At 40.2% G+C, this 431515-nt stretch overlaps 1 protein-coding gene and 1 pseudogene across 2 annotated transcripts; one reads left to right on the plus strand and one right to left on the minus strand.

Moving 5' to 3' along the window:
- Window positions 1–73104: 73104 nt before the first annotated feature.
- DDX10 (DEAD-box helicase 10) lies at window positions 73105–366809 on the minus strand. Of its 2 annotated transcripts, XM_044257693.1 has the most exons (18): window positions 366532–366809; window positions 358362–358422; window positions 356592–356722; window positions 355368–355526; window positions 348333–348453; window positions 347541–347730; window positions 343115–343241; window positions 338859–339021; window positions 336686–336770; window positions 325467–325568; window positions 324217–324304; window positions 321100–321188; window positions 317555–318014; window positions 205879–205998; window positions 202995–203156; window positions 191658–191714; window positions 118666–118802; window positions 73105–73784 (listed from the first exon to the last, which is right to left on the minus strand). In XM_044257693.1, the coding sequence occupies exons 1-18, from the start codon at window positions 366715–366717 to the stop codon at window positions 73607–73609; spliced, it is 2616 nt and encodes an 871-aa protein (XP_044113628.1). In that variant the 5' UTR covers window positions 366718–366809; the 3' UTR covers window positions 73105–73606. The 2 variants fall into 2 exon arrangements, with proteins under 2 accessions (XP_044113628.1, XP_044113629.1); XM_044257694.1 differs by lacking the exons at window positions 73105–73784; window positions 118666–118802 and adding an exon at window positions 174568–174718.
- On the plus strand, window positions 242278–243068 carry LOC122914624 (annotated as a pseudogene).
- Window positions 366810–431515: the final 64706 nt, after the last annotated feature.

Here is a 431515-nt window from a genome sequence, read left to right on the forward strand (position 1 = left end):
TGTGTACCTGGGGCCAATTACTCCAAATTCAAAGGCCATCTCTTTTCTCCAGCAACTTACAAACTACTGAGACAGAATCAAGGGAATGAAATGATAATGAAATGTGATTACTGCAGTAGAGGTAGGTACCAGAGTCGCAGAGAATAGAACGTGAACGTAAGACAAACCATGCTGTGGGAAAGCAGGAGGGAGAGTGTCAGGAAAGACTTCTCCAGCTAGTGTGAGTCCTGTCTGCCCTGGGTTGTACAGGATAAGCAAGATCTGTATTCTCTGCTCACCTATAAGATCACTGATGGAAGGACCAGGTTCGACTCAGAACTGTATTTATAGCAATTAGCACTTTGCCTGAGACATTTCCTAAATGTATGAAGGAAGAAGGGGAGGGAAAATGGGGTGTATTTATTTTACAGGCATGGAGAAGGGAGAGAGCAGACATCCTTGGATTTGCTTACCCGTGTTCTCTGAAATCCTGTCTGTCCATCACATAGGCCCTGTACTAACAGCAATATTACCTTTCTGTGTCTTGATCCTGGCCTTGATCTGTGCCTTGATCGTCTTTGCTGAGTGGTCCAGGAAGGGCCCACTGACACAAAATGGGCCAATCAGAGTACCTTCTTTGGAATTTAGAATTGGGACCCAGAAAGAAAGAGAACTTGAGGCCTCTCTGTATAGATTCTTAACTCAGGAGCTGGAAGGTGGCCACATGTTCTACCATGTCAATGCGGAGCAAAGGGAGCCAGACCACAGAAAGCAAGAATGATGTCGGTGTGCAAAGAAAAGCTGAGATGAGAAACAAGGAGAAATGGGAGATAGGAAATACTACCTGAATTTCTACCCCTCCCAGTTCCTGGTTCCTGAGGCCCTGTTACATCGCTGTCTTTGAGTTCTTTAAGTTCCCTCATCTGTCTTTCCAGTGAATTTTCTCTCCCTCCCTCACTCTCTCTCTCTCTCTTTCTCTCTTTCTTTAAATCTAAGACAGCTTTGCTTGGTTTTTAAACTTTGGAACCAAACACATTTTAGCCAGTGACACTGGAGTTGGGAGTGGTAGGATTCCCAGAAGGCGTAGGGTGAGCAAAAACACTGAGGTCCAAAACGGCTGGTTGTTTGAAGATGAGAAGGAGTCCGGTCCTGTCCTAGCCAAGACAAAGGCATAGGGTCTTGGGATGCTAGAAAACTCCAAGAAAAAAAGGGACCAGACATGATGGAAACAGATCCATATCCATCCTCCTCTGGGAATTCCTATGTTTGGAATGTGCATAAGTAACACGGTAAGGAAATCTGAGAGGGAGTTCTAGTTTCATCCAGCAAAAGGTGTAAATGAAAATCTTCCAGAGACCTGCACTGTTTAAGCTTTGGGACTAACAAAGCTTAAACATTTGGCAAGGGGCAGTATGAACAGAAAATGCGTATCAGCTCTGAAGAGAGACGGATACACCAAATTAGGACAACATTTTGTTCATTTACAATGAGATGCGGTGATCGCAGGCCCATGGACACATAGTCTATCTCACAGGACAGCCAAAGGATCTGATCACAGAACCATGATGTCCTCCTGCATACTGACCAGAATTTACCAAAGGCATCCTTGCACTCTCCACACAGATCTTAATTTTCCACCATGCTCTTCTGGACTTTCTCAATCACATTAGAAGTCTCTAAGTAGCTCCTGATAAACTTTCAGCCCTTCTACTGTTGGCAGAATCTCATGGCCCAAGGTACAGAACAAATATCCCAGGGTCCTCCTATCCTCTCATACTATGGAAACAGAGCATGGTCTCATCTCTTAGAAATGCCTACTCAGTATATCACATGCTGCATAGATACATAGGCTGGAGTTTGTTGGCTTTACAAATAACATGACAAAAAACGAGTCTTCTCTTTGCAAAGGATTGAGCTTCAAGATCTCTTTAACTTGCCAGTTCCTCCAGTGCAATAAAACACCATGTGATTTTCCCTAATAGCACTTACACATACCTTCCAAGGAATACATTTATTGTAGGTGAAGGGTTTGACCTATGTGGAACTTAAGATCTTGGGCAAAAGCATTCCAAATCACAGCTTTGGGAAGCTTTTCAAGGAAGTCAAAATAGAGTAGAAGTTGCTTTTTGGAGCATTGGCACAAGAAGAGATGTGAACCAAGGGGGTCTCTCTCAGCTTTAATAATTCACTGCTTGGTGTTATGTACGCCCATGTGATCAAAGGTCTGGGTATCGAGCCTACACTCCACAGCATCCCAGGCCCATAAATAAAGCATCTTCTGCTCTCAGTCCAGGAGGCAGTTATTGATCTGGGCTGTGATCTTTTCCTACCTGACTTTCTGAGGAATTCTAAAATAGCTCACCTTAGGGGAATTAGAGACTCAAGCACTTTTCTTTTGTCCTTTGACCAACAAAAAAAATTACGAACACCTTGCAAAAGATGAATTCTGACAGAAGAAACAGCAGCATTTTCTGTGATGGCCAGACAACTGACCAGGTGTTTTTGCCCACAAGCTAAGAGACAAAAGGAACAAATTGATAGTCCTTGACCGCCAAGGCCAGGGCCAGCTTACTCTATCAGGAGGTAGGCTTCAAACGACAGCTCTGGGATCTTGATCAGCTAAAAATTATCATCTATCATGATGTCATCTCCATGGATCAGAATAGGAGAAGAAATGTTCTGGTACAGTAGTTCTCCCTCTCCATACACTCAGCCACCCATTTTGGATCCCTGACTGAAAATGTAGATTTTAGTCCTAGCTCCCACTGCCTAGGTGACTTTGGAGAAGTCCCACTCCTTCTCAGAAGCCCAGGATCCCCACTGGTTAGGCACTAGTGAATGGCCACTCAAGAAGCATTCCAACCCTCTTCTCTCTGATTTCTTCCAAAGACAGAGGCTACAAATGTTGAATTCACACTGTTCTGCCTTCCTGGCAGTCAGGGTTCTGTGAAACATATGGGGCAGTTGGTTGTGGAATTCTGGATAAGAGTATCATCCTTGAAAAGCAGAGATAATCTGATATAGGACTGTTATTCAAAATATACAAAGAACTCTTAAAACTCAACAATGAAAAAAACAAATGACCCAATTGAAACATGGGCCAAAAACCTTAACAGACACCTCACCAAAGATATACAGATGGCAGATACACTTATGGAAATATGCTCCACATCTTATGCCATCAGAGAAATGCAAGTTAAAATAACAATGACTATGAGAATAGCTAAAATCTGAACATTGACAATGCCAAGTGTTGACAAGCATGTGTAGCAACATTGCTAGTGGGAACACAAAACGATACAGCCACTTTGGAAGACAGTTTGGTGATTTCTTCTAAACTAAGCCTACTCTTGGGCGCCTGGGTGGCTCAGTGGATTAAGCTGCTGCCTTCGGCTCAGGTCATGATCTCAGGGTCCTGGGATCGAGTCCCGCATCGGGCTCTCTGCTCAGCAGGGAGCCTGCTTCCTCCTCTCTCTCTCTCTCTCTCTGCCTGCCTCTCTGTCTACTTGTGATCTCTCTCTGTCAAATAAATAAATAAAATCTAAAAAAAAAAAAAAAAAATTAAACTAAGCCTACTCTTTCCATGCAATCCAACCATCACACTCCTTGGTATTTACACAAAGGATTTGAAAAGTTATGTCCATGTTTATTAGCATCTTTGTTCATAGTTGTCAAAACTTGGAAGCAACCAAGATGGCCTTCAGTAGGTGAATGAATAAATAAAATGGTACAACCAGACAACATAATATTATTCAGCACTAAAAACAGCTGTTGAGCCATGGAAAGATATAGAGGAACTTGAAATGCATATCTCTAAGTGAAATAAGTCAACCTTAAAATGCTACATACTGTATGATTCTCACTATGCGGTGTTCCAGAAAAGGCAAAACTATGGAGAAAATAAAAAGATCAATAGTTGCCAGGGCTGTAGGGCAGGAGAGGGATAAACAGGCAGAGCACAGAGGGTTTTTAGGGCAGTGAAGATACTCTGTAGGATACCATAATGATGGATACATGTCATTATACATCTGTCCAAGTCCATAGAATGTACAACACCGGGGGTGAACTGTAATGTAAAGAATGGTCTTGGGGTGACTGAGATGTACCCATAGACATTTGTCACTTATAATGAATGATCCATGCTGGTGAGAGATACTGATAATGCAAGGGGCCATGCACCTGTGGGTCAGAGGATAAATCTCCTCTTAAAAAAAATAAAAATAATGTCTGGATGTCCCCATGGCTCAGTCAGTTAAACATCTGCCTTCGGCTCTGGTCACGATCCTAGGGTCCTGGGATCGATTCCCACATCGGGCTCCCTGCTCAGTGGGGAGCCTGAGTCTCCCTTTCCTTGCTGCTTGTGGTCTCTCCTTTGCTATCTCAATCTCTTGCCAATAAATAAATAAATAAAATCTTTTTAAAAAAGAACAATATCTTATAAGAAATCAAAAAATAAAAATAAAATGTTAAAAGAAAAAAAAACAAACAAACAAAGACTCAAGAGGAAAACATTCTCCCACCGCTTCCAAACACCCTCTTGATTCCTCTCCAGACCTTTTTTAAGAGACAGGATGCTTGGAACTGAAGTGGATATCTTGCACCTGTGAGGAAGGAGTTTGTCCTGCATGGACAGGACAGAGAGCTAAGACTGGAGGAACCCACATCTTTGGGGCCAATGAAACCTCCTAGACTACAACCCCCTCCAGACTTCCTGTTAAGAAAATGACATGGGTCCTTATGATGTAAGACCTGGCTGGTAGGTGTTCTGTTACTTGCAGTCGAAAGTATCCCAATGGATACATATATCTATGAATGAAAAGGGTCAGACCAATGTCTCTATGGTTCATTCTGCCCAACAAATGCCTCAGGTAAATTTCATGGCCATCCTTATACCCTCAGAGTCTCTTGCGCTGTCTGGCTCACCCATGAAGAGGAAGTATAGGCATGCAGTGGCCAAATGTATTTCTTCAAGATGATAAGCTAGTACAAATGGAATCGCTAAATAAATAAATGAATAAAGAATAAATAAAAATAAAAATAATTGCATCACTTCTCTTACGAGAAGGTGGAGCCTCTGAGCCACCGAGGGCAGAACATGACTTGGGCGGAGCAGCGAGTGTGTATTTACCTCGAGGAGCATCCATGCACTGTGGCACGTGACAGGGTCCCCTGAGAAAACCAGGGGATACCAGAGACTGGACCACGGCAATAACAATATGAGGATATACCTACTCGGCTGGGTTTGAAGAGCATTTGATAAAAGGTGTCCACGCCATGTAACTCACTTTCCACCGAATTTTAAGCAATCTTGTCATCAGAATCTTCTAAAAACAAAACAATGGAAGTAATCTAAGCTTGAAAACTTCGAAGCCCTGAGGAGATGGGAGGCAGAGCAGATGGGTTTTTGGAAATCATTAAGAGGTGTAAAAAGACCATAGACTTTCGAGCTACGAGTCCTTGTTCTACCAGTTAATATCTGTATATCTTGAAAATGGCATTTGATCCCTCTACTAATTACTTGCAAGACATTCTCCCTGGCTTTCTTCATGGCTATTATGAGAAGCCAATAAGATCTTATGTGCAAAATTAATGTTTGCACGCTTTGCCAAGTGTGGAGTGCTGTCTGAGTATGAGAGGCTATCATTCTTTTTTTTTTTTTTTAAGATTTTATTTATTTATTTGTCAGAGAGAGAGAGCTCAAGCAAGGGGAGCTGCAGGCAGAGGGAGAAGCAGGCTCCCTGCTGAGCAAACAGCCTGATGCGGGACTTGATCCCAGGACCCTGGGACCATGACCTGAGCCCAAGGCAGAGGCTTAACGGACTAAGCCACCCAGGCATCCCACGAGAGGCCATTGTTCTTGATAAGAAATAAGAAAAATGCAGGAGGACAGCCAGTAGGCACCAAGAACCTTGGGGGACTGCAGGGCACATCCAGAAGCTAACCGCTGCTTACTCAGTCAGTCTCAGGTAAGCCTTCCCTACACTGGTTTCTCTGTGTGCAGCCATACAGCCCGTGCAGGGGCTAATCCCAGAACCTGGCCTAAGCAGCCCCACTCTTCAAAGGTCATTTTACCCGAAAGCTACCTGAACAACGTAGATACGGGAACAAACCCCCCCCCCCCACACACACACAGGGCTGCTTCCTCCCCCTGTGTAGCTGGGGCTGTTCCCTGAGGCACTAATGCTCCAAGGACACTATATCCTCTGGTGTTTCCTGTAATCCTCTATGGGAGGCTGAGCCAGGTGGGACAGAAAGATACAAATCAGCAAACACTGGTGAAGAAGCTCAGCCAGAAACCAGACCTAGGCTGCCAGGCTCGGCACCTCCCCTTTCCCCGCCCTCAGTCTGCACATCTGAGGCATGGGCCGAGCACCCGCTCTGTTTGCTTCCCAGGGGGAACTCTGAAGCTGAAATGAGGTCATGGAGGAAAAAGTGAGTTGAACACTGGAAAGCAACACACCAACGTGAGATGTCCCTGGGGCAGGGGGCAGTCGTGGCGAGGAGGGTGGGCTGGGAAGTTCAACGCAGCAGGGTGTTCGCTAGGTCCGACGTCCCCAGCTGATCGGTTCTAGGCAAGCTGCTCGGCATCTTGGCACCTTGAGTCCTTATCTTTAGCACGGAGCCCCTAACCTCTACTGTTTAGGTTGTTGTTGTGATTAATGGTGTCACTCAGCAAGTGGTTTGTAGATGTCACTGGTCATCGTAATAGTCTTTGTTGCTATTGTCATCATTACTATTATCACTATGACTCCCATTCCCTCATCTCATGGCAAGAATGAAACCCATGCAAGGCCTCAGCGTGGGCTGCCCCCCTATCTTCCCCGAATGTTCATTCCAAAAAGTCACACTACCCCCGAAGGCTCTCCTGAGATGGGAGGGGAGAGACTGAGTCTCAAGCTTGACCATCGAGAAGACAGGGTCCAGAAGCCCCTTCCTGCCCTGCAAAATCCATGCTGTGGCACTGAAGCAACCAAGCCAGGCCTCACCCCTGCTGGTTCCACAGACCCCAGAGGGAACCCTTGTCTCCCTGCTGACAGCTGGGCCCCAGCTCCCAGATAGGAATCAGAAACTCCAGCCCCGTCCAGACACAAGGCCCCAGGGGGCACCCCTTCTGACCAGCGAGGCGAAGCTCAGCCTGCTTCTGCCCATTACTCTGCACCCAGCCATCCCTAGGATGTCTTCAGGTACATGTCTTCACTTGTGGACCGAACACATTATAATTTTTCCCTATGGTTACTTACCTGTCTCTCCCACTACACATCGAACTTCTAGAACAAAGAGTTCCTGCATATTCATTTTTCTATTTTTAGGCACTGGCCCACAAAAATTCCCAGTTAGTGTTGATTTACCTACACTCTTGGATTTCTGATTCCTAAATTATAGATTCAGCATTTCTGGAGTGCTTCCATATAAGGAAAGTCCAGCGCACGGCTCCTAAGACGTTTCCAGACATGTGCTAGTCCCTCACTAGCTTCTCTCCACCCACCCAGCCAGGGGCCCGTCACAGAAAATGGTCAAAGGGCAAGAAAGCAGGCAAAGGCAGCCGCGGAGAAGCCATGCCTTCAACCACACTCTTTACCACATTACGAGCTCCGTGCACCCATCTGGCCAAGCTACCCTAAAGCAATCCAACGTCCACCTTCTCATAATGACCCCTGAGCTCCAAGGGTACTAGAGGCCACAGCCACACCCAGGCACAGCCTCCAGCCCCAAGTGGGCTCCGAAAAGCCAGCCTGGAGTATTTCCAGGGTGAGAGGGTCCTTGTCCGGAACTGCACTTCCAAGTCTCCACCATGCCCCTGAAACCTTCAAGACATTACCTCTCATTTCACCGAGAAAATAGTAACTTTGAGGAGAACTCGCTCAACTTCTGCCAACTTACTAGGCTTCCCTCCCACATCTGCCCTCTCCCTTCCCACATCCAGGACCTTCCTTCCCCCTTACCGGCATCAACCCTCCTCCCCTTATCCTTCAACTACGAAGGGTAAGGAATCTCTCCACCCCTCTAAGAATGATCACAGCACTAAGCCCCGGGGTCCTTGCTCAGGGCCCTGGTAACTCTATTATCTGAACGATCCTTGACATTTCAGCATCTTATTTCCTACTGGGTCCTTCCCAGTAGCCTTGAACCTCATCAGGTCTCTTTCATCATTGAAAAATAATACTGGCAACAACAAAGACAAACCAACAAAACTTCTCCTTCACCTTGGTATTTACTCAAACACAATGAAAACTTGTGTCCACACAAAAATCTGCACATGGATGTTTCCAGCAGCTTCACTTGTAAATTGCCAAAACTGCAAGCCATCAAGATGTTGTCCAGTAGGTGAACGAATAAGGAAATGGTGGGACATCCCGACAATGGAATATTATTCTGGGCTAAAAAGAAATGAGCTGTCAAGCCATGAGAAGACATGGAAGAAACTTAAACGTATATGACTAAGTGGGAGAAGCCGATCTGAGAAGGCTCCATGCTATAGGATTCCAACTCTGTGACCCTCTGGGGAAGGCCGGACTAGTGAAAAGATCAGTGGTTTCCGGGGGTTAAGGGGGAAGGAGCGGGGGGGGGGGCTCAGTGACACATAGAGAATTTTTTATATGATACTATGATGGTAGATACATGTCATTATACATGACTCTCCACACATAGAACATATGACCCCAACAGTGAAGCCCAGTGTGAACTCTGGACTTCAAGTGATCACGACGGGTCAGTGGAGTTTCATCAGTGGTATCAAATGTACCAGACTGGTGGGGGATGTCAGGAATGGTGGAGGCAGTGCGTGGGTGGGGGCAGGGGAATGATGGGAAATCGAGGTACCTTCCTTTCAATTTTGCTGTGAACCTAAAAATTGTTGTAAAAATTAAAGCCTATTAAAACTATTTAAAAAATCCTCATTCAGCCCTCTGTTGCAATTACCAGATAAACAGGCATTAAAATAATTACAATTTTTGACAGGTTAGTGATGAAGGAATAAAAAAACTAGAGTGGTTGAGACAACACAATATGCTCGCCACGCAGACTTCCACTAGCTCTGATCTTCTGACAGTTATCCCTCATGCCAACGAAGGACTAAGATGCGGCTCCAGACCTTAGGCCTCTGGGAATCCATTAGTCTGAGCCACTATCCTAAATCTCGTCCCCTCTGTCCCTACCAAGAGTGAGCTTCTGACCATTCGAAGTGGAAGACCAAATCCTAGAACTGGTCATATAATGTGGATTTAGGAGATACACTCTTAACCAAGCCCTGTTGACTGGGTTGACAAGACCAATGTGCTCCAGGCCTTCTACAGAGCGTATAGGTGGTGACCACAGGACCCTAAACATTACAGTTAAGCTCATAGCACAGCCTTGTTAACACACACTCTTCTCAGTTGACCTATATCATATGTTTTGTATAAAACATAAACTCTTTACCTGTGATAACCACAGGAATACCTTGTTTTAGCCCACTTTGCTCACTTGGTGTCTTCATGTCACATTTTGGTGATTCTCACAATAGTTCAAACGTTCTCACTATAATTATGTTTGTTGTTATGATCTGGTGATCTGTGATGATGGGCTAGCGAGAGTCAGGTGATGGTCAGCATTTTTAGCAATGAAGTATTTTTTAATGAAGGGATATACATTCTTTAGACATAATGCTATCGCACAATTAATGGACTATAGTATAGTGTAAGCGTAACTTTTACATCCACTGGGAAATAAAACAAAAGCAAAAACATGAGACTCACTTTATTTGCGATATTTTCTGTATTACCGTGGTCTGGAACCGAACCCGCAATATCTCTAAGGTCTGCTCTTATGTAATGCAATTACATATTATTTTATACATGTGAATATTATGTACTTATGTGTTATAAACTGATTAAATATGAATGTGAGGGGCGCCTGGGTGGCTCAGTGGGTTAAGCCACTGCCTTCGGCTCAGGTCATGATCTCAGGGTCCTGGGATCGAGTCCCGCATCGGGCTCTCTGCTCAGCAGGGAGCCTGCTTCCCTCTCTCTCTCTCTGCCTGCCTCTCCATCTACTTGTGATTTCTCTCTGTCAAATAAATAAATAAAAATAAAATCTTTAAAAAAAAAAAAAGATTAAATATGAATGTGAAAAGAAAGACAGTAGTTCCTAAAATGAAGCCAAATGCTTTAGAAAGACTGAGCCGTTAAAAATTGCTGGTGAGGGGCGCCTGGTGGCTTAGTCGGTGATGTGGGAGCCTTCAGTTCAGGTCATGATCCCCGGGTCCTCGGATCAAACCCCAAGGGAGCCTGCTTCTCCCTCCCCCATTCCCTCTCCCCCACTCATGCTCTCTCTCTCTCTGACAAATAAATAATTTTTGAAAAAAAATTAAAAATAAAATAAAACTTGCTGGTGAACTGAGTGTGGATAAGGAATGTGGATAAGGCGTGAGGAAAGGGGATTATAAAAATCTAGAAGCACTCGAAGCACAGAACCTCACTGTGTCTCACGGTGCTGGGGGTTTGGTGACAAAGGACAGTACAGAACACCAGAGTGAAGATCCCATAGTCAGAGGCTTTGGTTTTGTGTCAAAACATCAGGAAATAAATGCACATTTATACATTTTAAGCTAACAGCATGTCTGTGGAGGCTATGAACAATGCTTTACGCTTCTTCACCTTCAGTCAGCTTTTTCTTTTTTTTTTTTTTTTAAGATTTTATTTATCTATTTCACAGACAGAGATCACAAGTAGCCAGAGAGGCAGGCAGAGACAGAGGAGAAAGCAGGCTCCCTGCAGAGCAGAGAGCCCCATGTGGGGCTCGATCCCAGGACCCTGGGATCACCACCTGAGCTGAAGGCAGAGGCTTTAACCCACTGAGCCACCCAGGCCCCTCAATCAGCTTTTTCATTTAACAAATCAGCCGCCTGGTCCTGATCACGTAGATCTCTATGTGCACGGTAGTTTTCGATGCTGCCCAGCCACAGCAAGCCTCCCTCCGACAATACCACCACCTCTCCAAACTCCTACCAGCCCCTCAAGAGGGATCTCTCTCTTTTTTTTTTTTTTTAAGATTTTACTTATTTATTTATTTATTTATTTATTTTGGAGAGAGAGAGAGAGAGAGACAAGCCGACTCGCTGCTGAGCGCGGAGCCTGATGCAGGTGGTCTATCCCACAACCGAGATCGTGACCTGAGCTGAAACCAAGAGTCAGAGGCTCAACCAACTGAGCCAACCAGATGCACCAGAGGGTCCTTATATTTAGATCCAGGTCTTCAATTAGGCCACAACAATTAGGGCCTGACAATCACATAAAGTAGATGCTCAATAAATGATTGTGGGGGAAAATGGTTGAATGAATAATAACAGATTACAGATTTGGAGGCGGTTTGAAAGCCATCTCAACCTGTCCCCAATCATGATTCACATGAACTAGTCTGTACCAGTTCATGTGAATGTTAGTGCTTTCTTTGTAAAAACCCCCCAAGGGAAGAGGAGAGTTGGAACTGATCCTTGCTCTAGAGGTACAATGACTTGTCTCTCTTCCATTCTAAGTCACCCATTCTAAAACATAAAAGTTTCTTTTGGCTCATTTTCTCTGAAAGACATGGGCATGGCTCGCCACTGAACTGACTCTGGTTTCCCCAGAACCTACCAAGTTATGCCCTCGGCAAAACCTGGTAATTGCCAACAGAGAGCCAGGCACTGCGCCAGGCACAGGAGACAAGCATGGCCCCATTTCTCAAATCCTCTAGTCACAAAGGCAAACCTATGCTGAGAAGTTTGTTTCCAGCTCTGAAACAAGGCCTTCACAGCCAAGGCCAAGGCAAGTGAGGTACCCCAGGTACAACATGTAAAGAGGTGTGACACTCAAGCCACTGCCCTTTAATCTTGAACCCGAGGCCCTTGCTTGTCATCAGTAGGACACCCCCCCACACCCTGGGCAGGCTCCCCATCCCTCCTCCAAACTAGGCTGAGTCTTGCAGCAGCTAGGCTTCCAGAAGCTTCTTTCTTCCACTCCTTCCTAGTCCACTGCAAAACTCCAGGCCTCCTTTTGCCACACATGGGTTTGGTCGACTTTGACACAGTTTGCACCTGAGAATAGATCTTAGCATTTTGTCAAACCATAAACTTATCAACCTTCCTACTCTTCTGGAAAAAAGAAATCACTGTGTGTTTTATTTTTCGACTAAGAAATTAGCAAGCAAACATCCTCCTCGGAGGCGATCAGGTCCAGCAAGTAGAGAGTCTGACCCTTGTGTGAGTTTAAAGATGCTGGGGAAAACCTCCTGCTGGAAAAATCTGCTGGGAGACAAGATAAAGCAACTGTAAAGAGTTGAAAGACTGAAGAAGAAGTGGTAAAGACCTGAGTTCAGTTTCACGTTGTGCCATTTCTTAGTTGGATTTAAAAACGAGTAAGATACAGCCCCTCCCTTGGAGCGGCAGGCACCTCACAAAGGATGACAAATACGCAATTGCAACAGGAGGAGCCAAGCACAGTGCCAGAGACGTGAAGGCTCAGGAGCCCAGACGATGGGGCGGAGGGGCGGGGGATAGGGGAAACGAAAAGAGAAGAGGGCACCTGAACAGGGTTTTCCAGCAAGAATAGAAATTAGCTGTCAGTCGAAGAGGCAGAAGAGCAATGTAAGTAGAGGGGACCTCAGGACTGCATTTGACTCCTCCAGACTTCAAGACGTTGTTTCCATTAATGGGAATTTAATACAAAGATACACAGAGCTAAGACCTCATGTGGAACATTCAAGAATCAAGACGATTCTCAGTGCTCAGGGATCCTGAGTTCTCTTAGAAGTAGATCCATTGTTCCTTATTCTAGTGATGGAGCTGACTGGTAATTAAACATCTCTCCCTGTCAGTCTGTTTCCCTCCTCTTTCCACAAGCCCAGCCACTGTTATCTATTTACCTCATTTGCTCTGATTTCTGTTTATTCCTGGTATTCACCGCCACTGAGCTTCTGCCTACCACTTTGTCCTCGTCTGCCTTGGCTTTCTCCCATGCGATGTGTCTGCTGATTTTCTGTTCATTGCATTCAAACTCAGCAAGAGTGGGACAGCGCTGGCCAGCCCCCACCCAGTATAGCCCAGCCTATACCTGGAGATGGATCCCTGTCTGATGCCCCTTCTGGTTGAGTTACCTGCATACAGAGCAGTGGGATGTAGGTTAGTTGAAGCACAGTAACCTGTGAACAACTGACTTTACGCAGAAGTTTCCACCTGGTATGCTGAGCAAAGGCCCTGGGGTAGAAAAGCACTTCTGTTTGGAATTGCAAGTGCTTGGCCATGTCGGAAAGGCAAGCTGGAAAAGGGGGTATTTAAGGATGAAAGTGATCCCAGGTCCTGGAGGCTTTGTGCTCAGGACTGGCATAAAGCAGAGATGAATCTCTTTTTATAAACTTAGATATTCAAAAACCCACATTTCTGTAGGCACTTTAAATTGGCTTCAAAATGGTGGTAGGAGAGTCAACCTCAATCAACTGAGGGGCTTCTCCTTAGGCTTCTGCAAATATCCCAGGGTCCCCTGGAGAACCAGTGTATCAGGGAGGCTCCCCTTGATGACCTCAGACTGGCCCACACAGGGAACCACTAACACACTTCGTGTCTGCCACGGCAGATCTCTGCTTTCTTTCTGCCAGAGCCAGCCCCTGCTCCCTCATCACCCAGGGGGTGACAGAATGTGAAGAAGAATCCATGTCCCGAATCCACACCCACTGCTCTCTCACACACAAGCAGCCTAGGAACATGGATTTCCTCCTCCCAGAATACCAGCTCGGACCCCTCCAATTCCCCGCCCCCCCCCCGATAGTCATGCATTTTCCACAATGAAGCTGGGGTCTTACAGGACTTGCTGGTCCCATTACCGAACTCATTTATTAAACAACCCAGCTAAGCGCAATGCATGTCAGGATAACAGGATGACGAGTAGGCAAATGAAAGCAATGACAGGGCAAAGAGCATCACTGTCCCAAGGAAGGCTGCACGCCGTGGCCGAGATGAGAACCATCACTGACAGCGACAGGGACAGGCCGAGAGTGGCTGGCCCCAGGGGAGGCGTGAGATCAAGGAGGCAGGAGTGTCTTTCAGGATTGATTTGGCAGAAAAGGAGACAGCGGCATCTCAACAGGAGCTTTAGAGCAAACAGAAAAATCAGCTCTCTGGCCGAAACAAATACAGAAGAAAAGCTGCTTATTTGGAACAACATTTTTCCCTTGAGGAAGACCAAATCATGCAAGGGCCACAGAGAAAAGTCTTGCAGACAGGACAACAGTGAGTCAAAATCATCAGAGCCTTCTCCTCTTTCACACCAGAAAGACTGGCTATAGGAAGGGGATCTGAAGATCTGGGGTCGCCCCCTCCAAGGCTGTGTGACCTCCTGCAATGGCCTTACACTGGCTGAGCCTCAGAGCCTTGGCAATAAAATGGGAACAATAAAACCTCCCTCACAGGTGGCTCTAGCTATGATGGTCTTCTGTGAGCTCCAGAACCAAGGCCTCTGTCTCCTGTACGATTCCAGCCATACAACAGTCCGGAAAAAGCAAAACTATGCAGTCCATAAAGAGGATCAGTGGTTGGGGGCTGGGAGAGGGAGAAACAGCAGCACAGAGGATTTTTAAGGCAGTGAAACTCTTCCGTACGACCCTACAACGATGGACGCGCATCGTTCTGGATTTGTCTGAACCCATAGAATGTACAACACCCACAGCGAACTCCAATGCAGACTGTGAACTCTGATGGCTTATGACGTGCCTGAGTAGGGTCATTGGTGGTAACACACGTGGCCTTTCGGTGCGGGATCTTGATACGCGAAGGCTGCGCACGACCAGGGGCAGGAGGTGTAGGAGAAATCCCTGCGCCTTCCTCTCAATTTTGCTGTGAACCTAAAACTGCTCTAAAACTAAAATGTACTAATAAATAAATAAATAAATAAATAAAACCTATCTTTAAAAAAATAGGGATCAAAGTTCATGTCAGCAACCTCATTGGCGTGCTAGTGCCTGATACTCTCCTTAGGCACATGCATTCACGTCTGACGCAGTCCCAGGGCTCATCCTTGTAGTGCCCCCTTCCGACATTGCCCGGCAGTGAAGAGGGGACAAGCCACTTGACTCATGGTGTGGCTTCCACAAGGTCACACAGATCTTCGGCTGGTTCGGTTGGAAGGAGCCGTCCTTCGTCAGCCCGAGGCCTCCCGCACTCAGGCACCTGCTTCTCCCCTTGCAGATGGCTCAGAGATAACGTCTATCATTCCAACCCCGTGCCCACCCCCAGGGCTCCCGTCCCAGTATTCCAAGAGCTGCCAGGAGGTGCTGGCCCTTCTTTTGTTAATATCTCCCTCTTCTGCCCCCAAGCCCTGCAACTGACAATTGCCACAGAGACCACACATCCCTCCCTCCTGTTCCCCTGCCTGGGCTCGCAGATATGCCCAGATGGGCCAGACCCCACCGAACTCATACCACGCCATGAGATCCTGCCCTGGGCTCTTTGGGAGCCCTGTTCTGTTTTAAATGCCCCGATGGAAAAGCAGTAATAGGAGCATCACTATTGAACATCTATTACATACCAGGTTTTACATATTTTCTCAAAGAATTCTCACTATAGCTTTCAGCTTCAGCTACAGGTCAAAAACTGGCATCTCCATTTTCAAATGAGAAAACCGAGGCTCAGGAGCTCAAATCACCAGGTGCTGTTTAGAGGAGTCAGGATTCAAAGCAGGTCAGTCTGACTGCAGAGCCCACGTTCCAGCCTGTCCCGGAAGCGCTCATGACTGAAGCACTGTTCTCACTCTACGATCCTCCCAGTCCTGCGGGGTGAAAGGACTTCTCAGGCCTCCAGCGCAGATGGAGGAGACAAGCACTCAAGTTTCCCAGGCCCCATCCTGGGTCAACAACCTCCTGCCCTCAACAGACGCTGGGCAGGCCATCAGCCTACACCTTTCCTCCAGCTGCCTTCCTCTATGCCTTTGGCAACCTCCCCAAGTCTCCAGCCCCCTCCCCCACCCTTAACAATCCATTTAATTCCTTGGTCTCTGTGTTTCTCTGCCCAGCTAGGGACCTCCGTCTCTGCTCCGCAGGAACCAGGAGGGACATAAGCATTCCAGACATCATCATTCCGCTCCTATCACCATGTGTCAGACTCTCACTGCCCCCATTCCCGATCCTTTCTCCACCTCTCTGGTGGATCTCTTGGGACCTTCATTTCCACACTGGATTCCCAGTCCACCCCCAGCCAGGGTTCATTCACCCATGCCCAGACAGAGTTGACGTCAGCAAAGCACTGGCTCCCATTCTAGAATCCCATCTGCATCCAGAGGCCAACTCCTCCATGGCCAAGCACCGCCCTCTCTCCCGAGACTTTCTCCAGAAAATACTGGCAATCTGAGAAGTGAGGATAGCATGATAAAAATGACCCTGAAGCCGTGTCAACGTAAAATCAAGTGCATGCTGCCACTCCCCACAGGGCCCCTTCTTCTGCTGAGAACCTATATCGTGTGGCTTCCAGCTCTCTCCCCGGGAGGGGCACCTCCCGTAGCCATCTCTCCCCCATTGCCTTTAGTCTCCATCCCAAATGTGCCACCTCACTTCTACAGAGGATTTTACATTTACTGGGAAGGTTATAACAATTTTATGTGACTTCTTCCTTCCGCTCTCCCAGCTTCTCCTTAAATATCTCCAGAACGTCCCTCAGTCTCTGAGAAGCATCCTGCTTCTTGGCCAACACTCACACTCGCACCTGCTCTCATCTCCTCCAGCACCTACTTTATCTGTCGTCCGCTCTCTCCCTCCTGTCCCTGACCCTTCCTCCGTCCCTCCCACCCCTGGCTCCTTGTGCTATGTCCGCAGACGACATGGTCTCCCCGGGCTAAATCAGTGTTTCTGGCAGGACCGTGACTGACGACTCAAGAGCCATCACCAGACACTGTGAAGCAAGCACTGTGCCGGGCGCTGGAGAAGCAAAGAGAAGTGGAGTCAAATTCCACTCGCAGGAGCCCAGAGGCCAGCGTGAGACACACAGGACAAAGAATGGTACCAACTCCAGGCAAGGAGGAAACACAGGTTGACGTAGGGGAATGGATGAAAGACATCTAGGGCAGAGTGGGATGTTCCCGAAAGAGGTGACATGAAGCTTGGTCTGTGCCGTTAGGAATACATTCTGAAGCCATCAAAGAAAACTCATCAGTGACCCCCACCGAGAGAGTCTCTGTCTCGAGCTCCACCCGAAGCCCAGGACAGGCAAGTCCAAGGATGGCACAACAGCTCACCGACATGGCCAAGGACCCAGGCTCTTCCTGTCTTTCTGCCTCATCATCCTCCACGGTTTGTCTTCCATGCTCATGCTCTCCCCTCGGGGCTGCAAAATGGCCAGTGGGCTTCCAGACCTCTTGTCTACCTTCCAGACAGGAGAAATGGACACGAGTGAGGGACAGAAGGCTCCGTGGACAAACTCCGCCTTTTTCTTTGGGAATGGGTACCCTCTCCTAAAAACTCGCTGTTATTATTATCATTATTTTTCCCAGAACAGTGGTCCGTGGCTTCTCTTAGCTGCAAGGAAAATGATGCAGTCCCAAGGTTTAGTGGGATAGAAAAAAAATTTTGGCAAATAGTATGGAAGTAAAGAAGAGGGAAGGAATCACGTGTCTCAGGTGAAAGAAGCCCGGGTTTGTGGGAGCCGCCCAGCAGTTCCGAGGGGATGGAGCAGAGGCACTCAGAGGGGTTATGCGCCAGGCGCAGGGCAAGAGATAGGCAGTGCCTGAGGCTATGCCAGATTTGGACTCAGTCCTGAAGACTCTTGTAATAGAATGATTTGATTTCTGTTTCAAAACGTCAGCCTTAATGCAGAGTGGGGAACAGATTACAAGAGTGCAACGTTGGGGGAAGAGAAAACTTCACAGTGGCTGTTTCAAAGAGAGCAACATGGCCTATGGAACAGAAAGATGAGAAAATCTGAAAGGCTTCTAGGACCATCTCCTCTGGAAGGACTTTCCTCAACACCTTATGCAAACAGCAGCTGGGCCAGACCTTGTTAGCAAGTCCCCCTTCTTGCTGTCCCCTGTGTCGCGGGGCTAGAAGACCAGGAACCACATTTCCCAGACTCCCCTGCCATTAAGATGTCTCATCTCTTCATCCCCAATTAGGACAAACACTTTCCTGGATGGTCTCATAGTCTCAAATCATCTTCTCATCCAAACTGCAAACCACTTCGAGGAGCAACATTGCTTCATGGCAAACACTTCAAGGGTAAATATTCCCCAAAACTCAAGATACAGAAAGAGCTCACTGGAACTGCACCAGTGGAACAAGCTACTTGCATAGTAGACAGTCATTACCATTATTGCCGAAATCACTTAGCTAGTATTTATTCTCTTGCCTCTCGTTATTTGTTATATTTCCATTTGTATGTGACTCATTTTCTGTACTAAACTATTCTTTCCAAAGAGACGTGCTGCAGATAGAAGGATTCTTTATCTATTCTATTGAGTCATGCCACGTCTCAGTTCCTTAGCAGCCTAGAAAAATAAAAGGCAAGACATAAATCAAGAAATATTTGAAGCATAAATGACAGATACAGGTCCTATGTATATTATACATAAAGTCTTATAAATCCAAAAGAAAATAAACACCCTGATAGAAAAAAGGCCAACGAACATGAATAGGCATTTTTGCAAAAGAAATAGAAGTGGCTGGGGCACCTGCGTGGCTCAGTGGGTTAAAGCCTCTGCCTTCGGCTCAGGTCATGATCCCAGGGTGCTGGGATCAAGCCCCACATCGGGCTCTCTGCTCAGCGGGGAGCCTGCTTCCTCCTCTCTCTCTGCCTGCCTCTGTGCCTACTTGTGATCTCTCTCTCTCTGTCCAATAAATAAATAAAATATTAAAAAAAAAAGAAATAGAAGTGGCTAATATTCATGACTTCAAAACCTATTTAACCTTACTAGTAATTGAATAAATGGAAAATTAAACATTTAGAAATATGTAAAGTGGGCAAAGATGAAACAAAAAAACAGTAGCTAATATTTATTGAGTATTTGCCATGATCCAGGTTCTCTTTTAAGTACTGCATGTGAATTCGTTAATTTAATCTTCACAACTCACCTACAAGGAAGTTATTATTATTACCCCTTGCACTTTACAGATAAGGGAATAAGCCATTACTCAGGCTCACACAGCTAAACAGGGTTGCAGAGACAATTTTCATTTAGAGACGTGGGCTCCAAAATCATGTTCTTGACTAGTTTACCCTTTCAACTTCTCTGGAAGACTGAACATTATTGGATATTTGGATATTTTCTATTTGCCAAGTACAGCGCTAAGTGGTATGCACAAATGATCTTCCATATGCCTTATAAAAGCTCCAGATTGGATTTTCTTTTCCCTTTTCCACTTTACAGACTAATGAAACTAGTCTCATAAATGGAGACTAAGAGAAACTACGAAGCATGGCCAAATTAACAACCAGTAAATAACAGAGCTACGTTTGTTTGCACACAGTCTAGACCCAGTGTTGAAAAGAGTTTGGGAAAAAGTCGTTCTCAAATGCTGGTGGAAAGGTCAAATGGAATAACCATCGTGAGAAGCAATATGGCAAAATTCATTGGTTTTTACAGCTTACCATTGGTTAATAGTTTTTCCTGCATATTAGCTCCTTTAGAAATCACTATGTACAAAGATTCTTCTCTAAAGATGTTTGATAAACGTTATCATTTGGATGGGAGAAATAGCTAATGGTGTATGCTTACAAAGGAACACCATGCAGCCATTAAAAATGAAGGGGATTAAGAGTTTGCTGATCTTGATGAGCACCGAGTACTATATGGAATTTTTGAATCACTGTATTGCACACCTGAAACCAATATATCACAGTATGTTAACCACACTGGCATTAAAATTTTAAATAATGATGCCACAGTAGAAAATTTTTATGACACAAAGAAACTGTAAATGATACATTTCATATGGAGCAAAGTTAGATCACCAAACAGTAAGTGCCACGTGATCTCATGTTTAAGAAAATGTGTAACATAAAGAGAGTTGACTAACTAGACAGGTAGAGAGAAGGGAGACAAGCTGGCTAGATTGTTAAATGTAGCTAGAAGCTTAGATACATAGAGTTATCTAGACAGCTTACAGTGAGATTTTTTTTTTTGCCAATAAAAAATGTGTAAAGTAATTACCTCCCATATAGTAAGATTTCAGGTGATTTTTTTTCTTCTTTGTACTTCTCTGTATATTTCCAATTTTCTGTCTTCCCACATTTTAGTAGGAAAACAATACCAATTTTTTTAAAAAAAGTTTTTTTAAAGATTTCATTTTTTAAGTAGATGCTACACCCAGTGTGGGGCTTGAAACAACAACCCTAAGATCAAAAGTCCCATGCTCCACTGACTGAGCCAGCCAAGACCCCAACAACGCCAATTTTTAAAAGTATTTTTATTTATTTGAGAGAGAGAGTGAAAGTAGGGGTAGGAGCAGAGAGAGAAGGACAAGCAGATCCCATGCCGAGTGGGGAGACTGACATGGGCTTCATCTCAGGAACCTGAGATCATGACCTGAATGGAAACTAAGAGTTGGGTGCTTAACTGACTGAGCCACCCAGATGCCCTATTAGTGCCAATTTTAGTGCATGGTTCTGTGGAATAAACTAAGAAGGATGTCTCAGGCTCTTATAAAACAATATTTCCACCTGAAGTTTACAGACAAGGGCAGGGAGTATAGTGGTAGGGCAGACAGAAGCCAGGAATAATGGTTGATACTCCCCACAGACCAGTCACAGAAAAGATTAGTCCTTATTCACAAACCCAGCAAGAAAATTCTCTAGACTCTAGATCCCTTCTCATCAGGGAATCAAGACAATCCCCTCTTGCCTTCAAATACTGGATTTTCCTTTGGTGGTGTTCCCCATAAACTCCTCTGTCCCAACTGTGGCCCTAATGTACTCTCCTGCCTGATGAACCATGTATCCTGCTTAGAACTCTTTATTTGCTGATTGCAAAGCAAAGTGGAAAAGCAAGTCAAATCGAGATTCTTGTCGAGAATAAGGGGTCTCTCACAAGCACAGGACTGAGAAGGGCCACCAGCAGCTTCTACTCCAATACAGGCTGCTGCATTCTTCTGTGTCTCCACAGGCAGGCTCCCTGCGTTTCTCCACCCTCCAGTAACAGATGACCTCACGTTCACAGCCGTAGGATCAAAGGCACAGACTAACTTCAGAAAACCCATTTGGCTCAGTGTGGCTCAGTTACTTGTCATCCTGGTGGTCATGGCCAGGGCCCGCATGTGGGCTCCAGAGTACACCTGTGGAACCACACTGTGGCCCTGTGGAGAGAGGGCGTGGTTCCCAGAAATGGGAACGCTGCAAAGAGCAGAGCAGACGCTCCCCAGAGGTCCACCCTGGGGCTCTCTGGGCTGCCCTACCTTACCCGCAGTTAGGATCCCACCAGTCAGCCCCGTGGCTCTTCTCTCAGCTCAGTGAGTCCTGTCCAACTGGACATCAAGGGATGGGACCAACCTTACCTCTCCCCCTTTTACATCTTCCTCAGCTCCGCACATCCAAGGTTTTCTATCCGCACTGTTGGGTTGCCTCCGAGAAGTGTCAGCCTCTAACTCAAGCAAATAACGTGGTGTAAACATCCTACCACTAGCTTCCCAGGGATGAACCCAGCTCTGATCCAGAATCAGAGTCAAGGAGGAGGGGTGGGTTTTAAACTCTATGTGGTTTAGGGGCACCTGGGTGGCTCAGTCAGTTGTGTCCAACTCCTGTTTTCGGCTCGGGTCATGATCTCAGGGTTGTGAGATTGAGCCCTGTGTTGGGCTCTATGCTGGGTATGGAAAGCTTGTTTAGGATTCTGTCTCTCCTTCTCCCTCTGCCCACCTCCACTCCCTCTCTAAAAAAATAAAAAAATAAAATAAACTCTGTGTGCTTTAAAGCAAAACTCAATACTTGGTGGGGGGCAGGTATTTTCTCCTCATTGGCCAAAGGGAACAGATGAGAAACTAGAAATCAACTGCATTTAATAGCACACAGCTTTCCATGCTGGAAGCCTATTAAAAAGATATTTTGGTCCATGAAAAAAGCAGCGATGTTTGCATAAGAATGCAAACAGAATAGAATTTAGATCCCATCTCTTCAAATCTACCTGATACCAAGCTCAGACATATTAAGAGAATGCCATTTGGGATCTTGTTTTAATTGGGTTTTCTAATCTTCCATATTTTCTAATGAGCTTGGGGAGAGGGGAGAAAATCTTTAGTGTTTAGGATACAGTCTCTATCGGACGATCCAAGAACCTTTTTCTCTTTGGGTGGTTCTGTGTTGGGCAGTGAGGGTGAGGAGCCATTTCGAATGAATTTCCGTTACCTGGGGGAATTTCCCAGCTGTCAGCCTTCAGGAGGTGCTCCTCCAAGCCTTTTGTATCAGTTTCCAGGGAGCCCTGTGTTACGAAAGAAAGCTCCCAAGGCCCTCACAAAACTCTCAAAGGGCTCACTTCTGCTCAACCTGTTGCACTTCCTGATGATTTTGCAAAGATTTCCAAATCCGATCGCCACCGGGAGTCAGTGGGTTCCAGACTGGAAGGACAGAGGGCTCTGCTGACCAGCAGCACCCCAACGAAGGGCACTTCACTACAGAATTCCTGACACTCCACCCAGACCAGATGGATACCCAGACAGACAGGGACACCCAGATGGACAGCGACACCCAGCTCCTTAGCAATGAGGTCAAAGTGAACATAGGTGGACACAATGCTTTACCACCTCTGACCATATTTTCTGTTCACTCGGTTTTACCATTAAAAAGTACCACAGATGGGGTTGGGGGTTTGGGTGCTTATCAACAGAAATTTATTTCCTCACAGTCCTAGAGGCTGGAAGTTAAAGCTCAAGGTATCGCAGGGTTGGTTTCTTCTGAGGCCTCTCTCATTGGTTTGTGGAGGACTCTCTTCTCCCTCGCTCAGTCTCCCCACTGTATGTGTCCGTGTCTAAATTTCTTTTTATAAGGACACTGTTCATGTTGGATTGGACCCACCGCAATGACTTCATTGTTACTTTACCTGTTCCAAGGCCCTTATCTCTAAGTACAGTCACATTGTGAGATACCTTGGGTTTGGACTACAACGTGTGAATTTGAGGGGGGCACATTCATCCCGTAACACCATCCAAAGGAACAAGCCAGGAGCCTACATACTTCGTACAACCCTCTGTGACCCTGTTGGGGAGTCAGACCAGCTCTGTTCTTGTGTGTGCAAACTCCAGACAGACAAGCTAGATTCGAACAACTGCACATCCAGACACAAGCTGGGAGACCTTGGATAAGTCACTTGTCCTCTCGGGGTCAGTTTTTCAGATGCAAAATGGGGATGATTACGACAGTACCTAAGTCCTATGACAGAGGAGCTCCAGGACAATTCAATGGGTTTACGTGGATAAAGGGCTCAGAACAGCCCCTGGCATGAAGTCAGTGCTTCATAAATATCAGTGATTATTATTACTAATTGAGCCACTAAGGCACCCTGGCTAATTAGTGGCCCAGCCTGAGTGGAGATGTGTTGGATCTACCCAACACATCATTGAAGGCTTCCTCAAAAGACAGATCCTTTTTTTTTTTTTTTTGTAATGCAAATCCAAATTTATTTCCATGCATAACAGTGAAGATTGGGATACTAGATGGAAAGGAAAGCAGTCTTCTGTCAAACAGAGATCGAGATTCTTAAATAGCTGCCTTCGGGGACTACGGCAGTGGAAGACTTGCTCTGTGGCCTTCAGATGTCGAAGCCTCTTGGCCCCGTGTTTCCACACCCCGTTCAGGTGTGCCTTCCTTCCCAGTCAGCCTCTCTAATGCCCCCTCAGAGCTATGCTGCTATTGCAGATGCCTTATGTTCCTTTTCTGTTACCCAAGAACTTTTCCAGGAATTCTAAGAGATCAGTTTCACTCTTCTCAGAAGCTATACTCTTTGGCTCCTGCAAGAGCTTCTGTAACTTCCCTCCACGTCCAGAGCAATCACAATAGCGTGCAGGGCAGTCCCCCGTCCTCCACATCAGGCCTCTTAGTCACCGGAAGGCAGATTTTACCCCGATTGTCTTTTAGATATTTCATGAACTGCTTCGCATGTTCTCTCTTCACCACTGCTTGGTCTTGGAAAAAGGCTCACATAAACAGGTGCTCTTGAACCCATCGTGAGACTGACCACAAGCTGTAAGCCACAAATTCGGGAACAAATACCCATCTACCTTCCAGAACCTTCAGCCAGCTCCCTCTTTCACTTAGGCCCCTGAGTACTTAAGGCTTCTGCCTGAATGGGATGAATTTGCATGTACTCCTAAGTCCCATTGTACAGGTTGAATTGGCAGGCGATAAATTTTTCCCTCTGTTTTTCTTGTTCTCACTGAAGACTACAAAGAAAGGCTTAAACTAATCTTTGGAAGATAAAAGTCTTCAAGTGACTCTTCTTTCCCAAGACTATTTAGTCTTGCCTATAGCTAATCAGCTTGCTTTTCAAAGCAGATGCTAGACCTGCTGGAAATACGTAAGAGGGAGGAATATATAAACACAGGAGACATTTTGCCCTGATTCGCTGGGCGTTGGACTTTGGAGGGCGTTGGGTCTCCAGCACCTGATGCTGTGGGATCCTGCACTGTCACTAACGATAACAGACCTTTTCTTTGAGGACCTACTATGCGCATATCACTGCCCAGAGGTGGGGAACAAAGACAAGCTAGCAGGTACACAAGCACGTCCCTCCAAGGCACTGAGAGCGTAAGGCGCCTTCATCCAGACAAGGTTGATAAACGCTGGGAGAACTACAGCCATGCGGCTGGGGATCCCAGAGGAGGCGGGGTGCTTGTCACGGGGGGCACTGGGAGGCGTGTAAGTGGTGGGCCGTGACGGATGAGGAGATGACAAGACGGGCATAAAGACTTCACAATAGAGTAACTGGGGTGAGCAAAAGAAACAGGGGCCGGAAAGTGTTGAGGCTATTGAGAACAGATCCCCGGCAGCACAGGGAGTGATGAGGGAGGGGGCAGACGTGCGCCGAGAGCCTTTGGAATTCCTTCCCTTCCACGGCCAGACTTGACTGCACAGGGACTCAGGGACCAAGTGCTCCCACCTTCCTCATTTAATCCTGGTCCCATTTTCCTTCCCATTTACTTCTTGTTTTCCTGGTATCCACCTGGAAGCTGACTGAGGACGAGCCTTCTTGAACATCGCCATCCCTGCAGGATGGCGCCATCTCAGAGACTATTACTCGAGCCAGCTGGTGGCTCTGGACAGGCTTAGAACAAAGCCATTCCAGGACCCCTGCTTAGGGCAATGAGAAATCAGACGCTTGACAGTGATGTCACGTACGATTACTTTTGCCTTTGCCAGCGAAGCTCATCAACATTCTGAAGGAGGACCTGATCTCCCCCGTGGTGTGGCCAACTCCTTCCTTCTCAAATGCTTTCTCATGGCATCGCTTCTCGGCCCTGGGTAGCCAAGCTGTGGTATAGAACCGAGCTCTCTGCATCGTCGCTGCCACTTCTGGAATGAGCGCGTGTATGTTCCATCTCCTCGAGAAGAGCTTACGTTCCTCAGATGCAGGATTGGTTCTTAAACTCTCGATCCCCAGAGCCAAGCCCGGTACTCTGCACACAGGATATGCTCCAAAAGCATATGCGGGTTAATAATGGCTTTCTCTGGCTTAGCCCCGCTTTCCTTCTGACTCCTCACTCCCAACCCCAGACCTGCTCTCTACAGACAGGCCCCGTATGCTCCCAGACCTTCACACACTGTTTCCCACGGCCCTTCCCTGCTGTCTGGTTGGCATTTGCTCACCCCCCAGGAATCGGTGTGGAGTCTCCGTCCCTGACCTGGCTGACCTCCAGGCCAGGGTAGTTGCCCCTCCTAGAAGGTCCCTCAGTGCCCCCGCCCCCCGCTGTGGTCATCAGTCCACACACCTTTGCCTGCCTACCCATCGGCATCCATCCTCCGCCGGATCGGGAGCTCTGGGAGGGCTCCCGCGGTGGCTCGTTGGTGTGACATCTGATGCAAAGCAATCACACAAACGTTTATAAAAGGAGTGAATGGATGAATAAGTCATAATGGGACCCATACCACTCATATCCCGACATGTCTTCGTCTCCATGCATTACAACTGCAGACAGACAGGAACAGTGAGCCCAAAACTCAAGGGACCCCTTGCCCTCACTGGTGGAATCAGGGATTTGAGATGGGGAAGAGCAGAGAGATCAATGAAAATATATTTTTAAAATCCTCATTTTTTTTTTTAAAGATTTATTTATTTGACAGAGAGAGATCACAAGTAGGTGGAGAGGCAGGCAGAGAGGCGGGGGGAAGCAGAATCCCTGCTGAGCAGAGAGCCCAATGCGGTGCTCGATCCCAGGACCCTGAGATCATGACCTGAGCTGAAGGCAGAGGCTCAACCCACTGAGCCACCCAGGGGCCCCTAAAATCCTCTTTTTTTTTTTTAAGATTTGACTTATTTATTTATTTGACAGAGAGAGAGAGTGAGAGAGGGAACACAAGCAGGGCAAGTGGGAGAGGGAGAAGCAGGCTTGAACACAAGCAGGGCAAGTGGGAGAGGGAGAAGCAGGCTTCCTGCCGAGCAGGGAGCCTGATGCAGGGCTTGATCCCAGGACTCCGGGATCATGACCTGAGCCGAAGGCAGATGCTTAACAACTGAGCCACCCAGGCACCCCTAAAATCCTCATTCTTAAGATGAGTAGTGAATTCCTGGTGTTTGGTTTACTCATATATTTTAAAGCATTTATGTGTTATATATTTTCTGAATCAAATATTGTGGTATATAAACTAATTAACAATTTTTTTCAGAGTTCCATGAGTCTTTAGAGACAACCTCATTTTAATGATTTTATCTACTTTTTATAGAATTTTCCTTCTTTTGCTGCATTTCATAAATACGTTAATGATCATCTTTATTCTTTCAAATAGGGAACAAAAGGTACTGCCTTGAAGTGTTAATGGTAACGTGTCCCGGTCCTTTCTCCACGTGTGAGAAAATGGATGTGTGTCTCTATATCAGACCCTTGAGGCATTAAAAGATTATTTTTCCACTCTAGCCCAGAAGGTCACAGTGACCCTAAAGACAGCCAGTACCTAAACGCACCATTCCTGATAGCTGCACACTGCCGCAGAGAGACACTTTCTTCCAAGGGAGGAACGAAAGATAGCGTGGCTGGGCTATGGAGCAGGCTTGCTATTCTCCTCAGTTTGGTGACATCTATTGGGTACTTCCCAGGGGTCCCGCATCCTGGTGGCCCCTGAGGACGCAGTGACAAGTAGGGCAAGAAAATCCAGCTGCCATTTCCAGGAACCCTCTTTCTCATAGGGAGAGGCCGACAAGGAAAGAGAAGTGTGACCATGTCAAAGAAACACAGTAACTCAGGTACAGGAAATGTGAACTTGAACTTGGGAGGGGGTGAATTTGAAAAAGCTTCAAAAGGTGGGAAAAAGCCATAGAGACAGCCTAGGCAAAGTCATAGATATATATATAGTGCTAAGTGGCCTACTAAGTAGAGGCATTTAATTTCTTTTTTTTTTTTAATATTTTATTTTTTTACTTGAGAGAGAGAGAGCAAGTGAGAGAAAGAACAAGCCTGGGAGAGAGGGAGAGGGAGCCCCAATGCGGGGCTCGATCCCAGGACCCTGGGATCATGAACTGAGTTGAAGGCAGATGGTTAACAGACTGAGCCACCCAGGCGCCCTGATGCATAAACTGCCCCCAAATCCCATTAAAATGAGAAAATTATATAGCATGAGAAGAAGGATGCCATCAGCACACCAGAAATTTTGAGAATTTCATGAATATTTCCACCCACCCTTAACTGCGGTTCCCTCAGCTGCTAAAATGGGGGACATGCAGGTTATATGAAAAATTATTAAAAAATCTGCTCTGCAAGACTTAATACCTAATTATATTTGACTTTTATATTAAAACTTATTTTAAATCTCCTGAGCATTCTGCAAATGAAAGTAAAGGGGGGAAAAATGGCTCAGAACCATTGGAGGATATAAGCACACTAACCCAGAAGTTGGAAATTTCTTAAATAAAAAGATAACAAAAACCCAGGCCACAGGACATTCTCTGGAGTTAAACCATCAGCCTCCTCTGGAAAGAGGGGACTCTGCTTGACCTTGACGGTGGCCTTCCTCGCCCAAGACTCTTGGTATCGGTGTTACTTCAGCAGCCCAATCTGAATAAGGTTTTCTGAGTCACTCGCTGGGCCATGGGTGGGTAAAGAACCGACAGTCTGAGTTCGCCGTCCTTCCAACTGAAGACAGACAGCGAGCGGCAAGCGCTCGATTCGGATGGCTGCTTCTCCTCTGCTTTCCTGCGGGTCTCTCCCCTTCTCATGCTGGGTTCAAACCCCACTGGCAGGAATCGTAATGAGGTGTGATTTAAGGGCTGCTTCATTCGCACAAATACCATGGAATACCAGGGCAAAATCAAGGGAGTTTGGTCAAGAGGAAAATGTCTTTGGAGAAGAAGAGGAGAGAGGGAGCAGGTGGCCCTGGGCCATCTGCTTCAGCAGGGATAATTAGGATCCTGGTTTGGCTGAGACCATTTTTAGAAAAAGCATTTGCAAGCGTTGCTGGAAAACGGAGCATCGATTCTGAGAAAGGAGTAGGAAGGGAGAGCAAAGGCTGAGCAGGCTGAACTCTCCAGATGAAACGGGGCCGAGTCAGCCCTGAAGATGAAAACTGTCCATGGAGGCCCGGCCAGGAGGGAATGCTGCCAGTAAGAAGCAGGCTTCAAAGTGGAACAGATGACCCCAGCTCTGAAATCTGGGCTTTCCTGTCCGTTGCGCTTACTCAGTAGCTCTCTGCTCCAGGAAGAGCGGCAGCATCAGAAGAGGCGTGGACAGAGATGATTGAGAAACGAGAAGATTCTTTTCCTTCTCAGTCTCTGGCCTGGGACTGTGTGGCCATTTCTTTGAGTCTCTCCCCCAGCAAGACAAAGGGTTTAGGCACAGAACTCCCGGTGAAAAGACCCGGGGAGAAACAGATAAGACACTAAAGGTCTCTGGGAAAGAAGGGAGGAAGACAGGGAGGGAGACGGAGGGAGAAAAGGGAGCCGGGGGGATGGAGAGAACAGAAAAACAGTAGAGGATACTGTTGGGCTTTCACTTCTAGAAGCTATCAATTTATGAAGAAGTATCATGAATTTAGGTCCATGAAGATGAGACACGGTTTCCATAAAGTTACCAATTCAAAGACACTCATGCTACGTGGTTTTTAATAAAGATTGCACACTTAGAATGTAATGCTTTAATGTTAGTAGTTTCTGTGACGTGAACTAAATTAGTCAGTGTGTTGCAATATTTGCCAGCATCTATTATAATCACAGTAATTACCTTCCTCTGTCTATTAAAAGACAATTTCTATTTCATGTCATTATCCTTATACAAAAATAGCACAACACAAATTAGAAATTATCCACAAAGTAGAGTTTCCTACCAGAATGTAGGTTTCTGGTGTGAAAACTTCAGCGACAGAGCCCAGGTTTGGTTAGAAGAGTTTAAATTTCGCTCACAATCTGGCATGAAATGAAGAGTCACACGGGTAACTTGGAGCGGTGAGAACCCTCGTGAATTCAGACCTCATTAACGTGAACTTGGCCGTGTTTATCTTTGCTCTACTCATAAAACATAGTTTCCCAGCAAATTTTGTTATAAATCCATTGCTTTTCAAACAAAAGTTTCCTGAGAGTCTTGAGAATTTTACCAGCGAGAACTTGAAAATGTTTTATATGCTCTTGTAGATTACACTCATGTCACAAGGGCCGTGCTTACCCTTTTTTTGGAATTAATAGTAATACAAAAGCTATTCCCATCTAATACATCTGGAAAAAAATTTACCATACTAAATGTAATACCATATTATAATACCATAAAAAATATAATACATACTAAAATATACCATACTCAAAATATACCATACTATGTAAAATACGCATGCTAAAAGGTAATATCTTTTTCCCTTCCCCAACTTGAAAATAGTCTTATTACAAAGTTACAGAGTAAGGGTTTACTGAAAAAAATATAGAGCTGAATCTTCGTGTGCATAATAAACATACTGTCTGCTTTTCCACAGACTCTATGGAGACAGAGTCTTGCTAAACTGCACACTTCTACGGTGTCCTCTAGAATATTTCCTTTAGGAAAGGGGATAGATGTGAAAGCCCTCTGTTCTCCCAGTTTGGTATACTTTGTGTCCTTGGCTAGCTTGAAATCTACTGCCGAGTGCCCTATCCGCTGATCTCTGGATCATCGCCGAGATATTCTTCTGAATCCTCTTGAATCTGAAGCAGAAATGCCTCTCATCACTGCCCAATGTCACCTTAGCCCACCCCTCCCCTGAGGAGTCCCCTACGTCTCCCTCTGACCCTTTACATGTAAAAGCAGTCAACGTGAGCCCTTCTTCTGAGCACTAGAGAGAACATAGAGGGAATCCTCCTTAAGTCACCCCAGCGAATGCAACTATAAATAATTCCAAGTCACACAGTCACAAAATCCTCCCATCAGAAGGGATGACCTCCAGTTCAAAACTTTCGTGTTACACCTGAAGAAAAGTATTCCCAGGGAGGTAGATGAAATGACTTGCCCAAGGTCACATTTCTCTTAGAATTAGGAAATGGAGAAATTCAGTGGGCAAATTCATGCCTCTTAGCCTACTAGTTCTAGTCATATAGAAAATAATAGAATGGCACAATTTTTTTTTTAGTTTAGGCTTCACATTAACTGCTATGAGCTTTCTCCTTAATAATCTGTAAATCTATGAGCCTTTATTTTATGCATAGTAAAGTTTTGTTAAGAAAGGAAATTCTCGATGTATTTCCCCACATTTTGGCCCATGTTGGCCCAGAGTAGAGAAAAGAGGGTTCGTGCTCATATTCTGGCCCGCCTCCACTTACTTCCTCGCCCTCCCCACGAGAAGGGGTTGTATCTCTCACTGCTCAGAGCCTGATGTTCATTAGATTTTGTTAGTGGGCCTTAAACAAGAAAGATACAAGTCTTCCCCCCCCGCCCCGTACCAGCCACAGCAGGCTGAGCTCAGGGCCGGTTGCACTCAACAGTTAGAAAGCAGTGGCCTTAGCCTCCTAAGAAAATGCCCATCCCTCTCCTCTCTTCTCCCATTGGGCGGCCTGACCTGCGCCACCCACTTAGCCTTGAGTCGAATAGTATAAACCTTCTCTGGGCAACACTGGAAATAAATACGTCCCTTATTGATGTCTAACTCCTTTTTCCTGGTGTTAACAGGTGTGTTTTGGATTAGTCTGTCTTTGATTCATCATTCACAGATCCCTCTGTAGGTTGAGGATGGATGGGTGTGGTGAGAACAAGCAGAGATGCTGAGGGAAAGCAGAACAGGCATTTCGGCTCAAGTCGAAGAAGGCAGGCACCCTGTCCAACTCAGTTCTAGCAGAGAAGCCCTGCGTCGGGGGCTAGGGGCACGGTGGCTGGTTATGAGTCTCTGCCCGGCCAGATGGCTTCTGCTGATGCTGGTAATGTGTTTCCCATGCAGTCCTTTGGATGTACAGATTCCCTGGAAGGAACCCCAAAGGGAACGGGAGTGAGTGGTGGGGTTCAAGGGCCAACTCCTACTCCAAACCAACGGAACAAGAATCTGATTCCATAACAGCAGAGAATAAAAAAGAGCCAGGTCACCATCTAGCGAGAAACATAACCCAGCTAGGTCATCTAGAGGGTGCCCCTGCCCCTAATAGCTCTGCTCATTGTTTCCTGCAGCCGTTGAAGAAAGTGCAGAGATGGATGCCTGTGTCCACGTTTGGTTCATTTCTGGCCCTTTCCTCCAACAACAATTCTCCATTGGCTAGAGCTCCTTGGTCCACTTACTAGCAGGAAAAAGTACCTGACCGTGCCCGCCTCAGGCAAGTGCGCCTCCAAAAGGAAGGAGAAGAACCACGCATCGTGACACTTACCCTGAGAGGCTTCCCTAGATGATCTCTGAGGTCCTACCCACAAGAATTCACCTTCTGGTCGCAGTTCATTCTATGCCTAGTTGAACTGAAATGGACACGCTAACGAAATGAATATTTCTTGACAGAGAAAAATAAAGAGAACTGACGCTTGCAAAGATCCGAAATATGGAGTCCTTGGAAGATGGCACGCGAGGAGCAGAGCCACTTGAGAGTACCCGGCACCACGCTCTCTGAGGTAAAGACTAGGGATTGTCAATGCGATCTTTGGTGCAATAGAGCGAATTAGAAAGAGCGCCCAGCAGCCAGGAAACCCAGGTGCAAGTCTTGCTGACCTTCTAACCGGCTGTGAGACCTGGGGCCATCACCGTGTCTTGGAACATCTTATATATCCCCCATCTAGAAAATGAAAGAGATGAAGAACACGACTAACAGGTCCCTTCCAGCCCCAGGATGCCACGTTGTTCATGAAACACCCTCTCATTAGAGATAGTAAGAGGATGGTGTCCTTTATTCTAACCATGAAATATAAACCTGAAAGTGGCCCATTTTCTACTTAGTTTTTTAAAAAAGAACCAAACGCAATAAAAATAGTTTGTCAGAGAAGATTGAAATTCAATCCATTAAAATAATTGCTTCCCATATTCCAAATTCAAAATAGATTGTTTCAGTCCATTATGAGTGATTTTAAGAACTCTTACATTAACAACAATTTGGCCCTTTCCCTGAAAAATCCTGGTGGCTCATATTTCTGTTCTGTAAGAGCAATTAACATTTCTCTCGGTGGGAATATGGGCAAGGACTTGGGGCCGTAAGTAACCACGGAGTCCATTTTCATTTCCAAGAGTGCCAAAAACAGGGCAGAAGCTGAAAAAAAAGCAGAGATGTTGATTGTGGTTTTGAAACTCCAATTTCATTTTCAAGAGCAGAATGTGCCCAGAAGCAAGACAACACAGCAACCTACAGCAAACGTCCTTAATTACTTCCTTCCCAGGCTCCTTCAAACATTAGCAATCTGGAGGCTTGGTCCATAAAACTGGCCAGAAATCCCTCCAAATCATTTTCTAATCATATACTTGAAGAGTAGGCAGAAGTGGCACTGCGATGTGACTCCCCTCAATAATCAGTAAACACAGTAAGGCTCTGACCTCTGAAATCCTCTAGGACCAAAGGGATTTCAAAGGGCGCCATAAAACCCAAATTTCGTTTCCCTTGAAATCTAAATGTCACGGTTCTCTCTGCTTCCCTTGTTTTATATACTGAGATGAAGTACTTACTGCCTTCTACGTTCTGAGACAGCCCAAACATAAAACAATTTTGCCTTATTGCCTCCGTGACAACACACATATTCACCAGACTATGTGTCCCAATTTGTAGCCTGAGAAATTGGAGATCCTGACGACTGGCCCTACTATCATTTGTCCTCCCTACCTCCCATACACTCTTTCTTCCTTTCACTTCTTTTATCCAGGTTTGATTGTACCAGTCAAGTACACTTGGTGTTTCTTTAAATAAAATTTACAATTCCCAGCACCCCAAGTTGGTTTTGGTTAAAAGACTCCTTTACATACTCATCAATAACACTCAAAAATGATCAGAATTTCTTTGGTCTCCAGGAGTCACTCTGCGATGTCTACACTGGTGTAAAAGCAAACCTCTCACAGAGACTTAAAAAAATGCCCTGTCTAGCACTGTCCAACATTGCAGGGTAGAGAGAGGGAGGGAGGCTGGGACACAGGGACACCAGACGAGGAAGGGTCAACGAGAGCACAGGCACAATTTATCTTGCACAGAAGACTTTTTGAAGACTCTTTTCAGTTTTCATAAAATTACACCTCCAGAACAAGGTCACCCATGGGAGAGAAAATACAGCCACAGTCTGTGCGGACGTTGGACTTGGCAGGAGTCGACTTGAGGGAAGCCAGTGCTGTGCTCGGGCAGGTGGGGGGTGCTGGACCCCTGCGGGAAGACCGCCGAGGGATGCTCACTCAGATGTCTTCCGGCCACCACCTCCTCTTTGGAGGTCAGAGGGACAATTTTGCAGCTGCGATTTCCCTAGCCATCTGCGGTACCAACAGACCCTGGCCCTCCAGAAGACTAAGTTGCTCTGCTAACGATGCACAGAAGTCATTAAATCTCTGCTTCAGGACTCCCTTCCTTCCAGGCAGCCCCCACCGGACTGGCGCATCCAGCAGGTGCACCGGCAGACAGGAGGTCATCACTAGAAGGGCCGGTGTACCCCCCTCCCTGCCCAACCATGCGTCATGTTCACATGGCTGAGCAGAGGTAAGCAGCAGGAATAGCAGAGACAAAGAGATGGATTCCCTTTCTATAAATAAACCAAGAAATCTGTTCTGGGACTCCTGAGTCATCAAGGGGCAACACACACACCAGGTTCTCTTGTATTCACCAAGAAAACTGCGGCGTTATAGAAGAATGATTTTGTGCTCAAACAGAAGATTTTTCTGCCTCCAGGCCCTTTTAAAGGTAAGTTACAGTTCACACTGGAACCACCTAGTTCTCTTGTCTAGGGCGTGGAAGAAGAGAAACTTTCTAGGCCTTTCTCACATCCACAAACAACATTTCAGTCCCATGTCTCAGCGCCTTGATTATTGTAAAACAACACAGAGTCCCCAGTGAGCTGACCTGGCCTACTTAACGTCAGATCCAGCTAACTCCCTCTTTAGTTTTCGATCTGACCCCCAAACAGCTTGTGGTTTTCGTGAACCCACAATTGCCAAGTGGCTCAGCTCATCTAATGGAGAAAATTCTGCAGTGGGAGAGTCGGGTGAGTGGGGGTCATGGACTTGCCGGCTTGAGCGCTGCCCTCGGCGCCATCCGCCTGGTCCTGCCCATTGTGCCGATTCCAGGGAGCCTCTGACAGCTCCTTCCACCGCTTCCTTTTTCTTTTCTTTTTCTTCTTTTTTTTTTCCATTTTTAACATTTTATTTTTAAGTTCCTTAACCACAAAACACACACTTGTAATTAAATGCACAAACATGGGGCACCTGGGTGGCTCAGTGGGTTAAAGCCTCTGCCTTCAGCTCGGGTCATGATCTCAGGGTCCTGGGATTGAGCCCCGCATCGGGAATCTCTGCTCAGCAGGGAGACTGCTTCCCCTTCTCTCTATGCCTGCTTTTCTGCCTGCTTGTGATCTCTGTCAAATAAATAAATAAAATCTTTTAAAAAAATGCACAAACACATCCTATCAGATGTGTTGGGTTTATCATTTTGTTTTGCAACCCTACCCCCCACATTCTGCCCATGGCTTCACCACATCATGGCCTCTTTCTCCAAACAGGAATCTCCTGGAGACAACCTAACCTGCATGCTTCCCTGTGCTTGTGTAACAATATACAAACACCCATATATACTCATAGAACCACAAACATATAGAAGAGATATGGCCTTGTGTGCTTTACAAACATAATTCTATTGTAAATGCTTTTCTGCTTCTTGCTTTTTTCTCCTCATTAGAAGTCCCTCCAAGCCTGGCAATGGAGTTAGACGTTTATGCCTTTAGTTTTTGCTTATACTTTTTAAATCCCTGCATAAGATATCAGAGTATGGATGAAAACACAGTAATTGATGTAATTACTCCCCTCCCCATGAACATTCCCTTAGGTTTCTAGGTTTCCCTAGTGTAAATCTGCACTAGGCAGGGGCTTCCAAGGAAACAGTATCAATAATACGCATACAGAAAGAAAGAGATTTATTATCAAAAACTGGCATAAGAAGTCCCAAGATCAGCAGTCAGAAAGTCAGAGGCCCAGGAGAGCCAATGGTATAGTTCCAGTTCAAGTCCGAAGGCCTGAGAATCAGGAAAGTTTGTGGTATAAGTTCTGTCCAACAGTCAGGAGACTGGAGACCCAACAAGATATTGTGCTTCAATTCAACTCTGAAGAGACAGGAAAAGACTCGTGCCTCAGTCCAAGGTAGTCAGGCAGAAGGAGTTCCTCCTTTCTCTCAGGTGGGGTCATCCTTTTCCCCCTAAGTCTATCTTCAACTGATTAGATGCAGCCCATCCACATGGGGATAGTAATTAGCTTTATTCACTCTACTGATCCAAATGTTAATCTCATCCAATAATACGCTCACAAATAAACCCAGAAAAATGTTTGACCAACTATTTGGGTATGCTGTAGCCCACTAAAGCTGACAAACCCAAATTAACTACCACAATCTCTTTACATACTAGTGTTTTCTTTTTTAAGTCAGATTGAGTCCCAATATTGGGATTACTGAACAGAAAGAAATTGTAGTATTAGTTTTAATGGTTTTAGGAGTTCACTATCCACAAAGAGTATAATAGTTTACATTTTGGGGCGCCCAGATGGCTCAGTGGGTTAAGCCTCTGCCTTCAGCTCAGGTCATGGTCTCAGGGTCCTGGGATCAAGCCCTGCATCGGGCTCTCTGCTCAGCGGGTAGCCTGCTTTCCCCTCCCCCTCTGCCTGCCTCTCTGCCTACTTGTGATCTCTGTCTGTCAAATAAATAAATAAAATCTTAAAAAAAAAAAAAAAGTTTACATTTGCCAGTGCTATATAAAAGGACGCATTCCCCACCAGCAATGGATGTTATTACTTTTTAAAATTTTGGCCATTTTATATCTCACTGTTACTTAAAACCGGATTCCTTGGACACCAGTAGCTTCTAATAACTTCTTGTAAAGTTTTGGCCATTTGGATTTGTTCTTCTGCCAATAGACTCTGCATATCATTTGATCATTTTCTACCAATAGTTTGTCCCTTCTTCACGGTCTGCAAGAATTGCTGGGATATTATTAGATGTTTGACTATTAATCCTGTCTTTTTTAATTGAAAATTTTCTGTGACTCTGATGTCATAAAGTGATCCAATTCTGTTTTCCTCCAGATGAGGAACCAGGAGTCCCAAGACTATATTACTAAATCCGGCCTTTTTCTGTTTTTTATTTTGTTTTGTTTATTTGTATGTTTAGGATCCTTTGGTAACTGTGACGACTTCTTTTTTTTTTTCCATTTTATTGGGCTGTAACTGACACAGAACATTTAAGTTTATACTATAGAGCATAATGATTTGACTTGCATGTCAGTAAGCTTAGTGAACATTCATCATCTCAAGTAGATATAAAAATATTATTTTTTGTGATGAGAACTCTTAGGATTTACTCTCTTAACAACTTTCATATGTATCAAATAGCAACATTAACTATAGTCAGTAAAAAAGTAAAAAGTAAAACAAACAAGAAAAAAAAGGTAAGAACTTTTCCTGTTGAATTTTCTGAGTGTGTCTTCTGGAATAGACTAATTTCTCACATAAAGCAAGCTTATTTCTGGATTATCTATCTGTTCCAATAGTCTTTGTGTCTACATCATCCCAGTTCTATATTTAGATAATCTAATTTTCTTAAAAGTGTGTGGTGATATCTGCTGAGGGAGATCTTTCTTTCATTGTTCTCTCACACACTTTTCTTGGCTAGTTTAAATTTTTTTTTTAATTTCTAATAACTGTAAGATTATTTTGTCTAATTCCCAAGACAAAAGCTCCCCATTGGGATACTGATAGGAACTCCTAAAATTTTTTTATGAACTTTAAAATTCCTTTTCTATTAAAATTTTTCTTATCAAAAAAAGGAAGTCTTTCCAAATGTGCAGAGATTGCTGTATGTCCCTCAATTAGGTTTTAGAGTTTTCTTCACATAGGTTCTGTGTCTTTCTTAACATACTAGTTTATGGATGCCTGGATGGCTCAGTGGGGTTAAAGCCTCTGCCTTTGGCTCAGGTCATGATCCCAGGGTCCTGGGATCAAGCTCCGCATCGGGCTCTCTGCTCAGCAGGGAGCCTGATTCCTCCTCTCTTTTTGTCTGCTTCTCTGCCTATTTGTGATCTCTGTCTGTCAAATAAATAAATAAAATCTTTAAAAAAAATACTAACTTATAAATGTATCACAGTATTGAAATATTATAAATGAATTTTTCCAAGTCCATTCTGACTGCTTACTTGCAAACAAAAAGTCTAGCTTGGTTAACTGTATATGTATCTCATTCTAGCTATCTTGCATATTATCTTATTAACCTGAGTCTTTTTTTTTTTTTAATACCTAAAAGTAGAACTCTTTGAAGGGATCTAAAAGACCATGTTGCCAATAAGTTATTGGCTATCAGTTATTCCTTTTCCTGACTTATTTCATTCACTAGAAACTCCAACAATATTGCATGATGACAGTTGGAATATTCCTTTCTAGTTCCTGATTTTAACAGAAGTAGATTGTTTTGCCACTTAATCTAGCATAATATTTGATGGGAGTCTTGGTGACTGTGATTTTTATTGTATTTAGTTTGTTTACTTCTATTTATAGGTTACTTAACTTTCTTTTATAAGAATTTTATAATATGCACTTTCAAAATCTATTAATAGACTCCTATGATCTCTTTGAATTTTCTGATGTAATGAGTTCTATTGATATAGCTATCCCATTTCCATCTAGCATCCCTAAAATAGATCTTGCTAGGTCACAGTATGATTTCAAAACTTCACTAGATTCTATTTGTTGTTTATTTTATTTTTTGCATCAATATTCACAAGTTAGATTGGCTTATAGTTTTTAATTCCAGCTATACCTACTCTATTAGAGTTCAGGATTAGAATTATCTTGGCTTCATTAGGTGAATTTGACTTTTTCATCTCCTTCTGGAAGAGTTTAAACCACTTGCAACCATCTTCCTTTAGATATGAGATAAAGTGGATACGTAAGCCCATTTAGTCATAGGGCCCGTTTCCATGGCAAAGTGTTCCCCTGAGTCTTGGTTTCTTCCCTGGTCCTTATAGACACCGCTGGCCTGGGGGAGACTGAGCCATCTTTCAGGATCTACAGACGGAAAGAACAAGGGGTTTTCCTTTCCATTTCATCTTCTGGATTGATCTTTGGGTTCATTTTCTGGGGTCATCTGCTGCTGTTTGCTTTGAGTTCTTTCCAAGTGTGTTGCTGAGATAGTGAAGACGAATGAAATGCTCAAGTAGGAGCTACCTCAGACCACTTTCTTATTTCTTGCCTTAACAGAATTATATCTTGGCTGGGAATGTGTTTCTCATACCAAGGGTTTTCTGCAGATTTTGCTCCAGTATCCTCTAGCTTCCGGATGGAAAGTCCAAGGCCAGTCTTTCTCTTATTTCCTTGTAAGGAACTTGTTCTTCTCATCTAAAACTTACAAGGTTTTCTCTTCATTCTTAGAGCTCAGGAGTTTTTACCAGAATGTGGTGGGTCTCACGTTTCTCATGAATCTTATCTGGAACTTGGCTTGTCCCTTCAGTACACAGAGTCTGGTCTTTCCAGAAAATGTTCTATTATGTGTCTAATTCTTGCCTCATCTTCAGCTGTTCTTTTCATCCTTCTGTAAACCCTTAAACTGGCAGGGCAGTCTAGGTCTCCTGGCTCTGTCCTCTCAGTCTGCTTTCTTTTTTTCCCTTTTGATTTTCTTTTCTTTTTCTTTTTAAGATTTTACTTATTAACTTGAGAGAGAGAGAGCATGAGAGGGGGAGGGACAGAGGGAGAAGCAGACTCCCCACTGAGCCAGCAGCAAGATGCGGGACTGGATCCTGGGACTCCAGGATCATGACATGAGCCAAAGGCAGACACTTAACTGACTGAGCCTCCCAGGCGCTCTTCATTTTTATTTTCATGTTGAGGTTTTGCTCCTTGTGCTTTGGTCGGCTGAGTCATCAACATGGGTCTCAAGAGTGACCATTAACTCTTTCAGTTCTGGCTATGAAGTGATGAGTGAGGATGTTTTCCACTAGAAATTCCTTCTGTATCGCACTTACATCTCTCTCCGTAGGCTGTCTTATTACATCCCGCCTACTTCTTCCAGCCTCTCTGTTCTATGGAGGCTGTGTTCTGCTGTTGTGACTCCCCTTTTTCCTCTTTGGCTGCTAGGCTCTCTTGTCTGCATGTTCTTTTTCTCTGCTGGGTCACTGGGGTTAGGTCTGGCCGTGGATAGGACAGGGTCCCTTCCTCTGAGGCTGCAGAAGGAGGAAAGTGCCCATCACCTGGTCAGCCTCAGAAGGGAGAGGCCCTTGGCCCACCTCTCTGCATCTTTCTTGGTTTTTGAGGCACCAGGGAGATAAGAAGTAGCCACCAGGACCACATAACTCTTCTTCCTTGGGGGTACCCAGACCTTTTGAGGCCACGCTATTTGCAAGATCGACCACTTCCGAGTCTCCACAGAATTCCCATGGTTGTTCCACAACTCTTGTCAAACCTGTGTCTAGTTCTGAGGTAATTCCTGTCAGAGTTCTCCTCCACACACAGCCGCCAGCCCCACCTGAAGCCAGCACTCATTCACCCCAGCTGCCATTTTGTTCCAGAGATACAGATAAATTGGAATTGGGAATTTGATAAAATTAACCTCCTCATAGGCTAATGAAACACAAAACCCTTTTAAAAAGGGAAAAAAGAGAGTCCTTCATACATCCCTCCCCCTCACCCTAGCCTGGCCCCAACAAGAAAACCACCTGAGCACCTGCCACACGGGCCTGCTGGGGAGAAGAGGAGCAATCCAATTTCAGAAACACTTTGAATGGTATTTTTCTTCATTTCTGCAAGGCCTGCCCTGATTCTGTGGAGGCCCACAGCATGTGGGTCAATTCTTAGGCTCACCACTGTGTTCATTAAATACGAGGAAACCAAGCCGAGAGGGAGAATCCAAGGAGAGGAGATGCTCCCCTTCCCCGCCCCTCCAGGTCCTACTTTGTCTTCATTTAATTCAGCGACAACGCCTAGAAAACGAAATGTTACAAAGCAATAATCCTTGTGTGAGCACTGAGGAAATGAAGAAAAAGATCTGGGTTCATGCCCTAATAGAGCGAAGCTATGGAGAAGGCTGAGAATTTATGGCAAATTCCCTTCCCAGGAGCCTAATGACCACTCAGCTTCTCTGTTCCCTTTTTACCAATGACTGAAGTGTGTTTGCACAGCCCTGAAGTCGCTCCTGAGTTAGTCTAGCTCACTTTGAATCAACACTCATGTCCAGTGGAATTAGGAAGCATCACGGAATGTGAGGAACATGCAGGAAGGGGTCTGTGCCAGGCAGGTGTCCTTCAGGACCCAGGCCAGGCTACAAGGGGAGGACACTGGATTGAAGGCTGCTCCAGAGCCCTCGCCCCAAAGTGGAGGCCAACATGCCTGCCTCGCAGGGCTGTGGGCGAGGTCAAGGAGGGAATGGAGAAGAAAGCGAGGGAATGGAGAAGTTAGTGCTATCCACATCCCAGAGGCTTTTATGGCCTCACTTTCCAGGTCCATGCTCTGCTCATTCAAGCCTGGCAAGTTTCAGAAAACACATTTCTTCACACCTCCATCTATTTTTATAGTCCCCATTAGCAAAAAGAGGCATCAGAGTGATTAAGCCAGTGTTACTATTAACAGTCTCGCATTGATTTATGACAGCCCGAACAGAAGCAGCATTTTATGAGCGTAGTTAGCTGGATACATTAACACATAACTCATAAATCAATCCCGACTCTTACCAAAAAAAGGAAGCAAGAATAAGAGATCTTAGCTGGTTCAAATATTTAGGAAAGCATGGTTTTTTGTTTTGATATTCTTTTTCTCAGCTTCTGTTTATCTGTTTTTCTGAAGAGGGGAGTTTTTTCTGTTTCATCTGGCAAAGAGGTAACAAGATTTTTCTTCACCAGAGCACTCGATGTGTCAGCTTTGACTTTTTGCCCTCCCACTCATAACAGAGGCAAGAGCCTTACCTCCAAAAGACAAAAGGTAGCTGCGGAATTTTGGAATCATCACTAATCCCAGAAACTGGCAACCTAATGGGGGTGGTTCAAAGATCGGCTTTCTTCTAGAGTCGGAGATACTTGGGTTCTAACCATATTCCTCTACTTGGTCACTGGAACTAGCTACTCCAATAATCTCGTCAGCCTCTTCTAGCTTCGAATTCCTTTAGAACGTGAGGATATCCTATAACTCATCAAGGAGAACTAGGCTAAGTTAAGTAAAATCATTCTCTCTCTCTCTTTTAAAAAAAAAAAATTATTTATTTATTTTGAGAGAGAAAGAGAGCACACATGCAGTGGGCAGTGGTAGAGGGAGAGCGAGAGAGACTTGGAAGCAGACTCCACACTGAGCGCAGAGCCCAGTATGGGACTTGATCTCATGACCCTAAGATCATTACCTGAGCTGAAACCAAGAGTCAGCAGCTTAACTGACTGTGCCACCTAGGCATCCCTAAGTAAAAGAATTCTTATAAATTTTTTGGTCTGGCAGTAGCAAGTAGTTGGTAATTTAATATTAGTTTTGATCAATAAAACACCATTTATGTCTATACTTACAGGCCTACTTTTTCTTCAAAATAAATAAATAAATAAATAAATAAAATGCCAATGTAACCAAAACTGGGGTTACAGATCTGGAAGCTGTCAGTCACATGAGTGATTCCCACATCTGGCTGTTCATCAGAATTTTGCAATGAGCCTCAAATGCAGCTGCTTCTGCCTTAGTGAGTCAGAACCTCCTGGGGGAGGGGGTCCCGGCCGGAATTGGTCTCTATTACTAGCGCCACAGGTTATCGTGAGGAGCCATTGTGCAGAGCGGCTACCAGCTTAGATAAGTAGGGCCCAAGGAAAAGCAATCCCATTCTATGAAAAATAAAAGCTAAAATAAATTCATCTTACTTTCATTTCAAATTGTGTCTCTAAGTTTTCTTTCAAAAGAAAACTATTTTAGAGAACGCCTCATCTGTGTGCATAAATGTGATAAAATAAATATAAATATGTAAGGGAACAATATTCACAGAAGGAAAACACCCATGAAAGCCAGCAGCATTGCACATTGCCATAAATGAGCTTCATAAAACAGACACATTGTGTGATGGGAAAATGAACCAAACCATCCTTTGGTTTTTATGTTGTCATTGGTTAAAATGCAGTAAACCTGGGAGCTATTGCAAACTCTCTTGAGAAGATGTGGCACAGCAAAGCCTTCACTAACTTGTGTGACATCTTAAGGAAGGGTGACATAAATGGAAGGTACAGCTAGATCCAAGCTTCCTTCATTATACTGCCTTAAATCAGCCCCTTCCAGCACATGCTACCCACCCAACAGCCCAATGTAAAAACCTGGGAATCCCATCTCCTCCTCCTTTCCTCTCACCCCTCTCCCCAAACAGTGACCAAAGCAGACTGTCTATTCTGCCTCTAGTCATCTTTTCTCTGGTCCCCTTCACCCGGCCACTGGCCTAGAGAGCCTTACGTTTTCCCATCCCTGCTATTCCACTACCCTTGTCAGACAGGGCTCCACTCAGGGCCAGGTCCCCGACAAGGAAGGACACAGGAATTCAGGAACATTGAGGCTACATGAGGCATAGATGAGATAGATGGGTACAGAAGTACTGGGGCCTGATTTGAGACGCCCCAGAGAAGTCTGACATAGAGCTTACCATACATTTTTATTAGATAAGTCATTAGAAGGAACAGTCACCATCTTTAGGGTCAAGGCTTCTAACCAGAGGCCTCCAAAATTCTTATTTCCAGCATAGAGAAAATGTACTAGAGGTTAGTCTATCACAGGAGGTGATATCTGGGAAAGAGCAGGCATGAGTTCAAACCCCATTGCTGGGGTGTCATCTTAAGCAAGTTGTTTAATCTCTCTGAACCTCGGTTTCTGACTTTGAAAATGGGAAGAACAATTGCCATTCTAAAGGCTACTCTGAGAATTAGGGGTATTTAAAAGTATCTTGCTTGCAGTAATCTCTCAGGAAATCCTAGCTAGTTCTCTTACCAATAACAAGGTGTGTATGCATATATATGTCTGTGTATTAGAAAGACACTAAAAAGATACATTCAAAAGAGAACTGTTCTTTAGGCTCACATCATTCTCAGTTTTGATTTTCAATATTTTATCAATTTCACCACAGCTTAAAAGTCTCGGATTCCCCAAGTGTTCCTTTGACACACAGGCTGAATCCAACGTCATTCTGATGGCAGCAGGCATGGGAGGGGAGTGGAAAATGGAAGAAATGGGTGGGGGAAATACAATAAAAACAGGAAAGATGTTTGAAGCCTTATTATAACCAAACAAACGTTGATGGCCTTGGCCAAAGGAAAAAGAGAGAGAGTTCACGTTCAAAGACAAGATGCCATTATGCTCACCTACAATCTACCCAGAATCGGGACAGCTGGCCAGCAGCATGTGAGTAAAGTATAATCTTAAGTAAACTATATTCCAATAAATAAAGCTAGCCATTACAACAATGACCTCAAAATCCCAGTGGCATAATGCAATGACAGTTTGTTTCTTACTTACATCATAATTTCATGAGATAGGACCATGTGGTCATGCAGGACCCAGACTCCTTCCATCCTGTGACTCTGCCCCCTTTATATCCTCAGAATCCCCTCCAGTTCACTGTGAACACGGGGAGAGAGTGAGGACCAAAAGTGGTAGGTGTTCATGGTCCACATCACTTCCACTCACATTCCATTGGTTTAACTCAGTTATGTGTCCCCCACCTACCTAAGAGCAATGAAGTTTGGGAAGTATAGTCCAGCCATGATCCAGAAAGAAGAGAGAAAACATACAAACAACTATGGACCAACAAACTGAACAACCTAGAAAAAATGGAAAAATTCTTAGAGGCAACTTACAAAGACTGACTCAGAAAGAAATAGAAAATCTGAATAGACCAATTACTAGTAAGAATATTGAGTCAATAATCAAAAATCTCCCAAAGAAGAAAATCCTAGGACCAGATAGCTTCACTGGCGGATTTTAATAAACATCTGAAGAACAATTAATATCAATACCTCTCAACCTCAGAGTGCCTGGGTGACTCAGTGGTTAAGCATCTTCCTTTGGCTCAGTCATGATCCCAGGGTCCTGGGATCAAGCCCCAAATCAGGCTCCCTGCTTGGCAGAAAGCCTGCTTTTCCCTCTCCCACTTTCCCTGCTTGTATTCCCTCTCTTACTCTCTGTCTCTCTCTCTCTCTCTGTCAAATAAATTTTTAAAAAATTTTTTAATTTATTTCTCAAACTCTTATAACATTAAAGAAGAACACTCCCAAACTCACTTTACAAGGCCAGCATTACTGTGATACCAAAACCAGAAAAGGACACTACTAAAAAAACAAACAAACAAACAACAACAACAAAAAACCCTACAGGACAATATCCCTGATGAACACAGATGCAAAAATTCTCAATAAAATGCTAGCAAATGGAATTTAGCAGCACACTAAAAGGATCATCCACAATAATCAACTGGAATTTATCCCTGGGATGCAAGGATGGCTTAGCAAATACACATCAATCAGTATGATGTATCACATTAATAGAATGAAAGAAAAAAATCATCTCATTAGAGGCAGAAAAAAAATTGACAAAACTGGACATCCATTCATGATAGACAAAACAAAACTCTTGCAAATTAGGCACAGAAAGAACACATCGCAATATAATATAGGTCATTTTCAATAAGCCCACAACTAATATTATGCTCAATGGTGAAAAATTGAAAGTTTATCTATCAGATCATGATTAAGACAAGGGTGGCCACTTACCACTTCTATTCAATATAGTACTGGAAGTCCTAGCTAGAGCAATCAGGTAAGAAAAAGAAATAAAAGGTATCAGAATTGGAAAGGAAGAAATAAACTTGTCTCTCTTTGCAGGTGACAAAATTTTTTTAAATGATTTTATTGTCAGAGAGAGAGAGAGAGCACAAGCAGGGGGAGCAGCAGGCAGAGGGAGAGGGAGAAGCAGACTTCCGTCTGAGCAGGGAGCCCAATGTGGGACTCAATCCCAGGACCCTGGGATCATGACCTGAGCCGAAGGCACACACAACCAACTGAGCCACCCAGGTATCCCGGCAAATGACAAAATTTTATATGTAGAAAATATTAAAGATGCAACCAAAATAATTGTTAGATTATTAAACATTAATTCAGTCAAATTGCAGGATATAAAATTAACATAAAAAATCAATAGTATTTCTACACACTAACACATTTTCTGAAAAGGAATAATGAAATTGCTCTTATTTACAACAGCATCAAAAACAATAAAATATTTAGGAATAAATTCAACTAAGCAAGTGAAAGATCTCTACTCTGAAAACTACAAGACACTGATGAAGGAAATTGAAGAAGATACCGATAAATGGAAAAGTATCCCATGCTCATGGACTGTTATTGTTAGAGTGTCAATACTACTGAAAGGCATCTATAGATTCAATGCAATGCTTATCAAGATTCCAATAGCATTTGTTAAAGACCTAAAATTTGTATGGACCCACAAAAAACCCTGAGGGGCCAAAGAAATATTGAGAAAGAAAAATAAAGCAGGAAGCATTTGACACCCACTGATTTCAAGCTATCATATACAGCTATAGCGATCAAAACAGCAGAGAAATAGACCATTGCAAGAACTGAGAGTCTAGAAATAAACCCAAGCATATATTGTCAACTAATTTTTGAGAAGGGAACCAAGAGTACTTAGTGGGGGGAGAAGACAGTATTTTCAATAAATGGTGCTGGGATCAATGAATATGCATAGATAAAAGAATGAAATTAGAGCCATGTCTTACACACCCCAAAAATTTACTCAAATGGATTAAAGACTTAATATAAGACCTGAAACCATGAAACTTCTAGAAGAAAACCCAAGAATGAAGTTCCTTGTGACACCTAAAGTGTAAGCAACAAAATAAGAAATAAACAAGTGGGACTACATCCTGCTAAAAAGCCTCTGTATAGCAAAGAAACTACCAACAAAGTAGAAAGACAACCTATAGAATGGGAAAAACTCTTTGCAAAACATGTATTTAATAATGGGTTAATATCTAAAACATATAGAGAACTCATACAACTTAATAGCAAAAAAATCCCAAATAACCCAATTAAAAAATTAGCAAAGGATTTACATGATGTTTTTCCAAAGAAGATATACAAAAAGCCAACAGGTACATGAAAAGATGCTCAAAGTCACTAGTCATTAGGGAAATGCAAACCAAAACAAGGAGATAACACCTTTTAAAATGTCCATCATCAAAAAATCAAGAGATAACAAATATTGGCAAGGTTGTCATAAAAAAGGAATTCTGTTGCACTTTTGGTGGGATCATATATTGTTACAAACACTATGGAAAACAGTATGGGGGATAAAAAAAAAAAACAGTATGGAGGATCCTCAAAAAATTAAAAATAAAAGTAACAATTCTGCTCCTGGGAATATATGCATATATGCAAAGGTAATAAAAACACTAACTCAGAAAGATATCTGCACCCCTATTTCATAGCCAGATTATTTAAAATAGCCAACACACGGAAACAATCTGTGTCTGTTAATGGATGAGTGGATAAGATGTGGTATTTATATAAATATGTTATATTTTAATATAATATTAAATATAATAATAATGTAATATAAATGTGTTCTCTGTAGTTCAGAGTCTGTTTCTTGGTTTGCCTCCATTAAACTTAAACAGTGATGCATGTCAATTATTTCTCAATAAAATTGGAAAAAATAAAAATCTTATTTCCTTAATAAACCTGGATGCAAGACTAAATAAGTATGATATGAATGAAATACGCAAATTAAGAACAACAAAAAAAGTGGGTGAACCTCATCAGTTTCTAGAATTTTCCTTCCGAAGCCAATATCACAGTCAGGGAATTTATTTACTGTGTGTTTTTTCCAAAGATGTGGAAGTCTATTTGTTTTTAAAGATCTCTTTCATGGATTTCAGGATCCACTGACTACTCAGGTCCTGTGAGGAGCTCCCGGCCCTTCCTAAACTGATCTGCCCATCAGAAGTCACCCAGGCCCTCCCATAGGCCCCACTGACGACCAGGTTGGGACACCGTCCCAAAAGAGCAACAGGCAAGATTTCTGAGAAAGCATGGTTTCCAGGCTGGGTCAGAGCCTGTAGTTAGAAGTCTGAGAAGAAGGGGCAGAAGTCAGCCAGACACACCTGAGGGCAGCTCCCACCCAGACAACACCAGGGCTCTCCTCGACAGATGTCACCTACCTCCTCCGCATGGCTGGCCAGTTCACCCGTGTTTCAGGCCTGCCCTGAAACAGTGCTATCTTCTCAGCTCATCACCAAGCTGAGAAGGTGAGCAGAGCCACAAGAGAAGCCCTTGAGAACCCCCCACATCAAAAACAAGAACTGATCATTAAAATCTGGTTTTGTTCACAAGTCCTGTGATAGTGGCTTAACATTGTTTTGTTTTGTTTTTCTCACAATAACCCTTTGAAGTAGGAGATACTACTATTATTCCCATTTTACAGAGGAGAGGTTTGGTGAGGCTTGGTGAGGTTCAGTAGCTCAAGTGAGGTCTTCCGGCAAGGAGGGGCGGAGCTGGGGTTCAGTTATGTCTGTCTGTCTCCAATTGTGAGAACAGAGCTGCTATGATATTGCCCCCTGCAGAGTCTCTGATGGGCCTTGGGGCCTTTTTTGGCACTGAACAGTGGAACAAACTGGCCCTAAGGGGCTCGTCTCCCTAAGTAGGATGTGGTTGCTCCAGCATACATTGGACATCCTCATGACCATGACAGTGGAGGAGGGGGTCCCTCCCTCTGTGGTCAGAAAAGTTTCCGCCTGCAAATCATCTTCTGCCTGGGATGGGGGGGCTAGGGCATCGAGAACCTTATCTGTCCCCTTGTAACTCTGTGCGATGTCGCCTGATTAAAGTGATGACGAGGGAAAGGGCCTCACTCACGTGCTGGAGCAGCCCATTTACCCCGAGCTGCCCTATCCCGGAGACAACCAGAGGGTGGAGTAGGGGGCTGGGGGCACGAGTCTGGTCCTCAGGCAGCGTGGGACCAAGCACTCCCCCAACCCGGTGAGCGTGCGGCTGGCCAGTGATACAGCCCAGAGGTTGGAACAAAAGCAGTTCTTTTTTCTGTTTTTCTTAAGGAGAAATAAATGAGGCAGGTCACAGTCTCCCCACCCACCCAATCCGGGCCACACGCTTTGGCCAAGTGCTTTGGCCCGACCTTGTTAAGATCCCAACTGAACGTGCTCCACACACGTAGTACCTAATGCAGCACTTGTGAGGACAGAGGCTTGGAAATTCGTTTTAAATGAGCATTTTACAGAGGACCTCTCTTCTCCCTCTGCAAGCCCCTGTTGAACCAAGGAGGATGGTGATAATGGTCATAGGCAGTAACCTTGTTACGTCACTGTTGGTTGCACCGAGGCTCTATCCTGGATCCTGTCCAGAAAGATCTGGTTGTGCAAATACCTAAAAGACACATTATAAGGCGGTCTCATCCAAAAGACGGTGGCCATGCATCGATCTAAACAAAAGAAATGCTCTGCTCTACCTCTGTCCCTCAGGACCTAGAAGGAGGCAGGTGGTGCTTCGTAACCTTCTCGATGGCTTCACTGGGTGTGGGAGACGGACGAGAGACAGCCTTACTTCCCCAATTCACGCAAGCAGGCTCCCATGGCGACATCGAGTGCCCAGCATGGCAGGGATGTGGGGACGGGATGCACTGGATGCTTTCCTCCTCCGGGCACCCTGCCATGCCGCGAGGACGCCACAGTGGGAAAGACTAGCGTGGACTTGCCCTCGTGGAGCTCCCAGCCCTGCAGGGGAGGCCCACAGACAGAAGCGGCCCTGTGGTGTGGGGCGAGGATCATAAGGTCATCTCAGCCGCCGAGTTGGATACCTCCCAGCCTGACCTCACACCCTCTGGGGCCCGCTCTCACCTGGCAGCTTCCGATGTCTGTCCCTGGACTACTGGGCAACACATGTCTCCCTTTTTGAACCAGAAGCGCTCAGCAGCCACTGAACCAGAAGGCGGGAAGGTTTCCACCTGAGCAGGTCAGGACCCCCTGCTCGACTCGTCAGGCCCTGGGGCAGATGATTCTGAGGGAGAGTCTGTATGGCATGTTTGTGGTTGAATGATGTCCCCTGGAAAGATGCTGTAGGCCTAAGCCCTGGTACCTGTGAATGGGACCTTATTTGGAACTAGGGTCTTTGCAAACGATTGTGTGCTGATGAGGTCATTAGGGTGGTCCCTCATCCAGTCTGACAGGCGGGTGTTCTTCCAGGATGGGGGGGATCTGGACCCAGAGTTAGACACGCAGAGAGAACCTCATGTGTACGCAGAGACCAGTGATGCTTCTGCAAGCCCAGCACTCCAAACACTGCCAGCAAAGCCGCAAGAGCTGGCAGTTAAGCTGGGACAGACTCACTCACAGCCCGCGGAAGGAGCCCACCAGCCTGACCTCACACGTCCAAGCTCCAGGACCGCAAGGCAAGAGATTACTGCTGTTTACGCCACCTGTTTGCAGCACATCATTATGTCAACCCTAGAACTCTAAGAGATAGCCTCCCAGAATGTCCTGGAAAGACGGTGCCTCAGTTTCCCACGGTGGGGACCAGATTGATAATCAGCCCTCACACTGGTTTCACCCCTGTCTGTTTTAATCTCCCCTGCAACCTTCTCACAGTGCCCTGGATCTCAAAATTAATCTCTAGATAAAGCCCCTGCAGCACATTCTTGTCTCAGACTCTGCTTTCTGTCTTTCTGGGTTTTTTAGAGGGGAGAGGAGCAGAGGGAGATGGCGAGAGAGAATCTTGGGCAGGCTCCACGCCCACCATGGAGCCAGACACAGGGCTCAATCTCAGGACCCTGAGATCATGACCTGAGCCAAAACCAAGAGTCGGAACCTTAACCAACCAAGCCATCAGACTCTGCGTTCTAAGGGGAGAAACCAAGCTAAGACACCCACTCTTGGAGAGTGAGCCATCAGGGGAGGTCCCTGGATGCAAAGGGAGTGATCTTGAACGGCTGCGCATGTGAGAAATAAACCAATATGGTGTTCATCCACTGGGTGGGGGGGTGTGGAATTGTGATCAGTGGAGCTACCCTGAGCCACACGGGGTACAGACACGTGACATCCTCTCCAGCACAGGGATGTCATGAAGCTCCCAGCAGCACATTCAGGAGTCAGTGGCAATGGGCTGGGGCAGAACGTCTCTGGTAAATCCACACTGCTGGTTTCCACGTTTCCCGAATCGCGGACGTACTTGGAGGGAATATCTGGGTAGAGTTGTTCTTTTAGGGCCCACGTTTTTGCTTCCTGCAAAATCCCAGCCACCCCAATGTCACTTCCTTAGCCAACACCTCCTGCTCACCCACTCCTGCCAGATGGGGGCTACTGGGTTAGTTGGGGACATTTACAGAATTGCTCCAGCTCCTTTCCTAGGAGAGTTATCCCAGAAGAAATAAGATCCTACAGAGGCTAAAAAGTTGTTAATGTGCACTGCTTATTATGTTATGATTACTTTTATGTTATTACCCCGACTCCTTGCTGTCACCAGACGATCTTGTTACGAGATGGTTACAGTATTGCGTGACCAGGGAACATTTCTTGCTTTGTTCCGAGTAGGAACTGAATAAATATGTAAGAGCTGATTCTCTGGGAGGTAGATCTAATATTCCCCATTCTCCTTTTTCCCAAGAACCAGCCAAGGGACAGTAAAAGAACAAAATTCAGCAGTTTCCTAAGACCATCTTTTTACCCACGTCTGAGCACTGTTTCAGATGCTACAGCTGGAGATGATGGAAGTAGGGGGGCCGGGAATCCTGCCTGGCCTGGCCCTGCCTCCGACCGTGGCTGTGAGCAGACTGTGGCTCCCACCTCCCCAGCCTGCCCTGCACACACATAGTCAAACAGCCGCCATCTCTCCAGCCCCCAAGGACTCGGGAAGGGACAGAAAAAACAAAGACAATCTCTTTTCACAAAGCTTCCCACCTGCAGAAGAGCTGTGATAACACTCCTATTTTTAGCATGGAACGATCACCTCAGGTGCTGGGTGAGCAGGGGGCGTGGGGCGGGCTGGAACGGACTGTAAGTTCAGCACGCACATGCTCACTCTGCTTTTGGGCTCTGGGCAACCTCCCCAACGTGCCGGCTGCTGGTCGCACTTAAAAACCTGAAAGCGCGTGAGGAAAACTAGCAGCACAGAATGCCAAGTGCTACCAACAACTGAACTCTGTGGGCAATGATTTGCTTGGGATAGGTGCGCGCCTGCAAATATTTGGGCAAGGTTGGAATGGCATCGGGCGGCCTGGAGGGCTGGAAGTGGGGTTAAGGTAAGCCGGCCTCACATTCCATTACTGGGTAGGGGGAGCGGTGTTAGCACTGTTTGGAGGCAGGGTCTCCAGCACCTTAGAAAGCTCCAGGTCGCCCGGATGACACGGGGAAGGAAGGCAAACTTGCCGACAAAGTAGGGAATTCAGTGGCCGGTAGAAGGCTGGGCAGCTCCCTGTGGATGGGAAACCAGACCAGTGTCTGTCTCACTCTAACTCAACTACCAGAAGCCAATCAGAGTTAGACCTGACAAGCCCCCCGTGTTTGCTGGGCCTTTTCCCATCTGCGTGTGGAGATGCTCATTCCCATGGGAACTGCATAGGACCAACACTGGTCAAGGGCTGTCTCTTTTGGATCCTAAATTCTAAGTGTTTTCCTGTTTATCGCACACATGTCTCGATTTTGAATCCCTTTTGGGAAATAACACACACATTCTGCTCTGAAGCTCTTGCCAATAAAAAAAATAAATTGCCATCCTCAGAAGCAATCCCGGGGCTTATAATAAAATTAGGGAATATATCAATTAGGGTGTGAACAGACCCTGCCATCGAGAACGCTCTCGGTTCATCAGGGGAATAAAATCGATCAATATGCCGATTTTTTTTTTATGGTACTAATCATTGGGTGAATCTTATGGCTTCTGCAAAAATCTTTTTACATTTTAGTAACGGGGAAGCCCACAGGGAAGCACCCTGGAGCCATTCTGATGTGTGTTTGTTGTGGGCACTTTACAGGCCACGGAGCGCGGGGCTCCAGGATAGAAAGCCCGGCCTTTCCCATCCTCGACTCAGGTCAGGGTGACTTGAGCAGGAGATGGTTAAATTCAGTCCCCTCAAAGGGGAGACGAGGTTCGGGGTTACTGGGGGGGAAACGCAAGCCCATAAGAAGCACGCCTAAAAGGAAGCGTCAGGGACAGTACTCTGGAAGGATGGCGGTCTATAATGGGCAATCACTTAGCTTTAACCGGGAACATAGAAGCTCCCCTTCCCTCTCTGCCCCCACTCTCTGCCAAGCTCCCAGCTCAGCCGCTCAGCCGCTGACAGACAAGCCAGGGATGGGGCTCCTTCCGCAACCTGGGCTTGTCCACACACTGATTCTAAATCGTACACATCTAAAAGGTGCAAACACGGGAGCGACAAGTAATACTAACATCTACAACACTCCTTACACCGGATTCTCCTGGAATGGTTTGCTTTTGTCCAAGTGTTTGAGTTGATGAAGGAACTATTTGAGGACCATCCCCCCACAGGGACAGTCGTATACAGACCGTGGAGCAGACAGGCAGACACTTCAGGGTCACAAGGAACTGACTGGCTGAGCCACTTCGTATGTGAAATGCCATTCCCCAGCGACTTCCACCCCAGCCGCACCGCTCCGTCTCCGCGGTCGACCTGAGCGCAAGGTCACGTCGGCGCACCGCACCCGCCATTCAGACCGGCCTCACTTCTGGGTTCCCAAACCTCCACACCACTTAGCCGGGATGGGAAACATGCAGTCACGTTACGCCCCCAGACCCGCTCCTGGGTATGTCCTCAGGAGAAAAGAGAGCCGGTGTGTGCACACCACAGCCCTAGATGAAGGCTCAGAGCTGCGTTACTCATAATGGCCAAGAATGCCCATCGACTGACAAGTGAACAGACAACACGCGGCATATCCGTGCAACAGGACGTTATTGGGAATAGGAAGGAACGAGGTACAACATGGTCAAACCCTGAAAACCTGGTGCCGAGTGAAAGAAGCCAACAAAAAGGCCACAGAGTGTATAATTCCGTTTATAGGAAATGTGCGAACAGGCAGATTTATAGAGACAGAAAGTAGGTGAACTGTTGCCTAGGGCTGGGGAGGTCAGAGCAGGTACAAGAATAACAGTAACAGGTACAAGGTTTCTTTTTGGGGAGATGAAGGTGTTTAAAAATTGATTGTGATGATGGTACAGAACTCTGTGAGCATACTAAAAATCAGTTCATTGTAAACTTTGAAATGGTGAATTGGGGGCCCCTGGGTGGCTCTGTTGTTTAAGTGTCTGATTCTTGATTTCAGCTCAGGTCATGATCTCAGGGTCGAGGGATCGAGCCTGGCATCAAGCTCTGTGCTGAGTGTGGAGCCTGCTTGGGATTCCCTCTCTCTCTCCCTCAGTCCCTCACCAACCCCTCTCCCCGTCTTAAATAAATAAATAAATAAATAAATAAATGTATGTGAATCATATGGCTATAATGTTGTTGTTTTTAAAATCTTGAGCCACAGACAACATGTATTATTTGATTCCATTGAATGCACGCCCTTGACTCGTGGTTTGAAGGGGAGAGCTACAAGATGTCTCAGCCTGATTTTCAGACTGGCTTCCCAAAACCACACATGAGGTTGGCAGGGTAGAGATGTACGCTCATCTCCAGAAGGCCAGGGTTCAAACGGATCCATGCCTTGCTTAGAGTCAGACGGGCAGCCTGGCCATACAAACTGGAGCCTTCTGGTGCTAGGAGCTTTCTTCTCCCAGCTTGCTGGTGCAGAGCCCCCAATGCAACTGGAGAGAAGCGAAAGTCCTACAAGTGGGTCTCAGGATGAGGCCAGGACCATGAACCCCCTGAAAGGCCTCTATGTGGAGGCAGGGGCGGTAGGAGAGCTGAGGCTCCAGCTCCAGGTGAAGCAGGAAGAGCATGTGAGCTCAGGGCTCTGTAAGGGAGGGTTGGGACGCCTTGCTTCCTCCCTTAACCATTCGGTGGGTCCTTCCTGGGCACCTATGAGGAGTAAGGCATTGTGCTAGGCCGGGGAGATGCAGCGAGAAAAACCCCCTCCCACGGGGGGCTGTAGGGTAGGGAAGCACAGATGTGAAACAGATAATCCTATGAATCATTAACTGTAGTGGTGAAAAGAGATCCGAGGGAGAATTAAAAAGAGAGAGCATATAATGGGGCCCGACCAGCTCCAGATTAAATATGAAATTGGGGAGGGAAAAATCCCATAGTTTGCCAGATTCTATCTTGCCATCTCCAAGAGTGTTTTTGCCTTGCAAAGTCAAACCAGATCACCTGGTTCTGGGTTTTGGTTGGTTGGTTGATTTTTCCAGTTAGCCTATTTACTCCTCTACCCTCGGTTTTCTACCCAAAGAGGAAACTTCTGCAGACACTTTCATTCCTGAAGAAGTCCTCCAGGGAAGGGTTTATCTGATTTGCCACCTGCTGAGATGCTGACACCTGCTGGGCCCATTGACAGGGGCAGGTCCACACCTGGTAAGAGCCACGGGCTCACTGCTTATCTCTTGCTCTGGGGACCCCTGGGTTGTCCTTGGGCTGTCCTTGGGCAGACTTGTCCTCATTTTGTTCAGCATAGCCATGCTTCTCCACCACACTGGGCGGAGGTGGGGGAGGGGCCAGAAACCCCATTTGGACATCAAGCCTGCCTGTCCACTGGCGAGCCCTCACTTTGGGAAATAAAGGTGACCTGCAGCCCCTGCTCAGCTCAGTTCTCCGTGTTTATATTCTGTAAGCCAGAACTCTGGACAGTAGGACGGATCACTGCCTCCCCAGCCCTGCAAGAGCCTGGATTTAGAGAAGCCAAGAGTCCTAAGAAACCAGGGCATGCTGATTGGTTGAGAACCCCAGAGAACACTTCACTTTCTTCTTTCCTGCCACTAGCATAAAACTCAGAACTGGTATGCTCAGCGATTGCTATCCTGCGACCAGTGGGACAGGCTGGGTCTGGGGAAGAGAGGCTCCAAAGGATGCTCTTGGAGCTCTTCCCAGACCCTTGCATTTGAAATGGGCCTTGTGAGGCCAGGGGGTGTGATTCCTGGGATCCAGCAGCTGCGGCCTCTCTGTACCGCTTGGCAATGGACCCCAGCTCTTCTGGACCAAACAACCTTGCAGCAGGCTTGGTGGGCCGGCCCTTGGGGTGCTGCACTGTCCAGATCACAGATGGCTCTGAGAGAGGAGCCCCACACAGGCACACACAGACCTGAGTCTTGAATGCGCAGGAGAGCTGAGCTGACTCAACCTCATGCTTGGTCTGTGCCCTGGCCCCCGCAGCCCGCATCACAAGAGCCTGCGCAGGGCGGTGTGGATCTGGAAAGTGGGGGATGCCGGGCCCCGGTGGGTCATGGCATCTCATTCCTCACCGAGAAGGGAACGAGTCCACTGGCGATGACAGGTAACAGCAACCAGAGCTCTAAGTGCTCACATACATCAATTCACTCCATCCTCCAAACGAAGCTAGGAGGTCGGGCCTCATAGTAACTACTTTGTAGGTAAGAAACCCAAGGCACACACCGTCTCACCCTGTGCAAGGTCACCCTGCGCAGTACCAGTAGTACTGGGGCAGTACTAATACTAATACTAGTATCCAGCAGTACGTGGGGCGGGGCGGCCTGAGATCCAGAGGTCATGCCCTGAACATGCGGTCTGCAGCTGGTTCACCCCAACTGCCCGTGGCAGGCTCCGTGGCCATACGACTGGGTGCCTGGATAGGGTCTTGGTTCCTTGGGGTCCTGGCTTCCCAGGGCTGTGTCAGAACAAACTGCCACAAACTGGGGGGCTTTAAGTAATAGAAACAGATCCTCTCACAGCTCTGGAAGCTGGAAGTCCAAAATCAAGGTGTTAGCAGGTAGGACCACCCTCCCTCTGAAGGCTTTAGGGGGCCTCCTTCCTTGCCTCCTTCAGCTTCTGGTGGTGGCTGGCAATGGCTGGCATTCCTAAGCTTGTGGCCACGATGTCACCATCTGCCTCGGTCTTCACAAGGCCTTCCACTGTGGGCGTGTCTCTGCGCCACTCGTCCTCATGGGCCCACTACACTCCACAGTGACGTCATCTAAACCAGTTACATCGGTCAGACCCTATTTCCAAAGAAGGTCCCACTGTGAGATTTGGGAGGAGCATGAATTCTGCCGGGGGGTGGGGAGGGTAGTTACACAAAGGAGTATACTTGGTAGCAAACCCGGGATGATTCCTTGACAAAGAGGCAAAGGAAATCTTAGCTGTCCCTTCTCTGGAGTTATAGCAGGTGTCCCTCTGTACAGTGGGACAGAGAACCAGCTCTGCAGCCTCGAAGTTCTTCTAGAGCTCACTCGTATTTCGTCCATGGCAAAAGCCCTGGCAGGCGCCGGCTCACGTGTGAGTTTTGCTTGCTAAGGACGCTCTTCCTCTCCCTGGGGTGGAGCAGCCTCCCACGGCTTCTGCCTCCCGAGACGTCCAGCACAACCGGTCTGCACACAGCTCGCCCAGTGGTCTTTTCTAAAGCACGGTCTGAATGGGCCATTTTCCAAACGGCAACATCTTTCCCCCTCATCCCCTCCCGGGAAGCACGGCCTTCAGTTTCCTTGACAGTGTGGACTCGCCAGCCCCATGCTCACCAGGACGGCTCCAGAGTTAGACAGCTTAGGCTGAATACCCAGGGTCTGGCACTTGCAAGCTGAGCTAACACGGCTCAAACACTTAAGTGGGATCTGGCCCCAAAATGTGTCTGCTAAATGTCGGCGGCCATTCCCGTGATCATCGGTCTCCAGCCTGGGCTCCTGATGCATGCCCTGCTTGACATTCTCACCGTCGCTCCAACGCTCTGGGATTCTTTCCAAACTCATGTTATTCCCTTTTCTGGAACGCTCTTTCCCTCCTTTTTCTACGGGAAAATTCCAACTTTTCCTTAAAACTTGGCTGAAATTCACCACCTCCAGTGACCCCTTCTCCCACCCAGCCTAGGCAGACTCTTGTCTTCTCTCTGTTTCCACCAACCTTGACCTTTCAATCCTCTGTCTCTGTAGCACCTGCCCCTCCCACCCCCAAAGTGCCCAGCACGGTGCCGACACACTGCTAAGTCTCCAGAAACTCTCTGTAAATGGACGTGGGCGGTCTGGAAGAGGGAGGCTTCTCTGCATTCTTCCCCTCCTCTCTCACTCCATGGAGCTCCCCTTTAGTCCACCTACCTACCCGCAGCCCCTCCAGGCTAATTTATAAATAGGAAATGACAGCTGCATACAAATATATTCCAGAGGCCAGGGATGCTCTGAAGACAAGGTCAGAGTATTTATTTTTTACACTTTCTGAAATATACCTGATTTCTACCTGTTTCAGCTTCTTCAACATCTACAATTCCTGTTTGCCCCCAAGGTCAGTGAATACTTTGCTTACCTGTTAACATTCCTCATGAAAAGCCTTGCTCTTAGGCTGAGAGCACCCTCCCCAGCCTAACTCCCATTCAGTGCTAACACCCTTCACTTTGAAACAATGACCCGTGCCCAAAGAATCCAAATGTGTTACTGATTCACCCATCTGACACAGAGTCTAATGAGACGGAGAGATTCAGACCCTGTCCTCAGGCTATGGTCCAGGAGGAAGACATTATGACACAAGTAGCTACCTGTTTTATAGGGGCTCCAAAAGCACTGGGGTGGGGGATGAATGTGAACAGCATACGTGGGGAGACAGGCAAGCCCCTTGAGGAAGTGGCGTTTATTCAAAGATCTTAAAGGATGAGGAGGATGCCCAGGAGAAGAGCAAAAAGAGTGCTCTGGGCAGGGAGAAGAGCATGTGCAAAGGTCCTGAGGTAGGAGAGAACGAATCTCTTATGCAAGAGCTGATACAACCCGTGTGGCTGAAGAACAGCAAAGACATGGGGCTGCTGAAGTTGGTCGGGGCCACGCTGCAGAGGACGTTGTGAATCAAGGCAAAGGTTTTAGACCTTAACCTGGGAATACTGGAAAGCCTCTGGAGGGCCATAAGCAGGTGAGGGAGGTGCTTCTCTTGGTTTTAGAAGGTCTTTACAGCCATGGAGGGACGATGAGCTGGGAGGGCTGCATCAGGAGCCAGTGGAGACCCCTTCATAATGAGGTCAGATAAATGGGAAATCTGATACCATTTTCCGAGCAGGAGAGAGAGCTGCCACTGGCATGTGGGGAATGGCGAACCTGCACCCATGCACCTTGGTGCTGAAAACAGTCACCTAAAACACCGACAGGAAGCTGGGGAGAAGGGGATCCACAGGGGCATTGTCTCTAACTCCCCTCTCTCTGCTCCTCTCGACTGCACTCAACTCTTCAGCCACAAGTGGTGCATGGCGCGGGAGGTCCCCCCTAAGCCCCTTGCCCTTCGTCCATGGGAGCGGAATCAAAGCCAGGCCTGGGGCTGATGTCCCAGCTTCTCTTGCTCATCTGCTCTCACTGGTTGGGAATTTACGCTGCTTGTTGTTATTATAAACAAGGCTGAAATGAAAACCCTTCCAGATCCTTTATTATTTCCTTGGCATGAATGGATGAAAATGGAACTCGTGGGTAAAAGAAACACATGATTCACAGTTCTGGATGGATCTTACCAACAGGTCCTTGAGAAAACGGTAAAAAGAATTTAAGGCAGGTTGGTTTTCTAATTACTGCTGTACGAAACTATACTGCACATGTGAAAAAAATACCTAGCCCCAAATGCCCCTGCATGCACTTGGAAGTCGTAACACCTTCTCAAACAGGTGCCGACCCTCTCCTCCTGGTGCCCAGGCAGCAATTCCACTAATGCAGCTGGCTGTCCCTGAGACAGAATAAAGATTACTAAGGCAGAAAAAAACTCCATCATTTCTGGTTTTTTTTGTTTGTTTTTTTAAAGGCAGCTTCTTGAGACTCTCTGAACAGGGCTAATTTCCATTTTTTTGAGAACTCAATAACCTTCTCCAATGCCAAGAAGAAAATCCCACCCCAAATAAAAACTCCTTAGGGTCTCTTCTCAGATCTCTGCAAAGATTTAATGGCTGAGCAGAAGCAAGGTCTTCAGCAGCTTGAGCGGTATCCCTGCTTTGCCTCCAATGAAGCCACAAGCCTCCAAGTCTGTCCCAACACCCACAGGAGCACCTCTTGGTGATCCCGTGTTTTGGCTTTTCCTTTTTCCAAAGTTGTTCAGTTAGTCACGGAGTTGGATTCAAAACAACGCCAATGGGTCTCGTCCTTTAACAGTCATGATGATTTTCTGTGTTGGCATTTGTTCCGGAAATAGTCAGAGTTGCAATCATCCCGAAGCCCAGGGACCCCAGTTTTCCACACTAAGTTCCCTATGGGAAGTACAGGCGTCTTCTCCTGACCCTCTCACGGTGGATCGTGGCTTCTCAGTATTTCCTCCTGGGTCCTCTGCCTCCCCAGAAGGCTACCCAAAGGCCTGGGGTGGCTGCTGTTCGTGGGTTGCTCTGACCTCGCCCGCCTCACTTCTTGGCCTGCAAACCTGAGGCACCCCCCAGCCTGTCTCTGACTTGCGTGCCCCTGGATCTCCCACAAACACAAGCTTTGCGGGGACCCTCCAGTGAGAGTGTTGTTTCCAGCAGGTCTTTAGGGCCATCTTGGTCACAGCAGAGAGGGATCCCCTGATTGGGCAGGGGGCACAGCCGGCTGAAAAGAGCCGGGCTTGCTGACAAGCCCCACACAGCTCTGGGCCTCTGAGGGCTGCAGACACTGCACTGAGGACTGCGATTCCAGTATATTCCGATAAGAAGACAGAGCCTTGGGAGTGGAGATGAGGTGTTTATGGTGTGGGTCTTCAGGGGAGATGCCGCACCGTGGGGAGAAAGCCCACTGCTGTCCCACCCCACCGGAGCTCGGACAAGGTCTGCAGCACCTGCTAGGGCCCCTGGGCCACAAACTCGGGCTTCCACCACCACTGCCAGGTCCACTGCCTCGATTCCGCGGCACCTATTTAAACTCCCTCACAAGAGACCCTTGGGAACCCAGCTCATTTCTCTTCTCAGCCGAGTCGGAGTTCACTGGCCTCAGGGGTGGGAGGTAGGACAGGTCTCTTTACAGAGAAGGTTCTGTAAGGATCCCGCTAGGATGCCAGGGAGGCCGCCATATATGGATTAATATTATCCCAAGGAGGAAAGAAAAGGAAATTTGAATAACCTAGACAGGCCCCTGCGGAAACCTGAGCTACCCCACACGTGATCTGTCAGGAGTAGGAGGGAAAGAAGAGGTCGAGACAGAGAAGTCTTTTAAGGAAACAAGAGCCTTCCCCAGTAGAGATTCTGATCTTGAGTCTTTGAAACCCTAAAAGTGTCTATACTCTTACCATGATGAGTGACCTCTTCATCTGAAAAGCCAGGAAGCAAGAAGCTGGGGACTCCAGACACAAATGGGTTTCTCCTGTGCCCTATCCCCTGCAGTTGTCTTCTAGAACATTCAGGCTCTGTGCTCGAGTGGAGCAGAGATCAGAGCCTGACTCACCTGAAGAGCTGGGGGCAAGACTTGAGTGTGGGCGGCCGATGCTGGGGCTTCCATCCCCACAGGACATCCCTACCAGAGCACTCGCCTTGGGAGACACCTGAACCCCGTCTGCTCCCCCCATCAACTTGCTGCCTCCTTGGCTGGATGGACAGTTTTGCTCTCCCCGGGGAAGGTCAGGGCTGAGCCGGCCGGCCCTGGCACTTACCAGGACCTCGGGGAGAAAGAACTGTCTGCAGAGCTCAAGGGGAAGTTGGAAACCATGGCCCCTGAGCTGTGTCAAGCAGCCAGGCCCCCAGCCATGTCCACATGCCGGAAGAGACGCTGAGCTGCAGGGAGCTCTCGGGTTCCAGGAACAGGGCCAGGTGGACTCCCAGGCCATTGACCCACCAAACAGTGCAAAACAGGGATAGTGGTTGCCAGCGGCAAGCAGGGCACACCATCTCCACAGAGCTGGGGTGCTGCGTCTCCACTTGAAAGCCTTGCACAGTGAATCAAGGCCCAGGAGTCCCACAGCTCAGTGCCCAACACGACCTTCCATTCTGGAGGCGGGGGAGTCTGCTGCTGGGCCAGCCCCGCCTGCATTCATCCGAGGCAGTGCAGGGCGGGGGCGAAGAGGCCCAGCTTCACCATTAGTCGGACCAGGTTCAAATCCTGACTTTGGGCAATGTGGAAGCAAGTCCCCTAGCGTCTCAGCCCATTTCCCCATCTGTAAAATCATCGCCTCCTCCCAGAACTGTTGTCTGCATTACAGAAGACACAGGCTCAGCACGGTGCTTGGCACAAAGCTAGGCTGGATAAGCAGCACGGGGCCATCATTCACGCACTCACACAAGCCTGTCTCAGACACACGCCAGGCAGCAGGCACTGGGCTAGGCGCTAGAATATGGGGAAATCAGACACATAAACTATGATGCTACAGCATGCATAAGCCTGGATATTGAGCAAATACATGGGAAAAACTTGGAACTCAGGCTGGGAGAGGAAATCAAGGAAAGCTTCTGAGAAGATGTGGTGGTAGTGAATCAGGAAAAGAAGGGGTATGCACAGGTGGGGGAAGGGCATGGCCGGCAGAGGGAGCAGGGTCTCCTGAAGCCAGGGCCACGAGTGTGCTGTGCTGGAACCCGCAGGCCAGCAGGCCTCGCAGCTGTGTGACATGACCGCAGCCAGCTGCTTTCTCAGAGACGCTGAAGGCAATCGATGTGTCTGTGCATATGATTTCTGATAGAAGCACACATGTAATGCTATTAGGTTCAAATGCTTCTAAGCAGGAGCCTCACAGAGGAAGTATTTGCTGACAGTGAACATCTGTGGCCTAGAGGAATCCAGAGCTGGTGACGGGGATGTGGTTTCAAATTTAATAACATTTTTACTTACTTGTGGATGGGTTTCTGTGAAGCCCTGGGGCCTCTGGAGCCAGGCTAATTTGCACACAGCAGAGACACACAGGTGTGTTTTCACTCAGAGCAGGAGATAATAAATAGATGAGGACGAAAATTCTAATTGGATCAAGATAGTTTGACTGCAGGAGAAAATAAAAATAAAACCCCTTATGAAATACCCAGCTTAGCGGGTGGGGGGGCGACGCACCCAGCCGGAGCACCCGGCCAATCACTCAGGGGTAACTGACAGGCTGATGTTTCAATGAGTCATCTTGGCAACGGCTGGGTCAAGACTAGAGGTTGGGAGATGCTCTTTAATTTAATAAACCATCTGTAAGAACGGCAAGGTTTTCAGCTCGGCGTCTTTGGCCTCCCTCTATAAATACTGCTACCTGAAGGTGCGGCACATCTCTAATTAAAATCTAAATTGCATTCGAGACATTTCCATCCAGAGAAAGTCCTTCCGTTTGGCAGAGCTTTAGACCTCTGAATCGCAAGTTAATAGGTGAAAGCCCTTACCTCCTGCTTCCCCGATGCACCATTTCCCGTGGCCACCAGGATGCCGGTGACCTTGCTATGAATGTAAGTAGCCTCATTTCTCCTCCTGGCAGATATAACAACTGACACTTCATACAAAACAGTCAGGATTCTTCAAACGATTCATCCCATCAGCAGCATGACAACAGCCCGGCCATCCCCTGGATTTTTAGACATGGCTCTTCCATGTTGGAGAGTGGGGGGACGCTTGGTCCACGTGACGAACCCTAACTGTGGGGCTTGGCTGTCCAACCCAGCAGTGCTCACCCTGCATGCACATTACCAATCACCCAGGAAAGATTCAAGGACCCTGACGAGATGGAGCAACTTGAATGTCCCGAATGGCCTGGTCTGATGTGGACGGTTATGTTGTATTTATGTGAGTGAGATGGGGACATCTGGGAAAGCCAGGGGGAAGAATATATAAGACTTTTTTTCCCCGCTATTCTGCATCTTTGGTATAAGTCTGAAATTATTCCAAAAAGGAAAAGTAGAAAAAAGGAACAAAGTAATCGGGGTGGGGGGCAGATCTCCAAGGAGGCCTTGGGTCTCCCCTCAGCCCAACTGCATCAAGTCTCTGGGTGTGGAGGCTGGTCTTCCCAGTGACTGTGGCATGTAGTTTGTGGGAGTGAGGTTGGAGGTGCAGAAACTGAGGTGGATCCCCCCTTGATCATGTCCTGTCTGTGACTTCAGGCAGGACACTTATTCTCGCTGGCTCTCCGCAGCCTGATCTATGGGATGGAGATACCTGGTAGAGGGTAGAGGGAGAGTGCAGAGAGAAACGCTTCCTAAAATGCAGAACGAGGGAGACCTGTAGTGCCAGGAAGGCGTTCCCTCTGAAGAGCAGCCTAGGTGATGTACACAACACAGTGAGATGTTGGTCAATTAGTGAGGGGTGGCCTTATGGTCCCAAAGTGAGCCCTTCCACTGTGCCCACGGCTTCCTCTCCATCACCTGTCTCAAGCCAGCCTCTCCCCGTGTCTGTCATGACAAGAACATCCGTGCACAGGCCTCACACCAGTAGGTTCTGCTGTCTTGGCTCTTGCCTTTCTATTTTGACTTCTGGCCCAAAGGAGAAATGGTCCTGTCCACTTACTAAAGAGAACAATCTCCTATTGGTTCTTGCCCTGTGTCTCAAACTGTCTCAACTGTGTCTCAAACTGTGGTGTGCACAGGCATCAGTGGAGGAGCCTGTGCCCAGGAATGTGCCCAGGAATGGTCAAAGGAACATAAGTCAAAGGTAGAACTAACCCAAATGGCCACTGACTCACGAGTGGTAAACAAGTGATTCTACCATATAACAGAGCACTACATGGCCATAGGAAATGAAGTCCTGACACACACTACAACACGAAACAAACCTTGAGAAAACTGTGCTAAGTGAAAAAAAAAGTCAGACAGAAGAGGCTACAAAGTGTATGATTTGATTTATATGACAGGCAAATCCATAAAGACAGAAAGTAGATTAGTGGTTGCATAGGGCTGGGGGGATAGGAGGTGACAGCTAAAGGGTTTAAAGTTCCTTTTGGTAATCATGAAAATATTTTAAAAATTGATTGTGGTGATGATTGCACAAATACATGAATAACTAAACACTGCTGAATTTTGTACTTTAAATGGGTGAATTATATGGCCTATGAATTACATCTTATAAAGCTACTTAAAAATTTTTTAAATATAAATAAAATTTTTTTTGAGAGAGAACATGTGTGTGAGTGGGGGTAGGGCAGAGGGAGAGGGAGGGAGAGAATCTTTTTTTTTAAAGATTTATTTTTTATTTGACAGATCACAAGTAGGCAGAGAAGCAGGCAGAGAGAGAGGAGGAAGCAGGCTCTCCACTGAACAGACAGCCTGATGTGGGCTCGATCCCAGGACCCTGGGATCATGACCTGAACTGAAGGCAGAGGCTTTAACCCACTGAGCCACCCAGGCACCCCGGAGAGAGAAAATCTTAAGCAAACTCCTTGCTCAGTGTGGAGCCTGGTATGCGGCTCGACCTCACGACCCAGAGATCATGACCTGAGCCAAACTCAAAAGTCAGACACGCAACTGACTGAGCCAACCAGGCACCTCTAAAACTATTAAATTTTTAGGAGCATATTCTTATTAAAAACAAAAACAGAAAAACATCAAACATGCAAAACCCACTTATTTCTGGGCCCCAACCCGAGAGCTTCCAATTCAGTACATCTAGGTTGGGGCCTTAAGAATTTATATTTCTAACATATTTCCACGTAATGCTGATGCTGGTGGTCCCAGGGACCACACTTTAAGAACCACTCATCTATAATATTAGTCTGTTTCACTGACTGATAAAACCCAGGAGGGCTCTGTCACATTCCCTGGAAATCTGGAGATCTGTATTTTTTTTTTCCGCTTTCATTTTTTTTCCTTCAAGATTTTACTTATTTATTTGACAGACAGAGATCACAAGTAGGCAGAGAGGCAGGCAGAGAGAGAGGAGGGGAAGCAGACTCCCTGCTGAGCAGAGAGCCCAATGCGGTGCTCCATCCCAGGACCCTCAGATCATGACCTGAGCCAAAGGCAGAGGATTTAACCCACTGAGCCACCAAGGTGCCCCTCATTTTTTTTTTCTTTTATATTGGGTTGGTCTAACTCAGTGTGAGGAATTGATGTCTTCTGACAGAGAAATTGTGTCTTCACAGGCTCATGAATCTGTTGTATGAGTTGCAGACACCCAATGCAAGGTGCGACTCTGAATGTAGGCTTCGCCCATTCAGACATTGGCAGGTGACTTTCTCATGGAGTCAACGGGACCATTCATGGTATTTTGATGTGATTGGCTTGGACAGGAAAAATATCACAGTTCTTTCCAAAACTGGTCATCCCTCATTATTTGGAGTTAACATTCTTCCGTTGAAAGTGTATTAGGTATATTCTATCAAAATCCTTAATGCAATTATAATATGCATACCTGTTATCTCTTGACTTCACTTCTACAAGCTTATTATTCTAAAGGGAATAGTAACAGATGTGTGCAAAAATCTAATCGTAAGGACAGCTTATCATAAATGTGTTTAAAAGCAAAAATTTAGAAACTACTTAAATATCTAATCATAAGAGATTAGATTATATAAAATAGCTGCATCTGCTGTGTGTCATTTTTAAAATAAACTTTTCATTTAAAACTTTTTCATCATTTAAAGGACTTACGGAGTAATATTGAAGCCAGTGCAGGGCTCCCAGAGGCTGTGGTCCCAGTTCCCCTGTTTTTAATATCTTAACATGATGATGGTACATCTTTCACAATTAATGAACCAATACTGGTAAATTATTATTAACTAAACTCCATGCTTTATTCAGATTTCCTCAGTCTTTATCTGATTCCATATTTCTGTTCCAGGGTCCCATCCAGGACACCACACTATATTTTGTTAGTGTCTCCTAATTGGGCTCCTGCTGTAAGCATTTCTCAGAGCTTCCTGTTTGGATGAACTGGAGAGTTTTGAGAAGCGCCAGTCAGCTGTGTTGTAGAATGTTTCTCAACCTGGTTTGTCTGACATCTCTTCTCATGACCAGACTGAGGTTATGCATTTAGGGGAGGAAGACCATGGAGGAAGTGTGTCATTCTCATCCCGTCGTATCCGGAGTGCGCATGGTCAACCATCACAGGCACTGTTGCTGAGGACTTGGTCACCTGGCTGAGGTGGTGTTTGTCAGGTTTTCGCTGTGAAGTTACTCCTTTTGTTTTCCCTCTTTCTTTTTATACTGTCCTCTTTGGAAGAAAGTCACTACACACAGGCCACCTCCATGTGGGCAGAGTATCTACGTAAGTTATTTTGGATTCTCCTACATGGGAGATTTGCCTCCTTTCCCACATTTATTTATTCAGTCATTTATTTAGATCAGTGGAAACTCATGGATCCTAATATATATTGGGTTTAATTCAATCCTACTTCATTTATTTTATTGCTCAACCCTTCTCCACTGTGGCCATTGAGAGCGCCTTCAGTTGACTCCCCTACCCTCCTTTGACATACCACTGCGTTGTGAGCTTTTATCCTTTTTTGAGCATTTTCTTACTTTCTGGCATGATAAAATGCAAAGGCAATTCAGTGGAGGGAAAAGGAGTCTTTTTAACAAATGATGTTGGCTCAACTGGATATCCACATGCAAACAATGAAGTTCGATCCACACTGTGCATCATATACAAGGATTAAATCAAAATGCAGCATGAATCAGAGTGGACAGCCTAAAACTATAAAACTTTTAGAGGAAAATAAAGGAGAGAATCTTTGTGACCTGGAGAAAAGCCAAGAATTATTAGATACGACACCAATCCCATGGTCAACAACAGAAAAAACAAACATCATCAAAATTAAAAGCTCTACTCTTCAAAAGACAATCAGGAAACAAGAGAATGAGAAGACAAGCCACAGAATGGGAGCAAATATTTGCAAATCATGTATCTAAGAAAGGACTTGTGTTCAGAATATTTTAAGAAAACATGTAACCAAATTAAAAATGGGCAAAATATTTGAACACACATTTCACCAAAGAAGACTTATGGATGGCAAATAAGCACATGAAAAGATGCTCAGTGGAGTTAGCCATGGGGGAGATGTGGACAAAAGTCACAACGAGATGCCGCAACATACCCCTTAAAAGGGCTAAAATTAAAAAGACCAATCATATCAATGGTTGGCGAGGGTGTGTGGAAGGTGAGACTCAGAGGCATTACTGGCGGCAATGTAAAATGGTACAGTTCCTTTGAAAGACCAGCTGGTAGTTTCTTAAAAAGTTAAACAGACAGCTGTTCCCTCTCCCAGGTGCTTACCCAAAAGACATGAATACACGAGACCACATGAACAGACTTGTCCACTTCTTGGTGGTTTTATCTGTCATTGCCAAGAATGGAGGTTTTCCCCCTGTTGGTTAATGGTGAAGCGATGCATTGCGGTATGATCCACACAACAGATTACTACTCAGCAATAAAAGGAATGAACTCTTGGTAGGCACAGCGACGCGGATGGATCATGAGACGGCGCTGAGCTCCAGGGGCCAGACCAAAATGAAAACATACTCTATGGCCTTATTTATACATGATTCCAGCAAAGCTAAACCAATCCATGGTGACTCAGAACATCTCCGTGACTGGCTGGGAAACTAGAGGGAACTTTTAGGGCCAATGAGTATGTGGTTGTTACCCACTCTACACATGTAGGGATAGGGGCACAGGCTGGTATTTCTCAAACTGCGTACTTTAAGACAAGCAATTTACTCAACAGCAAATGTGCCTTGAAGGAAGGAAGTATAGACAGGAAGCAGAGACGACTCCTTCAAGGAGTTAGTTACATATACCACAAAGGGAAAGAGAGAAAGAGAGAAACTGGGCTGTTGCTGGGAAGGGATGGTTTTGGCTTAAGATGTGAGACCCCACAGCATGTTTACTCACGGACAGGAAGAGCCAAGGCAGGAGGATAAAGTGCTAATACTGTGGAGGGAGGGCACACATGCAGAAGTGATATCGGTGAGAAGCAGAGGAGGGGACCTGCTCATGCAAGGCGTGGGCTCCGGTGGCAGCATGGACAGTCCGTCCCCAGTGGCAGGGGGAAGGCAGGGGACGCGGGCACGGGAGCAGCCGGGCGGGTGGGTGGGGTGGGGTGTGGCACTTGGGACAAGGTCTCTAGACTGTTTTTGGTTTCTCAGTAAAATCAAAAGTAAGGTCACTGGCCCAGAGTGAAGGAGAAGTTCTGGAGACTCGAGAGGAGGCCATGTGAACCAGATGTCCTGGAAAGCAGGACAGAGTGGAGGCCAGAGGAGGCCGGTGCTCCTAAATTTTCTAGTGGCTCCAAGCCCTTTGGTTAGACAGATCCCTCCACTTGCTTCCTGCTGCCGAGGGGCTGCTAACGTGCTTGGGATGGAGGCCCTGCTCTTCAGACTTCAAACCCGCCAGAGGGCTGGCTGACTTCCCAACAGTCCCCGCTCTCCAGGGCCCGCGCATCCTTTCTTCCCCACATTCCTCCCTGCCTGACAGTGTCCTGCGGCTGCTTTCCCCACGGCCCACCCTCGCTGTGGGCCTCCTCCTTAGGGTAGCACCCGGGACACAGTACCTGCTGAAGGGACGACGTCTCCTCTCCTCCCATGAAAAGCTTCCATTTCTTTATGCCCTACATCCCTGTTCCCACTTCTCCTGTTGGCCCCAGGCTTCGCCACCGTGCTCTGTGTCCCAGGTGACTGCGCAGGTTCACCTCACGGGCAGCTTGCTTTTTTTGGCTCGAGAGACAATAGTGAGGTCCCAGGATTTATTCTCTGCGCAGGTTCCCCGTGGTCCCCTGCGGCTGGCTGCCTCTGAAGGTCACCACCCAGCTGTCTCTCCTTCCCCCTCATCCCCTCATTCCTGAGGAGTGGGGACACTTCTGGGACGAGCCTCCGGTACACCATCCTTCATGATTTCCTTACACCCTGCCTTGGCCTGTGTAAATAATCCTTTTATTAAATCCCTCGGAAGGCGGCTAATTTGTGCGCGCCATCTGTTTCCTCCTGGGACTCTGACAGAACCCTATCTGTGAATGATGATTTTAATAACTCTCCAAATTCCATTAGTGCCTTGCTACTCCGATGTGACCAAGGGCCAATGGCACCCCATCAGCAGGGCCCTGTAAGGAATGCAGACCCTCGGGTCCCACCTCAGACGCACCGGTCGCGGTTAGCTCTGACTGCCAGGCATGCCGAAGTCTACACAGTGGGCCAGGCGAGTACTCGAGTTTACGGAGGCTCTTCCGGCTACAGAAACCCCGGAGACTCAGAGACGAGTTGAGGCAACGGAGTCTCACACGTCAGGAAGTCAGGAAGGAGACAGACTTGCACAGGCATTTAATGGGACTGAGGAGAAAGTAAAGCCTCACGGAGACAAGCCCTAGAGGGTCCATGTGGCTCAGAGACCTCAGCAAGAGGGGTCTGTGGGTCTTCACTGCTCCCAGGCCCAGATCCTCTACCTCCCATGGATTTGCCTCACATGCCAGGACCAGCTGGCTCCCTCACCACTTCCTCTGCTTCGGCCAGAGCTCTCCTTCACTCACAGCCGTGCCTCCCTAACTCCTAATCTGAGCTCACTTTCCATCTACCGTGTTCCCTGGTCTGTCTCCCAACTCCATCCCTCTGACTACCTAAATTTCAGTTTCTGAGAGTAAGAATTTACTTGCCCAACTTGTCCCTGTTTGGACCGAGCTTTTCATACCAGCCTCTCTCGCAGGCTCATGGCTGGCCTTGGGGTTGGCTGCCAAGTCTTGATTCAGCAGGCACGGGGTATTAGCCTATAAAGCGTGTCTGCCCTGGGCTGTCTGATCGGCAGGGACCGGGGAAGAAAAATCACACCGTGATCACACTTCTGGTTAAAATGGTCTTAGGGGATAGGAAACGAGGTCTCTGAACATCGGTAGCAGGCCCCTTCCCTTGGACCTGCAGCCCCACCCCCCCATCCCCGCTTCCTCCCTACCGTCCCCACCGCCAGGAACATCTGCAACCCCTGGCAGACTCTGACAGGCATGGAGATGACTTTTCAGGTTCAGGGTATTTCAAATGTTGTATAACAAAATTAATTACATTTTTTATAGCTCCAAACAAATCTAAAATGCCATGTTAAGCTTATGAGATGGCAGTCCTCCAAAGGCTTCTGCTGCTGGCTGTATCTGCTCTAGGAGACTCATGCAATTTTAGAGATCATCTTACACGAGTGGGTCTGACGAATGGCCTCGTGGCCTTGGGGAAGCATCAGGCAAGAATGAGGCCTCTGGGGCCTAGGCCACGTCACCACCTATGTCCTCCCCACTTCCTGCACTCCAGCAACAACACTCTCCCATGGAAAGTCATCTTTCTTTTTCCACCTTTTTTCATAATGCATGAAAATGATGAACTCCCCACCCCCACCCACCCCACCCATGGTAGCAGGGGAGGGAACTGTTTGTATTTCTCACAAGTACAGAGCCTGGCTTATGGTAGTTGCTGAATTTATTAACATTTATTGAATGGATGAATGCACTTGTTCATTGGTTCTGTGTTTTTCTTAACTTTTCTGTGGAAAACCCCCCAAGTCTCAGTGGGTTTCTTGTGCCCCAAGACTTAGAGGGAACACAGTGGTTATAGGTCTGTGTGACCTGCCCTGTGATCGCCTTGCACCCAGAGAGAGGCAGTATCCTCTCTCTCTGCTCCATATTGGGCTCAAGGTAGAGGGCTGATGGCCACACCAATGCACCTTAAAGGCTTTGCTTCTAAAAGGCACATGGGCATTTCCACCACATTCCATGTGGGCTAATGGAAGTCTCATGGACAGCCCCAACGGGAGCGGAGGGAGAAAGGATGCTTTCCAAACGGAGGAAAGAGGGTGCAGTGAATATTTGCTCAGAAATAACACCACACAAGAACACTGAACAAAATCTATCATGCATTGTTTATCTGAGTTTTCTACCAACACTATTCTGATATTTTAATGAGTTTTCAAAACCAGCAAACTAAAATCCCCTACAATGTATGTATTAGCCAGGATCCATTCAGTTCCAGGGACAGAATACAACTCAAACTAGTTTATGAACCGAAGGCCTGGCAATATATTTATTCAATGTTTATAAATATGGAATAATAAAACAACTCTATTTCCTCATTTGGGTTAGAACAAACAAATCTGAAACTGCACAGAGTGAGTTCAATGGTAAGCCTTCCCGTTTACCTACTCTTATGTCCTTCTGTCCTTTGGAGATAGTCAAGGCCAAGAGATCCTATACCAGAATCTTCAAAATCTTTCCAGGTTGTTGTACCCTAAATTCCTTTACCATCTATAGTCATTCTTCCCCATAACAGCCATTTTATCCAGTTCTCATTTCCATCATGCTATATCCTTCCTACCAGAGGTGACAATACAATGTGCTACACCATACATTTTAACAAACTGTTCGGACTATTCCTGTTCATTCATTAATTCCATAAGCATTTACTGAGAATCCATTATGGGGCTGGTACTGTATTTGGCTCTGGGGGTTATGCAGGATGGTAAGCACGGTCCAGAAAATTGTCACATAACGGGGTGGGGGGGACTTATAAACAATGTCTGGAACAATGCATGATAAGCACCAGAGTGGAAGTAAGAAACAGCTAGGAAGAAACACGCTCAGCTCAGTGCTATGCCTAGAGAAATAGGAGGTTGGAGCACCGTGACCAGCTGGGAGGCCACTGGTGTGATCGAAGCACATCAGGAGAAGAATGTGACCCCAGACCAAAGTCAGAAGCTGGGAAGGTAAGGAGCAAACCATGCTGAAGAGTCATATGAAGAAGAATCAATAGAACCCACAAAGTGAAGGGTGGTCAAGGGAGAGGCTGAGAGTCATTGAACCTGCAAAGTGAAGGGTGGTCAAGGGAGAGGCTGAGAGTCACTGAGTTTCCTGGTGTCACCCATGAGGGATACTAATTGCACAAGCAAGAGAAAATTTTCAGAGACAATATAGATTCTGGTTGAGTTGGAATTGTTTTGGGGATATCCAGGTGGAACACTCCCTTCCTTGGATTCATGAGTGGTTTGGGCCAGTTATCGAAAATTATTTGTGTTTTATACATGGAATGAGAAGGAGCCAAGGGAGAGAATAGTGAGAGGGTGATAAATCTATGGTAAAACCAACATGCCAAGGCCCAGATTTCTTTCCCCACAAAAAATGTGTCAGTTATTCATAACCAAAAACAGGCTCTGGCTTGATCTGCTTCTTACTCATTATCAGGAGCTAGCTCTGGGTGGGGCGCTGCAGAGTGAGCTGAACAAGGCTCTTACAGAAGACCTACCGCCTGCTGGGTGCTTACTAAGGCACTGGTTTTGGATCACAGGCTTCAGATTCAGGACTTCCATAGACTTCAAAAATGGCTATGAAAACTGCAAGTGTAAGTTAAATGGCATCTTTAGGAAGGCTAATCTAAGAATATGAAAAATTCACTGTCAGGAATTGGCCAAGCATTTTTCTCTCAGGAATCTTCCCCCGAGAGTGTTCTCGTATTACTGGACACAATGAAAACATTAATATTTTATAGGAAATATGTTTATTATTGATCATCGCAATTCAAAAATACTCTTTTCTCAGGGCTGGTCCATCTGACTCTGTCTCTTTAGAGATATTAAATACATCAAAACTGTGAGCAATTTTGTCTTACAGTACATAGAAATTTCTGTGTGGTAAGCAAGACAGGAATTTCTAATAATGAAACAAGATCTCCAGAAGTTGCCGGTAAATCAAAGTGAGCATCTCCAATGACGAGATGAAGGAATTCATGGGTAAAATCTAACAGAGCACATGCTGGAAAACGGGATCAAGAAATTTTATAATCCACCTGTACTCTGAGTTTGCTCTGAGATAGTGCAAAGCACATCCTGTGAAAGGGGCTTAGAGATCTAATTGCTTCAGTCTGGAGGAAAGATCCTTTGGGCGTGGGACTCATGTCATCCAAATGTTCCACAGCCACTTGTTTTTCCAACATGTTTTTCCATCATCGTGACCAGAGGTTTCACAGAGAAGAGCACAGAATATCTAGCTTTGACTTTTAAGCAGATGTAACACCAGCTCTTCATCCTCTGCTAAAGAGAGACCTGTATCCAAAGGCTCTAAGGTCTCCCACTTGGCCTTCTTTCTGTTACGATTTGTGGGTCCCACGTCTTCCATTCCGCTGTTGTTCCTTTTTCTCATTCCCTGCTTCTTCTTGGTATCACTGGTGGGAACAAATCCAATGATTTACTTGATAAATAACTAAATCCATTATGAAATCAAACACTTCAAATAGGACAAAACTACCAAAAACAGATAGTTGGTAAAGTGATATTATTCAAGAGAGAAAGAAACTGTAACAACATAAGGATATCTATGTCATAAGTACCTTCCCATTAATACATGGGGGGGGGGAGAAGAGGCCCCACTATGCATCAGGCACTGTGGGGCACTTTGTACACATGGTCTCGTCCAATCTTCACAATTCTAGGGAGTTATGAGTATAATATCCACAGTTTGGGGACACCAATGGCCTGTGCTCTGGCTCCTATCTGTGCTTGTCCTGCCACATCAACCACCTCTGTTCAAAGTTAGGTAATCCTTTAAGTAGCAGTCTGCAGGCTCACAGATATCAGGATACCAGACAATTAATACCTGTTGTATTAAGTTGTGATATATAGAACATGAGTAAAATAGAACCTCAAATGTTGCATTTTTTTAAAAGATTTTATTTATTTATTTGACAGACAGAGATCACAAGTAGGCAGAGACACAGGCAGAGAGGAGGAAGTACACCCCCTGCCGAGCAGAGAGCCCAATGTGGGGCTCTATCCCAGGACCCTGAGATCATGACCTGAGCCGAAGGCAGAGGATTAACCCACTGAGCCACCCAGGTGCCCCAAATGTTGCATTATTTAAGACATCAAATAAACTTCCCCCATTTAAAATCTGTACCTAAGATACAGATTGTCTTGTCTTGGAAAAGCAAACACTATTGCAGTATTCTACTCTCACTACTTTTATTTAAAATAGTAATGGAAGTACTAGCTGTTGCAATCAAACAAGAAAAAGAAATAAAAGGCATCCAGATTGGAAGGAAGAAGTAAAACTGTCACTATTTCCAGACATGATGTTATATATAGAAAACCCTAAAGACTCCACCAAAAGACTACTGGAAATAAATAAATTCAGTAAAATTGCAGAACACAAAACCAATGTACAGTAATCTATTGCATTACTATACCGGAGAAGCAGAAAGAGAAATTAAGAAAATAATCCCATTTACTACTGCACACCCACCCCCACCGCCAAATCACATAACCTAGGAATCAATTTAACTGAAGAGTTAAGAGACCTGTATCTTGAAATCTGTAAGACATTAATGAAAGAAATTTGAAGATGATACAAATAAATGGAAAGATATATTATGCTCATTGATTCTAAGAGTTAATATTAAAACGTTCTACTATCCAAAACTATTTACAGATTGAATGCAATCCTTATCAATATTCCTATGGTGTTTTTCACAGAACTAGAACCAATGATCCTAAAATGTGTATAGAACCACAAAAGACACCAAATGTCCAAAGCAATCTTGAAAAAGAACAAAGCTGGAGGTATCAAAATTCCAAATTTCAAAATAAACTACAAAGCTATAGTGCTCAAAACACTATGGTACTGGCACAAAAACAGACACACAGATCAATGTAACAGGATAGAGAGCTCCCAAATAAACCCAAGCTTACATGGTTAATTAATCCACAACAAAGGATGCAGGAATATACAATGGGTAAAAGACAGTCTCTTCAGTCAATGGTGCTGAGAAAACTGGATAGCTACATGCAAAAGAAGGAAACTGGACTACTTTCTTACATCACAGACAAAAATAAATTCAAAACGGATTAAAGACCTAAGTGTGAGACCTACACAGTAAAACTCCTTAAAGAAAATATAGGCAGTGGTCTCTTGGACATTGGCCTTGGCAACATTTTTCTAAAAATGCCTCCTTAGGGGCACCTGGGTGGCTCAGTGGGTTAAGCCGCTGCTTTCGGCTCGGGTCATGATCTCAGGGTCCTGGGATCGAGTCCCACATCGAGCTCTCCACTCAGCAGGGAGCCTGCTTCCCTCTCTCTCTCTCTCTCTCTGCCTACTTATGATCCTTCTCTGTCAAATAAATAAATTTTAAAAAAATAAAAATAAAAAAATAAAATAAAATAAAAATGCCTCCTTAGGCAAGGGAAACAAAAGCAAAACTAAATTACTGAGACTACATCAAACTAAAATGCTTTTGCAGTGAAGGAAACCATCAACAGAACACCACAACCTGCTGAATGAGAAAAGATATTTGCAAATGACAAATAAGCAGTTAAAATCCAAAATAGGGACGCCTGGGTGGCTCAGTTGGTTAAGCGGCTGCCTTCGGCTCAGGTCATGATCCCAGCGTTCTGGGATCAAGTCCCACATCGGGCTCCTTGCTCGGCAAGGAGCCTGCTTCTCCCTCTGCCTCTGCCTGCCTCTCTGTCGGCCTGTGCTCACTTGCTCTCTCTCCCTCTATCCCTGACAAATAAATAAATAAATAAATAAAATCTTTAAAAAAAAAAAAAATCCAAAATATATAAAGAACTTCTACAATTCAACACCAAAAAAGCCAAACAGTCCAATTTAAAAATGGGCATATAACCTGAATAGACATCTTTCAAAACAACAACAGCAGCAGCATACAGATGGCCAACAGGCAATGAAAAGATGTTCAACATCACTAATTATGAGGGAAATGCAACTCAAAACTACAATTAAGTATCAGAACGGCTAGTATCAAAAAGATGAGAAACAACAAGTGTTGGCGAGGATGTGGAAAAAGGGGAACACTCATGCACTATTGGTGGGAATGCAAACCGGTTCAGCTACTGTGGAAAACAGTATGGAGGTTCCTCAACAACTTAAAATGGAAAAATCATATAACCCAGTAATTCCACTACTAGGCATTTACCCTAAAAAAATGAAAACTAACTCAAAAAGATATATGTACTTCTATGTTCACTGCAGCATTATTGACCATAACCAAAATATGGAAGCCACCTAATTGACCCTTGAAAGTTAAATAGATAAAGATGTAGCATGCATATTTATTATATATATAATGGAATTTAAAAAATGAGTTTTTGCCATTTGTGAAAACATGGATGGATCTAGAGGGGATTTCGCTGAATGAAATAAGTCAGACTGAGAAAGACAAATATCATATGATTTCACTTACATGTAGAATCTGAAAAATAAAACAAACAAAAAGCAGAAACAGACCCATAAACATAAAGAACTGATTGTCGCCAGAGGGAAGGTAGCGGGGATAGGTGAAATGGGTGAAGGCAGTAAGAGGTACAGACTTCCAGTAATGGAATGAATAATTCATGGGGAGGAAAGCTACCACATAGGGAATATAATCAACAGAACTGTAACAGTGTTGTCCAGTGACAGATGGTGCCTACTTTGAGGTGAGCACAGCATAAGGTACAGAGTTGTGGAATCACTATGTTGTCCAACTGAAACTAATGTAAGGTTGTATATCAACTATATGTCAATTAAAAAACAAACATAATTGCAGTATTCTGCATACACTTGAGGCACAGACCATAAAAATAAAGCTAGATTCTAAAGGTAGAGGAAATCACCTAATACATTAAAAATAGAAGAAAGGGCAAAACATTTCAAAGTGTTTTTGAGATACTATCATCATGTTCAAAGATGACCCAATTATCAGATGTGAGATTAAAGCAAAATAAAAAGCCCATCTAGCAGTGTTCGTAGTAGTGACCCTTCATTAAAGGCTTACTGTGCTACATGCTTTACACAGATTATATCATTTGTCTTCATGAACATCCTTGGTATGCGGAGCATGAGCTTTGTTTTCTACAATGATTAAATGACTGCACCCAGATTATAAACAGCAGAATCAAACCCAGATCAGAAGAACTCTAAATTCAGCTCCAAAGCCAAGCTACTAAAAGCAAAGAGTTGACTTGATTCTGTCAATATTTGGAAGACAAGAAAGAAAAGAACTGGCTGTGGGAAGAGCACTGATTTGGTACTAACAGTCAAATCTTAGTCAATCAATTACCATTTCTTCTAAGCCTTAGTCACTCTGCAAAGATGAAGATTATATAATTTACTTAGCAGAGCTGCTGCATGATTTACATGAAATTACATAAAGGCAAGAACACAGTAATACTCAATACATGTTCATTTCCTTTCTGCCTATTAACTACTCCCTTTCAAATAAATTCTTACATTGATGTTAATAAAAAAGCAAAAAAAAAAAACCACAGAAAATATTGTATTCCAAGCATATGATGTATTCAAAAAACAAAAAAAAAACAAAAACCAAACCACCAAACTGCTCAAGTTCCAATGGAGTATATTACTTCTTAAGAAGCATGCCCAGGGGGTGCCCAGGGTGGCTCAGTGGGTTAAAGCCTCTGCCTTCGGCTCAGGTCATGGTCTCAGGGTCCTGGGGTCGAGCCCTGCATCGGGCTCTCTGCTCAGCAGGGAGCCTGCTTCCTCCTCTCTCTCTCTGCCTGCCTCTCTGCCTACTTGTGATCTCTCTCTCTCTGAAAAAAAAAAAAAGAAGAAGACGAAGCATGCCCAGGTAAGAGTGAATGTGCCTAATCAGCATATCCACTAGTTTGAAGCAAAGCCATAAATAACTTCGCATTTCACCTCCCAGAAATGCCCAGTGCTCTGACTCAGCAGCCATTCTCTCCCTCTCTCCGCTGGAGGAAAGACAAACTGGACAGCACTATGAGGTTACTTTAAGTCACGAACAACTGCATTTTGAAAGGGTGCTCATAGAGGTGAACTCTAAAGAGTTCCTACACGATGAGAATTCAGTTAGCAAAGACCGTAATTTTTAGTGGAAATAGGCCTTAGAAACAAAGTATTCATTCTTAACCTACTTGAGAATTGCCAGTCCTGTGCCAGTCCCACTGGGCTAGAGGGCCATGGCTGATTTGGTACAGGCCAATACTGATTTCCACCCTGCCTGTGCTTCAAGTGCATTTCAGAGCAGCTCATCAGAAAGAGCCCAATTAGTGGGCTTTACTAATGCATCCTTTGTTAATGTGCTCTTGAACATCATATTCCCTGCAGGAAATAGCTGGTTCAGATAATAAAAGGAAGATGGGAAATTTATGTAACCCAAATATTTTCATAATCAGCAGCTTTGCTGCTTTGTGGACCAGTTCAAATTCTAGAAAGGTATTTTATCCTACTTTCCATAGCATGTGAATAATTTGTGTAACAAATTAATTATTAAACAATAATACAGATATTCTATAGGTAAGTCACCCAAAAGGGGAAAAGATAATGAATCTAGGAAACATAAGGAAAGCAAGAAAGCAAAATGCGGTGACAATGTGGTATCTTCAGAAAAGGTCTCCTCCAGGCACCTGGGTGGCTCAGTTGGTTAAGCCACTGCCTTCGGCTAGGGTAATTATCCCAGAGTCCTGGGATCGAGTTCAGTATCAGGCTCCCAGCTCCGCAGGGAGTCTGCTTCTCCCTCTGACCTTCTCCCTTATCATGCTCTCCCTTTTCTTTCTCTCTCTCAAATAAATAAATAAGTAAAATCTTTAAAAAATAAAACAAAGAAAGAAAAGGCTTCCTCCAAATGGTGAGGTACTACAGAGTGAGGTTAGAGGTCAGGAACATGGCTGAAGAAGACAGCCCAGTTCGTGTTCCCTCCCAGCAACACGGACAAAAATGCTTTTGTGGGAACTGCGGGATCCACCACTAGATGCCAGAGACCTGAGAGGAGTCTCACCCAACCATGCTTCAGTAACAGGCATATAGACTACAGTCCCAGCTGTGAACTGGCTCCAGCTCCTCTCAGCAGGGGGAGGACATCACCTTAAACAATTACACGTGGATGACAGGACCCCCTGGAATTCCAGTTTTCAGTAGAGAAATTTAGCACACCAAAAGAGGGGGAAAAATGAGTTTGAACACACTAGACAGGGTAAGAGGAATAGTTTGACTTCATTCATATCACCCCTCCCTCCAGCTGGCAGAAATGAGGGCCAAGAAATCTTAGCCATGATTTTTCCCATGCTGGAAAGTGAGAGCAAGTGAGTACCCAGCTTCCCCAGCTATGTGGAATGTTGCCCAAAAGGCCCATTTCTTTCTCATGTCATCCAGAATACTAGATCATTACCTGCATGGAGGGGGCAAGAGGCAGGAAGAGGCTGGGAGAGTGGCACACAGGACTCTCAGAATAAAAGAATGTGAATCCTGTTCACTGGGTCATTCCATTCCTGATTCCATCAAGAACCCTACCCATGAACCAATGGAGATGCCTTGTATACAGACCCCTCCAACTGGTCCATGGACACCCTCCAGCATTTGTGTGCCTCACCCATACCCCCAACACCTATGTAAGCTTCCTGTTCATGTTCCTGACAGTGGTAGTGAAAGTGAACTTTGGCAGATAGCTACTGAGCATGACCCAAACCTATAGGTCAGGGAGTGGCCACTTCAGCATTAGTGCCATTCTTGGGAAAGCAAAAGGGAGGGTGTAAACATTTGGCCTGATGTTTCAAGATCAAGAGGAGACATATAAGCTTAAAAATTCTGGCACAAGAGAGACCAAGAAGTGTGGAGAAGGTGAATCCACAGAAGGTCTAAGAAAGTCTCAGAATCCCTAGCTGACCTAGGGATGACAGAGGGCATTTCTCTCTTAAAGGCAATTAGTCAAGACTAAAGGAGGTGCCTGTGACCACTACTGTGAAGACAGCAACACAAAACTTCAAGGAATGTGACCAATCAAGAAAACACGATATCACCAAAAGGTCACCGTAATCCTCCAGTAACCGATCTCAAACACATGAAGATCTATAGTTTACTGGATAAAGAAATCAAAATAGCTGTTGAAAGGAAGTTCCATGAGGTATATATATATATTTAAAAAATCAACAAAACCAGGAAAATAATGTATTACAAAATGAGAATTTTAACAAAGAGACAGAAACTATTAAAAAAAAAAAACCTGCAGCTCAAGAATACAATGAATTAAAAAAAAAAAAACACAGAAGGAGGACCAACATTGGAACAGATCAAGCAGAAGAAAGGATTTGTGAGTTAGAAAACAGAAACTTTGAAATTATCCAGTCAGAGGAGAACAAAGGGAAAAGAATGAAAGAGAGTGGAGAAAGCCTACATTATCTACAACATACCTGTCAAAAGAAACACTTTAAATTATTGGAATCTCAGAAGGAGACAAGAGGGGAGCAGAAAGCTTATTTAAAGAAATCATAGCCAAGATCTTCCCAAATCTGTGGAGACACCTGAAGTCCCAAGTTTATAAAGCTCATAGCTTCCCAAATTCAATGGAAAGAAATCTCCTCTAAAACACATTACAATAAAAATGCCAAAATTCAAAGACAAAGGCAGAATCTTAAGAGCAGCAAGAGAAAAGAAGCTTGTAACTGATATGGGAATTCTTATAAGGCTTTCAGCAGATTTCTCAGCAGAAACTTTACAGGCTTAGAGAGGATGGGATGATATGAAAGAAAAAAATTCCAACCAAGATATTCTATCCAGCCAAGCTGTCCTTCAGAAATAAATAAGAGAAAAAGACTACCCTGGGCAAACAAAAGCGGAAGAAATCCAAGCTGATATGAAAGGATGCAGAGTATATGAAAATCTATGAAACTATCCAATACACTGCTAAAGATAAGTATAGAGTTAAATTCCAAAAATGGTAGTACAGGGGTGCCTGGGTGGCTCAGTTCATTAAGTGTCTGCCTTTGGCTCAGGGCCCAATCCCAGAGGTCTGGGATTGAGCCCCACATCGGGTTCCCTGTTCAGTGAGGAAGGTGTTTCTTCCTCTCTCTTTTCTTCTGCTCCTCCCTCTGCTTGTGATTGCTCTCTCTCTCAAGTAAAAAAAATAAAAAAATAAAATCTTTAAAAAAATGTAAAATAAAAGAAATACGTGAGTACAAAAACAAAAGCTAGTTCTGTAATATGGTAGTGAGTTTACCACATAACTCCAGTATAAAGGTTAAAGGACAAGAGGATTAAAGATAACTACAGCTACAATACTGGTTAATGAATACACAGTATATAAAAAGAGGTAAATTGTGATACCAAAAATGTAAGAAGAGAGAAATAAAAGAATAGAGTTTTTGTATGCATTTGAAATAAGCTGTTATTAACATAAAATGGGCTATAATATCTATAAGATGTTTTATGTAAGCTTCATGGCAACCGCAAAGTAAAAACCTACAGCAGACCCACAAAAGATAAGGATAAGGGAAATCAGAGCATAACTCTGTAGGAAATCAACTCAAAAAGGAAGGCAGCAAGAGGAGAAAAAAACAAAACAAGGGAATAACAAAACAGCCAGAAAAGAGTCAGATAACATTACTAAGTTCTTACCTATCAATAATTATTCTAAATTAAAATGAATTAAATTCTCCAATCAAAGGACATAGAGTGGTTGGATGGATAAGACCCAACTATATATTGCCTGTAAGAAACTCACTTCATCTTTAAGGACATACAGTCTCACAAGAAAGAGCTGGAAAAAGATACTCCTTGCAAGTGGAAAGCAAAAGAGAGCAGGGGTAACGTTTACTTATATCAGAAAAAATAAGCCAAAACAAAACATAAGCCAAAACAAAAGATGAAAAAGATCATTATATGATGATAAAGAAGTAAACTGACTAAAAGAATATAGCAATCATAAATATATAGAGACCCAACATTGGAGCACCACAATATATTTACCAAATACTAACAAATCTAAAGGGAGAAATAGACAATACAAGAATAGAGTATTTTAGTAACCAGCTTTCAACAAATGGCTACATTATCCAGACACATAAAAATTAATAAGAAAATGTTAAAATTGAACTATACTTTAGACCAAATGAACCTAACAGACATAGAGAGGACATTCCACCCAACAGCAAAAGAATACATGTTCTTGTCAAGTACACATGGAAAAATCTGCAGGACAGATCATGATAGGTCACAAAATAACTCTCAGAAAATTTTAAGAAGACTAAAATCATATTGATATTGTATCAAACTGAAAATCAATTACAAGAAGAAAACAGAAAAATTCACAAATGTGTAAAAATTAAATAACATAGTTCTGAACAATGACTGGGTCAAGGAAGAAATTTAAAAAATTTTTTTTAAATCTCTGAAAATGGAAACACAAAATAGCAAAACCTGTGAGATGCAGCAAAAGCATCTTTAAGGGCAAGTTTATAGAGTTAAAACCCTACATTAAGAAACAAGAAAGGTCTCAAATAAACAACCTAATTTTATACCTCAAGGAACTAAAAAAAGAACAAATGAAGTCCAAAGTTAGCAGAAGCAATGAAATACAAAGATCAGAAAATAATAAGAGACCAGAAAAACAAAAGGAAAAAAAAACCAACAACAACCAAGAACTAGTTTTTTCTAAAGATAAACAAAACTGGCATTTAGCTAGTCTAAGTCAAGAAAAAAAGAAATCAGACTCAAAGTCATAAATGAGAAAGGAGACATAACAACTGCTACCACAAAAATATAAAAGATCATGAGACCAGTATGGATTAATTATACACCAACCATTTGAATAACCTAGAAGAAATGAATGAATTCCTAGAAACAGCAACCAAACAACACTGAATCATGAAAAAAACTGTAAGTCTGAACAGACCAATAATGAATAAGGAGACTGAATCAATAATCAAAATCCTCCCAGCAAAGTCCAGAAGCAGAGGGTTTCCCTAGTGAATTCAGCTAAACCCTTAAAAAATAATTAATGCCATTCCTTCTTAAACTCTTCTAAAACATTGAGGAGGAAAGAATATTCCCAAACACATTTTACATGGACTGAACTAATCTAATGCCAAAGCCAGATAAAGATACTAACAAGAAAAGAAAACTACAGGTCAATATTCCTGATGAATACAGATGGAAAAATTATCAATAAGATATTAACAAGCTAAATTCAACAGCATATTAAAAGGACCACACATCACGATTAAGCTGGGATTCATCCCTGGGATGCAAAGGTGGTTCAACATACCCGAATCAATAAACATGACATACCAAATTAAGAAAATGAAAAGTAGGGTGCCTGGGTGGCTCAGTGGGTTAAAGCCTCTGCCTTCAGCTCAGGTCATGGTCCCAGGGTCCTGGGATTGAGCCCTGCATTGGGCTCTCTGCTCAGCAGGAAGACTGCTTCCCTTTCTCTCTCTCTGCCTGCCTCTCTGCCTACTTGTGATCTCTGTCAAATAAATACATCTTAAAAAACAAAAACAAAGAAAATGAAAAATTAAAAGCATATATTCATCTCAATAGATGCAGAAAAAGCACTTGACAAAATTCAACATCCTTTCTTGATAAAAACTCTCAACAAATTAGGTAAAGAGAGAATGTACCTCAACATAATATAAACCGTATATGACAAGCCATGGGTAACATTATACTTAATATTTAAAGACTGAAAGCTTTTTCTCTAACATCAGGAAAATTAAAGGTTGCCCACTCTCATTATGCATATTCAACATAATATAAGTACCAGCAAAAGCAAGCAGACAAGAAAAAGATAAGGCATTCAAATCAGAAAGGAAATAATTTTGTGATTCTTTACAGATATGATCTTATATGTAGAAAATCCTAAAGACTCTACCAAAAAAACCATCGCAATCAATCAATAAAGTTGCAAGACACAAAAATCAACATATAAAAATCAGTAGCATTTCTTTATACCAGCAGCAAGTAATACGAAAAAGACATTTTTAAAAAGCATCCCATGCACAACAAGATCAAAACCAAACCTGGGAGTAAGTATAATCACAGACGTGAATTATTGGTACACTGAAAACTATAAAATTTTGATGAAAGAAATTAAGAAGACGAACAAATGGGAAGATATCCCATAATTAATAAATCAGAAGAATTAGTATTATTAAAAGGCCCATACTACCCCAAACCATCTCTAGATTCAGTGAAATCTCTCTGAAAATTCCAATGGCATTTTTCATGAAGTAGAAAAAATAATCCTAAATTTACTAGATTCCAACAAGCCAAGGCAATCCTAAGAAAGAACAAATCCGGAGGCATCGCACATCCTGACTTCAAACTATACTACAAAGCTACAGTAATCAAAAAACAGTAGTATAGTCCTGACATAGAAACAGACACGCAGACCAACAGAGCAGAGCAAAGACCCAAGAAATAAACATTTGTACTTATGGTCAACTAATATTTGACAAGGAAACAGAGACTACTCAATGAAGAAAGAATGCTCTCTTCCAATAAAAAAAGGTGTGAAAATTGGGTGACCACATTTAGAAGAATGAAACTGGATACCTTCCACAAAGGTTAACACAAAATGGCTTAAAGACCGATGACTCCAAACCATAAAGCTCCTAGAAGAAAACATAGGGATAAAGCTCCATGATGCTCGTCTTGACAACAGTTTTTCAGACATGACACCAATAGCACAAGAAGCAAAAGCAAAAGTAAGAAAGACTACATTACACTAGAAAGTTTCTGCATAGTAAAAAAAAAACTAAAGAAAAAAATAAAAAGTCAACCTACAAAATGGAAAAATATTACAAGCCATATACATGATAAAAGGTTAATATCCAAAATATATAGGAACTTACATAACTCAACAGCAACAACAACAACAACGAAATAAAAACAGAAAAACCCACAAATAAAATAATCTGTTTAAAAATTAGGCAGAGGAAGTGGATGGACATTTTTCCAAAGAAGACATACACGTGACCAATAGGTACAAGAAAAGGTGCTCAATTAACACTAATTACCAGGGAAATGCCAATCAAAGTCACAAAGAGATATGACCTCACACCTGGCAGAATGGGTGTCATCAAAAAGGTAAGAGATAACAAGTGTTGGGAAGGGGGTGGAAAGGGAATATTTGTGCACTGTTAGCAGGAATGCAATCAGTATAATCTCTATGGAAACCAGCATGGAGCTTTCTAAAAATATTAAGAATAGAACCACCAAATGATCCACCAATCCCCATTCTGGGTATATGTCCAAAGCAAAGGAAAACAACATCTTGAAGACTTGTCTGCATTCTCATGTTCAATGCAGTATTATTCACAACAAGCAGGAAATGGACATAACCTAAGTGTTTGGAGATGGATGGACAGATGATGTAGTATATTATATATACACAATGAAATATTACTCAACCATTAGAAAATTTGCAACCAAATGGATGGACCTTGAGGGCATCATGTTAAGTGACATAAGGCAGACAGAGAAAGATGAAATCTGTAATGATACCACTTATATATGGAATCTGAAAAAGGCAAATTCAGGAATCAGAGACTAGAACGGTAGTTACCGGGGCTGGGGGTAGGGGAAATGGTAAGATGTTGGCCAAAGAGTACAAAGTTCTGGTTTCAGATCTAACGTACGCTATGGTGATTGTATTAGATACTTGAAAGTTGTTAAAATAATAAATGGTTAATGTTCTCATCACATACACACACACACACACACCCCTACCTAATTATGTAATGCTATATAGGTGTAAGCTAATAGTACTAGAGTGGAAATCATTTTGCAATATGTAAGTGTATCAAATAACATGGTATATACACCTTACACTCAATGTTATTTATCAATTGTATCCAGTAAAGGTGGGGGGAAATGTATGACACTAGAAATCTCTAGCGTACTTATATCCTGATAAATCAGGCAGAGGTTTCTGACCCTACATATAGCTAATGTTTGACAGCAGATTCTTGGATCTAATTAAGAGCCAGGACTTCTTTAGGATTGGTTAACAGTCTAATGTATGTAACAGTGAGTTCTAGTTTCTTGGTTCTTCAATTGTTTTCTGCAGCTGCTAAAAGGGGCTCTTGTACCTCTCAATCAAGGGTTTTATTAGCTGTCCCACAGTAGCACAGCATTGGTACACTTTACCAATTAGATGGTGGAACATTCTGGAAATAGGTCTGCTGGGAGAAAATCACAATACAGGTGGGAAACACCAGTAACACCTGTGAGTTTTCTTCATGAATTAAGTCTACTCCTCTGAACTGAAGGATATAAGGAGGCTCATGGTATGAACTGAGAACTTGATGGTGGCCTATAAAACAGGGCCAAGAGGGGCACCTGGGTGGCTCAGTGGGTTAAGCCGCTGCCTTCGGCTCAGGTCATGATCTCAGGGTCCTGGGATCGAGTCCTGCATCGGGCTCTCTGCTCAGCAGGGAGCCTGCTTCCCTCTCTCTCTCTGCCTGCCTCTCCATCTACTTGTGATTTCTGTCAAATAAATAAATAAAATCTTTAAAAAAAAAAACAGGGCCAAGAGTCCGGGCCTGAGCTCTGCATTTTTTAATTTCAGGATTTCTATGGGACATCAAGTGTCAAACTCTCTCCACATTCTTCAAATCTATGAAGTCAGTGTCAAAAAGGCTAAAACACAGCTTAAAAAGGAAAAGCGTGGCTTGGGACACTGAACGCATACTGCTGCTATAAAAACAAAACCACTAAAGCTAAAGAATTCGGAACTACTTATTGCTTAATAATCCAACTAACAGATTTAATGAGTAATGTCTGGTGTGTCATTTAAAGAACTAATCCTACAACAAAACACAAAGAAAAATATCACATCATAATATGTAATCCGAACTGACAATAACAGGGAAATGTTACTTCAATGGCTTTGAAACATTCATGAAAATGATACGCAAAAGCTTGTCTCAATACCCAAAGTAAATGAGTGAAACAATTTACTCATCACTAAGAAGAATAAAGGATTTAACACTAAAATGTGAATTCCATTTTTACATCTTAATACATTACTAATTGACTTTTAATGGAATAGAACTTTCTTACTTTTTTTCTGGGAAAAAAAAAAATTTCTGAACCCCAAACCCAAAACTCTGTCAGAAAGTGAACAGATTTTTCAGGAGGTTTGATTTCCTGGTTTCAACATTTTAACTTTTTCAGGTACTCACAGCTGCCTTGTGACCCAGAGTAAGAGTACAGCCTGTGTGACACTTAGGAGAAACCAAAGAGAGAGGAACACCTGGAGTCAAGCTGCTATGTCAACCAGCCTTCCTCCTGGTCCCTCTTCCTGAACTCCTCTCAAACATGGCCCCTTATTTGTTTAGATCAGAGACCCCTCTTGTGTGTCCCACCTGTGCCCTTCTGTCAATGTGGCACCTTCCTCTTGGTCAGTCTTCTCTACTTCCTTACCTTCTGCAAAAGGTCCCCAAATTCCCTATTAAAAGTAATCTCTTTCCTCTGAAAGCCAACAGCTCTAATTGCTTATTAGCCATTTTGCACTTAGCATTGCTACTTCCTAACACTAAAGTGATTTCTTTTTCACCTGTACGCAACTGAACTCCAAAAAAGTCCTGGGTGGGAGTATAAATTACTACTAAACTTTCTGGAGGGCACTTTGGTGGCACCTTTTGAAGTCTTTCAAGTATGCCTACCCAGCAATTTCTCTTCTGAGAATTTATCCCAAAGAAATAATTAAGGATGTATATAAAGATTTACTTATAGGATACTCAAGGCAAAACTATTTGTAATTTCAGAAAGTTGAAAACCCAAATCTCCAATCATAAGGGATCAATTTGTTAAGTAAGTTATAAAATTAGAAATGAAACACTATGTGGCTATTAAAAACAGTGTTGCAGGAAAACAGTTACAAAAGCAATATAGAGCAAGAGTCCATCTTTAGGAAAGGCTTGTATGCATGTTTGGAGAGAAAAAGATTTGGAAGATTTTTTTTAGATGTTCTTTTTGCTGGTATATATATCTTCTGATTTTTCTGTAACAAGCTTGTATTGCTCTTTGCAATAAAAAAAGAAAGTTAAATTTGAAGGGAAAAGCAGTTCTGGGTAAAGTATAATTACAATTATTCTTTGTAATTCCACAAAGCTCCGAAGCATGAGAGTAGATGTACCATATAAGCTTCCACCTGGATCCCTGGATCCACAAAAGTAAGGGAAATAGTGCAATTTCTTTTGTCAGAATAGATGGGTCATGGGTTACTTTCAGCGTTTCAAAACACCTGCAACTGAGTGCCCCAGACTAAGTTCAGTATTTCTTTGGTTTGGCTGGAATTTTATAAACTGAGCTTTGTAAACACTTGACACTTCAGACACCTGAGTGGACTGGAAATTGTTAGTAAAACAAATGCAAGACGTAATATTTTATTAACTTTCCTGAAAGACAAAAATCTTTCAAAACACAGGGCTCATTAGGGGTGAAAGTAAAAGTTCTCTGTGATGATCAAAATGTTGCAAAGTCACTGTCTGCCCAAGCTTCATGGACCATAGGCAGAAATTTCTCAGAGTTGGGGTAGTTTTACATATTGGGCTTCTAAGAAAGCCATTCAATAATGGTTTCCACGCTCACCATTCCCCAAGAAGAAAAGAAAAAGTTAAAAAGCAGTCTTCTAAATCTAGATTCTTATTGAAATATCATACATTAAACCTTTAATGTCTCCCACGTAACACTTCCCCCATTTCCACCAACCAACCCTACATGTGCTTAAAGGAAGATTCTTTGTGAAGCATATCTTGGCTTTTATAATTCTTCTACATTTCGGTGACTGCCTTCTACTGTTATTTGGTATAATCTTTAAGTTATGACCTGATATAGGCCTGCCTTTGTACCCTATTCTGCATTATACCTCCTCCTTTAATACACTCCTTATTCTTTCAGATTAGTTTTTAGTCCCAAACATGCTCTAGGCTCTCAACTAATTTTGCCTCCATTTGGAACTCTCCTTTACTGCTTTACAGTACAATAAAGCCTACATATCCTTCAAAACCCAGTTTTGTCATCTCCTCCTCAAAGATTCCACCTTTGACGCCGCTTCATGCAATGTTTGTGCCTCTCCCATAGCACTCATTCTGAAATAAATTGTAGGGATTTTGTGTAGATCTCTTCCCTGTGCTTACTAGATTGCTAGCTTTTTGAGATCTGGAGCTTTTTGTCTTCATCCCTGAAGGTGGCCTGAATAAAGAAACCATCAATGAGCGTCCACTCATCTGAATGGTAAAAATCATGACCTTGTTGGGGTTGTTCAAATTTCTGAGAAGGACCACTGCTGTAGTGAAGAAGGCAATATTCAAACAGACTTTGCTTCTAGTTCCACTTCCAACAAAGTCACAGAAGAGAGCACTACTCATGGGAGCACCTCAGAGCATTTAGTCCAGTCTGTGGGTGTACAGGCTCCTATCTGATCAATCCTCTGCTCTGAATAGCATTGAAGTTCCTGGGATCCCAAATTTTGGCTTTGCATGTTTTTCGAAATCATATAAATAGGATGAGATGTAAAGGGCTATTATCTAAATTTTCAGGAAAGGTTAGCTTCTACCTCCTTCATAGTATATCTTCTCAACTTCTTCCTTTGTCCATTTGATGTCCACGTTTCCAGGTTCCATCCTCAGCCCTCTACTATTCTCATTTTGCATCTTCATTCTGCATAGTCTCATGCAGCTCAGTATTTCAACTCTCCTCCATAATGCTAATGACTTTAAAGATAACATCTTTAGCTTAGAGTTCCTTTCTGACCCCAGATCCGCATATTCAACCAGCTCCTGGATATCTCTGCCTCCACCTTCAAAGGCACCTCAAACTCAACATGCACTAACTACCACATGGTTTTCCCCAAATCTGTTCCTCCTCCATTTCCCTTCTAAGTAAACAATGACACCTTTTAGTAAAGGCCTGGAAGTCATTCTTGAACCACCTTCTCTTTCACAACCTTACTTTGATCAGTCAATTCTATACTAATCTCTGTGAAATCCATCTAAAGTTTTCCCAACACCTAAGTAACTACCTTAATTTAGGCTTTGTCATTCCATCCTCTCCTTCACCTGACTCGACTCTGGGAAGCTTTCCCAGGCCATCTCCATCTGGGGTAAGTGCTTCTGAGATGTCCCCTAAGCACTATATAGGCATTTTTCCATTATAACATCTGAAAGTGAGATCGACTACTTCCATTAAACTGTAAGTTCCTTGAGGACAAAAACTTTGTCTTATTCTTTGTAGACACACTGTCCTAGTATCCAAGGGCTCAATAAATGTTTCTTAAATGATGAATAAAGCCAATGAGCTTCTGTACTGCTCCGTATCTGACTGGTCTCCTCTATAACCTATATGGTCAGACAGAACAATCCCTAATTAAAACACACTTACCTTCTCTGTAAACCAGTATGTAAGTGGACACATAAACCTGTACTTTTCTTTTTTCACAGACGGCATCATTAATTCAAAAGAAATACCACAGATCAAAGCCACAGTGAAAATCAAAACATTTAAGTAGAAGGAAAATAACATGAGCAAGAAGCACCCAATAACCTCAAACTCAGAATAAGAAATGAGGCAATATTTCAACATTACAGAAAGAGAATAACCTGGCATTTCAATTCAATAAACAAATAATCTTTATTTTCTTTGCAACAAAACATGTAACTTCTCTGGAATATATATATCTCATAAGGTAAAGAGTTATCTCCTTTGCATGCCCCCTCCCCCATGTTTCATGTTGAAATGGTTACTTTTTAAAACAAGTTACTTCACAGTGACTCAACTGCTTTATTAAATATGGCTCTACAAAATTTTTGGTATGGAGGAAAGAGAGGGGTGTTGGGCTCAGACCTGACTGGAATTGCTAGCAACTGCCTAAAATTTTGGAAAATGGCTTAACTTCACAGAGTGTCAATTTTCTAATTTCTAAAATGTGATTATTATCTGACTTATGTAAAGCAGTGATAACTGGTGATACATGCATAGCAAACACACTATAAGAGTTAATTTACCTTCTCCAGCTCCCCATGGTGAGAAGTATTTTATCTTTTCTTTTAATGCTACTTGGGTCATACTGGGCTTTATCATGTAAGGTGAAAACCTTTTAATTTAAAATGCCTTGAGGGGTGCCTGGGTGGCTCAGTGGGTTAAAGCCTCTGCCTTCCGCTCAGGTCATGATCCCAGGGTCCTGGGATCGAGCCCCGCATCAGGCTCCCTGCTCAGTGGGGAGCCTGCTTCCCTTCCTCTCTCTCTGCCTGCCTCTCTGCCTACTTGTGATCTCTGTCTGTCAAATAAATAAAATCTTAAAAAATAAAATAAAATAAAATGCCTTGAGTTCCAAACAGTTTTAAGTCTACTGTTAAGATACAAATAAGTTTTTCATTGAAAAAAAAGTGGGAGTCTAAATGGTAGATGAAAGAAAGGCTAATCCCTGAAACCCATCAAACACGTTAAGGCTACAGAACAACAGTGACCAGCACAGCCCAGGTTTTGGTTGCCCATCTTACGTCCCAGTGATGTGAACTGCCCACAGGAAGAACTGCCAGGGAGCTGGGACAGTCAGGAAGGGATATCGGGGAGGTCTGAGCCTTGGTGGGCCTTGGTGGGGTACGAATTCAAGGCAGAAGTTCTGTAAAGAGACAGACTCCTGGGTGCTTTAGTAGGTGAAGATTCTCAGCAACAGCAGTAGTCTTTGCTGCTTTTATTAAAATTAAATGTATCATTATTTGTCTTATATAAAATAGGAAACCTTACGCTTTGAGAGGTTGGGAATACAATTCATCAAGGGCAGCCCCATGCATAAGGTAGGGCTCTGTTAAGTTAGAATTTCATGTTTGGCGAAATAGGATTTCACTCTGTATGGATTTCCAAAATCTTAAAAATAAACCATCTGATTGTGAGACTCTACCATGTTCTACAAGGTTAAAAAAAAAAGAAAAAAGAAAAAAGAAAGAAAAACAACTTTCTTTAAACTACAAAAATTCTTATAGAATGGCTAAAATCTAAAAGCACCAACACCACAATGTTGGTGAGAATGTGGAGTAACAGAAACATTCATTCACTGACGGCGGGCGTGCAACATGGTGTACATACTTTGGAAGACAACTGGGCAGTTTCTTACAAAACTGAGCTCATTCTTACCATGTGATCTAACAACTGTACCCAGTAGTATTTACCCAAAGAAACTGAAAACTATGTCCATAAAAAAACCTGCACATGAATATTTATAGAAGCATTATTCATAATCACCCAAACCTGGAAATAACCCAGAAGCTTTTCAATAGATGACTGGATAACTAAAGTGTAGCACATCCATACACTGGACTATTTTCATCAGGCCATGCATGAAAAGACATGCAGGAAATGTGAATGTGGACTGCTCAATATAAGAAGGCATCTGTAAAGGCCACAATACTATATCAGCCCACCTATATCACATTCTAGAAGCAAAACTATGGCTATCGGAAAAATACCAATGGTTGCCAAGGTTTGAGTGGAAGGAAGAAGAACGGGGAGGAAAAGGAAGAAGCAATGAATAGGTAGAGCACAGGGTATTTTCAGGGCTCTGGAGCTATTCTGTATGATACAATAATGGTAGATACACATCATTGTGTATTTGTCAAAACTCCTAGAACCGACAAGGGAAAGAATGAATCTTAAAAGTAAACTATAAACTTTGGGTGATAATGAATGATGTGTGAATATAGGTTCCCTGATGCTAACAAACAGTAATAAAATGCTGTTAATAGAAAAGGCTGTGGCACAGAGGTGGGGCATAGAGGGAAACACTGCTTTTCACTAATTTTTTACCCAAAAAACTAAAATTGTTTAAAAAAAACCTATTCATAAAATATTTGTCTCGGTCAAAAGAGTTGATATACTACCAGCATAACTCAAATTATTAAAGTTTCCTCTTCTTACTCCAAAGAAGAACATGCTGCTTTAACTCATAACCCAGAGTAACTTCCCAGTCTTCAGAAGGAATACTCAGATCATCTCACATTCTCTCTCCTGTTCTCATCAACCTCAGGTTGCCATACACCCTTCCAGTGAACTGCCACTCTGTGGGCTAGGAGAGCAGCTGCTTCTTACTCTCATTGCCTACCATGAAATCAACCAGCATCAGAGTCAGGACAGACATGGGTAAAGGACAACGATATGAGGAGCCCAGGAATCTCTGGCGGGAGTACGTGTAAGTGTATAGCCACGACTATGCTATTAGAATAAATATTTAAATTCTGTTAATTGTCTGAGCAGTTAATGGTTAGAATGTTAGGGTGATTATTCCTTCATTACTTAAAGAGAAGGCTTTCAGTAATTCTTCAACTTTCCCCTCACAGATTCTTCCTAACCACCTCATATAAAGTGAGCTCTCCCAGATCCTCTCTCTTTATCCTACAGTGATGGCTTTCAGGGCCCTTACAAAGATCCTTTTCTTCTTTTTGTTTACTTCTTTATGGTCTGCCTCCTGGTAGGGGGAGGCAGGGGCCTAAGTTTTGCTGGGTTCTAGTCTTTCTGGATTAGAAAGGGCTGGGATCTAGTCTTTCCTCTTCTCAGCTCTATGCTAGGCACACAGTCAACTTTCAGTTTAGTGAATGCCTCATAATGGGGATGCCAAAGGAGGAGAAGGGACAGGTAAGGGCATTTCCCACATTCCAGTTTGGTAATATGGACGCTTTATTCAGATGTTGAGCAGAATACATTACATGATATTTTAACATTCTCTTCACTACATCATTCGTCATTTCAATCAAGTCTGTAGGATACTTTTGCAGACTGTTTTGAATATAAAGCCCAACCACATAATGAATGATTTTGATGAGGAAGAAAATGAAAAGTAGATATCCCAGAGGATATTCCATTATATCTTATAAATACATATACCCATTTAAAAATTCCTATCAGAGTTCTGCTCTTAGTTATTGAAAAGATTATCATGTATTTATGATCCTATTACATATCATACTCTTTTTACCTTTATTAGGTTATCACAAAAACCTTGCAAGGTAAAAATTATCTTCATTTGACTAGTGAAGAAAATTGAGGGTCACAGAGATTAAGTAACTTGTCCATGGTCCAAAACTTACAAAAGGAAGGAAGATTCAAATTCAGGTCTAACTCCAAAAGCCAGTTTTCCCACAAGGCTAACTAGCTTGCCTTTGTTTTAACAGACCTAATTTCACAAAATTCCTACCTGTCCCCATGTTGCAAAGTTTATGATAATATGGCACACAGATCAATATTCCCAAATTATATGCAGTGGTTTATGTGGGAAGGCATTCAGTCTCTTAGTCCCTAGAACTTGATGTAATTCTTATTTAATACCTGCTACAGCAATTATTTCTCAGGTACAGATGCCTCTAAGACCATCCTATCAGGAGCAGACACGATTAAATTCCTATGTATTAAAAGAGAAAGGCAGGGGCACCAGGGTGGCTCAGTTTGTTGGGCTTCTGACTCTTGATTTTGGCTCAGGTGACGATCTCATGGGTCACGAGATCAAGCCCTGGGTCAGGCTCCACGCTCAGCAGGGATTCTGCTTGAGATTCTCTCTCTCCCTTGCTGCCACTTTCACACACACACACTCTCTCTCTCCCAGATAAACCTTTGAAAAAAACAGAAAGGCAAAAGGAGAGGCTAATTCACTGGCAGGATATTTTTCCATGTAGAGGAAACACCTAGGTCTTACACCACTTGATTTTTTTAAATTCTCTGTCTGACCCTTAGGAAGTTTTAGCCAGACTTACACAAGTGGGGAGGAACACGACAAATGAAATCTTACAAGAAAAAGAACATAATCATTAGTACCTGCCATGAATAGGAAAACCGCTCGTTGTTAAACAGCATACTTTAAATAAATGATGTGTGAATTAAATCCAATAAAAAGAGATCAGAACGTCCTCTGTAACCTGGAAACCATACTCCCTGGGCTGCAAGGATGCTGCAGTCAGAACAAATACTCCGAGCCTCAAGAATGTTCCAAGCACTGTGTGTTACGATTGTGGCCAAGGCACTACAGAAGAAAATGATCTGCTGGGGAATCCTGTCAACTTCTCACCTGGTATATGCAGGCTTAGCAAAAATACAATGCAGTGCAGTGAACACCAAACTTCCAAGGACACTGGGGCAAGCAGTTCCAATTATTAAGTGATAAAATGGCAGCCAAAGTCCCTGGGGATTCTGTAAGCCTGACACTAGAAAAGAGACCGCAGCTGGAAGCACCATGATGGCTTGCTCATGTTCGAGCTCTTAACCTCTGTAGCAGCTGCATTTATTCACGTGCAATTAGGGATGTGCACATTTGTGCACATTCATCATAAAACAGGGATCGACATCAATGCCCAAGCCTTTTTAGAAACCTAACAAAAGCCAGGACAGGGTGCACACTGAAGAAAGCACACTCCCTTTGCTATAGTGTCTGTGCAGCTTTCAAATTCTTGCTTTTTCTCTCCCTTTTTTTTGGGGGGGTGGGGGATGCAAAGGAAAGAAATCAGGTGAAACTGCCAACTAATATAGCTGTAAGGAAGCTGAGGACTAAGATGGGAAACAGTAAGTATTCACTTACACAGAAGCCCGTGAGTTTCTCTTTACAACATGCTGCTGAATCATTTGGAAAGCTACCAAGAGTCAGCCCCTGAGTGCCCAAGATTGTGCCTCTTTTGTATAAAGCTCTACTTCTGCATTCATATCAAGAAATGCAGCCTGGATTTTTTCCTAAAGAATTTTAAGCTAATAATAAATAAGCTTGCGACCATTAAAAAAAAAAATCTCAGAAATCTCTGTATCCATCCTTAAGAATAGGCACTCTGGTATTCAAATATGTTGTGCCAGAGACCTTCCCTCTTATCATAAGTTTTAATTTACAAGGCCATGGCAACAGTCCTAATGAAGATTAATTACTGCAGTACATTCCATAAAATCTGTCCAGCTTCATTCTGATGGTGAAGGCTCCCGCATGCAGAAATGGAACTGAAATGCATCCTGTTCTTAACACTTTTTTTCTAGCTGCTCAGGACTAAAACTGGACTTAAAAAAAAAAAGTAGTCAACAAAAGACTAATTGGCTCAGCACCCATTACAAACCTGAGTAAAAGCAAAAGATGCCCTTTAGGTCAAAATTCTAATAATGAGAAAAGGCTGGGGTTGGTGAGAAGAAATAGAAGGCAGAGGACTGTGATCACATGAACGTCCATGTACATGTTTCCTTCTGAAAAATGCACATGTGTCATTTAGGACTGGCAAAAGTTCTGGCCCCATCTCTATTTTTCTGGTTCATAAATCCACTTCAGAATTCAATGAAAATAAATGGCTCCCATTTCCAGACAAATGCATGGGAGTGTCTACGCGGTATGTACGCACACACCATCATTTTTGCATACAATTTCAAGATGTTCAAGATTCCTCTACAGCTGATCTGTAGATCCCAGATTAAGAATCCCTGCTCTGCAGTAATTTAGAAGACACACATAGTTATTCCTCTTCCCTCAGATTAAAAAAAATTCAACACCCATACAAGCTAGGTTTTTTAAAAATTCATGTTTGTGTTTGTGTGTGTGTGTGTGTGTGTGTGTTTTAAGGCTTTATTTATTTATTTGAGAGAGAGACAGTGAAAGAGAGCATGAGAGGAGAGAAAGTCAGAGGGAGAAGCAGACTCTCCAAGGAGCAGGGAGCCTGATGTGGGACTCGATCCCAGGACTCTGGGATCATGACCTGAACTGAAGGCAGATCGCTTAACCAACTGAGCCACCCAGGTGCCCCAAGCTAGGTTTATAGTATGTATTTTTCTCACTGCTAATGTGTATGTAACCCATTTTGTGCTTCCCAGAAGCACATCAGCGTTTCTCCTCAAACTACTGTTCACGCGTTTGTTTTCGATATTCAAGATCATTCCCTGCCCAAACTTGTCCCCAGTGTTCCAGATATCTGGGAAAGTTAAGTTTTATGGTTTAGTCTTACTCCTCATTAGACTTTCAAACGATTTCAAGAGAAAGAAAACCCAATCTTTAGCAAAGCTGTCCATTAAAGAAATACTGACAGGAGGGCGGGGTTCAATATGGTGGCATAGCAAGATCCAAATCTCACTTCTTCCCATGGTCACAATGAATTTAGTTACATATGAAATTATCTCCTCTGAAAAAAGACCTGATAACTAGATGAACAGAGCCTCCACAACAAAGGATAAAAGAGTAGTCCTGAAACAAGTAGGATAAGTGACACAGCCTTGTCAAAATAATAAACAAAAAATAGTAACTAAGCCCAGGAGAGATGCATAATTGGGAGGAATCTCACAGATACAGAACTATTCCCAAAGAAGTCAGGGGTCTATGCTCCACATCAGGCAACCAAGCTCTAGATGCTGCACAGGAGAGGTGAGCCCCCCAAATGCCTATGGAAACCAATGGGAATTACATGTAGGAAAAGTGTAGGGAACAGAGAATATGCTTATAAAAGGATTTCAAGAGACTCCCTCACTCTGGGACCTGGTGCAAAGATACCAGTTTCAATACTGCCTAGACCACATATGAAGGAGACCAACTTAGTGATCTTGAGGAGTCTGCCAGAGAGGCAGGAACATGGTTAGGACTCTCCGGGGACACAGACATTGGCAGGGGTCATTTCTGAAGTCTTAATTCTAACTTGCTGGTGCCAGTGCTGGAAGGCACCACTTTGGAACTCTTCCTCAAGCCTCTTGGCACTGGAGGGTGCCCACTGCTGAGTGATCTGCCTACCTCCATACTACAGCCAGGCCAGGAAAGAGCCCTGCCCACTCCAGTGCCACAGCAGCACAGTGCAGCCAGGCTGTACAACATCCCCACACACTCCTGTGCCACAGCAAGAGGGCCCCTCCACAGGAGGCAGGCGCATGGAACTCATACAGGGGAATGCCCCCCGGAGTTCCTGGTGCAAGTGGCCAAGGGGGATATCATCTCTGAGCTCCATGAGACATCTGCTATACAAGGGAACTCTTTCTGGGATAGGGGAAGTAGATATTTTACCTAATATTTAGAAACAAACACAGAGAGGCAAATGAGGAGACAGAGAAATATGTTCCAGATCAGAGAACAAGAAAAAGGAGGAGTCAAGATGGTGGAGGAGTACCAGGCTGAGACTACCTCAGCTAGCAGGAGATCAGCTAGAGAGCTTATCTAAAGATTGCAAACACCTGCAAATCCATCGGCAGATGGAAGAGAAGAAGAACAGCAATTCTAGAAACAGAAAAACAACCACTTTCTGAAAGGTAGGACTGGCGGAGAAGTGAATCCAAAGCGACGGGAAGATAGACCGCAGGGGGAGGGGCCGGCTCCCGGCAATCGGCGGAGCAGCGGAGCACAAAATCAGGACTTTTAAAAGTCTGCTCTGCTGAGGGACATCGCTCCGGAGGCTAAACCGGGGCGAAGCCCACACGGGGTCGGCGTGACCTCAGGTCCTGTGGGGTCACAGAAGGATCGGGGGTGTCTGAGTGTCGCAGAGCTTGCGGATATTGGAACGGGAAAGCCGGCTGCAGAGACAGAGCCGACAGTAAGCTCGCAGCTCGGAGTTGCCTTGAACCGGTCGCAGGCTCGGTGAGCTCGGAGCGCGGCCAGAGGTTAGGCAGACGCGAGTTACTAGGAGCTGTTCGCTGAGGGCGCACTGGGGAGCGGGGCCCCGGGCTCTCGGCTCCTCCTGGCCGGAGACCAGGAGGCCGCCATTTGTATTCCCGTCCTCCGGAACTCTACGGAAAGCGCTCAGGGAACAAAAGCTCCTGAAAGCAAAGCCGAGCAGATCACTCAGCCTGGCCCCTGGTAAGGGCGGTGTAATTCCGCCTGGGGCAAAGACACTTGAGAATCACTACAACAGGCCCCTCCCCCAGAAGATCAACAAGAAATCCAGGCAAGACCAAGTTCACCTACCAAGGAGTGCAGTTTCAATACCAAGGAGAGCGCAGCAGAATTCCAGAGGAGGAGAAAACAAACCACAGAACTCATGGCTTTCTGCCTGTTATTTTTTAGTCTTGCAGTTAATTTAATTTTTTTCTTTTTCATTTTTTTTTCACTTCTTCAGCTAAAAATTTTTATAACATTTACCCTTTTATTTTTTTAACGTTTTTTAACTAGATTATCTAATATATATATATATATATTTTCTTTTTTATACTTTTCTTTATTCATTTTCTTTTTTTTAATTCTTTTTTTTTCTTTTTTTTCTTTATTTCTTTTTGAACCTCTTTTTATCCCCAAAATCAGAAGAGATCCTAATCTCTTCAATCTTTTTTTTTTCTTAATTCTTTTTAAAATTCTTGATTGAATTTTTAATTCAATCTCTTTTTTTAAATTCTTTTTTTATTTTTTTTCTTTCTTTCTTTTTGAACCTCTTTTTATCCCCAAATCAGAAGAGATCCCAATCAGAAGAGATTGGGAGATCCCAATCAAAGGAGATCCTAATCAGAGGAGATCCCTCACCCAATCGTGAGGGAGGAGAAATCCCCCCTCACGATTTGGGATCTCTTCTGATTTGGTTAAAGCATATTTTCCTGGGATTGTTGCCACCCTTTTAGTATTTTACTTGCTCCTTCACATACTCTTAGCTGGACAAAATGACAAGGCGGAAAAATTCACAACAAAAAAAAGAACAAGAGGCAGTACCAAAGGCTAGGGACCTAATCAATACAGACATTGGTAATATGTCAGATCTAGAGTTCAAAATGATAGTTCTCAAGGTTATAGCCGGGCTTGAAAAAGGCATGGAAGATATTAGAGAAACCCTCTCCAGAGATATAAAAGCCCTTTCTGGAGAAATAAAAGAACTAAAATCCAACCAAGTTGAAATCAAAAAAGCTATTAATGAAGTTCAATCAAAAATGGAGGCTCTCACTGCTAGGATAAATGAGGCAGAAGAAAGAATTAGCGATATAGAAGACCAAATGACAGAGAATAAAGAAGCTGAGCAAAAGAGGGACAAACAGCTACTGGACCATGAGGAGAGAATTCGAGAGATAAGTGACACCATCAGACGAAACAACATTAGAATAATTGGGATTCCAGAAGAAGAAGAAAGAGAGAGGGGAGCAGAAGGTATACTGGAGAGAATTATTGGGGAGAATTTCCCCAATATGGCAAAGGGAACGAGCATCAAAATTCAGGAGGTTCAGAGAACGCCCCTCAAAATCAATAAGAATAGGCCCACACCCCGTCACCTAATAGTAAAATTTACAAGCCTTAGTGACAAAGAGAAAATCCTGAAAGCAGCCCGGGAAAAGAAGTCTGTAACATACAATGGTAAAAGTATTAGATTGGCAGCTGACTTATCCACAGAGACCTGGCAGGCCAGAAAGAGCTAGCATGACATTTTCAGAGCACTAAACGAGAAAAACATGCAGCCAAGAATACTATATCCAGCTAGGCTATCATTGAAAATAGAAGGAGAGATTAAAAGCTTCCAGGACAAACAAAAACTGAAAGAATTTGCAAACACCAAACCAGCTCTACAGGAAATACTGAAAGGGGTCCTCTAAGCAAAGAGAGAGCCTACAAGTGGTAGATCAGAAAGGAACAGAGACAATATACAGTAACAGTCACCTTACAGGCAATACAATGGCACTAAAATCATATCTCTCAATAGTTACCCTGAATGTTAATGGGCTAAATGCCCCAATCAAAAGACACAGGGTATCAGAATGGATAAAAAAACAAAACCCATCTATATGTTGCCTCCAAGAAACCCATTTTAAACCGGAAGACACCTCCAGACTTAAAGTGAGGGGGTGGAAAAGAATTTACCATGCTAATGGACATCAGAAAAAAGCAGGAGTGGCAATCCTTATATCAGATCACTTAGATTTAAAGCCAAAGACTATAAAAAGAGATGAGGAAGGACACTATATCATACTCAAAGGGTCTGTCCAACAAGAAGATCTAACAATTTTAAATATCTATGACCCCAATGTGGGAGCAGCCAACTATATAAACCAATTAATAACAAAATCAAAGAAACACATCAACAATAATACAATAATAGTAGGGGACTTTAACACTCTCCTCACTGAAATGGACAGATCATCCAAGCAAAAGATCAACAGGGAAATAAAGGCCTTAAATGATACACTGGATGAGATGGACATCACAGATATATTCAGAACATTTCATCCCAAAGCAACAGAATACACATTCTTCTCTAGTGCACATGGAACATTCTCGAGAATAGATCACATCCTCGGTCCTAAATCAGGACTCAACCGGTATCAAAAGATTGGGATCATTCCCTGCATATTTTCAGACCACAATGCTCTGAAGCTAGAACTCAACCACAAGAGGAAGTCTGGAAAGAACACAAATACATGGAGACTAAACAGCATCCTTCTAAAGAATGAATGGGTCAACTGGGAAATTAAAGAAGAATTGAAAAAAATCATGGAAACAAATGATAATGAAAATACAACAGTTCAAAATCTGTGGGACACAACAAAGGCAGTCCTGAGAGGAAAATATATAGCGGTACAAGCTTTTCTCAAGAAACAAGAAAGGTCTCAGGTACACAACCTAACCCTACACCTAAAGGAGCTGGAGAAAGAACAAGAAAGAAACCCTAAGCCCAGCAGGAGAAGAGAAATCATAAAGATCAGAGCAGAAATCAATGAAATAGAAACCAAAAAAACAATAGAACAAATCAACCAAACTAGGAGCTGGTTCTTTGAAAGAATTAATAAAATTGATAAACCCTTGGCCAGACTTATCAAAAAGAAAAGAGAAAGGACCCAAATAAATAAAATCATGAATGAAAGAGGAGAGATCACAACTAACACCAAAGAAATACAAACTATTATAAGAACATACTATGAGCAACTCTAGGCCAACAAATTTGACAATCTGGAAGAAATGGATGCATTCCTAGAAACATATAAACTACCAAAATTGAACCAGGAAGAAATAAGAAAGCCTGAACAGACCCATAACCAGTAAGGAGATTGAAACAGTCATTAAAAATCTCCAAACAAACAAAAGCCCAGGGCCAGATGGCTTCCCGGGGGAATTCTACCAAACATTTAAAGAAGAACTAATTCCTATTCTCCTGAAACTGTTCCAAAAAATAGAAATGGAAGGAAAACTCCCAAACTCATTTTATGAGGCCAGCATCACCTTGATCCCAAAACCAGACAAGGATCCCATCAAAAAAGAGAGCTATAGACCAATATCCTTGATGAACACAGATGCAAAAATTCTCACCAAAGTACTAGCCAATAGGATTCAACAGTACATTAAAAGGATTATTCACCACGACCAAGTGGGATTTATCCCAGGGCTGCAAGGTTGGTTCAGCATTCGCAAATCAGTCAATGTGATACAACACATCAATAAAAGAAAGAACAAGAACCATATGATACTCTCAATAGATGCTGAAAAAGCATTTGACAAAGTACAGCATCCCTTCCTGATCAAAACCCTTCAAAGTGTAGGGATAGAGGGCACATAACAAATATCATCAAAGCCATCTATGAAAAACCAACTGCAAATATCATTCTCAATGGAGAAAAACTGAAAGCTTTTCCACTAATGTCAGGAACACGGCAGGGATGTCCATTATCACCACTGCTATTCAACATAGTACTAGAAGTCCTAGCTTCAGCAATCAGACAACAAAAGGAAATTAAAGGCATCCAAATCGGCAAAGAAGAAGTCAAATTATCACTCTTCGCAGATGATATGATACTCTATGTGGAAAACCCAAAAGACTCCACTCCAAAACTGCTAGAACTTATACAGGAATTCAGTAAAGTGTCAGGATATAAGATCAATGCACAGAAATCAGTTGCATTTCTCTACACCAACAACAAGACAGAAGAAAGAGAAATTAAGGAGTCAATCCCATTTACAATTGCACCCCAAACCATAAGATACCTAGGAATAAACCTAACCAAAGAGGCACAGAATCTATACTCAGAAAACTCTAAAGTACTCATGAAAGAAATTGAGGAAGACACAAAGAAATGGAAAAATGTTCCATGCTCCTGGATTGGAAGAATAAATATTGTGAAAATGTCTATGCTACCTAAAGCAATCTACACATTTAATGCAATTCCTATCAAAGTACCATCCATCTTTTTCAAAGAAATGGAACAAATAATTTTAAAATTTATATGGAACCAGAAAAGACCTCGAATAGCCAAAGGGATATTGAAAAACAAAGCCAAAGTTGGTGGCATCACAATTCCAGACTTCAAGCTTTATTACAAAGCTGTCATCATCAAGACAGCATGGTACTGGCACAAAAACAGACACATAGACCAATGGAACAGAATAGAGAGCCCAGAAATAGACCCTCAACTCTATGGTCAACTAATCTTCGACAAAGCAGGAAAGAATGTCCAATGGAAAAAAGACAGCCTCTTCAATAAATGGTGTTGGGAAAATTGGACAGCCACGTGCAGAAAAATGAAATTGGACCATTTCCTTACACCACACACAAAAATAGATTCAAAATGGATTAAGGACCTCAATGTGAGAAAGGAATCCATCAAAATCCTTGAGGAGAACACAGGCAGCAACCTCTTCGACCTCAGCCGCAGCAACATCTTCCTAGGAACATCGCCAAAGGCAAGGGAAGCAAGGGCAAAAATGAATTTTTGGGATTTCATCAAAATCAAAAGCTTTTGCACAGCAAAGGAAACAGTTAACAAAACCAAAAGACAACTGACAGAATGGGAGAAGATATTTGCAAACGACATATCAGATAAAGGACTAGTGTCCAAAATCTATAAAGAACTTAACAAACTCAACACCCAAAGAACAAATAATCCAATCAAGAAATGGGCAGAGGACATGAACAGACGTTTCTGCAAAGAAGACATCCAGATGGCCAACAGACACATGAAAAAGTGCTCCATATCACTCGGCATCAGGGAAATACAAATCAAAACCACAATGAGATATCACCTCACACCAGTCAGAATGGCTAAAATCAACAAGTCAGGAAATGACAGATGCTGGCGAGGATGTGGAGAAAGAGGAACCCTCCTACACTGTTGGTGGGAATGCAAGCTGGTGCAACCACTCTGGAAAAGAGCATGGAGGTTCCTCAAAATGTTGAAAATAGAACTGCCCTATGACCCAGCAATTGCACTACTGGGAATTTACCCTAAAGATACAAACGTAGTGATCCAAAGGGGCACGTGCACCCGAATGTTTATAGCAGCAATGTCCACAATAGCCAAACTATGGAAAGAACCTAGATGTCCATCAACAGATGAATGGATCAAGAAGATGTGGTATATATACACAATGGAATACTATGCAGCCATCAAAAGAAACGAAATCTTGCCATTTGCGACAACATGGAAGGAACTAGAGCGTATCATGCTTAGCGAAATAAGTCAAGCGGAGAAAGACAACTATCATATGATCTCCCTGATATGAGGGAGTGGTGATGCAACATGGGGGCTTAAGTGGGTAGGAGAAGAATCCATGAAACAAGATGGGATAGGGAGGGAGACAAACCATAAGTGACTCTTAATCTCACGAAACAAACTGTGGGTTGCTGGGGGGAGGGGGGTTGGGAGAAGGGGGGTAGGGTTATGGACATTGGGGAGGGTATGTGCTTTGGGGTAAATTGGAAGGGGAGATGAACCATGAGAGACTATGGACTCTGAAAAACAATCTGAGGGGTTTGAAGTGGTGGGGGGGTGGGAGGTTGGGGTACCAGGTGGTGGGTATTATAGAGGGCACGGCTTGCATGGAGCACTGGGTGTGGTGAAAAAATAATGAATACTGTTTTTCTGAAAATAAATAAATTGGAAAAAAAAAAAAAAAGTCTGTTCCGCTGAGGGACATCGCTCCGGAGGCTAAACCGGGGCGAAGCCCACACAGGGTCGGCGTGACCCACCCTTAACTATGAGCCCAGAGACACCACGGAGAAGGTCAAAACCAAAATCAGAGATGAGGAGGGCATCCTGCCTAACTAGCAGCATCCAACTTTGGGGAGCAAACAGCTGGAGGATAACCACACTTTCTCAGACTACAATATCCAGAAAGAATCTACCCTGTACTTGGTACTTCACCTGCAGGGTGGCATCACTGAGCTGTTCCTCTGCCAGGTGGCGCAGAAATACAACTGTGACAAGATGATCTGCTTCTAGCGTCATGCCCATCTACACCCTGTGCTATCAACTGCCACAAGCAGGTGGCCACCCCAACAACCTGCACCCCAAGAAGAAGGTAAAATAAGGCCCCTCCACTGGCTCTTCCTTTGCCCACATGGTTCCCTCCTGCCTGGGATCCAAGGCCCTGGGGCCTCAATAAAGTTTCCCTTTCAGTGACTGGGTGTCATTGGGGGAAATAGTTAAAGACAGAATCTCAAAAGCAGCAAAAGAAAACAACTTGCTAAGTACATGGGAAATCCTCTAAGGCTTTCCGCAGAGTTTTGAGCAGAAACTTTGCTGGAATAAGAAAGTGGCAGGACATATCCAAAGTGCTGCAAGGAAACTTTTTCCAACAAAGAAATTCTCTACTCAGCATAGTTATCATTCAGAGTTGAAGGGGAGATTAAGAGTTTTCCAGATAAACAACAACAACAAAGAGTTCAAAAAAAAAAAAAGAAAAGAAAAAAAGAGTTCATTCACCACTAAACTGGACTTACAAGAAATGTTAAAGAGATTTCTTTAAGCTGAAAAGAAACAACACTAATTTATAACAAGAAAATACAGGCAAGTAAAAATCTCACTGGAAAAGATAAATATATACAAAAAACAGTGGATCAACCATTTAGGTTTAGAAGAAAGCTAAAAAGACAGTAGTGGTAAAAGTACCCAAACTATAATAATTAGTTAAGGGATGCATAAAATAAAAAGATAAAAAATGTGACATCAAAATACAAAATGTGTAGGGGGGGTAAAAATATAAATTTTTCTAATGTGTTCAAATTTAAGTTCCTATCAACTTAAAACCAACCATTATACACAAAGGATGTTATATATGAACCTCATATGGTAACCACAGAACAAAAATTTACAGTAAATATACATCAAAAAAATGAGAAAAAAATCCAAACAATAATACAGAAAGCCATCAAACCCCAATGAAAGAGAGAAGAAAGAAAGGAACAGAGGAACTACAGAAAAGTCAGAAAACAAAGAGAAAGGAATCCATGCCAATACTAAAGAAATTCATCATCAATCACAAGGGAGGAAGGTAAGAGAAGAAGGAACAAAGAACTACAAAAACAACTTGAAAACAATAAACAAAATGGCAATACATATATACCAATTGATAATTCATTACTTTAAATGTAAAAAGACTACACTTTCCAATCAAAAGACAGAGTGGTTGAGTGGATTTAAAAAAAAAAAAAGGATGACCCATCTATATGCTGTCTAAAAAAGACTAACTACCGAAGTAAGGACACCTACAGACTGAAAGTAGAGGAATGGAGAAAGACATTCCAGGCAAATGGAAATGAAAAGTGGTGTAGCAAAACTCTTACCTAACAAAACAAACTTTAAAACAAATACTGCAATAGAAGACAATAGCTGTAATAGACAAATACTGTAATAGAAGACATTACCACATAATGATAAAGGGGTCAATCCAGCAAGAATATGTAATATTTATAAATATAAATGCATCAAACATATGAGCAACAAAATACATAAATACTGACAGGCCTAAAGGGAGAAACTGACAGCAACATAATAATAATAAGGGACTATAATATCCCACTTACATCAATGGACAGATCATCCAGAGAGGAAATCAAAACAGAAACATCAGTCTTAAATGACACATTAAACCGATGAGCTTAATAAATGTATATGTAATATTCCATCCAAATAAGCAGAATGCACATTCTTCTCAAGTATATATGGAACATTCTTCAGGAGAGCTCACATGTTAGGCCATGAAACAAGTCCCAATAAATTCAAAAATTTAAATCACCAAGCATCTGTTCCAATCACAATGGTATAGAGAAGAAAACTAGCACAACTACAAAAAGCAGAGCAGTTAAAAAACATGCTACTAAACAACCAATAAGTCACTGAAAAAAAAAATCAAAGGAGAAATAAAAAATTACCTAAAGACAAATGTAAACAAAGTATGATACACCAAATTCTATGGGATACACCAAAAGTGGTTCTGACAGGGAAGTTCACAGCTGTATAGGCCTCAAGACCTCAAGAAACAAGAAGAATCCCTTGGGGCGCCTGGGTGGCTCAGTGGGTTGAGCCGCTGCCTTCGGCTCAGGTCATGATCTCAGGGTCCTGGGATCGAGTCCCGCATCAGGCTCTCTGCTTAGCAGGGAGTCTGCTTCCCTCTCTCTCTCTCTCTGCCTGCCTCTCAGTCTACTTGTGATTTCTGTCAAAAAAAAAAAAAAAAGATTTAAGAAACAAGAAGAATCCCAAGTAAACAATCTAAATTCACACCTAAAGCAACTAAGAAAAGAACAAATAAAGCTAAAGTTAGGAGAGGAAAGGAAATATTAAGATCACACCAGAAATAAATGAAATAGAAACTAAAACAATAATAAAAAAGAAATTTTTTATCCAATTAGGTTCAATGAAACTAAGAGCTGGTTCTTTGAAAAGATCAACAAAATTGAAGAACTTTTAGCTAGTCTCAAGAAAAATCAAGCTCATCTCAACCAAAACCAAGAAAAAAGGAGAGGACTCAAAAAATAAAATCAGTAATAAAAGATAACGACTGACACCATAGCACAAAGGACCATAAGAAACTACTTCAAACAACTATATGCCAACAAATCAAACACTCTACAAGTAATGGATAAATTCCTACAAACACACAATCTTCAAGGAATGAATCATGAATATAGAGAAAATCCGAATTGACCAACTTCTATAAGGGAAGTATATCCTTAATCAAAAACTTCCCAGAAACAAAAGCTCAGGACCAGATGGTTTCACTGGTGAATTCCTCCAAACATTTAAAGAAGATCAAATGCCCATTCTTCTCAAATTCCTCCAAAAAACTGAAGAGGAGAGAATGCTTCCAAACTCATCTGGCAAGGCCAGCATTACTCTGATACAACATCTGTAACTCTACCAACATGATATAGCACATGAAGAATAAAAATCATACGATCATGTGATCATCTCAATAGATGCATAAAAAACATTTGACATCTATGACAGAAACTCTCATAGAGGTATAAAGAGAATGTACCTCAACATAATAAAGGCATACTGACAAACCCACAGTTAACATCATTCTCAATGGTGAAAAACTGAAAGTTTTCCTCTTAACATTAGGAACAAGACAATGCCCATTCTCATCACTTTCATTCAGTATAGTACTAGAAGTCCTAAGCAGAGTAATTAGGAAATAAACAGAAAGATAGATAGATAGATAAATAAAATGTCAGAAGAAGAAAGAATTGAAAAGAAAAAGTAAAACCATCACTATTTGCAGAATAACATGCTATTACTGAAAACCCCGAAGTCATCAAGAAACTGTTAGAACTAATAAATACATTCAGTAAAGTTATAAGACGCAAAATTAATATACAGAAATCAGTGGCGTTTCTATACACTAATGATCAAATGTAAGAGAAATTAAAATTGCATCAAGGAGAATAAAATACCAAGGAAAAAATTTTAACCAAGGAGGTGAAAGACCTGAATACTAAAAACTGTAAGACACTGATGAAAGAATCTGAAGACTCAAATAAATGGAAAGATACTTTGTGCTCATGGATGGAGGAATTAGTATTGTTAAAATGTCCATATAACCAAAGGAATTTATTGATTTAGTATAATCCCTATCAAAATTCCAATGGTATTTTTTCACAGAAGAGGACAAATAATCCTGAAATTTGTATGGAACCACAGAAGATCCCAAGAAGCCAAAGCAATCTTTTTTTTTTTTTTTTTTTTTTTAAGCCAAAGCAATCTTTAACAGGAGAACAAAGCTGGAGGTAGCACATTTCCTAACTTCAACTGTACTAAAAGCTATAGTAGTAATCCAAACAATATGGAATGGGCACAAAACAGATGCACAGGTCAATGGAACAGAACTATAAATAAACCCACATCTATAGAGATAATCTGGGAAAATGAGCCAAGCCAAGAACATACAATGCAGAAAGGATAGTCTCTACAATAAATAGTGTTGAGAAAATTGGTCAGCCAAAACTGGACTGTCATCTTACACCATACACAAAAATTAACTCAAAATGGATTAAAGGTGTGAACAGAAGACTTGAAACCATAAAATTCCTGGAGAAAAGCTTATGCAGTAAGCTCCTTGACATCAATCTCAATGATGTGTTTGTAAACCTGACTCCAGGGGCAATGGAAGCAAAAGCAAAAATAAACAAATGGGACTACATCAAACTAAAATCTTCTGTACAGCAAGGGAAATCATCATCAAAATGAAAAGGCAACCTACTGAATGGGAGAAGGTATTTGCAAACCATATCGATAAAAGGTTAATAACCAAACTAAATAAAGAATATGTGAATCAACAATTGAAAAAAAAGACCTTAAAAAATAGGCAGGCCATCTGAATAGATCTTTCTTTCCAAAGAAGACATACAAATGGCCAACAGATACATGAAATGATATTCAACATCACTAACCATGCAATTCAAAACTACAACGAGATATTACCTCACACCTGTTAGGATGACTATTATCAAAAGGGCAAGAAATAGCAAGTGTTGGTGAGGATGTGGAGAAACGGGAACCCTTGTGCACTGTTGGTGGGAATGCAAACTTTACAGCCACTTTGGAAAACAGCACACAGATTCCTCAAAAATTAGGAACAGATCTACTGCATGATCCAGCTTTTCCACTTCTGGTCTTTATTCAAAGAAGATGAAAACACCAATTCAAAAAGATATATGGACTCCTATAGGTTCACTGTAGCATTATTTACAATAACTAAGATACAGAAAAAACCCGAATGTCCATCAATAGATAAATGGATAAAGTTGGGGCGCCTGGGTGGCTCAGTGGGTTAAGCCGCTGCCTTCGGCTCAGGTCATGATCTCAGGATCCTGGGATCGAGTCCCACATCGGGCTCTCTGCTCAGCAGGGAGCCTGCTTCCTCCTCTTTCTCTCTGCCTGCCTCTCTGCCTACTTGTGATCTCTGTCAAAATAAATAAATAAAATCTTAAAAAAAAAAAAGGATAAAGTTGTGGTATAAGTAAACAATGGATTACTACTCAGCCATAAATAAGAACAAAATCTTGCTATTTGTGACAACATGGATGGACCCTGAGGACATTATGTTAAGTAAAATAAATCACACAGAGAAAGATAAGTACTGTATGATTTTACTCATACATAGAATCTGAAAAACAAAACAAAACAAAGGAAATGAACAAACAAAAGAATACCACAATAAGCTCACAGATAACAGAGAACAGACTGATGGTTACCAGAAGGGAAAGGAGTTGGGAGTGTAAGTGAAATGGGTAAAGGGAGTCAAATTGTATGTTGACAGATGGTAAGCAGACTTTTGGTGGTAATTATTTTGTATTCCATATATTTGTCAAATAACAATGTTGTACACCTTAAAGTAATATAATGTTATATACTAATATTATCTCAATTTAAAAAATACTTATAATGGCAAAAGCAAAAGTAAACAAAATCAAATAACAAAAATGAAAAAAACCTAAACAAGGTACAACCTAGACCTCTAAAAGGGGAGAAGATAAGGAAATTATGGTGTATAAATAATGAAGTGCTATATAATCATTAGTTAGAAATTCATTCTAAATGAGGCCATGAAGAAATGAAGAAAAGGATCGTCCTAAGAAAGTGTTGTACTCAATAGTCTTTTCAGTGAAAACAAAGTTGCCACGTACCAGACTCTGGGTAGCAGCCATGAGAACCCTACTAGTTGGTTAATTATCCTTGCTACATGGTTCTTTTGGCTTCTTGGCATTGGACTCATTCATCATCGTCCCAGAGGCCCTAACACTTCTGAAACATGACAAACTTCTGTTACTGAGTCCCAGTTATACAGTGGGTGGCTAACTGAGAGAAACAGAATGCACAGGGCAAAAAACCGGGACTGCAAATAAGGTCAAGTTGGGAGCCTCCTAAATTCTAAATTTCCTAAATACATCTTCCCCATCCTAAACCTCACCCAGAAAATAACACTTTCCATCCTCGATGGGTAGCATCCTTTCCCCTGTGAATCCCAAGACAAATAATACTGTTTTTCCCCACACCCAACCCAACAATCTAAGTTTGTTCATTCATGCTATGTGCCACACAGGATATTCTTTTTGCTTTGTTTCACTTTGTTGTGTTGAGTTGTGTTGTGTTGTGTTTTGTGAACAATGACAAAGTGGAGAAAGATCAAATGAACACAATTTAAAGAAAGTCAAGTAAAATTAACTCCTTGTCAACCGCAATTCACATGAAGTTCTGATCAAAGCCCTATGAAATGTGATAATTCATTGTATTTCACAAATAAGAAGAGATGGTGGAGATTTTCCCTTGAAAGCTGCGAGGCATATTAGAATCAGAGAAGTCTCCTGAAGTTACAAAGAGTGAAAGGAAAGAATGGCAGGCACACAATAAAGTCAATATATCATTAAGCTGAGCTGACTTCTTTCCTCATCTGCCACCCACAACTAGATTCACCAGCGAACAGAGATTCAAGTAAATGGAACTGTAGTTAACAGTATTTTTCTTTTCACAATACTTAGACTCTGAGGAAAAAAAAATTCCCCTTAAAAAATAAGCACCAGTAATTCCAGTAAAATTCATATAAAATTTGGAATGTGCATAACTGGTCCCAACCAAAAACAGTTAAAAAGAAATGAAAATGCTTTCTGGCCATTTTCCTTCCCCAGAAATTCTTCTCTGAGTCATATGTATTTCTGTTGCAGGTGGAAAGCCTTCCACATGTTACAAAGCTGACTGTTTAGTCCTGGAAGAGAAGTTGGGTAGCAAGAAGTAGTGAAAAAATGTCACAGAACAACATGAGGAGACACCACACAGAAGAACGTGGGTCACCTCCATTACACAGGAGACAAATCTTAAAGATAACTCAAGTTCACTCAAAACCAGAAAGCTAACAGGGAACACAGCTGAAAAATAAAACAAAACCCCCAACAAATGAAAAAAACAGAACAAAAATCCTTCATCAATCTTTCGATGCAGAGCTGTGTCGCAAAAGCCGAAAAGGACAGCTCCAGATGGGAGATGTAAAGCAGTTTACTCTGTGCAGGAAAAGGCGTCAATCCATATAGAAGTTATCATGTCTGAACTATGCCAACAGTCTCAGTACAAATTATAGATGTAATGGGTCTTATGCCACCTAGAATAATCGACCAAGCGCGCCTCCCCTGGAAGGATTTTTTATAAAGCAATCTGCCATGGCCAGAGACTGGTCTGTGAAAAAAACACTGACACATTATCAGGCAGTAGAAGTCTAACCACAACCTTCTTCTCTTTCCTTTATTTTTGTTTGAAAAAGGTTAGGATTATAAATATTAAAAACTTAATTTGACTGAATAATGACTATCTTGAACACCCAGCTGCTTCTTTTTCATCGTATTCAATACTTTGCAAATTTTCATCATTAGCAATTCACATGAAGATGGCCATAAACCAAGGATGATGAATGCTACTAGATACACAAAAATTAATCTTACATTACATGCTCAAAACCGAATCTCCCAGCTTGTGAGGAACAGCTAAAAGGAACAATTTTAGTGAAAGAAGAGTTTAATTGGAATATGGTTAAAGATACTCTTGTATCATTTCAAAGACCGCACAATTGAGAAGGGCAACCTATCTTCTCCCTGCTCAGGGAAGACTGAAAACTTCATTCAGGTTTCATTCAGATGTCACTCCCTTCAGGAAGCTCTTCCAGAGCCACCAAGACCAGGTTAGATTCCTCACCTGAGCTCCCTCCCTCCCTACCTTGCTCACCTCCACCTCTCCCTCTGTGCACAGATCACAGCAAGTATCCATCCTATTTTTCCCTAATTGCATGCTTAGCTATCCGCAACCTCTGCTAAACTAAAAACGTGAGAGCAGGAAAGGTATTTTTTTTTTTTTAAATGTTTCATCCTCTGTACCTGCACTCACTATTACCTGGCACAGGATTACTAAAAAACTCTTAGTTGAAAGAACAGAGAGAAGAAATATTACAACAAGCTGGAACCTAACCAATAAGGGGATATTTTTAATTCTTAAATAAGTAGGACATGATTTAAATAATACAGAAAGTTCTTACTCCAGTTCTTGGCACCACATATAGAAAATAGCCAAATATTCTTATCGTGAAAGCAGTATAAATACATTACATAGCCTGTTGGGGAGATCAAGAATTAAAAAATCACTTAGTACAAAGACAATTCTAATACTTGAGGTCTTTCTTCCTCTGAAGGTATAAAAGTCTGTATCAAAATTCACTAGAGGCAAGAACACGATTCTGTGCCATTCCTAGCAGACCAATGAATCCCACAATGCTACCAAGTCCAGTGCAGCAAAGAGCTAGGTTCCTACCAAACTGTTCTATTTTAGTAACAACGATGATAATGACAAATGCTAACACATCATGTAGTAACTCTACCTATACTAATTCCACAGTAAGGAGGAACCAGAAGGGAAAGCTACAGAGTAAAACACAGCCTGGGCCAATGTGTAAGCAGGATGGAAGATGAGGAAAGAGACCACATGGTGTCAAAGCAAGCTCCCCCTTCTCTGTTTTCAAAAATAGCACACAAAAGCTCAGAGCCTCTGCTGGAGCCCAGCCATCTGTTGCTGATTAGTCAGGTGACACCCTCTGTACTATGGGGGACACTACTGTTCCTCCTATCCCACTGCTCTTTTTCTGGGGATAAATGAGCTACTAATGAAAACATTCTTAAAGCTCCTTCGAAGGAACTCAAGGTCATGTTATTTTCATTGTCGCTGAGAACTCTTTTAAGCAAGAGAACTCTTCTAGTCATGCTAACTTAAAGGAGCTGAATCCCACACATCAGAATCCCAGGAATCGGTGTTAGAGACGACAATTCTGAGATTCCACAGAGCGTTAAGGATGGGTTAAATTCTACTGCGCTGTGCTGAGGGAGACAGATGTACACTCTTCAAAACCCTATCGTGCTTCTCTGAGGAAGAATTATCGACCCTAGATTCAGTCATTCTCCACTACATCTGGCTCTCCTTTGCCTACTTCCTACTGACTATGACTCTCTATGCAGAGCAACAAAAGTGTTACTCAAGCTGAATATTTCGGGTTATCACTGAGGTAAAGGACAAAGAAATACCTAGAAGAAACTTTCAAAGAAACTGGCTCAAGCTTCTTTGGGACTGAGTCATTTTCTAATTGGTGTTATTTGGTCCCATAAAAGTAAACTCGTATCAGAAAATGTGAAGCTAATAAGCAGAGAATAACCCACTGGGAGAGCGAAGATGACCAAGAGGCTGACACACTCACTGCTGCTGCAATTACTGAGCTGAGGTTAGAAACAACGCAGCAAATAAAAACCCGTGAGCATGCCAGGAGAGCCCTCGAAAGCTGATATCACAAAATCCCAGCACCTCTTCCTGTTTATGGGAGGTGAAGGAAAAAAGATGCAGCCCAACTCGGACAATACAGTAAAACTGTGCTGGTGCTGGTATTATAAACAGCAGGAACAGCAGCAATTACCACTGTCAAAATTCTAGTGTATATGGATTTACCTGTGAATATTTTACTTATCTAAATACAATTTTGGTTTGAGTTTACATTTATCTTTTTTTTTTTTTTAAAGATTTTATTTATTTGACAGAGAGAGATCACAAGTAGGCAGAGAGGCAGGCAGAGAGAGAGAGGAGGAAGCAGGCTCCCTGCTGAGCAGAGAGCCCGATGCAGGACTCGATCCCAGGATCCTGAGATCATGACCTGAGCCGAAGGCAGTGGCTTAACCCACTGAGCCACCCAGGTGCCCAACATTTATCTTTATTCATTTTCACTGAGGTCATTTTAACAGAGAAGGGGAAAGGGAGAAAGATGGAGGTAGAGTATATACAGGCATTTCACACTTCGGCTACACCTTGTAACTACCCGACACTCTGCCTTAGTTTAGGAATGGCAAATAGGTTTTATCTTGAGTAGGAATCCCAACTGATTGATACAGGCTATACTGAGAAGGTCCACTTGGGCTAAATGCAAAGGAATATACACAAAGTATATAATGGACAAGTATAATATGGACCTGCCATCCTGGTTCTACTCCAGTGGGAGATTTTGCTCCTTAAGGGATATGTGGCAATGTCTGAGATAATTCTGGTTGTCCCAACTAGGGAAGCACTGGTGGTAGAGGCCAGGGATAGTGTTCAACAGTCTACAATCACTCCCAATCCACCAAAACTAAGAATTATCTATATAGGAGGTTAGTAATGTTGAAGTTGGGAAGCCATAATCTAGTCACATCTATCCTATAGTTAGTTCATGGATCAAGTCTTTACCCAAATGACATAAAACTAGTCTTCAGACTATGTTCCTGAGCCACCCTTCCTAATGCTAGAGTAATTCTATATAACTTCATTGGAGTATTAGAAACATGGAATCAATTTGATTTATGCACATTATCATGATAGGTCCCTAACTTGGTACTGTGATCACACATTATTTTATCCCCTGAAGCCTTGGTTTCTTTATCTACAAGAAGAGAGGGTACACTAGATAATCACTGACATCACAAACAAAAACAAAACTGCTAGGAAGTCCTTACATGTGCCAAAGGGAATAAGCCCTGGTTGGTAATTTCCCCAACATAAGATGATCTCTCTTCAGTATAGGACAAGTTTACCAATTCCTTTTCATTTCTGTTAATACAGTTTAATAGCTGTGCCTGAAATTAAAACCATTTAGATTTTCATGTAATGTTTATTTTCCATCTGAACATTTAAGTTAAGATGCTTTGGCATCTTAAGGTATTCTGGTCTTCTTGTCCCTCACCATTACACTATCTGAAGTTAGCTTCTCCAGTTCTCCAACCATCTATTCTATTCTCTTATATCATTTAAACTATTAGGACCAATTATATAGGTGCTGATGGTTATACTTTTCTTTTTTGCTCTACAATTCTCCTTCATCAATCAATTAATCAATTCAAATATTTCAGGACCTTCTCTGTGCCTATGATAATAACAGTGGATAAAGGAGTAGAGGCAGGAGCTATAGCTGTTGACACAAAACACAGTTTCAAGCTTGGAAGCATTTACAGGCCAGTTAAGAGGGTGAAGCACAGGAAGCTACTAGAGAACAAGTTATACCAATGAGGTGGTAGCAGAGAAATGTCACTATGAGGGTAAGAAATGCCAGAAGAATGAAATGACATGTCTGCTGCACACAGATTAAGGATGACCTAGAAGCTATCATAGAAATTGTTAGGGAAAAAATCATTATGAATCAGATGCAGAAGGAATGCTGGCATGTAGCAATGACTTCAAAGGTAGGTTCTATGTTTTAAACGTATGTTAGATGGATATGCAAAATATCGCTGAATAATAAACAGGGAGAGCCCATGAATGTTCTCTCCAGAGACTAAAATTATACAGAAACATTTGGAGGTAACATTTGGAGGTATATTTTTAAAAAGCCATAATAGGCCTCAAATGGAGTCACTTGTGCCAAGCCCACATCAATAAACCAAGACTTAATACCTAGCCTAGTTGTGGGTTCATCCCCTCCCAGGAAAGTGACCCAGAACCAGTCAATCTGGAATTACTAGTGAGGTCATCTGCCCAAGAGACCCCTTCCATCCCCTATAGGAAGGTGACCTTGCCTGAAACAAGCCTCTCTTTGATAAACAAAACCAACCAAACAAACAAATCCTTTCCTGCTCCTCCCTACCTATAAAAGTCTTTCACAGAGTGCCTTTGTATATGCTAAATACATATGTATATGCTATGTATATGTAAATACATATGTATATGCTAAATGGGATACTGCCTGATTTCCTGAATTGTTGAATAAATCCATTAGAATCTAAGTTTTACTCAATTGAATGTTGTCTTTTAAAAGAAGTTAATGATATAAAGTCATATGTGTTGAGTGAGACCACTTCTATCAGAATGGAGATCCCATAAACCAACTGTGAAAAAGGGACATTTATTTTAGAATATATGGGGAAGCATCCACTTAACCACTTAACGAACTGCTAGTTCACCAATGTCTCAACATGGGCACCAAGGAACTTTCTGAAGCAAAGTGTGAATATTTCCCCTTAAAGATCAATTTTTCAAGATTAGGACTACAGCCCTGAATCTAAATTATTTAACCCTATGGCACCTATTTATATATTTTTCTAAGTCATAATCAAATTATTTTCACCTGTGGTACCCCTTTGGTAGTAAATCTAGTATGTTCACTATCTGGTCTGCTTTATGTCCACTAGAAATACTAGAAAACCATTAGGTCCACTACCTAGCGGTCCAACAGCAAATGTCTCAAGTTTTTGGCATCAGTTGGGAAGACAGCATTTTAGATGTCATTTCAGTATTGTAAAATAATTATATGTTTATATGAACACAAGAGTAACTTTGAAATGATTCCTTCAGCATTTACTCTTTAGGGGATAACTTTTTTGAGATTTTTTCATAATGTTCTTACTTAAAACCAGATTATAGCTCTTTGTGGCTTCTCTCTCCAACTCCCAAATCCCTGAGCTAATAGTCAGGTTTCCAACAAGCATATTCTATGCTTCAGTCAAATGAACTTCAGCTGTCGTCAGTACCTCCATTCTACCTGAAGAGTCTCACTGGTTTAGAATGTCCACAAAGTTCAGTGCCGTCAACTCTTAAACCAACACAATCACAACATAATCTAATACACAGTACTTTGAAAACAAATGCTGAGCAAATCACACTATTTTTCAATTCAGTACATTTCATCTGTTTTTGGCATGGTTGCAAATAAGTTCACATTACAAATGAATGGATTTTAAATTGCGAGAATTTATCAAGGGCTGTTTATGTTTAAGTTTTCCATTATTTTATGTATTTGTTATTTAATTTTATATTAAAAAATGTGTAAGTGTAACTGCCGTTTTTTAAAATTCAGAGAGAATTTTTAACAACACTCTCAATAGAGTCCTTTGACAGTGAATTGAAATAAAATTCTGCCTCTGTTTGCATCAAGTATACCCTCCTAATACTTAAGCATAAAGGATTCAGAAGGAGATAGAACAGAGAAGGGAAAAAACAACTCTTATTATAACTTTTACAAGTAACAGTGATCATGGAAACAATAAGAGAGCCCCCCAAATGATGAGAAAAGCACAAAACATTTGTCTCTACACAACCTCTGCATTCACAGGAAAAGATACATATACTTAATCCTACTAAAAGTAAAAACATACCTAATTTTATTTTCCAGGTCTTCACTATCTGATTCTTCAGAGCTTCTGTACTTATCTGGATCTGGAAGTGTGCTCGGATCAAATCCATCATCATCATCATCACTCCAATCCAGAAAGGCTTCCTCTTCATCTCTGACCTAAGAAAACACAAGGGGAGTTGTGGTTTTAAAAAAAAAATGGCTGATGAATAGTCTTATTTCAGGACTCAAATAAACACTTCTCTAATTGATAGCCTCAAACTGGAAGCCTTCTATTCTGGTGAAAGCCATTCTTGACTTTCAAAACCATTATCATTTGCAAAGAGAAAGGAAATCTGTGTCATTTCAAAAATAAAATGAAAATATGATTCAGAAAGTAAATCACCATTAAGTCCTTAAACACAACATGGGAAAAATGGTCAGTTTTCTACTTCCACATAACTCAACTGTCAAAGAAATAAAGTATAAAATAAAGTTGTTTTGTGCTCCTATCCATACACATGTGAATTTCAAAACTCCCCAGAATATTACATGAAGATGTAAAAGGCCAGATGATAGGGTAGAGAAACTCTCACTTTATGATCACAGTAATCTAAGTGTTAAAATTAATAATCAGATCAATATAAGTAAGGAGTGTTCTAAATTCAAGTGTAAGTATGAAGTCACTAAAACAACAGAAAAGGAGAGGAATACCAAGAGACAGATGAAGCAGTAACACATGGAATTATTCCCATTTGGGGATAATTCCGTTTTATGCAAGTGGGAATGTAGGTGGGCTCTTTCTTTCTTTCTTTTTTTTTTTTTTGCTTTTATTTTATAGTGGTTTATTTTTGTCAAAGAACAAAGCAATGTAATGTTAAAATACACTTACTACACATTTATGTAATGACCATCCCTTATAGAAAATTTATTTTTGGCACATTGTGCTTCTTATCTACTAGGTTACAAAACTAAACAATTATCACCACATGCATTAAACAGATTATAAGTAGGACTTAAAAAAAAATTCTGGATGAGTTTCTCTCAGTTACCATCTTTATAATTCTTCCTCACACCATATGAGACAAACATCAATGATTCTGTTTTCAAATGTTTAATGTTCTTTCCCAGGAAGTGAATAACAACTCAGAATAGCATAGCAAGTGACTGTGCAAGGCCAAGATAGAGGGCCTCTAACACTTTCTGAACAGCTCTCCCTGGATAACATCTAAACATAACAAAAGGATGAAGAGGAAAAAGAAAAGAAGGATTAGTCATCACTGCAAAAGGCCCCTCTTGCTTTCCTGGTAAAGCTCCCAGCTGAAAATAACAGGCCTGAAAAAATTGTAGCAAAGGTGGGGGTGGGGGGACTTGCTATCAAATGCAGTAAGTAAAGGCCTGCACAGCATACTATATGGTCCACTTGAAAATACTCAGAGATATCAACAAAATAGAGTGTCATCATATACTCAAAAGCACTAATCTCCTGGGCTACAAGGTATTTCCAATTTTCCAGTCTGATGCTCTCAAAGGAATCTGAAGACAGAGCAGAATCAAAACAATTCTCAAGTTTTTGGTCTCAGGGTACCTTTATACTTAAAAAGTATGAAGGACTCCAAAGTCCTGTGAATGTAGGTTATATCTACTGATAATTTATTAGATATTAGAAATTAAGACTAGGATTTTTAAAAATAGATTTTAAAGTAACAACAAAATTCACTACATTTTAACATAAATGTCATATTTTATGAAAAAGTCATAATTTCCCAAAATAAAAGAACATTGTTTTAGATTTTTGCAAGTTTCTTTAATGAGTATTTTCCCTTTCTTTCTTTTTCTTTCTCTCTCTTTCTTCCCATTCCTTCCTTCCCTCCTTCCTTCCTCTCTCCCGCTCTCTTTCTAGAGGGAGAGAATATGTGCATGTGAGCTGAGGGAGAGAGGCAGGCAAGAGAACGGGGAGAAGGAGAGAGAGAGTCTCAAGCAGGCTGCACACCCAGCATGGAGCCTGACACGGAGCTTGATCTCATGACCCCAAGAACATGACCTGAGCCCAGATCAAGAGTCCGATGCTTAACCAACTGAGCCACGCAGGTGCCCCTTTCATAACTAGTTTAAAAGGAGACAACAAAATGCCCAAATGTTCCTCTGCATTCACAATGTGTTGTTCTGGGTGAAGTATATGAAGAAAATCTAGTCTCTCTGAGAGAGATAGTTAGGAAAGGGAGGAGTAGTTTAATAGCCTTTTCCGATAACTGTAGTTACGACTTTCCTTTGATAATACAACAAACCCTGATGAGTAGTTTCAGAACAAGTAGTTGCAATATAGAATCTGAAGCCATTCCGTACTGTTAAATTAAAATCCAATGGTCTACTTTTCACTTTGAATGTATCTTTAACCAGTAAGTGATGGTGTAATATCATGCATCTGCTATTTGGAAAACACTCCTTCACTTAATTTATGCAGATCTTCCTGATATGAATCTTCACGTGCTGACACTGAAAAGGGTTTTCTCCCTCCCTTTCCCCCTCCTTCCCCCTTCTCTTTGCTTAGCCAACACCCCCTTCTCCCACTCCCTTAAACATTCCTCCCGTGTTGTAAAAAGTGATAAGATACTACAAGGAATGTTGAAAGGTCAGTCTACATGCAAATAAGGGATTGTAGTCTGACCAATGCCGATGGTCAGTCTACATGCTAATAAGGGATTGTAGTCTGGCCAATGCCGATGGTCAGTCTACATGCTAATGAAGGATTGAAATCTAGCCAATACTGTCTGTTTCCCTTTTGTTAACGACCAATGAAAGTAACTTCCCACTATGTAAATGAAGGATGCTGAGCGAACCAATCAGGGGTATTCCCGCGCGCCAAGTATGCCTTTACATTCAAACCAGCCAATGAAAACTTTGTAACCATGCTTCCGCTTCTGTACGTATGCTTTTGCTTCCCCAAACCCCATAAAAAGGCCCTGAACTAAGGGCTGGTGCGCGAGTCCTCCTAAGACTTGACCGCCCGCAGGTACCTGTGTCTACTCAATAAACCTCGTGCTGTTTGCATCTGACCAGTGGACTCGGCTCGGTTTTTGGGTCCGGGGGTCTCCTCCTGAGAAGGGGTCCATTCCGGGGTGCTTGGAGCCCCGGGGGGATCTTTCATTTGGGGGCTCGTCCTGGGATACGAGACCCCCCACCCAAGGACCACCGACCCACTGTCAGGAGGTAAGCTGGCCAGCACTTTATTCGTTGTGTCTGTTCGTTGTGTCTGTGGCTGCGTCTGAACCTGTTACTTGTGAATTTGCGCATGCGTTTGGTTTGGGGTTCGATCGGATCCATTTGTATTTGGCGAGGGCCAGAAGGAGCTGACGGGCTCGGACTTCTCCCTCGCAGCCCTGGAAGACGTTCCAGAGGCGTTTGTAGTCCCGCCGGGCGGGACATTTGGGTCCTTCGGGACATTTGGGCCCCGGGGCAGCGGGGCATTTGGAGCTCAGCCTGTATCAGAGAGATACGTGGCCTTGGTTGGAGAGGGGGAATCCGGACCCCCGGGATCTCCGCTTGAGTTTTTGCTTTCGGTTTTGAACCGAAATCGCGCAGCGTCCTTCTTGTTAACTGTTTTGTGTGTCTTACTTATTGTCCTTGGTGTTTTCTTTGACTCTAAAATGGGGCAAACACTTACCACCCCCTTAAGTCTCACTTTAGGTCACTGGAGAGATTCTGAGTCTCTCCTAATAGATGTGGGGGTTTCTCCCTCACTCACTTCCCATGTTAATGGCTATAACTGGAACCAACTGGGGTTGGTCTAACTCGAGACAGAGACCATAAGGAATATTCCCGAGCAGCTGCCGAAACTCTCTTTGTTTCGGGGAAGTTTCCCTGTGTTCTCTGGCCCGACTTGGACTGCTTAACCCCTCCCCCCTTGCTGGTGGGAAAGCATGGCATCTGCTCCTCTGTTGGGGCTTATGAGCTCCAAAACCGGGAATCCTTTCTCTGCCTCCTAGCAGCACTTTGTTTTCCTCTGTTTCCCCCTTATCGTGTTTCTGCACCAACGTGCGTGCAGCCTGCATGACTAGCCTCTAGATCATGCACCATGGCTCCTCTCTCCACTGTCAAGGAGCAAAAAGAGCACCCCCTGGACCTAAAACCCCCACTCCAGATCTTCCCATGCATGTCTCAGGTAAACATTCAAAGTGGAGTGGGCCCAGGTGAAACGTAAATCACTATTGGAACTAAGTTAAGTTTGTTGGTTTAATTAAGATAAGACCTGTCTTTTAAGTTAACAGTAGTAAATGGTGTCAGAATAAGCTTGTGTTATTTATTAAAATTTGTTAGCAAAGAAATGACTAAACTGATGGTTAATTGTCTGTCCCAAAGTTCTAATGGGTAATTGCTGAAGTAGCTTTCAAAGTCTTTGGTAACCTGAAAGTTTTAAAGTTTTGCTTGGATGACAAACGGAATTGAATTGTGGACATCTATATCTTAACCAAACAGGATAAAAGGCTAAGTCGTTAATTACTGGATGCAGGTTTGTGCTTTTGACTTCTTAACTGCAAAGAAACTAAGAGTATTTAAATCTGCTGGTAAACTTGTTTTCCACTTAACTGATTCATAAATTTGCCACCTGAAGAATTCTGTTGTAACAGTTCACAAATGGCTAATAACTAAAGGTGTTTCTAAGAATACAAAGTTCTGCTTAGTGTAACTAAGACTGATGGAAATAAAGGGAAACTCTGTATGTAGGAAAGTAGGAGATATGTAAGAAAGATTTAAGGAATGGGAATACATTTTGTTGAAGGTAAGGGAAGATAAATTTTGTCCTAAATGAGATGGTTGTTTGGAAGGAAATGGCTTGGGACAAAACCTGAATGCAAAGGAAAGTTGTAGAAGGTTTGTGAAGGGAAATCTTCAGAAAGGGAATTTTAGCTATGGTCAAGAATGGACTAAGATTGAAATGGATGGGTTTTAAAGTTACATTGGTACACGACTGAAATTGTCTCTGTTCAAAAGGACAGTGTTTTCTTAGATTAATTGATCTGCTGTTACAAGAATGTAAATGGTTTCCTCTTTGCCTGCCCAGAAAACTCAGTTCCTATGTTTTGTTTTATCAGGTGTTTAACATCCCTAATTATATTTAGGCATGTGCTTCAAAACTTTATAAGATTTTAGCAAATGTTGACAAGATTTAAGTTGTAAATCTCTTTAACTCAGGCTTTTCCTTGGTATGCGAAGTTGCTCATGAAGTACTACTGAACCAATGATAAACCTTGGGTTACATTTGGGAAAATACTATAACTATTCTAGAGATTCTACGCACTTCCTAAAGTTTTAACGTTTGGAGAGATCACCGCTTGATATTGTAATTAGGGAAATGTTATGTCTCACAGAAGTAACCTGATTTCCTTGCAGCTAAATTGTAAACTCCCGTGTCTCTTCAGCTCTAACCATATCCATTCCGAGTTTTTGTCATTTATAATTGTTTTAATTCTCTCGTAAAATGAGTTTTATCTTCAAGGAGATTCATATAAAGGACTTTCAGGACAAATACAGATATTCGATATACCTGAAAATCCTAAAACTGAAATGGGTAAGAATTTCCAAAACTAACTAAAAGTGCATTCACCAGAATTAGTAACATGGAACTAAATGAACTAAAAGATTATAGTGTTGTGTCTCTTAATGTTTTGTCTTACTTTAGACATTGCTGGTTCTCTCTAATGTTTGCTCTTCCAGACTAGGGATACTTCCTCCTAGTTATCTGTAACTTATAGAGATGTAAAAGTGCTCATTTGTAAAAGTGCTCAAAGCATTCAACCTTTTCTCTCTATCTGAACCCTCTGAAACCAAAAGGTCTCAGTTAAGTATTCTTTCTTCCATGGCAATCAGTCATTTGCATAAGTTCAATAAGAATCTGTTCTCCTTGTAACAGGACACTATTGGAAACTGGTTATTTTACCAAGGCTTTGACTGGGATGTCATATTTGAAAAGACTCAGATATGACCAGACAGTTTAAAGGAACTAAGGTTGACTTTATGAAACCTGGAGCCATAAAGCCCCTTGGGACTGTTGGCCTGATACCTTGCTTACAGAGTTCCCAGCAGCCTCACCAGGTGAGTAAAGAATGTCACTCCTTGGTAGGTGCAGTCTCAGAAGAGGAATTCGCCCAAATCGACAGGTATTGCAGGCATGCCTGATGGCAAGTACAGGGCTTGGCTTCTGGCCTGGAGAGGCTACTAAAAGTTCAACCTAGAGATTCCTTATAAAAAGTCCCAGCAAAGCAGATTCTAGAAGATCTATTGATCACACTCACTGTTCTTGCTGAGCTTATGTAAATAATTAGGCCAAGTCTGTTAAAACTGGACTTGTTTCACAAGTGAATTAGGCCTGATTTGGCTATCTCTGTAAATGAGGGTTATTTTAGAGAGAAAAATTATGTTTTAGTAACACACCTTTATGGATGTTAAATTCTAGATTTGATTGTCTTTAAATGTTTGTTTACCTAAGCTAAATAATTTGAGGTAAACTTCAGAGAAGTTGTACAATAGCTCCTTTAGTCGATCTTATTTTGAGGGGATATTAGCAGACCCCACGGCACATGATTAAACAACTGGAAAATGGGATTGATTCCCCTACAATTTTATAACTAACACCTTGTGTGTGGCTGGGATAATGAAATTGCCTAAAAGCCAGCCTATCGCACTCCATAGGATTAACTATGGACTTATGGAGATAATGGATGACCCCACTTTCTTTATGAGTGGATTGGATGATGCATGGGGAACTCCCCTTATCTCTTGACAAGTTTTCTCGCTTGCCAGTGATCCTCTGTAATCAGGATATTGTTAAGGCTGGACCACTCAAAGGTCTTCTTATTGGTTTCATCCCTTAGTCATATTTATCCTAGAGGCTACCTCTGTTGAGGTGCAATTGCAAACAGATGCTTTAGCGAAACCTAGAATAGCCCTCCTCATAAAAGAGCCTCAAAGCTCACTATGGGACAGTCCCTGACTGTAATGACTTCACATCAGGTCCAGATTTGTCTTAGAAGCCAAAGGCCACCAATGTATGGCAGAGGCCGACTTATTAAATACTGGGCTACACTAACAGATATGCCAAAAATAATACTTAAAATTTGTCAAACTTTAAACCTAGTTACCTGTCTCTACTTGGTGCCGAGACTCCATCGCGGCAATGATTTCACCACAACAGATGATCCTTACCACGCGCAAAGATACTTCTTCACTGTCAGCACTGGATTCAGCTGCCTCCGCCTTTCGTAACTCCCCTATACATTCCTCCACTGATCAATGTTGACCTGAGTAGGTAGGGACAGCTCTACGCCCCTATTCAGCAGGAAGAAGTTACAGAAGATAAGACCTTCCACCTTCAACCACCTTAAAGATTTAAGGGTCAAAATTGTTCAGGAGGCTGGCTGAGGAGGGAGCAGGGGCTGGCGCCTTGCACCCCCTCTCCACCCACTCCCCTTGGTAATATGTATGACATTTCACAGGCACCCCTAACTGCCCTGAAAGAAGAACAAATGTTTATATTGCAGAGATCACAGTCTTGTAAGGCAGAAGTCTCCCTTTGTTTGCAAATGTCCTTGAGATTTGCAACAAAGAAGTTACCTTACAAAACAGAAGAGACTTAGACCTACTGTTCCTAAAAGAGGGTGGCCTTTGTGCTGCTCTCAGAGAAGAATGCTGTTTTTTTGCCGACCAGACTGGAGTAGTAACAGAAACTCCAGACAAATTGAAGAAAAGGCTAAATAAGCGTAAAAGAGACTTTGAATCCCAACAGTCTTGGTATAAAGGAGTTTGAAATCGTTCACCCTGGTTTACTTCCCTAATAACCTCCTTCGGGCCATGCATCATTAACAGAATAACCCAATTCGTAAAGGATAGATTGTCGCTTGTCCAAACCATGGTATTAACCCAACAATATTATGCAATAGGGCAGCAGGAGATTAGCCCCTAGTAAAGTAAAAGATTTTACTCGGGCCAAAAAGAAAATGGGGGAATGAAAAGGGTTTTCTCCCTCCCTTTCCCCCTCCTTCCCCCTTCTCTTTGCTTAGCCAACACCCCCTTCTCCCACTCCCTTAAACATTCCTCCCGTGTTGTAAAAAGTGATAAGATACTACAAGGAATGTTGAAAGGTCAGTCTACATGCAAATAAGGGATTGTAGTCTGACCAATGCCGATGGTCAGTCTACATGCTAATAAGGGATTGTAGTCTGGCCAATGCCGATGGTCAGTCTACATGCTAATGAAGGATTGAAATCTAGCCAATACTGTCTGTTTCCCTTTTGTTAACGACCAATGAAAGTAACTTCCCACTATGTAAATGAAGGATGCTGAGCGAACCAATCAGGGGTATTCCCGCGCGCCAAGTATGCCTTTACATTCAAACCAGCCAATGAAAACTTTGTAACCATGCTTCCGCTTCTGTACGTATGCTTTTGCTTCCCCAAACCCCATAAAAAGGCCCTGAACTAAGGGCTGGTGCGCGAGTCCTCCTAAGACTTGACCGCCCGCAGGTACCTGTGTCTACTCAATAAACCTCGTGCTGTTTGCATCTGACCAGTGGACTCGGCTCGGTTTTTGGGTCCGGGGGTCTCCTCCTGAGAAGGGGTCCATTCCGGGGTGCTTGGAGCCCCGGGGGGATCTTTCAACACATCTCATTTTATAATATTTTTTAAAATCACATTTATTAATATCACCATCAATATCATAAGAAGTATCTTTCAAAGCATGGGGAAGCTACTAGTGGATACAAGTTCTCCAAAATTCTAATTTTTTTCTCAGAAAGTAAAATTTTATGATTAACAACAAATATTTTCAGTTTTTCCCCTGAAATGTAAGCAACAAGCAATAATTTTCCTCTGGTGGTTTTCAAACATTTCTCTTTATTATAGATGAGTTTTACTAGAATACATCTGGGAATGGTTTTGTGTTCCTCTTTCTTGTGGCTCTGCAACCTTCTCAGATCTATCATTTCATGTTTTTCACTACATTTGGGGAGCTGGGGCCATTATTTCTTCAAACATTTGCATGCCTCTTTCTCATCTCTCCTTCCACGACTACCAGGACATACATATTGGCCTACTTCACAGTTCCCTGAGGTTTTGTTCTTTTTCTTTTTCCAGTCTTTTTTCTTCCTGGTTTTTGGAAAGAGTCACTTTTACTGGGCCTCCAGATTTGCTATTCCTTTCTTCTGCTATTTCCAAACTACTTTTGAGCCCATTTGGTATGTTTGGGCACTTTTTTTTTAAAACAGTAATTGTGTGTTTCAGCACAATTGTGTGTTTCAGGACTACCCAGCTTTTTTTGTTTTTAATAGTGTTTCCATAGCTCCGCTGAGATTATCTCTGTACTTATTCATTCATACCATATTTTCCTTTAATTCTCTGAACATACTTTCCTTTAATTCTTTGAACATATTTAAAATAGCTGCTTTGAAGTCTGCTAAATTCAAATCTGGTCCAACAGTTTTTTGACTGCCTTTCTCTTGGGTATGGATCACATTTTACTGCCTAATTGCATTTCTAATATTTTTGTAGAAAAATAGACACTGCAGATATAGAAAATGAATTCTGTCATGTTTTCCTGAGGACTACTGGATATGTATTCTATTAGGCAGTTATCTTGCTTGGATTCAAACCACAAACTCTCTCTAACCCATGGTGCTCAGCTCTTATAGCTCTATTTTGTCCTTGTGGCTGCCAAATACTGCTTTTTTAGTCTGACTTCCTACAGGTCTCCCCTGAGCCTATAACACGTGACACTCAGCCAAGGATTTAAGCAGAATTAAGCTCACCTTCTCTATAGTTTTCTTGCTTGTGGGAATTGCTCTAATTTCTACCTGTTTTATTGGGTTTGAGATCTATGTTCTGACACTGCAAGTAGAATATTTCATTTAACTGCATTTTAACATCTAGTACCATTTAATATGCTCTTTTAGCATTTATTATAAAGCAAGCAGACTTCATAAAAGTCCTATAATAGAAGAAATAAATTACATAGTGAGACTCAGTATAAATATCTCACTCAGTATTCCTGTGTACATATTTGACTATTTGAAGGAAAATACTAATTCAGACTGATGAAAATTTAGCTAGATAAGATATTATTTGGATTTCTGTTACTCTAACTCTCTTCCAATTAACAACATTCAGGTTTTGTTATTTCCTAACTCATAAGATGATCACCATATTGTTTGTACTGCATTATATACCTTAATGCATGACAATGGCAAATGAATTTAGGTTAGCATTCATTCCTTTCAGAAACAACTTCAACCTACTGGAAGTGTAGGGATGATGGAAAAAAGTCACTTTTATGTTGATCTTTCTTGTCCTTTGGTTCATTCTTCAAATGGTCAGAAACAAAAGTATAAAATATATCTATATTATAAAAAATACAATGTGGCTCTTTGATAGTTTTAATTTATTAAAATAAAAACACTATCATTTCTAACAAATACAAAGCATACATAAAGGTCACTAATTGTCATAATGAAAATATAAAGCACCACACTCATTTTTATCCCCTTTTAGGATTATCTCCATGAAAACATAAATACTGATATACCTCCCACTTCCCAACTATGACATCTCAGTGTGTTAGACACCATGGCTAGAAACTGATAGCAAAGGAACGATTTAATATTAAGCATTTTAGCAGGAAAGTAACTAAATTTCTACCTTAGAGATGCCATACCTGACAGCAATAGGAAGGGTGGTTGAAGGGTATAAGATATGAAGGTAGGATATGTTTAAAAACCATAATCATCCAGCTGAAAAGAGGGATTCAGTGAAGGAAGCGGCCACAGAAATGGAGGTGGGGACATGTCTGAGAGATGTTTTATTTATTTATTTTGACATGGAGAGAGAGGGAGATCACAAGTAGGCAGAGGAGGAGGTAGAGAGAGGGGGGAAGCAGGCACCCCACTGAGCAGAGAGCCCAATGCCGGACTCGATCCCAGGACCCTGAGATCATGACCAAAGGCAGAGGCTCAACCCACTGAGCCACCCAGGCGCCCCATGTTCGAGAGATATTAAGGAGGGAAAACCAACCAGATTCCGTGAACTACATGGGTACATAATATATTGCAGAAAATCAATATGCACAGAACCATAACTGCACATCAAATACGGTCCAAGAAAGCCGCTTGGTAAATATTGCAAAGATGCCTTATAAAAACACCTTTCTTCAACACATGTCTATTAAGAAGCTATTATATACGCCAAAAACAGACTCATAGATCAATGGAACAGAATAGAGAGCCCAGAAATAGACCCTCAACTCTATGGTCAACTAATCTTTGACAAAGCAGGAAGGAATGTCCAATGGAAAAAAGACAGCCTCTTCAACAAACGGTGTTGGGAAAACTAGATAGCCACATGCAGAAAAATGAAATTGGACCATTTCCTTACACCACACACAAAAATAGACTGAAAATGGATGAAGGACCTCAATGTGAGAAAGGAATCCATCAAAATCCTTGAGGAGAACACAGGCAGCAACCTCCTCGACCTCTCCCGCAGCAACTTCTTCCTAGGAACATCGCCAAAGGCAAGGGAAGCAAGGGCAAAAATGAACTATTGGGACTTCATCAAGATCAAAAGCTTTTGTACAGCAAAGGAAACAGTTAACAAAACCAAAAGACAACTGACAGAATGGGAGAAAATATTTGCAAACAACATATCAGATAAAGGGCTAGTACCCAAAATCTATTAAGGGCTCAGCAAACTCAACACCTAAAGAACAAATAATCCAATCCAGAAATGGGCAGAAGATATGAACAGACATTTCTGCAAAGACATCCAGATGGCCAACAGACGCATGAAAAATGCTCCACATCACTTGGCATCAGGGAAATACAATTCAAAACCACAATGAGATACCATCTCACACCAGTCAGAATGGCTAAAATTAACAAGTCAGGAAATTACAGATGTTGGCGAGGATGTGGAGTAAGGGGAACCCTCCTACACTGTTGGTGGGAATGCAAGCTGGTGCAACCGCTCTGGAAAACAGCATGGAGATTCCTCAAAAAGCTGAAAACAGAGCTACCCTATGACCCAGCAATTGCACTACTGGGTATTTACCCTAAAGATACAAACGTAATGATCCAAAGGGAGACGTGTACCCGAATGTTTATAGCAGCAATGTCCACAATAGCCAAACTATGGAAAGAACCTAGATGTCCACCAACAGATGAATGGATAAAGAAGATGTGGTAAATATATATACAATGGAATACTATGCAGCCATCAAAAGAAATGAAATCTTGCCATCTGCAATGATGTGGATGGAACTAGAGGGTATTATGCTTAGCAAAATAAATCAATCAGAGAAAGACAACGATCATATGATCTCCCTGATATGAGGAAGTGGAGATGCAATGTGGGGGGGTTGGGGGGTAGGAAAAGAATAAGTGAAACAAGATGGTATCAGGAGGGAGACAAACCATAAGAGACTCTTAACCTCACAAAACAAACTGAGGGTTGCTGGGGGTTGGGGGGTCGGGAGAGGGTGGTGGGACATTGGGGAGGGTATGTGCTATGGTGAGTGCTGTGAAATGTGTAAACCTGGCAATTCACAGACCTGTACCCCTGGGGATAAAAATACATTATATGTTTATTAAAAAATTAAAAAAAAAAGAAGCTATTATATGTGCCAGATACATGACTAGGTTCCAGGGATGCCTAGCAATGAGACAAAGTCCCTACCCTAACAAGAAAATGAGTTCTCCTAGGATATTACCCATGGAGAAGCATAGCATGAAAGCCAGGCTCTATTTCTGGGGAACAGCCAGTCAAGAGGGAACTGGCTCCACCGGTCCTGCCGGCTACCTTATAGAATGCAGCCTTCCACTCACGGTTCCTCTGACATGGAGCTAACTGATTGCAGATCCTGACGGTCAACATGCTTCTCTTCAGGTACTTCCCGGCTGGAAGCTGCAACCACTCCTGCCTCACTGACTGATCACTCGCCCACCTCTTCCCCCAACCTCAGCTCCAAACAAGAACCTATAGGTGCGACAGTGTCCCACCTATACTACTCTCTTCTCTCTTTACAGTCCCAAGAAAGAAGGTCTCACACACAGAAATCAGGGTCACCTCTATGAACTGGCTGTTCCTGAGATAGAATTTCAGAACCTCGGAGGAAAATATTTCACCTAAAGTAAGAATGGCTTTTCCTAAAATAGTTACTTGGAAGACTCAATTATAAGTAGGACAGAAGAAAATACCTGAAAAAGAAATGTAATGCAACTAGCTTTTATTTTGTTTTCGGTTTTGATGATGGCAAGAAACACAGATATGAAGTGTCACCCTCCAACAATAAATTCACGAAGGGCTCTGACACACTTTATCTTACTTGATTTTCAAGCCTTATGAAGTAAGAAGATAATTACTGCTCTTGTTCTCAAAATGAAAAACTGCGATTCAGAGGACTAAATAACTTAACCAAGGTCACACAAACCTGGACGTATGCTAGGCCTTCTCCTGGATCACCCTGAATCTCAACTCTCACCGTAAAAATCTCTGGATTTGCTGCTTGTACAATTCTTTCTTCAGAATCAAGCATACTCTATGAGCTTCATAAAACACAGAGTGCTGCTTTCTGTGTACCCTGCATGAACCCACCTCCACTCTGACTGGCCTGGTCTCCCAAACACGTCTCTGGTGTCTCTTGTCTGCAGACCCACACCAGCCTACTCACCAGACTCTGTAGCCATTCTTCCCCTCCTTCTAATCACATCAACTGTCTGTGTTGGAACTAGAATGTTGTTGTTTCATTAAGGTTGAAGTCTGATTGTGTTTTCACCTGCTTACAACCTTTTAAGACACACTTTCATTCAAGTCCTAGAACAAGACAAGCCCCCTCCCATCTCAACAACCTCACGCCAGTTTTTTTTTTTTTTAACTAGAATCCTCTTTCACTTACTCTCGTCTGATGTGCAGTGCTTTCTGATACCAAACGTGTTGTCTTTTCAACACCAATTTTCCAATGCCAAATGAGTGTACCAGCAATTCAATTCTGACACTATACAGAGTCAGCAAAGACCCCACAGGTAAAGGGCTCAGTCCCACGAGACATCAAATGCCAGCTGCAAGTGGGGTCCCTAAATGACATGCACTTCTTCCTAGCCAACTACAAATTTAGGGATTCTCACAACCTCCTCCTCAGGTTTGATAATTCTTAAGAATGATTCAGAACTCAGTACAGTGCCCTGCTATGACTGCCAGCTTATCTATTATAGAAGTGACAACTCAGGAACAACCAGATGGAAGAGATGCATAGAACAAGGTATGGAGTGGGGAGAGGGGCAGAGCTTCCAGGCCCTCTCCAGGTGTGCCACCTTCCTAGCACCGTGACATTCACCAATCTGGATGTTCTCAGAATCTTACTGTTCAAGAGTTCTTATAACTCCTTTTCCAGGCCTAGTTCCCTCCCAAGAGAGGAAGTAGGGCTAGTTCCCAACCTCTAATTCTGTGTTCAGCGTCTCTAGTGACCAGGCCCCCTTTTGATCCCCTGAGTCACCTCATTTGCACAAACTCAAGTACGCCGGACAGGGGATTCTTATGAGTAATACAGCACTATCACTCAGGAAATTCCAAAGATTTTAGAAGTTCAGTGTTGGGAACCAGGAATAAAGATCAATTATATTTTTTATTATATAACACCTCATTAATTCCAAGTCATCTGGTCTTAGATTAAGCATTTCTAAACATCACTTCCTGTCTATGTTGTAGATTTGTTTCGGTGCTATACCTCGAGTGAATTCCCTATTTAATGTCTGTACTCCTTCCTAAGCAGTAGGTCCCATGGGAGTAAAGGCCATATCCCGCTACTGCTGTTGGAATAAATGTCCAGGCCCAAGATGGAGGCACTCCTACCTGGGGAGCGATGGGAGCAAATCAAAACTTTTGGGTCCCTGTAAATGCTCTGCTTGACCAGAGATGCACTATATCGAGTCAACTAACCCCAAGCATCAAGCCAACTCTGGGCTTTCTCACCCAGAACAAGACTATGTGGCCCCAATCAATCAGATACTATTTTCCCTCTTCTTTGTTCTTTATTCTTTATCCTATCAATGCTTCCTGCCATAAGTCCCATTTTGTAGTTCACCAATAGCAGACTGTCCACTTCACAAAATGTTAAAGCTTGTTATCACCTAAATTGTCTTCTTTGAATATTTTTTTAAATTGCTCACTACTGTAATCAAAAAGCATAGAACAGGTTCTCAAATATTTGATAAGTAAAAAGATATTTAATGTGAAAATACTCAAGTACAATATGATTTTATTATTATTAATGAGTGTATAAATACTTATAACTGATAAAGGTTTAACACTGGTTAAGTTAGAAATCTCATCAATTTAGATCTGATCATAGGATTTTTATGATAATTGTCAACCACTTACATCTCAGATTCCTTAGGTATAAAACAAAAATATTTTATAATATTTAGGCATAAGGAAGCTGATGAGAAGCTTAAGTAATTGCAGATGCTTGGAAAATATGCAACCAGCTTCTTAATAGGAAAGAAATGAGTGGTCAGTAAAGAAAAATGAATGTGTGATAATGCCTATAAAATAATAATAAATTGTGTTTAAAATTCCCTCTAGAAGATTATGTAAGAAAACTTCAGGTAAGAGTCAATATACACACCAAGGGCTTATCCATACACAGAGAATCTAGTTATGGACTCAGGTACAAATAAGACCTTGACCCTTACATTCATTCAAAAAATATGGGAACCTCAAGCACTTCCCTCGGCTCAAATTAATCGTTTTCTTAGAGCTCAGTATATGTAGCCCATCATGGGAAGGCAAAAATAAATGAGTTAGGATCTTACTTTTGAGGACTTTAAAATTTTAGAATAGAATACCGCTTAAACTTCCTTCAGCAGACAGGTAGCAGAGAGAGCCAGACAGTACATCTAAATACATTTCTATATATGCTGTATTTCCTTTACTTCTTTTTCTTTCTGAGGGCATGCACAACTACAGCCAAAGCAAAATTAAAGTGAAATCCTAATGCTAAAAGTGAGAGAGTACAAAATGGCCCAATAAGAAATGTAACACACTCAAAGCTTGATAAAAAGAAAACACAAAGTGACCTAACTCTAGAACATCTCTGAGAAGCGGAGAGGAGGGCTGACAAGAGAGGGAAAGAAAACAGATTATTTCCTTGAACTACACACAAAAAACCATAGCATATTTTATTAGGCCAAAGACCTTGAATGTCTATAAAGTAACAGGGACTAAGATTTTATTTCAATCACTTCCCTAAGGGGTGGAAACGGAAGTAATACTACATGCCGTGGATGGAGAGACACACATGCTCGCAGCTTGTGATCATCAGTGAGGAAATCAACTCCAAGTCTAAATTACCTGGATTGCCTTCTTATATACTACATGGCATTCCACAAAAATAAATAAGATAAGCCCTAAGAATTGTTTTCAGATTTCAGTTATGTAATTCCATATAGGATTTTTTAAAAAGACTTTCCATAATGCATGAATTAAAAGCAGAATGCCAACTCTGACACACCAAAATTTCTTAAGGGAAAATCCCAAAATTCATAATGAACTATTTCTGATCCTGAAAAAGAATGTAAAGATGGTGAAAAGAATGTTTAGAGAAAAATGAGGTATTCAAAATATTTCTTGTTCTCACTAACAAAACTTCAAAACAACTAAGAAAGCACTGAGATGATACTTCAGAGTTTTGAAACTTAAAATAAAAATTCTAATTGCTAAAGACAGCCAACCATCTTCAGTAATTAGAGATGGATTCATTTTTTTGAGATTTACCCAAGCTACACATTCCAGGTATGAAGTTCCTGAGTGAAAACAATCACTGAAATGGGTTTTCTCAATTATAAGCACAAAAGGGTTAATGATATTAAAAGCTGAAAGTCAGCATCTACTAGGTCCATGTGCAGAATAGTAAATACAGGAGCAGCTGACAGAGAGATCACTGCTCCTGACCATAACGCCAAATTTTAATTGCCTGACTCCTCCACTTTTTAATAAGGATGTTGTCATACTCATTAAAATATTTTAGAATATTTTCAGTTTCTGGCTCTTAAAAATTTATTCCATAATAGCGATGTTGGGCTTTGGCCTAATGCTGATTTTTATACTCAGTTGCTTGGTATCTGGCCAAAGGGTGTCTTTTCTGCACTTCCAATATATATATACTGGCTGAATTGCACTTGAAATCCGGAACTCTGGTCAAGGGTTCTGGACTGAACAGTTATGGGGCTCTTGTTCAGAAATCTGTCCTTCCTAACTTCTGGCACTTGCCTAACAGGCATAGTGACTCAGAGGAAGGCAACACATTTCAGCCCTGGCCATCTAATCATAGAGGAAACTGAGGGAACAAAGGGAACACAGGATGTTGGGAAATGATAAAAGCATTATCCAGGGGAACGAGAGGGAGAAGGCTACCTGTTTAGAGAATTTCTTTCTTAAATCTAGTCACGTTTACCCAAATCCCACCCAGTACCCTCTTTATTTTTCCCAAGCGTTCCAAAACAATAGAAATATCTGATTGAAAGGCTATGAGGAGGTGATATAAATAATACATGAAGTGAACACAGTTAAGAATGGCAGGCGAAAGGCTGGAACATGAATATTCAAAGCCTCAAAGAGCAAGTCCCAAACTTGGAAGGATCTTCAGAATTTGGAATAGTCACTCAACAACTGTGTACTTGCACACTTGCTGTTTGCTGAGCATTGCTATAGAAGAAGAATGTAATCTGAAACACGGCATGACAGAAGAGACTATGATTCAGCATTTTAACCTTAATAAGACTTTCAACAAAATGAAATTCCTCCTAAAACTACCTTACACAAAATTCATTATTCTTCCTAAATTGCTTACTGACTCGCTTACTTAATATATGACTATCTCACAAAGCTCTGAAAGATACTGAGAATGCGACAATTTCATAATATCCTATTAAATAATGGTGCTTCCTATTATTGATCATCTTTATTTCTCATCCTCTTCTTTCCAGAGGAAAGTTACATCAAATAGGATACTAAACAAAGTACAAATTCCAGTTTGCCATTCTTGTCACAATAATGAACACTTTAATCTACAATGAGTCACAAGACCCTGATTTGATTGTCCTACTGGCAGCTGGCAGTGTGTCCTTGGGCGATTTACTAACTCTGGGAGCTCGCTTCCTCATCTGTATAACCTAAACACTGTCATCTACCATTCAATGTTGCTCTGAGGATCAAATGAGAAAGTATGAGAAGTCATCTGCGATAATGTTTACCATCATTAATAGCAGAACTGTACAAATAACAAAAAGACATTCCAGCAGTTTGGTGGTCTCATCCTTTTTAGGTATCCCTCTGCTTTCTCCAAACATTAATTTTAACATGGGCAATAATATGCAATAGATTTAAATCCCCTTAGGAAGCAGTGTATTCATAATAAAAAAAAAACCATAAAATTATACACAAAAGAGAACAGAACTGAAACTATCAATGTCAGAATGTTAGCAAAGGTAGCTCAAGAATAAATAAAAGTACTACTTTGTAAACCAAGTAGTAAACAGTTTGATGAATGGAACATTATTCAACAATGACAAGGACTGATACAGGGGTGAATTTCAAATGCACCTTGCCAAGTGAAAGAGAATGGACCCCAAAGGCTATATACTGAGAGATTCAATTTATATTAAAATCTGGGGGGAAAAAAACAACAGAAAACAGATCAGTGGTTGCCAGATGTTTGGGAGAAGGTGGCAAGAAAGAATTTCTTGAGATGATGATGCACCTATATTGCTTAACTTTGATGGTTGCAGAAGCACGCCTCCATGTATTTGCCAAAATCCGTAAGTGAATACCACAAATAATGAATTTTACATGTAAGCTAATAAAAGAGCTCCCAAATAATATTTTAATGATCTTTAAAGGTGTTCACAATGAATCAGTAAATTATGAAGACCATACTAATAAAAAAATATGTATAGAGGAAACTTTGGTTGGGAGGCATGGATTATAGAATTTTTCCTTTTATTACCAATCAAGAAGGGTCTTACAATAAGTAAGTAATATTTTTGAAGTCAAAGAGATAAAATATTGTTTTTTAAGATTCTAGAGAGGCTTGTAAGGACTCTCTAATATGACAACAGTGGGCTTTCAATCAGACGTTCTTAACTGAAGGCACAAAACTACAAAACTAATAAAACAACATCAAAAAATTCTTAGTATTCACATATATATATTTTGGAAGAAGAGTCATATCTTTTAAGATTCCATGAGCCACCAACCATCCCTGAATCCTGTTCCTGGTCAAGAACTAATGCTTGGTACAACTATATTTCTTGGGGCTACACTGATATTAAGAACACAGACTTCATATTAGACAGTTCGGAGTTTTTAAGAGGGTCATTCACTCCCAAAAGCCCTGAATATGAATTAGGTTTCAACTGCCAAATGGTACAAGCCAGTCTCATAAGAATTGTCTCAGGCTGCTGACAAGCAGAAAAACACCGAAGTCATAAACTCCCCATTGTTAAGGGCGAGAATTTCTAACAGCAATTCATAAAACAGTCATAGAGTGAGTGTGATCAGGTACCCCTCTGTCACATGACTATCTTTGCAATCTTTGGCCGAACTTTTAATTTCTCTGGGAGAAAAGGGAAACTGTAACCACCAGTTAGACTCTAGCTTTAGAGCAACTGAACACGGACAGGATGGGTTTCAGTCACATGCATATTTACTTTTACCACATTCCTCGCAGTTTGTTCTACCAATTCATTTCTCCAAGGGTCACTCCAAGCACAACCTCAACTTCTCTCAGCGAGCTAGTGGAAAACTACTCTCAGCGGGAGCTAAAACTGGTTCATGTTTGGTGAAAATTAAATAGCAATTTAAAATTAGAAATAAATTGAATGAATTCAAGTTCTGACAAATGCATAGGAATGAATCCAGTAGGACACAAAAATTCACTCACCATGAACATACAAAAAGCCAAAAATGCTTAACAGCGTGTGAAACATCCCCTACAAATATAAAAGTTACAAACCATGATGGTATATCTTCTAGGGAAACAGGTAATTCTGATATCACTGAACAAACATTCCCATCCCAAACCAACTTCTGTTAGCATCGTGTACAGCGGGGCCTCAATTCCCTTTGCTAAGACCACCCTGCTCTCAGAGTCAGCCTCCTTATAAAAGCAGATCACTTCCAGTGGTCTAGTTTTAAATAAATTGTCCATTAAGGAAAACACAATAAATATGTTTTTGCAATAAAAATGTTTTATAAATAATAATGCAATAATTATAATTATTATAAATAAATAAATAAGTTATAATTGTTATAAATAAATAAAAATGCAATAAAAATGTTTTCTTCCTCATTTTCTCTCACTCTCTCCTGCCAGTATTTTAAACACCAATGATTCAAGGGGAAGGGAGGGGAGGAGAGATAAAAGACATTACTTTGGAAATAGGTGGTTCTCAAAGTTAATAATAGAGTTAGCAAATAATTCCAATCCTAGGTATAAACCCAAGAGAAACGGAAATATGTTTCCACACAAGAACTTACACACAAACAAATACTGCATGTAGCAGTATTATTCATAATAGCCAAAAAGTCTGCACAACCCAAATCTTCTAACAAATGATAAATGGATAAATAAAATGTAGGATATCCATACAATGAAATGTCACTCATTAATGAAAGAAATGAAGTGCAGTAGCCTTCATCCACGGTTTCAGTTCCCTGCAGCAAACCATGGGCTGGAAGTAGACGATCTCCTTCTGACACACTGTCAGGTGCACGAAGCCTAGTGCTGTGTCACAATGCCTACATCATTCCTTTCACTGCATTTCATCACATAGGCATTCCGTGAACTCACATCATCACAAGAATAAGGGTGAGTCCAGTGTAATAAGCCTTAACTTCTACCATAATATAATGTTGGAAATGTTCTACTTTATTGTTATTAATATTTTATTGTGACTCTTTATAAATTAAGCTTGATCACAGGTATGTATAAGAAAAAATAGTGTATGTAGGGTTTGGTACTATTCACAGTTTCAGGCATCCATGGGTGGTCTTGGAACATACTGCCAGTGGATAAGGGAGAGCACCACTGTGTGTGTGTGTGTGTGTGTGTGTGTGTGTGTATGTCCCTCCATTACTGACCCTATTAATCTAGAGACACTTTAGGAGCAGCAACCTTTGTATTTCTCTTTATAACACTCAAAGCCCCTTATCAGGAGCACTCTGCACACAGTGAGCACTGAGAAAATATTTGTTACAAAAATATAATGTAGAAATTAACTGTGGTCCTAGATTCCTGAACCAAGTAAGACAACCAATATATCTTTCCCCTTAAGATTTGTATTAGAAAACATTCAGAGACTTTAAATTTCAGCTTCTATATTTGTAGACAACTCTTCGTCATAGTCTTTCCAAGGTTAAAACTGTAAGCAATATATATGTCCCTACATAGACCTCATGAAATATTTTACCCTATTTTTTCAATTTTGTGAATATTCTGGGGTTGTGTTGAAATATGTCTAAAATACTTTAAAAAGCACATCCCTTTGCTCTGAATAAATGAGAAGCTCATAGCCATATGCTGCAGTATTAAATATTTTATTTGCTAATAAGTAACTTCTCTATAAGGAATTTCTCTTCTACGGTCTTTATCTGAATTATAAACAAGGGGAAAGGTAGGCTAGTCAGCACAAATATCTGAAAAGCACAAATACAGGTAATTCTAATACAAAGGAAGAAATGATACATGTCCTGCAGGAGAATCTATAATTGAAATGCTACAGAAGCTCAGCCAACAAATGGAAGGCCTGCTCTGGCACTAGGAGGGGACAGTGGTGGTGGCCGATGTTAAGGAAAGTTTTAAGAAGAGCGTCGTTTAAGTTATGCTCAGGCTAAATAAGGAATGGAACATGTAAAGGACATGAAGAAGGCCATTTCAGGTAACATCAGCAAAGACTAGGCCATCAACTGTGTAGGGACATAAAAGGTCAGTCCTAGAAAAGTAACTAGAACAAGGTACTTCCCCACTGTCCTCCAAGCAGATGCAGCCCCCTGCCAGAGTGCACGGCCTGGGAAGCAGAAGACCACTTTTAGCTCCCGCTGAACCCCCTCAGCCAGGCATTCTCCCAGACAATAAACAACCAAATGCGGGAGGAAGGGATTGGGCTTGTGTGGGAAGAACGTACAGGGCAGTGGTGGTGGTGACCAGGCAACTTCTGTTAAATCTTGGGTCCTCCACGCTCACTGTGTGCCCTGACTATACCAAACCTTTACTATCTGGGGATTAATATGGTATTAATAGTTAAATAATCATAATGAGGAAATAAATACCAAGTGCCTTATACCAAGCTTAGCCAATGCAGGCACTCAATAAATGACACAAAGTAGTTGTTTTGGCAGAAGGGAAGCCGAGGAATGTAAATTATTCTAGGAAGGTGGACAGGCCTGGGATCCGGGGCTAATGTATCTTTGGACTAATAAGGGAGTCAAAACATCTGTATTAGGTAGCTATTTTTTAGCCAGGTAAAGTTTAGGATTACAAAATAATTCTCAGTATTGTTGTCTTTATGTTGAAGCAAAACTGCCCAAGTACTTCATTTTATTCCAATATTAAATTACCAATTTGCATTTTCTTTTGTGAAATAATGATAACGATGGTTGTGTGCTTTTACGTGTGCCCAATGGAAAAGTAACCAATGGTGGCAATGCTATGATATCCCTCATTTTCTTTTTAAATTTTTATTATTTTTATATATTTTATTATATTGTATTTTTATTATATTATTTTACTATTTTTTTTAAAGAGGGGGAGAGAAAAAAGGGTGGGGGAGAGGAAGAGAGTATCTTAAGCAAGCTCCATACCCAGTGCAGAGCCCAACATGGGGCTCAATCCCATGACCCTGAGATCATGACCTGAGCCAAAATCAAGGGCTGATGGTTGACTGAGTGAGCCACCCAGGCTCCCTTCCCTTATACTCTATTGGTCTTGAAATGCAAAAGTTTGGGAATCAGTATACTCAATATACTCCTGAGATCTCTGTAACTGGTTCTATAACCTACCTAAGGGTCATAAATTTTAGCCCAAGATTACAAACAAACAATGTAACAGATGCCTACTGGAAAAGTCAAATAATTTGTAACCTAACACAGAGGAGGAAAGAAAATAATAAAGGTAGTTCCAGAATAACTGGAGAGAAAGGACTAATAGAGACCAGTTCATCTGTGAGGTTCAGAAACTTAACCAGAGGCCAGTGAAAAGTGAGAACAAAAAAGAGGTTATTAAGGACATACCCAAGACAGCAGCTTACAGCTAAAGTTCAGAACATTGTATTCAAGAACATTTGGGAACACCGGAATTTTGGGTGGACTGCTTACAGACAGTATGATTTAAGAAAAACAAACAAAAGGAAAGACAAAAATCACTAAAAATGCCCACAATTAAGTATGATTATTCCTACAGAGCCAGTCCTCACACATTATGTCACGTATCAGAGTGTGAGGCATTGTGCTTCCTCTACAAAATACCCATAATTATTTTACTGTTGATGAGGTCATCACTCTTTGGCACTAGGATGGGTTTACATGGAACAACTGCCATGACTGTATTCGCTTGAATGCTCATGAGGGCAAGTTTCTGATTTTCCCACCGAACATGTGACTGACACAGGACTGGGTGACCTCACTCTGTGACTCTTATCTCTCTCGTGCAGCAAGTAGCGTGTTTTTCAGTTCACTTCCCAGGGACTCTCCTCAACTTTCTATTGGTCAGCACTGCTTTCACACTGTACATGTTACAGTTGTGAGGGAAGGTGAATTGTGTGCAGGAATGGGAACTGAACAGCGAAACTCTGACAGGCCCATGTACATGGAGAACCCCTGTCCTAGAGCTGTAGTCCATGGTCTACTAGGAAACCAAGATGGGTTGTAAACTCATTAAAAAACACAAGATCTCTCTGCTATTCTTTAAAGGAATGATTAATAATTCCCTGTAGTTTTATTTATTTTTTTTTTCATATAGCTCTACAGGTCATTTACTGGGAAACTATGTAGCCAAATTACTAGGGATTAGTAAAATCTGGTATTCAAAAATTAAGGGTCACTTGGTTATCACAGACTTATCCCTCTTAGTTTGAGTAAAATTTTCAATTATTATTTTTCTTCAATTATGAAACCTAGTTTCTTTAGTATAGTCATTATCAACTGAGTTTGTTCATTAATTATACAGAGGTGATATATGTTTGCGCATTTTCGGGTTTTCCTCAATTTTCTTGTACAGTGACATGTTACTGGTGATATTCCATCTGTGAGAATATGCAGTATTCTCATCAGTACAGGGTAATAAAGTTGCTATGGTATTTTTAGGTTTACATGGCATACAAATCATATACAAGCTCATATACTGTGCCCCATTACTGACACTAGTTTATGAATATTACTTAGTATCTCTATTCTGCATTTTTGCATTCTATATGCATATTGTAATGTGATGCTGTTATATGGATGGCTATACTTAAAAAAAAATAAAACTTCCTGAAAACAAAAAATACTATTGGAACTTTTCATTATTTTGATCTTCTCCAGTTCTTTATTATCACAGGTCACTACAGGTAGGGCAATGGTTAGGATGAGAACAAAACACACTGAAATCACTGCCTTTAGGCATCAGAATGGCAAGTTAAAGATTAGAAGGATCTCAAAGAGATATTTGGACCTCCATGTTCACTACAGCATCATTCACAATAGCCAAGACGTAGAACCAACATAGATGTCCATTGACAGATCAATACATCAACAAAATGTGGTATAAACATACAATGGAATACAATTCAGGCTTAATAACTTAGGAAGGACATTCTGACACATGCTACAACACAAATTAACCTTGAGGACATTATGCTAAATGAAAAAAGTCAGTCACAAAGGCAAATACTAAATGAGTCCACTTATATACATCAAACTCTTCTGACTCTTCAAGTCAGAAAACTGAACGGTGGATGCCAGGGGATGGGAGAGGGGGGGGAAAGGTAAAGTCATTGTCCAGTGGGTATCCTACCGCAGTTTAGCAAACGAAAGAGTCATACAGATCAGTTCCTGACAATGTGTAGTCAGTCAACACTACTGTACACTTAAAAATGGCTAAAATCATAGATTTTGTACTGTGTATTTTATCACAATTTAAAAAAGGGTATTAGGGCGCCTGGGTGACCCACTCAATTGAACGTGTGTCTCTTGATTTTGGCTCAGGTCATGCATGACCTCAGGGTCATCGGATCATGTCCTATGGCAGGCTCCGTACTCAATAAGGAGTCTGCTCAAGATTCTCTTTTACTCATCCTCTGCCCCCCTAAAATAAATCTTTTTTAAAAAAGATTATTAGCTAATATTCTCAACTTTATAGATTACAAATAAGTACAAGCAAATACATGCTGGCATATCGAGTTTAAGCAAATTCCCTAAAATCATAAAACAAGTTAATGGCAGAACTAAGCCTTTCGTTTTTATCTTCCAGTTGAGGCCAGACAATGCCACTCTCATATAAAAATTACATGTCTACAAAGTTTTTGGAAAGAGGTAGGCACTCAATAAAATTCTTTCCTTCCTAGCAGAAAGGCAACCGAAATAAGACATCAAGATGGACTTTTTATTCTGAACGGACTTGAACTCCTGAGTAGGCCTCAGTTATAGAACCAGTATGATTTCAAAACAGAATTCAGTGACACTTGTAATAAAGACCAGGTATGATAATTCCTTTATTAATAAACTGTAGATTGGGTTTTCTACCTCAGTATCAGACAACTTCCAACTCTGAAACCTGCACAGGTTAGTATTTTAGGACAAGAGGGACATGGCTAGATAGATACCAATGCATACATTTATCATCACTCACAAGAACACATCACAAAAAATGGGCCTAAACCAATTCCTTCCCAAATGGGGCCCAGAGGGAGAAGAGTTAAAAAACATGCATTGGCAAGAAAAAATGTGAGGGACTACTGCCTTAGAAATCACTAGCTCCAGATACCAGGATGGGGCTGCAGGGATTCTTAATTCTGGCTCACTAGTATCTTTGTTCATTTGTTTCACCTTTTAAGAGTACAGGTGGTCAGGCTAGAACTCTTCAAAATGCATCAACAACCAGCAAGAACTGCTTTATAACACTTCTCCTTAGCAGCAGCCATCTTATGTACATGATCTGAAATTAGCAAAAGCTCTCAAAGAGATATTTGTACACAGCAGAATATAATCACAGCAAAATGGATCTCTTACTGAAGTCCTTTTCAATTAACCTGCCTCTTCAAGGTTTGACTCATTTCCTTGGAACACTTACTAGGGTGGCAGAATGTATACAAACTTTCCAGAACTGCTCAGTAAGTGGAGGACTGCTCCAAGGAGGAAGTTGATAAAACTTTCTTTTTGGCACTAACGGTTTATTACAAACCACAAAAGAAGAAAAAAACAACTTGGAATTCTGGGCAGCAGGCTGATAACTTTTGTTTTATCTGGAAAAGCTTTACTGAATTTTCCAAAAGAAAGACAGCTGGATAACAAGCCCTGTGCATGTATAGTATCTGAGCATTTTCACTTAAAATGGGACTTAGGTGTTTCCTTAGCTACTTCCTCTGTATTATTCAGAACTACTGGATTTTGGATTAAAATGCTAATCTTTTTTGGCATATGCCTGAGATATATTCCTGTGCCATAAAAATATTATTAAGCTGAATTATTATTTCCTTCTTATAAAAAGTAATCTAAGTTAGGACATAAACTGTGATAATTTTATAAGATGGATGTTAAAATCAATATTAATGTATTATTAAAATAAAGAAAGATAATTCCTTTATGTCTGAAAGCTAAATTACAGTCAGTCCAGCTGCTACATAACATAACATGTAACAAAAAGAAAAATAGTAAATCCTTAATATCCAGTAAGAAATAACATTCTGATTTTGGAAAAAACTCGTTTAATAAGAGACTAAAGCAAAGTGTTCTGATCTCCGGAGTTTACAATCCAAAGAGAACATACAAAATTTCAATACATCACAATGGGGTTCAAAAAAACAAAAAACAAGATTTCAGTATAACACATATTCATACTCTAGAAAAGGTTTCTGAAGAGTATTATTACACCAGCTTCAGAAAACACTTATACCTTATAAAATGGTGAATTTTATTATTCAAGCATTTCTAAGAGCAGTCCCTCTATGCATTCTTTCTAATTAGCCAACTCAAAGTTGTTTCTATTAATCAAAGCAGATATTTCTAACCTCGGTAGAGTTAAATTACAAACTACCTAAAATTCCATCTTTTTCTTATTTTGAAATCCCCAAGATAGTCATGATCCAAAACAAGGACACAGCATAAATGCCAACTACAAATTCGAGATTGTAAAAAGTTTCTAGATAGGTGGAAATTTTCACAGAAAAAGGAAGGAAGGAAGGGAGGGAAGAAGGAAAGTATGGAAGGAAGGGAGGGAAAAAGAAGAGAAGGAAGGGAGGGAGGGAAGAAGGAAAAGCAGGAAGGGAGGGAAGAAGGAAGGAAGGAAGGAAAGAACTCAATAATCTTTATAGTAAATGAAGAGTCTATTCTTCAAATGTAAAGGAATTCCAAATTGCCCCCAAGTTCCCTTAATATTTCATGTGAAGTATTTAATTGAAAAGTCACACAGTTGTCCTTTACTAGAAGTTTTAATTTTTTTTAAGTGGTGAAGCATTCTATAAAAGAATCCTAAAACTAAAGAGTATGCCTAAATGAGGAAAATGCCATTTTCTAAGGCATCCTGCGTCTTGAATTCTCTTAACTTCGTTACCTCCCCCACGACAATTTGCCAACAAAAGAATTAAATTTTTATTTACAAAAATTAACAAGCCAGTTCTAAGATAAACCATGAAAATATTTTATTAAATCTGCTTCACTATTCATTTTAGGCCTCTATTTTCAAGTATAGCTGAAATAAATTACAAATTAAAATTAGAAAACTCATGATCTGCAGCACATAGTAAGCAATGGCTTATAAACATGAACAGTGGCTGATAAAACTCGTCTTAAATTATACAAATGCATCTTAAATTCTACAGAAGAATCTCCATCTGAAGTGTATGTATGTATGTATGTATAAGAAGATTAAAAATCTCTTACTATCAATTTCCTGCATCTTTATTATCTTCACCTTAAAAACAGTAAGAATGAATTAAGATACTTCAGCTTTACTATAACCTAATTCTCACTATCCCTGCTGGATAAAAACATCTCAGCACCAACCTATTACCTCCTGTGTGACAACATGACACGTGCAGTCAAGGTATACTATTCCCATGATCTCATTTACATGCTTTCCTTTTTTTACTGAGACATCAATTCACTAATCCAGGATTTTAATATCCAAATTCAATTTCCATAAAATTCACCTGTGCAGTGAAATCCATTCAAGAACTGAAATTCCCTATTCTCTCTGGTAACAGTTTGTCACAGTCATTTGTAAGTGAGTTTGAACAGAGATTCAATTAAGATAATCAATTTTCCATTCAGCAAGACAAAAGCAAAGAAAATGTTTTGTTTACACAGGAGAAACATATTTTGAGGAGATGAATACCTGGAAATCACAGCTAACTCATCCAGTGCATAAATTTGCATGAAATTTCTTATCTTCTATTACTTTCTCTGTTTGGAAAAAAATAGGTAATCTTGCATATCAAGCTCTTTAATATTCTATTTAGCAATCAATACTGCCCTGATACAGGACTGACAAACAGCAATTTCTGTGTATCATTCAGGTACTAGGCTAAGATTTCAGCCACCTACCCATGTATAATTATTTAGAGATAAGGACTTGAGACACAATCCCCTAGTGACCATGTATTTGAAAGACAGTTTATTTTGTGCAGTTTACCAGAAGAATAAGGTAAGTAAATAAGCTACTAACAGAAAAATGATAAAATAAATGTTCCAGTGCATTTTCCTAAAGGTTTGGGGAATATGAATAGAAAAACCAATATAATTATTTAAAGGTTAAAATTTATAGGTTAAAAAAAAACAATGTAGAACATAAATATTGGTCTAATGAGCAAATCAACAAATGGATGGAAATGTGTTAGAATTTCACATTTTATAGATAAGAAAACAGAATTAAAGAATTTAGGTATAGTCAGTGGTAGAGACACAAGACAAATCTTTGGATTTTAATACAAAATTAACAAAAAATTTTTCCACAAAAGACAATTTAATCAAGCATCTCTTCAGCAATAGAGAACTACCAAGTCAGTGATGTTAATAATCTTCAAATCAGTATAAATCCTCACCAATCACTATATCAGAGAGGTCCTGTATGAATTTATGTAACTCTCACGTGCACATCATCTTTTCCTTTCTTTCTTTAGCAAGTATTTAGTAATCATCTACTATATGCCAGGTTAGTGGATGAAAGATATTTATATAGTAAATTACTTTATTAGTGTGTACATATACATACAAAAGGAATCTAAGAGGACCATAAAGCCTTCACAGAAGAGATCTGTCCTGAGGATGAGTTAGAATTCACAGGGCAAACAGAAAGAGAGACGGGCAGGAAAAACAGCCACTTTCAGGGCAATGAAGGACGGGAGAATGGTGAGATCCTGGCATAATAAAGTATGCAAGGGCTAGCTTGAGAAGGGCCTGTTCAGCAAATCTGGAATAAATTCAAAGATTATATTAATTATATGTTCATAATAAATTCATAAATTATGAGCCCAAAGTTATCAGCCTTGTAAAACTAAGGACTTCTTTGATCATAAAAAAAGAACTGGGGGCTAGTATCCAAGATCTATAAAGAACTTATCAACTCCACAGCCAAAAAACAATCCATCAAGAAATGGGCAGAAGACATCATCAGACACTTCTCCAAAGAAGACATACAAATGGCCAACACACATATGAAAAAATGCTCCTCATCACTTGCCATCAAGGAAATACAAATCAAAACCACAATGAGATACCATCTTATACCAGTCAGAAAGGCTAAAATTAACAAGACAGGGAACAAATGTTGGTGAGGATGTGGAGAAAGGGGAACCCTCTCACACTGTTGGTGGGAATGCAAGCTGGTAGAGCCATTCTGGAAAACAGTATGGAGGTTCCTCAAGAAGTTAAAAATAGAGCTACTGTACAACCCAGCAATTGCACTACTGGGTATTTGCCCCGAAGATACGGATGTAGTGAAAAGAAGGGGCATGTGCACCCCAATGTTCATAGCAGCAATGTTCACAATAGCCAAACTGTGGAAGGAGCGGAGATGTCCTTCAACAGATGAATGGATAAAGATGTGGTTCATATATACAATGGAATATTACTCAGCCATCAGAAAGAATGAATACCTGTCCTTTACACTGACATGGATGGAACTGGAGGGTATTATGCTAAGTGAAATAAGTCAAGCATAGAATGACAATTATCATAAGGTTTCACTCATATGTGGAATATAAAAAACTGGAGCAGAGGATAATAGGGGAAAAGAGTGAAAAGTGAATGAGCAGCAATCAGAGAGGGAGACAAACCATGAGAGATTCTGGACTCCAGGAAACAAACTGATGGTTGTGGAAAGGGCGGGGGGGAGGGGTAACCGGGCGATGGACATTAAGGAGAGCATGTGATGTGATGAGCACTGGGTGTTATATGCAACTAATCAATGACTGAACACTACATCAAGACCTAATGATATACTACTATATATTGGCTAATTGAATTGGAATTTTTTAAAATCTGGTTTTGAACTAAAAAAATTTTTTTCAATTAATTAAAAGAAAAAAAAATTGGGTAGATCCCTCCATTCTCATCTCTCCCCAAACGATAGTCACTGTGCTTTTGTCATCTTTGAGACCACATATAGTAACAAAACTTACATGAATTGATATCTATCTTCTTTATAAATGTGCTATATGTATAAATATACAAGAGTATTACTCGAGCATAAAAAAGAACATGGTCTTGCCATTTGAGACAACACGGATGGATCTTGAAGGTATTATGCTAAGTGAAATAAGTCATACAGAGAAAGACAAATACCATATAATTTCCCTCGTATGTGGTATCTAAAACACAAACTAAAAACACGACTCTTAAAAACAAAACAAATAAGTGGTTGGCAGAGAATAGGTGGGTTGGGGGATATGTGAAGCAGATAAAGGGAAGAGGTACAAACAGAGTTTTATAAAATAAGTCACAGAGATGATAATTACTATGAATTTAGAGACCCTTTTTATAGTGCATATTTTTGCTAACTCTAATAGCAACTACATGTATTTTCAAGTTAGCAGTATGACGTGTAAGACAATTATTGAGTTGAATCTTTTTAGTTAAAGTATGTTCTTTAAAAATGGTGGTTGCATAGGCATTACTGAGTGATAATGTAAATGAAGGAAGTCACTGATACACAAGTTTAGATATATAAAAATCTCTCAGAATACCTAAAATCTACTTGAAAAATATGGCTTAAAACATAATTTTTTTTGAAAATTTTATTTATTTACTTGAGAGAGAAAGCACAGAGGAAGAGGGAGAAGCAGACTCCCTGATAAGCAAAGAGTCCGACTCAGGACTTGATCCCAGGACCCCGAGATCACAACCTGAACTAAAGGCAGATGCCCAACTGACTGAGCCACCCACGTACCCTTAGCCTAAAATATAATTTTGACCACATAAAAGATGAGTAATGAAAAGCTCCCACTACTGCAGTGAGTGTCATTGCTATAGGAGTCAAACTGCAAGTACTGAAAAGGCTTGAACTGAAATAGAAGACCTCGGGGAAGGTGGGAAATGGATTTGAGATGAGCTCTGAATAATGCACAGTATGTGGAAAGATGGTGAGCAAAAGCACATATACACATGTGCGCACAAGTGCTAGCAAACACAGCATAGTGAGAAGAGCTGATACCAGAGCATATGCACACTGGAGGGGACAGAGCAGTGACATACAGCAGTGCAGAACTCAACTTTAACCTCTGTTACAGCAGATGTGGCCGGTACATCTGAGTTTTCCCCCCCAGTCTCAACCTTCTGCTCTTTCCTTCTGTATTTCCATAGCTCTGCCATCACTTCTAAACATATCTACCCATCATTTCACTGTAAGTGTTCTCCTGGGATTCCCTCCATCCTCTGGGGAATGGAATTCAGTGTAATAAATAAGTAAACAACCTGTGGTGGGAAGGTAGGCGGAGGTCAGGTTATGGAGGACCCAGGATGGTGAAGAATAGTTTCATAAATGAGGTTTATACAGGTTCTTAGGCAGGGTAGTGGCATTTTAAAAAAAAAAAAAGTGGCATTTAAAACATTCATTTCTAGCAGTAAAGCCAGTAAATAAATTTTTAATTAAAAAAAAAAAAAAAGTGGGAATTGGCCAGGAGGCAGAAGGCAAAGTCTCTCTAGGCTGCAGTTCGGGATCAATTCTTTCTGAACTGATGGCTTGTTCCCAAAGATGTTCTCTTCTAAGCACAGAATGGGGAGGGGGGCTACCATAGTAAGTCTTTATTCTTTTCTCATTCTCCAGATTACAGATGATGATTACCTACAGATAGTTCTATCACATTGTATTTGCCCTTGCAGAAGACACAGCAAATTTACCAAATACTCAGAACAGTGAAATTCTCAAGGAGGGACTTTGTCTAAGGCAGTCCTACATTTACTCCTTCACAAATAGCTAACATCTACCGGTCTGTTCTTTAATCTGATCCCATGCCAAGTTTCACATATTTTTCTCTTTCAGAAGAGATTCAATAATTAGAATCTACTGGTTTGAAATCTCTATTACAAAGAAATATAATTGCTACTCCTTAACCTATTTATTTTGAAAATGTCTATTTATTAAAGACTCAGTAATGTTACAGATTGGAGTTTATTTTATAATGTTTCAGTGTGTCGTCAGAACAACTACTTCTATCAATGATGTGGCTATTCAAGCCAAACCCTAGATATTCCCTCCTTCTCATGTTTTTTTTTTTCTTAGTTTTCGTTCTGCTGAAAATATGAGTTTGTTCTTTAAATCTGGTTTACGTGTTTCATAGCAACAGTAAATAATAAAATAAAATAACAAACCACTAAGAACACAGAGTTGATTCCTATTACTATAAATAAACTCTTCAAAGTGTCTTTGTATCGGGCTATAATTCGCTATTCTAGTGTGGTTACAGAATTTAGCATCTTTTCCATGGTCAGGGTGTTCTGGCTTTAAGTTTTAGAAGATAAAAGTACTTCAAGGTCATAAATAACCTAAAACTTCCTTGATTCAACACAACTAACTACACTCTTCAATTATGTAAAAATTGGGGTTCAGTGAACTCTTTGGTCAAAGAAGCAATTTGTGTTATGGGGTCATACAGATTTAGCTCAATCTCCTGTCATTTTGACATCTACATATTATGTAATCATCATAAAAGCTGAGCAAGATAACCTGGAAACACAGCAAGAGGCTTGATTATTAAGAAAAAATCGTATTTCTAAGAATTCTGATGACTGTACAATCAGTATAACAGCATGTTTCCTACGTTGACTCTTCTTACACTATTCTGTTTGGGGGGCCTTTATTTCTATTTTATAGGCAAGGCAAATAAGAGTCAGAGGTCCTAAGGCCATGATACAGGTGAAGAGCAGGCTCTGGACTGCAATCCGATCTTCTAACTGCAAGTTCTGTGTTCTTACTACAACCACAGTACTTTGATCTTGCAGAAAACCAGATTTCAACCACAGAGAGGAACACCAAGAGAAGCTACCAAGTCAACTTCAAAATAATTTTTAAATGGGAGGTGAATTTTGATAAATCTTGTCAGATATATTAACATGTGTCCCATTTCTTGTCTACAACCAGTACAACATGTCCAATTTCCCTGGTAAAATGCTTTGGTTTATGTGAGCTTTACCCAATTACGAAAGTAAACTAATTTCACAGCATAAACCCTAGTCAACATGACAGCTGTAGTCTTCCAGGAATTTCTGTGTGAGGACTGCACTCATACAGAAGGTAACAGAAATAGTCAAGACATGGTAATGGTAGCAACTACCTTCGACTATAGGAAGCAAAATGGTATATGAACTTTAAAACCAGAAGGCAGTATCTTTTACCTACTAAGACCATCACTGGGTTTTTGTATAATAATAATAAAGAGTTTAATGGCCCTTGGGCCAACATAACTACAATGCTAAGACAGTGGTGCCCTATATATATATTGAATATGGAAGTATTTTAAGATAATTTGAAGCTATGCATGATGTCTGCAGATATGCTATCAATAAAATCACATTAGAGTTTGATAGTATTGTCTTCCTGTATTTGAATCTAATTTGACACTCCCTACAGATAGATAATTTTTACAGTTCAGTGCTTATAATATAAATGGTTTGGTATCTTTATTTTCATTCTAATCATTATTTCTCTGCTGAAAAGACTTGTTTATGAAGTGACTGACAGGGCTATTAAAATCTGTGAGTCATCTAATCTTAAAAATAAGGCTTATAAGCATTAAAAACACTACCTCAGGGGCGCCACGGTGGCGCAGTGGGTTAAAGCCTCTGCCTTCGGCTCAGGTCATGATCTCAGGGTCCTGGGATCGAGCCCTGCATAGGGCTCTCTGCTGAGCAGGGAGCCTGCTTCTCCCTCTCTCTGCCTGCCTCTCTGCCTACTTGTGATCTTTCTCTTTCTGCCAAATAAAATAAAAATTGTTAAAAAAAAAAAAACACACTACTTCAAATAAAGCAATATCTATTTCCATTGATTGAAACAGTTTTAAAAAAAAGTAATTTAGTAACGGGAGGGTGGATCTTTCATTTATTTCTAAGCAGTGTCTTTAGCAGACTATGATTTTCAGGTTATTTCAGTATGAGTTTATGCTGTGTATCAAGAAAATTCACTAGTTATCTACTTTGAGACTAACAAACTTACTGTACTACCAAGAGCTCTTCTTAGGTGAGAAAAATCAATGATAAAACTAAAAAAATAAAATAAAATAAAATTAGAACAACCCTTGCCCAACAACTAAATCACTACACAGAAACAAATATGAGGAAAAAATACCTCTAAGATTTTAAGAAATGGTTTGACCTTTTTCTATTTTGGAAATAAGCACTCAATGCTAAAGATCAATTAGTTCTTTGGTGATTAACAGCCTTGATTTTTGTATTGGTTAAAGCAATATATTACATGATACCTACAAGGCCTGTGTATAATATGGTAGTATTTCCATGCAGAGGCTTAAAATGGCAAAAAAAAAGAAATTAACCTTCCACTTCTCTGTGAATATAAAACTTTGCTAAAGTGTATTTCCAAAACTAAAACACATGTAAGTAACTAGTCAGTTACTCCATTTCTAATGGTCCCATGCTATAGAGTATTTTCCAACAGTTACCTACAACCATTCCTCCCTCATCTGTGGTTCTGTATTCCAGAGTGACCTGTAGTCCCAGAAGCAGATGATCCTCCTCCCAATGAGTTTTCAGGTCAGTCATAGCTTAGCGCTACCTCAGTGCCTACATCATTCACCTCATGTCATCTTATCATGTATGCATTTTATCATCTTATATCAACACAGAAGCGTGAGTCCGGTACAATACGATACTCAGCCTGAAAAAGACAATTTGTTTTAGCCATGATATATCTGAAATGCCTAAAAAGCCACCCAAGCAAAATTAAGTAGGCAATTAATTGTATGACCCAGTAACTCAGGAGAGAGCTGGAGGCTAACCATACAGATTCACGATCATCAGCATAGGATGACAGGATGCTATCTGTGCGCTGAGGAGGGAGGACATCATCTGGGGATGAGTAAAGCCAGAGCAGAGGTCCAAAGACTGAGTCCGGAAGCCTTCTAACAGCTGGAAGTGCAGAAGTAGAAGAGAAGTTAGCAATAGAGATGGAGAGGTTCCCAGGGAGATTTTCAGACCTGGGTACTCTGAAAATTCAGTAAAGAAAAGTTTCAAGAAGGAAAGAATGAACCACTGGGTCAGGTGATGGGAGGTCCAGTAAAATGAGGACTGGAAACTGGCCGCTTGACAACAGGGAAGTTGCTGGGGAGAGAAAATGAAACATTTGGGTGAAGTGGTTGTATAGCATCCCAAGCAACCAGCCTGAAGAGATGAGGGACAAGGAAGTGGTTAAAGAAGCACAGAAAATTCTGTGGAGTTTTACTATCAAGGGAAATTGATAAATGTGACAAAACTAAGGGAGAATACAGAATCTCGGAAGGGTTTTTCCCCTGCTTCTTTTTTTTTTTTTTTTTCCAATTTATTTATTTTCAGAAAAACATTATTCATTATTTTTTTTACCACACCCAGTGCTCCATGCAAGCCCCTGCTTCTGATGAGAGATATAATATGACTGCCCTCTTCTAAGAATGATCTGGTAGGGCAACCTGGGTAGCCCAGTCAGTTAAGCCATCTAACTCTTGATTTTGGATCAAGTTACGCTCTTATGGTGGTGAGACTGAGCCCTACATTGGGCTCCACACTGGGCATAGAGCCTACTTAGGATTCTTTCTTCTTCTGCCTCTCTCCCGCCCCACTCATGCTCCCTTAAAAAAAAAAAAAGAAGGAGGAGGAGGAGGAGGAGAAGGAGGAGAAGAAGGAGAAGAAGGAGAAGGAGAAGAAGGAGAAGGAGAAGGAGAAGAAGAAGAAGAAGAAGAAGAAGATGAAGATGAAGATCTGGCAAAAAGGTAGAAGTTGGTGTTACAAAAGAGACATAAGGAAATTCAAGAGCAAAGCTCCCGAGTAGAAGGGAAGGGATGGGACCCAGCATCCAAGTAAAGAGGCATGCCTTGGATAAAAGCTGCGACAATCTATTCATGGTAACAGATGGAAAGGCACAGGCACAGTAAGGAATATTATATAATATAATCTCTACAATTACTAATATTTTCTCAGTAGTAATCTGATAGAGCCTTTAACTGACTTTATTCTTTTTTGTCCCCCCAAACCTTTCACAGCTATCATTGTCGGTGCACAGTCTTCTGAAGCAGGAACAGCCAGGAAGTGGATTCTAGGTTTGGTTCTGCCAGCTCACCACCTCAACAGCACCTGCCGAATCTCCCTTCTCATTTGTATTACACTTACTTGCCTGACCTTCTTTCTAGAGTGTTGTGAATATAAGTACAGAGTATTTTAAAGTTATTTAGAAACAGTGGTAAGTGTCAGAAGTATACACAGTGATACAGCATGAGGTGTAAAAAGATTTACATAGGAATACTGAAGCAGCTGATATGGGCAGTATTTTGAGATTCTGAACATTAACATAGATACTACTGTATTAGAAAGTCACAGGATCATAAACTGCATAAAATGGAAGGTGGTGAACTAAAGTGGTCAAATCATGAGTTTCAGAGGCAGGGAGTGGATAGGTCATCTTGATTACATTTTACCTTTTTTTTTTTAAAGAGTTTATTTACTTATTTCATTTTTTTAAAAAGATTTTATTTACTTATTTGACAGAGAGAGAGATCACAAGTAGGCAGAGAGGCAGGCAGAGAGAGAGGGGAAGCAGGCTCCCCGCTGAGCAGAGAGCCCCATGCGCGACTCCATCCCAGAACCCTGGGATCATGACCTGAGCTGAAGGCAGAGGCTTAACCCACTGAGCCACCCAGGCGCCCCTCATTTACTTATTTTAGAGAAAGAGGACACGTGAGCAGGTGAAGGAGCACACACTTGAGGGAGAGGGACAAGCAGACTCCACAATGAACAAGAAGCCCAATGTGAGGCTTGATCTCATGACTCTGAGATCACGACCTGAGCTGAAATCAAAGAGTTGGACGCTTAACTGACTGAGCCACCCAGGTGTCTTCTAATTTATCTTTAAATGGGGCAGGGTGATAGCAGAATCTATCTCAGCAGGTGGTACATATGTGCAGGTATGCAAGAAATGTTAGCAATTATAATTATTACCAAAAATAATTTAGTTTAACCTCCTTCTAGCACAGAGGAGGTCACAGAATTGGGGGGTGGGAATCCTCCCTACGGTCACAGTCACAGCCCACTAATACACATTGGTGTTCACTCTTCCAGACTGCACCTCTTAAAATAAAGCCTCAATGTCACATGAATTGCATATATTCCTACAGAGATGAAAAACTACAAAAGCATTTGCATTGTATCATCCCCACCCCAGTCTATGTATTCCCTGAAAGTAAAGAAGAAAATGGTATGTACTGTATATGAAAGTACATTCCATTACAGACTGGTCTGAAGACAAAAAAAATCTATTAATTGCCTTGTGAATCATAATTATTAATGTTACTGTGAAAATAAAGACTTTCAGTATGATTACTGCTCTTATGAGCCATATGGGTAAAAAGGTACCTTCAGTTTTGTATACCAACCAAACATAATTAGCAACCTACTGAGTGAGCCACAATTCAAGCTTTTTCCCCCCTTTTTTATTAAGTTTTTAATTTTAATTATAGTATAGTTAACATACTAAAACTCAAGTTTTAATGGAAACTAGTACAATGCGTTCTTAAACAGAAAGCATGTCAGAAAAGAAGAAAAAGGAAGGAAGGAAAGAAAGACAGATGGAAGGTAGGAAGGAAGGAAGGAAGATAAATATCCGCCCATGCTCTTTTAAAATGAATGTTTAAGGATCATTATTTTAATAGGTAGGAGCAAAAAAGAAAAATGAATGCAAAGCAATGACTGAATCATCGAAGTTTACATAGGAGAGCAACATTTTAAAAATAAATGAGGAAATGCTGAAGACCCAGAGATTTTAAATTATTTGTTCAAGGTCATGTCACTGGCTCAGAACAAGCAAAAAGCATAGTGTCCTAATTCCAGTCTACTGTTCCAAATCCTTTATTAGAATACCTCTGTAACACATTAACTAAATCTCATTTTCTTCAATTTCCTAAAATGCTAAGAGAAATGGAAACCAAAGTTAACAGAGACACAGGAAACTTAAAAATCTGACCTCCCACCCATCAATGAAAAGCAACAAATTCTACACTCTAAATTCTACATAATGTCTTGGGAGCATGCTTCAAACTGCCTTTTACCTACACAATTGAGGGTTCACTGCTTACATTATGGATGTCAACATGAAACTGTAATGAGGTTTTAGAATGTATGTCTTCACAAGGTGGAACTACACATAAGCTCCTTGCTTCACCCTGATTCCCACCGACCACTAGGAGCTTGCCCTAATAGCTGCCTCCAATCCCGGATGAGATGCGAAATTACAACATGAATGGACACCATGACATCAGAATGGTTGAGACTCCTCTTTTAAAATTAGCACACACTTGGGGTGCCTGGGTGGCTCAATGGGTTAAAGCCTCTGCCTTTGGCTTGTGTCATGATCCCAGGGTCCTGGGATTGAGCCCTGCATTGGGCTCTCTGCTCAGCAGGGAGCCTGCTTTCCCTTCTCTCTCTCTGCCTGCCTCTCTGCCTACTTGTGATCTCTGTCTGTCAAATATATAAATAAAGTCTTAAAAAAAAATAAAATTAGCACACACAAAAATGGAACCATTTCTACCTACTCCCAGATTTTATAGAACAAGAGGGGGCAGAGTTTGAGCATACTCTACTTCATGGAAGATAATCAAGAAAAACAAGAAACTGACTTCAGAGAATTCTTGAGTAATTTGGCCTGATTATTTCATCTAGCTGGGGGAGGATGGGATGCTTTCAGTTCTCTTTCTCCCCCACAAACCATGATTACTTCATAGTTAACAACCCTCATGGTGTTCAGTCCTCTACCAGGAAACAGAGTGAATAAAAACAGATTAGTTTTAGATCTGACAATTTGTCCACTTGTTGGTAAGCCTTCTGGTTTGCTCTTCAACGACAGTCCACCAGAGGATAAAACAACATTTGGGAGCAGGACAGAGATTTAGTTATCTGACATACATCACTGATTATCACAATGACTACTTTATCTAGGTGAACTGTAAGGGTTAACATTGTTCCAACTATAACCCTGCAGTGAGATAGACAAAGGAGAGAAATGTCCCCAGGAGCCTACGTGAGAAAGCAGGAAGCTTTCTGTTTGGGGGCTGCTCTAGACCACATTTTGTCATAACCCAAGTAAAACCAAAGACAATATAACCTGACCTGTTGCTAGACATAAACATGTGCTCGCTCCAGCAGCACATATACTGTTGCTAGACATAAACAAATATAGAAAGGGCATAATGATAACCAAATATAAAAAGTTCTAGAATTAGGTAAACCCACATTCAAATACCAACTCTAAGAGGGGTATAAGTTCAGCTAAATGATTTGATCTCTCTGAAGCTATTTCTTCTGACAAACTGGTATGGCAATTAGGATGTCGTACATCTGGAAAGAGGATTAAATGGGATGGTGTGGCGAGCCCCTGACCCACAGAGTCTAGTTTCCTTTCTCTATACCTTCCCTCACCATATTTAAAATGGGAGGAGGTATTTGTGAACCATGTTCCTTATAGACCAGGAAAGTCTTTGGGAATGAAGTTCAGAATCTGAAAAGTCGAGGAAGATGAGTAGTCCTCATATTAGGAAGTGGGGGGGGGTGCACAAAATAAAGTGAAAATAATCTATGAGGCAGGCAGCTAGATTTCCAAATAGAAGCTCTGATTTTAGCTAATAAGCAAAGGAGAAATATGAAGATTCTTAAACAACAGACTAACACAGTGCGAAAAACATTTTGGTAGGATTAATTGTATAGAACTATGCAAGACTGGTGAAGGGGATATCACAAGGCTACCCTGAGTTGCACCATTCCAAAAGGCTTCATTTCCATTACACTGTATGAAAACTACAGGCCCCTAGAAAATTATTTTAAGACTTTGGAGTCATTTAGAAAACTTTTGGAGCAGTATGGTTTGATGCAACAGAAATCTTAAGCCGGAGTGGATGGCATGGAAAAGAAGAATGGAAAGGAGACACATTGAATATACTTAAAGAAGAAAGCATGGGATGGTTTTTACCAATCCCTTAGGAGTAAAATTAATGCATGTTCTCTACACCTGAAAGTAAGGCACAGCCTCCTTGTTTCTAACAGGCAGGTGTTAAAAACAATTGTTGGTTGGTGAGTCTAACCTGTTTGTAATTCATGGTAAAAGAAAGACAATATTTAAACTAATTGGTCACTGATAAATGACCCTGCCTAACAAGCAGAAACGGAAAGTTGCAGCAAAGAGCTAATTATTAATAGTTCTGGTCTCTGACCAGCATAACCACCTTTCCTCCTTTAAATCAAGCACAGATCTTACCCAGAATATAAACTCTGACTCTGTAACAGCCACAGTTGATTGAAATCTCACATCAGCAGAGAATCTAAAGGGCACTTAAAAAGGTGTCTATTCAACCCCTCCCCAGAAAAGATGCCTGATCCTCTTTCCTTGAAATTCCCAGAGACCCCACAGTTCTTGTGGTAAGCTGAATGCCTTCTGACAACACATTTTTGTCCTGTCCTAAATGAAAACGGAATCTACTATGATCATCTGAAAAATATAATTACATATATATTTTTCTGATGTTTTAAAATTTTCTCAAAGTCTTTTCTCCTCTAGGCGAGACATTCTTAATTCCTTTAACCTTGTTATATAAGGTACATTTTCCCCGATTGTTTTATCTCAAATATCAGGCTTGTCATTATAACCATATTGTGTGAAATCATCTTTAATTCACATCTGAGCTTTCCACATTACCAAACTGATATTGAAAAAAATTTCCACAAAGCCAATCTTTGCATGGAAAGCATTTTTGAAATCTAACAGCCTCTCTCATCTTGTAGGAGAGGAGAAATCCCAGTTAGCTACCAGTTTGACTATTCACAGAGCTTTCTACAGGATAAAAATACTGAACCTTTTTTTGATGCTGTAAAATTTTATGCTCACAATGCAGAGAAAGTGAGAGTTTAAAGAGCACTTCAAAAATGATTAAGGGGAAGTTTTAAATACCGAAACATATGGCTTAGTTCAGAGAAAGCAAAAAGGTGCATTAGAATCTACCTATATAGTAATACTGATAAAAATAAAGTTGTTGTTGTTGTTTTTCCAGGTCAAAGAAAACAATGTAAGAATGCTTTAAGCTGCATAAGGAAAATTCAAGGTCAATATCAGAAAAGACTCTAAAATAGCATGGTAGAATAAAGCACTTCCCAGAAATATAATTAAATATACCACCTGAGAATAGCTTGCATTAAGTGCTTAAAGCATCAGAAGTTATACATCTGTCTGGAGTCTGGGCCAGATGACCAGGGCTGTCTTTCTAAAATACAAAACAGTTTATGTCACTTTCTTGTTTAAAACTCTACAGTGTTCACTATTAAACACAGCTCAGCTCTGGAGTGTGATGTTACTTCCTTTTCCCAGAATGCCTTTATTTTCCTTGCTCATAACAAAAGCTACAATGTCTTCATTATCCAGCTAATATGATACTGTCAGTTGAAGGTATCTGCTATTACACTCACTGGATTACGCTCTAGTAATCTGTTTATACCTTGGGCTTCTACACTAGAGAATGAGCCTCTAGAAAATTAAGATGAGGCCTAATTAATGTTCATATACCCAATGCTTAAAGCAACACTGTTATGGATAAAAATAAATTGTGACCCCCGCCCCCTTCATTTCATAAGCCCCAATGCCCAATGTGACTGCATTTGGAGCTAGGGCCCTTAATGGGGGTTATAAGGTAGCACTCTAATCTAATAGGGAAGTGTCCTTATATGAAGAGGATCTCTCTCCCCTAACAGATGAAAGGTCATGGGATGACACAGTGATCAAGCCTGGAAGAGAGGCCTCACCAGAAACCAATGCTTGAGAGCGCCTTATACTTGTAGCTTCCAGAACCACGAGAAAATAAATTTCTGTTGTTTAAGCTACCCAGTCTGTGGTATTTTGTTATAGAGCTGAGCTGACGAACACAAATGCCAAGAGAGTATTTTCTGAAAAAAACAAACAGAGGTTTTTTTTGCAAAGTCAGTCTTCAGAGGTCCACAAATTAGTAAAATTCCTCCAATTATTTCAACTATTCCCTTCAACATATTTTTTGAACAACATGCCTTAACACTGGAAAAGGATGCAATTACACCCATAATAACCTGGTCTTGATATGTGTAAGCAGAAAAAAAAAAATTTTGATATGACGGTGACCTTGAAATAAAAGACATTCTGACAAGGCTAATTTGATGAAGCATGTCAGAATAACCCCATTAGAAGGCAAAATCTTTTTTTTTTTTAAATTAATAAGTATTATATGTAGAGATAGTGATGACTCTTGGTTTATTTCTACCACTTACGCAGAGCTGGCCAGAGCAGTCAGGTTAGGGGCAGGGTGACTGTTTTATTATCATAACGCAATAACAAAACAGGCAAAGAGTAATGGAGTTTTGCTGGTCTTCCTTGTACTTCAGCACGTCCCTGCATCAAGAGCCCAGCCAAATGTTACATAACCATGAATTACTTACTAACTGCTTCTGAAGCCTAGTGCAATTCTTACTCCATAATCTTTCATCAGTAAGAGCAATACAGAAGTTACTATTTCAGGAAGATTGTATTATTTATGAACATGGCTCCTTCTCAGGAATCTGAAGAGGAATCGAAGCTTGGGTATAAACTAAGAGTTATTCATATAAACAGGAAGCTACCTGTTTATTTTTGCAAGAATACAGCAAATTAACTAAACTCAAGGTTCACACGACTTCTAACAAAAAAATTTTTCTACCCTTTATTCCAGCAAGTGCCGACAATGGAACTCTATAGGAGCTGTAATAAAAGTAGAAGTATTTCAGTTCTATTTAGAGGCCAGCCTCACTTTGGAGGTCAGTCAACTGGGATTTAGAGAAGTAATTTACCCAAGTTCACAGACCTATTAAGTTTCTGAATTGGGATGATAAAAATAAGTCCGTTTGTCGGCAATGCCCAAGTTCTTTACACCAAAACATGGCTTTGGTAACTAACTGACAAAGAAAGGCGTGTGTTTACCCAAACCAGTTCATGCTGGAACAAACCAAAGAAATTCTCAAGATAGAGAAACCCATAACCATACGTCAAATATGAAGACATCATCAAAAAGAAACAAAATGGAACATTAATGAAAGCTCCATCCTAACACTTGATGGACTACTGTGGGAAAAAAGGAGAATGACTTTCAGGTAATCATAATTTCATTCCCAGAGAAAAACTGAAACGTTGCATTGGAGGAAGAAAGCAAGAAAAGAGAACCAGTATGGCAATCATATTCAGTGAAAAAACAGAAGCTGGCCAAGAGAAAGGGGTAAAAATAAGATACAAATAACCTTCTGTAGCAGTGGTGTGATATACATCTATATCCACAAAGTAATTTATAGGAAACTGTTGACAGGCAGTCTAAAGTTGACTGAGACAACCGGTTCTTTCTAAGACCATGTTTCAGGGCATCTCAGTTTAGTTGGTTTTTCTTCTGGGGAGAAACAGAAAACAAACAAAAATTTCTGTCCAGTCCCCCTCTTTTGTTTTTTTTTTTGCTTTTAAGCCTTTCCATCCTTGCAAATGCTGTCTCAAACAAAAAAAATTTTTGTCCTGCATATGAATCTAATATGCTTAATTGTGAATAACATGGAGGTTCAAAGACAGTGAAATCTGGTACTTTGTCTTGGATGTTATTTTCAAATAGTAAGTAGATTTTTAAAAAGCTTTCCTTTAAATATCTTCCTTCTGCTGAAATAAAGGAGGAAAGGAAGAAAGGGAGACAAGTGGAAAAGAAATCACCAAGATACAAATAGAAGCAAGAAAAGGAAAAAGAAACATTAGCCAGCATCACCCGGCTGTGCCTTATTAAGCTTTCTGGATATGAAATTTATTTTCCTTGGGCTAGATTGTTTTACTTCAAACGATCAAATGAACTCTGCCAAATTTGGAAAGCTACAGCAAACAGCATATCAAATGCAAACTGCATTTTTCTCCTTTCCACATATCAAGACAAAACCCTCTGAGCCAGAGACCTACACAAGTATCCTCTATAGGATTCCCATGACAATGTTTACTGCTACACAGGTCGACCGGTTTAGATAATCAAATGTACACCTTTCATATATCAAATGTGCACAATGTAAGTTTACCTTCAGAAGGCACCTCTCCACACCTCCAAATCAGCCATGCATAACCAACCCCTCTTTGTTGTTGGTCATGAACACGAAAAATATCCAACACAAGTTTCCTTTATACAAATGTTTTACAAAGTCAGTTAAATTCTTCATAGCAACTATGACATAGTAATAGGCTTCCAACTGTGCTTGAGATTGGGATATAGCACAATCCTTCTAAAATCTCAACAGGTCACTAAAATGAGAGTCCACCTGTGCTGTCTGTATCCCAAAGCATTACATAAATTTAAAGTACTATAACTTACTAGACTTTCCCTCCCAGAACATCTAGATCGTAAAAAACAAAAGACAAATGGTGCTGATGAGTTTCAAAGAACCATGACAATAAAACCATATAATTTATATTCAAGTTTGCATCATACTTTAATCTGAGGACATTCTTTTGAAAATGCAGTACATAAAAACAGTCACAGGGCAACCAGGACTTCATCAACTTAGCCTTTTCACAATGGGAGCTAGATAGCCTCAAGTTTTACGGGAAAAAGCAATCTTAGACATTTATCAAAATTTTCAATGTTACGGAATGTTTTGATGGTTTATGAAGAGAACATGACAAGTGTTAACCCTCTGTTCTTTATGCTTAAGCTGTTGAAAAAACCATGGAAGTTTTTGGAGGTCAACTGGACTAACCATTATGAACTAAGAATCCTCTTTTTTTTTTTTTTAAGATTTTATTTATTTGACAGACGGAGATCACAAGTAGGCAGAGAGGCAGGCAGAGAGAGAGGGGGAAGTAGGCTCCGCGCTGAGCAGAGAGCCCGATGTGGGGCTCGATCCCAGGACCTTGAGATCATGATCTGAGCCGAAGGCAGAGGCTTTAACCCACTGAGCCACCCAGGTGCCCCTAAGAATCCTCTTAACAACCAAGGGGACCTGTGACTTGTTTGGATGCAAGTAGTAATGGTGGCAATATTATTTTAACCGAAATCTTTAAAAACCTATGATGAAATCTGCTGCATTTTAACATTTACACAATGATCTTTAATATGACTTTGCCACAACAAACAAAAAAGGATGCATTTTCTCTCTTCTGAAAGAGAAATGTGGTAGGAAAGGGAACTAATTTGTGGAGAAGCTCTTACATGCCAAGCATTAACGGGTACTTCACAAATGTTATCTTATTTCTCTCAATAATCCTAAGAAATAGCCCTCATCTGACAGAAAACAAACAAACCAACAAACTAAAGAGTTTAAGAAACTTGCTGCAAGCAGAGACAAGTTTGAATCCACATATGAGTGACTCAAAAGTCAATGTTGTTTCACCTTCCTAAATATTTTCTCCACCAAGTTAAACATCTACAGTTCCCCTGTAACCATTCCTTGTTATCTCATGACCTCAAAGTCCCCTCACCATTTGTCCACTGATGCGGCATAGCGGGAAGACAGCTTTGGAGTATGAGGATTTCCCTGGCATGTAAACTGTGCAACTTCAGAGAAATCACTTAACCTCTCTGACCCTACTTCTCCTCATTTGATGAAAGTAACAACTGTCAGGTAAGACATGGTGATGGCCAAGTACCCCCCCAAACAAAGAATCTAAAAGAAGGTGACAATAAGTCAGTCTTCTAAGAGTCAAACAACAAAATTAACATTAAAAGGGATCAGAACAGAGATCTATAAATATGCCCATTTAGTATTGAGTAAATTATTAGATTGAACCATGTGAAAATGCTGTTTCCGTTCATGAAAAATTATCAAGTAGCAGTAATTTTTAAAGACTCAACCTAATATTTAACCTCAGCATGGCTCAGTCATCTTCATGTGCAAAACTGTGAGAACAACAGTACTTACACCACAGGTCTGCTGAGACCACGACACGATCTGGCGTACACAACACCCTGACTCACTCGGTCAGGGACCCTGCATCTAACAGGCTATGGTTACCAACACAAAGATAAAACAGGCGAAGTCAGGCCTGCCCCCCGGACACAGTCACGCAGCCTCTCCAATCCCAACATCCACCTCCAGTTCCCAACTAACAACAGTGATCCCCGTCCACCCCCAGGCAGAGGCTGCAGCGAGAAACTGACCCACAGAAGCAGGCCACTTGCAGGCACTGGCGAGCTCACGCAGACGGCCACTGGGCCACTGCTGTCCCAGGTCACAGCTGGCAGGATGCTGGCTGGGCCTTCTCCCTGTGGAAGCACTCGAATGTCACAGGCACTCTCGTGCACTTGTGTGCTTTGCACACCAGCAGCTGCAAAAGGCATAGGAAGGCGAGCTTAAAAACTAGCACAACAAACTCTGGCTGAGAGACCCTTCTGACTTCACAACTCCTGAAACTATTCTTCTGTATTGACAGAAAAAGGGCCACCAGCAGTTCTAAAAATGGTATTGCAAGTACCTGCAGTTTTTTTAAAGCTTGTGACCACAAGCCCCTCTGGTTCCCACCAGGGATCTGCACTTCCAAACCATGACTCATTATACTCTCAGTGGAGACCAAGGCCTAAGATGCAGGAAGTGTAATTTTTAAAATACGTGGACTAAAACTTCAGAAAATATTGGTGTGCCAACAGACAACCAGCACAGAGCGACCAAAATCAGCCAGTAACTGTTTCTTTAAAACGGAATTAAAATGTTGTGCACAGGAATGAAGGCTTCACAGAAATACTGTCTCTTCTTGGTTTAGTTACTCCTTGAAACAAGGAAGACGATTTGCCCTAATACCTGTTCCTCGCTCAACAATCTTTTATTATGGTTAACTTTAGTTGTGGCATCTTATATGTATCCCTCATTAAATCCCCCAACAGTGCTGTGAAATCTTTTATCTTCATTTCAGAAATGCAGAAAGTGCTGCTTGGGTTTCAGTATCTTGCCCAAGAATTCAAACTCGGACAGTCTGATTCCAGAACCAGCCCGGTCACTCTGCTTTACTGCTGCTGATCAAGGAACCGGGTGACACTTCACAGAATTATGAGCTTCGGAGCATCCCAATAGGCCCCAGAAGCTCTCTCATCCAAACTACCACAGAAGGCAGGAGTCCCTTGCTTCCCAGAGAACAGGGTCTGACATGTTATACCTTACCCTCATGAGACATTTCTCAACAGTTACGGTGTCCTTCCACAGGGCATTTTTGCTCTTCATCCCATAACACTGTTTTGGTTTCTTTTTCACAAGCTATGTCCTCTTGGGCTAATCACCAATTTCACTGCACTTCCTATGGCTATGAAACACGGGAGTCTTTTCTGCAGCCGTGAAAACACAATACAGTCACCTAAAGCAGTACCTCTTGTGATCTTCAGCAATCTCACAAATTAAATAGAATGTGTCCTCCTTCAGGACCTGCTAGGGAGTAGCTCCAACATCTAAGAGAAACAGACCCTTTGGAGTTATTTGAATGAAACACAGTTCAGGTACTGGTTGATCCAATTTAGTCCAATACCTAGAGGGATAAAGGATTAGTAAAGTAACTTATTTGAGATTGGTGTTGTATAATCTGCTTTGATAAAACTATAATGACATCTTAACTTTCTTATAAGGCAGCTGTGACCAAGGACAAAATATTTAAGGGATGTTCTAGGTCAAACAAAATGCATAGGCAGCATAGATGGCAGAGCACATTAAGTCTGAGTTCTCCTTCTGAGTCCATCAATCATTTAACCTCTTTGGGAAAAGGTTTTATGAAAGAAACTTAATATCCTTTGTAAGGGCAATAGAGAAACAGATATGCAGACCACAAAGAATCTGTCCCTAATACAAGGTGTTCTTGGGTAAATAAAAGTTTTCTTGGGGCACCTGGCTGGTTTAGTCAGAAAAGCATGTGGCTCTTGATCTCAGGGTCAAGAGTTCAAGCCCCAGGCTGGGTGTACAGATTACTTATAAATAAAACTTTAAACGACAACAACAAAACTCAGGACAATGTTACAAGACAGAAGGAATAATAAACGAAGAGAAAAAAGTAGTCCCATGATGGTCAGCTCCTCTATAAACAGGATGTTCAGTCAGTCAGGAGGATAAAAAAAAAAGTCTCCCTGAACTATCAGGCATAGCACGTCTGGGGATAGAAAACTCACTGTAAAAAGAAGGAAGGAAGGAGAGTACGAGTTTTTTCCCATGGGGACTGAGACAACACACTCATCCCTGATAGACACCATGCTGCTCAGGGACAGACGGACCATCTCCTCGAATTTGACCTTCACTTAGTAAAGACATCCCGTCCACCTACTTAGAAAAACAACATACTGAGGCTGTATTTTCCAATGGAAAAATATGGCCACTTAGTCCAAATTTAAATACCATAATAATTATGCTAACCCAAAATGATAAAGCAACATCTCAGGGTAACCTTCCACCGAATTAGGAAAGAGTCATAAAGAACTACAGATGTAACTGTGAGTTATGCCCATGATGTCTACTCTAAAGCCTCACTCACAGCACTCATTTCAGGTCTCTTTTTGGCAGTGGCTCCAGGTTTCAAATGACAGCGCAGCCCATCTGCAATAAGGGTAATTCCTAGTTTTCAGAAGCATTTATAGTATAGAGGCAGAAGGGATGGGAGCGTGAGTGACTGAATGAGAAGGAGAATGAAAGAGAGGGAGCGAGAGAACGGGAATGTGAAAATCCAACAGGTGAGTAGGGGAGTTGAGAAGAAAAATGCACTCCATATTTTTGAGATAAACAACACACTTGTATTTGCACCCGAAAACACTGCTGATGGGAAATACTGGTAAGTATTTCCACACATTCAAACACACGCACGCACACACACACACACCCTACCAGACACCACTGAGTACCGCAATATACTCAGAAATTCTTCTAAAACAAGCAGAATAGTAATCATGCCAGAAATAATAGAAATCAGTTAAGAAGCTAGCATACTGAACCAAAATGTACTCATATTTTTGCTGTCAAAACAAGTTTGTTTTGCAAACCAAAGCTGTCTAAACCTGGGGAGAGTATTATCTCAAAGTATCCCTAGTTCTGTGCAACTCTTTTTATAATACTTTTAATACTTTTTATAGGCTGTACCCTACTCTCACTTACGTAAGTGCTCATTTTAAGGAAATGAGGACTGTTTTCCTAAATATCTTACACTTATATTAGCTTGCTTTTCTCTCAAAGAGCTGAACACAGTAAAGAAACTGCTTGTTTTACACACATTAAAATAGAACACAATAATCTTAAAGGATATGCAGGGCAAATAACCACTTAATGGAAAATTAATTATGTAAAATTAAGTTCACTTTGATCATAATTAGTCACCAATCTCTTACATATTTGTGATTTATCTTGTTGATATAACATTATACCAGAGTTTGGTATTCACAGGAACATTTGACAAGATGGTTAAAAATCTCAACTGATCTCATGTTGTACAAAAGGAAGAAACGAGATAACTGCAAGATTGTCAACTAAATCCAGAATGTTGTAAAGTACGTTATTTTAGTAAATCACTACTATTAATGCAATCATTTGTTAACTGTTTAAATTTCTTAGTACTTAACAAACTCCTTTACACATAAGTAAGGGTGACACATTCATCCATCATCAAAGCTCAACCTTTTTTTTTAATTTTGGGGACTGGAAAGCATGGAGTTGGGATTTGGGCCTGTAGATCTTACAGGGGAGGGAGAGTTAAATGTATTCTAAATTCTAAAACAGTGGAGGGAAAAGATTTTCCCCTCTCAGGGCTAAGGTAATGAGTGTGCTGGAAAGGAATAAAGAGAGGAAACAAGTGGTAGCAATCAATGCATTACAATTTGTATCTTCCACCAGCAGAAGCATATTCTGGTGTTCTAGACCTCCAGGAGAGATCAAGATGACCTTCTCCAGAGGTTAGGGGAAAGGACCCTGTGGATTATAACAAGGGTGACCCTACGGACTGGGTTTGGCAAGGACCAGGTATTCAGGCAAAGTAATTCACTGCACCCGTTTTACTCTCTTAAGTGTCCTGTGTGTAGGGTACTTTACATGGTCACTCCAAGTAATAATGGAAACCAGCTCTGGTGTGTAACGTGTTTTCTAGTGGAAAATAAATGCTCCAGCTTACAAGTGAACTTGGAGACATAAAGTATACAGTCAGAAATTGATTATATTTAGTTAATTGCCATGTAGGCCCAGTAACATTGCTTTCTAGACCCCTCTCCTTGTTTTCATTTTGTTTTATTTTTCTTCTTCTGAAATGAACTTGAAACATCCCCCAAGTTATTGTGCCTCCCAATAAAAGCACACTGTAATTCTGCACATCACTGCTCTGGCAGTGTAAGAGCTCAAACAAGGGACTGCTTTGCTCACTTACTCATTAAGTACGGACTGCCTGGTGTTTGCTGGGTACTGGTCTAGACATCAGTGAGATACCTGCCACGGAGCTCACATTCTAGTGGGGGTGAGACATGCAACAGCAACTGGCACACCTTTATGCACTGTCTGGTGCAGGTAAGCACCATGGAGAAAAACAGAATAAATAAGAGTGTGCAGGTAGGAAGGTAAAGGGATCAGGGAAACAAAAAGCTATCAGGGGCCCTTTGAGGGTTGGGTTCGGAGCGGAGGGTTGATATGACAGGACCTACTTTTAAAGGCTCATTCTGGCTACTACACTAAGAATAAACTGGGTTGAAGGGGCAGGCGAGAAGGATGAGAGAGAAGGAAGACAAGCAGGCTAGTCAGAAGGTTATTAAAATTACTAGACCACGGTAGAGATGATGGTGACTTGGACAGAAATGATAGTAATGGGGGCATTACAAATTGGCTGGATTCTGGATTTTACTAAGAAAGTATTTTTAAGTAATTTTAGATTTACAGTAACTTTGCTAAGAGAGTAGAGAGTCTGCATATATTCCTCATCCTTTCCCCAATTATTAACATCTTATGGAATATTTGTCACAACTAGGAAACCAACCCTGGCATACTACTACTAACTAAACTGTAGTCTTACCTTGGATTCACCAATTTTTCTGGATCATTTGGAAGGTAAAGGCAACAGGATTTACTGATTAATTGTTAAAGAGTTTAAAAGTGAGAAGCTAAGGGCATCTCCAAGGCCTCTCCTGAGTAAGAGGAAGGATGGAATAGTCATTTCCTCAGATGAGGAAGACCACGGGAAAAAAAAACTGTGGAGATAAAAATTGGGGTTTGAATTTGGCCACATTAAACTTAAGATTCCAACTAAAAATTCCAGTGGAGACGTCCAATAGGCAGTTGATTTTAAGAGCACTGGTCTCAGGGAACAGTGCCTTTAGCCAGAGAGGGATTTTTAAAATAGAATCAAGAGAACTTGATGCTTAATTGCATATGATGAGTATGGAAGAGGCTAAAAATGACTCCCAGGTTTATAGGCAAATGATGATAGAAGTTTTTCAACTTTAACCTTCTCTTAATTAATATACACATTTTACCCTAATCCTCTATAATGAAGCTAAAAATCTCAATTGTCAAAATTTTAATAATGACCTTTAAAAAATAACACATTTTACAGAAAGTATTATTTTTTAAAAAAAGAGGATATGTATCAAATACATCAAACTTTTCTTGGTAAAAGAAATAAAAATGCTTTTGGCAGAATTAAAGATCAGAAACTACAAAATGGAGATTTTAAAGTTTACTTGCATACAAATATATTTAAGCGTTCATGCCTTCATTCATGCATTTCAGACTAATCTGCAGTCTGTTCAGGGTGAAAGGTGCAGCCAAACTTAATATTCTTTTAATGGCTTTCAGAGGGTTAAGATATTTTTGAAAATCATGTTAATAAAAGTTTATCAATGAAAATACAGAATAAATTGGAACAAAAAGGAAAAACGCAGGCACCTCTGTAACAATTCGCACTTGACAGAAGACCTGCTGACACGTCTTATTCCAAATGAGATGTTTCTAAAGTTTAGACATCAGTATTTTCAGCTCTGAACATTAAACAATGGAAAATGCTTTCTCAATCCAGGTCCTTCCAAAGAGAAAGTGAGTGATGAAAACTATCACAGGCTGTGACAGAACATAATGGTAACTTTACACCCTGTCCTTGCTGGGTAAATGGCCTGGAATTTTACAACATAACCAAAAAACTATCTCGAAAAAGAATCAGAGTTCAGGATCCATCCATACGGCTTTCAACATGAAAGTAAATTCTTCAAGCAGTTCTTTGGGTTTTCCTTGAATTCTGCATCTGACACCTCCCTTCCACTCCATCACTAGCATTCTCTCTTACCCAGACTTTTGAAAAGGCCAGTTGGCTAAGCTCTCCCGCCTACTCATTGATCTAGCAGTCAGAAAAAGTATCTTAATTCCCAGCTGTGACTTTAAACTTGAGACAAGGCTTTACCTTTGTAAACCTCAGTTTCTTCATCTGCATGAAGGCAGTAAATACTTCATTTTCCCTCCCTCTGAACGTTACTGTTGAGAACAAGTTAAATAAGGTACGTAAAAGTTATCATGAATTATTACAGACCTTGTTAGGGGATTACCATCCTATTCAGGCACAAGGACATAATCATGTTATCACCCTGACACAAATTCTTCAAGTACTTTTTGTTGCCTGTTAGGTTAAGGCAAGTTCCTTGGCCGGGCACTTGAGAACACATGCCACAGAATCACTGTAACACGTTCCTCTGGCTTTCCGCCTCATAAAATAACCCACTTCCAGGTCACAGGAGACCAGTGTTGATCAGAATGCACATCTCAGGGGCACCTGGGTGGCTCAGTGGGTTAAAGCCTCTGCCTTCAGCTCAGGTCATGATCCCAGGGTCCTGGGATCGAGCCCCGCATCAGGCGGGAGCTCAGCAGGGGAGCCTGCTTCCCTTCCTCTCTCTCTGCCTGCCTCTCTGCCTACTTGTGATCTCTGTCAAATAAATAAATAAAATCTTCAAAAAAAAAAAAAAGAATCCACATCTCAACTCATGAGTGAGTCAGGAAGTCACTGGATAGACAGTGACTATCATTTTTCAAAAAAAAAAAAAAAATTGAGTATATGACCCATATAAGTTTAAGTATCATTCTGTGAAATTTACCTTTCAATGTTGTGTGTACGTGTTACAGAAGACATGTAAAATGAGTTTCTACTTGAGGGTGCCTGCAGGAAAGCAGGGAAAAGCCTGCCGTGACCCCCTCCCTCCTCGGCGGCACTTCGTGGCCTTCCACTGGCAGGCCACCCCCATCACACTCCCTGCACCCTTCCGCTTCAACTTTCTGGGTCTCCTCTCCTTATCTGAAAAATGGAGGTAATACAACGAGCCATCTCACAGTGCTCCTATGAATCACAGATCAAACTCCTGGGTACCACATGGGATGAGGCACCACAAGACTTTCTCTGCCTTTTCTTCCTTTCTGCCTGCAAGCCCATACGACAAGGTAAAGTAATATCAATAAACTTAAGCTGGAGGCAAAAGAAAAATGAACCCAGTGCATACCAAGCCATAATATCTATAAAGTTAGGAGTTTCCAATTGCCTTGTGTCCTAAGCTACTATTCATATGAAAGACGCCTTTAAGTCAAACCATATACGGAGGCTGCCCGGAGAAGGAACGTAACTTCATATTTCCTTGATGGCTGAGGGCAAAAATCACAACCACCAGGACTGGAGCAGAACGGTGTCCTCTGGGTCTGCTGGGACTCCTGAGGGCTCTCCGTCCCCAAACCACAGTGTTTCTCAATCATGCCATCTGTTTGTTTTGCTATTATTGTTCCTTGCTGATAGGAATCTCATTTCACTGATTAAACAGGGGAGTGTCCTTTAACAAACTACCTGTTCTACCTTGCTATTTACCCTCTGTAGCTCCATAACCCACAAACCAGGTTCGTTAGAATGTGACTACAATGCACATCAATGTGGAAGGGGTGCAGCCTTCCCTGCAGCCAGAATGCACGTGCTCAGTGCCCAGGTCCTGCAACTCCTACACAGGTGTGCCAGAAGCTTTTTGTTCACTCCTGGTTTTACTGGTTTTTTTACTATGGTGGTCAAATTTCAAAAAAGTGGGGTACTGTATCAGTGATGACATTAACTTTCAATTTTTAAAATTAATTATTTGTTTAAATGTATACTAAACCCTCCCAAAGTGAAGAATCAAACGAAGTTTTGGTTCATTCTTCAAAGTTCCAACTTTCCACTCCGACTATTCAATCTATACATATGCAAAAATGTCACAACCTGAGCGGCATTCATAAGCACTGCTTATGTTCTCAATTCCTCACGGCGTTCTGCCACGCACTAACAAAGTACATCCTACTTGCTATAACAGTCAAGGTCCTCTATTTCCAGCCTCAACCTGTACTCCTCCCCACTTTGACAATCTCGACCTTACCCCCAGAAAATTCTGTTGGTAATAACTTGTGATTTAAAGCTCCCGGCTTCTGTTTGATGCCAACTTAGTATATTCAAGCCCACTTACTGTCAATATAATATTTCTATGGTACATTACAAGTAATGGACGTTCAAGAACACTTAACCTGATTTATTGCTGCATCTTACTGGGACACTCTCTTTTTTGAATCCTGTTAAGTCAGAAACAACCTCTCCAACTTCTGAATTGTCTGCACCTTGTTCACCCATGAGTGGTTCTGCTACTATAATTGTGTCCCATATTTTATCTCTTTTACTAGATTTGCCTGTCAGAACAGAAGTTAAGTGCAAGATCTGAGACTCAGTCACTTACTATATGTCAGTCCTAGGGCAAATATATTTAATTTCTCTAAGCTGTAGGTCCCTCATCTGTCAAACTGTGTTGAGAATACCTACCTGTGAGTACTAAATAAAATGCCTTAGCACAGTTGTATGCTACACAGCTGTTTGATACTGGCTATTAAAAATGGCCCTCTGTTACCAATCTTTCCACTCCCTAATGCAGTCAGTGTGTGAGAGGTGCCAAGTTTAGGACACCTCAGGGCAATCTGACTTCTCTTTCCCAGTCCCCCCATCTGTCACCGATTTTTAACAGTTTATTCTTAAATCCCATGAACAAAACAATCTTTCCTCATTATTCTTACACTCACTGTGATACACACGCCATCATTTCTTAACATCTCAGCTCCTAAAATGGTCTCCTGATTTCCCGAGCTGTCCAAGCCCTGAAATCCAACCAGGCGAAGCAAATAAAATTAATCCTGATTAAGAAAGATCATAATGATATTCTAATCATCAAGCTCTGTCTGTTTTCAGTTCTCCTCTTATTTCTTCTCTCTGTAGTATTTAAACACTCTTAACCAGGCCCTTCTTTAAATTCTCTCTTAATACTTCATAGACCAACATACCAATTTCCCTTCCTCTCTTCTAATCTGTCTACTACTATCTTTTCATTTGTCCTGAATGCTTTTTATCTGCCTACACTGCAGAGAATACTGTTCCCAAGGATTTGTCACCTGGCTCTCTCTCATCCACTCTCTGGATTCACACTACACTGGAATCCTCAATCACTACGAAGTGTACAACCTTCCTATGCTGAAATTTCTTCATCTATTAAATGGGGATGACAATATTATTATCTATAACTTCAAAGGATAAAGTTCATATACTAAAATACATTTTAAAAAATCCATGGGAAGCACGTGAAATGGTCTCTGACACATGGAAAGCACAATATAAATGCTTCATTTCTTCCCCTTTGGCTTCAAGCATTATATATGGACATACCTCACAAAACTTGTCCATAGCATTCATTATGTGGAACTACTTTAAAATGTTTTCCATTAGATTTGTAGTTCCTTAAGGGGAGGTTAATTCTATCTTGGAATTATGTTCAATCACACACAGTAGGCACTCAAAAAATATGTATGAATTAAATGAATGACTATTTCTAGGGTCATGCTACCACTGACACTGAACCTCTCCACAAAATCTTCACCACATCCCCACACTCTCCTGAGTCAACCCATATCTTTAACGAGGCCTTCAAGATCCTCTGTGATCCGCCAACTTTCTCCTTCCTAGCTCTTGCTATTCCGCTTTATGCCAGTAAAAACCTTCTCATATCATATGCTTGCGCAAACCCCAAGAGCACCAGTCAAACCCCTTACACTGTAAAGGCTGCAATCTTGGTGTATTTCTTTTTTTTTTTTTTTCCTTTAAGATTTATTTATTTGAGAGTGAGAGAGAGCAAGAACATGAATGGGAGGGGCAAAGGGAGAGGAAGAAAGAATCTCAAGCAGTCTCCCCCCCCAAGCAGCCCAATGAGCGGCTCAATTACATGACCCTGAGATCACGACCTGAGCCTCACTGGTGAAGATACTACAAAGAATAGACAATGCACCTGCCAGAATTATGTGGGAAGGTTAGAAAGGATCTAAAAATGATAGAGAATGATTGATCAGCTCCTGAATGAAAAGGGACATCAGAATTATAGAGGTGAAAGGTGCCAAGCAGAACATCCAGCCCAAAACACTTCAAGCAAGTAGAGAAATGTGCTCAAGGCCACAAAGTGATCTGCTGGTGGCACAGAAATCAGGCTCCCAGCCCACTGGATCCACTGTTCGGTGGAACACCGATTCTACCTAACAAACCAGAGCCACTTCCTCCCAATGTGGTCACTTTCAGGCCTCTCTCTCTCCTCCAATGAGCTGAACAAACCTAGGACTTCTGTGTATATGGCACAGAGAAACCAAATCCTCGTGGTCTCTATCTTTTACAACGTTGTGGACAACACAGCTCTCATAATCTCATTCCCGTATACCCCAGCATCAGTTTAGAGGCTGTGTGTGCATGAGATTTCAGGGCAAGAACAAAGCAGATTCTTCTCTGATGCCAATCTACATGAAGTCAGACACACTGAGGGAGAACTAGAGCTGGTCATGCTGGGTTACAGACTGACTCAAGAGACTAAGCTTGCATTTATGCACATGTTTCAAACAGACATTCTGCCACAGTGGCATAAGCCAAACCAAAAATAGAAAAGGCTTAGCAGCTCAGGATTGTATGCAAGTACAAAAGTGTGCATCTGGCTTTGGACGGTGGCTCTTAAAGGACATACCTTAATTATACACACATATACTGCAGGAACGCATGCCTATAAGCCCTCTGCCCCAGAGATTCCGAGGGAAGAGGCCGAGGAGGAGCTAAGTAGCTGCACTTTGAGACAACCTTCAGTGATGTGGATTTAACACACTCCAGGCTTGGCTGAGCTACTACTGTTTAGATCTTGGCTAATTCCAGACAAGCCTGCTAAAAAGGCAACATATAATAGCACTGATAATGACGGCTAACATTCTTTAGAGTGACTCATAGCTTACCAAGCCTTTATACAGTTATTGTCTGCACAAGAGACCTGGAAGACTGACAACACAGGCAACATCACTGCTGTTATTCTACAAAAGAGGAAAATGAGGCTCAGTAGAAAGATGGCTGCCCTGGAGTCTGGAGCTTACTGGAAAGAACGGACCCTGGGTCTTTCATTTCCAAATCTCATGCTCTTTGGGGGAAAGCTCTAACAACTTGGCAGTTAGTGCTAAAAGCTGACCTTAAGCCCCCAATCTCTGATCTAACATTACTGATGAACTCACAGTGTACACTGTACTATCATTCACTTTTAATTTTCTCTTTTACTTAGATAGGACTTAGTATTTTTTCTTTCTTTCGCTTTCTGTTATCTTCAAAGGAACACCACAAAAATACCATGTGTCAGCTATACTAAGAAGGGCAAAAATCTCAGGCCTAGATGGATGCCAGGAGGCAGCAATCAATAGCAGTCATGTTTAGAATTTAGGTAAGAATCATGTTAAAACCACTTCAATGAAGCTGATGCCCTATGACAATATACTTCCTCATTTCCAAAGAAAGCTGCACTAATATAAATAAATGGATAAGCTTGAGAGTGTATATCATTTCCAACTGAAGGAAATGAGAGGACTTTATGAAATAAAAATCCAGTGTGTCTGTAATAAGGAGGAAAACTGACGTACACAGCTGAAAATCAAGATGGGTAAAATAAAAAAATCAGTCTTAGTTCTAGCAGTGATTATAGTCCAAAGACAGACAAGCAGTATTCTTCTTGATAAAGGAACTTTTGGGTCATGAATACACTATTTCTGCAGCATTTTCAAAGCTTGACATTTGATCCAGAAGTAAGATAAAACAAAGCTACGGTAACAAAGCCTACTTCCTCCTTGAGCCTACTTATGGGAAAATAATAACTTCTTTGATTAAATAAGCCTTCAAGTTCTGAATATTTCTCAATTTCTGTGGACAGTTATGCACACATTCCAATTTATGAAGTTAAAACAGTACAAGCAGGGGCCATTCGTACCAATGTCCATTTCATCAACCCTTGTGTTCACTCTGTGAAAAAAAGTCCAATTTCAACAGCTCTCAGGGTTCTCTCAGCTGGCAGGAACAGTAGAGAACTAGACAACATTCTAAGGCCACCAAAACGCCCAATAATTGGGGCACCTGGGTGGCTCAGTGGGTTAAGTCTGCCTTCAGCTCAGGTCGTGGTCTCAGGGTCCTGGGATCGAGCCCCGCATCGGGCTCTCTGCTCAGCGGGGAGCCTGCTTCCCCCTCTCTCTGCCTGCCTCTCTGCCTACTTGTGATCTCTCTCTCTCTCTGTCAAATAAATAAATACAATCTTTAAAAACAAACAAACAAACAAACAAACGCCCAACAATTTGATGTAGAAACTAGAAAATTCACTGGGGTGGTGAGGAGGTTAAAGGTGCCTGAAGGGCACAATGCACTATGCCCCTTTTAGAAAATACCCATTTTTCTTTTTAATTTGCATGGGAATCATAAGAATATTATTTTCTCATTTTGGAGAAATTGTTTTATGAGTTTTAGGAGGTAAAATATAACTTCTTGGAACAAGGAGATTTAAAAAGGAAATTTATTATTTGAAGGACATAAATTATTAATTTTCTTTCATAGCTTTCATAAAACATGGATGACTCGAGGGATAAAGGCTCCCAATAGTTCTGGGATTATAAGTACTATTCAAATACCCTATATATTCCTAAATCCACAAATTAAAACATGTAGACTGAAAGCACATACAGAGATCTAGTACACCACGCCATTTTCCAAGACAACCTTTTTAAGTATGACCTACATTCAGGAAAGTACAACAAATTATAAGCATAAAGCTTGATGAAATTTCATAAAGAGAATACCCCTATGTATCTACCACCCAAAATAAGAACTCAGAACATTCCCAAGTTCTCCAGCATTCCCCCTCAAATTTTTTTCTCAGTAATAATTCCCTCTTTTCTCCAAAGGTAACCCCATTATCCTGTCTAATCCCCAATGCTGGTTTTACTTTAAAACAAACAAAAGAACTTTATATAAATGGGATACCATAGTATTTTACTCTTTTGTGTCTGGCTTATTTTGCTCAATATTTGGAAAATTTGGGGCACCTGGGTGGCTCAGTCAGTTAAGTGTCTGCCTTCAGCTTAGGTCATGATCCCTGGGATACTGGGATGGAGTCCCACATTGGGCTCCCTGCTCGACGGGGAGTCTGCTTTTCCCTGTACCTGTGCCTGCTCCCTACTCATGCTCTCACCCTCTCTCTCTCTCAAATAAATAAATAAAAACTTAAAAAAAATTAGTTGTAAAATTTGTCCTTGTTACTGCATGTAGTAATAATTCATAACTGTATATAATATCCCATCGTATCCGTACGCAGAATTTATCTACTCTTCAATATGGGTTAGTTCCAAAACCTGAGGATTATAAATAAGCTGCTCTAGAAGCATCTTTTTAGGCAACATCTCTACATTCCTCTTCGGTTTATACCTAAGAGGGAAAGTGTGGAGCCCTGGGTAGCATAAGACCAGCTTTGCAGACACTGCTAAACATCTCTCCCAAGGAGTTGTGCTATTCATCAGGAAAAGTAAAGCTTAGAGGAATGCTGTGATTTTGCAGCTAAATATGCAGTGATTTAGGACAAGAAGCAGAGATAAGTTCCAGACCTCATAATTTAATACCACTTTCTCCTGAACATTGTAGATAATGCTCAAGGCAATCAGGATGAGATTTATTAATGTACAATCTGAAGGACAGAAAACAGATAAACCTTTCAACATTACCAGAAGACCTCTTCTGCCTTTCAGATCCTGAAACAGAAACCAGAGGGGTTTTTTTAACCTTCTAAATTAGGTGTATGACCTTAACCAAGTCACTTATTTACCTAGCTTCTCTGTAGTAAAGCTTTTGCCACTGTCAGATGACCGTAATTCTTCCACTTATTACATAAACCGATAAACCTTGACAGAAACATTTTGAAAAGGATAGAACACTGTAGTGCTGTCAACAATCTACAACAACATAGTCTATAAACAGGAAATGCTATAGTTCTCTTCAAGTCAAGAAACCTTTGGATCCTGTAATATATATCAATAATAAAGAGCTACTAAGCAAAGGGAAAGATATTCCAGTACAAAACACTGCAGACACCTGGCTACAACTTTACGCAAAAAAAGAACATGTGGGAAATAGGAAATTAGTTAATGTTGCTGGTGATGAGGGAGCAGGAGGCTGGCTGAGGACAGAGCAGAAGCTGGCGCCTTGCACCCCCTCTCCACCTGCTCCCCTCCATATGTGTAGCATTCCTCAGGCACCCCTGACTGCCATAAAACGATAAATAGTTAACTTGCAGGGATCGCAATCCTGCAGAACAGGAATCTCCCTTGCTCTACAGATGTCCTAGAGATCTAAACAGGGAGGTTACCTTATCAATAGCACAAATTTCCAGAGGCAAATAACTCTCATTTCCTGAAGCCCTAATGTCCCCCTCCCCACTATAAACTGGAGGAGACAGAGGTAGAAGAGAATGTAAATGATAGCAGGGTCATAATACCCCACTAAGAATCTCCCAACTATCTTGATGTTAATGCCTGACCTAAAAATGACATTGATCAAGCCATAAGGGCAAGGTCTCCCCCTGGGCACCTTGTAGGCCCACCTTAGCACGTGAGAGCTCTGTCGAAATCTCCCATCCCTTCACCACCTCCCCCAAACCGTAAGGTATATAACATGCCTGCCCTCACAACTCGGGGCAGCAGCTCTTCCTGCCCATGGGTCCTGTCCCCGTGCTTTAATAAACCACCATTTTGCACCAAAGATGTCTCAAGAATTCTTTCTTGGTCATCGGCTCCGGACCTCAGCCCACCGAACCTCACCTAGGTTCTAGAACTTCATCACTGGTAACAATAACTATAAGAATAACAACAGTAAGATTACCTAATTAGAGCTTTATGGTCACAAAGCATTTCATATAAAATTCATTAGAGGACTGGGAAAAAAAAAAAGGTGTCCGTAAGAAAAACAAGTCCTCAATGCTATTTTCAGTATATTTGATTATCTCCAGGAACAAATTTTTCTAGCCACTTTTCTCTTTTGAACACTGGCTTACAGTTCTCTCCAACATAAGTCTTTACGGCTTTGAAAAGACAGGAAAATATGGCCACTCTACAGCTCACTCCCAACACCAAGGAGAGTTAAAGTTCATCCCCCAAAAGAGCTTTCCTTATTCACAAAAAAAGTATTTCACACCGCACTAGTGGATACGAGAAATACTTGAAAACTGGGAATCAGCTTCATTCTTTTACCCATCTCCAAAATCTTTAGGACTGAGCATAAAACATATCCCCATTTTCTTTTTCCTGTATTCCATTTCTTTTTTGTTTTTATTATTCCCTTTACCCAACTTCCTCATTTAAGAGACTGAGGACAGCCTTCTTAAGAAATATCGGCATCCTCTTCCTCTCTGTTCTCCCTGCCACAGATGGTCTTAAATTCTAAGTATTACAAGTATGGCTGGAGCTGTTTACACACCATTCTGCTGATTTCTACCTCTTCTGATAAAAAAGAACATTGAACACTAAACCGTGTACAAGGTGACAACTCTACATTTGGTGTGTCATTTAAGAAAAGACAAAAAGATACTATGAATTTGGTAATACAAATTCATATTTTGATCATCTTAACAGCCATTACATACTTTTAAGTATTTATATATATATATGTGTGTGTGTGTGTGCATATATTTATAATACATATGAGATATATGTGATATATATGTTATAGATAATTCATTTGGGGATATTTATGAGAATTTGAAAAAATCTCTAGCAATAACATGGAGAACCCACACAGATTCTTGTACCACACTCTGAGAATCATTAAAATCAAGATATATGGTAATTCTCTATTTCCCAGTATAAATGAAAGGATTCGGAGTTGTGAAGCATAATATTAATAAGAAAGGAGAAAAGGATCCACGTGCACTTTTTCCACGCCAGTAATTTGTGATTTTTGTATACTGTAAGAAATTATGACAGTATAATCTCCCAAAAGACACTAAAAGCTTTATAGCCAACGTTATCATGCACATTATTAGTGAATGGTAATACATATAAAAATATGGATCAATGATTCTAAGCATCAGCCTCCATAATCAAGATGGCCACACACATGTACACATGCTCACAACAGCTTCTACAAAGAAGGGTATGTGTTAATGACCACATAATTACCAAATGACCACAATGATTCAGACAGTTAATTTGTTCTGTCAGAGATGTTTCTACAACCCACCAACTCAAGCATATAAATGTCAAATTATCTCTAACTTGGTATTAAGCATAATAAAGCACAACTGAGTTAAAATGCACCAGAGAGATTGACTTATTCTGTTTTGGTCCAATCTGAACTCAGAGTCCTAATGTATTGTAATGGACCTAAATGACCAACCAAATGACTAGAGTCCATTAGAGCATTTAACAATACAATTATCATTAATACCTAGAAAGGGATAATATATACATATATAAGTATGTACCGATACACACACACACACACACACACACACACACACAGAGAGAGAGAGAGAGAGAGAGAGAGGGAGAGAGGGAGGGAGGGAGAGGGAGCGCATAAGCACACAAGTGCTTTTTTTAGGCATCTCATATTCAAATGTGTTTTGAGACTATTTTTCCTAAACTGTTAACTGGTTATAACATTTTATTTTGCATGCTCTACAAAAGAAACAACATTCCTTAAGAAGTATTAGAAGAAACACCTGAATTAGTCATTAAAATGCTCTCTCAAAAATTGTCTCAAATTAACCAGGAATTGCATTGCAAGTTTAAAAGCAACAACCCTGCCTTGTTTTCTGAAAAATTCCTTCTTGTTCTCAGGGCTCACAGCTGGCAAAGTACAGGTCTATAATCACCCTTAATCTTAAAACCCACTGCTCAGCTCTCAGTGGTTATAAATTAGGAGGTAGACACAGACCTGGATCTGAGTCTTAGCTTTCTCACGGTCTAACCACATGTGAATTAGGTTCTAATTATTTAGGCAAACCATGTTCAAGACCACCAAATACAATATTCACCACAATGCTGTCAACAGAGAAGTTTTGACAGAATTCCCTGTTTTGGTCGATCAACAAATATTTATGAGCAAGGTACTAGATGACAGAGTTAAGTCACAACTTTTATGAGGTTAAGGCTCCATAGTAAACAGAGAAGGTGAAAATCAGGACCAAACTGCTACAGCCTATCCCTTCTATTGATGAGGGAGCACGGGGCTGGCTGAAGACAAAACAAAAGCTGGCGCCTTGCACCCCCCTCTCCATCCGCTCCCCCTCTGTCATATGTGTAGCATCCCTCAGGCAGCCCTGACTGCCATGAACAATAAGCGAATAGTTTACTTGCAGAGCTCACAATCCTGGAGACAGGAGTCTCCCCTGGCTTACAAATGTCCTAAATCTCACTAACAAAGGCGATTGATAGCAGGATTGTGACATCCCACCAAAAAGTCTCCCAACTATCTTAATGTTAATAGCTGGTCTAAAGACAACATTGATCAAGCCGCAAGGGCAAGGGCAAGGCCTCTGGTAGACCTCTGACATCCTGGCACCTTGTAGGCCCTCTTTAGCATATGAAAACTCCGTTGAAACCTCCCTTCCCCTCACCTTCCCCCAACTGCAGGGTACATAACCTGCAATCCCTTACAACCCGGGGCAGCCGCATCTCTGCCTGCCCACGGGTCCTGTCCCCGTGCTCTAATAAACCACCTTTTTGCACCAGAGACGTCTTAAGAATTCTTTCTTTAGCCGTCGGCTCCGAACCTCACCCCACCGAACCCGACCTAGGTTCTGGGACTTCATCACTATCACCGGTAAGGTACAGGAGCTTTGTATATTCTAAACTAGATAAAAGAACAGAAGAAAAGGAAAACCATTAAGTACATATTAGGACATTTCAACCTTTAAGATTATCAAATTCTTAGCAAACTGAATATTGGTCAAATATTCTAAAGAGATGCTGACCACTTGCAATTCATTACATTCTGTTTTAATATTAAGACCTATAACCTTAGTACAGGTTAATGGATTTGTTTGAAGTGGTGATAAACAAGGAGCAGCACCATGAAGAGCCGGGGTGTCAGGAATGCATACCATCTGGCACAAATTTAAATGTGTATTGCAACTCTACCCTATTCTATGGGCCCAGCCCCTGGGTTTCAAAGAGACTGTGACTGACACAGCATTAACATGTAAACACTAAACTGTAAGAATGAATATGCCTGCATTTCCTTGATTCAATAAAAACTTACAAGCATTTACTATGTGCCAGCTACTATGAAAAAATTCAGTTGCTGATCTCAAAGAGTTTACAGATGAGAAAAAAAAAACCACCAAGAATCAAAGCAAAATAATGTATAAAAAGTATAGTAGAGAGAAAGAAATGCCTATATCTGCCTGAAGGGGGTAGAACAGTCTTCAAAAAGGAAACAGTGCTGGGGTAAAAACCAAGGAAGGAGAGGATAGCCCAGGGAGAGAAAAACTTGTATAAAAGAAGTAAAGAAGATTATGGCATGTTTAACTGATCTCCAAGGCTGAAAATAATGGTAATTTATTTCATAATAGTTCATTCATAAGAAAAGACTGTTACTGAGATTATGGTGATGTATAGAAACTAATAGGAAATCAACACTACTCTAACAGCCAATGGCTGTTTCTTAGTACCTACTGTAAGATGGAACTAAATGCAGATAAAAAGGGCGACTTCAGGAGAAAAAAAATCTGTTTATTACCAATGTCTGCTTTAGCTTTTAAGATTCTCATATTCTTTATGCTCTTACCTCCCTTGGAAATGAGGTAACAGCATGGCCCAATGCTTGCTTGTCCAGGCTGAGTCCTGTACAGCAGACGTGAGTTTAGACTCTGCTATAGCCCAGTTCTGTGATCTTCGGAAAGCTGCATAAACTTCCTAAGCCTCAACTTCCTCATTAACAAAATGAAGATAATAACTACCACTTAACTCATGGTGCTATTTGTAAGGCTTAAAACAATAATGCACATAGAGCCTTTCTTTAATTGCAGTATTTGTAAACAGCATACAATCAATGTATGACAGCAGCTGCTAATTACTGTTATATTTTACAACGTCCATATAAATTGTATCCCAAATTCAAGTTCCTATTACAATTCCTTTGTATTCTATAGAAAAAAAGGGAGATAGATATTCTTTACCAAAATCTTATTGATAAACAACATTGATGTTACTGAAACTTTCAGTATTACTTGAGTTATAGTCTCTGTATGACTGAGAATATGGCATTAATAACTTGCTTTTGTTATATTTTTATACATGACACCTTAAATCTAGTAAAATTCTAAATTACAGTGCTCTTTGGTATTTCCTGTATTGTTATACTGGGGGGAAGGGAGTTTAAGGTAGAATGAAAAACACACATATAAGCACCCAGAGGTCTGCAGTTTAACTGTAGCCAGTTATTTAACTGTAAGATCTTGGAAGAAGCACCTACTCATAAAAACCCTTCACTTTCTCATTTAAAAAATAATGATATGGAATATAAGAGTCTTCTCTTTAAAGGTTTGTATTCTGGGGTGGGAGTGGGGAGGTGGGAATGGAGAGTTACTATTTCACGGGCACAGATCTTCGTCTAGGATGGGGAGTGGTGGTGGATGTACGCAATGTGAATGGAATTAATGCCAAACAGTGCACTTAGAGACGGCTAAAACAGTGAATCTTATGTGTCTTACAGCAATAAACAATACTTTAAAAGAACGTTTAAGTCTGTACCCTGTATCCCATTAAGCCATTCCTTCACCCACTCAGTCGTTCATTCAAGCATTTATCAAGTGTTTATCATGAAACACCCCCTGAGAGGAAGACACCAAGAACAGTACTTAGAACTGAGCAGGAAAGACAAACACGTATCCAACTAAGTGCCATAAACCATCAAAAGCTGCATACAGGAGACTGAAGTGGGAGTTTTAAAAACGAAGGTCCATTTTATCTAAGGTGGTCAGAAAAGTGTTCATAAAAGGGAGGACCTAAAGGTGAGTCTTAGAAGAAAAGCATGTATTCACCATATGGAAGTATTATAACCAGCACTGGTCTTTGTCCCACAGTTAACTTTAAATCTTCATGACTGGAGGACAATTCTCTGACAATGGGAGACTGAAAGCATCTCTTAAGTGATGTACATAGTTAAAAGTTCCATTTTAGTAATCTCCTTCTTCATTATCAAGAAACAAAGAGAAAGGGAAGGGAAGGGCAAGGAGGGGAAGAGTGGGAAGGAAAAGAAAAGGAAAGGAAAGGAAAGGAAAAGATAAGAAAAGAGAAAAAGGAAGAAAAAAGGAAATGAAAGGAAAGAAAAGAAATAAAAAGGGAAGAGGGGAAAAAAAGAAAGGAAAAGAAAAGGGTCATTACATTAATTTCGATGCAAAACCAAATCAATACTAGAATCATAATAAAAGTAAAGCTATTTGGCTTTCATTGCTCACTTAGGTAGATATTAAAGGGAAAAAGCATGTCATCTAAAAGACTTATTTATTTAAAAAGTAGAAGGACAGCATAATGGGTCTTATTATAGCACTAAAACCAGGTATTATTTGAGCAGTTTGCTCAGAGAAAGAGAATGACTCATTTAGGGCACCATTAAGTAAGTGATTGTATCAGGGCAGCAAAGGGCAGCCTAGAAGGGTTCAGTCCCTTCAAATGTGAGAGCAATTTACTTTAAGGGAGGACCTTTGCTTTCTCTGGAAACTGGGACTATAAACAAACTTATGTTTCCATTATCTTGCTTTTAGTTTTATCAAAAGTTGCTTGGTTCAAAATAAACTGACCCTCTAGAGCCCTTGAAATCCTAACCAAATTAGAAAACAAAGAAAAAGACCAGTAAATTCTCAAAACTATGAAATGTCAGAAAAAAAGAGGAAAATGGAAGGAAGTGCAAGGGTTATATAAAATTGATGGAACGAGGAGAAATTTCCCCCCAAAGTGAAAAATTTTAACTTGGTGTCAGTCAACAAGATACTGCCAAAAAGGAATAAATGCAGAGGCTTAAGACCTAGGAATGACCATTACCATCATTTATTAATGTCTATTTGTAGTTCTGTAAGGAAAGATAATCCTTCAGCTGGTAAGACTGCAGTAAGATGTGAAAGAAAACAAAGGAGTTCTCCCATGAATGTTGAGAAAGGCTGAGGTCCCATATTAGGAACTGCACTGAGTACAATACAGACATTTTTGTTACGTATCTCGGCTCAGATCAAGATTATATGGGAGCACAAAAATGTAAATATGATTACAAGTGACTATGTCATCTACTCCCTTCATCTGACACATGGTGAGAAGAAGCCAGAAGGGGAAACAACATGTCAGGGGTCACCTAGCAACATGGAGACAGCCCACTTCCTAGTGCCAGCTGAGTTCTCGTTTCATAGATTTGCTACTAGTCATTTTCTATAAGCAGTTGCTAGCTCATGTACCTAAGCCAGGTTTTAAAGAAAAATGTTATAAAACAAAAGGGGTAAAATTTATCATATCGAGGACCGAGGAGCAGTAACAGTAACAGGGAATGAGGATGCAGAGAGCCAAGCACACCATCATTTCTGCCACCAAGGAAGTCAGTGACGGGGTAAGTCATTTACTTGCTTTTAGACTTAATTTACTTAATATTAAGTATGTATGTACTTAAGTAGAGCCACTATTTCAAACAAAAGCTCCCTGGGAAGCTTAGTATACATGAAGGAAAAGATGGAGCTGCTCTGAATGAAGGCAGAGTGGGAGCTCAGGGTCCTGCCCCAAACACCTCCATAGAACACCTAGGCATTCAGTGTACTGTTCACAACCCAAACTACTGGAGGAGCTCAGTGGAGGCCACATTCATCAATGTCATGGACCAGGAAAAGTTCAAATAAGATTTCAAAGGACTGACAGAGGATTTTTACTATGTCGAGTAATGATGACTTCTTAAAATCATCATTATTTCATAAGTAAAAGGATATTCCAAAGTCAATAAATAAATAAATAAACTGTCCTCTCAGAATGAATATATACAACTTATCTGTGTAAAACTATTAGTGGCCAGAAAAAAAGATATGATAGACTAGTAGACGAGGAAACCACTCCAGACCATCTCAGGTCTACTCACGTTCTAAAGTTAAACAACTCCTACTTTTTTGGATCCTATATCTTCAAAGAACTAATTGATACCACCTCAAGTATCCAACAAACTGTTTCCTATGTCTAAAAACGAGAGAAAATTAAGCTGAAGTTTACGACTGTAAAACTTCAACCTCAAAACAAAGGACATCATTTTAGTTACTTTGATAAAATTTTCCCCACGCGGGGTGCCTGGGTGGCTCAGTGGGTTAAAGCCTCTGCCTTCAGCTCAGGTCATGATCCCAGGGTCCTGGGATCGAGCCCCACATTGGGCTCTCGGGCTCTCAGGCTCTCGGGCTCTCTGCTCAGCAGGGAGCCTGCTTCCCCTCTCTCTCTCTGCCTGCCTACTTGTGATCTGTCTGTCAAATAAATAAATAAATAAATAAGATCTTTTATAAAAAAATTTTTCCCCACGCTTAACAAATGACTATAAGCATCTGTAATATGTTCAGGCCACGTGTAATTTCCTGGTGATTAAGTGCCTCTGAGCTGCTTCTTACTCTTTATTCCTCCACACTCAGTGTTCACTTTTACCAACCTCATGCTTCTGTTTAATAAATTCTACTTTCTGAGGTATTTCTGGGGATCTATTTCCTCATGTTTCAGCACTGTTTTTCCCTTCTTTACATTTTGGCAAAACCATTCCAGACATTTCCATGAGGAAATCACACTGAAGGGTGAGGTGAAGCTGTATTTCCAGGATTATGTCACTTCCCTGGGCCTAAGGAGCCATGGGATCTACTGCTCATGGCTACAACTGTTTTTTCCACATCTCAGTTTAAAATTTCTAAGTTATAAGAACACACAACATTCTGGTAAAGTAAAAAGTCCATTTTGCAGTTCAAATATTTCTCTGCTAAACCAAGTTTTGATACTCCAAAGACCTCTATCTTCCAGATCACTAAGCCCTGGGCACCCAGAAAACCTCGGGGGTTCCAACTTTATGTTTCCCTCCTCCTCTTGCGCTGCACGTCACATTTTCCACGCGAATCTCAGACCTATCTTTTAACAAAGAGTAGCAGCAGATTGCTGAAAGGTCCATTCCAACTTTGTTTCACTGTACTCCCATCTTCAAAGCAATGTTTCTTAGGAATACTATGTTGGAAGAGATAACCACCAATCATCATTTATAAAACTGAAACCTCACATTATCATTAAACCTTCACATTTGGGGGGAAATAAAGACAGATCCATTAACTTTCATTCGAACACTATTTTTTCGAATTAAAAACAATATTCTGTGTCTTCTACATTCCTCCTCCTGTAACATGAGGCCAAATGAAGCATAAAACAAGGTCAAAAGAGCCACAGGAGTCTCCCTTTCTGGTACTGTCAGCTGCTGTGCACTGATTCTCTACAGAGCTCTAAATGGGTACAACTAAGAGTCCAGGTACAGCAGGTCTGCAAAGACCATTTCCTTTCACCACTAAGGGATCTTGTGGTTATCTTATAGGTTCAGCAACTGAAAGATGCTCTGGCCTGAAGCTGACCAAAGGGCATCAGAAGGCACAGCCACAAGTCACAGAATGATTATGGGCAAATATAGTAAAGAGAGAATAAAGTTTACTTTAAAACTTAATTATCCATCATTTAAAGAACAAGCACAAAGACAATAAGGGCACCTGATAATTCACACCACGTATTTCTTCTTAGACATCACAAAACACAGGGCCATCACTTCTTTTTATAGAGTCGTTCCCAATAACATCTTCTGGGTCTGATTCCACAGAGGCACCTGGAAAGCCATGGGAGCCTTCATCCCACCACTTTCATTTGAAAAGAAGTGAGCCGCAAAAAGATAGATCCATACTAATTGCTCGGGGCTCCAACAGTCAGCCTGAATCTGTCACTGCTGCCAGTCCTTGGTGCCTCGTGGAATGTCTGAGTCCTGGCTACAGTCCGGCCCCTCATCCCTCTGAAATCACTCTTAAGAGGGCTGCCACCCATGAGCCATCAGTTGAGGCTGTGAGCATGACCAAAGCACAGCCTCTGTTTACTGAGGGCTCCTGGCCTTGCAGCGAAGTCATGGCAGCTGCAGCACCTCTTCCATTTATTTCCAGTCCAAGCATTAGTGGCTGGACAGAAATGAGGCGTCCTCATTCCCAGAGGTCAGGAAGAAATAGAGGACAAACATTTAAAGGGTTAAGGAGTGGGAGGGTGGGCTGGGCTTGAGGAGTTCCCTTCAGAGATCAGCCCAGTGGAAAAACCCAACTGATAGCTATTGCCAGCTTTTTTGTTTATGTCCCAGCTGGTAGAGCATCAAACCAAATCCGTCTGTGCGCCAATTTACAGAAAGATGAAGGAAGAGGCTCAAGAGGCAGCCCCATAGGTGAGAACAATTCATGACTCCAACACCACACAGGTGAAGGCCATAGTGTCAACAAGAGTAAAACACACCATTTTAGTAATACACACAAATATGTGTGAATACGCACAAAGGGAATACAGTAAGCAGGTCTTCTTCTGGCTGCAGACTACAGCTGTCATAATTTTATGTGCAGGAGTGAAAGAGCATCTTAGTGAAATAAGTTTAGTTTTATGCTGAGCATGCAATATTCATAAATATCAAACGCTTTCGCTAGATTTAAAGTTTTCTTCTTACATTTAAATTTTTCCCACTACAGCCCCTAAGATGTAATTTCTATGCCGTGACAGTGCATGCCTACATTTTAAAAGCACATGCAGAATCCGCCACCTGATTTCACAGTCAGGCCACACACACTACAGCTCTCGTTTTCGGGCACCTCTGAAGACAGAGTGATATTTAATACTGAATATAAGCAGTCTTTTCATCTTACACTGCAGAGTAATTGCTTCCCACTTCAGAACTATAAAATGAGTTATCATCTCTGACTTGCTCTCTAAGTGCTATGGCCAGCATGGAAAAAATGACAAAGAATATTAAGGGCTTACTCAAGGGAATCGGATCTTTGCTAACTGCCAAGAAGAAATCATGGCTAGTCAGGCATAGCACAATGAGACATGGCATGAAAAATGACATACGTTACTGGGTCTTGGTTCTAGGAAATCATTTGTACTTAATGCCCTCAGAATGCAGAAGCCGAGCCCTTCTCAGTGTCGAACACACCAGAGAAAAATTATAGCTGCACATAGATGGTGTTCACAACGGGACATACATGAGTGATACTGTGCATATCTATTTGCTGAACATTTTTGTCTACAGAAAATAGTGAAGGCACATGCTCCCAGGAACTGAAGCAACAGTGCTTTCAGAGTTCTCTGTTATTGAGTTGGGTCCACATAGCTGTCTGCCTAGTCGAAGGATGGCAGGGTTTAAAATCCTGTCGAGCATGGCCCCCAAAGCCAACAGTCTTCCATATTTAATAGGCACAAAATAGAATGGAAAAAGATGGTGGGAGTAGTAGGACAGTGGCCAATACACAAATTATCTTATGTACTTTTCCTCCTGCATTACAGAAGAAAGAAAGGAACAGGAGAAAGTAAGGGACAGGCACACATGGAAGTATATCCAATTTGAATGACAAGATGTATAAATAAATATAAAATGCATAGGGAAAAGCAGAGTTTTTAAATCCCACTCAATGCTACCAACATTTTTTTCATAAAAAGTATCAATCCTTACCTTTGCTTGTCTCTTACTGGCTTCTCTTCTGGCTTCCCTTTCCTTCAGCCTTTTCTCCTATAAAAAAGGGGGGAAATTAGCAGCATATGTATTCTGTTTATTACACATAAATCAGACTACACATTCTTGGCATTTATTTTAAAGCCAACTAATACCTGACATTCATTTTTTAATAAATATTTACTGAGTGCCCGTGATGGGCTTGGCATAAGTAATCATAATTGTTAAGTATGTGTCAAACAGATCTAGAATTGGATCACAGTTCTACCACTTAATAGCTTTGCAATTTGGGGCAACTTATTTATATTTTGTAATTCACTTTCTCATTGAAACATGAAGATAACAGGAACACACAGTTCATAAAATTGGTATAAGAATTATATAAAATACTATGCATAAGTGCTTGGCATGATGTCTGACATATGACAGATATATAATCAATGTCAGTTATTAGGATAAATAGGGAAAAATGCATTAGTGACTATTTCCCTTTTTCTCTAAAAGGAAAATTTATAAAGGATATGAAATCCATTCTTAGAAAAGGAACATTTTCTGAAACAAAGAACAATGGAAGATCATTCTTACAAAGCATGTTATTTTATTAAATTGTTTCATAATTGCCCCATTAGTTTTTCAATGATCATAAAATAGGCAGAAAATACAATACTAACATTTTTAAAAATAAGAAAAAAGTTAGGGTGTACAATATTAAAATTTAAAACAAAATAACCCAGCTAAAGTTGAAAAGAATTTTGTGGGTTTTAAGATTTTATTTGAGAGAGAGAGAAAGAGAGAGAGACTACACGCACAAGCAGGAGGGAGGGGCAGAGAGAGGGAGAAGCAGACTCCCTGCTGAGCAGGGAGTCCAATGTGGGACTCCACCCCAGGCCCCTGAGATCATGACCTACGCCAAAGAAAAATGCTTAACCATCTGAGCCACCCAGGCACCCCAAGAAGAATTTTGTTTTACATAAAAAACCTCTCTTTCTCTTCAAATACAAAGTGTTGAAATAATAAAAACGCTAGGCTCAATCCAAAGTTCACAGCCAACAATTTATATTTGTAAAAAATTTTCATGAACTGCTAGGTCAACGTAAAAGCTGAGTAAACAACAAGTAATTTCCTTTTAAGACCATGACTCGCTATTACAGCATTTACTAATGTGAGAATTAACAAGTTTTATAAACCCAGGCACTCTGCCTTTACCAGGACATTGTACAGATACACGACATTCTCCAGATTCAAATCCAATCCTAACACGTCCTCTGCAGACCTGAGGCTGCTCTGTGGCCTCCAGCACTGAGAAAGACAGCCAATTCCTACCATCCCCCTTACCTCGGGTTATAGACTCCTTTAAGACAAACTGTGAACATAAATGTTGGAAGTCTCCAAAGGGATTAAATAATAATTAGTGCAAAGAGATGGGGGTCCACAGAGCTTACAGATTCAGTTCCTAGAGCTCCGGACTGCATAGTAGGAAAGCTAAACTCTAAGGGAAACTCACAAAAATTCACATTCACAAAGCATCTCTGAATGTGTCACACCCCTAAATAATTCATAATGTTAAATTATTCCTTTCTGTTATTATTCTTTCTCTAACCCAGTTTCGGAGAAAATGGGTATTTCTTTGACTTCCAAATAAAACATAGAATTAAAAGGGCAGGTAAAACTTAAAACAATGAGCAATTATACAGAGGAACATTTTAAAGATTGGAAGTCCCAGGACCAAGGTCAGACGAAAAGGAAAGCTAAACAAGAACTGTGACTGTGACTTCCTCTTTGTGAAAAGCTGACCAGATGATAGGACAGTCCTTTAACCTGGGTCTTTGAAGCCAAGTCTAGCGCTTTGTTCCAACACAACCTCATAAAAATTAACATGTCAGAGTTTGGAGACTTTAACAGATGACACTTGGATAACAGAAGAAAATAATAACCTGGCATCATATAAACAAGAGGCCAATTAACACGCAGCTGCTATTACGTGCCAGTCCCAAAGCGGCTCTCGTAGGGCCCCTGAGAGTTGCTCAGCCGCTAAAACAGAACCCGCTCAGTGCTTCCCCGGGGTCGGGGGACAGAGCGCATGGATGACAAGTTCCCAACATCTGCACCGCAAGTTGTCATAAAAGTTGCCATTTACTGTTTTTCTAAGAGCATTAGCAGACTACAGAAGAGATAAGAATTAACAACAACTGATCGTGTATCCTCTCAGTTTAAGAGCTGGCTTTAGTTTGTGGATGCACATATTTGTAATAACATTACATATTTGTACTTCTAGTATTTGTAATCTCTCGTCTGTCTTACCACACACTTCGGTTCTATTTTCTACAAAAGGAAGCTTTCCTGTTTTGGAAGGTAAAATTAAGCAGAGCAGTATTTTATGGTATTCTAAAAGGTCACAGTGACTTTCAAGCATTGAGCTGCTTGAAGTAATTTTAAAACTATACCTACATGAGATACAGCTGATAAAACATCAAATACCTAGAGAGTAATGTAACTGAACTTCTGCTAAAAAAAAACACCTTTGTATCCATTAACAATTATTATGATTGTTATTTTCCTACTAACACTAAAAGCTCTAAATTAAAGAGCATGCTAGGTATTTTACATATCTTCTTAAAACCATTTAACAAAACATTTGAAGGATTATTTTTCCCATTTTAGAGATGGGGGGGAAAAAACTGAGCCAAAGGGATTAAGGAATCCTGCGTGGTCTGAAACCACACAGCCACTCAGTGATGAACCTAAGACTAAAATTAGTCTTAGAGCCAACATCCTCCCCCTCAACTCCAGCACACCTCTCCCCTCCCTCAAGTCCACCACATCTCTCCCCTCCCTCAACTCCATCACACCTCCCACCCACCTCTCCCCGTCTCCCCCCTCAACTCCAGCAGGCTTCTCTTCCCCCTCAAGTTCAACACACCACCTAGCCTACCTCTCCCCGCCACCTTCAACTCTAGCACACCTCTCCACCTCTCCTCCCCCTCAACTCCAACACACCTCTGCCCTCCCTCAACTCTAGGACACCTCACCCCACCCCCTCAAGTTCAAAACACCTCCCAGCCCACTTCTCCCCACTCCCCTTTCTCAACTCTAACATACCTCTCCTTCCCCCTCAACCCCAGCACACCTCTTCCCCACTCTCCAGTCCATTAAAAAGTGTACTTATCTTGTGGATGCATACAGTGTTTTTATCTTATCAATATGCTTAAGACAAATGTTCCATTTCCTTTTATTATTAATAATGGTCTGCTACCGTATGGGTCTTTCATCCTGATAGCATATTTCTTTTTCCTGATAGCATTTTGTGGACATTATCTAATTAGTTTTTGCCAGTCTTCTGCGCAGGGGTAAAAAAAGATAATTAACCACATTTAACAGTCACAAAAATTTTTGTTGTAATTATTCAGTAACTGGCCTTCTCCCAACACATTAGATGATCTGAAAATGGCACTTCAAAGTTCCAAAGAATAACCTCAATATGTTCAAATCAGAAAAATCCTGTCTATACAAGTAAACATAATCTCTACTCTGGGCCTTTTCATCTAGCCATTTTAATTTTAGCAGAAAAAATATATTGACAATTTTCCATTGCTACCAAATTCCAGTATTAGCTTATTACAGATAATGAAGGACATTACAAATTTCAAATTTTAACTGGCTATCAGAATTCACATGTGCATGCAAATGAGCTAAATTCTTCCTTCTAAGATTTCTCCCAAGTCCTAGATGGATGAAGGATATCTAAAACCTTGAAAATAGGAAGTAAACATGACACAGAGCTTCACTGCAAATAAAAAGAAATTTCAATACTGAGTGAAACACAAGGTAAATGAGAAAACTTTTCTTTCCTATCTTAAAAAGCTAGGTTAGTTGGCATTCTATCTGAAAAGAGGAATGGGTAAACATCAGTCTTCAAATAGAGGAGAAAAGCAGGAAGTAGAATTTATGGTAACCCAAAATTTGGGAACAGATACAGGAAGAAAGAATGTTTTTTTTTTCCTTTGCTAAGGCAGGGAAAACTAACTTAAAAAAAAAAAAATCATGCCATAAATGATAAGACATAAAGACAAAGAGTTGGCATACAAGGACTTGAGAGGGCAAATATAATTGAATTTTATTAGATTCAATAACTGAGACTCTCCTTCCCTCTTAATTTTATGTGGTTCAAATGCTTTAAATCCTTTATTTTCCTATTTCATTTTTGAGGACAGAGTGGTACTTAAAGCTATTTTATGCCACACAAAAAGAAGGCAAAATTTTATCTTTAGTCCTACCATGCTACAAATGATTAAGTGTAAGAAGAGCATAAAATTCAATAATAGAAACCAAATTCACGAGGGATAGGAAAACAGAAAAATCACATTTCAAGGTACAAAATACTCCCTTTACAGATGTTATTGTACTTCTGGCTTCTCACAAACTATAGGTCCTGAGCGTCAAGAAAAGAAAATCCCATGAAGTATGAATTTTATCAGCAGTCAGGACTATGTATTTAAATCATTTTCATTCTATGGCAATCTTGGAAATTTGTGGATTTGGAAACACAACTCAGGAAGTGGTGGCAACATGAGCTGTGTGAATGACTGAGGCAAGTGAGTCACTCCAGGTGAGGAACTGATTTCCCAGCTGTGACAGAGAATACAAGAGAACATTAATCCTTATTTCAGTAGTACAGGAACCTCTTTTTCAAGGGAGAAAAGTGGGTCAACAGAAGTGAGTAAAAGAATGACTACAAGGATTTCTGGCCCTGAAGACACCCCCTGCCCTCCAAAAACAAAACCCCCATTAACCTAAATCCTTCCCAGGGACTCAGAACAAAGAGAGGTTCTCTGATCTGTTCCCTATTCTACCGTTCAATGATAATGACATAAAAAAATTGATTTTCAACATATAAATCTGCAACAACTCCAACAAGGATATGAAGACAGGGAGAAAAATAAGTATATGTGGAAACACTAATTTATTAATTAATTCTTTCAAACACTTGCTGAGCTACTACGTGCCAGACCCAATGATTGGGAAAACACAGTCTAGCTCTCTCTGGTCTTTGTAGTCTATGACCTAGCCTTGTCATACCCTTTCCTTACATTAGCACCAAACTGCCCCGTTGCTCAACCCCAGTCTCTACTGACCATCAATCTAACAACCACCCCGAACCCCTCAAACATAATTTAGTGTTTCAAGAAAATCCCATAGTCCCATTTCATTTTAACAGCACAAAATAGAGATTATAAACAGCTCAAAGACTTGCTACACAGCTGATAGAATTTATGCAGTTCTGAATATTTAAATGTCTTATTTTGGATGCTGGATATGAAGGAAAACCCATGTACTAATAAGCTGAACTAAATATCACAAGATGCTATAAACTCGGGAATAAAAACAGAAACCTCCCAAGCAGACATCTCCAAATTATAGGCAAAGGTTTCACAGTAACAAAATGGCTCCCTGGAGTACACCTTGTTGTAATGGTAGGAGGAAGGACTGAAACTGAAAGGGGGTAAAGGACACAAGAGAATGTTCCTTTTCCTCCCCTATAAATGAACTTTATTCATAATGTTCATTTAAGAGTTAAAACCCAGACATTTAGTCCTTTATCCTCATGAGACATTTCTGGTAGTAGTAAAATTTCCTCAGGTCACCTGAGCCAGACCAGTCTCTGACAATGCCTTAGACTCACTCCTAGACTGACAATAATTTCCATTATTTGTCATTCCTTCCTCAAAATCTCCACTCCTATTTCAACCTTTTCATTCATTGTTTCAGAGTAGCCACTGTAAGAGAATGCCTGATGGTTTAAGAAAGGTATAAACAAACTGAATAGGTAAGAACAAAGAATCTGGGATAGCGTCTCAGGGCTGCTATTGGTGACTTGCCAGGCCTTGGGCAAATTACCTGCTCCTTCTAGGTCTATTCTGTCATCTGTCATTTGAGGCTAGCTCACTTATTTCAGAAGTTAATTGTTAGCACATAACACAATAATACATATAAAGTACTCACTGCAGGGCCTAACCAACTAACTGCTTATTATTGTCAATGTTCTTGTTACTACTATTCTAAGACGCCTGATTACTGCTTCCCTCCCTCTTGGCTATCATATACATTTATGCTTAACATACCTGCATTCCATGGCAACTAAATCCCGTGTCAACAAAAACAAAAAATGAAATAGATTTTCTAAAAAGTCTCTTTCCTATCTACTGTTCACACTAGTAGTGAGGGGGGCCCAGAGCAGTCTTCTACCATGTTCGCAAGCAGTCCAGAGTCACATCTTGACATGGCGGCATTGTCTAAACACGCAGTCCAAGATGGATAAAGTGCTCAAAGCAAATTTCAAGGGAGTAAAAGAGAACTTCATGATGTTTTGCTTCTCTCCACTCCCAGCTGTTCTCCACTCCCACTATCACCCTAAATACAGTAACCATTCAGAGCTAAGAATGATGATATACACCACAAAGCAGATTTTCACCCCATTAAAGTAAAGACACCTTTCACTGATGTGATCCACAGCCCACCTTTCAGAGTTCTGACTGAATGACAGAAAAACACACCGTTTCCACGCAAAAGTAGTGGTTTTGCCTTTATACTATACTAACTTACTAATGGTCTTCTATGCAAAGACTATAGCTTCTACTATAATCTTACTTCCGATGAGCGGTTTTAGAGGTTCGGTACATTAAACAGTAAGAGGCCTAGTTAAGTACAGCCAGCCACCTGTAAGCTCCAGGGACTGGAAAGGCCTGGGGGGCGGGGCGGGGGAGCGCCTACTGCTGCAAAGAAGACTTACAAAGATAAGCGACCCTGCTGACTCAGAGACCCAGAGCAGGTAGAAGAGGGCCTGACGTCCAGAGAGTGCGGAGCTCTGAGCCCCAGCAGCAGGCAGCTAAATTCCACTCCCAGCGATGCTGTAATGGCTTTTTTGTGTTTCTCACAAACTAGTTAAAATTCTTATTGCTCAGTTTCCACATCGTGGGAACAAAGATATTTACTTGAGTCACAGTAGAAATTACACTGCTTTCAGAATCCGCTAGCTGAAAATATGAGTCAAGAATAGGTGTATCAGCATGGAGGACAAAAGCCAACAGCTGAGTCTCACACCACGGAGACAGAGTGCGTGCTCGAAACCATGGTGCAAAGCTGTTCAGTTTAAACAGCAGGAGCAAACAACTCCTTTCAAACAGAATCATTATGACAAAATTCACATATATATTAAATATGTTATTCTTTGAAGCAAAAAAAAATAATGAAATATTCTAAACATGCTGAAAGAACATTCATAAGCTTATGAAAACTCCTAAAACTGACACATATTTTTAAAAATATAGATTCTGCAGAGTTTTCTCTTTACATGTACAATTTTTTTCAGACACATCCCTCACTCATAAATTTTTGTTAAAGTTTCTTCATCTTTTTCTATCTTCATGAAGTAAAAGCTTATTCCTAGATCCTAAGTTAATATTTCAAGTGTTCTTTAGGGACATACAATTCTTCTTAGTAGAAATAACAAAATTATGAGTGACAATTTTAAGGGAAACATAATTACATTTGCCCAAGGTAAAACCTTACGCTTAGAAGAACTAAGAATTGTCATTAGAATAAGTAATATACTCAATTAGGAAAAAGATATGATTTCAAAGCCAATAACATGTTCAGATAAAGCAATTAAGATAAAATAATCGTGCAGGATTAATAATACATTTCGCTTCTAAGTCAAACTTTAGTAACCACTGGAAAATAAGAACAAGAAGGAGGCCTTAACATCAAGCAAGGAACCCATTTTGTCAGCAGGGAAAGATGGCCAATTAAAATTCCACTTTCCAAACAAAAAGGGCTTATTATATTCCCATATCTTCCCTATATACACAGAGCTAGGGGATCCCTTGATCACCGGATATGAACTCCCACTTCCACTTCCTCGTTTTCGTAACACGACACTGCAGTCCATACTGGTGACTGGGTAATCAATCCCATTAGACTAGGCAATGCCAGACTCAGGATTCAAATGCAAGTACTCCTCCTTACAGTGTAACACTCCTTCCACCAACAAGCCAAATGTTCCAGCTTGCCGCTTAAGAAAATCCTGCATGTCTTCGAGGCAGAATCCAGCCCATGGCATTTGATACATGACTGATGTGAGTACCCATACTCTGTCATATGTACGCTACCATCATAAACTCACTAATTCCAAAGTGCGCAAGAGTGACATTTTCTCTAATTTAATAAACAAATACTTACATATGCATAAGTAATAATTTTTACTGTTACAAATACCAAGAAACTAATCACATACGACTCAGGTGGCATATACATTAACGCTAAACAGACTATTTTGGTAATTTCCTTGTGCTTTTTTTCTGGCTACATAATATTTTCAGCATCTAATATGGAAAGTATGCCATAGGTAACCTTGTGCAGAATATACCTACTTTATACAAAATAAGAAGCTTTGGCTTGTTAAAAAAGACCATCTGTCTGTTTTAGTTCCAGAGGTACAGACATCAAAATCAGTAGTATGTTAAGTTCTTGTGATTTCTCTCACAACTATGTGAGTCCAAAGTGCTCTGTTCAACCTTGCTGTAAGATAGTCACCATAATAGTTTAAAAATCATCCACTACTTTTAACAATGGTGCAAAGAAAAGGATTTAAAAGCATAAAAATAAATGAAAATAGAAATGTGTACAGCAACGTACATACAATATACTTATCTTTCTGTAACAAAGGGAGAAAATAAGGATCTGTATTTCTATTTACTCACATTTGCATAAAGAAATGGCAGGATGCGTCAGTAATTTTTTTTTTTAAGTAGGATCCATGCCCAGTGTGCAGCCCAATGAGGGACTTGAACATATGCCCCTGAGATCAAGACCTGAGCTGAGATCAAGAGTTGGAGCTTAACCAACTGAACCTGAGCCACCCAGGTGCCCCAGGACATATTAATTAATAAAAATAGTTACTATGGGGATAGGTCTGAGTAAAAATGACAGGCATGGGCAGAAGCAAGATGTCTCAACTAGCTTTTTTATGATCTTGATTTTAGAACATGAATGTATTATTCATTTCAAAAATGTTAACGTAAAACAAATTAGAGGCATAAAAAGCTTTTGTGCAGTGACAGAATACCCACAGTTAACTACAGTTTAATTATAACCTTCCCAAGGACAGAGGAACCCACGTATTTTACGTATTCTATCCTCACAGCCTAGGGCAGAGCCTAGCACACAAACAGTGTGCAATTTGAAATTAAGTCTCTGAAGGTTTCAGAAACAGTATTCCATAGCCTCGATACAGTAACTTCCACACACGAGGGAGGGAGGGGAAGGAGACAAGAAGGGCAGCAGTGGGAAACACCTTTACTTCATGTAAAGGCGTCCTGTTGCTTTTACTGCTGGCTACAACTTAAAAATAAAGGATAAGGGGCGCCTGGGTGGCTCAGTGGGTTAAAGCCTCTGCCTTCGGCTCAGGTCATGATCCCAGGGTCCTGGGATCAAGCCCCTCTTTGGGCTCTCTGCTCAGCAGGGAGCCTGCTTCCTCCTCTCTCCTGCCTGTCTGCCTACTTGAGATCTCTGTCAAATAAATAAAATCTTTTAAAAAAAATAAAATAAAATAAAGGATAAAATATCCTTATCTCAATCTTCCCCTGCATAACTACTCTAGGTGGATAGTAACCTGAAATGTGACACGTTGCTGACATTTTAATATTATTAAAATTTTTAATAACAATAATTAGTACCAAATTTCAATTTTAAAGTACTGTAATAACAGCAATGGATGAAAATAAGTCAATCGGAAAAAGAAAACTATCATATAATCTCCCTGATTTGAGGAAATGAGGATGCAATGTGGGGGGTTTGGGGGCTAGGAAAAGAATAAATGAAATAAGATGGGATAGGGAGGAAGACAAACCATAAGATACTCTTAATCTCACAAAACAAACTGAGGGTTACTGGGGGTAGGGGGATAGGGAGAGGGTGGCTGTGTTATGGACATGGGGGAGGGTATGTGCTTTGGTGAGTGCTGTGACGTCTGTAAACTGGCGATTCACAGACCTGTACCACTGGGGCTAATAATACATTATATATTTATTTAAAAATTTAAAAAATTATTTAAAAAAAAAACCAGCAACGCATGAAATGTTTAGTTGTCTAAATAACACTCTTAACTGTAAACACTATATTTGAGGGTTTTGTTCCCTGCATTTCTAAAAGGATTTTCTCACTAGTCATTTCCACCCTGGCAGCCATCTTCAATGTCTACTTTTTCTTATTCATCAAATGCCACTGAGAAGCTGTATTGAACCTTGAAAAAATGAGAACTGCTGCTCTACAAAAGTTGTCTGAGCCACTGAATTGTTCCAAGGTCAAAGAGGAGTCAAAAACCACAAGAATCCTTCTCAGGACATAGTTAATAATGTCCACATCCAAAGGCTTACAAGTTTCTTAACCCAGAACCTCACATTAAAGCAGTGGGCATGAGACTATGTTCCCTGAAATCATTCATTGTCTCAAAGGCATGCTATAGAAATGTCTTTAAAAATGTAAATCTGCCTTATTTCATTCATTGAATCATTTATCTAGTGATATGTCCACTTTTATGGGAACTGAGTAGTATAAAAAGACAGTAAGACCAGGAGTGACTGGAATGGAGTAGCCTAGTTCAAGGATAACAGAAAACTGTGCACATGCTTATTCAGAAGCACTCCCTCTTACAAGGTTTCTTCTTTTCTTTCTTTCTTTTTTTAAATACACTAAATAAATCTCCCATGCATTATCAACTAATTGCTATGGAAAGAAATTCAACTATTAAGCTGAAGCTGGAAATAACAGGTAAATAGTGAAGAACCTGTGGTACGTCTGTGCCAAGTGCTCAGACACACAACAACCTGGGTGAATCTCCACAGAATTACATGAGAATAAAAAGCAAATCCCAAAAGGCTACATACACATTCCACTGCTTCATTTATCCACCATTCCTGAAATGGCAAAAACTGCAGAAATCAAGCACCCAGGATGAGAAAGTAATACAGAGAATATATTACTTCTTACAACTACATGTAAAACTACATTAATCTCAAAATCAAAACTTAAAAAAAAAAAAAATGAGTATTATTTGGGTTACCTCAACCAAAAGCAGATTTGGGCAACGTTCTCAGAAACCAGTCAGTAAACAAGCCTCCACCAGCAAAAGCAAAAAGAGACTAATAAAATGAAAAATACCCACAGAGACAGAAGTGTTCAAGAAGTCAAGGAGGAAAGTAATGTGGTTATTGATGAACATGTAATGAGTATTTAGGGACATATAAAATGTCATTCAGCATTAATTCAAGATGGAAAGCTCACCCGATGCTTTGCCTTGATCTTCTTCCTATATTCTTCTTTGTCAAATTTGTCCTCTTCTTGTAGCCTTTCCTTGGCTTTATCTAAGTTGATGCCACCAGTGCTGTCCTCGTCCTCAGTGTCCTTTGAGACAGATTTCTGCATCTGTGGCCACTGCTGAACTAACTGTGGACAGGAAAACAGTAAGTATGGGGCGGGGGACAGAGAACATCCACAGAAAACCATTTCCCTTTGAATCATGATTTTGAAATGGTGCATTTTCCCCCACTTTCTGCCTTAGAACCCATATTTCTTAAGCTTTCGAACAAACTTTATCATTAAAATGAGCAAATCTCTGAAAAAACCGTCCTAGTCAGGATAAAGTAATGCTGCCACAATCCAGAGACAGTAGGATTAAAGGAAAATGTCAAGAAATAGTTTGGAGGAGAAGCTAGCTGCTTCAGCAGCATCCCAGTGCTCTTCATGGGCTATACTCTGCCGGCTCCATCCCCAACATGAGCAGAGCAGGAGCCAGCTGGACCCAAGCAGGCTCGCCAGCTCCCCTGGCATCTCCGAGCCTTCTCTCCCCATACTGTGGCTTGACTTTCCTGGGTTTCCACCTAGAATTAATCTAATCTCCTCGAGGATAGCTGACTACCTTTGTGCTTGTATCCTCGAGGCCCAGCACAGTATATGGCACATATCAAATGCTCAAAACTGATCAATAAATACTGTATCAGCCTGTACTACACATAAAGACTAAAATAACTAGGCATAAAGGAAAATTAGCTTGGATTTCAGGCTGGCTCAAATCTACACAATTTACACATACAGTTCATGGTTAGGAACAAGGTAACACAGAAGACGGGGCACTGATCTGGAGTCAGGGGACCTGGTTCAATGTTCCAGCTTTTTTGCTAGCCCTGCTGCGTAATCCTGAACAAATACTTCATTTCTGGGCATCTGTGTCCTTTTCTGACCATTTTTTAAAAAGGTCTGTTTGACTCTCTCATTTCCAGGTCTAACACTGTAAAAAATAAGACAATTTAGACTAAACCTATTCTCTTGTTTTCAACTAGTAACTAGCTGCCAGAGGATTTCAGTAGCTGCCATTGTTTTGAAAGGCCACTAATTAAACTGCAAGCAAGGTGAAGTTGTAAGCACACACATTCTCTTCACCTTCTCTCACTCCTGTCACCATCCAGTCTTCAAGATGGGATTCCCACAGCATCTCAACTTTTGGCAACGAATGGGGGTCACATGTGTCACCGCATGAGTGGCCATGCCAGTGGCCACAGACACTGGAGACGCAGTGGGAGGGGGCAGGTGTGACAGGAAGAAACCCATCCACTGCTCCAACTCTTCAGTCCTTTTTTATAACCACATGAAAAAAGTTCATGCCTCTGGGCTGAATGAAAAGTTCATTCAAACTTTTAGAGCACAAATTTCAGTGTGGCCCACAGCCATACAGGGGTCCTATAGCATTAAGTCTTCAGGGAAACATACAGTTCAGAATTTATCTTGGAGCAAACTGACATAATCTGTGCAGTTGAACTGACAAGCACAGTGTGGAGCCTCATTATACTAAGAGCACTAATCTTACTTTACAGTAAGCATCTGAAGTAATACAACTATATTCTGACTGAGCTTCAGGTGCTGACCTCTTTTCAGTGATTTCATAAAGATCCATTACTTATCAATTCTGTAAGCTTCCTCTACAACTTCCAACAACTTTAAATTGCACTCTTTCTTCGTATGATTTATACATCACTTTACTCCATATTCTTAGTGCAAATCTGGGCTCCCTTCCCCAAAATAACATCCAAATGTCTGTTAACCTCACAGTTAAGAGGAAACATACCCCACTGGATACAGACTGCTTAGGCTGCATTTGTATTAATGCTGAGGAAACATCTTATGCGACATATTACAACCAGTATCTTAAAAACTGTTATTCCATTGGGATATTAGAAAATAGTCCATTCATTCAATAAGCTCATTGGTTTATTGGATGTCAGGCCCCGTTCTCGGTGCTGGGGACAGGGTAGTAAACAAAGTGGACAGATATCTTCCCTCAAGTAGCTGCCCTCATTCCAATAGAATGGAAGAAAAGGACAATAATCACGTAAATAGAGAATGTAAAGTCCCCATAAGTTCCAAGAAGAAAATAAATAAAAGACAAGGCAAGGAAAATGAGAGGACAGTGGGACAGTGGGTATGTGCTCTACCAGAATGCACAGGGGAACCTGTAGGTTGAAGAGACTGAAAACCAAGAACAGCCACTCTGAAGACCCACTCTGACCACTGACCACCATTACTCCTTAGGTAAGCCGCCGGACTTTCCAGACCTCTCCCCTCTTTAAAAACAGAGAGAACACTGTGCCATCTGCGAGTGGGTATGCTCCCTTCCCTACTCTGCGGGTATGTATTTATGCTAACACCAAGATCTCGGTGACATGAGAGTCAGGCACCTGTGTGAAGCAGAAGACACCGTCTCAAGCCATCCCAGTAAGAAACAACCCAATACAGCGTGGAAATTGAGGAACAGCAAAGCAGAGATTTTTTTTTAGAGTCCAGAATAAACTGTGGCAAGTAGTCGTGTTACTATTCTTGCATTTGTTGCCACAGAACATGTTGACGGATACCCTGATGGGAAGGTCTACTCTGTAAGAATGGAATTTAGAAAGTTCAAAACCAACTCTGTGTTGTTAGCACCCTGAACTATGGCAGCTGACTGCCCATTAGACATTCCTGCCTACAGACGTACGGCCCAAGACAACATGGACAAGAAGTGCCTCTCATGCTTTAAAGAAACAGTTTCTTTTTCTCATAAATGAATCTAAGTCAGAAGAGAGTCAGACTCTTTTCTCGGATGGTACCTCAGAAATTAAGCATTTAAGAATCTTACCTCCCCTTCATCAGTAAATGTTATCTTCTTATTCACTTTAAAATTTCTCTTCATTACTTTTTTTGCTTCTGCGACCTTGGTCACTTTTTTCTTGACACTGGATTTGGAAGGTTCTTTTTTCTGTATGAAAATGTACAAAAAACAAAGATGATTAGTTAAATGGCTGCTTTAGATCAGCAATTTAACTCTTAAATACACTTTCCAAAATTAAATGTATTTACTCCTCATTGGCTAATAAGCAGCACCAAAAATACTATCCAGAAATCAAGTTATTAGATTTTTTAACTAGTAGTACCCCCAGTGCTAAAGGGGCTTAAATCTAAACAAGATAAACAGTATAATTGACCTTTAAAATTTCTTCTATTACTATAACTATGCTACGCTGAGAATGTTCAGGCACTAGAAGCTATGTGATAAAGTGACAAATGGACATTCAAGATAAAGCTACCTTGCCCCTATAACACAGAGCACATTTTAGAAATAGCTCTAATTCCAAGGGAAAACTTAAATTTTCAGAATAGGAAAATGTTTATCTGGAAACTTCAAAAGAGTCCTGTAAACAAATACTGAACTTTAACAAATGACAGGCAAGCTCAAGCATATGGAAGAAAGTATAATGATGTTGGCAACTTATTCTGAAATGCATTACACACTTAAAACGGTGACGAATGGATAGATGGAGAATTACATGGTAAAAGGTTAACTGTAGAATATGAGTGGTGGATATTCTGGTGTCCAAAAGTACACTTCTTTCAACCTTTCTTATGTTAGAAATTCTTCATAATAAAATACAAATGCTTGGTCCCAGGAACAAGAGAAAAAGTCACAAAGCAAAAATACCAAATACTATCAGAACAGAAAAGTGGTCAGCCAGAAAACAAACCCTACAGAGTGGAACCTTGAAATGATCCAGGTCCACATCAAGAGCTCTACGGAAAACCATGAAACTACTGAAACATTGTCACAAAATGTGGGGGTTTTGCATCTTTATGGTTTGTTATGGACTCTTTTTTTTTTTTTTTTTAAGATTTTATTTATTTGAGAGCAAGTCAAGGAGCGAGCGAGAGAGAATGAGAGTATGAATGGGGTAAAGGGCAGAGGGAGAAGCAGACTGCCCACAGAGCAGGAAGCCCGATGCAGGACTCAATCCCAGGACGCTGGCATCATGACCTGAGCTGAAGGCAGTCACTTAAACTGACTGAGCCACCCAGGTCCCCAGTTTATCATGGATTCTAAAAGGGAGCTGTGATCTCTCCCTATCAAAAAAAAAGAAAAAAGAAAAAAACATTTTTTTTTTTGGAGAGTTTGCTTGTCTGAGGGAAGCCATAGAAAGGAAGAACAGAAATTCCAACATGGGTGAGAAGACACGTTTATCTTATTTTATTGATAGGTTGTGGCTTTGCTCCAATACTCGGAAATTATTCTTCAGTCATTCAAATATGCACTAGAGTGTCATCCGTGTACAAGATACCGTAGAGCATACTGAGACCCCCAGCAAGGAAAGGGAAAGCCTCCCGGAACCTAACTGTATTGGTAAAAAAAAGACTTTAAACCAGTGGAAAATATAAGTATTAAATCATAAATGTATTATGCACTCAGAAAAAATACACAAGATGAATAAATTCTATGTAATATGGTACCTGCCCTAGCTAGTCTAGGCTGAGGAGAGGAAGTTAAGGAAAATTTCCTTTTGAGGGACAAATGTTTGAAATGAGTGGCAAACACCCAAACACGGCGCCACTACTACCTTTTAGGTGTCTAATTATGGTGGATTTCACATATGTTTTAAGAGAGGCTTTAGCTTACTTCAATGTCACTCTTTTAAATAGTAACTTTAAAAGGTAATACATGCTCATTTATTTTGTAAAGGATATTCATGTCCTATGAATTCATGTCTTATTTATGTTACAAAGTTCCCATTCATGTCTTCTTCCACCACATGTTTACCTCCCAAGGAAGAAACAGTGTTAATAGCTTTTTCTATATCCTTTCCAGAAACAGGCATTCAAATATATATGAAGAAACCAAGATACTAAAAGAGCTATCCCTGCCATCAGGGGCCTTGTATACAGAGCTTCATATAAATGTGCATCTAGTTACCCAGGATAAATTTCTAAAAGCTAAAGCACTCAGTCAAAAATTATGTGCATTTAAATATCAAAAGATATTTCCAAATAACCCTCCTGAGAAGTTACACAAAACTTAATATTCCCAACAGAATTTGAGAGTGATTCTCCACATCAAAAAATAGGTAATATTTATGTTTGTCAGGTGAAAAAATAATGTCTCAGGGAGGTTTTAATTTGACTTGTATTGTTTTAAGCATAGCAAAACATCTTTTCAAAGGCATTTTTCTCCCTATGAACATGTATATTCTTTACCAGCATTTTAATGAATTACTGGCATTTTACTTATTAATTTGTGAAATCTTTTCATTTGTTAAAAATGTGTCAATATTTTCTCCCACTGTTTTGTTTATGTTTAGACTTTTGCCATACATAAGAATATTTTGTTGTTTTGCTTTGTTTTGTTTTTTGTTAAACATATATTTTTAATCTTTATGTAATCAATTTTTTAAAATAATGAAATTTTCTGGATTTTTTTTTTTGTTACCATACTTATAATATTCTTCCCACAAAAAGACTTTTCAAAAGTGAATTTAACTCTTTAAAATGGAGATTTCATTTTTTCCTGAAAGTTTCAACACTGGCTCTGGGATAAGGGGGAAGTGCTCATTAGTACTTCAAATTTCTGCTCATTAAATCATGAAAAATATCAAGTATCTTATTATAAAATCTTATAAGACAAAGTTTATATTTTGGCACATAACTTTGTATTATTGGTACAAGAATGAAATCTGCAGCCAGCCAAGAGTTTAATGAAAGACTTCCTGACAAGATATAAAACAATGGCAGAAAAATGCAGTTTTCATTTTCATCTGCACTTCTTGCACAAAATGTATGTTAGACTTCAGAATAAAGTGCTAAAAGGAAAATATTAGAGAATACAAAAGTGATGAAGCATTAAGTTGTTTTCAAGGTCTTGCAATAGCTGTAGGAGGTTGCCACAAATAACTTGGACAATAAAAGAACAAGAACTGTGGCTAAAAGCAATGGTTCATAGCAGAAGGTCTGTGCTAACACGGGCTACAAGATTCAAAATATAATCAATGAAAAAAAAACCTACTTTAATATAAGCATTACTACTATACATCCTAGAGGGTACAATAAGTATATCGCTGCAAAAATAAAAAAGGAAAAACAGAACCATAAGGAGATGAAAGTCAGAATTAAAAGAAAAGACAGTCTGAAGAAATGAGAGGTTTATGTTTCCTTAAAGTAGTCCCCCCATATGTATCACAGAATAATTAATGGTTTACAAGAAACGGTATCTTAAGTGAAAGAGACGGGGGAGCCTGGGTGGCTCAGTCAGAAACCTGCCTCTTGGTTTTGGCTCAGGTCATGATCTCAGGGTCCTGGGATCTAGTCCCATGTCGGTCTCCTGTGCTCAGCAGGAGTCTGCTTGAAACCTCTCTTCCTCTGCCACTCTCCCCTTAGGTGCAAGGATGAGCACACGTGAGTACACTCACCCCCTCTGAAATAAATATATGATAAATAAATAAAAGTAAAGGAAACCAACTAAATAAAGAACTGTCAACCTTATTGAAGACCTTACAGATTACCTGTTACAACCTATTTCATTGTAAGCATTTTTCCCCACTGAGGAGAGAACCCAATGCAGGATTTCCACTGTCTAAATCACCACACCCTAGAACTCAAGATTTAAAAAACAAAACAAACATATGCTAGGTAAGCATAATTCCTTCACCATCCTAAAGTTCCCGAACTATGATAATTATAGTATTTTACAGAATTAATGAAGGATGCACTACTTGACATTTTATTTGAAAGCCAACTACAAAATCTTTTCTTAAGAAAAAAACTTCTTTCTGTGAAGTGTGTAAACCTGGCAATTCACAGACCTGTACCCCTGGGGCTAATAATACATTATATGTTAATAAAAAAAAAAAAAAAAAAGAAAGAAACCTCTTTGATGATTAGGGATGATGAGCACCTTTTCTTGTACCTATTGACTTTGTTTGTACCTCTTCTTTGGAAAAGAGTCTTCAGCAGCACATATAGCAAAAAAAAAAAAAAAAAAGTCTATTCAGGCCCTTTGTCCATTTTTTAATTGGATTATTTGGGGTTTTTTGGAGTTCCCTATATATAGCTCAGAAATCCCTTATTCAATATATGGTTTGTTAATATTTTCTCCCATTCCAAGGGCTGCCTTTTTGTTTCCTTTGCTGTACAGAAGCTTTTCAATCTAAGATAGTCTATTTATTTTAGCTTTTGTTGCCTGTTCTTACAGGGTCTTATTCAATTAGCAATAATCGCGCCTCAGATAAACCTCATTGGCTACGATACTGCCAAAAGATCACTTCCAAGACGAAAGTCAAGGAGCTTTTTCTCTGTGCTTTTTTCTAGGAATTTTAATCATCAGAGAAATAAATCAAGACCACAGTGAGACAGCACTTCACACTTATTAAGAGAGTTATCATCAAGAAAACCAAAGGTAACAAGTGTTGGTGAGGGTGTGGAGGACAGGGAACCCTTGTGCAATGTTAGTGGGAATGTGAACTGGCCCAGCAACAGTGGAGAGCAGAATGGAAGTTCCTCAAAAAATTAAAAATTGAAAGTACCATATGATCCAACAATACCACTCACTCCAGTGTATATATCTAAAGGAAACAAAAGCAGTTTCTAAGGGAGATATCTGCATTTCCATATTCACTGCAGCATTACTCACAATAGCCAAGACATGAAAACAATCTTAAGTAACTCTCAAAGGATAAATTAAGAAAACGTGGTATATAAATACCATGGCATATTCTGAGCCGTGAGAAAGAATGGAAACCTGTCATTTGGTGACAATATGGATGAACCTGGAGGGCATTATGTTAAGTGAAATAAGTCAGACAGAGACAGACACATACAGTATCACTTACATGTGATATATTTAAAGAGAAAAGGAGGGGGCTAATGTCATAGAAACATAGAATGGTAGTTGCCAAGGGCTGGGAAGAGGGAGAAACTGTGAGATGTAAGTTACAGGGTACAAACTTTCCATTATAAGATGAATAAGGATCTCATGTATAGCACAGCGACTATAGTTAATAATACTGTACCATAAACTTGAAATTTGCTGAGAGTACATTGCAAGCATCATCACAGACACAAAAAAGTTAACTGTGAGGTGATGGATGCATTATCTCAATCTTGGCGGTCATTTCACACTGTCCTTACAAACAAAATCACATCCTATACTTTACATACTGTCTTACTTACCAATTATTTCTCAACAAAGCTAGAGAGAAAAAAGAAAGAAAACTACCACCACCTGTAAGTAGAAAAGGTATGTTTGTGAAATCTTTGCACAAACTACTATGTTAAAATTAAGAGCCACCTAAAGGATGGAGAGATTCCATTTTGCAAGAAGGGAAAAGGTCTGGAGACTGGTTGTCCAACTAGAGCAAGGTGCTTAACTCTGCTGAACTCTATACTTCGAGGTTCAGGTGGTGATACATTCTACACTTTAAGTATTCTACTAAAATTAAAAATAAAGAGCCACCTAGAATATAACTGGACTTCTGTTTAAAGTGCTGTTCCAGAGGTATGTGGGTAGCTCAGTTGGTTGAGCATCCCTGATTTCCGCTCAGCTCGTGATCTCCGGGTTGTGGGATTCAGCCCTGCATCTGGCTCTGTGCTCAGTGCAGAGTCTGTTAGAGATTCTCTCCCTCTCCCTCTTCTTCTTCTCCTCCCCCTACTTGTGTGCTCATTCGCTCTCGCTCTCTCTCAAATAAATAAATAAATAAAATCTTTAAAAAATACATAAATAAAAATAGATAAAATGTTGTTATAGCAACAGTTTCTCTTTTCAGAGATCCTGCACAAAATGTAACGGTAAGACAAAGTGGTAGTCCTATAATTACACAGTGGCTGGAGCAGGGGGACTGGGGTGGGCCATGCAAGGGGCAAGAAGAACACATGAGACCTTCAAATGCAGATCACCTAAGAGGATATGAAATGCAAGTGCTTATAAATTATAAATTATGGAAATAATCTTATAAAGCGGTCTAATCAACCTCATAGGATTTTTCTTTTTCCAAAAAGGCCAAATTTACCTATCTCACTGTTCAAAGTTTAATAGAAGGCAAGCTACAATAAACCTCGGTAATATGCATGAATTTGGTCATAATGATAAAAATAGAAAATGAAAGAGCTGGAGAGAATGACTGAGAGCTAGTGCCCTTCTACCCAAGCCCCAATACACACCACCTCTGCAGTGGAATGTGTTAAAGAGGCCTGTTAATGGACTTTGTATGCACTCTTGCCCCCATTACAGTAAGACATAGTCATCATTTGTGTTCCTGTTTTCTTTTTCCTAATAGACTGTAATCTCCACGAGGGTTAAGACCATTTGTATTAAAATTCGTGTCCCCAAGGCATCACAGAGAGGTTGGCACACAGGAAACATTCAGTATGTTATTTCTTGAAAGAAGAATAAGTGAATAAATTCTCAGTGGAATAAAGCATTACTTCATTTACTGTTCATAACAACTAAAAGTCCAATCTGGTCCCTGATAATTTCTTAATTAGAAAACCAAAGCTTAGATAAATTCAGCAATTTGTTCAAGGATGCACAATTTAAATCAAAGGGCACTTGACTTTGTTGTTCACACTCTACAATGCTTAGTTGATTTTTGTTCAAACTGTCTTAGGTTACAGTATCATAATTTGACTCAGTATGTGTCTTTTACATTTCTATCAACTTTAAAAGAATGTTTGAAAATTGCTATTCTAAGAAACTTATACTTTTTTCCAACTTTCCAGTTCGTAGCCCATTAAGAAACATTTCTTTCAGATTCTAATTTCTGATATAGTATTTGTACTGGTTTTTAAAGTAACTGTTTTCACATCCAAATATAAATGTTAGATACTGAACATGTGATTTCAAATTACAAGGCCCCAACCCTAATGCCTTTCTGATAAGAATCACAGCTGTAAATAATATTTACCTGTGTATGATACTTGTCTCATTACCTGATATTGACACTTCATAAATTATATCTAAAAGACAGCCTAAAGACCCATTCTAGAAATCCTTCCCCATTTTTTATATTTTATAAATAATGTATGTTTATTTCAAACACAAAATCCTATAGATGAAAGCTCATATATCCTTTCAAAGTTCTTCACATTTTAAAGCTAGATTAGTCCTTCTGATTACATTAAGACACAAACCATAAGTAAATGTTAATCTCTCTCTATTCTGTATGGTCAGTAAGACCAGGGACTACTATCTTCTTTATAGTCTGTGAACTGCATTTCTAATGTATAAAGTGATGAAAATGGTTAATGAATATTATAATATATTAAGAAATATGACAACATACTTATTACAAAATATTCTGATTCTTTTAAAAATCACCTTAACAAGTCAACATAAACAGGAAAGCAGACAACTGAAAATTGCTCTTTTTTTCCCCACCAGACCAAAAACTACATAGATATATAGTGATCTCAGCTTTGTGTGGACTTCCCTCCTTCTGCTTATGGGATCACAAGGCACAAGCATTCCATACAGTTTTTGATTAATAGATTCCTCCCCTTCTGGATTCCTACTTTCCTGAATCCACAGGCTTAATCTGGGATACTTTCCAGAAGATGCTCTTACCCTAATAAACTCTTCTGAGAGTGTGTGCCTGCCACCTTAACTACTGAATGCTTTCAGAAAAATAAGTTTCTGATATATCTCCAATACAGTTTCTAGTTTCCTCAATTCCTTCTCTTATTCTTCACATACAAGTTCTTCTACCAAAACCTCAAACAGTGGTGTTTTTTTTCCTTCAATATATTTGCCTTCCTCAACAATGTCAGAATTAACAAAATTTTCCTTTATTTTAAAAAGCCTCTTCATAGCACTTCAGTCTAACAATTCTTTAAATCTGTCATTGCCTCCAATTAGTGTAGATAAGATTTTTGCTTATTTCCTTACCTCAAACCTCATCCCTGACCTTCATGGCCAGCCAGAGCCATCACTGTCTTTGTCTTATTTACTATCTTAAATGCTTTCATCTACCTTTTTGAACATATTTATCCTGCTGGAACACATAAAGATTAGTTTCTTATTTCTCTTTCACTACCTGAGGAAATCTTCTTTAATTCACTGAAATTGTCCAAGCTGTTTACTATTTTGTTTTGCTAGCCAGGAAATATGAATTATTTGCTCCACACCGTATCCCTCTACCAAAAAAACCCCAAATAAATTAAAAAAAAAAAAGGGGGGGGAAAAAAAGCCACCACAGATATGAAATCTCAGATGCTTCCTGTTCTTTAACAAAATTATGGAAACAGTCATATTTTGCCTTAGGAATCCAATTTTTAACCTGCCACTTTTAATAAATATTTCTGTATTAGGAAGCAGGCAGCTGGAAGCAATTTAGAGAAACAGGACCTGAGACACACTTTTCCCCCTCTTCTAGACTTCAAAAAATGACAGTATGGATTTCATTTCTAACTTGTGTCCAAATTGGCTATATGAATTTCTGTTGTATCCTACAACTTTTGAAATTCTTCTATAACTTAGAAATATTATAAGCTGCATACAAAAAAAAAAACCAGTAGTATTCAAAACAAAAGCTAACTTGTATACAAGGCCATCCAGTTAACAGAATTAAGGAGGCAGAAATGGTGGTAATGAAGGAAGTAAAAAGACTGGTCAGCATCTGTGCACTACTTTAAGGCAGGATGACCATAACACTTCTACTTGGGGGAGCACCTGAATGGTTTTCACCTCTACCATCTTCCTCACAAGTGATAGCAGAGACTCAGCAAGAAGGTACCAATAGCTAATCTATTTGGAATTTGTTTGAACAAAATAAAAGCATCAAAGTAACACTCGACAAAATTTAGTTACAGGTTTAATTGAGAATTCTATAGTTGGCTCCAGTACCTACAATATTAACAAATTACTTGGCAATCTGGTTAGTGTAATCTAAAGCAGACTTTCTGAAAATTCATTCACCGTGAAAGTCTAACAAACACAGGCCATATAATACTACTTATTCAGCAAACCACCAATTTTAAAAATTACACACAAACTCATGCATCTATACTCTAAATAACAGAAACAGAATCTCTCTTAGGATTTAAACCCTTATCAAAGAACTAAAATAACAGAACTAAGATACATACTAAACTCCAGCTGGGCTTGGTACCTGGTTCAGTGAGCCATTTCTGACACACTATCGTAAGACATTCATGAGATGCTAATGAAGACTCTGAGCACCCCCAGACAAAGCAATCACTGCTACTGGTTATACATGGTTCCAGTGTCTGGTGTTCTCCTACACTGACTGACATTAGTAAATCACAAGACATGCATGGGATATATCTTAACTAAAAGAGAAATAACAAGTATCATTACTACCCCCAGTCTAAGCCATGTGCACAACTCCATGCACAGTAAAATGTCCAAGATCTGCCTTCCGTTGTGTATGAATGTTAGCTAAGCAAAAAATACCAAATGAACAAAGGCCAGCCCACTGACCATGTTTCATCAAAACGTGCTTGGATGCTGTCTAATTATTTAAAACCGGATATTCTTAAAAATACACCATTTATAAAATGGCCTGCAAAGCCACATAATGGTGATAAAAGACATTGGCATTATTAAGTACAGAACGTGGAAGGATGAACGGGCCCTCCAAGATCACCCAGAGACACAAGCAGCATGTGTATACACACAGAAGAGGATTTCAAGCTCACAGGGCCAGTGACGGTGAAGTTAGGGCAAGAACTCTGTGTCCCCCAGGACACCACCCTGTGCGCTTACCGTGACACTGCACACAGCAAGAATACCTTAGAAGCACCTCCTCCGACAATCACAATTTTCCTAAAAAATCCTCACGAGACTCCATAAAACTGAAATCAAGAACAGATGGATAGCAAATGTTTGCTTTAAAATGCAAAGAATCCTTCAAGGAATGCATTTTAAAAGGGTTCTTTCTGGGGCACCTGGGTGGCTCAGTGGATTAAAGCCTCTGCCTTCAGCTTGGGTCATGATCCCGGGGTCCTGGGATCGGGCCCCACATCGGGCCCCACATCGGGCTCTCTGCTCAGCAGGTATCCTGCTTTCCTTCCTCTCTCTCTGCCCACCTTTCTGCCTACTTGTGATCTCTCTGTCAAATAAATAAATAAAATATTTTAAAAATAAATAAATAAAAGTGTTCTTTCTGCTTTCATGGAAGGACCACAGATAGGACTACTAAACCTGACCTCTAATATTCTTAAACCTCAAAAGCATAGCATATATACCAAAAGTATTCTGTTCCCCAAAGCTCTATGCTATCCTTTTATTTCCTGGCAAACTGCATGCTAAGCATGCAGTGATTAATACAATTTCCATCTGCCCTCCTTGGCACTTAAACATTAAAAACAAACTTTGACAGCCATTAGAAATTGTTGACAGATAACTGCTCATTAATTTTTCTCCCATCTTAGAATTAGTCCTTGCCATTTTGTTAGGAAATTTATAGCACTAAAATGTAATATTCTGAATTACAACTTAACAAAAACTACTATAAGTCACAATTCCCAAATTAAAATGAAATCTTTGCTAGTCTCTAAACTCGGTATGCTACCTAGCTAATCATTTTTTTTAACCACGCTCCTCCCTACTGTCCCATCCAGAGACTAGAAAATGCAGGAGTTATCCATATGCTTGAAATTCTCCCCCAAAGAGCAAAATTAGGTTGATTAAGATATGATACTGGCTATCTTTGAGAAACTTTTCTCACTCTCTACCCTCAGCCTTTTGGTAACGTCTCTTACGACATTTTTATTGTCATATTCCAATTGTTAAGAGATTCTTCCACTTCTATTTTACCATCTTAGGCACTCAACTCCCTGAGGATATGGACTTCATCTTACCTTTTAATTTCTAGAGTAAGTGCCCATACTGTGCCTGAACAAATCGGTAATTATTTGGGAAGCTGAGCTGAGCCTGAGCAAATCAAGGCAATTTTCATTGGGAGCAACACTGACCCAAGGACTCTGAAATGCATTCTTCAGTTAGCTACTATGACATCAGCTTGCTTAAACAGCGTAGAAATTAAACAACACCAACACATTTCACTTTCAATTTGATACTTACTTGTGGAGAAACAAATAACTGGGCAATAATAAAAATAATATGTTCTGTGATACAAGCAGAACAGTCTGAAAACAATGTCAGGAGTCACTCCGGGTGCCCACTCCTCCCTTCTCCCAGCATGACAGGCTGTGAGCACACTCAGCTTCTAAAAGGACCATGGCTTCTTCCCCTTGCAAGGTAGATCCAACTTCCCTCTGCCCCAGGTCTCCACACGCGAGACCAATGCATTTCTCAGATGATTGCAAGCACCCACAACTACACTCTCCAGTTCTCAAGCAATTTGGGTGACTCCTCACTGATGAGGTTGACCTACTACTTCTTTGACAAGGGAGAATAACAGAAGATAGCAAACTTTCAGTGGAATAAACATCTATGCTTTCTATTGAGCAAACTGCTAAAACCCCGGCACCCTCTATGTGAAATAAGAAGAGGGGAAATTCCGGCCTTACTTCTTCTCCCCATAAAACATTACTTTCCCAACAAAGCCTATTCCTTAATCCATGCCACAATGGTATGAAATATGTCCTACACTCCAATCCATGACAATCCAGATCGTTTACCTGGCATATCAGAAGATCACTGAAATTTCCTTTGAGAAGTATATGGAACAGTAAATGGTGATGCCAAGTGCTGGACAGCATGCCAGAGGTTTATATATTATTTACTGGTCACAACCACTCTGTTGAGGTATTGCTTACATCTTAAAGGTGATAAACTGACAGTAAAGTAAGTTAAGCAATTACCCAGCTTGAAACCATGGACCTAAGCTCTCAACTTATGTCACTCTAAGAAAAAGACCATTAGTAATTACATACAGAGTTGAAATAAAGTTGGAGGAAAAATTAGAAAGGCAATAAGAAGTCTGTGACAAGATTCAGGGAAGACTATGGGACCAAAGAGACAGCATGTAAGCACAAAGCAGGAGGAAAGGACAGCGTGCAGAGGTTAAGACAGTTGGGGTAATGAAAGGAGACAATCTGAAAACAAAATCACAAGAAAGGAACAAAGGAGAGTTAGAGCACTGTGAAAGCAAATTCCTCTCACAATTAGTGATGTGTCGCAAAAAAACTTTGCACCGTACTGCCAAACCAATCTTCCCCTAATAGATACCTAACCAAACCATTAACTCTAAATGGGAAAAACCAAATGATTAAACTGAAACAGAAAACTCCGAGAATTTCTTACCCAGCCACTGACAGGATGCATAATAATGGCCATCCATTTCCCTAGTATTTTCCCATTACACCTAAAGAATGTCTAAGACATTAGGATAGGAGTGGTAAGTCCAAAAGAAAAGCCTATACTGGAACTTGAAATGAATCTTTGGGACTCCGTGTGGTTCGAGTTAGTAAGCTTCCTCTGGCCAACACTATTTACAACATATTCTGCGCTATTTCTTCCCCAAACAGTTCAGTTATTTAAACCATGTAATTATTTGAAGGATTTGGCAAAGTCATTAATAAATGAAAGGATTAAGCAACATGATGATCTTAATTTAAAAATTTACATCAAACTAATTGTGAATATGTTCGACTTCAATCGTATCAAGTAAACAGGTTGAACTGATGGGAACTGTCTCAATTAAAATGCAATTAATCTTCCACCAGTGCATTGAGATTTCCAGAGTTACAATATCATGAAACTCACCAATAATTGGCCTCATTAATTCTGAATCCAAAATTCTGGATGTCAAAATTTCCTTTAAAAGGCCACAAACTAGTGGCATCTGGGTGGCTCTGTTGTTAGGCATCTGCCTTCTACTCAGGTCATGTTCCCAGGGTCCTGGGATCGAGCCCCATGTCAGACATCTGCTTGGCGGGAAGCCTGCTTCTCCCTCTCCCTCTTCCCTTACTTGTGTTCCTTCTCTTGCTGTGTCTCTCTATCATATAAAATCCTTAAAAAAAATAAAAATAAAAGGCCACAAACTAGGGACGCCTGGGTGGCCCAGTCGTTAAGCATCTGCCTTCAGCTAAAGTCATGATCCCAGGGTCCTGGGATCGAGCCCCACACGGGGCTCCCTGCTCAGCGAGGCTGCTTCTCCCTCTCCCTCTGCCTGCTACTCCCCCTGCTGTGCTCTCTTTGTTAAATAAAAAAATAAAACCTTGAAAAAATAAAAATAAAAGGCTACAAACTTCACAGAATGATCTGATCGAAACAGTACTATTATCAGCTATTTATTTGAGCATCTACAGGAAGCCTCATTTGACTAAAGGCATGGTATCTGGTTAATTTTCAACCTGGTTTGGAATGAGCTACCCATTTTAATGAGTGAACTCTCTCTCACTGCTGTTAGAAAAGAGCTGTACATTGATAATCACGTTAAAACAGCTCTACCTTACTCAGAGACACCAGTATGTACATTAGGAGGTGGGAAGACAGAGAGAAGGAGGAAATATGGACTCGCGAATCCTACCAGTTGTTTCCAGAGAGCTGCTTTCCCTGAACCTCATGCTGGCATCACCTCTCCAGTTTCCTTTAAGGATGGGTATCAAAATTTCCATATAAAATTCATTTTGTGTCTTATAGGACAGCTGTTGAAATGCAAGAAAAAGCTATGCTTCTCTGGAGTAGAAAAATGTTTGCTCCTTATGGAAAATGTGTTCTTTTCGTTTTGGTAGTTAAGACCTCAGAGCCAAACTCTTGATTCATATTTAAGAAACATGTAAAACCCCGCATGACCTGCATATTAAATTTCCAGCAGTCATTTCTATTCTATCTATATTTTACATGCCTGATGTTTTCTATTTTGTTAAATCTAGAAGTATTTTTTAAGCTACTTCTTATTCCCTGTGGGATTAGGAGGATAAAATCAAGGAGGCTCAGTCATTTAATTCAACAAATACTGGGTATCTGCTATACTCCACATCCTACCCAAGCCCTTAGGATATACAGAGGTTGCATTCCAGAGAGAAAAATACACACACACACACACACACACACGCACACGCACACACACACACACACACACACAACATGTCAAGGAGCTTTAAACACTAGGAACAAAGGCAGAGTGAGGGGCTAAGAAGTGAATGGGTAGAACAGAGAAATTTTAGTTAAAGAGAGCCTTTCTGAAAAGACACTAAAGCAGAGATCTAAATGATGTGAAAAAAGTCATCGATGATCTAGGTAAGAATTCCAAGTAGAGGAGGGGCACCTGGGTAGAGCAGTCAGTTAAGTTTCTGCCTCTTGGTTTAGGCTCAGGCCCTGATCTTAGGGTTGTGAGATCAAACCCCCTGTTGGGCTCCGTGCTCAGCTCAGAGTCTGCCTAAGACTCTCTCCCTCTTCCCCTCCACTTCACTTTCTCCCTGTCTCTGTCTCTCTCCCTCAAGTAAATAAAGAAGAAAAAATAGCTTTAAAAAAAAAGAAAGAAAGAAAGGAAATCCAGGTAAAGAGTAAGCACCAAAAGCCTCCAAGTATAAATGAGTTTGTTTTCAAGAAACAAAAAAATTCAGGGTGACCAGACAAGAGAGAGCAAGGTAGAGACTCGTAGGAGAAGTAGTCAGAGACACTGGTAGGAGAAGTAGTCAGAGACACAGGAAGATTCTGGATTACATAAAGCCTTGTAGAACACACTAAAAGGTTTGATTTTACCCTGAATATGAGGAGGAATACAAGTTTTGAACATTTGTCATAATTTGGGGGTTTTTTTCCTTGCTATAAGGATACTAGATATTATATATACTCTATTTTCAACATTAATAAAGAAGAAAATACATGTAGTTTTGGCTGTTTGTTTCTAAAAACATATCATTAATTTTATACCAATTTAAGAATCACTTGGGAACTCTGTTCATAAACAGAGCAAGTACTTGTTCATGCCATTTTTAATTTTTTTTTTAAAGATTTTATTTATTTATTTGACAGAGATCACAAGCAGGCAGAGAGGCAGGCAGAGAGAGGGGGAAGCAGGCCTCCCGCTGAGCAGAGAGCCCGATGTGGGGCTCAATCCTAGGACCCTGGGATCATGACCTGAGCCGAAGGCAGAGGCTTTAACCTGCTGAGCCACCCAGGCGTCCCTCATGCCATTTTTTAATGATGGTCTTTTTATTACTATTTCAGAAATCTTCATTTTACATCTTTTCACACATGCCTCAATTAATTTGGTCTACAGTCACCGAAGAACATATACAAGTAGATAAAGGGTGGTAATATCTAAAAATAACAAAAATGCAACACACTGTTGTCTTATGAATCAATGCAAGTAACAAGCTGACATGTCTACCTCATCAAAAATCTATATAGTACTCACATTCTCCTCCAAGTGCTATAAAAAGGAAGATTTAGTAAATTTACTTTTGAAAGACAAAAATCCATTACCAACAAAGATAGCTAATTAATATTAGCTACTTATGGTATCAAACATAGCAAGATTTGATGGTCTCTGTGGCAAAAATTAAGCCTATTTCAAAGGCAGAGTATCAGTGTATTAATGATTTGTTTAACAAACCTGGAAAGGTAGCTGGATTTTTTTAATGTCTTATTTATTGATTTTGTTGCCCATTTCACAAATAATATCTAGTGTGTTAGAAAAAACCTCTTGCAACAGGGAAATTAATGAGCAGTTTAGTTGCAGGCCTTAAATGCAAAATGACAGACAATTTTCCTAGGAGGAAAAACAGGAGCACAGGGGTGCCTGGGTGGCTCAATGGGTTAAGCCTCTGCCTTCAGCTCAGGTCATGATCTCAGGGTCCTGGGATAGAGCACCACATTGGGCTCTCTGCTCAGCAGGGAGCCTGCTTCCCCCTCTATCTCTGCTGCCTCTCTGCCTACTTGTGATCTCTCTTCCTCTCTGTCAAATAAATAAATAAAATCTTTAAAAAACAAAACAAGAATAGGAGCACAGTAACATGCTTATGTATTAACTAGGACTGGTATGAAAAATTTTAGGACAAGTGAATATTAACAAAAAACATAAGATCTTCAACAAACATACAGTTCGAATGTATACAAAAAGAGTTTAGCAAACATGCAACAAAAATGGTCAGTTCGAGGGGCGCTTGGGTGGCTCAGTGGGTTAGGCCTCTGCCTTTGGCTTGGTTCATGATCTGAGGGTCCTGGGATCCAGCCCCGCATCCGGCTCTCTGCTCAGTAGGGAGCCTGCTTCCCCCTATCTCTCTGCCTGACACTCTGCCTACTTGTGATCTGTCAAATAAATACATAAAATCTTAAAAAAAAAAAAAGGTCAGTTCTATTACTCAACTCAAGCAGAGTTGTCTGCTTGCTTTTTAACAAGTATCTGTAAATTAATATTAACAATAAGGTCGACATATTTTTTTCCTTTGAGAAAAAATAGTACACAAATAGTTGCATTACAAAATAACACTTAAATTTCATTATGTGGTACATGTCAGATCATGGTAGAAGGTGGCAACTTTTTTTAGTTTGCCTCCTTTTTAAAATAAATCCTGAAGGAACCTGGGTGGCTTGGTCGGTTGAGCCTCCAGCTCTTGATTTCAGCTCAGGTCATGATCTCAGGGTCATGAGACAACCTCATACCTGCCTTAGATTCTCTCTCTCCCTCGGCCCTTCCCTCCCCACTCTCTCCCATTCTCTTTCTCTCTCACTCAAAATAAATAAATAAAATCTTTAAAAAATAATAAATAAATCCTAAAGAATGGGAGTAATTTCAGAGAAAATTCAAAAAGGAAGTAGCATGAGGGTCACTTTTCCAGAATATCCTTCCTCACACTTGCTTCATCCATTTAAAGTTCAAGTTCCATCTAAACCATGGGGCCTTCTCCTACCCAGTCCAACATGCTGATCTTTGATCAATTCCTACTGTACAATTTAGTACTTAACTTTATAAGGTCTTGTGTCATCTCCTGAATTTTACGCATACTACCTATGTCCACAATGTAACTGTGAGGTGTGACAGGCTGAAAGTGTATATTGCCACAGCCACCACCATCCCAACACAGACATATGCTGCAGTGGGAACCGGCTAAGTTCAAAAATGATGGTCAATATACACCTACCCAGCATATCAAGTGGACCATCTACTGATCAAGTCAATAAAATCTAGTGACCTCCCCGTAGGAGGTGAACAAAACAGACAAAAAGGTCTCCCTTGGAGAGTTTATGTTCCATTGGAGATAGACAAGAAATAACGACTAGAACGTTTAAGTGCTACGGGGAAAGCATATATAACAGGGTAAAGGAGGAATGACAAGTGGGTGGTACGCATTTTGTGGGGGAGATGGAGGCCAGGGGTCGGTGGTTTGTTAAAATTCCCAGAGTGTCAAGCTATGCATTTATTTGTGTATGTGTACATCATTACAGAAAAAATTGAAAATTAAAAAAAGAACAGATTCCATGTAAAAATAATAGTCTACACTTAAGATAGGAGCCTGAATTTAGTCGAGTATCCTGAATAAGAGATATGGCCCACATCAGTCAATTCTGAACAAAAAGTCAGCACAACTCCCAACACAATCTCTACTTCTCAACCAACCTCTCCCCACTCCACCCCCTCACCTCCCTCTCCCTCACACATCAGTCCTCCAAAACAAATTTATAAATCATCTATAAATACAATTGGGAACACTCCTACTCTTTCCCACAGAGGTTGTCATCACTGCTCTAATGAATCATGCTTTAAACAGTTCAAACAAATAATCCCAAATTTTTAAAAATCCTATGCATTCAAAAGAAAAGACTATGAAAAGTAATCATCTCTACTCCCCCTCCTAGGGCCCTGAGTTCTGCCTAGTAGAATTTGCAAGTTCTACTGCATTACAAATAGAACAGATTTTTATCAATTAAGAAAGGAAACAAATACCCATCCATAATTAATCACGCCCTCCCCTGTGGCCATATCACTTTATTCATAACCTATTTTCATACTTACTATATCATCCTATATCTTTTGGTTAAAATGTATATCTTTTGGTTAAATATCTTTCAGTTAAAATCTTATATTCAGACAGAATTTAACCTTACTCATTTCCTTCCAGATTAAGACCTGAATACATGGAGAACACTTAACAAACATTTATGGAAGACATATGGGAAAATGTATTCCAAGCTACCAAAAAACTTCTCAGACCAATCATAAAAGAAAGGCTACAAATAGCGTTGATGTTAGTTAAAAAACAAACAAACAAACAAAAAAAAAAACCTCCATTACAACTTCTTAAAACTTATATTACCTGTGTATTAAACCAACCAATTTTGGGGGCACCTAGCTGGCTCAGTTGGAAGAGCTTGTGACTTTTGATTTCTGGGTTGTGAGTTCGATCCCTACATCGGGTACAGAGATTACTTAAATAAATAAATTTTAAAAAATTTTTGAGACGCCTGCTATGCCAAAGAAGTGATATAACCTTAAATAACCTTAACCTTCGATCCCCACATTGGGTATAGAGATTACTTAAATAAATAAATTTAAAAAAAATTTTGAGACGCCTGCTATGCCAAAGAAGTGATATAACCTTAAATACCAGTTACCCAAAAGTAGAACAAATAAATACAAAGGAATTCCCTAACGTATTTTGGGGGTGCTTACTATGTACACCAAGCACCATGCCAGATACTGCTACATAAGAAAACAACTACCACCCAGTGGCTAATATGTGGAGGGTATGTACACTCGAATGTGAGCTCCATGAGTGTGGGTACTGAGCCACATCTGTGTCTCCCATCCTTACACACTGCCAGGTACATGCAGTTAAGTGTTTATTGACTGAATCAAGCAAACGGAGACACAGCTCCTTCAGACCCCATTCTTCCATCCACTCTTACCCCCACCTTTACTGGTGTTCACTCATACCCTTTATTTCCTTCCTTCCACTGAAATCTGGAAGTGCTTCGCTTATTCTCATGGCTTACTCCATCTGCACTTCCAGGGTATGTATGCTCAAAAAGTCAACAAATACAACACCGGGGGGATGGGTATTGGAGGCTCTTTGGATTCTCTTTACTACCTTCTTGCCATCAAAGTCAAACTACTTTTTCTTTTTTTCATTTTTTTAAAAGACTTTATTTATTTGACAGGGAACACAAGCAGGGGGAGTGAGAACGGGAGAAGCCCACAATCCCAGGAATCTGGGATCATGACCTGAGCCACCCAGATGTCCCAAAGTCAAACTACTTTTAAAAGTCTACCCCAAACATTTCTACATCTTCACCTTTTACTCACCTCTCAATCACTGAAATATGGCCTCTGCCTCCCACTACTCTAATGAAATCAGCGATATTGCTCAATAAATGCTTGTGAGTGAATACTTAAAGGAAATTTGAAATGGACTTTACTGGTTACTTAACAGTTCACCATTTTAACTGTCTACCACAATATCACTCCAAGTTGCCCCTAACAATATTGTAACATCAATGCTAGGAAAAACAAGCATTTTTTTAAGGAAAAAACCGTGTTATTTTATATTACAGCTATTACAGACTGAAGTCAAACCCTTGTCTTTTCAATTTGGCCATCAGGAATATTAGACACAAACTTTTCACTCAACTGTAAAACTACATACATGCCCTAATTGGAACCATACAGGCATTCTGTGTGTGTGTGTGTGTGTGTGTGTGCGCGTGTGTGTGAACGTGCACATGCTTGCCCTTGACATTTGTGTTCAGTGAGACAAATACATTCCCTTTACCAGATTTTCACTTACTGCATTTTCTTCTCATTACCTTTCTCTGCCTCCCTCTCTGTCTCTCTCTCTCTTTTTTTTTTCCCCCCCAGAATGAGCCATGTCAAATCTTTTGCTGATGAGACATAAGCATGACTGACAGGACAGATGGATGGAGGGAGGGAGGGAAGGAGAGACAGGAAGATCTCTTTCAAATGTAGCCTGGTACTCTTCCAACTGGTACATTATCACTGGGATACTAACTAAAGATGGGAGCAACCTTCATAAGGATTACAGAGTACTGCCTTTCTGGTTCGCACAACAGGATTTATATATTCCCATGACAGAAAATGTCACTCCTATTTTCACAAAGCTGCTAGAGTATCTGTCTGCTTTTAGTAGGCGCAACAGTGTTGTATCACAAACTAAACTGTTGCTATACTTCTACAAAAGACTAACATTAGAGTTATTAATATACCTGAAAAGGACAACACTGCAGAGAAATCACGGCAAAATCCCAAAACACCTACCAGACTCTGATACAGGCAGAATAACTCACCTACTATCTGAGAGAGGTGAGTAAGCCATCTGGATAGTTATGCAGTACAAACCAATCTTATTACCAAAAACTAAAAATGAAAATAAAACTAATTCTTTTGTTTAGACTAAAGATTAGGGTAAAGTTTGTACTTCATACATATTGCTTAGATAATACAAGTATTTTTAATTCTACATATTAAATTCATAAACGTAGGGAAGGTCTGTCAATACATAGTAAGTACCACTCTAAAGTGATAAAGGGAAATTCCTCCATTGGACCAAAAAAAATCACGTGGGTCCTTGGTTAGATTAAGTGGGTACCACAAAAAAAGTATTTGGTTTTTATGTGGGCAAGGACTGTGTTTTTATAAAATTGACCATTAAATGCACAGATACACGGCAGGATGTCCTCAGAAAAGCTGCTCAAAGAGCGTAGAAGGGTGAGGATCAACAGTTAAGAAAAAAAATGTGGAACAATTGACAGATGATGAAAAATCCCATATGAGAATCCATTACAAACTAGAAGGGTAAAGCCAGAGAAAGACCAATAGCAATCAGTCACCACTTGCAACTGCTATTCTATAAGCAAAAGGCTTCCAACTATCCCTTCACCAGTGAAACTGGTAATTGTCCCAACTACTGAAGTGGGTATATGTATTCCTTTTCTACCTGGCTTCTGTGAAGAACCTGATAGGAATATATGCTACCTCAGTGGTGGTTTTTTTACAACCCAAGCCTAATGCTTAGCCTAGATTTAGATGAGGTAACAGAAATCCATGTTCTCAAGAAAGTTCAAATACAATGTAAAACCAAGGTACTTAAAGCTTCCCTGTCTAAAAAATCTAAGAGGTTTCTTAAATTATGAGTCTACTGGAGTAGAGTATTAAAATGAAGCATACCTTCTTCAAGGCAAAACTACAGTCCCCTAGAGTCCCAATAAGTTCCTAAAGTTTTCTTCCTGACCATATAGTTATAGTCCAATGAGCTAATTAGATGATATAAAGATGCCCTTAATGCAAAATGAAGGAATTGTATTTTCCTTTACAGAAAGGACCAAATATTGATAACACAATAAAACTCAGACCAAATGGCCTCCCTCTCAGAGAAGCCTTTGCTGGCCTCCATCTCTAAAGTGGCCTCTCCATAAAAGCTTTCTCCTAATTCCAGCACCCTGTACACTACAGCTCCCAGTTTATTTCCTTTATAGCATGACCCTATACTCCATCTCGTTTACTTATTTACTATCTGTGCATCTACCTCTAACATAAGACAGCCTTAAAAATTAATTAGTTAATTAGTTAGTTAGAACAAAAATAAGGCGGCCTTGACCACTAGCACCCGGTTTACTGTTGATTTTCTGGCACTAGAGCAAAAGGTCTGACACCCAGTAAGCTGTCAATAGAGCTGAATAACTCAACGAATGGAGGGATTGCCAGGACACCACACATTCTCCACACACACCATGCTCTCACCCATGACTCTACCACAGTCTCAAATGGACTTCCAGAGAAAAAGATACATTCACTAAAGGCCTTCCACCCTTTTTGTTGTTGTTCTCAATGGAAACTTTATGTATAAACAGAATTCTTTTTAAAGAATTTAAATTATTCCACAAATTTAACTCAATACAAACAAGCAAACTCCAAGTATCACGTTTTTCTTCTTTCACTATTAAACTGGTCATGTGTATTTCCCAAGAATAAAAATATATTAGAAGTGTTAGTTTAATCCATAAATATTTGAAATTAAATCAAATCATACTGGCATAAACAAACTGAGAAGCAAAGGCAAGACACTGAGAAATCTGATATCTCTGATTTTAATCCATACCCAAAATTAAAGGTCACTGCTCTAACTCATTAAATTCATGATATCAACTCAGCAATGTAAAACAAGACCTAGTATTAAGTAGGAGTAAAGATAAGAAAAGATGAAAGCATTCAAAAGAAGCAAGTTCATTACCTACTTAAATAACTGTATAAATTAAAGAAAAAAGAAACCTTAAAGTTCCTGGGGTATCTGAAAATATAGCACATGGCTAAGAATATGTATGCCCCCACCAAAGTATCTTCCATACATGCCTAAACTACTCTCGTAATTAAACTCTTATTCAGCCTAAAAAGAAACTTATCTTTTATGCCTGTATTGCTTGCTACTTTATTTATTTTTTTTCTTTTTTTTCAAAGATTTTATTTATTTATCAGAGAGAGAGGGAGCGAGCACAGGCAGACAGAATGGCAGGGCAGGCAGAGGCAGAGGAAGAAGCAGGCTCCCCGCCGAGCAAGGAGCCCGACATGGGACTCGATCCCAGGACGCTGGAATCATGACCTGAGCCGAAGGCAGCTGCTTAACCAACTGAGCCACCCAGGCGTCCCTTGCTTGCTACTTTAAACAAAAGCAACTAACTATATCAATAGTTTGACGACATATCAGATAAAGGGCTAGTATCCAAAATCTATAAAGAGCTTAGCAAACTCAACACCCAAAGAACAAATAATCCAATCCAGAAATGGGCAGAGGACATGAACAGACATTCCTGCAAAGAAGACATCCAGATGGCCAACAGACACATGAAAAAAATGCTCCACATCACTCGGCATCAGGGAAATACAAATCAAAACCACAATGAGATACCACCTCACACCAGTCAGAATGGCTAAAAATAACAAGTCAGGAAATGACAGATGCTGGCAAGGATGTAGAGAAAGTGGAACCCTCATACACTGTTGGTGGGGATGCAAGCTGGTGCAACCACTCTGGAAAACAGCATGGAGGTTCCTCAAAAAGTTGAAAATAGAGCTACCCTATGACCCAGCAATTGCACTACTGGGTATTTACCCTAAAGATACAAACATAGTGACCCGAAGGGGTATGTGCACCCGAATGTTTATAGCAGCAATGTCCACAATAGCCAAACTATGGAAAGAACCTAGATGTCCATCAACAGAAGAATGGATAAAGAAGATGTGGTATATATATATATATATACACACACACACACACACAATGGAATACTATGCAGCCATCAAAAGAAATGAAATCTTGCCATTTTGCGACGAGATGGATGAAACTAGAAGGTATTATGCTTAGCGATATAAGTCAACTGGAGAAAGACAACTATCACATGATCTCCCTGATATGAGGAAGTGGAGAGGCAACGTGGGGGGGTTGGAGGGTAGGAGAAGAATAAATGAAACAAGATGGGATCGGGAGGGAGACAAACCATAAGAGACTCTTCATCTCACAAAACAAACTGACGGTTGCTGGGGGGAGAGGGGTGGAGAGAGAGTGGTGGGGTTATGGACGTTGGGGAGGGTATGTGCTATGGTGAGTGCTGTGAAGTGTGTAAACCTGGAGTTTCACAGACGTGTACCCCTGGGGCTAATAATACGTTTTATGTTTATTAAAAAAATTAAAAGTATATTAATAGTTTGATGACAATTCTGAAATCATAACAGGAGAAAAATTCTGGCCTTCACACCATATGTGGTTGTGTCTGGACTGGTCGGGCACAGACTCATGAGAAACCTCGTCCTTAGCGTGCACACAGGCTTGTCAGCAGAGAGACCATGCTCAACAAAGTGCCAAGCACAGTAACAGCCCAGATTCAAATCTAGCTAATCTAGTTCTGCAATGAACACAGTTATCTAAGCAATAAAATGTACCATTTTTTAATCACTTGGGGTTTACTTTTCAACCACTTATCTACCTCCTGTCTGTGGCAAAAAGATCCTAGGATGACCTCCAATGATTCCACCTTCTGGTGTCCATACCTCTGTGTAATCCCCTCTTCTTCAGTGAAAGCAGGACTGTCTTCCAATCAACACAACATGGGAAAAGTAATGGGCCATCCCTCCCACCGCGGCGGGAGACTGGATGTGAGACTCCATCTCACCAGCAGACTGGAGCCACAGATTCCCTGTGCAGGCTTAATGATGTCAGCAGCCATGCTGGAGAAGCCCATATGGCAAAGAACTGTGGGTGGCCTCTAGGAACCAAGGGCAGTCCCCAGCCAACAGCTAGCACAAAGCTGGGGCCCTAAGTCACACAGCTGCCAAAGACACTCTGCTAACAGCTTTAATGAGCTCAGAAGGTGACTTTTCATTCAAGTCCCCAGATGAGAATGTAAAGTGCCCAATACCTTGACTGCAGCCTTGTGAGACACCAAACCCAGCTAAGCTAAGACACAGACAATACGACTAATAAATGTGTGTTGTTTTAAGCTTCTGAATTTGTGGAAAACTGTTATACATCAATAGAAAACTACTGTCTAGTTTGATGTTATTTTTTAATTTTTCAATGTACTTGGACTAACACAATAAACAATGCCCCCAATAAATGCTTACTGAGAATTAACTGTGAGAGTCTGATCGTTCCGGTCCACTTACACTTCACTTGTATGAGAAAACAGGTGCGAGCACACACACGTTAGCGGAGCTGGAATCCGCTTTGGAATCAGATCCATCAGCAATACCTTACTCTAAAAAGAGACAAGAGGCTATAGAACCCCAAAGTGAGAAAATATCAAAGGAAAGCAATTATCTCCTGTGATCCTCACAGGTTAGCAAAAGGAAGACACAATTCAGAGGCAACCACCAAAGATATTTATTTCCAACATAAGACCATTTGCTTTATTTCTCAGTTGCTGTTACCTAGAGATTACTTTATAAATAAAAGATTAAAAATCAAAAAGCTTCCACTGAAATGAATATCTGAAGTTTACTTGCTAAAAAGATAAAAGAATGAGAACATAAAAACACATATTAAGTGCATTTTACATGACCTCAAAGGTAGCTTTGATTTATGTAATATATGCCTCAGAGATACAATGAGGAAGAGAGCAATGATAAACAAAAAACAAAGATCCTTGAATTCTAAAATAGTGCTCCTAGGTATTATTATTCATCTAGTGGAAACGACCCTGAGTAACAAAGGTAGTAAAAAACTTATAATATTGAACCAGATTTGATATACTGAAAGACTACTGCTAGCAAAAAATCATCTGTTGGAAAAGAAAGTAAGTAGAGGAAACGGAAGGCAGCTAAAAAAGGGGGTGGAGGGGCAGTGCATGCTGGAGACAGCAGGTGTCTGTAATAGCAGACTGTCAGTTCTACAGAAGAAAGTCAACTCTGTTTGCTTTTGTTTGTTCCCGCGCTGGATTTCTAAAAACAATAGGTGCAGACATTAACTTTATAGGCTGCCTCTGCTGGTATTACTTAGGAGCTATATCTATATCCAAGTCTGACTGATTGAGATAATTAAATTTCAAGTCTGGAAAGATCAATTCATGAGACGATGATTCTGTGTTAGCATCATGGCATTCAAACCTTCACTGAGCTCATACAGGCTGGGGGTTCCCTAAAGCACACATATAAAAATAAAAGTACATATGTGATCCTTACCATGCAACATAAACAACTAACTCGAAGAATCCAGTAATTGTCTTTTAAAAGAATTTCATAAAGTTTCAGAAAATAACAAAAAGAAAGCAACATACTCCAAGCATGACAGATCAGATTTGAGAGAATGACCTATCCCTGGCAGGAAAATAGGCTGCTGTCTCCTAAGAAATCAGATGCTCTTTTTTTTTCTGATACATAAACAAAAGAGGTCAAATGAAAATGTAGAAGATTGCTTTAAAGAAGGGCGGGGGGAAACTGGTATCTTTCAAGTTACAGGATTATTGAATTTTGTGCATTTTAAATTATATCAGTATACTATTACTTGGGTGTTACAGATTTACCCATAGATGTTTCTGAGTTTTCTAAACAGAGCAGAGATGAGATCCCCCTTGATTAGCCACAACAGGCCTTATGGCACTCAATACACACTGTTTCTATTTCTCCTTTTTCTTTCTTTCTTTTTTTGGACTACAAATAAGCCCACTAAAACAGTATCAGGTTGAGAATTTCTACGCTTTTCTTTTTCAAGCCTCCCATAGCACCCTTTTCACCTCTAAATAATAAAATTGTCAAGATCACCCTTGTTTTAATAATGACAAATGAATTTGATAATTAGTAGCATACATAGTAGTGAATGGCGAAAGCTCAGGAATACAAAGGACCTAGATCTGAATTCTAAATTAGTTATGTTCTTATTTAGCAGCATCTAGCACATTAAAAAAGTCGTTTTTCAAAAGGAAAAGTGTTTTGTGTTGGGTGTATTCTAAAGGGGTGTGAAGGGCCTGGAGAATGTATTTATGCAAGAGAAAATGGGAATGACAATACAGGAATCAAATGCAGAAACTAAGTCACTTCCCATGTGCACCCCGCAGCCTTAGGAATACTTCCAGTCAGGCTTCTACTCCATTTCACAACAGGGTGCGTGAGACACTGAGGCTGTAAGAAGCTGAGGGGCTTGCCTGTGGTGAGGAAACAGAACACAGTGTATTCAGGATTCACAGGTCTCCTCACATCTAGTCCCAGCAGATGCTGTTTTCTACACACACTAAGCTCTTGCCAATCTTAGAAGAGTTTAACATTTTACAAGTTCAGACACTTTGAAAACATGTTCCTAAACACACTCAAAAAAGCACACTTATCTCAAGTTGTAAGAAGAGGGGAAAGACAAGCCAACAGAACCAAAACTCAGGGCCGATTTTGTAGTGGTTAATCAATGTGTCCTTTCCATGCATAGGTTAGGAAGGTAGGGAGAGCTGGAGATCATTTTTTTAATTCTAATATTGTTACAAAACTCTGACCTGGTTAAGTATTTTCTTAACAAAACTGAAACAATCACACTGTGACATTCAAAGTATCCATTCTGATATCCCCACGTACACAGCGTAACAACATCATCTTTCCCAAGGACAAGTTGCATTATCACCATCATCCGGAGTCTGAAAAAGAGAGAATGGACCTCTTAGTCCAGTCTACAGTTCTGCCAACTCAAAGGATTAATTCTTTATGGTCTGAGTACACAGCATTTGACAAAAAGACATCAACTAACAACTATTATCCATTTCCACCTCTACATACTGAACACACAAAGATGCAAAAGGAATGGGGAGAAACAGCTTAATCACCTGGATGACAAATCAATTTATAGAGCAAACACTCAAAGGTTAAGTATAATAAGATACACTGAAAATTAGTATCAACTGCAAAAACAGGGATAACATACAAACTACAAATACTAGAAACGCAACATTATTCAAATAAATGGTTTAATCCTACTTTTGCCCAATAAAGTTAGGCAAAAGCATCACCTCGTGCAATTTTCCACATAACCAGCAATTAATCAAGAATTTTTTATTTCTTATAAATCTGAAACTAGAGCGTCCAAAAATTCATACGAACTCGCTAGCAGCATTTAGCTCCATCTAGGCAGGCAAAGCAGCCTCAAGGAGCAAGAAAATGCTGAAGGGAATACAAAGACAACTACACACAGAATACAGTACACAGAACAGGGCAATAAATTATTAAGGTACTCGCTTAAGAAAGAAACAAAGGCAAAAGTTGACAGAAAAGGAAACAGACAATACGGAATATCGCAATGCTGGGAAAAGTGAAGCTGAACCAAGTTTAGAAGTCACTATAAGCCTGAGGAGCTGTCCCTGCCTATATTCTACTCATATTTATTGAGCACCAACACTGTGTCAGGCGTGGTGCCAAGCCTTGGGGTGGGAGAAGAATAAGACAGAGACTCTGTCCTCTAAATGCCAGCCTAAATGGAAAAGTTGAATATACAAATGAACAATTACAAGGCAGCTAACGTTCAAGGAGTGGAATCTGCAAAGGCAAGAGAAGGGGACAAACTGAGACCTGACCTTTTTTAGAGAGGGTCTTCAAAAAAAAGTAATTCCTAATGCTCTAAAGCATACTTGGAAGGTAATAAGTTACTGTCGTTCTTACGCACCTGCATGATAACATTCTTATGCCATCCCTGGAAAAGTTCAGAAATAGTCACTCAGACTCCTTGTCTGACAGACAGAGGCTTCAATCAAAGAGTGAGATTTCACCAGATACACAGAAAGAAGCATAGGGCATCCCAGGCAGGGAGAATCTGATTTGCAAGGAGAGGGTAAGCCACGTTTGGGGAATTCTTAGTCATCCGGATGGAGGTAGAGGCAGGGAAGAAAGTGAGTAGGGACAGAACTAGGCTCTGGCAAGAGAAGGGGCAGGATGTAGTTTTGCATCACACTGCAACGCATTTAGCATGGTGTGCTAACATATAATCCATATATTAATATAATTCCTTATATATTGATACACAGAATTAATATACAGAAACAGGTAGGGACCTACTATGGAGGTGTAAAGTGATCAGATTTGTCCCAAAGTATTTGGTCCTGGTTCAGAGGCCAAGAACCAACACTTTCTAGGATGCTATCATATTTACCACATAGCAAGAGGAAAAAAAGTTCTACCCAAACCGGAACATGAACTTTTTTACATTTTCAGTGTAAGATGCTTTATTACATAACAAACTCTGTCATCCACACTCTTACCAATGATTTAAAGAATTGAATAAATTAACATTTTTCAGATCATGTGAATTATCGTGAGTCCAAAAAGATATTGACATTACTTTTAACAGCTCTTCAATCTCACACACACATACACATATCCCCCACAAAAACTGCCAAGCAAAAGCAATTCCTAAGATAGCAGATACAGGTATTGGATCAGTATGCTTAATTAGAAATAAACTGGGTCTTAGACGGGAATTTACTTAAATAAAAAACAGTATGAAAACCCCAGCACTACTGATACTTAGAGGCAACTCAGTAAATGAGAAACAAGCATGGAAGAGATTAAATTTCTCCTCTACCCCCTTAGGGTCTTGGCCAGGCCTAACAATTAAACTGATGGAATTCACATTAACACCAGAAAAGCATACAAATTTTTTCATTATTTTTTTACGTACTTGGAAGCCCTCACAAGAAAAACAAAGACCCAAAGAAGCCATTAGGGCCAAGGGCTTACACATTAGGCTGGACGAACGGTAGTAAACTATGAAGATGTGACAAGATGAAGGGGTTGGAATGGGGCAGATAACTGTGGAAAAGTGGCTAGGAAGGTAGGGTTAGTTTAGTAAGGGTTGTTGTTCTTGTTGTTGTTGTTGTTTTAAGATTTTATTTTTTTGAGAGAGAGCGGGAGCATGCACGAGTGTGAGGAAGGGACAGAGGGAGGGAAAAACAGACTCCCTGCTGCTGATACAGGTCTCCATCCCAGGACTCTGGGATCATGACCTGAGCCAAAGGCAGACGCTTAACCTACTGAACCACCCACATGCCTTAGGTTAGTTTAATAAGGTTTGTTTGCGCAGATTTTTCTCTGCCTCAATACCCCATCTCTGGTGGCAGGAAGGCTCCTTTCTCCTAGTGAGAAGGAGGGCATTTCTCACTCGTTTTCCCTCTTGCCTTCAGGAAGAGAAAGGAAGGTCAGAGTGGCCTTCTTGCAAGTGCTGTTACTTATCTGCCTTAAACTCAATATAACCCTCATATCCGCATGATATCTTCTGCGGTGGCATATTTTGCCAGCCCACACAAGCAAATCTGAAACTTCAAACACCCCAGCATCTGTTTTCTCCCCCACTCTATCCATGAACTTATAGTAATTCTTCTAACTTGTTTAGCATTCCAATATCCCCAATCCTCTGCTGATTTAAAAAAAAAAAAAATCTGCTCTTAAAAAGAAAGAAGATATTCAGCCTAAAAAGGGAAGGAAATTCACACACATGCTGCTACAAGATAGATGAATCTTGAAGACATTAAGTGAAATAAACCAGTCTCAAAAAGACAAGTACTGTATGACTGAACTTCCAGGACGTATCCAGAGTCATCATCAGATTCATAGAGACAAAGTACGACAGTGGCTACCTATGACTGGAGAGAGAAGAGTGGGGTTTCAGTTTTGCAAGGTGAAAAAGTTCTGGAGATTAGCTGCAAAATGATGTGAATATTCTTTTTTTTTTTTTTTAAAGATTTTATGTATTTATTTGACAGAGAGAAATCACAAGTAGATGGAGAGGCAGGCAGAGAGACAGAGGGAAGCAGGCTCCCCGCTGAGCAGAGAACCCGATGCGGGACTTGATCCCAGGACCCCGAGATCATGACCTGAGCCGAAGGCAGCGGCTTAACTCACTGAGCCACCAGGCGCCCCTGATGTGAATATTCTTTTTTTTTTTTTTTTTTAAAGATTTTATTTATTTATTTGAGAGAGAGAGACAGTGAGAGAGAGCATGAGCGAGGAGAAGGTCAGAGAGCGAAGCAGACTCCCCATGGAGCTGGGAGCCCGATGTGGGACTCGATCCCGGGACTCCAGGATCACGCCCTGAGCCGAAGGCAGTCGTCCAACCAACTGAGCCACCCAGGCGTCCCTGATGTGAATATTCTTAACAGTACTATGCCACACACTTAAAAAGAGTTAAAATGGGAAATTTTATGTTATGTGAGTTTTAAAATGTTACTAAAAAAAAAAACAAAACAAAGAAACAGATGTCTAATAAACTCATTGAGACTGAAATGGTGAGTAACTGAGGACAAATCCATGCCTCAGGAAGGAGAAACCAAAGGAGCCTTTCCTGGAATCTAAGAGTTTAGAGTCTTCTATTCCCTAAGCAAACCTTGGGAGGGCCAAAACAGTGATTTATTTAAAATGTTTTTCAGCAAGATTCGTAAGACATCAATATATTAAGCAAGAGATGGAAGCACGGAGTCAAAACAGCTTAGAAAGACTGAAAGAAATAAGAGAATTCAAGGGATCGGTTCAAAGACAGCTGTTAAGATTTCTAAGCATGGTAAGAGAAAGGATACAGCCTACGTCCGTTCCCTTGGGATTATTAGGTGGGAGTCGCTGAGCAAGCAGATGAAGAGGGAGTCCACTGCACAAGCCGCAGAAGGAGGCCCTTCCTCTTGCTCTTCAGCCACCAGGCCATTCAGCAGGAATCAAAGAACGGCTTTATTTATTTATACTTCTCCTCGTCTTAAAAGACCTGAAAAGGTCAGCAAATAACCCTGCTGTTCTGTTATTTGCTGTTGACCAACACAACGGTAATATTTATACTTCCCAGAATTTGAAGTGCTATGATAATGACACAGCTCTCCTTACAAACTACAGAAGAGGTACAATTCTGAAAGATTTTATCAATAAAACTGTGCTAACTCCAGTCATACGTTAAATGTACTAGGTAAGCCCTTATTTACTAGATAGAGCTCTATCTCCTGAGTGGATCTTTTGTAATAGAATTCATTTATCTATTTGTTATAATCTCCTGCAGAATTCCTCCTGTTTATCTCTACTACTGCATGGGAGAAAGGCATAGAGGGAGGTTAAAAGAAAGTCCTAAATCAGATAAAGGTTCTAGAAGAGCCCTTATTCCTTTTACATACCAAAGGAAAGTAAAACTAGAATCATCTAAGGCATATTAACAAGAATGGAAATCATAATACAATTTAACTATTTGTAGTTCAGAGACAAATAACTTTTTTATTGAAAAGGCTAAATTTGCCATCCCACATGAGCATTCTCTCCATACTTTTTTAACTTACTACTGAGTGCTACATGAGACAGTGAACAGAAGAATAAATCAACTCATGTCAACTTCCAAGACAGGATTATCCACTACTGCTGAGTCCAGTTTGACTCAAGACTGTGGAAAAGACAAAAATGAGTAACAGTTGTTATCCCAAAAAAGCATACTGTCCACTGGAAGGTGAAAGGGTAAAACACAAGTGTACATTCAACCAGAACACAAGGAATATGTACTATAAAGGTTATGCGGAACAAGGATAGTTCTGTCATCACAAAAAAAGAAACATAAGGGGCACTGGGGTGGCTCAGTGGGTTAAAGCCTCTGCCTTCAGCTCAGGTCACGATCCCAGGGTCCTGGGATCGAGCCCACATCAGGCTCTCTGCTCAGCAGGGAGCCTGCTTCCCTTCCTCTCTCTGCCTGCCTCTCTGCCTACTTGTGATCTCTGTCAAATAAATAAATAAAATCTTAAAAAAAGAAAAAAAGAAACATAAAAACAATGTTTTTATTGAAAATTAACTGGCTCTTTGAAAGTTCAGTAAAACTGATAAGCCCTTTTTCCTGAAAATCGGGAAAATAAAGTAAACACAATTCACAGTATGAGAAATGAGAGGGAGAACATCACCACAGATCATACAGACATTAAAAGGCTAGTAAGAGAGTATTACCAGCAACTTCATGTCAACAAATCCAGTTGACTTAAATAGAACAGGAAAATTTCTTGAAAAGTAAAAACCACTGAAGGTCGGGGCACATGTGTGGCTCAGTCGGTTAAGTGGCTGACTCTTGATTTTGGCTCAGATCATGATCTTGATGTTGTAAGATTAAGCCCCACTTTAGACTCTGCACTAGGCTAGGAGTCTGCTTGAGTATCCCTTCCTATTGCCTCCGCCCTTCCCCCTGCTCACTCTCTCTAAAATAAATTTAAAAACTCTTTTTAAAGAAAAATAAAAACTACTGAAGGTCACTGAAGAAAAAAATAAATGACACAGTCCTATATTTAGTAGAGGAAAAGAATTTGTAGTTTAAAAACCTACCCACAGAGACATTACCAAAAAAGCAAATTACAGAACAATCAGTCTCATAAAACACAAAAGTAAAAATCCTTAAGAGAATTTGCAAATTGAACCAAGCATGTAAAAGAATCATGGTCAAGAGATCTATTAAGGGAATTCAAAAACAACACAATCCCATCTGTATTTTAGGATGATAACTCCAAAAAGCACTATTAGGAATAATTTAAAACAGAGAGACTGAAAAAGGTATGTGTGGGTAGAAGGAGGGGGAAGGAGACCTATTAGGGTAGTATTTCAGGAGTCAAAAGCAAAAGAGACCCCCACGTGGCACAATGTCTGTGAGCAAGAGTAAAGAGAAAATGTGCTTGCCAAGGACACTTAAACCACTGAAACGTCTGGGTGACTAACACATCCAAGTACACCTGAATCCTCCGGAAGATGGTAATGCCATTAAGTGACACAAACTTTAGGAAGGACAATAATAAATTCTGTTTTGGCACATGCTGGTGAAGAAGAATGCATCTGAAAATCACAAAGGACAAGAGCCAAAACCCACAACACAGAGCACATTTTATATAACCCATGAAGGAGAGACTCAATTCTGACAAATCAAGAACTAGCTATAATCCTGACACAAGGCAACATACAAAGATCATTACTTTGTATTCATCTAAAAAGATGGATATTTATCTCCAGGCAAAATGCCTACAAAATGTACTTTAATAGTCCTCCTTCCTTTCTACCCAAAACATTCTCTTTATAATTAACTGAGTTAATAAAACTGCCTATCTGGAGATCTGTCCCTAAGAACAATTTAGATAGCTCTTTTCAAAGTGATAACAGTGATCACACATGAATTCAAAACATGGTGTTTTGTGGGTTTTTCTTTAACTGTAAATCATCAGCATCAGGACAAACATCATTGGTTGTATCCTTCCCTATTCCCTGCTCAAAGAACTGCTTTCTCCAGCTATCAAATGGCTAAAGGGTTGGGTTAAAATCTTCACAGTGAATCTTAGTTGGTATGACTGTTCCCAGTCCTAGCAAGCTGCAGGCCAGAATTAACTGGGAACGCTTATTTTTTTTCTTTAAGGATTTTATTTATTTGAAAGAGAGAGTGTGTGTGAGAAAGAGCAGGAGCAGCAGAAGCAGAGCAAGAGGGAGAAGCAGATTAACACTGCTGAACAGGGAGCCCAACTTGAGATGCCATCCCTGGACCCTGGGGTCATGACCCTGAGTTGAAGGCAGATGCTTAACTGCTTAACCTAGTGAGCCACTCAGGTGCTCCCTCATCTGGGAACTCTTTTTTTTTGGGGGGGGGGGGAGAAAGAGAAGTAATATTTATTAAAAATCCGTAACAATCAGATGAAATGAGGGTTGTGGTACTAATATTAAGGATGGGAAAAGAGGTTCAAAGAGATTAAAGAATGTGACCAAGATGATACTGATAATAAGTGACACAGGTGGAATCTGAATGCAAATATGACCCTAATGTCCATGTTCTCTGCGTTCCTTCCCAAGACCACACATGCCTACGTTCTAACCTTATCTCATCTGGGAACTTTTAAAAGATAAATGACAATGCTCAGACTCCATCCCTCCTCACTTTCCACCCCTCCCTCAACCACCAGCAGTAATTCTCATTTGATCGATCTGGAGTTAGAGGGTCTTTTAGTCATAAGGGGACAAGTCTGAGGACAAAGGTCAACTTGAAAGCAAGGCTGTCTGAACAGCAAGATGGATAGAACACTGTTGAACTGGGGCACCTGGGTGGCTCAGTGGGTTAAAGCCTCTGCCTTCGGCTCGGGTCATGGTCCCAGGGTCCTGGGATCGAGCCCCGTGTCGGGCTCTCTGTTCCTCAGGGAGCCTGATTTCTCCTCTCTGCCTGCCTCTGCCTACTTGTGATCTCTGTCTGTCGAATGAATAAATAAAAAAAACTTTAAAAAAAAAAAAGAACACTGTTGAACTGACACCACAACAGCCTTTCATCAGGTTTCTTATTATGTAATTAATACATTGTTTTCTCTTCCTTTAAGCCACCTTGGGCTGTATTTTCCCTTACTTGCAGTGAGCAGTATCCACATGTATACCTGGCAACAAAATTTTCAGGATAGACGTTGAACATTATGAATAGGAAGCAGAACTGAAGTCATTCTGCTGACAAAGGACAAGGCAGTTTTACAGGGGCCAGCAAAGAATGTTGTCATTTTACTGAACATGAAAAGGTCTTTTCAGGCAGCTTATAAAATGTCTAATTTAGAATTTGAAAAGATAGGTATGTGTCTGTTCAGCTGCCTCTCCAAACGACGAGAAGTTCTTCTTTGAAACTGAATGATGCAGTAGTATAGAAGACAGTACCATCTTGTACATATATATTATCTTTCACAAGTGTTACGGGACCTATCTCCCAAGGGCACCTGGCAGGCTCAGTCACTTGAGCGTCTGCCTTTGGCTCAGGTCATGATCCCAGGGTCTTGGGATTGAGCTCGCATCAGGCTCCCTGATCAGTGGGGAGGTGGCTTCTTCCTCTCCCCTCCTACTCTCCTTGCTTGTGCATGCTCTCTCGCTGTCAAATAAACAAATAAAATCTTTTTTAAAAAAAAGAACTATCTCCCAGAAAGACTATTAGCCTGAAATAAATAAGGACAATCTCAAAAAATGAAATAACACAAAGATGGTACTTCCTTCTTTGTGCTGCTCAATTCAAACTACCTAAACACACAAAAAGCAATGCCACCAATCTTACATTACTGGTAACTATTCTTCAACTTGGCTCTGATTCTAGGTATAACAAGAGTGACCCAGTAATGACACTACTGGTTATTTACCACAAAGATTCACATGTAGTGGGAAAAAGGGCCATATGCACTCCAATGTTCATAGCCACAATGTCCACAACAGCCACACAACACAGTGGAAAGAGCAGAGATGCCCTCCAACAGATGAATGGATAAAGAAGATGTGGTCCATATACACACTGGAATATTACTCAGCCATCGGAAAGGATGAATACCCAACTTCTGCATCAACATGGATGGTACTGGAGGAGATTATCCTAAGTGAAATAAGTCAAACAGAAAAAGTCAATTATCATATGGTTTCACTTATTTGTGGAACATAAGGAACAGCATGAAGGGCATTAGGATAAAGAAGAGAAAAATGAAGGGGGAGAATTTAGAGCGGGAGATGAACCATGAGAGACTATGGACTCCATACTCTAGAAACAAACTGAGGGTTTTAAAAGGAAGGGGGATGAGAGGATAGGTGAGCCCAGTGGTGGGTATTAAGGAGGGCACAGATAGCATGGAGCACTGGGGGTTATACGCAAACAATGAATCATGGAACACTACATCAAAAACTAATGATGTACTGTATGATGACTAACATAAATAAATAAATAAAGTACAACAAAAGGAAAAACCCCCTGATCTAAATGGATTGTGCATTTTTCTTTTCCAAGGAAAGACAAAACAATAGATCACACCAGTGCTATAAGACATCTAGGCAGCCCCAGAGGTCCTAGAATGGGAAGCCAAGACAGCTTCCGTGGAGCCAAGGCCAAGGTGTGGATCTCCACCACCAAACTAAGCCACCTAGCCCAGGATATGAAAACTGATTCCCGAGAGGAAATCTGTCTCTTCTCCCTACCCACCAAGGAATCTGAGATCACTTTTTCCTGGGGGTATTTCCTGGAGAAGTACCTGGGGGTATTTCCTCAACAATGAGTTTTGAGGATTATGCCCATGCAAAAGCAGACCCACACTGGCCAGCAGACTAGATTCAAGCCATTTGTCACCATGGGGGACTAGAACCAACTTGTCAGTCTAGAGGCAGCCACTGCTGTACATGGGACCATCATCCTGGATAAGCTCTCCATGGTCCCTGTGTGGCAAGGCTACTAGAGGAACAAGAGCAGCAAGCCCTCCACTGTCCCTTGCGAGGTGACAAACCACTAAGGCTCTGTTCTAGTGGGTCGCATCCTCCTCTCCAGGAGCACTGGCATTGTCTAGGCTCCTGTGTCCAACAAGATGCTGATCATGGTGGGTACTGACAAGAGCTACACCTTGGTCAGATGCTACACTATCACCATGGACAACTTTGCCAAGATCGTATCTGATGCCATCTTTAAGACCTAGATCCATCTCACCACCAAAGAGACTGGTGCAAAGAGATTATATTCACGAAGTCTCCCAATCAAGAATTTGGGGATCATCTCATAAAGATCCATACCAGAGTTTCCAGGCAGAAGACTCAGGCTGCAGTGTGGTCATCACATACTTCCCTTTACTTTCCCTGTATAAAAACTAAGACTATTAAAAAAATAAAGAATTCTGCCCTAAAATTCACTTCTAAATCAATTATTTAAATCTTTCTTCCTTTTGTTCTCCAAAGAGCATGGACAGCTTGGTGCTTCCAAGGCTCACTTCTCCCCCATAACCTGGATTTGATCATTCCTATTCCTCCTGAACCCATTGCCTCAGTCTCTTCAATGAGGTTCAGGAGCTACTTTCCTTAGGCCTTTAAATATGTCCACATTTCCCAGTTCACATTCGTCAGTTCTTAAAACAAATAAATTGCACGATATATTCCTTTCCCAACCAGCTACCCCATGACACCCAACCCCTGCTCCCTTCACAGACAACCTTCTTAAACTGTGGTCCCCTCATCTCTTCATTTATCAACCCACTTTACTATGCCTTCCACCTCCAGTACTGGAATAAAATTGCCTGGGGAAGTACATCAATTATTGCCTCATTGCTAAAATTAAAGACTCCTATTAAGTCTCTAGATTTCTCTCTTATTTTTAAGCCTCCAATAAAGTCAAAGTGTATGTTAGACACTAGATGTACAAAGTTGATTATAGCAGTCCCTATCTTAAGCAGCTCACAGTCTTATGCAAGAAATAGTCACAGAGGAGGGGGGACAAGATGGCGGGGTACTAGGAAGAGGCGTCTTTTCAGCTGGTACCCCAAAGTGAGCTGATTACCTACCAAAGAACTCTGATCAACCATGAGATCAGCCTGAGATCAGAATCATACACGTCTGGATCTCTACAGGGGCAGAAGACGCCAGTGAGCAGGTAAAGCGGAATGGGAACAGCGGACTGATATCGGAAGATAAACAAAAGGGGGAGGGAGCCACCAGAGGCGACCGGTGCAAAAGTAATACCCCGATACAAGCGAGAGTGCGCTGCATCTGGGGACCAGCATTAACTTGGAGACTGGTTGAAAGCATTCCAAAAGAGCAAAGGATCGCGGGGGCAAATTGTGGGAATCGGGGCGGCTAGGGACAGGGGCTTAAGTCCCCGGTCCCAGACGGCCTCCCCGGCGCGGAGTCAGAGAGAGTGCGGCAGAGAAACCGGCTCCTGGTCCCTAAGCCGCCAGCGCGCCCCAGAGCACGGGGGTTCCGGCTCCTGTGAGGGGACGGGAGCCGGGCCGGTCTGCAGAACGCGCACTCGCCCTACCACAAAGCTTGAGATGCGCGCGCACGTCGCTCCAGCTCTCCTGGGTTTCTAAGGCCCGGGGGCGCTTCTTGATCTGGGCCATTGTTTCAAAGTCTAAGCTGCGCGGGAAACTCTTCCCAGGACAGAGGCGCGCAAAAGCCCAGCCTGCGGCTTCCGGACCAGCGCCCCGTTCTCAGTGCCCCAGACGCGCGCCCGACCCACAGCCGCCTCTGAAAAGAGGTGCGCGCAAGCCGGGCACTCCCAGCCCCGGCCGGCGGCAAAATCTCAGTGTGCGATCGCTGCTTGGAACCTCTCTGGCGGTCAGGAGCTCCCAGACAGCCGCCACTGCCTTGGCTTTGGGGACGAGCAAAAGATCCTGCACCCCCAGGGTCTTTAACTTGGAACCTGCACTGCCAGCGTCCAAGGGGGAATTTATTCAGCTTCTGCACCCAGACTGAGGCTTCTCTCTGAGACGGAGATCAGGAAGTGTTCCAGGGTGCACCTTGACTGCACCAGAGTTGATACATCCAGCTACATCTGTTCAGTCTTCTCCCACCAAAATGACTAGGAGGAGGAATGCCCAACAGAAGAAAAATACAGAGGATGGACCTTCTGCAATAGAGCTAACGGCTATCAACATAGACAATATGTCGGAAAGAGAATTCAGGCTAACAATTATCCAGGCAATAGCTAGGTTGGAGAAAGCCATGGATGAACAAACAGAATTGATTAGGGCCGAACTGAAAGCGACCAGACAGGATGTTCACAATGTTAGGGCGGAGCTTAAAGCTACCAGGGAGGAGGTCCACAATGCTCTCAATGAGTTCCAATCCAATCTAAACTCTCTCAAAGCTAGGGTAACTGAGACAGAAGATAGAATTAGTGATCTGGAAGACAAACAGATAGAGAGAAAGGATCAGGAGGAAGCCTGGAACAAACAGCTTAGATCCCACGAAAGCAGAATTAGGGAAATAAGTGATGCCATGAAGCGTTCCAACGTCAGAATTATTGGAATTCCTGAAGGGGAGGAGAAAGAAAGAAGTCTAGAAGATGTCGTGGAACAAGTCCTTCATGAAAACTTTCCGAATCTCGCGAATGAAACCAGCGTTCATGTACTAGAGGCTGAACGGTCTCCACCCAAGATTATACACTCCAAAAAAACATCACGACACCTGATAGTCAAATTGAGAAATTATAATTGTAGGTATAATCTCTTGAAAGCTGCCAGGGCAAAGAGGCTCCTTACTTACAGAGGGAAGCCCATCAGAATAACGTCAGACCTGTCCACAGAGACCTGGCAAGCCAGAAGAGGCTGGCAAGATATATTCAGGGCACTAAATGAGAAGAACATGCAGCCAAGAATACTCTATCCAGCAAGACTGACATTCAAAATGGATGGAGAGATAAAGAGTTTCCAAGACCAGCAAGGCTTAAAAGACTATGCAACCACCAAGCCGATACTGCAGGGAATATTAAGGGGGGTGCTATAAAAGAGGAAAAATCCAAAGAATAGCATTGAACAGAAATATAGAGACAGTCTACAGAAAGAAAGACTTCAAAGGTAACTCGATGTCAATAAAAACATATCTATCAATAATCACTCTCAATGTGAATGGCCTAAATGCACCCATAAAACGGCACAGGGTTGCAGATTGGATAAAACGACAGGACCCATCCATATGCTGTCTACAAGAGACCCATTTTGAACCTAAAGATACACGCAGACTGAAAGTGAAGGGGTGGAGAAGCATCTTTCATGCCAATGGGACTCAAAAGAAGGCTGGGGTAGCGATTCTCATATCAGATAAATTACACTTCAAACTAAAGACTGTAGTCAGAGATACAGAAGGACACTACATAATCCTTAAAGGGACTATCCACCAAGATGATCTAACAATTGTAAATATCTATGCTCCCAATATGGGAGCAGCCAATTACTTAAGAAAACTGTTAATCAAGATAAAGGGTCATATTGATATGAATACACTAATCGTAGGTGATCTTAACACGCCTCTTTCAGAATTAGACAGATCATCGAAGCAGAAAATCAATAAAGAAACAAGAGCATTGAATGACACATTGGACCAGATGGACCTCATAGATATATACAGAACATTCCACCCTAAAAGAGCAGAATACTCATTCTTCTCAAGTGCACATGGAACCTTCTCCAGAATAGACCACATACTGGGTCACAAATCAGGACTCAGCCGATACCAAAAGACTGAGAATATTCCCTGCATATTCTCAGATCACAATGCTTTGAAACTGGAGCTCAATCACAAGGAAAGTTCCGAAGGAACTCAAACACCTGGAAGCTAAAGACCACCTTGCTTAAGAATGCTTGGATCAACCAGGAGATCAAAGAAGAACTGAAACAATTCATGGAAACCAATGAGAATGAAGACACTTCGGTCCAAAACCTATGGGATACAGCAAAGGCGGTCCTAAGGGGAAAATATATAGCCATCCAAGCCTTGCTCAAAAAAATTGAAAAATCCAGAACACACCAGCTGTCTCTACACCTTAAAGAACTGGAGGATCAACAACAAATCAAACCAACTCCACACATAAGAAGGGAAATCATCAAGATTAGAGCTGAGATCAATGAGGGAGAAACCAGAGATACAGTAGAACGTATCAATGAAACTAGAAGCTGGTTTTTTGAAAGAATCAATAAGATCGATAAGCCACTGGCTACACTAATCCAAAAGAAAAGAGAGAAATCCCAAATTCATAAAATGAATGAAAAGGGAGAGATCACAACTAACACCAAGGAAGTAGAAACAATCATCAGAAGTTATTACGAACAGTTATATGCCAATAAGCTTAGCAACCTAGATGAAATGGATGCATTCCTGGAAAAATATAAACTACCAAAATTGAACCAGGAAGAAATCGACAACCTGAATAGACCGATATCTAATAACGAGATTGAAGCAGTGATCAAAAATCTCCCAAAAAACAAGAGCCCAGGACCTGACGGATTCCCTGGGGAATTCTACCAAACCTTCCAAGAAGAAATAACACCTATTCTCCTGAAGCTGTTTCAAAAAATTGAAGCAGAAGGAAAACTTCCAGACTCTTTCTATGAAGCCAGCATTACCCTGATCCCCAAACCAGGCAAGGACCATACCAAAAAGGAGAATTTCAGACCAATATCACTGATGAATATGGATGCTAAGATTCTCAACAAGATCCTAGCCAACAGGATCCAACAACACATTAAAAAGATTATCCACCATGATCAGGTGGGATTCATCCCTGGGCTACAAGGATGGTTCAACATTCGTAAATCAATCAATGTGATACAACAAATTAATATGAGAAGAGAGAAGAACCACATGGTCCTCTCAATTGATGCAGAAAAAGCATTTGACAAAATCCAACATCCGTTCCTGATTAAAACGCTTCAAAGTATAGGGATAGAGGGAACATTCCTGAACCTCATCCAATCTATCTATGAAAGACCCACAGCAAATATCATCCTCAATGGGAAAAAGCTTGCAGCCTTCCCGTTGAGATCAGGAACAAGACAAGGATGCCCACTTTCACCACTCTTATTCAACATAGTATTAGAAGTCCTAGCAACAGCAGTCAGACAACAGAGAGAAATAAAAGGTATCCAAATTGGTAATGAAGAAGTCAAACTCTCTCTCTTCGCAGATGACATGATTCTTTATATGGAAAACCCAAAAGACTCCACCCCCAAACTACTAGAACTCATACAGCAATTCAGCAGCGTGGCAGGATACAAAGTCAATGTGCAGAAATCAGTAGCTTTCTTATACACTAACAATGAAAATACAGAAAGGGAAATTAGAGAATCGATTCCATTTACTATAGCACCAAGAACCATAAGATACCTGGGAATAAACCTAACTAAAGAGGTAAAAGATCTATACTTGAGGAACTATAGAACACTCATGAAAGAAATTGAAGAAGACACAAAAAGATGGAAGACCATTCCATGCTCTTGGATCGGAAGAATAAACATTGTTAAAATGTCTATACTGCCTAGAGCAATCTATACTTTTAATGCCATTCCGATCAAAATTCCACCGGCATTCTTCAAAGAGCTGGAGCAAATAATCCTAAAATTTGTATGGAATCAGAAGAGACCCCGAATCGCTAAGGAAATGTTGAAAAACAAAAATAAAGCTGGCGGCATCACCTTACCTGATTTCAAGCTTTATTACAAAGCTGTGATCACCAAGACAGCATGGTACTGGCATAAAAACAGACACATAGACCAGTGGAACAGAGTAGAGAGCCCTGATATGGACCCTCAACTCTATGGTCAATTAATCTTCGACAAAACAGGAAAAAATATACAGTGGAAAAAAGACAGTCTCTTCAATAAATGGTGCTGGGAAAACTGGACAGCCATATGTAGAAGAATGAAACTCGACCATTCTCTTACACCGTACACAAAGATCAACTCAAAATGGATAAAAGACCTCAACGTGAGACAGGAATCTATCAGAATCTTAGAGGAAAACATAGGCAGTAATCTCTTCGATATCAGCCACAGCAACTTCTTTCAAGATACGTCTCCAAAGGCAAAGGAAACAAAAGCGAAAATAAACTTCTGGAACTTCATCAAAATCAAAAGCCATCTGTACCCCAATGTTTATAGCAGCAATGGCCACAGTCGCGAAACTATGGAAAGAACCAAGATGCCCTTCAACGGATGAATGGATAAGGAAGATGTGGTCCATATACACTATGGAGTATTATGCCTCCATCAGAAAGGACGAATATCCAACTTTTGTAGCAACATGGACGGGACTGGAAGAGATTATGCTGAGTGAAATCAGTCAAGCAGAGAGAGTCAATTATCATATGGTTTCACTCATTTGTGGAGCATAACCAATAGCATGGAGGACAAGGGGCGTTAGAGAGGAGTAGGGAATTTGGGTAAATTGGAAGGGGAGGTGAACCATGAGAGACTATAGACTCTGAAAAACAGTCTGAGGGGTTTGAAGTGGCGGGGGGGTGGGAGGTTGGGGTACCAGGTGGTGGGTATTATAGAGGGCACAGCTTGCATGGAGCACTGGGTGTGGTGAAAAAATAATGAATACTGTTTTTCTGAAAATAAATAAATTGGGGAAAAAAAAAAAAAAAGAAATAGTCACAGAGACCATTTCAATATGGCAGTAAATAAGTTTAATGACACTGGTTTATACATAATAGATGGAAATCATAGGGAACTGGAGCTAGGAAATGGTTTCCAAGAAGAAAGAATAATCTCAGTTTTAAAGGTTTAACAGAAATTCTTAATGTCATACAGTGAGAAAGAATATTTCAGACAGAACATATGTGTGTAAAGACAAGAGAAATGACCTAAACTCAGGCAACAACCATGAGCAGGAAGGAGAGGACAGACCCAAGAAAAATCAATTAACCTGTCATACAGAATTTGATACCACTAACTACTCTTCCCTAACTACTCTCTTTTGTTGGATATGTCTTCTATTCCAAAGAGTCTGTCCCCATCCTCCTCATACTCCAAATGCCCTCTGAAGATCTGATCCAAGCCTGCTACTGGCTAGCAAGCACTGCAAACAAAGTCATGGTAAAAAGTTTTCATTTGCAACTTTAATGACAGTACTGACAAGCAAAAGAGTACTCAGTTCTCTCATAGGATTAGTCAAATTAATTGCTTTCATAAAAGTAATGTACAAACTGGGGCGCCTGGGTGGCTCAGTAGGTAAAAGCCTCTGCCTTCGGCTCGGGACGTGATCCCAGGGTCCTGGGATCGAGCCCCGCATCGGACACTCTGCTCCACAGAAAGCCTGCTTCCTCCTCTCTCTGCCTGCTTCCCTGCCTACTTGTGATCTCTCTCTCTCTCTCTCTAATAAATAAAATCTTTAAAAAAAAATACTTTAAAAAAGTAAGGTACAAACTAACATATTAAAAAATAGCAGTTATCAGGATATTACGGTGCAAGAATAGTGACTTAAGGTAAAGACTATTAATAAAATGCATTGAAGAGAAGCAAGCAGCAAGTGATCCTGGGGAAATTAAGCTGCAGAATCTAAAGTGATTTAGAAATAGTCTAACTGGAATTTAATTGCAGATGAGAAAAATTGCTCGTATAAATTTTAACCAGATCTAGAAGATGTTCAAAAAGAACTGCAGAATGAATTAATGGTAGAAAAATTTTAGACTTGCACTTTCCCTGAAGAATGCAAGTGGGTCTTCTACTTCCAAATTCAAATCTGAGAATGTCCTGCAGAATTGCCTGTGAGAATCACAATTCCTAAGCAGAAACCTAATAGGTGGTTTCTAAGGTAACTACAGCCCATATCCATACCATATAATTGACATATCAGAGTCATCACCTGAGCTTCCCAGAAATTAACTGGAAGAGCTGACATGTTGTACTTGTACCCTAAGGCTGCAACCCTTTAAACAAATGAACTCCATGTTCTACATTAGGTGAATTTGCCAGTCGCTTTCTAAAGGAGAAAACACATCTTTGTAGAGGTCAAAAAGAAATATGTGAGAATAATCTCTTCTGATAGCTGTGCTCTTAATTCCCAATGGCCAATGGAAACAGAACTCCTTACGATGTTACAGAAGCAGCTTTTAAAAACTTTTAAAGAGATATCAGAACAGGAGCAATTCAGTTGTCCCATACATATTCTTTGGCTCATTTTATTTCTCTCAGAAAAAAAGAAAGTCTGCTAATTGTCTCTCCAAGAAAGAAAACAGCAAGGGAAGGGAGAGGATTCTTGGCTGTGCAATATGAGCTACACTCTCAGAATCTTTGATAACTGCAGCTCAGACTCTTCCTGCCTCCCTTTCAAGAAAAGCCATTTCAACTATAAATTAACAGAATCATTTTGGAAGGCAAGACAAATACGCTTTCTTTTTTTACCCTCTTGGGGTAAGAAGAGAGAAAAGAAGGGGTCAACAGAAAATCTCTTCATACAGTTTAATATTATGAATACCACTTGGTATGTATCACAATGTGATAAAACTTGTGAATTTTTTTCAATCCAATTCCACTAAATGAGCTTGTTTGTAAGTGGATCAGCTGTCACCACATTGTAAACTGCATTTAAAATTATTTTCCTTCCTCTTGAGAATTTCATTTAATAGGCTTATGTAAATTAAGTACCTTTATTTACTGCCCCATCCAAATAGAAAGAGAGCAAGTCGTCAATAAGAGAAACATTTTGCAACAATATAACAGGCATTCACATTAATAAAATACTTGAGTAGAATATTAAAAATATGTTATTTCAGTGCATTGTAACAAAACAGTATTGCTTGGGACAAAGAGACAAGGCAAATATATTTATGGAGGATGTGGTAAATTAGGAAAATTGCAAATCCAATTAGCACTTGATAAAGAATTCCAATACAAAGCTTTTTAGAAATCGTGACTATTCAAATGGCAGTTATACTGGAAACAAACCAGATAATACAGTTTCCTGGCCTAAACAAACACACTAGTCCTAAGTGGAAGCAGGAAGAGAGAGGAAGGGGAAGGAAAAAAAAAAAATAAAAAAACTGTCCAGAAATCACTCTTTTAGTCACCTCAAAAGATTTTCCTTCTGATGCACAAACTCAGGAGAACAGGACAATTAGTTTCTTCAGGAACCTGATTCAGCACCAAGTATTAGGGTAGTATTGTCAAGTCTGTTCTTTAATCTCTAACTTTTGTTTCCCTATCCTGTACTTTGCTACTTGTAATCGCCCTTCTTTGTGTCATCGGTTACAGAGAAAGCCTGTTAAAAGAAAGCAATCAACTGTAAACTGGCATTTTACTTTTGGAAAGCAAGATGGCAAAACACATCTACAGCTGTGGCCATCATCTTCATCTCACCTGTGTGAGCCATCCTCTTTCCCCAGGGCTTTCTATAAACCAAATAATTTAATCTTTGAACCATGAAAGATAGATTTTCTTACCTTTTCACACAGGATGAAAATGAGGCTCAAACGGTCAACTTGCAATTTGGGTCTAGCCCAGGAACACAAAGCCCATGAATGCAATACTCCACACTAACCAAATATGAGATCAAACCTATATACCATCTTAATAGGTGTTATAAAAAGCACTTGACTAAATTATGCCCATTCATAATTTTAAAAAGAAAACACTCAAAACTAGAAATAGAGAACTTTCTCAATTTGATGAAGGATGACTATGATATGGGTAATCAGACATTTGGTTAACTTTCTAAGTTTTGTCTCCTTTATCAGGTAGCTTCTACCTGATAAAGATAGGATATCCACAACCTTTATGCTTATAGTAAAGATGACCCTGGTTGGTAGACTGCATCTGGACTGGAAGAACTAATAATGTGATAGGAAGTACAAATTCAAACTTCTTCATAATGGACATGTCCCTTGCAGGAACCACGGAGAGGATACCTATGGAATTATTAGAAGAGACAATAGCTCTAGAGGAGCATGAAAAGCTTCTAAGCTATATGGCTCTCCCACCTATTCTTTGGGGATCTTGTGTTCTTGCACCTGAACTCTCATAGGGGCAGAAGGTAGAGTAAGATTAATCTACAGAATGCAGCAAGGGCTCCTAAAGAAGAGGGACACCTGAGGTTGCTCTGAAGCCAAGTGTGGCAATTGATCTTTCTTCCCCTATCCAAATGTTTAGGTCAACCTAAGACAAACCTTGGGTGGGCCAAATGGAATAAAAAATTTAAATTCTATATCATATTTAATGGTTAAATATTAAGTGTATTTCTCCAAAGATCAGGGAAAAGGCAACAATGTCCACTCTGCCCACTTCTTTTTGAAATTAACATGGGAGGTCTTGCAGTGGCCCTAGCCACTGCAAGAGGCAAGAAAAGTGAATAAACACATAAAGCCTGAAGAGAAAAATTAAAACTATTGCTTATGCAGATAATCCTAAAGAATAATAATAAAAAAAATCCTAACATAACAAATAAATCTACCAATGTTTTGGGATACAAAATCAAAATACAAATTCTGAGTTGGATGCATTAGCAACAACAACAAAAAAACTGTTTTCAAATACCAGTTACATGTTATCAAAAATCTTAAAATATTTCAGAAGAAATTTTTGATAGGTGAAACACACAGGATTTTTACGGGAGTGAAAATACTCTGTATGATACTATAATGGTGTATAAGTGTCATTACACATTTGTCCAAACCCACAGAATGTATAACGCCAAAAGTACATCCTAACGCAGAGTATGGATTTTGGGCATTTATGAATGTAGGCATCATTTTAACAAAGGTACCACTTTGAGGGAGTCTATGCATGTAGGAACACAAGATGTCTACTGAAAGTCTCTGTACCTTCCTCTCAATTTTGCTGTGAACCTCAAATTACTCTTAAAAAATAAAACTTTAAAAATACATCATATCATAGCACCTGGGTGGCTCAGTTGTCTAAGTGTCTGACTTTTGATCTACCTCAGGTCTTGATCTCAGCATGAAAGCTCAAGTGCCATGCTGGGCCCCACACTGGGCATGGAACCTACTTAAAAACAACAACAAACACATCATAAAATACTTAAAAAGAAACAAAACTCTAAGACCTGTAACAGAAAATTCTAAAATGTGCTGCCAGAAAGAAACAAATACATATTCCATGTTTGAAAACTGGAAGATTCAGTATTGTCAATATAGACTTAATCTGTCAATTCTCAAACTGATCAGTGCCATCACCATTAAAACCCCAACAGATTTCTTGCAGAAACTCACAAGTATATACTAAAATTTACTTAGAAATTCAAAAGACTTAGAATGGGCAAAATACTGAAGGAGAATAAAGTTGAAGGGATTACACTGTCTGTTTCCATGACTTTCTCTAAAATTACCAAAGTAATTAAAGAAGTGCAATATAGGTAATAAGGATAGATAGTAGATCAAAAAGAGAAAAACAGAAAGTCCAAAAACAAAACAGATCAACTGAGTTTAGGCGGCAAACAAAGTAAATTCCTGAGGAAAGAAGAAATGTTAAGAAGTGAAAATCCAGATGGAAGTAAACACACCTTGATCCCTACCTCATACCACATACTTAAAAAATCCTTTCTAACAGAATATAAAACCAAGAAGTACAAAGCTTCTAGACAATAACCAAAGAGAGTACATTAGTGACATCTTGGTATAACAGAAGTTGCCATAGGCACAAAAAGCACTAGATTAGCAAGAAAAGAAAGAGATGTGAAGGAGACCCCAAAGGTTACAATTTCTGGACTTCAAAAGTTACCATTAGAAGAAAATAAGAGCCACCTGGGTGGCTCAGTCAGTGAAGCATCTGCCTCAGCTCAGGTTATGATCCCAGGGTCCTGGGACTGAATCCCACATCAAGCTCCCTGCTCTGTGGGGAGCCTGCTTCTCCCTCTCCCTCTGCCTGCCCTTCCCCCTCCTTGTGTGCACTCTATCTTGGTCAAATAAATAAATAAAATCTTTAAAAAAAAAAAGAAAGAAAGAAAGAAAATGAAAGGAAAGCTACAGAACAATAGAAAATATATGCAAGAAATGTATGTGGAAAAGGACTGAGACTGTGTAAACTGTCTAGCTTTTCTATTGGGCAAAGACTTGAACAGAACCTTTTGCAAAAAATAAAGGCGGCTTAGGTCATTTCCACATCTTGGCTGTTGTAAATAATACTACAGTGAACATGGGGGTACAAGATAATCTCTTCAAAGTTGTGAGTTCATTTACTTCAGATATATACATAGAAGTACAACTGCCACATCATATAATAGATCTAGTTTTGTTTTGTTTTGTTTTGTTTTGCTTTGAGGATTCTCCAAACTGTTTTGCACGTGGCTGTACCAATTTATGTTCTCACCAACAGTGCACAAAGGCTCCCTTTTCTCCATATGCTTGTCAGCATTCATCTTTTGTCTTTTTGAGAACAATCATTCTAACAGGTATAAGGGTATATTTCAGGGGGGTTTTATTTGCATTTCTCTTACTATTATTGATATTGAGCACCTTTTCATGCACCTGTTGGCCATTCATACCTTCTCTGAGGAAAATGTCTATTCAAGTCCTCTGCCATTACTTGAATCAAATTTTTGCTATTTAGTTGTACAGTTTCCTTGAATATTTGGGAAGTATAGTTTGCAAATATTTTCCCCCATTCCATAAGTTGCCTTTGCATTTTGTTGTTGGTTTTATTGAGAGGAATAGGGGATTGGTTTTTTTCTGTGCAAAGGCTTTTAAATTTGATATAATCCCACCTGTGTACTTTTGTGGTTTTTTGCCTGTGTTGTCATATCCAAAACAAACAAACAAACAAAAAACATTGCCAAGACCCATATCAGGGTTTTCCCCCTATATTTTCTTCCAGGAGTTTCATGGTTTTGAATCTTAAATTTGTATCTTTAATATACTTTCACTAAATTTTTTTTTTGAATGTATAAATTAGGGTCCAGTTTCATTCTTCTCCATGTGGATATCCGGGTTTTGCCCCACCCTTTATGGACTATGTTGGCTACCTTGTCAAATATTAGTTAACCATAATGCATGGTTTATTCCTGGGTGCTTGGTTCTGTTTCACCAGTCCATGTATTTTTGTTTATCTATTTTTGTTTTTTTAAAGATTTATTGATTTAAGTAATCTCTACACTCAACATGGGGCTCAAACTCACAACACTGAGATCAGGAGTCACATGCTCTACTGACAGAGCCAGCTAGGCACCCCTCACTGGTCCACATATCTGTTCTTAAGCTAGCACCATACCGGTTTGATTACTATAGCTTTGCAATATAGTCTGAAATCAGAAGAGACGTATATACGACAGAGTATTATTCAGCCATAAAAAAGGAAATCTTGCCATTTGTGACAAGATGGGTGAAATCTAAGAGTATTATAAGTGAAACAAGTCAGAAAGACAAGAACTGTAGGATCTTACTGACATGTGGCATCTTAGCAAGTCAAACTCAAAGTAACAGTGGATTGGTGGTTGCCAGGGGCCAGGGATCGGGGTCAAGATGGGAGCTGGTAGCCAAAGATACAAAGTTCCAGTTCAAAAATGAATATTCTGGGCATCTAATATGAAGCATGGTAACTATACTAAACATTGGTTATTAATACTGTATTGTATACTTGAAAGTTGCTAAGAGAGTAGATCTAAAAATGTTTTCACCACAGAAAAGGGGGAAGGTAACTATGTGAGGTGATGAAAATGTTCACTATCTTATACATTAAACATACACAATGTTATATATGAGTCATCTCAAAGCTGGAGAAAGACAGATACAGGAATGGTCAAAAGTACAGGGGAAAAAATGCTCAAGATCATTAGTCATAAAGGAAAAATGAATTAAAACCACAAACAGGACAGCTACTAGGAACAGCTAAAATTAAGACTACTAATACCAAATTTTATAGAGTACATGCAACAAATAGACACTGCCATATACTGCAATAATACAACTAGTTTGGCACACTGGCAGTTTTTGTTGAATGCAGAAATTCTAACCTCAGCATTATAGATACTATGAACCAAAGAATTCTTGGCAAGCAGAACTATCCTGTACCTTGTGTGTGTGCACAGCAATCTCTCGGACCTCTATCCACCCCCACCCAACCTGGAAACATCCAAAAATGTTTCCAGACATTTCCAAATTTCCCCAGTGCAGCAAAATTGCCCACAGCTCACAACCACAGCTTTAAGTTACACGTACATCTATCCAGCAATTCTATCTCTAGGTATCTACCCAAAAGACTTGACCCCAAGTGTCCTTTAAAAATCTGTACATGCCTGATGACAACAATTTTCTTCATACTAGCCAAAAAGTAGTAATAACGCAAATGTCCACCAAGTGAACAGATAAACAAATTTTAGTTTATTCACACAATGGAACACAGCTCAGCACTGAAAATGAAGTAATGATTCGCATGTCCAACAGCACATATAAATTTTTAAAACATGTTGAGCAAAAGAGACCAGAAAGGACAAACTGCAGGATTATTTTTATTTGAAGTTCTAAAACAGACAAGCTAAGCTAGATGAATGGAACACCAGTTGTGTCAGAGAGGAACAGAGGGCAGGAAAGGGCATAAGGGAAATTTTTTAAAACATGTGCCTGTGTTACATGTAAATTATACCTCTAAAAACGTAAAATTTTAAAAATCAGTATTTCACTAAAACTACAAGTATGCAAAATTCCTCATGAGTAATTCTGAGCACATGTCAGGTTTTTTTTGATGTCGTGGTTATACGCTTGTATTTTAAATAGTATTTGGGTGGGGAAAGTTTTTAAAAAGTTGATCTGTTCCTTTCAACAGCCTGTTGACACAAGCAAACCAAGGTCAGACGGGTACTGCTTTGGAATGTTGAACTTAACTGGACGGATGCTAGAATTTCCACAACTTAACCCAGATATCAAGGCTTAGCTCCCATTTCTCCTTTTTCCTCTTTTCAGTTAGCTGGTCATCAATTCCTGAATTAGACAGAAAGGATCTCATTCATTTATTTGCTGATACATTCATTCAAATTGTCAGATGAGCTTGTGCTTCCTTGTGAAGGTCACAGTCTTTAGAGCATCCAGCTGCCAGTGTAACCTGACATATTTAAAAATCGGTATGCATTGCAAAACCAATTTAAGATTATTAACATTTTTCATTTCCATTTAATTTCCCATGACAACTCACCCTCATACTCACAATGTTTCCTTCATTTCACTAATGAGCTAAAGACAGCTTTCACATTTATTTCAGCTCTTTCAGAATTGGATGTGTGTGGCAATACCAACCATTTAAATGAGGCAATATCCAATTCTGAATCGGTTTTGAAAACATTTCACTGTGTTCTATGTCACTCATAAAGCTATGCGGTATTGAGTTCTTCCACTAAAAGCAAACATGTAAGAAAAGTTTAAACTAATTACCAAGGGTCAATAGCAGCCAGACATACAGTTATACAAACAGATGTGTCTTCTGGCTCCAGAACAAGTTAGACACTGATCAGAAAAGGTAGCATTCTCTAAACAGAGAGCAATGTGTGATTTTCAGTGGAGAGGAAAGGGATCCAAATCTACATCTTCCCTCAAAACATACCAAGAAACGGCATGAGACAGCATATTTAATGCGCCTATATTTTTCTGTAATGCGAACTATAAAAAGCAAAACTTAAAAATCTTGGCTAGGGGAAAGACACAACAATATAAGAAAGCCTAAGGGGGCATGGGCTTATGGGGGGGAAAGGAATATGAAACAACATTCTCTCATGTACCAGATACGAGTTCCAGGAATTGCAGAAAAAGTTAATGCCCGAGCTATAATTCAAGACTTGGTAATAAATCAAACCAGAGATGTCCAGTTACAAACAATGGAATGAGTATACCCTCTGCTCCTTCCAAAAAGGAATAAATTAAAAAGCATTTGAGAAGTATAAACCCCCAAAAACCAAGAGAAAGAGAAGATGACAATAGACAGCAAGTCATAATGTTTTAATACTACGTTAGGTGGATGAACAACAGTAAGTCAGCAATGAAGAAAATCTCAACCAAAGAGCCTGCACCAGGAAATGCCCACAACACAACCCCTGTTCACGCTGGCAGACAATGGCTCTCATCTCACCAAGTGCAATAAACCAGAGCAACCCTACTCCTAGACTGAATTACACAGCATCAACTCTTACCAGACACCACATTTCCTACTAGATACAAGTAAGACTTCTGTGTCAACTAGTTCAAAGCCAATGGGGGTGGGGGTAGGGCCTAATATTATCAAGTACTTGCAGACTTTCCTTAACTGCTCATACAGCAATAGTTCGTTTTTGTGGTGTTGGTTTTCGCGATAACACCTTTACCCCATTCACCCACTAAGTGATTTCCTTTGTGCTTCCTCGCAGCTTTGGCCCATTCCCCAGCCTGTCATTCTTGGTCTCAGAGAGCCAGGGCCATCCCCCCTGTCAGTGTAAGTAAGACATCCTCTTTTATGTTTCTCTGACCTGAATACTCATGCTCCCAACTAGAGGTTTCAGGGCCAGATCGTCCATCTCACTGCTATGGCACATTCCCAAACAATTAAGTGAGAATACAATACAAACTTCTAAACACACAGTAGCTTTAAAATCCTTTTTATAAGCAACTCTATGATGTAAATTAATTGCTCCTACTGTATTTTGTCCTCAGTTTAGCTGTAGAGACTAACGTCAAACCTTTAATATCTATGGAAGTCAGTATCTGTAACTCTGTAGAGACAAAGCAAGGTTCCAGGGAAAGACTGAGAAACAGCTAGGTAACGAAGTGCAAAGTGCACTGAAGTGTGTGTATGTGAGCACATACGTGTGCACAGGTTAGGAAGCACAGAGGAGAGAAAAAAGGCTCATAGATTTTCCAGACATAACTTGGTATAAAAAAACAAGCATTTTATAGTTCCAAAAACAAAGACTATGGCACATAAAGAATGCAGGTAGACAGGAAGACCTCATTAAAAGACAAGATAACAGGGCACCTGGGTAGCTCAGTGGGTTAAAGCCTCTGCCTTCGGCTCAGGTCATGATCCCAGGGTTCTGGGATAGAGCCCTGCATCGGGCTCTCTGCTCAGCAGGGAGCTGCTTCCTTCCCTCTCTCTGCCTACCTCTCTGCCTGCTTGTGATCTCTGTCAAATAAATATATAAAATAAAATAAGATAAAATAAAAAGACAAGATACCAACAACACGTACTGCTCCCTTGATAGGATCTCCAAAAGCAAGAGCCAATCATCTTTAGTGGACAGAAGAGAACATTAGGGTTGAGCTGGGATTCTATTACAAGTAAAAGGTCTACTTCCTAGGGAGATAAATCGTTCTTAACTGCTCATTTACATGGGTACAGTAAGGTTCACAATAGTAAACAAACTACAGTTCAACAGAATGGTTACCTGTCAAGATACACTATGCCACTGTTTATGTCAGCCAATAGTATAAAAAAGAATATAGTGGTTAGAATATCCTGGGCCCTAACAAACAGTCTCAAAGAACAAAGTTCTTCATTTTCTCTCTTGGTTCTTCAACTGAGTCAGGGTTCCTTAGTCAACGGTTCTCAAAATGTGGTACACAGATCACCCACCACTGCCACCATACCCTTTTAGGAAGTCTGCAAGATCAAACCTATGTTCATAAAAATGCTGAGATGTGTAAAACATGGTAATAATAATAAAATAATAATAATAATAATTTTCAGTTATGATCCAAAAGGACCAGCAGATAAAACTGTTGGTGCATTAGCACCGATCAAGGAACTGGCAACAAGCAACTTTTGTATTCGCCACCTCCACATGCTCCTTACAACAGAAGATGTCAGCTGCCCCTACAAATGCCCTTTTGTAAACCAGTAAAAGTTACTGATTTCATTAAATCTCAACCCTTAATACAAGTCTATTCCTTTTCTGAGGCTGCCATACCATAAACTTGGTGGCTTAAAATCGGCATTTATTCCCCCAGAGTTCTGGAGACCAGAAGTACAACATTTAAATGTCAGCAAAGCCACACTCCCTCCAAAGAGACAATGAGAGAATCCATTCCTCACCTCTTCCAGCTTCTGCCCACTACAGGTATTCTTTGGCTTGTATCCACCTTACTCTCACCTCTGTCTCCACGATCACACATGACCCCCTCTTGCCCAAATGCATCTTCTCTTCTGTCTCTCTCCCATATGGACACTTATCACTGGACATAGGCCCTACTCAAATAATCCAAAATGGTCTCCCAGTCTCACGATGTTCAACTTAATCACATTTCCAAAGACAACTTTTCCAGGAAATATTCTCAGATTCCAGGAATCAGGATGTGGATCTCCTGAGGGCCGTCATTCAGCCCACTCCAAGTGTCTCTGAGATTCTGTGCGAGTGTCCTGTTGCATAGTGCAAGACAATGGTTATTTCTAGGAAAAGCACTTCTGAGGCCGTTGAGATGCGACCAGAACCAGACGCCTTTTACACACACACACACCATTATCACTTAAAACAACTGACAAGCTACGGTGCAAAAATAAGAGCAGCAAGAGTGCAAAAATAAGGATGAAAATTTGTCTGGTACTATCAGTAGGGCCTTGGTGTAACTAAACTCTGACCCTCAAGGCTAAGCCTTGATGTTCTCCTGTTAAAACATAACTAACCATCAACATCAGATAATACCACTTTGACCATCATGAATCTAAACAAAAACAGAACACCATCCAAACCACAAATGACCAAATAGCCCCCTCTACTGGCTAATAAGAGTGACTGCTGCTTCCTTACCATTTATTCTTCCTTAATATACGATTTAAGATACCCAACTACAGAATCTGTACACCAGTTACCCACAGCATCTAATCCAGCACAAAGCCCCCTTCTTTTAACTCTCTCTTGAAACATCTAACACAGACCCAAGTCCCATAATAAATCCCTCCTGACAAATTCTTACTGAGTAATTGTCCTGGCTGTCACAAGTAATAAAACCAACTTCCTCAACTACAGGTGAATTCCTCGTAATGTTTGTCTAGACAGCACTGGCAGTGGTTTCTGAGTCTTGGACATTCACAGTATTTCTTCAAACTAGAACAAAGTGAGCCTGTTACCTCAAGGAAAACAACCAACAGCATGTACTGCCAATGATAAAACTCAGGCTTTCAAGAGAAAATTCGATTTTTAGCTAACTTTTACCTCTCAAGTGCCAGATGGCTTCCCAATATTTAAAGACTTCTCCTAAATGGGGATGGTGCTGATATTAACAAATATGGGCTGTGGGGTAGAAAGTTCTCATTATAAAATGAACTGGGTCACCTTTTGGAAGATCTGCATAACTGAGAGCAGTATTTTCCAAATAAAGCATGAGGTTTCAAAATAACGCATAAGAAAAAGATCTTTTCAGAATACAAGACAGACTAATGAATTTTATTTTAACAAAGAATAAAAGGCCAACTAATGACAACTAATCTTTAAGAAATTCTCAGTGTAGTTTTAGTGTAGTATCAAAGAACAACCACAATTACTTGAGAGGGCTATTTCAACACTCCTCTTCTTCCAAGTACAATTACGTGGGAGGCCAGATTTTCTCATATACTTCGATAAAACATGCTGCAAACAGACTGAACTCAGAAGTTGTTATCAGAATCCAGCTGTCTACAATCCTATTTAGCCAGATGTTTAAAAGATTTGCAAAAATATAATAGTGCCACTTTCTTTCTTTCTTTTTTTTTTTTTTTTTGGTAAAACTTTATTTTGGATAAAAACATGGATAAAGGTTGCTAACATGGGATAAGGTTGCTATTTTAAGTTACTATAAATTTCTTTTCAGTGTTAGCTTCTGATACAGTAAATATCAAGAGATACAACCCACAAAAACAAAAGCTCTTTGGGGCCCTCAATAATGTCTACAAATTTCAAGAGTTCTTGCAATCGTAAAGTTTGCGAATTGCTAGGCTAAAGCATTCCTACTTTTCTTTTCTTTATTTTTTTAAAGATGTTTCATTTATTTGTTAGAATGAGAGACAGAGAGCACAGGCAGGCAGAGTGGCAGGCAGAGTAAGAGGGAGAAGCAGGCTCCCTGCGGGGCAAGAAGCCTGATGTGGAACTCTATCCCAGGAGACGGGGATCATGACCTGAGCCGAAGGCAGCCGCTTAACCAACTGAGCCACCCAGGTATCCCTAAAGCATTCCTACTTTTCAAAATAACCTCATTCCTTTTTCTAGAAACCCACCAGCTTCAGTAACTTTCTGTGACAAAGAATTTACATTCAGGTTATTCAAATTTTATTTCACACAATTAGCAGACACAACACAACTGAAACACAATTTCATTCCCAATGCCTCTTTCCATGTTTCAAGATCTCAACAATATGAAATTAAGAGTATATACATAAACAACCAAATTCACAACAAATTAAATGAACAACAGCAGGTGAAAGTTTACACAGATAGTTGTCTGAGAAAACTCCCAAACCAAGAAATTCATCTAAGTGAAGTCTGGAATACCTCAGGTGCCAAACAAATACAAAACAGGTCTGGAGGAACATATTTGCAAACTACCCTACAGAATTTCCACAGGGGAGAGCAGCCTGAACATAACTTCAAAATCCAAAATTATGAAAAACACATGGAAACAACCTATCATCATAAGAAAAGAGTAGCCATACACAAAATACAGGGGTTTGTATTCCCAAGACACTTAGGTCAACAGAATTACATAGTAGAGATTCAAATAATTAAGTTTAAAATTTACTAAAGATAGAAGAAATAAAAAAACACGAGAATAAGTTCTTTTTAGGGTCGATTAGAAATCAAATAGAACTTAATGGAATGAAAATGGGCACCGAAATTTAAAGATCCATGGTTGGGCAAAACAATTAGATACAGATGAGGAGAGCAGAGGTGAGCTGGAAGATAAATCTGAGGAGTTAAGCAGAAGGCAAGCACGGAGATAATGCAATGGAAAATATGGAAAGGAGATTATTACAAGATCCAGAGAACAAAAGCCCAACAGACTAGATATTATCAATTGTAATTTCCTCAGATAAAAGAAGTATGAATCCTTATCTGTGAACTCACAGAGAAAAATCAGAAGGAAAAAAATCAAATTACTACAGAAGACTGACAAATAGCAATGGCAAAACCCAGCAGACAGTGGGATAATATCCTCGAATGACAAAAATAACTTAGAGTAGGGTGGCTCAGAGGGTTAAGCCTCTGCGTTCGGCTCAGGTCATGGTCTCAGGGTCCTGGGATCGAGTCCTGTATAGGGCTCTCTGCTCGGCAGGGAGCCTGCTTCCCCCTCCCTCTCTGTCTGCCTCTCTGCCTACTTGGGATCCCTCTCTCTCTGTGTCAAATAAATAAATAAAATCTTAAAAAAAAAAAAAAAAAAAGGAAGAAAGAAAGAAAAAAAAGGTAACTTACAGCACCCAACCAAAGCAACCCTTAAATCTAGCATACTCAGACAAAAACAAAGTATCTACTACCAACATATCTGCACTGAAAGAATTGCTAAAAAATGGTATTTTGAGAAGAAAATAGATCAAAAATGAGAAAATGGGGTACAAGTCTTGAGCAACTAAATAAATTTGCAGGTGTACTTTTAAAGAATAAGCACTGTTCCTCAAGGGGTGGAGAAACAAAGTTAGAGACATAAAAATACATGAAACTAACATACTGAACACAGTAACAGTCGAGTTGGGAGAGTAACTGAAGTTAAGGGGTCCAAGGGTCTCCTATCTATCCAAGAGGAAGGCAGAGAAAATGGTTCACTTTAGATCTAAATCAAGGATGCTTTTATCACATCAAGGGTAACCAAAACATCTGAATGTCGAAGATAACCAGAAACATATAACAAACTGAAAAATAGCACTGCAGTGTGCTGAAAGCCAAGTAAGTCTGGGTACTGATATAAACTGCTCTGTGATTCACAAACTCCCACTCTTCCTCAGAGAACTGCTCATATAATTTGTAACAAGTCACCTGACATATGAGTCAATGAGAGTGCCAGTGTCAAACATATAATGTTAGAAAAACTCAGGTTCTCTCTCTCAAGATAAACATATAAACAACAATTAAAAAAGCTCTAACTTTCTTCTAGCATCCTAAAGGATATTCCTACACTTCACTCTGCAAAGACAAATAAAAGCCTAGGATTTTATACTAGGGAAGACCTGCCCAGATAAAATACTGTAAGAACCATGAGGTAACCAGGCAAAGAAGGGGCTAAGTGAAGAGTGTGCAAAGAGATAAACAGCATAAGCGAAGGCCAAAGGGATGAAAGAGCACAGTCCGTGTAAGAAAACAATACACAGTTTGAAATTGTAGTTCTTAACTGCTAGGGCACAAAGCTCATGTCCCTGGCATTCACTCCTAAAATCCAAAAGGAGACATCCTTATCCTCACTGTAGAAGATAAAGCTGCTGGTGGATCCCAGTCTAATCTTCTGCACCTCCCTCTCCTCATCATAATCCACATCCCTGCTTCCCACATGTTATCAAGTCTCAGATGCCTGAACTGGAAAGCAGACAGAGTTTCACTGTTTGGCTTCAAAGGAACATGAAATCAAAATGCATTTCCAATGTACAGATGCACTTTTACACTGCCTGTAAAACAAGTCATCACAATACTGACTCCCAGTAAGTGGTAGGACAATTCCACAGGTGAACTGCTGACTGACTGCTGAAAGCATCTACACAGGCCAAAGACTACTTGCAATGCATCATGAGGAGTCCGTAACACTTAGGGCCCATTTCTTCTTTCTCTTTCACTCTCTTAACAGGGAAGCCAGAAGAGCTGGCTCCCCAGAAGTGGAAGATGCCTTTGTGGCCCCTACCAACATTTAACAGACATCAGGCAATAGAGCAGGCATTACTCGACAAAGAGTTCTCAAGTAATGAAGACTTCCATAGCCAATCCAATTGAAGCTATTAATCAAGACCTAATGGTTGCACACCAGCCTAACCAGTTAATTACTCTACCAGCTTTCTGCAACTGCACCCAGTTCTTTACACCTTTACTCCTTCAGTCAGTCAGTCACTCAAATACTCGGTGAGTATTAACTATGTACCAGGAAGTGGTACCGGTTGCTTGTGATGAAAACAAATATTCCTGCCCAATATGACTCCAGTACTATAATTTAATCTCAAGAAGAACTAAAGCTTTCTTTAAACTAACCTTCCTCTTCATATTGGCTTTGTTTAAAATCCTGAGTAATTCAAGTAAGACTCATACCCATGTGACTCCAAAAGTTGCTCCAAATCTAAAGAACTGGGAGGAGAGAACATAATACATCTTACTTAGTAGGTGCTCAAGAAATGTCCAGCTAAAGCAATGATGATCATTTAAAAAAAAAAAACTGAAAAAAATTAGCTTGCAATGGTTTTCAAGCAAGAATGTCCAAAGTCATGTGGCTAATAAGAGCTACTTTCACCTAGATTATGTACTTGTTTTTATTTTAACTGTCATCCTAAAAATAAATGTCTGATAAGACATTATAAGGAACAACGGATATCATCATATAAATGGTACAAAACCAACTGCTTAGTTATGTACTAATTTATTTCTTCCTAAGGAAAATTGTGCTAGGTTCTAAGAAGGGTATAAAAGCAAAAACAGCAATTCTGCCTTCATAAGCTTATAATTGACTAGAGGAGGAAAAGGGTACAAAAGTAACAGAAACAAAGGCCAACACTATAAGAACTATAAATGCAGAGACCTATGGAAATAAGCTGTGGAAAATACACAATTCAAAATCATGTTTTAAAGCAACATACCATCAATTTTTTTAAAAGATTTTATTTATTTATTTGACTGACAGAGATCTCAAGTAGGCAGAGAGGCAGGCATGGAGAGAGAGAGGAGGAAGCAGGCTTCCTGCTAAGCAGAGAGCCCGATGCAGTGCTTGATCCCAGGACCCTGAGATCATGACCTGATCTGAAAGGCAGAGGCTTTAACCCACTGAGCCACCCAGGCTTCCCCATCAATTAACTTTAAATTAGGCCGTGCTGAAGTTACGAATACAATTGTGACTCACGATGATCCATTTTATAAGCACCTATGATTCAAGACTCCAACATATTGATGAGAAGCTATTTCCATTTTCTTAAAACATAGTCAAATTCATCAACAATATGAAGTTTGTTACAGCATCACCTAACTCAATCTTCCACTTCATTCAATACCATCTCACTGCACCCAGTAATATGCGAAGCACACAGTGGGCAATTAAATGACTGCACTGCAGACTTGACTTAATTATTTAAAAACCCCATCTATTGAGATGCAGATCAAAAATCATTTTGTGGTGCTCACATGAAAAACAAGGTGCAGGAACAAATGTCAACCACCATGGTTAGGAACATATTTTGCAATGCAGAAGTAAACTGACATGTATTAAATACAAAATAACTCTTGGATTTAATATGAGGTTGTCAAATCTCTCAAACTGCCGTCAAAATATTTTATTTCCTCTCAGCAGCTGATGTGAGACTGTGGCTACAAATATTTTTCTAGGCGAAATTTAAAGACAGAGCACCTAATTTACTTAAATCTAACAGCACCTTGTCATCGAGTCCTAAGTAACATGTCTGAAAGAGCTGTAAGTAATTCTCTCATACTGTGGTACCTAAAACCTGAATGCTGGTGTTTTTTTTAATCAAATACTCTAAGTTTACATGGGCTTAAGAATTCGATGAAGGGACAATACGAGGATGTTGCACGGAACTCCAGAAGCAGCCAACTTTTTAAACCCAGCAAACTACAGCTGTTGCAACACTTCCATCAGTGGTAAGCCAGTAACAGACGGTTACAGTCACTGCCTCAGAGTCACAGTACAAATCCACTTTGCTGAACTGGCAGAATACTAAAACTGAAGACTTCCCTGTACCTTTCAAGTCTATGAAAAAATTTTGCTTTCTTCGGTATATTTTTATTTAATTTGAAAGTCTATTAAAATATTGGACGGGGGCGCCTGGGTGGCTCAGTGGGTTAAGCCGCTGCCTTCGGCTCAGGTCATGATCTCAGGGTCCTGGGATCGAGTCCCGCATCGGGCTCTCTGCTCGGCAGGGAGCCTGCTTCCTCCTCTCTCTCTGCCTGCCTCTCTGCCTACTTGTGATCTCTCTCTGTCAAATAAATAAATACAATCTTTAAAAAAGAAATATTGGACGAACGTTAATAAAGTATAAACAAAGAAATGAGTATTGGATTTTTTTTTTTTAAGATTGTATTTATTTATTTGACAGAGAGAGAGGGGGAAGGAGGTCCCCTGCCTAGCAGAGAGCCTGACGCAGGCCTCAATCCCAGGACCCGGAGACCACGACCCGAGCCGAAGGCAGAGGCCCAACCCACTGAGCCACCCAGGCACCCCATAAGTATTAGATTTTAAACTGCAATCCATGTAGATCTGTTTACATTTGCATGTCCTGTCTCAGAATATGCTTCTAAAGAACATGCCTTTTATTTCAAAGCAAACAGAATGAATGTGAAGTTTTAACTTTATGATTTATACTAGAATCACCATAGCTGTGACACTTCAAAAGGTATTTTATTCAAGTACTAAATCATTGTACCGCAGTTCTCAAATCATTATAGATTTTTAAGAGACACAGTCAAGGAAAGAAATGTTTTAAAATGTATTCTATGCCTCATTTCATTCCATCTCAAATCAGATTTGGTATTTCTTACATTCTATAGTGTCACAGTAGCATTTCGTGTGTGTGCACTTTTCCTAAGCTTGGTTTGTTTTTGTTGTTTTGCCCTCTCAATGTCCTAATTTACAATGCCCGTTTGCAAACATACTGAAAGGGATCTGCACAGTAGTGAACTTCATTTCTGAAAAACAACTTCAGAACACTTCCCTCCTGCACCAAAATTAATTAACAACCCCTGTAAACAACTCTCTCACTCTTCATCTTGTGTTCTACTTGGCTAAACCAAAAATTTCCTAGACAGGATTATACTCCTTTGATGTTGTGTTTGGTTATTCCACAGCATTGCAAGAAGCGAATTTCACATTGCTGCTACTCTAACACAACAGACGGCCCTGCAAAGGCAGTTCTCAAACATAAATCTGGGGTTATAAAATTGCACTAAAGGAGCGGCTGGGTGCCTCAGTGGGTTAAGCCTCTGCCTACAGCTCAGGTCATGATCTCAGGGTCTTGGGATCAAGCCCCACATCCGGCTCTCTGCTCAGCGGGGAGCCTGCTTCCTCTTCTCTCTCTCTCTCTCTCTCTCTCTCTGCCTCTCTACTTGTGATCTCTGTCAAATAAATAAGCAAAATATTTTTTAAAAAGTTGCACTAAAATACAAAGTTTTTTTCATTTAAAGCCTACCAAAGGATTCAGATGCTTCACCTTCAAAATCAAAATGGCCTATTTCCACAATTTTCTTTTCTCACCTGGCCAACAAAATTAAAGCTCCACATTTAGAATGGTTGACCCTTGTCAATTTGTATTTTCTGCCAATTTGAAAACATTTATAGTTCTCATTGTATTGTCGTTTGTTTCTGTTACTTATACACCCTCTTTCCCGCCTAGCAGAGTATAAGCTTATGGGGGCAGAATTGTTTTATTTGCATGTTTTCTTTAAATATTAGTTATTCTTATACAAAATTTTAAAACTGAACTGTTCAGTGCAGTATTACTAGGTAGAGAAACCCTTTGGTTTTTACTATACATACATTTTGAACAGAATCAAGTATTTTCTCTCCCACCCGGTTTCTTTATTTCCCCCATTAAAACAGAACCTAGTATCCAATGACTCACAACTCAATTTAAACTCAATTTTAAAAGTCCACTGTTCTTTCACCAAATGACTCTGGTTGTATCAAAACACAGCTATAAAACATCTCAAAACACAAAGCTTTCTACCCATTTAAAAAAGGAAGCCCAATAAATTCAACACTGGAAAAAGCATGGTGCTCAATGAGATGGTAAATCTTAATATATGTTCATTCACATGTGTCAAGCATCCCCACATCTCTCACCTGGTGATTTGATTGATTTTATGTGTTATTAACACATTGTTTCTGGGCTAGAATGCCTCGCTGATACTTCTCAGAAATATTTATGTTACTGTGGATTCCCCTTAAAACAAGAGGAAAGAGACTATAAAAATAAGTGCAAGAGAAGATGACCTTCAGGAAAGCTTAGGAAATGAGACATTAGTGCCATCCCACTCCACTCAGAGGAGCTCTCAACTCAGTACCTCTGCTACTGTGCAGTTGGGTCTGGCAGCAGAGGAACTGAAACAAGAGGAAGAAGAGCATCAGGCCCTTCTCTGAATCTGCTAAATGAGCACCTGTTCTGCCCAGTCATGGGGATTTGTAGCAAGGATCACCAACTTCTTCCACTCTGCATGGAGACATGTACTACAGTACAACTCTGTTCAAGAATCAGTGAGAACACAAGAGGCAGCAACAGAGGAAGGGAGAAAAGGATCCCTATGCATGACAGTTGCCTTTTAACTAGAATTTATTTGTTTGAAACATGATACAGAAATTCAAAGCAATTCTAATGGGAATCAAGTCATTCTATATACAAGGCAAGAAAGAGACAATTTTTGACATTTAAGGAAAAACACTGCTCTGAGAAAGGGAAAAGGAAAGGAACATTCAAGTTCTGGATCTCTAGAACTTAATAAAAAGACATAAGTAACACATGTATTATATATTTGAGCATTTCATTCAGTGACAGGCAAACCACATAGAATCATTAGGACAAAGAATATCCCAAACATCAGAATTTGAGAGCAAGGAAGGGAGCTGACACAGCATCTAGGCTATCTCTTACAGGTCTGCTATGAGGAAGACAGAAATTAATAGTCAAGGTTAGAAACATGAACAGCCACTTGATCAAGGTCAGTATCAGCGGACTGAACCTGGTTTGCAGATCGTATTTTTAGTACTGCTTCAGAACAAAACAGATAGTTCTTTGGGGTTTCCCAGTTTCCTTACCTAGCAACCGAAGATGCCCTGAGAATATATGTCACAAGCAGAAGACACTACACATCTAAAGAATTCCCTGTATTTTTCAATCTAACAAACCTGCTGAAAAAATGAAATGAGCTATATACAAAATGAGTGATCCACATTGGCTCCTAGAGTTCATTCCATTGTCTTCCCTTTGTTGCTTACATCTGTTTATTAAGTTCTAGAATTGCAACAAAAGATCAAGGCTGCTTGCTAGTTATCACTGCCAAAATCTATCTTAACTTAAAAAAAATAAAATAAAAATAAAAACCATTTACTATATGTTATCCTTCTAATTTGTAGCACTTCTTTATAAATCTTCAAGTATTACTCAGTGACTCTGTACACATCTATAATTCTCTCTAAAAGCCCAGCATATCATTCACTGATGCCAAAATTAACTCTTTATTAAGTGGAGGTATATAGACACAGGTGAATGGTATTAAGGGGGCAGGGGATGAAAAGAAATCCGAGTGTGGCACTTATCTAGAATATAGCAAGTTCCTGGAATCAATCCAAATGCTTAAATATTTAGTTCAGTTTAAAGTGGTTGAAAGCTTACTAGGTAACATGCATAGAAACCTCTAAAAACTAACAGAAATTAACTATCATTCTGACATGACTTGAGTCTTTTTAAAAGTAAGGCCATAAAGACTCCATCCATTTGAGTACTTTCTTGCAAGAGTTATTGGAGGAGTAAATGTCTGATTTCATATCATTAAAGACTAAATGGCCTTTGAATTGAATACTTAAGATTTTTATTATGTACTGGATACAAATCTTTTATTATCATAGCACTTAAGTTACAATAGAAGTCAATAAGGAAATGTTTTTAAATACACAAAATGTCCCTTTATACAACTTTGGCTGAATACAATACTTAAGATGAGGTCAAGTTGTTTGTTCTCTAATAGCAGCTTTACTGTGTCCACTATAAAATGATTATGACAAATCAGGAGGGGTTCAGGACAAGGAGTTAAGGAAAAGTTACCTCTGATTCATATCTGGTAGGCTGTAATAGTAATGTTCTCAACATAAACAGATTTGACAATGAATCAGATTTAGTAATTGTACTTTCATCCATGCACAATACTGGGACAAAAGTACTGCTGGCTAGGACTTGCTCATAATTCTTCATTTTAAATATATGCAGGCCTTCTTTCTTAATAATTTAAGAAAATTAGGAACAGCAGGTTCAATCCAAAAGAAGGATTATTGTTCTAACCCAACTACCAGAACTGAGCCTGAGAAGTCCCAGTGAACAATAAACATCAATCATAGTCATTCTCAATGAGAGCAATAAGTCAAACTTTGATTTTTCACATTTATATTACTAAAGAAAATATTATGTAGATTTACTTAATGATTTATTATAAATTAGACCTTATTTCCATTCTGAGTATATCTCCCATAGTAACATAGCATGCTTCCACACTGTATTCAAGTTTCTTTCAATATACAACTCTCCAGGCCACCAGTAAGCTTTACATCTCCAAGACACTTCCCCTATCTGATGCTTACTTCTTTTTTCACCCCCAAGTGGAAGAAGCCAAAAGATGTGCCAGTTGGAGTAGAAACACCACCACTACCGCTGCTGAAATGCCTTATAAGGAGAATACATCTGGACTTAAATTTGACCCTTTCTCTAAAATGCCTACCTCCCTGATACCCATGTTTTCTGAGCTCCCCAACTAACAAAGAAATTATGATCAGTAATCTCTTGATCAATGAAGGTGACACGCTGATGGAAAATAGCAATCTCACCAAGCCAAAAGTAACAACATTCTAAATCAAGTAAATTTTATATTAGAGGGGACTGAAAGTCCAAAAGGTCTTTAAAAGAGTTAACTAATAGCCATTTGGAAATGAAGTCCAGAATCAAAGAGGATGCCAAATATGACTTCACACCCACTGCAGTTACTGCCAAGCAAAAAGAAGGGCCTCAAGGACCACAAAAAAACTGAGCATGCAGCTGCTTCTGAAATACTGTTCTCTGAGAAAAAAACACAAGTACATAATAAAACAATTTTCATATGAAATCCAAAATGGAGTCAGTCTTCCTACACAACATCCCTGCTTTGAGCATTCCGAAGAGCTGAAAAAAGAGATCTGCTGGCTTTCTCATTGTTGAGGGTTGTTCATACTGCTGCCACATTTGGGGAAGAAAAGCAGACAATCAACCAGGTCCTTGGAAGTCTTACCACACTCCAAAATAAAGGCTCTCTGAAGTAATGAGAGTTTGGAAACTGTTTTCATTTTATACCTTGTACTGGCATCATTTTTTCTAGTGGCCCTAGTAAAGAACTACATATGAGCTCGGTTTTGCTAAGAAAAACCAAATGCTAAGAAAAACCAAACTATATACATACAATACATAAAACATTAACAAAAAAGAAAAGATATAAAGTGAAAGTTCCAGATTCAAAGAAAAGAACCATTAAGAAACCTGAGAGTTGGTAGATAAATCCTCCACTCACACACACAATTCAGCTCAAACTCTTACAGCTGGTTATCTCTCTTTCTTTTTACACTAAACAGAGCAAGTGATATCTCCAGATGTATCGGAACTTTCATAGACAAATTTGACACCACAGTGAAATAGAAGGAGATCAAGAAAAACATACCCCACATGAAAGTATCTCCTTCTTTGACACAGTATGGATACTAAAAAAACACCCTTCTTTCTGAAAATTTTGTAAGGACACCTGATAAAATAGGACACCTGTGAGGTAGACAACAACTTACCATAAAAAAGTCTCACTGCCACATCCTAATAAGAGCTACTGAATTCAAGGAATACACGGAAAATCTAAAGGTCATAAGCTACATAACTTGTGAAGAAAACAGGTGCAGGATGACAGAACAAAACCAAATTCTGCCCAGTTGAGTAGGTGTTAAATGTGGAATCTTCAAAGCCCTGAGACATAGTCAAGGTCTCTATGAAGTACAAATTCACTATAAGAACTTACATAATTTTGCATTTTTATTTCAGTGACAACCTAAAAACCTTAATTAGTTTATAGCCTGGATCACGTGGAGGACCATACTACAACCGTATCTAAAATCTGAGGTCAGTGGAGTACTGACAACCACACTGCACCAAGCAGAACTACGGAAATTCAGAGCAAAGGATAGAAAACTTCAAATCAAATAGGAAACTGACTCATCACCCACTGCAGCACCAGCACAACTGATGAAAAAAGTATCATCAATCTCATAAAATGAATGTTGTTTGAAGGTTAATGGTTTTTAGCTTTTTTATTTTGTTTTAATACTGGAGTTAGATAATTAGATAGCATCTAGAAGATAAACAAGTATTACTGTTACCAATTTTTCATTACATATATTAACAATACAAATACCAACCTCCAGTAATGCAAAACTCAACATGGTTGAAGGAAGAACAAAAGATGATCATACGGATTATACTACCACAGCACTACTAGAACTGATATATTTGTTAGTGTGGGGAAAAAGAAAACACCATATAGCAAGCACTATTTCCTCTTCTCCCTTCGGCTGCCATAGAGACACCTTAAAAACACAATTATGATCTAACTAGAACAAGTACGTGGGACATTCTGATCAGCCCCCATGATAGGCAGAAAAATGCCCCCACCACCACCTTGAAAACGTCCATGGGCTAATCCATCCTATAAATCTATTATGTATGCTACACGGCAAAAGGAAATTAAGGTTGCTAATCAGCTAACCTTAAATTAGGGAGAGTACCCTGGCTTACCCAGGTGAGCCCAATGTAATCCTTACACAACAGTTCCTTACACACAGTTGGAGGAGGCAGAAGAAGAAGTCAGGGTGATGTGATGTGATGTACGAACTCAATGCATCTTTGTTGCTTATTGTATGTATGTTACTGGTTTTGAAGACATAGAAAGATGTCAAGGAGCCTAGGAATGTGGACAGCCTCTAGAGGGCCAGAAAGGACAAGGAAACAGACTTACCCCTAAAGCCTCCAGAAAAGAACACAGCCCTGCTGACACCTTGCTTTTCACCCAGTGAGACCCATTTCAGACTTCAGAACTACAGAACTGTAAGGTAATAAATCTGTGTTACTTCCAACCACTCATTTTGTAGTAATTTATTATAGCAGCCAGAGAAAATTAGTACAAACCCTCTATTATTCCTTTTTCCCCATGCTATGTATCTTTTCTCCTTTCACTTGACAAAATCCAGCCGTTTCACTTTTATTTCACTATTTAGTAAGTATTTCCTGTGGGCTATAGCAAATCTTTATAGAACGAAGGAATATAAATTTTTAAAGTAAATGATATAATCCTGTCAAACATCCCAAATACCCATGGCAAATGAACCTGCAAGAGGTGTTGAGAATACAAAAAGTATATGATGGATTCACTCCGACTCCCTCTATGAACCAGAGATTCTGCCAGAGGGTGGCTACTTTCTCTTTGGGAGTCATCTGATAACATTGCGGGGGGTGGGGAGGTATGGTTTAGCAACATTGAGGACTGGATGTGGCCACTGTGGATAACGGGAAGCAGGCAGGTCTGGGCCCTGGGGTGGCACAGGGCAGCCCAGGCTCAGGCAGGCAAAAATCAGATGGTCAGATGAATTCCAGTATGAAGTTTGGTGGCAGGATGAGGTAGAGAGAAAAGAATGCCACATGGCACTAAAGGTACTGACAAGAACAAAAGAAAAAAAAAAGGTTGAGGAAACAGATCACAAATTAGATCGTAAACAGGAAGGAAAAAACAGCAGAAGAGGCAGATAGACGGCAAGAAAATGAACCACCTACCGGGAGACTACAAATTAAAGAAAAGCCAGAAAACAAGGAGAGGGGCAATAACAGATTTTAAGGGCGGAAACTTCAGAAATTAGGGTCAGAGAGTATGACCGTTTCCATGAAGGCAACTGACAGATGGTTAGAAGTTAACATAGTCAAAGAGTTTGCTCAAATCTGGGCGTGTAACAGAATCACAAGACTATGAAAAAAAGCTTGACTGAAGCTGACAGCAGGAAGATAAGAAAACCCCTCAGGAGGTATTTTCAGGAAATATTTTGTAGAAACTACCTTGGGGGATATTCTTGGTCACGAAAGTCTTGGGTAATTGGCCCTACGAGCTTTGGTAAGTATGGAAGTTACTATAAATAAAGAGTGGCTTGTGCGAATGTCTGCTTCCAAAGCCCATAAATAATATTCAAAACTGTAAAAACTATAAAAATACAGTGAATATTTTTAGCTGGATAATGATATACACTTATAATTAACAGATGGATCTTATGTTACCTTACATTACCTTATGTTACAAAGGTACTTAAAAGGTGACAAAGGGGTTTTTAAAAATCGGATGATTTTGGTATGCAACATGAACCGTGGAAAGGAGAACAGGCATTTCTCCCACAGAGCTAGGACAAGAGGAAGAATATGAAAGAAAGAGGAAATAGAGGTGAATGCAATCAGGCTGATGTTTTAGTTTGGAGAATTCTGTGCAGGGAGAGATGGGAGAGTTGTGTGACTGGGTTGGTAAAATTATGCCTGAGATGGCCCACTGAAGCCAGACACCAGAGGCTCCAGAAGGTCCTCCCAGTTCCCAGCACAGCCCCTCCCTCCACTGTCTCACGCCCTTCATCCACTCTCAGGAAACAATCTACCTTCCTGAGAAGTTCAACACAGACCAAGGCTGAAATCAAAAGCTCTGTTGTTTGCTTTATTTTTTACATCTTTCCTGGGTCAGAGGTAAGAATTAATGTACATCAGGATGCTTGAGGAATTACAAGAGAGGTAATTTTACTTAATGACTTTTCAATTTATTCTCCTTCAATTAAGACCAAAATAATCTGAAATTAAGATATGACTAGATGGATGCTGACTGTAATTTACTAAAACATAAGAACATACATTCCCACTGTAGATTAGGCTAAAGAGCCTGATGGCCATCACAAGCCATCAAGAAAGCATAAATAGATAATCTGAAAATGCCATGAGAGTATTTACTACCTGATGGGTTTTAGACAAGTTACAACAAAGGGGACTTCCATAGTATCCAACCATAAGTCCGCAGAAAATTATTCACAGCTCCAAAGACATTACAAAGGAAAGTTACTAGCTCAGTACTATGTAAACCGAAGCTAAGATAAATGCTACAATATCTTAAATCGACAGACAAAGCCAACTACATGCAGCAACCTAAAATCTAAATAAATAGCTCAATGAAGTGAGTAAATTAACTTGAGTGAAAATAAAGGGTCAATAGCAATTTATCTCTGGTCTATTCAGTGGACTTATTCTTAAGACAACTATAAATTTGAACTTCATTATGCCTGCAATCCGATTAAAGCAGATAAAGAATGCAATTTGATCGAGGCAAGTTTGACATCCAGATGCATGTGTCACAGCTCTGGTAAATTCTCTACATAAGAATCACCCAGTCCAATCAACAACCTCAGGTTAAGTTTCATTAAATTGATGTATGAAAAACAAGTATGTATTAGCTAATAGAAATCACATCCAATTAAGTTCACTGCATATTAACCTTCCTGTGATTTGAACAAACATCTTTAAAGAAGAGAACTACAGCAGCATTAAGGAAATCAGTGTAGCCAGAGGCCAGGTAGGAGGGAAGGCACAAACTCTGAACATGACGCGGGAACCTGGAAGAGCTCCTTTTACCTTTTGCTTCATTCAAGATTTCAAAGAAAACCCTATAGTAAAAAGAGCTAGTATTTATTTATTGAGCACGTGCCATATACAAGATGTTCAGCTCACTGAAGTCTCACAACAACCCTTTGAGCTAGTAGCATCACTAGCCCTACTCTCCCTAAAGGAAATTAAAGGGAAGAGAAGTAATACTCCCCAAGTCACAAAAGTGCGAAAGGAAGACGTGAACTCACGAAGTTTTACTCCAGAATCAGTGTTGTTACCCATTCTATTATACGGTCTCAGAAAAGGTAAGCTTCTCCATGTAAACATCAAAAACCCACCTAACAGAGCAAAGAGAAAAAAAATGACTATTCACAAAATATGTGCAAGCAAACATCATCTATAAAAGGCCAGATAATTATTTTAGGCTTTGTGGCCCACATGGTCCCTGTCAAAATTACTCAACTCTGCTGTTAAAACCAAAAAGCAACAATAAGCATATGAGCACATATGTTTCAATAAAAATCTTAAAAGTAAAAATTTACAAACACAGGTAGCAGGCCAGATATGACTTGGGGCCTGCCAAGCCCAGGCCAGCTCATAAGCAGGAGATTTAAAAATTTGAAAAAACTTTAAAATCGTGACTCCTATATAAACCAATTACAGAAAAAAAAAATCTGCACGCAAGCTCTAAGAAGTAACATCAAAGACCTTCTCAAGGGTAAGTGGTTTCATTTGCAGGAAAATAATTATTCTTAATTATATTTATGCATTGTTTTAGTGTTCGGGCCAAGCTTTTCCCTTTGCTGCCTCTCAGGGGCACCTCCAGGGTTTTCTTTTTTTTCTTTTTTTTTTTTTTTTTCCCAATTTATTTATTTTCAGAAAAACAGTATTCATTATTTTTTCACCACACCCAGTGCTCCATGCAAGCTGTGCCCTCTATAATACCCACCACCTGGTACCCCAACCTCCCACCCCCCCGCCACTTCAAACCCCCCAGACTGTTTTTCAGAGTTCCAGACGTTACCAGGAATACTAGGAAAGGTATCGCGTGGGGAGGGATCAAATGATTTACTGGGGCCATTTGGAGAAACATGTAGAAACACAAATGTGACAGGAATAAAACATAAACATTAACTTATTCATCAAGTGTTTTGCTGAAAATGGGTGATACGTAAGTTACCGTCATGGTGGGTAGAGGGTACAGAAGTGTGGAAGACAGTTATCCTTACCCTGAGGAAATGTAGGAACTAATGAAAATGAAAATGATGCATAATTATGATATTCATAGTAAATATCATTTTACGTAGCAATTAGGCAAAGTTTGTAAATAGTAGTGTCAGTGACAGTAATTAACATTGCTCTTACATAAACAAGTGTACATTTTACACCTCAAAAGAAACCCTTTCCCAATATGAATCAAAATCAATATTCACCATTATTATTCAGATGCTATCTACATATGGAATAATTCTCTCTTTATAGTCATTTGCACCTACATAGACCACTCATCCATCTAATCCATCCTTGTGTTTCCCTCTCCTACAGCCATGGTCTGTAACAAAGAATTTCTGGATTTCCTTGGTGCATTCCTATTTAACCAGGCTGATTCTGAAGAGCACATTCAGCTACATCTCTTTATCATACAGAGAGTATCATGGTTCTGTGCCATTTGGGTTCCAAAGTGGACTCCGCTGATGTAGGCTGAGATAGTGTGATCTCCATCCACAGGTCGGGAGAAGGAACAAAACTAGGAATAGACAAAATTAGAAAGGGCCTTGCATCATTAACTCCTGTGAATTTGGTGGCAGTGGGGAGGAAGACTGAGTTATAGCCCATTGTAAAGTGGAAAGGGATAGGTCGAGAAGCAACACAGGGGAGAAATTTAGTCGAGGATACAAAGTAATGGTTTTCACATTTAAATTTGCATGATCACCACCCAAGTTTTTATTATAAAACAGAATCTTGAGCTACTTTCCAGGGAATATGTCCTTTGTAAGTATCCCTGTTCATTCCAGTGCAGGTAATAGTGTCTTAGGGAACATTGATGGAGAATCAGATGATGTTAGCTTGACCTCTCAGCTGTCATGGGATTGCCACAGTGCTGGTGGTGCTGTGGGTGTCCAGATCTCAAAGTCAGCAGCTACTAACTCAACCTGCATTCCTCTTTCCTTAATTAGCTCCGGGAACAGATGGGCCGGAAGTGGCCTATAGTCCGTTCAGCTTGGTTGGGATTTCTATACATTGGGACACCCAGAGAAGAGTGAACATGAGTCACTTTTTTTTTTTTTTCCAATTTATTTATTTTCAGAAAAACAGTATTCATTATTTTTTCACCACACCCAGTGCTCCATGCAAGCTGTGCCCTCTATAATACCCACCACCTGGTACCCCAACCTCCCACCCCCCCACCACATCAAACCCCTCAGATTGTTTTTCAGAGTCCATAGTCTCTCATGGTTCATCTCCCCTTCCAATTTACCCCAAAGCACATACCCTCCCCAATGTCCATAACCCTACCCCCCTTCTCCCAACCCCCCTCCCCCCAGCAACCCACAGTTTGTTTCGTGAGATTAAGAGTCACTTATGGTTTGTCTCCCTCCCTATCCCATCTTGTTTCATGGATTCTTCTCCTACCCACTTAAGCCCCCATGTTGCATCACCACTCCCTCATATTAGGGAGATCATATGATAGTTGTCTTTCTCCGCTTGACTTATTTCGCTAAGCATGATACGCTCTAGTTCCATCCATGTTGTCGCAAATGGCAAGATTTCGTTTCTTTTGATGGCTGCATAGTATTCCATTGTGTATATATACCACATCTTCTTGATCCATTCATCTGTTGATGGACATCTAGGTTCTTTCCATAGTTTGGCTATTGTGGACATTGCTGCTATAAACATTCGGGTGCACGTGCCCCTTTGGATCACTACGTTTGTATATTTAGGGTAAATTCCCAGTAGTGCAATTGCTGGGTCATAGGGCAGTTCTATTTTCAACATTTTGAGGAACCTCCATGCTGTTTTCCAGAGGGGCTGCACCAGCTTGCATTCCCACCAACAGTGTAGGAGGGTTCCCCTTTCTCCGCATCCTCGCCAGCATCTGTCATTTCCTGACTTGTTGATTTTAGCCATTCTGACTGGTGTGAGGTGATATCTCATTGTGGTTTTGATTTGTATTTCCCTGATGCCGAGTGATATGGAGCACTTTTTCATGTGTCTGTTGGCCATCTGGATGTCTTCTTTGCAGAAACGTCTGTTCATGTCCTCTGCCCATTTCTTGATTGGATTATTTGTTCTTTGGGTGTTGAGTTTGTTAAGTTCTTTATAGATTTTGGACACTAGTCCTTTATCTGATATGTCATTTGCAAATATCTTCTCCCATTCTGTCAGTTGTCTTTTGGTTTTGTTAACTGTTTCCTTGGCTGTGCAAAAGCTTTTGATTTTGATGAAATCCCAAAAGTTCATTTTTGCCCTTGCTTCCCTTGCCTTTGGCGATGTTCCTAGGAAGATGTTGCTGCGGCTGAGGTCGAAGAGGTTGCTGCCTGTGTTCTCCTCAAGGATTTTGATGGATTCCTTTCTCACATTGAGGTCTTTAATCCATTTTGAATCTATTTTTGTGTGTGGTGTAAGGAAATGGTCCAATTTCATTTTTCTGCACGTGGCTGTCCAATTTTCCCAACACCATTTATTGAAGAGGCTGTCTTTTTTCCATTAGACATTCTTTCCTGCTTTGTCAAAGATTAGTTGACCATAGAGTTGAGGGTCTATTTCTGGGCTCTCTATTCTGTTCCATTGGTCTATGTGTCTGTTTTTGTGCCAGTACCATGCTGTCTTGATGATGACAGCTTTGTAATAGAGCTTGAAGTCTGGAATTGTGATGCCACCAACTTTGGCTTTCTTTTTCAATATCCCTTTGGCTATTCGAGGTCTTTTCTGGTTCCATATAAATTTTAAAATTATTTGTTCCATTTCTTTGAAAAAGATGGATGGTACTTTGATAGGAATTGCATTAAATGTGTAGATTGCTTTAGGTAGCATAGACATTTTCACAATATTTATTCTTCCAATCCAGGAGCATGGAACATTTTTCCATTTCTTTGTGTCTTCCTCAATTTCTTTCATGAGTACTTTATAGTTTTCTGAGTATAGATTCTTAGCCTCTTTGGTTAGGTTTATTCCTAGGTATCTTATGGTTTGGGGTGCAATTGTAAATGGGATTGACTCCTTAATTTCTCTTTCTTCTGTCTTGTTGTTGGTGTAGAGAAATGCAACTGATTTCTGTGCATTGATCTTATATCCTGACACTTTACTGAATTCCTGTATAAGTTCTAGCAGTTTTGGAGTGGAGTCTTTTGGGATTTCCACATAGAGTATCATGTCATCTGCGAAGAGTGATAATTTGACTTCTTCTTTGCCGATTTGGATGCCTTTAATTTCCTTTTGTTGTCTGATTGCTGAGGCTAGGACTTCTAGTACTATGTTGAATAGCAGTGGTGATAATGGACATCCCTGCCGTGTTCCTGACATTAGTGGAAAAGCTTTCAGTTTTTCTCCATTGAGAATGATATTTGCAGTGGGTTTTTCATAGATGGCTTTGATGATATTGAGGTATGTGCCCTCTATCCCTACACTTTGAGGGGTTTTGATCAGGAAGGGATGCTGTACTTTGTCAAATGCTTTTTCAGCATCTATTGAGAGTATCATATGGTTCTTGTTCTTTCTTTTATTGATGTGTTGTATCACATTGACTGATTTGCGGATGTTGAACCAACCTTGCAGCCCTGGGATAAATCCCACTTGGTCGTGGTGAATAATCCTTTTAATGTACTGTTGAATCCTATTGGCTAGTATTTTGGTGAGGATTTTTGCATCTGTGTTCATCAAGGATATTGGTCTATAGCTCTCTTTTTTGATGGAATCCTTGTCTGGTTTTGGGATCAAGGTGATGCTGGCCTCATAAAATGAGTTTGGAAGTTTTCCTTCCATTTCTATTTTTTGGAACAGTTTCAGGAGAATAGGAATTAGTTCTTCTTTAAATGTTTGGTAGAATTCCCCCGGGAAGCCATCTGGCCCTGGGCTTTTGTTTGTTTGGAGATTTTTAATGACTGTTTCAATCTCCTTACTGGTTATGGGTCTGTTCAGGCTTTCTATTTCTTCCTGGTTCAATTTTGGTAGTTTATATGTTTCTAGGAATGCATCCATTTCTTCCAGATTGTCAAATTTGTTGGCGTAGAGTTGCTCATAGTATGTTCTTATAATAGTTTGTATTTCTTTGGTGTTAGTTGTGATCTCTCCTCTTTCATTCATGATTTTATTTATTTGGGTCCTTTCTCTTTTCTTTTTGATAAGTCTGGCCAAGGGTTTATCAATTTTATTAATTCTTTCAAAGAACCAGCTCCTAGTTTCGTTGATTTGTTCTATTGTGTTTTTGGTTTCTATTTCATTGATTTCTGCTCTGATCTTTATGATTTCTCTTCTCCTGCTGGGCTTAGGGTTTCTTTCTTGTTCTTTCTCCAGCTCCTTTAGGTGTAGGGTTAGGTTGTGTACCTGAGACCTTTCTTGTTTCTTGAGAAAAGCTTGTACCGCTATATATTTTCCTCTCAGGACTGCCTTTGTTGTGTCCCACAGATTTTGAACTGTTGTATTTTCATTATCATTTGTTTCCATGATTTTTTTCAATTCTTCTTTAATTTCCCGGTTGACCCATTCATTTTTTTTTCCCAATTTATTTATTTTCAGAAAAACAGTATTCATTATTTTTTCACCACACCCAGTGCTCCATGCAAGCTGTGCCCTCTATAATACCCACCACCTGGTACCCCAACCTCCCACCCCCCCACCACTTCAAACCCCTCAGACTGTTTTTCAGAGTCCATAGTCTCTCATGGTTCACCTCCCCTTCCAATTTACCCAAATTCCCTACTACTCTCTAATGCCCCTTGTCCTCCATGCTATTGGTTATGCTCCACAAATGAGTGAAACCATATGATAATTGACTCTCTCTGCTTGACTGATTTCACTCAGCATAATCTCTTCCAGTCCCGTCCATGTTGCTACAAAAGTTGGATATTCGTCCTTTCTGATGGAGGCATAATACTCCATAGTGTATATGGACCACATCTTCCTTATCCATTCATCCGTTGAAGGGCATCTTGGTTCTTTCCATAGTTTGGCGACTGTGGCCATTGCTGCTATAAACATTGGGGTACAGATGGCCCTTCTTTTCACGACATCTGTATCTTTGGGGTAAATACCCAGGAGTGCAATTGCAGGGTCGTAGGGAAGCTCTATTTTTAATTTCTTGAGGAATCTCCACACTGTTCTCCAAAGAGGCTGCACCAACTTGCATTCCCACCAACAGTGTAAGAGGGTTCCCCTTTCTCCACATCCTCTCCAACACATGTTGTTTCCTGTTTTGTTAATTTTGGCCATTCTAACTGGTGTAAGGTGATATCTCAATGTGGTTTTAATTTGAATCTCCCTGAGGGCTAATGATGATGAGCATTTTTTCATGTGTCTGATAGCCATTTGTATTTCTTGATTGGAGAAGTGTCTGTTCATATCTTCTGCCCATTTTTTGATGTGTTTGTCTGTTTCGTGTGGGTTGAGTTTGAGGAGTTCATTATAGATCCTGGATATCAACCTTTTGTCTGTACTGTCATTTGCAAATATCTTCTCCCATTCCGTGGGTTGCCTCTTTGTTTTTTTGACTGTTTCCTTTGCTGTGCAGAAGCTTTTGATTTTGATGAAGTCCCAGAAGTCTATTTTCGCTTTTGTTTCCTTTGCCTTTGGAGACGTATCTTGAAAGAAGTTGCTGTGGCTGATATCGAAGAGATTACTGCCTATGTTCTCCTCTAAGATTCTGATAGATTCCTGTCTCACGTTGAGGTCTTTTATCCATTTTGAGTTGATCTTTGTGTACGGTGTAAGAGAATGGTCGAGTTTCATTCTTCTACATATAGCTGTCCAGTTTTCCCAGCACCATTTATTGAAGAGACTGTCTTTTTTCCACTGTATATTTTCTGAATCCACAGGACAGGCAGCAGCTCCAGCTAAGAACAGGCATCAGGATGCCGCAGCAGTCCGCACTTCATTCCTGGCCCATGGTGACTCCCCATCAACACCGTCTGTTCTGCTAGGGTGGGGTTGTGACCCTCAGCCAACGAAATCTTCCTGGAACACTGAAGGAAGCCTAAGAGCACACTTGAGTTCGCATATACAAATTAAACAGATGTAAACGCACTGATCTGAAATTCAATTTTTTCTAACACTGACTTTGTAGCTTTTAACTGTATCCTCCTCCTGGCTGCCCACCCAGTTAGGAACAGAGGACAGATCTTGTTCTCCACCCACAGGTTCACCTGGCCTAACTCAAGATATGAACAAGAACAAGAAAAATGGAATCTTCTTGACCCTTCTATTGCTCACATTATTCTGTACCTACAGATAAATGTATACTATATCTTAAATTACTCCCCTTCCTCTCATACTTCTAATCTACCATTCTAATATAACCTTTCCCACCTATTATCTATTTGGTTTCCAAATATTTTTAATCACAAAAATTATATACAAATATACATAGAAATATATAAAATCAAACACACAAGAAAAATATGAAGAGCTACAGATGTAAATACAAATTCAAGTGTATCTGCCTATATCCCAATGACTCATCAAGCATATTCTCCTTGGAAACCTGATTATGGCCAGAGTTTCCAACTTGGCACCACCAAAATAATCCTTATAAAATGAACATGACATTCAAACATGTCAATGTATAAAACAGTGAGAACACCAAGGGTATGCTTCTTTCGGCTTGGACAAGCCACCAGGAAAAGCATAAGGCTGGGCCGTTAAAGTCCAACTGAGTGCTGAGAACATTAAGTATGATACGATGCATTCCAGCAGCAGATCTGAGCAGAAAATGGGCCACTCTATAGAGTCCATTACTTCACTGTGACATAAACCAGAACCCAAACTAATTCTGTTAAAAACAAATTCTTTAATGAATTAGAATTGTCAACACTGAATGCAAAAGATAAATTGGTGAATTAATGTCTTAGACTGACTCTTTCAAAGGGAAAAGGCAGTGAATGTTAAATGTAATCTGTGTTACTCAATATACCCCCACACGTGCACACACACACAACCACTCTGTATTCGTATTTCACATTCCTAAGTATTCAGTAGTTTACATTCCTAAGGCATCATAGGAAAGGCAAATTAGGAAAATTAGGAAAAGTCTAAGAAATTTTAATTCATTAAACCTCTTAATACTTCCTATGAAGCAAATACCATGTGGTTCAGAATAATAAATTAAAAATTAAGCTCATACATTTTATAACTCATTAATAAAAAACTTCACTAAAAATTTCCAAATTAATTCCAGGAGAATATGTTTGCTTTATTTGCCATGTACTCAATACTTCCAACTTTTCATGATGCTTTTCCGTGTCCAAATGAGAATACACCATAAGTATACATCTAAAATGCTTACTCTAGGGCACCTACATGGCTCAGTCAGTCAAGCGTCCGACTCTTGATTTTAGCTCAGGCCATGATCTCAGAGTGGTAGGATCAAGCCTCTCATCAGGCTCCAGGCTCAGCAGGGACTCTGCTTGAGATTTTCTCTCTCCCTCTGCTCCTGCCCCGCCCCCACACATTCTCTCTCTCTAAAAATAATAAATAAATAAATATTTTTTAAAATGCTGACTCTAGCTTCCTATATCCTTCTGAACTAGGTATTTACATGACTCAGTGCATACAAAATCCACTGCACCGATGATATGAGCAAACCTTGGAAATACTGTGGGTTTGGTTCCAGACAAACCATAATAAAGCAAATATTTCAGCAAGTCAAATGAATTTCTGGTTTCCCATGTACACAACTTAATTTAAAAATACTTGACTGCTTAAAAAAAAAAAAATGCTAACCATCACCTGAGCTTTCAGCAAGGTATAATCTTTTTGGTGATGGGAGGGTCTTGCCTCAGTACTGACAGCAGCGGACTGATCAGGGTGGTGACTGCTGAAGGCTGGGATGGCCATGGGAATTTCTAAAATAAGACAACATTGAAGTCTGCCACATCGACTGACTTCCTTTCACAGTTTCTTTGTACCATGTGATGCTATTTGAAAAAATTTCTGTAGGTATTTTCAAAATTGAAGCCAATCCTCTCAAACCCTGTCGCTGCCTTATCAACTAATTTTTTGTCATATTCTAAACCCTTCATTGTCATTTCAACTATCTTCACAGCATCTTCACCAAGAATAGATTCCATCTCATGAAATCCTTGTCTCTACTCACCCATAAGAAGCAATTCCTCATGCACTGAAGCTTTGTCACGAGATTCTAACAATTTAGTCACATCTTTAGTCTCCACTTCTAATTCTCGTTGTCTTGCCATTTCCACATCTGCAGTTACTTACTCCAGACAAATCTTGAATACCTCAAAGTCATTCATGAGGATCGAAATCAGCTTCTAAACTCCAGTTAATGTTACCTCTTCCATGAATCCTGAATATTCTTAAAAGTATCTGAATGGTGTCAAAAGAAATGAAATCTTGCCTTTTGTGACGACGTGGATGGAACTAGAGGGTATTATGCTTAGCGAAATAAGTCAATTAGAGAAAGACAAATATCATATGATCTCCCTGATATGAGGAAGTGGAGAGGCAATGTGGAGGGTTGGAAAAGAATAAATGAAACAAGATGGGATCGGGAGGAAGACAAACCATAAGAGACTCTTAATCTCACAAAAACAAACTGAGGGTTGCTGGGGGAAGGAGGGGTCAGGAAAGGGTGATGGGGTAATGGACATTGGGGAGGGTATGTGCTATGGTGAGTGCTGTGAAGTGTGTAAACCTGGCGATTCATAAACCTGTACCCCTGGGGCTAATAATACATTATATGCTTATAAAAAAATTTTTTTAAGTATCTGAATGCTGACTCTCCTTTCCATAAAGCATTCAACTGACATTGCCCAGATCCATCAGAGGAACCACTATCTATGGCATCCATAGCCTTACAAAATTTGTTTCTTAAATATTAAGACTTGAAAGTCAAAATTATTCCTTGATCCACGGGCTACAGAATGGATGTTGCGTTGGCGAGAATGAAAACGTTAGCTTCATTGTACGTCTTCACCAGAGCTCTTGTGTGACCAGATGCACTATCAATGAGCAGTAATGTTTTGAAAGGTATCTTTATCTGGGCAGTAGGTCTCAAAGGTAGGCTTAAAATACTCAGTAAACCACGTTGTAAACAGATGTGCTGCCATCCAGGTTTGCTGTCCCATATATAGAGCACAGACAGATTTAGCATAATTCCTAGGGACATAGGATTTTCAGTACAGTAAATGAACACTGGCTTCTACTTAAAATCACCAGCTGCCTTAGCCCCTAACAAGAGCATCAGCTGGTCCTTTCAAGCTGTGAATCCAGGCATTGACCTCCATGCTCCAGCTAAGTCTGAGATGGCATCTTCTTCCAACAGAAGATTGTTTTGCCTACACTGAAAATCTGTTTTAGTGTCACACTCTGAAAATTAAATAACAGAAAACCTCACTAAAAATGGAGTTAGGAGGTTAGACAGGGGCAGCTTTCACACCCTACCACCTGTTGTCAGCTGCAGATCCAACAGGAAAGAGGGACCTTGCACACAGACACTACTTTATCCCAGCAGGAGGAAGAAAGGCTTTCCTGTTCCCTCAGCAGCATCCAAGTCAATGAGAAATCACCATACTTCCAGCTCCCAGTTTATTCCAATGGACTTCTGTTTGTAACAGCCTTCCTGAGCTGAGTTACCTCTTTCTCCTATAAAAGAGTGTTCCTCTCTTCTATTCTGATGACTTGCCTACAGTTTAGTTTGCTTGTCCCAGATTGCAGTTCTCTGCTATTCCCAAGTAAACACAGGTTTGCTGGTAAAATGACAGGCCATTTTAAGGTTAACACCACCTCCACTAATTCTCTTAGCTGTATCTTAGGGATAACTCGCTGCTTCACCTGCACTTTGATGTTATGGAGACCACTTCTTTCCTTAACCCTCACGAACCAGCATCTACCAGCTTCAAACTTGCCTCCTGCAGCTTCCTCACCTCTGTCAGTCATCAGAAAACTGAAAAGAATTAGGGCCCTATTCTTGTTTGGAGGTTCTAGCAGGGGAGCGCAGCTACTCGTATACCCTTGACCGAAGAGCGGTCCTCTCCTCTATCGGGGAAGGTCGTCCTCTTCGACCGAGCGCGCAGCTTTGGGAGGGAGGCACATGGAGCAGTGAGGGAGGAAGGGGACACCCGCCTAGCCAGCCAGATCAGCCGAATCAACCCTGGCGGTCAATGGGGTGACAGATGTCACAGCCAGATCGCCCTCACATCCTAGGGCCCTATTCTTAAATTAGGCTTTGGCTTAAGGAAACGTTGCAGCTGATTTTATCTTCTATCCAAACCACTAAAATATTCCCCATATCATGAATAAGGCTATTTGGCTTTCTTATCATCCATGTGTTTGCTCAAGTAGCACTTTTAATTTTCTTCAAGAACTTTTCCTTCCATTGACAACCTGGCTAACTGTGTAAGAAGCCTAGCCTTTGGCCTATCTTGGCTTTTGACAAGTCCTCCTCACTAAGCTTATCATTTCTAGCTTCTGATTTAAAGTGAGATGTGTAATTCTTTTTACTGGAACACTCAGGGGCCACTGTAGGGTTAATGGCCTAATTTCAATATTGCTGTGTCTCAGGAATAGGAAGGCCCAAGGAGGAAGAGCGTTAAAGAGTGGATCAATACAGCAGTCAGAATACACAAAACTTTTATGGACTAAGTTCACCATCTTATGTGCATGTAGTTCCTGGCACCTCAAAATAATTACAATAGTAACAACAAAAATCACTGATCATAGATTACAAAAACAAATACAATAATAATGACAAAGTTTAAGATATTTCAAGAACTACCAAAATATGACACCAATACACAAAGTTGAAAAATGCTATTGGAAAAATGGCTGTCAGTAGGCTTACTGGACACAAGGTTGCCACAAACTTTCAATCCTTAAAACAAAAACAACAACAAAAAACAAAACAAAACAAAAAAAAACAGTGTCTGTGAAGTACAACAAAATAAGCTATTCCTCTATATATAAAGTGTGACCAATGAAAATCTGACACACAGATGGGGAATGACTGGCCATTTGGGAGTTCCTTTAACACACTTACCAAAATATGTTTTCATTGTTTCATAAATCCTTATAAGCTCAATATACACATGATACAGGCTATCACTTCTTTTTGTAATGTTTATCCACATTGGAGTGGATAACTACATTTTGTAGACTTGTATGTTTATAAACCTACATTTTAAGATGCCTCTGTTATTTCTTTTAATACAAACATAAGCATAGAACAAATTAAAAAATCAGTGGTTCCAGGGGTACCTGTGTGGCTCAGTCGGTTAAACATCCAACTCTTGGTTTCGGCTCACGTCATGATCTTGGGGTCTCGGGATCAACCTCAAATTAGACTATGTGCTACTTGGGATTTTCTCTCTCCCGCTGCCCCTCCCCACTTGTGTGTACACTCTCTTTCTCTCTCTCAAATAATAAAATCTTAAAAAAAAATCAATGGTTCTATTTAAATAGCCTTTATCCAACCAAGGAGAAGGATTTTAGTTAATTATGTAGGGTTTGTGCCTTATGATTAGGCTATAAATTTTTAATAAACACTCAAGTCCTGCTATTAGCCCATATGTAGAAAACAACTGAATGTACTTGGTTTGTACTAATTATTATTCATTATAAAATTCTCCCTTCTGAAATGAAGACTGCTAATAGTCACTGGTAATAGGCTTAAATCTCATTTCTAGTTTATGACAAAGAGCTGTACATTTTCCAGCACTCTAGACTGGCCACCAGAATTCAATCCAGCAAACATTTATTTAGCACCTTTTATGCGCCAAAGGAGAAAAATGGAACTTCTGTGACATCCACTGTGTGATAATGACTCAAAATCTAGCATCAAAAAACTCACACTGAATTGCCTGGGCAATATAAAAACTAACATGCTCCTGGTGAAAATGGCAAAAATGTTAGGCTACATTTATTGTCTAGTGCTGGGAAAACATTTGTTTTGTAATTTTCTACAAATTCCACTTTAGAAGTATATAGAATATGTCTGTGACAAATACAAAACCATTTCAAATGAACACAAGCTTTCTACATTCTGATTATTCCACAATGAATGACTATCACACGGCGTATGGCAATCCAATCAGGCTGTTGGACAAGAACAACAAAAGTGTTCCAAATGAGTCATGATATGCATCAGCTACCTACTCAAAACAAGCACAAAATAAGTACACCAAGAGGGGTACAGGAATATACAATATACACTACTGGCTATCAGATAAAACACTACTGGATGTTCATGCTTTCAGGTGGTGACCTCTGCGAATCACATCAAGGGTCTACACAAATTACTTGGTGGGCCACCTCTACCCAATTCATCCCATAGGAGAGAAAGTGAAGAGAACAGCAGAAATAGGTGGCAGATACCCAAAATGCTGACTGACCTTCTGAAGGCAATACTGGGAAAACTCGGCTTGTTTTCTCGATCTTGTGTTGAGTATACATATCAAGAGCAAGACATTTAATCTCAGATTCAACTTGAACACCCTGCACAACATATTTCTTTTTTTTTTTTAAAGATTTTATTTATTTATTTGACAGAGAGAGATCACAAGTAGGCAGAGAGGCAGACAGAGAGAGAGGAGGAAGCAGGTTCCCTGCTGAGCAGAGAGCCCGATGCGGAACTCGATCCCAGGACCCTGAGATCATGACCTGAGCCGAAGGCAGCGGCTTAACCCACTGAGCCACCCAGGCGCCCTGCACAACATATTTCTAACACCTCTGCATAAAAACTAGTCACTGCGAGAAAGAAGAAAAATAGATGCAAGGGGTTGGAGGGTGGGAGAAACAGGAATAGGTTGATAAAAAGGTACAAGTTTTAAGAGGAATAATAGCCAAGGATCTAATTATAACACTGTAACTAGCTGACTGTGGTTGATGTATCCTACAGCTGAAACTGAAGACCACAGAACTTAAAATGTTCTCCCACACATCAAAAAGAGAGATGTGAGGTGATAAAAGTGAATTTCTCAATGGGAGAAATCCTTCTACAGAATATATGTAGATCAAATCATCATACTGTATACCTTAGATCTCTTACAATTTCATTTGTCAATTATACCACAATAAAGCTGAAAAATGGGGCACCTGGGTGGCTCAGGGGGGTTAAAGCCTCTGCCTTTGGCTCAGATCATGATCTCAGAGTCCTGGGATCGAGCTCCACATCAGGTTCTCTGCTCCACGGACAGCCTACTTCCTCCTCTCTCTCTGTCTGCCTACGGTGATCTCTGTCTATCAAATAAATAAAATCTTAAAAAAAAAAAAAGCTGAAAAAAAAACACACTGAGTTACTTTGACTATCCTCAAGATAAAGTCATTAATGTCAGGCCCTTGTTCTGACCATTGGCCCCATTCTTCAGAATCTATATAGTTTATTTTGGGGATGTCTTCCCCACCTCTACTCATCCCATAATGAGAGAGCTCTTAAACTCGAAATTTACCACACTTATTAGAAACTTGACCATATAATTAAGGCTTCATGGTATGAAAAAAACTCTATTTAGCTTTCAAGTAAAATATTTCTGATGCACATCCTGGCTTCAAAATTTGTGTTTTTACTTCTTTCTTAATCTCTTTAAGCCTGGTGTTGTTTTAGGAATGTAGAGATCTCCCAATGAGATCTCTGAAGTCTCATGACAGAAAGGACCTTTTATTTTGCTTTCTATTCCTAGCAGTATGTTTTGCTCAAATGGATACTGGAAAAAGAACCTAATAGATTCACTGCCTATTATAAATGTTTCAACATTTATAAATAAGTAAACAGGCCATGTATTGTAACAAAATATTTAAGGGTACAGGAGAAGGGTAGGTTATAGGATATCTAAAGATTCACAAGAAATTGTAATAAAAGAGATTTTTGCATTAGTTTAAGATATTTCATCAAGGGAGACACTCCACAAGTTTTGAATCAAAGACATGAAGAAGTAGAGGAGTCCATCTAATTCAATTCCTCCCACAACAAAACCTATTCATCTGCAGTTGATATATGGTAAAAGTCAGGGAGATGGCGGGGGTGTCCATGAACTTTGTACCAAGTAATCCTATGTATTTTACTATATACATTTGAAACACTACTCTGAATAGGGGTCTGCAGGCATTATCAGACCCCTAAAGGGGTCCATGGCAGGAAAGGAAAAGGGTAACCATGACAGAGAATGTGAGGAAACCTATGTAACAGGGAAATGGGTTTACAGCACAATTGTGTGAGTTTATTATCCTATAACATCTGAATAGAAAACTTTTTTTTTTTTAAAGATTTTATTTATTTATTTATTTGACAGAGAAAGAGATCACAAGTAGGCAGAGAGGCAGGCAGAGAGAGAGAGAGAGAGGAGGAGGAAGCAGGCTCCCTGCTGAGCAGAGAGCCCGATGTGGGACTCGATCCCAGGACCCTGAGATCATGACCTGAGCCGAAGGCAGCGGCTTAACCCACTGAGCCACCCAGGCGCCCTGAATAGAAAACTTTTAATTTAGGTCTCCATTTTCTACTATCACATTTGTCAAGTGAATCTTCAAGTTTAAATCAACCCTGTAACTGACGTTCAGTCCAAAGTACATCTGCTTAGTCAGTATAACACAACAGTCACTGCTGAACATACTAAAACAAAAGATTTCTTTGAGGTTAGCTTTTCTCAGTGCTTCCCAAAGAAGAAAACAATGATAGTCAATTTCTCAAGTAGGATCTTTCATATCAGAATCTTAATATGGCTTCTCATTTCTATCAACTAGAACATTCAAAGTAACAGCTGTTCTTCATACAGATTCTGCAATTCTATTTTAGCTTTGACTATAATAATCATGATTGTTTCTTCTTCTTCAAAAAAAAAAATTACAAGCTCAAGATAAGAAATTACTTTTACAGAGTACTTAGAGAATTGCCCATATTTCTAACCAATAAGTCCAATGGAGAATTTCAGTAAAATACAGTTCTTAAATACTTGTTTAACCTAATTTTTTTTTACCAATAAAACAAAAACCTTTGTTAACAAAAAGTGCAAGTAACTATTTTAAAAATCCATTTGCAGGTAAGAATAACTCTACTTTAATCAAAATAGCACCTGCTTGAAATTCTTCACTCTTTAAATGATCATTAAACAGTTTTGATGTGGTTTCTTTCATGATAACTCGATTTTATTAACAAAATTCAACACATTCAATGTGATTCAGCCACAGTTTATGATGTCTTACACACTCTCTATATACTGGCATTTGCAGAAAAAAAAATTATAGCAGTGACATATAGCTTGGAGACAGACAGAAAGCCAAGCATTTAAAGGAAGCATTTAATAAGATTATACTGTTTCTCTCTTTCAAGCATAACAAAAGACAATCAGTCCTTTGACCTTTAAGCATCAAGAGAACCTTCAATTTGGACTTGATAAAACATACAAACTGTCAGTAAGCTAACAAACTTGAATAGTGAAATAAATGTGTTCCTTGAACAATGAATCTCATGAATAAGAGTGTACACCCCGATGTGGAAGAATTAAAGTACCCTGGGGGCACTTCGGTGGCTCAAGAGTTGGATAAAACTCTTAGCTCAGCTCAGGTCATGATCTCAGGGTCATGAATCTGAGCCCTGTGGAAGGCTTCACACTGAATGTGGAGCCTGGCCGGGATTCTTTCTCCTTCTCCCTCTGTCCTCCCCCCCATGCCTGGGTCAAGCTTGACCTCCCTCTCTCTGTCTAAAAATAATTATAAATAAGTATTTTTTTTTTAAAGATAGCTGTAACAAATCTCTACTTTACAAATTGCACACAGTAATGGAGTCCCACATCCTCACTACTCTGGACTCTAGTAACATCTACATGATTGTATCTTAGTAAAGCTGGGGAGAAAATCCAGATGTAGAGTTCAACAGTTCATATGCCACCTATTCTGTATTCCTCTGTATTCTTACCTCACTATCAAAAATGAATATCCATGACAATATTAGAGCTGAAAAGACAAAAATAGGTACTAAGCAAGGACATTCACTTCTTCAAACCTTAATCAGATTTAGTTTTCCTAGTATTTGGGGTCTTCCTAGATATCTGATTTCTATTTTAACTCAATTGTAATCGAAGTATATACTGTATATGAATTCAACCCTTTTAAATATATTAAAGCTTATTTTATGACTTAGAATATGATGCTTTATGAATACAGCCATGTGAACTGGAAAAGAATGAAAATTTCACACTCATCAGATGTACTGCTCTAAAATATCAGTTAGGGGGCGCCTGGGTGACTCAGTCAGTTAAGCAGCCAGTCTTGGTTTCAGCTCAGGTCAGGATCCCAGGGTCATGGGATCAAGTCCCACATCAGGCTCTGTACTCAGCGCAGAGTCTGCTGGAGATTATCTCCCTCTCCCTCCGCCCTCCTCCTCCCATTGCGCCTCTCACTCTCTTGCGGGCACGTTCTCTCTCTCTCTCTCAAATAAGTAAATAAAATCTTTTTAAAAATAAAATAAAGTAGGGACGCCTGGGTGGCTCAGTTGGTTGAGCAGCTGCCTTCAGCTCAGGTCATGATCCCAGCGTCCTGGAATCAGGTCTCACATCGGGCTCCTTGCTTGGCAGGGAGCCTGCTTCTCCCTCTGCCTCTACCTGCCACTCTGTCTGCCTGTGCTCACTCTCGCTCCTCTCTCTCTGACAAATAAATAAATAAAATCTTAAAAAAAAAATAAAATAAAGTATTGATTAGGCTGAAGTGATCGATGGTGCTGTCCAAATGGATCCTCAGTGTCTTCATAGGTCTTTTTAATCTAGTTGCTCTACCACTTGCTGACAAAGAAGAGTTAAGTCCCCTGAAAAGATCTGGAGCTCTCCGTCTCAGACTGTCTTCAGCAATCTCCTCTCATCCTGAGGCCATAACTGCCCTAGCCCTAACCCCTTTACCCCAGACAAGAAAACTGTATACTTTCTATGTGAGTTTTTTCCTCCTCTGTAATGTAACTGTGGCCCATCCTTATGGCAAAATTACCACAACAGAGAATCTACCCTCTGCCAGTCCTTTCTTGCAAATTTTGACTCCTCTCTAAAATCTGCTTATTTTCTTGTTCTCTCAAGTCCTCAAGTTTCATATTTTATTCAAAACTTGTAATCCTTACCTGCAAGAGGGTCAATCCATTAGTCAGTTACTACACCTGTACCACAGAAGCCTAGAGGCAGAGAAACTTTTTCAGTTTGTGTGTGTGTTTCTGCCTGAACCATAATAATAAACCAAGTACACCCAAAAATCTCAGAAAAGCCAGAATCATGAAAAGTTTGGTAAAGCAAACTCTAGGGCTCAATACTATTATTCCATGAATAATAACATAATATATTCAGCAAGTGGAAAATCAGTTAATAGTCCTGATTAGATGTGCATTTAATTAAGATAATTCTGATGGCTATGTTGGAGAATGGATTTGAGAAAGGAGATCAGTTACAGGGCTCAGTCTAAAGCAAAAAATAGGGAGAGGAAAAGAGGGACATGAAGGAAAAAGGGACCAAGCCAGAGTAATCACAAGTACACAGCAAAGTAAATATGTTAGTTCTCCAGAAATCAAAAGGAATGTCAGGGGAGAAGTCACAAACACTCTGTCCACACAGTTCACAGCATGAAAATATTATGCCCTTTACTCTTCTCTTCATGTTGCTAATATTCACTTCTAACACCTCAGTCTACCCTCCAGAAATGGGAAATAAGCAGTGATTATATCAAAACTCTTCCAAACTGTATTGAAAGTGGGCCTTCCTACTGGCATGACCGCACTATGACCCACTTAACCAAAATGAATATATCCTTTTCAATACAGAAAAGATGGTGGTCACCACCACCAACAGATGAATTAGCACATAGGAGGAAACCTATCTGCTACCCCTGATTAATATAATCATAATATAATATATTATATTATGTTATATTATATATATTATATTATATAATATAATATATATTATATATTATATATAATATTATTATATATAATATATATTATAATATTATATATATAGTATAATATAATATATTTTCCATAGACCAGACTGATCTATGGAAAATAATTTTACATAAAATCATACTAAACATACGTATTTTCAGTATCCCTTATATACACTATCCAGGCTCAAGTTCATATACTGAACTTGTTCATATACTTGAACTTAATCTAGCACAACCCACCTGTTCAAATTTAGCTTTGACTCCCTCATATGTATCTTTACAACAGGACATGTACATTTCCATCTGCAAGGCATTGTTTATGCTATCCCCTTGATAAAAATAAAAGTCCTTACATCACAATTCTCAGCTAAATTCCTTTCTTCAGTACCTCTATTCAAGTCCTGTCCTCACAGGTCCTTGCACTGTCTCCCTTCCAAAACATTTCTGTGACATGCCTAAGCCAACAGGCACTGTTATCATCACTTAATGCTTATGTTTTCTATACCCAACCAAACTACAAACAACAGGAGTATAAGTATGTCATTGGTCTTAGGAAAATGCAAATCAAATCTCCAATTATATACCACCTCATACCCTGAAGTATAACTAGAATCAAAAATACATGGGGGGCCTGGGTGGCTCAGTTGGTTAACTGTTTGACTCTTGGTTTCAGCTCAGGTCATGATCTCATAGGCCATGGAATCAAGCCCCATGTCAAGCTCTGCACTTAGCAGGGAGTCTGCTTGAAGAGTCTCTCCCACCACACCTCCCCCCTCTTGCACATACAGGCTTTCTCTCTAAAATAAGTAAATAAACCTTTCTTAAAAAGTACAGCTGATGACAAGTGCTGGTGAAGGTGTGGAAGAATGGAACCCCTCAACACTGCTGGTGGATATGCAAAGCAGTACAGCTACTCTGTAGCTGTATGAAAGATCCTACTTGAGAAATTGACTGTCATTGTTTTCTTCTTTGGGAAGCACTGAGAAAAGCTAACCTCAAAGAAATCTTTTGTTTTAGTACGTTCAGCAGTGACTGTTGTGTTATACTGACTAAGCAGATGTACTTTGGACTGAACGTCAGTTACAGGGTTGATTTAAACTTGAAGGTTCACTTGACAATATAGTCTGGCAGGTCCTCGTAAAGTTAAACACAGTTATCATATAACCTAGCAGCTGTACATGCCTAAAAGAAATGAATGTTTATATGCATAAAAATATGTATATGAATGTTCATAGCAGCATCACTCATAATTGACAAAAGATGGAAACAACTCAAATGTCATTAACTGATGAATGGATTAAAAAAAATGGTATATCCATACAATGGAATATTATTCAACCATAAAAAGAAATAAAAGTACTGATACATACAACAATATGGATGAAGCCTAAAAGCATTATGCTAAGTGAAAAAGGTCAGTCACAACTGACCATAAATTATACCACTTATATGAAATATTCAAAATAAGCAAACCTGTAAAGATAGAAAACAGATTACTGGCCCAAAGATTTACGGCCAAAAGAAAACAGATTTATGGACAAAAGAAAATGGGGGTTTGAGAAGTAACAAATAAGGGGTGTGGTGTTTCCTTCTGGAGGTGATGAAACATTCTGTGATTGTGGAAATGGTTGGACAACCCCACAAAAACAATGAGAACTACTGAATTGTACACTTCAAATGAACAAATTGTAAGATATGTGTGTGGATTTTATCTCAATCAAGTTATTATCAATAAAGAGAAGGAGGGAATGGAGAAGTGGGCTGAAAGTCTTCCACTGAGAAAGATGCACTAATTTTCAACATATTTAATCCTGTGTCAGGACTTCAAGGTCTAGAAGAGTTCCATACCTGAATCTTTTACTGTCTTCTTGCTGATTAAGAATCACAATTATTAATGCTAATCGTAATATTTAACAATTAAGTTATTCAGAGAATTATAAAAAGGAGAACTTCCAAACAATCCTACTTATAACAGCACTAAAAAGAAAAAAAAAATATCTAGGAATAAATTTAACCAAGAAGGTGAAAGACCTATATTCTGAAACCTAGAAGACTTCAGTTTCTGATGAAAGAAATTGAAGACGACACAAATAGGAAGATATATCATGCTTGTGCATGGGAAGAATATTGTTGAAATGTCCATACTATTCAAAGCAATCTAGAGAATCCATGTGATCTCCATCAAAACATGAGTATCACTTTTCACAGAACTAGGACAAATAATCCTAAAATTTGGGGGGAGCAAAAGAAGACTTCAAATACCCAAAGCCATCGTGAGAAAGAAGAACAAAGCTAGAGGGATCGTGACCCCAGATTTCAAGATACACTGCAAAGCTATGGTAACCAAAATATGATGGTATTGACACAAAAACAAACCCATAGACCAATAAAACAAGATTGAGAGCCCATAAATAAACCCACACCTATATGATCAATTAATCCTCAAAGGAGACTAAAATATACAACAAAGAAAAGATCTCTTCAATAATGATACTGGGAAAACTGGACAGCTACAGGGAAAAGAGGGAACCTAGACCACTCTCTTATACCATATACAAAAATAAACTCAAAATGAATTTCAGACCTAAATGTGAGACCTGTTACCATAAAACTAAAAGAAAACATCGGCAGTCATCTCTTAGACTTCAGCCTTAGCAACATATTTATGGATCTGTCTCTTCAGGTAAGGAAAACTAAAGAAAATAAATAAACTACATGGAAATAAAAAGTTTTGCACCACAAAGGAAATAAACAACAAAACAAAAAGACAACCTACTGAATGAAAGAAGATATTTGTAAATTATATATCTGATTAAAGGTTAATACCCAAAACAGAGAATTTATACAACTCAATACTAAAAAAAAAAAAAAAAAAAAATCCAATGTATAGAAATTTTTCAAATGAAGACATTTGAAAATGGCCAACAGACATATATGAAAAGATGCTCAACATCACTCATCACCAGAGAGATGTAATCAAAACCACAATGAGATATCACCAGTCAGAATGGCTAATATCAAAAAGAAACAAAAAGTGTTCACAAGAATATGGAGAAAAAGGAACCCTGATGCATTGCTGATGGGAATGTAAACTGGTGCTGTCATTGTCGAAAAGAGTAACGAGTTTCCTTAAAAAATTAAAAAGAGAAATTCATATAATCAATTAATTCCAGTACTGGTTATTTGCCCAAAGAAAATGAAAGCACTAATTCAAAAAGATAAATGCACTCTGTGTGTACTGCAGCATTATTTCCAATGGCCAAGACATGGAAGCAACCCAAGTGTCCATTGATAGATAATTAAGATGTGATGCGCGCGCACGTGTGTGTGTAGGCAGAAACACACATACATACATACATACATACATACATAGAGTGGAATACTTCTCAGCCATAAAAAAAGAATGAGATCTTGCCACCAGCAACAACATGGATGGACCGAGAGGGTATATGCTAAGTGAAATAATAAATCAGAGAAAAACAAGTAACCAATGATTTCCCTTGTATGTGGAATCTACAAAACAAAAGAACAAAAAGGCGCCTAGGTGGCTCAGCAGGTTAGGCCTCCACCTTCGGCTTAAGTCATGATCTCAGGGTCCTGGAATCAAGCCCCGCATTGGGCTCTCTGCTCGGCAAGGAGCCTGCTTCCCCTCTCTCTCTCTGCCTGTCTCTCTGCCTACTTGTGATCTCTCTCTCTGTCAAATAAATAAATTAAATCTTAAAAAAAAAAAAAAAAAAAGAAGAAGAACAAACAAAAATACAGAGAGCAAACTGATGGCAGCTGGAGAGAAGGTCAAGGGGTGGTTATAATAGATGAGGGGATTAAGAGGTACCAAATTCCAGCAAAAAAACATGTCAAGTCATAGAGATTAGAAGTACAGCATATGAAATAGAGTCAATAATACTGTAGCAACACTGTATGGTGACAGACAACATACTTACTAGAGTGAGCAATGAGTAATGTATAGAAATGTCGAATCAATATATTGTACACCTGGGTGCCTGGGTGGCTCAGTGGGTTAAGCCGCTGCCTTCGGCTCAGGTCATGATCTCAGGGTCCTGGGATCGAGTCACGCATCGGGCTCTCTGCTCAGCAGGGAGCCTGCTTCCCTCTCTCTCTCTCTGCCTGCCCCTCCGTCTACTTGTGATTTCTCTCTGTCAAATAAATAAATAAAATCTTTAAAAAATATATATATATATTGTACACCTGAAATTAATATAACATTGTATATCAATTATACTTCAATAGAAAGTATTTTAAAATTTTTTAAAGAGGACTCTCACTCTTAGAAGTCACATTTTAAGATGAATCTACATCAAGTCTTCTTTACTTGACACTATGATCAGATTTATATTTAAAGTGAAATAAGTGGTCACAGCCGTAAACTTGGATAATACAAAAACATATAAATAGAAATTATCCTTTGCTTGCATTCCTACTCATCATTTCCTGCAGAGCTCTCCTACTATTCTGAATCTGAACGACCACAACCTCTGCCCCTACCTCTGCCCATGCTCTTTCCCTTTGTCCAGCTACTGAATCCAATACAACCTTCAATACTAATCAACTTTCACCTACTCCAAAAAGATCTCTAGGACGCAAGCCCAAAGTTCTAGTTCAAATTCAAGGCACTTTACTACTGCAGTTAAATACTGTATATTATCTTCTTTACATTTCTATCATTATTTCTTATTTTTAAGTTTATTTTATTTTTTCAGTGTTCCAAGATCCATTGTTTATGCAGCACACCCAGTGCTCCATGCAATCCATGCCCTCCTTAATACCCACCACCAGGCTCACCCAACCCCCCACCTCTATCCCCTCTAATACTTCCAGTTTCTCAAAGTCCACAGTCTCTCATGCTTCGTCTCCCCCTGATTTCCCCCAACTTCCTTATTTCACAAAAAGCTTCCATATCAATATCCTGTCTCTCAAGTGTGTAATTTTCTTTTTATTTTTAAGATTGTATTTATTTATTTAACAGACAGAGATCACAAATAGGCAGAGAGGCAGACAGAGAGAGAGGAAGGGAAGCAGACTCACCACCAAGCAAAGAGCCCAACTCGGGGCTCAATCCCAGGACCCTGGGATCACGACCTGAGCCAAAGGCAGACGCCTCAACCCACTGAGCCACCCAGGTGCTCCAACTGCGTCATTTTCTTGAGGGCTGACAAATCTGTTTCATATTTGGTATAGCAACATGTCCATATAATGTAAATTTAAAAAAAAAAATACTGGAGGGAAAATGTGGGAGAGAACACGAAGTCAACTGACACAATCCAAAAAGCTCAGGCTAGCCCATATGCCTAAAGGCTCGGGACTTTCATTCTTTCAGCAGACTTTTGAGTCTGGGTGCTGTAAATTACTTAGTGAAAGTCGGAATAAATGAGTCCCTGAAGTAGCTGTGGGTGTTTTTACAGAGATCTCAACAGAGTAGAAGTACGTTGTTCTAAGTGGACCGGCAGTCTTTCAACCTGAGGAAACCACAGACATAAATAACCTCATCAAATAATTTCTTGGCATCTACTAAGGCATTATATTTCACACAATGTGCACAACTCAGCAAATGGATGCTCCTAGAAAAAACTTCTCAACTGCAATGACATTACTCTTGCCCTCAACTTCTGAACTGAGGAATTCCTAGAAAACTACCTAAAGCCGTTCAAATCAATGACATAAATGACAATACGATTAAGTATAAATGAACTGTAGGTCCGATTTTGAAAAAGTGTATGAATCATTTTTCTTCTTTACACTGCTAAATACACTCTTGGCAAGAACACACAATTCCAACACAAAAGTGAACATGCAGACCTACTAAAACAATTCTTCATTTCTGGTTTAAAATAATTACATAATTTTTATTATCATGCTTATCCACATGTCTCAAGAGCTAGCACAACTACTACCTAGCAGTTTTCAGAATTCTCCTGCAGGCTTCTTAAACGTGGGGACAACAGGGCCTGAGTGGCACTGGATGAGGAGGAGCCTTTCTGCAGCACCAAGAAACGGGAAGACTACTTCCGTCTGCCTCTGTCTCTGGCAAGGTTAAATGTGCAACTGAGGAAGGACACAGCTCGAGGGAAGGGTCTTGTAAAGTCTTCCAGCAACAGTGATTTTTACACACATCTTTTGTCTTAATTCTACAAAGAACCACCTACACGTTTAGACATGAAACAAGCCTCTGATGGGAGAACATTAGGATCAAACTTATCTCTCCAAGTGAACACACTGTAAAATAAAATTATGGTGGTTCAATGTAAGAAGGTAGTTTTTTTTTTCTGTACAAAATATTCTATTAAATTTTTAGAATAAAGAAATTTTTTTAAATAACTATGATATTTTAAAAATCTATTGAGTATTTGATGATGTTTTCAATTACAAGAGTGAAAAAAAGTGGGGACCTGCACTGTGTATAATGCTAGGGGCTTTAACACTGACCTTTTAAACAAAAGCAAACTGCATCCTATTTCAGTTTGTGAGACTAATTATGACATCACAGGGATATTCCTCCTACAGAAGAGAGTTTTTACACTAACACAGCCCCCTAATACTTTCTGTGGCAATTTGTACAAGAATGGAATGAGATCCAACTTAGATCCAATTCAGTTTCAAAAATGTTTGGTAGTAAACATAACTTCAAAGTAATCTATGCAGTATTTAAAAAATAATTGAGAATTATGACAACTTAAGTCAGTTTTTCTAAAGAACTTACTCACCATCTTTAGAAGGAGGTGGGCAGCCAATGTTTCACTTACTATTTTTCCCTAGAGAAGATAGAGGACCATGTCAAGGAAACAGGTCCAGAGATCAAAGAAACCGGTATGAAGAGGACAGAATGATGGGTGGATTAACAGAGGGTTAGCAAAGATTGCACACGAGATATTTACTGCTGGGGTGCCTGGGTGGCTCAGCCATTAAGCATCTGCCTTCGGCTCAGGTCACGATCCCAGCATCCTGGGACTGAGCCCCACATCAGGCTCCCTGCTCTGTGGGAAGCCTACTTTCCCTCTCCTAGTCCCCCTGCTTATGTGCCCTCACTCACTGTGTCTCTCTCTGTCAAATAAATAAATAAAATCCTTAAAAAAAAAAAAAGATATTTATGTAACTCACCTTCTGAATTCCAATACTAGGATCCCATCTAAAATTAACCTAATCGGCCAGCAACCATTTTCTGGCCACTTATGTTCCAGGTACATTTTTCTATCAAATGGTAGAGTCTTAAGTTGGGATAAGGAATCTGAATAAACAATAAAAGGTCAACTAGATTTGGAATTTAATAGGTTCTACTCATTTACTTATTTTTTTTAAGATTTTATTTATTTATTTGACAGAGAGAAATCACAAGTAGATGGAGAGGCAGGCAGAGAGAGAGAGGAAAGCAGGCTCCCCGCCGAGCAGAGAGCCCGACGCGGGACTCGATCCCAGGATCCTGAGACCACGACCTGAGCCGAAGGCAGTGGCCCAACCCACTGAGCCACCCAGGCGCCCTACTCATTTACTTATTATTCACCCATTTCATTCAACAGCTACAGAGAACCTACTATAGTGACAGGCAATCCTGATGGATACAAAGACACAGAAATGAATGACACACGTTCCCTACCTTCAAAAGGTATAGAGTGGTGGGGAAAACAAACAATACAATAGCGCAGCAGTAAGCTAGGCTGGGGGGAAGCACACCCTGGAGCACCTCTTCAGTCCCAGCAAGCATAACTCCCCACCACTTTAGGGCCTTAAAAAACATGAAGAAACTGTATAGCTCTGGAATTCATGTTCATCATTTAAACGGAAGTAGTTGTTTTACATTCTGACTTGGGAGAAGCAGACCTCAACAAAAAAACAGGTGTATAGTTATCTAGCTTCAGGGGACAATCATCGATGGGTCTCTAGTGTTTCTGCCTACCTCTCTCTCTTTTTCTTTTTAATTGAAGTTCAATTTAGTTAACATACACTGTATTATTATCAAAGGTAGAATTTAGTGATTCATCAGTTGCATACAATACCCACCCAGTGCTCATTATTTCCAGTGCCATCTTTTTTTTTAAAAGATTTTATTTATTTACTTGATGGAGAAAGATCACAAGTAGGCAGAGAGGCAACAGAGAGAAAGGGAAGTAGGCGCCCCGCTGAGCAAAGAGCCTGATGTGAGACTCGATCCCAGGACCCTGAGATCATGACCTGAGCCAAAGACAGCAGCTTAACCCACTGAGCCACCCAGGCACCCCTCCAGTGCCTTTTTAATGTCCATTACCCAATTACCCCAGTACCCTATCCTCCTACTCTCCAGCAATCCTCAGTTTGTTTCCTAGAGTTAAGAGTCTCTTACGGTTTTTCTCCCGCAGTTTTCATCTTATTTTATTTTTCCTTCCTTTCTCCTATGTTCATTTGTTTTGTTTCTTAAATTCCACATGAGTAAAATCATATGGTATTTGTGTTTCTCTGACTGACTTATTTCCTTAGCATAATACCCTCTAGTTCTAACCATGTTGTTGCAAATGGCAAGATTTCATTCTTTTTGATGGCTGAGTATATTCCATTGTGTGTGTACGTGCGCGTGTATCACATCTTCTTTATTCATTCGTCTATCGATGGACATCGGTCTGTCCATCTTCTTTCCATTACTCCTCCCGATTATCTTTTCAAGGATGTCAATACAGCATACAACCTTGGAAGGTAAAGACAGTATCTCCCTTGGGGGTAGCAAACAGATCGTTCCTGACCAGGTTAATATAGGTAATGTGTCCTCTCTGAGTGAAAGCTGGACAGGTTTGCTAGCGGCCCTTTTCTAAGATGGAAGTTCCTTAGCTCTCACACAAACTGACTCTGTAAATGGCACAAAGCCAGTACCACATTCACATGGTCCCTGTGGAATTCAGGAACAAGAAAACCAATGCAAACTTGAAGCTCCTTCCTGCAGCTGGCTATGCCATGAGTTGTCTAGCAACATAAATCAAAATGTGGCAGGCTTACTTGTTAATCTGCAAGTAGAATGGCATTTCAGACTCTCCACAGTTCTTGAAACCTAGAAATAACTTGTTTTTCTCTCTTCAGTAAATAGGAAAAGCCAAATGAATCTGTAATTTCTGCCACATACAAGAGCTAGTCAATGGGAGGTGAGGAAAGGAAGAGAAGATAATTAACCCAGGACCCCATATCTAATCCTGTAATTATAAAACCATTATATAAATCTGGTTAGCTAAACTGGTATTAGTAGTCAGGCTGGAAACCAAATAGTGTCCTAAAGCCTGATAGCATATTTTTTGGCAATTAAATACCCTCTCCCTCTTCTTGTGGAAGAGGGAAAGTTAGAAATAGAGTATTATTTCAAAAACCCTCACTTAAAAAAAAAAAGAAAAAAAAAGCACAATACTCTGTTCAAGTTACTAAATAAAATGGGCCAATAGCTATTAAAACACATATTACTAAATGTGCGTGAAATTGAGTCAAGTAACAACCCTAAATAGAAAACAGTAAGGGGAAAAGAAGAGTCACTAAAAACCAGCTTTCAGCTTCCTTTTAAAAAAAAAAAACAAAACAATAAATTTAGTCAGAGAAGATGTGGGTAGGGAGTAGAGAGCCTAACAGAATTTTACCTAGTCTTTGATTCGTAAAGTTCTACTTTATGGACAAGTCAGAAGCTAGGAAAAACAGTCTAGATAGATCAAGAAATACAAAGAAAACAAAAAAAGGCTTAACCAAACCATAGAAAAAAAGAGGTTATTTAGCAAGTTCTTACTGAATGCGTTTGGAATATGCAACCATTTCCTCTATTAAACATTCTGAAATTAGTGTACCTTCCAAAATTAGGAATCACAGCAAGGAAGAAAGCATTCCTCTGCTCTGTTGCTTTCCATAACAAAAATAGCAGATATGAAAATTTGTGCAGGTGGCAGAATTATTCTAATCATGATTACCCAAAAAGATGTAACAGGAAATATGCCTCTTTAATTTAGAAAACAAACTTCGGAATTATTATTTGCAGGGTGCTCTATAGTGATTGCTACTAGGAAATTAAGTGATACATTTATTCCACCAATGTGAGGGATGGGGAGAAAGCAGATCAACAGTAAGGAAAATTCCATCAAGAGAGATTATCAGTGAAAATATGAGCTGCATCCTTTATGTGCTCTCAGAAAAGTTGCAATATGTGATTTCTATTTCATGTGTGCCTATGCTTAGGATTTTCTTCATATAGTCCAGAGACATTTACTAAGGCACTTGCTTCTGGAGTTTAAAATTAATGCACTGTAAGAATCACTACTGTGTTGGCTTTATTAGAACTGTACAAAATATCACTCTGTTTTCAATCATTTATAATGCCAAACAAAAACCAGCAGTTCTGTCCAACACTGTCTGCCACCTTTATTCTAACAACCACCAGGCAAGATAAAAGAAGAAAAGAAAGGAAAACAAACCCAAAATAGCAATAGCCTTCTGGAAGTGGAAATGTCCAGAGACTGATGATCTGCTACCTGTTTAATAGAGATAAACTTTTTGTCCTATAGTGAAACACTCCTGCCTAGAAAAATAAAAATTTTAAAATTCAGTTTATTAAGACTTCATGGTAGATGTTTCCAACCATGACTCGTTCTAGAGATGAAAGTGCTATTGATGAATGCTGCAGGAGAGACTCTCTGAAAGAAAATGACCTCAAACTACAAACAAGTATCTACCATGTCAAAGATGCAGATGGCCATGCAGCGACAAGCAAAAAATGGAACCTGATCTCAAGAAGGGTCATCTGACCACACATTTCTTTCAAAATCAATGCGCCTGTCAAAGACCAACGTACTAGTTCTTCTTCTTAACCTTCCTTCCTTTTTTGAAGGGGGAGCATCCAATTTGAAAAGGGAACTCAGGGGGTGCTTGGGTGGCTCAGAGGGTTAAGCCTCTGCTTTTGGCTCAGGTCATGGTCCCAGGGTCCTGGAATCGAGCCCCTCATCGGGCTGCCTGCTCAGCGGGGAGCCTGCTTCTCCCTCTCTCTCTACCTGCCTCCCTGCCTACTTGTGACATCTCTCTCTGTGCCAAATAAATAATAAATAAATAAATAAATATAAATAAATCTTTAAAAAGGGAACTCAGTACCAAAAGGGGTCAAGGAACCCTCATACCCCAGGTGTAGTGGTTTCCCTCAGTGGTTTCCCTCAGAGAGCCAAATCCCACCCATCAAAAATAACCCAAAAGACATGGAAGGCTTAAAGAGAAACTATATAATTTTCTAAATTACAAACGGTTTGTTTCATTCATTAAGCATCATTCATTACGCACACAAATACCCTACAACACTGTATTCTACTATGACCACATAAACAGAAGATTTGCCAACAAGAAAAAAAAAAAAAATACAGAAGGAGACTCTGTGCTCTAAAGTTAAAAAGAAAACCAGCCAGCCTAGAGAAAGAAAGACAAGAAAACAAAAGGTAGAGCTAGAGCCAAAAAGTAAAGATTCATTTTACTTTAATAATTTTTCTGCAATGTTTTGCAACATTATTGGGCTATGACTGATTGGAAATTAAACACTTAGGCCTTGAGAAAACATAGCTTGGGAAGCACTGCCCTGAAAACTTAAAATTTAAGCCATCATGAAGTCAGCATACCGATCTTATTCTTACAAGTGTCGTCAAAAGTAAAGTCTCATTTATAAGAGCACCAGGAAGCCGGAAAGGGGAGTGCTCAAGCACCACCAATCATAGGGCAAACGGGAGGAAGCTTGTTTTATATGCCCAATCAGGAGGAGGAGAGACGTTCTCCTTGCCCAGCAACAGCCCAGCCAATGAGAAGACATCATCCCTGGAAACTCTTCAAAACAGCCCCACCCAACTTACTCCTTTCCTCAAAATCAAACCCCTCTCTTCTGTTATCAGGACTTGCCTATGCTTTGTCATAGTTTTTCTTTTCTTTTCTTTAACTTTTTTTTTTTTTTTTTTTTTTGAGAGAGAGAGAGAGAATCCCAAAAGACTCCACACGCAGTACGGATCCTGATGGGGCTCGACCTCAAGACCCTGAGATCATGACCTGAGCTGAAATCAAGAATAAGATACTTAACTAAGACACCTAGGCGCCCCTCTGTCACAGGTTTTTGTCTTGAAATGCTATTATCCTAATAAATTTCTGAGTAAACTTTTTCTGGTAAAATAGTTGGCTTGTTTTGTTTCTGATGTCAAGTATACAGTTGTACTTAGGCTTTAATGTTACTGAAAAAAACTGGCCTTTCTTAATGTACAGGCATCCTGTTCCCACTGAACTTTACTGAAATGCCACTGCTTTGGCCAATTAACTTGCCAGCAGGGACCCCAGAACTGTCTGAATTCTCTACATTCCCCTTACCCAGCCTAGCTCCCAAGCTCCATCAACCAACCAGCAAATCACACACAGCTCAGGGTGCCAGCCAAGATAGAGTACTTTAAAAATGTTTTGAAATAATATATTTCAACAAAGCAATAAAGTAGTTATCATGGAAAAAAAATCAGAACTTAAGAAGGACTTTTACTGTTCCAAAATTTAGTATACTTTCTGTTTCAAATTACTTATGGACAGAGGAAGCACACCAATCTTTCCAGTACTTAAAATCCAATAAAGTTCTTGAGCCAGCAATGACAGTAAAGTGCCTTACAAATTCCCAGGCAGGGGCCTCTGACCTTTCTATTTGAAATTGCACCATACCCCCCACCCAACCCTCCCACATGAACCCTGCCTCCCCCTTTACCCTGTTTCATTTTTCCTACCACACATGCATCTATTTTTTTGTCCATCTTCCCCCACCAGAACTTAAAGTCCATGAGGTCAGCTAATGTTGTTAATGTTCTCAATACCTGTTACTTAGCAGGTGTTCGTTAAGCAGTTAATAAGTGAGTTGATTTTTCTTAAAAAAAAAAGAAAGAAAAGAAAACAAACAAACAAAAAAACCCTATGAAGCCTTCATTTAATAAGCCTGCATTTCCCCTGAAGTGCAACTTTAATGGCAAAACTTCACATCAAAGCAAACGTGATTTAGCTCTGCCTGTCACCAATAAATGGCACTGTTTCAGCTACTGTCTTGGACTCAGATTCGGCATCTATCTTTGAAGCTGTTCCAAAAACATATATAGAACAGAACAATATAAAACGGAAATCTGTTCAAATTTGAGAGGTGAAGAGAACATGATGAGTAAAATCCACTGCTTCCACAAATGCAGTCCTCCTGTTAAAAAGCTTTAGGTAAGTATACATATACTGACTGCTAAGACTTCAGAACAAAGGGTCTTACAAGCAACATTTTGGAAACTCACCTATCCATAACGATAGTACCTACCATATTAGGCTAAGTCTCTATAGTTACATTTGTTAGAGCAATAAATACAAATAAGCACTTGATGATTTTGAAAAGCTCTGTATTTCTGATTATCCTAACAATCAAACTCAAGGGTGATTTACATGGCCCTCAAGAAAAACCTGTCCTATTTCACATTTCATTACCTCCACTTTAAAATGAAGATAAACATTTCCTGATTTAAAATAAAGTTTCCAAAAGTCAGGCTATAAAATTAAGTCACTAGAAAATTCAGTAGCCAGGGGCACTTGGGTGGCTCAGCCCACTGAGCATCTGACTCTTGATATCAGCTTGGGTCTTGATCTCAGGGTTGTGAGTTCAAGCCCCATGTTGAGCTCCACAGTGGGCATGGAGCCTACTTTTAAAAAAAGAAAGGAAAAGAAAATTCGGTAGCCAGCAGATGTTTTAAATATTGAGGATGAATAAATGTAGGAAATGAAGGGGGAAAAGTCAAAATATTGTTGATACAATAATGATTTAGCATGTGAAAGAATAAACATCAAGCCAAAAGCTTTTAGCTTTCCACTGTCAATTTAAGTCTTCAGGAAACCATATGCATAAAAATTTCAAATAGGGAAGGAAGGAAAATATATATTTATAAACCAACTCAGTATGTACATTTAACTTTCAAATCACACAATAACTATTCCTTTGGAATTGGAATGAAGTTTGAATTACAAAGAATTAAGAATGGAAACAAGAAAAAGAAAAAGCACCTGTAGGAAGACCAAAAGGCATATATACCAACTCTACTTGAACTACTCAACATTTAAGGTCATCCCACCATTGCTCCACTTCATGGTACCAAAAATTGAGGGGAGTACAGTAATCCTGACTCCTGGGTCTTAAAGAGCTCTCCCTTCTGTTTAATTCAACTAAGCATTATATAAGACCCTTGCACACCAAGGTTATGGCAATCTCAGTAGTAATCTCACTTGGTACAGAACAAACAGATTAAGATATTCATGGAGGTATATTATAAAACACCAAGAAGAACAAACTAGTGAAACAGAAAACTGGAATCCAAATGTCAGTGAGATGAAAAAGTAAAGGCAGGGTTCAAGGAAGAGGATTGCATTGGTGGGGCCAGGTACAAATTCCAGTTATGCCACATTGCTAACTGTGGTAGGCAAGCAAGGGAACCTTTCAGAGTCTCTTTCTTAACCTACAAAATGGGGGTAATACTGCACAAGACTGTGATGAGTTTACTAAATGATATACAATAATCAAAGTGTATGAGATTATAGAAAATGAATATTCATAACTTCTTGATACTTTTTATAAAAACTGAGTTGTCTGCAAGAAATTTCAGGAAATAAGCTACAATAGTTCATTACCATTTTAAATCAAATAATTTTAGTGATAAAAAAACAGCTACACCAGCACTCTCCTGCAACGGTTCATCAGTATGTCCCAATCATTGCCCAAACAAGGGCATTACTTCTTCTAATGCTCATTTTTAAATCAAGTCTTTAAATATAAGCAAAATCCATAACCTAATATCTTCTGCATAGTATCTTCTATAAATATACTGCATAGTCTTAATACCCACAAGAATATGACCAGATAACTGGACAGAGAACTCCTCATCCAGAAAATTAACATAATAATTTCATTTAATAATTCCACATGAAAAAATATATACTGTTAAAACCACTTTTAGTTCTATTTATAAGCAATCAATCCATTTCTACAAGTATAGTGTTTGTCATACAGCCTGCTTGTGTCAAATTACATAAATTTGATATAAATTCAATATAAAACCCATAAATATTTGGCTGTGATGTCAACCAGACCTGTGATATTAGCATAGAGTTTAGCACTCCAGATCAATGCACGAGACTGAGAATGTGAGAAATGCTCCATCCACTATGATATAATCATAAAAGCAAATTTGTTTTCTGATAGAACACCTCAAGAAAATGAAATGCATCACTGGCCCTGATACAGACAAAGGCCTTATTTTCCTCAGCAATACGTCAGACACTGCCTGGCCATGGCAACTCTATCACCCCCTTATCTGTATGTTCCTATTATACTTTATCGAGTGGAAATCATAGCTAATGTTAACTATCTCCTATGTACACAACTGTGCTAGGTACTTTCTATTTCTAATCACAATAACTCCAAGTAGACACTGTTATTGGACCCATTTTACAAACACAGACACTAAGGCTCAGAAAGGCTAACTACTGAACATCATATCAAAAATAGCTCCCCATACTAAACATATACTCTCCTGTGGTCACGGTTTTTCTCACTCTGTACTCTGTGCTAAGGGTACTTACCCCACCTCCTATTAACACCTACCCATTCTTTAAGATAAAACTGTTGGCCATATTCTCTCCCAGGTGCCAATATTAGAGCTTTAAACCATTTGCTTGTATGAATGAATAAATGAAGAGAAAGTTCGAATTCTCTACTGAAATTTTGGTTTAAAAATTAGCTACATAACTCAAGTATAAGCCTCTAAAACTCACTCAGTCCCTAGCACAATTCCTGGCACTCAGTAGGTACTCAGTAATTCTGCTTCTGGAAGGAGAAGAAAAAGACAAGCAAGAAGGAGGAGGAAGGAGGAAAGAGAAAAGATACAGAGACAACAGGCAGAAAAACTTCAGCTCCCATATATCAGAAGAATCTTGATTCAGAATCTTAGAATACTTTTATAAGAGAATACGGATAAATAAGTAACGTTAGCTAATTTATGCTTTACCACCCAGGGCGTCCTTGCAATACCAAGAATTTTCATGCAAAAATGTTAAGAGTCCAAGTAAACAGAGTATAGATTCTACTCTAAACAAAAATTTAGCTATTCAAATCTTAAGGCTGACCTAGGTTTACTCTTCTGATGGCCTTAAAAGGACAAGCACTAATGTCAGTCTCATCTCTAAACAATTATAAAATGAGAAAGACAAAAGTATATGCTTAGAGATTTCATTCTTCTATTTAAGAAAATATTTTAAAATCATATTCAAATTCATCATTTTAAGTATATATTCATATTCTTCTCTAACACTGTTTCTGTGGAGGTCAACTTTCTAACCAGCAGCCAATAAAACTAGCCAAAACACAAGTTTCCTCCCTATTCCAGGAGGTCACCCAACCTCTTAGTGCCCTGGAGTGTGATCACACCAGCTGGGCTCTCTCCTTCCCGTATCTATCACTGCTCTGTCACTCACGATTCAATCTTCAGTGCTAAGAAATCTGTTTCTCTGCCGATGCCTTGATCCTGTCAAAAGAAAAGGACTATGACAGAGTGGTCTTCTAGAATACATTGCTTGCACCAGACACTCGGTACCTCTCCTCTCCAATCATGCCCAGGTCTAGAGAGGTAAACACATCAATTCTGTATTCCACGTGTGCGCACACAATGGGCAGCATGAAGTTATTTCAAGTGCTGCCAATTACACCGACATCATCCATTTACAGCAAGTAAACTAAATACAAATTATGGTCGGCAATAGGACGGAGTAGAAGGAGAACTGTGATTTGGCATCAGAGATAGAACACTGACTCCACCACTGTGACTTTGGAAAAGTCATTTGAAAGGCTTTGTGAAATTTAAATATCATCATCTGCCTTTCCCGTCATGAGGACAAAATGAGAACTCGTAAGAATTTGGTATATGATAAAATATGATAAAAGTACATGATTTTACAATGACAATGACAGGATTATTAAACAAATTCCATGTCATCTGCAATCCAGTGTGTCTCCACTGGCTCCAAACTTTAAAAAAATTCAACAAATCTCCTCCCTTTTCTAAGAAAGCAAGAAAGTAAAGAAAAGATAATCGAGACAAAGAATAGCCTGTGATATAAGTAACACAACCAGTTCTCTTGTGTGTCTGGTAATTGTCCCCAAAACCAATTCTGAAACAGAAGCAACAAAAATTTTTGAACAAAAACAGAGGTATCTGAAAAAGGACTTAGTCTCCCAAGGGGAATACATTCATTTACGTGTAAATAATAATATTATTTCCATTTTGAGTATAGTTTGGTTTTCTCTACTTTCTCAGGTCTATCCTTAAAAACAGGTAATAAAGGAAGAAAACAGCCTCCAGTGAGTACAATACTAAAATATAAAATGCAAGAACAAAGGCTAAAATGAAAAGCTGATGGTGACTGCAGATGCAAAAACCACACTCAAAACCAAATGTCTTAAAAAACATGATTAAGAACCAAAAAGCTGATGATAATCTGAGCACAAGTAAATACTGACTTTGAAAGCCCGAAGGCACATAGTAAGTAAAGCTGGCAAGACTAAGTGAGGGTGGGGGGTTAAAGGCAGTAAGCCTTTCTATTTCTATTTCAGCCAAAGAACCAATAATTTCAACTCTGGCTGTGTACAGTACTAGGGAATGTGCAGGAATAAAGAGAAAAACATTCCTTTATCAGCACCTCAAAATCCATGCTGTTCCAAACTATTCCTCACATTCGATGTACAGTACAGGTCATATATTTTCAGCTTATTACATCTAAATAAAATCATGTATATATTTTAAAGATAAAATTTTTTATAGTATACCATGCAAATGTATTCTCAATTAGAACTTTACATCATCACTATTAAATACTTTCACCTACTATCTAAGTTCCAAAGGTTGGCCTCCACAGGTATATAATTTAATGAGTGAAAAAAAGGAAGTTATTTATGTGCATGTTTATAGAAAATTAAACAATACCTCTTCAGTCATTTTTAGTTAATCAGATAAATCTTACGTATTTTCAAAATCTTAGACAGTTTTAAAATGTAGGTTTCCAAAAATAAACCTCACATGAATGAATTATATATAATTCACAGCAAATAAAACTATCAAAGTAAAATAAGAAATTCAGTCATTCACTCATACATGAGACATTTCTGAAATTCAACGGGAGCTAGACACCATATCTGTAAGACATTAATTTCAAGGAGTTCAGAATCCAGAATCCAGAATCCAGAATTCAGAATTACAGTAAGGAATTGTGGGCCAACCCACAATTCTGTGTGACAAGGGATATAAAAAAAAGTTTAAAAAGCCAGAGATAGTAACTAATGTTAATGACATTTTGGAGAGCAACAGAAAAAAATCATTATTACCTTAGCAAGAGAAAAGCAGGGAAAAATAGATGTAATATACATACATAGAGATTATACAACTGAAATAAATGAAAAATGTGTAATAACAGAATCAAAGAAAGGTAAGTTGAAATGGTAACACATTACTCACTAATATTTTTCAAAATAATAAAAACATGTTAGTACTCAGTGTTAGAGCAAGTAAATGGGCAATGGCAGACACAGCCAGTGGGACAATGACTGCAACTTCTCTTCTCCCTAAGATAGTTTGGCAAAATGTATCAAAACCTTTTAAAATACGTCATGGTCCCAAAGTCCTTAGAAGAAATTAAGCCAATATCCCTCATGAAAACAGAAATAAAGATCCTTAACAAAATATTAGCAAACAAAATTCTGCCATAGATAAAACACAGCACATGACTAAGTTTATCATAGGAATTTAAGGTTGGTTCAACACTAAAAAAAAACAAAAACAAAAACAAAAAAAACAAAAACAAAGTATCAACAGAACTATATGTTCACCTTAAATGATGAAATAAAAAAGGATCTGACAAAATTTTCACCATTTATTTTAATAAACAAGGCAACCCAGCTAGTAATAGAATGGAACTTTCCCACCCTGATAAAAGCATTTACAAAAACACCTATAGCTAACATCAGATGTAAAAGACTCAATGTTTTCCCTCTCCCAGATCAGGTACAGAACAACGATGGCCACTCCCAGCACTGCCTTTTCAACATACGGTATAATTAAGAAAATTAAATAAAAGACACACAGATTGGAAAAAAGAAACAAAACCATCTTTCTTCAAAAACCCATGACCATCTACAGAGAAAATACCAAAGATCTCCAAAAATAAAGCCACTAGAATAGGTCAGTTTAGAATGACTGGGATATAAAAATAAACAGTATTTATATATACTGGCAACAAAGAATTAGGAAATTATATTTTAAAAGTATCATTTAAAATAGCATTGAAAACTATGAAATAGTAAGAGATGAATCTAACAAAAAATGTGCAAGATAGGCATACTTAAAATTATAAAACCATGCTGCAAGATTCTAAGGCCTAAATACATAAGATATGCCATATTCCATTTTGAGTCAGAAGACTCAAAATGTCAATACTCCCCAAATAGATTTATAGATTTCAATGCAATCTCAATGAAAATGCCATCAGATTTTTTTGCACCAATTAACCAACTGACTTAAAAACTTATATGGAAATGCAGTGGTCCAAAAAGAACCAAAACAATTTTTTTTAAAATATCAAGTTGGAAGAATTATACTACCTAATTTGTGATTTTGAAATGAGTCAAAGAGACCTACACATACAAGGTCAACCGTGGACAAAGGGTCAAGGTTACTGAATGGAGAAAGCACTACTTAACAAAGGCACTGGTTCAACTAGACATCCATCAAAAAAAAAAAAAAAAGAAGAAGAAGAAGAAGAAACCTTAACCCTTCCCTCACACCATACACAAATATTAAGCAAAAATAAACTCTGGCCTTAATTTTAAGTACTAAAACTATAAAAATTCTCAAGGAAAACACAGGAGAAATCTTTGTGGCCTTAGATTAGCCACAGATTATCAGATACCATAGAAAGTGTATCAATTCTGTAAGAAAAAGCAATAAATCACACTTCAAAAATGGGATCAGTATCCCTGTTCTTGATCAATCAAATCAGAATACCTAGGCTCAAATTCCAACTATGTCAATAACAAGCTGTGTCCCTCACTATCTTCCTCTTTGTGTCTTAATTGCTTTTCCCTTCTACCTGTATAATGAGATAGTACCTACCTCACAGGGGGTTATTCAAAAACCAACTGAGATAATGTTTAGAAAATGCCTGATTATACATTAAGCACTCAATAATGATGCTTGCTAACTTTCCAAGATTTTTATTTAATTACTTGAACACCTATCCAAGTTTCTAAGTTCAAAATTTAGTATCCTAAGATTACTCAGAATTTTATTTTTTTTTTAAAGATCTTATTTATTTGTTTGACAGAGATGACGAGTAGGCAGAGAGGCAGGCAGGGGCAGGGTGGCGGAGAGTGGGGTGGGGAGGAGCAGGCTCACCGCCCAGCAGACAGCCCGATGCAGGGCTTGATCCCAGGACCTGGAGATCACCACCTGAGCCAAAGGCAGAAGCTTAACTCACTGAGCCACCCAGGCACCCCAGATTACTCAGAATTTTATTAAACAATATATAAAAAATAAGAGCTCAGCTTCATTTTCTATTCAATTCACTTTAAAGAAATGATTATTTCTTTAAAGAAATAAAACAAGAAAAGACTTAAGGAAAGGGGAGGAGAAACAGGTTTACTGTGTACCTATAAGGACTCCGGAAAACAGGTGCTTTATCTAAATTATCCCTTTTATTTCTCCTGGCAGGTAGCTATGGAGAAACAAAGGATCTACATGAAACTTTTAAGAAACCTTCCTAAGTGGCCTTTACAAAGGAGTGCGGGCTTTCTATTTAAGTTACTGGGTTGAAATAGAAAAGCAAATGTCTCATTAAAAGTAAAATTCATGCTTAGGGAGATTATATTGTTGTAAGGAACATTTATAATGATTTAAATCAGAAAGCAGTATGTTAAAAATCACAGTGAAGGATCCTCATACCATAAACTATAGAACCCCATCAACTGCCTTCCTTAATACTATAACCATGACTCTGGCTACTTTTAAAACATGCCTCAGAAGAATAGCAAAGGAGAAGATTAAATCTGTGAGCCTTCTTAGAGTTCTCAAAGTTATGAACAATGAGAATTCTCAGGCACCTATTTCACCATCAAACATGGAGAAGGAGGGGAGAGTTCATTGCAAAGTAAGTCATCCTACAAAAACTTCTCCTAGTCTTTATTTCCCCCACATTTCCGCAAAGGCCACAAAAGCAGCACAGGGTAAGAAATGGCAGGAAATAAGAGAAGACCCTCCCCTGGGGGTAAACTTACCTGTAGTGCTTTGTTCTCTTGAAGGTCCAACCCAAATACATTGTGCCGCTTCACTGTAAAGAAATCAGCATCCTGTCCATCCTCTTCCTCCTCGTCTCTGTCCAAGAATTGCCCAGGGGTTTCCTTGGCCTCCCCAGTGCTAGGAACAGATGGAGGCTGAGACTCTTTTGCTTTTGCCAGTTTCTCTTCTGTTTCTTCCTCATCTTCCTTCTCTTCCTCCTCATCACTAATCTCATTAGCCAGTGTGTATTCCGTCCCTTTTGGTCTTTTCCCACCTTTCTGAAGGATGGACATTTTCTCATTAAAGTAGGCTCTAAATTCTTCCACTTCATCATTCGTGAGGGAGGATGCCCTTGGTTCAATTACTTTATTATCTGGGCTCACCACCAGTTCCTTGGTGGGTTGTTTCTGCATTTTCTGAAGAAATCTCACCCGTGGTGCCACAGCAAGACCAAGAGACCTTAAATATGAGCAAATGAAAATAGTTACTTTAGTACACTGATGGTGTGCTTATGGTATTATGCAAGTTTCTCAAGAGTGGAAATCTATTTGGGGAGCTGGGTTTTTTTTGTTGTTGTTGTTGCTGTTGTTGTTTTAAGATTTTATTTATTTATTTGACAGAGAGAGAGAGAGACCACTGGTAGGCAGAGAGAAGGCAGGGAGCGGGGGTAGGCTCCCCACTGAGCAGAGAGCCCAATGCCAGGGCTCTATCCCAGGACCCTGGGATCATGACCTGAGCCAAAGGCAGAGGCTTAACCTGCTGAGTCACCTCCGGTGCCCCTGGGAGCTCTTTTTCCTTTTTTTTTTTTTTTTTTTTTTAAAGAAAATACTCCTATGAGGTACAACTCAATCTTGAAAGGTTAGATGATCCAAAAGGCAAGCCAAAAAATACAGAACACCTGTCAGAAAACATTGAAAATACCCCATTTTTCATTAAGAGGCTAACAAGGTATAAAATAAAGAGCACGAGACCAGCAACAAGGGAACAGCTCAGGTACAAAATCTGCCTATGTCCAGTTTACCTCTCTCAGCCTCAGCTGCCACAAAAATGGGGTAACAGTATCTATCAGGCCCACCTCATAGCTGTTGTAACAACCTGACTTTGTGAAATGTAAATATTAAAGCCGAAAGAGACATGGACATGGAAAAAGACAGGAAAGGACAGAACAGTTCTCTGCTAAAAATAAAAGCGAGTTATCACTGTCCTCTCCTCTTAGACACTTAATACAACATAATCACTTCTATTTAAAAAAAAAAAAAAAGGATTTCTAAACAAGAGATCAAAGAAGAAAAGAAAAATTATTTTCTCTTTCTAAGATCAAGATTCACTTTATGATCAGGTCTTTCCCACCTCCTAAGTTCTGACTAACGGATCGGAAATAAACTCAAGCCAGGCCTGCTATGATAAACAGCTAACATTATGACATGGACCCATGGCCTCTCTCCTGGGACAAGATTCAAGAAACAGAGATGTGCAGTGGTAAAAGCAGAGACTCAGAAATGGGACTGTCGCCCATAAGCTATATGACCGAAGGATGTTACTTAACCTCTATTCCTCAGTTCTCTTATTGGCAAAATGGCAGGATAAGTATCAACATTGCAGGGTTGTTACAAGAGTAAAATGAGTTCACAGATGCCATGCATTCAAAATCCTGCCCAGCACACACGTAGCCGCTACTGAGCCCTTGCTGTTAATACTGTTATGGGGGCCATGGGGTGGAATCACACACTCACATCCATCAGAGTGTTTCTCTCAATGTATTACAGCTGTATTTATGTGTTTCTCTCAGCTACTAAAATGTGGAGCTCCTTTAAGGCAGGAGTACCTACATCTATAATTTTAATATCTAGCACAATGAACTATATATATTAGCCACTCAAACATATTTCTTTAGAAAAATCATTTTTAAAAACATTTATTACATCCTACATACCTAACACTGCTTTAGGTAACAACAGGCTTCTAAAGGAATGTATAGATCAAGGAAATTACACATCTAAATAAACACAAAAATTAAGCAACACCACATTAAACTGTACAAATTATCTAGGTTCAGAAGTCAACTTTCTGCCTTCCCTAAACATCACCAATAAAAAGCAAAGATCTTCAACTGTGAACAGATGAAATTTCCTGGCATTTATAGCAACAAAATGTCCCATAAATATGACCCTCCAGTGTTAAAGCCCCATGCCTCCTCCATTTGCTAGTATCTCAGTATGTCAACCAGAAAACCAGGATAGAACTTCATAGAGTACCAAAAAAGGGCCAATAAGCTACACCATAAATGCACCTAACCTAAACCTATTCAGAAATGGTGAAATAGTAACTGCTACATAAACAGATAAGTGACAAAAACATGTTATATCCATGGAATGCAGTTTTCCACCAATTACTTACACAAAGAGTCAGGACCCTCACACTGTTATCTAGTAATTTGAATAATTCTAAAATGTTACAACTGACAAATTACCTGTCATACTCAACTCACAATCTAACATGAAGAGCAGGAAACAGCAGCTCTCCCAGATATGAGTTTTAATCAGACTCCATTAACATTCAAATTCCTGGAGAGCAGAACAAATATACAGACCTCGCCTTGAAAATACATATTTCGGGCGCCTGGGTGGCTCAGTGGGTTAAGCCGCTGCCTTCGGCTCAGGTCATGATTCCAGGGTCCTGGGATCGAGTCCCGCATCGGGCTCTCTGCTCAGCAGGGAGCCTGGTTCCCCTCTCTCTCTCTGCCTGCCTCTCTGCCTACTTGTGATCTCTCTGTCAAATAAATAAATAAAATCTTTAAAAAAAAAAAAAAAAAAAAGAAAATACATATTTCATCACAGTCTGGGAAATCTTATGCTGACATTTAATACATGATTAACCTCAAGGGTGCTTCTATAGGATTTTGTCAATGCCTTTCCCACAAGTAGAATCCCAGTGAAAAATAAGCATCCCTCCTTTATAGCTAAAAAAGGTTAAGAAAAGAAGCCCTTCAAATACTAAGCCAAAACAAAACCAAGAGTTCCTTTTTTATGTAATAGTAACCTCAGTTACTAAGCAGGGACATTTTGCCATGGTAATTCTGAGTACCTATAAGAAACACCAAGAGACAAAAAATATTCAGGCAATAAGGAAGCAGTTATGGGGATCAACCTAAAATAAGGGAAGAAATGACAAGACTTATTTCAAAAGCATAAAAAAAGAACAGTCTACAGTGTTCCAGGCCAGCGTTCCAAAGAACAAGAGGACTGCAGACATTTAAAGATTTCCAACAATGCTCATCAATTGTTCTCCATCTCCTTTAAGACAAAGCTACAGGAAACTTCCAGTGTAACTTTCAGAAATTTTCACTTACAAGTAAGAAACAAGAAACAAGAAATTAACACTCAGCTATTTTCTAGTTTACATAATCTTTTTCTTTGCAGATCTTTAACAGATTCTTCTAAAGTAAGACAGAGCCATTTCAACGAAGCCTCTCGGAGAACCAGGTTTTAGACAATGAGCTCTACCTTTGAGGATTCATAATCAGAACTGTAACATGAATACTTACAGGGCATACTCAGGTATAGGTAGCTTGCTCACATCAAATATTTCTTTATCCTTCATCAGATACACGGAGCGTATATAAGAGACAAAACACTGTAAAAATAAGTGGTTTAAATGCAGGATATGTAAAAGTCAGGAAGGGAAAAGAAATTTAAACCAGATAAAAGAAAATTAACCAAAGGAACAAATTCAACAGTCGTAAAAAAATCTTAAAAAATAGATGAGCATATCTCCTTTCCACCAAAAAAACAAAACAAAACAAAAAACCTATCTTTTAAGAACTGTGATATTAGATTAGACTAAATTTGGTTTCATCAAACAACTCAACATAGACTATCACCTCAAAAAGCTATTCTAGAAGTTGGTATCATTTGTTGAAATACATATGGTAACATGGGGGGAAAATGTAGGCTCTGGGATCATACAGATGACAATCTGAGCTCTTTTCTTACTGGCTGAGCAAATCTCTTGGGTCTCTGCCAGTTTCCTCTTCTATCAGAGACCACAACACCTTCTACTTCAAGTGTTACAGGAGAAACTAATCAAAACAATGCATCTAGGGACGCCTGGGTGGCTCAGTTGGTTGGACGACTGCCTTCGGCTCAGGGCGTGATCCTGGAGTCCCGGGATCGAGTCCCACATCAGGCTCCCAGCTCCATGGGGAGTCTGCTTTGCTCTCTGACCTTCTCCTCACTCATGCTCTCTCTCACTGTCTCTCTCTCTCAAATAAATAAATAAATAATCTTTAAAAAAAAAAAAAAAAAAAAAACAATGCATCTAGAGTACCTGGGCATAGCTTCTGGGATACAATAAATATCAGTAAATACTAGCTATTAAGAGTAATTATTTTAGTAGTCAAAGGATATGTTTTCCAAGAAAATAAAATGTTACTGTATTTAAAATTAAGTTTAATAAAATGACAGAAAAAAGCTTATCTCTAAAGCCTTCCATTTTATATTATCATCTCAATTAATTTGCCATCATCATCTCGTGCCGTTTTTCTTCTGTTTAAAAAGAAAAAAAGGTATCTTTATACCAAGAACTATATAAACCAAAAAGTAAACATGACCCTGATCCTTTGTCAGTCTTAACATAGGGAACAAAGATGATGAAATACATCAAAACAAGCATTTATTATTTTAAAATTTTTAGAAAGTATATTTATATTTATATATTTATATATATATTTATATTTATATATTTTCTGAACTTCAAATTTATTCTAACTTTAAGCCAATCCTTTCTTCAAACCATTTTCCCTGTCTCCATATGCATGAAAAACAATGAATGGCTCCAGTTCAAGGATAATTTTTTCCCCTATAATTGTTCACCAAAAAAAAGTAAATAAATATATATATACTTTTTTAAAAGTAAATGTGTGTGTGTATGTGTGTGTATATATGTGTGTATATATATATATTTATATATATATATATATATATATATCGCCCCTGTTGCCTATCATTTTTCTTCTATCCAGATTATAATCAAAGGCTAGAAAATCACTTCTATGAAACTAGATAGCTTGCCGCTGTTGGCAATGTAGCTAGCCGTTCTGCTAAACCATGCGTGACACCCAATAAATCACATCATTTATTTCAATGCGCATTCTATAATCTTTGTTCTGGAAGGCTCATTTGTTGTATGCACAAACCAGTGAAACATCCTTCTAATGTTCCTTATTTCCCAATTCATAATTGAATGACCTCTTAGGTATGCAGCAAGTCACGACATTTCAGAATCCATGTATAATATTTTTAAATGTGCATACTATTTCCAAAACTGTTAAAAGAGTTAACTCCCAGGTCAAAGTCTGTCTACTAGACAAAATATGCACACAAATGTTTGCATGTTCAAAAATTAAGAAAAAAAAAATTTTCCCTTTAAAGGCCTTTTTCATTAGGTCTCAGGTGAAGTGAGCTGTTAGAAACTCAACTTTGCACAGTTCCATATTTGGTTTTATTTCTCCTGATGTATCATAGAAGTACTGAACAAAGTCACACATGAATTTCCGTCTCGGCCTGCTACTTAATACCTTACGTGACCTTGGACAATTTTTAATTTTCGCAATCTATTATTTACTCCTAAATAAAATCCCATCAATACTACCTCCCCATGTGTTGTTGGGAAGATGAAGTTGAGAGCACATCAAACTGCCATGTAGCAGAGTCATGTCATGACTAAGTGCTTAACACCATGTAAGCATTCAAATTTTAGCTTTCATCACTCATGTTATTTTAAGCACAGTGAGGCTAACTTGATAAAATATAACATAAGTTAATTTTTAAAAAGAAATGTGAGATTTGCTCTTTAAATAAAACTTCCTTCCCGAGAATATTCAGTTTCCAAACCATAACATAAAAGCCTGACTGACTACTGACCGTTTTTCTGCTCCGACTCCTCATCCAGTTAGGATGCTCTTTCCACATCACCTCCTCCTTCCTTCCCCTCACTTCCTCTATCTGCTGAAATAGAATCCAACCTCTGAATCCTAACTCTCTTAACTCACTGCTGGCATGTTATGGGAGATGCAGAGACAGAGATTGTATGTAGATCTCATAACCTCAATGTAAGCAGAAGCATGATGAAAAGAGCTTTATAACAGGGACTCAAATATCTGTCCATTTAATGACCAGGTAGTGGTAAGCACAACATAAAACTATTCCCCTTCTTCCTTTCCTAAAGTATCTACTGCTGGGCACTCTAAGAATTAAAATGTAAGTTTCACTGAAAGTGAGAATTCTTTGTATTTGCTAATCAAAAGGATTTCTAAGTCAAAAAAGTAATTAGGGAACATTAAGTCATATTTATAGACTAAAATTTCATTCCTAAAGACAATTTAATAAAAGAGCTGTGCTACGCTTTCTAGAAATTTAGTCTAATATAAGAAATTACAATAAATGTGCTAAAGAAGCACAGAGCTGACTGACAGTTTCCCAGGTTACTCTAAGAAATACATAATCTTTTTAAAACTTAAAGAATACGATCAAGTTATCTGCGAACTGCACTACTTGAATATCTGAGGCATAACCATGAAGCCTAGAAGTAATAGAAAACGCTGAATTTTAACTTTATTATATGGTCCATTCCAACTAAGGTACCCAATTTACCAACAACTTACCCTTTGAGCTCTTTCTTTTAAATCTTGATCTTGTGCTAAAAATGCCTCCAATTTTTTCTGGATGTCTATAAGTTTTTCTGGGTTGATTCTTTATAACAACAACAAAAAAAAAGGTTAAACTAGGACATCTCAATTTTAGAAACTGAAGACAGCATATAGCATTTTCATAGTCTTCTCAATACTTTTAAATCTATAACATTATTTCTCATGTAGGAGCCAGAGTAGACTGAAATTACACTAGACATTAACTTGACCCACACATTATGCATAACTTGGGGAGGGGAGGATCAAGATCAGAAATCTTTTCTCAAGACCCCATGCTGAGTGAAAGATACTAATGTTAACATCCACTTATCATTGGTTACTTCTTATGTCCATGAAGTTGGAAAAGCCTCTCATGGGAGATCTACTGTCCATGAAATAAAATAAATGAAATCTAATGTCATTTTTGTAAGTATTTCCATTCTCAGTCAAATATCATAAAACTGGTTTTAAATAATAAGAAGTCAAAAGATACAAATAATGTTTTCCTTACCTGGAAATTAGGTAAAAGAATCATTACTTAACTCCACCAAGGGAGGTTATAGGGAAGAACGAAATTCTTTCGGGGGTCTAGGTCTCACAAAAGAAATCCCTCTTGTTTCCCTGAGTTAGACTGAACCATTTTGCTTCTGCAAAACCAGGGTGGTGGTAGATGGGGATGGAGGAGGTGTTCTTTACTTTCTTTTAATTATAAAATCAAAGACACAAAAGGTAGAAAACCCTCACTGAGCCTCAACAATTAACAACTCACAACCTTTTTCCATCAAACCCTTACCCAAATCTTCTACCCCACCCCCAACCCCCCAAACACCTTCCAAATTACTTCCCTCCAAGTAAAGCCAGTGTTTCAAGGACCCCAGTGCAGTGAAACTCCGATCCTGATCAATTCTGCTGACAATCTAAAACCTTCAACAGACAGCACAATCCTCAGAAATGGACATATAACCCTACAAATCTTATCCAAAAGGTATAGTCCTCTCAACCCCCAATGCCTGCTGAAGATAACAAGTTCTCTGTTTCATATTATTTTCTCTATGAGCAATCTTCGAAAACTTGTTTAAAAAAAAAAAAAGGGCAAACAAAAAGTCACAAACCAGACAGCAGCAGAAGACAAGAGGGAAGAGGAAATTAAGTGTACATAATTCAACATAATAATTCTGTGCCTCCGTTCTCCTAACAATCACATCAAGACAGCCAGCAGTTCTTACTTGATTTCCTTCACAGGCACTTTCTTCTGGAGAAGCTGCTGCACCATCCCTTTTTCTTCTGAGGGAAGCAGAATTAATAAGGCTTCACCATCCTCTTTGTACCTAAAAAAATAAACAAAAAAAATCTCTTCCACATCAGTACAATCTACATTTTACATTTTAATAGTCTGATGAACATGTAACACAGAAGCAACTTAACGTAATTAGTAAATTCTAGGAATAAAATTTTTTTAACTTCTGTGACAAGAGAAAACTAGGGCTCTGAGCATCTTTTTCAAAATCTCACCACTAAATAGAATTCTGAGTGACTTTTAAGCTACATCACAGTAGGAGAGCCACATCCTAAGAAACAAATCAATTAAAAAGAATTTCTCCTTTTTTTTTTCTTTACGCAGAGAGAGGCAGAGATAGATGGAGAGAGAGAGAATCTTAAGCAGGCTCCATGCCTAGCACAGAGCCCAGCACAGGGCTTGATCTCATGACCCTGAGATCACAATCTGAGCCTGAATCAAGATTCGGAGTCTTAATGGACTGAACCACCCAGGTGCCCCTAAAAAGAATTTCTTAAATAGCTATCTGCCTACAGCAAAAAGACAATTTCCCATTCAAGCCACAAGAGAATCATAATATAATCAGTAATTTCAGAAACATGGTACCCAATACATTAAGGAAATCAAATCACCTTTCTGGGGATTTTATACCTTGGGAGTAACCTTGTTTAATGGTGTCAGTTTTAAGAAAGGGATCTCTGCTCGAATCCATGTGCTTCTTCTCTTCCTTCACCTAGTATAATTCTTACTTCCTGCTAAACCACCAGAAATTTCTATTTAAGTGGGCCACACTACACCCACAGGTACTTGCGCTTTAGTGCCACCTGAATACAGATTTCCCTGATAACTCTGTGTTGGCCATGGACACAAAATGGAACTGGAGGTCTGTGTAATTTTTTTTAAAAGAAACAAAAGAAAAAGTATTCTCATCAAAGCACTCTGTTCAGGGTTCATGCTATAAGGAACAAATTTTTACTAAATAAATTATTTAGTGAGAAAGGTGCCAGGCATAAACTGCAAGCAACACAAAGAAAAAGAAGAACAGCCCTATCTTCAGTGATCTAACATTCGAGCTGACCAGAAAACACAAACACACACAAAAGCAGATCCCAGAGAACATCCCCCAAGATGGTACATTACTAAATGTAGAAGGACAACCAATAAATGCCACAAACTCATAAGTGGAACAGACCACTCAGGCTTAGCCAGAGAAACACAAACTTGTCAGAGCAGACAGAATCTGAGGAGGACCTTGAAAGTCAACCCACATAGGGAAAAGCTAAGGTCTTCCAAAGGGGGAGAATAGCACGAACAAAGGAGTAGAAACCAGAGAATACAAGGCAAACTTAGTTAACTAAAGACAGGAGAAAACCAATGGAAGCCAGTGTCACTAAATGAACAGCAGAAAAGAGTGCCAGAAAGGGACATCAGAGTCTGGTTTTGGAGGACTCTGGACACCTGTGTCTAGAGAGCTAGAATACCACTGCACGTAAGTACAATTTTATCACTGAACACTGGAGGGGAAAACTGTCTGTGTTGACTTACTGTAGGTACCATAAAGACAGAAGAGCAATTTTCGCCTCATGCTGATTTCAAAACTCCACTCCTACACACAAAGTGAAATTCCAGTGTAATATCTTTACAGAAATATATGTATGTGTACATGCGCACACACAGAGAAAAGCATGAAATAAAATTGACCAAAAATGCTAAGAGTTCTCTTTAATTCATAAATTTAACAAAATTTTAAGGGGCCACTAAATGCCAGGCAGCAAAACTAACATAGTTCTGGCTGTCACAGAGCTTACAGACTATCAGGGACAGACAGTAAAACCAGTAACTAACAATAAAGTGGTGTGAGTGTTACGGTGGGCATATGGAAGCAGTAAAGACATGATTGAGAGCTCTACTGAATGTTGTCCAGGAGTCAAAAAAACTGCCCCAAGCAAATGACACCCAAGAACAGAAACCTAAAAAATTTGGAATTAGTCAAATATTAGAGAAGAGTCAAGTTTTCTGGGGAAAAAGGCAGCATTTGCGCAAGTCCTTTGGATAGTTTCACCTTCTCTGGGCTTGTTAGCTTTTTCTAGGGTTTCTAAATGCATGTGTTTTAAACAGGGAGAGAAAGGAGTAAAGCTGAAACACACATTTACTCCTTTTACTGTTTCATAAATGAGAAAATAACACAAATACCTTCTCCTCATTTATTTCAACACCAAATATTTCCATTCAAAATGTTTCATCATCACTTATTCAGAAGAAATATGAATTTAAAGCATGTCCCCTACACAGTGTTGGACTAAACCATCTGTGAAGGCAGAGATCACTAGTCCATGATGTAGTAAGGTGACATCCAGAGCAGACAAGGGATGTGAGAGCCTCTCAAATTCCGAAGTCGGTACAGGGGTAAAGAGAAGTCTCAAGGGTATCAAAACAGCATCCACTGAAGCACAAGGATCTTCAGACGGACTCGAAAGCAGGAGTAATAAGCCTAATCATTACATCTATCTTGTCTACCCATTCATACACCCAGGGATAATCTGGAAGAATGGATCAGGAGTCAAGTCACACAAGGGCCATATCCAAACCTTTTTACAACTCTAACAGCTAAAAGATAGAGCTGCACAAGGTTAAGACAGAGTGCAGCACCAGAATTTAAAAGAACAAAATTCCCATACGAAAATGGAAAAAAATGTCCAAAGTCAAATCCTAAAAGGCAAGAATCTATCAAAAATATCTTCACTGGCCACTTAGCTATTCAACATCACACACGTCTCTTCCCTGTAGCAACGTAAAGCACAAATATCTCCTCTACACCAATACCCAAAAATTTCCAGTAAGCTTTCATTTCAGAAATAAAAACATTAAGAAGCACATTTCTTTTCTTTTCCCTTTTTTTTCAAATGCTTACAAGGACAGTCTATTTACCCATGAGTTAGCTTTTTGTATTTCAAAAGCAATATCCAAGGACTGAGGCTTGATATATGTATAAAGAGAAATAAATGTTCTTCACAAGATCTACATTTTGGAACTCCAGATTAGACAGGTTGTTGTAAGAAACATTCTAAGCAACAAATAAAAAGCCCTGCATCTGAAACACACACACACACAAAAAATCTCATTTTTACCATCAGTAGTAATATCATGTCACATTTATGCAGCCTTTTAGAATTTAGGAGGAACTTCATTTTACATTAATTTGCTAGTCTTTTACATGCAAGCAAGTGGTAGAGGACGCAAATAAATTTCTGGAAAGACCAGCACCTACTAAAAAAACAAACAAACAAACAACAAAAACAACAAAAAAAAAACAGAAATCTAGAACAAAAACAAAAACCACTGGCTAATCATTATATATCAGAGGCTTTAAACTTTCAGTTCATTACCTTTTTCAGCTCTACCAAGACTTCCTCCAGAAAGAAGGGTCCTTAATAGGTTGATCATGATTGTCTGACACCAAGAAGCTTACCTTCACATCCTACAGCTCACTAGCATTTCTAGCTAAACTTGGGAGACCCAGACCACTGACTTCTGGGTCCCAAGAGTAATTCTCCCACTGAAATAACCTCGAAACAACCTCTGGCCAAAGGAAGGAGAGAAAGCCCTGCCATTCTGACAATAAATTGCCTTTTGCCCAATAACCACTAGTCCTCAACTACTTCAATGCCTATTCCCCAACACACCAACTCCACTCCGCTGAAACTTTAAGTGTCCTTTAAACTCTGTCCACTCAGACCTCCAACCACTGCTGTAGCAAGATCTGGCAGTGTTCATGACTGCCTGGCTATTCTCAGTTCTCCCAGCCTGGCTCTCCAAGTTACAGATCAGGCTAGAAGAGAATGTTAGAATAATTCCCTTCTTGTAATTTTAAAAATACATAGGCAAACATATATGAAAATTTTTGTAGGTGGTGAGATGCAGGTGGTATGTTCTGCCAACATCTAGAATCTGTATCGTGAACAAACACTATTTTTATAACAAAACACAAGTTATTACGAAGTAGAAAGCAAAAAGTGTATATGCTTTTAAAATCTACATCTTTTGTGCCATTCTCACTTCACTGAACATCTTAGTATTTATCTTAGTACTTAGTACTATCAGTATTAGGGTACTTCCTTATCTCCACCAGTATTTCTGAGGACATACATGAACATACTTTTCCCACCCACCATACATTTGTATCTAAAAGCTGCTCACTAAGTATCTGGTGAGTGGACAGATGAAAACAAGCCACCAGAGGGTGCATAACCAGACTGGATTTAGAGTCAAAAGAACTGAATCCGAGCCCCAGCTGTACTATTCATTGGCTCTGTAACTGTGGATAATGAGTCACTTTATCACCATACACCACATTCTTATTTATAAATTAACGGTTTGAAGGAAACGATCCAGGTCCCTTCAGAATCTAAAGTCCTATCCCTGTGATTCTTAACATACAAGCTATTGTCACAATATAAGTAGGACCAGGAGGTGGAGAAACAGAGACAACTCTTGGGCACTCTGCAATTCCAAAGCCTTCTTTCTCTCTGCCCCTCCCTGCATCTCCTTCTCTCCTCCCTATGTCTTTACCTTACCTGTGGCAACAGCCCCACGGCGCCTGTCACTGAGGGACAACAGTGCAGTCGGCCCTGCAAAGGCACACAGGCAGCCACAGGAATCAGACTCCAACACTTCTGTTCCTCGTGCACAACATGGCACAAAGGAGAGCTTATTCCGGGAGAAGGGGGATCTCTGACTCACAGAACATCTAAAGACTCTACACTAGATTTAAAAGAAAAGAACAGACTGGGAAATATTCTGGGAAAAATAAAGTCACGTGTAGCATGAGATCTTGGAAATACAGGAGTATACCAGAAGACGCTCAAAAATTTGAAACAATTCAGGGAAACTGGAAAGAAAGCAAGTTGGCTAACATGTGTCACATGGAAAGCTTCTAACAAACTGATGACAAACAAGGATTTAGGGAATTCACAGAGAAAGGGCAAAAATCATTAGAGTCCATCAACTCTGGCCCCAGAATTTTAAAAAAGACTAAGTGTTTATACATTAAAAACAAGAAGAAAACAAATAAAAGTACTGCCTAAAAATTATACTAGGTGAAATTACACTTTCTGGAAACTACTGAAAGAGGTGATTAACCCCATTTTATAGGAGAAGAAATTGAGTCTTAAAGAGATTAAGAACTGGTCACAGAGTCCAAATCCATCAGGCAGTAGCAGCCAGATCCAAAACTAAATTTCTTGACTTTTAAAGAGACTCTTGATCAACTAGGGAGTATCTGTCTCTCGGATTCCAAATAAAAAAGGAAAATGGATATAGTTTTAGTTTATCTTCATGATCATGAATGGCAGCAAATTTAAGTAAAGGTATCTACCTACCTTCCTTCTTCCAGCACCTGGCTTTCATGCCTTCTGGAAGCCCCACCTGAGAGCAGCAGCCACTAGATTTTACTAAATGAAAATATCTGGTTTGGGGCACACCAGCAAGAACAGGAGTCATAGGGTCAGAAAGACCCAAGTACAAATCCCAGCCCTGGCATTTCCCAAGGGATCTTAGACACATTTTACTTCACAATCCCTGAGAAATCATTTCCTAACAGAACAGCCTCTCCCACAAGACCAATATAAAGACCAAATGAGTTCTTGTATTTGTTCACTTAATAGATATCTGAGTGTCAGAAAGTAAATAGCTAAGCCACAACCCGCTCATTCCCTTAGGAAAGAGGATCCTCTGGCTGAAAATGAGAAAGTGACACAGTCAAGTCTCCTCATAAATATATGAATGACAGGCCTCCTGGGAAACAAACATGGCACACGCTAGCATGTGAGCCCTCACCTACAGATGCTAAGGACAGGATGTCCTAGGTCTGTTTAAATGTGTGGATACAAGGAATAGGTCTCTGTAGGCAGCGTGTGACCAAGTACACCAATGGCCCATCTGTGGAAGGGATAAACGGCACAACCCGCTTAGCGACTGTGAGGTCAGACTGGACCAAAGCCTACCCTGAGATGTTGAGAATGGCCCTGTGGAACTATGGTGGAGGTCCCAGACCTCTTACTGCTCACAGATCCCTTACTATTCCTTACCTTCCTACATCCTTGAAACTGTTAGGAAAGCTTGATATTGGGTGTGATAGGCAGCTACTAAAATGGCTCCCAGAAATCTGGGCCTTCTTGCATTTACACCCTTGTGACCCTCCCCACACTGAGTAAGGCTGATTTGTGGAACCATTAAGATATGACAGGTAAGATGGAGTTTGAGTTTCAAGTCTAGGTCATAAAAGACACTGCTGCTTTCACTTTACCCTGTCGTACACTCTCCCTTACTCTCACTGATGAGGCCATCTACTATGTTATAAAAAAGCCCCACAAAAAGAAAAACCACAAGCAAGGACCTCAGAGACACCTGCAACGTGAATGAGCTTGTCACGGGACCCACCACCAGCAGAGTCTGCAAGTACTGTGTGACACCCTGACTACAGTCTTGTGAGGACACAAATGAGCAGCCATGGATGAGCCACACCTGATTTCTGATCCACAGAAACCGGGAGAAATGATTCTTGCTTTAAGCCACTGTACTGTGCTATTGCAGTAGCACAGTATACTGTGGTTATACTGCAGTAGCTTAATTAATTTTAGGTAAGCTCTGATTCCTGAGTCTGATTTGAGAAAGTAATTGTGTTATCTGAACCGTCTACTCTGTGCCAGGCCCTGTTTAAAGCACTCAAGGTATATCAAATAAGTAGACATATTTCCTTGCCTTTATGGAGCTTCCATTCTAGTGAAGAGAAAGGAAAACAATTTACTAAGGAAAAGCCCTAGTATATTTGAAGGTACTGGTATGGAAAAAAGAAAGTACAGAATGAGGTGAGGAGGAATGATTAGTGCAGGTTAAGAAAGATAGCCATGCAGATGCTCAAGGAAAAACCATTCCAGAAAAAGAAACTGTAACTTAAAGGAGCCATGGAGGGGAAAAACATGCCCAGCATGAAGGAGAAAGAGCTCCACCAGTGTGAAGCATAGGGGCAGAGGGGAACAGAAAGTACAGTTGGAAGGGCCTGAATAATATCAAGTCACTGGCTTTTATTCGGAGTGAACAGGAAGCCATCAGAGGGCTGACATGATCTGACTTGTGTTTAAAAGGATCACTGTGCCTGCTGTGTTGAGAACAGACTGCAGGAGAGCAAGGAGAAAGCTCCCAGAACTAAAACCGACTCCTAAGGAGTATCAGCCCACTTATCAACCTCTGTAGCTAACCTGGTCCATCTCCATCCCAGCTCAATGCTTCTTGATGCAAAATAAAGAACTGGTTTTGCCCTTTAAAAAAACAAAAAAACTTTAAATTTCTAAATGGCAACCAGACCAAGGCAGAAAGCCATGTAAAGAACCATTATCCAGGGGCGCCTGGGTGGCTCGGTGGGTTAAGCCTCTGCCTTCAGCTCAGGTCATGATCTCAAGGTCCTGGGATTGAGTCTTGCTCGGGCTCTCTGCTCGCCAGTGAGCGTGCTTCCCCCTCTCTCTCTGCCTGCCTCTCTGCCTACTTGTGATCTCTCTCTGCCAAATAAATAAATAAAATCTTAAAAAAAAAAAAAAGAACCATTATCTACCTAGAAGAAGCAGGCTGAAAATAAGATCTTCATAAATCTAAGCTAAAGGAATTAAAGAAGCAAGAATCTCCACCAGCAAAGATTGCTCCCATCTCATACCTAAATATATTCAGGGTAACCTTCAGTAAATTAAAGCTCATGGAAATTGTCTTTTACTTTTATTATTTCAATTTACAAAACAATTAAGAACACTTTTTAAAAATTTCCTTTATTATCTATTCCATAAAGTACCAGTATTTTCCACAAACCATAAACTCTTCTAAGTTATCACGGCAAAAATTTGAACTACTTTGCATCTTCATCTGTGCTGGTTGGTTTAAATTGCTGCCCAGGAGCGTGCAAAGCAAAGAGTTGGCCTCTGCTGCCCCCTAGTGGAACCATACTCTGCTATCTACATCATTCACAAAGTCTGAGATCAGGCAGGAAAGGCTTAGGGGAATACCACTGGAATTATTTTACCCCAGCTCTAGAAAACAACAGTTGCACATATATAAACAAATCTTTTTCTTTTTTTAAGTAACCTCTAGGCCCAACGTGGGGCTCTCACTGATGAACTTGAGATCAAGAGTGGCATACTCTACCAACTGAGCCAGCCAGGCACTGACTCTCACCTTTTATAATTAAACTCCCAAGAGTTACATATGAACAGTTATTTATAACTCATATCTTCCATCCAAAGACCTCTACTCTCCAAATAAAGCACTTATAAAAAAGAGGAGTGGGGTAAGTGAGCCTGGGTGGCTCAGTGGGTGAAGCATCCAACGCTTGATCTCAGCTCAGGTCTTGACCTCAGGGTTGTGAGTTCAAGTGTTGCACTAGACTCCACACTGGGCGTGAAGCCTACTCTTAAAAATTAATTAATGAATTAATTAATTTACAAAAATTTTTTTAAAGAGGAATATCTAATGTATGCCTACTTTTCATTACCAAATATTTTTTATTTTCAAATGGGCATCATCTTGAGAAATGGAAAAGCTTGCTTTTATGAGTATCAAGCACTGCAAGCCCTAAAGACAATCGTTTTTAAGTACACTGTGTCACAGAATACAGCTTGATAAAATTATATTCATATTCCTTACCTCACCTGTCACTAAATGAGACTGTCTCAGTCTCTAAATGAGATCACTTTGTTAAAAGGGGTGTGGATGGTTAAGGAAAAAAGACAAAATTTTTCTCAATACTACGGATCAAGAGAATTTTAGGTGAATAAATTAAAACAAAGTACTTCAAGACAAGTACCGGATTCACCATTTCCACTCAGCTAAATCACATAAAGGTAAAAAAGATTCCTCAAACCTTAGCTATTTTGCCACAAAGCACTGAATTCATTTCTCTATATTCATATATTACAGCTCACCTCCACAAGTAAACACTATCTGGCAACCCAGTTTTAATTACAGCATAAACACAGGATTTTAATTAGTTTCAAATTTTAATTTAGCCTTATTCAATTCAATTATCCAGTCTCATGGCCCAAGAAACTTTCTAATTATCTGTAAGCCCACTAATGGCAACTTTTAAACTGCAATTTCACTATTTCTCTTATTAAACTGCCCAAGAAAAAAAAAAGGATTGCATATCCTAAACATTCCCACTGACTACTCATCTAAAAGAGTCAATTCAAACATTTTTAATTGGTTACAAGGGATCAAAACAGACTTGTACTTTAAAAATTAATGACATTAGATATTACAATAGTTTTTCAAATTAGTATTTTCTCTTCAAATACAATAGTGATGCTGCTGTAGCTACTCTTCATCTCCAGTCATTAGGACCAATTTAACCTTCACCTTGGTATGTTCGACTACATAAGATTTTCAACAACCTCTATGGGAACCAAAAACCTTGAAATAATCCTCTCTGGTGAACTGTTTTCTGATGCAGTGAGATGTCCAATCATTTTCATAAAAGAAAAGTAATTGTAAAATACTATTTAAAAGTGTTCTATAGGGTGGCTCAGTCAGTTAAGCATCTGCCTCCGCTCAGGTCATGATCTCGGGATCCTAAGATCAAGCCACACATCAGGCTCCCTGCTTCACGGGAAGCCTGCTTCTCCCTCTCTCTCTGCCCCTCCCCCTGCCTGTGTGCTCTCATGCTCTCTGACAAATAAATCAAATAAATAAATAAAAGTGTTCTATAAAGAAATGTATTTGCCCTATCTCCAAACCAAATGGTGAAACTAATAAGCCCGTGTGCCCCTGGAGCAGTATGCTCATGAGAAGCCACGCCCCACCTTATCCAGATTGCAAACGTGTGCACAGGTACATGTACGGACGGATTCATACATACTACCCATTTACTGAAGAACATGAAATATTGGAGGAACATTCATTCCACCAACCACCACTCACCACTTCTGAGTCTCTCACTGTGAAAGCTAATCCAAACAGGTGCCCATACGAGCATCAATGATATACCACCCACCTTTCTATAAAATGAAAAACGAGACCTCTGTTCTAACCAGGTCCAATTTCCTTAGACCCCATGAGAAGCTGAAATGTCACCAGTCTACAGGCAAGTCTGTCTGAAGGCATGATGACACCATATACAGAACCCACTTCTAACTCAACTGCTTATTCAAATTACATTGTTAATTGCAATAAAAACACTCTTGACCCCAAAGTACATAAATAGCTTTATCTTTCACTATTGCACTATCCTCTCCCTTGATGCTGGACACAAGAAATGTGCTAGACTACATTTTGATTATAGTCCATGTTTAATGGCCCACAAGGTAAATGTGACTCAAGCAATCAAACGTTATTAAGACTAAAAATGAATAGAAGGAGAGCTCTACTTGTTCTCAGGTGACAGGACGACATGAAAAACCTTCACATCAGCCAAAACATACAACAAAATTCACCAGATATGACCAAAAAATTTTTTTTCTACAAAGTCATTCAAACACTATGGATTCAAAGAAATTTAAAATAACTACACACTAAAGAGATTTAATAGAGAAACAAAGGACAGGGTACACTTGGGGCTACTTGCTGGAAGGGACACAGGGCAAGCAGAAGGACAAGTCTGCTGGAGACAATACGTTCTGCTTGGAAGATGGTTTAAATCTTGGGTCTAAAGATCCTGCCATCTCTGAGAAACCATTCAGCACAAGTCGTGACTTAAAAATCGGAAGAAACTGTTAGACCAGGCAGAATAACATGTGGTGTCTCTTCCATCATCAAGTATCAATGTCTCACTGACAACCATGTTATAAATACTCATCCAGTTTCAATGAGAAAGTAAATGCTACAAGGTAAATCCAAAAAAACAGTCCATCTGTGGCAAATCATAATCACTCATAAACCTACTATGATTATTTATATTATTCCCAATTCTCAACCTTTACAAAGGTCAGTAAGATGATTATCTTTACTGAAATTTTACCCATCTCTTTTCTTAAGATCAGTGTTTCAATACTGAATGTGAGGCATGAGGAGGAAAGCTAAGGCTTTGGTTAATTGTTACCAATTGCTCTCCAGAAAGATGCTCATCAGTTACCATTCTATCAACAGCTTACTTCTCCCAACTGCAATGGCAAAGAAATGAGTCAGCATACCTACCTGGCGGTTCTACCTGCTCTGTGAATATACGTGTTGGCATCCTCTGGACAATCAAACTGAAGAACCCAATTCACAGCTGGGAAATCTGTACATAAGGAATGTCAAGTTAAGAAATCAGTTTCAAGATCTACCATGCTATACTACTTTTTTTTTTTTTAAGATTTTATTTATTTATTTGAAAGAGAGAGAGAGGTTAAACAAGCAGGGGGAGGGGCAGAGGAGGGAAGAAGTGGACCCCCTGCTGAATACAGAGTTCAATGCAGGGCTGGATTCCAGGACCCTGAGATCATGACCCAAACCAAAGGCAGATGCTTAACCTACTGAACCACCCAGCTGACCCACTGTTTTTATTTTACAGGATTATTTACAGGGCTTTCCATCACATCAAAATCATCTGTGAATTTTATTAAAAATAAAATTCATTGCATGAACCAAGAGATAAACAATTCTCCTTTGATAGGTAGTATTTGAATATGAAGGTTACTTTGTATCTGACACAGAAGAGATTGCTTTGTGTCAGACAAATAATGAAATATCCTGATATTTAATTACCTAAAAGGACCCACTTCTCATGGGCTCCTGGTGAACTATAAAACTGAGTTCTCAATTTAAATGCAACTTTACTTTCCTTGCTCTTCCCATCTCCATTCAAATTCATGATATCTTTCTAAGTCCCTTTTTCTCATTTCTCAGCAATAATTATTCTGTACACCTATTTGGCTACAGAAGTTTTCATTCATTTCCAGACACTGTGTTCTCAACTGTGTCTCTCTGTCAAATAAATAAATAAAATCTTTTTAAAAAAATCTTTAAAAAAAAAAAGAACAGGGCATGCATGTAACAACTCAAATTTACCTCCCATGCTGCACCCTTACTGAAAAAGCTACAGGGAATGAGATTTTATTTACTTTTTATTTTATTTTTAAGCAATGTCTACACCCAGTGTGGGACACAAACCGAAAACCGAAAAACCAAGAGTCACAATGCTACACCAACTGAGCCAGCCAGGCACCCTTACGGAATAGATTATAAATGTTTTAAAAGAGAATGAGAAAATAAATCAAGAAAGAGGAAGAGATCTGGATAGAAGTCCCAGGATGACAAATGTGTATGATGTTTATGGAGCAACAGTCCAGGTGAGAGCTGAAGACAGAGGCTGTAAGAGGGTCTCAAGGAAGAGAGAAACAGACTGCATCTGAAGTGTTAGAAAAGCAAGCATGAGACATCTGCTAGGACAGTTGAGAAAGATCAGAACTGGGATCACAAACTAAGCAAATCTTAATTAACTATTAACTTAAAAACACAAATAAAAAAAAAAACAAAAACACAAATAAAAGATTGGAGACAACTGGTATACCACTTCCTCCGCAGACTATTACACAGCCAAACAAGTTAAATACAAAATGCTGATTTTACCATAGTCCTGGCATAATGATATAGGCTAGAGAGCTTTAAAAATACGCATACTTAGCTACAGCCTCCAGTCACACAGGAATGAATGCATATGATGTCTGAGATATGTTTTAAAATATTCCCAGACCAACAGGGAGATGGGAAGAAATAAGGGAATTATGAAAAAGATCGTCAGTAAAGCTGGGTAGTATATATGAAGATACACTGGACGTATCATTCATGTGTATGTAAAATCTGTCACAGTCATTAACATAAAGTAACTGAAAAATTTACCACCTATTTATTCTCACGTTGTATTCACAAACTTCCTCTAATTTACTTCCATACCCCATCCCGCCACCATAAAGCCACCAGCTGTAAAACAGTATCAGTGGCTTCTTGAAAGCTGAAGTACATTAAGTATGTTTTTAAAATAAAAATATTTAGTGACAATATGTGACTTCAAATATTCTTGTTAAGTTGTAATATTTTATCAAGTTTCCAATTTTTGAAGAAACAGAGTAGTTTTTCCTCTTATCTTTAAATCTTTAATCCTCCTTTGATTTTGTGGGCTCCTCAGGATTCTAGGATTATTTTCATAAACAATAAGCACAAAAGGTGAAAACACATTTTTCACTGATAGAGCCTTAATTTAATTTACATGTTTTTCTAAGAGAAGAAGGATCAATTATTTGAATGAAACTATGAATTCCCAAATCCATCCCTTTATAAGCAAATTCTATAAGACACGATTCCAGAATATTTTTTGCTAAGCTCTTACCCAGCCCCCTGGCGGCAATATCAGTAGCAAAGAGCACAGCGGCTCTCTTGCGGACAAATTCGTTGTAGACTTCCATCCTTCTCATCTGCTGCTGGCGGCCATGCAGGGCAAGGATAGAGATGCCAGGACGGAGCCGGCAGAACACTCGGTACAGATACTGAACCTAGACATGAACAGAGAAAAGAGTTTGGTACTTCGGGACAGCAGCAGCACAGCAAGCTTATGAGATGAACAGCAAAAATGCTTTAAGGAGCACAAGTTTCACCAATTAAAAAACGAGGAGCAGAAAAAAAAAAAAATGCGGAGCAGAGAAGGGAAAATGCAGTCTTAGAGGTGAGGTCTTCAAGCACTTTTTGATCACATTATTTCCTATGAGAATTTTTTTTGTTTTGTTTCTTTTTTTTTTCCAATTTATTTAAACAGTATTCATTATTTTTTCACCACACCCAGTGCTCCATGCAAGCCGTGCCCTCTATAATACCCACCACCTGGTACCCCAACCTCCCACCCCCCCTTCCTATGGGAATTTATTTAAAAATATGCTCCCTTTACATTTTCAACTTGATAGTGGACATTTTTCCAAATGTAATTAATTGCAAAAACTGTAATTTCTGGGGCACCTGGGTGGCTCAGTGGATTAAGCCTCTACCTTCAGCTCAGGTCATGGTCTCAGGGTCCTGGGATGGAGCCCCGCACGGGGCTCTCTGCTCAGTAGGGAGCCTGCTTCCCTTCCTCTCTTTCTCTGCCTGCCTCTCTGCCTACTCGTGATCTCTCTCTCTGTCAAATAAATAAATAAAATCTTAAAAAAAAAAACCCTGTAATTTCTGATATATTATAAATGCTGAGAATTTAAAATAAACTTCTTAAACATGTATCAAACAGATTCTAAGTAGCAGAGCTATTTGATCCCCACAATCATTTTTAAAATATGAAAAAATAATAAAGGTCATGCCTGTGTGAAAGAAGGCTCCTTCTCTATGAACTTCTCTATGAACCTAAAACTGCTACAAAAGAAGTAAGCCCTTGAAAAAATTAGAGACAAAATAAACTCGAGAAAGAAATTTTGCATTTATTTTTCTCCTTGAACTTTTTTTTTTTAAGACTTTATTTATTTATTTGACAGAGAGAGATCATAAGTAGGCAGAGAAGCAGGCAGAAAGAGAGGAGGAAGCAGGCTCCCTGCTGAGCAGAGAGCCCGATGTGGGGCTTGATCCCAGGACCGTGGGATCATGACCTGAGCCGAATATTCCATATACGTCCAGAGGCAGAGGCTTTAACCCACTAAGCCACCCAGGCTTCCCCTCCTTGAACTCTTATGTCAACTTTCTGACCCCACAGAATTTTAACTTAAGAGTTTTATGCTTCAAAGTCTTTTGATTATATTAACAATATTCACAACTTTCTATGATAAAATAATGAATATCAGTTTTAATTTCTAATTCCCTGTGGGCATAAAGCTATTAAAAATTCTCAGACTAAGCTATACTTCATTAGTATAAAACTGACCAGTACAAGAAATGTCAGAATTTGATATAAAGCAAAACAAAGAGGTTCCTGGGTGGCTCAGTGGATTGAGTGTCTGCCTTCAGCTCAGGTCATGATCTCAGGATCATGGGATCAAGCCCTGTGTCAGGCTCCCTGCTCCATGGTGAGCCTGCTTCTCTCTCCTTCTGCACCCCTCACTTGCAAGTGCTCTTTAAATAAAGAAATAAATATTTTTTTAAAAGCAAAACAAGAAGAAATAATTAACATAATAATTTTGTTATACAACATTGGATGTTATTACATCTCTTCTTATATGGAAGTAAATGGAGCTGTTAGCTTTATTTCCCTTTAGTTTACATATTAATAAATGAATACTACTAACTGGTAGATTGAGGCAGAGTATCGCGTTATTTTATTCCTATTTTCTCTTTCTAATATGCATGTTAAGAAAATCTCTTCATGAAAATAAAGAAAATGTATTAGAAGGAACCATGGTGCACTGATGGTAGGAATGCAAACTGGTGCAGTCACTAAGGAAAACAATATGAAGGTTCCTCAAAAAATTAAAAATAGGAATACTATATGACCCAGCAATTCCACTACAGGGTCTTTACCCGAAGTAAACAAAAATACTAATTCAAAATGATATATGCAGCCCTATGTTTACTGCAGCATTATTTATAATAGCCAAGACAGGGAATCAAGTACCCATGCAGAGATGAATGGATAAAGAATAGGTGATACATATATACAATGGAATATTACTCAGCCATAAAAAAGAATGAAACCGTGCCATTTACAACAACATGGATCTAGAAAGTATAACGCTAAGTGAAATAAATCAGAGAAAGACATATGCCATATGATTTCACTCATGTGTGGATTTAAGAAAATAGCAAAGACAAAAATAGACCAAAAAACAGACTCTTTAGAGAACTAGTCGTTGCCAGACAGAAGGTGGGTGAAACAGGTGATGGGGATTAAGTACACTTATCATGGTGAGCACTGAATAATAATATAGAATTACTGAACCACTATATTATACACCTGCAGCTAATGTAACCCTATATGTAAAATTATACTGGAATTTTAAAAATAAGTTTAAAAAAAAGAAAATGTACTGGAAAGAACCTTAACTCTTTGAACTCCTGTATTCCAAAATGATGATAAATAAAATTTCTACAAATCCATCATCTAAGAAGTCCATTAAGTCTCCCTACAAATTTTGATAAAAGTAAAGAATGGTAAGCCAACTGAACCACAAAAAACCTGTTACCTCTTCCTTAGAGCCATTCGCTTTCTCAACAGCAATGCTCCTGGTGCCAGGAAGGTTCTCAGGTCCTGAGACAATGCACCAGGAAGATGACAGATGGATGCACTCATGCCCTTCTTTTGCAGTTATAAAAGGGCTATCATGCAAAGGGAGGAGGAGAAAGGTGAACCTGCAGATGACAGATGCACTCTCAGGCAAACCAAGCTCAAAAATGCATATGCAAACCTAGGAAGGGTCAACTGAGAGCATGAAAACTTTCTACAGTTTGCATCTCCTGAATGAAAATTGTCCTTAAATTCCTGCTCTTGAAAAAGTTTACTGAGGTGGACATTTTCCAAGATCACTCTGGTTAGAATGTGCGATAACTATAGGAAAGAGACTGTGGGAATGAAGAGACCAGGCATGAGTAAGAGAAAGTTAAGCACAGCTTAGATTTAGTGAAACATGAGGTGCCGTGAGAGGTGGTCGAGCTAACGCGAGTTACCACTATATTGACAATGAGACGAAGACAGGCAACAATTAAGAATTCAGTCATTTGAGATGGGGAAGAAATGGGAGGGAGTAGATCTTCAGAATATGAAATCTTAAATTGCTTTTCTTATTTTAAACTTGAGATACCCTCAAGATACTCAACTGGAAATCTCTAGTATTTAAGTGGATACAAAAATCTGGGGCTCAGGAGAGTGGTCGGGGCTTGAGATGTTGATGTGGCAGGTGATAGAACACAGATGGCATTCAAAGCCATGGAAATGAAGAGGTTTCCTAAAAAGAGTAAAGACAGAAAAGGACAGAGTACAACAGACAAACCATTACTGATCTTTCCCATAAGCTGGATGGAAATTTACTGGTATATTTACCTCGCTAAGTACTTAAAAAGCTGTAAGTCTAGAGTCTACCTACTATATGCCAACAACTATGTATGCTCAGGTAATCTGAAATATAGAGAGTAAGTGACATAAAAATCACTCAAGGTCCCTTCTCTTTAAGGGAAGAGTCTTTCTTATTTATCACTGAATGCTTTATTCAAGCACATGACTAGTGTTAAACAAATGTGTTAGCTAAATTTAAGATATATACCCTATGGAAGGACAGAGGGAAATCGCTGATTATAACAAGGGGATCGGGAGTATCACAGAAGGACCTCCAGATGTAACATTTGAGCTTAGACTTACAGGACATTCAACACATTAGTGTAAAGGAATGCAGGAGGGCATTCCAGAGATCAGCATGATCAAGGACATCAAAGCATGGAAATAAACGGCACACTCAGTTCAGTATTCATGGAGGGAGGTGTTGGATTATAAAGACCTGTGGTTAGTCCAGACATTCAATGCTTTGTTCTACCAGTATTCACACTATTTATCATACTCCTCACCGCCTTACTAGAACAGAAGAAACTGCTATTTATCTAATGGAAATCAGCTATTTTATTTTTTTTTTTGGAAATCAGCTATTTTAAAAAGGATGATTCAACATGAATTTCTTAATCATTCAGTACCTCTTTACAACTGGAGAAAAATACAATACTTTTCTTCTTCAGGTGGCTTCTCAAGAAGGAATACAACACACTTATTTTTTGCTGCAGCTCACAAACTATGTAGTTCTGTTCCAAAGTGGCAGGGGTGCTTATGGAAATAAGAGGAGGAAAAACATTAAAAATATACCATATTGGTTACCTTTGAAATCCAAACCCCGGGGGGGGGGGGTGTATACACACACACACACACACCAGCCTGTCTTTCCAACAAATTTCTCATACACATACATATACTATGAAAGAGAACATTTTAGAAATTAGAAATAGAATCAGATTATCACAGTTCTGCATATCCTAAAAAAATAATGGATCTAAGCAATAATCACACTGGCTGCTAAAACTTTAGGATTAAAAAGCTATCATTCCTGCTATAAAGCTGTTGTTTGTATCAGATTAATATTCTGGTGGCCTATAGCACTAACTATAAAGCCTGGATTAAATACAAAACAAAAAAACCAGAAAGCAACAGAGAGCAACCAAGGCAGCTAGGACTTGAAGTACTGAAAAAGACAACAGACATACCCTGAGGCAAGCCCCATATTAATTTCCACTTTTCCCTAAAAGCATCTGCTATCTGCAAAACACAGGAGAGCAATCTGAGGCCTAAATATGACGGTCCAGATCCTAGAGAGAAGTAGCCAACAAAACACTGAATCTTAATTTCTTCATACAATTTTCCCATGAGAAGTGTGACAACTCCTAAACACACATACACACACACACACACAGCAAAATGAGTGAAAATAAACAAAAAGCACCAACTGAGAAGCTCAGAGCTGAGCAGAGATCCTGGCAGTCTCAGGACTATGAAGTTCAAGCCTGCCCAGATGGAACAGCTCTGCTAACCCACACCTTTCAGCTAAAACCCCCGGAAGGGCAATAACCCAGCCGGGACTCAAGGCAGAACAAACACAGAAAAGAAATAGAACAGCCCCAAACTGTAAAAGCCAGGCTAGGGTGCCTGGGTGGCTCAGGCACTTAAGCGGCTGCCTTTGGCTCGGGTTATAATCCCAGGGTGCTGAGATCGGGTCCTGCATCAGGCTCCCTGCTTCTCCCTCAGCCTGTACTCTCTCGTTCCCCTGCTTGTACTCTCTCTCTGTATCAAATAAATGAATAAAATCTTTAAAAATAAAAAAATAAAAATAAAAGCCTGGATAGCCCAGATCAAGGTCATCTGTCCTTACAACATCTACCTGCCACCAAATAAATAAATAAATAAATAATCACTCATGGTTTCGCTGAGAATCAAAGATAAGAAAATCTTAAACAATACACAGTATCTTCAAAGGAACAAGAAAACGGTCACCTTTCAATAATAGAAGTTAGAACAATACAAAGGTATCTTTGAAGAAAAAAACCTGCCAAGATATCCCTCCAAAATAAAGAATAAAAAGGTTCTCAGAAAAGTCAAAACAGAATTTTTACACCAGTAAACCTGAACTAAAAAGGAAATTCTTTTGTGCACAAGACATAAAAATATCATAAAGAATAACTATTTGGATAAATATAAATAAATACTGATGTTTCAAAAAGTAATAACAGCTTACAAAGTTTAAAATGTTTGAAATTAAAATATTTCACAATGAAGACACAAAGGAAGGGGGTAGAAACTTAAATAATATAAGTTACAGATAAATGAACTAAATCCTCCAGTTGCAAAGCGATTATCCTACCTGATAAGAGAACCATATGTTGCTTACTAAGTCAAATCTAAAATATCAGGGTGTATATAATGTAAAAAGTAAATGAACAGAGGACTCACCATGCAAACATGAACCAAGAGAAAGTTGCTATAGGGAGACTAATATCAAACTAGACTTCAATGCAAAAAGTAGAGATAAAGAGCAACACTTCATAATGATTAATGATGCTAACAGGAAATGTAATACTAAATTTCTATGCACCTAATAACATAAGCTCAGCATATCCATCTCAAATTTGAAATGGTTCATAATTCACCACAGAATTCAACTTATATTCATTGTAAAACACAGCAAATTACAATGATCCAAATAAAATCTTTTCTCCAAAAGAAAAAAAATTCATCAGAAGCACCATTTCACTACAATAGCAATATTAAAAAATAATAATAATAATACCAGTATACTTAGAAAAATACACAAAACATACACAACTTCAGAAAGACTTAACTTTTAGGGGCACCCGGGGGGCTCATATTGGTTAAGCCATGCCTTTGGCTTAGGTCATGATCCCAGAGTCCTGGAATCGAGTCCCATATAGGGTTTCCCTTACTCTGTAAGAAGCCTGCTTCTCCCTCTCCCTCTGCCTGCCACTCCCCCTGCTTGTGCGCTCACTTGCACGCTCTCTCTCTCTCTGACAAATAAATAACATTAAAAAAAAAAAAAAGAAAGAAAGAAAAAAGATCTAACTTTTAAATTACTTTTCTGGTCCTACACGATTTGAGAGCAGATACTCTATAATGTCTTAAAAATATTCTTGACTATGATTTTCCCATGGTGCATTAACCAAATTAATGGCTGAGAAAAAAAACTTCAATAATGAGACAAAATTCACAACAATATCTGCTTTTTGTAGCACTCTGATGAACAGGAAATTAAAGAATGCCACAGTTATTACCATATACCCCACAGTTGTCAATTATGTCACTGAAGACATGGTTTCTGAAAGCCCCATTGTAAGTGATAGAACTGCATTTCAATAATCATCACCTAGGTGGCTCAGTCGGTTAAGTGTCCAATTCTTAGTTTCAGCTCAGGTCATGATCTCAGGGTCATGAGATCAAGTCCTGCTTGGCGCTTCACACTCACCACAGTGTCCCTCCCTCCATGCCTCTCTCCCCATTCATGTGCAGTCTCTCTCTCTCTCTCAAATAAAATCATTTTTAAAAATCATTTTTGAAATAGACAGTATTTGCATTCAGTGTTTTCTAACTCTGCTCTATAAATAATAACCCACTGTTATCTACAGAAATTAGCAACAGTGATACTACGTACAGTTAGTTACCTTAAATGATGCAGTTTTAGCGACCACCTAATGACTGAAAAATTTATGTCTGGTAAAAACACTAAAGAGTCTTGAAAATAGTGAGAAAACAAACAGCAGAAAGATCAAAGAAGATAATCTAAAGACCTGGACAATCTTCAGACTATTAATTGTACCAAGAATGTCAATAGCTATCCCAACACAACCTTATAAACAAGGACCACTGTCTCCTCCACAGTAAGCTAAGAAGGAAACTACCTCAAGAATCTCCTGCTATGCCATTCCTGAGTACTTGATAACCAAAGATACCAGCACTCAAGTTTTCATCCATTAAGATCACCTAGAAGCATGGAGTCTGGCCTCTTTTAGGGCTTTCTTTAATCCTAGACATATATTAACTGAACAAAGTTAATGTGGGCTTCAAGGCCCACATTCTCAGCATTTAAAAACCTTCCAAGAGGATAAGCCACCCTTTTCCCCAAACTATTTCTTTCTAGACTAACACTTCATAGGAAGAAATAGAAGTTAAGATAGAGATAATGGTAGGTTGAATTGAGATCTTCAATACAGATCCTACCTACATTCACCAGAAAATATTTCTGCAAGTCAAGCATGTCCACAATCTACAATGATTCATACCAAATATACATACACAAACTTCCACTTGTATCAAAATACGTTTTAAAATCCATTTCCCCCAATCCATTTCCCACAGAGCTACACAACCCCACTGCCCCTCATTTTATGCAGATGTAGTTATTAATAAATACCTGTTAATATCTTATGGAAAGAGATGTTAATATCTTAAAAGTTCCCCAGACCACATTTTGAAAATGACTGCACCATAGTATTCCCACATTTAAAGGGGCATCAAATATCTAAATAATTTTAACTAATATATTTTACTACGCTTCCCATATGTCACAACACATAAAATGATGTCTTATTTCCTAAATAGTATTAATTTAAAATGTCGAATTCATATACTAAAAAGAACATTGATTTTTTTTTTATTTTTTTTTCACTGTTCCAAGATTCATTGATTATGCACCATACCCAGTGCTCCATGCAATACATGCCCTCCTTAATACCTACCACCAGGCTCACCCAATCCCCCACCCTCCTCCCCTCCAAAACCCTTAGTTTGTTTTTCAGAGTCCACAGTCTCTCATGGTTTGTCTCCCCCTCCAATTTCCCCCAACTCACTTCTCCTCTCCTTCCCCCAATGCCTTCCGTGTTATTCCTTATGCTCCAGAAGTAAGTAAAACCATATGATAATTGACTCTCACTGCTTGACTTATTTCACTCAACAGTTGCCTGATTTCAAGCTTTACTACAAAACTGTGATCACCAAGATAGCATGGTACTGGCACAAGAACACTGATTTTTGATTAAATCAAATATGGTTTTATATAGTTCATACCTGTATTTCGCTTTTTCATGAACCCAGACATACTCAGGGTTTTTCAAACTCAAGCGTGCAAGGTCCTTTACAGATTTGGTTTGTGTAGCTGAAAAGAGTAAAGTCTGACGTTTCTTGGGAAGGTTTTCAATAATAGCATTCATGGTATCAGCAAAGCCCATATCCAAGATTCTATCTGCTTCATCAAGAACTAAAAAAGAGAAAATTCAAGGTGAACTACATTTAAAATATACATTAGGCTAAATGTAAACTAGTATCTGGACTGGATTCTAGAAGAGAAAAAAAGGGCATTAGTGGAAAAACTGGTGAAATCCAATAAAGTCTGGAATTTATATAATGGACCAATGTCAATCTTCATTCTGACAAAAGTACCACAGTTGTGTATGGTGTTGCACCAGAGGAAACTGGGGGAGGGGTATAAAGGAACTCCCTATACTATGGGTGCAATTGTAAACCTAGAATTATTACAAAATAGACTTTTTTTAAAAAACCACATTTGGTAATATCACCAGAAGCTTAAAAGATCAATTCTTAGCAATGTCAAATACTGAAGTGTCTAATTTCATATACAACTACTTATATTCTTCTGACCATTTTGTTTAAAAAAAAAAAAAAAAAAAAAAGTCTAGCTATACTCTCTGGGTTCAGAATCCCTATGCCAATAAATTGTTCCAGGTTATTTCTTAGATGTTTTATTAAATAAATATTAAGATTAAAAATTTCTATCATTAAAATTTATGAGGTTTCTCTCCTAAATCTCAGATTGTTTCATCAGAAATTCATTAGACTCACCTAACATTTGGAGATTGGTAGCATGAAAACATATTGTTTCATCCATATGTTGAAGAAGCCGACCCGGAGTGCAAACAAGTATATTTATGTTATTGATCCTCTCAGCTTCATGTTTCAGATCCTGAAAACAGTTGTTTCTTTTGATTACACAGACACATCACTGAGCAGCCTGTGTATCAAAACTGTAAGAGCCATGTGAATGTGTCATTTCATCATAGCAATGTAGATACCCTACAAAGAGATATAATTCCCCCTTGTATTTCTGCAGCACATCCAAATTTGGGGGCAAATAAAAGTCCTAAGTGAAAGCCTAAAGAGCTGAGAGTGCATGAAGATCCTTAATTATAGTCAGGATCCTGAGGCCAAGAAAAATTTCCTATAAATGCTTCAAGTCTTCACTTCCCTTTACATCTGCCAGAACTTACACTGGAATCACTGCCATTATTTAAGTCAGAACCCAGAGGCCCTAGGGAGGCTCTGACACCATGCGCTCTCTATGTTCTAGAATTTGTCTCCTTGAAACAAGAACCACAGAATGTTAGTTGTTAAAGATGTATGACAGATACATGAGTATGTGAGGGCTTATGATGCTACTCCTTCTTTGCATATATCTGCCTATAAATTCAAGAACTCAAGTATTATCCTCACAGTCTAGAAGAGACTGTAGCACAAACAAGGACACCAAGTATGCTAGCAGGAAGACCAGAAGTTGCGTAGCAGATTCCACCATGAGCTAAAATCAACATTCCTCAAAACCATCTTCTACTCCAGAAAGCTAGAGGATCAGACAAAACTGACTTTAAAACAATGACTGTAACAAAAAAACAAAAAAGGGCATTACATAATGATAAAGGGATCGATCCAAAATAAGTGAATATATTTATGCACCAAACACAGAAGCATGTAAACACAAAAAACATTAACAGACTAAAGGGGGAAACTGACAGCGATACCCTAATAGTAGGAGACTTTAATACCCCACCTAACATCAATGGTAGATTATCGGGACAGAAAATCAATGAGCAAACATTAGACTTAAACAATACATGAGACCACATGAACTTAACAGGTATGTACAAAACATTTCATCTAAAAAATTCAGAATACACATACTTTTCTTTTTTTTTTTCAAGTATAAATAGACCATTCTCCAAGACAGAACACGTGTTAGGCCACAAAAATCAGTCTTCAAATTGAAGACTGACATCAGTCTCAAATTGAAGGCCTGTATCATAGTGATACAGGCCTAATTCAAAAAAACAAGAAAAACGCCAAAATAAACAATTTAACTTTACACCAACAGGAACCAAAAAAAGAACAGATAAAGCCCAAAGTTATCAGAAGGAAAGACATAAAGATCAGAGTAGAAATAAATGAAAGAGAGTCTCAAAAGACAATAGAAAGGGTGCCTGAGTGGTTCAGTAGGTTAAGCATCTGCCTTCAGTTCAGATCACTATCTCAGGGTCCTGGGATCAAGTCCCAAGTCCTGGGATCCAGTCCCACGTCGGGCTCCCTGCTCAGCAGGGAGTCTGCTTGTCCTTCTCCCTCTGTCCCTCCCCTCACTCATCCTCTCTCTGAAATAAAATCTTTAAAAAAAAAAAAAAAAAAACAATAGAAAATATCAATAAACTGAAAGCTGGTTCTGTGAAAAGACTTTTTAAAAACTGACAAACTGTTAACCATACTCATCAGGAAAAAAAAAGGAAATCTCCGAAAAAAATTCATAAATGAAGTTATAGCCAACACCACAGAAATAAAAAGAATTAAAGTGACAACTAGAATTACATTACAACAAGCTGAAAAATCTAGATAACAATAAGTTCCTAGAAACACACAACCTTCCAAGACTGAATCACAAAGAGACAATCTGAAAAGACTGATTACAAGTAATGAAATCAAATCAATACTTTTAACACTCCCAAACAAGTCCAGGACTGGGCAGCTTCACAGGTGAGTTCTAACATTTGAAGAAGAGTTAATACCTGTCTTCCTCAAACTTATCTCAAAAATTGAAGAGGAAGGCGCACTCCCAAACTCATTTCACAGGACAAGCATTATGCACATGCCAAAATCAGACAATAACACCACAGGAAAAAAAAAAAAAAAAAAGAAAGAAGAAAGAAAACTATTGACCACTATCTCTGATAAACACAGATGCAAAAATCCTCAACAAAATATTAGCAAACTCATACTTAATACAATTCCTATCAAAATACCAATAGTTTTTTTCATAGAACTAGAACAAATAATACTAAAATCTGTATGGAACCACAAAAGACCTTGAACAGCCAAAGCAATCTTAAAAAAACAAAAACAAAACTGGAGGTATCACAATTCCAGATTTCAAGTTACACTACAAAGCGGTAGTGATTAAAACAGTATCTAATACTGGCATAAAAACAAACACAAAGGTCAAAGGAATAATACACAGAAGTCTACCCACAACTATATGGTCAACTAATATTCGACAAAGTAGAAAAGGCTATCCAATCAGAAAAAGTTAGCCTCTCCAAGAATATTGGGAAAACTGGAGAGCCACATGCAAAAGAATTAAACTAGAGCACTTTGTTACACAAAAATAAAATGGATTAGAGACTTATATGTTAAGACCTGAAACCCTGAAAATTCTTGAAGAGAGCATAGACATAATCTCTGATGTCACCCATAGGAACATTTTTCTAAGTATGTCTGAGATAAGGGAAATAAAAGCAAAAATACACTACTGGGACTATGTCAAAATAAAAAGTTCCTGTATAGCAAAGTTAACAAGTCGGCAAAACTGAGACAATCTATATAATAGGAGAAGATATTTGCAAATGACATATCTGATAAGCATTAATATCCAAAATATATAAAGAACTGATATAACTCAATACACAAATAATCCAATTAAAAAATGGGCAGAAGGCTATCATTTTCCCAAAGAAGCCGTATGGATGGCCAACAGACACATGAAAAGATCCTCAACATTACTCATCATCAGGGAAATGCAAATCAAAACCACAATGAGATATGGTCTCACACCAGTCAGAACAGCTAAAATCAACAACACAAGAAAAAACAGGTGCCGACAAGGATGTGGAGAAAGATGAACACTTTCACTCTACTGGTTGGAATGCAAGCTGGTACAGCCACTCTGGAAAACAATATCGAGATTCCTCAAAAAGTTAAAAATAGGGGCACCCAGGTGGCACAGCTGGTTAAGTGTTAGACTCGATTTAAGCTCAGGTCATGATATCAGGGTCATGAGATTGAGCCCCACGTAGGGCTCTGTGCTCAGCACAGTCTGCCTGTCTCTCCTCCTCCTCATCCCTTTCCTCCAGCTTGTGCAGGCACTCGCACTCTCTCTTTCTCTCTCAAATATATAAATAAATAAAATCTTAAAAAAAAAAAAAATACTAGACACCTTTGTCTAAAGAGTCCTTCAGAAAACAAAAAAAGTTAGGGGCACCTGGGTGGCTCAGTGGGTTAAAGCCTCTGCTTTCAGCTTGGGTCATGATCCCAGGGTCCTGGGACTGAGCCCCACATCAGGCTCTCTGCTCAGCAGGGAGCCTACATCCCCCTCTTTCTCTCTGCCTGCCTCTCTGCCTACTTGTGATCTCTGTCTGTCAAATAAATAAATCAAAACTTTAAAAAAAAAAAAGTTAAAAATAGAATTATCCTAGGATCCAGCAATCTCACTACTAGGTATTTACCCAAAGAATACAAAATACTCATTCAAAAGGATACATGCACCCTGAATAGCAGCCATATCTACAAAAGCCAAATTATGGAAAGTCCAAGTATCCAACTGATGAATGTATAGAGAAGAGGTGGTATATATATATATACAATGGAATATCACTCAGCCATTTTAAAAAAAAAATGAAATCTTGCCTTTTGCAATGACACAGATGGAGCTAGAGTATACCATGGTAAGCTAACTAAATCAGAGAAAGGAAAATACTTTATGGTATCACTCACATGTGGAATTTAAGAAACAAAACAAATGAGCATAGGAAAACAAGAGAAAGAAAGAGCAGCAAACCAAGAAACAGACTCTTAGCTACAGAGAACTGATGGTTAGGAGGGAAGGTAGGTGGAGAGATGGGGAAATAGGGAATAGAGAGTAAAGAGTATACTTATTGTGGTGGGGAAAAAAATGATAAAAAATTTATTAGCAAACCAGATCCAACAATACAAGAATCATACACCACGATCAAGTGGGATTTATTCCACAAATGCAAGAACAGCTCAACATCTGCAAATCAACATGATACACCGTATTAACAATACAAAGGATTAAACGATCCCAACAGATGCAGAAAAAGTATATGACCAAATTCAACATCTACTCATGATAAAAATTCTCAACGAAGTGGATATGGAAGGAACATACCTCAGTATAATAAAGGCCACATAAGACAAACGCAAAACTAACATCATACTCAACGGTAAAAACCTAAAAGCTTTTCCTAGCCAGAGCAATTAGGTAAGAAAAAGAACTAAAAGGCACCCAACTGAAAAGGAAGAAGTAAAACTGTCACTATCTGTTGATACAGGATACTATATATATATATAAAAAACCCTGAAGACTCAACCAAAAAAGTATGAGAACTAATACATGAATTCAGTAAAGTCACAGATATAAAATTAACATATAGAAATCATTTGTGTTTCCATATACTAATAACAAGCATTTAGAAAGAAATTAAGAAAACAGTCCCATTTAGGATTGCACCAAAAAATAATAAAATACCTAAAAATTAACAACTAAAGAGACGAAAAAACAATACCCATACTCTGAAAACTTTAAGACACTCATGAAAGAAACTGAAGACTACACAAATGGAAACATATCTAGAGCTCATTGATAGCAAAAACATTGTTCAAACGTCCGTACTACCCAAAGCAATCTACAGATTCAATGCAATCCCCACTGAAATAACAATGGCATTTTCACAGAAATCGAACAAACAATTCTAAAATTTGCATGAAACCACAAAGACCCCAAAGAGCCAAAGCAACCTTGAGAAAGAAGAACAAAGCTAGAGGTACCACAGTCCCAGATTTCAAACTGTATTACAAGCTATCATAACCAAAACAGTATGGTACTGGCACAAAATGGACAAAGAGATCAATGTAATAGAATACAGAGCCCAGAAATAAACCCACACATGTATTAAATTAAATTACACATGTAATCTGTGACAAAAGAGAAAAGAACATACAAGGGAGAAAAGACTGTCTCTTCTATTGATGGTGTTAAGAAAACTGGACAGATATATGCAAAACAAGTCAAAATGGGCCACTATCTTTTACAATATACAAAAACTAGAAATGGATTAAAGATTTCAACATAAGACCTGAAAGCACTGTTAGAAGAAAACATAAGCAGTGATCTCTTGGCCTTAGCAACATTTCTCTTGATATGTCTCCTTAGGCAAGGGGAACAAAAGCAAAAATAAACTATTAGGACTTCATCAAAGTAAAAAGTTTTTGTACAACAAAGGAAACCAACAAGAAAATGAAAAAGCAACCTACTAAATGGAAAAAGGTATCTGCAAATGACATATCTGATAAAGGGTTACTATCCTACATATATATGAGATACATAATACCCTATAATATTCTATTTATATATAATTATATGTCATATACATATTATATATATAAAGAACTTCTACAAACTCAACACCAAAAAACCAAACAACCCAATTAAAAAGTGGGCTTAGGACTTGGGTATTTTCCCCAAGACCTACAGTTCCCAAAGATACACAGTTTCCCAAAGGGAAATGGGCATATGAAAAGATGCTCCAGGTCACCAATCATCAGAGAAATCCAAATCAAAACCACCATGAGGTATCACCTCACACCTGCCAGACTGGATAACATCAAAAAGAAGTAAGCATGGGGTGAGGATGTAGTGAAAAGGGAACCTCTGTGCACTGTTGGGGGTAATGTGAACTGATGCAACCACTGTGGAAAACAGTATTGAGGTTCCTCCAAGAAATTAAAAATAGAACTACCATACAATCCAACAATTCCTGTTCTGGACATTTATCCAAAGAAAATAATACTAATTCAAAGAGGCATGTACAGCCCTATGTTCACTGTAGCATTAGGTACAATAGCCTAGATATGGAAGTAGCCCAAGTGTCCATCAACAGGTGAATGGATAAAAAAGATGTGGTATATATATATAAAGGAAAATACTCAGCCATAAAAAAAGAATGAGATCTTGCCACCTGCAACAACATGGGCAGACCCAGAGAATATTATGCTTAAGTGAAATAAGTCAGAAGAAGACAGATACCATATAATTTCACTTACATATGGAATCTAAAAAAAAAAAAAAAAAAAAAAACCAACAACAACAAGCAGAACTAGACCCATAAATACAGAAAACTAACTAATGATTGCCAGAGCAGAGAGGGAAAGGCAAAATGGGTGAAACGGAGTAGAAGATACAAGCTTCCAGGTATGGAATAACTAAGTCACAGGGATGAAAGGCGCAGCACAGGGAATCTAGTCAACGGTACTGTAATGGTGTCGTATGGTGTTAGATGGTAGCACTTGCCATGAGCATTCCAGAACATACAGACTTGTTGAATCAGTATGTTTTATACCTGAAACTATTGTAATTATGCTAACTATATTTCAATCTAAAAAATAAAGATTAAAAAAAACTTTAAACACTGTCGTCCTTTCTGCTGCTGCTGACCCAGAAAAGTTCAAAATTATTCAAACTATTACATATTTTTTTAAAAGGAACTAGTCCAAATACTGAGATGGTACCTTTTCCAAGTAAATTCACATATAGATTTACAGGCTGTTTAAGGTATATTAATCTCAGAGAACCTGATCAATTCAGATACTTTCACAAAAACAGACTTTCTGGACCTTCAAAATTGATAAGCAGAACTCCAGAAGATAGTGACCCCACCATGATGCCAGCCTACCGGTTTAAATAAAATCTCCACCTCTTTCCTGTCAACTGCCACATTGCTCCAATATAAGTTACAGAAAAAAGAAGGACAAGACAAAAGAACAAACCTTTCCACCAATGATGAGACCAGCGGAAAAGTCATGATTTTTTCCTACTTTCCGGAGAACCTCAAAGGTCTGATAGGCCAGTTCTCTCGTAGGTGATATAATCAGAACCCCCAGCCCATCCGTTGACGTCCACTGGAGACGATATAAGGCTTCCAGCACCTCAAAAAAAGACAGCAAATTTTGTGTTTAGTAAGTCCCTTCAGGAGGCAGCATTTTGATTCCGAACTGACCCTGCTCCTCCAAATCAAAGGCACCTTCCGAGCAGAAGACATATCAGTCACAAGTGTCATCACATCAGAAAGAAATTCTTTGCTTTGTTTTTTCTTTTTCTTCCAGCCACCAAATCCCTCAAATCATAGAAGGAAGGGAACATAAACCTCACAGCAGGTCAGCTGCCACCACAGCCCTGCCAGCAGGAGACTGGCCATCAGTGAGAGGGACATGCAGCCCTCAAACTATTAAAACGGGTTTTGGAAAAATATCTGTCACCATTTTCTGAACAGAAACCACATTAAACTTTTATCTGTGTAGTTATTGTAATTATGCAGAGACTGAATTTTCTAGTTGTAAAGAAACACCGCTATGAAAAATTGGATTTAAGGGAAAAATGGTTTTGCAATACTTGGAACAAAAACTCAAATGTGATCTTCCTAAGCCAATTATTTTGTAGGAATTAAATTATGAGACCAAGTGCTTAACTGAGATATAAGTAAATTCCTAAGAGGCTCTATTGTTTTATTCTCAAAACGACAGCTATCAATGATCTGGAAAATTCTCAATGAATCACCCAATCTCCTTCAAGAGAGCATATTTCAGCTTTATCCTAAATGAGTAGCAAGTATAACATGCAACTGGCAGGTCTGCAAGCATGAGCACATAAACAGCCTCTCCAGCCTGCCCCAGTGGCCCTACAACAGTGCAGAACCATGCTCACCTGCCACCCTGGAAGACACACAACCTTCAGGAAGTAAAGGCTTATCAAGGCACAGCAATTCACTCATTCAAAAAGTTACTGAGTGGCCTCCATGTGCCAGGCACTGTGTTAGGATGGAGGGAATACGGTGGACAACAGGACAGTTGGAGCCCTTTCTGATAAAGTTCACATTCTAGCTAAAGAAATCCAACAGGAAACAACTCTCCAGATAATGATTTCTACATAGGCACAGAATGTTTTAAAAGCATGTAACAGAGGACCTGACCCAATATAAAAAAAAAATTACTTACTGGAACAAGGAAAGCCAAAGTCTTGCCAGATCCTGTCTTGGCAGCTCCAAGAACATCTTTACCTTGCAAAGCCAAGCCGATGGTCTGTTTCTGTATCTCAGTTACCAAACGGTACTGGGCTTCTTGCAAACCTGCCAAGGTGAAGGGGAAGAAAGTGACACTTGAGAAAATCCCTGTAAAATGAGAGTATGGGCTAAACTGTGCCCCCTCAAATTACTACGTTGAAGCCCTAACACCCATACTCAGAAACAGGGCCTGTGAAGTGGTGATTTAGTTCAAATGAGCCCTGATCTGAAGTCACTGGTGTCCTTATAAGAAGGGGAAAGTTGGACACAAGAGATACCAGCGGTAGGACTGCACAGTGGGACAACCACGTAAGACACAGCAAGAGGGTGGTCATCCATAAGCCAAGGAGAGAGTCCTGGAACAGACCCTTCCAGGACAGCTCTCGGAGGAAACTAACCCTGCCAGCATCTCCATCTTTGGACTTGTAGCCTCCAGAACTGTGAGAAAATTCATTTCTGTCATTTAAGCAACCCCTACCTCCCAGTCTGATATTTTGTTCTGATGGTCCTAACATGCTAATATAAAAGATGTCACTTTTATCTTGTTCATTTTAACATAATAGATTTTATTTTACTTACTGAGAGGCCCAGCATCTTGTTTTTTCACTACTGTTCTTTAACTAGTCCAGAAAGAGGGGCGCCTGGGTGGCACAGTGGGTTAGGCATCTGCCTTCGGCTCAGGTTATGACCCCAGGGCCCTGGGATCAAGCCCCATGTCGAGCTTCCTGCTCAGCGGACAGCCTGCTTCTCTCTCTCCCTCTGCCTGCCTCTCTGCCTACTTATGTTCTCTATCTTTCTGTCAAATAAATACATAAAAACTTAAAAAAAAAAAATACTCCAGAAAGCATGAGAATGAAAAATCAGTAAAACGTGAATGAATTAGGGGCGCCTGGGTGGCTCAGTGTGTTAAGCCGCTGCCTTCGGCTTAAACAATGTTGCATTGTTCTATGATGTATTGGCTGATATTTCTGTGTTCAAGTAGTCGTCCATGTCTGTAATAAATCCCACTTCTTACAATGTATAATTCTTTTGTATATAATTCTTTCTGGATTTCTTTGTATTTTGTTGAGGATACTTCTGGCTTTTAAGAAGATGCCAGGGGCGCCTGGGTGGCTCAGTGGGTTTAAAGCCTCTGCCTTCTGCTCAGGTCATGATCTCAGGGTCCTGTGATCGAGCCCCGCATCGGGCTCTCTGCTCAGCAGGGAGCCTGCTTCCCTTCCTCTCTCTCTGCCTCTCTGCCTACTTGTGATCTCTCTCTGTCAAATAAATAAATAAAATCTTTAAAAAAAAAAATTTTTTAAAAAAGTGAATGAATTAATATTGTTTCTTGGTGTTAAAGGTTCAAGATATCAAGATTATTTGCTAAAATAATATCTTTCACGGGACGCCTGAGTGGCTCAGTGGGTTAAGCCGCTGCCTTCGGCTCAGGTCATGATCCCAGGGTTCTGGGATCGAGTTCCACATCGGGCTCCTTGCTCGGCAGGGAGCCTGCTTCTCCCTCTGCCTCTGTCTGCCTCTGCTCACTCGCTCTCTCTCCCTCTGACTCGCTCTCTCTCCCTCTGTCTCTGACAAATAAATAAATAAAATCTTAAATAATAATAATAATAATAATAATAATAACTTTCACATTAAATGCTCTAAACCTTTTGCCATTTATAAAAAACATCAAGAAACCCAAAATGTCCCAAAATCACCATACACCTACCTTTCAATGTTTTTTTGGACAAAGGGAAATCTGAAAATCTTGTAATTTCATTTACATTTATCTAAAAAAAAGAAAAAGGAGACCGTGTCAATTAAGACAAAAAAATGTACCATATAATTCATCTGTTTTACAACAAGGGCATTTTTAGTTCTACATTGTGCTGCCTGGCTAATCTTGGTACTACAGGATTGAATTCAACCATCACTTCTAATTAAAAACCACCCTTCCTTCTAGAATGGAGTATGCTGTAAGCAAGTTGTTGTGAATCAAAAATACAAGCTTGCAACAATTAAAATTGGTTAAAAAAAAAAAAAAGACACCATCTCATTCACTCAAAACACACACACACAACCACCACCACCAACCTCCTTCACCTCTGAGAATACTGTAAATCACCACCCATCAATTTTAGGAAGAAACTCTACCTTCAGTCCATCCTTCAAAGAATATTAAGAAATAAGGGGCAAAATGACTCTAAGCCACACAGCACAATGACAATACTTCTATTTACACACTTCGTAGAACAGATTGAAGTTAATTGGAGAAATGTATCTTGTTAGCACAAATCTTTTCAAGTTTTAACCATCAATCAGTGGCATGCCAAATCCAACCTGACAACTCTTCATTTGTGGGTACAGTGAAGGAGGGAGCATTAACAATAACCACAAGAAATGTCTCAGTCACACTCTGAAGCCACAATAAGTAACATTTTGCCCTTTAACTTTACATTATCTACATGTTCATTACTGATGTTCTTCATTAGCATAAACCCAATTTTCTGAATTTCATTTCAGCTACTCAGGAGAATTACTTTATTACAGCTGCTGAAAACAGGAACTCCTATTCAGATCTGGGAATATACTGCCAAATTATTCATGATTCACAAAAGAGAAAAGTTGCATTTGTAAGGTTCATTTATTTAAATTACACTGCAGGCAGTAAAGGGATGACAACTTTTATTTCATTTTACAGTCTACATATCATCTTTCCCAAGATCCTTAAGGTAGCCCAGATGGGGTTATCTCTGTCCTCACATGCTGAAAACACGAATATTAAAACATTGTCTTAATCCCTACAAATCATTCCAGAGAAGAGTGAAAAGGAATAATCAGCGTACTCACATTAGAAAGAGAAAAGTTTGTTAGACTATCCTATCCCATCTGGGAACCTTAATTAGAAAATAAATCTCCCAAATACAACAACAAAATTAGAGGCAGTCCACCCATGCACTTGTGATATGATCAGATGAAAAGCTGTTTTCACAAAGAAGAGAAGTCATATAGGAGGAGCTAGGTGAGTGACACACTGGTCAGCCTCCATCAGAGACCCAGCACAGGCAAAGTAGGAAATACTGTACATCTCTCTCTAGTCTTCTGACCTCCTAATGGAAAATCTGGAAGAATGGAATTGTCCCAGCACTCTGTTGGCCATTACAACATAGAGCTATACAAGGTATTTTTTAGAAAGAAGTCTAAGAAACAGAAGGCAATTTTTACTCCATTGATGAACTACAACAAGAGTCAGCAAACCATGGCCCAATCCAATCTGCTGCCTGTTCTTGCAAACAGTTTTCCCAGAGCATAGCTACAACAACTCATTTACATAGTGTCTATGTGGTTATAACAGAGAGCACGTGGCCGACAAAGCTTAATACTGACTATCTGGCCTGTTCCAGAAAAAGGATGCCAACCCTGTTCCAGAGGGACAATTACATTCCAAGGAATATTTAGAACTCACAGAAGTCAGCTATGGTTCCTACAAACAAAATAACACTGTATCTTCCTTTCAGCCCATTCACTCCTGGGGTGCCTGGGTGGCTCAGTGGGTTAAGCCTCTGCCTTCAGCTCAGGTCATGATCTCAGGGTCCTGGGATGGAGCCCCGCATCAGGCTCTCTGCTGAGCAGGGAGCCTGTTTCCCCCCTCTTTCTCTGCCTGCATGTCAAATCTCTGTCTGTCAAATAAATAAATAAATCTTTAAAAAAAAAAAAATCACTCCTGTCTTCCAATGTTCACATGCCCTCTACAATCTGTATCACTCTTCTAAAATCAGAGAACAGATGTTTCAATGACAGGACTTGTTCAGGACTTCCCATCACTGGTGGGAAAGCTGGAGGGGGTGGAGGGGAGAACAGGGTGAATACCACTGACCACCGCCCTGTACTTCTTCCAACTCTCTTCTCACAACTCTCTTTTCTCACAAAAGTGAATAATGCTTTCACATCCTCAAAGCTGGTGAAGAAAAAAGAATGTCCTACAATGCTCCACCTCCTGCAGTCACGACAAGAAAAGCAGTCTACTTCAAACCACACCAAATTCTGATTAAGGGGGTAAAACTTGGGATTACAGCACAGGGTTCCCATATAGCACTAGCTGATTACTATCAAAGAAAGTCTAAATGAATCCAGGTGCAGAGACAGAGTCACTCAGCAACAGTGACAACAGTTGCTGAACTGAAACAAAGAGCTCAGCATTTCTCAGTAAGCTCCAATCCCCCACTCTCCATTGAAACCCCCAACACACACGCTCTACGCGGTGGCCTTAGAAACAAAGCACCCAGATCTCGGGCTGTAGGCAGATGAGCAGTGGCTGATCCTCCAGAGGCACCACTGACAGCACCACACTCCCCGGCTGCCCGGAGGGCTGCTCACTGCAGCAGTACGACCACAGACCCCGGTCTGCATGACCAGAGACCAGAGACTCCCTTAAGGGCAAGTCTGGTTCCAGGATACCCCACCAGCAGCAGCCTGCTTTGACTGTGCTGCAGCCTGAGACTCTTCCTACTGGCTCCTCCTTCAGTCCTCCATCCTTTCCCTATTTCTGTTCCTTCTCCTTCACTTCTGCAGACATCCCCCCCCAATAAATCTCCAATTCACTTCATCCCAACTTGGTATCTACCTCTCAGAAGACCTAAGACCTAGACTACGGCACCAGTCTCCGACCTGGCCACAGTCTTCACAGCCTTTACAGCTTGGCTGTGTTCTCCAACTGCTCCCAGACACTCCCTACTGCTTCCAGATTAAGTCTCCAAACATGGCTTCTGTATGAATCTCCCACAGGGGCTGAAATAAATGACCACTGACAGTGGCCTAAACCAACATAAATTTATTACCTCACAACTCTGAAAGTCGGAAGTCCTAAATGGGTCCTCACTCAGTTAAAACTCTTCCTGGTGACTAGAGAAAATCAAAATCCACTTCCTTGCTTTTTCCAGCCTCCACAGTCTGCCCACTTCCTTGGATTGGATCCCTCTTCCATCTTCAAAACCAGCCAGCAACCTCACCTCACAGCATCCCCACACGTTCCAGGGCCCTTGGGTCATCACACTGGACCCACCTGGATAATCCAGACCCCCTCTGTTAAGGTCAGCTGATCAGCAACTTCAATTACCCTTTGCCATGTGACTTATTCACAGGCTCAGGGTGAGGATGCAGGCATCTTCTAACTCCTACAAACTGCTGACAATCCACGTCTGGCCCTCTTCTGCAACCTCATCTGAAGCCAGTTCAGGAACACATACCACACTCCATGGAGTATGTCCCCCTCAAGGAACACCACATATTTTCACATCTTTTTGTATATCCCTGTGTTGCTCCCTTCATATACAATGTTCTAGCCAATCTTTTCTATCTGGAGAACCCGTGATTCAAGAACAAGCTCTACTCATGTCTACCACAAACTGTTGCACGCTTTCTTGCACAAAGACATATGGAGGCTAAAATCCAGCTCACACTCAGATCCACAAGCCAGGCCTGAGGCTGCAACCACAAGGAGAAAAGGCAGCATGCCCAGAGGAAAAACATCTTTCTCATTTGCCTAGCCAGAAAGGCCAGGTACAGAATAACCCAACCTCTTTCCCACTAATTACACCACCCTCAAATTCCGCAGCACTGTAAATATCTAGGATTCTAACATTTATCAAAATGTATCAACCCCCCACCTCTGTAGGGACACAGACATATATTTTTTCCCATCTATTTTTACCTAGACCTCAACAAGTACTTTGTCAAACTGTTCGAGATGTTTCTGAATCAAACTGTTCAGTGTTTCACCAGTAAGGCTACTGAACACCACCCCTGTATTATAAACATGCTGTAATAATAGTTCAATGCACAGACGCTATCATCTGAGGAACCCTGCAGTGAGGGTCTTAGTTACCTAGACGATAACAAATCCACTATGACTGTATTTGAGAATTGCTAGCCCTGGCGTTTGATTTCACAGTGTATTTCTTTCTTGACAAAATCTTAATATTTCTAAGATTAAAAATAAATAAATAAAACACAACAATACTGGAAAAGGTTCCTTCAGTTTAGTGAAAAGCTGAGAATTTAAACATTCATGAGGTGCAATGCCGTAAAGTGTAGTGATCTGGCACTCTGGCATCAGACCTAGACCACCTGAGTTGGAACTTTTTCACTACTAGCTGTTTAAGCTTGCAGAAATTATTTAATCTTGCTCTTCCTTAAGGCTTCTCACCTGGACAATGGAAACCGTCTCATAGTGTCATCTACTTTAAGGATATGGCAAGTCAATACGTAAAAAGCTTCATAAGTCTTAGTAATTATAATTCAAACAAAAGACCAAAAAGAATAGACCTACTTTACCAACCAGAAGAAAGCCATCTGGAAAAGGTCCTCGTGCACCCAACAACACCCAAACACTAAGCACCTATTTCAGGACAAGCACTGTGCTACCAATGACTGGGAAGCACAAAGGTGAGGGTATTAAAGGTTTCTGACCTGCAGGGGTTCATCATCTAGCAGGAAAGTTAAGGAAAAAGCTAAACAAAGAAGCCAGTCATCACAGCCTAGTGATAATTCTGCAATAAAAGTGTATTCAAAATGCTACAGACACACAGCAGCCTTAACCCCATCTGGGAAGGTCAGGAAGAGTTTAGATCTTGAAGGACTGGGAGGTGTTCCTAGAGTGGGAGAATGGGGGTGCTCACTGCAAGTGGTAGAAACATCAACTACCAGGACAAGAAGCATCAAGGAGCGGGATGACTGGTCAGGTAAGCATCGGACTTTAGCTCAGGTTATGATCTTAGGGTCCTGAGATCGAGCCCCATGTTGGGCTCCTCACTTAGCCAGGAGCCTGCTTCTTCCTCTTCCTCTGCTCGTGCTCGCTCTCGCTCTCTCTCTCAAATAAATAAGTAAAATCTTTGAATAATCTTAAAAAGAAAAGAAAAGAAAAAGCAGAGGCATCAGGGAGCACAGCCATTTCATGAAACTACAAGTTGTTCTCGCGTGTATGCTTATGCACACCACTTGGTCTACATGTATTACCTCTTTGAGCCTTTCACTACTCTGGGTAGTTACTAACCTCTGCTGAACCAAACGAAGTGAGACTCAGGGATATTAAGGAGCTTGGCTACTCAAAACCCAAACTGGGTGAGATAAACCAAGTCTGCCTGACCACAAATAAATTACTGTTCCACTGGAGGAGGACGTGTTGACACATGAAAGTATTTGACCATTTTCCTGAAAGTAACTGAGCCAAGGGAGGGTTTTTTTTTTCTTTTTTTTTTTTTTAAAGATTTTATTTATTTATTTGACAGAGAGAGATCACAAGTAGGCAGAGAGGCAGGTAGAGAGAGAGACAGAAGGAAGCAGACTCCCTGCTGAGCAGAAAGCCCGACGCGGGACTCGATCCCAGGACCCCAAGATCATGACCTGAGCCGAAGGCAGCGGCTTAACCCACTGAGCCACCCAGGCGCCCCCCAAGGGAGGGTTTTAATCAGGAATAAGATGATTGGATTTTCACCTTGGAAAGAATCACTCTGCCAGCAATACAGAAGATAGATTAGGGGGGATAAGGCCTAAGGGCCAAATCCAGCGACCAGTTTTCCTAACTGAAATTTTGCTGGAACACAAGTATACCATCTGTTTAAGAATTTCCATAGCAGCTTTTGTGTTACAACGGCAGAGTTGAGTAGTTCCGCCCTCCTGAACTGCAAAGCTGAAACCATTTATTATCTGATCCTTTACAGAAAAAGCCTGCTAATCCCTATTACAAGCAATAGTTACTGTAGTAATCCACGCAAGAGATGATGGGGCCTGAACTAAGGCATGGGGTTGGGGGGGTGGGGTAACATTTAAAAAACGTTGAGAGGCAGTGTGACTGACTGGATGTTAGAGTGCTGAGAGGGAAGTCTCTAGGATTAGGATTACTCCTAGGTTTCTAGTTCAGCAGTCTGCTTAGATAGTGGGGCTAGCATGTGGTGGGCTAAGTAACATCCCCAAATATCTCTACATGCTTACCTCCAGCACTGTGCATATTATCTTAAACGACAAAAGCGATTTTTGTCCAGGTCATTATCAAAGATCTTGAGATGGGAAATTATCCTCAGTATTCTGGGTGGGCCCTAAATGCGAACAGAAGCATCCTTATTTTAAAAGGGCAGAAATAAATTTGACACAGAACCACAGGCAGTGTGGCCACGGAGGCAGAGATGGGAGTGATGCAGCCACAAGCCATGGGAAAGCAACCACCAGAAGCCGGAAGTAGCAAGAAATGGATTTTCCCTGAGAATGTCCAGATGGAATATGGCCTTGATGATACGCTGATTCCAGCCCAGGGAAATGGACTTCAGACTTCTGCCTTCCAGAACTATGAGAGAATAAATTTCTCTTCTTTTAAACCATGGAGTTTGCGGCAATTTTTTACAGTGGCAAGAGGGAACTCACACAAAGGACTGTGAATTTGGAAATCAAAGCTAATGAGCTCAGTTTGGGACTTGTGATTTAAGGTATCCTGGCAGGCAAAGACATCTGGCACAGTCAGAAAAAAAGAATATGAACTCAGAAGGGCTGAGGGTAGAATACAAAAAAGGAGTCACCAGTCCACAGGAATAAGCATCGCAATTACACAAAAGAAAGAGAAGCTGAGACTACATTCCTTCAGCAACTCCAGCTAAAGAAGACTCTAAAATGCAATCTAATCGTCCTTTACAATGGTTTTTTAAGAGGCTGTGCATACAGCAATAGAAATAACGTAACAGCTAATATATTTATATGTATCGGGCATTGTACAGAATGCCTCACATGCTTCTTACTAACTCCTCCCAACAACTTATAAAATAGGTATTATCATGATGCCTTCTAAAGACAAGAAAAGGGAAGCAGACAGAATAAATAACCTGCCCAAAGTCACTCGTCTGATGATCAAAAGCCAGGATCAAATTATCATTTATCTTAACTCAAAAGCCCAAACAAAAATAAAGGTTCTCTACCTCATCTTACTGTTGACCTAAGAGCCGTTTAAAGGAAAGCTATCCCAGCAGGACACTTGATGACTATAATTCCAGAAATGTCCCCTACATTAAATCCCTGATTATAGTGCACACCAGAAGGGGGCAATCTCTGACAGGCTGAGTGAGGTGGGTGAAGGCAAACCGAGGGGGGGGGGGGCGGAGAGAAGGGGTAGGGACCCTGCCAAGGAGACTGAGGGCCGGGGGCAGGGTCAGAGGTTAAAATGATAACTACGGGGCCACTCGTCTGAGAACATCCACCACCGTGCGGGATGGCAGGTGGCAGAGACGCACCAGGAGGCCCGCTTTCCTAGGCCAACTCTTGTTCGGGGACGGGAACCGAGGAGAGAAAACGAGAGAAGCACAGGAAGGCGGGAGATGATGTCGAGTCTGCGGACCTGGCACCATGGTCCGAAGCGAAGGCTCTGGACTTGGAAAGACGCGGGTCTAGGCTTCAACTCCACACCACCTACTAAGAGGGGAGCTGAAAACAAGTTCCTCGTCTTCTCGGAGCCTCCGTGTTCTCGCCTGTAAAATGGGAATATGACCCATACCACAGCTCGAGTCCATAACTAATGGAAAGCACCCGGTCAGCGGCTGAAAGCACCGGTGCCGCTCCCGCTACTGTCGTCAGTACTATTGCGGGCTCTCCCCGCCCTCAAGCGCCGCTGCATCTCCATCACTTCACGAGGAGCAGGGTGGCGAGCCGGGATGGCCCCGAGGCCTTGTCCGCGGCGCCTGGCGGACCACCTGTGGGGCCTCGGCGGGACCCCCACCAGCACCTGTCACCCCAGCCCCGTCTCCGGCCCGCTGGACTGCGGGTCTGCACCCCCGCCCCGGCCCCCGTGACAGAGCTCCCATCGCCGCCGGGCCTCGGGGCCCCGCCGCTGGCCGGCGCCCCCGCCCCAGCGCCGGCCTCACCTTCTCGTAGTTCTGCATGAGGCGGCTGATAGCCTCGCGCTCCACCTGCCACTCGGGCTTCTTCAGCTTCTTCCTCAACTGCTTCTTTTGGCTCTGCTTATGGCTGTGTTTCTTCTTCCAACGGTTAAAACTCCGCACCGGGTCGGGCCGGCCTCCCGACCCCCGAGACTCGGTAGTTTTGCCCATCGCGGCAGCGGCGGAGACAGTCCAGACCGCCCCCAGACACGAGACACCTCAGGCCAAGCGGAGAGACGGCTCTGAGGAGACACGGAACCAGCGTGGGGAGAGAGAGGCGAACGCGCGTGCGCGGAACCCGGAGCCCGCCCCCGAGCTTTTGAAACCGGGGCACGCGCCATTGACTGCAAGGGCAAAGTGGACGCTGATTGGTGACTTGGATTCCGCGGAGCGTAGTGGGCCAGCCGCGGGGAAAGGGAGGCGGAGCGATCCGAGGAAGAGGGCGGGCTAAGGAAGGGATTCCAAAGCACGCCAGGCCGGCTCTTTAAATGGACGCAGGCGCACAGGTTCCTGTTACTATGGTGACGTCACACTACTTCAGCGCTGTTAATACATGGGCACCCTGGGTTTGCCTTGGCAAAGCGTGCGCTTAGGCGCACGCACGCACACGCATGCACACACTCTCACTCACTCACAGAGATGTGCACTCTCTGTGAATTATAATTGTGATCCCCATTTTGCGTTTTTCAGCCCAGTAAACTGAAAAACTTGCCCAAAGTTCTAACAGCTATTTAATAACCTTCGATTTCAATCCGAGTCAGGATACCACCCTGGTAATAAAAAATGAATATTCTGTATTCTAATGTCCGTCTAGGTTTTCCCTTTTATCCGACCCCTCAGACTCTGCTGCAGCAGCCGGGGACTGAAGCAGAATCCAAATGAATTTGCATTAAGATGCAGTTAGGAAGAGGGGGCGCCTGGGTGGCTCAGTGGTTTAAGCCTCTGCCTTCAGCTCAGGTCATGATCTCAGGGTCCTGGGATCGGGCCCCACATCGGGCTCTCTGCTCAGCGGGGACCCTGCTTCTCCCCCTCTCACTCTGCCTGCCTTCTGCCTGCTTGTGATCTCTGTCTATCAAATAAATAAATAAAAATCTTTATAAAAAAAAAAAGATGCAGTTAGGAAGATAAAATGAAAACTAAAAATAAAGAATTCAAAGAAAAGTTATTTACAAGTTGGTCATTTACATGACTTGATCTTCGGTGAATTTTTTTAAATGTTTTATTTATTTACTTAGAATGAGAGGGGAGAGGGTCGAAGGGATAAGCACACTCCCTGCTGAGCAGGGATCCCATGGGGGACTGGATGCCAGGCCTCCAGCATCATGACCTGAGCCAAAGGCAGTCGCTTAACCAACTGAGCCACCCAGGGGCCCCTGGATTGTTTTTTGTTTCTTGTTTTTTGACACATTTACCTTAAGCAACCACTAGTATACACTGGATTGGGGGGGGGGTAGAGCTGCGGCGGGGAAAACGGAGATTAGGTTCAAAGTTCACATGCAGACTGTTCAGGCCCCAAAATTATTTTTTCAACATCACAGAGCCAGATGACTACCCCAAAAACATGCCCATTCCCTAAACAGAAGACGGTTGGGAAAGCAGGGGGCTGTGAACTGAGGAATCTCCATACCCCGATCACTACATGTGGTGGTGGGTAAAGCTCAACAAGGGGAGGTTACTTAAAAGCATGTATATACATCCACAAAAAAATAAAAATAGAATGAACGTATGATCCAACAAGTCTGTTCCTGGATATATGCACAAGAGAACTGAAAAGCAGGGTCTGAAAGAGATGTTTAAACAGCCATATTCATAAAAGCTCCCAATATCTGAAGGTGGAAGCAATCCATGGGTCGGTCCATCCAGGAAGAGTGGATATGCAAAATGTGGTGTGTAGGTAGGATGGAATACTACTGAGCCTTAAAAACAGAGGAAATCCTGACTATGCTGCAAAATGGATGAAGCTTGAGGACACCATGCTAAGTGAAATCAGCCAGTCACAAAAGAAAACATCCAGCCTTAATCCGTGTATCTGAGATACTTATGGCAGTCAAAATCAGAAATGAAAATAGAATGGAGGTTGCCAGAGGCTAAGGTGAGGAGAAAATGTGGAGTTACTATTTAATGAGTCTGGAGTTTCAGTTTTGTAGGATGAAAACAGTTCTGGGGATGTAGCACAACAGTGTGAATGTACTTAATGCCACAGAAGAATACACCTAAAAAGATTTAAGGGGTAAATTTCATTTGTATTTTATCACAATTTTTTAAATGGTTCTTAATTTTTTTTTTTTTCAGTATCTATATACGACAAATGAGGCTCTAAGGGGCGCCCGGGTGGCTCAGTTGGTTAAGTGTCTGCATTAAAAGCAAGTCATGATCTCAGGGTCCTGGAATCGAGTCCTACATTGGGCTCCCTCTCAGCGGGAAGTCTGCTTCTCCTGCTCCAGTTCCCCCTGCTCGTTCTCTCTCTCTCTTTCATATAAATAAAATCTTTAAAAAACAACAACAACAAATGAGGCCCTCGGCTCTGTCACTCTTCTCCTACAGCTAAAGAAACCAGATATATACATACCTCAGGCAAAAAAATTGAAACAGTCATCTCTAGGAAAACTCGCCTTAGAGAAAGACCTGAGCCTAATGGCATTTAGGCAACCAGCAAAGAAATGGCGGGTTGCTAGGCTCTCCCATCTCTTCAGTGAAACCCACAAGTTAATAAGCTCTCCCATGCCCTCATAGTTTCTAATCAGCATTACTCAAATATGAAAGAATAACCAAAGACCACCAAATGTTTGAGGAAATCCTTCAGCTTTAAAGTTGGAAGCTAAAACTAATAAACTCATGCAGAAAGCAAAAAAAAAATCTTCAAAAGAAATATTATTAGTATTTTTAGAAACATAAAACATTGTTACCCAAGAATAAGAACAAAAACCATTCACAGAATGAAATAGAAGTCCTAATAGAAGTGATTTTGTTTGTTATGGGAATCAAATTTTGACATAAAATAATAGAAAACTACAAGTCTAATCACGATAAAGAATTCAATCTCACATTCCCTAGTCGTTAGGATGAAATACTTGGTAATATGAATAGTTCATATCTTGATTTCATAAAATGACATCGTATGATGATTTCAGTGCTTATTTGCTCCAACACCTTCTTTTCCATAGAAATGATCCCTAGACAGGCTTTCCAGTTGTGACACTGAGGACATTAGGTTTTATAACATTTTAATAGTGACACTATGTTCTTCACTACCAACCAATATTCAGAAAGCTCCTGAAGAACTGACAAGGATTTGGAAACGTGTCTGGTAACTAGTACTAAAAACTTAGGCAAAGCTTCAATCGGGGGAGCAGCTATCCTAAAATTTGCTGGACGAGTGAGGGAGGAAGTGTAGTATTTGTTCCTCATCCTTGATATTCTACTTCATATTATTCATCGGTTAAATTCTATTGTAAATTGTTACATAGTTGTTTATCATCATAATTCTTCAAATTATGTATGTCTCTGAAACTGTGAAAAGACCATTATATTCTTTCTGTATTTTAAAACTTTTTTTTTTTAATCATCTTTTTGAAAGGTGCCTGGATGGCTCAGTCAGTTAGGCGTCTGACTCTTAGTTTCCACTCAGGTCATGATCTCAGGGTCTTGAGACTGAGCCGCATGTCTAGGCCCTGATCAATGGGGAGTCTTCTCTCCCTCTCCCTTTGCTTCTTTCTCTACCCCTCCCCATACTCACGTGCTCTCTCTCTCTCTCTCTCAAAAAAACATAAATAAGTTTTATAAAAAAGATTATCTTGTTTGAGAAAGCAATAATACTCCAGTAGTGATGAACACAACTATCCCCCAAGTCTCAGTTTATAAATACCATTTTCCCCAGTCAAATCAATCAGAGCTCTTTGGAGAAATAGCTAATTCCAGGGCTGGGGCAAAGAAGTATAAGATACCTTGAGGTTCTGGAAAATAAAAAAGAATTCAAAGACCAATGGGAATGGAGGGCATTTATGATCTAGGTGGTAGTTATATAAGAATGTCTGCCTTAAATACTTTTATTTCATTAGGCTTTATACTCATTTTATGTAGTTTTCTATAGGTATGCTCTGTTTAAAAAAAAAAAAATGGTTGCCTTTTTTTTTTTTTTTTTAAGAGAGGGAGTGCCCATCTGTGCTCCCCTGTGAGATGGGAAAGGGGTAAAGGGAGAGAGAAACTCAGCAGACTTCACACCCAGGGCAGATCCCAATCTCACAACCCTGAGATCATGACCTGAGCCAAAATCAAGATCAAACACTTAACTCACTGAGCCACCCATGCGGCTCAATAAAAATGGTTTAAAATATAAAATGTCTACCCCACAAGAGTCATGCCAAATTATTACTGTGGAAGTAAATTTAAATACAGGTGTTTTCAAAGTATTTCTTTGGCTAGCATTCTAACCTTTATTTAGATACCTCATTTCTAAAAATATCAATAATTTATAAAGAGAAAAAAACACATCGCTTACTGCTTCTGAATGAGTACATTATAAGGACAGGATGGCCTCAACTGGACTTTCATATAATATATTTTATAATTATTCCAAAATTAATATTTCAACACCCATGTTTCAATTAACTAAAAGGCGGATTGCAGTTCTTGGATGGAATTAAAATTTCAAAAGTGTGAAAGAGAAGACTTTTGGTATATTTTTTTACCATTAAGCTTAAAGACTATCCAACAAGGGATATGGAATGATTGAGAATTATTTTTTGATGGTCTTCCTATCAAAATCTAATATTTTTTTCATTCAAAATTGTGACTGGCATATTTCCAGCGTCTAAATAATTAATAATAATAATATCATTGACAGTATTATATAAATAATAATATTACTTCTATTATTATTATTGGAAGCAGATTTAAAATTCCCAGACATTGATCTATGAACAAGATACTTTTTTTTAAGTAGGCTCCACCCCCAAAGTGGAGCCCAACACAGGACTTGAACTCACAACCCTAAGATCAAGAACTGACCTAAGTTCAAGGGTCAGATGCTTAACTGACTGAGCCACCCAGGTGCCCATTTTTTTCTTGAGGAGGTACTATTCTCAACTTGACATAATATCTTCACCTCAAAACTATAGCACTTCAAGCTTCAGTCAGGTTACATTTTTTTTTTTTTCAGTTTTTTACACTGCTGTCAGAAGCTTCTTCAGCACTTACTTTGAATTCAGTCTTCAGTAAAACCTGTATTGCTTTTGCTTTCGCCAGCATACTAACATGACATCGTGAGAGGAAGAAAATGGAGTCCCAAATCACATAGATCTCTTTCCCTCACATTATTTTGGACTCTGTTCTGTGCAGTCTACTAAATAGGTAGATCTCATTGCTCTCCAATTATGTCATTTGCTGAGCAAAATCTATGTTCATAGACAAAAATATTAGACTTTAGAAACTTAACAGTAATTGTCATCTGTTGTACCTAGAGTTTACAGAATTATAACGAAAATAATTGAGCAATAATTAAGTTATCTTGCCTTATTCAAATGATTCACATTATTTTATTCAATGCATCTGTGATAGTATTAATTATTTGGTTTTATATTTTAGTCTTTTTTTTTATTTTATTTATTCATTTGACAGACAGAGATCACAAGTAGGCAAAGAGGCAGGCAGAGAGAGAGGAGAAAGCAGGCTCCCTGCTGAGCAGAGAGCCCGATGTGGGGCTCGATCCTAGGACTCTGGGATCATGACCTGAGTCAAAGGCAGAGGCTTTTCCTATCAAAGTACCATCCATCTTTTTCAAAGAAATGGAACAAATAATTTTAAAATTTATATGGAACCAGAAAAGACCTCGAATAGCCAAAGGGATATTGAAAAACAAAGCCAAAGTTGGTGGCATCACAATTCCGGACTTCAAGCTCTATTACAAAGCTGTCATCATCAAGACAGCATGGTACTGGCACAAAAACAGACACATAGACCAATGGAACAGAATAGAGAGCCCAGAAATAGACCCTCAACTCTATGGTCAACTAATCTTCGACAAAGCAGGAAAGAATGTCCAATGGAAAAAAGACAGCCTCTTCAATAAATGGTGTTGGGAAAATTGGACAGCCACGTGCAGAAAAATGAAATTGGACCATTTCCTTACACCACACACAAAAATAGATTCAAAATGGATTAAGGACCTCAATGTGAGAAAGGAATCCATCAAAATCCTTGAGGAGAATACAGGCAGCAACCTCTTCGACCTCAGCCGCAGCAACATCTTCCTAGGAACATCGCCAAAGGCAAGGGAAGCAAGGGCAAAAATGAACTTTTGGGATTTCATCAAAATCAAAAGCTTTTGCACAGCAAAGGAAACAGTTAACAAAACCAAAAGACAACTGACAGAATGGGAGAAGATATTTGCAAACGACATATCAGATAAAGGACTAGTGTCCAAAATCTATAAAGAACTTAACAAACTCAACACCCAAAGAACAAATAATCCAATCAAGAAATGGGCAGAGGACATGAACAGACGTTTCTGCAAAGAAGACATCCAGATGGCCAACAGACACATGAAAAAGTGCTCCATATCACTCGGCATCAGGGAAATACAAATCAAAACCACAATGAGATATCACCTCACACCAGTCAGAATGGCTAAAATCAACAAGTCAGGAAATGACAGATGCTGGCGAGGATGCGGAGAAAGGGGAACCCTCCTACACTGTTGGTGGGAATGCAAGCTGGTGCAACCACTCTGGAAAACAGTATGGAGGTTCCTCAAAATGTTGAAAATAGAACTGCCCTATGACCCAGCAATTGCACTACTGGGAATTTACCCTAAAGATACAAACGTAGTGATCCAAAGGGGCACGTGCACCCGAATGTTTATAGCAGCAATGTCCACAATAGCCAAACTATGGAAAGAACCTAGATGTCCATCAACAGATGAATGGATCAAGAAGATGTGGTATATATACACAATGGAATACTATGCGGCCATCAAAAGAAACGAAATCTTGCCATTTGCGACAACATGGATGGAACTAGAGCGTATCATGCTTAGCGAAACAAGTCAAGCGGAGAAAGACAACTATCATATGATCTCCCTGATATGAGGGAGTGGTGATGCAACATGGGGGCTTAAGTGGGTAGGAGAAGAATCCATGAAACAAGATGGGATAGGGAGGGAGACAAACCATAAGTGACTCTTAATCTCACGAAACAAACTGTGGGTTGCTGGGGGGAGGGGGGTTGGGAGAAGGCGGGTAGGGTTATGGACATTGGGGAGGGTATGTGCTTTTGGGTAAATTGGAAGGGGAGATGAACCATGAGAGACTATGGACTCTGAAAAACAATCTGAGGGGTTTGAAGTGGCGGGGGGGTGGGAGGTTGGGGTACCAGGTGGTGGGTATTATAGAGGGCACGGCTTGCATGGAGCACTGGGTGTGGTGAAAAAATAATGAATACTGTTTTTCTGAAAATAAATAAATTGGAAAAAAAAATTCCAAAAAAAAAAAAAAAGGCAGAGGCTTTAACCCACTGAGCCACACAGGTGCCCCATTTTAGTCTTTAAATATAGTCTTTACCTCACCAATAGTTACATATATATATAATACTTTTCAAATCAGATTTTAATTTTGAATTCTTACCACTTTGATGATGTCCTTTTTTGTTTTCTCTGTTTCTAAGAATATATGATAAATACCATTCTTTGCACCCACTGGCATTCTAAACTTGATTTTTTTTCATTTATCAGCTGTTCATTAAAAAGTAGAATCATTTGGTGCACTTGGGTAGCTCAGTCATTAATTGTCTGCCTTCGGCTCAAGCCATGATCCCAGAGTCCTGGGATCCAGCCCTTAGTGGGGCTCCCTGCTCAGCAGGAAGCCTGCTTCTCCCTCTCTTGCTCCCCGTGCTTGTGTTCCCTCCCTTGCTTTTTCTCTGTCTCTGTCAAATAAATAAATAAAATCTTTTAAAAAAAATAGATTCCTTCAAGGTGCAACACAGTAAAGAAAACACAGTAATTTTTCAGTGTTTGTGTAAAAATGTTTACAAAACTTCCACTTGGGCTGTTTTGTTTTGTTTTTAAATTTAGATTTCTTTGCTTGTGGTAGATAATTTCCACAAATCTATCATTTGCTTGTGGTAGATAATTAAAGAATGACCTATTCTTTAAAACTCTGCCATGTACCTGAGTTAGGACAAAATACATGTGATACAAATGTACATTGGGGTTTTTTGTTTGTTTTTTCTCTTCCAGTTTTCTTTTTTGAAGATTTTATTCATTTATTTGACAGACCGAGATCACAAGTAGAGAGGCAGGCAGAGAGAGAGAGGAGGAAGCAGGCTCCCTGCTGAGCAGAGAGCCCGATGTGGGGCTCAATCCCAGGACCCTGAGATCATGACCTGAGCCGAAGGCAGAGGCTTTAACCCACTGAGCCATCCTCTCTTCCAGTTTTTAGTTAAATTCATCTATTGTGGGAGCACCTGAGTGGCACAGTTAGTTGGGCATCTGACTCTTGGTTTTGGCTCTGGTGGTGATCTCATCATGAGATGAGCCCCTCATCAGGCTCTGCACTCAACATAGAGTCTACTTGAAATTCTCTCTCTCTCTCTCTCTCTCTGTATCTCTATCTCTCCTTCTGCCCCACCCCACTCTCTCTGAAATAAATAAATCTTTAAAAATTCACCTATTGTGATTGACATTTTCACAAGTACATTCTCATTTTCTTTTCAGTTCTACATTCTATGTAATCACTATCTTTTTTTCTCAGTATTCTCTATATTTTCTAAAATATATATTCAATTATTCAATAATACTATTTCATTTCCTTCTATGATAACTTCTTTTTCATTTTCTGATTCCATTAATTTTCAAACTTATTTTTCTGATGTCTTCTAAGAAATTACATTAAAGTTTTATATTTTATCTCAGAATTTGTAAAAATTTTATATAATACATGTAAAAATATCTAAGTTTTAGCAGTGACTATTTTTGCCTAATTAAAATTCAAAAAGGTTTTTATTTATTTTTTATTTTTTTTTTAAGATTTTATTTATTTATTTGATGAAGAGAAATCACAAGTAGATGGAGAGGCAGGCAGAGAGAGAGAGAAGGAAGCAGGCTCCCTGCTGAGCAGAGAGCCCGATGCGGGACTCGATCCCAGGACCCTGAGATCATGACCTGAGCCGAAGGCAGCGGCTTAACCCACTGAGCCACCCAGGCGCCCCTCAAAAAGGTTTTTAAATTAAAAAAAAAAAATCCAGAAACTGGGGCACCTGGGTGGCTCGGTGGGTTAAGCCTCTTCCTTTGGCTCAGGTCATGATCTCAGGGTCCTGGGATCCAGCCCTGCATCAGGCTTTCTGCTCAGCAGGGAGCCTGCTTCTCTCTCTCTCTCTCTCTCTCTCTCTCTGCCTGCTTCTCTGCCTGCTTGTGATCTCTGTCAAATAAATAAATAAAATCTTAAAAAAAAAAAACAACAAGAAACTAATTAACTAATATTACCTAGAAAGTGCTAACTTATTGTGATATGATATGGACATTTGGAACCTTACTGGTTTTGACTAAAGAATCAGAGGGTTTTTTCTTTTTCTTCTTTTTTTTTTTTTAATCTGATCAATTTACTGAATGATGTTTTAGAGTTGACTATTATGGGTTGATGGGGCTCAGAGCAGGCTTCCCCAAATAAGCCACTTTGGCATACTAATTATTCTGAATTAAAATTACTTAAAAAACAAGAACGCGACAAGAATACTCTGACTGTCCTTTGACTTCCTGAAAACTGGAAACAAATCTCCCATGTGAAAGGTACCCAGGAGGGAAAGAGACAGACATCCATACCAACAGAGATAGGGAATTGGAGGCTGAGAAGGCTGTATAAACAAAACTTGTTATTTCTTTACTAATTTAGTACCTCAAACCAGAACTCTGTCTTGTCAATTCTTCACAAATGTATTGTTACTTTGCCTGAAAGACATAAAAGCTGCCTATTTTGGTTACTTCTTTGAGTCTCATATTTCTATAAACTCTCATATGTGAGAATTAAATTTGTTTTTCTCCTGTTAATCTGTCTTATGTCAATTTAATTAATAGATCAGCCCAAGAACCTAAAGCAGAAAAAAAGAAAACTTTTTTTGCCTCTACACGATCCACGTTTTCCTAGGCACGCAAAAGACCTCTTCACTAACAGTTCTTTGTTTATGTTTTCCTGCTCTGCACACTGTACCTGCCTCTTTACATTGTTACTAAAATTAAATGCTGACTGTTTAATTTGGGGAGACTCCTGCAAGAACTGAGTAACTTCAAAGGTGACCCATCCATGTCCCCCTGTCATGCAAAAATGGCAAATAATTTTTGGTCAATCAATTCAGCCATATGCTGACTTTTTATTGGAAAGGAAATTAAAAATATAACAGAGCATATGTTTATTCAAATAAAAAGATCCCTCTTTGTTTCTTTCTGTCTTATCAATATATTCAATCTGGCGTCATTCTTGCAATACAACCAGTATTAGAGATAGCAGCTTTGGTTAGCTCCATCTTTTTAACTTATACCCTCCAGAACTTGATGAGGCCAACATGCAGCCTTTAAAAACTATGTATATATAAATATGTATATATACATATATATGTGTATATATACACATATACATATATGTGTATACATGTGTATACAAATATACATATTTTTAAAGTATGTATATATAAATTTTAAAAAGTATGTATATATAAATATGTATATATAAGTATACATGTGTATACCTATCATACATATACATATATACACACATATATATATGTGTATACATATTTGAAAGAAAGAGAACACATCCTCAATTGGGGGGATGGGTGGGCACAAGGAGAGAATCTTGAAACCCACATGACCCATGAGATCACAGCCTGAGCCAAAACTAAGAGCCAGGCACTTAACCAACTGAACCACGTGGGCCATCATGCAGCCACGTTAATCCCACAATGTAACCTCTGAAATTTCTAAGAACAACAAAAGTATATTTGCCTAACTGGTTAGTACACATAAACTAGAAAGCCAAGAGATCTAGTCCACCACAACTGCTCTGTTGTTAACTGCTGCCAAGAGTCACGAATCTACGTTTATCTGTGCACACATTTGTTCATTCACTCATCTAATTTTCTGTGGGTGCCTACAGTGTCCTGGGAATTGTTAAACCTCAAGAATACAAAAATGAGTAAGAAGTTGTCCTTGCCTCAAGGAGCTTGTAATCTAGTAGAATAGTCTCTAAAGTTAGCCTCCTGAGAATCACATTGGGAGTGTTTTTTTGAAATGGTACCTTCTCATCTTTTTCCCAAAATATTCTGATTTACAAATATGAAACAGGGACCAGGCAATTCTGATGCAATCAGCCAGATCAACTGGTCTCCAGATTGCCTTTTGGGAACCTCTGATACTATAGATTATAATTAACCATAACAATTGGGGCTGATTATAATTTATTATATAATTTGAATCAGTTCCAGTTTAATGCCATAAATTACACCATCAGAAAGCTATGAAATATTAACACATGAAAGGAAAATAGTAATGAATAAGGTGCCCTTGATTCACATTTGAGCCATAGATAATACCAATAAGGCTTAAAAAAAAATAATCTCCACTCCCCAAAGTTATCAATAAAAATTACAGTGGATCTCACAAATAAAGAATTTTGTTAAAGAGGTCTACCAGTAAAAATAGCTGAGAACACATTCTATTCATTTGTGTGAGAGAAACTCAACTATCACTATTTCCACTTGAGGAATGAAACTTCCAGATTGTTCTTTTTGGTTCATTATAGGCCAGCAGGTGGCAGCCAAGGATCATATACTAGTTTTCCCCTGAGGTTAGATGGAATTGAGCTTGTTTTTATAGCCACCAACTAGTTTGTTTCCTGGTCGGTGTATTTGCCTTATCTGCTTTAAGAATGTGGTTTACAATTAGTACTCCTCAAACTGTCTGCAATACTTTTTTTGAATTCTTTCTTCCATCACATTTTTTAAAAATTAAAAGTAATTGCTAACATTTATTGAGCATGTACAAGGAAGTGCTAGACATTGCTAGATTTATTAAATATATTATCTCTAAAACTTATACAACCCATTTTTTAAATGAGAAAACTTGAAGCTAGGAAAGTTTAAATGATATGCCCATGTATCACATCCCACTTTGTGGCACTGCAAGACACTGATAACTTCCATCTATTTTATCACTGAGCACCCTCCATCTATCCTATTCTAGGAAAAACAAGCATCTTTGAAAATAGTAGGTATCATTGCGGTTAATTTTATTATTTCTAAGATGAGACTGAGTTTGGTTATCTAAGATCACCCTAAACATAATTATCACTACTTATGTACTATTTCCATATATTTCTTATATATATATAATTAATAAATATATATTTTCATATGTTCCTACATCTTGCATAGATTAACAATAGATTAAATAAGCAATCTTTATCAGGAATTTCCAGTTTAGCTCTGACATGTAAAGAGCTTGGATGTTGTCACTCCTTCTTATAACACAAAAAAGCTGGACAAAGTGAAAATCAATTACTTTTCTTGGACCCATCAGAAAAATGAGTTTGCAGGGCCAACTGCCACCCTGAAATCTGAAGAAACAAGCAAATCTGGAGAATCACAGCCTACCAGGAGCAGAAGCTGCCGGAGCCATACACTAGAGGAATACTAAATCACAATTCGATGAATTGATGGAGGCCAAAAACACACTAGCATGAGTGGGGACCACAGTCCGGAGATGGTGAACCCCACCAGGATTCTGAAAAGAGTGCCCCTGTGGCTCTGGCTAGAGTGTGGGGAAGAGTAATTACCATCAAGTCCCAGAAGCGCCCAGGAGGCTGGGGCAATTCTGGTGGCACATATCACCACAGGATCAATTTCAACAAATATCGTACAGGTCACTTTGGAAAAGTTGGTATTCCTCATCAAAGGGGAAGTAGAGCTCTGCCCAACTGTCAATCTTAATAAACTGTGGACTTTGGTCAGTGAGCAGACACTGGTAAATGCTGCAAAAAAAAAAAAAAAAAACCAAGACTGGAGCTGCCTCTTCACTGACATGCTGTGATCAGGCTACTACAATGTTTTGGGGGAGGGCAAGTTCCCAAGACAGTCTGTCACTGTGAAGACCAAATCCTTCAGTAGAAGAGCTGAGGAGAAGACTACAGGTGCGGGAGCACTGTGTCCTGGTATACTGAAGCCATCTAGAGGAAGGTTCATTAAATGCTAACAAGTATGTTTCCAAAAAAAAGATAAAATGTTCAAATGAAAAATAAAATATATAAATAACTCTTTAACCTCAATGATGAGGAATATTCTGATTTTCTAAATAGGCAAAAGACATCTCATAAAAGTAGACATACAGATGCAAAAAAAAAGGATATGAAAAGATGTCCATCATCATTTATCACTAAGGAATTGCAAATTAAAACAACAGTGAGATTTCACAACACACCTATGAAAATGGCTCAAACCTAGAAACCTGAAAATATCAACCTTTGGGGTGGGTGCAGAGCAGCAGGGTCTCCCACTCATTACTGATGGGAGTGCAAAATGGTACAACCATTTTGGAAGTTTCCAAACTTCCAAACATAGATGAAACTAAACATAGATGTATCATATAATCTAGCACTTGTGGTTCTAGGTTTTTACCCAGCTGACTTGAGAACTTATGTCCACACTTATGGCTGCACACAAATATTTACAGTAGATTTTTTCATAGTAACCCCAAACTGGAAGCAATCAAGATTGTTTCACTAAATGAACAAATAAGCAATCTGTGGCACATCCACACAATGGGAATCTACTCAAAGGCAAAAAGAGATGGGCTATCAAATCATAAGACATGGGTGAATCTTAAATGCATATTTCTAGGTGAAAGAAGGTAGCTTGAAAAGGCCACATACTATCTGATCCCAACTATATTACATTCTGGAAAAGGCAAAACTATAGAAACAGTTAATAGATCAGTGGTTGCCCAAGGTTGGGAATGGGAGTAAGAGAAGAGTTGAATAGATAAAGCACAGGAGATTTTTTTTTTTAATGTGAAAATAATTTTTCCACATAGTTCTATAATGGTGAAATCAGAACACAAAGCATTTGTCAAAACCCATAGAACTTTACAGAACAAAGACTAAACCTCAAAAGAGTGTAAATTTTTAAAAAGCATTTGGGAAACAGAAGGATCCCAGATGGAATGCAGAATGTGATAAAAGAATCGACATGTATCATAAATGAATGAAACAGTCTCCCTGAAGTGGGCAGGAGGGAAAGATGCCCACCAGAATAACTTTGGAAAAGAGTGGAATCTGTGAAACCAAAAGCAACAGGAACTATACATAAATACTGTTCTCTTGTTGCTCAAGCTGTTCCCCCGGGGGGTACAGGTTAATTCTGAAAACCATTATCCGTGTACATTGGAACTGAAAAATTAAGTAAATGGGTACTGAATGGTCGGTTGCAGTGGGAAGTTACAGAGAAGCAAGAGGAGGAAGCCAGAACAATCCAGTAGTGAGGGAGAAGGGTTGGAGACACCAGAAGGAACTCTTGATTATTTTAATATAGATACAGATCAATACATAAATATTTTTAGATATGTGCACACACATGGGTCAGTGTTCACGTATGTCTCTGCTCTGCCAGTCGAGAAGTCCTAGAAACAATGACACTCCAGTAGCACAGTTCTTTTTTCCAACATCATTTTCCGGGAAAAGGAACCAAGGTTTCTTGGAGAAATGGGTGATTCTAGGCTTGGGCCAAGAAACAGACTAGAGAAGCCTGGTGCACCTTTAGGGTCAAAAAGTAATTGAGGGCTCAAAACACAAAACAAAACAAAAGCCCAGAAAAACAGGGAATATCAAACAGTTACAGGAACAGATACAGGAACTGAGAGTAGTTATAGCTGGAAAAATTTGAGCAACAAAATAAAGTAGTATCAGGTAAGTATCCCAAAGTATAAAATAAATATCCATGAGTCTGTTTTGATATAAATAAATGATTGACTAAATAAATGGGAAGAATTGAGAAATCTCTCCTGTAGAAGTATTTTCAATAATTTGTAGATACTTTCCATGAAGGACTAAGGCATAATTCCACACTACCTAAGTCTGGGTCATGCCCAGGGACTTTCATCCAAAGAGTACAGTAGGGAAGGGAGAGAAAAGAGTAACTTTACAGGGAGGTAACCTGATAAACACTATCCCAGCCAAGTATTCAAGATTAACAGCCAACAGTGCCAAGTCACATGATAGTAGGTTCCCTTGATATGATGTAACAAGAAGGGCACTTAATCCCTGTGTTCTTCTTTCTGAAAATGCATCGCTTCCGTCCAATCATGGGGGAAACGTCAGTGAAATCTCAGCTGAGGAACAGGTTAGAAAACATTCGATCAGTACTCCTCAAAACTGTCAAGGTCATCAAAAAACAAGGAAAATCTGAGACCCTGTTAGAGGCAAGAGGAACTCAGGGAGACATGAAAACTATTGTCATTGGATGGGGTCCTACAACGGAGAAGGGACTTTAGACATACACTGAGGAAATCTGGATAAAGTATGGACTTGAGTTAGTAAGGCATCAGTATTGTCTCATTAATTGTGATAACGAAGATAACTGGGTATGGGATACATGGGAACGCCGTGTGCTCTTTTCACCATAATTCCATACGTCTAAAACAATTTTAAAATCATGAGTTTATTTTAAAAGTTCTTATCCGATTTGCATGTGCCTCAGGAAATTATCTTAAATATCTCAAGAGAATAATAATCTAAGTGAACCTTTGAGTCAAAAAGGTGTTTGAACTGATAGAAAAAAAACCCATCGTGCAAAATGTAAAAATGCATGTGAGCTTAAGATTGCAAGTCAGTTTAATGAAACTTCTAGAACTTATAGAAGCTATAGTTAGTTATACAAACTAACTAACTATTGTTAGTTATACAAATCATGTCTTACTATCTGACTGCTTGACAAGGTCCTTGACCATAAGTGTATGAGAGCTTAGTCACAATCAGAAATTACAGGGCTGGGACGCCTGGGTGGCTCAGTTGGTTAAGCAGCTGCCTTCGGCTCAGGTCATGAGCCCAGCGTCCTGGGATCGAGTCCCACATTGGGCTCCTTGCTCGGCAGGGAGCCTGCTTCTCCCTCTGCCTCTGCCTGCCGCTCTGTCTGCCTGTGGTCCCTCTCTCTCCCTCTCTCTCTGACAAATAAATAAATAAAATCTTTAAAAAAAAAAAAAAAGAAATTACGGGGCTAAAACTTTCAAGGTTCATCTGTCTTTAAATACTGTCTTTCAAACAAAAATTTGTTTCCCATACCCATCCCCCAGAACCTAGCAAAGTTTTCATAATATCTATATGGCATTTATCATATTATTTTCCATGGCTTTTATTTCATTTTTGTTAATTCCATGGCTTGTAATGAGAAGTTATGATTCCCCAAAGTCCCTAAATTCCTTTATCATAGTCAGGCCATTTATCTGAATGACACTTTCCCCTCTAAACTTAAGTTTATAAAATTCCAAAAAATCCTGATATTGGCACAGACTGTAGTCTCAGAAGAAGGATGCTGAAAACATTAAAAGCACAATTGCATCTTCTTTAAGGGAACTAGATGGACTTAATTTTTTTTTTTTTTTGAGCCCCTGACACTGATATTCCACACCCAGATGATAGTCGGCTCCTGGATTCAGTGCAGTTGGAAGACAAGGACTCACTCTTCCCTCATTCTCTACCCTTCTATACAGAACATGGCTCACCTTTGATCATCCAAACATCCTTTAAAATCCTGTGTGGGCTCTGGAGGCTCTAATGTTGGACTCAAGAGAGAAAGAGTCACGTTGGGAGAGAATTACATCTAAGAATATCCTAGCAGCTCAAATCATGTGTCATCAAGTTATCTTGATTATTGATATGGAAATGATGTCTTGAACTGGATTCTTAATGCAGAGAGCCTACGACAAAAGACCTCGGGGTACTGGGGACATTGCAATATTTGCAAATAGTTTTATGAAGGACCATGCAATGGATATAGATTCTATTTGGTGTTATTCTATAATGCAAAAAATAAAAACCCATGTCTTAGCATATTTTCAAAAGGGTATTTACTGAATTCTGAGAATGTTGTCTCAATTGCACAATGACATACATCCAAGTACACCTTCTCTGACCTCACAAGGAACAATGGGAACGCCGGGAGGGAGAACTAGCTTCTGCTGCCTATATCACCTATTTCACCGATAATGTTACTCTCCCGATTCACCCACTGCATCAGTTCACTTGAACAGTAAACATGTATCTTTTGCTATAAAACAGAACAAAGAAAGCAAGCTGACACATCTCATCAAATAACAGGCTTTGAAATAGTCACTGGAACGAGGCAATTAAACAAACAGTGCTTGTACTTGAGGTTAGCGAGTACAGAAGGGGTCAGAGAACTTCCCTGGAGGAGGAAAACGAAAGCCAACAAGGTGAGAAAGAGTCAATCTCATCCTACTCAAAGATGTTGTGAACAAGCGACATACGCGTGTTAACAGCGCTGAAGGTAAAACAGGTTAACTTTGTGCCGGACTCTCCATTTATATGCGAAGAAAGTTATGATGTTTAAGACAAACCAGAAATGCTCCATCTGGAAAGACAAACAAATGAAAAACAATTATAGATAGCAGTCAATGAACTGCAGATCCTGGGGGAAGGAGAACCTAAGCAGCTCAAAAGGAGCTTTTCAGATTTATGAAACAAGGTATGAGGGACACCTGGGTGGCTCAGTGGGTTAAGCGTCTGCCTTTGGCTCAGGTCATGATCTCAGGGTCCTGGGATCCAGCCCTGCATCAAGCTCTCAGCTCAGCAGGGAGCATGCTTCTCCCTCTCCCTCTGCTGCTCCCCCTCACTCCTCCTTTCTCTCTCTGTCAAATAAATAAATGAAATACTAAAAAAAAAAAAAAAGACGTGAAAATATTTAAGAATGAAAGATGAAAAGGTAAGGTAGTTTTCCCACGATCACTTTAACTGATGACGACCTTAGTAAGAACTGCCTCAGTGTAAACACAGATATTTATAGTTGGAGCAAGCTGACATGCCTAAGTTAGAAAGTCAACAACCATCAAAACCTGATTGATGAGAAGCAGAGTTGGAACCTAGGCCTCTGGCTCAGTCTAGTTTCAGAGCCCACTGCCTTAGTCACTCCCCTCTGTAGCTCGTGGCTGACTCCCTTGCAAGGTTTATTCTTTTCAAAGAACACTTTTCTCAAAGCACTTGGGTGGTCCTGTCCCTTAAATACCAACTCTTGATTTGGGCTCAGGTCATGATCTCAGGGTCCTGAGATGAGCTCCATGCAGCCCTATATTCAGTGGGGTGTCAGTTTAGGATTCTCTCTCTCCTTCTCCCTCTGCCCCTCACCACCCTGCCCCCATGGACTAACAAAATAAATAGATAAACAAATAAAATCGTTTTTTATAAAAGGATGTCTTTCTCTATAGATTTGTATATGTTGGTCTTGTGTCCGGTACGCCTGCTGAATGTTCGTATTAGTTCTAAAAGTTTGTAGATTTTCATGGAAGCTTTTATGTCAGTTATCAACAACTTCGTCTTTTCCTTTTCCTTTTGTTATATATCACACCCTTTTCTTTCCTGTTTGCCTTCTTTCCTTCTTGATTTCCTTGTTCCATTAGCTAAAACTTCCAGAATAATTTAGAACAGAAAGATGACAGCAGACATCCTTGCTAACATTCCAGTTAACTAACTATATTGAAAGGTTATCCTCTAAGATGGACAGAATTTTGGAGTATTGCCCAGGGAACCTGGCCACAATATAAAATATTTACTCCCATGTAAGTGCATATACCTTTGTAAACAATTGATGTGCTAATGAACTCTTATAACAAAATCGCTTGGTCAGTTAAGGATAGCGTCTTCAATAAACTGGTAATATCATACCTAGAATGTTGCCTCAGAGCTTCCTGGAGCTAGAATTAATGCCAGATTTAGCAGTTCAATGGATGCAAACTGATAATGATTTCACAGTCTTACCTTTAAGTTCCTATCTTATTAAGTGAAATACATAATGATCCCAACCCACCTTCCTAAAATGTTAAAATATTTAGAGTATATTTAGAATAACATGTATATTTAGAATAGCAAACGAAGGCTTCCCACTAGGTAATTTAGACAGATACGCTATCCTCAAAAAAGGGGGAAAAATGAGTAAATTGAAAGCATTTCTTCCTTGGTCATGAATATATATGAGCAGTGGTCCTGCCAGACCGTCCAGCTACTAAGGACTCCCTCTGCGCAGACACAAATCATTCACGGTAGCAGCAAGCCACGTTATTTTTTCGGAAGTCGGCATCTACCATCCTGATCTGGAATTCGAAAACTACTGCAAAATTCCATCAGCAACAACAGTGTGGAATAAACATCCTCAGCAGATCAATAGGAGATGTAAGAGTTCACATTGTATATGAAATGCTATTGCTACTTTGTATCGTGCTCAGATGAAACCTTGACTATGATGACTTAAGACCATTAGAAACTCTGCAGTCATCAAGGAAAGCAATACACTAGGCAAGAGGATGTCATTTGGAGGCATTTGGTTTTTAAACATATAGCTATTTACCACCAGAGGCCATTATGATGGCTATGCATGCTGGTTTTATTAACAAGGTACATGCACATGCCTAGAAAACATTCATCTGGAGTTTCCCAAACTTCTTATTCATAGTATATACCGTTTGGATGATTAAGATGCTCTCTGACACCAAGCACAAGGATCAAAATATCCTGTGGGCATTCATGGCATGGTTTGTAATTTAATGGGTTTTCCATTTTCTGCCTCCTTGATTTTGTGCCCTGGGTTCTGCCCTTGTGTTCCTCTACCCAAATCTGAACAATCACCTAAAACACACTACAATCGATTCTCCCATCCATCCTTCAGCAATCCCCCCCTGTGCTGAATTCCTATGCTCAATCACTATTTCACAAATAGATGAGTTGCCTTGACACTCATTTGGCGTCTTTTATGGTCATGTTACCATGTCCATTTTCTTTCTTTGTTGTCCTCCTTCTTTCCAAACATTATTCTAAGCTTCCCGGCCCAGTCCTTGTTTTGCATTTCTTAGTATCTCTCAATACAAAACGGAGTAAGTCCTCAAAAAATTCGTTCATTAACCATGTTATGATTTCATCATGTAGCAGTTATTCAGTGTAAAAGAAGAGTAAGGAAATGCTTTGTGGAGTTTTACTGCATTTTTATTGGTTTAATGCCTGTATCTTAATGAGCAGGAATAACATTCAGGATTAGGAATCTATTCTGGTTTCCTTGGACCCACGTAAAGAATGTTAGGTGAAGAGAAAAGTCTTTTGGCTTAATCTGTTTTTATTGCTATGCTCGCACATAAACTTTGACTTATTTGGGGGCTCATTTACTTAATGAATGGTATGTCACGTCTTGTTTCACTATGACATTGTTCAAATACCAACCAGTCTTACTTGCAAGGTTAATGAAAGATGGTAGACTGTGATCATTGGTTAGACATTAGGTTTCTACATGAATTAAGTTTGTTTTAATTTCTTCTATACACTTACTTCTATTAACCAAACCTTCATGTTTTTCAAGTTTATAATAGAATAACTTTGTTTTTACTTAAGAGACAGCCTTTAGAATTTCTTAAAATTTTGAAACGCTGAACGGTAAGCTCTCCATTTTGTATGCCTGAAAAAAAAAAACACTTGTATGTGTTCTTTTTCTTGAAAAAATAGTTTCAATGGATATAGAATTCTAGATTGAGAGAAATTTTCTCATATCACTGAAAATGTTATGCCAATGTTTTTATTTATTTAAAATTTAAATTTTAAATAAAATTTAAAGATTTTATTTATTTATTTATTTATTTATTTATTTATAGACTATTTATTTATTTATTTATCCCAGCTGAGCAGGGAGCCTGATGTGGGACTCCATCCCAGGACCCTGAGATCATGACCTGAACTGAAGACAGATGCTTAACCCACTGAACAACCCAGGTGCCCCTATATGATCATTTTTTAATGCTCTTAAAACATGTAGCTGGATTCCTTTTCAGATGGATTTTAACAATGTATAATCAAATCAACAAAGTCCTTTTGCTTTGTTAACATCTAAAAATCAATTTATAATGTGATTATGTATATAATAGAGTGACTTCTGAAGATTAAAAAATTGTACTTCAGAAAACCTTGGCACATTTTCTACCTTCTGTATGAAAACTTGAATTTGCCTTTAGAGCATGGTATCTCACTGTTCCAGAGGGTGATAATGTGGCCAGTAAATGGGCTGGGTGCTAACTTGAGGGCTAACTTGGACTTCCAATGAGCTGGAGCTGACAGAGGCCGTGTGTGGGGGGGGGTGCGGTGAGTCAGGGGTGGATAGATACAGAGAGAGCTGTACCTAGTGAGACCTGAGGGAAGCAGGATTATAAATAGTAAAGGGAGTTTAGACCAGCACTCTCTGGGAAGAGCTGAAACAGTTAACCATGACATCACCACCCAAGAACTTTGGGACTACTTGCTCTCAGAAACCATTTTTATCCAAGCATCTTCCAGGCCTGTTGTTACAAAGAGCTCTGTTGGTAAATACCATATCATAGGATATGCAAACTTGAAATTCCAGAAATGCAAAGAGCACGATTTACTTGAGATAAAGCAAAATTAAAGGTGACTGTTCAAACCCAAGGACAGAGGGCAGTTTATCTCCGTGTTTTATATATTAGCCATGACATTATTTATAAAAAGGAAGTTCCCCTATTTTAGGAACAAGGAAGAGGGTGGTTGAATTGATCTGATGTGCCTGATTTGCAGGATGGAAGTGATAGGAAGACAAGGGGAGAAAGTGTGTGCTGGCAAGAGGATAATTAAAATAATGTACCAAGAGGCCGGGGCTGGATCGGGAAGTAAAGCTGAGGGTTGCAGACGCGCTTAAAGAGAAAAAACAGAGAAATTTGACATCTCTGGGAAGGTGACAAAGAGGAATAGAGGAAAAGTAGAGTTGGGAGGTGAAGAGCTAGAAATTAGGGCTGGCACGAGAGAGAGAATGAAAGTAAAGGTTCTAGAAGAAGTGATGTCATTCAGCATTGGAATACTAATGAATCTCGGGCACTGGAATTAAATTATGTATAGAAGACCCAGTCTTGCCCTTGAGTTTGTTCAATAGTACAAGGAAAGAGACAGACCCAGTAAAGCAACCATTTCAGTGCCAAGAGGCAATGGTTTTATAGGTAGAAGCTCAGGACATGGTAGGGGTGGGAGCATTTCAGACACGCAGAAGAAGGCAGGAGCTCATGGGAGGTAGGATCAGACAAGGTTTCCTAGAAGAGGCATTGTCTCACCTGAGTCTTAAATGAAGACTAGAAATTAAACACACAAGGAACCACAAGAAGAAAGGTCCCAGCATCCTACAGCTCCATGGGACTCGTATTTCCACTGAACAAATATCTCCCTCCCTTTGAATATTGTTGCCTAAAGGGATTTTTCCCGGCTTTTTCTCACACCAACCAGGGTCATCTCTCCTGTTCCCAGTCAGAAGCTCTCTCAGGCTGACCTCACTTCCTCTTTCTGCCTGCAGGCTGGCACTTCGTGTTTGTTGTGCTAAAACAAACTAGTGTAGCACCTTCAGGCATGAGCTCCCTACAAAGATATTTTTCCCACTAACTGCTAACCTCATTAACCTTGTGTTTTAGGTCATCAAACCGAAAACTTAGTTGAAAATGAAAATTTAAGAAAAGTCCAAACATAAATTTTCCCAGAGGTTTTTATTATAGTGCTGGTCAATCTCACCAAAACCTCACTTTTCTCCCACATTTGCTCACTCATCTTAATTTTACACCTTCTTTTTGTAAATATATCTCAAAATTTCCTTGTGTGTTGTAGTTGCTCATTCAGATCCGGGGACATAGAAATGATATGTTTTTGTGAATAACTATTCCAAACTCTCTTGCAGAAGATAAAACCCTGCACAAAGAACGTCTACACCAGGAGTCGGCAAACAATACCCCTCAGACCGTGAGCCCACCTCCATTTTTGTAGATTCAAGGAAGTTTTTTACAATTCTTAATGGCACCCCCAAAAAAGAAGAAGAATATTTCATAACACATGAATATTACATGAAATCCAAGTTTCAGTGTCCATGTATAAAATTTTAGAACACAATTATGCTTATTTGTTTATATATGGTCTATAGTTGTTTTCACAATTCAAGGACAGAACTAAATGATTATAACAGAAACCATATGGCCCACTAAGTAAAAAATAGTCATTATTTGGCCCTTTAGAGACAAAACTGTCTGACCATCCTCTCTATGTCTCTTCTCATTTTCTTTTGCTTGAAAGATGTGCTCTGCCTCAAGACCTTATAAAGAAAAATTTCATATTTAAAACCTACCTTCAAAAAAAGTGCAAAATACCAATTCATTTGTTTTCTGATTTTGCAAAGTGAGAGAGAAGAATTTTTCCTGTTTTGCATTATCGCTGCTGTCTAAGCATTGCCCAGCACATGAAATCCTACTTCTTCCCAAAGCCAGAACTGGATGAGTAAAGGAGTAAGAACCGTTGCCTGAATGTCCTTTCTTCTCACTTCCAATGTGTGTTAAATCCCAACATCTACTGTGTAAAACCTGTCTTCAGTTGGTACTGTACACTCAGGCTTCCTCTATTTTCTTTTAACTGATGAATATTATTTTCAAGACCCTCAGCATATTTGTATAGTTGCTTACCTGATATAAATGCAATATTAATGCCTTTAAAGTATGAATCTATGCCAAAGATCACCTTTTGTTTTATGAAAGATTACTTAGAGGAAATAAGAAAAATCATGTCTGCTCTCCAGGTTCTTCCAGTGTTTTGAGACACTGGTTTACACTTTATGCCGATGTGCTTTTCTCTAATATCAGTGCTCAAGACACAGTGAAACAAATTAAAAAAAAAAAAATCCCTGAAGACTGATTAGAGACATCATCACAAAAAAACTACATTTATAAGCTAGGATTTGTTATATGCAAATATTTTCTGCCTCTTCTTTTGTTCTGTTTAAAACAATAAAGTGCATTTGTATAAAAAAAAAGATTTAATTTCATTTTTTAATTCTTCTGTAATAATACTGGCTAAAAAATACACTCTAGGATTTTAAGATAAAAATAGAAATTAATGATAAGACTCTGATAAACTAGTCAGTGAATTATTCATAATTATTCATTTCTTTTTCTCTTTCCAATATGGTGTAACAGAAAATTGAACCAATGAACTAAAATTAATAATTTGGGTTATCTATACTCTCCCCAGTTCTCATTCACATAATTGAGATGAGGAAAATACAAAAGGTTTAAAATTTTATATATAAGGCTTGCTGCTAAGGACCTTCAGTCAGTATGGAAAGTTGTGTCTCAGTTGAGATCTGAAAAACAGTAAAACTAACTAAATGTCAAAAAAAACAAAAAAGCATCTTCAGTCAAAAGGGGATAGCGACATGCATATATAGAAAGAATGCTAATAACATCCAATATTATGTACAGAACTTTCTTAATGTGCGATGGGGTTATGTCCCAATAAATATGCATTTATACATCAAAATGTATATCAAAATATATATAAAATGCATTTAATAATACACCTCATCTACCCAATGTCACAGCTTAGCCTACCCTACCTTAAACATGTTCAGAACACATTGAGCAAAATCATCTAACACAAAGCCTGTTTTATAATAAAGTCTTGGATATCGCCTGTACCCCGTTGAGTACTATACAAAGTGAAAGCCGAATGGTGGAATGGGTACAGAATGGTTATCAGAATATGGTTGTTGACCCTCTCCGTTGCATGTCTGCCTGGGAGCTCAGGCTTGCTTTCCCTGCCCCCCATCACAAGAGAGAATCCTAACTGCATATCACTAGCCCAAGTAAAAATATCACAACTCAAAATTCCAAGTACGGTTTCTACTGAATTCACACCATCATGAAGTTAAAGAAAATTTTAAGTTGAGCCATAATGAGTCAGGGACCCTCAGATATTTCAAACGAGTCACATAAGCAACCGAGTCTTAAGAAAGGTACACATACTTTTGGACTTTGGAGAATTTTATTAAAAATTTAGGATTTGTATCTGGATTTTTTAGTAAGAGATGGGATTTAAATGGTTACAGGCAGGGAAGGAGAGGGTGGGAGCATTCCATGTAGAGGGGCTGAGCGTGGCAAAGACCTGTTGGTGAGAAGGCCTAAGTATTTCAAAAACTAAGAAGACTTCACCACACAGGAATTCGTGGTACCAGTGGTCTCAAACTCAAGTGCCTGTAGGTGACAAGCAAGAAAGATAAATCTTAGGGCTTGACAGTGGGGATGGGGGCAACTGGAAAGTCTGCTTGGACATGAGAGTTCAACATACCCTGGTGGGGTAAAGTGAACTCTGGTACAAGTCTTTTAATGCAGTGTCAAGGAGGTCCAGGAGACAGGACGTTCTCAACCCCAGCTGAGTGCTCCTGTCCCCCACCAGCGTGCCTTCAGACCAGAAAACCTGCAGCTTAAAAGCAGTCCCAAAGCGAAGCTTGGATGGCTGGAAAAAAATGATCCCATAAAATGGAAAGAGAATTCATTCACACTCTGTCAGAGTAAATAAGAGTAAAAACAAGGTCAAGACCCAGAAGCCCGTGTGAAACATGATCAATACTGAAAGAAGTTGCCTGGTAACCACGCAAATAGAATGCAGCCCCAAGAAGGAGCAGGGGAGGGGATGATGAAGGATGATGAAGGCATTCATAACACGGATGAGAAATAAGTTAATAAATTAACTGGATAAAAAGTTAACTTGGGGAATAAAAGCCAGAATAGATTCCATAGGTTTACATTGTGTTGTGGGAGAATTTAAAAAAAAAAAAATACAAATTAAGTGGGCATCTTGGTAGCTCAGTTGGTTAAGCGTCTGACCTTTGATCTCAACTCAGGTCTTGATCTCAGGGTTGTGAGTTCAAGCCCCGTGTTGGACTACATGCTGGGCATGGAGAATACTTAAAAAAAAAAAAAAACAAATGTAGTAAACAAGAGGTCAAAAAAGAGATGATAAAACAAGAGTATGAGATGAAATGAGAGATTGCCAAGCTAGGGAAACAAAATGAAAAGCCACACAGCACCATTATAGAGATAATACACAAATCAGAACTTGACTGGAATAAAATACATTTGGTTGAAAGTTTACTTAATGGCAGAGAAGGAAGGCATGGGATAATCACAATGAATGAAGACAAAGTAGAAGAAGAAAACAATTTGAGAATGATGAATGATGTAGAGGGCAAGAATGACCAAAATGATTATTGCTCTTAAAGTAGGGAACCCAATGAAAGAAAGAACAACAAAAAAGTTTTCAGAGACTTTACTTAAGATTCTTTGAAATGAAGTAAAAAGCCTATCTGTAGATGGAAAGGGTACATAATTACACAGGGAAAACTGATATAGACCACGTAATGTTCAGTCCTACTCTAGTCAAAGTTCTGAATTTAATGGATTAAGAATTAATTATTCTTGGACCACCTGGGTGGCTCAGTTGGTTAAGCATCTGCCTTCAGCTCAGGTTGTGAACTCAGAGTCTTGAGATCAAGTCCCAAATCAGGCTCCTTGCTCAGCAGGGAGCCTGCTTCTCCCTCTGCCTGCTGCTCCCCCTACTTGTGCTCTCTCTCTCTGATAAATAAGTAAATCAATAAAATCTTTAAAAAAAAAGAATTAATTATTCTTTGAGCCATCAGGTAGGAAAAACAACTCACAAGGGAGAAAACAGTCTGGCCTCGGATTTCTGCTGCCTCCATCTGTGCTAGAAGAGATTGGGAAAATTTTATCAAAATTCTGAGGGAAAGCAAGTATTCATTTTGGTAAGACCCAAGACTATTGTAATACAAGTTTTTGCTCAATTCAACGTCAAGAGGTAGACATTCTCAAATATGAGAGAACTTCAGAAATATGAGTGTCCATGACTTGTTCTTGAAGTGGGAACAATAAAATTCCTGAAACCAGAGCATGAATAAAATAAAAGATACTTAGAGGGAGAAACCTTGTTTAAAAAAAAAAAACCTGATAATGAATAATGTTTTTCTGAAAATAAATAAATTGGAAAAAAAAACTCTGATACTAGTTATTGATCAATTATGTAGAGACTAAAACTAAAAACTGAGGAATTATGGTCATGGGGGAAAAAAGTCAGTACTACCAGCAACAGAAATTCGGAGTTAAGGCAATGGGACACTGGAAGAGTGTGAGGGTGTAAATCCCATCAACAGTCAGAGGAAGAAGTGAAGGGCCCAGACAGACCAAGTCACTCTCTCCACAGCTTTGCACGAGCTCACATTTCACTCATAGGAAAACCCCAACTTCTTGCCCTGGCCTTCAAACCCGGCCACCACCCTAATCTCGTCTCTTTGTACAGCTCCATTCTGTTCCAACTCCTTTGGACATCTTGCCATCTTCTTCTTAACTTGCTCTTTTAGAGTTTTCCAGAGAAACGGAACCGGTAAGGTGTGTGTGTGTGTGTATATAGAAAGAGATTTATTTTAAGGAACTGGCTGAAGTAATTACAGAAGCTGGAAAGCTCGAAATCTCCCGGAGTAGGCCAGCAAGCTAGAGACCTAGGGAAGAGTTAATGTTGCCCTGGAAATCTGAAGGCCATCTGCTGCAGCATTCCCTCTTGCCTGGTGGAGGTCAGGCTTTTTATTCTATGCGAACCTTCAACTGATTAGATGAGACCCATCCACAATATGGAGGCAATTGGCCTTACTCAAAGCCTATGGTTCTAAGTGTTAATCTAATCAAAAAGGACCCTCACAGAAACTTCCATAACAATGTTTAACTAAATATTGGGGCCAAATTGACACATTAAATCAGCCACCACACTTGCATCAGGAGTTTAGCCCTGGCTGCTCCCTCGCTCTGCCTGGAAGACTCCTCCCCTGCTGCAAGACCTATTCTGACCATACTATTTGAAATAGCCATTTGTCCCCCAACTCCCATGCTTGAGTCCCTTTAGCTTGTTCCAACTTTCCCATTGTATTTCTTACTTTCTCACCCTGCAGCACAACATATAGTGTACTCATTTACTGTGCTTATTATTTATTTTTGTCTCAACCCCTTCCCCCCAACTAGAATGCAAACTCTGCCAGGGTAGGGATATTAGCCTGTTTTGTTCACTATTTGTGAAAGGCATGACACATAGTATGTGTTGAAATAAATATTTATTGAGTGAATGAAAATAGAAATAGTTTTTTAAATAGTGGCTCTAAATTATGCATGGATTTTATCATTTGTTTACTTCAATTTTTAGTGAACTTTGGAAGTTACTATCTCTATCTCTCACTATGAAAACCTCATCAGAAGATTAATAATTTCTTAATCTTTTCTTGTTGATTTTCCTCTACTACTTTCATAAAGTTAAATTTCATAATTTTCATTGTATCTGGTGATATACCATCTTTTTTTTTTTTTAACAAAGGGACCAAGGTCAAAAGCACCAATCATACATTACTTTATTATCATGTACCTTGATATAAGGCAATAAGAAGAACACTTCATCTCTGGGGCATTCTCCCCCAAAACTCATCTTCCTTGGTCCCATCATGAGAAACGGTCAAATTCAAATTGACACATGTTCCACAAAATATATGACTAGTACCCTTCGAAGATGTCAAAGTCATGAGAAGCAAAGCTTAAGAAATTGTCATAGATTGAAGGAGATTAAGGAGACATGAAGACGAAATGCAATGTGGGATCCTGAACAGAAAAAAGACATTAATGAAAAAACTGGGGATTCCTGAATAAAGTCAGTAGCTTAACTAATAGTATTGTACGAGTTTTGATTTCTTAGTTTTGATAAATATCTTAGTTTTGGCAAATTCACCATGGTAATATAAAATGTGGGAAGCTGGGTAAAAAGCATATACAGGAACTCTCTGTACTATCTTGGCAACTTCGCTGTAAATCTAGAATTGTTTTTAAAAAAGTTTTTGAAAAGTAATATATATGTTATGATTCTCTTCTAATAAGATTATTTTTATCTATTCACCTATGCTTCCATCTATCCTTCCATTTGTATATAGAGATAGAGAGATACTTAAAATAATGGTCACTCAGTGTTAACACTTTATTAATCGATGGTGGGCTTTTTACTTTATTGTTTATCTTTGTATTTTTCTTAATTGCTTAATATTTAAAATTATTTTAGATCAACAGTAATATAAACAACTAGCATGTAATGAACATGTACTATGGAGCTAGAATTCATAGGCTTAGAATCTCATACCTTATTCTCAATCCTCACAGTAAACAATGAGATGGGTGTGTTTAATATTTGTATTATTACAACTTAACTTCCTACCTAACTTACATGTATCATAGCAATAAAACTCAAAGTTCGACAAGGTGTACTATGAAAACAGGAGTCTCATCTTCTCACATATATTTCCAATTTGTTTCACTCCCCAGAAGCAGCCATTTTAAACCCTTTTTAGTTGTTTCTTTTAGCATTTACGTATATATTTCTTCCCCCATACGTGCTTGTGTGTAATCCTTAATTTTCAGTTTTAGACATTAACTCCTGGTTTTCTACTATGAAAGATGAATATTTAGATCTTGTAAGCTGCTCCCCTTTTAACTACACACATAACTTTGTTAGGTCAATATTCTATGTTTGCATTATGATGTCCCTGTAAATATAGTTCACTGCTAAGCCATGCTTATTACATTCCTGGAATAATTTGGTTTTTTTCCCCTGGAGTTAATAATTGCTTCTTAGTTTTCTTCTTCTTCTTACCTAGACTTTCAACTAACCTTATTTTAACGTTATCTGCACCCTATGGGTACCCATCCCCTCCACTCGCAGCCTTCCTGCAGTGTGAGCCACTGTGCTCCGCCTCCCCAGCCAGCTCTCAGAGTTCACCTTCTTTGGTTCTGCTAAGTCAGTTGACACTACTTAATTTGTTTTCCAGCCTCCAGAGTTTTTTGCCCAGTTTTGCTTTAAATAATGACCAGTGTCAGGTTTATGAAGACAAAATTCTTTAGCTAAAAAGAAAAAAGGAAAGAAAATAGCCCTTACAAGCATCCTCCTGTAATCCTCTCAGAGTTAAGTTCAAGTTTCCCCTCAGATCACTGGAGACCCTTTGTGAGTCGGTCTTCTGTCTACACAACCTCAGCTACTACCTAAGCAGGGTCCCTGGAAAAAGAAATCATGGACCAGGATCTTTTGGGTTACTCATGCTATTCCTGCCCCTAATTTCTCTGTGCCTAATTGTTTTCCCTTTTGTAAGATAGGAACCATGACATTTATCTCAATGGATGTGCTTTATCAGACCAGACCAGAAAATCTATGCTTCAAAGTGAAAAGTGGGCAAAGCTTCTTCAGAAACACTAATGTATTGTCACTTGGGTAACTTACCTTCTAAGGCTTATCTGGATGTTTCCAGTTCTGTGCACTGACACAAGCATTTTATTACTCACTGTGGGTAAAGTTGAATTGCCAATTCCCCACCCACTGTATGAAAACAAAGGTGACTTTAAAAAGGAAAAGGCAAGGGACAAAACATACACTGTGAAAGTGCAGAATCTTAAATGTCGTTTAGGTTTTGATCTATGTCCTTTCCTGCTTAAGGAAAGCATAGAGTCACAAGATGAAGTTTTCTCAAATATTTTGAATGAATTCAAAAGAACCATCCAGTGAGAGCTGCTCAATACTTAAAGGGTAAAAGTTGCTCTCTAGCCATGGAATAACTTTATTAGTGTTTGAACATGTGTTCATGATTGAACAGGAAGGACCTGGAGGTTGACCTGCCCATGGATTTAAATGCCAATACAAACCCTGCACCCAGAAATCACGCTAGACAGAGTTGTGTTGATTCTTGGGGAAGCTTGCCTTTCACAATAATGCCAATTACACCATGGGAACATCTCTAATACACAAGCTCTACGTCCGATGAAAAACTTTTTGACAAGACAATGAGCATATGTTGGCTTGTTTGCTTGGGACAAGCCTAAAACCACAATGAAAATGAGCCTGCTGCTAAGAGTTAAGAAGACAAATGTTACCTGTTATCACACAGAGCTTTCACGCTGGAGGATGGAACTCTTGGGGACATATTTCCATTTCAATGATAATCCAACAAAATTAATATAAACACTGTACGGATAACATTTTGAGAATAGTAAACACGTTATTTTTTGTTTTTCTTATTGATTATCTTCTCTAGAACCCTACTGACATTCACAGGAAGCCCCCTGGTACCTCAGGGAAGAAGGTAAAAATTACAAGAAAATTCCATTAGATGGGAAGAATATGAGAGAGGGCAACGTACTTTAAGACTAGGAGGGGAAACAGAAGCCCTCTGGAATGGGAGAGAGATGGAAGAAATGAGGCACAAGGTCAGAAACCTGTGTACTCCTTCCCATTAACTCACCAACCCTCTTTCTCCTTCTTTCTTCCTTGTCCATTCAAATTGCCTCTTCCTGGAGTAAATCGTTAACTAGCTCTTTCAACAAGGTTCTGGGGTCAATTTTCTCTGCTTTATTTTACCCTTCCAATTGAATGATCATTTAGTTGAAGATGGAACCCTAAGTTAACAGGTTTTGTGGTTTTTTTTTTTTAAAGATTTTTATTTATTTTTAAAATTTATTTTAGAGAAAGAGAGAGAGTGAACTGCCGGGGGGGGGGGAGGGGGAAGACAGAGGGAGAGAGAGAGAATGCCAAAGAGAATCCAAGTGAGCATAGAGCACAATGCAGGCCAAAATCAAGAGTCAGGTGCTTAACTGGCTGAGTCACCCAGGTACCCCACAAAGTAAAGTGTTTGTTTGTTTGTTTGTTTGTTTTTAAGTTATCTCTACACCCAGTGCTTGAACTCAAAATCCCAAGATTAAATGAGAGACTGTGGACTCTGAGAAACAAACTCAGGGTTTTGGAAGGGAGGGGGTCTGGGGTTTGGTGAGCCTGGTGGTGGGTATTAAGGAGGGCACAGATTGCATGGAGCACTGGGTGTGGTGCATAAACAATGAATTTTGGAACACTGAAAAAAAATTAAATTAAATTAAATTAAAAAAAAAAAAGTTGTGTACTCTACTGATTGAGGCAGCAGGTACCCCTAAAGTAATAGTTTTAAAACTTCTGCTCCATTGACTCTAAACTTGATGAGTTCTGTTGAAGTCTATTGTCATTGCAAGCAATGTTCCCATTCAGAGTAACTTTTAAAAATCTCTGGTTGTCTTAATATTTTCTTTTTCTTTTAGGTGTTCTATAATTCTTTTTCCTGAACATTCATATTTTTCACTAATTCAAGAAAGTTCTCAGCCTTCTGTTTTGAAATAGTGCCATGTGTTCACTGTTCATAATACCAAATTCCTATTACACACTGGACATTTTCCTTCTTTTTTCCATGTCTCTTAGACTTTCTTTCATATTTTTCCTATCCTAAACTCTTTGAGACTCACATTCTGTGATGTTTCTGCATTTCAAGTCACGAATTCCCCACTTAGGAATTAAATTTTTAAGTTACAACTATATTTTTCCGTTTTTAGTTTTAGGAGTTCTACTTTTTGAAACCTGCTTTTTAGAGTATCTCATTTTTCTATACTCTGTTCTTTATCTCTTAAGTTCTTTTTTTTTTAAAGATTTTATTATTTATTTGGCAGACAGAGATCAGAAGCAGGCAGAGAGGCAGGCAGAGAGAAAGGAGGAAGCAGGCTCCCCGCTGAGCAGAGAGCCCGATCTGGGGCTCGATCCCAGGACCCTGAGATCATGACCTGAGCCGAAGGCAGAGGCTTTAACCCACTGAGCCACCCAGGTGCCCCTATCTCTTGAATTCTTTTAAACTTATGTATTTTATAGGGCTATAAGCTCAAGTTTTGAGAATGTATATACCTACTCTTTATTGAATCTGGTAACTTTCACAAATAGTGAATTGTGTTCTCCTTTGTTCTGTAACTTTCAAAACTTGAGTTTATCTTCAGAGGGGTTTCTTTTTTTCTACCCCTGGATTTGGAGCACCCTTCAAAGGAGATTATTTGTTTATTTGTTTTAGATTTTTGCTTTTACCAGGTTGCTGAGTGGTACCACCAATGGGGATAAGTTTTTAAATTCACTTTTTGACTTGGGGTAGAGGGAGAAGGGTGGGTTTTCTTGGACCATGCAGGACATTCCAAATCTATACATAGAGTAAACTTGAATTTTTTTATTTCTTGTGAGAGTTTTTTTCTTTCATATCTAAAGACCTAGGAATGACAAGTTTACTCTGAGTTTCCCTGGGGACAGTGGGAGAGTTTTCTAGTTTTTCTTCCTTAATACATAGACACTTTCAAGATTTCATGACCATTATGTGTAGCAGTAAATATGCAGTGAAAAAATTTGTTAAAACAGTGGGCTTTTGGTTTCTTGTTTGTTTATTTGTTTTTTAAAGTATTGAACTGGATGAAACTCTATTAAATTGAATGTTTCATTAAGACAATTAATTAACAGTTTGAATATATCTAGTTCATTGTTTTCTTTCAGTAAAACACCATTACTTCGGGTGCCTGGGTGGCCAGTGGGTTAAAGCCTCTGTCTTCGGCTCAGGTCATGATCCCAGGGTCCTGGGATCGAGCCCCACATCAGGCTTTCTGCTCAGCAGGGAGCCTGCTTCCTTCTCTCTCTCTCTCCGCCTGCCTCTCTGCCTGCTTGTGATCTCTGTCAAACAAAATGCATAAAATATTTTTTAAAAAACACCATCATTTCATTAAATATGTGTTGATAAATTGATTTTTCATTTTCTTTTAAGATTTCATTTATTTATTTATTTATTTATTTGACAGACAGATATATAATTGGCTGCTTCAATGTTAGGGGCATAGATATTTAAAATTGTTAGATCTTCTTGTTTGACAGACCCTTTAAGTATGATATAGTGTACTTCTTCATCTCCTATATAGTCTGGCTTAAAATCTAATTGATCTGATATAAGGATTGCTACCCCAGCTTTCTTTTGATGTTCATTAGCATGGTAAATTGTTTTCTACCCCCTCATTTTAAATCTGGAGTTGTCTTTGGGTCTAAAATGAGTTTCTCGTAGATAGCATATTGATGGGTCTTGTTATTTTATCTATTCTGACACCCTGTGTCTTTTGATTGGAGCATTTAGCCCAATTACATTCAGGTAACTATTGAAAGATATTAATTTAGTGCCATTGTATTGCCTGTAAAGTGACTGCTACTGCATATTGTCTCTGTTCCTTTCTGGTCTATTACTTTTAGAGTAATGGACTCTTTGCTTAGAGGACCCTCTCTTTGTTTAGAGGACCCCTTTCAATATTCCCTGCAGGGCTGGTTTTACATGCCCTGGAAGCTTTTTATCTCTCCTTCTATTGTCAATGACAGCCTAGCTGGATATAGTATTCTCTTTTTTTTAAGATTTTATTTATTTTATTTATTTGACAGAGATTACAAGTAGGCAGAGAGGCAGGCAGAGAGAGAAGGAGGAGGAAGCAGGCTCCCTGCTGAGCAGAAAGCCCGATGTGGGACTTGATCCCAGGACCCCAAGATCATGACCTGAGCCGAAGGCAGCGGCTTAACCCACTGAGCCACCCAGGTGCCCTGGATATAGTATTCTTGACTGCATATTTTTATCATTTAGTTCTCTGAATATATCATGCCAGTCCTTTCTGGCCTGCCAGATCTCTGTGGATAAGTCTGCTGCCAATCTGATATTCCTACGATTATATTTTACAAACCTCTTGTCCCAAGCTGCTTTCAGGATTTTCTCTTTGTTACTAAGATTTGTAAGTTTTACTATTAGATGACAGGGTGTGGACCTATTTTTATTCATTTTGAGAGGTGTTCTCTTTGCCTCCTGGATTTTGATGCTTGTTCCCTTTGCCATATTAGGAAAATTCTCTATTACAATTTGCTTCAATATACCTTCTGCCCCTCTCTCTCTTTCTTCTTCTTCTGGGATCCCAATTATTCTAATATTGCTTCACCTTATGGTATCAATTATATCTCGAATTCTCCCCTTGTGGTCCAGTAGTTGTTTGTCTCTTTTTTGCTCAGCTTCTTTATTCTCCATCATTTGATCTTCTATATCACTAATTCTCTCTTCTGCTTCATTTACCCTAGCAGTAAGAGCCTCCATTTTTTTATTGCACCTCATTAATAGCTTTTTAAATTTCAACTTGGTTAGATTTTAGTTCTTTTATTTCTCCAGAAAGGGATTCTCTAATATCTTCCATGCCTTTTCAAGCCCAGCTAGCACCTTGATAATCATCATTCTCAACTCTAGTTCTGACATATTACCAATGTCTGTATTGATTAGGTGTCTAGACGTTGGTACTACCTCTTGTTCTTTTTTGTGAGTGTGGTGAGTTTTTCCACCTTGTCATTTTATCCAGATAAGAATAGATTAATAAGAGAATAAAATACTAAAAGGGTGGCAAATACACCAGAAAAACATACGCTAACCAAATCAGAAGAGACCCAAAACTGGGGGGAAAAGAAGGGGGGGGAAAATAAAAATTTAAAAATGTATATATATTTAATGTCTAATATATATATGTGTGTGTATATATATATATATATATATATATATATATGAGTGGTGAATAGAACAGAGCCAGCCACTTGATTTTGGGTGTATTCTGGTCTCTTAGAAGAAACTACCTCCCAAAATTTTAAGGAAAGAAAAACTTTAAAGAAAGAAAACATTGCCAAAGGCAAGGGAAGCAAGGGCAAAAATGAACTATTGGGACTTCATCAAGATCAAAAACTTTTGCACGGCAAAGGAGACAGTCAACAAAACCAAGAGACAACTGACAGAATGGGAGAAGATATTCGCAAATGACATATCAGATAAAGGGCTAGTATCAAAAATCTATAAAGAGCTTATCAAACTCAATACCCAAAGAACAAATAATCCAAACAAGAAATGGGCAGACGACATGAACAGACATTTCTGCCAAGAAGACATCCAGATGGCCAACAGACATACGCAAAATTGCTCTGCATCACTCGGCATGAGGGAAATACAAATCAAAACCGCAATGAGATACCACCTCACACCAGTCAGAATGGCTAAAATTTACAAGTCAGGAAATGACAGGTGTTGGCAAGGATGTGGAGAAAGGGGAACCCTCCTACACTGTTGGTGGGAATGCAAGCTGGTGCAACCATTCTGGAAAACAGCATGGAGGTTCCTCAAAAAGTTGAAAATAGAGCTACCCTATGATCCAGCAATCACACTACTGGTTTTTACCCTAAAGATACAAATGTAGGGATGCCTGGGTGGCTCAGTTGGTTGGACGACTGCCTTCAGCTCAGGGCGTGATCCTGGAGTCCCGGGATCGAGTCCCACATCGGGCTCCCAGCTCCATGGGGAGTCTGCTTCGCTCTCTGACCTTCTCCTCGCTCATGCTCTCTCTCACTGTCTCTCTCTCTCAAATAAATAAATAAAATCTTTAAAAAAAAAAAAGATACAAATGTAGTGATCAGAAGGGGCACATGCACCCCAATGTTTATAGCAGCAATGTCCACAATAGCCAAACTATGGAAAGAGCCTAGATGTCCATCAGCAGATGAATGGATAAAGAAGATGTGGTACATATTTACAAAGGAATACTATGCAGTCATCAAAAGAAATGAAATCTTGCCATTTGCAATGACGTGGGTGAAATTAGAGGGTATGATGCTGAGTGAAATAAGTCAATCAGAGAAAGACAATTATCATATGATCTCTGTGATACGAGGAATTTGAGAGGCAGGGCAGGGGGTTGTGGGGGTTAGGGAAGGGAAAAATGAAACAAGATGGGATCAGGAGGGAGACAAACCATAAGAGACCCTTAATCTCACGAAACAAACTGAGGGCTGCTGGGGGTGGAGGGGTAGGGATAGGGTGGTTGGGTTTTGAACATTAGGGAGGGTATGTGCTATGGTGAGTGCTGTGAAATGTGTAAGTCTGATGATTCACAGACCTGTGTCCCTGGGGCAAATAATACAATATATGTTAATAAAAAATAATTTAAAAAAATAAAAGAATGAGTATTAAGTAAGTGTTCTATTTGTAGAATCTCAATTTGGTAGGTAAAATGAAAACAGTTGATGCTCAATAGACTTTCAGTAGAAAATCGTGGGTGCTTGGGTGGGTCAATCAGTTAAGCATCTGACTTTGGCTTAAGTCATGATCCCAGGGTCCTGGGATCAAGCCCTACATTGGGCTCCTTGCTCAGAAGGGAGCCTGCTTCTCCCTCTGCCTCTGCCTTCTTCTTCCCCTGCTTCTGCCTGTGCTCTCTCTCACACACAGTCTCTCTCTGTGTCCAATAAATAAACAAATAAACAAAATCTTTAAAAAGAAAAGGAAGGAGGAGGACTGAAAATTAAAATGGACAGGGGGACCCGAGTGGCTCAGTCAGTTAAGTAGCTGCTCTTGATTTCAGTTCAGGTCATGAGCTCAGAGCGTGGAACCTGCTTGAGATTCTCTCTCTCCCTCTCCTTCTGCCCCTTCCCCCCAGCTCAGCCTTTCTCTCTCTCTCTTAAAAAAAAAAAAAAGGAATACATCTACATATATACGTAGATATATAAGATCTATACATAAATACACAGACATATATGTATAAATATGTAGATTTTGACTTATCAGATACAAACACCAGAAAAAAAAAGTTTGCAGGCACCCATTGAAAGAAACATTTTGGAAGGGATATCTTACATTGCATGAAGAATTAAAAATTGCCAGATGAGAGGGACTTGTCATTTTCAGACAGCAATGTTACACATTTACATTAGTGGCCAGGGGGACACCAGATGTGGATCTGAAGTCCAGGGATAAGGATGATAATAATTTCTCAGCCACAGCCTCAGGCAGACATGAGAAGTAGGAGGTATCAAATGAGGAGATTTTGCGAGGGACTGCTGTGGACATGAATCATATTCACCACAAGAAATAACTACTAGTTTTTATGGTACCATATTTATTTATTAGGGGAGAGGTGGAGAATAGAGGGCAGAACACAATGTAATTAATTTTTAAGTTCAAGATCTTTTATAAAATTTCTTCATTTGATTCTGGATAAAACTTGAGTTTTGTAGGAGAGAGAGTTTCGGCTTTCTCAGAAACTCCTGTGAAAACTGGTTTTATGATTTCTCAGGTCGCCATGCGATGCAATGCTTTTCCACTCAGGATTCTCGTGTTCAGGAGCTAAACGGAAGCAACCATGATTTTAGGTTTCTGTTTTAGAATTTTCTCCTAAGAATGCTCAAGGAAAAATAAGTGTGTTTGGTAGAAATATTACTTTCTTTCCTTCCTTCCTTCCTTTCAAGATTTTATTCATTTATTTGAGGGAGTGTGAGAGAGAGCTTGAGCTGATGGGGTTGGGAGGGAGGTTGCAGAGAGAGAGAAGCAGGCTCTCCGCTGAGCATGGAGCTCATTTCAATATTTTAAATTTTCACATTTCAAAAGTTCAAATTTCTTAATGCTACCAGGATCCTCCCTGCTCAAAAATTGATCACAAATTACCAAAAATGAGCCTGTAGGCATGCACGCGCGCACACACACACACACACACAGAGAGACACACACTCTTCAGTTCTAAATTCCTGAACAATTCAATTCTAAATTCCTTATTTTGCCTATTCAAACACATCTGAATTTAAAAAAAATTATCTTGTGATTTTTAAATTTTGTAAATAACTCTGACAAGCCATACATTAAAGTAAAAATTAAGTCTCTGTGTGCCACAGGAGCTTGGGCGAGGTAAAGAAAGAGAAGGGTGGGGTACCGCTCGTAGGAGTCTCTGACAAGTCAGACCCATACAATCCTGTCCTAAACATCTTGCTCAAGTGGCTTAGGTAGCTTTTGCTTCAACTGACTTTCTTTTTTTTTTTTTTTTTTTCAATTTCCCCCAAACTCTATCATAAATTCATTCATTGCGCGTGAATCAAATGCAATCCCAAAGCACTTTTAATGTGTCCAGAACTTCTCCGGTGTACATCTGGCATTAATAGAAACCACGGAACGGAGACAGAAGAAAGACCTGCGTCATCTCACCTTGCAAGATGACTCAGCCCTTCATGCTCACAAACAGCATCTGCAGAGGGTGTAGGAAGCAGGCGAGCGTCCACCTTTTTCTAAACCACTGAAGCATCTCTGAACTAGACCTTCGTCATTGTCCTTCTCTGACCCTTCCTTTCCCTTCTCTCCACCTCCCTTTGTCCCCAAACAGGATGCTCTGTGAGCAACAGTCTTATAATGTTGACAGGGAGGACACTGAGCAAGGAGGCCAAGGGTTCATTTTCTTCCCCATGTAATGGTGTTAGTGGGATCTATCCGTTAACACACTAAACTGTGTTTACAAAGGAAAACGTGGGGGATCATGAAAGATTTGGATGGTGTAGACTGGACCCTTGAGTTCGGAAACTTTGAAGTAGCTCTTGGGGATAGGCACATAGTGCTGTTCTTGTTTGTTTGTTTGCTTGCTTGCTTGCTTTTAATGCTACACATCTACTTTTATGTTAAAAGGGAAAACCAGTCTGCCCTAGGATTTTTTATTCAAAACTGGGAGAGTATTTTGGTTGATGTCAGTCTCCAAATGTCAGCTCGAGAGGGACCTGGATTAACACCGAAAGTCCTGAGTTTGCTTATCATAACCTTCCTACCTTGGCCCACTTGATTCCACTGTACTCTTGCATTTTATACTCCTCTGCCATCTTGGAAAGTCTCAAAGTCCAGCAACCACGACCCTGAGCATCACACGGAGTTGATGTTCCTGGAATAACGAATGGACTGAAGGAGGCTGTGCTCTGCCTCATTCAGCCTCCTGGCTCAGGACACCTCTAGTGCCGGGAGCATGATCATTCTATTCAGGCGTCCTGGTAATGTTGACCACAGAAAAAAGCAAACAAACCTCTCAGGAGAAACTGGGAGGTCTCCTTCTAGTTAGTCAACACACAGAGGAGAGGTGATGATTCATGTAATCCCAATGAGGCAATCATTAGGCAATAGGATTTAGAGTCAAGCAACAAGGTGAGTCAGAAGAGTCATGTTTTAAGTTTGAATATCTAGGTTGTTTGGCTCATAAGTCCAATAATGGGCAGTATATGCTATGCACAGATGAAAACAGAAGGCTCAGATTATTTGATTTCTTCATTGAAATACTCTTCGTGCACAAACATATTTTAGTATTATGATTAGGGAGGAAAGCAAATAAATTGTATGCATTTCTTCAATTTCATAAATCTCCTCTACGTGTACCTAGGACTTAATATTTATTTCCAAATTAAATATACACCCCAATAACACATATTAAACTATTGCAGAGACTACTTTTTGTTTTTGTTTTGTTTTGGGGGAAATTAACAGACTTCTTTTTAACTAAAAGCCAAAGAGAATGGAATCAGCTGGTCCTCAGTGTTTGAATACTTAACAACTAGGTTTACAAAACTTTTCTTAATATCAATGAAACGTTTTGTTTTGTTTTGTTTTGTTTTGTTTTTCAAAATCATTGTTAATGAAAGAACAAACAGTGAAGTTCTTTCTCTCTCATCTACAAAAGCTCCCTGGAACAGGAAAGCTCCTAGCCACACCCACCCAACACAAAACACCAGGGAAAAGCAGAACCAACCCTTCCTTAATACTTAGCCCCCCCCCCCCATATTGGAGCTTGCGAAGCAAAACCGCCTTTCTTTTATTTATTTATTTATTCATTCATTCATTCATTCATTATTTATTTATTTATTCATTTAAATATTTATTTAATTTCTTTTCAGTGTAACAGAATTTATTGTTTATGCACCACACCCAGAGCTCCATGCAATATGCCCTCCTTGATACCCACCACCAGGTTCCCCCAACCTCCCACCCACAAAATTGACTTTCTTGACAATACTAAATCTATATCCATATCCATATCTATTTGTGTGTTTTACGGTTTATTTTTTATGAGAACTCACGCTGGAATCTTTAAACAACCGTCTACGCAGGAGAAAGGTGGGTAGACCACTGAACACTCGTTTCCCCTGTAGCCACGGGAACAAAGGCACAGTTCAGGCTGGGTGTCCGGTGGTAGGGCTCCCGACCCAGACCCACCCCCGTCCTGCACTGAGGTCCTAATCACAAAAATCACACTGCTTTGGGTAACTATTTCCAGGGACCGCATGGCTTCATCCAGGCTGCTCATCAGGGCGGCGGAGAGGAAAGCGCCAGAAAGAAGATTCTGTCTAGAGACTTTATGGTTTCCAGGCTAAGAACCCTTGTGCCTCCAAACCACTTCCTTCCGGGGCTTCCGCTTCTGGCAAGCTTCTGGTCCCGGCGCCTCCGCGTGATGAAGCCTGCAACCTTGCCCTCGGAGCTGGGCTCTCTCCTCTGGAGCAGGACTCTGACCTCGCATCCGAACCCCGGGAGGAGGACTCTGCTTGGACCCAGAATCTTTTCCATCATCCGTGCCTCCAGCCCTGACGGCTTCGGAGAGTGCTTCATCCTACCCCAGGACCGTTGAGTGTGCAGAAGGAGCTGGTCCTGGAACCCTTCTGGCTGGCTCCTGGGCTCAGCGATCCGTGCAGACTCCACCATGAGGGGCGCCGTTGCGGGAACCCAGGATGGGATCTCACCCTTTAAAGTGAGGACAGGACTACACAGGTTTTCCCACAGGAAAGCCTCTCTTAACTTAGTTGCATAACCGTTGCTCTTGAGATAACATGAATTCTGTTATCTCTTAAGCAATTTAAGTGATAAAGCATTATCACAATATTAAAGGAGACTCTTAATAGCAGAAAGGCGGGGGAAGCTTAGAATCTCACTAATATGCTACTGTAAGTTAAAACAAAGTTTTTATTTTGGCTTTTGGTAAGAAAGAGAAAGGTCACTTCTCTTTGTTAAAAGCCTTTCAGTCTCTTCATACAGCCCTTGGCACAACTAAGCTTTCTCTGCCAGCAAACAAGCTTAGCAATGTTGGTTTCCCACAAAGTTTCTTGCACACAGTGGGTGTCCAGTATACATTTGATGAATGAATAAGTGAATGAATTAAACATATTTTTCAATTTTGAAATTCTGGACTTTTGGTAATTCCTCTATATAAACTTCTTGAACCGTTTTGACACCTATTCAGCAATTTTGTCAGAAATAACTTCTCTTCATGCCATTTGTTGACGTTGAGAGTTGCCAAAAAGACAACATTTGTGGGTTTTTTTTTTAACATTTAATTTATTTATTTGACACAGACACAGAAAGCACAAGTAGGCAAAGCAGCAGTCAGAGGGGGAAGCAGGCTCTCCGATGAGCAAGGAGCCCAATACGGGGCTCCATCCCAGGACCCCAGGATCATGACCTGAGCTGAAGGCAGATTCTTAACCAACTGAGCAGCCCCGACTTCACAAAATACAACATTTGTATACACATCCCTGTGGGTGTGACCCTGACTAGACTATTGTATTGTACTCTGGTCATTTGACTCAAAGATTCCCGCTCTGTGATGATCTTTGTAGGCAAGAAAAGAGCGTGAGATGTAATTCCTTCCCCCAGCATTAATGGCTGTAATTAATTCAGTTTTAATTCAGTCATCACAGAGTGCCTGATTGATAAACCTTGTAAATGGAAATTTAAAAATCATGACTCAATTGGGGCACCTGGGTGGCTCAGTGGGTTAAAGCCTCTGCTTTCTGCTCAGGTCATCCCAAGCCCCGCATCGGGTTCTCTGCTCAGCAGGGAGCCTGCTTCCCTTCCTCTCTCTGCCTGCCTCTCTGCCTACTTGTGACCTATCTGTCAAATAAATAAATAAAATCTTAAAAAAAAAATCATGACTCAATAAATAAATAAATAACAAAAACAAAAATCATGACTCATTAACACAAGTAGGCTATACACATTCTAAGTTAACCTGTTTGGTGCAGTAATTCACTGGGGATGTGTTGATGAGCAGTAGCACAGTGATGAAATCTGACTACAGCAGCTTCTTAAATTTTACTATTTATATAACTAAACTCTGTATACGACCATCTCAATCTCCTGTTACTTGCATATGCAGCTTTTTTCAAAAATTATTTTTCAATCCAGACATAGAAATGCTTTTAAAGTTTATTCTGATAACAACACGTACAAGAATTCATAGTCCAACTTCTCTGAACTACCAGCTCAGGAATTTACATAACTTGTTAATTTAAAAAAAGTCTTGCCTGCATGGTGCTTGCAGCAGTAACTGAGTAAATCCTCGCCAAGTTCCCGGAATGCTCATAGAAATGAGGGGTGGAGTCATCATTTCACAGTGCATACCTATACCAAATCGTTACATTACGTACCTTAAATTAATACAGTGTCATATGTCACTTATATTTAAATAACACTGGGAAAAGATGGCGGTGGAGTGATAGGTTGACTGACCCTGTTTCAACCTCAGAGAATGGTAGTCTTCAATGACCAGTACTGATTCTGAGTCCAAACATGCTCTTTAAGGGCTCATAGCTCTGGGCATCTCTAATGCTTCAGATTGGAGCACAGGGAGAAATTCCATCTTTGCCGATGGAAGCAAGGATGCCAACAATCTAATACAGCATTGACACACATGTAACACCTAAGCAGTTAGTAACTGGGATCATTTTATGTCTGGCTGAGGTTATAGGAGAAGCAGCAGCTCTATTTTTTAATACCAAATACGACAATGGAAAAGAAGTATATGTACGGGTGCCCAGGTGGCTCAGTTGGTTAAGAATCTGCCTTTGGCTCATGTCATGATCCTGGGGTCCTGGGATCAAGCCCTGCATCAGGCTCCCTGCTCAGTGGGGAGCCTGCTTCCTCTCCTCCCCACCCGTATTCTCTCTCTCACTCTCTCTCTCTCAATAAATAAATAAAATCTTTTAAAAAAGAAAAGAAAAGAGAAAAGAAGTATACATAAGGGGTAGATATGCATTATTTAATTCTTCCTTGTCAGACAAGTAGAACTTTGGTTCAACGGTATCTAATAATGGTGAATCGAAACACTTTATTGCGTCTGTGTACTGGGGAAAGACATCCACTCTCAGAGACAAAAGAGTCCAAATTCCCAGCCCTGACATTTATTGGTGGTATGACCTTGAATAAGTTACTTACATTCTGTGGGACTCGGTTTCCTCATCTTCACAGTGCAGGCAATAACATCTACCTCACAGACACGGTGCCTCATGCAGTTGGAGCTCCATAAACATTCTTTCTTCCTATTAAATTAAAAAAAAAATGTGTTGACAAGCCCTATTAAAAATAGGAACAAAATGTCAGATTTTGCTTCCACGGAGTTGAAAATCATTACCAAATTATTCAGTTAATGCATCACATGGTAAAAGAACTTAGGAAGATTAAAAAAAGGGGGGGGCTAAGTAAATGTTCTGCTTCTAGAACCACAAAATGTCAGTGAAAAAAAATAAACAAGTCTATGATTTTTAAGAAAGATTCAGTAGAGGGGCGCCTGAGTGGCTCAGTGGGTTAAAGCCTCTGCCTTCGGCTCAGGTCATGATCCCAGAGCCCTGGGATCGAGCCCCGCATCGGGCTCTCTGCTCAGCGGGGAGCCTGCTTCCTCCTCTCTCTCTCTCTGCCTGCCTCTCTGCCTACTTGTGATCTCTATCTGTCAAATAAGTAAATAAAATCTTTAAAAAAAAAAAAAGAAAGATTCAGTAGAGGAGCAAGATAATGCAGTGGAAAATAGGAAAAGTCTTTGGAAATGGAGACAACTAAGGTCACATCAGAGTTCTGCTACTTGATTGTGTGGTCTTAGGTAAGAGTCTTCATATAGTTAAGACTTTTTCTTTATGAACAGACAAAGGATAATATCACATTTCATGGAAATCTAATATTCTGCCTATTGTCAGACTTCATCGTTCTTCTACATAGAAAGAAAATACTGCCAGTTAGAAGCAATGCTTTCCTACAACCCAGAATTTTTATTTCCTACTTATTCCAAAAGCTCCTTTAGATATATTCAGACAGATTTTAACCAGATATAGCCCTGATACACAAATAAAAAGGAAAACTTAGCAAAATAGACTATTTAATGTTTTTCTCAAGTTTTACATAGTGAAACCTTACTCTTTTTTTTAAGATTTTATTTATTTATTTGACAGAGATCACAAGTAGGCAGAGAGGCAGGCAGAGAGAGAGGAGGGGAAGCAGGGTCCCCGCTGAGCAGAGAGCCTGATGCGGGACTCGATTCCAGGACCCTGAGATCATGACCTGAGCTGAAGGCAGAGGCTTTAACCCACTGAGGTACCCAGGCTCCCGAGACCTTACTCTTTTTTTAAAGATTTTTATTTATTTATTTGAGAGACAGAGTGAAAGAGAGCAGAGGAGAGTGGGGTGAGGAACAGAGGGAGCAGCAGACACCCCACTGAGCAGGGAGCCTGATATGGGACTCGAACCCAGGACCCGGAGACATGACCTGAGCTGAAGGCCGGTGCTTAACCCACTGAGCCACCCAGGTGCCCCAAGAATTTTCTGAATCACTTATGAGTCAGAGTCATCCACGTCCCCATTTTTTTCGACACAATATTGGTCACTGTGCCATCGAGAGCACTGGTGATGCTCTTTTTTTAAGAAGTTGTCTCTACCATTGTTCCTGGGATTTTCTTCCAAGTGATGCTTCACTGCCGCCCCTTTCATGCCTCCAGGAGTAAAACCCCATTTTGCTCACAAGCAGGCAATGACCATTGTTGTCACGCGCGCTGTCCTTCAGTAACTCTAAGACATCGTGTGATGCATCCTGGCCCCAAGGACGCAAAGTGAGAAAATATGGGCATCTTAGAATTGTGAGATTTGCATAAATTAATCCCTACAGAATTATCGTGAGCATTAATAAGAAAATACGTGAAAAAGGGCACCTGGGTGGCTCAGTGGGTTAAAGCCTCTACCTTCAGCTCGGGTCATGATCCCAGGCTCCTGGGATCAAGCCCCGCATCGGGCTCTCTGCTCAGCAGGGAGCCTGCTTCCTTTCCTCTCTCTCGGCCTGCCTCTCTGCCTACTTGTGATCTTTGTCTGTCAAATAAATAAATAAAATCTTTAAAAAAAAAAAAAAGAAAGAAAATATGTGAAAAGGATTAATAGGACAATAACATAAATAAATGGCTGATATTCTATCCCAGGGAGGTGAGAAAATGCACCCCCTCTGGTCTGTGACGCCTCAGCCATGTTCTTGGGATGCTCAGAAATACTGAATTTGATGATTCAAAACCTTAGGGATTTTGCTGTCCTAGTTGAGGCCTGGCATTTTACACATGATGGACTTCGCAAGTCTGAAACAAATATCGCCAAGATAAATGTTCATTCCAGTCTCTTATTCCTTTCCTCCTAAAACAAAACGACAACTATCCATCCTTGTGTTCTCGCAGGGACGTGGCGAAGTCCCCAGAGCATCCTTTCTTTCTTGTTCCTGCTTTCCCACCACCCTCCTCTCCCAGGCTCGGCTCATCCTCTACCAGGCCATGAGACCCTCAGACCCACTTTTGAGTTTCCATTGAGAAACCCCTTGAGACAAACAGCAGGGAGTGAAACTATCCAAACTTCTTTCAAGAGTAAATGAAAAGTAACCATCAGAATTACTTGGGATTTTTTGAAGGCAAGAGCCAACAGCACTGTGGTAACACTATTTGGGCTTTATTATTTGACTCAGTTCCTCAATGAGAGACCCAAAGATCAAGTGAATCTAAACAAGGAAGAAGGCGGGGGTGCACCTGGGTGGCTCAGTCGGTTAAGCCGTCAATTCGATTCTGGCTCAGGTCATGATCTCAGGGTCCTGGGACTGAGCCCCTTGTCGGGCTCCATGCTCGGTGGGGCGGGGGCGGGGGTGTCTGCTGGAGATTCTCTCTCCCTCTCACTCTGACCCTCCCTGAACTCACATGTTCTCTCTCTAAAACAAATGAACAACTCTCTTTTTAAAAAGGGGTGGGCGGAAGAAAAGGGAAACAAATCCTTCTGGACTTTTCTGCAGAGGATTAAAGCAACACTGCAAAGTCGAGGCTCTCTTACACCCCAGCTGTTCAGGAAACCACAGGCTCTCCGGTAAGCTTTGTCATTTGTCCTAATCGTTCACGCAGGTCCCACGATAACGCTGGACCGGGGCAAATGACCCCAACCAAGAATCTGTTTGTGATAGAAATGTTAAGAGAAAAGCAGCAAAGGGTAGAGGAGCAGGGCGTAGGAGGAACAGAGAATGACCGGGTCAGGACAATAGCAAACTAGTTAAAGCTTTTCAGTCTGGCTCGACTGACATTTTAGACCGAATAATTCTCTGTTTTGGCCGCAGTCCTGGGTATTGTGGGCTGTTGAGCGGCATCACTGGTTTCCATCCACGAGTTGCCAGAAGCAGCCTCCTCCCATGCCCTAACCTCCCTCCCCCTACACCCCCTCCCACCCACACTCCTGAGTTCTGACTGTCAAAAATGTCTCCAGACATTGCCAAGGTCCCCAGGAAGCAAAATTGCCCCTGGTTAAGAACCAGTTATAGGGACGCCTGGGTGGCTCAGTTGGTTGGACGACTGCCTTCGGCTCAGGGCGTGATCCTGGAGTCCCGGGATCGAGTCCCACATCGGGCTCCCAGCTCCATGGGAAGTCTGCTTCGCTCTCTGACCTTCTCCTCGCTCATGCTCTCTCTCACTGTCTCTCTCTCTCAAATAAATAAATAAATAATCTTTAAAAAAAAAAAAAAAAGAACCAGTTATATAGGATAATAGTAATAAATCCAAGTTCATGTATTATTGTGGGATATCAAGTGCCCAAAAGGAGTCTGAGTTCAGAAGATTAATTTAAGCAGGAATAATTCTCAGGGACAGAGCTTACTTGCTTCAGCCTTCAGCCCTGGGCTACCTAGTTGTTCTCTCTCTCTCTGACATTGAACATGAAATTGTGGCCTGCAGGGAGCAGCTGTCTAAAACAGAAATATTTGCAATCTCTGCTTGAACTCCTTCCTATAGCATCAGAAACAGGTATCAGTCCAGTTCTAGTCGCTGGAAAGGAGCTACAGAAAATCATGGAGAATCCCTTCCTTCTGACCTCAGCAAATGTGCCTTCCCCAGTGTGAAAAGGGGCACGGAGGAAGGGCTATTTGAACAGTCGTGTTATTTGAAGTTTCCTGTATTTCTGGAGTATTACTTGCTTCTTTTGAAAATTCAGTCATCACAAAAGCATCTTTTTTTTTTTTCTTACTTCACTATTCTGAGGTGATGAACAAATCTGTACTTTAGGAAAGTGAGATTTGAATGCCAGAAAACTTGGTGGTGGTTACAAAGCCTAGTGTGCATATTACATTTAAAGCGCAAAAACGCAGGTTCCTTATGTGCACCCAGTGGAATACTCTCCCGCTTTTAATAAGAAGGAAATTCTGACACAGGTGACAAGGATGAATCTTGCAGGCATGCTAAGTGAAATCGTCTAGTTACAAAAAGGCAAGTACCCTATTATTCCCCTGGTATGAGGCACCTGGAGAAGTTGAATTTCTAGAAACAGAAAGTAAAATGGTGTAGGGGCTGTGGTTTGGGGGTGCGGAATAGGGAGTTACTCCTTCATGAGTATAGAGTTTAAGTTTTCCAAATGAAAGGAGTCCTGAAAGTGGAAGGTGGTGATGGTTGCACAACTGGGTGATTGTCCTTGACACCACTGACCCATACGCTTAAAAATGGTTACGATGGTAAATGTTGTGTGTATTTAACCACAATTAAAAATGTCAAGTACTATGGGGTGCCTGGGTGGCTCAGTGGGTTAAGCCTCTGCCTTCGGCTCAAGTCATGATCCCAGGGTCCTGGGATCGAGTCCCGCTTCATGCTCTCTGCTCAGCAGGGAGCCTGCTTCCCCCTCTTTCTCTGCCTGCCTCTCTGCTGGCTTGTGATCTCTGTCTGTCAAATAAATAAAGAATATTTAAATTTTTTAAAAAAAAATAAATAAAAGAGACAAAATACACAGGTGTACTGCGACCAGTGAGAAATGGATGATTTGCCAGAAATGCCAGAATGGAACTTTCTTAAACAAAGACAAGATTTAAAAAATGGGTTCATGCGCAAGAGCTCTGGAAAATAATAGGACAGAGTCCCAGGGCTACAAAAATGTCCCTAGATTTGATCTAAGAGAAGGCGATTGGCAGACACAGGGCACCTTGTCTGATGTAAGTGTGGGCGGAGGCCTGAAAATTAGTGAAGGGGAAGGATCGTTCACATGCATAAGTCGCCGTGTGAGGAAAGTGGATAATTGCTTGGCATTTAGGTAATTATGCATGCAAATTAGAAGAGCATATATATGAGCCAAACAAAACAAAGACCATTGTTAGTACATCCTGGAGTCACCATGTCAGTCACACCAACATTTCCAGCTCTCCAGATGTAAGTACCAGCAGGGACATGGTTTCTAATTGTTCGATTCTCTGATAGTCATGTGTTGAAGCAAGAATGTTTTGTTTGAAGGGTATTTTATACGTTGGATGAGGAAAAATTGGACGGAGTCTTTTTCAGTTCTCTTCCTATTCTCCCCACACTAAAAACTGTACGACATTAAATAAATATGGGCCTGAGCAAGTTTTAAAAATAATCCTCATTCCCAATGTTAATATTGAGTAGAAATTCGAGAATTCTTTTTTCGATCTTTCTCTTCTTCCAGCTCCTCTGGGCATGTGAGAGAAAAGCTGATGATAAAGGGAAGAAACAGAAACAAGTTTCTTCCTCCCTTTTTCTAAAATCTCATGTTGGATAGCGATATTTTCATTGGTAATGTTTTATATTTGGGTTGTATTATCTTATGGTCTGGAACAGTTTCTGTTCATTCTCAGATGCATATTTCAAAACCTTTCTGGGGAAGAGCCCACTGTATGTTTAGAGCTCCTAATCTCTTCTCCTTGTCTTGAACATCAATTTGATGACTCAGATGGCTAATGGAAAGCCCTTCATATAAGATCTTCATAGTCTGTGAGAGTGACTGGAAATGCTCTCAATGGTTTATAAAAATGTAAAAATCAACTAGTGGTATGGAAAAATTGAACCTGGGGCAAAATGAATGAGTTAAAAAAATACAGATAATTTAGATATGGTTCCTGTATACCGTCTAGCTAGGGGAGAGAGGTGTGTGAACAGAAAGTGCCAGGAAGAATTAACTCCAGGTGCTGGGATAAAGGTCTGTATGGGTAGGCTCGAGGGAGGGCTGTCATCAGGCTGGAGTGAGTCACACAGGGAGAGCTTGGGAAAGTCTTCAATGCAAAGTGAGTCTCTAGTGTGAAACTCTTGTCTTCCAGCAGCTGAAATGGAGAAGTTTACAATCTCTTTAGAGATCCAAAATAAAAATTTATTTTAAAAGAGTGAGTAATTTGGATTTAAGTTGCATGAGACTGATTCATGGGTCAGAAAGCTTCTGGAAGGGAAGGGCAGGTGGTAGGGAGCAAGAAACAAAGACTTTTCTAGAGGAAGGGAAGCAGAGTCCAGCCTCAGGAGGGGCAGGATGTAGATAAGGACAGTGGAGCAGGTGTGAAATCACCAGGCAGGGGATGAGTTCCCTTGAAGACCCGACCCGACCACTGGGAAACCAGCTGAGGGGAGTAGGTTTGGAGAGATAGCAGCATCAGATCAAGATGGGGTTTGGGGGGAAGGCAGTTTGAGGATGGACGGAGAAGGTAATGTCGATATCTCACAGTATACTGGTCAGGGAAGGTTATATGCCGAAATCAATATTTCAGGAAAAACGAGTGTAGTTTCAGTTTCCAAAAAAATGAATTAATAGGAGCTTAAAGTGGAGGTTGGGGGCGGGTATAGGGGCTCCTCAGGCATCCAGGAGGGCTTGCTCGGACCTTCGAAGGGACAACCACGCAGGGGAGGGGAGGGGAAGGGACAGACAGTCACTGCCTCTGATGGCCAATTGTTACATTTGTGTGTCTCCTCCCACTGTTTGGAAGGATCCTTCATCATGTATGTCCACTACACAGGGGTCATGGTAGGCACCTTTCTCTATTGAGATCCATTAGAGATGTTGAGTAGCTTTTCAAAGGACCCGGAATTAGCGATGAGGAGAGCGTATCTCAGAAGCCAGGACCTCTCAATCCCCCTCGCTCTGGTACAGGATTTCTCAAACTCCCCACTACTAACATTTTTTACAGGATAATTCTTTGTGGGGAGCTGGCCTGTACCTGGTAGAACTTCCAACAACATCTCCGGCCCCTACAGTAGAAGCCAGCATCCCCCCACCTTTGACAATGAAAAGCATCTCCAGGCTTTGTCCAATGTCCCGAGGATACCAAAATCACCCTTGATTGAGAACCGCTGCCCTGATACATCACGTAGTTTAATTTTTACAGAAATAACATTTTCTTCGTTGCTCTGTCTAGGCAGATATTTTCCATTACTTTCTCTGTAAGCATCAGATTAGTGCAGATCAGACGAAGTCTTTGCAGGAGGAGAAGAACCCAAGCAGCCAAGTCACTGCTTTCTTGATCAATTCATTTTAGAAAGGACAGTAAGGGGGCTCCTGGGTCGTTCAATCGCTTGAGCATCCAACTCTTGATTTCGGCTCAGGTCTTGATCTCAGGGATGTGGAGTGGAGCCCAGGTCGGGTTCCAAGTTCAGCAGGGAGTCTGCCTGAGAACCTTTCCCTTCGCCCTCCCCTCTTTCCTTATAAAAAAAAAAAAAAAAAAAGGATACCTGGGTGGCTAGGTTGGTTGAGTGTCTGCCTTCTGCTCAGACCATGATCCCAGGGCCCTGGGATCAAGCTGCATCTAGGGTTCCCTACTAAGGATGACGCAGGGCTGGATCCCAGGACCCCAGGATAGTCAGGCTCAGCAGAGAGCCTGCTTCTCCCTCTCCTGCTGCTGCTCCCCCTACTTATGCTCTCTAATAACTCTCTCTCTCTCTCTCAAATAAATAAATAAAATCTAGAAATAAGGAAAGGAAGGAAGAAAGAAAGAGAGAAAGAAAGAAAGAAGAAAAAAGGAAGGAAGAAAGGCAGGCAGGCTATGATTCATGATCAGTGAAAGGTTTCCACCTTGAAGTGCCTTTTTAGGGTGTCCCACCATCACACCCAGGGTCCACCTGGCACTTTGGGGACGATGATTTCATACTCTTGTCTCAGAAATGTTTTCCTGTCTCCTGAAACTGCATCCTAATCCTTGTGATTTTGCTCTTGGGAAAGCCCTTCTTGGCCACTGACCTCTTCTTTATTCCCATTCTCTTTGAAGTCAGTCCCATTCAGCTCAGCTCCTGGCAACTTAACCTTATTTCTCTAACTTCTTTACTCAATGGCTCATGAAATCCTTGTTAACTTTACCAAAATTTTCTTTTTTTTCAAGTTTTTATTTAAGATTCAAGTTTTGGATTCCGTGTCGTTAACACATAGGGTAATATTAGTTTCACGGATTGAATTTAGGGATTCATCACTTCCATTGAACACCCAGTGCTCATCCCAGCAAGTGCCCTCTTTAATGCCCATCCCCCACGTAACCCATCCACCTCCACCCCCCCCACCCCCCCCCCCCCGTCTACCTTCCCTCCAGCAACACTCAATTTGTTCTCTGTAGCTAAGGGTTTGTCTTCTGGTTTGCCTCCCTCTCTTCCCCCGCCACCTCATGTTCATCTGTTTCATTTCTTAAATTCTGCTTGAGGGAAATCATACGGTATTTGTCTTACTCTGACAGCCTTATTTCCTACAGCAATAGTCCTTCTACCTCTATCCATGTCATTACAAATGACAAGATTTCATTATTTACCCAGATTTTCTCTCTCTCTTTTTTTTTTTTAAATTTATTTGAGAGAGAGAGAGAGAGAAAGAGAGAGTGTGAGTGGAAACGGAGAGGAGCAGAGGGAAAGGGAAGAAGCAGACTCCACACTGAGCAGAGAGCCTGACATGGGGCTCAATCCAAGGACCGAACAGAAGGCAGGTGCTTAACTGACTGAGCCACCTAGGCACACTACCCAGATTTTCTATACGGTTACAGACTTTTGCTGAATGTGTCTTCCCCCTTTAATCAAAAACTCATTTGTTCTCATGACCCAGATTTTGTCCTTGACCACAGGCATTTCTTGAGATGCCTTCTTCCCATGGAGCCGGTGGTCTCAGGACCCTCCGGTTCTGGCATTCTCTTTTGCCTCCACGTCCACCTCCAGACCATTTCTCAGGCTGCCTTTGGTCATCCTCTTCTTTAAAAGTCATCTTCTGGACATCCCCGTTGCCATTCCATCTTCTCATCTATAAACCAGACGCTTGTAGAAAAGGGACTGGAAGTGCAGACCTCATCATCGGGAAAATCTCTCTAAGCTTTAATTGTAATAATAATAGACATAAAATCAACACAAAAAATATGAAAAGACTGGTGAGAGTAATAAGGAAAGAATTCACTGAAAGGAAAATACGTTCTCTTTCATGAATAAAAATATTCAGCCATTTCCCCCAATTACACAAAAATCACTACCTACCTCCAATTACTCTAAAATAGATCAACTGTCATCTGAACATCTTTTCTGTCCTGGACCACAAAATATATCAAGTGTGTATTTACTTACGGAAACTAGCCTTGTTGTGCCTCCCCAGTATCATTCCAGAATCTCAGTCGTCTTTCCCTCCAGTCTCTGAAATCTGCACCTGCTACTCCTAGAAACAGACTTTCTTTTCTTCTGGGTCAGTCTGTAAGGAAGTCTTGCTCCTGAGGGTTATTAGGCGTACTTAGGAAGTGTTCTCTCCACTCGTAGGTGAAGGCATTTGTTCTAGCCTTCAGAGTCACGCAGAACAAACAGGCCATAAGTCAGAACAGAGTGTCTGTGCCTTGTGAGCAGTCACAGCTGGACTAAATTTCAGTTTCACCGTTTGAGAGAACTGAGTCAATAATAACATTGTGTTTGATACATTGAGTTTATATTTGGAACATTCCCTAGACTACTGGGGTGAAGATGGGAAGGTTTATAGTTAAGTCAACATGACAATCAAAAATATTTTATTGAGGTGAAATTTATGTAATGAGACACTAAGTATTTTAAAGGGAACAATTCAGTAGTGTTGAGTACACACAGTGTTGTTCAACTTCCACCTCTGTCTGATTCCAAAACATTTTCAGCACCCCAAAAGAAACCATGCCCATTAAAATACGGTTTTTAAACCAACCTGGGAAATGATATATGGTTGGTACAGTATTTGGATTAGGCAGTGGGTTTCTGTGTTCTTCTCTCATCCTACTGGGATCTCAAAGCCCACCTTATATTAAAGACAGTTTTAGTGAAGAGGAGACCAAGGATGACAGTAAGTTACATGAAAGAAAAGTCATCTAGCCCAGGTAATCTGCGCATCTGGGAAATTGCTGGGTAATAAAGCTCTCTATAGAATACACTCTTCAAAAAAGAGGTGTAGGATGTGGGGGGAGAAAACTGCTTAAATTGACCATGCTAGGTAGGAATTTGGAGGAAAAGAAAGGAAAGTACCTAGAATAGAAAGGTAAATAAGAATGCCTAGTATAATACATAATACAAATTTTGTTGAGTGAATGAATGAAGATAACCATCAGTGAATTAATGAAATAACCCAGAATGAACGTGTGGGCACGTGCATTAGAAATGGCTACAGGATACAAGGAGTAGTAGTATTTAAGTGAGTGATTTGATAACCCAAGATGGGGAGCACATTAAATGATTACTGTGTTACGGCAGTTAGGACAGCCTTAAAAATAAAAAATAGAAAAGAGATGTAAAGAACCCATCATTTTGTGTTCAAATATTTATACTTCCAGCAAAAAGTCAAAGTTTCCATAGCTTTTGCTATTTATTGTTTTAAAAGATTTGAAATTACTCTGGGAACTCTTTATACAGGGGGAAATGCTGTTGAGAAAGAAAATACTGGTTGATTTCCAGTACTGAAGGTTTTTTAAAAGGCCCCAGAAGTAGAAGGGCATCTGTCATTATATAAATTATCTTTTATAAGCTTGAATCGTTCCCCGTGTGATCATAAATTTACATGACCATTTCTTAGTCAGTCTTGGGGATACTCTTCTAGTTAGCATTTCTTGGTATGTTAAGTACCTTTTCTTTCCTATGACTATTGGTTGAAGCATGTCCTTCATTGTTTTAAATTGTCTATTTTAGTAAACCCCTTGACTAGAAGAATGTCTAATAAGATACGTGTCATCATGTGATTATTGGTATCATAGCATTAATTAAACACTGGCATATTTTCATCCACACAATAATTAGTTTAATAGGATTTAGCAAGACCTAGCAGTCTCCATTTCAAGAGGGTATTGATTTCTGCTCAGCTGTACTTAAGTCAGACCTTCTAACTCAAGGACAACAAGCAAATACAGCATAGTTTTACCTTCAGGAGGACTGTTCTGTTCATTGCAGGAAGTCACTCTATGGCAGACAATTCTATCCCATCCACAGGCTTTGCCGGAGGATTTAGCATGTTTCTGAATCCAGAGCAGCGACTTCCTGTGTTCTTTCGATTGCTCATATGTAGAAGCTTAAAGATCATTATCTTGTGTGAAGTGCCTTCATAACATTGGACTTGTCATCCAACATGGTTCTTAATGATTGTCTTAGCATGTTTGGGCTGCTATAACAATAAAAATATACCATAGATTGGGTGGCCTAGAAACAGCAGAAATTTATTTCTCACAGTTCTGTAGGCTGGGTGGTCCAGGATCAAGGCGTCAGCAGATTCAGTGGATGGTGAGGAAAACTTCCTAGTTTGAAGACAGCCATCTTCTCTCTGTGTCCTTGCAAGATGGATGGCCTAGGGAGCTCCCTGGGTCCTCTTTCCCAGAGCACTAATCCCATTTGTAGGGCTCGACCCTTGTGGCCTAATCACTTCCCAAAGGCCCCATTTCCCAATACCAACACACTGAGGACTAGGTTTCAACACACAAATTTTGTGGGGCACAAACATTCAGTGTACAGCAACAATAAACTACTAACCATGCAAAATAGAAAATAGAACCCAGGAAAATAATCAGTTGCCATGGTAGAGGTAATGGTTAGAATCCTGAAATTTGGGTGGTTTAAGCACCATTGGAAGCATGCCCCACAAATGAGAACAAATGACTAGCAGAAGCAATGAAGAACCAAAAGTACTTAGAATACACCCAAATTAAGTTACAGAGGTTAAGTTAGGGAAGGCATGATTAGTTAGCTCTGCATAAACCCTTCCAATCAGACACTAGCTTGGTCCTGGAAAGGAATTTAGAAGCAAGAAATGAAATTATTAAATTCCATTTAATGAATTGCGTACCTAAATCACAATACAAGTTTTGAAGGATTGCAACCTTGGTACTATGCTAGTCACATGAAACAACCATTTTATCTAGTTTAAAACAGGGGTTTTTAAATTAATAAGCACAAATTCCAAATATATTAATAAACTCTTTAAATGCAGAGATTTTTTTTTTTAATTGAGGTTTAAATTTTAATTCCAGTGTGGGTAACACACAGTGTCATATTAGTTTCAGGTGCACAATATAGTGATTCAACAATTCTGTACATGACTCAGTGTTCATCATGATAAATGTACCCTAAATTCCCTTCACCTATTTCACCCGTCCCCCACCCACAGCCCTCTGGTGACCCCCAGTTCGTTCTCTATAGTCAAGAGTCTGTTTCTAAGTTTGTCTCTCTCTCTTGTTTTTTCCTTTGCTCATTTGCTTTATTTTTAAAATTCCACATGTGAGTGACATCACATGATATTTGGCTTTTGCTGACTTATTTCACTTAGTACAATACTCTCTAGCTCCATCCATGTTGTGTGAATGGCAAGATTTCATTCCTTTTTATGGATGAGTAATATTGGAATATATACATATATATATATTTATATGCATGCCACATCTTCCTTATCCACTCATCTATTGATGGACACTTGGACTGCTTCCATACTTTGGCTATTGTAAATAATGTTGCTATAAACACAAAGGTACACATATCCCTTTGAATTAGTGCTTTTGTATTTGGGGGGTAAATACCCAGTAGTGCAGTTACTGGATCATAAGGTAGGTCTATTTTTAACTTCTGGTGGAACCTCATACTGTTTTCCAGAGTGGAAGAAAGGAACAGTACATGAGGGTTCCCCTTTCTCCACACCCTCCCCAGCACGGGTTGTTTCTTGTGTTCTTTATTTCAGCCATTCTGACAGATACGAAGTGATATTTCATTGTGGTTTTGATTTGCATTTCCCTGATGATGAGTGACGTTGAACATCTTTTCATGTGTCTGATGGCCATCTGGATGCCTTCTTTGGAAAAATGTTCGTGTCTTCTGCCCATTTTTTAATTGGACTATTCAGTTTTTGGATGTTGAGTTGTTGAAGTTCTTTATATATTTTGGATTCTAACCCTTTATTGGATATGTCATTTGTTAATATCTTCTCCCATTCAGTAGGTTGTTTTTTAGTTTTACTGGTTGTATCCTTTGCTGTGCAGAAACTTTTATCTTGGTGTAGTCCCAATAATTTGTTTTTGTTTCTGTTTCCCTTGCCTCAGGAGACAGCTAGAAAGAAGTTGCTATGACAAGTGTCAGAGAAATTATTGCCTGGGTTCTCTTCTAGGACTTTTATGGTTTCAAATCTCACATTTAGGTCCTTAATCCATTGAGTTTATTTTTGTGTCTGGTGTAAGAAAGTGGTCCATTCTTTTGCTTGTCATGCTACAGTTTTCCCAACACCATTTGTTGAAGAGACTGTCTTTTTCCATTGGATATTCATTCCTCCTTTGTTGGAGATTAATTGACCGTATAATTGTGGGTTTATCTGTGGGTTTTCTATCCTGTTCCATAAAACGCACAGATTTTGAAAAAGTTTCCAGTTTAGTCTGAGTCACCATTTGATTAGATATGTGGTGTATTAATTAACCATAATGGTCCGCTTAATTAGAGGTTGCAAAGAGGCTGTTACATACCAGTGGATAGGGAAAGGAAAATGTAGTTTTCCATCTCACTCATTTCATTCTTTTTTTTTTAAGATTTTATTTATTTATTTGACAGACAGAGACCATAAGCAGGCAGAGAGGCAGACAGAGAAAGAAGAAGGGAAGCAGGCTCCCTGCTAAGCAGAGAGCCCGATGTGGGGCTTGATCCCAGAACCCTGGGATCATGACCTGACCCAAAGTCAGAGGCTTTAACCCACTGAGCCACCCAGGTGCCCTCTTTTTTTTTTTTTTTTTTTTTTTAAAGATTTTATATATTTATTTGGGAGAGAGGGAATACATGCAGAAGGCATGTGAGAGGGAGAAGCAGCCTTCCTACTGAGTGAGAAGTGCCATGCGGGGCTTGATCTCAAAACCCTGGGATCTTGACCTGAGCCAAAGGCAGACTCTTGACACCTGAGCCAGAGGTGCCCCTCACTCATTTCATTCTGATGGACATTTCTTTGAAGCTTGGAAGACACCAAGATCAGTGTTCTGTATTAGAATTTTTCCTCAATCTTCCTATCCCGCTTTCCATGCAGGATAGCAGGAGACATAGAGGAAGGACTTCTCTTCTCACCTCCTCTTTCCCATGTTCCCTGGATAGCAATCTCCTGGACTCAAAGAATAAAGTCAAGTTTGATGGATTAGTACTATGGAAGTAAACAAATAAAAGCCTTTGATTTTGAAGAAGTGAGTCACTGAGCGTTTTTAAAATCTACTAGAGGAGCGTCTAGGTGGTGTAGTTGGTTGGCCATCCAACTTTTGATTTTGGCTCAGGTTGTGGTCTCAGGATCATGGGATCGAGCCCCTCATCTGGCTCTCCACTCAGCACAGAGTCTGTTTGGGTTTCTCTCTCCCTCTCCCTTTGTCCCTTCCCCCGCCCATTCCATTCTCTGTCACTCTCTCAGGTAAATAAGTCTAAAATAAAATAAAATAAAACCTACTGAGAGATTGCTTTCCCCCAAGGTTGGCAGGAGTTCTCAAACTGTCCGTCCCATCATCACTGTGAGTCTCTCACTTAACCTGCTTCCTTTGCTGGTGAGAAGAATCCCCAGCAACAAATGAAAAAGATTTCTTTTCCAGATGTCCTTGATGTGTACTTAGAAATTGTTATTGGAAGGGCACCTTCTTCTGAAAGGCATGCTTCTTCTGTAGTGGAGGTAGGCAGAATTGTTGTAAGAATTTCCGAAGAATGAATACTGTAAACTGCTCCAACTGGTTACTGAGTATTACAAGAAACATCAATCATCTTTTTTCAGTAAAACAGATTAAAGTTCTCAAAGAATCTCCAAAATTATTTTTTGATCCCACTAGATTGTGAAAGCATCTTCTACAAAGGTCTTTTAGTAACAGTATTAAAAACCTTTATCAAAATGTTTGCTGTGACTACAATTGAGGAATAAATAAGCGTGTGTGTGAGTGTGTATACAGTTGTGATTATAATACTATCTTCACCCACACATACACACACACCTACATGGGCAAAAACTTTAGGATGACATTCAAACGTGAAAAAAATACCCCTTGAATTGGGATGACAGGATTATAAATATTTTTCTCTCACCATGCTATGTTTATGATTTAAAACTATTTTAATCCTTATGTCTCAAATGATATGAGATGAGTTCTGTCCACAAGTAAGATTTCCTCCATCTTGGAAGCAGAGAGACAAGCGATAGTATCTGGAAATTTCTTCACATCCTGGAAGCTGGTCAAGTGTGAGGAGGAAATAGCAGAATCCAACCAGCTACCTGGTTGGCTGGGGAGGACATTCTCTGTGCCTATCTCTGTCTCTGCCTCTCCTTGTCTCTGTCTCCCACATTATTGCATTAGAGCTATGTGCTAAGTGCTTTACATACATTAACACATTTAATTCCAGAACCTTATGAGGTGGATACAATTATCACTCTCACTTCACAGATAAGGAAGTGGAACATAACCACCCACGGTCACACAGCTAGTAAATTGTGTAAACAGAGCTTGAACTAAGGACTCCTGACTCCCAGCCCATGGTCTTTGAAGAAGATCTAAAGTCCCTTGCCTTGGCCTGACTTGCTTATATTATCAGGCCAACCTTCCTCCTCCACCCTACATTCCCATTTACCACCGTGTCCAGAGACATCAGCCCGGAGTTTCAGTCTCTCTCCCTGCTCAACCTCTTTGCACTTGGCCTCCTCTTGGAAAGCACTTCACCCGGCTCTTACCAAGGCTGGATTCGTTACTCCCTTCAGATCCCCAATTACTCATCAGCATTCAGGGTGGCCCTCTTTTTTTTTTTTTTTTTTTTTAAGATTTTATTTATTTATTTGACAGACAGAGATCACAAGTAGGCAGAGAGGCAGGCAGAGAGAGAGGAAGGGAAGCAGGCTCCCAGCTGAGCAGAGAGCCCGATGCGGGGCTCGATCCCAGGACCCTGGGATCATGACCTGAGCCAAAGGCAGAGGCTTTAACCCACGGAGCCACCCAGGCACCCCCAAAGGTAGTCTTAAATTTCATCAGAGTTTTAATGCCATATTCTTCTTTTTAAAATATGTTAATATTAAAATCTTCTCACATTTCTGGATAAATTCTACTTAGTCATTTTGAATGCATTCTATCTTTGATATACTGGCATTTTCCTTGGGATTTTTCCTGCATCTATAGCCACAAAGGAAAGTGTATTGTGTTTGGCGGTTTATGTGTTTATTTATTGATCTAGCTTTCTCAAGTGTGGCTGTCCAGGTAATAGTAGATTCATATAATGCCTTGGGAAATGGTTTACCTCTTGAGTTTTGGAGTAAAGTCTAGGGTGTTTGTGTAAATCTCAGAGTCCCCTGCTTCCCTCCTGCATCCTTCAGATAGAATAGGAACCCTGATAGCCCCCTGGGGCGGAGGATGTGGGAGAGGGAGGAAGCAGAAACGAATGTCTGGAACTGGATGAATAGTAAGTGTGTACGGTTCCGTTGCTTGATTTGGTCAGATTTTTGGGTTTTGTGATGCAGATTTTCAGAGCTAGACCTTGCATATATTGACTTCTGACATGAGAGGACACAAGGCCCTTATTCCCTTATCTTATATGATACTCTAAGTATCATATAAGAACCATACTTTACACTGTCACGTCAAGGTTCAGTGACTTGTTCAAACACTCCAGAAGCCTTTTATTTTAAAGCGGTTTTATTTATTGATCTGAGAGAGGGAGAGAGCACAGGGTGGGGGGGGTGTCGGGAGAGAGGGAGAAGCAGACTCTCTCCTAAGCGGGGTGCCTGACCGGGGGTCCAATTGCAGGACTCCAGAATCATGACCTGAGCTGAAGGCAGACACTTAACCAACTGAGCCACCCAGGCGCCCCAACACTCCAGAAGTCTTTATGAACTTTGCATAATGCTTCTAGGATCATGATACTTCCTTATCCTAGGGAATCTATACACCCATGGAAAGGGACATTATAGAAGACCATTTAATATAATGCCATTCTTTGGATACATTTGGAAAAGGGGAGTATGTAAAGATGCAAATAAAAATATTAATAGTAAAACTAGTAGTAGGATTATAGATAATTGATACTTTCTTCCCTCTTTTCCATATTCTTACATTTTTCTATAACGAACAACCATTGCCTCATTCTTCTGTGAGGAGACTTTCTTGACTGGAGTTAAGTTCTCAGCCTCTCTCCCTCATCCTTGCTTTCTCCTTAGGGTAGAGGAGGAGTAAGTCATCTGAACGAGGGCAGTAAGTGTAGCAAACTTCTTGATCCATGCTTTTGGACTGGATGGAATTAATCCATCAGAAAGCTTGAAGCACTCAGTGGCATTCTTCTATCACTTTCCTATCACTAATTAGATCTACTCACCAGAGCCAAACCTCCCTCTGGTGCTCTGCCCCAAAATGTAGCCTGGGAAGGGGTAGTACTACTGAGTCCATTTCCCTGCAGAACCAAGGCATATTTTTCTGTTAACTCACCAGTAATGAAGCTGAGATTTTTTTAAAAAATATTTTATTTACTTATTTATTTGAGACAGTGCACATGTCTGTGCGCAAGTAGGAGGAGGGCAGAGGGAGAGGAAGAAAGAATCTCAAGTAGACGCTCCACTGAGTGCGGAGCCAGATGTGTGGCTCGATCTCATGACCCTGAGATCATGACTTGAGCTGAAATAAAGAGTCAGACACTCAACCAACTGAGCCACCCAAGCGCCCCCAAGCTGAGATATTTTGATTTCCATCTCTTTGCCTCTTGCTTTTATTTTTCAGTTTTGCCCAAACTTTTATAAAGTCATGCTTCTGAAGTCAGCAAAAATGTTAGTCTTAAAATTGTAAGCTGCTCTGTGTGCAAAGAATATTACTCATAGCTACTATTTACTGAGCACTGACCTTGTTAACTGATGTGCATCATCTCCGTGAATTTCTATAATAATCTTACAAACTGGGTTCTATTGCCATCCTTCCTTTTGTAGAAAAACAAAAACAAACAAAACTTTCAGAGAGTTGGAGCTGTTGTTCTCTCTGGATCTTTATTCTGCTTGGATAGATTCAGAACTGATGCCTCAGGGGGAAACAAAAAAAAAAAAAAAAGAGTTTTCTACCTGGATTTGCAAAGCTATTCATTGAACAATTAGAACGGTGAGAACGCCAAGGAACCTCTGTGAGCATTCCCTTTTCAGAACTTCACGTCTGTTGTTTACTAACAAAGACCTGTTACCAACGCCTGACATTCTAGAGGACTTGTATTTGCTTGTTTAACTGGGAGCTAGCTCCCGGACTCAACCCGTAGTCCGCTGGGGGTAGGGCAGAAACCTCCAGAAAACAATCCCCAGTCTACCGAGATGATTTTCAATGGCCTGCTGGAGTCACAGGTGAGTTTAGGTGACAGCAATTCAGACATTTGGTCAAGTATACGATAGATCAGAGGTTCTCTTGGCTGCTGTTTGGGGAAAAAAAAGCTAAGCCCTCTGCTTAGACTGGAGAACACAGGAGATTTCTAAAGATTATCGCTCCCTATCCAGCTGTTGCTATTAAAAAACAAATTGATGAGTATCTCTCCAGTTGAAAGGCGGGGTGGGAGGTTGCCAGGGTTACCAAATACTGAGCTTGGAAAGGGCTGCTCGGAGCTGACAGAATGAGCCCAGGAAACAACCCTTTAAAAACTATTCTGACTTTAAAGGCACTAAGTTTACAGTCCACAGATCCTGGGCGACCCCTAACGCCTTGCAGATGTCTCAGTATAGAACTTCAGTGTAGAAATTCTTCAATCCCATGCCCCGTTGGGCTCCGAGAAGCACTCCTCGGTGCTGATGTCCGATGTGGCCATTCAAGGTTCTGAACTCAGCCTCTCCTCTCCCTCTGCTCCAGCCGTGGTATCTGGCTGCAGGATTGTGGCAATCACGTCTGCGCAGAAGACTTCCGCACCTACTTCTCCGTCCCTATTTCAAGAATTCCCAGGGACGCCTGGGTGGCTGGCTCAGTTGGTTGAGCAGCTGCCTTCGGCTCAGGTCATGATCCCAGCATCCTGGGATCGAGTCCCGCATTGGGCTCTTTGTTCGGCAGGAGCCTGCTTCTCCCTCTGCCTCTGTCTGCCATTCTGTCTGCCTGTGCTCACTCTCTCCCCCCACCCCTCTCTGATAAATAAATAAAATCTTAAAAAAAAAAAAAAAAAAAAAGAATTCCCAGTCCCCAATTTCTCACTTTTGCTGAGTATCCCCATGTACACAAATTGCAGGTTACCTCAGATTCTTTTTTTTTTTTAAAGATTTTATTTATTTATTTGACAGAGAGAAATCACAAGTAGGCAGAGAGGCAGGCAGAGAGAGAGGGGGGAAGCAGGCTCCCTGCTGAGCAGAGCCCGATGCGGGACTCGATCCCAGGACTCTGAGATCATGACCTGAGCCGAAGGCAGAGGCTTTAACCCACTGAGCCACCCGGGCGCCCCTCTCAAACTCTGTATGTACAAAACTGAACTCCTAATAATTTTACAAACCTTATGCTTCACTTATTATCAAAGAGACTTCTCTCCTTCCAGACTCTTCTCTTAAATCTTGCATCATCTTTCCAGCTCCTTCTTTCTTAACCCTCAGATCTGATGAGTTTCCAAGTCCAGCCAATGTCTTTGGCTTTTTTTTTTTTAAGATTTTATTTTAATTAAGAGCCACATGAGGCTTGAACAACCCTGAGATCAAGAGTCACGTGCTTTCCTGACTGAACCAGTCAGGTTCTCGTCCCCACTCCACGTCTTTGGAGTCTAACCCTCTCGTATGCCCAGGCCCACCGCTTTGGTTTAGGGTCTCTTCCCCTGTCTCCTGCCTCAGCGTTCCAGGACCGTGGGGGACCTTGTCACCCTCTTGCCTCTACTCTTCCTCATCTGCTGCTACCAGAGCACTGTCCCCAGCATTCAGTTTCAAAGAAAACCACTGTCATCCTCAAAACCTCTTGATTTCTCATGGCCTACACAATGCAGCCCAGATTCCTGAGCACGGCGTTCATAGTCAAGTCACAGCCTTACCTACTCTCTACATAAGTCCTATGCACTAGCCCAGTGTTTTTCAACTCCTTCTTCATTATGGTAGTCCCAATATCACCGGGATATAGGATGCCCACTCTAGCCAAAACAGTTGATATGCCAATCCCTGGACAATCCCCTATATTTTCCAGCTCCCCAAATTTTGCTCACTTTGGCCATTCGTTGGAGGAGTTGAGGGATTATGAACAGATTCCTGGAGTATACTTCTTTTTTTTTTTTAAGATTTTGTTTATCTATTTGACAGAGATCACAAGTAGGCAGAGAGAGAGAGAGAGAGAGAGAGAGAGAGGAGAGGAAGCAGCCTTCCTGCTAAGTAGAGAGCCCGATGCGGGGCTCCATCCCAGGACCCTGAGATCATGACCTGAGCTGAAGGCAGAGGCTTTAACCCACTGAGCCACCCAGGAACCCCCAGCCCTCCTCGGAGTATACTTCTGCTCTTCAGTGCACTGTTTTCCTGGCCTAGATGAGACACACATCTCTTCCCACTGTCTTTCATGTCTTCCTGTTGAAATCTGGGTTTTCATGTTACAACCCAAATACCATGTCCTTTTCCTGATCCACTCAGCTGGAGCGAACTTCTTTCTGTTCTCTACTAGACTTGTCTTGATACATTTATTATGTTTGTCTTTGTCATGTAGTCCTTTTAC

The sequence above is a fragment of the Neovison vison genome, chromosome 7, assembly GCF_020171115.1.
Source record: "Neovison vison isolate M4711 chromosome 7, ASM_NN_V1, whole genome shotgun sequence".
Lineage (NCBI taxonomy): Eukaryota > Metazoa > Chordata > Mammalia > Carnivora > Mustelidae > Neogale > Neogale vison.

Bases quoted from the DNA above. Each gene is read 5' to 3' on its own strand.
- DDX10 (XM_044257693.1), bottom strand. From the start codon at position 366,717: ATGGGCAAAACTACCGAGTCTCGGGGGTCGGGAGGCCGGCCCGACCCG. The intron at 339,022-343,114 runs GTACTGAATGAT...GTTCATGTCTAG, and splicing joins TTTTCTCCAGTTGTAAAGAG to GTTCAGTATCTGTACCGAGT. The intron at 325,569-336,685 runs GTAGGTATGCTG...TTATTTTTTTAG, and splicing joins AGAGCAGGTAGAACCGCCAG to GTACAAAGAGGATGGTGAAG.